Below are 538,759 nucleotides of genomic sequence, written 5' to 3' on the forward strand. Positions count from 1 at the left end.
GAATGATGTAGGCGATCTTAGGCACTTCATTTTCTCCTTTTACAGTGTTATGACACTTGGGCAAGGTCCTAGATACAAGAAAGGCTGTAAAATGCTTATTAGTCAAATTTTGCTAATTTTTGGTTAGCCACAGTCAATGATCTGAAGGAGAAAGACAGAAATTTTGAGGGGATTATGATGTGAAGTTAAACTATCCATGTGTTTTAATTTGGATGACTTTGGAGAGTGTTGAAAGGGCTGCATAGGGATCCCTGGGTGGCACAGCGGTTTGGCGCCTGCCTTTGGCCCAGGGCACGATCCTGGAGACCCGGGATCGAGTCCCACATCGGGTTCCCGGTGCATGGAGCCTGCTTCTCCCTCTGCCTGTGTCTCTGCCTCTCTCTCTCTCTCTGTGACTATCATAAATAAATAAAAATTAAAAAAAGGGCTGCATATAAGGCAACATATTATAGATCCTTGATTTCAAGCTCAGAAATGAATAAAAATACACTTTTCTTTATTTCCAAATGTCTGTTTTTTCCCTGAATTCCCAGTCCACTTTCTCTTTTGTATCTTAGTAAATACAGCTAATAATTAGTTGAGGTTGAGGGAGAAAGTACATGCTGTTTGCCTTAGTCTAACTATACTCTTTTCCTGGCATGTTCATAAGTTTGAGCATAACTACTTGCTGGGAAACCTTCCAAATTCTTCTGACCTTGGGGGTCATCAGGGCCCAGAGTCACTCGTCGTTATGGGGACCAGCCCTAGGACTCCAGTCCACTCCCAGACAGGCCCCTGCTCTGCCGGTATGGTGTTTGACAGTAATATATTGCCATCCCTTTCTTCTTCCAGTCTTTTTCTTCCCTCCCTCCCTTCCCTTTCTACCTTCTTTTCTTCTTCTTCTTCTCCTTCTTCTTCTTCTTCTTCTTCTTCTTCTTCTTCTTCTTCTTCTTCTTCTTCTTCTTTTCTTTCTTTCTTCTTTCTTTCTTCTTTCTTTCTTTCTTCTTTCTTTCTTCTTTCTTCTTTCTTCTTTCTTTCTTTCTTTCTTTCTTTCTTTCTTTCTTTCTTTCTTTCTTTCTTTCTTTCTTTCTTTCTTTCTTTCTTTCCTTTATTAAACGTTACCATATAATTGCAGGCTCCTTTGTTCCAAACCCACTCCTCCCCAATCCTTTCTCTCACTTCCAGAAGTAATGCCAATCCTGAACTCTAGGGCTATCTTTATAGCCCAGCTTTTGTACTTTGCTTTATTCCTCATCCATAACAATGTAGTATTGTTTTGTGTTCAACTATATATCAGTGTCATCATCCCATACATATATTTCTGTAACTTTCTGCCTTTTCTCAGCATTATGTTTTTGAGATTTACCCATGTTTTTGCATGTAGAGGTAGTGAATTAGTTTTAACTGCTGTATAGGATTCCATTGTGTGATTATACTACTATCCTATCCTGTACTAGCACTATACTCTAGCACTATATAGTGTGCTATGTTACTGTATTACTTCTTTAACTTTCTTTCTTTTAAAGTTCAAGAGTTTTAATATTTTACATGTAGGTCATTAATCCGTATGGAAGTTACTTTTCTATGTGCTATGAGGCAGAAATTTTATTTTCTTCCATATGAGTTGTCCTCATATTTTTTCAACTCTTTTACGTTATGTATGACAAATCTGAGGTCTATAGAAGTGGAATGGCTTGCCCAAGATCACACAATGACCTTGTGGCAGGACTGTGTCAGAGAATACATTTTCTTTTTTCTCTTTGTTGACCTGACAATGCAGTTATTTTTATATTACATGATTCTTTATGAATTAGTAAAATTAACAAAGCTTACATTCAAATAACTGAATTTTTAAAATTGGGGTATAATTGACATATAATGTTATATTAGTTTCAGGTGTATGACATGATTCAGTATTTGTGTATACTGCAAAATGATCATCACAATAAGTCTAGTTAAGATCTGTCACCCTATGTTATTACAAAAATTTTTTTCTTATGATAAAGACATTAAAGATCTACTAACTTAGCAACATTTAAATATACAACGCAGTATTATAAACTATAGTCATCATGTTGTACATTACATCCCCACAGCTTAGTTATTTTACAACTGGAAGTTTGTATCTTAATTATTTATAACTGGAAGTTTGTACCTTTATCTCTTTCTTATATAAACTTATACAAACCTCTGGCAAGTGTACCAGAATCTCTGCTAAACTCTTGAGAATGTCCTCACTTGCTAAGAAAAGCCCGATTCAGGACTTAAAAACCATGACGATAATATGAAAGCGCTTTTCTTCTGTTTAAGACCCATGAGTTCAAGAACTATTTAATATTTCTTCTTGCTTTCCTCCACAACACTTTCTTTGTGCCATCATTATAGAATTTATTTTATGATGTCCAGGGCATTCCAGTGGGTTGATTTTGTTTATATAGATTGCAAATAGCTTGAGGGCAGGAGCCTCGTTATGCTCATCTTATTCTGGAGATTTATGTATGTACTAAAGTGTTTTTGACTTGAAAAAAGTGTGTGAGTGGGGAAGCTAGATCGAGAAATATAGGGAAAAGTATTAAACAAATTTCATTTTCTGAACATAAATAATTTTATGTTAATTGAATTGTTAGAGCTTGCTGTCCAAAAAAGTGACTATAAAGTGTACTATTATTGCTTTTAAAAGCACTTACATAATTTATTTAATTTTTAAAAATCAATAAATTCATTAATATTTAGGCAAGTTCTTTCCATTGGTTTTCCATTGGTTTGCCTTTTTGGGAGCAAATATTTTGTTTAGAGTTTATTTTAATTGAAATATATATATAAATCTTGATTAGCACACAGATTTTTGGATTTCATCAAACACACATCTTTCCTTGGATTTACTGGGAAAACCTGCTGGCTGCCGACCTAAGATTTTCTTCTAATTCTTGTGTTATTTAGATTTGAGACTTGTAGAAACATTTAGTTTGCTTATTTGCTTTCTTTCTGATACTTTCTCTTAAAACAAGAGGGCATTATTTGAGACAGAAGATGTGTATATAAAGAAATTATATTTCAGATAAGTGAATTAGATTAGGGGTCACTAACATAATCAGGAAGACTTGCAGCTATAATTCTTCATTCATCTGTGAATTTATAAGGAAACTGGTTGAAGGTCATTTAAGGATACATCACTTTTCTGGGTATTCAGGGTCTGCCCTCTATTGGTGAGATGTGCTGGAAAAAATGCCTTTATCCCTCAGAATTCTGCACTAGGTTGAAATAAATTTTACTAAGTAAGCATAGTGTTGATGGGAAGTCAGGTATGAATGAGATAGAAAACTTTAAAAACTCAAATGTGGATTTCATTTTTTCTTAGTCTGGGACTTGTTAAACAGAAGGAAAGATTGCGGGAATGCTAAAGAAAAATAGATAAATTATGGGAAAATTTCAGTTTCACATTTAGAAGAATATCTACTTAGAAATCTTGAATCAAATGAAGATTTGGACACCTTTACTGAGGAAGGAGTAAAGTCTACTCCTTTTGCCTCCACATACCCAATACACCATTACACTTCACATAAATATGTCTTGATCTTTTGTGCATACTGGTTATTCCCTAATAATAACCCCAGTACTCTTGTTATTAACGAGACTTGAAGTATTTTGAGATGCAAAATTATTTAGTTCTTGGCAGGATATCCCCAATTTAAGGGTTTCTAATTTACATTGAAGTTATAACTTCGTGGAACAAAATTATAACTTCATTTAAAAAAACCTGATGTTTAGTGGGCTCATTAAACAAAAATAACAGTGCAAAAATATTTAGGTCATATACTATTTTTGCTATTTTGCCTTCTTTTTGCCTCTTATGTGATTTTTTTTTTTGCATTCAAATGTAATATATATGAGAAGTCTTGGAGGAGGAAAACACATTTTTATGTATTACTCTTTTGGAGTAAATGCTACCTGAGTGGGCTCAGAAACCAAACTGGGTTTTTACACATAGACTTTTTCATAGTCTAAAAACTGCCTTTCCTGATTATTATGCAAAGTTGAGAGTTATTTATCTCTTTGTCCCAGTTGTTGGCTTGTAGAATTCAGTGAAGTCTGAAGAAGTAAATTCCTCTGTCACCTACATAAGAATCTTTTCTTCTTCTTCTTCTTCTTCTTCTTCTTCTTCTTCTTCTTCTTCTTCTTCTTCTTCTTCTTCTTTCTTCTCTTCTTCTTCTTCTTCTTCTTCTTCTTCTTCTTCTTCTTTCTTTCTTTCTTCTTTTCTTCTTTTTCTTCTTTTAAGTAAGCTCTACAACCAGTGTTGAGCCCAACATAGGGCCTGAACCCACAACCCCGAGATCAAGTCATGAGCCAAGATCAAGAGTCAGACGCTTAGCCTACTGAGCCACCCAGGCATCCTAAGAATCTGTTCTTAATAACCTCATAGAATTCCAGTAGATGTTACAGTCCTAATTCTCTGTACCTGTGAATGTGTTCTTATTTGGAAATAGTCTTTGAAGATGATTAAGTTAAGATGAGGACATTAGGGTGGGCCCTAATTTAATATGAGTGAGTCCTTATGAAAAGGGGAAATGTGATCCCAGAGACAGACACATAGAGAAGGGAGACCATGTGAAGACACAAGAGGAATGGCATCCTGCCACTGCCACAGAACACCTGAAGATACTAGAAGCTGGGAATTCTTTGAAACAGTCAAGAGGCCAGTTTTCTTTCTGTATATATGTACATATGTATGTGAAATCTCAGGATCCTGGGTGGATTTGTAACCTCCTTCCATGAAATGAACTGCATCTGTTTTTAAGCATTCTTGAGTTGTAGGGTGAGAAATGGAGGTGGTTTGGCCAAATATTCCTCCCTTGTGCTACATTGTATCCTGAGCATACCTCTGACTGCATTGATGGCAAGACAATTAGTTTTTACATCATGAAAGAGAGTGTAGAATCAGAGTGCTTCATTTCCAATTCTGGCTCTGCTACTTTCTAGCTGTGAACTTGGGGAAGTTACTCAACCCCTCTGAGCGTCAGTTTTCTAATATGTAAAATGAGAACAATAAAGTATCTAATATACAGGGTGGTTGTTAGTATTAAACAAGATGATATGTATGATGAGTTAACATAAAAGGGTATGTAAGCACTCATTAAACAGCATCTATTACTATTAGCTCTTTACATGCATAGATCATGAATTCTTTTATGTCTTACTGTCAGAGCTTGGCAGCAGCCCTCTGGAACTATTTGTTGAGCTGAACTAATCAATTAGAGTTTGATCACACAGTGCCCATGTTGTTTAAAGGCAAGGAACTAGTTAGGTTTGGACATGTTGGTGGATTGCTTAAACTCATGCCACTGGCCTCCAAAGGCCTTGAATAAGAGCATTTTCTTGGATCATTGCAAACCTGTTGCTGGTATTAGAAAGCAGCTCAAGTGCACATGAGGAAGGGTCATCACCTCTGTAAAGCAAGCATCACCAGTGTTACCTACTGACTTCTTGCTGTAATTCAGGGCTAACTGGATTTTAGTCAAGTATCTTTAAGAGAACACAACCATACGTGGAATTGCTAAGAAGTTATACGACAGAAGAAAGAATGCTGCAGTTATCTGTGATGATATTTTTCTGAGTTTACTTTTACTGAGTGTCAATAAAGTTCTATGCTATTGAACTTAAACAGGAAGAGACTGGTCATGAAAAGCCCATTATCCTAAGCTAGGTGTTAATAATCTCTTTGTCTTTGCTAATATTATAATACACTGCATTGTGCCAGGCTTGGAGCACAAAGTATCAGGGTTATATAAGTGTTCTGGCATGTGGGACTGCCTGAGAAGGACACTTGGAGTTCTAGCTAGTTGAACTGAACTGCGAGAACAACATGGGTGAAAATGTCTCAAAATGCCTCTTTTTTTTTTTTTTAAAGATTTCATTTATTTATTCAAAGGAGACATGCAGAGAGAGGCAGAGACACAGGCAGAGGGAGAAGCAGGCTCCCTGCGGGGACCCCGATGCAGGACTCCATCCCAGGGCCCCAGGATCATGCCCTGAGCCGAAGGCAGATGCTCAACCACTGAGCCACCCAGGTGCCCTGAAATGCCTTTATTTTAATGACTCTTAATACAGCTGTGTTTTGATGCCCTTCCCACCAATTGTTCCTTCTGGAAAGTTACATATCTTTCTCCTGTGAATAGCTTACAATCTTTACCCAAGGAAACTTGTCAAGTGTTTTGAGAGATAGTAACTCACTATTTTTGAACTCAGGGTATTGGAAGAAAACTACTGTAGTATTATTCACATTAGCCAAGATATGGAAACAACCTGAGTGTTGTTAGTGGAAACAACCTAAGTGTTGTTAGTGAATGAATGGATGAAGGAAGATGATGTATCATGAAATATTATTCAGCCTTAAAAAGGAAAGAAACCCTGCCATTGGACAACATGGAAGAACCTGGAAGATGTCATGCTAAGTGAAAGAAGCCAGCTACAGAAAGGCAAATAGTACACGATTCCACTAGATGTGGAATCTAAAACAGGTGAACTCCTGAAAGCAGAGAGTAGAACAGTGGGTTTCCAGGAGCTGGGGTTTGGGGGAAATGGGGAGATATTGGTCAAGGGGCACAAAGTTTCAGTTACGCAGAATAGATAAGTTCTGGAGCTTTAATGTACAACTTGGTGACTATAGTTGACTATAGGTGACTACATTGTATACTTGAAAATTTTGTTTGATGGAACAAAATTTACTAAGATATATTTTATTTCAATGATACTGGTGCAGTTAGGCCCAGAAAGGCCATCAGGTTGTAAACTTGAAATTTACTGAGAGTAGATCTTAAGTATTTTCACCACATTCACACACAAGAAATGGCAACTATATGAGGTGATGGATATGTTAATTAGCTTGATGGTGGTGATCATTTCACAATCTACATGTATACCAACATATCACATTGTGCACTTAAAATGTATACACTTTTTATTTGTCAATTATACCTCAGTAGAGCTGGAGACACAAGAAGAAAATGACCTAGGTGCCACATTAGCTTTCCTTTTATGACTGGTATTTAAGCCTGTGTACATGGGCTTATATAGAAGCTTTGGGGATGGTAAAATAGTGACCAAAATACAAGAAAAAGCATTTAGTTTTTAAGAACAAACGGTACATGTTCTTAGTATAGAATGAAACCTGCTTATCACAGATATGCCGAGCTTTTGTTCTGAAAAGAAGAAAAGAGTAGCTAGTGGTGTAGAGCCCTTATCAGTGGAATTAATTTATCATTATTAATTAACTTAGTATAGTTACAATTACGTATTAATGTAATGATTATTGTTATTCATCACATAAGAGGTCTTGTAATCTCAGAGTTGGAGGAAGTGGTAGAGGCACCATGTCCCTCCCAGAGAGCAGAGTGGTGAAGCTGTAAGGTTGTAGAGCTTTCCAGAGTGGTAACATTTGTCCTGCATTGAAATCCTTGCTCAGTCATTTATCTACTGGATAACCAGTGATCCAACTTCTCTAAGTCTCAGCCTTTTTTTACTTGTAGAAGAAGGAGAATAATAGTTATTATTCAGTGTTATGAGGAGTCAATGTGACAGTATGTAATAGTAGTATCCTGTCACACGCTCTCTCAGGAAATCCTCAAATAGCTTAAAACAAAACAAAACAATTGAAGACAGCTTTCCAGTCTAAATCAATAAAAACAACAAAACCCACACACCATAATATTTTGAAGATAAATAGAAGTCAATACATATTTAAGTATTAGCATAACGAGAAGAATTTCTAGTACTCTCAGTAGCATAGCAAGTGAAACATGGGATATGAGTAGCATTTTTGCTTTATCGAAAACTATCAAGGCTATGTTAACTACTTAAATTTTTAGAAGATTTCAATACTACAAAACTGATCATTTGTAGTTTCTTTAGGTTTAGCTATATATACAATCAAATAACCTGTGAATAATGGCAGTGCAGTAGGTGGAATAATGAGGCCTCAGACATGTCCATGTCCTCCTAATTCTTGGAACTATGAATATGGTATGCTATATGCTGAAAGAGAATAAAAGTGGCAGAAAAATTACATTTGCTAATCAGCTGACCTCAAACTAAGGAGACTACCCTAGATTATCCATGTGAGGTGAATGTAATCACAAGCATCCTCAAAAGAAGGAGAGGGAGGCAGAAGCAGGAGAACCAGAAAGGTGGTAACATCAGAAGGACCTGGTTTGATGCTCCTGGTTTTGAAGACTGAAGGAGCCAAGGAAAGCAGGCAGCCATGAGAAGCTGGAAAAGGCAAGGATATATATTCTTCCCTAGAGCCTTCAGAGAGGAATGCTGCCTTGCCAGCAACTTGATTTTAGCCCAGTGAAATCCATTTTGGATTTCTGAAATATGGAACTGTAAGATAATATATTTGTGTTGTGGTTTCAAACCACTAAATTTTGGTGATTTGTTATAGCAGTCATAGAAAATGAATACAAGCAGCTTTGTTTCTTTCTTTTCAACCCTTTTACCTTATTTTTTCTTTTCTAATTGCATTGGCTGATACTTTCAATACAATATTTAATAAAAGCAGCAATACTATTATTTTTTTTAATATAAGGATCTTAGTAATAATGTTTGTTATGACCAAGGCTTATAGTTGTTGGGAACTGACCTTAGCCAGCAGAAACTCTTGAGTTTGACAATATGGTCTACTGAAGTGTTTATATGCTTTCAGACTCCTAAAAATCCACAGTCTTGAGGAGAACATAAATATGGTAGTACAGTTATAATTTCTTATCTGATAGTGAACATGTCAGAAGCAGGTGGAAATTTAGAGGATTGGGGTCAGGTGTGCTGTGGGGGTTTCGGCATTTTTTTTTTTTTTTTTGCTCCAGAAAGAGAACTTCAAGGTGGAGGGAAGTTTTGGTTGAAATGCATTTTTTTTGGTCAAGAGACTCCCACAAAGATTTTCTGATTTTATTTACACGACAAGCCACTGGTTCTCTTACGCAAAGTAACTGCATTGGATATACCATTTAAGATGTTGCTCTAAGACATTGTTTCCATCAATTAGTAAATAACTTTCAATCAATAATCCTTATTTAATGGAGGCTTCTACTGGACACAAGATGACAAGATGAATAGAAGGTCCTGACCTGGAGGGGCTCACAGTTAAGGGAAGTAGTCTTTGCTGTTTTCTGTTATTAAATTAATATTATTTCTGCAGAAACTTGAAAATAGGGATCATGAAATCTGCTGGTGGTGTTTTGTTGCAGATTGGAGTTGCTGAGTTTGCAGAGATCTGGCCACAGGAAAATCAGTAATATCCATTTCTTATCTTGATTTTAAAGGGAATGTTTCTAACTTTTGGATATTAAGAAAGACGTTTGTAGATTGTGGTAATGGCTTCATGAGTGTATATATATCTTCAAACCCATCAAGTTGTATACATTAAATACATGTGGCTTTTTGTATATCAATCGTACCTTTTTTTTTTTTTTAAATAAAGATGTTTGCTGTTTCAAGTTAAGGAAACTCCATTCCATTTCAATTTTTATTGGGAGTACCAATTGAATTTCATCAAGTCCTATATCTTAATATCCCCTTTTTAAAGATTTTATTTATTCATTAGAGACATACAGAGAGAGGCAGAGACACAGGCAGACCTCCCTGCGGGGAACCTGATGCAGGACTTGATCCCGGAACCCCGGGATCACCCCCTGATCCAAAGGCAGACACTCAACCACTGAGCCGCCCAGTAGTCCCTAATTTCCCCATTTTTAATGTTTTATATTTCTCTTCTTTTCTACCAAGAGCATAATATAATTAGACTTTCTTCTCTTTCTTATATTTTTGGGAAAGTTGAGGAGCTAGGGAGGAAAAATCTTTCAAAATTAATAGATCCCTTAACTCTGAAAGTAGAAAAGATGCCTTTATTGTTGTGGCATTCTCAGAGCACCACCAAAATTGTTAGATGAATTCAAGAAGAGAAGTGAGAGCTAAAATGGCTGTAAGTTATGCACAGTAAATTATGGGTGATAAGTTTAACACAGCAAATAGTGCAAAATATGTGGCTAAAATTTACCCAAGGATAAATTCTCTTGTCTAACATCTTTATCCATTTTTCCCATTATCACCTGTTTTTGTGTGTGTTTGTTTTTATTTTCTGAATGGAAACAATAGTTCCCGAAAGTCTATGGTTATTGAACCCCAACATGCCTAAGATATTTGATACTTTGTCCATCTACCAACATTTCAGCCACAAGTGGAATCAACAATGATTTCTTCCACAATCTGACCATTTCAGTATTCCTACTTTCTTAGTGACTTTATATATTGGCTCAATATAAATATGGCTCACCTTTTTTCCCTGTTCTCATATTCCAATCTCCCCTTTAATTTGCAAGCACAAACTCATAATTTAGTAAGAAAAGTTGGTTTCTGATCGACTGCCTATTATGTACTCTGCTGAAACACATTTCTCAAATGGAACTTTATTACTCTTGGATCTTGTCATTGCCTTGAATGATGGATTTTGGGTCAACACTGAAATCAGGTTCCAACCCAAGCTAAGAAATGAATCCTAGTACATTTTTAGGGTGGAGATATGAAAGGGGATTGAGGATAGCAATGCGGAGTGGAAATGAGTGCCAAATAATAAGATGTTACTAGTAAAGACAGCTTTGCACAGAGTCACTCTTTGGGAGAACTCCGGTGACAGGGGCATAGCCTGCAAACCCAAGCTGTGGCAGGTTTTGAGTGCATCAGATTAAATAATGCTGTAGAGCAGCAGTGTCCAAACTGTGTTCTACGGAAACTGTATCTTTTGTCCCTTTCCCAGACATTCCAGTTCATATTCTTACACTTAATGACCTTAGTTGTGGAATACCCACTACTATTTCATAGCGCATCTGTTTTCTGGAGGATATAATTTGGACCAAAAAGAGTGAGAAATAGTTCCTCTAAGTCTTTTTCGCTGTCACTATTAGTGTTGATACTATAAATTGTAAGAGGATAGAAAGGAAAATGCCTATGGAATCCTGTCCCTTGTAAAAAGGGATTCCTTGTTATCATATTTGAAACAATAGAATAGTCACGCCAATTTTAACATGAATTATATGCTTACTGTTGTATTGCATATTCTCACACTTACTTGTTTATATTATCCTTGGATAGCTTGTTCTGCATTCTTTTGAGTAATTGCTTTCATTCATTTATTTATTCAGCAATTATTTATTTAGTGCCAACTTTATGCCAAGCATCATGCTGGAATGAAGGACATAAGAACAAACAACAGAGACATACCTCATACCTCTCTCTCTTTATAAAGCAAAACCATATAAAAAGTGCCATGATAAATGATACAAGATGTAAAGGGAACATAGAGTAGAGGTGCCTAATCAAGATTTGAGGATCTAGAGACGTTTCCCCAGAGCTAGCAATGTCTAAATTGACACTTGAAGAGTTAGGAGTTAGGGAAATAAAGTGGATTTTTAGTTTAAAAAAATGGATGAAGAAGTGGCAGAGATAAGACCTGGAAGTGATAGAGAAGAGTCTGGTTGAAGAGCTGAAAAATAAGTACAGGTTATCTAGATAGAGTGCAAGGGAGGAATGATGAGAGATAAGCCTAGAGAAGTAGATATGGGCTGACTACAGGGGACATTGTAAATCAAAACAGGAAGTTTGAAATTTATTCAGAGAGAAGTGACGAGCTTCAATTTAAAGAATTTTAAGCAGGGAAAGATCATTCTGGCTATTTTGTAAGGTAGGACCAACTACAAGTGATCCTTGAACAATATTGATTTGAACTGTATGAGTCCACTTACGTATGGAATTTTTAAAATATAAATACAGTACTGTAAATGTATTTTCTCTTTGTTAAGATATTCTTAATAACATTTCCTTTTCTCTAGCTTACTTTATTGTAAGAACACAGTATATAATGTATATGACATGCAAAACATGTGTTAAGTGTATATGTTATTGGTAAGACTTCTGATCCACAGTAGGCTATTAGTAGTCAAGTTTTGGGGGAGTCAAAAGTAATACACAGATTTTCCACTATGGGGAGGTTCGCACCTCTAACTCATACATTGTTCAAGGATCAGCTGTAAGATTTGCTACTATAGTAATCCAGATAAGAGATACAAGTTACTTGGTTCTCATCATGGAAAAACTAGGAAGATGATAGGTCTGGCATATATTGAGCCAGGAGAATCCATTGGTCATGGAGAGTAACTGGGAATGGTGAGAAAAAGGGTTAGGTCACACATCACAGGTAAGTTTTGGTGCTGCCAGCGATGTGAGTGGTGATCCCATTTCCTGAGATATGTAGCACAGGAGGGAGAACACGGTCTGGAGGCAGAGGGCCAGCTCAGTTCTGCACATACTGAGCTTGAGATGCACATCTGGAAGTATGCAGCTGCAATCAAAACTGAAGTTTGGAGGGAAATTGGGGCATATTGACGGTAACTTAATTCATGATAGACGGGGAGAGAGGGAGAGAGAGAGAGAGAGAGAGAGAGAGAGAGACAGGCAGAGGGAGAAGCAGGCTCCATGCTGGGAGCCCGATGCAGGGTTCGATCCGGGGACTCCAGGATCACTCCCTGGGCCAAAGGCAGGCGCTAAACCGCTGAGCCACCCAGGGATCCCCAATGGTAACTTAATTTATAGGACTTTAGAAGTTCACTATGAGAGAGAGAGAGAGCAGTTTGGTGGACTGGTGGGGCAGAGCTTATTGGTGGATTGAACAATTAATGAAGGTGAAGAAATGGGTAGATTGGGAATATAATCAACTTCCAAGAAGTTCTGAAGGGGAGGAAGCAAAGAGAGAAGGCAGCAGCTAAAGGGGTACATAGCGTTGAGGATATAGCTTTTATAAAAATAGAAGATACCTGAATATATTTAAATGTGATTAGGATGGAACCTGAAGAGAAGTTGGTGTAACAGAACAAGGTGCCTGCAAAGGCTGGGGTGGACATGGAGCATCTGGAACAGAGGTGAGCCTCAGGTGGGAGGAGTGACATTATTTTCTATCATAATAGAAGGGAAGAAAGAAATTAACCGTGAAGAGGTGGGCACATTTTCAGTCTTGGTGGAAGGATTAGAGGGAGTCTCTTCCATGGATTGTTTTTCTTCTTCTGCACATGCAAGATCAGCCACAGAGAGCAAGAAGGGTGGAGATTAGAGAAAAGGAGGAGGAGCCTGAATTACCCACCTTCACCAGGGAGATACAGATAGATTGCTCTTGGTAGGTGTCCAATGCATAGGTGAATTTGAAGACTTTGAATTTATGGTGAGAACAATCTGTGTACTACCAGGTGATTTTCTCTCATAGCACTAAGTGAACTAGACCAGGTAAAGAAACAGAGAGCATGAACAGATGGGTTATTATAGGAGTTGGCTTTTCTCAAGTGGGCATGTGGAAGAACAATTAGATATTGGAGTTCCTGGTATCAGTGCAGATGAAAATTTGAACTGTGTAACTTCAGTTCAGGACGAAAGGCAGTGGGCTTGTGTCAGGCATAGAAAGGAGAGGGCTGAGAGATAAAGGGGATGGAGGTTGCATAGGATTCCAGAACAGATATGGTGGGAAATTTGGGGTGCAAAGGTCTGGCAGGATAAGAGAGAGGGCTCAGAGTGAGATGTTTTAATATATTATTCCAGAGTTGGAGTAGTTCCAGGGGGTGACAAAATCAATGTGCTAGAGGAGGGGATGGCAGGATTGAAGGGTGAAGAAGGTCTTTAAAAATGAGATCCAAGGAGATAATGGACTGAGATGGGGGTTGCATTGCTCATGTTGACATTGAAGTCACCTGTGGTGATAGCGGCACTAATGGTGGAGAAGATTACCATGAACCGGGTGCCAAAGTCTTTAGTGAATGCAGAGAAATGCCTGGGGGCCTGCAGAAACTTTATTGAGGAAGAGTAGAGTGTGGTCAAAAGATAGTCATATGAGCCTCAAAGAAGTAGGGCTTTGCATCATATGGATAGAGGATTAATTTTTACTGGCAATGAGGACCAATATGATGCTCAACATGCTTTCCATCCTAAAGGTTTGTGAGGTCTGTTGAAGAATTGGCAGCTTCCAACTTGAGACAGTTGCTGAAGAGCAAGCTCAGAGTTTTAGTTGATACTGATGATGAGAGAAAATTTCCAAAGGTGATTCACAGCAAAGGGAAGTTCGCAACCCTCATATTAATGCCACCATTATTACATTATGATAGACTAGACTAACAGTCCTTCTCAAAGAGTGGACCTGGACCAAAAACATTATCACTACCAAGGACATTGTTAGAAATAAAAATTCTGAAGTCTGATCTCAGACCTATTGATTCAGAAACTCATGGGGGCAGGGCCAGCAATGTATGTTTTCAGAAACTCTCCAGGGGAGTATGATTGCTAGTTTGAGAATTCTTTTTTTTTTTTTTTTTAAGATTTTATTTATTTATTCATGAGAGACACACACACAGAGAGAGGCAGAGACACAGGCAGAGGGAGAAGCAGGCTCCACATAGGGAGCCCCATGTGGGACTTGATCCCTGGACTCCAGGATCAGGCCCTGGGCTGAAGGTGGCGCTAAACCGCTGAGCCACACGGGCTGCCCTAGTTTGAGAATTCTTGAACTAGATCTAGCTTTCTAATGTGGAGGAGCAATGGAAAGATAAAAAAACACAAATTGAGAGAAAGAAGATTTATAAGGTAAACATTTGATGTTTAAATGGACGACAAACCATGCATACTGCACAAAAAAAGTGCAGTCACGTAACAAAACCATGGTTCCTAGCTTCACTGCCTGCTCTGTAGCCTTCAGCAATCATGATGTGTTTCATGCTGTTTACTCCTATTCTCCATAGAGGTGATTCAAATCCTCTCCATTTTCTTTAAACTTTTAATCCTCTCTAGCCACTTATTAGATGACTCTGTATCTACTTCATACGTATTTTTAATTTAGACCTGAAAAAGTTTATAACGCATCTTTAGGTTAAGAACTAGCTGGAATGTTAGTAATTTTCTGTGTGGACTGCTTTCCTTAATATGTATATAGATAAAATTGGTAAGTCCAAGGAATTTTGTTGTTGTTGCAACTTTTGTCATTCATTTAAAAATATTTATTGGGGGGGGGGTGCCTCAGTGGTTCAGTCAGTTAAGTGTCTGACTTGATCTCAGTTCAGGTCTTGATCTCATGGTCATGAGTTTAGGCCTGTGTTGTGCTCCATGCTGGGTGTGGAGCCTACTTAATTTTTTTTTTTTTTTTAATTGGGAACCTCCCACGTGTTGGGTTTCTGTTTGGCTCACCTTCTAGTGGAGGAGACAAACATATAATTATTAACAACTGGATACATGGCTTAGCAGTGACAAGTAAAATTATTGGAGCAGAGAAGATAGAACATCTAAACTTGGCAGGAAGGGATTTTTAGTAAGTTGATATGTGTATTGAGTGTTGGGAAAGTAAGAGTCCTTTAGATGGATAGTGGGGATGAGAAGGGAGTTGATTTCTGTGAAGGCCTAGGGAGCAATCAAAGGGATCCTCAAATAGTTTAAGATGGAAAACCTTTGGATGAGGGTTTCTGACCTGCAAAATATGATGTTATAAAGCTAGGTGAAGTGTGATCCCAAAAGGCTCTATTTTTTATACCAAAGTAAGTATCTGCATGATAACGGGGGACTACTGGAGTATTTTCAGCAAGGGAATGGCATAATTAATTCTCTAGAAGAGCTGTTCTCAGTGAAGTTGGGTTTTGGCACATGCAATTGGCTTACATTGAGGAACATTATAAAAATCTGCTGTTATGTTCATGTAGGGATGCCCTAAAAGACAGTGTTTTTTTATAAGAAATCTCACATAAGCAATTTCTTATCAATTGCCTATGATTCTTTTGACAAAGACTATGGTATGTTTTCACACTATGGATGATGTAAATATGTTACTGACTTATTTTTCTTTTTCAATAAACACTTAGAAGCTCAGAGCCATATAATTTTAAACCTTATATATTTCCATCACAACTTTCTTTGTGATCTTGTACTTGGTTTAGACGTGGTTTTCCTGGTTATTTTTAAACTCATAAATTTTACTTTCTTTATAAGCATTCTTTTAATTTGCCTCAAATTCTATGTGAAATAAAATTGGAGGATGAATCCACAAGTAAATAAGACATGGCCATATTTGCTTTCTTTGAATCATTACCTTCATGGTGACATAGAGTATGATATGAAGAGGAGATGGTTATTAGAGGCAGGGAGGCCAGTTAGAAGGCTTTTCTAAAAGTCCAAGAAAAAAAATGGGGGAAGCCTGAACCAAGGGCAATGGTAATGGGGATAAAAAAATGGGGAAGTGGATCTGAGAGACATTTAGGAGGTAGCATGGAAGGGATTGGTAATGGATTAGATGCTATGTGAGGGAAAGAGTGGGTGACAAGAGGTAGGCAGTGTCTAGAATGATTCTGAAGTTTCCACTATGTTGTGTGGATGGCAGGTGGGGGCCGTATATTCACTATAATCTGGAAGTCTGGAAGGAACCAGATGTGTAGGTGAAGGTGATAAGCTATGTGGGACATCCAGGAGTACATGCCATCACAGTTGGTCTGGAAGTTGGAAGAAAATCTGTGATGGAGATAAAAACTTGGATTTCATGGGAGTGAACAAAGTGCACTAAGTTGAATGTTGACATTGCAATATTGTAGAAGAACTGAATAAAAGTCTTTATGGACTGTGTTTAAATCAGAGAAAACACGCCAAGGTGTTCATGAACATCAATAAAGCTTTATAACAATACAATTCATTACCATTGTTTGGATTAATATTGTAATAATTACACACTTTTTACATTATGAAAATAAGTCATAAATAGTGTAAAAATAATTCTGAAGATCAACTTCTCACAAACTAAGAACCCTGAAAACAAATTAAAAAAGCAAATAAAAACAAATTAGAAACTGAACACAATGCAATTATCTCCAAACTGCAAATCAAAAACCGCACGTCTTTTGATTTAGCAATGTCAGCTGGAGAATTTATAATGAAAATGAAATAAGAAATCAAACAAGGATAATTCAATCTTTCAATTATGTACAGTATTGAGAAAAACAGGTTTGTGAAAACATATTTACAGTGATAAGACACAACACATTCTTAGAATAATCAATTACATGAGACTGGCCCACAAAATATTAAGAAAAATATGCAGTGTAATGCTTGCCAAAATATTTTTTTTTGCATTTTCCTCTTATTTTGTATTTATGTGATTTTTTTGGCAATATAAAAATAGCTACACATAGAGATGAACTTTAAAATGTAAAAAATACAAATAAAAATATAATATTTTCTAAGGGAAAATCAGATACATACATCTTTTAAAATGTTATTAAGTCGCATGAAACATTTACAACAGTATAAAGAATATTCACATAAATGTCAATAGGTAAGACATTCTTTTGTGAATCCAATTTATTAATATTTCTGAGATATGTGAGAATATCTACTGCATTTTGAGAAATGTTGGTACTTTATCGATAAATCAAACAACAGGTCAGGTTGAAAAAGTCTCCCTATTCTCCAAAGGACAGTTGTGTCGATAAAGCAGCATAGGGAATCTTATGAATTAAATACATTTAAAAAATCAGAAATGCCATTAAAATGTTTCAGTATTGGATTAGCAAAAGCAAAATCCACCAAAAATTTAATTTTGAAGCTTATTTCTGCTATGGCATAAAGGAAATCTAACCAATATTAAGGTATGTCCAAAAAATGGGAAAAAGGAAGGGTGGAAGGTCCTTATATTTTAAATTAATTTTAGCAGAATCATAATCGATCGATCAGGTATGTTAATTTCACAAGAAACGAAAGATTTTTAATAGCCAGATTCACATATGATTATTCTTAATTATTATTTTTGAGAATATAAGATTAGATTGCTATGGACTTGACTTTTCAGAGATAGCAGAGTTTTTTTGTTTGTTTGTTTTGGTAGAAATTAGCTAAGTTCATTTTAGTAATGTTAATTATTAATATAACTTGGTTATAAAGACATAGAGAAAAGCAAGATTTCAAATATCAATCTCTGCATGTTTCTATGATCGCTTACTAGAAGATCAAAACACCACCTGCCATTCAGGCATAACTTATTTCTTGGTAAGTTAATATATAGTGGCAAAAAAAAAAAAAAGGTTGAAAAGCAGTATTAACGCCTTATGGCACAACAATAACATTAAAAAAAAACCTTGGAAAATTAAGCACATTTTTTAAGTGATAAAAACATAAGATACTGGACAATTTTTCCATAGGTCTTGACATGTTGATTTGATCATTTTCCAAACTAGCAGACATATATATTCATTGTAGACAGAGGACCTGTAGAATGAACTATGGATGCATAAGTTCTTACTGTCCCATCAGAACATCATGCACAGAAAGTAAATTCAAGAGAAGACTTTTTTTTTTGGTAGAAATCCAAGATACTCTTATGTTTTCTATAAAATCAAACAAGAAAGAAAAATCCTCCAAGACAGCTTCTCATAACAAAAATGAAAACTAGAAGAAAAATTGGGGTATATTTGTGTGTCAGTTACTCTATGGATGTGTTAGATGTCTCTAACACTGATTTTGTCAGACTAATGAAATGAAATTAGCTTAAAAGGAGGATAGAAGTTGATAAAGGCATATGGTATATGAAATGAACATGAAATAAAAGGATCTGTGATCCAAGTAAACACACATCATCTATAGGTACACTGTTTTTGTTTTTGTTTTTTTTTACATTAAGAAAGTCTGGTCATTGAACCATATTACAGCAAATTCATGAACTTTAAAAATAAAATCACACACTAACAGTTTAGGAATGCTATTAAACAGAAAAATGAAATTATCCATAGTAGAGTTGCATTGTCCATAAAGAAAAAAGAAATGCATTAGCACCAACATGAATAGAAAACAATTCTAAAGCTAAAACACATACCAATTTGGCATCCTTAAAAGATGCTTATCAGAAATAGAAGTAGCTCTTAACTTATTTCTAATGTGTCATTCATGTATTTTTTTCTCAATTCCCTATCCAATAATACAAATTAAAGGTTGGAAATCTTGAAGAAAAATAGGTATCTGCTAACACATATAGCAGACATAATTTATCAGTTCGTTCAGCAATTATTTGAGGATTCTCTACATTGACGACAAAACGGATGGCTGTAAATATTTTAGTAATCAAAAGTTTAAGAGTATTCATGGTGGTTAAGACCTAATAATTCCACTGAACAAAAAGGAGTACTATCATCTCTGTTTTTTCCCAAGGAAATAAATGTAACAGAAGTTTACAGCTTCCTTTACTCATAGAATAAAAATCAATGTTGTCAAATCAGTTGTAGAGCAAAAAACCCAACATACACATAGGACACAAGAGTATTCTTAAAGGGCTATGTTGAAGAAAAAATCTTTGTATATAGTGTTTCTCTTTGATGTTGAGGTATTTTGTTTGAAGCTGTGCAAGTTTTCAATAGTGATTCATCTCAATACCTCTTTCTATCAGAGGAGTAGAAAGAAAGATAGAAATATAGCCACCAGATTTTTCTCAAGACACTACTGTTTGTTTTCCTGGAGACAGTAGTTCTACCCATTTTTGTTCATTTTTCCAAATCATGTAAGACAAATTGTTTCAGACATCAAACAATACTTTTTCCTAACCACGTCAAACAAGAGATGGTCAGAAAATGCCTTCTATTGTTTTAAAAATGCCAAACTGGCTTCAAGTGTGGAATGTTACTAGAAATGTTACCAACTAGATTGATATAATAATTTGGACATCTTCCCAATCTGGAAAACTTATTTAGAAATAAAAAGAAGGCATTTTGTATAATTGAACATTTGGTTAATAATACGAAAGCGATCACAACGATCTTAGGATCTTTGTCTTACGGTCATATCTTAACTGCTGTCACCATAAGCCAGTGAATTAATTTCCCCTCTGGTGGTGAAAATTTATGAATGGAACTAGAAATTTCCCCACAAAATGGCATTAAGTCAGAAGAGAAAGTATATTGTCCTATGGGCTGAAAGAGTGACTACTCCTCATTGATGATATTTCCCCTAATGTAACCTTTCCACTCAGAATAAGCATTTCAAAACATATTACCAACTCTTTACTGTGCAAAGAAATGCTCAATCTAATACAATTAAGTAAGTTTTGAGCAAGTAGATGAAAAAAAATACTCTATGGCAACTATATTTCACAGCTTTCTGAGATACAGATTTGGTCTGTGCATAAGACAAACATTTAGAAATGTAAAAAAAGATAAATCTAAATATGGACAAAACTTAGATCTAAATAGAATGATAAGAAATAGAAATGAGTTAATACTATCAAATGTAACCAAATCTTGCCTTAACTGATGATCACGATGTTACAGTCATTATATGAAAAAAAGCCAAAAAGTACTAAAGAAATCGCTTAACTTTGATGCTTTACAATGACTGAATTGAAAGCGGAGCTTCTTTTATATGCTCTTCAATTATTCAGAACAAGAGAGAAGTTAGTAAAAAGTCACCTTGACTATTGCTACCAAGTTATTAGGATTTGAAGACTTTCCTTTAAAAAAAATTGTTCAAAATAAATGTGACAAAAACTGAAACAAGTCTTTTCTTAATATTCCTGGGACTAGAAAAGAAAAGCGTAAAAAAAAGAATGAAAAATATCTTTCTGTTTCTAGAACTTCGTAGAAAATGTTTGAAATGGGTTGGATCTCAGCAGGAAGGAGAGCATCAGCTTCGATAGAGCGTGTAGGGTGAGCTCCCCTAAATTTCAGAAGAGGTTATTTCAGCCAACCTATTTCGGGAGTGGTACCCCTTCTCTTTGGTGGGATGGAATAGGGGCTGCCATTCCAAGAATCTCCTACCCAAAAGAAGTGCTGTATGCCTCTGTCAGTTTCCAAAAGCACCCATATTATTACTTGTTGGAATTCAGTTTATTTTTTGAAAAGTCTTTTGTTCTGGGTGCCAGCATTTGTAAACCTCTTTCCTACTTGGTCACAGCAGAGACAGCGCAGGATGCCGAACCGTTCCTCTTCCCTTGTCTTCACTGCCAAGGGCAGCCCAAGGAAAAACAGTGGCGGCAACCAGCTTAACCCCTTGATATTTCAACCAAGGTGGCCATGTGAGCCCACAATACTGGAAGCTGTAGATCTGCAGTCGGGACTGCAACTCCCTCAAAATATAAGACCATTTGTGTGTGTGCTCTTCGCCACCTTATCTCTTTTTGGCAATAAGCCATGGTGTAACCCCCTTGAGATGACAAAAGAAATAAAAGCTCAGATGTGATCAAAGGACTCATTAAGCGGCATGCTAGCATCGAACAACAAGCAGGTTGGCACACGGTCATGCTTTTTTAGTCAGTTCCAATGTGTGGTGTGGGCACGAATCAATGCTACAGTGAAAGTGAGTAGGGATGAGACGATAAACTCTAAAATCAGTTAGTATAGTACATTTCCATAATTTTGAGTCCATATTTGGTCACAATTTCATGTAAACTATTTCATGGCATTTTTTTGTCCATGCAATTAACAAGCCCAAAGTAAGAAAAGAGCAAGAACAATCATTCTGTATCACTGAAGTGTCCATTTAAATACATATCTTCACATAAGATAAAGAGATACTGATCTATATTTTTTGCAGGCTTCTCACTGGTTTCACATATTGTCCAATTTCAGATGTAAGTGGAGTAAAGATGGACATGTGTACTACAGCAAACAGGAAGAAGCAGCTATATGTAAACATATCTCAGACTTGTAAAATCTGCAATTCGATTTTCAACTATAAATATAAAAAGTGGACCATTATATATACAACTTCATGCTCAGGAGGTTAGATTCATCACTGCAGAAAAACAAATAACAGAAGAGACATACATAGAATTAGTGGTCTGGAATAAGAATTCCACATTAACATTCATTTTAAGAAAATTGGTAGAACCCTGAATATAGTTTTTTTTTTTTAAATTAATGAGACAAATGATATGTGTCCCAAACATTGCTTTTCTAAAACTCCAGGGGGTTATTAAAATTTCCAGCCTGGGTTCCATGTACATTTTTCTTTTGCCACTGAAAAGTTTGTGGTGTTTGTCTCAGTAACAATTCTGGGAAAGCAGAAAATTAGAATTTTATCATATATGTGCCATAAGTAAAATACACGTCCTATACTTATATAATCTTCTCAATCATTAAAATCCACTGTGGAAGAGGCTGGGGATCTGGTGGCACTTACTTCACCCACACCTGGCTATAATACTACTGTCATTCGACTCTTGTTTCCCTTCTCCTTTTTCTAGCCCTACCCTGTTGCGGATGGTGTACATGGTAAACCTGCCTGCTATCAGGTCTTCAAGCTGTGTTGGAGGTTCCATGGTCATCTAATGTATCATAAATCTCTGGTTGCTTGTTCTGAGCAGCCATAATTATTAAGATTTTCCTAGAACTCAAGTTAAGTCTGAGAGAACAGAGGGACCATGGTCTTTAAGGTATAAACTTATAGAGCAGACCTGGGGAACCTTGACTTTCAAAAAACAAATATACCAAAAACCAAAAACCTAATGAGAAAAGTAGAATGCCTAGTTCATTAATTAAAAACATTTGTTTTTCTCTCTCCAAATAAAACAGACACTATAGTAGATATGCTTAAGAGGCTATGTACTTTGCGATAGTCAGAGATGGAGTTCACTCAATGCTTATTTATTTATTTTTTTAAGATTGTATTTATTTATTCATGAGAGACACAGAGATCACTCAATGGTTCTGCATGTCATGTCTATGCTAGAGATATGCCTATGGAAGTATTCCTTTCCCTAAAGTCTCACTTAGCTCAAAATTCAAAGAGATGTATTTTTTTTAGTACCAATGTTTTGTAAAAAGTCTACAGAATTTTAAAGATTCTCTTCCCCCACTCCAGATTTTAAAACCTAACTAAAAAAAAAAAAAAAAAAAAAAATCTGTCACCTTGCTTTAGAAAGGTTTGCTGCAAACCTTCCTCACAAAATAAAGTTTAATGAAACATTAAAAATATGAATAAATAAAGGAATCTGATAAACAAAAAATTATGAAGCCTACAGGTATTTTTCTATTACATAGTTTTTAATCTCTGATGCAGATGGATAACTTTAATAGCCTGAAAGTAGTTTCTTAACCATAAATTCTGCACTTATTCACTGTATGAATTATGCTGTGAACTGTACATTGTTATTCAAAATTTAGAAGACAGAACTGTTTCTAGAAAGAAAAGTAATTTAAACAAAGATCAAATAGTTTTGCATGAAAAAATTTGTTTTGAGAGTAGCATGACCAAGGAGACTTGCTCATTAATCCCAGTAATTTACATTGCTACCACACTCTGAATTTTTTTCAAATACCACTGTGCTCTAGAGGCTAGTGAAAAACATAATAGTGCTTAAAAGGGTTGTCCACATAAAATAGGACAAACTAGAAGTATTCTACTAGCCCTTTTTAAAAAAATCACTTAAAAATAATTTGAGAGAGCTAAGTTGATTACATAAGAGATTTTAGAACATTTTATTTTCTAGTTGTTCTTTTTTTGAAGTGAGGAGGTGTTGGGCAAGATTGATCATCAAAATGATTTACATTTGTGTGTATTGGGGAGCGTGGTAAGCAGTACTGAAGTTTTCTTATTGAGTTCTTTATACAAGAAGATGTTAGAGGGGCGCCTGAGTGGCTGAGTCATTTAAGTATCCGACTCTTGATTTTTGCTCAGATAATGATCCCAGGGTTGTGAGACTGAGACCTGTGTCATGCTCCATGATGGGCATAGAGCCTGCTTGAGATTCTCTCTTTACCTTTCTCCTTGTCCCTCCCTCTCTTCCCTATCCCCTCTCTCTCTCTCTCTCAAAAAAAAAAAAAAAAAAAAAAGTTGTTAGATTTAAGAAGTCCCTAATCCTATGTAGGATATAGTGTCTATTCTGTGGAAAAATAAAGGGAAATTTCTGATTTTCTGATGCTATTCATATTACTGCTAGGTTTGGCCATTCGTGAACCAAAAAGATGAATCCTTTGCTTGGTGCCATTAACACCAAGCCCTCACAAAAAGGAAGTGATTTAGAAGCAGCCAATAATTATGTAAACCCAAGTGCTGAGTTCTGTCAGAAGGCTGGATAAAGTAAGCCTTTCAGCATCTCCCTCTATGTAAAGTGTACCTAGGACTGTATTAAAAAATCATTACAGTATTAGATTACAGGTCAATGGTTAAAGAGCAAGTGGTAATTCCAGCTCAGGATTGAATTCAAGGTTCTGAGAACGGGGATTCTGATGGCGAAAGGATACTTTTCTCAGGTGAAGAAGAATATGATGATAGGCCCACCTTCCTGAGAATCCCTTGACCCCAGCTGTGATTGAGCTAATTCTCTGACAGGCTGAAAGTGAGTATGGGGAGCTGCTAAATAAATGACACTCCTGACAAAGAAGGTTTTCTTTCTTTGGCAGAGTGGGGGGGAGGGGGGGGAAAGTGGCTAAACGGGAGAGTCAGTTAAACAGGATCTCCTCAACAACAGAGCTGAGGAGATGAGACCCACTGAGGAGAGTCAAGTTTCCCTTCATCTCTCTGCAACTCTAGAGTTCTGTATAGTTTTGCCAATGAGGCATGCCTGTCAAAAATTACTCAATAAGCCACAAGGTGTTAGAGAAAAAACTTAAAAATGATCAAAGCAGCTTGATACTTTCCCCTAACTCATTTTTCCACCAGTGGAATTCCTTTATCCTTCAGTAGCATATATGCACAGCTCTTTATAATTAGGTTCACACCATTATTGTGTAGAGGGTTGGGATTCTTGAACTAGCACAGCGCCTACAGATCTCTTCCCTGCTTAAAGTCCTGCCATTGTTTTCCACCGCCCACTTCTCGTTCTGTTGGATACTAGCTCTTGCCCTCAGAAGTTACTTAACCTCTCTGAACTTCAGTTTCTTCATCAGGGTCATTGAGGATAATAACAAGGGTTATTGTGAGGATTAAGTAAAATGCTATCCCCTTATGAAAGGGTCCATCATATTCATCATACAGCCTTTGCACAGAGAAGGTTCTCTATGACATTCCCTTCCACACTGAATATATACACAGCATCCAGGGGCTGAAGAGGCTAGAATGAATGAGAATCATAAGAAACACCAACTTCAATAAACAGATTCTCCTAAATAAATCATCCCTGAAGAAAAAAACCTCATGCTTACACTTTCTGCTTTCTCAGCTTCATGATTAATATTGGCAGGGCTCTACCATGTATTTTGCATGTTTGCCTACGTAACTGAGCATAAATAGAAAAAGAATCACAATTAAGCATAGTTTTAAATAGTAGGAAGACAAGGAGTTCATTGATTCAATAAGCAAACTGTTGTCAAGATGCACTGCCCCTTTCCATTCCACAGAAAGGGTTCGATAGGGAAGGTTTCCAAGTTATAATGTTTGTTAAGAACTTTTTTCATTCATCAGTTTAGGAGGAAATCAGCAGTAAACATATTAATCAAAAGATATTCTGGAGATGGAATCTTTTGCTTTTTAATGCCCAAATAACGTCCAGGAATCAAACTCAAAAGGTCTATTCTAAATGGAAAAAGCCAGGCCAGGGGAAGAGAAAGAGGGAGTGCTTCTTTTAGAAATAATTCTGTAAAGCCTACCTTTTGCCAACAGCCAGGCATGGGTAATCCATCTGGCCCCTGTTTTAAAGAGAAGAGTAAGAAATCCTCAGGCTCCGCAAAAGTGAACATATTTCATAATTCACATGCTCAGAAGCTTAAATGGATTTCTACTCACTAGGTGCCTGTAGTCACAGGCATTTTTTTTTTTTTCTAATTATCAACTCCCAATAGAATGGATTTCTACTCACTAGGTGCCTGTAGTCACAGGCATTTTTTTTTTCTAATTATCAACTCCCAATAGAAACACTAGTTAAAAAGAAGAAAATTCAAATGTTTTCTAGAGTGAGGATACATTTTGAAAATATACACAGCAAAAATTACACCTCATTTTGAGCAAGTAATTTACAAAGCTTACTCAGTTCCACCTTTAGAGAATAAATCTGTACTAGTTCTCTTAATTTCATTAAAACACATTTCACAGTTATCTTTATTAAATAAACTGGAACAACTCGTCTTCCTGGTCACTATGGTCTATGGTTGAATATATATGATAATAATGAATAATCAATGATAAGCCATTTCTATCTGAAGTTTGTACCTCTGCGCATGCCAGTATCTTTTACTTTTCTATACTGAAAGTCAGATATAGTAGAATGCATCCAAATAATTAAAAGATCGGCAGTCCATCTGTATCTTTACAGTAAGATGTCATCCATAGCATTCACCAATTTTTTAATTAAAAATTCTGTAGAAGCTGGTTAACCAATTCTGAATCAATAAGAGATTCCTAAATGTTGCACAATTTGCTTTCCTTTAAAGTACAAGCACTCTTCAGATACAAATGATAGAAATAAGGCAGGAAGAGTTGATATATTATGAGACATGCTTGTGTTTTCCCCTAACAAAATGATTGTAAAATATTATTTATTATTAACAACAAGCAAACAAAATAAAAGACGGGCACTCCTATTGAGATTTTGCAATCATAATTATTTATCAAATACATTTTTCCTATAAATATAATCTCTTAAGAAGCTTAAGAAATAGAACTCTATCTTTAAAAAATCATGCTTAGCACTGAAGAATAAGAACATGCAGACCAAGTATAACAATCAATAAGTATAAAACAACCCTAAGAAGTTTTCTTTGATACCTCAGAAAGTATGAATATACTTTCGTTTTAAATATAAAAAAGAAAAAAAACCAAAACGCTTTGAAATAGCTATATACTTGGGAGAAACTTGGTAATGCCAGATTGGTACAAGGAGAGGATCACCCAGTAGAATTTTAGATTTTAGTATAAGGAGGATTTTGAGTTCATGCCAATGGGGATAGGGGAGTTCTGTCTACTTTAGGAAAGTGAGTTTCAAAAGGAGAGACCATTACATTGAAAAGGTTATGTGGCAAAGAAGAGGGTTGGGCTGCAGACTATTACCATCTTTAGAAGCTCTTAGCTTGGTTTTCTTCCCTATGGTCTCTTAACAGCATTCCCTTGAACTGCTTAACTCTTGACCACAGAAGCTTAACTCTGTCGGTCTGGCCTTTTTTATGGCCTCACAGAAATTTAGTGGAAGAGGCAAAAATACATTTATTTCTTTCAGAGAAAAAGAAAAAAAAAGCTAAATTTAGGGGTACAATCCAAAGTTATGGCCTTAGCAGTACCTTTACAGAGAAGACTTTTTAATGTAATTTTACTGTATTCTTTAATATTTATTGAATAGGTTAATATTCCCCAGAATGTAGACATGGCAGTCCTGTCAGTTGTGAGACAATGTCAGGAAGTTAATTTGCAGTCTTTGGTGGAAATGCTTGCGTGCTCTCGTCACCCCACAGAGATGCTGAAGGAGCTGTTCATGCACATGCATGTAGTGTGTTTATCATGTAAAGCTTGTTCCAGAAGTACCACTTTACACTGATAGAGATGAATATGTAATAAACAAAGGAATTGCATGCAGGGTGGTAGGAAAGAGAAATACTGTACCAATTGGCAAGGGGCATCCAGCCCATCCAGGCCAGGCTGGCCTGGCTCCCCTTTTTCCCCCTTAACGCCACGGAATCCCTGTTTGTAAAGATTAACTCATAATGTTACTAACACAAGAAATCACTTAGGCACAAATTATGCTAAAGAAATAACTACAATAACAAAAAGCTGGGAGAGGAGCAACTCTGAAGGACAAAGTAACATCCACTGAAGTTGAACCAGATAAGAGCTTGACCTATGCCTATAATTAGGGCTTATCTGGGAACAGTGACTTTCTCTTTTGAATGGTATGGACTAGTATGCACCAGTTCCTCTTCAGATCCTATATTCACATTCCAGTGGCACGTTGATACTTGAGTGCCAAGAAAATCCAGCAGAGCTGGTGGCCAGAGACAAGGCGTGGAATATACCGGGAGAGCCGGAGATAGATGTGTGTAGTACCCTAAAGTCTGTGTTAACTGACCCCCAATCAAAACCCCTGCTGTTACGGGTCCCTCCAGCGTGCTCTTCTCCCAGTTTATTCCTTCATACATGGTATCTGGAGACAGAGCTCCACGAGTCAGACATACCAACGGGCAAGGTGCATCTAATCCAGGAGCACCCTGTTCTCCTTTCTCCCCTTTAGGCCCCTTTTTGCCTTTCTTTCCCTTTTCCCCCTGTGGATATAAGGGTTTAAATAAAAGACAGGTTTTATTTGAGGGGGGAAATATGGCGATTCAAAAGATGGTTTAGCCAATAAAAGTCTGGAAGGGCATTTACCACTGTTTTCTGGTTTAGGGAAGGCATGATATTATAAAAGATAACTTGTACTTTCAGAGTGACAATGGATTCTGGGCAATGATACAGGGGATTTTACTTAAGATACTCAACAAGATGAAAGAAGGAGATCTGAAAAGCCAACACATCAAGTGCTGACTTAGACCCTAGCACCATGGTCTTGGTGAATGAAGTATTTCCTCCATAGGTCTGGTGAAGATAACAAATACCAACTGTATGGAAGCCAGCCAGTGGCAGGTCAAATTCAGAGGAATAATGAATACTTTACCCAAGTTTCAATACCTTGTCAGCTTACTTTTTTCCTAATCCTATGACAGATGAAAGCCACACTGAGCCAGACGAAAAGGAAAGAATATTAACAGCTTCTATCTTTTGGAAACATAATCCAATTTTAGGACATTATTTTTTGTAGTTGTCATTACGAAATATTCAGTATATTATAATATGCTTCTATTTCTTTTAAGATTTTTATTTTTTAGGAAACTAAAAGCAAATTCTTTATTAAGTCAGGTAAACAAGTTTCAAAAGTGCTAATACTTCTCAGCAAAACCAACTGGAGAAACAGACTTATTTCTAATAAATCCAAGGATGTTCTTTAATTTACTCTTACAGATCTCATGCCAGGCTTTCACAATGGTAAATGAGTTTCCAGCTTATTCACAATGTAACAAAAGCCAAAAAAAAAAAAAAAAATCTGTTCAAGAGAGGAAAAGCAGTTTGGACTCAGTTGAGCTAATACTAAAAATGAGGTAGGCAGGATAATTACATAGTGGGAATGTAGCCATGGAAATTAGTATTTAGGAATCAAGGTAGAGGCGTGGAAATCTGCATGGATCATGGGAATGGAGGAATTAAGGAAAGGAGGCAAAAGGAGGAGAAGGAAGGAATGCACCTCAGCTGTTTCTTATTAACATAAATATCTCTGCATATTTATAGACAAGAAGTTGGTGCTGTACAGAATACAAAATACTGCGCAATACATATTTAAATTAGTGTATTCATTCTGCACTCAGGAAGGCAGTTACAATAAAAGTGAATAATTTCAGAAGCAAAACAACATGAATATTCAAATACATATACATAAGATATGTATGAGATAAGCATTCAAATTAATACATTCATTCTGACTGTGTGAGTGAAAGCTCCTCATTTATCTCCTGTGTGCCAAAAAGATTGCATCAGAAGGCTCAGAATCAAAAACACTTGGGTTTCTTGAATACTGGGGAAGGAGAGAAATTCTGTGTGGTTTAGTTAATCATGATCAAAGATGAAGACCTGAGAAACTAGGGTGAAGTGAGAGCAGTTGTGACAGGAAGTCAGATGGGAGGGGAGCTCAGGACTAAATTGCTCACTCATGCAAGATTGGTCAACATCCTTCCTAAGCAAATAACTTCAATGCCACGATGTAAATTGATTTAAACTTGTTTGGGTGAGCTCTTCTCTCCTCGGAGGCAGTGGACTCTTCATCACATTGGTGAGACAGGTGTGTTGGGTATTAATAATTTAGAATTCAGTTCATTATTTGGTAAATCAACTGAGATTAATCACTCCACAGAAAAGTGTTGTCTTATGAATGCTGACTCTAGCAGGCTATAGGAATCATTTTTCAGTGATATGTTAGCGGACCTCAAGCTTTATGGAAAACAGACACTATAATACAAAGAATAATGAATCAGCATTATTATTGATCAACATAATTTTGTAACAGTTAGGGATTCCCTATGCGACACCAAACCATCTGCCCTTGTGCATATGAGCACATGAGGGCTCTTGCTAATTTTTATCTCCCATGTTAAAGAATGATACACAAAAAGTGTTCACATTTGGATCTAATTTTCCTAAATATAAAACTTCTAATCATGGAATCTGAAGTATGGAAATATTTTTGTATGAGTGATTAACATTGTTCTGAGGATTACATTTGTAGCTTTATGTTTTCATAAGTTTTAATACTGGTAATTTCTTCTTTGTTTGCAAGATCATTAAAATGAGTATCTGCATAATGGTGACATGCTTTTGAGTGTAAGATTTTAGATTCATGCAACCCATTAAGTAAATATATGATAAATGTTTAGAATCTTTAAAGCACCTCCACCTTGAGCTAAACGCTTGCATGTACAATTTATCTCAAGTCAAAACATGTATATTTTATAGCTAGAATTTATAATTCGGAATAAAAGAACTTTTTTAAACTTTTCTACTGGGATTTCTATCTCTCTACTGGGAATGTTGTGCATATAAATGAGATGCTGGCTTTCCAGGGTTAGGTGAGCTCTTCCAGAAAACTCTTGCAGATCTGTGCTGTTTAATTTTTACTTTAACATAATAAACACCTTTTTAAATTCATTTTCAAGAATGCCTGGACATCACGTCTTTCAACAAATTGGTGTCAGGTAAGCCTGGTTATGAGGACACTGCAATTTTTTTCCTTCTGTGCTAGACCATGCCCTTATTTCTAGCGCTGTAGCCTTCTTCATTCCTCTGTGAAGACCTGGCTTTTTAGATCAGGCATCAGTGTGTTTTTGGAGCACAGGATGAAGAAAAATTAGATGTGTGAAAGAATCGCATAGGTTGAACAGCAAAGCACACGGCATGAGAAAAATCAAACAGGCACATGCTAGAATGGAGAGGTCACCTTTTCTCCCTTTTCTCCTACATCACCCTTCTCGCCTCGTGGACCAGGGAAGCCCTAGAGGATAAAAAGCAAACCAAAAAGATCTATTGATGTAACTGTGGCAAAATCACACTGAAAAAAAATCACACTGAAAAAAAAAAGGTTCCATGTTCCTCAATGCAAATATGAAGAAAAATGGCAGACCAATAATCCTAAAACTCAGATAGTTAAAAGTAACACTTAGGAGTAATAGTTGTTTGATGTCTCAGTTATCTATATGAAACACATTTGTAGCTTTTTCTCCTAAGATATATGTAAGTGGAGAGAATATCAGGATTCTACTTTGAACCCTAGCAAGGGTGGTCTGTAGGATGACTCGTGTGGCCTTTGGCAAATCACTTACCTCACAGGATTTTATGCTTGCACATACAGGTGCTCAATAAAAAGTTAACTATTATTACTTTTGCTATTATTATTATTACTCACATAATAAGGCTGTTATTATATTCACATAATACAGTGGTCATTTCAAGAGGCATTTACTTTTGACAGTCTATTTTTCATAGAGTTATGTTGTTATAAAATATATAGACAATTTATGCTAAAAGGAAAAAATATTGCATAACAACTTTGAGAATAAACATAGTATACCACTCCCTAAGGGTGGCACATGAAAGATGTTTCTTTCAATTTTAGGTATATTTTTAAGTAAGTGGTTCAACTGCTGATGTTCAGGGTGTCCCTAATTTGGGAAAGCATTTTGAAGTGCCATTATCAACTGTCAGTTATTAACTTTATACTAATTATGTGTTTTGCTTTTCTGTTTATCTCGCACAGACACTAGTGGTTGTATTTTATATTGCTGTCTACATGCACAGCAATATATGCCATGTGCATAACTATGTGCATACAAAAAAAGTATTCTTGCTGTTATTGATGATGGAGACCATCAGCATCTATTACAACAGGAAGGTGTTCATTATACGTATTACTTACATCAAGACCAGGCTCTCCATCTTTCCCCTGCCAAAGAACCATAGTAGCTACATTAGTGTTCCTAAGTTTCATGAATAGGTTATTGTTACTGTTTTATTTGAGGCCGCCTGGGCATGCAACACTAGTATTAGAACAACTACTTCAGAAATGTGTAAAAGAGTCTTTATTGATTAGTAATACAAATTATTTTCACCAAATTAGGTGAAGTGACTGTTAATGCTGTAGTTAAGGGCCATGTAAAATTTTTTATTATAGATTAGATCACATAGCTTGATATTTTGCTCAAGTTTAATGCTTGGCACCCAATTTATCAATCCAGGAGTAAGCTGAAAGCACGGATACCATTTAGTTGATTTTGAAAACATACAAGCACTAATAAAATAGGCAAATCAATACTGCTTCAACTTGATGACTTAGTTCTTGGTTCATGAATGAGTAAAGAATGTGAAAACTGTTTATTGCTAAGTAGAATTTTAACTTGGTTATATGCTTACCTTGTCTATAAATATTGAGGGTGTGAAGGTCACAACTTAAAAACTGTTTTTAATTAAGCTTTGTCAAAAATGATCCCCGGAATACAAAGGAGTCACCAGACTGGTGCAAGGATTGATAAATTCAGCCCCATGGTGAAGATTATTGGGGCCGAGACCCTAGAGTGTCACAGAGCAGATCCATCCAAAGTTACTAGGACATTAATTAGATTAAATCAATCAAATTAGATTTTGAAAACTGTTTCAAAATCAACCTGTCTTTCAGCACTGAAGTAATCCTGGCTTAAGTTTATTATTTTGGTTCTGTAAGGTATCAAACATGTGGCAGTTACATAGAGGTTAAAAGCCTTAATACACTATGTTTCTATTGTAGTCCTATCCTACCGTATCAGATCACATATAATTATCCCAATGATAATGTCCTGAAGCACACCTGCAGCCTCAATCTGAAGACTGTATAAATGAGAATTTTCAGAAGACAGACCCCTATCCACATTCTATGTTCTAAAGATCCTTATCACTGCAGTGCTTTAGAAAGGTTAGAAACCTCAAAATCACTGCAAACATCAATTTGAGAAAGAAGTTTTATCAGCAAGGTTAGTTTTAGTAAGGAACCTCTGAGAACAGATAAAACCTGAGGAAAGTTGTCTTAAATAAAACTTCCACACCCACTTTTGGTAGTGACTTTCCAAGGAAGTGCCAATTATGAGTGTCTAATCATGCCTAGATGGCATAGGGAGGGAATTTTCTGACAGTGGGAATCCTGCTTTCAGATTAGTACTGTTTTTCTTGTGGACAATCTCTGATCCTCTCAAACTCATGAAGTGTGTGTGTGTGTGTGTGTGTGTGTGTGTGTGTGTGTGAGTGGGAGAAGATGTGAATATGACCCATGAAGGATGTGGTTACACTGGTGTTGTGGAGAATTAGTGGATGGTTCTTTGCTCCCCTAACGTGATTAGTCTGCCCTACCAGGGAAGGGTTAACCGTGCCAGTGTCAGGTCATCGATGCATGCTGAAGGTGGAGACAAGAAACAAAACTCACAGGCAGACCATAGGGTCCTCTGGGTCCAGGCTCTCCCATGACTCCTTTTTCACCCTGAAATGAAAGCCGAAAAGTTCAAATCATATACAAATGCATATATTCACACACTTTCCTAATGGCCTGTGTATCAAGCCTCCATGTGAGGTACCATTCTGTCAAGCTTCCAATGATGCAGGCTCTTTTGGCGGCTCTGTCAGTGATATGGTAAAAAAACCAAAACACCCCACATTTTCATATTCTACCAAATTACCTCTGAAAGAAGGGCAGTAAGAGTGCTGGTACTCAGTTGTGCAAAGGATTTGCATATCTAGAGTGCTGTACTTGGGTTTCTTTGGCATTAATGTGAAACATTTTTAAATGAATGTGAAATGTTTTAAAGGAAGTATTTTTTAAATGTAAGAATAAAATGTCTTTTCTTTTTCTATCAAATGTCTCTTCTTTGGCAGGCCTCTTTCTTGACTGCCCTGCCCCTTAACTGAGCTATATTTTACTGGTATGGCCTCCCACACCAAGAGACACAGGCAAGTTTAATCTCTGCTGAGCCTCTCACCAGAATATGCACTTTGGATGCCAGAGTCTCTGGCTTTGTTCCCTACTGCATCCTCATGGCTTATGGTAGTGTCTAGTGCATCAGTAAATATTTGTTGAATTAATCAAATCAAATCAGTATAATCATGTACATGTTTTGTATCCTTTCTGAAAAAGAGAATTTAAAAACATTTATGCCTTCTTCTAAATGCCTAAGAAGGTAGGTAGGTATTACCTTCATCACTTGCTCTCCACATACCTATTTGAGTATCTTGCCCCAGCTATAACACTATATGTGATAATGATAATCTTGCTAATAGAGAATACTGCGAGATTGAAGGTCATCCCATGAACATGAAATAATTATAATAAGAGATGTTCTGCATTTCAAGTAGTGTTTTCTTCTGCTGCCATCTCCAAAATAAAAGCATTTGTCAGGATTTAGCATGCAAACTTCAGGAGTGATGATGATATTTATATGAGTGACCAAAAAGAAAATGTTACCTTCTTTTATCACATCTTTAAAGAAGCTTGAAGGTTAGCAAAGCCTTTTCATAGCTAAAATGCTTAGTTCTGCTCGTAGCTATGTGTTCAGATCCAAGTGTTATGCTGTATGCCTCAGTACTCCAGATTCCCATGTGAGCAAATTTCAAGTCACTATTAACATTCTTCTTTCTTTTATTTTTATTTTTTAAATTTTATTTAAATTCAATTTGCCAACATATAGTAAAACACCCAGTGCTCATTTTATTATGCGCCCTCCTTAATGCCCATTCTTTCTAAACTTAGGGGTTGGTGGAACTAATTAATTAGCACTGTCACCTAGAGGCACATATTGTTTAGGGAGATTACAAAAATAAATATGATAAAAGCTTGTTGAACTTCTAGTCATCATTACTTTATGTTTATTGCTGAAAGATCAGCAATCCCATTCAGGAAGGTGGCCAGGCTTTGAAACAAAACATTAAATTTGAATTCCAGTCTGGCACTTACTGGCTGGTAACTTTCTTAACCTTTCTCTGCCTGAGTTTCATTGGCTGTTAAATAAGAACAATAATACCTATTCTGCAAGAATTTTTCTGAAGATTAAATGTGATTATAAAACATGAAATGATATGTCACCAAATAATATGTTCCATAAATAGTAGCTCTTGTTAATAATACACCATCAGAGGTCTTGTTTTAAATGAAAAGGGTTTGGCAGCCAGTTCAAATTAAATTTCTTTCCATTTGATCTGGCAGTGTGATTTATGATATTTTAAATATTTATTTATTTATTTATTTAAGAGAGAAAGAGTGCATGGAAGGACAGGAAAAGGGAAAGAATCTCAAACAGACTCCAACTGGGCACAGAGCCTGCTGAGGGGCTCCGTCTCATGACCCAAATATTGTGACCTGAGCTGAAACCAAGAGCCAGGTGCTCCTCCCGTCCAGCCACCAGATGCCCCAATTTATGATTTTCTTTAAAATGGTGGTAGTGGTGGCATATATGTGTTTGCAGTCAGGAGAAATGGGTAGTAAAGTGGGAGGTAAGGGTTTATTTATTTATTTATTTATTTATTTATTTATTTATTTATTTTTTTAATTTATTTTTTATTGGTGTTCAATTTACTAACATACAGAATAACCCCCAGTGCCCGTCACCCATTCACCCCCACCCCCCACCCTCCTCCCCTTCCACCACCCCTAGTTCGTTTCCCAGAGTTAGCAGTCTTTACGTTCTGTCTCCCTTTCTGATATTGCCCACACATTTCTTCTCCCTTCCCTTATATTCCATTTCACTATTATTTATATTCCCCAAATGAATGAGAACATTTTCCCTTATATTCCCTTTCACTATTATTTATATTCCCCAAATGAATGAGAACATATAATGTTTGTCCTTCTCCGACTGACTTACTTCACTCAGCATAATACCCTCCAGTTCCATCCACGTTGAAGCAAATGGTGGGTATTTGTCATTTCTAATGGCTGAGTAATATTCCAGTGTATACATAAACCACATCTTCTTTATCCATTCATCTTTCGTTGGACACCGAGGCTCCTTCCACAGTTTGGCTATCGTGTTTAAAAAGAAAGTTCATGCAATCTGGAGTAGGTCTGGTTTGAAAAATCTCCAGATATTTTTGATATACCTATTCCCTCTTCCCTCCTCTGAGTACTCTCTGCTTTATTGTGCTTTTAAAATGAATATACCATGGTTTGTTTGAATTAAGCTGTCACTAAAACATTTGTCTGTGGAACTGCTCATATAGAATTGCTCACCCCAAATAATTACTTTAATGACAATTTCATTTCACTTGCCAGCGGCTGCTTCAGAAACGGGCCTATGCCCCAATTCTGGCTGGTAAGGTATTGGAGGAAGTCTGAAGGGAAATGAGGGGGAAGGTTTGCTTACTGCTAAGGCAGAGACACGGAAGGAGATGTTTGTTCTCTCACGGGAGAGGGGGTTTGTAGGAACCAGCTTGCCTGTGATCAGAAGACCAAGCCAGCATGTGGAAAGGGCACAGAGGCAGAGCCAAAAGTACCTCCTTTGAATATTTTGTTATATAAAGTAGTGAGTTTCTCTATTGTTTAAGCCATTCTGAGTTGGTATCTGTCACTTAGAGCCAAATGCATCCTAATGGTCCCCACTTGAAAACTTTTGATTTGAATATGAAATATGCAATGAAAAAGGGATTTGAATTCTTCTTCTGGATTAAATAATTGCTGAAAAACTTTTGAACCTCTCAAACTTAACACCCTTCACAGAGTTCCTCAGCAGTTACACGGCCACAGGAAGAAATCAGCTCAAGGCAGGGATCATCAGGTCCTTTAAGGGCTCACACTGTCACTCATATATTTGATAATTTCTGAATGACACTGCCAGTAGAACACCTGGTGTCTTTTAGGCCAGTCTCATTTCTTTCAGGCTCTTTAATTTGTATGTTTACACTGAGGAATTCTTCTAGAAAGGATTCCTGATTCCTCCCTCTTTAAAACTGGAAACTTTCCTAGGAGAGTCCAAATGGCACCTCCGTCAATTAACTTTGAGAATCACACTCCAGTTTAGCACTTTGGGTGAGGGACACTTGGAGAGTACTGACATATGATCCAGTCAAGATAGTTAACGTGCTGAGTAAATACAAGTGTAACACTTTACACTGCACACCATTTGACTTAAACTATGTCTTCAAAAATTCTTAGCGATTTCATTTGTTCTTCTGGTTAATTCTGCCCCAGCGCCGAGACCTGATACTCTTGTGACACTCTGGAGCTATCGGAAGTAGCAGCTGATTTACCGAATGGTAAACCCTCTTGAGCCCCAAGGGCATTCTGCCAAAAGACTACTTGAGATTTGCTGCTCCATTTTTAGTACGTGTGCTGGATTTCTTGATACAATGCTTGAATGCATCAGCAGCATGTGGCTCTTAGCTTTTAAATGTTTTTAATTAAGATGATCTTCATAAGTCAGCTTGATTTTAGAAATAAGACAATTGCAGATTCAGATGATTTCTTCCTTTAGGACTCACCTCCTTCTAGAAGCATTCTTGGATAAAGCCGGACTTCCTCATCATTGTACATACAGTCTGTATGATTTGTATTCACTTTGGCCTCATTATCTGGTTAGTTCTTGCTGATATTTATTTCCTCTGCCATTAGATTGTAAATGCTGCTAGGTCAGAGAAAATAGCTGCTACTTTTACAGTATGGAGTAAATATCTATAGTGTATTAATAAAAGGTTGTAGGATGACAAATCAATTATAATGGCATTATTCAATTCACTGCAGCATATTAGCAAAATTGACTAAACAAATGGGAGGAAAGTGCTTCCATTTCACACTAGGAGTATACTTTGTTTTATAGATTATAAAATGTAATAAATGTTTACTGAATGAACGAATTCATTTTCTAGAACACAGAATTATGGAATTGGGGTAGGTGCCAAAGAAATAACTCTGTGCCCTTATTTTAAAGCAAATTACCCCAGACTGAAGACACTTTATCTAGTTTTAAAAGACCATAGCTTGCATAACGAATCATCTCAACATTTTGAACCCCTTACTATTCGGATACTTTCTTTACAGCCTCTCCTGGATGGTCGGGAAATTGATGACACAATTCCACTCAGACACAAAACTTCCAAGTTTCCCAAAGTGAAGAAAAGAAAAAATGGGAGAAAAACAGAGAAGGAAGGAAGAAAGGTTCCAGACAGATGACTAGCTGCTGAGGCTGCAATACATTTTTTTGTGTCAGATATTTATCTTCTGCTCTGAAGACCTTTTTTTTTTTTTTTTCCCAAGGATATGGAAACAGGGCCTAGCAATAGGGAGGTTAGTGAAAGGTTTTTGTTCCATAGTTCACTGAAATTATTTCCTTATGGTTAAAGAAAGACAACCTATTCTTTTGCTAAAAATAAATAAATAAATAAATAAATAAATAAATAAATAAATAAGAAGCATGTGTAACTGTGTGGAGAAGAATACTTAAGTTTTATAATTTCCTTTAAAAAAAGTTATAACTTACTCTGAATGAATACAGTAGCTTTATATAAAAGATTATCAACCAGAATATGTAGTCCTGGATATTTTAGCCCTATTTGACTTCAACTTTCTGGATTAAGGCCAAATGAAAATATCTTCCTTATGGGTTAGGAAGGACTGGTCTGAGCTATTTATTTTAGCTATGTATATGTATGCCTGATTTTTTATTAAGGCAATCACATTCTATTTTAATACTCTGTTGTCCTCTCAGCCCGAGTGCTCTGATTAGGATTTAAGATGGTATATTTTCATTTAATATTTTAGATGGACCTTTATTTCTTCTGGGAAATGAATAGTTCAGTTCAAATAAAACAGAAAAGCCACACCGTGTTTTCTTTAGGTCATAGCTTAAGAACCTCAGAAGCAACTTACTCTTTCTCCTTTGGGACCTGCAGGGCCAGGGGGTCCCATAGGGCCATCTGTACCCTAAAAAAAGATAAAAATAAGATAATATGAGACATATCCCAAGGGTCATAAGAAAAGCAGTTATAATTTATCCTTGACTTTTCCTGGGTGAATGATGCCTTAGAAAGTCAGCAAGATGACTTGTCTCCTTTCAAAGTGCTTTATACTTGATTCTTTCAGGCCAGCATTTTTTAAGAAACTCATGCAAGAAGGATGAATTACATAACTGCACATTTCAATGAAGGGTACACACGTGAAATTGGAAGTCATATTTAATTACATACTTCCTCTCTGACTTCATGGAACATCTTCACTTTGCCTTTGTAATCTTAAGGAGGGAAATGGAGTGGTTTTTCCTTCATATCACTTCCTTTTTTTTTTTTTAAGATTTTATATATTTATTCATGAGAGATGCACAGAGAGAAGCAGAGATATAGGCAGAGGGAGAAGCAGGCTCCCTGCAGGGAGCCTGATACGGAATTCAATCCCAGGATCCCAGGATCATGCCCTCAGCCAAAGGCAGACGCTCAACCATGGAGCCACCCAGACGTCCTGCTTCATATCACTTCTTCAAGTCCATTCTCCACCCACTGTCATCCCCATGCTCTTGGGCCATGAAGCCTTGATTTTAACTGTTTAAGAGGCTTGAACAGTTGTACAAGTGGAAAAAAGTAGGAAATAAATGAGAACAGTGTTGAACTGTTCAAACTTTCTCTGGCTCTGTAGGGAGCAGCAGGAGGCTTAGAGGAAGGGAATTATTCTCACAGACCCGGCAGCTGGCTGATTTAATGGCATCATTGCCCTCCTGCTTCAGGATTAGGATTTCTGTCTCAGAGTGAATGGATATGGGAACACTGGGTCCAGTGAAAATAATGACTGCCTGAAGCAGGTTTTTAGTTAGAATTGAAGAGCTTGGAATTTCTTTTTGATTCTTTAACATGTAACAAGGACTTCAAGTAATTTGCTTCTTTTCAGGAAGACTATGCTTATTTGTAAATAATTTATTCTAATATTTGCCAACATAGGAACTATTCTAGCACATGTTTTTAAAATAGTATTCCTATTTATGTTCTACTATTCGTTTTTCTTCTATCAGAGCTTTGCAATATGAAATCATTTAGGGCTTCAACTCATTCCGATGTTGGTGAATTCTCATCATCTCATCTGATCTTTTTCGTATTGGCTGAACTCAAAGTTCATCTTCAGAAAACTTCTAAAGACTGATTATCTGTGGCTGAAAATTTAATAAATGGAGCTGTTAAGAACCAAAGAAAAGAGACAAAATGACAGAAGACAGACAGGTCATTTTGATGAACAGAGATTTGAAAGTTAGTTTCAAGGAAGAAGTTACTTGCTCATGGAACTACAGGAAATGTCCATTAGTGATGGAGAAATCTGTCTGGAGTCCTAAGGCAGAGAGGCTAATTAGACTGGTCATTCTTGCCACCTACTAAATTCTCCAGACTGGAACTCGGGCTTCCAAAGGATGTCCTGCAGTTGAGGCTGTGAGTCAATCAGCACTGCAACCTCTGGTCTGCCTACTTTCCCTTTTGTACCACATCTCTGTACACTCTCTCCTTTCACTCCAGTCTTACGAACCCCTCATCACTTGATGGAAGTACATGGAGCGAAAGAGTCTGTCTTGAAGCACAAATTCATAGCCACAGAACATGGAGCAAGATGAGGTACTGACTCACCCGGGATCCTGGCTTTCCATCTAAGCCAGACGCTCCCTGTGTGATTTGGTTGGTAGCAGGGTTGGTGGGTATAACACGAAGGACAAGAACAGAGATTAGTATGAGGTACTGATGAACAAATGTAACGCTTCAAACAACATAATACACAGTTACAGGGTTCTGGGATGAATATCACATTGCTACACATTGTTAGTTAAAAAAAAAAAAAACAAAACACATGACAATAAACACCCCACAGATGATGGCATTTTAATGACATTTCCATTCGACAAATTCTTATTTGGAGATCAAGTTAACGAGGTTTATAAAGTGGGCTTTAAAGTAGTTACTGGTAACATTCACAGACCACTAATTTCCATATGATATACATTTTTGAAAGACTGTACTATTGACAATATATTTCTTTAGATTTTGAAATAAATAATGGCCAATAGTCTAAGGGCTCATTATAATAATCAATCAAAGTTAGCATTTTAGAGGAGAAGAAAAAGGCTCTGTTTTTTCTTGTTAAAACAGCACTTATGAATAAAAAACGCAGAATTTCAACATGCCAAAATGGCTCTGTGGATTTTACATGAACAGTACTCATTATTTTCTGGGTTTTCTTACTGTGTTCACATTAGTTACCACTAGAGGGACTTCTACGAATAGGAAAAAGCAGGAAAAATTTCATGAGTCCAAACAAAAAATAACTGTCCCAAACAAAATTGTTCCTCAGTTCACTTCAAAATCATTGCATCAGAGTCTGAAGGGGAGATGCTTTAAAAATATAACGTTGTTCTCAGGCAATGCATGGTTTTTTGTTTTGTTTTTGTTTTTGTTTTTTACCTCGAACTCTAAGCTATGTACAATGTATAATTAAAATATGACATTTTCGGGATCCCTGGGTGGCGCAGCGGTTTGGCGCCTGCCTTTGGCCCAGGGCGCGATCCTGGAGACCCGGGATCGAATCCCACATCGGGCTTCCGGTGCATGGAGCCTGCTTCTCCCTCTGCCTGTGTCTCTGCCTCTCTCTCTCTGTGACTATCATAAATAAATAAAAATTAAAAAAATAAAATAAAATAAAATAAAATATGACATTTTCAATGCTTGTTTCAAGAATAAGCAAAATTACTTCTTTGAATACGGCTTTTGTATCTCAAAACTCAAATACTGATTTATAGTCCTTTAAAGATATTGATTAAATCAAGTAGTATTAAGAAAGATGATACACTAGCCCTATAAATTCTCTTGGCAAGGTTGCAGGATTATGTTCCCATTTTATGCTTCAGATATAGGTAATAATAAAAAATGGAAGAAAAAAATCTATTCCAGCTGCAAACTCTACCAATAATGCTATACCATATATACTTGGTATTTTTAGTTTTTTATTTTACAATTTCTTCTGTATAGTTCTATTATGAGTCAGACTATAATTGTAAAATGCATCTTTTAGTTATGATTAAAGTTTTTAAAAATCTGTGTTGTTGTTTAATGCTACCATATGTAGATATTGCATAGAAGTTATCACTAGCCCAAAAATTTGAAATTAAGGCAAACTTTAAAGAAATCAGATTGAAGGTTTAATAAAACAGAAATCTGAGCTTTCTTTTTGCCTTTTGATACTCTATTCAGTCACCAATATTATGATATTTAAAAACAAATAGGGAAATGGTAAAATTTTGTACTGATAGTGTAACATTATATTTACGTGAATGTGAATTAATGACCCGCATATGTTATAGAGGTTTTGTGCCTATAGTCCATTGTTCTAATTGGTGTGATTTAACCTATCCTCTAACACAAAGCTTGTATCATTCATTCAAAAAATGAATGAACAGTAAACTTAGTATGTGCCTGACCTATGTAAGGCACTGGCTTTTTTTTTTTTTTACATACAAACTTTGGATTTTTATTGAAATCTTGTGTTAGGTATCAAACAAAATCTGCTTTCTCCAGATAAAAATATTCTCTCAGATGTCTCCAGATAACTGCTAAGTCTAAGTTGGTCCTTTAATGTCTTATTTAATTTTTGAAATGTATATGAACATTTCATGTTCATATATATTCAGGATGTTCCCAAAAGAATTTTTATTGTGTAAAGGATCGTACATGACGACCTCTACCACTGCTTCCACTAACAAACTTTCCTCTTGAGCCTCGACTGCTATCAAGTAGAATACTTTAGAGCTTAGAGTACCAACATTTTTTAATATGTTAAAATATGTGTATAAACTAGTTTCTACCAATTCTGTGTCTTATTTTAAAAATGTAATCTATAATGTTCTTTACTTTTATCTGCATTCACTGAATAGTCAGCATGTTAAAACCTTGAAACTAAAACCTCATATTTAACAATCATTTTTAAAAATCTCTTTATTGTGGAAAGAAGATAGGCATAAAGTGCATGGAATATGAAAATTCCCTTTTCATTAAAAATAAAAATCTCCAAAAAAATCTTGAAACAACTTCAGAATACTTCTATACTGTCCACTGTTGCCCAAAGAACCAGGGCATTTTCAAAACAAATAACACAAAACATTTAGACCATGATATGATTGATTAATGTAAGGAGCCACAGTACTGACCTCACGCCATCAGCAATGGCCAATTGCATACCTGCCACCCAACAGAGGGCCACAATTTTTGGTATCAAAGGAGAAAAATAAAATTAAGGGAGGATTTTGAACTGCGCTAAATTATGAAAACATATGGGAGAAACTATGACATAATCAGCATAATGCTTTTTTAAAGGGCAGGGCGATGGGAGAAGAATCATCAGCCTTTAAAGAAGAAGGTTGGCATGTATGTAATTGAATGACAGGACGTTTAGAGCATCATTTGTCATGGGGTCTTCCTCTGACACAAGAGCAGGCATCAAACAACACTGGGCTGATCTCTGCTCTAATATGTTTTCCAATTACAGAAGTCTCAAATGTAAGATAGTCACTGAGCAAACCAGAGTTGTTACTTAGGGTAAAAAAGGAAAGTCTGAGATTTGCACTGAAATGGAAAGTTTTCTTTACTTACTGGAAGACCAAGGGGTCCTCTGTCACCCTTTTGACCTGGTTCACCCTTCAATCCTTTAACACCATTTAACCCTGGTTCACCCTAAATGCAAAAGCAAATGCCAATTTTGGTTGCTATCATGGGTGTTTCAACTGTGAGAGAAGAGAGCCAGTCTCTGAAATGGTTGCAGATTCCAGTTCTAGGTAACAGCAGAGTCAGGCTAGACTTGTCTTGCATCCGTTCAAAATTCATTTCAGACATTTCTAAAAATTAATAACCTGAAATTGACAAATAACATTCTAGGAAGCAAAACTCCCGAGAAAGTGTACTCTTTACAATTGAAATGCATATGCCTGAGTTCCAGTTTTTCAGTTCTACCTCAGAGAAAATGGTGTTATTCTACCTTGTTCTCGCCAAGCAAATCAAAGACAGAGTGGAGGATGCTGAAGGAGTTTCAATACGAAAAACCCACTCTGCTGGAATGAAAAACTGGAATATGCAGGACAGTGTTATATACAGATATCTTAAGCCTTTAAGCATTTTGCCCTGGGGAATGAGCTAAAAATGTAGCAGCTGATGTTTGAAGTAGTGCCATTTAGTGAGTCCACATTTACTGACGTTGCCAAGTCAGATCCCTACATGGATTAATCCACAGAATAGACAACTAATTGCAAAAGAGAATATGAAGACCACAGTGCTTAAATGTAGTTTTACTAACTGTCCGTCTGTCCAATGTCAGAATAAAGAAGGCTGGAATTTAACCTTAAGTGACATTACAGAAGTCATGGTAAGTAATAAATTCTCTTGACCCTGATCCTTAAAAAATTTAAGAATAAGCAGCACCATGTTAGAAGTAAAGAGTTCTATTTTCTATCAGCAGCACCATGTTAGAAATAAAGAGTTCTGACCTGCTCCCTGTTCACTTTTCAATTTTTAAGTAAACGCATTAATTTCATCACGAAAATCTGGAAAGATTTGTGAAAGGAAGATGCAGTCTCAAATCCCCTATAGAGTCTCACTGGTTAGAAGTGAGAGTGGGGAGAGCATGTGCTTACATGGCAGGAGGGATTATTAACCTGGGCAGTATTTTCCCCATTTATCTGATTAATGAAAGTCAGTGTGATGTTTGTTAAACATAGAGTTCAGGGCCCCACTTAGCGTTTGAACTTCCAAAGGGGTCACAAAATAATGAACACACTGGCACGGCCTAGGGGGTTATGGGGATTCTGAAGATAGGATGTTTGTAGTGCTGCCTCTATAGGAAGTCCAAATGTGCTGTGGTTGGTAAAGTGTGATCCTGGGAATGTCAACAGGGCTAAAGTCAATGTGAAGTTAAGGCCAAGGCTCAGTAGTCAGCTTTAATTAACTGGTCTGGTCTCAACTTGAGAATAATGCCTTTGCATGTGTGTGGACTTTTGGCTAGAGGTCTTGAGATGATGAATAGGCAGGGCTGCCTTGGTAGGCCGTGAAATTCTGTGGTAAGGAATCATACACTAACATGAATGGACATTAACTGAGAAGGTGAATTTATAAACAATTGAATGTAGTGGCAAAAAGACCAAATATCAACCCTGGACCTAAGTTCTAGTCCCAGATCAGTCATTTAATTAGCAATGGAACTCAGAGCAAATAATCTAAATTTCATAGGCCTGTAGCTTATCATCTATACAATCAAGGAATGAGCACAGGTAATCTATTGAGATCTTTTCAACTTTAGAATTTTCTGAAATCTGTGATTTAAGTGGTGCCTTGAAATCTAAGGAGAAGCCTAGAGTAGGAACTACCCATTTAGTAAGGAGTGGGAAAAGAGGTTAGATAAGTAACCCAGAGAGGTTAGATAACTACCAAGACCACAAAGCTGATAGATGGGCTCTCTATTCTGATGCCAGAAAAATGCCCTTACTCCAAACTATAGTCCATACTTCTGAGACACTGTCATTCACTGGCCTTACCAGGAGATAGGGTGTTCTAAGAATAAAAAGGCATAAACTCTTCCCATTCTTGGGTGAGTCACCTGCCTGACCCCAAAAATGAAACTTAGGTTTCTGTACTCCTAAAGCTGGGTGGGCAGGGGGAGCCCCTACAGGAGAGGGTGGGCTGCCTCTAAGGTTTCTGATTTCTAGCTCTTGCATTTATGTGTTCCCCTATCCCTCACCATTTAAATGCACCAACTCACTACTGAGGAGCTTTCAAGAGTGCTTGAACCTTCTCTCATGCATTTTTCTCTTGAATTCTTAAATTCATGACAAAGCATCAAATCACAAGATAACAACTGACATTTACTGGGTGTTTTTCGACAACTGCAGCAGATATTTTGCTAAGTAGCTTATAAATATACCTCATTAAATTATCACAACCATAGGAGGTAAGTTGTCTAGTTGAGTAAGCAAAGCATCAGAGTGGGTAAATAGTCTGCCCAAGGTGACACAGCCTGTCAGTAACAAAGCTGAGATTAGAACATAGGTACTCATTACATATGCTCCCTGGAAGAAGGAGCCTTTCTTTCAGGGCTCATTTTAATCCTCCAAAATGTCCTCTTGGTCTACACAAAAGCAAAGAATAGGTACAAACCATCTTTACAATATAAGCTGCACTAATTCTGACAAGGAGAGATATTTTCTATTGTTCTCTTGTTAATCCAGAGTATAGAATACACGTAAGTGATGTAATCTTCTCTTCCCTATAGCACACCTGATACACCCTACCTCATTCTAGACCAGTGATCTCTGGGGTGGGGGGGAGTACAACATTAAGATATTGGGTAGTTAAAGCATTTTAAAACATTTAGATGCAGTACTGCTATATGACAAACAAGGAGTATCAGTAACATCTAAATCTGCAACTAACGATACATAGTAAAAAAGAGCATCTGGACTAGTCTGAACTGAGAATCTCATCAGATTGACTTCTAAATGGTTGATTTTGAGTATATTATGATTAGTAGCTTAAAAAACTTACATAGTGTCATGGAAAAGGCAAAATGAGGAATAATTCATCTCCAGGTGATATCACTTAAATTTGTTGTAAGTCATTCTGTGTTGTGAGATTTAAACATCTGGATACTTAAAGGCTTAAAGATTATCAACATTACTTGACAGATAAATAAGACAGGACAGACATGCTTCCGTTATGCTTCTCCATGATTAACAAGGAAACAGAAATCAAATAATCAAGGGATTTTTTTTGGATTACCTTTGGTCCAGGAAGTCCATGGGGTCCCTGAAAATGAAAAACACAGATTTTAATTAAGAATTGATTCACTATTACCTAGAAGAAGTGATTATTGTAGAGAGTAATCGAAGAGATGTGAAACAAGAATTTTCCTGTTTGAGCTATAGCTAGAGGCAGGCCAGTGGCTGTTAATACCTAGTGAAAGTTCCTTCGAGCTCTTGGTTTGTTCTGTAATTGGAAATTCATTAACAGCAATTCTTTCTGCTAAATTCCTGTGAGAAGGAAGGAGAAATCTGCCAGGGTTATATAAGAGAAAAAAATGTTAAAAGTACTGTGAACCCACACTACTCCTATTTCTCAGATCCATATTTTTATAAAATCTAGGTGGAATATGTGAAACACGTTATAAGGTTAAATGGAATAGAAGTCTTAAAACACAGAAATTTGCCAGATAAAAGTCCCAGACTTTAAGTACTAATGAAGAGGAAACCTTTTGCATTATTAAGTCCTCTAGACCCAAGAGGAATCTAAAGAAGGAAATGAGGAAAGGACGGTCAAGTTTGGAATGCTGTTGCAATTTAATTAATTAAATTAATTTATAACTAAGGAAAGGATTCTAATACAGGAACACTAAGCATTATTGGTTAGAATGCATTTGTTCTTACAACAATGAATTCTTCAAGGCTCTCATAACAGTTGTTTATCAATGGAAAGAAGTTATAATGTATACATGAATAAGGCTTTTCTCCTGTATTTTGTGGAAAATCTAACTAAAGAGACTAATTAGCCAAACTAAATTACCTAAAGTTTACTGTGGATTGCTTTAAACTTTTTTCAGGTGATTTAAATGAACTCTTTGGAGAAAGGAGTATTTAAATACCTAACAGCAAAATCATACAATAGTACAAAAAAGTTATTTATCAAGCAATATACAGATATTTGTTACATGTATCTACATAGGAATAATATTTTCTCTTTAGATAAGTGGTGGGTAAAGATTTTCAGGAAATGGCTGTTACTTTATCAAATAGTCTTATTTTAGTAATAAAAGATCCCTTTAACAAATTAATTTCATATGAACAGGATATAGCATTTTAAAATTTAATCTTTTAACTTAAAGTGGAGGGTGTATTAAAAAGCCCAAAGTATGCCATTTGCTTAATTCTTTTTTTTTTTTGAAGATTTTATTTATTTATTCATGAGAGACACACACACAGAGCGAGAGAGAGAGAGAGAGAGAGAGAGAGAGGCAGAGACATAGGCAGAGAGAGAAGCAGGCTCCGTGCAGGGAGCCCGACATGTTACTTGATCCTGGGACTCCAGGATTATGCCCTGGACCGAAAGCAGGCACCCAACCACTGACCCACCCAGGCGTCCCACCATTTGCTTAATTCTTAATGAACTGTTTAGTTTTAAGAAAATAAGGTTAATTATAACTGTTTCATGAAATGAAATAGAAATGGCAGTTCATAAGAAATAGATGATTGGGTCTAGAGCTCTGCTTTGTGGCTTAGATCATTCTAGTGAAGCTCTTTTTTAGAACACAATAGGAGGAAAGAGTGACTCACAGTTTTTTTAATCTGTGTGACTGAAGACATGAGGTTTATTTAGACACCTTAGAGATAAATGAGACCTTAGAGGCTGCCTGACTTGTCTGTGCTTCAAAGGCTTTTGAGGCACTCCACCTTCTAAGCTCTAGCCTTAACACTAGTGCTATTAGGTGGACATTTTGAGAATTACACTGGTTTAATGGCTGCCTTCCTCACCAGAAATGAGTTTTGTGAGGGTATGCCCATTGACTCTATTGGTCACTAAGGGATACTTGTGGTATATACTGGGTCCACCAGAGTACTGTAAAGGTGAAAAGAAAAGGAAGCAACACTATATATGTCATCTGTGGAAGTGAGCTTCAATTCTTATCATCTTATTTTATAAATGTTCCTATTAAACATCTCATTAAAGGATCTCAAAGTTGGTTAGATACCTTCATTAATGGCTACAATTATTAATTTTGTTATGCTATTAATGGCCTAAACAGTGTTTGGTTAAAATGATTTTTTGATGTTCATACTATAGATTGTCAAATCTATCTTCAACTCTCCTATCACAAGACTACTCTATCTCTTTTCAAGAGATGTGTTTGAGGGAATGAAAGACAATACAAAGTCAGTATATCTCAAAGCACCTCGTATTTTCTGTCCATTCCACAGAGAGTAGCACAAAATACAAACTGGCTATTTTGAGGGATGTGTACATGTTTTTTCTAGTAGCATGCTTGTAAATAAATGATTACATGTTGTAGAGAAGAAAGGCTTACCATGGGGCCTGGTGGGCCATGGGGGCCTGGTGGGCCTGGTGGGCCTATGATCTGTATGTCCAAAACATAAACATGGATTTGGTTACTTCATTTAGATAAGGCGGTTTGGCTTGAATCTTGTACTGGGGTTCTGCTAAGGCCATTAATAGCTGTAGAGGCAGAAGGATACTAAAAGAAGTGATGCATTTGGTCCTTTACATTAAGAAATTCCTTTATGAGAATTAAAAAAAAAAAGAACTTAAAAATACAGTTGTTTTTACAAAAGCCAGAATAAATTTAAAGTACATTAAAAGAAAAGAGAGCAAATGATTACCAAGAAATGCTATAATAGCACAATCACTATTAAACTCTCAAATTATTTCACCTAGTAGAAACAGGGTTTGAGAGAAAAAAAAAGGTATGTTTTGTATTCACAAAGCTCTACCCAAAAGTTTTATGGGAAAACCACTGATTTTTCTCCTTAGGATAAGGGAGTCCCCTAAAAAACTGCTTACCTCAGACCTCTGAGATACTCTCTCTCTCATTGTACAAGGCTGACAGACATTTCCTCTACAGTTTGACACACTAAGAGGTTCACAGTCTTTCTACTGTTGATAAGCCATCTGGCACAGGTTGAACTGGGTAAATAATAGGCCTGCTTCAGAGTTCTTTAGGAACCATGGAAGTTCAGCCATCATGGACTTACAGAAGGACCCTGAGGACCTGGCAACCCGGAGTCTCCTTTTTCTCCTTTCATTCCATTGGCACCCTACAAATAACCAGTAAGAATTGAGCTGGTAAAGTTGTTTCCAAAATGTAAGAAACAATTGAATTTTATCCCCAAACCCAACATTCTTTTGAAATTTTTATAATATTATGCACATGATATACAAAAGAAGGATTTATCCCCTTGCATTTTAGTCTCAAACAGCAAGCTTCTCTAAATCTCTAGGATTATGGGTGATATGTGAAATAAAATATAAAGTAAATAAAAACTAGGTTAGGCTTGATTGGTTAAACTTACACATTGTTAAACATGTCAGATTATAAATGTTATATTTTTTATGGTGGTGCTTACTTTAATAGCAAAGGTCAGTCTTTTAACTTAGTTTTCATTGACATTTTTTTAAATACACTTCTTTGTTTTAAAACAGATCTAGGGCAGTGAAGTTTTCCACATTATTTTAATATTTTCCCTTCCAAATTCTCAGTAAAAATTATGGGGTAAAACCATTAAAACTCCATTCTATACACACAAAGAGAGTACTTTCAAAAGTAACTTGTTTTTAAATTGTATATTTTGTAGTTTGTTAATTTTTTTTATTATGGTTTATTTAAAGATGACCAGTTACCATCATCTTATGCATACCAAATTAAAGCGATCAACCATATTTATTTTACTATCTGCTGATGGGAATAATTCAGGAAAACATGAAGGTTTATTTTAGAATTCATTTGGTTAGATGCTTTAAAACTTGTTTTAGTTAGTGGCCCACTTGGAAAGATTAGCCAAAATTACTTCAAATATTTAAAAATAAAAATATTAAATGAATCACTAGATGAGACTGCTGCTAATCATGTAACTGTTTTCTGATGATTTAATTTATCTTAATATGAACACAACCTAAAAAGTATACACATACCGGTAATCCAGGAAGTCCGATTCCTCCTTTTTCACCTGGCATGCCTGGGTCCCCCATATCTCCTTTTGAGCCTTTAAGTCCCTACAAATGATATGGTTTGCATGTAAAAATCATATTGACCCTTGATAGTAACATTTTAGGGAAAACAGAATTACAGATCAATTTTGTCAGTGGATGATCCTATGCTGAGATGATTCTGATTTTCACTATTAGGTAGAGTTATTTATTATAGAAACCTTCTACATCGAATCAATACTATTTCTCATGTAATAAAAGTGGTTAAATTCTATTGCTTAGGTCACTTAGGTATGAAAATCATGAACTTAAGTGTTAACATAATTTCTCCAGATTCTGTATTTTTACCTGGCAGCTAATTTGAAACCACTGGTCCTGAAAACAGTTTAAGTAATTGAATTCTCAGCAGTACAATATACATTCTGAACCTGGAAATGTTACTTAAACAAAAGTTCAAATAAATTCCTCCCATCTCTATTCACGATACACCCTCACCACTCTTAAAACCAGCCGGAAGTTCCAGTCACCATCAGTTTCAATAGTTCAATATATAGAAAGGTATATAATATGGACACCAATCATTAGTTACTGAGTCATTAGGCACCAGTGTCAGTTAAGCTCAGAAATACTTCAATTTTTCCACAGTGTTATTTTATTCTCACGACATCCCTATGAGGTGATCTATGATGTTATTTTTATGCTCTAATGGTGAGGAAATAGATACATGTATATTTTGAATGCTAACAAATCTGAATTTTATAATAATAATAATAATAATAATAATAATAATAATAATACTGAAGTTAATTTATAGTGTTAAGCATTTTCATCCAAGCGGTTTCACTATCATACAACCGGATGGCCCGTTCTTGAGCAGAGATAATCATAGTTCTGATAGTAAGGAATCCCCTGGTTGTACAAACTTGTTCATCTTTTCCATACTACAAACTACTTAAGGACAGGAACCTTTCTCTTCTTTACTTATACCTATAGCACTTAGTTCAGAATCACTCGCTAGGTGGGTGGGTAGTAGGTAGGTAGGTGCCTCAATGGGTAGATGGCTCTTACTGGTTAATCAGCCCCTGGGTGGTTTTAGGAATCTAGTGTTGAAGAGCAGCAGGATACCCAATCTCTACTATTGGACTTAGTAGCAGACGAAGACCTTGTAAAGCCTATAGGAAAAAATCCAGCTATTGTATATGTAGGGACTATGTAGTATGTCATTATGCATGTCAAATTAATTATTTTTAATGATGAACATTCAGAAAGGTAATACAATCAGAATTTCTAAAAAGATTTATTTACTTATTTTTAGAGAGAGAAAGTGAGAGTACAAGCAAGAGGGGCAAAGGGGGAGGGAGAGGGAATCCCAAGCCGACTCCCCACCGAGCATCATGCCCAACGCAGCACTCTATCCCACGACTCTGAGACCATGGCCTGAGCCGAAACCAAGAGTTGGATGCTTAACCGGCTATGCTACCCAGGCACCCCAATACAACCAGATTTTTAAATTCTAATATTCTCTGATTAATAATAGCAAAACAGCTATAGTTTCTTTCTTTTTTAATTATCACATTTATTTGATGTAACATATTATGATTTCAACATACAATTATGATATTAAAATAACTCTTCTCTTAATTTTATTATCTAATACTATCTCCTGAGGAGCATATTTTGCTGTCTCAATGATCCTCTTGATTTCTTATGATCTTCTTGATTTTAGCCATTTTTTTTATTTTAGCCATTTCTTGAGTAAATAATGGAAGCCTATATCTACAGCAAATATCTTGAAGCTAATCATTGTGATTTGACTCTGAATTCCAAATAGTATCTACATGGTCTTAGATTCTGTTTTGGCCAGAGGTAAACCACATCTTATAGACCAAAACCATCCCAGGGATTATTTTTGCGTAGGCTGAGAACTGAAAAAAATTTTTAATAGATGTTCAGATAAAAAAAAATGTCACAAAGATTGTATGTGACCTGCAAAGCCTAAAACATTTACTATTTGGTACTTTATAGAAAGTTTGCCAACCTCTTTTTTAAGGGAAACCCTTGTAGATACTGCCATATTCTGTGAAGATACAGATGCCTCACTTGTTTCTGTATTTCCTAATGATCTTAAAACTTAGGTGTAATCTTTATGTGGGAAAAAAATCTTTTCAAAAATTACATATGTAATAATATATAATTTTGTGGAAACTTTGGTCAACTGATTTTAATCTTGAATTATTTGTATTCACTGACAAAACTTAGCTTATTCTTACTAAATTGGTAATAATCTTGTAAGTCTAATAAAAATTTGCTGAGGTGTCACAAATTGTGTAGATTGATAAGGAGTAATGGGACAAAACTAAAATGTCATATTGCTTGTATGTTTCTGCAAAGAAAACTAATGTCTAACTTTTTTTTTTAAGATTTTATTTATTTATTCATAGAGACCCACGGGGTGGGGGGGAGGAGAGAGAGGCAGAGGGAGAAGCAGGCCCCATGCAGGGAGCCTGACATGGGACTTGATCCTGGGTCTCCAGGATCACACCGCAGGCTGCAGGCGGCGGTAAACTGCTACGCCACCGGGGCTGCCCCCCCTTTTAAAAAAACAAAAAACAAAAACTAATGTCTAATTTAAAATCAGTTGCTTTTTAGAGTTAATGTAGTCTCTACAACAGATGGTAAAAAAAGAGAGAGGATATTATATATCAACACTCCTGTCATTTTGGCTCTAAATCTATATTAAAAGTGGTGATTAATTATGATGCTTTAAATGACAATATGTATCTTTGAAAATTACCTGCTCTCCATCAACTCCTGGGATTCCTGGAGATCCTGGCTCTCCCTGTGAAGGTAAAAAGTGATGGTTTGCCTCCATTTATCATTGGTAAATAAAAGTCATGTTAGTTGATGACAGTGCAATTTGATTTTCAGCAAATGCATCATAATCCAAGAAGGGTTTGTTACATCATACACATATCAAAACTAAGTGAAATAACATTTTTGAAGATTATATACAATACTTATATGTAGCTAAGATCCAAGTTTTTATTTTTGCCCCAAGTGAGGTGTAGGCTAATGGAAAAACTGGTGAAAGAAAACTGATAAATATCATTTGGTGGCTGACCATATCCTACAACAACAACCTATATGCCTTACTTAATTTTTTTCTCCTTAAAAAAATCTGTATTTCTCTTTATTTTCCAACTTGAGAAAAAAGCAAAAACATGACAGTTGACTTAAGAACAGAATGCAAAGCCCTACAAGTTTACAATATTTTAACTGGTACTATTTGAGCAGTGGATACAGATTCATGACTGTGAATGTGCTACTTCCAGAAAGAATCAATCAGATATCTTAATCCACATAACCCATAAAATTACTTTTGGATCAATTATATTATGATAGGGATGAACTAAAGTTTACTACTATTCACATTATGATTTATTAGAAAACTTGACAAACCCCAAATGTATTTTTTTTCTTAACTGAAGATATTAAAAACAAATGTAAGCAACATGCTAGATATTTATTCAAACAGCAAACGTCTAGTCACTTTTCATTTGGAAAGGTACTGAACAGACAAATTCTTTGAAACATAAGATACTATTTTGTAGATCCAATTATAAATATCCCTGATTCCCACACTGTAGAAATTTTGTAAAATCAACTCTCCTGAGTGTGAGTGTCCTGCCTCACAGACAGACTTTCAAGGGAGCTGACTTGACTGTATTTTTCTAGAAAGGCTTGTTTGAGGACTGTATTTTTCTAGAAAGGCTTGTATAAACAACGATATTGAAATGGTTAGAGATCCTTTCCCCAGTAAAAATTTAAGAGCTATTGGCCACAGCATGAAATTTGAACTATCCAATGTTTAAAGAAAGCCTGACAAACAAATTTAAAAAAAAAAGAAAGAAAGAAAGAAAGAAAAAAAGAAAAAGCCTTTCCTTACTCTTGATTTTCTGCTCTCTGTGGTAGCAGAAAAGTTTCTTTGCCACAAGCAAGTCTGCTGAGGTTGGATGCACCTGGCTAAGCCCTCATCTCATTCAGTCTGAATACTTTTCAACACTCTGGGCCCAAAAATGATTGTTTTGCTAAGCTTTTACCTTCAAAATGTGACCTATAAGTGTTTAAAGAAAACATAACTCTTGAAGTATGATTTTATCTTTCACTCATCAAATGTAGTTTGCAAAGAGTTACTTGATGTGTAAGAAGTCAAACAATCCTTGGTCAATAAAGGAAAGAGAAACACTAATTGAATAGGTTCCTAGTCAGTTTGAGGCTGTGTCCCCAGTGCAAATGGGTTCTATATCTGACTCAGGCTACATTTGCTGACTCTTGGTCATAGGCACATCTCACCTCAATGATCCCAGCCTTCTCAAGGAGAGATCACAGAAAGCATGAAAGACTATACTAGCCAGCCCAAGATCTCAATCATAGGATCATTGTGTGGTGTGTGGGGTGGGGGCAGAGTGATAATACAGTGGGAAGGCTGGCAGGGGTGAGTAAGGGAGTCTGACTAACCCCATCCCACAGCCCTCGTATGACATTCATTTGGCCAGCTTCCTTTTATCTTTAGTTTCAGCTCAAAGTCATCCTTGATTCCCAAGACCGAGAATTCTTCCCAGATGCACATTCATAGCACATACTTTTCATCAAAGTACTTACTCTATTTATTAATAATTGTGTCTTTACTTGGCTATCTCCTGTTCTAATCTGTAAGCTCATTATTGAAACCCCTTACTATATCCAGGTATCTCTGTTAGATATCAGTCTGTATCATGGAGTGGAGGCTCAAATATGACTTAGTGAAGAACTAGTTAAAATGAATAGCAATTGGATTATAAAACAAAGAGGTGGGTATAGGTTTTAACCCTACATATACCCTTCATGGCTAGGTGCTTCTTCTTACCTCTTCAGGACAAAGGATGGGTATCCCTTTGGAATTCTGTAAATCCCTTGGGCTTTAAAGAAGAGTAAAGTCCTAGAAGCTTTTGAGGTGTGCTTAGCACTGGGGCCAATTTTGGTTCTGGAGACTTAGTCAAGTGAGAAGAAGAGCAAGGAACTTAGATCCTAATAGATTCTACACAGAGGAAAAAGAAATCTGCAGATTTTCTTCTTGGTTGTCTAGGCCAGCTCACCAAGATATTGGAGATTAGGGATCCAGGCTCACTTGCTTACCAGGAAAAAAATTAACTGGAGCATATTTGTTTTTCATCTCTTAGGGACCAGAATGTGATAGAAAAATAGAAAGTTAGAAAATCCCAAACATTACATTAATGTTTTACATGAAATCTGTTTGAAATTAGGCTCTATATTCTAAATATATCTTCTATTGGTAAGGCCTTCAGCAACATTTTACTTTATATTCCTTTTTATAGTAGAAAAATAACTTTCTATGTGCTAGCTTTCTGTTTTTAAGTATCTTGAAAGAGAAGGGTACAGAAGCTAGCGTGAGTGTGTGTGTGTGTGTGTGTGTGTGTGTGTGACAGACTAAGCAAATAAACTGCCTTAAAAGGCATCAACAAAAGATGGATTTCAAAACTACTTGAATCTCCTACAGAACTCCAATGATGAAAATCATATTTCAACACACATAGCTCAGTTCTGAAAAGCTAGAGACACTGGCTATGTGTTAATTGCTCAAATGTGGTTAACGAACTAAGTTTGACTTTGGATGGATAAAGCTAACACCACTGATAAATTTGAGATATAATCAAGTAATTCCAGGTTTCTGCTCTTCATAGTCGGTATGTATTCATTAGATAATATTTAAATGGCAGAATGTCTGAATAAATAGAATAGGATGTGCTATAAAAAATGACTCAAAAATGATTCCTCAAATTGTCATCGGCAATAACATCATGCTAAAGCTTCTCCTGTTCTTTTTATTATAAATGAATTGAAGGGAAAAATCTTTTTTAGTGTTAGAGTAAATTTTCCTTCAATCCTCTATACAAATATTTTCCTTTTTTCATACACTACAGTTAGTGTATATATGAATATATGTCAATATATAAATATATAACACATATTATATAACTATTATTTATATAAAATATCTATAATAATTATAATTTCTATAAAACTTGTTTTTCCCTCTTTCAATATTCTGTGTTTCTCAGTATCCTCCCTCTAAATTGAATGCTATTCTTATTTCTATCCCTTCTTTCCTAATTTTCCTTTTTTTCTGATCCCTCTTCCTTTATCCCGGACCTCAATGTCTATTCTTAGCTCTCTGGAGCTGATCTATTCTTAGATCAGCAATATTGCTGATCTCTTCTCCAGCAGTTTTTAAGAATGATTTTTCAAAGATACAGATATTTAAGTTGGGATTCCCTATACCGTACAAGGTAAATGGAAACAAGCAAAATGAAGAATAACCTTTGGCCCTTGTAGTCCTTGAGGTCCAGGTGGTCCAGGGGGACCCTAAATCAAGAAAAGACAATTTTTAAAAAAGTGGTAAGTATCTGTATTACAATTTATGCTTTAAATAATAAGTATGCTATATATTTCTCTTATTTCTGTCATAGTCAAACATCCTCCAAAATTAATTTGCAACAAGGACAAATTTACATGTTATACAATTATAAAAGTGACCTACTTATATGCAAAAATATCAATACATTTAGGTAATATAACACTGAAGACGCTTTTGAGTTGATTTTATAAGATAATGCAAAACTGCTGCTGTGTCCCACATTCATCTCCTTGGGATGAGTTAGCTTACTAATATTACCTATATTTCTAGACACCCAGACTCCCCCCACCCCCAGAAAGGATTTGATTTCCCAACCACTAAAGAACAAAGCTATTATTATAAGGCCAAAGACTTTAAGAAAAGTAACAACAACTTTTTTTTGTTTGTTTTTGGTCTTTTCTACTAAGCAAACAAATGATTTAATAATATAAGGAAGCATAAAACTAAGTATCAGACAAAAACAAGTGCTACATTAGTACCATTATTACCGGCATGCATCAACACCAAATAAAAGTCACAAACCACAGAAATCATGCAATAGGAGTTACCGTGACAGTTAAGGTGGTAATCCTCTGTTGGGAAAATGTATTGACAAAGACAGAGTTACCTATTTTGTGTGCTAAAGTACAATAATACATTTCTGAAATAATTCATTTTTTAGATATGTTTTAGCAAGCCTGATGTCTTAAAAGGGACTGACGAGATAGTGAGAACATATTATCCTATCTTTAAATGAATACAGTATAGTTGTAAAGATTTGGTGGGGCGACAGGCATCAGAACGCCATTCATCACCTGATGAAAGGTTGTTTTTTAAACTAGTTTTAGATTCTCCTTTTAAAAACTATGCATAAAGAAAACAGAAAATGTCAAGATTTTAATTCACTTGGTTAAAGAAATCTATGTAGTAAAATGGTGTATCGTAGAGGTTTGTTGGCAGGACTGTGAACCAAGAAACTGCTATTCACAAGAGTTCCATTCCAGAGCACTTCAATTAAAGAAAACAGAAATATCCAATTGTATGTATAAGTTATATTTTCTTCTTTTTAGTCTATAGCTTATTTTTTGCATTATAATTAGCTTTTTTTGGGTGCCATGGATAAAGATAGGAGTTGACATGGAATTCATCCAGTTTCTTAGTGTAAAGTACCAGAGCACTGTAACAAAGTATATTGTCAAAGTATGAATCTCCACAACATCTGGTCCTTAATCCATTAATCATTTCTGCATTAGTGTTTTCTATAAGTTTAAGTCCTATACTAAAAGTTCTTTTTGTGTGCGTGTGTGAGGGAGAAAGCATGTGCATGTGGGACCAGGCGAGGGGGTGGGGAGGGAAATGTGTGGGAGGGCAGGATGGAAGGTAGGGGGTTAGGAGGGACAGAAGGAGAAGGAGAGAGAGAATCTCAAGCAGGCTCCACACCTAGCATGGAGCCCCTGGTGGGGCTCAATCTCACCACCGTGAGATCATGACTTGAGCTGAAATTAAGAGTTAGTCATTCAACTAACTAAGCCACCCAGGGACCACTTGTGCTAAAAGTTCTGTAGGACCCATAACCACCAGATATTATCATAGAGGGAGCACATTTTCCATCAGCAACTCTGCTCACAGAGAAACGTTATCCAGTTAATGTAAACTTGTGAATACTAGTTCAACACCATCCCTTTGTTTGCCACTCCTCCATTCCAATTTCTGGTTGAGGTTGCTGCTATTGTTTATTATTGTTATTGTAGAAAAATAATCTTAATATTATGATTTTATTTCAAACACTTGGGTCTCTAGTGACATAGTCATATATCCTTAGAAAGTAATATGGTTATGAATGTCTACAAATTATTGATGTTTATATTCTAGGATAAAATCCATCATGGTTATTATAGCTTCACAGAAAACACAGTAGAAAAAAAGCGCACCACCAGAGCTTCTAAGACAAAGGGCAAAGTGGCCATAAACTGGGGGCAAGTTTTAAGAAAAATATCACAGCCCAGATTTTTATACTATCATATCTGTGTAACATAAGGTACCACTTAGTTTATTCTTAAGGGATTCACCTAGAGCAGGAGTCAGATTTATGGTTATGAGAAAGCTACTTCTTTACTCCTATAAGTAGGTGAGTCATTTTTAAAAAGGCTATTAGAGTATTATATAGTAGAAGTAATTTCTTCATCACTGCCTTCCAATTATATATTATATTTTTAACTACAAAGCAGAATCCTCAAACCTTAGAGGGAAGGGACTTCACAATTTGAACTCTATGAGGTTTTCCAAATGTACCATATTTGAGTTCTTTTTCCACCTGGACACAAAATTGTCTTTTTAAAAAATGTAAGGATAACAACATGTTTTATAATGAGTTGCATAATAAAGGTGTATTATTAATGGTAACTGAACTACCTAACAGATGGAGTTTATGTCATCTTGTCAATAAGTATATTTTGTGAGACCTAACAGTTACATAGGTGAGTTTTATCCAGCTAATAATAAGAGAACAAATGGCAAACTAAGCTTAACTTCTCAACAACATAGTTTTTACCACCATCCTGAAGCACCCGTGTGCAGGCACACAGAGACATCCTAAAGATGTTGGCTTACTCTGGATTTCTTCTATCTGGTTTTTCTAAGTTGAACCTATGTGGACTCAGTTGCATTCTCTCTTGAACTCCACGAATGATCGGAAAACCAGAATTTTTGGTAGTGATGAAGAAAGACATGTTCTCTAGTGAGGCACAATGTGAAATGGGAGGCATGAATTGGAGCAACTGCAAACAGGCTGAAGCCTTACAGGTTGTGATTTAATCTCTGAGATGCTTATGTAATCTTTTTAGAATTAAAGGTTATTTTTTTTTCATTTCTCAAAATTATGGAAACTGAAAATCACCCATATTTACACTAGACAATGGGTTTAAGTTAGATGGTATTGAATGTTTTTAAAAACTTGAGTTAGGAAGTAGGTTTTTACTCCTAATTTTGGAAACTTAAAAATAAAAATAAATGGCTTATGGCAGATGTTTATGCAGATAACAATTTTCAATAAAGGCAAATTCCAACAGAGGTAAAATTTTATATTTCTAATGTGATAGTTTTATAATTATAATGTACACCCGTTTACCTAATTATTCTAGATCTTTTAGGCAGATTTTTTTGTAGAGGAGGCGATAATAAAATGAAATCCTTCAGGTGCCTGGGTGGCTCAGTTGGCTGAGCGACTGACTCTATTTCAGCTTAGGTCATGATCTCAGGGTCATGAGATCAAGCCCTGAGTCAGGGCTCCATGATCTGTGGGGAGACTGCTTGAGATTCTCTCCCTCCCTCTCCCTCTTCCCTTCCTTCTGCTTGTGCTCTCTCTCTCTCTGAAATAAATAAATAAAATCTTTTTAAAAAATGAAATTGACAAAATGGTGAATATCTATCACTGGTTAAGAATAGAAGAAAAAATGTCTACTACCTCTTCTCAGGCTAATGGCTTAATCAATTTTATTAGGGGCCTTTGTTCCAGTACTCTATTAGGAAAACAAATAATAATTTTAAAAACTATAAGCTATTTACGAGCATAACACATGGTTGCCCTAATATCCCTATTACAATAATAAATCTTTAGGTTGAGATATAAACATGAATTAGTTGACTATGACGGATATTGACTGGTTTCCTATCATATAGAATTTAAGGTGGAAGAAGAAACTGAGCACATATATTGTTTCATGTCAAGACCTAGGTGTCAATTTTTTAAAAGGAACAGTGTGTTTACACATATTAGCAAAGAGTGTTCAGGAGCTCCTAAAAAGTGACCCAAAGCATAATATTATATTTTATGGACTCTTAGAAAAAAATCTATTCCCAAATATCTTTACAAAGAAGATCATGAAATATAGATATACCAAGTGACTTCCCCAAAATGACTCAGCTAGTTAATAGTAGAGGGGAGATCAAAACAGATTTTTGGTTTTAAGCTCAGAGTAGCTTGCTTCATGCCTGGCTCTATTCATACAAAGGATACTTTAGAAGACACAATTTTTTTCCAGAAATGGCCATGGCCTATAATACTGGAGCATTTCTTGGAAGCTAAGAGAATGTACACCTTTTAAAGTGGTAGTAAGAGTTATGGTGTCACTGAAAGAAGTTGAAGGGAAATCTACAACATGGCTAATAAATTAAAAATATTTCCTTATATTTTATAAGTAAAAGCTTTGAAAACATAGTAGGCACACCAAAACTACTTATTCTCTTTCTCTCTTTCCTTCTGCATGCAGTTATCAGTTTGTATGGGAAAAGGAACAATTTAGAAATCTGGTTCTAGAGCTTAACAATAGCCCGGGGACTACTGCTTATGTCTAATCCACTTGCATGGAGGAGCACTATTTCAAGCTCTTGACCAAACATACTGACCAAGCAACATATCTCCAAGTGGTAAGCATGCTTCTCCTTGTATTTACCGGAAGAAAAAGAATGAAATGAAAAGAAAAATAGGCTGAGCGGACCCTGGGTGGCTCAGTCAGTTGAGCTTCTGATTCTTGATTTTGGTTGAGGTCTTCATTTCAGGGTGGTGAGACTGAGCCCGGAGTTGAGTCAGGGCTCTGCGCTCAGCATGGAGCCTGAGTCTTGTCCCTATCCCTCTGTTCCCTGCCTCCTGCCCCGCCCCATGCTCTCTCTTTCTCTGAAGTAAATAAATAAAATCTTTTTTTTATAATAAATTTATTTTTTAAAAAGATTTTATTTATTTATTCATGAGAAAGAGAGAGAGAGAGAGAGAGGGAGAGAGGCAGAGACACAGGCAGAGGGAGAAGCAGGCTCCATGCAGGGAGCCTGACGTGGGACTCGATCCTGGGACTCCAGGATCACACCCTGGGCTGAAGGCGGCACTAAACCGCTGAGCCATCCAGGGATTCCCCATAAATTTATTTTTTATTGGTGTTCAATTTGCCAACATACAGAATAACACCCAGTGCTCATCCCGTCAAGTGCCCGCCTCAGTGCCCGTCACCCATTCACCCCCACCCCCACCCTCCTCCCCTTCCACCACCCCTAGTTCGTTTCCCAGAGTTAGGAGGGTATTATGCTGAGTGAAATGAGTCAATCGGAGAAGGACAAACATTATATGTTCTCATTCATTTGGGAAATATAAATATAAATATAAATAAAATCTTTAAAAAAAACAGGCTGAGCTGAAGGCAGATTCTGCAAAAATGACTCAATAAATGCTTTACTAGTTAAAAATGGCAGTTGTAGAAAAGAAATAAAGAGGATATAGAAATGTAGATCTACCATAATTACATACTAGGAATAAAATCATAAAGATGGGGGAAATAATTTAATCAAGTACAAAATGGCAAATATTTAAAACTAGTTTGGCTTCAAGCAAAGAAATTGATTGTACATGTATGCTAAGTGTACTCACTCATCAATCAGTCACCATTTGTTCAATATTTACATGCCCAGACTTTTGCCAGGTATATTGGAGGATATAAAATAAGCATGAGACATACTTCTGTCACCAAGAAACTTACAATCTGGTAAAAGGCAGGACTCAAATAAATTATGTGATTTGATAACAATTAATTAAGTTACTGGGCCCTGACTGCTAAGGTTTGAATGCATCAAAAGGAAGAATCATCTAGTCGCAGCAGTATATTGTTGGATGGGATTGGATGGGTGAGAGAAAAGGAAGAAGTATGGGATAAATCAGGCAAAAAGAGGGTGGTTTTTATGGATATGTTAAATATGACCACTCTTGGGGAAAATTTGTGCTGTGAGGAAATAGAAAATTCTATATAGGAAAGGCAGGATTATAGAGCTTTGAAAGACAGATGAAAGTCAGCTTGATAGAGTAGGTAAAGGGGTCATTGAGGTTTCTGAGCAGATTAGAGCTATCAAAAAAGTGACAGTTTAAGAAAATTAGTCTTAGAGTGATATGTAGAATGGGTAAGAAAGGGAAGGGAGGCACTAGGGACAAAAGAATTGGTCAAGGGCCTGTTGCAGTGGTAGTTCTGAAGCAAACAGGATGTGAACCGAGCTGGGAATGCAGAGAATGAGATCACCTTAGGAGACATTTTGAAAAAGGAAAGAGCAGCATATGGTGAGATGTAATGGATGAGGGGCTAAGAACAGTTTAAAATTACTCTAAAGTTTCTATCTCAAGAAAGTCAAAGACTTACAGTCTGGACTAACAGACAATGATTCATTAAAAAATGGAATCATTTGATTGCTGGAAAAAGTGACCAGTGTAATTGCGTGTGTTGGTAGGAGTTGATAAGGCAATGGTGCATCCCTAGTGGAAATATTCTTTGACAGCCAGAAGTACCTGCAGCTCAGACTTGGAGGTGAAATACTTGGAAGTCACACACAGGAAAACACAGAAGGAATGACTGAACCAAGAAAAGATCAGAGACTTGAGGTTATCAAAAATTACAGGATGACAGAGAAACTGGAAATACTAACACAGAACAAAGAGGACAACTAGAAGAAATGAGAGTATAGGATTATAAAAATCAGAAAGAAAACGTTTCAAAAGGAAGATGGTTTAGTATAAATGTCACAGAAAATCAAGAATAAGGAGTATAATGGGTTGACCTAGAGGTCATTATTGGCCTTTATAAGAGCAGTTTCAACAGATATAGCCTAGAATGAGGAGTCCAAGCATGAAAAGGATGAATAGGAAGCAAAGGTGATGGAGACAAGCCACATGGTCTATGGATTTTTACTCTACAGGTATTTCTCTATGGTAAGACATTATATTATGAATGGTAACAGTAATGAGAAATATCTATTGAGGACTATTGAGGACTGAGTGTGCCTGTATGTGACAGGCACTGTTCTAAGTGTATAATATGTATTTAGCCATTTATTTCTCATAATAACCCTTCAGACAGGTAGTATTACTATCCTCATTTTACAGATGAGGACACTGTAGCACAGAGAAGTTAAATAAGTTCCCTAGGTCATGCACTTAGTAAGCCAAGAGATTTGCATCCAGGCAGCTCTGAATCTAGAGCCACAGGGCTCTTGATTGCTTTGCTAGGCTTGCTTTTGAAGAAAGAAGACAAAGACTGGCAAAATGAGCACAAGTTTTAAACTAGAGAACATTAAGGCATATCTGATGGCAGAAGGTGAAGAAAAGAAAGATCAAAAAATGCTAAGAAATAAAGAGGATATACTGGGGCATGGAGAAGGGGATGGCTTGGTAGCTCAGGAAGGTGTGCTTTGAGCAGTGGAGCCCCCTGGGATCCTGGGGACAGAGCATGGAAGCTGATATGTACACATATCACATGGGTGCTTATCAGTGTCTATGTCAGGGGAGGGGGCAGTTACTTGCCTGCAAGGCTTCGTGGAGGTTGCCATTGTAGTCTATGATCTCGGTGGCTCCCTGATCTCCCTTTTGACCAGGTGGACCCTGTGAAGAAAATGAACCAGGGGAAAATCATGGAAGTTAAGCTAGGCTGTATAAGGGACTATGGCAAAAAACAGAAATAGCAACATGCAGCTCTCTCTGACCATCAATTCCTTTATATAGCCCAACTGCACCTCAGAATAACCATGTTCAAATTTTGTCCCTATTGCTAAGAAGAAAATGCTTTTAACTTCCTATTGATGGCAGATTAAACGTATGAAATCTGATTTTTTTAAGAAAAGAGAGATGATTCGATTTCTGTAACTGTTTTCTAAAAATTATAAAATGTAGGCTAATCTGATTTGACTTGAACATTTTGTTGACTTTAACAATGTTTATTTAAGCATGTCTACATATCCCTTTTTATTCTTCTACATCTCATAGATTGTTTCCTTATTCTTTAAGAAGATAGAACACTATTCTGTACGAAATGCTTGGCTTTCTCAATTGGAACATAATTCCATTAAAATTAAACCAAATAGGGAATGAATATGTCTACCCTACTCATTAGCTCTGTTACTAAATTTCCATTAGTCATGTGCTAATTCTTTGCCTGTCTTTAAAAAAGGCTTTGAAAATATGAGCTATTGCTTTCTTTATAATTGGGTTAATTGAAAAATGGAAAATTCTATTAGCTGTATGATTATGGGCTTGCTATTGGTCAGTTAGCAGAGGGAAAGTACATAGAGTTCTTTAGACTTTCTTCTTGTGGAGCTGATTTTATGTGTTAGAATCTACACACTCATTGCTCCTGGTGACTAAAATAAAAAATAAGAATAAAAGGGGAGCCGCAGAAAAAATCAGTAGTCTATCTCAGTGCTATTATTGGGTATTAGTCTAGGTGCCTTGCGAAAAGCCACATGGACACATGAGTCAAATCTGGGCTTATAGGGGCCAAAAGCTTAGATGAGAAATGTACTCACCCTTGGTCCCAGGGCTCCAGAGTCCCCTTTCTCTCCACGATCACCCTTCCCCCCATGAAAATACAAAAACTGAATTAGTAGCAGAGCCAACAGTCCAGAAATATCTCAAACCTAAGGATACATTTAATACTATGCAGCAGAACCTTTGATGAACTTCTAAGGTGGAAATAACAACTAGAAAAACGACAACCACTGACATAGCAAATGCTTCTTTAAGATACACCATAAATTCCCTTTTCAGATGACAGAGTATCTTGGAATAACAATATATATGGTAACTCTCTTACTAGGGATCTTTAAAAGCAAAGCAAGTGGTTTCTATGATACCCAAAGTAAGCTTTTACACCTCTCAGAGTGAGCCGTGTTAATATTTTTTAAATGAAGAGATTTGGGACAAAAGAAAAAAGAGCCAATCAATTGGGTTCTCTGTTTTCTGAGAAAAAAACAAAAGAGGTGTGTAGATAATCTGGACAGGGAAGGAATGGAGAGCTCAGTCTAGGGAGTTTTAGAAGGGGAAGGTCACCACCAGTGAGGCCTCTCTATGATGATGATGAAGATCTAAGGAAAATTCTAAACATATAGGCCTTTTAATACTCAGAAGGTGCTGAAGTGGACAGCAGCTGGCTAGGCCAAGTTGGCAGGGCTGAAGGTCAGGGGTAGGGCAAAACCAACTGTGTTTTTCCAATGCAGTGAGAAAAATCTCTAAAGTTCCATTCATGGTGTTATTACCCAAACTGGTGAGAAATCAGGAATAATCTAAGCATCAAACCACACAGCCATCACTCTGAGAATACTCAAAATTCTCAGAAGTCTAAAGAGAAACCCTAGAAGAGATTTGAACCTGTGTATATTTGAAAGTTCTTTAAGACAGCTTTAAATTTGTAGTGTTCTTTTCCTAGGTGGAATTCAAATCATTTTAATATGTCTTTCAACATATTTCATAAAATGGATAGGGAGAGTGAGAGAAAGCAGGAAAAGGGATTTTAATTTTTTTTCACCCGCATTATACTAATAACATTGACCACAATAACTAAATTCTCTACGAGTAGAGAATTAATAATTTTTGCTGTTTTCCTCATTTTTTTACCCATTGTTTCATGTTATTAGTTGACAGCATCTTAAATAACATGATTCTGCTAACAGTATATGGATTATGGCAACTATTATGGACAGTATGGTAAAGGAAAGAATTTCAGTTGGTGGTGAAATTTTAATGCCATGGAAGGAATCAACTAACTTAAAAGCTAAGTATAATTTGAACATTTATCACAAAGATCGCCAGAAAATAAGTAAGATAAACCCTACATAATGTAAATTTTAAAAAGTCTTTTTTTTCCCCAAAGACACTATTCTTATGAAATGGGAAATACAATTTCTCTTAAAGAATAGTCTGAAGCACAAGAACACACAAAAACGAACAATATAAAACAAGTCAATTGTTTTGAGATATTATCACAGGGATGAAAATATTGCAGATCCTAATGTGTGAGAGTTTAAAATGTGATTATCTGTGGAAGAGGCAAAGGCAAGCTCTTGAAGGCCTCAAGTTACATTCAAATGGTTATTTGGTTACTGACCTTTGACCCCTTTGGCCCTCTAGTTCCTGATTCACCTTGTTTTCCCTATTATAGCAGAATATGAAGCAGGAAAAGAGAATGACAAGAGGAGATAAGAACAGAAAAAAGAAATTAGCAGTGACTCAGAATACTGAAGAAAAATGGAAACACTTTATTTTAATTGCCTCAATATATGGCTCTATGTAATGTTGGCTATTATAACACAAAGCATAAATAGTTATCCTCATGTCATTGGTTCATCCCTGGTCTCTCCACCACCCTCATTCCATTATAATTCTGAAGACTGCCCACCCATCAGTGGATGGGAAGAGTTCTGTGAATAATCCTCATTAGTCTCAACAGTGTTGCCATAAATCTCTTTTTCATCAAAGAGTGAATCATTTCCTGTGTCTCTAGGATGGCTTATTAGAATAAAGTGTTACCATATTAGTTTGCAGGAAGTTTAGAGGAATAAAGATTGAACAGTGAAATAAATTCTTAGCTCTTCAGGGTGGTACACACCTTCAAATTACATAGAAGCTAACACAGCATGCATCAACATTTTTCTCAGTAAGCTTTAATACACATTGAGCGATAACATGTTAATACGACAGTCCCTCTTTACATCTGGATGTGTTATTAAATTTGTTAACTGAACAGAACAAATTGGAAAAGTTGAATTGTAAAACTCCTTTTGAAAAGGAAAAACAGTGTGCATTTCAATAAATTGTGATATTTTGCTGTTTTAATTCCCATTGAAGAACTGTATTCTAGTTTAATGTTCTAAAGTAAGTTGGACAAATTTCCAAACCAAAGAAAGCTATTGTCAAATACAAGAATAACTGACCTTTGGTCCAGGGGCTCCAGGCTCTCCTCGTTCACCTCTTCCAGGAGGTCCTGCCTCTCCACGTTCACCCTGTCACAGAATACAAAATAAATAAATGGCAATTCCTCTCCCCCCTCCAGGCTTGTCCCTGTAGGTTAATAAGTGAATTGAATAAAATCAAGGAAAGCACAGAGTTACCATTTATTTACCATGTATCCTGCATTGTATTAATCTTAACATGGATTATCTCATTTAATGATCAAAACAATTATTCAATGTTTGTATTATACCTATTTTGTACACATGAAAATGGTTTGGTAATGCCTGTCTGATAACTATGTTGGTAAATAGAAGACTTTCAAAGGGAATTGATAAGAGCCATTATTATATCTTAAGACAGATGTTGACACAGTTTTCATTCTGTAGCCACTTTTTAAAGATCTGCCAGGAGGAAGCATGGCAAAGCAGTTAAGTACCAGGTTTTGCAATCTGACATCCTGGGCTTTAATCCTGGCTCTGCTTTTTTTTTTTTAAACCAGTTCTGTGTTTTGGGACAAATTAGTTAAGTTCTGAAAACCTCGATTTTCTCTGTAATGTGAAGAAAATTATAGTACTGATCTCATAACTTATAAAGGCAAAGTGCTGAGAATAGTGCAAGATATATATATTTGTTATAGCTTTTAACTATATTCATCGCTCTATGAGGTATGAACATGATCACTGATGATCTAGTTAGAGAAGATCCACATAAACAAAATAGTTAAGAATTAAGGTGTAATATAAGGCTAATACGTGGGAGAAAAGAAAATCCCATAGGGTTTTGAATGGTCCAGATTGGCTCTGTGCAGGTAAGACTTGAGTCATGTCCTAAAGGATGGGTAGGGTATTTTTTATAATTATTGTTTCTTATGACTGTGCTGTTGATGAATCCAGCAGCTGCCTAAAACACTTCACATGCATTATCTTACTTAACCCTTGGGATAAATGAGAAAGTTGCTAGTTCCCAGAGTCTACAGATGAGGAGACTGAAGCTCAGAAAGGTTAAGTAACTTGTCCAAAATTACAAAGCTTTGAAGTGGCAAGCTATGATGTAAAACTAATTGTGCTCAATTTTCAACATTTGCATAAATGTTTTTGTAAATCTTTTGCACATATCTGGTCATTTTCTTAGGGTAAATTCCTAGTTGGGGAATTGCTGTGTCCAAAAGTACAAACATTTGAAAAGCTTGCCAAATCACTATCCAGGAAGACTGTGTCATTTTCCATTCCCGAACATGGAGTAGAAAATGTTGGCTGCTTGCTTGATGGGTAGACTTGCAATAACCAAACAGGTTTGGAATTGAGTGGTGATGCCATATTTATGGGTGAGAAAGGCACCCTCCTCACTGAAGAAATTGATTCATTGTGGAAAGGAAAATAAAGTAGCATTGGATCTGTCCTGGGTGATACTGGGCTCTAAATTCTAAGATCTTTATCTGTATCATGCCCACTCTGGAAAGCCTTGGGATAGTGCAGGGGAGGATGGATAGATTAGGGCAAGGATTAAAGAAGGCCCAGCAGGTTCTTCAACATGAGCTGAAAAGAATGTGAAAATGGAAAGCCTGGAAGAAAGGCAAGGGACTTGTCTGTATGGAAGAGACGGAAAAGATGTTACAGAAGGGATTTTCCAGGCATTAGAGATGGAAGGGCCTCTGTTGGTGTATGGAATTCTAATTTTTATATATTTTTATTTATTTATTCATGAGACACAGAGAGAGAGAGAGAGAGAGAGAGAGAGGCAGAAACACAGGCAGAGGGAGAAGCTGGCTCCATGCAAGGAGCCCGACGTGGGACTCGATCCCGGGTCTCTAGGATCACACCCCAGGCTGCAGGCGGTGCTAAACCACTATGCCACCGGGGCCGCCCGGAATTCTAATTTTTAAAGATGTACCATATTTGGTCTTTCTTTTAATATTTTACAGAAGAATTCTAAAATAGTTAATTATACGCTTATTTTAAAGAAAAGCAAAAACCTGAGAAAATCCTTTATCTATAGCATACTCTAGGAGCAGAACCTATATATCTTTACCTAGAATCACTTTTTGTCACAATGCCCCTAATAAGCTTCTTATCACTGTATGGAATTATGTATTGTATGAAAATTATGTGTTACATGAATTACATGTTATGTGAAAATTATGTGTATACTTCTTTCTCTCCTTCTACCTTAGTCTCCCACATACTGGAATGTAAGCTTCAGGAGAGTAGACAATTTTTGTTGCATTTACTCCTCATTCTCAAATACTAGAAAAATGTCTGGCAAAAAAAAATGTGCTGAATTAATGAATAAACATTGTATTCAAAGCATTCAGAATTATTTGTAATAAAACCCCCGTTCTTTAGACTGATATAGGTCTCTCCCAGACACTGATACAGATGTTGAGGATACGGCAGTACATAAAAACAGATTTTTAGATATCATTATACATCTTCCTTCCTTATAATCTCTCTTTACTGTGTTGGGGGTATGCAGGGTTAGTTTATTTTTTAAATCCAAATTTAGTGGTACAAATACAGACTTGCCTACACAACTGGAAAAAGGCCACTGTTCAACTGAGAGAGAATTTTAAATAAACTACTTTTCCATTATGATACTAAATTCATGTTAGAAAGGCAATTCAGCTGAAAATTGCTAGTATTGTTAATATAATTGTTAAAATACCATTAGTAAAACAAATATCCTACCCACATTCCTTCTTGTGGACATATAAAACAAGTACAGTACATTCTTTACTTTTACTGGGAATTCAGAACAGTATTTGTTCAAATCAGGCTGGGTTCTTCATGAACAGAAATCAATGTTGATTTTTTGGGTTTACATCTGGATTTTTTTGAAACTCTACAGTAGTTTATTTTTATTCTTTAAAAAGATGTATTTATTAATTTGAGAGAGAGAGAGAGAGAGAGACAGAGACAGACAGAGATAGCAACAGAGAGCATGTGTGGGGAGGAGAGGAAGAAGTAGGCTCTTCACTGAGCAGGGAACCCAACATGGGGGCTCGATCCCAGGATCATCATGACCTGAGCCGAAGGCAGATGCTTAACCGACTGAGCCACCTAGGTACTCCAACTCCAGAGTAGTTTAAAGATTTTATTTTTAAGTAATCTCTATACCCAACGTGGGGCTCAAATTCACAACTCTGAGATCAAGAGTCTCATGCTCTACTGACTGAGCCAGCCAGGTGCCCTGAAACTGCAGAGTAGTTGAAAATCAGTGAACTAAAGAAATGATATACAGGAATGAAATCCATTCCCTACTACCTGTGTTTTTTCTACTTCCTCCTTTTTAGAAAATGAAATGCTACAAACATTTAAAGATCTAATTCATGCCTGGTTCTCTCTGGTATTGACTAAGTTTTCTATTTGTGCTGATCTATGAGGCTGGCTTCTTTCTTTACAGGGCTCTAAGGCTACAAGTCTGAATAAATACAAGGTTCTCATATGAACACGGAATCCTCATTATTCTCTAGCTTTCTCTCTCTCTTTTTTCCAGGAAAGCATATTTCTTGTGTGTATCAGTTCAGGCATTCCTCACATTTTGTTAATAAGCCTGACAGCTCATTATGTGAAAAAGAAATTGCTTGAGAAAACAGCAATTTTTGCATAAATTCTACTGAGTTTCAGTCCCCCTTAGGCCACACATAGTTTCCATTTACTAGGATTAGAGTTATTTTCTCTTGATCAGTGGAAATGAGGAGCCCTCTGTCAAAACAGACCATGAACATATTTCCTAGCTCTTAGAAATCATCCTGGCTTACTTCTGGTGAATACAATACATATTGAGGCAAAGACTTCTACAGTTTAAAAATAAAAGAATGTAGTTTGATCTAATTTTGCTCCTTTGATTCATGAGTCTGTCATGAGTAAAGTTCCATCTTCAGAGCTATACCTTTTTATGTCTTACTGAGTAGATAAAAAGAGAACTATGGGTTCGACTACATCCATAAAAACATAATTTTTTATACGGAGGCATATAGATTTCGTTTTGGGGCCCTCTCCAGGATTGCCAAGTGGAAGATCATGAAATGGTTTTCATTATATGATCTTTCTGCAGACATTATTCAGGATAGATCCTTTTGAGATGAGGCACGTAGGAATCTATATGACATCAGTACTTGCCTTTGAAATCTAGGGAGTGAGGGGGGAATAGTAATAATGTTTGATTTACAGTATGTCCTAAAATTGGCAATAAGGTGCAGAAGTTAATGAGTTCTATCTCTCCTCATCAGAATGCCCCCATTTTTTTCATACAGTCAGGAGGCAAACAGCATCATATCTTTTTAAGGATAATTTGGGGGAAATGAGCAACTAATATATTTCATTATCCTGTTATCCTACCTGAGGTCTTCTGAAATTAACTTCCTATTACTCTATTTAGTATGGTATTCCCATTAGAAGTGTTAGTAATATGTACATAGGAAACCCAAAAGAATCCACCCCAAGATTGCTAGAATTCATACAGCAATTCAGCAGTGTGGCAGGATACAAAAATCAACGCCCAGAAATTAGTGGCATTTCTATACACTAACAATGAGACTGAAGAAAGAGAAATTAAGGAATCAATCCCACTTAACAATTGCACCCAAAAGCATAAGATACCTAGGAATAAACCTAACCAAAGAGGTAAAGGATCTATACCCTAAAACTACAGAACGCTTCTGAAAGAAATTGAGGAGGACACAAAGAGAAGGAAAAATATTCCATGCTCATGGATTGGAAGAATTAATATCGCGAAAATGTCTATGCTACCCAGGGCAATTTACACATTTAATGCAATCCCCATGAAAATATCATGGACTTTCTTCAGAGAGTTGGAACAAATGATCTTAACACTTGTGTGGAATCCAGAAAAGACTCCAAATATTCCCCAGAGGAATATTGAAAAAGAAAAAAATAGCTAGGGGCATCACAATGCTGGATTTCAAGTTGTACTACAAAGCTCTGATCATTAAAACAGTGTGGTACTGGCACAAAAATGGACACATTGATCAATGGAACAGAATATAGAACCCAGAAATGGGCCTTCAACTCTATGGTCAACTAATATTCGACAAAGCAGGAAAGACTATCCACTGGAGAAAGGACAGCCTCTTCAATAAATGGTGCTGGGAAAATTGGACAGCCACGTGCAGAAGAATGAAACTAGACCATTCTCTTACACCATCCACAAAGGTGAACTCAAAATGGTTGGAAGATATAAATGCGAAATAAGAATCCATTATAATCCTAGAGGAGAACACAGGCAACACCCTTTTTGAACTTGGCCACAGCAACTTCTTGCAAGATACATCCACGAAGGCAAGAGAAACAAAAGCAAAAATGAACTATTGGGACTTCATCAAGATAAAAAGCTGCTGCACAGCAAAAGAAACAGTAAGCAAAACTAAAAGACAACCTACAAAATGGGAGAAGATATTTGCAAATGACCTATCAGATAAAGGGCTAGGATCAAAAATCTATAAAGAACTTCTTAAACTCAACAGCAAAGAAACAAACAATCCCATCATGAAATGGGCAAAAGACATGAACAGAAATTTCACCAAAGAAGACATAGACATGGCCAGCAAGCACATGAGAAAATGCTCTGCATCACTTACCATCAGGGAAATACAAATCAAAACCACAATAAGATACCACCTTACACCAGTGAGACTGGTGAAAATTAACAAGACAGGAAACAACAAATGTTGGAGAGGATGTGCAGGAAGGGGAACCCTCTTGCGTGGTTGGTGGGAATGTGAACTGGTGCAGCCACTCTGGAAAACTGTGTGGAGGTTCCTCAAAGAGTTAAAAATAGAACTACCCTATGACCAGCAACTGCACTACTGGGGATTTACCCCAAAGATACAGATACAGTGAAAAACTGAGACACCTGCACCCCAAGGTTTATAGCAGCAATGTCCACAATAGCCAAACTGTGGAAGGAGCCTCAGTGTTCATCAAAAGATGAATGGATAAAGAAGCTGTGGTCTATGTATACAATGGAATATTACTCAGCTATTAGAAACGACGAATACCCACCATTTGCTTCAGTGTGGATAGAACTGGAGGGTATTATGCTGAGTGAAGTAAGTCAATCAGAGAAGGACAAACATTATATGGTTTCATTCATTTGGGGGATATAAAAAATAGTGAAAGGAATTAAAGGAGAAAGGAGACAAGATGAGTGGGAAATATCAGTGAGGGTAACAAAACATGAGAGACTCCAAACTCTGGGAAACGAACGAGGGGTAGTGGAAGGGGAGGTGGGCAGGGGGTTGGGGTGACTGGGTGATGGGCACTGAGGGGAGCACTTGACAGGATGAACACTCGGTGTTATGCTATATGTTGGCAAATCTAACTCTAATAAAAAATATACAAAAAAAAGTGTTAGGTAATAGGTATTTTAGTTCTCTATTAGGCAAAAATATCTGGTCACCTAAACAGTAAAGTCATTCCACACTTATTTCAACATAATGTACTAAAAATATATGGCATAATATTTCAGAAATAGGGATGCCTGGGTGGTTCAATGGTTGAGCATCTGCCTTTGGCTCAGGGCATGATACCAGAGTCCTGGGATCAAGTCCTGCATGGGGTTCCCCACAGGCAGCCTGCTTCTCCCTCTGCCTATGTCTCTGCCTCTCTCTCTGTGTATCTCATGAATAAATAAATAAAATATTTCAAAAAATATTTCAGAAATAAAGGAAAGAGAAAATTCAACTTACCTTTGTGCCTGGTAACCCTGGTAAGCCTGGTTCTCCTTGAGGACCAATGAAACCTGGTTCTCCCTTTAAAAAAGATGGCATATGAGATTGTTATTTATTTGGCAGTAAATAAGTATTTAAACTGATTTACTTTTACTGGGATTTTAGTCCTTTGATTGTATGCAGCTTTCTGCTGAAACCTAGCTACTGAGTATAAAATTAATCAGAATTGGTTTTGGTCAGTGAAAATACTCTGAGCAAAGCTTTGGAGAAATTGAGAAAGTGAAAGTGAAAAAGGAGCCAGATAAATGTCTTTACAAATTTCTTTCTCGTCTGTTGTCCACCATTTCTTAATATTTACTACATTAAGATCCATTATGTTAGGGTAAATGTGGTAGGTGGCCTCTAAGATAGGCCTCAATGATCCCACCTCCTGGGTATTCATGCCTTTGTGCAATCCCCTCTGCTAAAGTGTATATTGGACTTACTGACTCATATCTAATGACCAGAATATATTGGCAGAAGTAATGGGATATCACTTCAGAGACTAAGTTATAAAAAGACTGTGGCTTCCATCTTGGGGATGCTTTCTTGTTCTCTCTCTCTTGGATCACTTCTTTTGGGGAAAGCAAGCTGCCATGCTGTGAGCAGTACTATAGAGGAATCCACATGGTGAGGCCCATGGTCTGCCAACAACCATGTGTGTTGGCAGCATGAGAGCAGATGGTCCACCCCAGTAGAGTCTTCAGATCTTCAGATGAACCACAGACCTGGCTGACAGTTTAATTGCATCTTCGTGGAAGACACTGAGCCAGAGGCACCCATTTGAGTTGTACTCAAATTCTTATTCTTCCAAAACTGTGAAATAATTGTTGTTAGTTTTGGGGGTAATATGTATGGTAGGCAGCAATAGATAAACTGATACATAGGTGGGGCTAGGGAAGAGATCAGGAGTGTTCAGCATGAAAGGAAAAGTACTCTCCTTGCTATACTTCCAAAACCTTGTCCCCACTACCTGGAGGAAACCCAGTTATGATATAACAAAATATATATTTGATATTGTTCCTGGTTCCTTGCACAGAGCTCTTAAAACCCTTGGAATTTTCTGATAAAAGAGTAATAGGAGTATCTTTTGTTATTCATTACAAACTCCTTTCAAACATATCTGAGTTTATTCTAATGAGGAGACTTGGTGGGTTCTTAGATAGCTTCAGAACAGGGGGCTATAAAAATCTTTAAACAGTAGGGATTGGAGAGCCTCCAAGTTGGTGAATACATCAATGTGCTTGTAGGATGGTACATCTCAACTCCATGGGGACAGAGGCTCCTGTGCTTAAGACTCTTTTGACTTCACCCTACAGATCTCTTTATTTTCATCTTTTATAATAAACTGTAATAACATGGCATTTCTCTGACTTTTATGATCATTGTATGTATAATTTTTATGGTTATTGTAGCCAGTTATCAAACTTGAATGGGATGAAGTACTCTTGAACTAACAAGCAACTCAGAAGTGCAGGTAACCAGGGGACCTAGTATTTGGGATTGGGGTTGAAAGTGACGGGAGGTTTGTGAGATTGAGCCCTTAAAACCTGTGAAGTCTGACACTAACCCTAAGTAGTTGGTGTCACAATAGGATTGAATTGTAGGACACCCAGTTGATGTTAGAAGATCGGAGAACTGGAGAATTGGTGTTGGTAAAGACATCACGTTTGGTGTCAGAAAACACCTGAGACCAGTGTTCAGATATTCTTCAATATCCATAAAATGTTATTTTCTTTTTAACAGTGTGAGCTCAAATGTTAAGAGTCTAACTTCCTGAAATCTATAGAAAAGTTTTAAAGCAAAAAATGTCATGGCTCTGTTCCCATACTTACTGCTTTCCCCCCCCATATGGATTATTTCTGGAGCAGTCGCTAATATTATTTAATACATTTGATTTTTTCTAATGTAGCAATATTTCAACATTTGTTTTTTGATACTTAGAGTTGAGCAGGAAGATACAGAAAGGATGTTTTATGAGAAATCTTAAAATGTCATCAAATATTTTGAAACATTTGAGTTTTAAAAATAAGCTGCATAAAATCTTGGGTACTGGGTGGAGAACAAAAGGATATCACTACCACAAAATGTAACACATTGATACAGAACTCAAATATATTTATCTCTAGCTCTGATGCTCATGTACTGATTTAAGAAAAAAAAAGGTGGAGGCTAAGTAATGCTTTAGGCTTATTGTTTGTGAATTTTCTGCAACTCTATTCTACCTGTTTCCGTATCCTTATACATAATGGAAGGGAGACTCTAACAAATAATTTTTGGATAATCTCCTAATGATCTAAAATGAAAATCAACAATATTAGGAGAAATCAGTGGTGACCATTCTACTCAAAAAGGAGTTTAACTTGTTATTTTAAACACAAAAATCACAAGAATACATTTATTTACAAATAAGATACTTATCCCAATAAAATTTCATATACAAATACATAAATATCCTCTGTCCACCTCTCAAGAAAAAAGTTATAATAAAATCAATGTGTATCATTAGTAATGAATTACTGTTATGAAATTTTAATGTAAGTTAATAGGTTAAAAATTTATGGGTAGAAAAGATTCTTGCATATCTTCAAGTAGAAATGAAGTGATCTCACTATTTAGCAAAGCAAATAGAACACCATTAAAGCATATTAGTGAAAGAGAAGAAAAAAGTGTAAATGTTGAAAAAAATATTTCTTATTCAGGTTAGTGTTTAGTTTATAAAAAGATGAAGCATGCAGTTTCAAAATTCACAAATAAGTATATAAGTGGCCAGACAAAAGTGATTTGTCTTCCTTTAAAAAATATAGAATATACATTAAATTCTCCCAAGGAAAGTATAGGAAGTTCTTTTAAATTGAATGTTTTAAACAGAGGGAAATTTATTTCAAGATAAAAAATTAGCAATGCATTTGACAGAATGATTTTAGCACTGCTAATATTGGCTAACTTTAAAGACTTTGAGTATGATTAGTTTTACCTTATTTCATTCTAAGAAAGCATCTACCATATTGATGTATTCATTTCTTATTTCAATTTATTAAAGGGGAAAACAGCATACTAACTTTAAGATCACAATTTTATGTTTATTTAATTCCAGAGCTCTCAACCACTTTGGAGACATTATCTTAATCCTCTCTATATCTTGGCAGAATGGGGAGGAAATAATCATTGGTCTCTTTTCTGTTTCAGGCTTGAAAGATAATTGTTGAAGTAAATAATGCATAAATATGTCTACTCATGGTCTTGAGCTGGTCAGGTTGTGTTTTTGACTCCTTAAGCTAATGCCAGAGGTTCTCAAAGTGCTTTTTCTTGTATTATTTACTTGTATTATTGTGCACAGTAGGAAAAGTTCATTGAAAAGGTTTCAGATTCCACATTCCATTTAACCTTTAAGAAACTACCATTTGTAGACTTTGGGGTAGTATCAAAGAAGAATATCCACAATTTTATGAAAACGCTATTAAAATAATCCTCCCTTCTCCAATGACATTTCTGTATGAGGCTGTTTTTCTTCATCTACTTCAACTAAAACAACAAATTGCAACAGATTGAACACATATGCAGATATGACAATCCAGCTACCTTCTGTTAAGCCAGATACTAAAGAGATTTGCCAAAAAAAAAGTATAACAATGCACTGTTCTTGCTAATTTTTTGTTTTGTTTTAGAAAATTCAGTTATATTTCACAAAAAATGTTTAACTAACATATAATGGGTTTAGAAATTCTTTAGTTTTAATTTCTAATACAGAAACATCAATAGATATAAATCTACATAAATGAAAATTTTTCAATCCTAGTTTTGTGTGGAAAGGAGTTTTGAGACCAAAATTCTTGAGAACTGTTTGTACCAAGGTATAGAATTGAATTAAAGCCTGGCTTTGCAAATTGGAATCCTGAGGTGCCCAATAATGGAAGATTCTGCTGTTGTAAAGGGGTGGTTTAGTCAAGACTTATAAGATAATGCAAGCAAAGCACTTAGTGCTAAGTGAACAATAACTATTTGTTATTATTGTTGCCCTTGTAGTCTCAAAAACGCTAGCTATCATTTAATTGTTGTTGTTAGTAATAGTATTACAGCATCTCTGCAACTAATTGGTAATATACAAGATAAGTTCTTGTTTCTCTACAACCTGTATAGGGCTATACTCAATACCACTCCAACTTCTTCCAAAAAGTAACCCTAAATTTTCTCATGTGAATATATCATTGTTTCATGAGTAATATCCAGCTGTCAGAGACTTCAGGACTGCAAAAAGTCTTTACAATCTTACATGTGTATAAGGTAGAGAAGTGACAGGTGTACTAAGAATGAGTTTTCTTCCTGTACAGAAGGAAAAGGAGAAGATGTTCATACCTACTGAATTTCTCTAAATAAATATAATCCTTTAAAAAAAACCTTGCCTCTTTGACAAAGACTGATTAAAAATTTAACCTCCTAAAATGTCTAGGAGAAAGGCCATTGCAACTTATGGTTTTGTGGCAAAAAAATAAAAAAGGCAATGGGTTATTCTACTATAGTCATAATACTAGTTAACCAGGGTAGAGGAAGGAAATTACGTTAGGAGGAGGTAGGGGTGCTTTCCTAGCTGAAATATGATCCAAACACAAAACACCTTTGGGAAAAAAATCTTTGGAGAAAATCAGACTACAAAAATGAGGTTATGTAAATTTTCAGGGCAATGAGCAGAAGTAATTTTTTATATTATAATAAATATATATATATTTATTATATATAATAATTCTCAAGGTCATTTTTATACATCTAATCTTATTTAATCAATGGGAAATAAGATTGCTAAATTGAAAATTATTCTCACATAATAGCTTGAGTACCCAAAATAGGGGAGAGATACAATAGAGGAAGTTGGAATGACAGTGCAATTAAGTTCTTATATTACTTTTAATGAAGGGCAATTAAATTTAGAGTTTTAAAAAATTTATAAGACAATTACTCGAATTAGAAAATCCAAATTATAATTTTTATGAGCCATTTTAGGAATAAACATGAAAACATAAGGCAGAGATCCTTTGAAAAGGGCAGATACTGAATATCATAATCAGGGAAATGTGTATTTACACAGGTAAGCAGCAAGTAAAATAGCTGCACCACGGAAGTGAAAACAACAAAATAATGACATTTTCTATTAGAAGTAATCACGCCTAGGATAAACCTTATTGGCTACGATACTGCCACTGTGCAAAGTTAAATATGACATTTTCTGAAACAATATTAATTTTTTCAGTTTATGATGTGTTAGCACTTTTTAAAAAATGACAACAAAAAATGTCTAAGAAAAATAGGAGAAAGGCAGAGCTTTACACATTGGTTTGTCATGAACACCAGGGCACTGGTGAATAGCATAAAAGTGAGTTAGATCATTACTTCAGAGCCACTTTAATCTGTTCTCTCAAGTTTCATACATATATATTTATTTTCTCTCATTATATATATATATATATATATATATATATATATATATATAATCTTCCTCTACCTCTCTCTTTACTCACCATTTCTAGTCAGATAGCATTTTGGGTTTTTACTTTTGTTCCTACTGAGAACAAAATTACAAAGTCAATTGGGATTCCATTCCTATTGGTATTACTGATCCTATATAAAAGGAATCAAAAGAGTGAAGGCAACCAACTGACACATCTTAAAGTGTCATTGCTTGCAAAGTTAGTGCCCAAATACAGTGAAACAGAAAAGTAAAAAGAAGAAAGAGAAGAAGAAGGAATCATGGAAGAATGCAGGGAGAGAGTAGGGAACAGAACAGAAGGAAAGAAGAAGAATGGAGAGGAAGAAGCATCTTAAAATTTTCTGTTCCTTTATCATGACCACAACTATTGAATCCAGGTTTAATCTGTTATTTTTGTCATTGTGTTTTCACTGGTCCTGGAAACATCCAACTAGATCTAAGCTTGAGACAGACACAGGAAAATAAAACAATATAATATCTAACTCAACCCCTGATTTAACCAAAGCCTGGAGATAAAATATATACAGAACTATTTATCAGAATCCTTAACACAATCCAAAATTTTAACCGCCGAAACACAATTAATAGCTGGCACAATATTCTCCTATCCAAGCCACAATGCAAGCCTGTAATTAAATGGTTGTCAGTGAAATAGAAATCTCAGTTTTATTAGTGCTACTGTAATATGGCATTAATACAGCCTTGAATTTCAAAATGAGAAAAAATTTGGTTTAATTTTCTGCTCTTGTCTTAGATGTTGCATTTGATTTCTTCCTCAGTTATTTCATGAGTTTTGCTCTTTGTTTGTTCTTTAATTAGTTCACCATCAATGAGTTCAAAAATCAAATCAATACTGAAACTGTAACACATTTACCTATGTTAAGCTGGTAGAAAAAAATAAAAAATATAGTACTTGTGGTTTTGGCAACTAGACTGGGATTTGGGTTCTACAGAAGAGATGCTGTTTACTCAGAATATAGCACAGTATAGTCCTAGTAATACATTGTTGGGAGCAGCAACAATAGCAGCAAGCAGTCCTATCTGAAAATCTGACACAAGTTGCTAATTTGAATGAAAGTTTTAAGCAGCCAGGGCACATAAAGATGCAGAACCAAGTCCACAGAGACTAGCTCTAGCTGAGATCAAAGGTGTATCCTCACATGACCAACTTTGGAGGACCTAATGGTCTCACATTGATAGTTAGCTCCAACTGTAGCTAACTATTTCAGCAGCCACAACTTTGATCTTGTAGTATGAAGCTCAATGAAAATAAGTCACAGTAGCTAGTAAGTACTATATTTGAACAATTATCCTGTTTTTGCACCAAAATTTCCCTTGATCATGAAAGTGTAAGTATTAGAGCTCTCCTCCTTCCTCTCTCCCTTTCTATCCACCCAGCTTTCTATCATAAATGGGCAATGTGTGCACAAACAAGAAAATTTAGCTGTAGATAGGTGGGATCTATTCACTCTATAGATTAAAAAAGATACAACAAAACTAAGATTTTTGACCGAAGCCACTTTTGTCCAACTCATTTATTGTTACTTTTAAAAATTTAAATAGCTTAGATCCTGTGTATTCTGACAACTCCCCCCTACAAAACAAAACACCCTAAAACAAAACAAAGTATCCCCAAACAGTGCAAACAATTACTTTCTTTACTAACAAAGAGGGCAACAAAAACTAGCTTTCTATATTACAAGGAAGGTAGAAAAATTCCTAAGAACATGACTTTTCTGAAATCTAACAATAACTATCAAAAGTCTCACTAAGTTTTAGAATTCAATAAAATCTGGACTGATTTTCCTTCAAGCCCACATTTAATACATAAGAAGAAAGTATTTGAAATGAACTTCCTTTATATTCTAAATGGCTATTAGGACAGTTCACTGAATATTCTGTCAAATTTATCTTCATGTAGGTGAGAAGAGTCAACAAATATATAGATGGCATTACTGGTCAAGGTAAAAAAGGAAGAGACAGCTTTATTCATACAGAAATGGCTCCCTGGGTGTTTCCCTATAAACTTCCAGACTTATCATCTGTTAAATGGAATGGTGGCCAGAAAGTCCTAACTGATTAGCTCTTGCCTACAGAAAAATTTCTGGTTTTTCATTTATTACCATTTGTTTTATTTTTATAAGTCATTATCAATTAAGGCAGTAAAAGATATTATTTTTTTAACCTGTCTCTAAAACCCCTCTAACATACCAGTTTAAACCAAGTCATGTTTTCCATGATATTTATTACCCCCATGCAGATCCAATTTTCATTGCCCAAAAAATAGTACAACAGGGCTTGAAAAATGTGCTGATTTGCCTGGGTGCTAAAACATCACCAATAATTTTGATTAATGTGTCTTGACACTGAATGCATTAGCCATACAATATTCTTCTTGCTTAAAGGCTAATTAGAATTCAAGTCAGCATGATACCTGCTTCTGAGGATTACAGCAAGAACATTTGTTGTAATAAGAACCTCCAGGCAGCTAGGTTTTGTAATGATTGATTTGTAAAATTATTGAGGGCAAAAAAAAGAATGAGAAAATAGTCTGTCCCAAAAACACTATTTCCCTGAAGGATAAAATTTGAGTATAAATTAAAACATCTTGGTGATATGATGAAAATGAACTGCAATAGCAGGTTTATTTAAAACTCAGAAAACATACCTTTCTGCTTTTTTTTTTTTTTAAACAGGATTACATCATGAAAACATTCAGTGTATTTATTGGAAGTTTCATTATGGCTGCTAAAAATCTCTGATTTCTGGTTGTATGAGTTTCCTAATTGGATTCTTAAACTACTCAGCTGCTCAGACGTACTCTGTGCAGGCAGGAAATAATTATAAGTAACAATAACACAATCTTATCCTTTTAACCAGTATTTCTTTCTTTCCTTCTTTTTTTAGGAATACATTTCACATCCTATGTTACTTCCAAAAACTTTCCTCTTCTGTCTTTAAAATATGATTTGATGTTTCTGAGGAAGGAACATCTTCAGTGGATTTAGATGATGGATTTCTATTAGATTATTGAACACTGTCATTAATCCTAAGAATGCCTAAGAAAATGTTCCTGTGGGACGCCCAGGTGGCTCAGTGGTTTAGTGCCGCCTTCAGCCCATGGCCTGATCCTAGGGACCTGGGATTGGGTCCCACGTCGGGCTCCCTGCATGGAGCCTGCTTCTCCCTCTGCCTGTGTCTCTGCCCCTCTCTCTGTGTCTCTGATGAACAAATAAAAAATTTAAAAAAGGAAAAAAAAGAAAAAAAAGAAAATGTTCCTGCCACCTATAAAGTTCAGTCTTTATATGATTCAGTGTCAAGGATGATTTCATCTAATGAGATACAAAGAATTAGTTACTGTCTTGTACCCTCCCAATCCTCAAAGTCTTAATCTGAATGTCAAATTTTCACTAATGTGGAAGCCAGAAGAAAACTATCAAGTTTGAGAGAAAATACTTAACATTTTTTGCCACCTAAATGATTTTTTTTTCATTTGATGGAAATTTTTCCTGTATTATGTTTCCCTACTCTACTAATTTTACTGTTATATAAATTTTTCCTAATTTACTCTCTGAATATGATGAGATAAACTGGTGGCTTCTGTTGAAAGGAGAAAAGCAAGCATTGAAAACCCATATTTGTAAAAAATGTCTTGGTCCAGGCAACACTATGACTGGGGCCTAGAAAATCTTCCTTATTACATGTCCAGTTTCTCTTGTGAACAGTGTAGGAAGGAGAATTTTGACAGTACCATGTCTTATGCCCAGAAGGTTGTGTCCCCGCATCCTTTGTTCCTGGAATATATTGAAGTTAGAGAGTAGGGGCATAGTGTGATGTTTCAAGAAAAAGCAGGTTTATCACTGCCCTTAAAGGTAACTTTGATCATCACTGCAAAGGAGTTTTCAGAATTTACCTCTATGGACTATAGAATGTAAATGGTTTTACGTTCTCCAGATTAAAATTACTCACATGAGGAAAGATTATATTGAATAAGTACATAACCAATTTTCCAATATTCTGAGCTGCTCCAAGAGAAAGAGTAATAGCTAAAATTTATATAGGATTTACTATCTGCTTGGTGATATTTTAGGATCTGCACATATATTAATTCATTTAATATATACAACTCTAAGTTATGTACAATGATGATTCTTATTTTATAGGAAAACCAGAGGACAAGGATATTATTGTAACTTGTCCAATGTCATGATATAGCTTCATTAACTGGTAAAGGGTAGAACCAGGACCCTCACACTGATGGTCTGGTTCTAAAGTCAAGTCCCTTGATCACTGTTCTCTACTGCTTCATTACTAGAGTAATGTAATCATAAAAAGAGTAAGTAATGTATTTACATTTTTCAAAATAAGTGTGGAGAGAAAAATTTTAAAAATAGGAACTTCGGGTCTTACCCTTTTATATGATATCAGAAAAGCTAGTTACAGTCAGCTTTACCCATGAAAAACATATTTGAAGGCTTATTTATAAAAATCACTTTCTGAGCTCAAATCTTATTCCAGAAGATCAATGTCTGCATGGTACATTGTGCATAATTTAATTTTCCCAGTTGAACATCTTGACACTATATGAACCATGAATGCATGAAATAGGAATTCCAAATGTCTTCCACATGGTGAAAGAACTTTTCCAATACTTGTACAGGAAGCTTAAGAGTAGTTTGAAATTAAGTTATGCCTGTTCTTGGTGACTTTTATTATGTATGCCCAAGGTATCAGCACTTTTCTCTGAGTGGGACTCTGAGGTGATAGATAGATGAGTCTGCTGTCTGTATTTAGGCACTTTGCTCATTTCCTGAGGGCTGTGTGGAAGGCATTTGGGTGCTCATTAAGTTCCCCACCATTCCCCGAGAGCAACAGGTGGTGAATCAAAGCTTCCCTGGTATGTCATGGCTGGTTTCCTCAATGTCTTGGAAATAACGGATGGCATGTGCATGCTCTCTGTAGTACCACTAGATAAAGGAATGAATAGCAACAGGAAGTATTTCCAAAGCATAAACTATCATACAAGTTCTGGCTACCACACATTTTAAATCCATACATATTGTTTCATCTTTTAAATATTGTTACTCAATCAAACTATGAAATCAAATCTGTTAACTATCCTGTGGTTAGCAACGGAGTAGAAGCAAGGCTTGTTCTAAAGAACATCTCAAATTAATGAATCTCTATCATAAAGTTATAAATTTGTAACTCTAAATTTATACATATCCAATGACTAATAATGAAAATGTGTTCTTAAATTGTCTCCTTCACAAAATGACCTCTGTATCCTGAGGACCTACTACATTATAAAGATAGAATATTGCTCACTCACATCCTGAACTAGAGCGAGAAGACAAAGGTAATTAAACCAAAAACAGAATCCGTGATTTAAATCAAATACTGGGTATTTCCTCCAAAATACTTGGTAATTGTACAGAAAAGTATCTCTAGTGAAGGATAAAAAGGTTTGTCAATGGATAGCTTATCACAGCAGTCACAGTAAAGGTTTAAAAACAAAAATATCAGCTATATGATCTTGACAAAATCTATCTGACAATGTCCTAGGACCCTAGGAATAAAAACATTTACCGGAGGTAGCAAATCACCAACACTCTTCCCAATTTAAAAAAGTTCAAAACACTCAGACTAGTTCACATGTGACTAGGGAAATGCCCTGGGATATTTTTCGTGGTGGAAGACATAATATAAATAAGAGGTAATGATAACAAATAGAATCATTCAAATTGGTTTTTGTTCATTTTGGAGGGTAAATCACCTTTACCCTTACATAGTCTTTCTCGCCAAGAGAGTGCCTCGTACTCCTGAGAAGGGACAACTGAATTTCAATGCAGCTCTGAGTTTCCTGACACATGAGCTGGCATTAGCAGTACAGCTCCGCTAACTTATGAGTAAGTGCTGCAGGAAACACTGTCCCAGCCCTTCCCAAATGTCCCTTCTTTCCAACACCTTCCCCTTTATTTATAATGCAACCAGGGATTTAACTAATGTTGAGTATAATTTTCTTAAATTTGTTTTAAAAATCTATGATCTCCCAATCATTTGTAAAAAGCTCTTTTCTTAATGCATGGGAATTACTAAGGAACTGCCATAAATAAACTCTACAATATGAAACACATACTTTTTTTTGGAAACAATTAATTTGCTAAATATCAAGTAATAAGGAAAAGGCTTCAACCCTTTAGTAAGCTGTTGTCATAGAGTGTACTTTTTCACTGAGGAAGCCAAAGACAAAATATAATAAAAGGACATATCTAAATGTCCATGATACTAATCTGGAAACACCAAACAAAAAGCAGGAATTTCTGAGTGTCAGACTGAAAAACACAGTTTCCATGTCTGCTACTTATACCAAATAAAGTCATAAAATATATGTGATACCATACAATGTCTGGGGAACTCAATAATTTAACATATTTATTCTAAAGCTATATTATTTCATGTACCATACTTCAAACACAACTTTCATCAAACAGTATATATAACCTTACACTGAAACTAGGATTATTAATTTTAGAATGGTCTAATGCACACTAAAGAGTGATTCAAAATCTATGAGAACAAATTAGGAAAAATATACTTGCATTATGTTACTCTCTCAAATGGTTCTAGAATTTAAAGAAAACTCTAAAACTTTTAAGGTTTAAAAAGCAGATCTTAAAGGAGGAACTACTCCTAGGGCAGTAGAACTTTAAGCCTTATCAATTGCCATGTGAAAAATTTTAAGCAATTAAAAAAATGAAAGTTTCTTAATATTTTTAGATGATTTTAAAATATGGAAAACAATGTAAACTAAGATTTAAGCAATTATTTCAAAAGATACATACAAAGTTTATGGAAATAGTATATAGGTCAGAATAGTAATCTGGTTTGTACTATGCAGTGAGAGTTATTGATAGGAAGTGGAAGCAGAAAATATTTTAGAGCAATTATTATAATGAATGAATTACAAAAACAGCTACCTAAATGTTTAATTTATGGGGATGTTAAGACTGTGATAGGATGTTAAGAATAAAATTAAAATGTGAAAGTAGACATTCTGGACTTTAAAAATTCCTATGTGGCACTTACATTTTTTTCAAGGGGCATAGTAGGTTCAATAGTAGAATACAGTCCAGATAGCAATGGCAAACATTAGCAATACCTGTAGCAATGGCAAATGTTAGCAATACCTGTGCCTGTTTTCAATTTAAAAATGCCACCTAAAAAAAAAAAATGCCAATGTGGGGCTTGAACCCATGACTCTGAGATCAAGACCTGAGCTCAGATCAAGAGTCAGATGTCCAACAGACTGAGCCACCCAGGTGCCCCTTGATTTAAAAAAATTAATTGATCAAGATAGCTGGAGAGGATTTAAAGAATAGCGTGATGTTTTTAATTTTCTCTTTTTCCTATTTTCCTTTGATTTTTGTGACTTTCACAATTACAGTTCTATGAAGCTGAGACTGTCAGTGCAGTATTTATTTACCTTTATCCCCGGAAGTCCAGGAAGCCCAGGAAGCCCTGATTCACCCTACATAGGAAAATCACATAGCATTATAGAACAATAGTCACTCATTCACAGTATCTGGAGAAAAATATGGCAAATGATTTGTATTCAGTTCCTAACTGAATACTTGTTGCATATATATATATATATACATATATAAATACTGTCTAATTTTAAGAACTTTGGTGAGATTATACAGTTCAGTCAACTCTTGATTCAGAGATTGGTTGACCACCTTGCAGATTTTTCAGGATTTTCTCTCTTCCTGCCATCTCACTGCTCATTGGCATCTCTACTGGAAAGCCAGTCAGAGAAGTAAAAGGAACTCCTACATTTTATTTTTCCCTAGTAAATGATTTCTTGTGGAAGCTGAAGCTCTTTGCTGAAATGAGGATTATGTATGCATTTGAATAATGCATCCTATTCCAGGGCTCTCTTACCTCAGATAATCAAGAGTTGGCTGTGTGAACAGATGGTCACATCAAAACAATACACATTAAAAGTCTTGCTCACTTAAAAGTATTGTAAGATTTCTTTTCCATTCCTGAATGATGAGAATATAAATGCATAGTTAAGATTATACTTAACTCCAGACTGTATTTCTGACAATTGTTGAGTCTAGGTAACCCTGCTTAACAATTTAGGGCTAATGGTACCATGCGTGCAGCTGTTCCTGAATACAGGTTTGAGATTAAGTGGTACATTTTGTGTGAGCACACTGGAGTCAAGCTAAATCTCATTTTCACAGAATTGTCTACATTGTTTTAAATAAAGTATAGTGAGAAGAGGTTACATTGCTTAGAAAATCTCCTGAATTCCACTAAGAAAACATAAAGGAATTGCCAAAGAAAATGAAAGTCCATCCTGTATTGGACTGAGGTGACTATTATTTGTGGAAACATTTGAGGGTAAAAGGCACACATTGTTTCATAATGGTCAGTCAGTGGGACAGACAACTATATTGAAAGAGGTTAGGACATCACACTAAATAAAAGTGGTAAAGGGAGACATTTCTTTTAATCTAAATGCCTTAACAATCCTCATTCCAAGGAAAATCTACTAAGAACAATCATATATTTTGTTTTTAATTGTATTACTTTCATATCATGAAGAGCCATAATTTGCTTTGGTATTATCAAACAATGACTCCAGATACTGTTTATTAAGCTGTATGGTTAGGCATAGAGGGGACAACAACTTTCCTGATGGTTTAGGGCAGAGGTGCTTCAGGAATGCAAAAGAAAAGCCATGCTGTTTGAAACTATTCAACTGAAATTTTGCACTGTGAACAGTAAGACTAAGATGAGGTTATGCCAGAGAAGAAGGAATGATTATTAAGAATTTGATATTCCATTCACAGAAAACTTGTCCAAGTAGATTAAACTTTCCAAGGAAATGTTACACATTTGATTTTCTTTTTTCTTTCCTCTTTGCCCTTCAATCAATAAGTTTAAGTAGATCCAATAAGTAGGGTGGCATCCATATTTTACTGAAGATTCTCTTTTACTTCAAAAAAAGAAGTTCGAGGCCTTTGAATATACAGTAAATTGTAGTACAATATACAACCAATTAAAAGTAAACCTATTAGTGATAAATTTAGTTTCATATTGTTTTAGGAAAGGCCCCCGAAACTCAGGGCATCCCATTAGAAATGTGTGAAAATATAGCAGTCATAACACTGTTTCCCTGCAGTTCTCACCATACGCCTCCCCCCCACACTATATTAAAAAGGACTCTATGACTACTTTTTAAAAAATATTTATATTTACATGCATTCATAGACACATGCTTATGTTTTCTAACAATAAGAAATATGTATGAGACATCATGGGCTATTTTACAATGTAGATTGAATACTTAGACTTTAGCTTTTAGCTGTTTCCTATATCACATGTGTATGTAGGTAGGTATGTATTTATATTAAAGTATTAAGTGGACTTTTCAAAGGAAACATATTTCAGGAATGCATATTTCATTTTCTTGGATTTTTGTAAATTTGACCTGCTAAATTTGGAAAAATTTATGTTTCCTTAATGTAGTAGTCAACATAATGAAAGATTATAAAATATTTAATGTTAACCTTTGTGGAACATGTCAACATTCTTAGGAAGTCTTTTCTTCCTATATAGATTCCCTGTATTTATGCCATGAAGACTTGTCTTCCAGTAAGACATGGTTTTTGTTGACTTTTCCACTCTCCGCTATGTCTTGGCCCAGAAGTTTCTCTGGGTTGATTCTTGGGCATACACAGCCCAAGGTCAGATCTGGGTCATAATTAAGAATTGGTTTGTTCTTTCATTCAAAGAATACCTGTCCAAGTAGATTAAGCTTTACACATTATATTTCAGGTTCTTTTTTTTTTCTCTCCCTTTTACCCTCCACTAAAGGAGACCGTTGTTCACTGTCAAAGTTAGGACTCTGCTTTTGCCCCACATCCCTGTTACAGTGCCCTATACTTTTAGATATACTTCAACTGGGAGGATCCCTTCCAATGGAGGATCAAGTATTTTTACCCCTTTAAAATTAAAAAAATATATTTTATAAAAGATGTGGAGAAGTTAGGAAGAAAGAATTATGTGATAAAACATAATACCTAATTTTATAAATCTACACATTTATATTAGGAACATAAAAACATACTCTAAGTCATGTCATCACATACTTTACTGTTGAATCTATCAAAGAAAAAACAACTATGATGAAATCATTCTACATTATGAATGTTGCTCTAAATAACAAATTTTCATACTGGACAACACCAGACAGCAGAAAGCTAATTAATGGGCTTTCGTTCTGTCACAATACTTTCTACATTTCTGGAATGTCCCTCATACATTTCAGCTTAAGTACTGAATCCACAACACAGTTCTTCAATGATGAGGAAAATTCCATGGAAGATCTCTTGAATTGATTCTGTACTCAATCCTGCTTGTCATTTTCTAATCTTAAGTAAGCAGCAAGCATGGGAATACTCTACTTTTAAAGCAATGTTGGGTTAAGTATTGCCAAATCCTGATATTAGACAAAGGAAGTCATAAATATGGTGGGCAAGTGAGATTGCATCAAAGGATAGAATCTGGCCTAAATATTGGTGAAAAAAGATGCTGTTCATTTCAGGGCACGTACTCATTCAGATAGGTTGTGAGCTTTTAATGAATCCACCTCTTCTCTCCATATAATTTAAAGCAGATTTGTAATGAAATACAAAGGAAATCCAATGTTTCTATATGTAAACCTATAAACTTCCAGGAGTGAATCAAAACTGTATTTCTAAATAATCATGATAAGGCAATATTTTATTAAGCAATTGAAAATCATTTTGGATCTTCCACTCTGAAAACAGTGGAACCTATACAGAATTACAGCAGATTTGTTTTGTTTTGTTAAAAAGGCATAATAGTCTTGCAGACATTTCTTTTAGTATACTACAGATTTGGAGAGCAATTTAAATTTAGCCTTTAATTTTTAAAGACTAAGCAACCTAAAATTAGATCATCTGAGAAGATTATTTGCTTTTTCAAAAGAAAGTGGACCATGGATCGCTGATGATACCACTAATTTCAGAGTTCTTACATATAGAATCAGTAGGAAATCTTAGGAATTAAATACCAAAATTTGCAGAATTCTTCTGGGCTCTTTGGAAAAGTCTGAACTTTACCTGAAACTGGGCCCTGATGAATCATTACTCTTTGAGCCTGAGTTTTAAAAGAAAACTCTGTTTTTAAATTAGAGGAATTTTAAAAGAACATGAAAGACCTTCTCAAAAATTACTTTAGTCCTAGGTGTTTAAAACAAAGCAACGATCCTCTCAATGACTTCAAGAGTGTGGGAACACTATTTTACTATGTCTTAAGATTCCAAATTCCTACAATGAGATTGATTCTATCTTTCCATTTACACTGAGGTAGATTCTATGTCTCTAATCATATTCTTTTCTACAACATCAGCTATTGCTAGATAGAGGTAGAGTTATGATCTTAAGAGATTTAACCTAATGTGGAATTCACATTTACTCGCTAGCTACCATACATCTGTTACCTAAAATCTGACGGCACAGGGCACTGATATCCAGATGCTCAAACAATAAACTGCTAACAGTTGTTTCCTGTCTCAGACTCAAATGAGAATATGAATCTAAACATAATCACTGCATATCCTCTAATTTGTCACTGAAGTGAAGCACAAATGATTAAAAAATTCGTGTATGTATCCACAGATTGATTAAAGTGCTTGGCTAGTGTCTCCAATTAAAGCTTAGTTTATTAAAAAATCCGGTGTGTATAACATAATATTCATTGCATAGGTAGATGTGATTCACACAAAAAGTTATCAGTAGGGAAGTATATGAAATGAAAGGAAAAGGAATATAAGAAACTATCATTTGCAATTGAAACAGTTTAGTAAATGCTCACTTCTTCTCATGAATGATAGGAACATGCAGAGTATCTTTAAACATGCAAGCTGTTGGCATTCCAACCTGACTGATCTGTTAGCTTCAAACAGCTGAGTATATGCAGACCGTAGTATACAGAGCATCTTTTTACATGTACAGAGTGTTTCATATTTTGCCATGGTCAGCATCAACCCTTTTAAAATGCAAAACAATCACACTCTGCATGCAAAGCATGAAAACTGCATCATTTTTCAATAATTGTTTTCATATTACACAGAGAATAGTAGATATAAAATGGCAAATATGGGATGGTACAAAGACGACACTAGAAGTATTACCTTTTGTCCTGGACGACCAGATTCTCCAGGTTCCCCCTGGACAAAGAAAACCCAAGATGATAAAAACAATCTTACAATAATTTTCCAAAGTCCTCAGGCCTCTGGACACTTTCACAGAGATGGCCTAGCCTTCCTGGTCATTTCACTTTATTCTATTACTGTATATCTCACCAGAGACAGGAAAATCTTTTTGCTGTGAACATACCTAAAGCTCACATAAAAATCCACATTTCCATAAAAACCAACTGCAGAGAGAAGTCAAGGCAAGGCCTCTTATTTAAGCCTTTATCAGATTTCCAGCAGATACTCCCCGTTGTGTTTGGAAGGGGATTATTGCAGAAGAATAGAAACAGTTATAACCATCAGAACTGGTGCAAAAGAAGAGAAAGCAGAGGCTTATAAAATTCAGAACTGTAACTCCTGGGGTACAATCATTCACAAGGTTACAGTTACCTTAATTCCTGCAGCAGATGATCCAGGGTCACCCTAAAACAAAACCCATGAGAGATTATCCCATAAGTTATGAGAATAAAAATCATACAAATGCACAGAAAGCCATTATCAACATGGCACTCAAAAGAGCCCCAATACTACCAGACCTAACCACACTCCATAGGACTATGTCAACATGTCAGTTGTTAAGATGCCAACAATTTCCAAGGTACACAATGCACTTTCTAAAAACATGGGTTTATTTTCAATGCAAAATACTTAAGGACTGTATTCATTGAAGTCAATATAAATACATGAACATGTATCTCTTCCCTTGATATAATGCTAAGACTGTATTCTAAAGTAATAAATTATAATTTAGAGATCTGGGATTTTGGTTTTCTCTATTTCTGGAATGTATTAATGTCACAGGCTCTCAGTTATTGGGAGTTCCTTAACCCTCTTGGTCTTCAGAAAGTCAGGGTTCAACAGATGAAGTCAAAGGGTTAATGATGTCGAGCTGGAAAAAGCCACGTAGCAGGTCAGTTTGTTTTCCTCATGAAGCACTCTCACAGTTACGACCAGCACATTTTCTCTGGCTTTACACTTATTTCATTTTGATGCAGTCACCAGAAAATTACAGGATGATGGATGACTCTTTGGTGGCAGGGACATATGTAAGATCTGGGAGAAAATCATGAGATAGAATCTGCTTTCTTAAAAAGCACTGTACTCCATCGGAATATGACAGAAGGTGACCACATTCCGAAGCAAACATGCTATAAAATCAGCATAGAGGGATTCGTGGAAAATAATATGGAGGTTAAGAATGTTGCTTATTTCTAAAATGAGATCAACAAAGGGCCTAGATTTTCAAGCTCCTTCTAGCCTCTGTCCCATGAACACACTACCAGGCAAAAAGAAAAAAAAGAAGGGAGAAAACTTAACCATTTGAGTCTGTCGAGAAAATAGGAACTGCTACAGGAGGAAGGTACTTATTGGAATTTCCTGAGTTGCCATATTCATGCAAGTGCTCAAGGAACTCCAGGGGTCTGGTCCCTTGTTCTGGATTTAGGAAGCTGCTCATCACTCTCTCTTAGAGACACAGATGAGGTCTCAGGCCTCTGTACATGGAGCATTTGTTCCCCTTGCACAATTCTTCACACCTCTTCCCCACGCTGGAAACTGCTCTCTCCTGAAGTCTCAGCTTACATGGTTTTGCCTCAAAGAACCCTTCACCTACCAACTTCAGATCATGCCCTTACATACACATCCTACTACACAGCACTGAGCTCTGCTCATGCCCTGCATAGTTCACTTCATAATTACGTATTTATCTTTTCTGCCTTATTCATTGTCTGTCCCTTCATCAGACAATCAACCACATGGGGGCAGATTCATTGTCAATTTTTATTCAGTGCCCAGCCCATAGGAGATGCTCGATACCTATATGGCAAGTGAATGAACAAATCTCAAAAAGAATGTTTTAAACAAGTCAGCAGTCAAGGGTCAAAATGAAAAAAATTTTAGGAAGGAAAAAAAGCTTAGGAAGAAGGAAATAATAAATTAGCTTACTGAAGAAACTGATACATATGTGAGCTCTTTTGATGTCTGTAATTGTTATTACCCAAGTTAAAAATTAAAACATTTCAAAACATTAAGCCCCTAAATACTGTCTTATACTGATTTCTCCTTCTCACCAGTAACATTCAATTGAGGTCCAAATGGGGAGTAAAATAAATGCAGCTAATAAAATAACACTTCTCTTTCTACTAAATCAAATCTGAAAGCCATCAACACCAACGAATCAGGTTTGCAATATTTTGCACAATAAGACCTTAATATTCCTAAAAGCAATTTTGACTTTGCTAAGTCCCTTCTCTCATCTCATTTATACCCCATAAATCTCTGATGAGATAGGGTAGATATTACTGTTTTCACTTAATAGATAAGGAAATTGAAGCAACTAGAGAATAAGTGAATTTTGGACTCCCTAAATTCCATTGCCATGTACTTTTTATTAGAATAAGAATTATCGGTTTATTTCATTTTGACAACAGGGCATAAAGGTTGCAATAAACTTGTAAATAAAAGGAAGTTGCTTGTATTAACTGCAGTTTAAAACCTTTTATTTTTAGTGTCCTATGGAAAGTGGCTGGGTAACCTACCAATGAGAATAAGGACAAGACTTAGTTCTCATAGAAATTGGATGGAGAGTAAAGGACAGTTTCCTGAAAGACTGATTTATTTGTGGAAATTGGAGCAGTTTCATTTGGAAGGACTATGAATGATATTTTAATTCTCTTTTTAAAAACTTAGACTGTGAAATCTCAAAGAATTTTTATAACTTTTAAGTAGCAAGACAACTGCTGAAAGACTGTCATAAGTTAAACATTTTAAAGGATAGCGCTTCAAATAGTGGAAATAAAACAGCCAGTGTTTATAATCCTCATTCCTCCAAAAGTGAAAGTGAATACAGGATTAAAGTAGGAAAAACCCAACTATGTCTTAAGTATACTCTTAGCTTCATAAGTCAGCTGGTCTAGAAACAAGTTTCCGCAGGATGAGACACAAATACTTGGAGAAGACACTTGAGATAAATGAATTTGACTTTTGATCACTCAAATACAGAGAGTTTCCGTTTTTGGTCACGATTATTTTCAAACACAATAGGTAGTAAGTATTTACGTATGTGTTAATAAAGTCTAGGTGGATAAATGAAGTGAACATGGTGACATTTCTATCATTCATTAATTCATTCAATAAATGTTTGAGCACTGATGAAGTGCCAGCATGGTCTGTTTGCAGATATACCCGGTACTGGGTAAGAACAGGGAGCAAGGCAGTTACAATCTCCACCCTTAATCTGTGCTCATCATAGTCACCTGCCAATATATATATATACACAAAATATTACTGATTGAAAGCATGAAAAATATTTTCTTTCTTTCTTTCCATTATTTAAAGAAAAATATGGGCTAGGAAGAGATTCTCATGTTTGGGAAACCTTGTGTCCCTGTATAGACACGCCTAGGTGGCTCAGTGGTTGAGCTTCTGCCTTTGGCTTAGGGCCTGATCCCAGGATCAGGGATCAAGTCCCACATCGGGCTCCTTGCAGGAAGCCTACTTCTCCTTTGGCCTGTGTTTCTGCCTCTCTCTGTGTGTCTCTCATAAATAAATAAAATCTTTATAAAAAAGAAAGAAAAATAAATGCATGTCACAGGACAAAGTTCTACCATTCCGTGAAAATGAAAAACAGTTGTAAGGAAAACAGATTTTTTTTTTAAAGGTTGTCTATTCAATAAATATTTACTATCTTACAACTATGTGCCAGGAACCTGGATTGGTGCTGGGAATAGTTTGACATCATATAGTTTTTTGTTTATTTGTTTTTTCTTTCCCAATGAGCTAGATGTCCAATTAGACAAGAAATTACAATAAACCCTGATGATGGTTATGAAAGGGATTTTAAAGAGTGCTGTAGGAGCAGAGAGTAAGTAACCTAACCAACCTGGAGGTGACTGAAAGGCTGCCCCAGGGAGGGAAATGACTTATAACTTGAGGTCCCAGGGAACTGAAGAATAGAAGGTAGAGGCAGGAGTGGACAGACACAGTATGTTAACCTGAGGTGACCACATGTGCCAAGTTAGAGAAGGCCCCTTGCCGGGGGTGGGGAAGCCCCTGGAGATAGGACTTCACATGTGATTTTAAGAAGAGACGATTTGATGGTAGCTCCAAGTATGGGTGTGGCTTCCAGAAAAGACGAGAGGATGCAAATTAAAGATGCTATGTAGGCATAAACTAAGAATGCAGTGTGCTTACATGAATGGAGACTGAGGGAGCAGAGAAAGTGAAGGCACAGACAGGTCATTCCAAGACAGGGAATGTGAAGCTTCTGAATCAACATACAATGAATTGTGAATAATACAGTGGCATGATCAAGCCATTCAGCTTGCTGCACACACACCTACTTTCAAGTTGGCTGAAAGAGATAACAAATGCGTTTCTACATTTGTCGGTGGGATTAATGCTCCAAAGAGCAGAACCTAACGTTTGCATAGTAACTCCACACATGATTGAAATCATTCTTTGGAGTGTGACTCTCAAGCCTAGAGAGTACTGCAGTTGCTGGCCACGGACGAAACACAGCCTATTGGTTTTTACAGTTCCACAGCATTTCCAGATGACCAGTCTGGAAAGGTTTAGATTGTTTTACCATCCAAAGGCACTGAGTTGGATCAAAAGGAAAAAAAAATCCTATTAAAGTGAATCAGTCAATGATGTAATTTACTACATCAATGGCAGAAAAAAAAAGCATATTTTGATTTTACATCTCAAACTTGGTAAATGATGAATGAGTTTCACATACTGAAACCAAAGGCCATGAGAAGAGTATTTTCAACATACTGGAAACAAATTATATGACAGAAGCAGGAAATGTTTAAAAAAACACATCAAAAATTATATTCCAATTACAGCATTCTCAGGATGAATGCTACAGGTCAGATTACATATTATATGTTACAGATTCCTATTTACAATCCCCTGTTTAGGCCCATTGAAGGTTTATAGAAATGATTTCCGTTTTAACTGAACCATTTCTTGTACTTAATTTCAGTTGACTAATAAAAATTTTTGATAAAAAAGAAAACAACCAATCTAGTGGATTTCAATTTCCATGTGGTAAGAAAGCTAACATTTATTGAGAGTTTACTATGTGTGAGTCAGTATGGTAAATGATTTGCATTAATATAAAAAATAAGAACAGTATTCTTTTGAGGCAGACTTGGCCTTTTCAAAGAAAAATGTTGCTTTACTACTGGAAAATTGAATTAAAAAAATGTGTGATTAAAGAAACAATTATTGGCCTACATTCCAAACATGAAACTTTAAAAATCCATCTTCTAAAGCATAAAATTGTCTACAGAAATCCACACAGGTATAGTTCAGACTTTTTTCACTTGAAAAAATGGCTCTCTGTTTAGAAGATTTCCTTTCTTTGAGCAGACTGTCAACTAAGGCCTTCAGACCAACTCCAGCTAGCACCTGTTTTTGTGTGGCCCATGTGCTAAGAATGTTTTTTATATTTTTACATGGTTAAAAAAAATCAAAAGAACAATAATATTTCATGACACATGAAAATTACATGAAATTAAAATTTCAATGTCCAGAAATAAAGTTTTATTGGAACATAGCCATACTAGTGTGTGTACATGTTGTTTACGGTTGCTTTCACACTACAAGAACAGAGTTGAAGAGTTGTCATAGAGAGACCACAAGGCCCAGAAAACCTAAAATATTTATTTTATGGTCCTTTACAGGAACTTTGCTGACTTCTGGTTTTAAGTATAATCAAGAAAGTTAAATATAATATCCAGGTTTATACATCTGGGGTTTAAAATTCTGACTTTGAGAGTGATTGAGGTGTATCATTGGTCTTACTAAATATTAAGAATATTCATGCCATATTTGATTGCAGCATGTTAATTAAATTTGACAAGTATATAAAATGGGTCTATAGGAATGGTTTTCAACTAGAAGTGATTTTGTCCTCCAGGGGCCACTTGGCAATGTCTAGAGATAGGTTTGGTTGTCGCAACTACTAGAATCTAATGGGCACAGGCCAGGAATATTAAACATCCAAGAGCCCCCACAACAAAGAATTATCTGGCCCAATATGTCAATAATGCTGAGGATGGGAAACCCTGGTCTACAAGAGACAGAGGGTCCACTCTAATTTCCAGACTGCTCCTTGAATACAAACACAACTGCTACTTGGTGACATTAATTCATTCCTACCACCCATGCCATATTTATATTAATATTTATAAGAATGAGAAAGATAAATTTCTCTTTATTTTATGGGGATGCTTTTATGACTAACCATTATCCATCTGTACTGTAATAATTTCAAAGTGAAATATTTTTATCCTCAACTCTAAGCTTAAATGAATAAATCTTTTTTTTATTACTCAATTACTTAGCTTGATTTTAATGAAAATCCAACTATTCTGTTTTCATTTTCCTAAAATTTTTCTTAATTCTTTACAGCACAAGTGAAGTGAAATACCCTTCTTATGCCAGAGATGTCTGTGAAGTATGAATCCAAACAAAAGCTATAATGATAGATGGGGAGTGGGTGATGAGAAGATGTAGGAAGATAAGCCACAAGACCACTGTAATATAAATACTAACAATGCTTTAAAAGGTGTGGGGGGGGGGCAATGTAAAGGCTGACAAAGTATCTGGATTTAGTAGATTTCAAGTTAAGGCAAATTTTCAAGATTGCATTAGAGGCTCTAATCAAATGACATTTACTTTCAAACTTTTAAATTTCATCTCAATCCTGTGACTTGTCTCCCCAAACTGGAACAAAAGGAATCACTTTAGAAACTTTATTTTTATATCTCTGAGTATGAAGGGACTCTATATGAATAAATGGTTTTATTTCTTTAAAGCCATATTACTGCAATCCTAGCTACACATTTTCTAGAATTTGTGATATACCATTTTACTTTTAAAATATTTAAATTTGTAGCTTGGAGCTTGTGGAATGATCACCTATATAAGCTAGATATTCAAATGTTTTCTAAACTTGTAGAATTATTTCTGATCTTATCATATTAAACTACTACCACTCACCTCTCTCAAAATCTTCCATTTTCACTTGCATGATATAACATTTCTTGCTCATACACATCTTTCATATTTCATAACACTGTACCTTTTCGCCTGTGTCACCTTTGGGACCGTTCTCTCCAGGATCTCCCTAAGGGGGGAAAAGTGATACAGTAAAATATATTGGTGACATTACATATAGTAGCTTTCATTATTTTAAGTTTGCTTTCCTGTGTACTATATATTAAAATCTGTTGCAAATGTTCTGCAGAGCTAACATATTTTCACTTGAGCAGCTGCCTGATATCAACTAGTCTAAAATTTATTACAGTGAACATAGGTGAACAGTTTTAAACTAGTCTGTGATAGGGCAGCCCCAGTGGCGCCTGCAGCCCGGGGAGTGGTCCTGGAGACCTGGGATCGAGTCCCACGTTGGGCTCCCTGCATGAAGCTCGCTTCTCCTTCTGCCTGTGTCTCTGCCTCTCTCTCTCTGTGTCTCTATGAATAAATAAATAAAACTTTTTTTAAAAAATAAACTATTCTATGATATCAACAGAAAGCAATACTTTCTCTGACTTCTAATAGCTCATTCTGGCACTTAAAGCCTCCTTAACTCTATCTCTTTTCTACTCAAGAAAGCCTTTTTCCTAACCATTCTCTCTACATGCCACATGCCTTACGACCTCCTGCCATTCCTGACACCTAGGCTTCGCCCGCCGTTTTCCTTTCTCTCTGTGCAAATCCTACTCTGTCTGAGTTCAGCTCAGTTCAAATCTCCAGGGTTTCACAGTGCATGACACAGCCCTCAAAACTGTGGACAGAAGATTAATTTATCTGCACCTATGTTTTACTTTTGTGAAATGAATGCTTTATATTTTATTTGAAAACTCTCTTTTTAAATTAGAGTAAAGGAAATTGGAGAGTTCATGCTTTCTTGGTTATTTTTGAGATTTCCTCTGCTTATTCCCTCACTGACATCTCCTTTCTACCACAAAGCAATGTGTTAGAAAAAAAAAAAGTCATTCGCTCATTATCCATGCTTTGATTCCTTCAATGCTGAATTCTTTAAGTCTTTACAGCATGTCATAGTGGAAACATCATGGACTTTGGCGCCAGAGAGACTGAGCCCAGCTCCAGCACCTACTGGGCAAATGAAATCCTCCCTACATCACGTTTTGCATGTGTAACGTAAGGGCAAGAATGCTTTATGGGGTTACAAGAAATAAACAATACGCTGTGTGTAAAACAACTGATGCACCATAAGCTGTTAATGATAGCCGTTAGCAAGAACAATGCATTATTGTTCATAGATTCCATAAGCATGGAATGCCCTTCTGTTTAGCTTCCTAAGAGGTCACTTTTCCATCATTTAAAAATTTCCTATAAATAAGAGATAAAGTACTCATGATCGTTTCCCTGGAAGAGGGAAGAGATGTGCGGGAGAGAGACTTACTTTTTTCTCTCCATTTTCTTATTTCAAATAACTATGAAGCTAACTTGCTCATAGACATTTGTCTATGATGACGGATACACCACAGCAGCCCGGGAGCCTGAGCTGCTCTATCTGATGAATCCCTAGAACGGTGCCGGCACTGATCCTTTTCCCTCCTTAATTTCTATACAAAAGAGTGATCTTATGACTAATTAATTTCAAGTTAATAACAATGAACTGGTTGGATGCCAAATAAATGTACTGATGATCTGTTATGAGGGAACTTTGACAGGCAGCCTATTAGCATACTTTTTAAAGGATTGCTTGGAAATCCTTTATTAAAAAACAAAACAGAACAAACTTCCTTGTTAGGAAGACTGGCTGAGAGCGGTTACAAAGTGAAGGGTTTGACGGGGCCATGTTCGTCATTTAAATAAATGTGACATTTAAATAAATGTCTTTTTAATTTTTGGTTTACAGTGCCGAAAAATACAGTTACATTCAAGAAATTTGCTGGATCTTTAGATCTACTTTTTGGATTAGAAGTGATAACATTAATTTGTTAGGAAGATCACTTATAAAGAGCATGAAGTAGTATCTTGGCAGCTTCCTACGCAGGCAGCACATTTCTCGAGAGTTATTAATGTAAATCGCATGAGAACCAGGAAAATTAGCACCATGATATGCACAGAGAGCCTAAAAATAATCAGGACGCCCCAAAAGTATTCAAGAAGGACGTCTGTGAGAAATGTAACATATGGCACTCCCCTCCTCCTTTTGTTTCTCTTTTTGCTTTTTGAATGGAATTATTTGTGGGGCAATTTGCAGTGTATTTGTTGCAGGTAAACATCTGTCTACCTTTAACTTAGTGACCTTAGAAGCAGTAGGGAGTGATGTGGACACTTAGAAAAGCATTGGCGTGTGGCATTACCAAGTAGGCAAAACAGAAGTTCTGCAGGTCTCCTTTTATAATTAACAGTTTGACAAGAACAGTGGTTGTTATATCTATATCTATGGATCAATATTTATTACTATCTAGTCAACCATACTTATATACAGTTCGGTTTGATTTCTCTTTAGGGGGATAAAAAAGAGAATTATAGGCAGAATCACTCTTACTTACCTTTTCACCTTGATCTCCAGGTTCTCCCTGAGCAAAAGGACAAAGATTGAGTGGCACATTAAATTATAAAACACCCAATTGAACAACACCTAACAAAGTCAGATATTGAACATACTAAGTCAATTATGTGTGACCCTTTCTATTTTGGCAATATTAGAATTGCTATATTGAAAACAAATGGTGAGATGAATTTCCTGAAGAATTGGGCCTGGATATGAATATCAAATGTAATCTTAATTCTTTACTTTTAAGGGACTAAAGAAAGATATTTCAGATTATCAGCCGGAAATCAGCTTTAGGGGCATTAAGAACAATGTGGTAGCAATTCAATGTCTTGAGTGGCTTCTTAGTTTTCAAGTTTTTATTCTTCCCAAACTCAGAACCAGTAAAGTGGGCTAGCACATCCTTTCATGGTCTTTTATTCAAAGCAGCCTCCTGTGTATAGATTATTTCAGGGGTCTGGAGTCTGCTTAAGTCCCCCAATCTGTCTTCTTTAAACATGATCAAAAACCTGGTCCTGAATTTGGACCCCTTCACAGTGTCATGAACTCTCTTTAACCTCCTGGTAACCAGCATGTTCTCAATCAGGTATATTCCAGGAGGCATTGGTACCTTTAGGAAAGAGACTAGAATGGGGCAGAGTTGAAGTGAATTTAGGAGAATGTCTTTATTGAAAATGCTGACCTGGACAGTATGAAAACTAAAATGCAAAATTGTGCTTTGCAGAGAATTCTTATTTTCACTTTACCCAGGAAGGCACAGGTGAAGGAGCGGGAAAATTCTAAAGTAAATCATACACATTATGATAATATTCCTCTTATGAAAAGCATTAGTAAGTGTTGCCATGAGGTCAGGCTGCTTAAAAAAATGGTTTAAGATGATTATTGTGTTTTTTTTTTTTAACTTAAAAACCACTCGAAGTCAGTTTTGAGGCAAGATTCTTCATTTGCTGGGACTCTGTCTCACCCTTTGGCTTTCTGAATTTCTGGCCACCTTTCAGTGCTCAATATCCATCCTGATGGTTGCTAGGCAACAGAATAGCACTGAGAACATGCCTTAGCCGTTAACTCTTATCATTTGGCTTTTTAGCATGGAGCAAAAGAGGGGAAAAGACAGGAGAATGGCTGTAGTCCCAGAAGGAATATTTTCTTTCCTCTCCTGCAGGACAAAGGACAGGTCTATAAATTTTAGGTCTGTCCTAGGCGCCTGTCAATAGCAATGTGATCTGTAAAATCAGCTGACAGGCATCTGTGGGTACAGATACACACTAGCACAGCTGACAGGATTAGACATTAGCTATGTACTTCAAGGGATGTTCACTCATCAAAGGATTTGGGATTTGTCTGTCTGGTTTAAACAGTTTAAACTGTCACCAATCTTTTTATATTTAACAGATTCATTTGTTCTTCAAAAAACAAAGAAAACTTGCAATGCCCCCAAATCCTCATTACATTTTTTCCCTATTTAGTAATTCAGACTATATCCATTTTTAAATTTTAAACACGCTACATCTTGGGGTGCCTGGTACCCAGTTGGTAGAGTATATGACTCTTCATCTAGGGGTTGTGAGTTTGAGCCCCATATTGGGTGCAGAGATTACTTTAAGAAAATAAAAATCTTAGGGACGCTTGGGTGGCTCAAGGTTGATGGGTGAGTGTCTGCCTTCAGCTCAGGGTGTGATCCCAGAATTCTGGGATCCCCTGCTGCACTAGGGTCCTTGCAGGGAGCCTGCTTCTCCCTCTATGTCTCTGTGTCCTTCATGAATGAATAAAGTCTTTAAAAAAATAAAATGAATGAATAATAAAAATAAAATAAAATCTTAAAAATCAAAACATGCCACATCTTTGCTCTTCATTTAATTAACCAGTTATGTTACGTAAGTGTTGGAGGTGATCAAATATTGAAGAAAGGCCAGCAGTGGCATTGTGAGAATCATCTTTAGTAAGTCTTATAAATATTATGAACATTTTAGGAAGTGTGGATATGGCCTACATTTTAATACACTCACTAAGTGACAAAATGACAATAGTCTTATTTGAAATATGGGCTTTTTCTCATGTTATTGAAGTATCCCAGAATAAAGATTTTGATCATATTTATTTGTTTTTCTGCAAATGAGAGTCACAAATATAATTTGGTCATTAGTCACACTTTTATACTGTTGCATATTATACTACTGACAAATATTCCATCCAAGTAAAACCAGTGGGACCTAAAAAAAAGTTATAGGTTACAATTTCATGAAAACTCAACTCTCAAATGATTCTGCTTGGTTTCATTTGTACTAACCTTTGGCCCTGGTATTCCGTTTTGTCCTACTGTTCCAGGCAACCCGGGCTCACCCTCATGAAAAAAATAGATACTATTAAATAAAATAGACAAAATCCATAAGATATATATATATATATATATATATATATATATATATATCATCTGTTATATATATATATCATCTGTTAAATAGAGATAAAATGATATATATATATATATCATTAGAGGATATAACTATCCAATAATGCTCTAGAAGTAGAAAAATAAGTGCCTACTAGTATAAATACAAATGAGTTCATTTGGTTCAAAATTCTATGTGCTAAGGACCAAGGATAACATAGGGTTAATTTCCTTTATTCAGTCTTTTCTCCATTAAGAAAGCTGAAGCAACTTACCGACAGAAATGAGTATCTAGCATGGTATTGGGTACCTTGTAGGCAATAAGTAAATATTTGTGGAATGAATTAAAGACATCTGAAAATATAAGCTCTCTTGATGGAGAACTTTTAAGTGGTTCATCAGCTCAGGAAAATAAAGACTAAATCATTATATTTATGAGACTTAATCTAACAAGTATTTCCAAATCTAAAGCTTAAAGAACACACACATCTTTGAATTCCTACAAAATTAGACACATTTGACACAAAAGTCAAAAATAAACATGGCTTTGGCTTCTCAATTTCATGGTAAAAAATAATTAGAATAAAACATTCAGAACTGTGGCTCTCATTGTCCTATGGAGTGATAGGCTTTTGGATGATGTTACTAGGTCAGAAAAGTTTCCCATCTCAGAAAGACGAGGTTGTATAACAGTTTTCCTAGGCTCTGAACTAGCAATTATTTTCCAAAGAGGAGAAGTCATGAAGTGCCCAGAAGCAAAGGTGAGATAATCTGGCTCTCAATGCTTCCATGTGGCTCAGAGTCATATCAACCAGAATTTCATTTTCATTTAAAAACATTCCCAAAGTCATTTACAGTGTGCACCAATGATGGGACAGCTTTCTTCTTTTCACTGAGGGTAGTAAAGTTGCTCTTTAATTGATTTAAAAAAAAAGACTATTTTTAGAACAGTTTTAGGTTCACAGCAAACTTAGTTGATTTTTAAGTGTGTTTTCTAAGTCACCTACAGGGCAGAGACTGCGCCATTTTAATATTTGTGCTCTCAGCTTCGAAAACATGTACATTAATAATAGTACCATATTTAAGGTCCAGGAATTTTACATTCATCAATTCATTTAATTCTCACAAATTTCTATGATGTATTTTTTATCTCTATTTAACAGATGAAGAAACTGTGGCACAGAGAGGTTTAAGTAACTTTTCTAGATTCACACAACTCTAGCCAAGATTTCAACTCTCATGATCTAGCTTAAGAGGTTGTGCTCTTAATAGTAGATACATTCCTGAATGAATGAAAGCATCTAAAAACTGGGAGAGAATTCATGGGAGTATTTCTATTCTCATTATCATTTGGTTTATACTTCTCATTTATAAATGACCTTTCAGAATGTATAGAAACCTGAATTAAATATAACTTATATAAAGATGATTTAGGTATACCTCCAAGATAAACGAAGAATATGAAGCTTACGTTATCCTTCTAGAAGAGCAAAATAATATTTTACTCCTATATTGGTGTATTATAATTGCTAAAGTCTTAACTTTCTGGAAGAAATTCTGCTTTGTATATAAAGTTACACTATAATTGTAACTCTTGCACTTTCCTTGGATAAATGGCAAAAATGCTGAGAGAAGAGCAATGGCCATTATAGGAAAATTTTGACCAGCCATTTGTACATCACAAAGAGTAACAAGTTGGAAATAGAAAATGCCCTGAAAGAGGACTATCATTTACTCTGCAACAGAAGAAGAGCTATCAAGTCTGCTCTCTTCAAAGAATCCACAACAGGATGCACTAATATCATAACTCATGGTTTAATGCAAATAAGAGATGCTGCCAGGAAACAATACAAACTTTGTTTAGACTTTCAAAGAATAACCATGGTAGCCAGAATAATAATAAAAAAATGGTTAAACCCCTGGAACTGAACAAAGTACATGCCGTGATTCTGAAGCAAGGAAAAGAGACATTGCTTAGGTATCTGGTTAACATCCTCCTTAATATGTGAACACTGAGAGACTAAAACTTGATCCCTTTTTAAAATGTTTATATATTGTTAAAATAATCTTTTAACATAGTAGGAAACAAACAAATGCACCTATGGTTCTATCACCCTTATAATTATTTTGTCCTGTTTCCGTCTAGTCTTTCTTATTTATGTTTACGTGTTTTCAAGCAATTGTAAGCTTATTACATAGTTTGACACTCTGATTTTTTATTTTTTGATCCTACATAGTTGTTTTCACATGGTATTCATGATTGTCTTGTGAATGGTTTGATTATCTTCTAACAAAGTCAGGTGTGATCATATGTTTAATCTGTCCCAAACAGAAGAATACTTGATTGTTGCCAATTTTTGCTATTAAAGATAAACGAAAAACCCACCTTTGTAAATATTTTGAAATTGCTTTCCAAAAGGAATCTGAGTTTTATCTGCTTCAATCGGCCCCCACTCTGTGTTACGTTTTCACAACTTCATCAACATCGGATATCACAATTTTAATTATTTGGGGGGCAATTTTAATAAGCACAAATAAGAGTTTACTGTTGCCCAGTTTTACATTTATCACTCGTAAGGTTAAATGTTTTTTCACGTGTTTATAATTTCAATAAGTATCTCACAAAATTTTAAAGTTAAAATTTTGAAATTTTAATTTTAATTTTAAATTTAAAATGAATAAAGCTTTTTCCTGAATGAAGCAAGGGAAGAGAAAAAGAAGGAAAAGTGACAAAGTGACTCAGAGCATTTTACCTTTCTAATAAGTTATGTCAAGAAGAATATATTCAAGCTTATATTAGGAGGCCAAGGAGCATTCTGCTACTTTCCAACCTAGTTTGCCAGGTTGTGGGAAAGGAATGTTAAGGATGATGAGCTGGAGAACTCTGAGCGCCAAGTCTGAGCTATGGGATTCTGGAAGACGTTAATTTATTCAACTAAGATTTAGTGAGAATTTTCTAGCTATTGTACTCTGGGCTGAGTGTTTCATGGGATATAAAGATGAAATAGGCATGAGAGATACCTGTGCCCAAAGAGCTGAGTTTTGAGCCAGAAAAAACAATACATATAAAAATAACTTAAGAGGACATCTAATTGAGGTCACAGGATTTTTTTTTTTGAGCGAAGTTTTCTTGCACTTCATTAAATAAAGAAACATGAATCAAAAGGAGTGTTAAGAAGAATAAACCATGTGTCATATAGTGTATTAATATTTTCTGGTATATGAGCATAAAATATTATGAGTCCCCTTCAAATAAAGTTACAATGACATTGCTACATAATGTAATAAAAATATACATATGCAGAAAAATCAGAAAAGCAGAGACAAAAAAATGACAATTAGGTTTCATGTGTGTGTAGAGAGTCTCCTATTTGTTAGAGAAACTGTTCATCTATTTCCGAATGCACTTCACAAGTACTGAAGGATATTCCAAAGATAGTAATAATGAAAAAACAGCAGCTAACATCTTTACAGGTAGATGATAGGGTTCTCTCTCTTATACTTTAAATTCTAAAGTATTCCCTGTGTATTACTCAAATATGACGATGTGTGTATTTAAATAAGTTGTACTGACCTTTAGGAAAGCCAGCTTGCTACTTTGTTTCTTTCTTTGTTCCTTCCCTTCTCTCTTTCTCAAACCAAATGCTCTTTAGAGCTCTAATGTAAGACATCCCTCAGGACTTTTACAATTATCTCAGGTATGCTAATCAGGGGCAACTTGAAAGAATACTGAAAGATAGGAAGGAAGGTAGTTGTCTTATGAAACTGAGTGCTAACAGGAAATAGGTCATTTAGTGGTAATATTGCTGCCTGAGGGCAATTGTTTTCTATTCTGGCGATGGGAATTTACAAGGAGTTGTAGCTTAAAATTTTCAGCATAATATAGTTTTACATTCACTTGTCAAATCAGATTTTGTTTCTTTTAAGTACTGCATCTCAAAAAGAACTCATCCACACAGAAGAGGAAAATAGCTACAAGGAACGGTGGACCAGCAGTGGATGGAAAGAGTAATAGTGAGCAGAACATGATATCAGTCTTTTTAATTTTTTTTCTGGAATTTTCAACTCTTCCTTAGGTTTATTTATTTTTTAATTTAATTTTATCTTTTAATTTATTTTATTTTTTAATATTTTATTTGAGTATAATTGACATACAATGTCACATGAGTTTCAGATGTACAGCTAGCTTAGTGATTCAGATGCAGCTTCTCTATAAGTTATGGTATGCTCACCATGAGTGTACGTAGCATACAATGTTATTATAACATCACTGACTATATTCTCTATGCTGTGAACATGGCATCGGTCTTAAGGTTGTTCTTCTACCTCTGGAGTAGGGGGTGTTGGTGTGTCCCCGTAATAAAATAAAGACTAATGGTCACTGCCATCTGAAACATTGAGTGTGTTTTTTCCTGACAGTGACAGTGCACAGAAGAATCTCAGTGTCTTGAAGGCTGAGCAGGACTGGCCTTTAGTCCTCTTCTCCAGGAAGACATGGTGGAGGTGGTGGGTGTCCTTTTATAATGCTTGGGGCCACAGAGGCTTTGGCAGCAATTGGGTAAATAACATTGGTAGAGGAAGATTATTTGAAAGCAGCAAGGCACCCAAGAGGGAGTTCTAGATCCAGCTCTGGGGAAGAGTCAAGAAAATGGGTTTTTGCTCTCCATTCCTATTTATTCTCTCTAGCTTACTTTAGTTTACTAATTTTCTACTCTGGTTGTCTAATGGCAAATGAATATGAACACTGGGTTGGGCGAAGGTAGGAGGTACAAAATGACCTACGTATTTTGAAATGTATAGAAATGCAGCATTTTATGACACAATAAAATAAAAGTCCTAGCCCCAACCTTTAAGAGCTATTAATGTTTTGGAAAAAAATCACTTGTCTTTTTGCACACCTCTCATGGCCTTCAGCCTTAGCTCAAATGTCCCCTTACCTTACTACAGGGGTTGCCTGGATACCCCACCACCACTTCCTATGCTCACTACCTTACTGAATTTTCTTTATTGCACTAGTTACCACATGAGGCATACTTTTTTTATTTCAAATCTGTCTCCCCTACCAGGAATGCCAGATTTTAGAACTAAAAGTATAGCATATCCACTTAAATTTTAATTTCAGATAAACAACATAGTTTCTAAGTTACATATATCCTAAATATTTTTTATATATCCCAAAGATTGAATTGGACATAGTCATATTAGAAATTATGGGTTATTTATCTAAAACTCAAGTTTAACTGGGCATCCTGTATATTATCTGATGACCCACCTCTACCCTCTCACTGCCCTAGAATATGAACTTTGTCTACTTTTTTCACTCCTCTTTCCACATCTCCTGGAAACTGTACCTTACATATAATAATTGTTAAGTACATATATGTTGGAAAAATGAATGAATACAGGAGATGCATATACATAAAGCCCACATGCAAATGTAAAACTCTTGTAGGCTTGGTGAGAGACTAAGATAGCAAGACTTTTCTTCTGGGAAACTAGAATATCTATAAGCATGGTTGCAAGAGATGCCTCTTTGTCTCAGCTACAACAAGGCAGCCATTGGTGAGAAAAGAGAAGGGGACCCAGGAAAAAGATGGGAGACATGTTAATCTAGCAGTGACACCTACAACTCAGGTAGGTCAGTCTGAAACATTTGAACTGCAGAACAGAGGAACAGCTCAGGGTACAAGACCAGCAGGGTGCGTGGTGGGGAGGAATCTCCGGAAGGGCCGGATGACTTGAATGAGAACTGTCATGGCTTCCAAGGGGTTCATGCCCTTGAGCACCTCCAGGACTCTCCCAGGGGAAGGGTGGATGCCTAAAGCACTGAAGGCTGCCACAGTTCCGTGTGGGTACAGAGACTGCGCCTTCTATGTATTTCCAATATATTCTTTCATCGGCTCCTTCCTGCACCCCCAGAAGCTGAGGCCATGCTGGTTAAGAATTATTGTGTCTTCTGAAGTTCCCCCAAGACCCTTCATGAACTCACCCTAACATCTGCCCCACCCCAAGCAGAAGCACTCACAAAACAGTGAAATATTTTAGTTGGAAGGAACCAAGTGAGTCATTCTTAAAAGATGAAAAAGCACATTCAGAGAGTATTTTTTCCAGAGGCAAATACCTGCAAAGAGCAGATGTAAGATCAGAGCCCAGGTCTTCCCATTCCTCATCTTGTGTTCCTTCTATTTGAGCAACTTGTATCTAAAAAAAACCCTTATTCATTTTTATTATGTTTGTTATCTGTTAAATTTGAGCATGAAAGAGGAAAGTGACTTCAGGAAACCTCTGGCCTAATCTCAGGTTTTCCACCTCTGGTCTTGTGACATAGAGCAAATTGCTTAAGCTTCTGTGGGACTCAGCTTCTCTATGAAGTGTGTGCAAGTAGATTAAATGCTTGCTCCCACCCCCCCCCCCCCCCCCGCAAAAGGATTAAGATTAGGTTTTATTATTGCTTTAAATAGGTACTTAGAAAATTTTACTGAACTCAAATTCCCAACATAATATTAATATTATTACTATTTGTTGCTGTTTTTAGACTCAGTATGTTGCCTGGTGATTCCTTATTCCTCAGACACCTGATTAGACTTGGCTCAAGGCCCAATTTCACAGATGAAGGGAATCGAGACCTGCTCCACTGGACTCCTCTGCTGGGGTTCATCTTGGTTTTGCCCCACACCAATTCAGATGGGTCAGTCAGTTCCCCTCACCAATTGCCTCCAGAACTCCACTCTCCCAGGGTCTCTTATGAGCTCAGGATTGAATATCTGGTGTACCTGGGAAGATGTCACATCACAGGACAGGTAGCTTTCTTCATCTTGCTGGCTTTCATCTTGCCTTTCTTCTTCCTCCTCTCCCTCCTAGACCACCCTAGGCATTCAGCTTCACTCTCTTATGTAATGGGAGGTAGTAGTTTCTAAAAGGCTGCTGCTTGCATGCCCAGTCTCAAGTCTTTTCCTTCTTGCCAATAGGCAGAAGAGGCTTTGTAACTTGGCAAAAGAGAAACCAGAAAACCTGGGTGACTGAGTTTGGTTATATGTTGGAGAATCCGGCACCCTGTAGAGGGCTCTGTTTTGTTTATCTAATCGGCAAAACCCCTCCCTAAAATTAGAATCCCTCTGTCCATATTAGTAATATGAATACTAATGAGTAGAAAACCGGCAGGGCTTTCAGCCAGGAGCCTAATAAAAGCATTCTATTTCAGATAATTTACTGAAATGGGTCTTAAACTGATTAAGGTTGTAACTAAACTGAACCTAGTAACCAAACCTTCATTGTGCTTTTAAAAAAAGTACAAATGTGGGCAGCCCCAGTGGCGCAGCGGTTTAGCAACCTCTTGGCGGTTTAGCAAGGCATGCCTCCTTGGCCCTGTGGACTCCTCACTCTGTGGGGAGGGTCACACCATAGGAAGGATAGAGGAAGCAAGATGAGAAGTACTGCTTGCCTGAGTCTAAGGGAAACATTATCCAGTATTTCCTTTTTAAATAACTTATGAAAGGTGCCCAAATGAGCAAAAACCATCCAGAGAGCATGATGCCACAGAAGACTGTCTTTTCTATGTGTGTGTGTGTGTGTGTGTGTGTGTGTTCACCATGTGTATGCTTCTGGGGAAAAAAAGATATAGAACAAAGACTTATGTTTCAGGAAGAAATAATAAAAATGGATAAAGTGGGTTATGTGAAGTGGAAGACTTTCTTAGGGACTGGGATAAGTCAGATACAACACAGTTCTGCTCCCTTGTGTTACATGTATCTCTTCTGAATTAGAGAATTAGTGATTCTTGCAACTTTCCACGTGACTGGGGTTGCTAGAAAAGAAATTGCAGTGGCAGTAGCTAATCAGAATCTGACATTTTCCAAGCCAGGGGAGGAGGGGGAGCCCATGACCTCTCTGTTCCCTTTTACAAAGGAACTCCAAAGTTTTGTGGGATGTTTGGGGGAAAACACTCACTCACTCTCTGCATGTTGATATGAAAGAAGGAAGCCCTAGGCTTCCCATGGGAAGAGCAGGAGCTAGGATGAGGGCAGCAAGGAGAAAGGGTGAAGAGATGAAAGAATCTGGATTCTTAGGGATGAGGTTTAGTTGCCAGAGCAAAGCAAAGTTGAAGCCTGCATTAGCTTTCAAGTTCCGGGATCAATAAATACCTTTATTTTTAAAAGTGGTTCTGTTAAGTATACTAGGACTGGCATCATAATGTACCTTTAATAGTATATCCATTATTTAAAGTTTTAAAACCCAGCTTATTTTTTCTTTCCTAAAGCATAGTCCTTATTGATAAATCTATGTATGTTTGAATGATAAATTATTTTTTTCTCTTGGGAAGAGAATGTGCCTAATTACTAATAGAAATGTTAAGTGGTATGTCCAGCTGGAAAAATTCTAAAGATCAGTGAAGAGTAGTAGAATGAAATAATAGTTCTTACTAACATTTGCTTTTACACCCAGGAGGCTTCTGAGTCATGGAGGTTTTTTTTAAGATTTTATTTATTCATTAGACACAGAGAGAGAGACAGAGAGAGAGAGAGGGAGGAAGAGAGAGAGAGACAGAGACAGAGACAGAGAGAGGCAGAGACACAGGCAGAGGGAGAAGCAGGCTCCATGCAGGGAGCCCGACGTGGGACTTGATCCCGGGTGTCCAGGATCACTCCCTGGGCTGAGGGCGGCACTAAACTGCTGAGCCACCCAGGGATCCCCTGAGTCATGGAGTTATTAATGCCCCTAGTACAGATAGGAACATAGTCTAATCTTACTTAATGTTTTATTTTAAAATATTTAACATACTTAAATGAAGTTACATCTATCACTTTACTTTTTCTGATTAAACTTTGAGGTACTATTTTAATCCTCCGTTGATAAGGCTTAGAGAAGGTAAGTAACTTGCTCAAGGTCATATAAACACTGAAGAGCAAAGCTGGGATACTCTGAATTTAAGATCCTCATTCTTTATGGTAGAAGCAGAGTCATGTGCAGTGAGAACACATTGCCTGGTTTTGAGCTGAACTCCACCACAAGCACCTTGGTAACTCTGGGCAAAAGATTTATCCTTTCTGTGCTCCCATTTGCTCATTAACAGAGTAGGGATGCTAGTTCCCACCTCCTAGGATTGCTGTGAGGAATGAGTAAGCTAATATGCACACAACACTAAAGACAGTACCTGATAGTAAATGCTGAATACAAATTAGGATTTATTATATACTGCACTCTTCTGTTCTCTGCATTGGGCAGAGAAGACAGAGAATCCTGAAAGAAATTCAATTTATCATAAATTAATCCCACTGAAGCTGTTCGGCAGTTGGAAAATGGTTACTAACTGATTGGCAATGTAGCCTTGTATCAAATGGTAGGTAGATTCTAATACATTGGTATTGTCACAATAAGTTATTTCATTGAAGGTTTATTTATTTATGAGAAAGCATGAGTGGGATGGCAGAAGGGAGAGAGAGATAGAAAGAGAGAGAGAGAATCTCAAGCAGACTCCGTGCTGAGCATAGAGCTGGATGTGGGGCACCATTCCAGAACCCTGAGATCATGACCTGAGCCAAAATGAAGAGTTGGGTACTTAACCAGCTGAGCCACCCAGGTACCCTTATAAACTTATTTAAAAAAATTTTTTTTTAAGATTTCATTTATTTATTTGACAGAGAGAGAGAGACAGAGACAGAGACAGAGACAGAGACAGAGAGAGAACAAGCAGGGGGAACAGCAGAGGCAGAGAGAGAAGCAAGCTCCCCCCTCAGCAGGAAGCCTGACATGGGGCTCCATCCCAGGACCCTGGAATCATGATTTGAGCTGAAGCCAGAGACTTAACCAAAGGACCCACCCAGGCACCCTGCAGTCTTCTTTTTAATACAAGTTTCAAAATCCAGAGTATCATTTAGAGGTCAGAGCTAATGATAAAAGAAAGGCTTTGTGGCTTGCACTGATTTAATATTTTAGTGGTCTTAAGCTTGGAGAGAAGGTAGAGCATGATGAATACAAAAGCCCTATAATGGTCGATAATATGGTGTTTCAGAAACCAAATTCTAAGACCAAGATCATCTGTAATTTGATCTATAAGGTACTGCACCAGAGGGGTAGTTTCTCTCTCCTTGCCAAATGCTGCTCACCTGTTAGGGCACACCTAAAGTCACCTACCCATTTAGAGAAGCATTGCCAGGCTCTGTCCACCAGGCCAGGCTGCCTGTGCTTCTCTGCCATAGCTCTTAACAGAATTGTCATGTAATAGGCTTTTAGCCTAACTGTTCATTTAAAGCCCCATCCCCAATTAGGCTGGAAATTCCATGAGGACTGAGAGAGCTTGAACGTCAGTGCTCAGATGGTGCCTGACACTTGGTAGTAAGGGCTGCACAAATGACTGAAAAAAATCAAGTGAATCAGTGGACCCATTTATGGAAAGTTTTCTTTAAGAAAGCTTTCCCAGATTACATATGCAATTGAGTCAGATCTAGTAAATCATATTTTTGTGATCCCTCCTATAAAAGATAGTGTCTTTTCAATTAGAATAAGTGGACTTAAAAAAATAAAATAAGTGGACTCAATGATATCATAATTCAACCACATTTGCTTTGTTGTTTGTTTTCGGACAGCCTGTGAGTAGCTTGCCTCTCTCACATCCCTGCCCCCAAGAATCCTTTTCCCTAAACTTTTTATTCTCCCGCCACCTGATATTTTAGTAGAATAGAATGATAGCTATTATCAAATTCTATAGTAACATGGCTAAATGAAGTCGGGGGAAAGTGGTTTAAAAAAGAAGCTTTACCATACTTGATTTATTTCAAGCCAACGTTAAACTACCTCTTTTTTTTTTTTAATTGTATTTATTTATTCATGAGAGACACAGGGAGAGAGGCAGAGACACAGGTAGAGAGAGAAGCAGGCTCCATGCAGGGAGCCCGATGAGGGACTCGATCCCGGGTCTTCAGGATCATGCCCTGGGCTAAAGGCAGACACTCAACCGCCGAGCCACCCAGGTATCCCTAAACTACCTCTTATAACTAACTTTTGATGCCTCTCTAAGGGAAGTTAAAATTAATTACATAAAGAATGGAAATATTATTTGTCTCACTTAACAAGTAAAACTGAGTGAAAAGTCTCTTAAAGAGTAAGCATGTATATGAAAATGTCTGAGAATGTATGAATCACACTTAAGGATACAGTGATTAGACTATAAGAAATGTTCTGTAATAGGAAAATGATGGTGTTTCTTTTCTTTTCTTTTAAATTCAATTAGATGGTGTTTCTTTTGGAAGAAAGAACATATCCTATTCTTACAGTGACTAGAGAAAAACGTCATGTGTTCTGAGAATTCTAATGTACATTAATTACTAACTTTAGAAGATAGAAAAGCTAATAAAAGTAATTTGTCTCAACTTTAACCTGCAAAATGATTGCACTGCTGTAAGATACTTTCCCTGAACTATTAATTAATCTTGGATCAGAAATCAATCACTTCATTTACTCTTGATATCTTTTCTTAAAGTCTAAAACCAGAAAGTCACAACTAGGAGTACCTGGGTGGCTCAATCGGTTAAGCAGCTGTCTTTGGTTCAGGTTATAATCCCAGAGTCCTGGGATCGAGTCCCACATTCGGCTCCCTGCTCAATGGGCAGCCTCTTTCTCCCTCTCCACTGCTTGTGCTCTCTCACACGTTCTCTCTTTCTCTGTCTAAAATAAATAAAATCTTTTTAAAAAATCTTTAAAAAAAAGAAAGTCACAACTATATTGGGTAATGGGACCACTTAATAAATTCTGCTACAAGAAAATTTTAAGCTAACCAACCCAGAAAACAAACAGAACTATACCAGATTCAAATCCTTTGGGAATTTAACTCAGACTGCTTAATGACAGAACCAAGAAAAGAGTGTATTTAGTTGTTACAGTAAGTGAATCAAGAATAAAAAACACTGCATTCATTGAACAGCCCACTGAATAGACTTGAATAAATAGCTTGACCTTTGGAAGCCTGAGAGCTTCAATTTATCTGCTCTCTAAATACACATACAATAAAAATGCCATTAGAAGTATGCTGTGAGGATTAATGTCAGTGAAAAATTGTAAGACCCATGGATAAGAGATGAAAAGGAACTCTAAATACCATAACTATAAATTAATTAAAATTTAATGTTCCTTAAAAATCACATAGCTGTCTGGGATAGAGTCATAGATGAGATGTTAACTATAGTCTTTATTTATATTACATTTTGAAGTTTTAAAAATAATAAATTCTAGAAAATACTTGAAAAATACATGAATAAGATCTTATAATATTTATCACCTGCTTTGAAAACAATCCCAAGACTCTGGGGCCTCAGAAATATTCTAGCTTGTTAGACAAATAATTGATTTTTAATTCTGAAAACCTTTATTATTATTTTCATAGTAACAAACAGACAAGGGTGTTAACTGCACCAATTAGATTTTTAATGTACCCTGTCTCTGTCCTCAGATCTCCTCTTCAGTGGTATTTGCATAGTACTGGGCATTGATTGTTATTCAAGTAAAGTGTCATTATGATGATTTGTTTTTATAGGTGCCACTCAATGTAAAAGAATAAAAAAATAATAGGGTTCTAATAACGTTTCATAAAAGTTGAGATTTTTAAAGTTCTGATACACATGTATATACAAAAATCATAGATAGCAACTAATTTTGTCAAAGGATTCTTCAGCTTAAAAGATGGTTCTACTACAAACTTATTTTTAAAAGCTTCTACTTTTCCAGTATATCTGAGAAGCAGGGTTTAATTGACAAATATTCAGATACACATCTCTCCATGTATACATGTGGGTGTGTTTGTGAAAAAGAGAGACAGAGAGTAATAGGGACCCCTGGGTGGCTCAGTGGTTGGGCACCTGCCTTTGGCTCAAGTCGTGATCCTGGGGTTCCAGGATCGGACTCCCTGCAGGGAGCCTGCTTCTCCCTCTGTTTCTCCCTCTGCCTGTGTCTCTGCCTCTCTCTCTCTGTTTGTGTCTCTCATGAATAAATAAATAAATCCTTAAAAAAAGGACAGAGAGTAATAATGAATAATGGAGCATAAAATGTTAATTATACATTGAATTTAACAAGATCTATCCTTGAGAATTACAAAATTTTTGTGTCCAATATAATTAGCTAGGGAAGAAGAGGACAACATTTCAGATTTTTAGGTAAGACTTAGTATTATTAAATCTACCCTAATTGCTTTGCCTGCTGGCAATAAATCCAAATCATGAAAACTAACAGCTTTCAGAATTGGGAACAGAGAATGCTAGAAGCTGGTTGAATCAAAAATAAGACATTGGTGACTTTTCTCTTAGAAACTTAGAAATAAATTAGTACAGTCCCTGGTCTCATTTCACGAACGAAACTTCCTTGAAGCCCAGACAGGAAAAGGCTCTTTCAAAGGCTGCACGTGAGGTAGAAGAGCACAGAGCATCCCGATTCTAGGACAGCACTGGAGTGAATGGGGAAGGAGTCAGAGGACAGAGGAACATTTTACTTTCCTGTGTAATTTTACATATTCATATTCTTCCTATAATGATTCAACTGCCTTCTGCTCCCTGTGTGAGGGTAAACCCAGGGCTCATTTGCCGAAACTCTTACAGTGGAATACTATTACTACAGACACTTAGTAACATATTGAGAATCTATAGCATTAAGTTCACTTTAGAGATATTATCTAGTTAATACTGCAAGGTCTGTATTTATATTTTACACCTGAGCTGTCGAAATATTATATAACTTGCCCAGATGAGAACTAGGATCTGACTCATTCTCTGTCTGACTACAGAGTTCACACCTTTTCCTACATACCACGCTGCCTTCCGCATTTCACAGAAGATGCTCAGGAGGAGCCCTTTATAGATTATGATGCCAGAAAGAGCTAGATAGCGGTTTAATGGCATGTTACTGTTTATGTGAGTCCTTTCTCCTAATACAATCTGAACAACCGGAAGACCATTACAAAATAAGAAAAATTCAGGTTAGCAGTCAAAGTAACCCATATTTGGAGGAAAATTAAAAAAAATACATCACTACCAAGTTTATTGGCCAAAGCCAATCACCAATCTTGTCTATCTGAATGGATGGAAAACAAAATACTTAAAAAATATTTTCCTTTCTTTTTTGTAAGAGAAAAATCCTTCTATTTTCTAGTTGTTATTTGATATATTTCTGATTCTTCCTTAATCATTATCTGAAAAATATTTTCTAAGCAACATATTTTTGTTTGGAAAAGTGAAATTGTAATGTAGAGAAAATGTTTTCTTAAGGCAGTATGAGGACATTTAGGTACTTTAAAAAATTATGTCACTCTAAGTTCTTTTCTTAGAAAAACAAATTGTAGAGATCCAAAACACATTTCATGTAGCTTAAGTACAGAATTACTACTCTATTTCCAGCTTTGTTTTTACTGTCTATATGACCTGCTGTTTCAGTGAAGGACTTATGGCTTTTGCACTTTATTTTCCTAAAGATGATACAGCAAATATGACAAATGTTAGATAATGACTGTTATTAACACAAATTTCATCCACAAAGTTTTAGGTTAAATTCTATGGAGTATGAAAAACAATCTTAAATTACATTTTGCTAATACCTCCATAAAAGCGTGAAATTATTTAGCTTCCCTAGGTCTTCTAGAAAACACTTTAAAATGCCACAAAGATGTATACCAAGACATAAAACTGCAAATATTAACTGTCTGTTTCCTTGAAATATAATTTAAACTTGGTGAGTAGGATAAGAAAATGCCACATTCCTTTCCCTTGCTAAGGAAATTGCATATTTCCTTTGCAAAAATAAAGAATATGCAGTCTTCATAAACATGTATGTGACAGTTTTAAAGTTGTTTTGCTTCAGGTTAAAGGTTTCTATAAATTTTCATGATTGTCCTAAAGTTGAAAAAAGAAAAGAAGCAAAGAAGAAAGAACAAAATATTAACCTTAGGTGTACCAGCTTTGTTCTTCATCAATGTTAAAAACATTTCTCATATCCATATCTTGTCCTTTCCAAATATTATCTTGACCTATATAACCTTAAAATTCATCTTAGGATGAATATACTTCCAAATGTTTATATTTCCCTCCATGATCTGCAGTTTTCTAAATAGAAAGTTAATCTTCATTCTTTACCAGGATTTGCGAAGCAAACAGACATGCATTTTATTAAGTGGCAAATAGAGCAGTGACCTGGGCTGTTCACTCCTGAGGAGTACGAATGTTTGGTTTGTGGACTAACGGATACCATAAGCCTTGGTTAAGGACATCAAATTTCACTGGGAATTAAGTAATTCTGGAAGCAAAGAATCTTGTTTAAGATATAGATTAATCAGTACCCCAAAGATGCAGATGCAGTGAAAGACCGAGACATCTGCACCCCAATGTTTATAGCAGCAATGTCCACAATAGCCAAACTGTTGAAGGAGCCTCGGTGCCCATTGAAAGATGAATGGATAAAGAAGATGTGGTTTATGTATACAATGGAATATTACTCAGCCATTAGAAACGACAAATACACACCACTTGCTTCGATGTGGATGGAACTGGAGGGTATTATGCTGAGTGAAGTAAGTCAATCGGAGAGGGACAAATATTATATAGTTTCATTCATACGGGAAATATAAAAAATAGTAAAGGGAATAAAGGGGAAAGGAGAGAAAAGAAATAGGAAATATCAGAAAGAGTGACAGAACATGAGAGTCTCCTAACTCTGGGAAATGAACAAGGGGTGGTGGAAAGGGAGTTGGGCTGGGGGTTAGGTGTCTGGGTGATAGGCACTGAGGGGGGCACTTGACAGGATGAGCACTGGGTGTTATGCTATATGTTGGCAAATGGAACTCCAATAAAAAATATACAAAAAAAAGATATGGATTAATCAAATTTCCAGAATTTCACTAAAATGAAATGGAGGGAAAAATTTAATTATAAGATCACCACTATCATAAGGGATTTATGTCTGTTTACCATTCAATCCTCATATTGACCCTAATTGGTAGAAACATATTGTCTTCCTTCTACATATGAAGAGACTGGGCCCAGAGAATTCAAGGACTTTGCCAAAAACCATGTGGCCTGTAAGTGGCAGACTCATGCTTTTTGTTAGCTACTCTGTAGGTTTTATGATTGTTAATACCTTATTGGAGAAGAAAAGATGGACAAGATGGGAAAGGTCACTAGGAGGTCTATTCTGTCTGTAAATATTGGGCTCCTTATGATTCCAGAATTTAATTCAGAATGCAGAGATTTAAAATTCTCTTTTGGGGCAGCCCAGGTGGCTCAGAGGTTTAGTGCCGCCTTCAGCCCAGAGCCTGATCCTGGAGACCCGGGATTGAGTCCCACGTCGGGCTCCCTGCATGGAGCCTGCTTCTCCCTCTGCCTGTGTCTCTGCCTCTCTCTCTCTCTCTCTCTCTCTCTCTCTGTGTGTGTGTGTGTGTGTGTGTGTGTGTCCCTCATGAATAAATGGGTAAAATCTTAAAAAAAAAATAAAATAAAATAAAACCTAGTTAAAAAATAATAATAATAAAATTCTCTGTTGAACACAGGCTGATGGGTCATAGGATTTTATAGGGCTAGTCCAAGAACTCTGACGGAGATAAGAAAGTCCCTAGCTCAGCTTCCTGGTTGCTGGTAGACTGGTTTTGTTAGCTCCTCCTATAGCTTTCCTCTTCTCTGTAGAGGTTCCAGGTTGAAAAGCCAGTCAGCACTGTCAGGGGAACACATATAGAATAGCCGACTCACCTGTGGGATGCTGCTGCTTTATCCAACCAGTAAGTATGTTGCAGAAATAGATATAACCACACACATAGATGTCTATGTAAGTTATGGGGTTTTCTTATTTAATTTTCCCCCTCATTATTAACAGTACAATTAAAGAGTACTACCAGAGCTTGGCAAGTCTATTTAAATCCTAATTTTTCTTAACAGTAGAAAGAGCTTGCTTCTGGATTCAGATTATGCCAATAGGTTCCTTCTGTAAGGATATTTTTTGTTAGTGAAAGAAATAATACATGTCACTTTGCCTTGACAAGAATAAACTGGAGTGTGTTTTGTCTATCACAATTAATGTTAAACACAAAATTTTTCCCTATTCCATGTATATTTATAAAAAAGATCCAGTTGTATCTCCTACAAAATTTATCAAAATAAAATGGAAAATTTTCTAAGAGTTTCTGACTACTTAATGCATTGTTAAAAATTAGTTTGATCTTTTGCACCATAATTTCCCTGCATTTCAAAAGTATATATAGTGTTTTTACAAGTATACAAACTTTTTACTAACATTATTGACTAGAATAATTTTGTAATTTTAATCCCTTTAAATGATCAAATATGTTCTATACAACTTACCTTTTGACCATTCACTCCTGGAATTCCAGGTACTCCAACAGAACCCTAAGAAGACACATGATTAAATTAAGCAGATATAATCACAAAATATTTCAATTCTGAATCTGTAGTAGTAATTATGTCAGCCATAATTTCACCTTGCTAAAACAGGTGTGAGAGGCTGTTTTTCAGATCTTTTCCACTGTACTCAAATATATACTAATGTAAGCAGATTCATCCCGCATTCCCAGAAACTAGAGAGTTAAATTTAACCATGTTTCTAAATATCCACTTAATTCTAATATGATTTTAAAGAAATTCACATCATCAACTGGGATCCATAGCTATCAGAAGGCCAATGGCTCTAAATTGTGGTGCTTTTAAGAAATAAATAGGCTTAGTTTCATCTGGAAAAGCCTAGCAGTAGCAGTTAACTCTTGAATTTCATGAGTTTAAATACCATGAGACAAAAGGTAATTAAAATAACAACTACTTGTTCCACAATTAGTCAAATAAGGCACCCATGGTGTAAACTCAAGTTTGTTGTATTTGAAGCATTTTCTCCTGGACTTTCAGGGAGTACGTTTAAGCCAGGTGAATGTAAATATGTCTTCCAAAGACTAGAAAAGGTGTTACAAATGTTAAACACTGAATAGGAATAACAACAGTAGTCAAATATTAAGTGTGTATGTATGTGTGTGTGTGTGTGCACATGCGCACTGGGGTGATTATGAATGGTTGGACGTAGTTGGGGTGGACTGAGAGTAAAAAAGCTAATTATCACCTGAGAAAATCTATGACATTTACCTGGATATAGAAACATTAACAAATGTTTTCGAATAGTGATGTCATTTCCCCTTTCAGGCTCTGGAGAAACCATTTTTAAATAAAATGTTTATTCTTTGTCTAGCACTAGAAAATAGACTTTACTAAGTTGATGTATGATATTAAATTTCTTAATAATAATGGGAAAAAGTTTTTTCCTAAGAGTAAATATAAACCTAAAACTGCTCTAAAAGAGAAAGTTTATTAAAAAGGCAGTCATTAAAAAATATGTAGTCATTATATGCAAAACAAATTGAAATGGCAAGTTCCTTAGTGCTTTTGGTAATTATATTAAGTGGGTCATTAAAAGACTTCCTGAAGCCTCGGGCAGTAATTTTACCCTGGTCGCATGTGGATTAGGGTAGATTTACAATTTCACACCATGCTTAATAGAGACATTATTGCAAAGGACAAAGTGTTCTTATACACAAGTTGTCTCACAACTCATTGGCTATTACTTGGTTAGTAGGATTATGTTTCAACAGATGCCACATGCCCAGTGCTTGGGGGATAAAAAGTCTCTATCTTTGATGGATTCCAAAGATAAGGAATAATCACTTTTCCACCTGTTGTAGTACAATTGCTTTCTTTAGTTTTCTGCAGGTTAAATATCTCTTTTTCCCCATTGTGAGGTTGGAGTTGTAACAGGGAATGGGAATTTAATGATGTTTTGTTGGCAAAGGGCCATCTACCTACTATTGATATATTTACTACTGTAGTAATGATGTAATTTAGAAGCACTAGGACCCTCTCCATCAGAATGTAATGGTGAATTCTGATGACTGGGAAATGACAATCAGGAAGTCACTCTTCAGATTACCTCAGCAAAGGAAAACACTAGTGGACCAATGGAATACTGCCATCAAACCCCAAGTACATCTTTTGTTCTGGACTGTTCCATAGTCATTTGGTCATAATATTTGACTAGGACCATGCATTCAATCTGCAATGTCAATGTCATATGATCTTTCAAATTCTAAGTTTTGTCTCAATGTTTTGCCAGTATTTTAATTAAAAATTCAATAACCTACCTTTAGTTTGGCAGACAGCTTAAAAAAAGTTTACTCTGGATTTATTGGATTTTCTATAATGGAGTTGATTAGAAATCTGATGGCTCACATTATATGACTGTATTTTTAGAAAGGAGAATGCACAATCCAGATGCTTCAGCATGGCTTACAGTAGCTAATTCTATTCACCTCTCATGCTAGCCATTACGCAATGCAAGTATAATTACTTCCCCAGTACTGTTTATACTCTACCTTTTGTCCCGGAGGCCCCAGAGGACCCTAAAAAAGAAAAACTATTCAATTAACATAATAATGTAACCATTTATACTTAAATGACCAATTAAAACTGTCCTAGTCTGCAAGGTATTCTATGCTGTGCAGAAATATGCTGATGTTTTGTACGTCAAGGAAAATGAAAATTATTGGTAAGAAGTACACAATAGGTCTTTTCTTCTCTCTTGTTTTCCTTTGAAGAACATTAAGCATATGCAGTAAGATTCTGATTTTTCCTTTAAAAAAAAGAATCTTTGCTATTCCGGTGTATCTGCAAATCTATCACCTCAATCTCATTTAGAAAGATGGAGATGCTGCTGCTAGAAGCAGCGAAAATGCAATGCTGTTCCCCACCAAACAGCACGTTATGTGACTTCTGCATCTGCAAAACTTCAGTAAGCAGATTTGCAAAGGGAATCATTGAATAGCATTACAAAGAAACATGTTTTGTTCTATTCTTCCTTGTATGAAACATGACCAATTGGCCAGCACAAAAACTTGTTTACAAACTAGGGGATGCCAAGGCCAACTGTGGCATCTACTGTGTACCAGACAAGGAAACAAAGATGCATCAGCTGTTGATAACCTATGGCACTAAGGGCATGAGGGGAATATTTAGGAAGATAGATGGGAATATTTACATATAAAATGGGAATATAGTAGTTCTGAGGTTTAGCCATTTTTCAACCATGAAATCAGCATTGGGATTCTGTTGCATTTATATAGAATAAAGTACAGCTTTGGGAAGGTGGAAAAGAGCACACAAAGACATACAGCTATAATTCTATTTATGTCTATTTTTACATTAAAATATTAAGCATTGGGGTGCCTGGATGGCTCATTCAGTTAAGCATCTGCCTTAGGCTCAGGTCATGATCCTTGGATCCTGGGATCAAGCCTGCATTGGGGCTTCCTGCTCCCCAGGAGTCTGCTTCTCCCTCTGCCCTGCCACCTGCTTATGTCACTCCCCAATTCAAATAAATAAATAAAATATTAAAAAATATATTAAGCATCTTTCTTCTAATTCTTTCAAAAAATGTTTTTAATTTTATGATATTTTAACAAAGCCATACTTTATAAGTGGTAGTAAATGATAGTTTAATCTATCACTTCACATTAACTAGCTCTGTATTCCATTACACCTAATGAAGGACTAGCCTATATTCAATGGGTGATATTTCAGTTAATCGGTATCTTAATTCATACTTTATAACATTAAAGAAAGCACTAGAGTGCACATTAGAGGGAGAATTAGTCATTAATAATTTTTTTTATTAAAAATACACCACGTTTAGGAACATTCAGAGAATCTGTTCCTCATAAATTATTTTGTAATCCTCACAGGAAGACTAAGAATTTCCTCATAAAATCAGCTTTAGTTATTGGAAGTGCACCATGCAACATCACCTTTATATATTCTTTGTTTATTTACTCTACCAACTAACTTCTTAATGAGCTGGTTATCTGGTATCTCTGTGTGGTCAGACAGCCTCCCTCCCCATTTCACCCCTTCTATTTAAAATTCTCCGTTTCAGATTTTGCAGAGAAAATAGAGGCTATCAGATGTAAATTCCCTCAGCATCACACTTCTCATCAATCCAAACCCACGTGGACTTTCTTCCTAAGTCAGAAGGAGAAGAGGCACCCCTCCTCTGTGGGCAGATGCATCCAGTAGACTCTGGAATCCATCTTTGCCTCTGTCCTCAGGGATCTTTCTCCATCAATTATCCTTGCATCTGTATCAGAGCCTCCGGTTTCCACTAGCTCCTTTCCCTTAGCACATAAACAGGTTTAATCATCTCTCACTTGGGTCAATTGTTTGGGAAGTAAATGCTAATGCTAAGTAAAGGCAGAATTTGGAAGTTGTAGTAATGGGAGAGCTGAGAGTCAAAGAAGATTTGTGTTTTATCATGGTCTATGATTCCATTTGCCCCAGGATCTCCAGGGCATTTCATTTCTTAAAATGTTGATGTTAGAAAGGAAATCATATAACAAAAAGTACATTAATTCAATGTTTAGACTAAGATTGTATATGTTCAATTCAGAAACGTTTGTTTCCACTTAAGCCTAGCTTTGCCACTTGAAAAAAGACTGTTCAGTACAATTGAATATTTCACTACAGTGATGGATAACCCAGGAGGGGAATATTTCATAGAAAAATCAGAGCAAATTTGAAATCAAGTGCTTTAACTAGAGACTAACATTTTTTTGTACTTTCTAATTTGTTGCGCGATCACATTAAAGATTTAGAAAGACTGCCCATAACTGTGAAATCTATAAAATTATATTGTTCAAAAAATTATATTGTCTATTTTAACACAATTATTTCATGAAAATCAAAGGATAGCTATAGAGAAAATAAATATAAAATTTTTCTTCACAGTTAGGAAACTACTTCTACTTTTGCTAAACTCTAAAAATAAAAGCAGTTTTAAAGATGTAACATTAACTTTGAATTGTGATTACGTGTTTTGTGGATTTTTCATAACTATATTGCAAGGATATATTCTCAGCTACCAAAAATGTGCATATAGTTCTTTGATCTCACTGGCAGGAAAAATGGTAGCAAGCCAAGGATAGTGTCATCTATTACTAGCAGGGAAGTGGGAATAGATTGAAGTTGGATATAAGGCACAGACATACATTCAAGTAAGTACAGACATCACACACACCCTGAATAGTTATTTTGCTGATCAAGATTTTGCTTATCTGTGTGTTTTGAGTATCCTTAGATTAATAATCCCTGTATATAGCTGTGACATTGTGATCCAAAAGCTTCACTACCCAAAAATTGATTTTGAAGTTGAGAGTATATTGCTACCAGTTGATTAAAATGTTTACATTTGACTAGTTTTGTGGCTTCTAAAACAAATATAAATGAATGAAGTAAGGGAAAATGCCACATAACCAATCACTAACTAATCTAACCGTCTTAAATTTATCTATATTTTCAGCCTGCTCAAAAGTCATTATGAATGACTCAGATGAACAAGGTCATGAGTTTACTACTCTCTAGTCAAACTAGTGCTTTTATTATCCTTAAAATTAAAGCCAATTGTTCTAGTGTTTTAAGATTTCTAAAATAATTCCATTATTATTTTCCCTAAGACTCAAGTTTGGATCAATATTTTTCCAAACTAAACAGTTAACTTTTTATTCCATTTTTATTAATCAATAAATTTTCCTTTTTAGATATTTTCTTGGTGGGCACCTTTATGTTTGCATGTACTTTGTAGAGACTCAATTTATATGGGAATAATCTGGCTTTTTTATTTTTCAAAATAATTTCTGTGTATATGTCTCAAGATTAAAAACTATACACTATATGGAATCTCAACATATTAAACTACATTTCTTTTACTCCAGAAGTGTTAAACTATAATTTAAACCTTACACTTATTTCAGTACAGGTTCTAGGTGATGTACTCAAAAGATAAAAATTAAATGAGCCATTGAAAAACTCTGAGTGTGGAGTGATAACATCACTCATCTGCAGACAGATTTTTTTTTAAAGATTTATTTATTTATTTATGATAGACATAGAGAGAGAGAGAGAGAAGCAGAGACACAGGAGGAGGGAGAAGCAGGCTCCATGCTGGGAGCCCGACGCGGGACTCGATCCCAGGACTCCAGGATCACGCCCTGGGCCAAAGACAGGCGCTAAACCACTGAGCCACCCAGGGATCCCCTGCAGACAGATTTTTATTTATTTTTTATTTTTTTATTTTTTTATTTATTTATGATAGTCACAGAGAGAGAGAGAGAGAGAGAGAGAGAGAGAGGCAGAGACATAGGCAGAGGGAGAAGCAGGCTCCATGTACCAGGAGCCCGACGTGGGATTAGATCCCGGGTCTCCAGGATCACGCCCTGGGCCAAAGGCAGGCGCTAAACCGCTGCGCCACCCAGGGATCCCTGCAGACAGATTTTTAAATCAAAGTTTTGGTGAACTTTTGGAAGAGACCATGAAGAGCTATGCAATGTTGTTAAAATTTAAAACAAGAAAGAAATTAGCACACTTGATTTTCTTTCCTGTTTACCTTCACCACTGCTAGATTCCATTTTTAAATATTGTAAAATATGTGGACTATGGTGAGCAAGTAAGTCAAAGAAATATGGTAGTCGGGGTTCTTGGGTGGCTCAGCTGGTTAAGCATCTACCTTCTCAGGTCATGATCCCAGGGTCCTGAGATGGAGCTCCGCATTGCATAGGCTCCCTGCTCAGTGAGGACCCTGCTGCTCCCTCTCCCTCTGCTGCTCCCCCTACTTGTGCTTGCTCTCTCCTCTCTCTGTCAAATATATACATAAAATATTTTTAAAAAGAACAAGAAATATGATAGTCCTCATTTGGTGACTGCCTTCACCAAAAAGTGTGTTACTCATGGCCTGAGGGTGATCCTTTATTCCTCTTGCTCCAATTCTATCAGCTAATTACTCAATAATCTCTCCAGCATGCTCTCTTTGTCACCTACATCACTATGCCCTTGTTCAAACCCTCTTCTCTCCCACCTAGCTGATGGGCATCCCCCTGAGGGTGCTCTGTCTTTAGTCTCCTCCCCCCTCTCTGCACAGTGCTGTCTGAGTGAGCTTTCAAGAAGGCTAATGTGCTCATACCTTTCCTCTACTGAAAAATCCTTCAATGGCTTTCCATAGCTTTTGAGAAAAATGGGAGCTTTTGTAATAGTTGTAGTTCACCACATGAGCCACGCTTTCACATTCTGCCCCTCGTACCTTTGGCTTTCTTATTCCTGCAACTTCTCTTTGGTCCTCTCTCCTCTACCCATTCTATCACTCAGAGCTCAATGTGGGCTTATGTCCCCTTCTTTTAATTCTCTAAAGCACCCCTATGACAGCACTTCTTTCATAGAATTTACCAACAGTACTATAATTGTCTGGTTACTTCTTTCTTCATACTAAATGTCTTTTGTCATGCACAGTAGCTGGCATATGGTAATTGTTCAGTGAATTCTTTTGTATTCATTCATTAATTCATCCACTTCATAGTTTTCTAGGACCCATTGAGTGTCAGGCAACATTCTTGGTGTTGAGGAAACCGCAATGAACAAAATAAACAAAAATGCATGCCCTCCTAGACTTCATATTCTAATGAATGGAGAAAGTAAACAAATGAGTAAAACAAAAAGTATGTCAGGTGGTAAGTGCTACAGCAAATGGGAATAAGGATTGGAAGAAGTAGATGGGGTAGTATTTTAAAGTGGGAGTGGTCAGGAGGTCAGTGAAGGCCTCAGTGATAAAGTGGCTCTTGGACAGAGCTCTGAAATATCAGTCAGAGGCATGCATATAGAAGGGAGAAGAATGTTCCAGGCAAGGGAACAGCAAGTACAAAGGCAAGAGTTGGGTACATATTAGTGTGTTTAAAAAACATCAAAGAGGCTATAGGTAGGTAGTTGAGGTGGGGATATGGTTAGGGAAGGGAGATGGTATTTGTGTGGACTTACAGATTTTTGTAAGCACAACAGTATTTACTTTGAGGATGATAAAAATTATAGGAATAAATAAATACATATAAATAAATCAAGGTTGTTCTTGTATTACATACAACACTGTCTCAAGATGGGAATGAGAAGATTTTTCACCCTTGTGTTTACTTGAGTCGTTCTAACACTACTGGAATATTCTAATAGCCTCTAGAATACCTCTAAGTGCGAAAATAAGTGCAGGAATTCAGTTCATGGCTTCTATATTAAAACAGCCAAGCAAAAATCATCTTAGTTACACAGTCTCATTAATATGGAAAGTGTTGTGCGTGTAGATGTAGGTCCAAGGTCTCTAATGCACTTCAGAAAGCCATTATGTAAACCATAGCTAGAAGTATCAACCCAAATTAATCTTCAAAGCACACAGTTAAGAAATGGATGCTTCTACAACCATTATGCATTAGCTGCACTTTCCAGTTTGTAAAAATTTTTTAAAAAGCATTTTTAATTAAAAAGTTCTTTTCAATTAAAGAAAAAAGCTTGAAAGATCATGGAATGGAAATAGAATGGAAAAAAATTAATGAATTCTTCTGACACCACCAATGTTAGTACAAATTTGATTGAGGTATTAATTACTTAAACAGGATACAGAGTTTCTAAATGATGTGCTTTACATTGCCTCTTGGGAGGTGTTTTAAGGCAAGTTCTGGTTGCCTGCTATTAGGAAATGATGTTCTGTGTGAGCAGGGGGCGGACACAGTTCCTGTTCTGTCCCTGATGGCTAACAGTAAAATTTGAAGCTCTGAAAGCTGTTGGTCATTTCTGGATACAAGAATATACAACCAGCTTCTGTAATAAAAAACACAGGGAACAAAAAAGAGGTGGTCCATCTGTGAAGGGGAGGATAAAAGCTCAAAACTATTAAGCCATTTAAAATTTGCTCCCTTTTTAAGTTAAGAATATTTCCATGGTTTAATAAAAGTTAGGCAAAATGAAGAAAATATGTAAAAGCCTGGTTCTGTAGGGAAGAATGATAACACATATAATCTAACTTCTGGAGTCATAAAATATTAGTATCAGAATTTCTTAGGGACATGGTGTAACAGACTTTAGTTGTAACTTTTTCAAAGATATTAACCCGGTCAAATGCATGGTAAGATCAGAAAATACATTAACTTGGTTTATAAACAGAGGAAATTTGAAATAAATAATGAAAATTTGCCTTACTTAAGAAGAATTCATTTAAGATATACTTATATAAAATTCCATATTCTACTTGGATGTTTAATGAGGGAAGGTCAAGAAACATAAACTCTAGCCACTATTATATGTATGTCTGGAGTATAATTCAAGTAATGTTTTACAAGATTCAGATTTCATAGCTTAAGTGTGTGGAAATGCCAAACTAGGCACTATTGGGAAATGTTTAGAATATAAGAGAGTGTGCTGAAATGTTTTCAGGGTAAAAGTCAATGATTTAGTTGAACTGGGTAGGAAGGAATACAGCATAAACAAGAATGAGCAGGATAGTGCTGAGATGGGAGAGCCTCATATCTTGTTTTGAGTCTTTCATGGACTCTGTCTTCAGTCACATTTAATCATTTATATTTTCCCAAGCAGTCTCCTATTAGTTTTCACGTGAAGTTCTTAATAATTCTTTGAGGCTCAGAAGTCATAACTCACTTCCTTTGTGAGCCTTCTCCAATGCACACAGACAGAACTGGGTTTTATCCTCTGTGTTTCTTTAGCACATTTTAGCTGGTTATGTTTTAATATATTCACTTATTTATAAAATCTACTTGACTAGGTAGCAAGTTCGTTAGGCCACATATATTTTACATCCTCCGTACCTAGTTAGTGCCTAGCAAATAAATATTGACTAAATTGAAGCAACGAATTAATGAATATAAAATTATTAAATTCTATCTACTGGGTTTCCTCCATAATTTACTAATTAAACCATCATACATCTGTTATTGGAAAGGGTTCCTAGTTTTGAGACAGTGATTCCTCTTTAAGTGTCTAGGAGTTTTGTGTCAATAATATCACTTTATAATTTCTTTATTTGAAGTAGTTCTCTTTTTTCTTAGATTTTATGTATGTATGTATGTATGTATGTATATATTTATGAGAGACAGGGAGAGAAAGAGAAAGATAGCATGGGGGATGGGGTAGTGAGAGAAGGAGAGGGACAAGCAGACTCCGTGCCAAGCATGGAGCCTGATCTGGGGCTTGATCCACGCTGAGATCCTGACCTGGGTGGAAACCAAGAGTTGGATGCTTAACCTCCTGAGCCACCCAGGCACCCCTGAAGTAGTTCTTCTAAAACAGGTCTACTTTAGAGACTATTAGTAAGATGTCATATCATGGTATTATTAACAAATATTTGACAAGGAATAAAGTTTTAAATGCAGTAATTTTTTAAATTTATTTTTTATATTTTTGAGTAATTTTTTTTAAAAAAAGAAAAAATTCTTTCTGACTTCTGTATCTCAAGTGGTAAGTTTTTGGAGGAAAAAAAAGGATGAGTCATCCATTGCTATTTCTCAAGATTATGAAGCTGTGACCTCTGTAAGAAAGGTCTTTTAAAGCTCAGGAAATTAAAGAAGTAATCCATTTTTTCACTACTTATCAAAATCAGGACCCAAGACTAAATATGGAGTATTAACTGCCCCCTCAGATTAAAGACAAGTCTAGGTATTTGAGAATCTATGTTCTGATTAGGTCCCAAAACAGAGACTCTATCACCTCTCACCAGATATCCAGAGCTGAAATTAGCTCATTCCATTCCTTCTAAATATTTAATAAATTGTTTCTTGTTGCTGAACTCAAAATGGAAATGACCCGGAAAGAAAGAAAAATTAACAGGCTTCCTCTGCCCTCTGTGATTAAGCACACTTCCCTAGCGTACCATAAAGGAAACAAATTTATGGTTCACAAAGGCCTATCACTGTACACTACACTCAGTAAAAAATATTTCTATTGAGTAAAGGATAAGTGCTTTTCCTATTTTAAATCAACAATGCTGAGAAACACTAGCTGCTACAATTTAAATAACCCATGATCAGCAGAAGAAGGACATAAATTTAGGATTATAATATATACTCATCTACTATTCAGGTCTACTTTCCACCTATACCAGCACTGTCCATCAGAACTTTCTAGAATGTTGGAAGTGGTCTATTTTGCTCTATCCAGTATGGTAGCCACTAACCACAAGTGGCCATGGAACATTGGAAGTATGGCTAGCACAATTGTTAGGAATTGGATTTAAACTTTATTTAATTTTAATTAATTTTAATTTAAATAGCCACATGTGGCTAGTGGCTATTACATTAGACTAGATTTTGTAAAACAAATAAAACTTCAATCAGGTGAACTGAATTCCACCTAGTTCTGCCACTGATTGCTTTGTGACCTTGGTCATTTAACTGCTCTGATGTTGTTTCTTTATTTGTGAAGTGATAAACTAGATGATTTCTAAGATTTCTTCTAAATCTTTAACACTCTGCTTTAAAAATAGCCACATATTGTGGCTAGAAATTGATACAATTACTTTTCCATTATCCTCGTGAAAAATCAGCCTCTTAATTACACCACTCATATACTCCAAATAATCTATAATACACAAATGAATTTACGAAAATGCAGGAGACCAAACAGTTTTGTAGTAATTCTATTGGATTTATCCTGCCTCTTCCCACTCTTGGTGTGCAATGACATCTATTAGAAGAAAAACATAAAGCTGATTCCTTTGTATTAATATCTGATTTATTGATTCATTGATTTGTATAATTCAGTCATTCTATAATTCAGTCATTCTGTTTATGCAAAATAAGTACCAAGCACAATTATTGTATGATATGGTAAATGCTGTGGAGGAAAGAAGATAGCTTCTAACTTAGGTTAGTGTGAAGGGGAATGAGTATGTGAGTGTGCGTGAAGTTTTCTCAAAGAAGGTGGACAAAGCAGAAGTCTATTTTTTAAAGAGTCCATTCAGACAAATAGACTGTTCTGCCCTTAGCCCTGGGCCAGAAGGCTCTTGTGTTAGGGCTATGCCTACTCTAAAGCACGGGCTGCACTTCTCGTGTATAGCCGACCCCTTGACCGCAGACTCTGCTTTGGGCAATAAGGACCCTGGAATTCTCTGCCCCAATGACTGGAGCTCACTTCAGGAACTCTGAGTTGCCTCTACCTCAGGTCTATTTTTCCAAAAGTGAACCACACCACTGGTATGCACAACAATGAACTGGTAGAGGAAGTAAAGAGGTGGGTATTTTGAGGCCCGTGGACGTACTTTGATCTTTGAACATTCCAGAATGTCTACAGGTGAGAGCTCCAGTCTCATAAAGTTGAAGGATGAGATAGGTGTGGGAGGGAAGGGGAGCAGGCCAGGGCTAGGGGCTGGGACTGGGTTATATATAGCTCTCTGCTTGCCGCCACACTCTGGCTTAGATCTCCAAGGAGCACAATTTTGCATTTGCACTTTCCAAGTCACTATGAGGACTTACCTGTGAAGGTCATAAGACAGAACATATCTTATTTGCCAATTTATTAGTTTGGTTTATGCCTTTTAAATATTTCAACACATTGTCTAATATGATATAGCTTACTAGACTTAATTGGAACCAGGGTAAGATAGTTAAAAATAGAGCTGATGTACATCCTAGAGATTGTTAAGAACAACAAAATGAAATAAAGAATACAGACAGTAATCTATTCAGCCTTGTAGACTGTCTTTTCATACTTCTGTTACTTGATTGTGTTCTTTAACCACTACTGAAAATGCTCCCTTAAAAGCTGACTTTTTGTTTCTGAGACACTGAGCCAACTTTTAAGAAATGTTAAACAGCACGCTCTACTACCACAACAAGGTGACTTTTCAACACTTCTGTAGACATCCACACACCTGAGAATCCAAAGTGAGTTCCTCAGTCAGGCAACTGGACAGGGCAGTGGGACAGCACCAGGAGAAGAAGGCATTATTTGTCTACTTTCTCTTGGTCCATTTGGAAAACCAAACATTACAGGCTCTGGACAAAAGCACCAAGGAGATGGGAAGGACTCTGCTGTTGTGGCATTCACTTGTACTTCATGGACAATCAATTAAGTGAGGATAATAAAGCATTAGAATGGTTGCTAAGGCATCCCAGCAGGCAATGTGGACAACTTTAGTAAATGCAGTTTTATTGAACAAGATTCAATTGTTAATATCTAGTATAATAGCTAAATATCCTAGGATGATTTTGGCCATTTTTGTTATTTGTGATTTGAAGGTTTGGGGTTTTGCTTTCTCTGCCAGGATTAAAATCACAAAGAGAAGCCTGCTGTTTTTTCCCATGTCTGCCATCCTGCTGATCAAGACAGTTGGCAGAGCAAAGTACAATTAAGTAAAATGATGAGTTTTAGATGTGGGATAGCAATGCATTATAACTAAATACATTTAAAGTAGACCTTCACATATTGGTTATTTCAATTTTATTTTAAATGAAGCGGAAGCAATGATTGATGCTTATGTTATTAGCTAACATTAAATGCATTATATTCACTTGACCTTAATGTAATAAATGTGTTTGCAGGCAAAATTAAAATAAATTGAAAATATCTATAACCTGTTCAGACATAAGTACAAATTTTACTTTAAGGAACAGTAACAGCAGAATTTTTTCTGAGTTTTGAAAAAAAATCTCTGAGACCACTAGGGCCTGGTGAATGATATTTCAAGTACTCTTATAACTCAGAAAGAGATAAATGGATATGCTATGGAGTTTGCACATATTCAGGAGGAGAGTGAGGGATGAAGGGATTCAGAGTAGAGAGAGTGATTTGGTCTACAAAGCCTTAGATGTAAACACTTTGGGCCAAGAAATAATTTCTAGGAAACTGGGATGAGTTGGCATATGAATAGATATTTATAAAACATCTATCTTTTATGCTTTTGAGAGCTTCTATTACATTTGCCAAAGAAGGAAATAGTAAGAATATCAAAAGAAAAGCTAACTTCAAAAATACTATTCCAACAACTATTTAAACCTCTGAAGAACTTGAAAAATAAAGATCAGTTGCGCTAGGGTTCAGAATGTTAACGCTTTCAATTGTGGTCAGTCCTTACTTTGATTCTTGGGTCTAGTTTTATGACAGAGCGTCTCTCTTCTTATTTAAATGGAGTCCAATTTATTTTAGCTCAAGATTCTGTCTTTTAAAATCTCATCCTGAACTTCTCAGAAAACCCAAAGGTCATGTTTACAGAATAGATGCACAGCAGGATTAAATAAATGTGGAACTGCTTGAGCTGCAGGTCTTCTTTTTTATTCTATCAGAGATGCTGTTAATCTTCAGATGATTATTTTTGCAATATAAAATATATACCCCGGATTATGAAAACTAATTCCCCACCTGACACACTCATAAACAGTTTTGTAAGAGCTAATTTTAGAGCATTCCCAGCTTTTTCATTTCATCATAAGAGACATTTTACACTTTAAAAAATTCTCCAGTGCCTCTCAAAACCCTCTTATAAGCAAACACTCCCCCGCAATACACAGCAATAAATGCAACGAGTTTTGCATACTGTGGAAAAGAGAAGAGCCATGCTTTTTATTAGCTTTTCTTGCTTTAACTAGAGGATGATAAGAGGATTGTCATGAAAAATTGATAATGTAAGATGATAAGGCCAAAAAATAAAAAATAAAAAAGAGAGAGACAACAGCAAATTGGACCAAAGAAATAAATTGCACTATCAATCACAGTATTTGATAGATTGAAATTTAACTGAGAGCCATAATCACACTGTTCTTGGCCCTTACATTTCACAAAGTGGCCTTTCTGTATGCTAAGTTATGTCAGCAGGGATTCATCTTAACAGTAATACTTCTTGTTTATGGAACTCTCTGTAGTTCATAAAACATTTTCATATTATTACTATTTCACTTGCTTCACACTATAACCCAGTGAGATAGATGAATTAGGAATTACTGCCTATATGTTATAGCTTAGTAAAAAAGATCAGACTATAGTCATATTCCTAAGCAGTTTTGTGGTCAGAACTACTGATGCAATGTACTTTTCTCCCCACCAGACTTCGACTCAAAACACACATAAGCACAAGAGTGCATGTGCACACACACACACACACACACACACACGTAATATTTAAAAGAAAAAAAATTTCCAAAGAAGTTTTCCTCCTATGAAAACTGCTATTATTTTTCGAGAATCCTCTTCTTACTTTGAAATGGTTTAAAATACATAGGTGATATTTAAGTTAACAAATATAACTAGTGTTTTTGAAAATGATAGTTTTTTAAATCATAGAAATATTTTACTTTAAGCAAATATAAGATATAAAAATTCAGTTTGCTGGGAAGAGGAATTAGAGGATTATATTGCTTTACAAAAAAGACTCTGAATGGGATTGCTTTAAATAGCAAAATTCCCCAGAACATTTAAGATATGTTGATTTATGAAAATCTGATTCATACAGAACTTTACAGGAATACATCTGTTATATAAATCCGTGTTCACCTGTAATTTACTCTAGGGGGAACAACTGAGTGATAATAATAATAACACACTCATATACTTCTTCGTTATATATTTTAAAGTGCTTTCCCCTAATTTATTGCATTTATCTTTGGCAACCTTATAAGGGAGGCAGAGAGGGTGTTATTATCCTTTCTTTACAGATGAGAAATTGAGAGGTTAAGTGACTTGCCCAGGGTCAGACAGACTATTCATTCATTTACTGCCATTTGAGTGATGTAGTTTTAACGGGTTAGTCAAGGAAGTAAGGTTCTTCCTCATAATTTTTTTAAGCAGCTGTGAAGGCTATTAAAACAGAGGTGGATGATCTCACAAATATAATGTTGAACGAAAGAAGCCAGACACAAAAGTTTACATACTGTATGATTCTATTAATATAAAATGCAAATGCAGGCAGAATTAATCTGTGGTGGCAGAAGTCAGAATGGTGGTGAACTTAGGGAAGAGGCAGATGGTGACTGGAGGGGAAAGGGGGGTTTCTGGGATATGCTAATATTTTACTTCTTGCTCCAGTTTGTGGTTCCATAGTTATGCTCACTGTGAAAAGTCATTAAGATGTATACTTGTGATTTGTTTACTTTTCTTTACATATATTATGGAGGTTTTCTTTTAAAAAAGAGTTTTATATCTTTAAAAACAATACAGCACTTTAGAAGATCATTACATTACACATATCCTTTGAATGTTTGTGATTTCAATTAACTTTCTTAGCTGCATTCTAGAAAAGATCATATGAACTAAATCAGAAGAGTTTAAAGATAAGTAAAAGTTTATACACACACAAAACATCCAGGATCATCTTCACCTGAAAAGTTGCTATATGAAATGAGAAATCAAAGCAAACTAAGATAATCACATAATTCATTTAGGACCAGTGAAACATTTATATTTAATGACATTAAGTTAGGAATTGTAGAGACATGACATTAGATTGTGATTCACGTGGTATATTCTAGAGTATATGCATGAATTTAAGGAAGATAAGATTTTAATTCCCTAAAAATCCACTTTATTTTAAAATTTGGTTTACTAGGATTCTGCATTGGGCATCAAGGTAGAAAGCCAATGTCAATGATAAAAATCTGAGGAGAATGCACATACCTGGGGGCAAACATGGGCTCCTATGAATACCAAATAGCTTTCAATGTAAGAATGTTTGGGAGAACTGTTTTGATCATCATCTAGGACAGAAATTACAGCTGCACTCAGTTGCTTAATGCAGTTTCAAAATTTATATTGTAGTTTCCTAAGAATCCTTCACTCCATGTGACCCTGTTACCCTGAGAACTAATGCTGTACCCCAAATTACCACTGATGACATGTGTTTTATTTAATTTTCACATACTATCTTTTTTGTTGTTTTTCTTTCATTTTATTTTCTTTTAAAAGAATCCATTATAGTGCCCGCACCTTCAAGTCATCTGAATCAAGTCTCTTTCTTGATATCATAGGTTGGGAACAAAGAATTTCCAAGTGGTTGGGGGGAATCAGACTCCATTTCAGGGTGCTTTCCTTTCACCAGTGATGTTTCAAAGCCAACTCCACCAAGGCTAGGACTATGGCTTGGTGAGTTTCTCCCCAGGAGAGCTGTTGAAAGACATCCTGTTCAGGGAGTAGCCTTTAACCTTCAACCCATTCACACATTTGTTTTAATTCCTGACCAACTGCTGTATTCCTGTGTGTTAGTTGCACTAGGACCTAGCTAATTAATTTTTAAAAATAAATGTTAGACCCTAAACACCTGTAAGCTGCGTGCTGCAAATTGTGTATAAGGTACATAATCAAACTTATTGTGATCACTGCACCCAGGACAAGTGTAAAACTTAGCTGTCCTCTGGAATCTAGGTTATTAGAATGTCAGCCCGTGTTCCCCAATATTATTCATGTCATAAAATAGGTCAGAAATGTGGCTCCAGAGATAGGAAGGAAGAGACAAGAAGAGGCAGTTGAAGGAATTCTACTCTTCAAGGCTCAGCAAGCTGCCCCAACTTCTCTCTCACTGGCAAAGGATAAACAAATAATGAGGAATGGGACATGCATGTCTACGGGCAAGTTCATGTGGAAACATTTCATGATCTTTTTTAATGACAGGGACCAAGAAGGCACAACTGTTTCCTTCTGGATGGACCCATTCAACAACAAAAACTTCTTGGATCCCTGTGGAATGCTCACTATATTAATTCACAATTAGTCACATTCCTTTGAATGTGATTTTTGAAAACTTTGAAAACTCATTCCTTTGAAACTCATTCCTATTAAGCTAATATGCATATCTCTGAATTTAGCATTTGAATAAAGCAAATTCTATCTTTTGACCTTCCTCATTTCTCCCAACTAAAATCTCCCACTTTTTCCACTGGGTTAGTTCTGTGGATGTGTTGTCCTGTGACCTTTATCATATAATAGGCCACATTCCTTTTTCACTTTTACTGATTTACACTCTTTTTGTTAAAGGTCATACGATGATACATTTGTTATGCATAATCTGGACCACAGTTTTGAATAATTTGGACTTCCATTATTTTTAGTTTAGGAAAAGAAATTGAGATACTTGCCATCAAGCCTTGTTCTCCTGGTTTCCCTGGTTCACCCTTAAAAAAGAATAGTGATAGTTTTTATTAATGCTATAAACATTAAAAAGCAATTTCAACCTTTCTTTTTTCTTTTTCATAATACCCACTGGGGTGCATGAATGTTAAATATACTTTTCAGGCTAAGTAGAGAAATGCAAACATAATGCAATGAAAAGAGAGCCAAGTTCTTTCTTCAAATTCACTTTATAAACATTTTAGGATTTAATAAAATGAGTCTAGATTATAGCAGAGACTTAAGAATTATGCCAAGAATGTGTTCTAAATAAAACTAGTAGGAGTGATTATATCGTAAGTCATTGAATGGTTCTAGAAATTATTTTTTTTTGTTCTAGAAAATTTAATTGTTATTTCAGTAACATCTCATTTATTATGTTCTGTTTATGATGACATAAAGATGATAACCTGGGCCTCCTTATGAGAACTCAGAACTTCCATATACAGGACAGAGAGACAACTACTCTTAGTACAGAAATTAAATAATAAAACGAGCAAAGATTGATTTTGAATTTTGGTTTTCCAGGATTAATGAGGGCAGAAGTAACATGTTTAAAATTAACAGTATACATTAAAATACACAGAATTCTGTGCTATATCATACCACTGTCATAGTTTTCTAACACCCAGATTCATACAAAATTCCTTATAATGTTGTCATATTATTATATTGTTAGTCATTGGCAACAGACATTTTTTGGAAAAACCATTCTTGTAATGTCGATATCTATAGAAATTGTTGGACTTTAAAAATAAGTATTTCTGTTTGTTATAAAACATTTTTCTAGTGCTTACAATGGTATATAAAAATTAACTTCAGGACTATAAATCTGGTTCAATTTCTCTGTGGAATTAAAAAAAAAAACCTGTTCATACTTTTTGTGTAAAAATCTCTATTTTTTACTCTGATGACTAAGCTATATTTATTTAAAGGATGACATACTTTTAAATTATTTACAGGTTGTCATCATACCTTACTTTTATCTAATTTCTTGAAAATAATCTATACCTTGAATTTTCTGTAGAGTATACCCAATGAGCGGACTGATTTTGTACCATCAGAATGGTTTTAACTGTTCTTCTTAGTTGAGGAAATATTCATTATATCTTTCTTGGCAACCAGCAATTATTTGGGGAGCTTTAAATATCCCTAAAGGTGTGCTGTCTCTATCCTTTGGGATATCATCCCAAGAAAAAGTGAAACCTTCGAAGACAGTTTCAAGATGAAACCACTACCTTTGATGGTTCAGTGAAAGCCTTCCTAAGCGACCAACAAATCATAGGTTGAGAGTCAATCTCTCATTTCATATGACAAATTAACAGCCATTTTCAAGAAAGGGAAATGGAGTTTACAAGAAAGTTGTCTCAGGAAAGTCAGAAAACAGTACCCTATAGTCTTACAAAGAGAATGACTCTGAAAAATATAATGGATATAAAATATACGTAAATATATGGATATATGAATGAAATATATCAAAACTTTGATTATTTTTTAATTTTTTATTCTTTAATTTAAAAAACATTCTACTTTGTTGGATATTTTCATTATTTTGTGCTATGAAAACACTCATGAAAATAAGTCAAAGCAATAGATAAATAAATTAATTCATCAGTAAATTGGAATTTCAAGTCCTAGGACCACAGTATAAAAGTAAATTTAGTGTCTTATACTTCTGTATTATGGACATTTAATCCATCTTAGTAACTAAGTACTGAGATCTAAGTATTGAGATTGTTTTTAAATCATTTCTATTAACAAGCTTCACATATAAAGGACAAATGATACTCAAACCATACTGTTTTATTAGCAATTTTTTTTCTTTTTTTGGTCAATTTATTTATAAGGGAGTAAACTTTAAAAAGATTAACCTCTTTCATTTTCCATTAAGTCATGTGGAACTTTATTGTCTCTGCCATTGATACTTTGGAGAATGTTACCAATCTCTCACCTAGCTATTCTCCCATTTAAGCCAAAGACATTGATGTACTCCTGTTGCCTTCTCCAAGTCTCTCTTTGGGTTCATGTGGGTTCCCCATGGATTAAGCCGTAAAGCAGAATTATGTGGGCAGTGCCCTCTCTGCTTGGGGACTATCACCCCACTTTCTGAAACCTCTTAACCCTATGGCCCCTCCTTACCACACTCCATCCCAGTTCTCAGCCCTTAAAAGCCCCTAAAAGGATCAGACCCAACATGTAACTCACAGGCACTCCTGGCATTCCACGGGGGCCATCTTTCCCTGTGTCCCCTGGAGGCCCTCTTGGGCCAGGGGGGCCTGGAGGTCCTGGAGGCCCAGCCTGTCCTTGGTCACCCTAGAATGAAGAAAGGAAAAGACCAACAATGACCATGAAAAATAAAGACCCAGGTCTTCTTTTCAACACTTTAAATTTGTATTATCTAATCCACATTTACACTTATGAAAAGAACCAGAACAATCAGAAACATGAAGCCTGTAGGCAATTTGCCTGCCAGCAGGGAGCAAATAAATATTCATGCTGGGTGAGCTGAGTAGATGCTATTAAAATCAAAGCGGCTCAGGAACCAGCACTCTCAGCTCTTGGAAATAGTTGTAAGTTATCATGATATTCAGAGCTGGTGTAAAACTTTTGTATAACTTGATTCATGACAATGCTGCATCAGTTACAGCGACCTTGTTTCATAAAATGGCTGCATCTGTAGTTGGACAAATGTGTTTACTTTTTCATAACCTATAAAATTAAACATACAAGCTCTTGTCAAACTGTATAATAATTTATAAATTACCAAAACCAGAGAGCTTAGAAACTGGGTCTATTACTGGATATAATTTCAGCTGCCTTTCTTTTTTTAATTAAGAAAAACTTAGGCATTCTATACCTTTTTACTTTGGTACTTCCATATCCATTTTCAAGCAAATGCAGCTCCCTAGACATCTTTTTGCTCTAGGATATTTCCAAATAAATACCCCCACCCATGAGAGACAAATGGTAAAGCAACAGTAAATGGAGTAATACTGAATGTTAAGAAGAAATCAGACTTGAGCAAGAATAAGCACTACCTTAATGAGGCGGCGTTTAATGAGCTGCTGATCAGCAGAGAGAAACCCATGATTGATTTTAGGAAACACCATCTGATCAGTCAGGTGAGGTCAAAGGTTGAAGTTCAGAGGTGAGAGAATTGGAGAATAGACATCAGAAGGCCCCAAGAAAGAAATAAAGATATACACATTAGACTTATAATGATCATTAAACAAAATGGAACTGGTGTTTGTGTCTGACATCAGACTGTCTGGCTCTTCTTGAAAGAAAGATAATCCTAAAACGGGATGGCCAGGCCAGATTTTTAGTTAGAGAGGAAACTTTTTTGTATCCCATCCTTTTGATGTGGGTGTTAGGCCTCTTTAATATTGTCTATTAAAGAAGCAGGAAAGCTCCCATCACCTGCATCCTGCACATTGAGCAGAAAGTCTAGAGACAAAGCACCAGTTCAATTTCTGTCAGACTTGTCAACCAGCATAACGTGGCATGAACGTGACTTCCATTTTACAAACACCCCAAGTCCAGAATACTGAGGATTATTTAATTGACCAAAAAATGTCACAGTTTTGGCTTGCATTCAAATTAAACCATAGAGATATGGCACAGTCCTAGATAGCCATGCTGCCTCTCTTCATTATCCTTGCTCGACTTCAACATCCTTCTCTCTTATATGTTCAAGATTCTCCTTCTCAATAGATATTTGACCTCGTTGATGTAGGTGAGGTCCCAAGGATCCAATAACTCAATGCATATGGTGAATGGGAACAACTGGACTTGGCAAGCCAATTTAGCTGTTCTTGCTCACTCTTATGCTGATTGCGGGCTCTGACTGAGTAGCATGGGTGCCAACCACAAACCTTGACGGTGAGGATCTGATTACTGTGCAGAGCAGCAACTGTGGGGAAGCCTGGCAGACCCTAAGGACGTGGGACAGCACCAAAACAACACGACACAAAACGTCACACAGACATTCCACTGATGGACAAACAGAACAAGAATGTATCTAATGCCACCCTGTCCTCACTCTAAGTCTTGACTTGTTTGACATACTGTACGGGAAATCAGACACACTATAATCTCCCTCCAATGATAGTCTGTTTACAACTCAGGACAGACACGTATTACATTTTTTTTGGACAACAGTGAACAGAATTTTGCAGTCTGATCATAAATATTCCTCAGAATAAATGCACTCTGCCTCACAGAAGATAGTCTTACCACCCACATATCAAAATTTCTCTCTCCAATCATAAGAAGATTCTCAGGTCTTTTCTGTTTCAGGAATTCCTGCAGAGGTGGTGGATGGAAATCTGTCTCTTATAACATGCGTATTTTATGTCAGAGGGATTTATGGTCACACTCTGCAGTAATCACTTCTGTCACATAATTTTTCCAAAAGAACTTGACAGTTCACACAACCCCTTGAAGCAGAGAAGTGGTTTTGAATTCCTTAACCAGGGAAAACAGGGGAAAGATGTTTTAGAGGCTGGTACTTCACTAACTTGTACTAACTCATGTTAATAAGCATAATGCTTATTGGGTAGATCTGAGAGAGAACTTGCACTTTTTCAACAACACGAGATATTGGAGCCTTTTATTCCAATCTTTTTTCACACAGAACATGTTTATCATACAAATAAAATAAATAGCAACCACAGCTTACATGGCCTCAGGTGTTTACAAGCTTCCTAGACTTTCCCTCCTCATTGCCCTTCCCCTCTTCCACCCAAATCTATTCTGAGAATATTTTTAGTAAAGGTCAGTAAGTTTCTAGTTTTTCAATTTTATTAATCATGGCATATTTTTCTCCCTCTTATTTCCTCCTTATTTGGGATTTATTTTTCTTTTTAAGAGAACCAATAAAATTATGTTTTGGTATGAAGAGATCTCTTTAGCCCTAATGCTTTTGATTTGCATTCTTTAGGCCTGGGACTTTTCAGGAAGCAAAGTAGAGGAAATCTTATCTGTTTTGCCATATCCTTTCTGATAAGGCTATTTAGTGTCTAGGTAATTTTGAGGTGACTTGTATCCTCTTTTTCTTCTAAGTAAAAGTCCTTGAAACATAGACGCTACCCAAATTCAGAAATTCTACAAGTTGGAAAACAGATGTGTACAATTTGCTTTTGTTTTACTATGGAATATGAGTTTAAAATGTTATTAGATGGTAATGTGCCAGCATCTTCCCATCTGTGACTCATTAGCCCTATATTACACAGTCAGAATTTTATATATAAATCTCATATTTATGTAACAAAGAACAAAAACAGATACAAACAAGAAGTCTACGAGGGATCAGGATCTTGACTAGTGGCGATAAATCATAATGTCACTTTGAACAGGATTATCTAACAAAAATAATTTAAAATTAAAAGCTTTTTAACAGCACACATGGTAGGCCTTACAAATGTTTTGAAATTTGAATATATAAATAACTCACTTCTTGTACTCATATCTGAGCATGACCAGCTTGTTGTTTGATCATATTTTCTAAATGCTCACAAAAAGCATTAGTTTTATAACTTCTTAGTTCGGTTTCCAGTGTTAACGAGATCTAAAGAGGGAAGTGAATAGGTAATTCTCTCTTCAGACAGATCCTTTTTATCAAACAGAAAATCTCTATTTGAGGAAGCTGATTTTATATTCTTCAATCATCTTAACTGCAGAAAATGCTACCAATTAGGTGCTTAGAGCTACATTTTAAAGATTTTATTAGTGAGCTAGGCAAAAGGACTTCAGAAGCTTATATGTAGCAGAGTACAAAGAGACATGTGGAAGAATTCTCTTAAATTCTAGCAAAAAGCCCATGGCCTGGGGTGCAATATCATAAGACCATAAGACCATGTGCTTTTCAAACCGGGATAATGCTTAAAGGGTACATGCCATTGTTGAGGGGTGGTGGTGGTGGATAGGGTTACTTTAGGCAGTAATAAATATGGCATATCTTCCTTAGGATTCAAGTTTGATTAATGTTAAATAATTTTAAATATTTTTATGTACAAACATTGTCATATTATGGGGTAGAATGCAAAATTTACACAAATTTTTAAAAATTTTACTGTTTGATGGTGGTAGAGAACCTCATCTCACAGGGGATACCTCTAGATTATAGGTAGATACTGAATTGACCTTCTCCTTCCCACAAAAAGTCTTTGAAGAACTAGTTTGAAAAGTACTGGTGCTGAATACTTATCTATAAGTCATGGCTTTACGTGGCCATAACAGTTAGGCTTCCTGGGCTGTTCACACAGAGTATACTTTTTTGTTAACTATGCCATTTTTTTTCCCACGGTATCATTAGTCATAGTCCTTTCTAAATAAATGGAACGGACATATTTCACTTGGTTTTGCATCTTGGAAAACTTGCCTGGTACACAGATGGTTCAACTGGGTATGGGAAAAAAAATGTGACTCCAGGAAAACATGGAGAAAAAGTCCAGGAATAAGCTGAATTGCTGAAATAATGTGTTCAATACTCACTACCAAATATTTAGAATTCTTAAGAAATTGGATGTATGAGAGTGTAAAACTACCTTACACAACCCATTTCCTCTTCAGAGCCTACTCAGACTACTTCACAAATCTTCCGAACATTCACTGAAGTAGGTTACCATCTTCTACCAGTGTTTTGATATCATTATAGGAGGAGCTCTATGTCCCTTCATTACCTTCTAGAAACAGAGGCAAGCCTACCCCAAAGAAATGATGAAAAAATAAATATTTCATAAAATATGCTTCTAACTACTTAGAAGCCATAAATTCAAGATGCTATTATTTATTGTATACTCAGTAATGCTGTTACATGATTACATTATAGTGAGAAAACTTCGTGTTTTGTCAAAAGCATTCTATAAGGCAATGTTAGAGCCAGGAATTTAATACACAACTTCTAATTCCAGACTTTGTCATCATACAGTTTATGTGTTTATAATTTCTTTCTACTTTTACAGTTTGAATATTGGAAATATCAACAATATATAAAAAGTATTTGTTGAGTGCCTTCTGTGCAGCATTCACTGTGCTAGGTATGGGGATTGAATGGTGAGCCTGACCACAAGCTCACAGGGGTCAACGTCTACTGGAGAAATAGGAAAAAATAAGCACGCAGTAATCACATGGAGAAATGACTATTTTGATGAAGGAGACGAGCTACAAAGTAAATAAAAGTATACCTAATGGTAGGTTCAAGGAACCCTGGAAGACTTCCCAAGCCATGTGAATGAGGGAATGGGGTTTTGTATAGCAAGAGGAAAAATAAAGACAGAGACCCCATCTACTTAAAATAGTCTAGTTGAGGACTGTGCCCAAGAACTAGAGAGGGACAAATCTATAGTTTCAAGTAATATTAAGAAGGCAAGATTCACAAGACTTGTAGTCTGGCTGAAAACGTAAGGGAGAAGGAGGGGAAGTGAGCGGTCCGAGCGATGGAGGATGGTAGAGGAAACACTAGAAAAGAATGGGTTTTCTGGAGCAGTTAGGTATGGATGATGATTTCAGTTAGGGATCTGTTGAATTTGAGGTGTCCATGAAGAACCAAGGCATGGCTGTTAGATATGCATATAAGAAGTCAATAGATAGGTGGGAATCACAAGTCTTAGAACCTCCTGAAGTCATGTAAGGAGACTAGAGAGAGCAGATATATAAGACAACTCTTGGAAAGACTTCCATTTAAGGGATGAGTAGAGGAAGAAGCAATTACAAAGAGAAATAGTAAAATGTGTTTGTAGAAGCAGGAGGAATGCTAACTCACCTCATAAAAATTCTTTTTTTTTTTTTCATAAAAATCCTATACAGGCAAATGACTCATTAATGAAAACTGCATTATTAATTGTACTGTATAAATAAATGCACATGAACTGAAGTCCTCTACTCACCGTTGCACTGACAGGTAATCTAGGCGTTAAAAATGGCCAATGCCACCAACAGTGGATGCTCACTGATATGCACAGGGGAGTGTATCTGAGGTTGTAGAGGTACGGAGGAAAAAATTAAACTATATTTTAAACATAAAGGTGGACCAGGAGCCTTCCAATCGTATTGGAAGAAAAAATATGTTATGCTGAGAAATGAAAATCCCTGAGTTTCTCCATAATGTAAATAGTATCATGATTCTTCTAGCCCCAAATATATCATGCACTATAACATTACCATTACAGTGGGTATGTGCACAGCATAAATAAAGATGAATATTCCAAGAAGTCGATAAAATGATTTCTAGCTAAGAGAGACCAGATGGGGAAATATTGTAATAGGATGCAAAAATATTTAGGTAAAAGAATAACTTTAGCTTAACAGCAGGAATCCTTAGGAAACAAACTGGGAAAGAAAAGAAATTAAGAGAAAGGAATTTGCTGCTAAATCATTTCATAATGCAGTAGATGGTATAATTTGTCTGAATAGAAAAATCAACTACATGAAGCTGAATGCCAACAGAACCCTTTGAATAACCAAATACCATGAACTTATGAAAATCCGAATTTACAACCAATGGAAAAAGATTGGCTTATGGAAATATTAATTATGGGAAGAACTAGCTTCCGAAGTTGAATATAATACTGGATCAAAACGTTATTTTTCTTTTTTATAGATACCCTAAGTTCCATTCTATTGGGTTCTATCATAAATGTTAATCCTACTCACTCCAGGAATTATACGTATATTTTAACATATAAATGATACATCTGAATTTGAAGATTATTTAGAAGAGAGTGAGAACAATACAATCTATACATTGACAAAAGTCATTAAATACTATAGCTACTAAAATGCTAAGTAAAGACACACTGCGAAAGATCTGTGAATAAGAAGAAAGATGGCAGATACACTTCAACACTGGCAAGTGTAAAGTACAAGAAAAATTTCCTAAACTACACATACTGAAAAAGATTCTATTTGTTATGTATGATCTCATAAGAGATTCCAGGTGTTGTAGTGTTTGCTAAAGATATACAGCTATGAAAGGCCAACAGAAGATGAGAGCCCATGAAAAGAGGTAAGATTCTTAAAGAAGCATTGTCCTGCTCTGAGGCAACCATAGAAATGTAGACATGGGATACAGGGAAGAAAAATAAAATGGCCTTGCAGTCTAGGAGACTGCACAAAAATAAAATTGTCATTTCTATTTATATAAATTTAGCTATCATCGAATTGGAACAATACTCCTGAAGCGAATATCAAGAGAACAGTCCCATCTTAGAGGTTCCTCATAATAAAGATAATAAATAATGATGATGATGGTAATGACAATGGTCAGTATTCACGTGATACATACTATGTGCCAGGTATTATTCTAACAGCTTTACAAACGTTAACTCTTGTAATCCTCACAACAACCCTTTGACAGATGAAGAATTTGAGGCATGAAGCGGTTAAGGGTTTTGCCCATCTAACTGTAAGTAGAAGAAAGAAGATTCACACCCTGACCACCTGCTCCAGAGTCTATGCTCTTAGTTATTACACTTTCCTTAAATCCTTCATAGTTTCTGAATTTCTTTACCATTTATTCATTCATTTATCAAGAAGTTAATAGCATCCTACTAGGAACAAGGCAATATTTGGACATTGAGATTAGAAAGCCTTATCCCAGGCTTCATGGAACTTAAGAGGATAACCAAGAAAAGCAGATGTTAAACAAGCAGTTACAAATGTGACTGGGATTTCTTTTGAGATACATACACTCCTTTTCTCTCCCTTCACATATAGTGTGTCACTGCTGTGTCTATGGGGCATAGGAAAATTTCTGCTCCTTCTGTGCCATGCTTAATACAGCGGAATCTTTCCCAAGGTTGCCCATGGTCTCTTGCATCTAGATGTGTCACATGTCACATGGCCGTTTTTCCATGTTTTTCTGCAAGATATTGTTGCTTCCTGGAAATGCTGCTGGGAAGCAGGTCTCTGCAGCAGCAACACACTATATGTGAAACCCCATGCAGGTCAGTCAAGCCATGTTGCCTTCTCAGCAGCAAACTGTGTAGACTGATGACTGAAGACCAGGTGCCCTTCAATTTCTACCCCAAATCTTTTGATACTACAAGAACTCAGAAGTGTGAGTCAGTCCAAAAGGAGGAGGAAAGTATGGAAATCCCAAGGAAAGTGATGTTTGTTTGTTTTTTGTTTTGTCAGCTCAGAAGAAGGGAGGATTTAGCTTCAGAAATCAAGTCAGATTCAGATTCAGAAATCAAATTAGATTCAGAAATCCAATTGTTATGGAAAATTAAGTCATATTGCTTACTCACCAGAGTTTTTGGATTGAAAATCATACCCCAAAAGCGAATGTGATGACTGCTAACAGAACAAAAAGTAGGAGAGTGCACAGGAAGGGACCTAACCCAGGTCAGTTGGTCAGGCAGGACTGTCCCCAAGGAAGTGGTATTTAAGGTGAAACCTGCAGAACAGAATTGGCCATGCAGACCCTCAGTGCCTGGTCACTCTCAAAGGGTACTGATACTTTTCCTTCCTGATAGTATCATCAAGGTGAATATTAAAACTAAAGAGAAAATATATCTTTCTTTTCCAAAGAGATACTGAATATATACTTGGAATACAAAGATTGGATTGGGTCCTGTTTTAGGTACTCCCTTGAGATCTAGGCGCTGTTCTCCATGTGGGAAAGGTTAGGATAAGGGCAGTGGCAATGGCTGAGGGGGTGTAGGATTCTTGTGGGAGGTCCGATTGATGAGAATGAGAGTGAGGTTAACTAAAATAATCATTCCTTCATATAATAAATGTCTCTTAAGTACATTCTGCATGCCAATTACTGTGAGAAAAAAAAAGCTGTGGGGTTTAAATCTAGTGGGGAGGGCAAGTTATCACAAGAGTATCATTCTATATGGAAAATATTCCACATTAGTGCTGTAATTAAAGGGGCAGGCAGTAGGCTATTTAAACACATTCTGATTGGGAAATGGAATAAGGCTCCTAAAAAGATGGGATTTGAGCCACAGGAGGAAGGATGGTTAGGATAAAGGTATTTGAGGTGGAGTGTGCACCTGGTTTGAGAAGAAGGTATTCCAGTCTGATATACAGTGAACAAAGATGTGGAAAGTGGGGATTGCTGGTAAGTTGAGTTTGGTTGGGGTGAAGCACGTATTTTTTAGGGAAGAGCCTGGAGAAGTTGACAAGGTATTCAAAGAAGGTCTTCAAAGAAGCTCAAAGGGGAAAGTAAGGGAAGCCACAGAAATATTTACAAAACAAAGGTGCCGTTCCATATGTAGGTTTGAGGAAGACAACCCTGGCAAAATTAAGAACAGATTAAAAATCAAAATTTAGTTCATGATCCCTTATCGGCAATCTCAAAATTCAAAGTCTCTGAAAGTAACATTCCTTCCTTAGGTTTTCTAAGTTTGCAGCAATCTCGTTTGGTGTCAAAAACTTATTTGAACAGATGTGAGGCTATTTATGATCACTAATAATTCTTCTTAGGGTGAACATGCATGTGTTTCACTGCAAAAATGGATGGTTTGATTATAGGGTGCCTCAGGCCTCTGTAAGGGTGTCAAACAATATGCAATGTATGAGTAATATTAACTTTCTAATGCCTAATAACTAAATTCTGAAACTCATTTGACTCTGAGCATTTTGAGAAAGGATTGTGAGCTCATTCCAAAGTTGATGACAAAGATTCCCTTAACATAATAAAGATTATAGAAAGAGTAGTAAAATTTAAAAAGTTAAGGCAATGAATTCATTTTTGAACAAGAAAATTTGTTAATATAATCTAGTCTGACAAATCTAGAATTATATATGGCAATCTGAATTATATATTATAATTTAAACCAACTTATAGTAATTAAAGATATATTTACTTTTATGATTTTAATTTTATATATTAATCAGAACTATCCCAATTTATTGCTATCTAGCATATAGCTTTTAATTTATTGCTTTAAAAATAAATAAGCACATTATAATTAGCATGTTTGCAAGTAATTAAAAAAAAAAGATCCATGAAAATGTTGCTCTTTCAGTAAATTAAAAAAAGAAAACCTCCAGAAGTCTTGTTCAGAACATCATTTGGTTACCAAACACTGCATAATGATTTGCTTAACAACCTCCACTTAAAAAATATAATGTAAAAGTAAGTTTACATTCCACCCCATCTGAATTTCATGCAATTTGCATTTGAAATACAAGTTCTTAATTATGGAGCCCAAACTAATAAACTTTTAATTCTCAAGGAATCTTCCCACTAGGATGTACAGCATCATGATAGTGTGCAATACAATATTTTGCATTTATGCTTCTGTGAAAACCAAGGGTGCTTGTAGCTGAGGGTGCCAGGTCAAGGACACAACTCAACTTGAATATTACTCTATCCATTTTCTGAAAGGAAACAGTCTACATTGGGGAGAGAGGGCACAGCATATATCAGGAAAGGATAGTATAAAGAAAACAGAGGATTCATTAGCAGACAGGGCACCTTATACTGAAGGGAAAATAATCATTTGACCAGTAGCCTGTGAGAAAAATTCAACTTTTTTTTTGCAATCTTCATTTTGGGAGAAAAATCAGAAGCCTCCTGTTGTTCCCTAAAAACCTGAATGGCTGGCTTAATGGTATTTGCCAAACTTCCTTTGTGTGATACTAGATTGAGTTGACTCTAAAACTCTTTTGGCATGCTCTCTGGATGGTAGCCTTTTTTCTTCCCTCCACAAAAGAGGTAGATTGCTGGAAGCCAACCTATAAAAGCTGATGAGAGTCCCACAGGGCTCAGCTATAATGGGTGGAGAGTTACCCTTGTATTTCCTACTCCACCTCTGAAGGTCACCATCTCCCATAAATAAATTTGAGCCCACAGCAAATGTCTGATAGCCCTCTGGGATAATGGAGCTCTTCAATATGACCCCCCAAAAGATAACCGAGTACTTAGGCAAGTTCATCAGAGAGTAATGTTACTTGAAGTAGAACTACTCTAGATACCTTCTTAACTGATCCTGTTCTCTAATGTCCCCCTTGAGCCTACACCCTAAATTTTTAGTATTTTCCCAAAGGCAGTTTAATTATATAAAACCGGACTGTGGCTTGAAAGTATCCCTGAAATTTGCAGGTTTCTATACCGAACTAAAATATTGATTGTAATTTAGAACATTTTTGAATGTCCTATAGTTATCTTTATATTTGATGTCACTTGTGCCTATGGAGTAAACTCAAATGACTATAAGGACCAGGCGATGACATAGATAAAAGAACAGGTTTATGACGGAAAGAAGTGGGCAGATTTAGCTGAACAGGAGACAACCCAGGCTAAAAGGAAACAATGAGGACTCAACTAATTTTTCCCCAAGTGAAAGCAGAGGCTGCTACATCTTCACACGCTTCAAGAGAAGCCAGAAATCCAATGATTCTTTTTTAAATGAATACTTCAGATATTAAATGTTTGTAAACAATTCAAATTTACTTAAAATAATTTTATAGTCCAAACAAGAATACATTTGAAGGGAGGATTTGGACCACAGACTACCAGTTAAAGGTCTCTGATCTAGTGCTTTGAATGTTGAATTAGAAACAAGACAAGTGTAGAAAGGATTTGCTTCAGAAAAGAAATAATACCGTTACTTGACTGAAGGAACTTTATTTTGTTGTATTACCTTTTGAAGAAAGGGTTACAAGTTCTCAGTGCCTCAATTACATGTAATCCAGAGCACCGGTTCTTAAATCATAAAATCTTCACAATGTGATTATTATACAGGACCTCTAGGAGGAAAACTGAACAAGGTGTAATTCCTTTTTGAAAAGGAAGTACTGCATCCCATAGTGATAGATCCATTTGGGAGGAGACTCATGATTTGAGCTTCTAATGAAAGAGGCTGTTGTAATCTATGCGAAAGTTATGGGTTCTTTGGGTATCTCAGAATAGAATTTCCTGACTTCTGTGAAATTAAATCTAAACTTTATAATGATATGGATATTGGAAATCATAATGTGAACTTTCTACTTTTTGGTTTTAATTTCCTGACTGTGGTTGATGATAATGTTATTTAATGAAATGCAGTAACTTTTAATATTAAATTGCAACATACTATAATGCTTATTATATTTGCTCTTTAAAAGTGGTATTTATTTGCACATACAATTTACTTGAAACATCTACACTGATCATATTCAAACTTTTTTACCTCCAATTTCTTTTTTACCTCCCAATTTCAAATATCTAGATAATAATACATCAGGCAAAAATGTTAAGAGTAGATAATAATTTGTCTTGGTAAATGACTGAAAATGAGGGCTCAAAGAAGATGTAGCTGCAATTTCTGCTAGGGTCAATTCTCTCTTTATTTAAATGTACTTAATAGGGACACCTGGGTGCCTCAGTGGTTGAACATCTGCCTTTGGCTCAGGTTGTGATCCTGGGGTCCTGGGATCGAGTTCCACATCAAGCTCCCTGCAGGGAGCCTGCTTCTCCCTCTGCCTATGTCTCTGCCTCTCTCTCTCTCTCTGTCTCTCATGGATAAATAAATAAAATCTTTAAAAATAAATAAATAAATATACTTAATAGTCCAGTTATAAAAGGAATTTGCCATATATAACAGAAGCAAGATTTTTTCTTTCTATGATTATAAGAATTAATTCAAAGCACATGATCTTTTAATTTAATAAACATTAAATGAAATGTTTGCCTTATTTGCTAGAAAAGAAAAAAAGTGAATAACCACTTTCTGTGTTTGAGCACATGAAGTGATGATATCACACATAAGTAAGGCCAAGGAAAACTATTTCTCTGATGTCTTAGAATATCTGAAAGCAATAGCCCAGGCTCCAAAACACAAATATATTTCATAGATATCTTTTTCTTCAGTAGGTCGCCAATCTCAGTACCCACAAGAAACAAAGTTTACATTTTACAAATCAGGTGGCATCTGGTTTACTCAGATAAGTAACCAGTTGTGCCACATCACCAGCCACAACTGTTATGATTCCCACATCTGGCTAAAAAATTACAAAATGTGTGCCTACCATATCGTTACTGGAATTAAATTACTTATTTACACGTAAGGCACTGTCAACCTTTCTCCTTGTGTGATAAGGGGTATCAGTAATTATGGAACATAGAAGTAAGGAGGAATAATTTATCATTTTCCACGACTGGGATGAAGCTTCACAACATTAATTGTACAATTGTCCATATTTCTTGACTTAGAAAATGCAGAAGTTATTAAATGTTGGGAAAATGATGCAAAAAAGTCACTAAGAAAAAAATATTTTCAAAGGAACTACCACAATCAGCTTTTCCAAGTCATCATTATCCAATTTGTGAATGATTAGTGCCCTTAATTTTCCTTCCACTCTCCTATTCTTTGTAAGATTTCCTTTGTTATGATGTACATAATTTAATGTAAGGAAAGAAAAGAAAGAAAGAACAAAGGAAGGAAAAGTCAAACTAAGTATTAATACAGATTATAAGAATTAATTCAAAGCATAACATGGTCTTTTAATTTAATAAACATTAAATGAAATGAAAAAAAAAGGTGCTGTTTTAAAATAGTTGCTTTATTTCCTTTTAAAATAGATAAAATAATAGATGGGTACACATGTATAATCAGATTATAGCAAGAGGTATGTCCAGGTTTCTTATATTATCCTCAGATACTAAAGTGAGAAACCTTACTAACAACCAATAAAAATAGTGGGTTTATAGCCAACTGAACAATTTTCTTGCATAATACTGCTTAATTGGTCACATAGTTCATATTCTCAGTCTTGATCCATTCAACACTTAACATCGGTATCAATGAATTGGATTAGTCTTCTCAAACTTTGGGTCTCTCTCGCTCTGTCTTCTGTCTCTCTGTCTCTCTGTCTTTGTCTCTCTGTCTCTGTCTCTCTCTCTCTGTATATATAGGACTGGGAATGTATATATAATCTTTTAAAAAAAGATTTCAGGACCTTGGAATCATGACCTGAGCCAAAGGCAGACACTCAACCACTGGGCCACCCATAGAGCCATTATATCTATGTCTCAGATCTCCAAAAAATGCAACAGATAAGAGACGTAGTATTTGTTGGATGGCAGAATCAGACTCCAGAGAGAATCTCAACAATACAGAGTATACTAATAGTATGGGAATAAAAGTAAAGCACCGTGTTTGGATCCAATTAAAAACTATATAAAAACACAATCAAGGAGCTAAGGATTAGTGACAGTGAGAAAAAAAGACTTTGGAATTTAAGTTGATAATAACGTATGCATCAATATATGATACGACTGCCAAAGTTTAAAGCTCATCTAATTCCAGGCCATACTAATGTAAACTGAAGCAGGTAGGCTACATCCCACTTAGTCAAACTGCATTAATGTGTTTAATTTCTGGATATTACACTTTAAGAAGGACAGAAACAGAAACATCTGCAGAGAATAACCAAGATAGTAAGGAAGCACATGATTGTCACATGAAGAATGGATAAAGGAGCTGAGGCTGGAGCAGGTGAAGAGGAGATGGGATATAAGAGCTATTTTAAGTAAGTTTAGAACTGCATGTGGGGCTAACAGCCTCCACCACTGCAAGTCATATTCAGACTTATGCTGGACCATTATTGTTAAGGGATGTAGCAAGTGAAGGTTTGGACGAGAAGGGCTTTGGGTTCATTTTAACCTTAAGCTTCATTCACTGTTTCTATAAAATCACTGAAGAGTTGTTATGTGGAAGAGGAATTAGTTCAGAAGGCAAGATTAAAACTAAAGGTAGAGGAAGTACAGAACAGCAGATGTTGATTCAAAAGAAGTAACAATAAATACTTATTGAGTAAATGATTTAATTACTTTGTAATATTTAGAACTGCCCATAATTATTAGTCTGCCTGCTAATACTCAGAATTGTCTATAATTATTAACCTGCTTTGTAATAGAGTGAGTGAGCTCCTTGTCCTTGGAGATGTTTGAACAAAACTCAAGAACTATGAGCTTAGAACACCCTGCAAGAGTTTTTAGGCAATTGGCTGGCTCCAAAATGAATTTATTTTGATATTATAAGATAAATTAATTTTAATGTAGCAGTAAGTTAAATTTGTTACCCATATCATCTGCCTCCGTAGCACCTTTTTAAAATTGAACAATCAAGATTTATCTAGAAACCTTTTCTGGCATGCCAAAAGATTTATAATTCTAACAAACAGTGAATTTTTTAGTTCCTGTATTACCCAGCAGTTAAAAACAATATAAGAAATGTTTCAAATGCTTACAACTCTTCCATAAAACAAAATATAATCTGCCTTATAGGACCCTTTAAAGCTATTTTAAAAATTTTTTGTGGGGGATGCCTGGGTGGTTCAGTGATTGAGCATCTGCCTTCGGCTCAGGGCTTGATCCTGGAGTCCCGGGATTGAGTCCCACATTGGGCTACCACAGATAGCCTGCTTCTCCCTCTGCCTATGTCTCTGCCTCTCTCTCTGTGTGTGTCTCTCATGCATAAATAAATAAAATAAAAAATTTTTTTGGACCATACCCTCAAATTGTGTATTTGCTGCACTCAGAAAAATCAGGTTTCAATTTAATTTTATACCAAAGAGGACACAGGGGAAAAAAAGATCAAATAATACTAGCCCAAATTAGTCCTTTCCTTAAGATTTGTCAGTATAGCTATAAAAGGCAATTCTAAACAATTTATGAACTTGTTTTTTATTGGTGTTCCAAGACTATTTTGCTAGAAGTGCTATAAGGGGAGATGTTTCCATTAATCCACTCTGCAACCACCACAACAAAAACCCAGAAAATATACACAGTGCCTTAAAATAAGAATGTTTCCAGAAGTATACTGACTAGTATTATAAAGGAAATTATTTGGGTCCAATAAAAAATATGAAACTAACTTTGTATTATGATTTTAAATACCTATGAATTTCAACTACAATCTATATAGATGTCTAAACTATATATCATCTTCAGTAATAAACCAACATCTATACTTTTAAGAAAAACCCGAAGAAAATTCTGAAATTTGGGGTCAAATTTTTCCTCAGAGGAATGACTCTGAAATACAAGTCTTCAAAGTCTTCATTGTTTCTTTCTTTTTTTTTTTTAAGATTTTATTTATTCATGAGAGACACACAGAGAGAGGCAGAGACACAGGCAGAGGGAGAAGCAGGCTCCATGCACCAGGAGCCTGATGTGGGATTCGATCCCGGGTCTCCAGGATCGCGCCCTGGGCCAAAGGCAGGCGCCAAACCGCTGTGCCACCCAGGGATCCCTTATTATTCTATTTTATATACAACTGGGATAACTGAAAATTTTGTTATTCTACAATTCATACTTAATACTTTAATTGCCCCAAAATCTTTAAGATAACATAAATTATATTGATACTTGATTTTAAAAACTACCAAGTTTGAAATAGTATTATGTTTTTTCATTTGAGTATAGTTGACACACAATGTTACATTAGTTTCAGGTGTATAACATAGTGATTCAATAACTTTGTATGTTATAAAATACAATATTATATTAGTTTCAGGTTATGCTATGCTCACAATTGTAGTTTCCATCTGTCACAATACAATCCTATTACAATACCATTGATTATATTCTTTATGCTATACCTTTTATTCCCGTGACTGATTCCTTCCATAACTGGATGCCTGTATCCCCTACTCCATCTCACCGATTTTGCCTATTCCCCCCCTCTGGCAACAACCAGTTTATTCTCCGTATTTACAGGTCAGATTCAGCTTTCAGCTTGTTTTTTTTAATTTCTTTTGTTTTTTAGATTCCACATATATGTGAAATCTTATGGTATTTTTCTTTGTCTGACTTATTTCACTTAGCATAATACCCTCTAGGTCCATCCACATTGCTGCAAATGGCAAGATGGGCAAGATGAACTAGTACTAATTATCACCTTTGAACAGATGAGTGTACTAAATATAAAATTCCATAGTACCATAGATTGACAATCACCAATGTAAGAAGAATTCTATGTAATTTAAAAACAAATGGTATATAAATTAAAGGGAATAATGGAGCCTTCTTCCTGGAAAATAAATGTCATTAATTGTTTTGTTACCTGTGTGTCTGCATATTTTGATGAGCTTTGTTATCATAGTATCAGAGGCAAAATAATCTTAATCTCTGTTTCAGGTATTGCAAACTCCAATGCCAACAGGGACAATGTACGTATGTAAATAAATAAAGTAAGATCAACTAGGTGTCACTGTGTGTAATGAAGAATGCATGTTCCATCTAAAGCAGATAGACTGGGGCACCTGGGTGGCTCAGTCGGTTAAGTGTCTGCTTTGCTCAGGTCATGATTCCAAGGTCCTGAGATTGAGTGCCGCATCCAGCTCCCTGCTCAGCGAGAGTCTGCTTCTCTGTCCCTCCCTACCCCACTCCACCACTCATGCACATACTTGCTCTCTCTCTCTCTCTGGCAAAAATAAATTTAAAAAATTATTATTTTTTAAGGAAGATAGACTTAATTCAGCCTCAGCCAACTGAAATTATATAAGAATGTGTATTCACTGGTTACAGATATTCCAATTTTCCAAGAGGAATAAAAAAATTATATTGTAGTAACCTTGTATGGTGACAGATGTTAATACACTTATCATGGCAGGCATTTCCTAATGTATATAAATGTCAAATAATTACATGGTACACCTGAAACTAGTATAACATTGCATGTCAACAGTGCTTTTTAATTAAAAAATTTTACATGAAATTGCCCAAAACTAAAATGTTAGCAACTAATTTGGGAAAGACAAATAAAATTTATCTCCTCTCAGAATCTGGTCCACAAGCTACCAGTTTGTAGCCTCTCATCTGAGGAGAGGTTGCACAAAATAGTGTACATTTTCAAAAATAAGGAAAAATAAAGACTTCGAATTCCTTTACCCTGCTACAATTAAGGGTGTTACTCTCTACCCTAAAAGGCAATCCCATATAAATTGTGACAGGTTCTCAAACTACAACCCTGTTGGCACATGCCATTTCATTTGACACATTCTAAAAATCTTGAGTTATTATAACAGTTACTATATAAGATTCGAGGTAGATACCATGACTCAAACTTTGCATTCTTCTCTGACACATTTTATTAGAAAGACAGAGCTCCAAAGTGGAAGTAATACCACAGGCCAGTATAGAGTTACAGCATTAATGTTCGACATTGTGCTGGTGACATAGCAAGCTTTCTCTATCTTGATTTTGTTTGACTTTTCTGCTGCAAAGTGTAAAATGAAGGGTGAAGTTGTAAATCTCTACATTAATTTTCTGAACAAATCCGAAATGTCTAATAGATTGCCAGATATTCCCATTTTCCTGTAACTTCTCAAAATTAATTTTCTTTAATAATATTATTGAATAATTGTGAATGACTACTAAACAAAAGTTTGCAAGATGAAAAAGTAATTTTAGTACTAAGCAAAAAAAGGCAACAAAAATGGCTTTGTTAAAAATGGCTTTATAAGGTTATATTCTAGAATTTCCTAACATCGAAGGTTCTTTAGAAATATCACTTTGTCAAAAGCAAAATAATGTGTGTTTATCTATACAAGAAAATGAAAGTGGGGAGTGTAGGGGTGAAGTTCTCAATTTAAACAGAGTAGTTAGGGACGCCTGGGTGGCTCAGCAGTTAAGTGGCTGCCTTTGGCTCAGGGCGTGATCCCGGGATGGAGTCCCACATCAAGCTCCTTGCACCAGGCCTGCTTCTCCCTCTGCCTCTGTCTCTGCCTCTCTGTGTGTGTCTCTCATGAATAAATAAATAAAATCTTTAAAAACAAAACAAAACAAAAAACCGAGTAGTTATCAACTTGGCAGTGAAAGAATAACATAATTAAATATTCCTAACTATTGTTCTCATTATCAAAATTATACTGATTGTTATATGAAGTCTTTAAATAATAAAGACATAATATCAAAGAAGTGTTTAAAAAATCAATAAAAATGGTTAAGTTGTAGCTAGCAGCTTTTTACCATATGATGGATAACAGCCATGCTAATAAAGACGATATAGTTTCTGATTTTCAAAACACTTGATCAAACTGTACTAATGATTTACAATCTTTACTTTCTCAAAGAACAGTTCAGTAGGATAAAAAAGAAATTGAGAATAAGGAAGAATCAGGATAGAAAAATTACAAGATGCTGCTATAACTTACATTAAATTCAAAGAATATACTTGAGTCCCCTTCATATAAAAAAAATTATAGCCCTAAAAGGAAATTCTAGTGCTGGCATTCTAGAACCTTATGACTTTCTCAACCACTAAAAATTCTAAGGAAGTAAGATAGCTAAGAAAATACTAATGAGTTCTGAGTTAGCTCTCAAACTTTTCTCTGATATTCAAGTCAAGGCAAATATTTGTCAAATAATTAATTAGTATTAAGCCAAAAAAGCTTAATCAATAGACTACTACAATGACAGAGCCAATTTTTCATGTACTGGTCAAGAACTGTCATCATGATGGTTTCCATCTTACTTTGTATGGGAACATTGGGAACAATCTTCCTTGCAGGCTAAAACATGCAAGAAGAAAAATTAAGCATTAAATTATTAAAAGTTAATTTATATTCTCTTTAAAAATTCTGCAATGTCATACTGAATAAAAACGTAATTTTTAAAAAAGAGTTAAGGAAGATATATCAATTTAATCCAATAAAACATCATGGATTGTTTTGGATGTTTGCCCTTTCTTCCTTCCTTCTTTCCATCCTTTTCTTTCTTTTATTCATTCGTTCTTTCTTACTCTCTTCCTTTCTTTTCTTTTCTTTTTTCTTTTCTTTTCTTTTCTTTCTTTTCTTTTCTTTCTCTCTTTCTTTCTTTCTTCTTTTTCTTTCTTTCTTTCTTTCTTTCTTTCTTTCTTTCTTTCTTTCTTTCTTTCTTTCTTCTTTCCTTCTTCTATTTATTTATTTTTTATTGGTGTTCAATTTGCCCAACATATAGAATAACACCCAGTGCTCATCCCGTCAAGTGCCCACCTCAGTGCCCGTCACCCAGTCACCCCCACCCCCCATCCACCTCCCCTTCCACCACCCCTAGTTCGTTTCCCCGAGTTAGGAGTCTTTCATAATCTGTCTCCCTTTCTGATATTTCCCTCTCATTTTTTCTCCTTTCCCCTTTATTCCCTTTCACTATTTTTTATATTCCCCAAATGAATGAAACCATATAATGCTTGTCCTTCTCTGATTGACTTACTTCACTCAGCATAATACCCTCCAGTTCCATCCACGTCAAAGCAAATGGTGGGTATTTGTCGTTTCTAATGGCTGAGTAATATTCCATTGTATACATAAACCACATCTTCTTTACCCATTCATCTTTCGATGGACACCGAGGCTCCTTCCACAGTTTGGCTATTGTGGACATTGCTGCTATAAACATCGGGGTGCAGGTGTTCCGGCGTTTCTTTTTCTTTCTTTCTTTCTTTCTTTCTTTCTTTCTTTCTTTCTTTCTTTCTTTCTTTCTTCCTTCCTTCCTTCCTTCCTTCCTTCCTTCCTTCCTTCCTTCTTTCATCTTTCCACAATACTTTGACTGTATTCTCTATGTTGTACTTTTCATCTCTGCGACTTATTTATTTTATAAATAGAAGTCTGTACCTTTTAATCCTCTTTATCAATTTTGCCAATGATCAGTTTGTTCTCTGTATTTAAAAGTCTGCTTGTTTTGTTGTTTACTCCTTCGTTTTGTTTTTTTAGGTTCCACATATAAGTGTAATCATATGATATTTTTTTCTGACTTATTTCACTTAGCATAAGACCCTCTAGGTCTATCTGTGTTGTCACAAATGGCAAGAGTTCATTCTTTTTTTATGGCTAATACATTGTGCATATATATATGTACATTGTGCATATTTACATGTACATCTTTTTTATTCATTTGTCTATTGATGGATACTCAGGTTGCTTCCATATCTTGGCTACTGTAAATAATGCTGCAATAAACATAGGAATACATATATCTTTTTGAATTCATGTTTTCATTTTCTTTGGGTAAATACCCACTAGTAGAATTACTGAATCATCTGGTGTTTTTATTTTTAATTTTTTGAGGAACTTCCATACTGTTTTCGACAGTGGTTGTGCCAATTTACATTCCGGCCAAGAGTGCATGAGGGTTCCCTTTTGTCCACATCCTTGCCAATACTTGTTATTTCTTATCTTTTTGAAGCTAGCCCTTCTGACTGGTGTGAGGTGATTATTCATTGTGATTTTGATAAGCATTTCCCTGAGGATTAGTGATGTTGAGCATCTTTTCATGTGTCTGTTGACCATTGCTTATCTTTTCTTAATAGGAATTAAAGAATAAACAAAAATGGCTTACATTTGAGTGTATCTAGAGCTTGTATATGTTAATAATTATCTATACTCGTGGGGAATTTTTTAACCAAGATATATAGGCAACTGTAATTTTAAGTAAATATTCACACATGATATATGAATATAAAATACCTCTACAGATAGAATAATTCTCTGATGAAAATTGATATATGTACAAACTCATGCATACAGAGTGACATACAGTATAATTTTTTAATCAATTGACTATGCAAAAACAAGTGTTAGATAATTTTTAAGATTTTATTTATATATTCATGAGAGATGCAGAGAGAGAGAGAAAGGCAGAGGCACAGGCAGAGGGAGAAGCAGGCTCCATGCAGGGAGCCCCAAGTGGGACTCGATCCCGGGTCTCTAGGATCATGCCCTGGGCTGAAGTTGACGCTAAACTGCTGAGCCACCCGGGCTGCCCGTGTCTGATAATTCTTAATATGAGAAACAACTTGTAAACCTTGAGAAAGACAAAATAACACAGGCTATGCAGCTTAAAACCAGGCATATTTTAGAAGATTCTCTGGTGTGCTCTGCATTCGGGCATGTCTTCCTGAGCCACACCCCTCATTCTATACTTCCTACCTTACCAGCAGAATTTCCCTTAAGCCATTCTGAAAATCTCACAAGGTAATGACCTCCACTAAGTCACAATGGGCTCAAGACTTGGGTGAGATACAGAGGTTGGGCCACAATTTTAATAGATGAACTCAGCTTCTGAAAATAAGCCTGATGAAAGGTCCAGGGCATAAAGAAACTAAAACAACAATGAAATATAATCTTAATAAAAAATTCGGTGGTAACTCAGTCTTTTTTCTCAACTGCCAATAAACTCAGAATGTTCAGGCTGATATGAAGACATGGGAACGATGCAGAATTACCACCTGTTGCTCCACTGCACATCCTAGTGTTACAGTTAGTTTCTCTAGTTCACATCACATGACATGGGCTTCAAACCATAACATCACTGACACTGTGCCACATCAATTTCTCTTTCCTCTTGCTTATCTATCATCATTTCCCTATCTTCGTTCTTAATTCTAGTGAATTCTTTCAGGCCTGTATCTAAAATTCCTGTCTTGGAATGAATGTTACTAGTTTTTTGATGTTTCAAATACTACATTAGAGGGTTTTGATATTACCTTTTCCACCCCTAAAGTTCCTTTATTAACAGATTCATGCTAGACTCACAAATAATAAAGCATGATAAAACTGCCCAGTTTTCTTGGCATTTGGAATGAGGAAAACAATAATGTTACATTATTACTATTGCTATTATTTTTATTCTTACTGCTACTGTGTTTATTTGTGCATGTGTTAAATAATTCAAAAGTTTGTGCAAAATATTAAAAAAACTAGTATATCAGTAAAGACTTCTCTGAATATCAGCAGTTTTCAAACAAAATTTAACTGACTTCTAAGAGGTGAAAAATCAAAGATTTCTGTCTCTGTCTAAAGTCACTATAGAACTGCATTTGAAGTGAGACCTTGCAACTGACATTATTTTTCGACAAAGCCAGTCCTGTTTGCCACTTGTGATTTATAGGCTATGTCTGCTACCAGGAGCTGCTGGACACATTAGTGCAGGTATGCTTATGAAAGGGTGCTGCTGTTTGGCACTAAATGACTTTCCAGAGACCCATCTCATTCAGACCTACAGGAACTGTTTTCCCTAAACACCATCTGTCAATGCATAAGCCATTATTCCACTCATTCTGAGGGGAAGACTCAAAAGTATAGAGCTGTATTCTAGTCCCTTCTGCATCCCTTAATGATTTACTATTTAAAACCTGCTATTTCATACGTTCTCAATTTTTATTTGGTATATCCACTTCATTAACATTTTTGTTGCAACTATAATGCTGCATTTGGAAGTGATGGAAGAATAGTGGGAATGGTGTTGGATTTTGTTAGTGTAAATTGCTTTAAAATTTCTGTATTTCCTACTTGCAATATGTTCATTATTCATAGATATTATCAGCCATGTTTAATTCTTTGTCCATTCAAATACAAATTTGAATATATTTATTTAAAGGCTTACTTTCTTGTCCTTATTTAATATTAAAAGTCACCAACCCAAGTTTATCTTTCTCTGTGTATTTTATTATATACTTCAGTTTGCAGGCATTAATGCAAACTATAGCTGCATACTATATGGATTAATAAATATAGGTCTTATATTTGAATTCAAGTGAAAATTAACTTGCTTAAATATAAGATAAAAAGAATAAAATATGTATATTTTATATTTGATAGAATCATGAATGTATCAACGAATTATTTAATTTATTTAGAAAACACCTGTAAGAACTTATAAAAATTCATGCAAAAAATATAAATGGAATAATATTAAATATATACACATGTATCCTTTTTCTTCAAAAATATTTCATTCCACTCAATTTTAAGAAAAATATGAAATGGTACACATTAGCCTGAAAAGATTAAAAGGTATATATCTAGATAATTGTACAGAAGTAAAAAGGAAACTACTGCAGTTTATTTAAACAATGAGCACAGAGTGTGGACAAATGAAATATTTCCTTTACTTCATAAAATGGAATGAATAATTATTTTATTGTGAAGGTCACTACATTAAAAACACTGAAAGAAAATCCAATGGCTGTTTAAACTGGTTGGCATCATTCTCCAGAATTCATTGTTGGAGGATACGTTTAGGATTGGATTTTTTTTTATTTTAATACATCTGTGGTCATTAATAGAATTTTCAATAAAAGGTTCAAATCTCAAGCTTTCCACAATTTTGTTTTTGTTGTCTTAATATAAAGATTTGTAAATTGTTCACTTTTACTTCCAAATATTTTGTATAAAAGTTTACTCCATTGGATTACTGTATTTATAGATTTACTTACATAGTTTTTTACATGAGACAAAATTGTACAAGACCTAAAGTGTTGTCTTTTTCTTATTTGATAAGCTCGGCCACACAATCAATAATGGAGATATAATTCACAACACTGAATTCCAAGGGAAATATTGTCTACATATCAACAATTGTTTGCAGAAATAATTTATTTTTTTAAAGTAACCCACAGGGGATCCCTGGGTGGCTCAGCAGTTTAGCGTCTGCCTTCCACCCAGGGCGTGATCCTGGCAAGACCCGGGATCAAGTCCCACATCAGGCTCCCTGCATGGAGTCCTGCTTCTCCCTCTGCCTGTGTCTCTGCCTCTCTCTTTCTATGTCTCTCATGAATAAATACATAAAATCTTTAAAATAAATAAATAAAGTAACCCACATCAGGACACATTTACAAATGTTCCTAGATTTAATTCAATACCTGCTCCTAGTGATTTGAAGTATGACAGAGAACACTCAAAAGAGAACTCTGATTATAAAAAATACAACAAGAACGTTTGCAAATTTTAATGAGCTTGCTGTTTCCATGCCAACCAACTTCTGCTGAATCTGGAAAGCATTAAAATAATTTTCTCACAATTTATTTCTTTCCATTGTGTTATATCCCTTCCCTTTTCTCAGGCAATACATTCAGTACCAAATGAGTAGTGTATTCATTAGGGCTGAAGAGAAAGGCAAGGGTTAAGTAAATAAGGACATCAAATTAATATCCAGGCCTAAATGTTTTAGCAGAGCCAAAGAATCTGTTTAATCATTCAAGTCAACAAAGGTTAAGATAATAAAATAAACTTCTAAATGCTGTCCTCTTCTGGAACTTAATCTGTCTTGTTGAAGATTTTTTTAAGATGCTATCAGATTTGTGTAGTCCCAGCTGTTGTGAAAATTTACTTGAATACATTGGGAAGAGAAAGAATTTTATGAAAATAGTTAAGCAGAGCTCCTGGGTGGCTTACTGAAACTGTGAGAGCTCAGGACTCATTCAAAACCAGCTGTTGGCTGATGATGTTAAGACCAAAAACCATTAAATCTTTTACTTATCAGGCCTCTGTGTCATTTGGCAAGGCGATAGTAGCCAACCGATTAGAAGATTAATGTATAGTCAAAAGATAACTTCATGATGTTTGTTCATTTTATTGCCAAATTTGATTGATATATTTGACACAATTTTGGAGCAACATAGTACCCTAATTTAAAAAGACAGGATTAAACATTAAAACAGTTTTGCTTATTTTTAAAAATATGTTTTAAGTCACTAAGATAGAGAAAAGAAATATGAGCTATTAACATCAAAGTCTTGAGTATCATTGTGATTCCCAGGGCTCTGATTCATGACAGGGGCAGGGTCCCTTAAGATCTGGGCAAACAAATCCTCTTTGAAGTGATGGTAATAGTAGTAATGGGTGCAGACAACAATGGGAAAAGCCTTGAAAGTCTCAAGTCTTTTACACTTGACAATCAGGTTCTGTGAGTGATGAAGAAATACAAAGCAATTTTTTTGCAAACAGAGGCTCAGAATAAGAGCAGAAACAACAAAATACCTGTAGAACAGTGTAAACACAGCATTATGAACAGGAGAAAGCAGATTTTATTCATCTGGTCATGCATCCTAAAGAAAAAAAAACTACTAGTAGCTAATATACTGAGATCTTGGTATTATACTATAATCTTCAAATTGGTGCCATCAAGTTGAGAAGAAAAATTGTATCATCACAAGGTAACTAGGTATTCTGATGTGCCTTGGATGGGGATCAACATTTTCCCATTTCCTCATGTTACATGAGGTTCTTGGGTATGACTATGAGGCATTTACTCATTTGTTTTCTGGCGGGTGGGTCAACAGTGCATGAATTGTAAAGACTGAGGCTACCATGACAGCCAAGGAAAAGATGCTCCTATTTGCACTTGTGTTCTCCAGATGTTTCGCTCTCATTCACAGAGGCATGGAACTTTAAAGTTGAAAAGGTCCTGGCAGCCACCTGCAGGCAGCTTGCTATCATGAAAAGAGAGCAAAACTTGAAATCTGGGTTTGATTCCCAGCATTGTCTTATGGTAGAGTGTGCAAAGAACTTGTACAAATCATTTAACCTGAGCTTGAGCTCAATCCCCGTTAGAAAAAAAAATAGTCATATGATGGGGTGTCAATCAAGGTGGCTCAGTTGTTTAAGCATTCAAATCAGTTTCAGCTCAGCTTGTGATCTCATGGGTTGTGAGATCAAGCCTCCTGTTGAGCTCCGTGCTCAGTGGGAAATCTGCTTAAAATTCTCTCTTCCTTTCTCTCTGCCCCTCCCCCAATCACACTCTCTCTAAAATAAGTCTTTTAAAAAATGGTCATATTCTTATTTATGCTACTAATTCATAGAGTTACTTTTGAGGATAAATGAGAAAATATATGGAAAATGTAATCTGTAAGTACCTACCCTCAAATCCTGGCTCTGTCACCTACTGGCTCTGTTGTTGTGAACAAAATATTTAAACTTTCTAAATCTTTGTTTCCTCATCTATTAAATGGAAATAATGAAAGCAAGTATTTCACATGGTTGTTGAAATAAGATATGTCTTCATAGAATGGTTGATGCATTTTAAGAGATCAATAAAATTGCTTATTGTTATTGGTGTTATTATTTGAGCCATAGGTATTTTTGTCATCCCTGTTGTTTCACATTGAGCTTGATGACTATATCAACTACCTTGTTGATAGGGGAACAGCCTGACCCACTGGAAAGGTACAAACTAGGGGTCGAGAGAGCTAGGTACGAATCCATTTTCCTACAACTTACAAATTATGTAAACTTGGGCAAGTTACTTTACCCCAGATTCTTCATATGCATTATGGACAGAATGATCACCTATGATCTGTAAAGGACTTGCTATAGATTTTTTCAGACATTATTTTATTTAATTCTTGTCATAACCATAGGAGCAGATAGTGGGAGTCAGAATTTGATGCCAGTCCAGCTTGACCCCAGCCCATGTTGATATAATCATTCACCCCAGTGCATGCACTTTTCCTACTTTTCTTTCCTGGTATCCTATCTTCCTGAACCACAGTAAGGCTTAGAGATGATGTGTGCAACTTACCTGGAAAGGTAAGACTAAGTAATTAGTGATTATAATTATGATGTGGGAGGTATTACTTCTTGGTCCAATGTTTGTTCAGTCTAGGAATGCCCCTACAACTCCCTGACAGCAGGTCTTCAACCTTTGCCTGAATACACAGTACAGTCACAGTCTCGGAACTCTGTCACACAAATTTAGGAGGCTGAAATGGAACACAGTCTTGGTGATTGACATCACAGAAAAAGCACCATCCCCACTATACAGCCCAAAGACCTAACTGAAGTATGATGTTTGCAGAAATATACTGAAGATTAATGGCAAATCTGTAATGACATCTCCCCAGGAAGCAAGGAGGAAAGTGCAATTCTAACATCAGGATGCATTCATCGGTGGAAATCTAACACTCAGTGTCTTGTAGAATAAAACCAAATGATATCTACGGTTGCTACACTACACCTAAAATTGTAAACTCAAAATTGGTTCAATGCATACTGACAGAAAACTCATGCCAAAAAAAGTTAGCCCACCTTCTTCTGCACTAAATCAAATGCCATCAACAGTATTCAAAGATTGTCAACTTTCCTACCATTTACCTTATAACTTCTTGCACTCTGATTTCCACTGCTTAACAAAATATACTCCCTTAATACCTCATGACCCCAGGACATCAAAACCACAGGCTTTTTATAGGCCTCATCCCGGTCCTTTCCTTTTATTGAGAGCATTTAATGGGCCATTTTTTTTTAAGTAATTCATCCTTTAGTGTTCAAATATTGTAGTGTCCTGGTTTTGCCTTTAAATGAAGCTCACTGTCTTTTCTGATTCTCCTTCTTTGTCCCACTCCCTAAAAGTGGTTCTCACTTCACTCTCTCACACACAATTTTTCCACTTCCAGGGTTTCAATGTTCACTCCAGCTATGGAATGGTTATGGCACCACCTCAGATTCTCAGTCTCATGCTTTCAATTGTTTGCTATGTTATTCCAGTGAAATAATTCATCCAGATCACAAATTCCACATAACTAAAATTTGACTTACTTATTCTTCTGACAAATTTTATCAAACCAGAAACTTCAGCTCTGTCTTTCTGACCTTTTGCAATGTCTGCCCCTACATCCAATTAAAAGATTTGTGCTGAATTTTCACTTCAGTAGTGTTTTATTCCCTGACTGCATTTTTTTTTTTTTTAACTTGACCCTGGCCACAAGTCACCAACGATCACAGACCTGAATGTAAATCCAGTATAGATTGAACTCATCTCCCACCCCTGCTTGAAGACTCTTTCTAATTAATTTCTCCTCTATTAGTGTCATACATCCTTGGTTTTCCCTCTTTGTCTAAGTTTTTGCTTGATACTTGTGGCAAATCCTATTGGTGAGATTGAAACTGTGCCCCATAGGGTTAATGACCTTGAAACTAGGAGAAAGCTTAAAGTTTGCTCTTCAGAAATGTTTCCCCCCTAATCAGCTACTGTGTCTTTTCAGGCCCCACTAACAAATCCACTAATGGTCTCCATAATGACCTGAACTCAAGGTCAATTGATGTATTCCAGCATACAAAGAGGCAAGGTTCTGAGTAGAAGCAAGGCCTTGGAGAGATAACGAGCCCAAGATCCCAAGATCCTATTAATACTAGCTCTTAGAGGATTCCCATAGCTCCCTTCCCCTTGTCCAATAGTTATCTATGCCTCAGTATAATGGTAAAGTCTCTGCCCAGGGAGGAGCAAAAGCTTCATTAACATAGTGTACGATGCATGTATAGGCATGTTTTTTCAGTACACCTGTGCAAATTTATGCCCACCTTTACATGCGATGCCAAATCTCTCTTTGCTGAATATTCATCCTAACCCTAAATAAAAGGAATCCACTCATGCCTGCTCAGAGAGTCATAGCTTTGGAAGTTATTCCTTGTGATCTCTTTATCTGCTACAGATAAAGTTTCCTTTGTGTGACAACTCCACTTGGTGCTAGCCTTTATCTATACCTTACCAAGGAGTGAACTCATGTTGGTTTGGTTACAAGATGACCTGACTTTCCTTTTCAACTCCAGTCTCTTTGGTTCACTTTTAGCTGTGAGGTCACTACATGACATAGTCTGGCCAATGAGACATGAGCTAAAAGTTTGCCATGAAATTCATGGGGAAATTTTTGTTTTCTGGGTACAGACTCCTCTCCTTTTATTTTCCCTATTGATATAGATGTGGTGGCTGGACTTGAAGCAGCCTTCTTACAATTACAAAGGTAAGGCCAAGAGATTCAGACAGACTTCCATAGTTACATCATTGAATTATATAAATAACCCCATCAACTACCTTCTCCAAACTTCTCATTATATGAGAAAAATAAACCCATATGGTAGGCTCCATAAAGAACATGGAGCTCTTTCCCATATTTTGGTGACTCCTTTGGAATTTCTTCTTTGGCTCACCAACATAGCCCCTCCCCATTGCTCAGCTTCTCATTCTGCTGAGTGTGGTCCCTTACCTCCAATGATACCTTATGTTCCAGACTGAGCCAGCCCATCCTCTCTGCTCACTTCTTCACTGAAGACTGGTCATTATCTTTATAGCTCAGGTTCTTATGACCTTGTTCTGGATGACTAACACTTTCCTGGGCCCTTTCAGTCTCTTCCAATTCCACTCCATATGAAACACCATCATCAAGTAGATTTTCATAAAGAACATTTGGTAATAACACCAAAGAATCTGGCAGTAATATACATAAAAAATGTACTAAAAAATATTCAATGTCCTCCTTCTGCCTATCACACTTAAACATTCAAAATGCTCCATAACATAACTTTGATAAAAAATTTCAGTCTTATATGATGTAATTTTTCTATATTTAACTTATACACTTGGCAAATAAAATATTATTGTCCTTAAATGAATCCTGTCATTTCCCACTTGTGTAATATTGTTTGTATTATTTCTTCTTTTTGGAATGTGTAACGGCTTGCTCTTCATCTTCTCTTCTAAAGATTATCCATTTATCAAGTCCTAGCACAAGTGTCACCACTTCCACAGTGTCCAATTATATTTAAAATGGAAGAATGTTCAGTTATCTAGAATCTCTTGGCATTGTTATTTAAGGCATATAACATACAACCACCTGGTTTTCTTATTCAGGCACCCATGAGTTATTAGCAACTTGACGGCAGTAATGACATAATAATATTTTATTCTAACATTCGACAAATATTTATTGAGTCCTTATCATTCTAGCTGATGGTGGTATGAACCAAGATAGACCAAGCCCTTGCTCTCATAGAGTTCATATAAATGGTGGGGCATGTTTTACAGATAACAAGCAAATAAATAAATATACAAAATAGGATAATCTCAGATTTAGATTGAGTAGTTAGAGAAGTTCTCCCCAAAAAAGTATTTGAGATGAAATCTCAGGGATAAGAAGAACCCAATCACCAGAAGACCAGAAGAGAGCAAATAGAAAGTGATCAAGTTGGGAATGAGTAGGATGTGTTTGAAGTGCACGTAGAGGACTAGGTGGCTGGAGCACAGTTCGGGGAGGGGAAGAATGGTGTGAGATGAGATTACAGAGTTAGGCAAGGGCCAGATCTTGAAGGTTAATGGAGGCCAAGAAAAGTGGCTTGGATTTCATCCTACGGTTTAAAACAGGGAGTAACATGATCTAATTTACAATATAAAGTGATCCCTCTGGCTGCTGTGTAGAAAATGGATTACACAGGGTCAAGAGTAGAAGCAAAATTACTTGGAAGACTGCTACTGTAATCAAGAAGATGAGCTGATAGTAGGTTGAATTTGGTGGTAGTAGAAAAGAGAAACTGTGGCTCCATTTACAGTTTCTAAAGTATTAAGCATGGTATCTTGAAGATAACAGAAGCTCAATGTATATTGCTAAATATATGTACAAATGTTTCAAAAATAGTTTCACCTGCTTAATGTCTATATTATCTTCAACACTTTTCTGCTTTGAATCATATAATATGGCTTACTATATTCCTGTTTGACACCTCAGAAGCCAAAAAGAAAAAAGATTTAAAAAAATGGAGCCCGTCTTCAAGAAGCCCTGTTTCTTCAGGAAACAGTAGAAACCCCATAACAGTAGGTGAGCTAACAAAGAACTGAAATGATGGAGGGTCATTTTGTCAATTATGGAAAGAAATAAATTACTTGAAACAAATGTAAAAAGTTGAATTAAAAAACTATGATAGGATAAAAATGGGCATGATATTCAAACACAAAGGTCTACATTTTAGAAAAGCAAGTCTCCATGAGCATCAGCTGGAATAGTGTGTCTACGGAGGATGTGAGTAAAGTGAATTTTCATTAAAATTGAAAACTTTTCCAGTTCTAACTTACTTTTGATTTTTCTGGAAATATAAACCTTTCATTTTACTATCTTAGTATGGTAAATTTCCTAATAAGTCGCTAATACTTTCTTACTAGAAAGGGAGGTTTATTTTTCAAAGAGCGCTAAATGTGACCTGCCTTGTTTCTAAATTAGGAATCTGAGAAAAGACAGGCAATTTGGTAGGTTCTCATTCTTATTCACATACACTTCACAGGAACTTTTAGATTTTTTTTTACCCATGAAGATTCACCCTGCATGATAAAATCAATCCAAACTCCAATAAAAAGCAAAATTGTGGGGAAAATGAGATCAATTTTTGCCACTTTGCACCTGAAATGTTAAATGGCTTCTGAATCGTGTGAAACTTGGCCTTAGTCAGTGTGAAAACTGGCTGAAATCTGTATGAAAGGCAGTCTGGGTTCGTCAAAGCAGTTCATGAACTTTGGCCAAACTTGCAAGGAACCTGGTCCAAGTCTTAGTTTGTAATGCAACATGAAACCAGGTGAATTTCACATGGTTTCAGGTTTCATCCTGAAAATTTGGCCTACCTTTATAATCAATCATCACTTTTTGGAACGATGAAAGCCAACACACCTTTTTGAAAATGAGGACTGTGTGCATATTGATGACAGCTAAGCTGTGAACCACCCCTTCACTTCCTTTGCCAAAAGAAGATTTCTCAGAATGGAAACAGCTTCCCCCTTACCTGGAGAAGGCAAGTTGAGTGATTTTGATATTTCATGTATAAAGAATTGATACTCAGTACATGGAGACATGCCATATGAAATAATCACCACATACAGATCAAGTGGCTTTCTTCTAATCATTTAAGTTTATGAGAATTTTATTCCATTCACATCTATGACAGATATCACGATGTTTACTCTCCTTAACCATTAACATCAGCTTTTAGCTTGAAGTTAGTCATCGCTAGAATAATTGCCATGAGAAACAAAATGCTCTGAGGCATGGTCATTATTTTTATATAAAGAAATGGCTGAAGAACTGAAGGAAAACAAATCATAGCATACCTTTTATCTAGTTTAATGAACATGAAGAGATAAGACTACAAACTTATCAAGTTTGCATCAACTACATTTTTTGCAATAGAACCTTGACTGCACTATAAATGAACTCAACAATTAACTACACACAGTGAATCTTACAAAACCTACAGTTTCTGTTTTCAACCTGAATGTTTTAAAAGTGCTTTTCCACTGTAAAAAATGACTCTTCAACCAAATACTCGCTTTTGTGCATAGTGACATGAGAAAATTGAGAGGTATGTCTGAACGGAGCCACTACATCATTGGAACAGTATGTCTGAACATTTGGGTAATAAGGCACAGATGTGAAGCAGAGGACTTGGCACTACCAAGGTAACAACGAAGCATTCACCATTGTGTTATAATGGTTAGAAGAGCCACATTTGAGAAGACTAAAAGAATGCCCCTCCTCCCTGGGATGCTAAATTATATTACATCTTTTATCTGTTTAAAAAAATCTATAAAAAATAAGAAATTCAAGTAAGTATTATTCAAATTTATGAAGAATAAAAATATAAAATGCATTAATATTTTCATCTATAATATAACATATTTATGCAATAGCACATAAAGTTTAACTGCAGAAAAAGGCCAAATTTAAGAGGAATCCAAGTAGCCTCTATATTACAAAACAATGCATGCAAACCTGAAGGACCCAACGGCCAACAAAACAAAATGATGGTTGTTATTGACTTTTTACTAGTGAATCTGGCCCTTAACCAGTAGGGCTAATTATTGTACAGTGTCCTATTTAAAGGTTTCAAGTTAAAGCAATGCTATAGGAGGTACTCATTAATTATTATTAAGGCCATTTCACTAACAAGTGGCATGGTATGGTATTTTTGCCAGCTATTACTAAACCATGACACAAAAGCAGTTATAAAGCCAGGGCTACTTTAATTCAATAAGTTTGGAGCTGAAAACCAACTTTCTGCCCAGGACTGGAAGAATGCAACTTACCCGAGGTCCCTGATCACCTTGTTCTCCCTGTAGAGTAGGAAAATGAGATGGTAGATAGTTTTAGCATAAAGTCCATATGTGACGCTCATTACAAAATATAACATAGCATAGATCATACCAATGGATTTCCACTAACTTAATTTGTTTCTGCTACACATTTTCTTACCTTATCACCTTTTGGACCAGGAGGGCCCTAATAAAAAAAGAAAAGAAAAGAAAAAGAAAAACATGTTTAATAAATTTTAAAAATTATAGCTTGAATAGATTCAAGTTTCCCTATATCAGTTTCCCTATATCATCACCAATATTTGGTATTTTCCATCGTTTTGTTTTGTTTTAGATATTCTGATGGGAAGTGTAGTAGTTTCACACTGTTTTAATTTGTATTTCTCCAGTGATTAATTAGTTGAACTCTTTTTAATTCATGTGGTGTCCATTTTGCATCTTCATCCATAAATTGTCTATTCACATCTTTTGTCCTTTTTCTATTGAGTTGTCCTTTAGATTTGCTAGAGTTCTATATATATTATAATATCTATATATATCAAGAGAGAGGTGAGAGTGCTTTACCATTGTTTTGAATATGAGTTGTGTATCAGTTATTTATTGCAAATATATTCTCCCACTCTGTGTATTGTGTTTATTTCTCTTCACTGGGTTTCAATGAACAGAAGTTCTTAATTTTAATAAAATTCAATTTAACATTTTTTTCTCTTTATCTCATTTTGTGCTCCATGAAGAAATTTTTTCTTACTCCAAGGTCATAAAGAGATCCTTCTATGTTTATTCTAAAAGCTATAAGTTTTATTAAAACTACTTTAATACTGTATGTTAACTTATACTGGAATTAAAATTTTTAAAAATTAAGATAAATAAAAAAGAGATGTAGTATACACATACAGATGGAATATCACTCAGCCATAAAAAAGAACAAAATCTTGCCATTTGCAATAACATAGATGGATCTAGAGGGTATAACTAAATGAAATATATCAGACAGAAAGACAAATACCATATGATTTCACTCATATGTGGCATTTAAGAAACAAGCAAAGAAAAAAAAAGAGAAACAAAAAAACAGACTCTTAACTATAGAGAACAAACTGGTGGTTGCCAGAGGGGAGGTGGGTGGGAGGATGGGTGAAATAGGTGCACAGGATATAGAGTACATGATGTGCACTGAGTAATGTATAGAATTGCTGACTCATTATATTGTAACCTGAAACTAATGTAACACTTCCAGTGTTAAAGCATGTTAAACTTATATTGTTTGGTATGGCATCGTGCCCTAACTGAAGGGGAAAAAACAAACAACAAAAATAAGATAAAAAAAAGAGGCTTTACTACTTTCTTTTTCATACTCAGATCTGAATTCATAGGGAATTGATACTATGCACAGTGTGAGGTCAAAGTCAAGATGCTTTTTTTTCTCCTATGTGGATATCAGATTAACCCAACACCATTTATTGAAAATGAATCTTTTCCCCATTGTAGTACAGTGTTATCTTTGTCATAAATCAGATAACCACATAGATGTGGCTCTTTTCGGGATTTTCTACTTTGTTGGGCAGCTGTCTATTCTTAAGCCACACTGAGATTTTCTTTAATCTTTAAGCAAAAATGCCAGCAGGAAATACTAAATCTAAAGACATCCATACGCTTTTCCGCTAGCTCTTAAATATGAAATCATGTTTCAGGGCTCAGCCTACTTGAAGACTTGGAGCATTTGAGACTTACCTTCAATCTCTCACCTTCACCTTTAGCAGTCCTGGGAGACAGTGTAAGTCTAGACTAGATGCACTTACGTTCTAGCAAAGTACCCCTTCCTAAGTCCTTGCTATGGTGCTTCAGGTGGAAATGTAGGAATACTCTGTCTACTGAAATATCTCCTGCTAGGTATCTGCTACAGAGGAACTGTACTAAATTTCCACTCTCAGGAATTTAATGACACTCAGAGTAACAGCTGTGAGGTTATCACAAACTTAATAATAACTATAATATCATGTCTTGTATTTTTGTGTATTTTACCATTAACAAAGAACTTTCACCTGTTAATGTATTTAATCTTCTCTCAATCCAGCAAAGAAAGTATTATGATATTCCTTTTATAGATGCCAAAAGTAAAACTCAAAGATTACCAAGGTTAGGTCTCTTGCAAGTAAGTTAGCCAGGACTTTAACCGAGTCTGTGTGACCAGGTTAGGATGGTAAGTGTTGGGACACAGCTCTAGAACTAGATTCGCATAAAGAATGTGGCTGCCTTCAACAGACACCTTCTGAAATGCCTCCCAATTGCATTTCCCAATATCCTGGGCAGTGACCCCAAGACCTCAAGTTCAAAATGAAAGAGGAATTGTGGAGGGTCAGAGAGAGAGAATGGGAGCTAAGATAATGGAATCAACTAAGTAAACCCTTGTCTCTCTTATCCCAGAAAAGACTTTTGCCATTAAAACAAAGGGAAACCATGGAAGTCATTTTTCTTTATGTTTTCAGTAAAATGTTAACGTTTTATTATTGTTTTCAGTGAACCAAGTAGTGAGTAATTGCTATAGACTGTGTCTACTTCTGTAAAATTAAGTTTAAAGAATTTATTAGGTCATTTTAAACACATATAAAATGTTCTCTAATGCTCTACAAGTAAGGTTTTACTTTGGTTCGGCAAAGGAAAGTCCCCCCAAAAGAATGAGAGGATACCTACTATCAAGTTTAAGAAATACAATGGATATTCTAGTCTTTATTTAAATAGCATGTTTTTTAAGTCTATTTTCATTTTTATATACATTTTTCAATGCATATAGAGAGTTTGGCAATCTTCTAGGCACTGATGGAAGTTATGGTGGGAGAAGCTGCTTTAGAAAACCTGAATGGTCTATTTTGGAAAAGTTTAATAGTCTAGTGCCACAATTAAACACTTCCCAATACTAGAATTAAGAAAAACTCTCCGGGGATCCCTGGGTGGCGCAGCGGTTTGGTGCCTGCCTTTGGCCCAGGGCGCGATCCTGGAGACCCGGGATCGAATCCCATGTCGGGCTCCCGGTGCATGGAGCCTGCTTCTCCCTCTGCCTGTGTCTCTGCCTCTCTCTCTCTCACTGTGTGCCTATCATAAATTAAAAAAAAAAAAAAAAAAAAAAAAAAAGAAAAACTCTCCTAGAAGAAAATCCTATTATAAGGTTACTTACAGTTACTATGGAACCCCTCCCCTGTGCGGACCCCTTTCCCCACCAAAAGCTTCTCTTTAAACTTTAGTTTGCTTTTGCTGGTGAGATTTCAGAGGCCAAGCCTCTCATTGTTCTAGTCCTCTCAAGGCACTTTATTAGGTTATATGGCATGTTTGAGGTCAAAGCTTTTCCAAAACAATTTTACAGTGGAGTGCAAAGAAAACTTTTTTCCTCAAAGTCCAATTACTAATGCCAAAGCCACATGTGTCAACTAGACCTCTTTAGACAGCTTACCATAAGCAAGGATCCTTAATTCACGACCATATAAAAATTTGCATTCACAATTGAGCAATAAATACTGCTGCTTCAAAAGGGGATGTTTCTGCGCAGACAGAATGGCGTCCTGGCACCTGCCAGCTCAAGACAGACCCGAAGCAGAGGTCAACCTCCAATCACAGCTGTGGCGACTGCTTCGGACACTCCAGACCCCACTTGTGCTCTTAGGATTAATAGCAGGTGTTTTCTTCTGCTCTGACTGAAATCCCACTCTTATTTCTGAATTGGATCCTCTTCACTGCAAATATGGATTGAATTTGAAGAAAAACATGGACGATCTTCGTAAACACAGATAGTATTTAAAAATTTGGGAGTCATGTTCTTTTCTAAGTCAAAACATTACAAGTGAACAAAAGGTTTCTTTAATTATTAACTTTTAAAATTAAAGCTGGGTCACTATTTAAGTTGTTTTGTCTTTAGACTGGTATTAACCAAAGGATAGGCAACAATAAAAATTAATGAATTATTTGAATTACGGTATATTTTACCGTGGCATTTTGTTGTTTCCAAATACACTAAGCTAACAATTTAATAGTTGGTGGAAATATTTGTTCTTCAGATATCTCTGTCAGTGATTCATTGGTAACTATTTGAAAGTAAAACTTTCTTGCTAAAACAAGTTTGAGGTCAAATAAGTAAATATGGGAAAAGGACTCTTTAGGTAAGGCTTCTTTTGGGATTCCTATCCTTCCAGTCTGGTCCAGTAGATTGGAGTTAGATCTTTTATTTTGTCCACTTAAATAAATAAATAAGAATATTTGAAATGATTATTTCTAATTAGTTTTATCTTATTAACCCTAATAACAAATTTTAAAGGTGCTAACCAAGTTTTTATTATTAGCGTTCTTATTCAATAGTTGGAGTGTTTCTTGTAGAGCATTGTTAGAGTGTTATAAATATCAGTGGCAAACTTCAAATTAACCTCTATTCAAATGATTTCAAATTCAGAATTTATAGCAACAATCCTGCTATTTGTACCAAGCCTTTAATGTGGATCTTAGCCTATACCAACTTCAGTCTCCCCAAATCTATTTCTAGCCAAATAACTAAGATTTTAGATCTTTCTCCAGGCTCTATTACCTGGTTTGACTAAATTATAAAACCAAACTAAAAGCATTGTGAATGAGAGGTACTATAATTGACATTCAGTAAAATGTTGGATTTCAATCTGCATAAAGTAATTGAAATATAGCTGGAAAAGACATATATTCCTGGAGCCTGGATATTCCAATTAAGACCTTTCATTCATCACAACTGTAAATTTTGCCTACTTCGAATGGCAAAAGCTAAAGGGGGAATGATTTTTTAAAGATGGTAATCATGAAGACAAAATTAAATTCTGCTAGAAGTTAAAAAAAAAATGGAAAAAGAGCAAACCCTGGACATTCTTGGCAGCCAGAGCTGCTGGAATAAGAATGGAGTTATGATTTCTATCCCAGAAAAGCATAGATCATTTTCATTTTTGAAATATAAGAAACCTTTTTCTGATTAATTTTTTCATTACCATAGAATTATGAAGACCAACAAGTTTTATTTTCTAAGCATTTATGGCCAATTACCAGCCAGTCAATGTGCTCTGAATCTGAAGGAGGGATATGTAAATATAATTGTAATCAGTGGAATGAACGCTGTGTTGTGGCAGTACAGAGAGGAAAAAAAGTGGGAGAACTGGAGTTCAAAAGATGATATTGGAACTGGCTCTTGAAAGTTGGCCAGAGATAAATGGGACTGGGAAGGGGTGAAGCAGTTCAGTCAGAAGAATATGCCTAAGTGTAAAAGAACATCAGGCTATAAGAGAAAGACAAGGAGTTCAGGGCGGTAAGAACATATGTCGTGTGGGGAGTGTGTGGGGAGTGGTAATGGGGGATACTTAGATTTGGGAAAGAGATTTGGGAAAGGTTGGCTAATAAAACCCAAATCCCTGGGCCGAAGTCTGACATCAATTTAACAAAAGAATGGTAAGATCAAGTATGCTCTGTGGAACTCTGAGAGCATGGAATGCTATCCTCCTTAGCAATTTATTGCGTTGGTCCAAGAGATAGATGATCGTGGGAACAAAGGAAAAGTTCTAGATTCAGAAGACATTTCTGAGATAGAACCAAAAAGACCAATTAACTGAATGGACATGAGAGCCACTGACAGATCATCAATGTGGTGACTCATTCGAAAGTTCACAATTTAGTGCATTAACAGAAAATGGTTGGTCTACAACTGCTCCCACTCTGATGAACACAGGAACTCCAGAGCCAAGTGAAACATATAGAATATTAAATCTGGTTTTAGGGGTATTCAAATCAAAACTGATTATTGGCAGCCTTGGCTGGTCTGATCAGAAATAGTTGAGAAAGAGAAAATTCTCTATCATCACTGTTGGGTAAAAGGAGCATAGATGACATATTGTGGCCATACTGGCCAGCCATTCTTCCTCTACGTTAACTTATTAATAAATAAAGTACACCTTTATTACATTTCTTCCTCTGTTTTTTAGACTGTAAGCTGAACATGGGTTACTATATTTAAACGTTGTAATTTCCCTAGTTTTTTAAAGATAAGGAAGACAAAGGCATTAACCGTTCTCTAGGAGTGTAGCACAACCTCAGTGATCAGTGCATGTTTGATGTCTATGTACTCAGGTATTCTTTTTTTTTTAATTTTTTTATTTATGTATGATAGTCACAGAGAGAGAGAGGGAGAGGCAGAGACACAGGCAGAGGGAGAAGCAGGCTCCATGCACCGGGAGCCTGATGTGGGATTCGATCCTGGGTCGCCAGGATCGTGCCCTGGGCCAAAGGCAGGCGCCAAACTGCTGCGCCACCCAGGGATCCCTGTACTCAGGTATTCTTGTAAACATTACTTTATCAATGTTCAAAGTCTCCTAGGGAGGAAGGAAACGGAATATCTGATTACCTCATGTTAAAGTAGGGTAAAAGTCTCAATTCTACAGATGATAAGATTTCTGCCTACTTGCTGACTGCATCATAAACTTGGCCCATTGTGACAATGAAATAGATGTTCTTAAGGCATACATTCATGAATAAATTGAATTTGGTACCACAGTTTTTAGCAGGTATTTAAAACTCACAAAATCATAGTGCAAATAGTATTTAACAACGGAAAAACCCAGTGCTTATTTGAAAAGTAAGGACCCTAGCTATTTATTTATTTATTTATTTATTTATTTATTTATTTTATTTTTTTTAGTGACACATTAAAATTTGTTTATCCATTTGCTAGATGAAGGACAATTGTTTGCACATTGGAGTTATTATACATAAACTGCTCTGAGCATTTACATACAGGGTTTTGTTTAGACATAGACATAGATTTTCATGTTTCTTAGGTAAATAATAGCAGGATTTTTAGTTGCAGGGTTGTATAGTAAGTGTATATTGAACTTTATAAGAAATTGCTACATTCTTTTCCAGTGGCCATTTTGCATTCCCACCCAGCGATGTATGGGAATTCTAGTTACTCCATGCTCTCATTAACACTTGATGTTACCAGTCCTTTTAATGTTGCTTCTAAGTGAGTGTTATAAACATCATTTCCTGTGCCTATTCATAATTTGTATATATATATATTTCTAGCTATTTAAATGTCAATCAAGTTACCATACTTCTGAGTAAAGTGTTTTATGCAGTTAGCTTAGGCTCACTTCTAACTAAAATGTGAACATGTGTTCTTCTAAGTGTATACCTAAAACCTTGAACTCTAATATATATTTCTGCTTTACTAGCATAATATATATTTTCAGAGACATTTCTTCCTAAAAATCACTTTTTTTTTGTTTCATAGACTTTCAATTTTGCAAATAATTTCAACAGGTAATGTGTAAATGTTAAACTTTCTATGGAAAACCTGACATAAAAATGTAGGAGCTCCTATATGTAAGTATAGATTTGTGTGTGTGTGTGTGTGTGTGTGTGTGTGTGTGTGTGCTTGCATATAATTTCTTTTTAAAGTACTTCAGAAAAAAGTAAAAATAAAAAGCAAAAGTACAGGGGCACCTGGGTGGCTCAACTGGTTAAGCATCTGCCTTCAGCTCAGGTCATGATCCCTGAGTCCCAGGACTGAGAGCCCCTTCAGGCTCCCTGCTCAGCCGGTAGTCCGCTTCTTTCTCTGCCTCTCCCCCACTCATGCTCTCCTTCTCATTCTTTCTCTTTGAAATAAATAATATCTTTTTTAAAAATAAAAGATAATTTAAAAAAGCAAAAGTATAATTTGGAGAAATTATTTCAAAATAAAGTAAATAAACTGTCTTGGTGATTAAGAGCTCAAGCCTTGGAGTCAAACGGATTCAGATTGAAATCTTGGTTGTGATCACTTGTGTAAACTTTGATAAGTTAATTAAACTCCTTAAGCCTCAGTTTCTTCATCTGTAAAATGAGGAAAATAATGCTTATTATTTGACTAAAATAAAACACTGTCCATGAAACAATTTGTAGAATGCCTGATTGACCAATGATAATGATTATTAAGTACACAGTCAATGTTTTTAATGTTTTAATTATGGTAAACATAAAATAATTTTTTTTTCTCAGGCACTTGACCTGAAGATAAAGATGATAAATATACTGATTTCCTAAAATCAAGACGTCATGTGGGAAGAAATATGTTAGGCTTATGGCTAAAAATGTTTGGAGAATACAAAGGTTTAATATAGTTTACCTTGATATTTAAGAACTATTATCAAAAGAAAACCAAAGCAAGACTAAAACAGCTCACTGGTTTTAACCATTACTTGAATGACTAACCAAGGTTACACTTTAAGCCCTAGCACTTTCTAGTCGCCCCTAGCATATAGTAGGTACTCAATCAATTCTTGCTGAATTGAAACATCCAGAAAGAAAAGAATACAATAAACCTCTCAGTGTTCAAAGCAGCAACATATAAAGAATTATACAAGAACCAGATTCAACGTTGCTGCAGAAGAACTGTGTTTATTATAGTGTCAAACTCTGGTAAGCCAGGGAAGGGAATTATAGCTATAAACAGATTTATAGCTTCAGACTTTACACCTTTCATTTTGCATTGAAGATTAAAAGAGACCCAGCAGAACAGGGGGTAGGTATAGGCAAAAATTTAAAATATCAAAACCAGCCCCACTTATTGCAAAACTAATTTTTATAGCTATTCTTTTCTGGGCATTTTCTGTGGTGAGATCGTAACTTCAAGTTCTTTTGTGATGTCAGTTCAAGCCTTGAACAAGGGACTATATGTGCTCATGATCAGTCTTAAATCATAAGCAGCTGCCATAAGGAAACAATTAGTGGGGTCTAGCACTAAAAGAAAATTCAGAAAAACCAAACATTTAAAAAGGACGCTCAAAAGTAAGACTGATGTAGCTCAATGGAGTTAAGGGCTTATAAAACAGCAGGAATCGGGAAAGCTCACTCTGGCTTTCTTTTCTAACACAATACAAATTAAATACAGCCAAATTACTGCTCCTGCCAATCAAAACCAAGGGTTCCCTTCTCTTTATCTTCATCCCTTGTATCTAAATGTTTTAAGTGACTGCTAAAATTATTTTGTTTAACTTTGAATTTTTTTTTTTTACTTATTTTTAAGAGGTCAAATAAAATGAACTCCATGGTGAAAGACCTGGAATCCTAAACATTCCTTTTGTTGAAAGAAAGTATCAGCTTGCTTTCAATGCCCACAGTAGCTCCTGTGATTTTACAGCTAATGGTCTAAGCTATCCTACATACCCTTACACTGCTCAATATAATTAAAATGTATTCAGAGGTACATTCAACTTTACACCTTGGGTTTAATTTACAATAGTTTACTTCACCATGTTTCCTAATATACTGCCCCAACATAATTTTGCCCAGGATACTCAAGAAAGCCTGGTTTGCAAGTTAGTTTGATTCTTTGTTTTATTTGTCATATTTTATAAAACAATGCAGTTTTGTAAAGAGCAACTGAGCACAACACAAGGATGAGGGTAGATATTTCTTTGAGTCTAAGGAGATATGGAGAAGGAATAAAAAACAATCAACTGTCAAAAAAAAAATGAGAGTAGGAAAGCCTGAAGCTCAGTATAAATTAGAAGCCCAAGCTCTCTCTCTCTCAGCTGATGACTAAAATGATCAAAAGCTTTTAATGTAAGCTTCTACAATTACGGTGCTCTTCATCTTCAGATTTTTCTGCAGCTACCCCTCTTCTCTCTGTGGAGTGAAGAAAATATTGTACCTATGCACTCATGCCTCCTCTCCAACCTTGCCTGCTATGTATGTATCATTGCTCTCATTGTCTTTTCAACCAATACAGTTCCCTTAGGTTCTTCCCCTTGCTCTCTAAACACATCCATTCATTCAACCTCCCTAAAAGTCAAAGGGAAGAAAAGTTCTTTTGCCCTCTCTTCCCTCACTTGAAGGTCCTATCTTCTTCTAATTATCTCCATCAAATTTGTTTAATAATAGATTGGTCATAAAAAGAAAAAAATTGTCTTTGAAGAAAGAGAAGGGAGGTAGCAAAGTAGAAGTCATATTTTTTACAGTCTGATTTTAGGAAAAATAAAGTAATAGGAGGTGAAATACATATTGGTCTTGGGGGCATTTCTTTCCATTAGGAAGAATAAAGCTAAGCTATGAGAAGGGAAACTGCTGAGCCAGTCTTTGGGGCCCTAGAAAGGAGTCGCTCTGGGCTAAACTAAAACTAAATAAACCAGAGCTTTGGGGAGGAAGGGTTGACAAAACCCAAACATGACATGCCCAAATTTGTGTCTAAACCTTTTGTCTTTTCACTTTACTCCCTTCATCAGCTATCAAATATACCCTCGAGGCTTTAATTATTACCTGACTTATGTCCTCAATTCTTTTCCAGGCTGCAGTCTGCATTCCCAACTGCTCACCAGATGTCTAAGCCAAGATATGCCATCATCAGCTCAAACTCATCATTCTCAAACCAAACTTCTCAATTTCTACTGCAAGCCATTCATGACTCCTGACCTTCCTATTTTTTGTTAAGCACACCACTACTCCTCCAACTCTAAAAGGCCAGTGTTATGTTTGATTCAGTAAATGGAATCTATTGCCAAGTCCCAGAGATGTCATTCTCCACAAAAGTCCTTTGAATCTATCTTTCCATGTTTGTTGCCAATACTTATTCCTAGAAAACAGGAATAGTCTACAAGCCTCTTAAATCTTCTCTCACTTTATCCCATCCTACATATTTTTGTCAGATTATGTTTCCTAAGTCACATTTCTGAACATATTCCTCAGCCCGAAAACTGTTAAGGGCCCAGTGAAAAAGTCCTTATAGGCAACAATCCTCCACGGATACAGAAGCTGTTACAGGAAAGGTTGCAGGAAATCAGGCCAATAACACTTGACCTGCTGATCAATGGAACATTACCTGCTTCTTGATAAAATGAAGAGGGGAGTATACTACATCTTCATAAGAGATTATTTCCTAAACATTAAACCAGAGACTAATCATAAACTTCTAAATGGAACTTGCAGTTTGTGAGATATACAGAAGATGAGAACAGGTTAAACAATACCATAAGGATGTCACTAGATCAATTCAGAGTGTGTGGCATTCTATATACAAGTCAAAGGTTGAGGGAAAATTGGTGATGTGAAAACATTTTTATTAAAGGAAGACAACTAGAGAGTAAAAGAGACTATAGAGTTATAGCAATTAAATGCCAATTGGGCTTTGGGTCTTGATTCAAACTAATAATCTATAAAGAGACATGTTTAAGACAACTGGGGAAATTTGAATATGGACCGGGTATGATGATAATAAGAAGTTAGAGTTGATAATTAAATGATGGCTATATTTTAGAAAAACCCTCTCAGAGATTCCTATTTTAGTATTTACAGATGAAATTATATAATATCTAGGTTTTGCTTTTAAATACATCAGCAAACAAAATAAACCAAAACAAAAAGCAAGGGGAAGGGATTCATGAAACAAGATTAGCTATTGAGAATTCTTGAAGCTGGGTGATAGTTCTAGGGCAGTTTATGATACTATTTCCTTTTCCTTTTGAGTATGTTTGAAAATTCCCCAAAGAAATAGTCACATAATCAAAAATTTTATTTTCAGCAACCCTTCAGATTCCTACCAAATAAAGTGTTAACTTCTGCCTTATGTCCAAAGTCCACTATGATCTACTCCTAACTTTCCTTTTCTAATTTATCCCCCCCTCCCACCCCTGTCCTGATTCCCCATGAGGACCCTGTCCTCAAGTCAACCTTGAATACTAGCTGTTCTCAGAGGGCCCTTCACTGCTGTCACTTCTGTAAGCAGAGATGCTTCTGCCATTCTTTCTACTAAATAAGCATCCTTAATTATCATTTGACTTGGAATAATTATAGCACACCTTCTTGAAACCTCTTACCTGGCAACTTGAGCTATGGAGCTATTTGAAAAAAAATAAACATAGTAGAAATTTGAGTTTCTGAAAGAAATCTTAGTCCCAGTACAAATGTTAGTCCAGTAAGCGTCCTGTCTCCACCCGCCTCGACAATCTCACTGTCGTCATTACTACCAGTCATTGGTAGCTCATCTCAGTGATTTCTCTTCCCTTCACTTTACTTGATCCTCCTTTGGAGATGTTTTCCCTGTTTTGAAGTCCTAAAGCACTTGTGATTCTTTTATAAAACTTAGCTCACCATGCTAGGTATAAGATTTGTGCTTCATACTGAGCTATCAGGGCCCCTAAGGGCAAGAAGAAAGGTATATGGGGAAATACAACAAGCAATGCCTCTGGAGGCTTTAATACGTACTAACACATGACCTTTGGCAGTCACTTAACCTCTCTGACCCTCAGTTTCTGCATCTGTAGGATGGAACAAACAATATTTAGCTTATATGGGAGTTGCAGAAAGTAATTAAAAGAACATATGGTATGTAAGTATTATTTTCTTCCTCTCTTCTGTTCCTAATTCAAATGTAGTCTTGTACTTTACACATGGTAAGTATCAGTAAATACATTATCAGGTTTCCTGCAACAGAGGTCTCTAAGAAGTTACCAGAGTCAAATTTAGTATTACCTGAATAGCCTGTTGACAGTCAAAAAGTCACAGGTATCTGTATGGCCAACATGTTTCCAATGAATGTTTATGAGGATATATTTGATTACAGCTAGAAGCTGTACTTTTTGAGATCACTCTAATTTCTCATCTGTTGACTCATAACTAGTTCAGAGAGCAGACTAGTAGTAAAAGGAATAAAACAACTTTGCACAGTCTCTTGAAGATGAACTCTATGAAAGAATTTTTTTGAGATGTCTCAAACATGGACAGATGTTTTTGGCTCCTGTCTCCCTCTCATCTGTAACTCCCAACTTTTAGAAAGGAATGTTCTATGTTCATTCTTCCCACATTTTCAATACTGAATTATTCCTAAAACCATGGCAATATTACTTTGAAAACCACCAGGCCACTAAAATTGCTAAGTAACCTTATAGTTGGAAACCCAGTGACTATTATAGTTCACACAGCTGACCACTCCTCCTTTATCTTCTTCTGGATCTTCCACTGTCTGATGGGGATTTCCTCTGTAGGAGATCTTCCTTTCCTCCCCCTCTACGTACTTCATAACTAACCGTCCTCCACCCATGACTTCTCTTACCCTCCATACACAAGTTCTGGTCATTTCACTCATTTCTACAACTTGTACACACAGCTGTGGCTTCTCTCCAGGACTCTGCCTACTGCCCCGTCTACATTTCTTCCTGAACACATTGTTCTCATCTCAGACCCTGATGCCCTCCAGTAAGACTGCTTAGTTTTCTCCAAGTAAGTAACATGTACTTCATTCAGGGTCATGATGGACCAAACTGAGAGTGTATTAATTAGATAAGGAGGTTTTCCTCCAGGTAGATGTAGCCCCAAGCGAGAGCTCATAGTTTGGCAAGTGAAGCATGAGCTGAATTTCAGACCTTTCCTGTGCCTTTGCTGAGTAGCCTTGCACAGCACACAACTGTGTGAGTGTAAATGGTGGCCCTGAATTTATTGCAAGGAGTAACATTACTTTTGGAAATTGAAAATCACATTATTTTTATTGTTTTCCAAATAGCTCCAGAGTTCAGGTTGCCAGGTAAAAGGTTTCAAGGAAAGTGTGCCATAACTATTCTTACTAAATGATACTTGATATTTATTCAACTATATCAATTAAGGATGCATCACCTTTGATTTGTTTTCATCTCAGTGTATTTTCTTATTTTTTAAAAGATATTCTATTGATTTATTTAAGAAAGAAAGAGTGAGCATGAGAGAGCACAAGTAGGGGAAGGAGCAGAGAGAGAAGTAGACTCCCCACTGAGTAGGGAGTCCTACGTGGGCTTGATCCCAGGACCCAGGGGTCATGATCTGAGCAGGAGACAGACTTAACTGACTGAGCCACTGGGGCACCCTTCGGTGTATTTTTTTATAGAAAGAGTATTTACTAAATGTGAGTTATGACAATGAATTATGGCTGATCTAAATCTTAAATAATTAGCATTGAATGCACTGATCATTTGAAAAAAATAAACCAGAAGTGTAGAGGCTCACATTAACTTAGGAAGGTAGTAGAGTCTCCTGTAGTTATTATTTAAACTAAGTTCAAATATGACCTACCCAAAAGGAAGAAGATGGAATAAAATGTTTCTGGAGCCATTCTTTCTACCTGCTGTCTTATAGCATTCCTCTATTTTAATCTCCACATGGTCCAATAAATACATTCCGTATTTAAAACATAGTATCAATTAAATATGACTGGAGATATTTAGAGAGAAAATAAATTTAGCTGATTAAGAATTTTGATTAGCATATTAAAATTATCAAACAAAGGAATCCATAAAAACGTATATGTGAAATTATATACACTTACATTACTTGAGAAAATTTATAAATAAAATATTTTGAAGTTTGAAACATTTCAAAGTAAGTCAATTTTATTTCAGTGAAGAATAGTATTTCTAACTAAAACTGCTCACTATCTTTAGAAAAAAATCACACACACAAATATGCACTAAATATTTGTTTTAGATAGAGTATCCCATACTATAATCACATCTAACAGTAATAATCACTTTTCGTGGATTTCTTAATTTTAAAATTGAACTACTTAACCTAAATTTCTATATGATTTGAGGCCTTTATTCTATTGGATGTTTATCTAGAAGATGAGGTCCTATTATAAGGGTTGTATGACTTCATGGCTGTCTTAGTGTGAGTGTTCATGTGAGAGGGTTTTTAATGTAGATGCTTACATGTGCATAAATGGACTTTAATAATAACACAAATGCCATACACTCTTCTAAATGTTTCACTAAGTCATGTATTAAGTCAAGCCAACCATTTTTATTTTATGTTAAAAAACTGAAAGGAAAACAGACAATTTGCTCAAAGTCATATAGTTTGTAAGTGACCAGTATTTAAACACAGGTGTCTGCCCGTGTAGACCATTCCCTTAACCCTACTCAATGTATTCCATATGCTCCCTTTAAAAACAGACCCTATGGCAGCCCGGGTGGCTCAGTGGTTTAGCACCGCCTTCAGTCCAGGACCTGATCCTGGAGACCCGGGATCGAGACCCATGTCGGGCTCCCTGCATGGAGCCTGCTTCTTCCTCTGCCTGTGTCCATGCCTCTCTCTCTCTCTCTCTCTCTCTCTCTGTCTCTCAAGAATAAATAAATAAAAATCTTTAAAAAATATAAATAAATAAATAAAAACAGACCCTAAAAGTTGGCATTTTCAGTTGTTTCAGTCATTTCATAATTAAATGCATATAAAATTATCTTTAAATCTGAATTATTAATTGTAGGCATTTATTTTTCTTAATTTTATTTACTTATTGGCGGGGAGGAGGTGGCAAGGAGGAGCAGAGAGAGAGGGAAAGGGACAAACAGATTCCATGCTCAGCATGGAATCCAATCTCAGGACCCTGAGGTCATGACCTGAGCCCAGACCAAGAATCCGCCACTTAACTGACTGAGCCACTCAGGTGTCCCAATTGTAGACATTTATTCAATAAAAATTTAGTGTGCATTTTCTCTATAACATCACATTATAAAGAAATTGAGATACAAAAATGAGTAAGTTTAGGGACTGATAACAGCTTCAACATATGTAAATCAAAGTTGGAATAATTATTCATGAAAGGCTATGTCCCATACACCTTTATTCAGACAGAATTAAAAGCAATATATTTGATGAAAATAAAGCATGAAGTTGTTCACAGAAACAAATTCTTCGATTAATTTCAGTGGGAAAAAATTTTAAGCTAAAATTAAATGTTGAGATGATGTTATACCGTTTCAATATACAAATCACCATGTAAAAAAGGAAATATGGGTAATAATAAAATAAATAAGCTCTTATACTATGTATATAAGTATATATTTATATAGTGTTAAGTATATATAGGTATAAGCTATATGGAGTACAATGGAGTCTTTCAATTAACCACTTACTTAATAAAATACAAAAAAAATTAAAATGTTAAGATTTTTATAATCATTTTCTTTATCATATAACCACTACATAAAATATAGATAATGGGGAATGATACTATTTTTTCAGATCTAAAATGATTTATTCAGGATAGAATACATTACTAGTTTAATATGATAGTTCTATTATGTATTGAACAAAAGAAATATTTTTCTATACACACACACATACACACATGCACACACACAGACACATGCTTTTCAAATTTATCGGAGAATGTACATGTCCTCCCCTTGCCCCCAAGTGAGACTATATGGATCTGGAAAAGCCTGGACTGGAACACAAACATGAAATATGGGAATTGCTAAAGTGTTAGGTTAGAAGGAGCTTAGTATATAATTAAAAACATATGAACATAAAGTTAAATATTGTCCCAAAATATACTATTTTATTTGGGATTAATTCCTTACAAGACACACACAGCTTGATTCTTGTACATTTTAGCAAAATATTGTGAAATGGCAGTGACAATGTCAGAACAGCAACAACAAAAAAGCAAAAGGGGATTTGTTGGAAAAAGGCAATGTGACATCTTCCACTTCTTTCAAGTGCATTTGAAAAAATACAAATGGAAGCCACACGCCTTCATGTGCAGTTGTCTGATGGTATTTGCTTGTGGTTTTCTCTTACATTTTTTTCTCACTGAGTAATACAGAATTACAACATACATGCCGCATTAGTCCTCCAAATTCCTAAGGGAATTATATTTCCTTTATACTCACATGCGACTCCAAAGGGGAGTTACGAGGAGGGCTTAAAATTCTGAAAATTTTATGCAAAAGAAATGCCCTTGGTACAGAAGGGGTATCTTTCACTTAATACAGTGGTTCCACTATCCCCTTAACCTTTATTAAACATACTGATGGAGTTATTGGGAGCGAATAAAAGGCCATTGTATCTCCATAATGCACATAAGATGAACTGCTGAGAAGTATTTTTTTAAAACTAGTTTCTACAATTTCTACTAAAGTATTTATTAGTAGGAGAATATTATTGTTTAAGAAATGTGGCATTAAACACAATCACCATAAACTAGTTTCCATAACTGTCTTGATTATTAAGAATCAAAGATAAGCCTTGAACCCTATAAATAAATGGCTAAAAACTAAAATAATACATCATAAGAATGGCCCTGGATTAAGGCTATCTGTTTATTTGACCAAATATTAAATATCAATATATATAAACTACTATATTGAAAGGAAACAAAGATATCCAAACTCTCCAAACCAAGTGGAAGTGAGATATTAAAATTGACAAATGTTCAGTAAAATACCAGAGCTTAGAAACATCAGAGACCTGTTTTATTTTTTATTTTATTTTTTATTTTTTTAAAAGATTTTATTTATTTATTCATGACAGACACAGAGAGAGAGGCAGAGACACAGGCAGAGCAAGAAGCAGGCTCCATGCAGGGAGCCTGATGTAGGACTTGATCCCAGGTCTCCAGGATCATGCCCTGGGCTGAAGGCGGCGCTAAACCGCTGAGCCACCAGAGCTGCCCAGAGACCTGTTTTAAATGGCATTATTGATGACACATGGTAATATGACAGGACATTTAGAATCATGAAGATAAATTGATAATTTTAGAAAAGTGATAGTTTTCTTTCTCCTTCAGCTCCTTTTTCCTTACCTTTACATATACTATTCATAACAGCATTTGTTGAACATCTACTATTTACCAGGTACTAAGTAAAATGTTATGGAGGATACTAAAGATGAGAGAAAGCATAACTCTGCCCTTGGAGACCATAAAAGCTAGCAATCAAGAGAGAAGGGATGTGTATAAATGACTATAACACAAGAGAAGGAGGAAAAAGTACAATAGAGGGAGGAAATTAATATTTATTGAGTGCCTGCCATGTTATAAGCACTGCATTAAGAGTCATACATATATTATCTTATTTTAATCCTCACACTATCTGTTGAGATAAGAAATTATCATCTCTGCCTTACAGATGGGGAAAATGAGATTCAGAGGACTGGGTAACTTGCCCAAGGTCACAGAGCTTGTAAATGAAAAACTAAGATCTGACTTACAATCTCTCTGATTTCATTATCTATGCCCCTCTCTACGGTAAAGTAGTATAAAAATCTGTCCACATAAAGTGCTGTGGTGATTTAGCAAGAGTGCAGCTATCTTGATTGAAGAAGAGATACTTAGGTAAGTATGAAAGGTAACCATATCTGGATGTGTGAAACCAGTATACCTAGGGGCAAAGAGGGAAACGGTTCTGAGAAAAGAACAATCGAAGAAAAGACAAATGAAGAGAAACAGATTTGAAGAGAAAAAAAAGTACAGGGCTGTATCTGATTTGGATGAAGCATTGTGTTCAGAGCATTAACGAAAAATTAGAGGGAGATAGGGCTAGAAAAATAGGCCAAATCAAAAGATTTAAATGTCAGGCAAATAATTAGATTTTGTTGGCCTCTAAATGATAATCATATTGAAATTTAAAGTTTAGGGGTCAGAAGAATGACACAATCAGAACCATGAGAAAAAAACTTTACCCAGGAGACATATATGGGATGATACTGGCTGATGCTATGCTCCATCCTAACTCTCAGTATCTCTGTCATACAGACAGGAAGAAGCTAAATGTTCACTTTCCTGACTCACCTCCCTTGCAGCCATGACCGGCCAGGCAGACAACAGTCATATCCTTACAGCTTGCAGAATGGCAATGGGGAAATCAGAATCAAGAGAAACAAAAATGTGGAATTGTCAGGCAGGCAGTAAGCTAGAGGGATTTCACTGTTCTGTGGTTGCATCCAGCATAAGCACCACAACTCTCAAGCCTGGTAGTAGACAGGAAAGGAAAAGGAGGACTTGGCATGAAGAGTCATGTGGACAGGAAATGTGGGCATGGGGAGCCAGGACTCAACTATCAGAAGAGGGGTGTCTGAATGTGGGCAGAAACTCAATTCTTAGAACTAAGGCATGGCACCAGGACCACACTTAGAGCAATGGGTCACCTACATATTTTTTTTTCACCTACATTTTGGAAAAGTTTCCTTAAATGCCTTACATTTAAGGTCCCCATGATACCTAGGGATTCCCCAATGTGCAGGTGCAGGGCAGGACTGGCAGGTGGGGTTGCACTCATCCTCAGAATGGCAGGTCTTCCAGAATTGACAGAACTTTAATGCTCTCCTTGACTACTAATATTAAAAGAACTGCCAAAAGAACAGAGACTGGGTCGGTCTTGTTCACCACAACTTCACAGCCTTATTGCTGTGCCTTGTACATAGTAGCTAAACAAAAACTTTATGGTACTGACTTCAACTGTGCTAATATGAATATGAATTAATGAACAAACAGGGTGACTTTCATTTCAATAGATTAATTTTACTCCACCCTTCCCAAATAATTCTCATTGACCTCTAGTTTGAAATACACTCACCTAATTTCCTTTCCTCCTTTCTTCCCTTACTTGCTCTCTCATCCCTAATTTTTTCTTCTTCCCAGCCATTTTTTCCTTAGTTTCTGCAACATTATTTACTCTATCCCATTCTTTTTCCTCTCCGAGGATTTGATTTCCTTTAATACAGTGGATTCACAGCAGCATCCTCTCCATTCATTTCCCTGCCTCTTTTCTTATCTTAACCACAGCTGCTAGAATTGCCTTTTTTCCCTTCTTAATACCCTTTCACCATCTCATTTCCCTTGCCAAGAACCATTTGCTCACCCAATTAGGGAAATGCAAAGACTCACCTCTTTTTCCTAAGGCCCATTTTTGTATTCAGTTTCATACTATCACTGCAGTCATTTAGCCTTGCAGTCTTCACAATTTCTTAACAATCTAGGTTAAATCCACCTAAGCCATCTTCAGCTTTCAGAAGATGACCAGAAGAAATCCCTGAGTAACAGACATTTTCCCTCTTTACTATCAGTCTACAAAATAAAACTTTATTAACCTAGAAGTCCTTACCAAAGAAAATGTGATATCGAAGAAGCAGAATCGAGCCTTTCCCTCTCTAAAGAAGAGTTTTGCACTGAATAATACTGTGAATAAGATGACGTGGGAATGTTCAACCTATGCGAGAACACTACTGACATAAACATTTGCACATGAATAACAAGTTGCCAATTATAATTCTGTCCAAGTACTTTAGTAAACTTTAAAGGATGTATAATCTCTAAACATTGACAATTCTTTTTTTTTTTTTTGGAATTTAGCTGTTTGGAAATCTGATTGTATCTTCCCACAGGAATCCTAATAAAATATGGTTTATGTTCCCAGCTCAATCCACAAAAGCCTATTCCTAATGCACCAAAAATTTTTCTTATTGTACAATCTAAACAGTATCAGTAATACTGTCTTAATGGAAAATCTGTAAACTTGGATTTTGGATTTTAGAAATGCATCTCTCACAATGCTACCCACTCAGTGGAAGTATGGATTTTCAGTGGACTAAGTAGTCCAGCTAAGGAGTTATCTCTGGGTGACATAGTTACGACTCAGGGAGCAGGTGAGAAACTTGGTTTGAGGACTAGTAAAGGGAATTTGTTTGGAGAAATGTTGGTTAGGTAGCAAACTTTGTTCTTCCTTTTTTTTCCTTAACTAGTTGCAAAAAGAGATGAGAAGAGAGGGTAATAGAAAATTTTGTAATATTCATGCTCTTCCCTTTTCCCACAGTTAACAATATGTGCTAAGAAGCCATAGCCCCAATATGGGATAAGGGAGGAGCAGGATAAGCAGGGAAGAAATGTGGCACATTAGTCGCATTGAAATATATATATATTTATATAAATATATATTTCAATAAATAAATATATATAAATATATATTTATCTCACAAAATATATATATATCTCACAAAAAATTAGTAATGAAGAATTTTAGCTAAGAAATATTATAAAATTAGGGAATTTAAAGAAGTAGATATTTTAAGAAAAAAGTGGATGTCATTTTAAGTCACCAAAAAGATGAAGGAAAAAAAGGGAAGACATACCCCCAATTATAAGTTTCTGTACACTATATATACACTGTATGTGAATAGAATCATTTTTAGTAAGCCAAAAAACAGAACATGAACATTTTCAGAGAAATTTAATCAAAGAAAACTTTCAACCATTTAAAAACTCATAAAAATTTCCTAATTTAGGTATTAAATGTACAATCCTTGCTTATTTGCTGTATGTACTTTATACATATGTGTTAAATAGATTTAATGTATAGTTTATATAAATTTACTCAAGGAAAAAGTGGATTCACGGTAATATGGTAATGTATGATATAATTGTATAAAATACTATAACTCTGCTGCACATATTGATAAACACATTCACATTTCTCAGTGTTCATATTTTTAGATACATAAAATTTATTCTTGGAGGTAAAGGCCTATTTAATTTCTAATTTTTACAGAAGAAATTTCCCAAAAGTAGATCAGCGGCTAGGAAAGTAATACATTATAGTAGGTGGTAGGGAAAATAAAAATACAGATGGAAAGGAGCCTTTATATCAAAATACATCTATACTTCATAAAAATCTCAGTGCATAATTAATAATCATTAAGCACTAAATGAAAAACCCCATTAAGAATTATTTAATTTAAAATCTAAAATTGGAAGTTTCCTTTGAAAAAAGTTATGATGATGATGTAGAGTTCAGGCATAGGTCAGAGTTTTCCTTTGGGGGCATACCAACAAAACTCTCTGCCTACCTTTCGTGCCTGAGAAAGACAATGTGAGTTATTTCCTAGCCTTGCATTTCCCCTCATGCCTATTCTTCCTGAATCCATGGCTTATCCTTTTGCTGCGACAAGAGGGAGACACTTTGAACAAAATGATCATGGGATTTGAGTGTCCACTAAAGTCAAACAGATAGCCAAGATGAAGGAAAGCCAGAGCAGGTCACCATTTTAAAATGCCAATTCTATCCTCCTTGAAAGCTTACAAAATTTTCAAGTACAGGCAGTTAGACAGACATTACTTTTTTAAGTGTCATGATATATTTTCAGATCTTGGTGACAGTAATCTGTGACATTCTGCCCACTCTTGGCTTCCTATGCTGGTTCGTCATCTTTCTTCTGCCCGTGAACTGTGGCTACAAACCAAGATTCATGAACATATTCTTCTTACAGTTATTTTCTTTAACATCTCATTAACTAATATGCTTTCAATGCTCTCTTTTTGTCCAATTCTCTAAGTCCTTACATCCATATCTGAATTTTCCCCTCTTTGTTTTGTCTATAAGGACTCTTGCACTTGGACGTCATCACAGATCTAGGTGCCAACCCTCATCCCTGCCTCCCTCCAAGGCAGTGTGAATACAGGTCCCACACTTCCCTACATCCCTATGGCTTCCTGCATTCCTCTAGCAGCTGGAGCACACTGGACCTCCTGGGGCAGGCCAGAAGTGTGGAGGAGTTAACACCCAGCCACAATTCTCAATAATGAAGGAAGGAAAATTAGTGGATAAATAGATCCATTTCCCCGCCTTTCAGTGGGCAATTCTGAGACAAGCTCTCTAAGTCTCTCACCACTTCCTCAGGAATACATCTGTTTTCTGGCCATCTTGCCTTTCCTGTATCATTTCCTCACTCCCTCACAATGTTTCCTGGGATTGTCACCCAAAGAAATTACTTATACCCAAATCCTTATCTAAAAGACTGCTTTAAAAAAAATAAAAAATAAATAAAAAATAAATAAAAGACTGCTTTAGGGTAGGCAGAGGTGATCCAGGCTAAGACAGAGGTCCTATTAATACTTAAAATATGTTACAGATTATAATAATCACAGAACCAGCATTCCAACTTCATTTATCTTGTCATCTCTCCTTTTAGTCTTCTCTTGAGAGCTGAGTGCTACAGGGGTAGGAGGTTTTTACAGACATATTTGACTTCTGCCTCTGTTTTATTGTGTCACTCCAGATGAGTCATGTATCTCTTCTGATTCTGAGTGTGTGTGTGTGTGTGCATGTGTGTGTGTGTGTTATGTGTGTGTATAAAATAGTGCTTTCCAGGGCTGTTGTAAGCATTAAGTAAAATATAGCATGCAAAGCACCTTTTACTTTGACTTCATCTCATAATATAGCAGTTCCAAATTTAGGAAACAAGCTACAATTTTCTTTTGCAGGTTTTTTTTTCCCCTCTGATAATTGAGCCAACTTAGAAAATAAGAATGGAAATCACAAATAATAAGAGTATCCTCTGATATGAATATAAATTAATTATACATCAAACATTTTCTCATGAACATGCTATGGAAAGGACTGTTCTACTGAAGTATATAGTGCTTTTTTGTTTTGTTAGATAGCCTTAGCCCCTGAGCTCATAAAAACTATAAGTAATATTCTCATGATCTAGTATAAGAATTAGCTCCCAATAAACAATTTGAACATTGACTAGCAAAAATATCATGGAAATTGTTTATTTACAAAATAATCTAGGGCATAAATAGCATTTGGTATATCAAGGGGAAAGAGGAACTCAATAAATAGCTATGTTATTTACAGGTATTATGGTGTTAAAGCTAAAACATTAATAATGGCTTTCCCTTCTCCATTGTTTCCTACAGACCACAATCAGTATTAGTATCGAGCTTGTTGTTTTTTACTGACTCTTCATTTCTGACAACTTTCTTCTTTTGTACTTTCATCTTCCTACGCATTCGTCCCCTTTCTAAAATTTCCTCATTTTCTTCAATATGATTTATAGTTCTGAAGATTTTTCAGTTGACTGCATTCACATTTAATTATAAATCATGTCATCAGCAGTTGGTTTATATTGAAAATATAGATCAAATTCAATATCTGTCTGTAATGAATCAAAAGTAGCTGGTATGATCACCGTCTAAATAATTAGAGTCTGTGTGGATTTACAGCAACATTATTAGAACATGATTAATCAGTACCTAATGCAAACCAGTTCATACCCATATCTACTTAGTCATTTTATCTTATATTAAAGTCCTGTGGCACTGTTTCAGATCAGTTAAGAGTTTTACTTTGTATGATAGTACATTGTTAAACTTGCCATCTGGCCCAACAGCTGATGTGGCTCACACAACCCTGGAGAGGCCCCAGAGCTTTACTCCTGGGAAATATTTAGTCTACTGTGTGGTGTCATGATTACCGGTTCATAGCTTTTCTATAGTCTTTGAAAAGAATTGCAGAAAAATCTCCACACTGAGTAAATTCTAAATTGAAATCAATTTGTTAGGAAAGAATTCACTTACCTGAGGACCAGGTTGACCCTGAAATTGAAAAGAAAAAAGGAAAACAATTACAGAATTGTCATTGTAAGTGAATAAGTGAATACTTTCACTAGCAAAACTAGTTCTGAAAATCTTTACAAAATGTACCTAACTACTGACAAATTTTACTCTGTGGTTTTAAAAAATATCATATTTTTATTCTATGATACTTATCTAAAATCTTGCTATTATGGTCTATTATATGTCAACTCCAAAATGACTCAAGGGCTTTTAGTATGCTCTAGGGTTAAACTGGAGAAAAAGAAGGTAAAAGGTGAACTACATTATTGTAATGAATGGATTACTTAAATAGAAGGCCTTTTAGCACAGACTATTACTATGAGCTACATATCAAAGAGCACAATGACAAGAAAAAAAGAGGCAGATATTTTTACTTTTAGAATTCCCTGAGTCTTTGGATTTCTCATTGTTTCAATAATACTTTAAGTCAATTTTAAAAATTAACACCTGTCTTTTGCTCTGTACAATCCAACCAAAGGGCATTTAAAAAGAATATGAGAGGTCTTGGGCTCAATTAAAGTGCATCATAATTCCCTATTCAGTCAATAGATCATGGAAACCACTGGACAACCTAATTCAGTTTGAATGTCACTTTGTTGTTTAAGCTGAGAAAAATTCCAAAGCAGCAGAACTGTAAATGCTTCTTAAGGAAAATCACCTGTAAATAAAAGTATTGATTACATATTACCTTCTTAAAACCTCTAATTGAGTTTCATATAAGATGAGATGAAATAAAAAGTGTACACCAAGTTAGGGAATCTTTAAAAATAAATTAATAATGTACAATCTTATTGTACCAGCTGTATGTCACTGGGTATCAATACAGAAAAGCACAGAACTAGTACAACTCCCAGAGAATACTCTCCTTCTCCCTCCTTCTCTCCCTCCCTCTTTCTCTCTTTCCTTCTTTCTCAGCCTCTCTCCAGGCTTACAACTTCTCTAGGTAATTGTTTTCTAACTAACCAGGAATAGAACAGATGATTTTTAAGAGTTTTGTCTGAAAATATCTTAAGCCAGATTTTATCTAATCAAACCAGCAAAGGAAGCAAAACCAGTTACTGTGGATGTTTTTCACACCACTTGTATACTCTAGTAGTGAAGAGGGAGAAATGAATAACATTAATTCCTTTCCAAGTACCCAGGCACTTTTGGACATGTTAGTCCGTTTATTCCTTATGACTGCTCTGCATTTTGCAAATGAAGAAACTGAGGCTCATAGAAATCAACTAACACACAGCCTAGAGGTGGAAAAGCCAGATTTTAAACCCAAATCTGATCCCAATGTTCGAGCATTTTCCACCGGGTCATTCTGCCTTTCACTGAAGTTTAAATTTGCAGTTGTACGCAGACTTACTCAGATCAACAATGGTATCGGAGCAGCCTTCAGCTGAGTGGATGCTCTAAACTTCCCTATGGCCCCTGGATTGCAAGCAACAGTGTGAATCTCTGCTTGGAGATGTAGACCTAGGACCAGCAGCCACCCAGCCTATTAAGTGATATCTATACACAAACCAGGTCAGCTAAGCTTCTTGAGGGTAACATACAATCCTAAAATCAGGGCTAAACATGGGGAACCTACAAAGGTAGAGCTCTCCACCTACATGTAAATGCAGATCTTCCCAGATCCATGTAATGGACAAGATTACAATACATGCTCATTCCCACTGACACTCTGTCTCTCTCTGGATGCTTTAAACTCTGTCCTTTCTGAAGTTTCAAACTAAACTCAGAAATATGAACATGCATCTTTTAAAGAAACTCAGAATACATTACATCTTTTATAAGTTTTCTTGGTGAAACCCAAAGGTAGGATTGTCTAAAATCAGAAATACTTATTACCAAAGAATAGAGTTAAGCATCATTGCTGAGATCTTTTTATTCCTACAATTGTTCTGCAGATCACAGCTTTCCTGTCTATCTTTAAAATGTGGTATCTCTACCATTACACTGAACAAATGATTTTAGTGCAATGTCTGTGTACATTTGTATGTTATTCTAGACAAATATACATTATGTTCTGGATTTATGTTAGTGGTAGTGAAAACAAACAATAAACGACAGTAAAATTAAAAAGTTGACTTTTATGTAGGCATTAACAATTATATAGTACCAGGAAACTCAGACTACTATAATGTGTGACATGAATTTCAAATATCTGTGGTGTGCATGATTGTGTGTGTGTGTAGGGTGGGGAACATGAAAAGGAGATATGAAAGGGGGTTGATAGAGAGGCTTCTCCCCCAAATTATGCATATAACATGACAAATTTGATAACTGTCCCTAAAACATGTATTACACAATGCAAACCTTACACAAGATTCCAGGACTGCTTATGCCAAGTCTTCTTAGTGTGATGTAACAGATATTCCCTAGCAGACACCTAGAATACCTGAAAGGAAACAGTCTAATGGCTGTAGTCTTGTAGTCATCGCAATAGAGCTATCTGGATAAATGAGGAAAGTGATCAGAGGACCTATTTCAGTGGGTGTGGCAGTGTCAGCTTCCTCTATAGCAGTGCCAGCTCCTATATGGGAACATATAAGGAGACTGGACAAAAGCCCAAAAGTGAAGAGCATCTCAGAAACTTCCTGGTGATGGAGGACACCGGACATGAAGACATCTTCATAGACAAATAACCAAAAGAAATATCTTGGGATTTCTTTAAATGCTTCTGAGTAGTTCATTGAGAAATCCAAGTATTGTCCTTCATACGTGGGTATCTTTCTAGTCTATTCTAATTTACAGGTAGTGAACATTATTAGTAGTCAACTGTGAAAGTCAAATTTTTTTGGTTTTCTAAAATACACCTTTAATGAATAGTTACAAAATGTGACTAAAGCTTATAAAATACAACTTAAGTTGAATTTTTAAAAGTGGAGTTCCTGAAAAGGACGTTTTTCCTAAGCAAATCACCAAATGGTTTCTAGAAATAAAAACTCAAATTGGCTATAGTCAAGAGCCATTCCAAGGGTTAAATCACAGAAATACTGAGGTTTGAAAAGTAGATATAAAGGTGGAGAATGCTCAATGCTGTGAGTCACTGATTTACTGTATGTCAACAGCTCGATGCAATGCCCTCCAGGCAGCTAAGGCACCAGCGTGAAGAAAACGAAACAGCAGGAGGAGTGACTTTAAAAAGTGGTAATCAGAACAGCATGGTGGAAAACAATCAGCCAGTAGCTGAGGCTTGACAGAAAAGTGTTCAAAGCGAGCTGAAAGTTTTGTGGGGCAAATAAACCACAATGGAGCATGATAAATGAGATGACATATCACTTGAGTATGTATTGTTACTTTAGGCAATTAAAGAGCAATATTAACCATTCCTGGTGAGGCTGTTATCACAATTATGGCTGCCAGAAAGTGCTACCATCCCTCTCTAAATCAACAAAGTCATTTAGATTTCTGACTGAGGCAATTAGTTTCACTACATGCTATTTTTTTATGGATGGTAAATCTGTGTCACTCCCTTTCAGATGGGAAAAATGCCGTTTTTCCATTAACACATGCACAGCTAAGCACACAATTTTGCACTTTTAAAGTACAATCTTACTTTGAAATACTAATTAGAATAACAGACCCACATACATCTTTACTGTGATAAATTTTGAAATAAACATACTCTCATTAACAAAAGCTTGAGGAAGTATTAGTATTGTTCATGCAACTCTAGAAGGTGCTACATCTGCTTCAAGGTAATTAGAAAGAAATTACTTCAATAACTTAGAAACTCATCCTTAACAATCCCAAGCTTGCTACTACTATGTTCAGTACTCTCAGATGCAGGTTCATTTCATTCTTTTGAATTGAAAGAAAATAATTCAAAATCACAATTTCTATGTCTTGTATTTTGGAACCCTTACTGTCTCAAAGATCATTGGAAGATGATTACTGTAATTTCACCATCTCTTGCAAAAATCTTAAATCCACACAGTTGGATGTCAAGTTTATTTTTCTTTTCAGGTGAAAACAGCATCTAAATTGGGCATCCAGGGAAAGCTTTAGAATGACATCAGAGGAACTCTGAGTGGCAACAGGATTGTCCTGGTGGCAGGATGTTTTGAGGACCAATAGATCCTAGCATAAAGCCATCTCAATGGAATTCCTCAACCTTGTAAGAATTGCAGTCTGACCTAGAGTCTGTGTCACTAAGTGGAACAGCTATACTCTACACCTGCAGTACCAGGGCTTTGCCCATCCTCACCATACAGTGAATTTGTTTACATTTCATCCCCAGTATCCCAATGCCCAAGTCATAAAGTACTTCAGTGACAATTCTTAAATTGTTAAAAGGTGAGAATAATTGACAAGTCCAAAGATGGTTTACAGTATCTTTAAAGAACTGTAAGTCTACTATTCTTACACGACTGGATTATATTTTCAAAATGCATTTCTCAATCCAATAGCCCCTAAAGAGTTTTCTTGGCTTCTGTTCACTGCAGAATATACACATCTCTGTCAAAAAAGTCTTTCCACCCAACGGAATCTTATTCAGATAATAGAAATGGAAGTGAGGCAGGAACCTGTGGAGGCTTCAGAAGAGCATGTACGAACCTATACGTAGGCCACCAAACAAAAGGCATGAAAGTTTGATCTCGAAGAGAAATTACTTCCTAGTTTGAGTAAGCCTCCATATCCAATTAATATGAGAATATTATATCCAATTACTTTGTAAATTATAAAATGCTATATAAATACAGCATGACAATCTATAGTAGTTTATAAAACTAATACCAACAATTCATTCCACTAATTCAAATTTCAATAAAAAGTGTCTGTTAATTTTAAAAACAAATTAACATGCAAATGATATACTACAGAGAAAAGCAATTGAAGAAATAAAGCATTATGGATTATGTGTATTAATTAAAAAATGACTTTGCAAAGATTGCATAATCTCTCAATGTCTGTAAGCTGCTCATGCTTCCAAGGACTTACATGCTTGACTGAAATAAATATTATTCATAATTTATATTGCCTGTCATGTTGTCCTCCAGGATAGATATTAATAATTCTTATGTTAGCCAGTCACATAATACTACTTAGAGTATTTCAATTTAAGGTTTTCTTTTAAAAATTATTTAATCACTGGTGGGTTTAATTCTGGGAAAGAAAAGCCATATTCTACTCTAGAGACAAAAAATAGCTATAGTCTCAAACCTGGTGGGTATATCTTTTCTAAAATTTGAGAGAAAGAGTAAGAGCAAACATGGAGATAGTTTTGTTGGACTCAATATAAGGAAAACAAAAAATGATTCAGAATGAACAATTTCAGGGTGCCTGGCTGGTTCAGTTGTTTTTTTTTTTTTTTTTTTTGCTGGTTCAGTTGTTAAGCGTCTGACTCAGGTCATGATCTCATGGGTCATGAGATCAAGCCCCATGTTGGGCTCTGCACTTAGTAGGAAGTCTGCTTAAGATTCTCTCCATCTGTCCCTCTCCCTACTTGTGTAGATGCATGTGTGCACTCTCAAATAAATAAATAAATAAATAAATAAATAAATAAATAAATAAATAACTCTTTTTAAAAAAATGATAGATTTCTTCCATGATATTTGCCTTTCATAATTAAATAATATAACTTACTTAAAGATTTATTCTTATATACAAATTAATGACTCCTCACAATAATTTAAAAACAGTATATTTTCTAATAAAATATCATATTTATCTTTTCTTAAGATTAAATTGTTCATAATAAGAACATAGAAAAGTAAAGAATTTTATTATGTGTATGTTTTGTCATTAAAAATTTCACACACAGGACACCTGGGTGGCTTAGTCTATTACGTATCTGCCTTTGGTTCAGGTCATGATCCCAGGGTCTTGGGATCAAGCCCCACATGGGGCTCCCTGCTCATCGGGGGGCCTGCTTCTACCTTTCCCTCTGCAGCACCCCCGGCTTGCTGTCTCTCTCTCTCTCTCTCTTAAATAAATAAATTTAAAAAATCTTTAAAAAAATTTCACACACTAAATATAAGTAAGATAAAGACTGCATTCATTTACATTAAAATTTATTGGATGCCTACCATTCTACTGAAGTTGATTTGGATTTTTATTTACATCCTCCTATATAAATATTTATATATTATAAGTATATAAATATATTTGTATATTATTTTTTATACTTTAATTTTATACTTATGATTTATAAATATATATTATTTCCTTATGATACAAAACTGAAAATGCATGTTATTCCAGTTGCGAACTTCATATATTTTACTTATATTGTATATAAAATACAGATTACACAGTTTTAGGATATAATCTTACATGTGTATACATATGTATTCATTCAGACATATGTTTGTAAATCTATCTTTATGAAGAGAAGAAAGAAAAAGAAAGAGAAAAAAAGAAAGCAAAAGAAAGAAAAGAAAGAAAGATAAAGAAAAGAAAAGAAAAGAAAAAAAAGAAAAGGAAGGAAAATATATCATTCTGGGTGATGGACTTAGGAGTAGTTGTTTACATCTTTAGTCTTCTATACTTCTCAAAATGTTACTAGCCCAATATCTTGATTATAAAAATATTTATCATACAATACCTAATTATACCTAATTCACTGCAGAATACTTTTATTTTATTTTTTTTTATTTTTTATTTTTTTGCAGAATACTTTTAAACAGAATCTTAATTAGGTTGTTAAATTTTTTCCATACTAAATTAATTCATTCAAAGATCTAGGCCAGTCATTTTGAATTCCATTTTCCAATTTTTCCCAATTCAAGGTGTGTTTAATCACTTGGAAGAATGTTGCAAAATTATTAAAAATATTCTTCAAAATTCAGTAAGTAAAGGTTTTGAATTAATTTTCAGTATGTGTCCCACATCACTTTTAGGAATAGACTAGAAGTAGGGAAAGGGCAGAAGAGTTCCAGAGTCAGGCACCCAATGATAGGAAATCATAGATCCACGTAATATAGGGGTTCCTATTAGGTCAAGTTTGTTAGAACTTTTGCTATTTTGCAAAAGTTTTGGGATTTAGCTGCATTATTTCACGGAGTCATTTGAAGAACTTATACTTTAGGCTATCAATGTGTGTATCAAACTTCTAAAACATAATACATCTCTAAGTCTTTTCACCATTTGGCATGGAATTAGAAAGGGCCATCATGGTGTAAATAAATGACAAGTTTTACAAACATGTTTAGTAGGACACAATAAACATATAGAATACATGCGAGGAGAGACACCTGCTCAGCTTCTATAGTTTTAAAACACATGTTTTTGGAAGAATGCAAAGGCAATTTTTACTGCATTTCCAATTTTTATTACCTTTTATATAATGAATAATTTGGTTTCTCCAAAATAAAAAGATATTTATTAAGATCTTTAAAAGTGTGATATTTTGATTATTCCAAATAAATACTGGAAATGAATTTATAAACATGTCAGGCTTATTAAATTTATGTGAGTGCCCAATTCCAATTTTCTAAATATTGTGTGAAAGATGGATATGACAGTGCCCTCAGTAGCTGCCATTTGTAGATGTTTTGCACTAACAAATGAGTACTAGCAGAGTCAATTAATTTATAATGCATGAGTCACATAATGCTTATTGCTCCAGTGAGAAAGAACCCTAAAAATGAAAACCTATTTTGAAACTGGGGAGGAAGCTCTGCAAATGAAGAAGCCTATGTGCTTTAGGATCTCCAAGATGTTTGGGGCTGCATCATAATAACTACCACTTACTGACTATCATAAGACAGCAAGAGTGTACAAATGACACCTGTTACAATAATCCTGCAAATTGGGGATCATTTCCTTCATTTTGTTGTTGAAAAAACAAAGTCTCAGAGAGGTTAGGGTCCCCAGAATTACATAGCTTTAAAAGGGGAAGCTGGAATATGAACATAGGGTCTGACTTGAACCATGCTGTGCTCACTTGCATCATCCTAATGGCTAAAGCCATGAGTTTGGAAGAGATTACCAAGGGGATGCATGAAGCAGTGATTCTTAACCCTCTTTTGAATTGAATAGAAGTTATTATTGCTCTAGTGAGAAATATCCATACATGAAACACTTAAAATTTTACACACACACACGCGCGCGCGCGCACACACACAAACTCCTTAAATCTATCCATCAATTCTCTAGTGAATCATTCACCCCAGGATAAGAGAAATATACACCTGGGTAGAGAAACAGAAACATTTCAGAAACAAGAGAGGAACAGTGTCCTAGAAAGGAAACAGGGGGAAAAGAATTAAAAACAGCAACAAACTAGTTACGGAAGTCAAGATTGGAGAGAATTTCAAAAAGAGAAACTAAAGGGATCTCTGGGTAGCTCAGCGGTTTGGAGCCTGCCTTTGGCCTGGGGCATGGTCCTGGAGTCCCCGAATCGAGTCCCGGGATCCAATCCCGGGATCCAGTCCCACATCGGGCTCCCTGCATGGAGCATGCTTCTCTCTCTGCCTCTATCTCTCTGCGTCTCTCATGAATGAATGAATAAAATCTTAATGACCACAAAATGTCCATTGCATTTAACCAATAGGAAGTCAGAATCTGTCCTGTAATTGATTGAGCAGTGAGGTGAGGAAATTAAGACAAGAATAAGCTCCTTAGATAGCAAGCAGGTGTCATCTAAAGTGCCAAGTGTGCTAGAGTAATTGATTACAAGAAGGTTCTGATTGGGAAAGGTGCTGGAATTAACCAGCAAACGGTAAAAAGTAGAAAGCATGTATACCAACAATTTGCCAACCTGTGTAAACAATTCTTTTAAGTAACTGTGTGTGAAGGGAAGAAAAGAAAAGGGTAGTAGCTAAAAGGGACACAGGGCTGAGGAACAGGTTTTTTTGTGTGTGATAAAGTGAGAAAGAATTGAAAATGTTTACAAACTGACAGAAAACTTAGCTAAGAGAAGAGATAGATTGTAAAGCAAAATAAATATGTAAGAGAACACAAAGCAAGTGGTATCAGAGAATAAGGGTCAGGAGATGGAGCATCATTTTGTCTGAGAAGAGGAGAAAGTGAGGACAGATACAGAAACTCTTGGATATACAGAGGCAGAAAATAGAGGTATTCCATGCCCTAAATTTCAAGGGATTCTGAGGAGAAGTTTTCTGGGCATGTAATGGGTATGGGAAGAGTAAGGCTGATTGTTTATTTATTCAGCTAACACCTCCAGAGTACACCTCCAGCTTGTTTATTCAACTTAGCACCTCCAGAGTACCAGGCGTTCTTTGGGTGCTAGGAATATAGTAAATAAAACCAAGTCCCTACTATCATTCTTGCTGGGTGAGATAAGACTATAAGAGAATGTTTATAAAGAATGTGGTAGGTGGCAATTACAGCTAAGAAGAAAAATATACGAGGATAAGGAGGCTAAGAGAGCTATTCAGTGGGAAGGTGGCATTTTATAGGGTGGTCACAGAAAGATGGTTCAGAGGAAAAGAGGAAAATGGAACAGAAAAGTGGAGATAGGGTGTTCAGGTAACTGACCATGCATCCAGACTAGAGGGAGTGATGGAAAAGGGGTAAGGAATGAAGTCATAGAGGTGGAGGGGACAGGTTGTGTACAATTTTGTAAGTCATGATAAGAAGTCAGCTTTTAACTGAAGTGAGCCAGAAAGCCACAGCGAGAAGGTTTTGTACAAAGTGACATAATCCTTATATCTGAAAAGGATCATTTCATTGGGGGGAAAGGCTATAAAAGAGCAAGAGTGTAAACACAAAGAGAAGGCATTTGTAACAATCCAAGTGCAAGATAAACGATGGGATGGGCCAGAGGATAGTTAGTGGTGAAGAAAATATGAAATGGTTAGGTTTTACATATATTGTGAAGAAAGTGGTGCCAGATTTGCAGATAGATTGAATAGGAGTAGGGAGGTGAGGTGTGAGAAAAAAAGAGGAGTCAGGAGTCAGGAATAACTCCAAGGTTTGATTGGGACACTAAAGGAGTGGAGATACCATTTCCTGATGGGGAAAGGCTGTGAAAGAAGCAGCTTTGGAGAGTAGAGGCTCAGGAACTGGTTTCGGACGTTAAGTCTGAGATGTTTATGAAACACCACGTAGAGATGTTGAGTAGGAAGTTGGATATATAAGACTTGAGTTCATAGAAGAAGGTCAGGATAGAGATAGCAATTTGGGAACCTTTGAGATACAGATAACATATAACCATGAAATTACATAAGATCACCTACTGAATAAATAAAAATAAAGAAGAAAAAAGGCCCAAGGACTGAGCCTTCAAGCGTTCCAACATGTACTGACTGTCAAGAAGAAAAAGAACTAGCAAGGCTGAGAAGAGGCCAGGGAGGTAGGAGAAGTGCTGTGAAAGGGTTTTATCAAGCAAGGGAATAAGCAGGGAAAGGGCTTCAAGAAGGGAGCAATCAACTGTGTTGAATATAGTCCAGTAAAATTAGAATTGAACCCCAACTATTAAATTTGTCATGGTGAAGATAATCAGTGACCCTGACAAAAAAATGTTTCCAGCAGAGTGGTAGAGATGAATGCCTTGTTAGATTCAAGAGAGAATGAAAACTGTATTTTGATGACTGTGGACAACTCTTTCCATGAGTTTTGCTGTGGAGGAAGTAAATGCAACAGTGTCTGGGAAAAGGTATAGGGTCACGGAAGTTGTTGTTTAAGATAGAAGATATGGCTTCATTTTTATATTAATAGAATTATTTGGTAAAAAGAAAAAATCACTAATATGGGTGGGAGGCAACTGCAAGAACAATGCCTTGAGCAAGGCAGAGAGATTAGTTCATCTGCACAAGTGAGGACAGTTGATTCCTTGTAACAGGAGGAGAGGAAGGTACAGATGTTAGTAAATTATCAGATCTGATGGTGGGAGTGTATAAAAGTTATATTCTAACTGCTTCAATTTTCTCAGGGAAATAAAAAACAAGGTTATGAACAAAATTAAATAGGAAGGAGATGCTAGATGCTGGAGGATTCTGGAGCAAGAAAAACGATTGAAATAGCTAAGAAAGACACTGACTGGTTTATGAACATAGATCAGGGTCCTGGGTACCATGATGGATCCTCATGAGATTAGTGGTGTGAATTTCAAATGAAACCAGTTAACTGGGTTGTTTTTCTCCTCCCTCATTCAGTGATGTGGGTACAGGTGTAGAGTAGAGGGTGAGTTGTGTTTTGCTAGGCTCAGGTTTTCCCAGGCCAGGTCAGAGGGAGAGGGAGAAGAGTGTTTATAGGAGTATGCAAGAGCATGATTAAAATGACACATTATGACCTCTCATGTATTAAGGAGGACAGTCAAGATATAGGAAGTGTGTAGGTGGTGGTCACCCACATTTCTCTGTTAGATATATCTTTTGTTCTTTCACATTACTTTTGTGACATATCCACTGAACTAAATAAGTTCAACTGTACAAATGCTTATGTAAATTAGTAGAACATATTGTTTTCTGCAAGAAATTGGAAATCTTAATTACGGTTTGGTTGAATTTCTTGACTTCTCTCTTCTGATTGGGATGCCTCTTGCTATTCCTGCCTATGGTCTCGACATAACTGTACAAATAAGGGGACCAGATTCCACTGTACTACAGATTGCTCATGTGGGAATATACACGGGAGCGAAAGGAACCTGGAACTGCACTACACCTGCCCTCTGATATTGGTGAAAAATCCTCCTTCTTCTTAATGGCAGAACCAGGTTCCTTGACTTCCTTTGTGAATAAGGACAATGCTACGTAACTCTGATGTCCTAGTCCACGCTTCATACGCCTATACACTGTGTGTGTGTGTTTGCATGCACGCGTGCGCACATGTGTGAACCAAACTGAAACTTCTCCCTGAACTCTCCTTTCAATGAGAAAAAATGAATGGCTGAGGTTTGCAGTTTGTCAAAAGCTTTGAAAAGATTGCTTTAGCAGACTTTATTTCTGGAGGTTTGTACTGCCTTTCCACTCCTTTAGGAAGGACCTGATGGGATAGCCTAATTTACTTCGTGCATGCCAATTATTAATACAAATGTCTACCTTGGCCTACTTCCTTTCATTTATACAATTTCAGGGATGGTCAGTCAGCTATGCTCCAGGCAGAACACAGAACCATTCATGCACAGGATCTTGTGCTTTATTCTCTCCCCAGTAGGCTCTGAGCATGCTGTGGCTAGAGCCCATGGAGCACTATCTTTTATCCCTTGGCAGTTATTTAAAATCATTCAGAAAGAACCTGCCGAGCCTCATCAATAGAGGTAATTTAGCCAGTGGCTTTAAAAATGCTAAGTTACATTCCCTGTCTCAACTGAGAACATTTATATTACAGGAGAAATGAAGTGTATTCAATATACTCTTGAAGAGTGCATTACAGTATCTAATTCAGCTCTAGCATCACTAACTGTAAAACCATATAATGTTAAAGTCAATTAAGGTGGTTTATTTTTTAATACAATCAATTTTATTGCAGTGACAAGAGAGCACCATAGTTAGTTTTCACAACTTGAGCCTTTGTCAAAAGGCCTTCCAGTTGTGTGGGAAGAAAAACCCCAATAAAGTATGGGAACCTAAAGATGTATTCACTTCTATTTGTGACTGCGTGTCCATGGAAGAGCCATGCCATATTTTTCTTTGTTTTTTTCTGGCACCACCACAGTGCCTAGAATTTAGTAGGTCCACTGAATGAAAATTCATATATGGTTGAATTTTTTTAAATCAAATGTTCAGTATTTACCTTATACTGTTCAAGGCGCAGTAGAGCATAAGAATTAAAAAGCACAGGCTCTGGAACCTGACAGACTTGAATTTATATTTCAGTATTTCTACTTACTAGTTGTGTGATCTTGGGTATGTCACTCAAGCTCTTTCTGTCTTGGTTTCCACAACTGTAAAATGGGCTAATAATGGTATCCACTAAGGTTTGCAAAGCAAACAGTCCAGTGGCTGGTATGTGGTCTCAACCACACAAGCATTTAAAAAACAAGAATGTAAAAGTTTATGGCTGATTAAAACCTGAAAGACATTATTACCTAAAAGCCCTTATTTCTCTTAAGAAACTGAAACCTCCGTGTGCAGAAACAGAATGCACATGGCTAATTCATCTTAAGTGCTGCTCAAGAAATACACTTGATGTAGCTTGTGCCATTGATGATGAGAACACAATAAACTGTAAAAAATGTCATTTCTGGAAACTTATTGGCTGGCATTCAGCAAGAGATGAATCTTTGTACTGATGTGACATGATGACTTTGATGAACTGAACTTATTAAAATATGGAGCATTTTAGAAGATATTTCCTTAAAAATGAATTAATTTAGATAGAATATACTGCATACCATTATTCAGACATCCATCTTCATCACTGAAGAATAATTCTGTGTCAGTGAGATGTCTTCCTCCAAATACCTGCTTAGGATCCACTTTTCGTTCTCTAATTCAAAAAATGAAGAGGAGACTTGGACTTACTCACTGAGATTTCCACTGGCTAAAATTCTATAATTTTTGTATTGTATGCATTTTGAAGCTTTCCATGGTTTGAAGATAAAAATCTCAGAAAAAGGGCAGCCCCGGTGGCCCAGCGGTTTAGCGCCGCCTTCAGCCTGGGATGTGATCCTGGTGACCCGGGATCGAGGCCCACGTCAGGCTCCCTGCATGGAGCCTGTTTCTCCCTCTGCCTATGTCTCTGCCTCTCTCTGTGTGTCTGTCATGAATAAATAAATAAAATCTTTAAAAAAAAAATCTCAGAAAAAGATCCCTCTTCTAAAAAAATTTTTTTTCTACTTAGCACAAAAGTCTGAGCGGTAGCAGTAGTCAAACATTCTGACTGAAGAGTCAATATCTCGGTCAATTGCTGCAGATACATCATTTTTCAATTTGTTAGAAAGAAATCAAAAACCCATAAATACAAATATTAGGACGTAATACTCTACTATGAGCCTTTGGTGTCCCATAACATATATATTTGGATATTTGACAAGGAGCTAGTTTTATGTAAGTACACATAGTCTTATTTCTGGGTTTCATATGATACCCTTAGTGGATCATGCCAAAGAACATTGAGCTAATTTTGGTTATAGCTTAAAAATAAGAAGTTTGAAGGTCTGTAATTTAGGGATCTAAGTAGATACCATTCTTGGTATCCTAAGGCATTTTAAAGGCTAGCTAGCACAGAGTGAGACAAGGTGAGGACAAGTATGTAACAAAAGAGATGACATTCTTAAGAGATTGATCATGTTGCTTTTCAGAGTAAGCCACCTTCTGTAGCTACTGTCAACAAGCAAAAGCAAGGTGTAGCAAGGAAACATTTCACACTTAAAAATGATGTTGACTTCCAGTCTCCAGAAAGAAATATTCTAATATGAACTATCCGCTTTGACTGTTATCAAAACCCTTCCTAACGACGCCAGGGTGGCTCAGCAATTGTGTGCATGTCTTTGATTCAGGGCGTGATCCTGGAGTCCTGGGATCGAGTCCCACATCAGGCTCCCTGCATGGAGCCTGCTTCTCTCTACCTATGCCCCGCTCCCTGTGTCTGTCATGAATAAATAAATAAAATCTAAAAAAAAAAAAAAAAAAACTCTTCCTAAAAAAGAATGCTTCTATTGTTCATGGAGTCTAATTTACTGACAATATAATAAGGGTATTCTAAATCACTGAAAGTACTAAAGTAGGTTACATCTTAGCAATCATTGTACTTTAGGATAAGAGTCTAAGTTCCTGCTTCTACAGAGAATTAAGACAGGTCAATTTTATAACAGTTTACAATGAATGAAAGTATTCTTATTTACTCTATTTTTACGAGAACAGAAATCGGGATGCCTGGGTGGCTTGGCGGTTTAGCACCTGCCTTTGGCCCGGGGCGTGATCCTAGAGACCTGGGATTGAGTTCCGCATTGGGCTCCCTGCAGTGGAGCCTGCTTCTCCCTCCGCCTGTGTCTCTGCCCCTTTCTCTCTGTGTCTCTCATGAACAAATAAAATCTTTAAAAAAGAGAGAGAGAGAAAGAAGAGAAATCTAGAAGATGATCAAGGTGCTTAGTTACTAGAGTTTCCAGAAAGTACTGGAAGTTATAGAAATGAAAAAAATTGCCTACTCTTTAATGACAAAATAAAAGCTTCCCCTCCTCACAATGACAAATAGAAGGTTTCTCAATCCAAATTCATTTGCCTTGTGGTTTTGATTAAAAATATGCACATCGAAAACTTCATATTACAGAGAGTGCACAATGTAGTGAGATTCTTACAAATTATGATATTTGATATCAGGTCAAGCAGTCTTTCATTTTGTTCAAAATATTCCAATGATCTGAAATTGCCATCAGTTTATGTTCTGCAAAGTCTCTCTTCCCAAAGTCTATTGATATCACCAAACTGAAGATGAAATAAGGACTTTTTGTTCCCTCTAAACAGGGGGATAATGCCCTTTGAGAAAATAACATTTGTAACAAATAAAACCCAGGGGATCTAGTAGGGCAAAAGAATAAATCTTCATCTTCCACACAACTTTCAAACTGGTAAACAATATAAGAATTCAAAGATCATTCCTTTTCAACTCATGCCTTATAATGTACAAAGTAAGTTTGTATGTAATGGCCATTCCAGTTCCATTCTGTAGTCAGACATGAGAATTCAGTGGTTAGAGGCTTAACTTTAATATGCAAAGTAGAGGGTTGGGCGGAAATGGGGTGGGGGCATCAGGATAAATAACCCACACAACTGGAAGTTCAGGTCATTTCCGATCTGAGGATATAGAGGGCATACTGGACAATGGTCAGACTACCTGAAAGGAAACCACAATCTGATTAGTTCCACTCCAAGGGATGGTTTTTAAAAACCCGTTCTTATTCTTTACCATTGATTGGACGTCTAAATGAAAGGCTACATATGGTGAAAGATATATACATTCAGCCATTACAACAGAAGGGCGATAAATTATTCGGGATGCCTGCAGAGAACTGTGTAATCCACTCTTTCCATTTTCACTCTCACCTGTGAAAAAAGCCTGAAACTGTATGCCAATTGGTTGTTAATAATGTGCTCTGGAAGGGAGCAAGTTGAAATTGTTCCTAAAACTGCAAATCAAGAGACAAAGTATGTGTGTCTACTACTGTTGAATGAAATTATATATCAGAACAAAAGACCATGCCTGCAGTACAGGACTAAAGTATGCTTTCAAGTGTCCTATATAATCCAAAGCTTTGGGCAGCACAAAGCTCTGCAGTGCTTATATTTCTACTCCCAGAAGAATAGCCTAACATAGATGTAGCTAATGGAAGCCTCCAAAAGGAAATTGGTGATATGAAATTTAAAATAATTGTTTTTTAAATTTGTAGTTTCCAGATTGGGTTTCTACTGTGCCTGCCAAACATTCTCCTTTTTCTGTGGGTTAGCTACATAAATATGGATTTCATTTGTTTATTAAGAAAAGGAAGTGGTGATTCAGCCACTTTGTAGAGATTCTGTACCGATCCTGTTTGTATTCTTCCTGTAAGATGTGACAGGTCAAAACCTGAAAGGAAGGAAGAGCATGGGGGGTACTGATTGGGAAGAGTAAGCCCTCTGCATCTCTGGTTTCGTCTGTAGCCCAGGCTGCCTCCCTCAGAACTTCTGTCTCACCTCAATACCTGGCCAGCTTCCGGTGCTCCATTACTGTCCTTTTCGTCAATCTGGATGGGCTCCAGGTAGCAGAAATTCTATTACCAAACCCTCTTTCTTTTACATAGGTTCCAAATTCCAGTTTTCCAGGAATCTTTCATCCTCATATATGTCAAGCAGGAGACACTCTCTTGTCTTTTCTCTAAAAAGTTTGTGAATCTGTATTTATTTGTTACAGGAAGATCAAATATAAACATTCCAAAACTCAGTGCTGTCCACATGCCATTTATGAGTCATGTGTCACAAGGATATCACTCTCTTTCTCTGAGCCCCACTTAGAGCTGGCAAATAAAAGAGTAATACTAGCAGTCTGCCTACTTCACAGGGTTGTAGCATCAAATGATCTACATGAAAGGGCTTTTGATCACTAACTTCCAATTAAATATATTGCATAATAATTAGCCAGGAATGTTTGCAAGTGAAGGATGTATATATATTTACACATCATAGACAAAGTTATAAGGCTATGCAAATGGAATACAAAAGCTGAATCAAGTAAAGTAACAAAGAAGGAAAGAGGAAGGATTTACAGAAAAAGGGAGAAGACAGAAATAAAGAACAAGTGTGAAGGTACACCTGTGCATATTCAGCAGGAATCTGAAGAAGTATGGCTTGAAGAGGTGCTTATTTGAAAACATCACCATGATGGTTCATTTTGTGTCAATGTAACTAGGCTGTGGTGCCTGGTTTTTTGGTCCACTGCTAGTCTAGATGTTGCTGCGAAGCTATTTTATAGATGTGATTGACATTTACAACCAATTACCTTTAAGTTAAGCAAATTGTCCTTGATAATATGGGTGGTCTTTGTTCAATCAGCTGAGGGCCTTAAGAGCAAAAACTGGGGGTGCCAGAGAAGTAATTTTGCTTCAAGACTATAATATAGAAACCCCATCTCAGGTTCCACTCTGCCAGCCTGCTCTACAGATTTCAGACTTACCAGCTCCTACAATTATGTAGCCAACCCCCTAAAATAAATCTCTCAATGATAGATATTCTATTGGTTCTGTTTCTCTAGAGAACCTTAGCTGATACAATCACTAACGTTGTTTTATTTTAAGATTTTATTTTATTTATTCATAAAGACAGACAGAGAGAGAGAGAGAGAGAGAGAGAGAGAGAGAGAGAGGCAGAGACACAGGCAGAGGGAGAAGCAGGCTCCATGCAGGGAGGCTGACACGAGACTCGATCCCGGGTCTCCAGGATCACGCCCTGGGCTGCAGGCGGCGCCAAACCACTGCGCCACCGGGGCTGCCCACTAAAGTTGTTTTTATGGGAAAAACATAGTGGATTATTTTCAGCCTTTATTTTCTTTGCCATTTTTAAAAAAGATTTTATTTATTTACTCATGAAAGACACACACAGAGAGAGAGGCAGAGACACAGGCAGAGAAAGAAGCAGGCTCCATGCAGGGAGCCCGACATGGGACTCGATCCCAGGTCTCCAGGATCACACTCTGGACTGAAGGCAGCTCTAAACCACTGAGCCACCTGGGCTGCCCTTGTTTGCCATTTTATAGGAGCATCTGTACTCTCCAACCATGCCTGCAATACAGGGTAGAGAGAAGATAGCCCCAAGTGAATGATCCTTTTTAGTCACACTAAGAAGAATTTGGTGTCTTCTAAAATCATAACCATCTCCATTTAGATATCTTACCAATAACTCAAACTCAAAATACTCAACACTGACATCTTTTTCCTCCATAAAAATGTTCCTTTTTTGAGGTGCTGCTCCACAGTGTCCTATTCTGTCTCCACTATAGAATCATCCTTCACTTTTCCTTTGGTTCACTCCTCATGTTCATTCTATAAATCCTACAAATCTTTGGTACCTTTTCTCAAATGAAGCCCATCTTAGATTTTCTTCATGTTTCCTCTAGTAGCTACCCTGCAAATTACTTCAGATCAATCATTCTAAATAGGCTTTCATTTATTGCTTACCAATTGCCTATAGCTTTTTCTTTGAAATTTAAAATCCATATTGCTAAGTCTGGCATTCAAGGCTCTCCATGTAGAATCCTAACCAATCTCCCCAGAATAATCTGTACTACTTCTATCAAGAGCTTTCTACTCTAGAGACCTTGGCCTCTCCAATGACTCATTCCCCACTCTTTCACCATTTTCTCCTTCTTCGCCATTCTGTGTATTTCCCATCTTTCAAGTCTCAGTTCAAGTTCCAATTTTCCTAGCCATTCATAGGCTTAATAGAACTTCCTCATTCAGAACTAGTGTTGTGACTATCTGGCTCATTCATTTGGCATTTAAGTATAAAATAACATATGGCTAATAAATAGTAGACACAGGTGAAGACTATTCAATCAAATTTAAAGCTGTCTGAGTTAGGGACTATATTTTTAAAATCATTTAAGGAATAAAAGAAGGGTAGGAGGGATGGAGGAAGAAACTAATGAGAGACCTTCCTTTGTACTCATAAGCTATGAGTTACAACTTGGCACTGTGTATATCTTCCATCCAAATGCTATACTTATTTCCCATTGTGGGAATAATCAAAAGAGACATTTTAATAAAATGTGCTGTCCTGAGGATACATGAGTTTTCTAGTTGTGGTTGATTTGTATTATATCCGTCATACCTGTTCTGGTAAAATGGCTGATAGGTATAGACCACAGTCTATAAAACAAAGTGTTGTTAATTAATGTGCATGGGGATGCTCACCAAGGCCTTTTGTACTGGTAAACACAGTGCATACTGTTCAGTCTTCATTCTATTTTCCAGTTTCCAGTATCTAACTCTGTTCACCACTCTCTTCATTTTAAGACTTTTCTCTTATCTCCTCTGTAGTATGTTCTGATTCTCCTTCCACCTCCCTAAACTCTCCATATCAGTCTTCTACCCATTTCTTAAATGACAAACTCTAAAGGAGAGTGGGGGAAGATCTCATCTTTATGAGCTGAATAGCCTGATAACTTCAATCATTCAACAACCAGCTATACTTTCATTATTCCTAAAGCTCTCACTCCAGCTCAAACCTCTCACCTGAGTGGAATAACAACATGGCCAACTGGCTACTGAATGTTTCCATTTGGATGTATAGACCATATGCATCTATAACTCCCCATCAGACCAAACCTCCTCTGCCTTCTTTATTCCTTGTCCCAGAGGCTAATGCTAATGACTTAGCATGGCCTGCATGGTCCTTCACAGCCTTATCCTGTCCAACCTCTGCTTTCTTCACTTACTGCCTAATCTCCACTCTGAATTTGACATTTCAACCTATTTAAAATGCAGCTTCCGCAAATGCCATTCTGTCTTGTCCCTCAAAGCCTTTGAAATTTCTAGCTTCCCTAAAAACATTGCATTGCTTACATTTTTCATATCAACAACTCCTTGACTTATCACAGATCTAGAGGTATTTCTGATCCCCTCTCCACCCAAATCGGGGTTACTTACCCCTCCATTGTTCTCCTATTGGACATAACTGGAGCATACTTCTTTTCACATAATATTGCTATATTTTTGTTTGTTTTGTTTCCACTAGACTCTAAGCTCCTTGAAGACTGTGGTTTATCTTGTTATTTTATCACTACCTTATATAGCAGAGGGACGGCATGGCATACATTAGGTACTCAATATGAGTTTGCTGAATGAATCAGTGATAAACAGACACTATGCTTTAAATGACTGTATTTGCTAATTATTAATAACCATTTAAAGTATCCTGACTCTATATCCTATGATTCCATCCTTTATTCATTTCCTTGACCATAAAAATACTTTGTAATATTCTACAGAAATAGAATCTAGAGATGTATATATATTTCTGAAATTATTAGCAAGTAAGAAAATAAGAAAAAGCTTTTTTTGTTGTTTAACCATAAGCAAATCTCAAGAAAGCATGAGGACCTGTGAAAATAAAAAAGGCATTAAATATCATTCATAATGATTTTTTTAATGCATACAAATATGTAGGTAACCTGAAACACTCTGGATTCACAGTTTGATGTCTTTTAATTCCATTGAAGCAAAAATTAAAGTTCATTAACATCTGGATGAAGGAATTCTTTCTATATTATAGTCTAGGACTCCACTCAGATCAAATAGGTCAATTAGTCAACTTAGGACAAATGTAGGCCAACTTCAATGTTCTGCATAATCAGAAATTAAGCAGGAAAAAAAAAAGAAATTAAGCAGGAGCCACCCTTTTATAAGAGGAAATCATAGCATTTTAATTACTTAGTTTGGAAGAATGGGGACATTGAGGACTTCTCTGTAATCACATGCTCCACAGAGATTGAGTGTTTAGACATTCGTGAGGAAACAATGATGTACCCTTCAATCACTGGTTTGACCTTGTTCAAAACACTGACATTCAAAATGAGTCCAAACTGTTTTCCAGCAGCACTTTATTTTAGAGTGGCTTTCTTGACCAGGGTTAGTTATTGCTGCACAAATCCAAATTACCTCCCCAATTTGTCCCAGAAGATATTTGCAGGTCTGCACAGGCAGACAGTCCTAGGAAGTAGCAACATGATCAAGTATTTGGTCACAGGAAAGTCAAACAGGAAAGAGTGATGGGACATCCCATTTGTTTGTAGACTGGATATTAGAAAGGTTTTCAGGTGTCCAATCAGCCACAGACAACAGAAACTTTAAAACTCAGAGGTTCCTTTTCAATAATTCTCATTGCTTTGTGCTATTTGTTCTGTTTTTTATTTTTTTAATCTCAAAAGGCTTTCTCTTATTTCATTTCCAAATATCTTTGGGAGAGAGAGGATCTATGTCTAAACTCTCTTTGGTTTTAATAATCTGTTTTCCACTAAAGAGTGACAGTTGCTTACTTTTTCAAATCTTCTAAGAGTTGCCTTAAAGGCATTAGTCATTTTTTTCATAAAAGTATTACTAAACATTAAGCTTTCACCTGAAACAATTGGGAATATGAAACAGGACAGACAACCAGAATTGTTCCTAGTTGAGGAATTTACCCTAAATCCAATACTGTTGTAGACACCAAAGCAATGAAGTCACTCAGTGGCACGAGAGACAGGACAGAGAAGAAAGAGAAAGCCATAACAGAGCTTACTGGTGGTTAAAAATTCTGTAACTGCTTAAAGTTAAAAAGCCCTCATTATCAATGATGTTATGAAGTAACCTAGGCAGGATGGGGCTCATGACTTGGAATTAATATCCTACTCTTCTTAAAAACCAATTTCCAGAGCAGCCCTGGGTGGCTCAGCAGTTTAGCGCTGCCTTCAGCCCAGGGCCTGATCCTGGAGACCGGGGATCGAGTCCCATGTCAGGCTCCTTTCATGGAGCCTGCTTCTTTCTCTCTCTCTCTCTTTGTGTGTGTGTGTGTACCTCATGAATAAATAAAATCTTAAGAAAACAAACAACAACAAAAAAAACAAAAAACAAGTCCCAACTTAAAAGAAAACCCAAACTCTTCCTTTTTACTTTTTTTTTTCTGTTCAAAGATTCTAGTGATAATAGGCTTTACTTTTTCCAGATTTTATTTATTTGAGAGAGAGAGTTCAAGTGGGGGGATGAATAGAGGGGGAGGGAGAGGAGGAGGAAAGAATCTCAAACAGATTCCATGCTGAGCATAGAGCCCAACGTGGGGCTCGATCCCATGACTCTGAGATCATGATCTAAGCCAAAACTAAGAGTTGAATGCTTAACTGACTAAACCATTCAGTTGCCCCATTCTAATGGTAATAGTTTTTTGTTTTTTAGTGGTAATAGTTTTGATGAATGTTTTTTTTCTCTAAAATGTTACGATAAGACAGAGGTTACATTATTACACAAGTGACATACCTATGAACATCTCTCTGAGGATTTATGGCTCTTTCTATTCCTTTTTAACATTTTTTTTCTTAGGGAACTAATTCCAGACAGGACAGCAGAGATTGGCTATTCACCAAATCTGTTTACCTTTTCTTCCGAGCCCACAGCTACATTTCTTGATCTCTCTTGCAGTTATGTGTGAAGATGGAAGTTGACTCTTTCCAAAGGAATGTGGTCAAAAGTGATATAAACCATAAAAATCTGTACTTCAAGTGCTGGCCAAAGAAAATCCTTCTATCTAACCTTTCACTCTTTTTCCTTATTTTTCTTATCTGATGGCTGCGTATCTATGCTCAGGGTAACTTTAGAACACACGTATGAAAGATAGCAGTCTTCATCACTCTGGGTCCTATCACGCGTAAGAAATAAATGTATATTACGGTAAGCTACTAACATCTCAGGGTTTGTCTGTTATAATAGCTACAGTTATTCTAAAACATATGGCATCTAGAAATAAACCACTAGAAAAAAATAACCTAGCAAAGAATTGTCAATATTTTTGTATATCTATTTCCTCCTCTCCCCCCTTTTAAAACTTTAACACTTTTAATTACCTCAATTTGTGGGTTCTTACCCATTATCTTGCCCTTTTCCAGAATTCCAAAGTTCTGCTTAATCTGGCACTAAATCTACATAAATAATATGAGAGGAAGCATTGAAACACATTGCCACTGAGCACAGTTCCCTTTTCAAACATGGCAGCTTGAATGTCTCAAAACAGAAGACATAAAAAGACACTGGGGAATCTATTCTATGTAAGAATTATAGTTATATCCTCCTTTTCTACCTTTTGTTCCAAGAGACAAACCTGGGTTCAGTGTCCCAAAATGAACTACCCATCTGTGACAGCCTACGGTCATTCTATTATAGCTCTGTCCCCAAACAGCCTTTAAACGCAAACTAATTCTCCAGGCTTGTTTTGTCTGTTTCTTTGGTTTGTTATGGTGACTACATTTGAATTTATCTAGCCATCCTAGTATATTGTAGTGATTCTGTTTTCTATAAGATAAATGATTTGCTCTGTCAACAATAATGCCCTATAATTATAGAAAAAATAAGTCTCTACACATCGAAAAGCATAATCTCTAAGTCCAAATAGGAAGAAAAATATTTTAATAAGCAGGAATATAACGAAGACGAAATTAAAGGAAAATTTTCTGAAATGCAAGACAATTTTATATTTAATTCTCCTGACTCAGAGGCAAAGCTCATAGCACTACACATTAGATGTGAATTAGATGATTTATAAACTTGTTTTGAGTAACCAGCAGTATGAAAGAACTCAAGGAAAATAGGAGATCTACAGATAACTAAGAGAAGCTTAATAGGAACTGTGGATAACAGAGGGTGTAGGATAAGACACCACAAAAGGTATTTGCAAAGCAAGTGGTAAATCTCAAACCTTACTTGCCTGAAAAACATCTTATAGAAATATGGGTGAGGGGGTAATGGGCTTTGAAGAGAGATAGGGACGACATTTGTTCAAATTTTGGTTCTACTTCCTGCTAAATGTAAGCACTTGGGCAAAATTGCTTGACCTGCCCAACGCCCAGTTTCTTAGTCTGTAAAATGGGTACCATAAATCTCTAGTTCACGGGGCTGGTATGAGAATTGGTCTGTAAAGTGACACGTGGTACTAAGTTTACCATAAACTGTAATTATTAGTGTATCTGGAAAAGATTTACTATTGACTTAAAAGTCATATTGTTTTCTTCAATCTGAAGTAAAGATATCAGAGTTTTTCATCTAAAATTTCCTCAGAGATTTCTTTTCCTAATTCATCTACCACATTGGCAGAAATAGCATTGTAAACTTAACTTGGCTAACTCTGCTTCATTCATCTGTCAACAAGATTCTGGGCTTCAAATTGAGTTGACAATTGCTGAAGGTAGATGGGAGAGAACAGGCTGCACGAGAGCGTCGTATTTCACACCTCAGAGGGTTCTGTGCTACCAACAATAACATCATATCTCTGTCAGTCAAGCAAAATTATGTGGTTTGATAGACTGATACAAATAAAAAGCCAGTTAAAGCAGCTCTCCTGACTCTCTTCTGGCTACAGCTAGAGGACTTGTTTGAATCTGCTACCCATGAGTATTAGAAAAGCACTTCCTTTGGGGACAAAAGGACAGAGAAACCACATCCCCCTTTGACTCTAAAAACAGTCCAAAATAGTGCAAAACTGGCTACCTTTGAAAACTCTGAAGTCACTTTGTAAATTTTAATCTTACTCTTTGCTTCTTATTGAAACATGAATGTATTTTTAAGATATCCTAAATGGAAGGTACAATGTCATGTCATATGCAATCAGGTAACACAATGGTCAGGCAAATCATTCAGGCTAACACATTTGTGATAACCGAGCTAGGCACTCAAAGCACCTTCATGGATTCCTTCAGAGCAATATTTTAATACATGTTATCTTTATGAAAAAGAAAAGAGAAAAAAGTACCTGATATTCATACATATATTACCGTAAAATTATTCCATTGTAGCCTTTTTTAGTCTGTATGAAAACTTATTTCTTGGATTTGATGCTGTACACTAAATATATTATAACTTCTTCAAAATGCAGTCAAGATGGGACAGTATAAATGCTTATTTTATGGATTGACCACTTTGCATTTTGGGCATGTTTTTATTATATATAATTATTTATATCAAGGAATATGACTTGACCATTGCCTGCCCAACCTGCATAACAATGATCCATATTGTAACACACTCATAATTCATAAGGAATACGGATAATGTGGTAAGTGGAAAGAGTTTAAAATCAGACACATCTAATTGAATTCCAACTTTGTAAATCCTCTCTACTGGTGCAACCATTGATAATTAATCTCTGTGAGTCTTTTCCTTACTGAGCAATGGGAATGGTAACACCAGGATTTTTGTGAGACAAAATGAAAGAATGTGTGTGAAGTGCCTAGAATATTGCTTGGCGTATACAGACATACCTCATTATATTACATTTCAAATTACTGGGCTTCACAGATATAGTGATTTTTTTGTTGTTGTTTAGTGGGGTTTTTTAAAATACAAATTGAAGGTTTGTGGCAATCCTGCATCAAGCAAGTCCATAGGAGCACTTTTTTAACAGCATTTGCTTACTTTGTGTCTTTGTGTCACATTTGGGTAATTCTCACAATATTTCAAACTTATTTCATTATTTTTATATCTGTTGTGGTGATTTCTGGTCAGTGATTGTGACTCACTGAAATTTCAGATGGTGGTTAGCATTTTTAGCAATAAAATATTTTTTAATTAAGCAGTTACCATATTTTTTGACATATGCTATTACACATTTAATAGATTACAGTATAATGTAAATATAATTTTCATATGCACAAGGAAGCCAAAAAATTCATTTGACTCACTTTATTGTGATACTCACTTTATTGCAGTAGTCTGGAACCAAACCCACAATATCTCCCAGGTATGCCTGTACTCAGTGCTTAAACATATTGGTTCTATTTTATTTTTATATAATAAGAAAGGAAAAAGCAATTAAATCTTTAGTGGAGGACCTGGACTAATAGATAACCCCAAGAAAGCCAGATCTATATGGCTGCTGAAACTTCTGAAGAGCCAAAGAGGAAATACTAGAACCTGGAATGTCACCGTACAACAGAAGCAAGATTTAACTATCTCTCGGCATGTCTACAACTTACATCCACCAAAAAAGGTCTTGAACACTCTATCCTGGCTGTAATCTTTAGTTTCCTAGTGGTTTGTTTCTAGTTTTAAAGACAGAGGCTTAAATATGAAGTCAAAGAATAAGACTCCTCGACGTGGGCCATGCCATCTGCCTAGCATTAAGCAGGAGTTGAAAGTCAGTTACAGAAGCAAAGCCACTCCTAACATGATTTATGTTCCACCCTTGAACGTGGCAGGAAGACTGCAAAAGATATTTGGAAGCCAATGCTTCCTCTGAATAAAGTAAACGAGTATATGCTAAGCCCCTCTCCCCGGACCATGCTGGCCTTTAGATAAGTTGCCAATGTGGAGTCTTTGAACCCTGGAGCAAACTGGCTATTCGGGATGAGAAAATATCTCAAGGCCAATGATCACTGCTACCGTAAATGTACAGTGGACAATACAAACACTGGGGTCAGACAACAGATATCCAGGATATTATTACTCAAAAACACATCTAGCTCAAAGCTGACAAGATAATCTGTTCCTGTGAGTGCAAAGCAGGCTGGAATTCTGCAGCTCTGACCTACTCAAGGAAAGAAAAAAAGAAAGTGCAACTCTCTAAGGGCTTCATCTCATGTTCTTTATGCAGGCAAACTCCAACAGACTTCAAAGGGAGTGTTGCCTAAGGAGGGAGTATGGGACCAAGCCCACGGGGGGGTATCATTTCCATGATCATGTTGCCATCTACATTTGGTGGACTGGCAAATGCAAATATTTCAGATACAAGTTTAAACAGATGAAAAAAGAAGTGCGAAATAGCTTGGGGATTTGCTTGCAAGAGAAACCTCAGAATTCCAGGAAAAGTATTTAATATCAGGAGCTTCATAAGTTATTCCAAAAGTCCCAGGAGAGTAACTGGTTTGTGATACTATTAAAAATAAAGTTTTTTTCTTCATTGACACATTTTGTACTTCAACATATCCAAGATAGTGTACTTAAAAAATAATTTCCCAACGTTAAATATTCTTCAAAGGTCAGTAACATTTTTCTAATTGAAATAAAGATTATATTCGGATGTCTTAACAAGGTTTTAACATACGTGATCCTGATTAATGTAGAAGAGCCCAAATGCAGCAAATATACTTACAGGAGGACCTGTGGGGTGGGAGTGGGGTGGAGAGAATAAGAGAAAGGGAGAGATGAATTAGTGATGATGCAAAACATTAAGATTAAATACAAGACGAAAGCATTGTCATAGTCATCAGCTAAAATACAAGCTGTCGAAGCCATATAGAATTCAATTGTTCTTAATCTCTCTCTCTCTCTCTTTTTTTTTTTTTTTAGGTCATGGACAACTTTGATACCATACCAGAAAAGTGCATTTACATCTAACTGCACACAAAATTTTACATACAATTTTAGTGGATGTTCAGATTCCTTGAGGTCTATGAATTACTGAAAGGTTCATTTTAAGATGGCCAATATACAAACTTAAAAATTCAGATAAAATATGAATCAGGAGGATCTTTGGTTGTTTATGATAGCCCAGTTGGAACTTATATATAACTTTCTGGAGTTTGGTAAGATGGCTAAATGAGAAATGTACCGATTGTTTGTTCTAAGAATGTTTTTTCATTCAGTAAATGTTTTTCATTCAGTACCATTGTCAATATATAAAATCATAAATCCTTGTGTTTATATGTTTCTTTAAAACTATGTATTCTCATCAAATCACAGGGAAAGTCTAAGAAAATTTCCATATTTCCACACTGTACACTCGAAACAAAAGTTTTAGTAGCCAAGAAATTAAGAATTGACTTTTTAATTTTCTATAAAACTTCACATAAGTACAAAAAACTTAATTTCCCTCAATCCTTTTTATTTCTTTTGATAAAGATCAATTCACTGATTGACTCCACTAATGTTTCCTTATTTCTTATTCCTTAAAATGCATTTATTTTTTTTCATTTATTTTTTATTGGTGTTCAATTTGCCAACATATAGAATAATACCCAGTGCTCATCCCATCAAGTGCCCCCCTTAGTGCCCATCATCCAGTCACCCTTAAAATGCATTTATAAATCATCTTCTAATATAAAACTTTGTATTGTGAAAGGGATACCTATACAAGCTTCCAAATACTTAGGTTAAATGAGGTTTAAAAGTAACCTTTAAAACACTCTTAAAGGAATTAAGCAGGTATACTGCCCAAATTATTGAATTTTCATAAATCCCTTTTACTTCAACACCTTTTTTTCTAAAAGGAAGAGGAAATGAGACTAAAAACCAAAAACACAGCAAGTCAATTTGCTGCTCTTTTTGATAGGTTAGAATTTTTACTATTTCAACACTTAGAAATTGGTTGTTTTTTAACACTGATAAATACTTGTGAAAAAATACTAGAAAAGAACATTTCTTAGCACACTAGAATCAAAACTTAAATTACCTTTCAAAGTGAAGGAAAAAAACTCAAGTAAAAAAAATTTTGAAACTAAATATCCAAATGATGTGAGCAGCCTACTGTTTTGCTTGTTTTATAAAGTCTAAGACTCCAAAAATATAAATGACCATGCGAAGTCTTATCAGGCCATCAATTCTTCCTTGCAGGGTAAGGCGAAGGTACAGATAGCCATTTGGCCTGAAAGCAAAAACTCACTGAAACGGGCATTAGGACAATGGGTTCTGTTTCAAATTCTGCTCATAAAAAAATTGAATGGCCTTGGCCCAATCACCTGACTGCTCTGGGGCCTCCATTTCCTCAACTACAAAATGAAAATGCTGGATTGATTACTCAGGCTGCTGTCATCACTAAAATTCTAGGGTTATACAAGAGGAATAAAAATTCCAAAATTTGAAATGAATGAGAGTAAAAGCATGACAAAATTGTACCAGTTGGATAAAGTAACAATAAAGTTTTCCAAGACATGTGCCCCAGTGTCCCAAAGCAGATGTTTTCATAAAGATCCTGCATTTGCTATCTATGGAGACAGAAACATGGGTGATATTGCCACACTGTGTGCAGCTAAAAAACCCTTCACTGTACCCAGAAAGGACAAACAACCTGATGCAGTAAATAATCCAAAATTGGGTGCCATTGGTTATCAAACTTAATAAATTAACAATATTTTCCAAGCTTCTACCTACAGTTTGATGGAAATAAGAAGATTAAAAGAAAAGTTCTAGGTTTAGCAGAGAAGATTTAAAAACACTCACATGCTTGTGCCCAACCTCCAGCAAGACAATATAATCATTAATTAGGAGGAACAGATGCAGGAATCTAACCCAAACATTAATGACAAGGAGCAGCTGAAAGAGAGACTTACCAGATTCTCCTCTTCGGCCCCTCTTACCTCGTTTCCCCGGAGGGCCTAAAATACAAAGAATAATTTTTTGAACGTGGTTTAGCATTCTTTTCTCTTGTTCCAAAATGGCTAGTAAATAATTTCTACATATTTTATCACTGTTTTTAACTAACAACTTCAAGAAAGGGACCAGATATTTGTAAAGGCCAGCATTATCAGCATTACTCTTGAGCTTCATTTAATTATAAAACCCATCCCAGATGTCTAATCATCTAACATTTACTTAAGAACACAAAACATTTAGAATTTTTATTCATCCTGCCTGGATAGCATCAATAAAGACTTTAACTGCAAATTGGTGCTGTTGAGATTTCATGTTTCTTATGAAAATTTCTTTTCTAAAGGTTTCAGTATACTAATAATTAAAAGCACTAAGTACAAATGACTATAGTTTCTCTTCAGTCAGGTCCATCATGATTCCCTTGAAAATATTTATTTGGCAGTTAATTAAATGTACATATTCATAATGGAAATAATCCTTATAATATTTCTATTTTATTAAATATGAATTTTCATATATTGGAATTTCTCTAATTGAGAACCAGCTGAGTTAAAATCATACTTTTAATTGGAAAATGTTTAGGTACTAACTATAGGTCTCATTTTTCTAAGGAGCTAGCTCATTATTGTCATTCAGCAAATATTTAATTTTTATGATGATCCCACTTTCAAAGTGGAGGAAAGAACTTTTTTTCCCAGTGAATTGCTTATAAAGACCACCAAGCTAGTATGTATCAGACTTAACACAAAATTCTAGACAGTCATGGCTTTCAAGCTATTATTCTCAATTATATAATTTCTGCCTTCATTTCCTTGAGTAGGAATAGTTCCCACTGAATTATGGTTCAGGCAAACAGAAGAGAATAATTAGCCCACAATGAGAATTAAGGTCTTATAATATTTGCTGGAAAAAAGAGGCCAAGGAAAATACAGACCCTCCTGGTTTTAAAGAATGAGCTGCTAAGTTGTACTGATGACTTCCAAACTCTAGAAAGTTCAAGACACAAGCAGCACAGGCCTTAGCAGCCAGCCGGCTCTCGACATGATCCTGAGCTACCAACTTCCACATGGAAACACTATCATGAGAATAAAAACATCAGTGGGCTAGTTAGTTTTCCCTCAAGCCCTTACACAGAATAAGTCTGGCCATCTGTGTTTTGTAAGAGGTTAAAAACAATCAAGCAATAAAATTGATTGAAAACGTTAGAAGAATTCTTGTAGTAGAGTCCAAAATTATCATTCAAAATTTCAGATTTCTTTCTATATTCTGGAATAAAGAGCAACTTCTTTCTTTCTTTTTTTATTTCTTTTTTATTTCTTTCTTTTTATTTATTGATACGCACACTGAAACATACATGCACAGAAGTATATTGACATATTCTGATACATACAACGTCCTTAAGGTTAGGAATCTGATTTTTTTTCCAACAAAATCACTTAAACTAAGAAGTAGTTGGCAATAACTATATACTTAAGATGTCTGTAGTCTGCATAGTAGGGGTTATAGGCTATGTATAAGATGTATATCTGCTCTGAAGAGGCAAAGAAGTTGAAAAAATTAAAATAATACCTACAAAAAATTCATTAGTGTCCTGTTGTGAAGATGGGAAGATGGCACCATGAGTTTATGCTCTGATTTTTCCCTTCTACTCAAAACACACAGTCAATTACAAAAAGAGAAAAAGTTTTTAGAAGAATTTGTATTCAAAAAAGAAATGGACATAGTCCATTTCTAGTCCAGGCTAGAAATGAACCAGAAATGCAAAGTGGAAAGCGAGGATAAAGCTATGAGCCTGCTGGGCTCTAGTTCTAGACACAGGAATGATGGCTACAAGTACTATTCCTGGAGAATAAATACTCAAATTTCTCTAAGTCACTTCCTAAAGCCAGCAGCTTAGAAATGCTGAAGACAAACTGAAAAAACCCCAGGTCTCTGGCTTAAAGGCTGAAGAATATAGACATAATCTCTCAATCAGAAAATGAAGTAAGCATCTGCTGGTTTGATGCCTAACTCTATGATATCTACAACATAAATCTGGGACAGAAGTCCAGAAATGCTATTTTAAGACCAATCTGGTCTAGAAAGTTGAGGATGTCAAACATAAAAGGGCTAGGTAAGAAAGGGTGAGTGCAGAGGAAAGGCATACATAGTGAGAAAACTACAGCAAAAGAAAGAAAATACTTCCTACTCATAATGAGTACACAAAACAAAATTCCGAAACACACGAAGAAATCTAATGCTAAGAAAAGCAGTACTCAAAAAAAAAAAAAAAAAAAAAGAAAGAAAGAAAGATAAAGAAAAAAGAAAGGCAGCACCCAACAATAAGATCATGAATTCTTTCCAGGTAAAATTAATTTAAAAAACCATCGGACAGGGGCACCTGGGTGGTGCAACTGGTTAGGACGTCGGACTCCTGATTTTGGCCCAGATCATGATCTTGGGGTCATGGAATCAAGCCCCAAATCATGGGTTCCACTCTCAATGCAAGTCTGTTTAGGATTCTTTCCCTCTCCCTGTTTGCCCCTCATCCTGCATGTGCGCATGCACACACCCACACCCACACATTTTCTCAAATAAATAAAATAAAAAAAATCTTAAAAAAAATCCATCAAACAAAAGTCAGTGTGTGAATTATACTTTCAGAGATAAATAGAAATCTCTGAAATGTTAATGGATGTTTGAAGAAATAACATCCATTAAAGACCAAGGGATTTTAAAGATAAATAAGAAAAAAAATAAATATTTAAAAGAACCCTTCAGGGATCCCTGGGTGGCGCAGTGGTTTGGCGCCTGCCTTTGGCCCAGGGCGCGATCCTGGAGACGCCGGGATCGAATCCCACATCGGGCTCCCGGTGCATGGAGTCTGCTTCTCCCTCTGCCTGTGTCTCTGCCTCTCTCTCTCTGTGTGTGTGACTATCATAAATAAATAAAAATTAAAAAAACACTTTAAAAAAAATAAAGAACCCTTCAAAAACCTTGAAAATAATTTCAAAAAATAGTCATTGAAATTTTATTTTTATTATTTCTTAAATATTTTATTTATTTATTCATGAGAGACAGAGAGAGAGAGGCAGAGACACAGGCAGAGGGAGAAGCAGGCTCCATGCAGGAAGCCTGACGTGGGACTTGATCCTGGGTCTCCAGGATCACACCCTGGACTGAAGGAGGCTCTAAACCGCTGAGCCACCCGGGCTACCCATCACTGAAATTTTAAAAAAAGAACAAAGCATTTAAATGCTAGCCTCGGTGTGATTGAAGACAGTATTGATGTAGACTATGCAGAATGCAGCCCACAGACAAATCCAATATTAATATCTATCTATCTATCTATCTATCTACTCTGATCTGAATGTTGGTGTGTTCTCCAGATTCCTATGTTGAAATTCTAATACCCAAAAATGATGGTATTACAAGGTGGGGCCTTTGGGAGGCAATTAAGTCATCATGCTGGGGCCTTCACAAATGCAATTGGTACCTTATAAAAGAGACCCCACAAAGATCTCTAGCCCCTTCCACTCTGTGAAGATAGAGTGAGAAGGCACCAGTTATAACCTAAGAAGAAGGCTCTTACCAGAAGGTGACCATGCTACCACATTCATTTTAGACTTCCCAGCCTCCCCAGCTGTGAGAAATACATTTATGCTGTTTACAAACTACCTAGTCTGTGATATTTTGCTATAGCAGCCCAAATGGGACTAAGACTCTACCTATCTACCTACCTACCTCCCTATCTACCTACCTGCCTATTATGTCAAGAAGCAAAATTTTACTCATATCAATGAGAGAACCCAAAAGAAATGATAGAGAAGCACTTGTTTAAGAGATAATAGACAAGAATTTTCCAGAACAAAATATGAGTCCTGAAATTGAACTTATACCCCAAGTGGCAATAAAAATAATCACACTTAATAATGTTTGAATAAAGAGAAAATGTTAAGAACCATCAGAGGGAAAATTACAGTGGAAGGTACTTTGACTGCTGTCTCACCCAAAACAGAGGTGTCAGAAGTGCTTAGACCTGATTTTCACAATAAATCTCATAAATCTCTAATTATTATTTATTAGAATCAGTTTCTTATTTTTCCCAAAGACTGTTCCTTTTAAATAGTATAATTTATCAATAAAAGTAGATTGCATTATTTAAAACTAGCTTGAAATAAACTATAAAAATATATAAAAGATATTAAATTATGAAAAAATCATCAAAAAAGCAACAATGTCTTTTGAAGAAATAAAAAACAAAGAATATTTCTGAACATATCTGCCCTAAAGACTCAATTGGAGACTTAAAGAAATAAAACAAGGGCGCCTGGGTGGCTCAGTCAGTTGAGCATCTGACTCTTGTTTTCAGCTCAGGTCATGATCTTAGGGTTCTGGGATTAAGCTCCACAATAGGCTTTGCACTCAGCAGAGAAGAGTGCTTGAAGATTCCTTCTTTCCCTCTCCCTCTGCCCCTCCTTCTGCTTTTGTGCACTCTCTCTAGAATAAATCAATAAATCTTTTTTGAAAAAAAAAAAAAAAGATGGGAAATGCTGTGGGAAATACATCTGTTATATTGAGAATTGAGAAATAATAGAATCTAAGGAAATGGAAAAATACTTGGCGAAATATACCTATTGAAAGTCGAAACGTTTTACAAAGAATTTCATAATATGTGAGAGAGAAAATGAAGCTAAACTGAGTTATGATAAGATGAGAATCTAAGCGCTATGGAATTTACAAAGAAAAAACTAGATTTGAGAGGAGTATGTTACAGTTACTATAAGAAACAGAAGACTGGAGTGAGCATTATACTAGGCTTAGTGAACTAATAAATTACATAAAACTCTCAGAAAGACATAGATACAGATCTTGCTTAAAAGAGCATAGATACAGATCTTGCTATTGTGTGGATAAGACAATTTGATATTGCTTGTGAGTTTAAGGGTAAAAATAATTTTTAAAAATGAGTAGATGGGATGAATTTAACAATAGACAGCTGGCAGATCACTAGAGTGAGAAAACGAAAAATAAGAAAAGACAAATGATAGATGTTGCCCAGACAAAACTGATGTTAATAATAGTGGAGAAAGATAGTGACTGTTTCCATTCCAAACTGAGTGATGAAGTGTTGGCCAGGTATGAGCTGTAAGAACAAATACAGAAGCTAAAACCTGACTCTTAGTCACTGAATTTGGCCATATCCTTGAAGCAGAAATTCTCAGTAAATTCAATCAGCCGAAAGCCATGACTCTGCAAAAGAAACTGGTTCAAGAATTTGAATGGGAAGGTATCAGCAACAGAGGAAGTGAACATTTACAAGCAGAGAATTCATGAAATGAAGAATGAGTTATGGAAAACAGAGGGAGACTGTAAAACCAGATTGCTCTTTAGAATAAGAAAATTCATGACAATCGATACTGTTCATGTTTCAGAATTTTTGCTTGAAAGACAATACAACCTGTCAGCCTGAGATAGACAGTAATAAAAATTAGCCATGATGGTAATACTTTAAAGTCAACAAACCCAACTTGAGTCAGATCCAGGTCATCAAATCACATCATAGCAAGGCGTCTTAGGCCAAACCAGTTCTTTAGGCCCCAAACTAATATTGCTGGACCACTCTACTCCTTACTAAAGGCATACCCACCTGTCACAAGACTCTTTTCTAAGGTGAGATATGTGCCAAGAAGTAAATATATGCTTATATATGGGCCTTCCCATGGTCTTGGGGGGTAGATAGTTATGGTGTATGTCTGGAATACCCTAATCCAGTTTATCAGATACATTACCAAAATCTGTCAATTCTACTCCTATTACTTGAATCTATTCACTCCTCCACTCCTACTAGTATGTCATGGCTGAGCTTAAACATAACCTTTCTGGGTACTCAGTCAGAGAAGAGATTTTTTACTAGGATTTTACTTGTCTTTAAAAACATTTTACTCACCCCCCCCCAAAAAAAAAAACATTTTACCATCTATAAACTTTTTACAATGAAACAGACAGGAAGTATTTGAGAAAAGTTTCAGAACTCATAATGGGCTAGGGGGTTTGTTTTGTTTTTACCTCTTGCTTTGGATTTCAATGCACATTTCTGGCTCTCTCTGGGTGGGGAAGAGAAATAATGTGGATAGAAACAAAAGGAAGAAATCCAAAAACAAATGGATTAAAGACTTAATCATAAGAACTGAAACTATAAATCTTCTAGAAGAAAACACAGTGAAAAGCTCCTTGACATTGGTCTTGGTGATGATTTTTTAGGTATGACACCAAAAGCACAAGCAACAAAAGCAAAAAATAAACAAGTGGAATTAAATTAAACTAAAAAGTTTTTGCACAGCAAAGGAAATGATCAACAAAATAAAATCAGTCTATGGAAAAAATATGGGAGAAAATATTGGCAAACCATCCCTCTGATAAGGAGTTAATACACAAAAAATATAAGGAATTCCTACAATTCAAAAGTGAACAATAAACCATCCAATTTAAAAATAAGCAAAGAACCTACATAGATATTTCTCTAAAGATGACCTATAAATGGCCAAAAGTTATATGAAAAAGTGTTCAACATCACTGACCATCAGGGGAATACAAATCAAAATCAAAATGAGCTATCACCTAATACCTGTTAGGATGGTTATTATTTAGAAAAATAAGACAAGTGTTGGTGATGGTACAGAGGAAAGAGAAACCTTGTGCACTGTTGATGGGAATGTAAATTGGTGCAGCCACTACGGAAAACAGTATGGAGATTCCTCAGAAAATTAAAGCTGGAACTAACCTATGATCAAGCAATCCCACTTCAGGGCATGTGTACAAGGGAACTGAAATTAGGATCTCGAAAAGAAATATCTGTAGTCCTATGTTTATTGCAGCACTATTCACAATAACCAAGATATGGAAACAACCTAAGTGTCTACCACAGGTGAATGGTTAAAACAAATATGGCATATACATGCAATGAAACATTATTTAGCCCTAAAAAAGAAAAATTCTGCCATTCGAAATAATATGGATAGACCTGGAGGGCATTATGCTACGTGAAATAAGCCAGATATAGAAAGACAAATGTGGTACATAAAATAGTCAAACTCAGAAGCAAAGAGTACAATGGTTATTGCCAGGGCCTGGGAGGAGAGGGAAATGGAAACATGATGGTCAAAGGGTACAAAGTTACTGTTATGGAAGGTAAGTTCTAAAGATCTTCCATATAGGACAGTGCCTATAGCTAACAGCAGTATACTGTATATGTAAAATGTCCTATGAGGTAGGTCTTATGTCAAGCATTTTTACCACAAAGTAGCAATAAGAGAGAGTAGAAGGAATCTTTAGGAGGTAATTGATATGTCTATGGCCTTGATCATGGTGATAGTCTCACCGATATATATTCATCCTGAAATTCACTGAGTTGATAGATTAAATATGTACAGTTTTTACATGTCAATTATATTTTAGGGAAGTAGTTTTTTTTTTTTTTAAAGAAACAAAGGGAAGGCTCATGCCCTGAGTGATCATGCTTAGATGTGTTGTCATAAAAAACACTAAGAACAGGGAGAAATGTTCTATCTTGTTACAAGAATGACCTAATGGTTACTACTGACATGGATCATTTGAGAATTAATTCCTGACTGAATGCCCATGAAAAAGGTAATGAAAAAATGTAACAGCACAAACTAGGAGCTCAATAAATATTAGCTCCATCTTATGCTTTATTTACATTTTCTTGTTATATTTAGTCAATAGTAATAATATATCTGAGTATTTAATAAGAAAAGCATTTCACATAGAATGTGTATGTGAAAAAGATTATGAGAAATTAACATTACCTTCCAATTAAAACGGCCAAAGGGACAAGTTAGTATAAAGAAAGAACTTAGAACACAGAGTTAAAAGATTTACAGGTTTTCTCTACTGTGTAAATTGATCTAACTTCAATTAACCTCTTTGATTTTGGTCTACTAAAAGATCTGGTCAATAATACTAACTCTATCCCACTTATATGATTATTGTGAGGATGAGAACTGTAAAGTGTTATATACATATGTTAAGTGACCATTTCCTTCATTTCTCATAAATTCATTGAAGCTTATAAACTATTTCCATGCTACATTACTGTCATATTCATCAATAAAAGTAGTAAGAGTTCAGAGGCACCTGGGTGGCTCAGCTTGAGCGTCTGCCTTTAGCTCAGGGCATGGTCCCAGAGTACTGGGATCAAGTCCCACATTGAGCTCCCTTCGAGGAGTCTGCTTCTCCCTCTGCCTATGTCTCTCCCTCTCTCTCTGTGTCTCTAATGAACAAATAAATAATATCTTTAAAAAAATAGTAAGAGTTCAAAATTCAAATGAAACAACTTGACATATCCTAATAAAAAGCTGAAAACTTTAGTCAGAACTTTCATCTTCAAAGGCAAAGAGACTCTTTAAGGACATCAGAGAAAATGATGTAAAAATACCACAAACAACAGTAAATATTCCAAAAATTAAATACTCTTATCCAGAATTCTGGAGGCAGGAAAGTAGAAATGTTATAGCAAAGAAGAGCAGGAGACTGAGCTTGTGGCCAAGGAGGGGAAGAGTAAGTAGGAAACAGGGAAAATATGTTGTAGCCCTGTGTGCCGATGCCTGCTGGCCTAGGGAGGCCTATGGGAGAAATGCGTGTAAGCCTAGGATGCCCCTTCCCTGCATCCGATCCCAGGAATAGGTCTCCAACAGCTGCAGATGGTGCTTGGGAAGGAGGAACCTGTCTGGGCACAGATCAGCCTTCCAGAACTATCATCCTCCCCCATTCTCCAGTTCCTTTGAGAAGACTAAATCAGGTTTACCTTCATTCAGATCTTCTAGATTAACCTTACAAGTAGGCACAGATGAATTTCAGAGCCTTCCCCAAAGTCTTCCCACCTGCTTGCTTGCTTAATGCTTGAAATTCTTTCAACATAGACCAAAGCCTTTCATTCCACAATTAGAAGTAAAAGGCTTAAACAGCAAATGCTTGGTAGAAGTACAATATTAGCTAAAATGTATTTTCTCCATACTCATAAAATGTCTATATTACAACATCCCTAAGAGGTCATACAGCCCAAAGGTTTTCACACTGTGCTTTATACCCAACTATGAGAGCAGCTCCAATTTGCCATACTGAATTGCAACCATTTGCAGTAAAAGTCCATTGGCTAAAACAAGCTTATAAATCAATGATTCATACTTTTGCAGATGTAAGATCGAAGCCAAGAGAGGTGAAAACAACCTGCTGAGGGTCTCACACAGTAGACATCAGCTTCCTGATTCCAAATTCAGTGCTATTTGACTCAGCAGGCCACTTCTCATTTTTTATCTCACACTCCATAGATTGAAAAACTGGACACAACCAGTGCCAACTTTCCAAATTGCTTCCTTTTATCAATGGCCTGCTTCATAGTTGTATAACATGACTACTTAGGCAGAGGTACTATTATTACGTGTTATAGTCTCCCACTAGACTGTAAGCTCTGGAGAGTACAAATTTCCTTGTTCATCCTTGTATCTCTAGCAACTGGCCCAGGACTTATCATTCAATGAATCTTGAAAGGAATATTGCCTATGGGCTATTTGATGCATGCCAACATTATTTCATACTATGTTAATTTTTAAAAGAAATAACTTTTATTTAGGGGATTTATTCCCCAAGATATTTTATTTTATTTATTTTTTTAAAGATTTATTTATGTATTTATTCATTTGAGACACAGAGAGGAGAGAGAGAGGCAGAGACACAGGCAGAGGGAGAAGCAGGCTCCATGCAGGGAGCCTGATGTGGGACTGGATCCCGGGTCTCCAAGATCACGCCTGGGCTGAAGGCGGCGCTAAACCACTAAGCCACCGGGCTGCCCCCCAAGATATTTTAAAATGAGGGTGTACTGCACTATATGTAACATAGGCTTGTTTGTTTTAAATATCTTTTATGTGTGTGTTTTTGTTTCAAATTTCTTCAAGTTTCTAATCTCTATGGAATGTCAGTTTATAAAAGAAAGTTAATCATAATAAATAATAGGTAATAATTTAAGTTTATAATAGCCAACTCCATAACTTTCTACAGAGTGTTATTCAGACACACATTATTTATTTTAAAGGCAATGAGTTCAATTGAAAAGTTGTAAAAGTATGTTTCCTCCTTTTTTTTTTAAACAACACAAGAGACACACTAACAGAGGTTTCATTTATTTTTTATTTTAAAGATTTTATTTATTTATTCATGATAGTCACAGAGAGAGAGAGAGAGAGGCAGAGACACAGGCAGAGGGAGAAGCAGGCTCCATGCAGGGAGCCCGACGTGGGATTCGATCCCGGGTCTCCAGGATCCCGCCCTGGGCCAAAGGCAGGCGCCAAACCGCTGCACCCAGGGATCCCCTAATAGAGGTTTCAGGGGACTCTATCCTTACAAGTTATTCCAGTAATAAAAAATACAAAAATTAATAGTTTATTAATAAAAATAGTTCATTGGTATTTTAGTTTAAACAACAAAAATAGAGTGGCTCAATTTTTATTTTTGAACCCTAACCAGGCTATATCATAATTTCAATAAAGGTAGGAATATTTATAATGTAACAGACTCTTAAGGTTAATAATTAGAACGGTTTTAAAAATCTTTAAAAAGATTTTAAAAATCAAATAAATAGATCAGGACCTTAAAGTAATTTTATGAATATTCCTTTCATAAATCTGCTTTTTTTCTAGCTTTTACACCAGCAACTTTTTCCTGCTAATGATTTCAAGTAAAACTTACGAAACATAAAATACATGCAGAAATTGTGTTCAATTAACAAAGATAAAACAATGTGACTCATGGAAGATATTTAAAAAAAGAAGAGAAAAAACTCCATCAGGTGGCTAATAAACATGAAAACATTAGGAGTGTACTCCTTGGGACACCTAAAGCTAACTGGGTAGATATATATGTGTGCACTGGTTTAAATGTAAAATACAATACTTCCTTGGGTTAGTAGCCAAATGGTTTTAAAGCAACTAGTTCAGAAGAAAATGGGCTACTTTTTCCAAAATATACTTCCCATTAGGAGAATTTTTAAGCATGTAGGCATGCCCTTCTGGCAAAGTATGTTTTTATTTTCTCATGAAATGCATTGAGAACAAGGCTTTTGTTTTTTTCTCTTTCTACATATTTTTCAATATTACAATGGAAATTTTAACAATTGTTATTTAAAAATTTAAAATAAATATAAGCAACTTATATCAGAACTGTAATGATTGTAATTCTCAACATTATTATATCGGCATTTTTTTCTATGGTTGAGTTTCTATGCCTTGTTGAGAGAATCCAATGGATCAAAATTAGCTTCTAAACCTTCTTCCCAATTATCTCAATGTAACTTCAGTTCTGGCTTGTGCTCAGTTTAAATGAAGCACTCCAACTGACCCAAGAATTAATATTTGTAAATTTTATAACTAAAGAAAAATGACCTTAGACAACTGAGGACTCTCACAAGAACATACTGGAAAACAACCACACTTACACAATCAAAGGAAAGGATTTCCAAACCAAGTGCAATGGAATCTTTTCTGGGCTTTATGTTGAGCCTTTGTTTCCAGAAATGGAATTCCAGCAAATGAGGAGTTGTCTTTATTGCTGTTTTCAATATTTAGATAATAAATATAGTACAATAGTCAATAGAAGCTGTTCAAGACTACAAATATTCCCATGTTACAGTTCATTGACTTTAATGAGGTCTGATGTGGCACAGTTGTTATTTCTATCATTCGTCTCCCACACGTAAAGTGTTTCATTATTATGGTACTAGAAGTTTTACCCCATGATCCTACAGGGGATTTGTCATGACAACCTTTTCTATTTCTACTTGCAGGAAAGGGGGCTGCAAGATGTCAGAGAGAAGTGTTTGGGAACTAAGAAAGATGTGTTTCTTTGTGAGATTATATTTTACATAAGGAGTGGTTATTACATATACAATGTAATATATTAACATAAAAAAAGTTTAGTTCCCAAGCTTACAGAAAAATTTAAATGAGCTCTCTAGATTCCATATCCAATGGAATGCAGGACAATGAATAGATCTTTAAAGATAATTTTTAAAGTAACAGAAAAAAAAACAAGATCAATGGCTCAATGTAGTTCATCATATATTCAATAAATAATAACTCTTAATTAATCAAAGATTGAAACAATGGAAAACGGAAAAAAGTGGGCTAATGGTAACTGAGATTTGTCTTCATTAATGGCTTTGCAATGTTACAAGCTTTTGTAAAAAGCTGATGGATGAATTAAACACAGCAGCACCACATACACCATTACATATATGTAAATGGCTCACATTTCTTTCAGCTGGTGCTAAATGCTGGCACTAAATGAATTATTTAGCATTCCTATTGCTAAAGTTAGTCACTAAGGGGAAAAGCAATCTTAAGAGAACTGGTTTAATATTGAAAATTACTGATGGAAAATAGTAAACAAAAAGTCAAGATGAAACCATCAGAATAGGAGTAGGAGTCCTTCAAAGGGAAGGGGCAGCACAGAAGTCCAGATCTGCTGAAACAAGCACGAAGGCAGAAGGTGCTGAGGCAACTGGAGTGGGCATGAGAGCAAGAGTTCATCTGTAGAAGTCAGGCAACCTGATGGCCCCATAGTGTCATGGAGGGAAATACAAGTACTTGAACAAAATGAAAGGGATAATGATGACAGTTAATATTTACAAGTGCTAGGGCAGCTTGGGTGGCTCAGTTTAGTGCCACTTTCGGTCCAGGGTGTGATCCTGGAGACCTAGGATCAAGTCCCATGTCGGGCTTCCTGCATGGAGCCTGCTTCTCCCTCTGGCTGTGTCTCTGACTCTCTCTCTCTCTCTGTGTCTCTCATGAATAAATAAATAAAATCTTAAAAAAATATATTTACAAGTGCTCATCATCCATCTGGCACCAAACTAAGCACCATCCTTGCATCGTTGCATTTACCTATACTAGTTGAGTGATCGCCATATAATTGTGGAAAGTGATGATATAAAAAGGCTATCACAAATCTAGAAAGTGATAGGTTAGGGACTTATACCTAGACAGTATGAGTCCTAAATTGTACATTGGAAAACTAAATACTTGCTTATTTACTAAGCACACTATATGGATCACTCTATTTTCCAACATAAACACACAGAGCTGCCATCAAGGACAACAGAAGCTTTAAGAGAAGTTGGAAAGAATTGGTTCATAAATATTCCCAAAGGTCTCTGTTTACAATTCTAGTTTACAAGTTTATTTTTAGCCTCTTGTTCTAAATGTAAAATAATCATGAAAAATTAATTGCCAAAAGTTAATAAACTTTTATTTTGCAAAGCTAAAAAGGAACTGTGTTCTCTTTATATACTGAAAACACTCATAAGGTAATTTAGGTGGATGTGATTAGCACATATTCATGTATACGTTCAGTTAATATACTCTTATCCCATGTATGCCGGTTTTTGCTTTTTTTATTGATGGTAAGGACATTTACTGTGAGACCTACCCTCTTTACAGAATTTTAAGTGTACAATACAGTATTGTTAACTATAGCATGCATACCAGTTTTTACAAGTCTGTTATATTTAAGTATTTAGAATGAGACAAATAAAAAAATATTGGTCTTTAAAAATGAGAGATGGTGTCTTTTTCACTATTGTGTTCTCTGTACCTGGAACATACTTCAATATTAGTTAAATGGGTAACTTAAAAAAGCTATAATAACAATAACAGTTTTGTATTTCTTCTGGTTAAAAAACAAACAAAAACCCAATGGAGTATAATTTTTGAAACCAGCCATGAGGATACACATTTGAACCTTCTTCTGCAACACAGTAGCTGTATAATTTGGGACAGATCAACTTTGAAAAACCCATTTCTTCATCTACAACATGTAGATAATATCTATCTCAAAAGAGATATCTCAAAGAGTTTATGTCTTTGTTCTTCAGCTCTCAATTCTTACGTCTCTCTCAAATCCATCTGCATACAAGTACAAAGGTAATAATCTTAAAATATTTTCATCATTTGATTCCTCTGATCAATAAACTTCCACAGAAATATGGGAGTAAGTACTTACTAGCCTAACAGATGAGGTTTTCCCACTAGGAAAACCCAGTCCCACTATTTCTCAATCCCAATTCTCCATGCCCAAACCCTGGTCTTTCATAATTCTTGTCCTCTCCTTACTTAAATTTAATTTCAAGAAGACAATATAATAGCAACAATCCTTTCTCCCTTGCCATGTATTTGCCCCATTTTTCTCTCCAGTCTTTTTTCCAACATACCCAAGAACTAATTCTGTTACAATATAAATTCTGCATTCTTGCTACATCTCTAACAGCTTAATGAACATTTTAACACAGGTGTGAAGTAAAAGTAAAAAATGCTTTTATTTTTACCATTATCCTCAGTTTCCTAAATAGGAATAGGAATGGCATTTCATACTTAAAACTATATTTTAAGGAGAAGCTCCTATTTGCCTGTGTAAGGAACTAATTTGCTCAATGCTATGATGTATTTGAAATGTCACGCATATGAAAAGTGCTCTACAAAATGTCAAATTATCCTGTTAAACTGAGAACAAAATGTAGTACAGGTTAGGATAATGGTTGGCCTTCCATAGAAATGCTAATATAGGTGATCTTCACCAGAAACTCCAGTCCCATTTGGCCATTAAAAAGATACTTGAAATCCCCTAACCACCCCACAGAGTTTCATTGCCTCCTTCAAAATAAACACAGTTGTTTCCTTACAGTTAAATCTCAGATTCATCCTGACAGGCAAATTCCCTAGAATACAAAAACATTATGAGTAGACTTCTATGAATAAAATGTTTCCCCATATGATTTCACAATAATTCTGGCACTTTAATGCTGCTATATCCATCACACAGCAAGCAAACATTTTCCAATAAAACTGCAGAAGGGCCAATCCAAGACATACAATTTTAACTTTGCAAATCAAGGTTTTTTTGTATATTGTATAGGAACTAATACAAATTTCATTTAAAAAAGACAAAGAGCCTTTTATTTTGGTAGACACACACATGTATGGCTTTATACAATAAGGAAAACATCCACTAAAATAATATTGGCTGTTTATCTGACATCTTTTGCTCTAACCAAGATGGGAACCTCAAAGCATGCCAACATTTAGATGTGTGTGTCAGAGGCCAGTGAGTAAAGATGCCTAAGACCTAAGTACAAATGCCAATCAACTTTAAAGGACTTATGAAAGACCTCTGATAGAGCAGACCAGGAGCTCTGGAGCTAACTATCAGGGGTGAAAGTTCAAGAGTTAAAACTTAGGTTATGAGAGAAAGGGTAATTTCAAAGCAGAATTTGAGTATTTTTATTTTGCAACTTGCTTTCATAACGGCTTTACATAAAATCAAACAGTTGTTAAATATGGCATTTTATTGTGATACCAGGTAACATTAGATGAAACACTTTCAAGGGAAATATTAACTGGTAAATATAGATGAAACTATATGCTCAGAAGTGGAATTGGTACCATGAAATCTATTTTATGCTCCTTAGTAAAAGGACTCATATTTTTCATATGCCAACTAGTGGGCCTATTATATGTCTTTCAAAACACAAAAGATTGTGTCTTGAATAAGACAAGTGTACGATATTAATAAATTTCTTACACAAAGATCTTTGTGTAAAATGTTCAACAGAATATATTTTCATTCTTAGTGGTTCTCCATATCTGTATTTGAGTGTGAACAAAACTGAGGAAATTAGGATCTTAATCCATTTTGACACTACTTATACCCTCTCCATAGGCATATTTGTGAATATGTATGACTTAATCAGGTCATGCATCATTAATCATCTTCATATTCAGCCCCTTCACTTCATAATAATTATAAAGAAGTTCTTAAGTTTTACTGGTAAGCTTTGAAGTTAGTTGTTAATATTCAGCATAAAAAGGAATTCCTAGAAATAAAATAAATCCCCTAGATATGTGATCGAATTTGATTGTTCACTGAATATTTTATGCTGAGATAAAGGTGGGCATATCTAAAAGAGTTGTTGACTTTTAAAATATTTTAAGTCAAAGAATAGACAAGAATTCCTTATGCTATCAATAGTGGGTATGTCCGGTTTCCTCCTAAAAAGATGTCATGATCTTGTTAGAGATATAAGGCCTAAAACAAAAACAATTAAAGAACAATATTAACCAGTATGTAATACAATGTTATACTGTATATGACATTTGTTATTATCACAGAAGCCCAAAGAAGGGAATTGGCAAAAGCTTCTCAGGGAGGTGAAACTTAGCTTGACTTAAAAGAGTAGACAAAAAAAAAGAGGATAAGGCAGGATATAGAACAGGCATGAATAAACACAGCTAGCTATGTCCAGTGAAGCTACCCATGAGACCACCTTCACTGGAATATGAATTTTTGTTTAAAATAAGGTTAGATAAATAAGGTGGGTCTAGATTATAGAAGGCCTCAAGTGGCAAAAGAAATAAGGAAATAATAAGAAGAAGATATTTTGGGAAAACTAATCTTTCAGGAGTTAGCAAAGTCAACTGCGAATCTCCTACAAGAACTAAGGCATAAAGTAATAAAGAGTATACCGGCAGTGGGACAAAAATTAGATACTTAAAGTAATTTTGACAAGAAGAATCAAGCATGGGGACACCTGGGTCACTCAGTTGGTTAAGCATCCAATTTTTGATTTCCACTCAGGTCATGATCTCAGGGTCCTGGAATCAAGCATTGCTTCGGGATCCCCACTCAGCCCGGAGTCTGCTTGAGATTTCCTCTTTCCCTCTCCCTTTACCCCTCCCCCCATTACTCTCTCTTTCTCTCTCTCAAATAAATAAACAAATCTTTTTTTTAAAAAAAAAAGAATCAAACATGAGGGCTCAATTTGATGTAGGAGATGAGTAAGAGGTTGAACATCAAAGATGGCTCCACAGATTTGAGTTTTATAACAAACTAATATGATTAGATTCTCTGTAGTTTGCATTTCTTCTTTTAAGATATGATGTACAGACCTTTACAATGAAGTTAAAAGCCCTAAAATTTGGAAAACATTGCTCTTGTATTTGAGGTCAATTTTATTGACATAATTGCAAAGTTCAACCCAAGTAAAATGGATAATAACTTGATGATGATATTACAAAATGTATCACCACAATCACAGAACAGGTCAAACCTCTAAGTCTTATTTGTATCTTTCAGTTGATCCCCTTTAAAACCTATGAAATTCTTTCCATATTTCCATTCACGTACAGTGAGTTAATTCAGGATTTTCATCAGTGGAATATTGATTTGAATCATCCTTGAAATAAAAAGACAGTGGGATTAATAGACTGAGAACCAAAGGCCTCCTATGCCCTGTTGTCACTAAGCTTTGCAGAATCTTAGACTTTTCTGTAATATGAAGAGATTGCATAGCGCTTCTTCCAACAAGATGCTTCTATGGGAAACAAATGAAAATAACTCTTTTCCTAATGGCCACACCTGCTCTCTAATATCTACAAAGTGGTGGTAACTCTTGGCCCACCAAAGTAAATACAAGAATGCCAGTTAAGTCGATTGATTTTACATCAAGTAGGCAGGCATATTATTAATGGATATAATGATAGCAGCCACTGTCATATTTTTCTGTATCAGGGATGGAATGCTTGCTTTGAGGAAGTAGAAGGTAGAGGCAGAGCAATGGTGTATCACATACAATGACAAGGAGTTCAGCCTGAGCCCCTAATTGTTTGGTTCTTCAGAACTGTGGCAAGAAGAAGGCAGTGGTAATGAATGAAAGCAATGTGGTCTGCTTCTTTCAGGCTCTTCTAACCCCTCGGACTGATGGCTACAGCTGAGAAATTCCACAGGGATTGAGGAGGGGAAGTGCCCAGGGCATGATGCAGGCACACAAATCCCTCTGGAGTCCTAACCGCCCTGCCTGAGTACACACAATCATGAAGCACAGTTGTTTGATCTTGCTACACTCTCCCTCCCGCGTGAAGAAATGCTCAGAAGCAGGAACACTTCCTTTCAGTTACATCACAAGTTGTAATAAATCAGTAGCCAGTCTTTGTTCAGTTGTGTCAATTATAATCTAACCAGATAAGTTCTGTATTACAGAAGAGTGTAGAAAGCTGCATTACAGCTACCTGACAGAAATATTTTGTTGTATTTGTTGTGCTAGAAAATATTGATACAGTAACCCCCAAAATGCCAAATAGCTGGCAAATACCTTTTTTGTGCTTTATAGATGTATATGTGCATGTTTAAAAACAAATTTCATCCCAATCATATTCCTTACTTCTATTCTATTGGCTGAAATAACCAAAAAATCTAATCATAACTTAAAAGTAATTATACAAAGGTAACTATTGAATAACCTTTATTTTTATTTTAAAACAGTCTCTAGTTTAGTCATTAAGCCCAGATTTTTGAGCCAAAAGACTGACAAGGCCTTCTTCATGCCAATAGATTAAAGTATTCACTGTATGACAAGGTTTTTCATTTCACTGTAGCAACCAATGATGAAATGCAATATGGTCAGATTAAAGGTGGTACATAACTACTCTTTTGTAATAATAATATCTTTGGTAAACCCACACATGCTATCAGTCATTTAAATCCAGAACCTCAAGCTGAGCAGAGTCCCATCAAAGTCTTTACATGTCCCACCTGCCTTAGGGTGATACATACCTCATTTGAAGTAAAGCTTCATGACAGCTGCAGAAATGTACTCAATGAATTTAAAATAGACAGCAATCTAGATTAACAGTGATGGAAATATCTGGACATTCATTTTTAAATGAATTGTAACACTCCAAATCCAGAGCTGATTCGAAGCTGGTACGCATCAGCGCTACCACATTGGTTGTTAATTAGCCAGTTTTGAAGGTACCTCCCCACCAAGTGCCTCTCCTTCTAATACTCTAGCAACCCAACCTCTTCCTCAAAGCCCCCCTGGAACTCCACACAAAATGGCCACTAAAGGAGGCAAAGACCTGGCCCCACAGGAGATCTCTCAAACTCTATTCCAGCACTGAGGTTGATATCTACTCGGATTTGTTGGTGCATGTGCCATACTATTTGGTATGCCATACTATTTTGAATGCCACCTTGCCCACCTCCATCATCACTATAGCACTTCTCATGTTGTATCACAATTCTCCCTGTACAAGTCAGCTTCCATCTGTTCTTCTTAAGTACTTGATGTCAGAGAATCAATCTAATTCATCTTTGAGCCCTAGTGCCCAGGAGAACGATGCCATATCAATAGATGTTTGGTAAATCTGTGAATGAATGAGCCATAAAAATCAAATTTCATCTTGTCACTTTGGTAGCATAATATTCACAAATAAAATTATTCTCTTTCTTACACAGTATTTGCTATTTCATATCAGGATTTTCTTGGAGACACATGTGGCCTTTAAACTTTCTTAGGCTTCCACATTGTGAGACAGCAATAGAGAAGTAAAAATCCCAAGGGAGAACTCTTTTTTGAGGTGGTTGTGCTTTTTATCTTACTCCTGCAACTTTACAGAAAGTATAATAAGATTTATGAGACCATCCTATAAAACTACAAAAAAATTCTTTAAAAACCTCTCTCATCTGATTCACTATAGAAACCATCTTTAGAACTTGTGTTCTTCAATGTCCACACTTCTTGAATGTGTATGATTCCTGAGTCTCTACTGTTCCCCTACCTGCCTACCTGCCTCCAGCCCCTTCCCTACTTTAATGAGCAGCCTCTTCATCCAAACACAGTGTAACTCTTTTGGGGCGGGGGAGTCCTGAAAATGTTTTACCTTTACAGCATTTAAAAATTAAGAGCCACAGAATTCTTTTTAATGCTTTGGTGCTAGACGGGAACCCAAATTTTGTTTCATCACATTAGGAAACATTTAGGAGATCAGGAAGCACACAGGAAAAATCTCTTTACAGAAGAATACACCCTCCATCTCCTGGTGAACAATTTTTGTTTTCTTTTTCAGGGAGTAGTTTATGTGCTATGTTTAAGCCACACATGAAAGTAATATCTCCCTCGTGAGCCTGACTTTGGCTCATGCTGATTTTTTGACGCCAAGATTATGGTAATGATTTAAAGAGGGAAAGAAGCAAATGGAATAAGAGGAAAACATGGAAGAGAGAGGATTAGTGAGGGAAAATTTTTTCCCGATCTAATACAACACAAAGTATGTCTTAGGAAATTGAAAGGAGAGTCAGCCCTCAAATAAAACCAAAGATACTGGGACAGTGTCTTCATTAGGTAAACAAGACTGTGTATTCTACAGCCTGATATACCAAAGGAATGTGAAAGATTCCAACAATAATCTAAAACCAAAAAACTTGTTTTCTAAGTTTAGGTCCTATTCTACGAAATACTCAGAAGTCTTCTAGGGCACGTGCCGTTGCTTTCGGTGGCTTCTCCAAGGCCAGCTGTGCATATCTTCAGTAGCTTGGAAGCTGGCCAGTGCAGTAAGCCCCATGCTGGACTTGGGAAACTAATCCCCTCTATTATTGCCTTTTCACAGGTGGGACACCTGCCCTTTTCTTTTATCAAGGCCTTCCTAATGACATATTAAAGGCTCCCCAAACTCAACACAACATTTGGATCATTATATTTGAATGAAAAGATAAATGCAATGAAAAAACACTAGTATTGGGTAAGTAGGATATTTAGTCTAAGGACTTGGTGCACATGCAACAGATTTATCATTTTTGACAGACTGAAAAGGAAGGGACAGTGTGAGGGAGGGGACAGGGATGGAAAGAAGGGAGGGAGTGTAAGAGGGAGGATGGAAGGAAGGAAGGATGGATCGGGGCACTGTGCAAACCCAAACAAGCACACTTTCTAGGCTCTTTGTAAATGAAATACACACATATATCTATGGCTTTATTTTCTTTTCTGGGAGAAAAACAAGAGAACTAGGATGGTCTAGGAGATGTGGAAGCTGCTGGCTCTTAACCATCTGAAAATTCACTTTATTTATTCATTTATAAGGTTGGCATAATGCTATTTACCTTAAATAGCCAAGTTTTACAAGATGTAATTAAAAACATAAGAGCAAGATAATCATATGACAAGAAATTTAGAAATTTAAGAAAAAAATTTTTAACTCTCAGTTTCCTAACACAAGGATTATTTTGATTTGGTGTATTTTCATGACCATATATTTGATATTTTTATTTTACATGTATAAGATTATTTATCTTATTTTTTACTTAATCTTACACAAAAAGCATTTTCCATGTTGCATCAATCATCATAATCATTATTTTTAATCATATTTGGTTAAGTAGGTATTTCATTTTAGAGTAAATTACATAATCCTTGATCCTGTTGTACATTTTGGTTGCCCACACATTCTGTCTACTGCTAAAAATATGATGGACATCTCTGTACGTATGTTTTGCTATAGTCTGAAGGTTTGCATCTCCCTGAATCCATATGTTGAAAGCCTAACCCACAAGGTGATAGTGCTAGGGAGGTGGGGCCTTTGGGAAGTGATTAGGCAGGAGGAAGGAATCTTCATGAATGAGATTAGTACCTTGATAGAAGAGGGTAGAGAGAGATCCCTTGCCCCTTCTACCACATGAGGGCACAGTGAGAAGTGGGCGGTCCGTAATCCATAAGAGGCCCTTGACCTAAATTCAACCTTGCTGGTGCCATGACCTTGCACTTCTAGTCTCCTCAACTGAAAAATAAATTTCTGTTGTTTAAAGCTACATGGCCTATAGAATTTTGTTATAGCAGCCCAAACGACTAAGATAGATATTTTGTTTTATTCTGTTTTCTTAACAGAGACTATTTCTTTGGGATAGAGTCTCAGAAATATGACTCCTAAGCTAAGTGAGTTGAAGATTCTTTTTGTGGAAGCTGACCAGAAACATGTGATAGTTCTGGTCTCCACATCTATGACAGCACTAGAAAATCTCATTAGTTTTGAAATTTTTAAGTTAATAGATGAAAGATGTTACCTCAATTTTATTCATATTTCTTTCTTTACTGATTAGGATCAACATTTTGGATTTAATACTTACATCTCCTCTTCTATAAACTCAGTTTATGTCCTTTGTATGAGTGAGCTTTGAGAGAGAGTGAAACAATGAGAAGCTCTTTGTGTTATTTTCAAAACTGGTATTTGAGGTTATTAGTATCACTAAGTTTTATTTCTAGTGTGAAGCATACCGTAGTCATTTTATAAGGATCCCATATTTTGGAACTTTGCTCTTCCTGCAATTATAGAATCAATATGAGTCTCTCAAATCTGGTGGTTGATAGTGATTTCACTGTTTCTGTCCTCCCTAAAGTCTGTATTACAGACCCACCCATATTCTCAGTTTGCAAAACCCTCGCAAGTTTTCTGTCTTCTTTTTAAAAACTTTTGATTACTCTGAAATGACAAGCACCATGACCACTACAGACCCCCAACCTCACCAAGATGTCTTATTTCTCAATAATAAATGTTGCAATCAGTGTGATAGTTGCCAAGCTATTCCTTGCCCAGATGTGCTAAATCAGTTACATAACTCTATAGGGGGCCCACATAAAACTTTATACTGCTCAGCACCATCCCATTCCAACCCCCAAAATGAGCAGCCCTGACTCTGCAACATGGTGTAGGATTTAATGGCTTATTCCATTCCTCCACTGTGTTCTGTGCTGGTACCTGCAATCCAGTTTTATCAGGTTGGGGCTCTTCTCTGTGGACAGATTTACCATTATTCACACCATGTTTTCCAGATGGGATCACTATACTATCATACATACAATCTGGGCTATCTCAGAGAACCTCTGATAAAAACTGTGTGTGTGTGTGTGTGTGTGTGTGTGTGTGCGCGCGCACGCGCGCACGCGCGTGCGTATGTGTGTTAGATGACTGGCAGAAGGGGTAGAGTGGTGTAGGAAGCAGAGAAACCAAGCCCTAAGCCTCCTATTTCAGAATAAACCAACACCTTAAACAGTTTTTAACTCCTGAACATAATTTCTGCTACTAATCTTCTATTAAAATACCTCAATGGTTTGGAAATGCCTGTAGAGATAACCTCCATCATGTACATCATGAAGATGTTGAGACCTATTAGACCAGAGATTCTATAAGGACAAAATTCATTTTCATCCTTTGAGCTGCCTCCTCTACCTGACATATATTTATTTTAAAAGAAAACACAATTGCAAAAGATCTTTAATAAATGTCCCCTGGAATTTTGGCTTTGTAATATAGCATTTCATTTTGATTGCTAGATATTTAAGGTTTAGCTCTGAAACACAACAAAATACATTCTTTGGAATATTTCAGCCTTATCTGTTTTTGTAGCCTATTGATAATCAATGTTCTTGTACTCATTCCAGCAATAACATATATTTTAAGATGCTATCATATCTTTCCTGGTTGCTTTCTGTCAAGGGTAGCAACATTCAATTTTTAAAAATATTTTCTCATAGATCATACCTTCAAGCTTCTATTCTGCTGTTCACCCTTGGATTCTAATTTTTCAGTGTCATTTCCATGACACAATAGCTACAACTAAAGATAGTAGTTTAATATAAAGAAAAACAAAAAAAAAATGTCCTTTTGCTCAAATCCTAATCATTCAACCCACAGAAAAGTACAATGTAGATAATCAAAGCAGGGTCAACAGTCAATATTTATGTAGTAACTGTTTGAACTACCTGAAAAATGAATGAAAGTGGCTGCAGAGAATAAAGCCAATTCTAATCCCCTCCTCCAAAGCCCCATACACACAGTATTACTGGCTTATTTTGTTTTAAAGAGGAAATAAGCAACTGCTCTGGAAAACAAAGTGTACATCATAGATATGCCAAATAATATGAAAATGTTAAGCAGGGTTAGCTAATATATAAAATCCAAAGTGTTTTCTCCAGCTACATAAACTGCATCCAGATCTAATTCAAAGGCAGATGGATTCCTGATGACATGACTTAGTTTAATAAAATTAACATAAGATCTGAAGGGAGTTCTGTGCATGATTAATTATGAGAATATGATTAAATGATTCACGCTGTAATAATACCATCATTTAGGCATTCAATGGAGACTTAGAGTTCAAGAAAATCACAAAACTCTGATTTTTAAGAACACTGAGCTTGTTTTAGCAAATTTCACAAAGTTACTAGAGTATCACTGATATTACTCAGGCCTAGCAGCATCAGGCCATCAACTCACACTTTCACGTATAATATTTTCTCATAAAAGTGTGGGAGAGTGCACACTTTTATATTTTCCCCTCAAAGGCTTTCATTAATATTGAAAAAATACAGCCCCAAGGGAAAAATAGTTAACACGATATGTAATAAAAATACATTAAATATTTTAATATGTATTTCACTTTCTGTATATATTTTACTCTCCAAATAATCCATTTAGACTTAGTCAAATCAACAATCTGCATAATCTTATATGTTCACTTGAAAACCCACTATAAATGCCAAAACATCATATGCTTCCTGAGAATTCTGGCAATGTAAAATTTAACTGTTTAAAACATTCACAATAAATATATCTATATTGTAAGCAGTCAGCAGAATTCTCTGGATAGAAGAGTCACACAGATAAAATTTTTCAGGTGTTTTAAACTATGTGAGCAATATCTGCTTTGTACTTCACAGTAAAATTATAACTCCCCCTTTAAGTAGAACTTGTTCTTTTGATCCACTGTCAACCTTTATTAGCTTTGGTAACATATTCACTTATTAATCAATGTAGCATTTTCTGAGTACTTATTACGTGCCTCACCGTAATGTTCTGTAAACTCCTAATTAAGGAAATGACAAAATTTTGTGTATCACCCCTAATAAGAATCCTTGTTATGCTAATAAGTAGAGCAATGGGTCCTGCAATGGTCCCTATTTGCTGTGTTTAAAGTAAATAATCATCATCAAAAAAAATTAAGTCATCAGGTAAACTAACTGGTACATTGCCACATAGTGAACAGTTTGATAAACAAACATGGGCTAAATGAAAATAGAAAACCAAATTAGGAAGTACAAAAGTCATATAAGGAAAAATTTTTAAACAAATTTTTAGAACAGAAATCTAGTAGAGAATGAAAGACTGGGAAATCAATATTCCTCAACTTACAGTGGAGTTCCATCCCAATAAATCCAACATAAATCGAAGATATCCTAAGTCAGAAATTTAATGCACCAAAGCTTCTGAACATCCTAGTTTAGCCTAGCCTACCTTTAAGCATGCTCAGAACATTTACATTAGCCTACAGTTGGCCAAAATCATCTAACACAAAGCCTATTTTATAATAAAGTAGTAAATATCTCATGCAATTTTTTTAATGCTTTACTGAAAGTGAAAAAACAGAATGGTTACATGGCTGCAGAATGGTAGTTGACCCTTGTGATCCATTAGCTGACTGGGACCTGTGGCTTGTTGCCCCTGTCTAATATCACAATGGAGTATCATACTACATATTGCTAGCCCAAGAGAAAGATCCAAATTCAAAATCTGAAGTACAGTTTCTACTGAATGTCTATGATTTTCCCACCCATTGTAAAGTCAAAAATTCTCAAGTCAAACCATTTTAAGTCACAGTGTTTGTATCTGTGTGTGTGTGTGTGTGTGTGTGTGTGTGTGTGTACTCAAGCACAACGCCAGGCCATTGCTCTAGGGAGCATGGGATAAAGTATCAGCTTGTGGAATTTCTTTCCAGACCTATATTTCCATAATTCCATTAAAAACAACACTAGCTTCCCACCTCTTTCTTTTCCCCCACTTCCCACCAAGGAACAAAAGCCACAACATAATCTTTAAATAGTTCAGCTAACACTGACAGCCACTATTGCACCTAGTTGTCTAGGTCTAAGAACAGCTTTAGTATTTTAAATAGCCATAGGTCCACATTAGAACCCTGCTGAACACCACCAGCCCCAGGCACTTCAGCCCCAGAACAATGGGCGGCCATTGATACATGATGTCAACTGTCTGAAGGGTAAGAATGAAACCATTTTAAAACGGAAACAGACAAAAAGGCAAACTCCCTCAAGCATTTTCAAACTATATCATAATCAATGGTGTTGAAAGCTGCCCTGAGATCAAGTGCTGAAGGATAAGACTGCAGGAGAAAGTGAAATCTGCAATGTAAGGAAGTCGTTTATAACCCTGACAAGGGTAGTCTCTCCACTCACTATGCTTTAGGTGACTGAATACACACTTAGAGTAGTTTGGTAGCTACATACACTCAACTCTGGCCATCACCCATAAGGGTAATTCTGAGAGGTAGGGAGATGGCTGTGGTGCCTGCATAGTAAAGGGTGGTGGTAGTGGGTATTCTCCTGTCTCTTCTTGACTGATCCTGGTACATCACCATTCCCTGAGTTTGTCTAGGGAGCCTCCTGACTTGTTTATATCTTAAGAAGCTTTTTGCAATGTTTGAGTTTCCCTGTTAAACTAAAACTTCGCAAATTTTTCTATACCCTCCAGAACTCAAAGAAACCCTGTGATAATATTTTCCAGAACTCATTTCCCAGAATGATTTGGAAGTTTTTGTTTTGCTTCATTTTTTAAACAAGATTCAGGGATTGCAGTATTACTTAAAAGTAGCCTCTGATATTTATAATGCTCCTTTAGAGCATTATCATGGTGTAATTAAATCACTTGTGCTGGTTTGGGAAATTTTAGCATTACTTCATGTAATTTTTGAGGTTAGCTATTTATCATTATATTGCCCAATGCTCTCAAATCTGTATTTTTTAGCTGAAGAATATAAAAGACAAAGCATTTGTATCATCAGAACTGTCAAGCAGGAGTTTCTCAAAAAATTTAAGAAACTAATAGATAAAGCACATTTTTAAAAAGTTTTTATTTTAAGTCTGCTTTTCATAGCTTTCTAGCATCAGATTAAGTACACATTTATTCAAGCAAAATGGATCAAGATTTAAGTGGATTCTGGGGGGGGGCACCATTTGCCATAAGCCCATTCAAATGTGTAAGTAGGGCTAATCTCATATGGGAGAGTTATTTCTAAGTGAAATGTTAAAATGCACAGGAGAAAAAAATAGAAGGCAGGAGTATTGTATGGACTGTTGTGATGCAAACAGCAACTGTAGAGTGCCTGCAACACTACAGAGTGCCTATAACTCAGCATCACATGTTACTTCTCCCTGGAATTCTGAGGGTGTTCTTACCTGTCTTTGTCACAAATCCTGAACACCTTCTTGGTGTGTTCAGCAGTTGCAGCATGCTGGCTCATTGGGATGGCTTTCAATGTGAGTGTTGGGGGAAGAGCAGCCTACAGAGCTTTTGAAACCTGATTTCTGCTTCTGCTTACTACATGGCACACCAGATGCAAGAGACAAGAAGAAAAATATGCATGTTTTCCCTGGCAAGTTTTCAGAGCCTCATGGTTAGAGGAATCTTGTAATTTCTGCTGATGCTCTTGGACACAGATTGATGATCTAGGTTACTGTGTGTGCGTGTGTGTGTGTATGTGTGTGTGTGTGTGGTTTTCAGGAAGTGAATGAAAGAATGGTGTTAAGACAGATCATTCTGAAATATAGTTTCATAATAATCCTGAGACTCAAATTAAACTGAATTAAAGCCTCACGAATTTTTAGGTGGATTTTCTTCTACCTAAGATTTTTGGTTGTTTTCATTTGTTCTTGGTGTCCAGATAAATTCCCCCACTATTCAATCGAATGCTCTCATTGTTCTATTGAAGAATATTCCCCATTATTCACTATTAACCCACTTAACTTGCATAGGATAGAGTTTAGTATAACTGAAAACATTAAAATTTGTGGGGCAATTCTATTGGATTGATTCATAAATTCATTCCTTCAACAACAAAAAATGCTGGCACTTTCTGGGTTAGGAACTATGCGACGCACTGGGGATGAAAAGCTGAAAAACAACACATTGCCCTTATCCAGAGGAGGGTTCCAGTACATACAGGGAAGCATACAAACAACTAAGATGATAAGAGGAAAAGTGTCATAAAAAATTCAAGGCCAGAGAGCTAAAAAATACACACAGGAATGAGAGTTAATTTGGCCTTATTGGGAGCAGTAGCTTGAAAAAGTCCTGGTCTTCCCACTGCAAAAAATAAGAGGAAGAACTATTTTTATTTATTTAAAGTAGAGTTTTCTGCATCTTGGAGCCAATATGCTAATTTTTATGTCACATGCTTCCAATGCTCCTGAAAAAGTCTAATTTTAAATTTGCAAGAATTGAAGCGAGTTAAAGCCAGCAGTTTTGAGAACTCGTCACATCTCCTGAAATAACTATTGACAACAGGGGCAATGTGGAATACCAACCCATGATATGGAATTCAAACCCAGATCACAAATGGGGTAGAAATGAGAAGTGAGTCAACTGGCTTTCTTTCCAGTCAGCATAGAGCTGTTTATATTCACAGCAGGTGAGTGCTTGCTTAACTCTAAGAAACCTGACCTGCCAGCTTCTGTTGGCACATCATGATCATCACCAGCACCCCACTCATGTAAAGCACCAAGCACTCTACTACCGTTCTATCACAAATGTCACTCATTTAATCTTCACCTGAACTTTAGGTGTTCAATATTACTATTATCCCTATTTTACAGATAAGTAAACTGAGGCATGAGGAATTAAGTAACTTCTTAGTTAAGGACTAGGGAACTTCTCAGTAAGTAGTAGAGCTGGGGAATGAACCCATAGTCTGGTTCCAGAGGCTTAGCTCCTAACCACTCTACTAAACTGATTCTCTGCAGATTTTTTAAATATGATAAATACAAGTACAGTAATAAAATATTTACCCAAGAGAGTTCATCCTAATAGGAAAAAAAATTAAGTTTATATACAAGAAGCAAGGGATAAATCACCTCTGAGACTCCATAAGTCTGTGATATCCTTACACAAACATGCTGCACTGCAAAAATCGACCAGTTCTTTCCCCTAAACTCTCTGTCTTTCTCACATAGTACCTAATTTTTTAAAGATTTTATTTATGGGGCACCTGGGTGGTTCAGTGGTTGGGCATCTGCCTTCGGCTCAGGTCATGATCCTGGGGTCCTGGGGTCCCTCCCCTGCAGGGAGCCTGATTCTCCTTCTGCCTATGTCTCTGCTTCTCCCTCTGTGTTTTTCATGAATAAATAAATAAAATCTTTTAAAAAAAGATTATACTTTAAAAATGCAATTCATTAAAATTGCCTTAAAAGCAGTAGTGAGCAGCCATTTTCTTATGTAACTCTCGAAAGATTTTAAACCCAGCATTCCAATGCATATCAAAATGGATTCCTGAGTTTTATGTTCTTTAAACATTTCAGGCCCACCTGCCTCCTATTTATTATTATTCTTTCACAACTGTGCTACCATTAAATTTTACCTCTTTAGTTTTATGAATATTTCTCAAATATATCCCTTCTTTCTCATCCTCAGTGAAAGTGCTCTCTTATCTTTCACTTCAATTATTGCAATCAACTCCCTTAAATTAAAGGCCTCTAACTACAGGCCATTTATTGTGCTAGAAGCATATCTTTACCTCATTTTATCCTCAAAAAAGTCTGAGCAGGGTAGTAGTATCCACACGGAACAGGTAAGCAGAACCTTCAGAAAGATAAGTAATTTGCCCAAGGCCACACTACTGGTTAAGTGGTAGAGCTGGAAGAACTCAAAACCGCTTCAGATATGTTCTATATTTTTCCCAAAATATCATCTTAATTGACTTTGTATCTCCTCTGCCTCACACATATGAACTGATAAATACATGTTCGATGTATAATAGGAAAAATGCACAAAGTCCTTCCAATCTATTATACCATTATAGCTTAGCTTTCAATACTCTATCATCCACCAGAGTTTTTACCTCATATCATATAGATTTGTTCTGGATCATCTACTCAGAAAAAAAGAAAAAATATGACTAATTGTCTTTAGATTTAAAGATATATATATAAAGATATAAAGATATATATATAAACAAATTTCATTTGTTTTCATTTCTTACTGTTATAATATTTAATGAGCATTAGGAATGAACCCAGATCCAACTGTACCATATTTTCAGGATATTTTCAACAAAATAATTTTTTTCTCTAAAGAAAAAATCTCTCATGAAATATTATTGGATGAAAAATACAATATGACGAGAAGGAAATTTATGAAAACTGTAGTATATAAAATGAGTCTAACAGAGGTTTCTAAAATAAAACTTTCTAAAGGAAATAAGCAGTTTTTAAAATCTGATATTGTAATGAAAATTTAATAGGACTTCCAAACAAAGAAGCATTCATCTTTTCCAGGACCTTTGGAGATACAAATCCAAAAAGTATTTGCCTAAGAAGTCCAGTCACGAAGTTTTAGATACTGTTAACTCCATAAGAGTCATCTCTTTGATTTACTGATAAAAGTTAGTTTCTTTAGTTACTGCTCCTAAAAATTAAAAAAAATATATGATTGACAGGCTAAAAAGGTCTAAATAATGCCTAAAAGCAGCTTCTAAAGAGAAGTATAACAATTTGTACCACTTTGTACATTCCAGATTGCTTCATTTCTTCTGTAACTACATATTTAGTATGACCAAAATATGTAGTTACATATTACAGCAACACCAATAATTTTCATTGTAAAATAAAATACTTACATGCAGTACTTTTATGCAGAGCAAGCAGATTTCTGTGATAACTGTCTATAAAGATATAAAACAAGGGGAAGAAAAAGAATAACTTTCATCTCCCCAGTTTTTCATGGAAGTTTCCCCTCCATCTTTCCTATCATCTATTCTAAAGTGAGCAACAGAAAAACTATTTTCTTTTTGTTTTTTTAAAGATTTAATTTGAGAGAGAAACGATTTAAATTAGAAAAGACTGCATGTACTTTTTAAAAGAGAAAACAATCATCTACCCATATTTCAAGACTTATCATAAGTGTCAAAAACTTTCCAAAGCTTTTTTCCCGATGACCCTAGAAGAACAAATTTCCTTTGTCATCCTCTTGAAATCATGTACATTCATCTTAGAGGCTACACTAGATTACTGCATTAATTTGTTTATTCTGTCCCCACTACAGCCCACTATAGAATTAAAAGTTCTTTGAGGGGCAGCCCGGGTGGCTCAGCGGTTTAGCGCCACCTTCGTCCCAGGGCGTGATCCTGGAGTCCTGGGATCAAGTCCCATGTCAGGCTCCCTGCATGGAGCCTGCTTCTCCCTCTGCCTGTGTCTCTGCCTCTCTGTGTGTGTGTGTGTGTGTGTGTGTGTGTGTGTGTGTGTGTCTCTCATGAATAAATAAAAAAAAGAAAAAAAAAAGAAAGTTCCTTGAGGGCAAGGGACAGGTCTTATTTATTCACCTTTGAGTCCTCAATGCTGAATACAAAGTTTGGAAGGGACTTCATTAACTGTTTGTTAAAAGAAAAAAATAATAAATGAGAGAAAAATAAATAAATTATACCTATGCTTCTTCCTCATTGAGGCCATAATATTAATACTATTCTTGCAATGTTGAAATTTATTTTTTTAAGATTTTATTTACTTGAGAAAGAGAGGAGAGAGAGAGCATGAGCTGAGGAAAGGGACAGAGGGAGAAGCAGACTCCCCCCCTAAGCAAGGAGCCCAAACTGCAGCTCGATTCCAGGACCCTGAGATCATGACCTACTGAGCTACCCAGGCACCCTACAACGTTGAAATTTAAAAACCAAAACTGTATAGAAGGAAACTGCTTACAAGTTACCTCATAAAAAAAAAGAAAAAAATCAGCAATATGAAGAAAAAAACCCACATTTTCCACTGTAAATTTTCAAGATTTGATCATTCCTGGTGACCCAGATGGTTGAAGTATGTTTATTTTCACATCACACAATCTCTATAACACTACAGGGGAGCCGAAACCACTTTTTACATTAAACTGAATTCCTCGAGAATTTATTCTGGTATGTTATTATACAAGCAATGCTTATACCAAGAACCACATTTATGCCTAATATCCAAGCCTGTATTCCATTATGTTCTGTAGGCCTAGCATGATTCATTTATAATGCAATACCAATCTCTCACTTTGGAGAAATCAGCAGTTTTCACACCTGAGACAGACCTGGTTGGTTTTCAGATTGTTTCATTTCAGTTTGTTTTGTTTTCGGGGACATAGCGTTTAGTGCTCCTCTGTTTTCTCAAATAGCAATCACAGTCACATTTTCATATGTGCCTTCTTCTTTCTTGCATTTTGATTTTCATCCCTACGGTTTTCAAAGAGCTCTCTCAAAATTCACCAGTTACTTTCCAAACTCGATGACCTTTTTCTTTCTTTGGTCTCTCTCCATTCTTAGACTTCACAGCAGCATTTGGCACTTCTCTTTTTGGCTTCTGTGACACCAAATTATCCTGGTTCTCTTTCTACTCCTCTCTGACCACTGCTTCTCAGTTCTCTTTGATGTCAGTGTGCCTCTCCACGTGCTGGTCCCTATCCCATTTTCTTCTCTGTTTACACTCTCGTCCTCCGCATCCTGGGCTCCACCAGCTCTATTTGACCTAGTCCTGGGCTCTATACAGATGCAAGTCTGCATTTCTAATTGTTTTATATGTCTATCTAGAAGACCTTCAAACTCCTCAAATGGATCTCATTTCTGTTAGTAGCCATAATATATTCCTTGTGCCTCAGGTTCCAATCTTGTGGGGATCCCTGGGTGGCTTAGCAGTTTAGCGCCTGCCTCATGCAAAAACTTTGGTCTAGTGTCCAGGATCCTCTGCTATATCGACCACTTTCCCAACCTTATCTCCCTCTGTTCCCTTTGGGTTTTCAGCATTTCAGCAAGACCAACTCAGTAAAGCATCTTTGTGCTCCAAGTGAATATGTTCTCTTATGCTGCTAGCACCAAGAACATTGCCTACCACATAAAAATGCTCAATAAATATTTGCTAAGAGAATAAATGATAGCATACAAGCATCCTTTACCCTGAAAACAAAACCAGTATACTTTATAAGGATGAAGAAGAACTTACTGAAAACTTGATTAAATGCAGAGAATAGAGTAAGCCAAAGGAGTAATGGGAGTGGAAGCTGCTAAGGAAGCCCCAGGAGGACCCTCTCCCTAAAAATATTATTAGCTTTATTGGAAAGCACTTGGGCTTTCTAGACTTAAAGTAAAAGGGCAATGGTAACTTGCCAAAGAAGCTCCCAATACTACACATACTACACATTTTTTAGAAGAAATTCAGTTCCTGCTGTTCTTTATTTACTTAAAAATGGGTGTGACCTATCAGGGTCATTTGTCAAGGGCTGAACAGTTGCAGCATAACAAATTTGAACCTTTCACTATGAATAATGCATAATTAACATACTAGCCAAAGGATGCTGAACGTTCAACTAACTCAAAGCCATTCTGGTACCAAAAGAAAAAAGGAATCTTATTTAGTAAATTAAAACATATGTTGCATGTTTGACTCTCAAAATCCATAAAACTGAAGGAATAGATGCCAATTTGTCTAATAATGATGATAAAGTTGGAAGGATAGAAGGAAATCATCCCTTTAGTGACTATATTCCAGATAACCTTTCTCCTGTCTTTGCTTTGAGAATGACTTGTGATGAGATCTTTATAATAAGATTTGAATCATATAACATTAAAAATATTCAGAAAAAAACAGAAAACCTATGTGGACTGTTCTGTAATTGGCACTCTTGGTTCTATCTTTGTAACAAATAGAGCTTTTAAATGCTTCTAAATAAGAAATCAATGTTATACTGTGCCCTATGCTTAGTGTTGAAATTATTTCTTGACTATTAATAATTATTCATTGCCTGCACCTGGCTATTCAAATAAAATTCTTGCTAACACTTCTAGGAAGAGTCCCTTCTTACTCGTAACAGCCTAGTAAAGCTGGGTTTTCAGTGCAGCAGGCTCCAATTATACACCTTTAATGGAGTTACTTGATTATCTCTTAAAGTACCTAGAGCATTATCAAAATACCACAAATATGGAGAATGCAATAAGCATTACTTCAGCCAGGTAATTAAGGTCAAAATCAACAGTCATAAATCATGCAGTTAGTAAGTAAGTACCCTTGGTATGATGTGATGAAAATCATACTTTATCTCTCTGGTCTTCTTCCCCAAAATCCACAATCCCAGTCTTTATGAAAGATATCAGAAAAAAATCCCGACTGATGGACATTCTACAAAGTACCTGATAAGTAATCTTCAAAATAAAGTTATTCAAAACAAGACAAGTCTGAGAAATTGTCCCAGACTCCCCCGAGAAAAAAGCCTTAGGAGACATGATGACTAAATGCAACATGGGATCCTGGATGGGATCCTAGAACAGAAAACAGACATTAGGTAAAAACTAAGGAAATGTGAATAAAGTACGGACTCTGGTTAATATTCCCAAATCCCAAACACAATTAATGATTCATTAATTGTAACAAATGTGCCATGCTAATGCAAGATGTTAATAATAGAGGAAATTGTGAAAGGCAGTGGAGTATAAGGAAACTATACTATATGCAAAATTGTTCTATAAATCTAAAACTGTTCTAATAATGCCTATTAATTAAATTAAAATACCACAAATAAGTCCACCGATAGGATCTCTGACATGGGGTGCTATATTACATGGCTCAGAAGGGTGAGGTTGAGAGAGAGAGACACTTTCTTTTTTTCTCTCTCCCCCAATCTCACCCTGCTGAACCATATAATACCTGTGTGGCATCCCTCTTATTCAGGAGATGAGTGTGCGGATAATGAGGGCTGAATATAGACCTGCTTATCAAACACCAGTGTGGAGAAAATACTCCAATAAGCTAGTGGAGACACAACATTCAAGTCATCCAAGAGCCATGGCTGAAACCCAACCCTCAATAATGCTACTATTCATATTCATATTCATGCTGTGGCATTATTTTTTATCTTAGCAAAAACAAAACCCAAAAACTTTCTTTGGGGAAAACAGCATATACAGGATGATTAAATTCAACATCAATAGTCATAAATCCTGTGGACAGCAAGTATCTTAGCATCTTTACCTTTACATAAAGCTTTTGACTAGCCAGAGTAAATAAGGGGTTCTGCCCTTATAACATAAATTTAATCACGTTACCTGTCCCTTAACCCCTTCTTTCTAACTGTCTTCTCTTGCACCCCTCCAGCCACAGAAATATCATCAGGCATAAAAACAAAACTGCCTAACCTATGCCTTGAAGTCTAATGGCCTTCTCTGAAGTGATCCATGCACCACCCTTGCCTAAAAGAAAGAAGTGGATTCTAATTTAAATGCATCCACCAGAAAATAATGTTCAAGATCCTTGTTTCACATTCTATGGTCCTCTGCTCTCTTTGGCCTCTTCCTGTTTAAGATCAAATACATTACTGACGGAACTGATTGTTACACTTTCAGAAAGGCATGTTACTTTTCTTTTGCCTTCTTTATTTTAATAAGCTCTGTATTAAATATAGATATTCAAGTATACACATTAGGATTTATATTCCTCAAAAATTTATTGCTCTCTGCATAGTATGTCTCACCTGTATTTTTTCTTGAATAATTAGAATTCCCATAACAGTTAAATATTGGGTCAAATAGCTGCAGTGGACTGAGATATACACTGTTCTCTATTATTTAAGCTTCATTCTATACGCTATTCATATTATTATATTTTTAAAACAACACACAAATTGACTGGTATCCAAAAAGTTAGTGAAGGAGTTATTTAATACCTTAAAGCTTCCAGGTAATGAATAGACTCTAAGTTTCCTTTTTTTCATTGAAAATACATTTTGACAAAAAACATATTTGAAACTTAAAATTATGTTTTAAAAATAAGCAACATACATAGAAAGGCATATTTTATGCTGCTAATTTTAGTGTGAGATAAATGCTTTGTAAGTTTTAATCTTAGCAATCTTGTCTGATACTAGGGATGGTTGGTTTACACAGTTGAGAGGCTATCTCAGTTGAGTGAAACTGCTGAAAAGTATCTTATACAGTCTCTGCACAGGTATTCTTCAAAACACTATCATTCAGATAAAAAGAGAAGATGATTTATAAACTAGAGAAGAAGGTTTTCTTTTAAAAGAAAACCTTTTGTATTAGATACTAACTCATAAAAACATCTATTAAAATGCATTTGGGGAAAAAGGCATTTGGGGCAATGATGTATAGCATTTAGCTAGTGTCACAGATATTTTGTTTAGTCCATAATTATCAGAATTAGTGGTAATATCTGTGACCTTGCTTTTGATCTTGTAACCTCATCATTCTCTAAGTTTCAAAAATAGATAACAGGTATGCATCATTCATTAATTTTTTTTTCTAATCTGCCTAGGTATACATTTAAGTTTAAGGTCCCAAAGGGGAGTTAAATGTAAACAAAAACAAACTGAAAACATCTTTTATTTTCTTAGCTTCATGAGCCTACATTTCTAATATCATTAGATGACAAAAATAATTTGGAATTTCTTAATACTTGAAATAATTATGGCTCCCCAAGGGTCAGGCATAGGAGCACAATTTAAGGTTCTGATACCAACTGTGGCCAATGCGAATTGAGGTTCAAACCAGTGGTTCTGAGATCTTCGCCACATACAAGTTGTAAGAACAGCTCAAATTTTGAAAGTGCACATGAAATCATAAACTTTTAACTTTTTAGTATTACGAGGGCTGGATTGCTTTCAATCCATATATTTAAGATAGTTCTAAAGCCTGTTAATAAAGATTTCATCTTAAATATAATTCATAATGAAGAAATTGTTAAATAAGACCAATTTCACTTTTCCAATTTGATTGATCCAAAAATACAGCCTTCAAACTATATGTATGAGAATCTTTGTATCGTCAGAGTTTTAGGGATACTACCCAATCTTTAAAATACCTCATTTAAACTTTACTATAATCCCACAAACTAGAATAGACCAAGTATCTTACCCCATGGGAACGATGAGCAAATGTTTCTACATAGATTAATTCATCACTTTAGAATTGGAGACAGATCCAAGTCCAAGAATATATTTTCTTTGATCTAAATTGCATTGAAGATGTGAAATTAAGTCTACTATAAAAACAATAGTGACTACCAATAGGTTTAAAAAAAAATCTTTCATGGTTTTCCAGGAATAGACTTGAGATGTTTGTTCTTTCAGTGAGCCCACTGGATATCTCTATTATCACAAGAATCTTACTGTACTAAAACAGGTGATTTATCTGTCTGCTTCCCTCACATATCTGTAAACTTCAAGGGAGTAGGGACCTTGTCCAATTCAACTTGGTCTTGTGAAACTTCACAACTCTCTATTAACACAAAGTTGCAAAGAGGACTGAAGTGGTAGCTATGCCTGTACCTGACTGCACCTGAAGATGGGGGCCGGACACAGTGGGAAACCTGAAAGTGAAAGCTCACGGATGTCTTAAACAAAAAAAGACCTGAATTAAAAGGATCATTACATCCAGGAAAAACTGACACAGAACAATCAAATCGCAGACATAACCTTAAAAAGCTATAGATAAAGAATCATTTAATCATCCTGGCAGCAAGATCACGTCATTACTAAAAGAGAATAAAAATATCAGACTGAACTCACCCTTCCCCGTGGCAAAATTCAATAGTAAAAGATAACAGAGTCATGCCTATTTAAAAAATCCAGGAAAGAAAAGTTCTTTGAATTGAAACAACTTTAATCCATTTGGGGCAGGTCAGTTTCATTTCTGATCTCCAATTTCTTCACTAGAATGCCTACTCATAGGACATAAGGAAGAAACATGGCAACATTTCTTTATAATAAACATTAGCTTCTCTTCCTTTCTACAAAGTGGAGAATTCAAAAGTGCTTGGAAGTAAATTTATATACATAATTGTACTGATTTTATTTATTCTATTCTCTTATCAAAAATGCAAAGGTAAACTTCACCCCAGTTCTTATATGAATGATGGTAAGCAATGAGGTCAGACCTATTTGAGGCATTTAGGACAGTTAATATGACTTATTTGAATATATTTTAGAAATATACTGCTGAATAGGTAATGTTTTCTCAGAGATTCAGGGGATCTGACATAAATAGGAAGCACTATATTCTGCAAGTTTGAGCTTACAAAATGTATTATATATATGTAAAACATTTCTATTTCAGATTAAACTTTCATGAATAAAAATTATCAAATTTTTATTTATATTTAAAATATTGATAAAAATTATCAAATTTTTATTCATGAAAGTTTAATCTGAGTCTTCATCTTCTATTTCCCTGTTAACAGGTTTTCTTTATTTTTCTCCTATACTCTATCTTCACATAATAATTTTTCCCTTCAGTAAATAGCCTTGCGTCTTAATTAAACATAGAGGAAGGTATCTGTCATCAGTCATTTCATTACATTTATCAAGAATTCAAGAAACTGTTAAGAAACCCTGAAATTGTTATCAGAAATTAAATTTAAAATACACAGTTCTAGAACCTATAGAAACCAGAACTAAACAAATTGCTTGCAAGTGCTGAAATGTAGTTATGTTATGTCTGAATGTCTTATTAAAGATAATATACTTAAAGTAAGTGCTATTTTTTAAAAAAACAAAACTTTCTTTCCTTCTTAGGTTTCATACACTTACTTCTGATCAGAATGCCAAGTGGAACATATCAGTTTTAAATTCCACTTAAAAGTTTATTTTCTGAATTAACATCATTGAGAACTATAGTGAGCCACATGATACGATGTAACAAGGACAAAAACAGTCTTTTGGACTCAGCATTAGTGATTGACATCTTTAAAGAATGGATGCACATCACCCAAGTTAAATCAAAGTTGCTAATATTTACGGCCTGTGTTGAACAAAGACACATTTTTTTAAATGAAATGGTCTGAAAAAGTCCCCTCTTCAGCAAAGCCTGATTTTTTTAATGTACAAGAATAGAATCTAAATTTGCTGGTTTTCTTCTTTTTTTCCCCACTATGAAGTGCAAAATACAAATTTGGCAACATCATCGGAAGACAAAGAAACATGCAAATAATTGAATAGGAAATTGGAGGTAGTATTTTTGAAATGCTTCGGGATACAGTCAGGTCCTCAGTCTGAGATCTAAGGGCTTATCTAATCTGGCCTATAGCCTTAATTTCTACTTTGTTGCTTTGATCCTTCTTTCTGTAACCCCTTAACTATTAGACTCTTCCCTATTTTTCTAAAAGGTTTCCCCTTTTCTGATTTTTCTCCCAAAGACCTACTTTTTTCCTTTTGTCCCTCCAGATCCTATCTCTAAGATACAGCTCAAACTAATCTAAGAAGTCTTCATCAGTGCAAAGTAACCCCTTGTTCTCAAAACCCTATGGCAATTGTCTATACAGTTTAATTCTCAATTATCATGCATTTCTTTCTGAGACATCCCATATTATGCTTAAAAAGTTATTTTAATCCAAATTGTCTTTGTGTGTGTATGTGTGTCTGCCCTATGCTTTTATGCATATACACAACACTTAACACAGAGTTCACAATAGAGTGCTAAAAAGCATACATCTCTTCCAGAGAGCTCTTTTAGAAGTCAGCCAAAGCATTTCCAGGACAATTCTTCCCTTTCCTGCTTACTAGTAGTGGCTCACATGTCTGACTAATAACTCTTTGGGTGAAAAAAGCCCTGTGCAATACTGTTGTCCTTAACACGAGACTCAGAGGGAATCCATTTTAATCTGAAATAGGCCAGGACACATCACCACTTATTTGGAAGAGTCTGGCTGCTTTTCATGAACACACAAGTGCAGGAGAAATTTTCCAAGATTCATTGAGATGTGAGCCCATGCTGTATACCTCAGATTAGAACCAAACCCAAAGCTGAAGAGCTGCAGACTCTTAAAACATTTATGACATGTTGGTCAGGGGCAATGGATGACAGCCCAAGGAAACAGTAATGTGATACTGAGCTTTTCACCTTGAGGTGACTGGTTAAAACTCAGCTTGGGATCACGAAAAATTTATAGCCCTCTAATGCAATAAAGGAAGCTATTCGTGACCAAGGGAAAGTGGCCATTGGACAAGTGACTAGCATTGGTCCATGGTGAGATCTGAGACAGAGGCACACAGCCTGAAAAGAAGTAAAACACATATAGGCACATATGCGTGCACACACAATGCCTCCCTACACACACACAGTGGAATAAATATTGCTTTCAGACAAGAATAGACTTCCTTTAGGGCAATCCTCAAGGTTCAATCTCTCACCCTTTTACTCTTTTAGAAACTGCCTTGAGCTTCAAGGTATTTGTACTAAATGACAGATAAAACAAAACTGCTAAAATGTGTTCTCTTCAATCAATCAAAAACAAAAGTGTGAATTTAATAACTGTATAGGTAAATGACAATGTTTACAAGACCACTCTAGCACCTTCTCTATGCATGACATTTTTATTAAGTTCCAAGTTTTCTTGAAGGTACCTAAGTTGCAATGAAAAAGAGCATACAACTTGGCATGAATGGATCTAGTTTGAATGGGAGCCCCAGACTTCTTATCTGTTGAATGGGAATGACAACTCAGAGACTTGAAGGTTAAATGAACTATTGTTAGGGAAAAAAATGTTTAACTTTGACAACCACTTTACAATTCATTTAAATTACAGTCACTTTTTTTAATCCTTACTAGAAAGTTACACTGAACATTGGTCAAATTTCCCACTCTGGGCTGAACAAAACAAGAAATCTTAGACTTAGGACTTCTTCCAGGCACATGGAGGGCCTGGATGATAAATTAAAAGGTAACTATCACACATGACTTTAATAATGCTTTGAAAAAGACAAACTAAAACTAAAATTCATATTCTCCTTTCCCTCATTAGTCTAAGATGAAGTTCTCATGCCTTTTGTGAATTACAACTACAAATTTTTTGATATATCAACTAATTTAACCTCCCTCTAAAAAAATACACACCCAAAAGGTAGGTTTAAAAATAAAATGCTGTGATCTAAGGACTAAGAAAAATTTCCAGAACTAATAACAATTCTATAGAATAATATCTAAGGCAAAGACTATTGGGGCCCCAAATTTTAAAAGCATGTTTTTTCACTAATTCTTAATGTAGTCTAGATGATAAAATTTTGGCTACTTCAAGATTATCATCAAAAGACTTCAACATTTCCTAAATCCATAGCAACTCTTTCTGACTTTTTTCAGTATTCCTCACTACAAAAATGTTTTTAACTACTTAAAAAAACTTTATTGGAAAACATCCAAAACAAATAAAAAAGCCATAATTTTAAAGGCCTTATTTTTTTATACTATGTCTCAAACCAAATTCACATAATGCCTGAAAGTGCTTTAAAAATGTCTGCATTATAAGTGAACAATGAATGAAGTAATGAATGAGTGAATGATGACTAAAGTCTGTCTTCTAGGGTTTTGTAAGCCTCTCTACATGTGTAAAATATATTTTCAGAGAGGGACAGTGATCCTTCCTTTCTCCATCAACAGTTGTGTAAAAGTACAGAAGAAATCCATCCAAACCACACGCACATGTTGGATAAGAGATAATATTTAGGGCTGACCAGTCAAACAAGTCCTCATTCAGATTCTGCCAGAAGAACCGAGGTTTCACAAGGCAAACTCTTGAATTTAATTTTCTTCATTTCCATTACATTTGCTTGGCCCAAACACTGAACTCCATCATGAGAGCCAGCCATTAAATATATCACCATAATCGTCTTGAACATTCAAGTTCACTTTGTACCACGATTTTTTTTTACTTTTCTTTTTCTAAAGTTTACAAAATAATTACTCAAAGATAATGTGTGCCTTTATATTTACTAACTTAAGAATCTTCTATTCTTTTACATGTCACTAAAACTTTCCTTTGGAATTAGCTTGATTCATATTCATACCTAGTGCATAAGCTTCTTATGTTTGGTAGCTGACTATCAACTCAATCAAATCATTTACATCACACACCATTAGGATACATTTGGGCAATATACTTCATGCCACGTGTCTGAAAACTTTAAGATTTCAAACATTCATCAGTGGAAATGTGGATTGTTGATGATTAGTTTGCAAATCCTCCTCTGAAGTCAAAATAAGCCTTCCTTTAAGTTATCCGATAAGTTATAAAGACAACATTTGAAAACAGGTTTCTCAAAAACCACAGAAGGTAAAGCGGAGGCTTCTAACAAATTAGACAACAAAACAGCTAAAACATATACTAATCATGCATTTGAATCATTAGCCCATAATTCTATCTTGTCTAATTTTTTCAAGTTTTTAAAGAATACCATTTATTTTATTTCTATACAATCAACCATTCATTGTTAATGTGGCAAAACATTATCCTAAATAAAACTGCTTTCAGCTTGAATATTGCTGCAATATACTAGAAATTTTAAGCACATGTGACAAAATGAGTTAAATATTCTAAGTGATGAATTAAAATTTCTGATACTTCTTAAATCCTACTTCTTAAGATGACAGTGAATAGACATTATTATTATATTGATACTAACTCATAAATGATTCTCATGTGCACTGAGAATCCATTCTGTTTTACATCTGTCAAAACACCAAAGACATACTTTCTGAGAACTCCACTTCCATTAGAACAAAGAAGATGATATATGCATTTCTTCTCTAAAAATACACTGATGGTTTTTTTTAACCTAGAAATAGTGAAAATTTGGTGCTCAGACATGCTTTGGGAAACAAAGGAAACCCACTTCATTATTCTTTATTGGAAGAGGGCATAACAACGCAAAACCAAAACATCAGGAAATGGATAGAGACTGTGGGTTCTTTCTGACTTATCTTCTTAGCACACACTGCTGGAGTGCAGCACATGTGCAGCCAATATGTCTGGGCACAAGGGCTTCATACCAAGAGATCATATAAAGACACTGCAACTCATGCTTCTCTTGGGAAAGCTTGAAGGATCCTGGACCAAACCCTCCCAGATTCTGAAAATCAGCTGCCCTCTGAAAACCCTTTGAAAATATTATTCTGAGGAAGAAAACAATAAAATGAACCACGATAGGGTAGGAGACCATAATATTTGTAAAACAAGGCCTATATGGACTTAATATGGTTACTTTCTTACTTCTTACAGGCCCTTATCAGAAAATGAGAAAGGAGACCATGTTACCACATCAGCCCTGGCAACCCCTCATGGACATGCCCACATGCTCAGAATTACATAAAGGAGCATATCCAAATCTTTGCATACCCAAGATTCAGATTTGTACGGAAGTTGAAGATAAACTCATTAACTGAATGGAAGTTTAAGAAACAGAAACAGAGTGAAAGTATGTGGAATTGGAATAAAGCTATAGAAAACTGCAAATTGGTGACATGAGAGCCAAATAGACGTTGCCTTCATCACTCAGCATGTAATGCATGCTTTCTTCATGCACATTAGAACACTGTGGTGGCTTTAGACAAACTCTGTCCTATTATCATCATTTTCCCAGGAGAGAATAAAACTTCTTCTTCTATAGTTAACTACCAAGAGACTTGCCTTATTATTATTATTATTATTATTAAAAGTTCTATAGGTTTAAAATTCCATTTGCCAACTCCTTCACCTAATAGAAATATTTTACAAGTTCAGCTTTTTCTATTTACAATTTTGTATAAACACACCAATCAATAAACAGGCCTGTCAAGGCTGCAGAACTTCTAACACAGCTCTTTCTCCTATCTGATTATGGGAGCAGTTGCTGACAGATAAACCATGTTAATCAAAATTATATTATCTTAGGTAAACAACCAATTTCACTTTTTAAGATGTAAATAACAATCCCCTGAAATGATGAAGTGTTCGCATTCACTAGGGACAGATGGTATATCAATTTTGTGAAGGCCTCTACTTCAGTAAACTATATTTCTATCACTATATGAATGCGCCTACATGAAGGACTTTTTGTTGCTATAGACAGCACTTTTGTGACCCTACATCAACATCAGATACTTCCTGAAAACTTTCTCAATTTATGGTGTGCTACTTTTCTTAAGAAAACACAGAAGTACTAAATTGCTTAAGCTGATGCCTACTTCCTAAAACCCAAGCTATCTTGCAGATAAAGCCTCTGTGAGCCAGAAGAAGGTCCTGGGTAATCTGATGCAGAATGTGGTGGGTAAGCAGAGGTGCTCCAAAACACAGGGAGACTGGGGCTGAGAATCCACACCTCTGGATAAATTCATGATATCAACACTTGCTTTAAGTGCAGAGCCCTATAATCCATGCAGATGTAAGGCTTTGGATAAGATGGTAAAGTAACCTGTCATATTTAGTTGAATAAATATTTTTCCATATGGTAGAAGCAATTTAAGTATAATTCAAATATCTTTGATATTATTAACCATTTTCATTCTCTGAGTGATCACTAAACCTTCTTCTCAGAAAAACACCAAATAAAAGTTTGATCTTTAATCATTAAAGTTTCATCAGTTTTCTTCACTTATATTTGTTTTGTTTACTAATTTAAGTAGCTATACTATCTAGATAAGATAATTTCACCTGATAGAAAAAAATATAATTCAACAATAAGATAAAAAGCAAAATGATTCATTCTTCTCAATCTACTTCAAGTACAGGACATTTATATAATCACTGCCAACTGCAAAATGTGAGAGATTAGAAAACCAAATGAAATAATTTAAAGGCCATATCAGGTAGTGATTAATAATATGCATTTTGAAATCAGACTGTCATGACTCATTTCTGGATCCAGCACTTATCAGTTTTGTGAAGTTGGATAGGTATCTCAACCTATGAAAACCCAGTCTCCTTGTCTGTAAAATCGGTATGGTAACAAACTATTCCAAGGGAGGTAAATCATGAAAGCATTCAGGATATACAGGGCTCACAGCAAATGCACAATGAATGTTAACTCTTTATTATTTTACACTATTTCCTAGTGATCTAAATATCTTTAACAAGATGCTTTCCTGTAAGTGGTTTTATGTACAGTAGGGAAGATATAGTAAAGGCAGAAGTACCAACCTAAATCTTCGGTAGAATGTTATAGTGAGATAGAGGAATGATGGCTTTGTTTGGGAAAAGGTAGATTTAGCAAGTTAGGAAGTAGAAATCCATGTTAACATGAAGGTTATGTCAAACTGATTTGGAAAAGTCAGCAATAAGCAAATTTCCAACTGAAGTCTTTGATTTCTAGACAAGAAACAAGCATATAGTTAATGTTATATTAAAGAGAAAATGTAGCAAAAATACAGTATTCTGTTTTTACCAAAAGTTCTATTTAATTTCTATGAAATTAAATTCCATGATGCATTGGCTATATTTCAAATGGAATATTTATATGTAATGTCATAAAGAAATGGTGAGAAAAATTCAAGAAATTATGACAGCATAAAAAAATGTCAAGATTAGCAAAGAAATCATTTGGGGGGGGAATGCAGCTTATGTAATCACAGCTATGAGGGTAAAGACTGTTTACAATGAAAGTAAGTTTAATTAGATTTAAGTTACATGCAGCCACTTTCACCTTCAAATATTGTTTTAAAGTTCCCTCAGTCAACTTTAAAGTCATTATTCTTATTACCAAAATCTTTATAGTACACAGTTATAACTCCTCTCTTTTCCAATCCTACCATAGAATTTTTAACACCCACCACTGTTTAGGTTCCCACTTTGTCTTTCTCTCATGTATATTTCCTTATCAAATATAATCCATCAGAGCATGATGACTACGTGTTTAGTCAATCTTCAGTCTTGAACCTCCAGCCTCACCCATAAGATCTGCCCACCTCAGTTCCTAAGTGCTTTCAGATCATTTTTTACACTTTGCACATCTCTCAATTCAAGAACTTTTATTTAAAAAGACTGGGGGACGCTGGGTAGCTCAGTGGTTAAGTGTCTGCCTTTGGCTTAGGCCATGATACCAGGACCCCAGAATCAAGTCCCACATCGAGCTCCTTACGAGGAGCCTGCTTCTCCCTCTGCCTATGTTTCTGCCTCTCTCTGTGTCTCTCTCATGAATATATAAGTAAAATCTTACAAAAAATAAAATAAAATAAAATATAAAATAAAATAAAATAAAATAAAATAAAATAAAATAACTGGGAAATTGCCACAAATTCCTGCATAAGGGAAATAAAATAATGAGATACTTAAACCCCATGCCCTAATTGCTCTTCAGGGCTAGTGTGTCCCTTTGCTATCAGGAAACATAGTTCTAGCATCAGTGATGACTTTTTTCTAGATCAGTAGAAGGTGCAAGTTTCAATGGCCAAAGGTTCTGAAAAGGCACCTCTCTTCAACAGAAACATGTCTCTTGCTTGGCCTCATATCTATCCTATTAAGAACAATAGAAGATATAGAGTGGGTACCTAATAAATATTTACAGAATCAATAACTGAATATCAGACATAAAGCAGGGTGGGGAATCTTTTAAAGGTTTGCTTTATTTATTTTAGAGAGAGAGAGAAAGAGGGTGCATGAGCCAAGGGAGGGGCAGAGGGAGAGGGAGACTCCCAAGTAGGCTCTGCACTAAGTGGGGAAAACTAGACAGGGGGCTCAATCCCATGACCCTGAAGCTTCATGACCTGGGCTGAAGTCAACAGTTGGACACCTATCCGACTGAATCATCCAGATGTTCCAGATGGGTATCTTTTAAAAATAAATTCCTCAAAAATGAAAAAAATCCAAAAGAAAAAGAATGATAATTTGAGCACATGAAAGTTATATCTTCTACATATCTAAAAAACACTGTAAATAAATGAAAAGTCAAAAATTGGAAGATAAAATATAATGAATATATAAAAAGCTCTGATGAAAACATAAATAGAAAAGTAAACAAAGAGATGAACAGCTTTTTTTTTTTAAGTTTTTATTTATTTATTCATGAGAGACACAGAGAGAGAGGCAGAGACACAGGCAGAGGGAGAAGCAGGCTCCATGCAGGGAGCCTGATGCGGGACCTGATCCCGGGACTCCAAGATCACCCCCTGGGCCAGAGGCAGGCACTAAATCGCTGAGCCACCCAGGGATCCCCAAACAGCTTATTTTTTAAAAGCTGAAAGACCAATAGACATTTTTTAAAAAGATTTGAACTGCTAATATTTGGGTAACTATCTTTTGATCAAATTTTTAAAAAAATACTATTTTTTCTTATCAAATTGACAGATTAAAATCATAACATAAATTCACAGGAAATTGAGCACACTTATGCATTATTAGTGCGGGTAAAAAGTGCCACAATTTTTCTGAAGGGCAGTTTAGCAATTTGTGCATATTCTTTGATATTTTATTTTTAGTAATTTCATCTAAGGAAGTAATTCGGATATATTCAAAGATTTGTCTATAGGATTTATCACAATAAAACATTTAGTCACAAAAAAGAAGAAACCACTAAATATTCAACAGTGAAGCATCATTCAATAAATTATTCAAAGAATACTAGCTCTTATTAAAAATTACAAAATAGAATGCTAATAATGATATGAAAAATATTATCAAAATATTGCTAAATGATTCAAAGCCAGCTAGAAAAACTACATATGACGTAAGTCCATTTTTGTTAAAAGAAAAAGATTAGAAACATAGGCTCATAAGTTAATAGTAGTTCTCTTTGGGCAAATGAAATAAGAAGAGTTGTTATTTTTTTAATCTGTTAATTTTATTTATATAATCTAAGCTTTTTACCATACAAGGAAAAAAATACATATACATATTTCCCCTATAGTATTTCTAAACTTAAAGAACAAAAATACTTGTAAAAATCCCCTTAACACTTTTAACACCAGGTTTATCTTCTCCAGTGAAAAATATTAACTTATAATTACTGCTAATCATGAATTCCTATACAAATATTCTTAGAAAGATTTGTTTTATAGGGCACAGAGCTTGAGATGTGATACTGGAGAGGGGTACACTGCAATTCCAGAGACAGTGAAATATTCCCAAATTCAACTGTCTCCTAATCAGACTTCAGAATGAAGGCTAGAAGACCACATAGTGATAGCTATGAAAAAATGACCTCATTCACACTTAGGTTGGTTTTCTCTGACAATTTTTTTTTTAAGATTTTACTTATTTATTCGACAGAGAGGGAGAAAGCACAAGCAGGGGAGTGGCAGAAGGAGAGGGAGAAGCAGGCTCCCCACTGAGCAGAGAGCCTGACAAGGAGCTTGATCTCAGGACCCTGGGATCATGACCTGAGCCGAAGGCAGATACTTAACCAATTAAGCTACCCAGGTGCTCCTTCTCTGACAATTTAATAAAAATTTGGTAATAGATATTTCTGGCTCCAGAATGCTAGAGTCCAAATGCAGGAATGCACTATATAATAGTGGCCACTTCAAAGGGGCCTTAAGTCAAGACCTAAGTGAAATATAAGAGAAATAGGCAACAATTCATAATTTCCCTTTTAAATCACAGAATTGCCCCAGACAACTTGAAAATATTTCAAAATAGAATTCAAAGGGAGTCATGAAAACCCATCGCTATTCAACAAATTTGTTAAACACTATGTGATTTAGCCAAGATAGCGATTGGAAAGGTAGAAGTTGAGGAGGAATGGACAGGTAACACCAAATCCTCAATGATTACAGATACAGATACAGGTAACACCAAATCCTCAATGATTACAGATACAAGAGAACTAGATTGGTGAAGAAAAGCTGCAGTCAATAGCAGCAAAGTCTGCTAAATAATCTACAGTAAATGATCTTGATGCCCCAAGCCTCAGCTTATCTGATCACTTGGAAGAAAAACTTGAAAAGAAATTTTTGTTAAAGAACCATGTTATTTGACAAGGATAGTCCTTAAGATAGAAATATCAAAATACATAGCAATGTAAAAAGTGTACAAAATTTAAAAACCCATCTTTTTCAATATAACCATTTTGCTTGCAGAAGCTAATAAAACCCTCCTGCTTTCCCATAATACTTATCAATTTCCTTTTTCCAGAAACAAAACTAGGTGTCTCCTGAACTCGTCTATGCTCTCCTCTGATTGCCTTCCTCAGTAATTTATTCCATATGTTTCTTGTCTCATCATGACATACTCTACCCAGCTCAGACGGCAGACACAAGCTACTCTTCAGGCTGACATCTGGCTGTCTCTTTAACAAAGCTAAGACTCTTCCAATGCTTCTCTTAGATTTCCCCTTTACCCCCAGTGAACTATTTGAGCCACTGCTGAAATCTTCTATGAAAACCCACAACCAGGGGTTCAGCTAACTTCATTCTATAAATAAACCCATTACACATTGTTCAGGCTATTATTTTTATAAAAAGCTTAAAGAGTAACATGAAATGCATTGCATTTATATTTTTGTGATATTTTGTTCCTCTTGGGAATTAAATTCCTTGTGAGGAACATTTCTAACATACAGAGCTGCTGCATAATTATCATGTTTGCCCTCTAAAAATCAGTCATGTTCAAATACTTTATTTCATTCCTTTCAAATGTATGAAACTTTCAAACATGTATGAAACATGTATGAAACTTTCAACTACAAATGCATGCATATGTGCATTTATATGTAAAATGTGATACATAAAACTATACATGTGTAAGTAATCATTTACACAGGTAGATGATTAATTGCCTTGTGATTTTTTCTTCTTAACTTTTGTGTAGTTTAGAAGTGTTCTCTAATATTCATATATCTTTTATGATTAAATTTATTAACGGCCAAAAATATTCTGTATGGTTTCAATGCTCTTCAGTTTATTGAACCCTGTTTAATGACTCAAAATATAGTGTAGTTGGTGAATGTACACAAGAATACTTGTGCTATAAATATGCTATAAATATCAATAAAATCAAGTTAGTCAAAAGTGGTTTCCAGGTCTTCTATTTACTTACTGATTTTCTGCCTACTTATTTCATCAATTTCTGAAAACTAAGTGTGGAAATCTTTAATGTTTGTGGAATTTTTTAAAATTTTCTTTTTGCAATTCTATCAATTTTTGCTTCATTTATTTAGAAATTCTGTTATTAGTTGCATATATATATAAGGATTATTGTGTCTGTTATGTGTTGTATAGATATAGATATAGATAGATATAGATATAGATATAGGATTATTGTGTCCTTTTGATGAATTGACCCTTTATCATGAAATAGCCCTCTTTATCCCTGGTAATCTTCCTTATTTGAAAATCTACTTTGGGGCAGCCCGGGTGGCTCAGCGGTTTAGCGCCTGCCTTCAGGGTGTGATCCTGAGACCCAGGGTTGAGTCCCAAGTCAGTCTCTCTGCGTGGAGCCTGCTTCTCCCTCTGCCTGTATCTCTGCCTCTCTCTCTCTGTGTGTCTCTCATGAATAAATAAATAAAATCTTAAAAAAAAAAGAAAATCTACTTTGCCTGATAATAATATGGCCATTCCAGCTTTCTTTATATTTATAGTGGATTTCAGAGTCTACACATATGGATAAGTCTTGTTATTTATCCAATATGATAATATCTGCCTTTTAACTGAAGTGTTCAGACTATTTACATTTAATGTAATTACAATGTTTGGGTTTAACCTACCATTTTGCTATGTATTTAAGTAGATACTTGTAATCATATAAATAATGAAGTCATCTCATTGGTTTGATCATCACACTACCATTCGAAAAACCAAAGACTTAACACAAAGAACTTTAAGGGTCATAAAAACACACTGATGTTCTGAAACACTCATTCTTATATTTAGAGGGTTGCTGCAAAGAGATATAATTTCATCAACCTCAATTAAGTTCCTGTATCACTATGCAAAACAAATAAGAGACCATGATCAAAAAAATCTGTTTTCATATATAACAAATGTTGGTGAGGTACAGAGAAAGGGGAGCCCTCTTACACTGTTGGTGGGAATGCAGACTAGTGCAGCCGCTTTGGAAAAGTTAAAAACAAAAGTACCCTATGATCCAGCAACTGCACCACTAAGTATTTACCCAAAAGATACAAATATACTGATTCAAAGGGGCACATGCACCCCTATGTTTACAGCAGCATTAACAACAATAGCCAGTTTATGGAAAGATCCCAAATGTGTTTATTGACTGATGAAGGGATATGACATATCCATATGTCCATATGACATATCCATATCCAATGACATATGAATATGATATATATATACCATATACCAAAATACCAATCACACATTTGTCCATATGACATATCCATATCCAATGACATATGAATATGATATATATATACCATATCTTCATATATAATAAATATATATTATATATATAAAATAAATCACTACTCAGCCATCAAAAAGAATGAATTCTTGCCATTTTGCAGTGACATGGATAGAACTAGAGTATATTTATGCTAAGCAAAATAAGTCGGAGAAAGACAAATACCATGTGATTTCACTCATACTTGGAATTTAAGAAACAAAACAGATGAACATAGGGGAAAGAGGGAAAAAGAGAGAGAAACAAACCATAAGAGACTCCTAACTATAGAGAACAAACTGAGGGTGCTGGAGGGGAAGTGGATGGGGGATGGACAAATGTGTGATTGGTATTTTTTTTAAAGATTGATTGATTGATTGATTCATGAGCGACACACAGAGGGAGGCAGAGACATAGGCAGAGGGAGAAGCAGGCTCCTTGAAGAGAGCCAAATGCAAGACTTGATTCTGGATGGCAGGATCATGCCCTGAGCCGAAGGCAGCCACTCAACTTCTGAGCCACCTAGGCGTCCCTGTGTGATGGATATTAAGGAAGGTGCTTGCTGTGATAAGCACTGAGTGTTATATTTAAGTGATGAATCACCAAATCCTACTCCTCAAGCCAACTAGAATTTAAATAAAAACTTGAAATAAACAAAACAAAGAAATAAGGCACAAAAACAATGTTAAGAATGAAAAGAGGGATATAACTTTAGATATAAGAAAATAATATGAAGCATTTTATGCAAAAATTTTTGAAATTCAGATGAAATAAATCATTTTTAAGATGATTTTATTTATTTGAGAAAGAGGGAGAGAGAACATAAGCAAGGGGAAGGGGCAGAGTGAGAGGGAGAAGTAGATTCCTTGATGAGCTGGGACCCCAATGAGGGACTCAATCTCTGGACCCTGGGATCATGATCTGACCTGAAGGCAGATACTTAACCAACTGAGCCACACAGGTGCCCCCAAAATAAGTGATTTTCTAGAAAAAAAATTTGTTTTCATAGAAAGCTCCTTCTTTTTCTTAGCAGCCAATTATATTTTCTAAATGATAGTTTCACAAATCAAATGTTCATATAAAAACATAAACTCTCTAGACAAATTCAAGGGAATTTGCAATCTGTGGTCCTTTTGGCACCATTACCAAATACTTTTATTTTCTGCCTCCCCTTAAGTAATGCACCCAGTGTCTGCGCTGGTCAGTTCCATCACTAACATAAAAATTAATTATCCACCCAACTTTTAGTATCACAAAGGAAGTCATACAAGTCTGCCTATAAAGCACTAATATTCTATTTGCATACATAGCCCATATCTACTCTTCTATAATTAGCAAAAATTTAAGAGTAATTGTTCTTCAAAAAACAAAACAAAACAAATAACCAGAATTGTAGGGTTGAAATACCATTTCACATAAAAAGGAACCAGGATTCTTTGGAATATTGTCTCAATTTAGGCCTGGGATAGGAAATGAGCAAGATGAACCTGAAACATTTTGTCATATTATGTAACAAGGAAGCTATCAAGGCTACCAGAGTTCAAAGACTAGGAGCCAATCTAGATAAAGGATGGTGCAATTTAAGCACTAATAAAGATTATCACTACAAAGTATTGATACATTAAATTCATGAATTTTTATTGTTAGTAAAACAATAAATATTGATTTACTATATTGATCACACACATATTGATCATTTTGGGCAGATGTTAGGAAACCAATTCATTATCGTGAACAGAGATAAATAAAGGGAAAGAATTGCACACTGATCCTTCCTTTGTTATAGAAATTCTAGCTCCATGTAACTTTAACAGATGATGGTGGGAAGTTCCTCTTTAGAGAAATATTTCAACTAATAAATGAAAAAGAAATATTAAAACTAGAAAATCACTTTTTCTGCAACCCCTACTTGAATTAACAGTTCCAGTGAATGTTCATCCAAGTCAGATAATGAGAGACAGTGCAAAAATCAGACATTATTTATCTCCTAACAGAAGCCCAAAACTCCCATTATGACATAGTCTTGCCAAAACATGAACTTTATTCTGATCAAGTCTCTCGCTCTAACTACCAACTTGAAGGAAATACAGGGAACAGAGGGACACATTAAAAGACACCTTTGGGAATGCAGTAACAAAATCCAGACTGTGGGAAACTACAGGACAATTACCTAATTTCTTCATGACCAGCAACAAAGAAAAAGGAAGAGAGAGAGAGAGGCAGCCTATAGATGAGAGAAAACTTAAGGGACATATCAACCAATTGTAAGAAGTTTGAGTCCTGATTCAAACAAATTAAATGCTAAAAATTTACAACATATTCAGGGAAATGAAAATACTGTTTGGATATTTAATGATATTAAGAAATGATTGCCACTTATTACATGATAATGGTATTGTAATATGGCAAGGGAAGATTCCTAGACTCTTAGAGATAAATAGAAACATCTGTATATGAAATGATATTTTACCTTGATTTTTTTTTCAAAATAATTCTGGCAGTGGTAGAAAGTAGGTAGGGATAGACACTATATATTGATCATTGTTTAGGCTGGTTGAGGACAAACTCAATATTTTTGCATTTGTTTGTAGTCTATAATAAGAAAAAATTCTTTAAAAAATGTGCTCTCTCATTTTATTCAAACTAAATGATAAAGCAATTGAAAGTCATGAAATAATTTTATTTGTGATAATTTCATAACATGTAACAGAAGGAAAAATGGAGTGCTATGAAAAGGTGAAATGGAAAGCTATGAAATGTCTCCACTCCTTGGAAATATGCCATTTTCCTTGTTTTAAAGATTGTAAAATGACCCTAGGAAGAGCTCTGCTACTTGTCCTTAAGGCAGGTTCTCCCAAGAAAACAGAAGGTAAAGATATTAAATAAAAGTCCAAATTCTCTTCAGCAAACTTTAATGTGCCAAGCAGCAGCTTTTCCTTGTAAATATGCTTCAGTTTCCTTCATAAAACCTATCAATTTTATTTCTATTTATTGAATATGGTTAATTCTAGAAACTGTAAAATTTTCTGTCAAAACTCCTTTACTCTATAATAATCCTAATTACTAATTTTACTCAAGAACCTGTTATTACTCAGGATGTCAGTCATGATCTTCTATTACATATGATGAATGAACTTTTGTACTTTCTACATTTCCAGTGTGAGTTGATCTTCTTATACAATTGGGATGAGAACATAAAAGAGGGAACATTCTTTTTTTTAAAAAAAGATTTTATTTATTTATTCGAGAAACAGATATAGAGAGACAGAGACACAGGCAGAGGGAGAAGCAAGCTCCATGCCGGAAGCCTGACGCGGACTTGATCCTGGGTCTCCAGGATCATGCCCTGGGCTGAAGGCGGCACTAAACCGCTGAGCCACCCGGGCTGCCCAAGAGGGAACATTCTTAATCTCCATGTAAAAACAAATTTTTAACATAGAAATGAGTTACATATTATCTTTCTTCTTTGTCCCTCAATCCCATCCCACCATTTCCCATTAGAGATTACTGTTATATGTCCTATGACATAGGACATATTTTTATATTTTTGATTAAGATGGAAAGTGAAATTTCTGTTTCAATTCCTCTTCATTCCTCAATTTTCCCACAAACTACACCTACCTAAAATCAGTAAATTGACATTTATATTTACTTCAAGAATACAAAGGTTGCTTTCTTTATCTTAAAATTTGTCTTAAAAATAATCCAGGAAATTCTGAAATTATACATTTTCTTGTAGGAGAAACTGGAGGAGTTTCTCAACTTGTCATAAAGAGAGACTTGTCATAAAAGAGAGAGACTTGTCATAAAGACTGATATGTCTTTTAATCAAAACTACCTTACATATTATTCGTGATACCTTGAGGAGACAGGTATTCAGCAATTTCAGAAGCTATACAAAATCAAATATGAAATGCCATGTGGGAAAGGTATGATTAAAATGACTAACAGTGAACAAGAGTACCTGGGTGGCTCAGTGGGTTAAGCGTCTGCCTTCAGCTCAGGTCATGATCCTGGGGTCCTGGGATCAAGCTTCACATCAGGCTCCCTGCTCAGGGGGAAATCTGCTTCTCCCTCTCCCATTGCCCCTCATCTCTGCTCATCCTCTGTCTCTCTCACACACTCCCTCGAATAAATAAATAAAATCTTTTAAAAACATTTTAACAATGGACAAAATATATTAAAGTATATAAGAGCAGGAATTAAAAGTTCTCACCTAAATGGGGCAAAATTTCAGCCCAAAGTGTACTTTGGGACAATACACATTGATAATTATCAGTATCCATTTGAAATTTGATAAATGCTTCAATAAAAGCGTTTGTAAAGGCAGTTTAATATAAATCCTAAGATAAATTCAGTATCCACCATAAATCCCAATGAAACAATTTAGAAAAAAAAAGATATTAAAGAAAGTAAGGGGCAGTTACTAAAAATACTTTTTACTGCCTCCACAAATTACCCAAGGACGGATTTTTTTCTAGGTTTCCATATACCTTAATGAAGTCTCCAAGAGTTATTTTCCACAAAGTCTATATTTACAGATTTTCCCCATTTCATCCTCAAAGATGACTAGACAGTTTAAAGTTTACACCTCAACATAACAATGCAGAAGTGAGTAACATGCATTATAATTCTCTTGAGGCAATATAAAATGTTTTACCTATTTCTACGGAGAAAAGTAACCATTTGTCATTTAGTGAAATAATAGATTTTTTTTTCACCATTGACAAGTGAAACTTGGAAATGTTGGGCATGGAGAGAAGAAAAGAACAGAAAAATGGAACAAAATTTCACCTAAAATAAACAGAGAAAGCAAAGAGAAATATCAGGCAGCCCTGGTGGGTCAGCAGTTTAGCGCCGCCTTCAGCCCAGAGCCTGATCCTGGAGACCCGGGATCGAGTCCCATGTCAGGCACCCTGCATGGAGGCACCCTATCTGCCTCTCATGAATAAATAAATAAAATCTTTAAAAAAAAGAAAAGAAAAGAGAAATATCAGTCCCTATTCAGAGAATAATGCTGACATCTCTAAAGTCATACTAACAAATATAAGAAACAAAAGAGGTCCCTTGATATGACTACTACTGACTTATTAAAACAATAACATACTTGAAAATAAATCCAAGGTCTTTGTTCTTTTTCTCACTATGGTTGCCTCCTGGATATACAACTTACTAGTGAGCAGAGTAAGGGATCAATATGTAACAATATATATATATTTTTATTCCATTTAACTTTGAGTACCATGTGATCAACTCTTCCCAATTTTTCCTTTTTAATAAAATCTGAAAGCTATCAGCATAAGCTTACTATACATAATAAAAACCTATTTATGCACATGGCCAACTGTCATAAACTCTATATCTTAAGTGAGAATATAGATAATTATTTATAGCAATGGTAGGAAGCCTCTTTTTATTTTTATTTTATTTTTGTATTTTTAAAGATTTTAGTTATTTATTTTAGAGAGAGGGAACATGCACACATGCACGAGTTAGGGTAGGGGCAGAAGGAGAAGAGAAAATCCTCAAGCAAACTTCCTACTGAGTGCAGAGCCCAACGCAGGGCTTGCTCCCAAGACGGAAATCATGAGCCAAAATCAAGTCAGTGCTCAACTGACAGAGCTACCCAAGCACCCCAAGAAGCCACTTTCTAACATTTTATATGTTAAGTTTAAAAATGCCTACATTTATCTATGGACAGAGAAATCAAATATTGTGTTTAGGTTGTATTTATTTCTATGTACAGTCTAATCCACAATATACATTCATTTGCATAAATTATAGAAACATTTAAATATATACATATAGTATTAAATAGTCCATATAATTATTTCTGATATAGACATGCTTTGAATAATATGAAAAGATATAGAGTCATTACTTAAAACACCTTTTGTCTTATAGCTTTGTGTGAATTTATCATCCTTCAGGATAGAAGTGGGTAGTAGCTATTAATCTTCAAAAGTGTCAAAGATCAGCATTATATCCGTGTCTTCTGTATTTCTTGTCTTTCCAACCATACCACATTGCTTCCTTGAAAGTATAAACTAGAGAAAATCCCTTATTCCACCATTCAGTGATGAGCTTGTGCTCTTGAGAATGCACAGGACTCCCACTGCAAAGGGCAGAGGCACTGCATGCTGTCACAGGAGCACTCAGAGATTTGCAGGAGCACTCACTGCATTTTTTACCTTCTCTATTCTTGCTAACTTATAGGTATGTGTGACTTATTTTCTGTTGACCAAAATCTGTTACTACCCTTCAATTTGGGGTCTTTTTGTTTGTTATATTATAAATAACCCCTCTCCTTTCCTCTATCCGTCATTAAATTGATTTCTTAAAACATAAAATGGCACTCATTATTGTTTCTTTTTATATTAACTAGTGGCCATGCTTCTTCACACTCTGAATCACAGGATGGAGGTAAGCAGGTACTCCCAAAACGGTAGCAAACGGGTGTTGTTTGATCTGTCGTCCAGGGTTGAATTTCAGCGGCTACTTCTCCAGGAAGCCTTATTTAACTCTCTGTAGTTTAATTTTTTTGCAATCTCCTTGAAATTTCTTTACTCTTGGTTTCCGTAATTCCATTCTGTTCATTATAGACTCCAGCACACCACTTGTTCTCACTGTGCCTGGAGTGCTAATGTTTCTCAAAGTTTGTATACTTTACACTCTTCTCTATCAATGTTTCTTCTTGTGGGAGTTTACCTACCTCTAAAGCTCATCCTAAATATTCATGCCTTCCAAACCTGTAACTTTAACTCATATTATCATAGTTGATTTCCAGGTCACTACTAGGGATTTCACATGGGCAAATTCTCCAAATGCCTCAAGTATAAGATGCACAAAACTGAATGTTTCAGATTATTCCTTCACTCCTCCCCTTCCTTGCTCGAAACTCACGCTCCCCTAGTTTATCCTGCTAAATGATAAATCCTCTAATTTCAATCAAGTGTAATGGTACCACTGTCCACTGAAAAATTGGAGACTTATCCTGGGCCCTTACCTCTGTGTCAACTCACATATCTAATAGGTCTCCCAAACCTAAAGTGTTTGGATAGCATATATTTCCTGTTCCCCTTTCCCTGTCTACTACCGTTTCTCAGCTTAGCCCTCTATCTGCTCTTGTCTGCACTACTGCAGAACAACCTACCTGGTCTCCAGCCTTGTCTCCCTGAAGTTTTCCTCCAAACCAGGAACAGAGTGATCTTTCTAAAAGCCAAAGCTGGAAACCCTCATCCCTCAAGGATTCCTCATCCATAGGATCAGTTCAAAACTCCCCACGATACACTGGCCCCTCAAAATCTTTCCCTGGTCACTGTTCCTCATATTTTTCTCTAACATCTCCTTGTACATCTACACATGGGATCTTTATTGAGCCATAAATTGTGTTTCTGCAATATTTGCAACCACTGTTATGTATGAAATGTCCGCCCATCCACTTCTCTGCATCCAGCAGGAATTGACAGCTTTACAAGTGCGATTCAGAATCTAGTTCAGGAAAATGAATCCTGAGCTGACTCTGTGCCACAGTCACTCTTCAGTTGCCCTTTGCTTGCTCTGAATTTGAAGTGCCAGTGTATCTCCCTGACTTCTCTTTTATATTTAGTCATCTATCTATGGTTGTTCTTAGCTTCACAAATTCTTGAGCCTACAACCCACCACTGCTTGTGGAGTATCTGGCAAGGGATTCCTCTTTACTAAGAAGAGAGCTCAGAGAAGGACTTTTCCCTCTTTTCTCTGCCTGGTGACAAAGTTTTCTGTCCATGATGCCTGAAAATGTGGCAAACATCTTAGAGGGTAGCTACTCTGCGATAACAAGACAATTTGCTAAAAAGAAGAAATTAGAAAGATGTAAGGAAAATGGGTCTTCAGTGATGTCACAGAGTTAATCAACCCTGGAGAAGCCCTATCTTTAGACTTCTTGTTAGGTAAGATAGTAGATGTCCTTATTATTTTGGTTTCTTTTACTTGTCATGAAAGCATAGTTTTCTATGAAACTATGAAAGTAGGAAAGCATGGTTTCTTTTACTTTTCCAAGCATAGAACTTGAAAAAGTTTCTTAATTTCTTTGTTTCATTTTCTCTTCTAAAAAAAAAATAAATAAAAAGTTGATTAATCCTCCTAGGATTCTTGTGAAGATTAAATGAAACAATATATGCAAAACAGAATAGTTCCTACTTATAAATATTAAACATTCGATAAAATTATTGTCATTATTACTATTAGTAAATTTAATTATGAAGTTTTAAGAATTTTTTTCTCACTTAATGCTTTCAAAGGTTACCTAAATGGATGATAAGTTATAAAAACTAATATTATCAACTTGCTATGCTATTTATAAAAAAGCAAATTTTATCCTTAATCCCTTGAACAATCCTCTTCAATCTCTATCAAATATTTAAGTAAAACTAATACATAAATATTTCCTGTTAAGAAAACTTATCCTCAAAAAAAGGAAAGAAAAATAAGTCATTTCAAAGAAAGTATATTTTAGGTATGTAACCTGAAAGATTCATATCATTACAGAGCAAAGAGAAATGAATAAGTGTATGATATAAACTACTCCATCACTTCCACAAAGGTTTTTCTATTCTCTATGTAACTGTCTTTCTGTTTTTATCCCAGATCTCTTCGAGGTGGAATCTTGCCAAGCATGCAAAAGTCTGTTGAACTTTCTAGCAGTTTTACAAAATTGGCAAATGTCCACAAAGACTTGAAGAAGGACCACCAAATTCAGCTGAGCTTTGAACTAAAGACTTCTATACAGTCAAGTTAAAATCTGATTATATAGGGAAAACCAAAGAACTGAATCAGCAGTAGTGGCAGTACAGAGGAGTAGTTTTTCAATTTCTTTGATAAGTGGAGAATAGGAAAGCCTTCCACATTGGAGAGAGAAAAAATAAACAATTGTTTTAGAGCACTGGGGCAAATGTGAATAATCTCCTTTTCTGATGTGTTTCCCTGATCTCCTAGGGAAAAAAAAGTCTCCCAACAGCACAGGAAGAAAACTGCTTCTTTAACCCCCTGATGACAGAAACAAATTGTTTTGCAGCTTTGGGAAGAGATTTGTCACAAATGTGCAAACCAGACCCTTGTATCCTGGACACTATGCAGAGCTGCAATATCACATTTTTAGGGAATTCCAAAGTGATCCTCTAATAACACAAGAGATTTTTTTAACACAAAATTCTGTCTTGATGGTTTAGCATGTATGGAGTGTGTATTTGTGTGTGTGTGTGTGTGAGAGAGAGAGAGAGAGAGAGAGAGAGATAACAAATGCAATTTTGGCTTTAGTTTAAGTGTTATTATAAATTTGATATAATTCTCAAAGTATCTAAAAGACTCTGTATCGATACAGTTTTTGAAAATGCCCACTTTATTGTTGCTTAATGGATATGTTTAAAGCCAACTGTATTTAAAACTAAATAGTTATTCATGGTAAATTGGGCAATGCAGAAGTGTTAGTGACAGAGATAACTATTCCATGAGTCCTTCTTTAATGTTATTTCCATAAATGAAAATGTTCTTACTGTAGCCTTTTATAAGCATTTCCTAGGCTTTCTATATCCATCTAAATAAATGCTACATATATACATAGTACAAAAAATAGAACTCTAAATAATAGATAGACCTAAAGCTCAACTCCTGACTCTGCCACTTAGAAGATATACAATTGAGCAAATTACTTAATATCCCTTAGGGCTTAGTTCCTCAATTGTATAATGAAGAAGATAAAAACCAATCTTAAAGAATCATAAGCATTAAATGAGAAAATATACTGAGCACCTAGTAGAAGGCCTAACATGCAATAGATGTTCAATAATTATAAATTTCCATTCCTCAAAAAAATAATAACAATGATAATAGTTCTAAAATAAGATATAAATATATTAAGAAATTAAAAAATCCTTCCCATAGGAATTGTAAGTAAACTGGTATGACAGCAAGCTCTGCATACATCATCTAGATACAATAGAAAAACCAGAATAAATAAAAAAGTATCCACAAGTAATATTCAGATCCATTCATCAAACATTAATTGTCCAATTACTATCTGCTGACAATATGGAGAAAAATGGCATGGCCATAAGATCAATAGGTTCACAATTTAGGATAGAGATTTATAAAACTATATATTTGCAAAGATAATAATTATGTGTAAGTCTGAATGCAGGATGGACATTCAATCCAGCCTGAAGGAGAGTAGAATTTTAAAAAGGGTTTCCTAAAGGATATGATATCTGAGCTGAGTTCTGAAAGACAAGGAGTTATCCAGGTAGAAGGTGATGGAGAGTAAGTTTGAGAAGTGGAATGTGACATCTAGGCTGATGGAGCAGCATGTGAAAGTCATGAAGACATATAGAAGTAGTCTGTACCCTGGGAACTGAAAATACCTCAGTAAAGCTAGAGCACAGGATTCAAACACTTTTACCAAGAAAAAATATGACACACAGGAATTACATTTTTGGCAGGTATTTGAGTGTGAGGTTGCCAATGCTAGATAATAGCATCTTTTCTTTACAAGGCATGTGCAGTACTGGTAGCAAATAAAAATGGCAATCTGGATGCTAAAATTACTCTTGAATTTAAATTGTGTTAGTACTACATCATCAGGACCACCCAATATTTTGGTCTTCTGAAAAAAGGAGTGGCTATATATTTCAGGCACAAGAAAATTATCAGCATAGTAAAAAACAGCTTCAATAAAGTATTTATTCAGGCAAAATCAAACTGCAGTCAAATTAGACAGCTAGACCACTAATTGCTAGAACAGTAGGAAGCAGGATATCATTAGAAATTTATGAATATAAGCATCCAATGAAATACTTGTAAAATAGAAACAAAATGCACTGAAATGATTTTGGTCCAAAATCAAATTCATATGTTTAAATAAGTCAAATAAGTTATAACATTCTTGTAATATTACATAGAATCATAAAATTATATATCAGAAAGTACCTTATAAAACATATGCAGTAGACTTTAAAGAGCTACTGAAGAATACCCCACCCCTACTTCTGGGGGATTTGTTTGAACAGAAAAAAAAAACTCTTGTTTTTCTCCTTTCCACTTCCAGCAATTCATAACATTGCTAACTCTAAATTTGAGATGCATAAGCTATGGAAAAGTGCAATTTAAAGACCATTCCAAGAGAGCCAGGGAGCAGCCATCAAGTGACAGGTAATCCATAAGCCTGTTACTTTTTAAAGAACATGGTAATGGACCCATTCCTTATGCAATATTGACCCCTGAGTACAAAATGGCAGTAGGCGAAATTATGGGTACAGGAATCTGCAATTTAGACTATATCTAGGGAAATATATTTGTTTGGTATGGATCTCTACTGCTCTTCAATCAAAATCACTTTTACATTTGGGAAATGGTATCCCTGTGTGTGGGCATGTGTGGACATGCATGTGTGTTTGACCCAATAGTTGTCCACTTTACTATAATCAAGAGGGAGTAGAGCAATACTTTGTATTAGCAAGGACCCTAAAATAGGTACAGAATTGAATTAGAAAAACCCACCTTGAGAAAGCTGGAGGATGGGTAGGAGGGAAACAGCCTATCTATAGATGAGCAAACAATCACATCCCACTTCTCAGAAAACATGCAAGTTATAAGAGAGTGGAGTGAAATATTCAAAGTGCTGAGAATCCTATATTCTTTGAAGTTACCCTTCTGAAGTGATGGAGAAACAAGGACTATCTCAGACAAATAAAAATTGAGGGAATTTGTTGCCAGTAGACTTGCCATACAAGAAATGGTAAAAGAAGTTCTACAAAGGGAAGGAAAACTAAGTTCAGAAACTTGGATATACATTAAAAAAAGGAAGATCATCAGAGAAGGAATAAATGAAGGTAAAATAAAAACTTTTATTTTTCTAATTCTTAATCTGATATATAACAGCTTATTCAAAATAGCATATTCAATTATGTATGATTATGTATATATATGCTTATGTATATTTATGTAAAAATGAAATAAATGACAGCAAAGATGCAAGGATAGGAAAAAGAAATTAGGATTATGTGGTTATTATAAGGTATTTGAACTATCCATAAAATACTATAATATTATCTGAAAGTAGACTTAAATTAGTTTTAATGTATATTCTAAATTCTGGGGCAGCAACTAAAAAAAGTTTTAAAAAAATTTAGAAAGAAGTATAACTGATATGCTAAATAGGAAGAGAAGGGGCACTTGGATGGCCCAGTGGCTGCCTTTGGTCATGATCCCAGGGTCCTGGATTGAGTCCCACATCAGGCACCTAGCAGGGAGCCTACTTCTCCCTCTCCCTATGTCTCTGCTTTTCTCTGTGTCTCTTGTGAATAAATACATAAAATCATAAATAAATAAATAAATAAATAAATAGGAAGAGAACATGGAATCATATAAAATGCTTAATTCAAATCAGAAAACAAAAAACAAAAAGTATGAAATAAGACAAAAATAGGGCAACAAACAGAAAACTGTAACAAATATTGAATAAACACACCAATTAAAAGGCAGAGATTATGTCGAAAACAGAGTGGATCACAAAATAAAATTTATCTATATGTTGTCTATAAGAAACAATTTTAATATAAAGACACATAGCTTAAAAGTAAATGGATAGGGAAAGATATACCTTGTTAACACTAATCAAAAGAAAGCTAGAGTAGCTACATTAATTTCAGACAGAGCAAACATCACAGCAAGGAAAGTTATCAGAGATAGAGAGGGTCAGCCATTACACAATGATAAACGGCTAAATACGTCAAGAAGACATAACAATCCTTAATGTGTGTGCACCTAGCAAAAGAGCATCAAATAACATGAAGCAAAATCTGATAGAATTGCAAATAAAAATAGAGGAATCCACTATTACAATTGGAGACTTCAACACTCCTGTATCAGAAATGGACAGATCCAACAGGAAGAAAATTAGTAAGGCCATAGTTGAATTTAACCACACCAGCAATCACCTGGATATAACTGACATCTATAGCTACTTTATCCAACAATAGCACATTACACATTCTTCTCAAGCACACATTCACCAAGTTAGAACATATTTGGAGTCATAAAATCTACATTAATAAATTTTTTAGATTTTTTTTAATTCATGAAAGACACAGAGAGTGAGGCAGAGACAGAGGCAGAGGGAGAAGCAGACTCCCTCCGGGGAGCCCAATGCAGGAGTCAGTCCCAGGACCCGGTGATCACGACCTGAGCTGCACGTAGATGCTCAACTACTGAGTCAACCAAGTGTCCCTACATTAACAAATTTTTAAAATAGAAATTATATAATGCTTGATCAGACTGTAATGGAATTAAACTAGAAATCAATAACAGAAAGATACTAGAAAATCCCAAAATGTCTAAATACTAAAAGATATTTCTATACTATATGAGTTCAACTATATAATGTTCTGAAAAGGCAAAATTATGGAAATAACAAAAAAATCAGTGGTTGCCAAAATTTGGGGAGGGAGGGGTTGGGAGATGAATAAATAAGCATTGAAGTGAGGCTTTTTAAGGCAGTATGATGAAACTACCCTGTAAGATGCCATAATGGAGAATAGGTGTTATTCATGTGTTCAAATGAACAGAATGTACAATACCATAATCATAATATAAACCATGGACATTGGGTGATTATGATGTGTCAATGTAGGTTCATCAATTGAAACAAATATACCTGGTGGGGGAGAATATGGGGGAGACTATGCATGTGTAAGGGCAGGAAGTATACAGGAAATCTCTGTACTTTCCCCTCAATTTTACTATGAACTTAAAACCCCTCTTTAAAAAACAGTCTTAATTTAAAAAACACTTCTTTTTTTAAGGATTTTATTTATTTATTTGAGAGAGAAAAAGAGAGCATGAGCAGGGGGAGGGGCAGAGGCAGAGGGAGAAGCAAGAGCCCTGCTGAACAGGGGCCCCTACATGAGGCTCCATCCCAAGACCCTGGGATCATGAGCTGAGCCGAAGGCAGACACTTAAGTGACTGAGCCACCCACAAACCCCCAAAAAACACTTCTTTTTAAAAAAAAAGATAATTTTCTGGAGTACATGGGTGGCTCAGTCACTTAAGTGACTGGCTCTTTTTTTTTTAATTTTTTATTTATTTATGACAGACACAGAGAGAGAGGCAGAGACACAGGCAGAGGGAGAAGCAGGCTCCATGCAGGGAGCCCAACGTGGAACTCGATCCCGGATCTCCAGGATCACACCCCAGGCTGAAGGCTAGGCTAAACCGCTGGGCCACCAGGGCTGCCCCAAAAAACACTTCTTAATAACACATGCGTCAAAGATGAAATTGCAAAAGAAATTAAGAAATGTTTTGTAAAAAATGAAAATAAAAATCAACTTCTCAAAATACCATATGATTTCACTTAAATGTGGAATCTTAAAAAAAAAGAAAGAAATGAACAAACAAAAAAACCCTCAAACAGACTAATAAATACAAAGAACAAACTGGTATTTTATAGAAGTATGGGAGTGAGGGGATGGGTGAAGTATATGAAGGTGATTAAGAGGTATAAACTTCCAATTATAAAATAAATAAGTCATAGGGATGAAAAGTACAGCATAGAGAATATAGTCACTAATATTGTAACAACATTGCATTGTGATAGATGGTAACCACACTTACTGTTTTGAGCATTACATAATATATATAAATTGTTGAATCAGTATGTTGTACACCTGAAATTAATATAACAATGTATGTCAACTATTACTTCAATGATAAAAATTCAAAAAAGCCAAAAACAACAACAACAAAAAACAATGAGCCTTACTGGGAGTGGATGGAATGTTTAGGGAGAGGAGTGAAATAGTTTTATGTTTTGTTTTGTTTTGTTTTGTTTTGTTTAAAACTATTCTTTACTATTAAAACAGTAACATCAAATGATACAATAAATGGCAATTAACACTCAGCACCTGTGAGGGAGCTATAGGGAGTAGTGAAAACTGAGCAAATTAGAAGTTCATCTCAGTTCAAAGGGTAACTGCAACTAAAATAATAATGATAATAATAACAGGAATTAATAAAATTGAAAATAAGAAATCAATAGAAAAAATCAATACACCCAAAAGCCAGTTCTTTGAAAGATCAATAAAATTGATAAGCCTCTCAGACTATTAAAAAAAAGAAGACACAAATTAACATCAGAAATGAGAGGGGGGACATCATTACACTATCATGGATATTAAAAGGATGATAAATGAACACTATCAAAAAAGTGATGTCAACAAATTAGTAACCTTGATAGAATGGGCCAATTTTTTGAAAGACACAATCTTCTAAAACTTACTCAAGAAGAAACATTCAATCTGACTTGGTCTAAATCTATTATAGAAACTGAATCAATAATTAATAACTCTCCCAAACAGAAAGCAATGGTAGGTTCACTAGTGAATTCTACTAAATACTTAAGGAAAAAAATTATACCAGTTCTCTATAATCTTCCAGAAGATATGGGTAGGAGTACTTCCTAGCTCGTTTTATGAGGCCAGCATTACCCCAATACCCAAATCAAAGATGTTACAAAAAAAGAAATATCTCTCATGAACATAGATGTGAGAATCTTCAATGAAATATCAGGAAATTGAATTTAACAATGTGTATAAAGAATTATATACCATGGCCAAGTAGGATTTAATCTCAGATATAAAGGGCAGGCTTGGGCAGCCCGGTGGCTTGGCGGTTTAGCGCCACCTTCAGCCCAGGGCCTGATCCTGAAGACCCAGGATCAAGTCCCAGGTCGGCTCCCTGCATGGAGCCTGCTTCTCCCTCTGCCTGTGTCTCTGCCTCTCTCTCTCTCTCTCTCTGTGTCTCTCATGAATAAATAAATAAATAAAATCTTTAAAGGGCAGGCTCAACAATTGAAAATCAATTAATGTAACCCATCACACCAACAGGCTAAAGAAGAAAAATCAGGCCATCATATAAATAGGTGCAGAAAAGCATCTGACAAAATCCAATACCCATTGATAATGAATGAAATAATTTCATTATGAAATTTTCATAATGAAAATTCTCAGCAAACCAGGAATAGAGGGGAACTTTCTCAACTTGTTAAAAAACATCTACAAACAAACTTACTGATAACATCATCCTTAGTGGTGAAAAACTCAGTTTTTCTACCAAGACCATAAAAACAGCTGCATATCTCCTCTACTGCTTTTCAGAATCATATTGGAAGTACTAGCTAATGCAACAAGACAAGAAAAGGAAATAAAAGGTATATAGATTGTGAATGAAGAAGTAAAACTGTTTTTGTTCACAGATAGCATGATTTTCTATGTAGAAAGTCCAACAGAATCAACAACAAAAAATTCCAGGCATTTATAACAACCTTGCAGGATATAAGGTTAATGTAAACAGTTAATCACTTTATTTATTTACTAGCAATGAGCAAATAGAATTTGAAATAAAAACTCACTACCATGTGTTTGCACTGAAGAAAATAAAAATACTTAGATATAAATGTAAGAAAATATAAAGATCTATATGAGGGTCACCTGGGAGGCTCAGTGATCGAGTGTCCACCTTTGCCTAGGTCATGATCCCAGGGTCCTGGGATTGAGTCCTCCATCAGGCTCCCGGCAGGGAGCCTGCTTCTTCTAAACTTAAACTCAGACTGTTATACCCCTCACTAAAATTAACTCAAATTGGATCACATACTCAAATGCAAATTGCAAAACTACAAAACTCTCAGAAGATAACATAGGCGAAAACCTAGATGACCTCAGATATGGTAATGACTTTTCAAATTCAACACCAAAGGCACAATCCATGAAAGAAATAATTGATAAGCTGGACTCATTAAAATTAAAAACTCTTCCCTGCAAAAGATAATGTCAAGAGAATGAGAAGGTGAGCCACAGATTGGGTGAAGATAATTGCAAAAGAAATATGATAAAGGGCTATTATACAAAATATACAAAGAACTCTTTAAAGCAACAGTAAGAAAAATAAATAATCCAATTTAAAAATGGGCCCAAAAACCTGAACAGATACCTCACCAATAACATACAGATGGTAGGTACACACATGAAATTATATGAAAATAGGCAAGTGCAAACTAAAACAATAATGAGTTACTATTATACTACCTATTAGGAAGGCCAAAATTCAAAACACTACAACACTAAATGCTGACAAGGAAGTGGAGCGATAGTAACTCTCATTCAGTGCTGATGGGAATGCAAAATGGTACAGCCACTTTGGAATCAAGTTTTACAGTTTCTTACAAAACTAAAGATACTCTTGCTTTATGATCCAGCAATCTCACTACTTGGTATTTACCCAAATAAAGATGAAACTTATGTCCACACAAAAACCTTCACACAGATCTTTATAGCCACGATGTTCATAACTGTCAAAACTTAGAAACATTCAAGATGTCCTTCAGTAGGTGACATGATATATTGTGGTATATCTAGGCAACAGAATATTATTCAGGGCTAAAAGGAAATGAGTTGTCAAGCCATCAAAAGACATGGAGAAACCTTAAGCACATACTACTAAGGAAAAGAAGCCAATTTGAAAAGGCTCCATTTTATATGAGTCCAAAAATATGACATTTGGAAAAAAACAAAACTCTGGAGAAAGTGAAAAAATAGTAATTTTCGGAACTTTGGAAGGATGGAGAGATAAATAGGCAGAGTAGAGAGGAATTTTTAGGGCAATGAAGCCATTTTGTATGATACAACAATTGTGGTTACATATCATTATTCACTTGTCAAAACCCGTAAAATGTACACCACCAAGAGTAAGCCCTAATATCAACTATGGACTTTGAGTGATAATAATGTGTCAATGTAGGTCCATCAACTGCACCAAATGTACCGCTCTGCTGCAGGATATCCATAGTGGGGGAAGTTGTGTGTATGGGGAGTGGTGGAAGGGTGAACAAGGGTATATGGGAAACCTCTGTATTCTCCACTTAATTTTGCTGTGAACCAAAAACAGCTGTAAAAAATAAAGTTGTTAATTAAAAAAAATAAATTCAGGGGCAAAAGTAGACAGAATGAGATGTGCTCAAAAAAATTAGGAAAGGAAGACATTTCTTAAATTTGCTATATGTAAATTACAACCTACAGTAATTTTGATTACAGAATTGAAGTGAAGAATTCCCAGTGAACTTTTTAAAGGAAAATATTCATATTATAATCAAGAGCTATTTTGGGCTGTGAGTGTATAAAGGATAGGAAAATACAAAGAAATATATTTATGATTTTTAGATATGCCAGAGAGTATATTTGATACTAAATCTATTGAGCAATGACTTCCCAGAAAAAATATGTGAACCATGAACATGGAGAAATATACTTCTTGAATTATTCACCTACTTTGACAATCCTCAAAAAATAAGGTAATTCCCAGGAAAGAGGGTAGAGTAGAAAGGCAAAAGGACAGTATAGATTTCTGAAAGATTTCACCATGTGTTCATCTCTACTCACGTTCATCATACACAGGCAATAGTTAGTCATCTGCAATTAGATTATTTTAAAAAGAAACTAAAGTTTAACCATTGCAGACTCTCTAAGGCTAAACAAGAAGAATCAAATATTCTCATAATTAAGCCCACTATTTAAGAGTTGTGAAACTTCTTCCCAGGGATCCCAATCATATTTTAAGCATGGAGCAGAGTATAATAATTGATGTGTAAGGTGTTTAGCCAACTTTTCTCTGCTAACAAGAACTTTAATAAGGATGTCTTCCCACCTCAAAAAAATGAATAACAGCTAGAAAAATAAGGATCCAATGTTAGTGGTATCAAATTTAGAGTCCCAAATCACACTCTTTGCTATAAATTTAAATCTAGAGATCTTGGGATCTAGAGATACAAAATCAGGGGCTCCCGTGTGTCTCAATTAAGGATCTAATTCTTGATTTTGGCTCAGGTCATGATCGCAGGGTTGTGAGACTGAGTCCCACCACTGTTCCATGCTCAGTAGAGAGCCTACTAGAGATTATCTCTCTCTCCCTCTCCTTCTGCCCCTCCCTTGCTCACATTCTCTAAAATAAATACTTTTTTAAAAAATAAAACAAAATCATATCATTCTATTAAATATTTCCTTCTAAATGAAAACATATTTTTCATTACATTCACAATCTGATCCATATTAAACCAAGAAATAAGTCCTAACCCATATTAATAATGTTTATTGAATGGATTAATAAATTAAGTTGCTAAATTGCTGATTAAATTGTTACAAAAACAGGGCTGGCTTAGGTAAATCAGTAAGTACATGGAAATACAAAAGTAAATATATCAAACTTCTCCCAAACAATATATGTATGTAGTAATATTTTTATTTGGGGGCCAAAGATTAAGAAATAAGGCATTACATAATTACAAAGAAATATTCTATTGATGATACTGGAATTGAAAACTGAAATTATTTCCACATTTGTGTAAAGAACCATGATATATTTATAATTATTCTAAAGTACTTGATGGAGCCAGCTGCTGCTCTTGGACATGGGCCTGGGCCCTAAAGCCATCATGGATTACTTCTGTCTCTCTAGGATTTCTCCTTCATCTTGAAATCCCTGTTTATCCTGATCTTTACTCACTGCTTCTGACACACAAATGCAAACAAACAGCAAGGCAAGTTTATATAAATTGAGGGATTTATAAATATATAAAATCTACATGCTACTTCAACCCATTCTCTCTAGTACCAGATTTTATACTTATGACTTAATATTAAAAGCTCAGAGTGTGTTTGATTCATGAAGAAAGAAAGGAAAGGAGGAAGGAAGGAAGTAAAGGAAGGAAGGAAGGAAGGAAGGAAGGAAGGAAGGAAGGAAGGAAGGAAGGAAGGAGAAGGGAAGGAAGGAAGAAAGAAAAGAAATGAAATGAAATTCACAAAATGCAAAACTAGAAATACAGGAGGGAAAGCACTACTTTCTATGATCATTTTTATCATGCTGTTTCAGGCACTGACATTGCCTTTAAAAGATATCAAATCAGCATTTTACTTTGTGCAAGATGGTATTTTTTATAATCTCTGCTCCGTATTTAATCAGTTTTTAATTTTACATAGTAAGATAGTTACTCAGCTTCTACCCACCTCATGTATTTCTCAGCATTTTATCCTGACTTAAATTGATGGTTTTAATTGATGTCCTAAAATGTAATGTTAAATTACACCATGTAATTATGTGGGCAAAATACTCAGTGGAGGCTACAAATTATTAGCTATAATCATCTTCTAAAATAAGTTTAAAATATATGATTTTGTGAAATTTTACATCCTGGCTACAATTTCTCCTTAATGATGCACAAATTTTTTAATCTTATTTTCTGTTCTAAAAGATTTGTTTGAAAAAGAATTTCACATGAGAGAACATGAGCTCACAGAGAAAGACAAAAAAAAAAAAAAATTGAAATGTTTTCTTTATTTTCCTTCCAGAAGCCAATGTTTTATTGCTAGTGGAGAATGAATAGTTATCATATCTTTTTAAAGAAATATTTATTTGAAAGATAGAGCAACCAGGAGAAGGGGCAGAGGGAGAGGGAGGGAATCTCAAGTTGACTCCCTGCCAAGCATGGAGCCCAATGCAGGGCTTGATCTCATAACCCTGAGATCATAACCCAAGCTGAAATCAACAGCGGGACACTCAATCAACTGAGCCACCCAGGTCCCCCTATCATATCTTTCTTAAAAAGGTATGTTAATAGATGAAAATAATAAAACTTTCCTTCTACAGCAATTAACAACAATAAATGCGAAATGGTCCATCTCTACTTCAACTGTCTTAATTCCAAGAGAGGAAGATTTCTACCTAACATTAAAGAAGCAAAATATAGACTTATATAGCCAAATAATCTAGTTCTACTAATTTATCATATTTGAATAGAAAAACACAGCAAAAGATAAAAAATATTATTTTTATTCCCTCTTTTACTGTAACTGGGATTTTCTTGAGGAAAACATTTAATTGTGTTTGATTCTTGGCCAAGTGTCCTGAAAGCTTGGAGTAGCCTATTTTTTTATCATATTTGCTTAACACTTAGAGATTTTTTATTTAAAAAAAAGGAAAACCTTAATTTTTCCCCTAGAATAACAACAGATTAAGCAGAAGTATTCTGAGATATCATTCCACCTAACAAGACCTCACTTTCTTTCTTTCTTTTTTTTTTAAGATTTCATTTATTTATTCATGAGAGACACACAGAGAGAGAGACAGAGACACAGCCAGGGGAAGAAGCAGGCTCCATGCAGGGAGCGTGACGCGGGACTCGATCCTGGGTCCCCAGGATCAGGCCCTGGGCGGAAGGTGGCATTAAACCACTGAGCCACCCAGGCTGCCCAAGACCCCATTTTCAATAGAAGCTATATCTACACGTAGGAAATTGCTTTCTTAAGAGCTATCAAAGGGCTGTGTAATTTAAACTTTATTCCTACAATGCATGTGTGGAGGGATGGCAGGGAGCAGAGTGCTATTCCTTGGGGAAAAATCCATGATGGCAATTGCAGCACTAATGATCACAAGAATTTTTTCAAAGCAGTTGCTGTCATCTAGGTAGCCCATCCAATACACAGATTTATCCCCAGTAAAGGGAAAAATAGTATTCTCAGGAAGTAACACTTCTAAATTACAGGAACTTTGCGCTAAGTGCAGCTGGAAGGGTACTGAACACTCAATTTCTCTCACTGAGTATATTTTCATGCTCAGTCTAAAGCTGACCTGAATTCATCTTCAATAATTGAGACTAAACTAGGCAATTGCAATACATCTTCTTAAATGAAGTACTTATGGAGTATAAAACTATCCGTTTTTCACTTCATTTCTCTATAAAATTATTAGTCCTATAGTTTTTCTGCCCACGATCATTGTCTGAGAAAGCTGGTAGTTTTTACTAAAGGTATTTTAGCATCATTATTTTTGTTGTGATCACCATCAATTTTAAGTACTTGAAATTAATAATCTGTTTCTATTACAGAGTAAAATGGAAATAGAAAGATACGTGAGAGTTGTCTCACTATTGAAGCCCTGGAAGGCGGATAAGATGAAAATTGCAACTGATAGTAGATATAAACATAGAAAGAATGAGTCGTTGCACAAGATTTCAACATCAAATAAAAACATTTGCCGTTTTTCTGGTAAGATTACTCAAAAGCAATATTTACTGATTTTAAAAATACTGCATATTAACAGATCCTCCTTTGAAGGAAACAAAAAGATGAAACAAGATGTGCATAGTGACCCCAATTCCTATTCCAATATAAGTTTTGCTCTCATTCACTGAACTCTATCGTTATTTCCTATGTGCTTTGTTATGCAATAGTATTCATTTTTAAGAAAAACATAAGTATGTGGGAATTTCATTATTTTGTTAATTGAAATGAAGAGAGGTATTTTAAAAATCCTAAATTTTTTCATAAGTCTTGTGTAAAAAACTATAGAAAAGAATCCAAATGGAAAACATACTTTCTTTATAAATGTGGACATTCTTGTGAAACAAGATAAATTGACTCTTTAGAGGCCAATTCATTTCATTTTGTATATACCTTCTTTTAAATCGAGACTTTCAAGGAACCAGAATATATTTGCAAACAGTGAGATTCAACATCTTAAATTCATTCCTGGATAAACAAGAAGTTAAAACAACATTTCCTAACCTGGTCTGCTCTGATTTGAGAAAAGAATTCAAGAATATTTCATTACCATATCACCATGTCCTGTACTGACAGTAAAAACAAAGCACAATAATGATGTTAGAATGCAGTATAAACTCAAACCAGTGTACATTCTGATAATGTTCCAAAATGTAGCAGCTTTTCTTGTTTTAAGGACAAAGGAAACTAAACTGTACCATCCATCTGTTAAAGTCTAACACAGTGTTTATTGCATTTATTCCAAAAAGTAGATAAGATGACCTGATAATTTTCATTTTAAAGCTATGGGACACGACCTCACAGGATACTTCTCTCTTCACTTCCTTTCGGCATTCTTACTTTCCCAACTCATTTTTTCATTTATTAAAGAGTTAAATGAAAGCAATAACGGAAATGGAGAAAGAGATGAAAAGCCTCAAAATACTGAATAAGAATCATTTATGTCCAGGCAGAACAGTACGCTGGTACAGGGTATTATTTCCTAGCCATTAAATATTCTCAAGCGTTTTGATACATTTGAGTATTAGGATCATGCTTTCATTCCTTAGTATGTGCTGCTTGAATTAAACATTTATGAAGCATAATGAAACCTCAGCATAGTTTGATCATAAGTTGGTCCATTATTCTTTCCAATATTCAAAGAGAGGATTAGTCATTTATGCATAAGTAAATTGTAGTTGAAACAGTATGCAAAAGTAGAAAAATCATTGATTTTGGATTCAGACATGTGTGGCACGTAAACACAGCTCCATCATTTATCAGTTGGGTGACCTCAGAGATGTTACTCTCTGAGCCTTATTCTTCATCTGTAACAGGGAAGAAAGTAGGACAGTAAAACCAACCTCAGAGGGCTGGTATGAGGATTAAGTGGACTAAAAATCACTCAGAACTTAGTAAACAGTAAAGTTGGTTCCTTTTTTTTTTTGAGCTATTGTATATTTATATCATGTACCTATATACAACATGGATCTAGTTAGTAAAAATATGTTATTGAATGTGATGATGGTGAGGTGACCATAATCAGCATGTTGAGTGGGGAACATTGACAGTATATTGATCTTGTCTGTATGCACCACAAGCTTGAAAACAATTCCCAAAGATTTGTGTAAACAAAAGTATAAGTATGGCAACACTTATAATTTATGTTATTCAATTTAAGTGACTTTAAACTTTGTGCGAAAAAACTTATATAATTGAAATTGTCAAAAATGATGAGAAATGGCAAAATTAGTCCATGAAATACCTCCTCTGGTATCTAGAGATATGCTATGCTCTGTTTTACCCCTCCGAGGAATATCTCTGCCAATAAATCATGGTAAGGACTTCACACTGCAGTTGAGCTTGGGAGTTAAGCTATTCCTGGGAACTGATCATGAGACTCATCTTGTGGGGCATCCTAGAGTAGGCCAATGACTACATTCATGTTAAACTAAAACAAGGGCCCATGGTACATTGAAGAAAACTTATAGTGGTGATTTCTGGGGACTGTCTGCTATCCAATCACCCAAGTCTCCTTTGAAGAAGAAAGAATCCTCCAAGCTCCTATCCAAGGATTTTTCCAGCTTGTCTGCCCCAGACCAGTATTCCTTCTTTTAACTTGTAAAATCACGGTAAGAATCATGTACTATAACAATATGCAAAATTGGAAGTGGGGGAGTAGGGGATTTCCAAACTGGAGAGATCATAAAACACAGACTCCAAGGCTGCAGAGTATGATTCAATAGGCCCAAGTGATGCCGGGAGATGTGCATTTCATGAAAGTTCTTCAGGTGATCTCGATGTACAATCAAGTTTAAGAGTAAGTGAAAAAAAGTATATTTTTATTTAGTTATATTCTTTTTTTGCCTTCATCTTGTTTTTTTTAATTGTGGTAAAATACACCTAACATAGATCTTACCACCTTACTCATTTTGAAGTGTACAGTTCAGTTGTATTAAGTACATTCACAAGTTTGTGTAAACATCAACCATCACCCATTTCCAGAACTGTTTTCATTTTGCAAAAATTAAACTCTGTACCCATTAAACAATAAATCCTCATTCCCCATTTAGTTGTATCTTATTTTGTCAAATAATTTCTATAATTTTTCACTCAAATCCCAATTGCAATGTGCAAATTTAACATATATTATAAAATAACTTCTCATTTTTGTCAAGACTAAAAAAAATTAATGTTTTAGAGAGATAACACAGAAGTGTTTAGAGAAGACAATTTATGATTAAAATAAGCAAAATGTGAGTCAAATGGTGATTGTACAATGTGATGACACCAGAACCTGGGCCAAGCTGAGCTTTGATTTATGAAATTGGTCCCATTCCTCAAATGCTATTTTTTCACTTACACAATGTGACAGCATTTCTGCTACTAAACTATACTATATTTCCATTCCTTCTGGATTGTCATACCAAAATAACAAGTTATGAGAGATTATATAGACTTGGCCAAATGTAGCAAGCCCTTCAGGAAAAGTCTTAATTGTCCCTGTCTCTTGCAAAGAAAAAGTTGTGTAGGAATAAAAGAACTATGGAGTTCTGAGATGAGATAACAGAAAATCCAAGCAATTAATTATTTATTAAACCCATCTTTCCACAAAACGTATACATATTAATCAATAAAATCCTCAAGACCACAGAGATTAAGATAGGTCCTACTGATAAGGACAATTAAAGTAAAAAAAAAAAAAACAGGAGTATTTAAGTTCTAATTCTGTTTCAGGTAGTATTTATTCATATAATATTATGTAGTTCTCTACACTACAATAGGCACTAAGAGGTCACACAAAATACATAGGAAGTCCTTGCTTTCAAGATACTTAAAATTTATTTGAGAAAACAGAGCATACACTAATAATAATAGTAATAATAATAGTAAAGATAAATAATAGTAAAGATAGTCTATAAGTAGGGGTCAAAAGAAATGGCACAGAAAAATAATATAAGAATTCAGGCAGAAAGACAGAAATATATGATGGCGTGATCACTCAGGTATGATATCCAGGAAGTGGAAATTGTGCTGAATCCTAAAGGATGAACATTATTTCTATAGCTAAAAGGTGAAGGAGAGAAGCAAACATGAAAATAAGTTTGAGCAAAATTATAGACATGAGAAATCAGTATGTGAGGTGCAAACAAACAAGAAGTAAAATCTGTCATTCACTGGTAGACTTATTTTGAAGAACCATGGAGGGAAATGTTGGTAGCTTCAATGGAGTTAATATATGGGCAGAGAAAAAGAAACTTAAAGACTAATCTGAGGGCAGCCCCAGTGGCTCAGAGGTGTAGTGCCACCTTTCGCCCAGGGTGTGATCCTGGAAACCCAGGATTGAGTCCCACATCAGGCTCCTTGCATGGAGCCTGTTTCTCCCTCTGCCTGTGTCTCTGCCTCTCTCTCTATCTCTCATGAATAAATAAATAAAACCTTAAAAAAAAAGAGAGAGAGACTAATCTGAAATATTTGGCCTTTATCCTCTATGCCAGTGGTCATCAAACATTTTTCCTTCCATCATGTATCCCTTTCAATTTTGAACCTGCACTCATAACATGTACTTATTAATAATTTATTTATAAATATGTATTACTGAACCATTGGTTTGTAATTCATATACAACAGTAATTTTTTTAAAGAAAATATATTTAAAAAGAAATAATTTTAAATATCTTGCTAATCACAATAGTTTTATACCATCATTACTTAATATGTCAAGGTACAATATCTCTAGGAATGAGTATCAGCGTAACAGTAGTGATTGAAAGTTCTCATTTCTAACAATTTTATTTCAAATTTGGCAATAAGGTCTGATTAAACAATCACATTTATCTTATATGACAAGTTCTTAAGAGGACATATCAAATCACTATGTTTTATATCTGAAACTAATATAACATTGTGTGTCACCTATACTTTAAAAGAGAGAGATAAAGAGGTGGCTCTGCTATTTTTGAAGACTTAATACAAAATAAAAGAAAAAAAATATCATCAGTAATGTTTTTTCTTGATTGTTAAAAAGATATTTGCATTAAATAAAATATATTATTAAAATTAATTTCACCTGTTTCTTTTTACTTTTTTAACTGTAGCTATCAGAAAATTTTAAATTGCACTTGTTGTGATGATCACCCAGTGTTTTATGTAAGTGATGAATCACTAAATTCTACCCCTGAAACTAATATTACACTCTATGTTAACTAACTGGAATTAACTAAATTGAAACTACAAACAATAACAGTAATAATAAAACAATAACAATTTTTAAAAAGAAAGTTTTAAATTGCATATGTACTTAACATTGTATTTTATTGGACACCACTACTTTAGGTAATGAAGAGGCTGAAATGTAAATGATTGAAAGTAAGATTATTCTGAATAAAAGCAAACATGAAAATAAGTTTGAGCAAAATTATAGACATGAGAAATACACTGCTGTATTCACTGTCTGACTTAATGAGATTATGTTTGGTAGGGTACATGTTTTATTTCTTAATACCACATATTTTACAGATATTCAATGAAAATATATGAAGAAAACAGATTAGAGGAGTCCCTGAGTATGGTACAGGGAAACAAAAGATACATTATCAATATATCGTCAACCAGGGCGATAAAATCTTTCCTCTTATATATCATTATCTATATGTAATCTATATTTGGGAGAGGAAGAGTACAGGGCATATGGAAAGGCAAGGTAGCACATACCAGCCAAATCCATCACAGAAACCAGCCTTCCTTCACCTCCACCTCTACCAGGAATTCAGCCAGTACATGTGAATAGTGACAATGCATGACTAGACATCCTGCAGGGCCAGCAAAACATGTGTCACTGCTGGACAATGTCAGCATACTTGCCAATGACACCATTTAACAAAAGACAGACAGTGATGCTTGCTATTCTCCCCTAGCTGTCAAGCTACCATGGAGTCAAATAGGAAGGAGCATTGTCCTTTGATAAGAGATGAAGGTCACTAATTAAGTTCATCATAACTAAAAATGGAGATTCATGGTGCCGAAAAGTGCCAGTAGTTAAAATTAAGATTAAGGGGGGGTGCCTGGATGACTCATTCAGTTAAGCATCCAACTCTTGATTTTGGCTCAGGTCGTGAACTCACAGTTGTGGGATGGAGCCCCAAGTGGGGCTCTGCACTCAGTGGGGAGTCTGTTTCTCTCCCTCTCTCTCTCTCCTTCTGCTCCTCCTCCTGTTTGTGATTTTTTTCCCTCTCTCAAATAAATAAATAAATTAAAAAAATAAAGATTAAGATGTAAAATATTAGATTTAACAAGGAAAAAAAGAACAAGGGTTAAAGGATGGCTAGTCACAAATGCACCAATAGACAGTTGACAGAGACTGGTTGGTGTTCACTCAAGCATCTCAGAGAGAGAAAGCCATTAGAATTTAAATAGTCTAGAGTCATATATGTGCATATCTGTTTGTGCATATATATATATAGTATATATATATACTATATATATATATTATATATAACTAACTTATTTTGAAGCCAAATGCTACTGGATTGGTTATGATTGGTAAATATGAAATTAGGGTCTTATCTCGGATTTGCTTTTATCCACTTTTGTTCTTGACAATATGTAAAAAGATTTTAATTTAAATAAAATCTCCAAAAGTTGTTTAGTAATTTGATTCAACATTTTTAATGAATTATATCCCAGTATTAACTTACGCATAGAATCTATTTTTTATTTTTATTATTTTTTTTAGAATCTATTTTTTAAAGTAAAAAGATAAAGGCTTTTTTTTTTTAAGTAAAAGGAGAAATTTCAGTTAGCTCTTAGAAAAACCTATTAAATTCAAATAGAGGTCTTAATACATTAGAATGTGGGTTTTTTTGGGTTACACATTATAATGAATAAGGAATGCATGGATTTTTTTCATTTTCAGGAAAAACAAGAATGGAAAAGATAACTTTCAAAGCTCCTTTTAATAATGTAATTCCTTAAACCTTCCACAATCTGACATTACTTTCTGGAAATATGTTGTTTTTATTTTTCCACTTGCAAATACTGAATAGTAGTATTTAGAGCTGTGAGAATTAATTCATAGTGACATACTGTAGTGCAAAAATAGTACAGTTTTACATATCCATTTACATTTTTCCCAATAAAATACTTGATTTTTGAACCTGACTTTTTCCCCTCTGAAAATGACTATATTCATTGTTTAGAAAGACAACTTTAGAGTCCACTTACAACATTAATTAGAACAGGATCTACTATCTTTAGACAGGAGCTATGGAACTATCAACAGGATTATTCTACATTCCTAGCTTCAAAGATAAGACAGAACCCTTCTCTTTCTTAACACAATATTTAATATGAAATATCTGTAAGGAAACAAATTTCACAATTTTCTTTGTGCAATTCCCGAAGAAATAATACATTGTGTAGTTATATGATACTAAAGGAAGATTTGCTCCTGTGATGCATTAGTAGTAAAAACTTAACTGAAACACTAGATCTTATTTTAATATTATTTTTCACTATTGTCCAATGCTATCTAATATTTACTATTATGACTGATATTTTTTTGCACAACCCCATCTAGCAAGTACTTGCCCTTGAAGAAATGTTGAAGGAAGAAATATTCACAGTACAAACTGAGGGAAAATTAGCAGAGATTCAACTATTCAACATTAAATGGACTAACTTGTTCAATGTTTATCAGGAAAGCCCCTTCTCCTTATACAAATGTTCATGTAACTACCAATGGTAATTATAGTAATCTGTATTAGCAAAATAATGTAAGATCTATGGGGCTAGGGATTTATTACTTTTTTAAAAAACGTACTATCATAGTACTCAGAGTTCAGAATGGTGGTTGGCACAGAGTAGGAACACAATATACACATGCATATTTTAAGTGAAGGAATGGATAAACTGCTTAAATTTATTAATTCACTCTTTCCTTCAACAAATATGTATGAACACACAGAGATACTATATAGACACTAGAGATAAAGATGAATAAGACATGGTTTTAAACATCAAAAAAACTCTCATTCAATGGAATGAAAATAAAAAAAAATAATAACAGTGAACTATGTGAAGAGCAATGATTGTTATTTTCACAAAATTCTATGTGCATGCATTTAATATATCTTGGGAGGACTGTGTGGAAAGGGATGGGGGCACTAAATATTTTTTGTAAGAAATAAGTATTAAATGAGCAACTGTCAGCCAAATAAAGAACAAAGGAAGGAGCACTTCAGACAAGGGGAGTAACAAAGATGAGAAAATGAAGGGGACGCTCAGAAATGACACATTCCACATGGCTGTGGATTACATGAAAAGCAGAAAGTTGGAAAGGAAGACAGAGGCCAGATCACAGAACTTGTTTTTGCTTTCTTATGGGTAATGGGGAGCTTTTAAAAGTGTTAAGTAGGAGATGATAGGTTTTTATATTAGGTAATTACTCTGGCAACTATGTAAAAGGTATACTAGATTGAAGTTGAAACAGTGTTCCAGATGTCAGGCAGAGAATTGATAAAGACTTGAAGGAACTAAAACAGTAACATTTGTAAGCAAATGGTGAAAATCTGATTCCCACAATGCTTAGGGCAGCAGTTCTCAATCTCAGGAATCTCTTAGAACAATGTAGAGGCCTGGGCCCTTCACCCACAGTGAGGATTTCTCCTAAGGAGTGCACTCCCTTATTTCAATGAGAATCACTGACATTATGACCTATTATTAATGATGTCTATAAGTGTGTCATAGCTCTCAGGTGTCTGGGGAAGAAGAAAGCTGTGAACCACATATGTAGAAGGTAAGAATCACACAGATTTGGTAATCAAATAACTGCATGGAAGAATGGATGATGGAAAATAAGGACTCTGGGATCATGGTGTGAACTGTATGGATGATACAGCCATCAGCTGAGTTGGGCAACAAGGTACAGGAAAGAATCAAGTTTTGAGTCTGAGATGCTTGCAGAACATCTAAGCAGAAAGGTCAACAGAAGTTAGAAATGAAAGCCTGAGACTTGGAGACATCTGAGCTGGAGATCTGAAGTCATCAAAACACAGAGGGCAGATAAAAAGCAAATATTCTTGTAGACTAAAAGTATAAATGAAGGATCAAAATAGAACATGTAGAGTCTATGCCTTAGGGAGTGGGCAAAAAGGAGCTCAAGAAGGCAGATGAGAAGAAATTACCAAAAACAAAATGTGAAGAAAAAGAAAGAGGAGAACCACCACCAGGAGAATGGCATTCTGAAATCTTCTGGAAAGGAGAGTTTCAAAAATGTGGTCGTCAGGAGTGAAGTACAGTAGAAATGTTCAATTAAATAAGCACTTGGAGTACCCTGTTTTTGGCAGTAAGGTGGTATTGGATAGTCCTGCCAAAATAATTCCATGAAGACATGGAGGTGGAAGACAGGTTAGATTGAATTAAGGAGTGAGTAGGAATTGAAGAAATGACTAAAGTGAAAACAGACTCTCTTTGGTTAATTTTTGCTTGCTGCACTGCTTCATTGTGTTTACTCACTAAAGAGAATTTGTTCTTCTCAAATTAAAAGATATACCATGCTCATGGATTGGAAGGATTAATATCATTAAAAATATCCACACCACCCAAAGCAATCTACATATTCAATGCAATCTCTATCAAAATATCAACAAGAGTTTTGACAGAACTAAAACAAATAATCCTAGAATTTGTATGAAACCATAAAAATAGCCAAAGCAAACATGAGAAAGGAGAAGTATCATAATCTCAGATTTCAAGACATACTACAAAGCAGTAGTAATCAAAACAGTATGGTACTTGCACAAAAACAGATACATAGATCAATGGAACAGAACAGAGAGCTCAGAAATAAACTCATGCAGTTATGGTCAATTGATCTATAATGAAGGAGGCAAAAATATATAATGGAGAAAAGAGTCTCTTCAACAAACAATGCTGGGAAAACTAGACAGCTACATGCAAAAAAATGAAACTGAACCACTTTCTTACACCATACACAAAATAAATTCAAAATGGATTAAAGATCTAAATGTGAAATCTAAAACCATAAAACTCCCAAAAGGAAACATATGCAGTAATCTCTTGGACATTGGCCTTAGCAATATTGTTCTAGATATGCCTACTGAGGAAAGGGAAATAAATGCAAAAAATAAACTGTTGGGGGGATCCCTGGGTGGCGCAGCGGTTTGGCGCCTGCCTTTGGCTCAGGGCGCGATCCTGGAGACCCGGGATCGAATCCCACGTCGGGCTCCCGGTGCATGGAGCCTGCGTCTCCCTCTGCCTGTGTCTCTGCCTCTCTCTCTCTCTCTCTCTCTCTCTCTGTGACTATCATGAATAAATAAAAATTTAAAAAAAAAAAATAAACTGTTGGGACCAGATCAAACTAAAAAGCTTTTGTGCAACACCCTTTTTCAACTTGGCCACAGCAACTTCTTGCAAGATACATCCATGAAGGCAAGGGAAACAAAAGCAAAAATGAATTACTGGGACTTAATCAAGATAAAAAGTTTTTGCACAGCAAAGAAAAATCATCAACAAAACGAAAAGACAACCTACTGAATGGGAGAAGATATTTGCAAATGACATCTGATAAAGAGTTAGTATCCAAAATATATAAAGAATTTCTACAACTTGGGACACCTGAGTGGCTCAGCAGTTGAGCATCTGCCTTCAGCTCAGGGCCTGATCCCAGAGTCTTGGGATGGAGTCTCATATCAGGCTGCCTGCGGGAAACCTGCTTCTCCCTCTGCCTATGTCTCTGTGTCTCTCATCAATAAATAAATAAAATCTTTTTTTAAAAAAGAATTTATACAACTCAATAGCAAAAAACCCAAATTATCCTATTAAGAAATGGGAAAAAGATATGAGCTGACATTTCTCCAAAGAAGACATACAGATGGCCAACAGACACATGACAAGATGCTCAACATCATTCATCATCAAGGTAATGCAAATCAAAACCACAATGAGATATCACTTCCCACCTGTCAGAATGGCTAAAATCAAAAACACAAAAATACAAGAAAGAAGTGTTGGTGAGGATGTGGAGAAAGAGGAAAGAAACCCTTGTGCATTGTTAGTGGGAATGCAAACTGGTGCAGCCACTGTGGAAAGCAGTATGGAGGTTCCTCAAAAACTTAAAAAGAGATATATTATATTTGATTCTGTTACTGGGTATCTACCCAAAGAATATGAAAACACTAATTTGAAAAGTTATATGCACCCCTAAGTTTATTGAATCATTATTTACAATAGCCAAATTATATAAGCAACCCAAGTATCCATCAATAGATGAATAAAGAAGGACGCCTGGGTGGTTTAGCGGTTGAGCGTTTGCCTTTGGCTCAGGGAGTGATCCCAGTGTCCTGAGATTGAGTCCTACAGCAGACTCCCTGCGTGGAGCCTGCTTCTCCCTCTGCCTGTGTTTCTACCTCTCTCTCTCTCTCTCTCTCTCTCTCTGTGTCTCTCTTGAATATATAAGGAAAATATTTTTAAAAAGATGAATAAAGAAGTGATATATTATATATATATGAAATCTTTCCATTTGCAACATGGATAGATCTAGACAGTATAATGCTAAATGAAACAAGTCAGTCAAAGAAAGGCAAATACCATATGATTTCCCTCATATGTGGAATATAAGAAACAAAACAAATGGACAAAAAATAAAAAAAGAGAGAAACCAAAAATCAGACTTTTAACTATAGAGAACAAACTGATGGTTACCAGACAGGAGGTAGGTGGGAGGAATGGGTGAAATAGGGGATGGGGATTAAAAAGCACAATTATCATGATGAACACTAAGTATAGAATTGTTGAATCACTATATAATACACCTGAAACAAATATAACACTCTATGTTAACTACTGGAATTGAAAATAAAAATAATAAAATAAATAAGTTGTGGAAATGAAAAGTACAACGTAGGGAATGTAGTCAATAATATTATAATAATGTTTTATGGTGACAAATGGTAACTACACTTACTGTGGTGAGCAGAGAGAATTGTATGAAACTGTTGTACCCCTGAAACTAATAAAACATTGAATGTCAACTATACTTCAATAATAATACTTTGTCCTTCTCATTTTTAATTTTAAAAAATGCGCAATCACATAAAGCTGCCCCAATTGTCAAGCCAAGAAATACAATTTTGCCCACATTTCCAACACAAAAATTTTAATGCCACCTAAGATTCCATCTAGATGGAAAGAAAATATACTGTGTTCAAACTCAACTCTTTTGATCCTTCTTAATTTAATTGACTATTAACTGTCAAAACAAGTGAGAGCAGTTTAACTCAAAACAAGGACTAACTAAACAAGGACTCAAAACCAACTAATTGCAGCTTCACTTAAATAGAGCTTTTCTTCTTAATCTTATTCTCTAAACTCCAAATTCAATCTGCAACACAGGTCTACCTATTTAGTCATAAGAATGAGAGGAAAAAGAGTAAAGTTATATAAAGCAGAAATCTGGCTTTTTTTTTCCAAAGTAACAAACTTGAGACTTGGCTCAATAAAATGTAGTCTGCAGCAGTTACATGTAATGACTGTCTGATAGACCCGTATGTGTGAGACCAAATGGTTGATCATGTTGATCATACTGACCATATCTTATGTATATTGATATTCATTTAGCCACTCTTTCAACAAATATTAATAAGTGCATATAGAAACATCAAGCAGAAGGCATAGTGTTAGAGCTTACAATCTGCAAGAAAAGGCACACAATTTAAAAAGCAATCATCTTTTTTATCTAAGATTTATTTATCTTAGAGAGGGAGGAAGTGCGTGTGCGTGTGCCTGTGCCCATGAAGGGGGGAAAAGGGGGACAGAAAGGAAAGGAGAGGTAAAAAAAAATCTCAAGTAGACTCCCTGCTGAGTGCAGAGCCCCACACGGGGCTGATTCTCACAACCCTGAAACAATGACCTGAGCCAAAATCAAGAGTCAATCACTTAACCAACTAAGCCACCCAGGCACCCCAATAATCTTTTTTAAAGTAATTTCTGCACCCAACATGGGGCTCAAACTCACAACCCTGAGATCAAGAGTGGTATGCTCCACCAACTGGTGGCCCAAAAAGCAATAATCTGAAAGTCTGATATACCTAAAATTGTGGAATAAGCAAGAGTTCTTATTCTAATTTGGGGAAATGAGAATAGTCAGAAAATGATTCCCCAGGAAGTGATACTTAAGCTGAAACCTATGGGACACATGAGTTAGCCAAGTGAAGAGGAAAGTTCTAAAGGCAAGAGTGAGTGTGGAGCATTTCAGGAACTGAAAGAAGTCTGATTTGGCTGGAATCTAGTGTGAATGGAAACCTGGCAAAGCATGAAGCTAAAGAGCTGGGAAATTTGGATCCAGACAATGTGAGCTGCATGTGGTAGGAAGCCTTTGAGAAGGCCACAAAGATCCCCCACTTGTGTAGGTTTCAGCCCTGGGGCATAGGCTGAATTATTGCCTCACTGCTAATGAACGGTATATGGCAAAAGTAATAGGCCATTTGTTCCACAATCAGGTTATAACAAGACTGTAGTTTCTGTCTTGAGAGTTCCCTCTCTCTAGATCAATTGTTCTGGGGAAATCCCTGGGTGGCTCAGTGGTTTAGTGCCTGCCTTTGGCCCAGGGCGTGATCCTGGAGTCACAGGATCGAGTCCCACAGGCTCCCTGCATGGAGCCTGCTTCTTCCTCTGCCTCTCTCTTTCCTCTGTGTCTTTCATGAATAAATAAATAAAATCTTAAAAAAAAAAAAAAAAAAAAAAGATCAGTTGTTCTGGGGAAGCCATGTGCCATATCATGAGGCAGTCCTTTGGAGAGACCACATGTCCTCTGAAGCTCACATGAGTGAGCTTAGAAATAATTTTTCCCCAAGTTCACACTGAGATGACTATAGCCCTATTGGATACCTTGATTGAAGATTTATGAGAGACCAGAAGTCAGTGCCACATACTCCTGGATACCTGACCAACAGAAACTGAGATAGTAAATGTGTACTTTCCAGCCACTAAGTTCTGGGATAATTTGCTAACATAGCAATAGGTAGCTAATTTACCATGTTAAAGAATTAGATTGAGCATTAACCTAAAGGAATAAGAATTTACTGAAGGGTTTTAAGCAAGAAAGAACATTAAACACGTCCATATTTGCAATTTTAAACATTCAGTAAAACTATCTAGGAAGCTTGAAAGAATAGTCTAGAACCATCAATGAAAATAAACATTTAAGCCAATCAGTTTCTGCTACAAAAAAAAAAAAAAAAAAAAATCTGCTACAAAATTCTGGTTCTAAAGTTCAATATCCTATATAAAATTTCTACCTCACTCCTCAAACTCGTCAACAATTAACCTGATTAATCTCTTAAAAACTGTAGTATCTCTGCTTTCCTCTTCAGATCCACTGGCTCACTACCCTAATTTAGGGTCTATCACCTCCAACCTAGAACACTGGTGATACCTTCCTAACCATTTCCCCACCTAGAGTCTGGTGTCTTTCCAATTCATCCCGTCTCCCCCCAAAAAGCATAGGCTAAAGGGTTGGCTAATTACATTATACCCCATCAGATTATAGGGAACAATGTGATTGCTATGCAAGTCATACATACACTGCAATGACATGCCTTCTGCCTCTCCCTCCATCATCTCCCAAATCCCAACTTAGTACAATACTCCAGATTTAGGCTTTCAAAAAATATCTATGGAGTGCTTAGTAAAACTTTCATCAAATTAAAAGAGCTAAACCCATTAATCAATGAGTTTGTCCTGCATGCATCCTCTCAAAGAAGGAGCCACAGTGTTGAAGTACTCTTGATTATTATCACTGTTTTCAAATATACAGTCTAATTTAGTGAAATTAAAATACTAGGAGAGGGGCACCAGGCTGGCACAGTTAGTAGAGCTTGAGACTCTTGATCTTGGGGTTGTGAGTTCAAACCCCATGTTGGGCCTAAAGCTTACTTAAAAAAAATATTGGAAGAAAAAAAGCAATTTTATTCTTTTTTATTATGCAGCCAAACACGTTGGAAAAAAAATTTCAGACTCACATCTCATCGGAAAACCATTCCATTTGCCGGTTTGACACCTCTGCGTAACACTTCACAACATAGGATAAGTCCATGGCCCGCTCAGGGAGACATATTTTGTAAGTATTTAGAAACAAGGCAAGATTAGTACCTAAGGAGCCATTAGCATTTCCAAAAGCATTATATGAATTATTCCTGTGTGAGACATTTCATTGTAAAAAGGAAACTGGTAATTAATTCACAGTCATTTCAACTGCATGATTATTTCAAGTATTACTTGATGTCATAAAATCCTTTAGCCAAATAACAAACTGTTAAGTGAATTTGGAAAGTTCCTATAATCAAGAAACGAAAGTTCTCTTTTTCCCCTAAATCCAACAACTCTATCTATGCAATAAAAGTAGACAGAAGTTTTCAACTAAAATCTGTGTTTATTTATTTAAATAATATAGCCACATTCTGTGAAGTTTAATGAAAAAGTAAACCTAATCCTTTACCCTTAAAAATGCCTTTCACTGAACAAAACTCCAATTCTTTACTTCATTCCTTTTATAATTTTTGAGAAGATCAAATACTGTAGTTCAGAGGTACCTCTGAGATAGAAACCAAAAAACACTTTTTTCTTTTAACTACTTTGATATATCTCCAAACATGAAATAACTCTCCATGCTAAAGTAATATTAATTAGCCTGTAAGGTAATTTTGCACATTGAAACCCATATTTTTCTAATTTAAGTATGTAGGTCAAAATTAATATCAGAAACATCTTCTGTAACTTATTAAGTAAACAAGCAAATAAATTCTTCATTAACATACAGAAATATTAACATCAAAAGGAAATGTTACTTGCTGTGAATTCAGTTTAGAATGGCTTTTAAAAATCTTCTCGTGTTTTGTTTTGTTTTGTTTTTCTAATCAGGATCAGAATAACCATAATAAAGAAGTTAAGATAACTGTTAGGTAAACATATATATTCTAACATTTTGAGAAACTGTCAATAAGTAGTAACACCCCCATAAATACAACATAACAAGAAAAATTCATTTACATCTTGCAATTTACACTTCACTTAGATGGTTTGGAATCATAAGAGCATCCGTAGAGAGAAATTTAAAAATCATTTTACAACAATATTTGTTTAATAGGAAGTGATGGCTTAAATGTTACAATATGTTTCTTGAATATCTTCACATTAAATAGTAATTGAACAAAAAGCCCCCTGGTTCTGCTCAAGGGCAAGTTCCACAAAGCTCCTCATTATTGGAATGTCCAACTTGGAAGCCAAACTAAATAACAAGGAGCAATTTGCCAATTAGAACTTCCTGCTCTTTTCTCTTTATTCCTTAAACACCATTCAGGGGCTGAACTGGTCAAACACTTTTAGCTTCAAAACAGCAACTGAAAGGATTTAATTTGTGTCTCTCCAAGGTGAACCTGTCAAGAGGCAGTGGTGATGTAGTCCATGTTCCCCTGCAGCAATTTCCCTTAAAGACAGAGAAGTGGGTTTCCACTCTTGCAGAGTATGGAGTTTCCTTTTCTCATTTCCCATTATTTCATTTCAATTAATGACCTCCAAATTTTATACTTGTGTAACTACTAGGCTTAAAAGTGTTGAGTCAATATGTCCCTGGAATCTGCTCACATCTTCAGACCAAACCTGCTTATACACTGGAAGTAAAACACTTCACAGGGGCTGGACACAGACTGGAATGAGAACCATGAAAACTGTGTAAAACCCAAAACTGTGTGGACCTAAAGAGAATTCGTGCAGGCCAAGGCAAGAGAAGGAGTAAAATAATCAGAACTCACAGACCCTTGGCAACATTTGCATTCCTTACCTGCCTTTTCCTAATTGCAATCCAAGCTTACATCTTGGCTTGTTATTCAATTTAAAATGTCCAGTGATTAACAGAATTTAGATGCAGACTTCTAAATTGCAAACATATTCACAGATTAACACTAAATCAGTGAAACCCAGTCCTCTTTTCAACCTAAGGAGACCTGACATGAGACTCTGGGCTTCCTCATCAAAGACCCACTAGCACTAGAACAAGAAGGTTCGCTTTGCTCATTCTGAGCCTGTACATGACCCCAAAAGAACTGTTCACTCCTCTGAACCCTGGGCCAGGAAAATTAGTGAAGGAGAAACTGCTTTTCAAATGTTTACTTGCCAAAACTGTCTGTAATCAGGTGTTTGGTTGTTTTGGGTCTATACTGACAATCCATTGAAAATGCCGTAGAGTATTCCTTTTTGTATATTTAAAAATCAATCTTAAAAGGAGACTGTGTTGCTTCTATCAATGGATTGCTCAAATGATGACCCAGTTCAAGAGAAGAAATTGTTTTTACTGTAGAAAATAGCAGGATCTCTGATCTAAGAGGTGACAAAATTCTCTCCATGACCAAACTTTAGGCTCCTCTGAGCTCTTTTTTAACACGGCCCCCAACCTTTGGGCTTTCATGTTCATCTCTGCATTGTTCAATTTTAGCAATAATCATGTTAAGTTGGTTTGGCCAGAATCCCCCATCCTCTCTCTGATGACTCTCAAAATCTGATCTATCATGTGTGATCACTCTGGCCTGCCTTCAGCAAGAATCCCCACCCTGCTCCTGGGACAAATCCCCACTTTTATTAGGGCAAGCTTCTATGATTCCTAGGCATTTTTAAAAGGATCCAGGAGATACAAATTAAAGTGAAAATAAATATGGTAGATATAAAGAACGTGAACTTCATAGCAGTGTCCTACTATTACTGCTCTACTATGGGAATGTTTCAGTTCAAATAAACTAAATCAACAAATTTATTGTCACAGAATTTAGAACTTTAGCAAATCTTAATGATTGTTTAATTCTTAACCCAAGCCACACAATTTTCCAGATAAAGAATAAACTCGAAGAAATTGGATTTAATAACAACATCTTAAGACACTAACAAAGGTTGATTTTATTTATACATATGTTGCAATCAATTCCAAGTATTACTTAACATGCAAAAATAGTTTTTTACCTTTACAAAAAAAAAAAACAAAACCTTCAAAATCAATTTATCCAAGACAAATATCCAATCTACCATCTCACCAGGTGCCCAAATTAGAAAAATTGAAATTCTCTTAGATGGCTAATCATCTGTCACCACTTATAGAATGTCTCCTGATTCTGTCACTTGGTCTCTCTTCACACCACCTGCTCTTTCCCAGGACTCATCATTTATCTCCCTGCCGCCCGACTTGCTCAGTTCCAGTGCTTCCTCCACACTGATGGCAATCATTGTTTCTCATTTACAGTTTTGATCTTGTCAATCCCTTACTTTCCAAGCTCCAAGTGGCTCCTTATCACCATGCTTTAAGATTGTATTCAATGATTTTTCATGGTCTGGCTGTAGCGTCTGGCCAGTCTCCTCATTGCCCCCACTCCACCCACATTTTGGGAAGTAGCTGCATCTACCTTCTCACCATTTCACAAATATCCATGCCGCCATCACTTAACTTCTGCTTCTCACTCTTGGAATCTTTCTCCCACCCACTTCTCTTCTCTTCCTCTTTCTTGCATATTTTCACACATCTTCACCTCTTTCTGAAGTTTTTTTCAAAAACACACAAACTTAATAAATCGATTATTTCTCCACAACAGTTCATTATCATAGCACATTTATTTATATTATCATATCCACCTTTCTGAAATATCTTCAATTTCCACATCCCCCTAAATTGTGAGCTATTTATTTTTGTAGTCCTGCCTTCCAGCCAAGTGCTCATATACAGTGAGTATGTAATAAACGTTTGTGGAATCAAATCACTTTGGCAATTAATCCATCAGTTGTCAATAGACAGTGCTCAAGTCATTTCAGAAATGATTTCCTACAGGATCTGTTGCCATCATTAAAGAAAAGTTGAATAATATTAATTAACTTAATGTATATTAAATTTCAGCAACTGAATACTGAAATACATGGAAAACTACACTACTCTTTTTTTAAGATTTTATTTATTCATTCATGAGAGACACAGAGAGAGAGAGGGAGGCAGAGACATAGGCAGAGGGAGAAGCAGACTACTGATGGGGAGCCTGATACGGAACTCAATACCAGGACCCAGGGATCATGACCTGAGCCAAAGGAAGATGCTCAACCACTGAGCCACCCAGGTGGCCCAAAAACTACACTATTCTTAAATGTTCATCAGTGAATATTGATTAAGCCTACTGAAGTGCATGACAGTGCTGTGCACGAAGGTGATTTTAAATAATATTAATAAAATATTATCTCTACCCATGGAAACTTACAACCTAAAAATTATGACATTGACAATATATATAGTTCTATCTGGAAGCCATAAGGATAATATTTTTGTTGGGTCATTGAGGTGAGGAGTTGCTAAATATGAGTGAGTCTACAAAGCACAGAAAATCAGACATCTATATGGATGTTGAATTGAGATCATTGTGAAACATCTGGCTCAGTGCTACCTGCATTTTACTTTACTTTCAGCATCTTTCTTAAATAACTAGGATTTGTAATTGGATATAATATATATATATTTATGAAAAAATGATGGAAGGCATACAATAGCTGGCTGTTCTGCAGGATTAGATAGTTGATACTGTTGACACATACAAATGATAAAGAAGCCATTTCTGGTTTTTATACTTAATGAAAGTCTCTAGATGGATAGTCTGCTGGAAGTAATTTTATATGAACATGTAATGAACATGTAAACACACACACAGAATCTCTAATTTATCTAAGCTATTTCAAGCAAATCAGCTGCTATTATTTAGAGATACAGGAAGTAAAGCCACACATAGGCCATCACAATATGAATGATCACATTCTGATCTATTTTTCTGTGATTTTTCTACAATTTGCCTAGCCCCATTGCGATTCTTAAAAAGAGAAATTCTTAGGCTTCTTAAGTTTCTAAGGTCTTTGGCAGTTCTCTCCTGTCTAGTTAATCAAGTAATACCTCCTAAGGGTACTTATGAGATGAGTAAAAACTATGGTCATAATTTCTAGACTGTCAAGAAAATGGGAATTTATACTTTGGATAAACCCCAGGGATGTTACGTAGCAAGAAGTTCTATTTCAGGCTGGGACGGGGGAGGAGAAATATAGAAATATGGTGAAAAGTCTCTTGCAGCTATCTAATTTATTTTAAAAGCATGTTTCAAAAATAATTATCATTAATATAATCAATAGTTACATAAAATAGAAAAACTGCATCTCTAGTTAAAGTGAGAAAAACAATTGTCTCTATGAGAATTACAACTTGACACTGGGACCTTGATGTCTACTAACAAATTTTAATACTGAAATACATTATGTATATATTGACATTCTTTACCATTTTTGCCATGAGTGATCAATTTTAGATTCCAAGATATTCTACATATCAAATTATCACTGAATTTTGTGAAAGAAGCTACTTACTCTTGAGATTATGTTTCTTGACTGGAAGCTTTGAAAAAAGTAAATTATATTCTCTATTCATTTATTGATTTAATATTTCTAATTGTATTAGCCCTACAAATGCAAAAGGAAATGATTATTATATATCTATCTCTATTTTCCTTACTTCTATTTTGGTTGGTTGAAAATTAATTAGGTATGGGATGCCTGGTGGCTCAGTGGTAGAGCGTCTGCCTTTGGCTCAGGGTGTGATCCCAGAGTCCCAGGACTGAGTCCTGCAATAGGCTCCCTGCAGGGAGTGTGCTTCTCCCTCTGCCTCTTTCTCTGTCTCTCATGAATAAATAAATAAAAAATTTTTAAAAAGAAAATTAATTATGTATCACCTGCAAAAAACAGAAATTTGAAAATTTTTAGAATCTCTAACTTGGCAAAAGTACTTTCTAAGAATGCCATAGACATTAATATTATTCAGCACTTAGAAAAAAAATAATACAGTTTTCACAACATTGTGAATGTACAAAATACCACTGAATTGTATGTATCAAAATGCTTAATCTATGTGAATTTCACCTCAGTTTTAAAAATGATGAATGTTGATAAATGTCATTGCTATTCCATTAACATTTACCCACAAATTAAAAAGTTCTCTAAAGAATGATGTCTTCCTAACTATAAATAACCTTCTAGAATCATTGACCATTTAGTGTCTTTCTAAGACACCCTAGACTTAGCTGGCATTGCCTTCAATAACTCTGCCATAATAATGTAACTGATATTAAATACAGAATAATCATGGAACAATTCATTACTTTATGTCCATTAGAGTTTCAGCATTATAGTTTTACTAAAATTCCTTAGTGAAGAAATAATCTACATAAGATACATGATAGATAGATAGATAGATAGATAGATAGATAGATAGATAGATAATAGATAGGTATTTCCAGTAACCTGATCTTTTAAAAAATCTTTATTTTCCTAAAACACAAAATTTAAAGTCCAAGAGCACCATCAAAAATTCTTTAGTTAGTATCAGCTGGTTCTAAGAAGTCTCTAGTTTCTCCCAAAGAATCCTAGAAATATTGGAAATAAAATCTCACACTCTTAGAATATATGAATCATCATTTTCTGTCTTATCTTTCAATTGCTCCAAAGCTGGCTAATCTCTCATCAATTCTTAGAAATAGGATCTTTTTTGTTTCTAAACATGTTCCGGATATATGACTAAACTTTTATTTAATTCGATTACATCAGACAAAATAGGCCAATACTAAAGAAATGGTTACTATTCCGTGAATAAAGCAAACTTAGCCTGTATAAGAAGGTATTCATTACAATTCTATGAGTTTAAGGCCGGTTGCTAAACTCCACTTAATTGGGTGCTTGATCTTGCCCAGTATTCCCTAATGATATACCTAGATGAAATATATATGTTTAGAAGAACTGCAATTTCAAGCTTACCAATTCTCTATATATGAACAGGTAATTTCTAAAAGAAAGTTTGACCTTTTAATTAAAAGGAAGGGGAATTTGCCTTACACTAAAAGGAGAAAAAGGACTCATTTTTTTCTTCTTTCTTTTCTTTTCTTTTTTCTTTTCTTTTTTTCTTTTCTTTTCTTTTCTTTTCTTTTCTTCTTTTCTTTTCTTTCTTTCCTCTCTTGAAGAAGGACTCAATTTCAAGTGTATTGTATAACTTAAAAAAAAATCTCAATAATGAACCCAAAAGAAGGGAGCCCGTAGCTTGTTGAGTACATGAATCATACAGTGTTTGAGGGAGGCCTGCCTGCCTGAATCTGTACCACCAACACATGACCTTGCTCTTTGGCAATCAGAAACCAACAGACTTATACAAATGAAAATTTACAGCAGTAGCAAGAAAATTTTTTAGTCTGTTTGCAAACTAGGAATATTACAAGGACTTTGACTATCATCATTACAGTAAATCAAATCTAGGTTAAATATATTTTATGTGTAGGTGGCAATGAAAGGCTACCCAGGGTGATGGGGAATTTCTACATATGGGACTCTTTAAGAAGAGGCCATAGACAAAAATAACCATCTGTCTTTCATAGCTTATACACAGTATTACCTAAGATAGTTTCTTGAGGTCCTTAACCACTCAAGAACTCTCTCTAGATTTCTATTAATCAGGTATGCACTTAATTACACCTTAATTACAGCCCAACCCAACTTCTGTGCTTTATCCAGTTTTTATTTCTTAAATTTTTTTTCTCTTTCTCTCTCTTTCAGTTCCTCTCTCTCTCCTCTCCCTCTCTCCCACATATGCACAATTACACATTGTAGTTGTTTCCAAAGCCCAAAGGGAGAGGGAACTGCAGAAGGGAAGGTGGGGTTTAGACAAGGTAAGGGTCTGTGTGATGTAACTGTGAGAGCATGACTGTGGGCACATAATGGAGACCCTGACAGGACAGTTGTTCATCACCATACCCAAAGTGATTCCCTCATCAGCAAGAACATGAAAACACCACTGAACATGCGTGGGAAAGAAAACATTCAGCAGCAGCATGAATAAGCAGATGCAAAAAAGCAGCGGGAAAATGAAATCATGAGCAGAAAATGAAAAACATCTTCCCTAAAGAATTAAAATCCAAAGTGTGTCAACTGAAACAAAGTATACAGAAAATTCCTCTTCTTTTAATTAAACTTTCTTCCTCTTGAGATTTAAATCGGGAAAAGCCCTTTCTAATATTCAGATACTCTGTCTTCTTTCTTTAGTGGACAAGAGAGAAGGGCCTGGCAAATGTATCCTTAGCTAGCAAGCAGAGGGGGGAAAAAAAAGATAATCCTATTCTACTCTTCTGAAACTCTATTCCCCACCCCCTTCCACAATATACTTAGATCTTTCTGACCACAAAGGAAGCCCTGATATCATTCAAAGTATTTCAAAGCAAGGCAAGGAAGATGTTTATGATGTTAAGTATATTCATAATACTAAATTTTCCCTTTTTAAATAACTCTGGTCAAGGGAGCAGAATGCTAATCAAACTTTGCAGTACTTAAAGATAAGAGTCACTTGGCACTCCTGTGTCCACTGTTCAGAAACAATTCCTCTCCTTCTTCTACAAGAACACTACAGAACTCAAGAAAGAGAAACAGACTTAAGTTGTCTGACCTCCCCTGTTATCCCTCAGGCTGTTGGGAAAAAGCAATACATACTTCACTCTCCAATTTATCACCCTTATTTTCACCATCATAAATTATTTCTCAGGCTTTAAAATAACTGGATTCTAAAAGGACACTGTAAGTTACTTAAATTCCAGTAACTGAACTCAGATGTATGAGGCAATTTAAAATCTTTATAAGAGCTTCCTGTTTCAAAGTTACCCAAAATGGAATCCTAGGAAATCTGCGCACCAAAATGCTATAGAAATAGGATTAAAGTTAATGCATTAAACATATCTTTAAAGAAATTCTGGTACATGGGAGCTAATCAATGAATCTTTGAAAGAGCCTTAGATCATATCCTGTCTTTGCTAATCAATTATTTTTGGTTGTTATAATATTCAGTATAAATTATCACCACCTAATCTACCATGCATTATCTTCATCACTAGACCAACAGAATAACTCAGGTGTTCAAAGTTCAATTTTGTTTACTCAGGCAGAATGAAATTTCCTAAGAGGTTAAATTCAGGAGGTTGATTAAGCCAGGCACCATTATGCTGTATGCTAGGTATGATATATAAACAAGAAAGTTAGCAAATGCTTTTGAACAAACTGAATCATGGCAAACAAAAGGCAAAAGCAGAGAGAAGCAAAAATAAGGTGCTTGAGGAAAAACCATGGTTTTGGCACTGATCCAGAAGAAAAACAAAAAATGTCTATGAGGTACACAGTCAGAGTAGGGCCATTTGTCAAAAGTCTGTAGGAACAAACCCTAAGTGGCTGTCTTGCATGTCTCAAGAGGCACAATTGAGCTGACGCTGTCAACTGCCAGTGTTGTAGCTCCAACCACGGGAGCTCTAATTTGACCCTCCTGAGAAGGAATCCCAATTAGAAACACATAAAGGAAGCCGTTTAGACATGGTGCTTTGGGACAAGTCTGACCCAGTGTGTCAATGTCAACTGAAACAAAAAGCTAAAGGAACTTTCTCAAGCACGTTGTCTGTTCTAGATAAAAGCTAAGGACCTTTGAGACCCAGTTTTTGAAGTAGCCTCCCCAGACTAAAACAAGGACAACTAAAATACTGGCTTACATTTTTTTTCCATGCCTGCTAGTGTGCTTTGTAAAAATTGAGTACTATTCAATCTATATGTCACAGTCTAGCAAAATTAGCTAGTTAAAAATGTTTACTTTTTAGTGGTGTAATAGCAAACCATGAAGAGTAGGCATCTGTAAGATTTTAAATCTGGCTTTCTATAGAAAGTTGCCATCACTCAAATCTATATTACATCAGTATTATATCAACTACAAAGCAAAATTATTTATTGAGATATAAGACTTAGGGCCTGTTTGGGTATTTAAGAGGTAAGGAGTATAAGGAAAAAGAATAAGAGTTCAACCGCAAATCACAAAGAAACAAGAAAATATTATGAAACAAAGCAAATTTTTATTTCATCCAGTTCTTAATACCAGTGAACCAAAGATCAAAGGTTCTTACACTCCAGCAAGTCTTTTAACCTCTTAGGATTACAGTCAAAAAGTTGTACATTTGGGGACGCCTGGGTGGCTCAGCGGTTGAGCACCTGCCTTTGGATCAGGGCATGATCCCCGGATCCAGAATCGAGTCCCACACTGGGCTCCCTGCAAGGAGCCTACTTCTCCCTCTGCCTATGTCTCTGCCTCTCTCATAAATAAATAAATAAAATCTTTTTTAAAAAGTTGTATGTATGTACTTTTTTCTGTATACAGCAGGACCATAGCTTTCACTAGATTCTCAAGGAAGTCTGTGACTCAACAATCAAGAATCACTGTTCTAAATTTAAGTGAATTTACATGTGGATTCTAACTACATGTGATAACTTCTGGAGTACCTCTTTCATTTTCAACCTAAGCTTGACAAAAGCAAAAGCACTGTAGCAAACAACTGCACAAGGCCTAGTGCCAGATCATACACCTACACTCAAGTTTTTAACTGATAACTGATTGCCTTACATAGCTCCTGAATTTGAAGAACTTACAGTGCATTTTCAGGAAGGACCAAGTGACCAGAAGAGAACTGTGTATTCCATGGGCATTTTCAATTGATAAGGAAATTGAGATGAAAGTTCACAAAATAAATTTTGACTTAACAAAAATTAGTGGGATTTTAGAAATCTCATGTTTTAAAAATCAAGACTCAATTTACAAATATGAGGTAAGACAACTAAAATCCAAAGAGCACATTCCAGTAAGATCATAACAATTTTCAATTAACTCAGCTTAGGAAACTATCCTTGGCAGATGACCTCCAGAGAACAGAGCAGACAGTCAAACTGTTCCATAATGTAGTCAACAAAATAAGTTCTGGGGCTTCCTGTGGGGTTTCTCCAATATATTCACTTGTACTATTTCATAACTCCTCGAGGGAACCCTGAAGACAATATGTACAATGTGTTTTAACTTCCCTAAAGAAAGGTAGCAATAAATTCAAAAGCATTTTGGTACTATTGCTGGCTCTTGATATATATTCTTACACATAATCAACTGAAGTGAAATGAAACTATCACTGCAATTTTGTTTCATATTTATTTTAAAATCACCAATCCTGCGTTGTAAGAGTTTTGAAGTCTATTGGTAAAAAGACAACCATCTAGTATATAAAAAATACTACTTTTACAAGTACAGCTGCCAATTTCTGCCCAGGAGATGCAGTCTCAGACATGAGAAACCATCTTGCTGGCACTAAGCATACAGCCCTGCTGCCACTGCTGCCGAGCACTGCGTGGAGTGCCGTGCCATGCCCGACACCAAAGCACACACCGGATCAAAGGCATGCACATAACTGACATGCCATCATCTACAGTGCTAAAGCCTCTAAATACTTCTATATAAAATTACATGGATGTTGACAAACCACCTGTTGGACTAAAGAAAAAATAAATTGTGTACTACTTTTCCTTATATGCTCCTATAAAATTTGTCCTTTGATTCTTTTTTTCATTGCATATGTTCTATTTTAAATGCTTTGCAGTATCCAATTTATGGAAAATCATGACCACTTAAGAACAAAAGAAAGAGAGAAAAATAGTTTTAAGTTTTAGTTTATCAAAATGCTTTAAAGCTGGCAGAGGGAGGGGGAGGTGTGGGGGCATCTCTCTCTGTTATTTACCAATCTGTGTACCCTCCTGTGAATGGCAATGTTTTAAAGTTCATGGGGAAAAAAAAAACAGATAAAGCATTTTTTCAATAATGCCTCCAACTATCCCCACTAAAAGTTTCTAGGAAATACTGTCAAAAAGTTACAGTCTTCTATGCTAAAGTCTTTAATTTAGAACATGTTGAATATACAGAACAATGATAATAATGCAAGGTAAAAATAAATATTAAAAATAATAAAATAAAATGTTTATTCACTCATTAAGCAAATACATATTTAAGTACTGACAACATTCTAGGAGCAAATCTGGGATCCAGGGATAAAAAGAAGAATGAGTCATGGCTCTACCCTCAAAACTATCTGTAAAGGAGACAGAAATATGAACAATTACTGGAATTAAATGTAATCAGTGGATTAATAGAGGTATGTGCATGGTGTTGTGCTTCTATGATTTATGGAAGGCTTTAGAGGGAATGAGCATTCTCTTTAAAGAGAGTATTCCAAGTTCTAAAGTTTTAACACTATTTCTAATAGGTTATATAGTCACCTGGTTCAAAATTCAGAAAGGACAAATGGCTAGATGATGAAAACTTTCCTTGCCACATCTACCCCTAGTCATCTAGTTGCCTTCCCTATTAACATCCAAAGTTAGTATAGGGGTTGCTTATAATGCCTAAATATTGCCTTGCATAGACTTTGCCTACCAATGACACTCTTCTGAGTCTACTGTATTTTATTTTATTTTTTTAAAGATTTTATTTATTGACAGAGAGAGAGCACACAAGCAGGGGAAGAGGCAGGCAGAGGCAGGAGAGGGAGAAGCAGGCTCCCTGCCCCCCTCAGCAGGGAGCCCAATGAGGGCTTGATCCCAGGACCCCAGGATTATGACCTGAGCAAAAGGCAGACACCTAACTGACTGAGCCACCCAAGTACCCCTGAGTCTACTGTATTTTATTATATGTTGATATGTTATGCATTGTTACATGATTAAAAGCAACTCTAATTGTCTGTGTTAATTAACTAAATAGGGGAACTCCTTTCATAATGTATATGTATATCAAATCATCATGATGTACACTTCAATTATTTTACAATTTTGTCAATTATACCTCGGTAAAGCTGAAGGAGGAGGGAAAAACAACTCTGTAGTAACTGATGGATGCTTAAAAACAGACTTGTAATGCTACTAAATATCCAGTAAAAATCTCTCTGTATTATTAAACATGCTAAAATTTCTCATAGTATTCCAAAATAGAGAAGATAATGAACAGGAAAGAAATAGAGGAAAATAGAAGACACATTCTAGATTAAAACAAAAAATGGCAAGAACATTGTACAGTATTCTCCAATACATGAAGCTTCAATTAAATCTCGGGTCATTGCCACAGGCTCAGTTGAATATATTTATTACTCAAGTGGCTCTTGCTACAATATCACAAAATGTTTTCAATGCTAGCAGTGATTCTGATAATAGTTTTTAAAGATACAAAAATATTTTTACAATGAGTCAGTTCTCACTTTTCTTCCTAATAGACGCATGCATTAGAACATGAAAGTATGAAGCCTTCTGCTTCCTACTGCCTCATCTCCAGCCGTATCCTACCATTCTTCACCAGGTCTTTGCCTCCCTATGCCATCTCCCTTCAGGCTTTTCTCCAAATCATTACAATGGCTGACAGTTAAGTAACTGGACAATGTGAAGCAGGGTACGTTGGCCAGAATAGGTGATTAAAAGAGAAGGAGTTATGAAAGCATTCATTGTGAAGAGAATGATCAGGAAAATATCCTACTCTTAGATATTCTAAACTCACAAGATAGAATTCTGGATATGGGGTGACATGACGGCAGATTTGGTGTATTATCAACATTTCTGGCATTTTCCAAGTGGAGGAGTAGAATCCTCAGGAACAGAAGAAATATTCATGAGCTGACAGGGTCAAAGGTATGAAAGTAAGTAGGCCTGTCCTATCAGAAACAGAATAATCTACATAAAATAACAAGGTAATCAGATCAAAGAGATTAGTATCAAGGTAGGAAATAAAACATTATGAAAGTATAAATAGAAAAAAATAAATATTTGAAATCATGCACTCTCAAAAAGGTCAGAGTGTAAAGTAACAAACATTGTAACTAACTAGACCAATTTCTCTTAAAATATGGAAATAGAAACACCATAAAAGGCATCATGCTTGGTTAGGAATAGTGTAACAAAGTCATGACTATAGTTTAAACACAAAGCCAAAATCCATGTTGCTTTTGTTCTATTATAGAAATTTATACTGTTTAACAGTGTCAAGATGCATTTATAAATACATAAAGGTCTAAGTAAAAATATAATTTCATTGCTCTTATCAGAGTTCCCTAAAAATCAACAATTTGTGTAAAGTTGAAGAGAAGAAAAAAATCTATTTGGTTCATTTTTAGTTATGTTTGAATTAGCAAAATGAAGTAAAAAATTTTGTTATATTTAAAAATAGAGAAACTATTTGAAGAAAGTAACATTGTCTTGGAAATTGGCCATAATTAATCCAAAATAATATTACCACAAGTTTCTGTTATTCCATTTTAAGGATACAGAAGCCAAATTGTCTTTAAATTCAAGGTGAAGAAAAGCAAAGGAGATTTTTGCTCACTTTACATTTTTATATTATATTTATATTTAGTTAGCCCTGCTTCAGTCTATCATGGATAAGACATTACCACCTAAACATTCTCTTGTGACCAGGCTCTGTCCATCTGCACAATCAAGCATATTTGCTCTAATTACTACAAGAGTGGCTTATTGTTGGTCTAACAGACAGTCAGTGAGCCAGAGGTCAGCAGGAAGGTCTGTATGACCCGACCACTGACCCTAAAGGGACAGCCAGTGACCTGTTGGCCTGACCTGTAAGTGAGGAAAGGACTAAATATTCTCATTAGGATTCAGTTTTCAAACTTAAAAAATAAAGTTTTAAAGTGAGGATACCCCAAGTCCCTTTACCATCCTACCTACTATATATATATATATATATATATATATATAATTGGCTTACTTTCTTTCATAACAATAAATCAATTTTTATAAATTTGAATATTGTTAGACTCTGGACATCCTATATAATCAATATAAGAAATATTTCTAATACTATAGATATTTCAACTTCTTTATATGGATTTCAAGTAGAGCATGTTCTAGTTCAGTGGTTCTCAATCAAGATAATTTTGCCCCAGGAGACATTTGACAACCTCCAGAAATATAGACTGTCAACTGGAAGGTGCTACTGGCATCTAGTGGGTAAAGGCCAAAGATTCTGCTTAACATTCTACCATGTACAGAGTAGTGCCCACAATGTTCTAGTTGATACAAATTCAAACTATTTCTTGTTACTGATTTGCCTTATAATCTAGTAAAACAATCTTTCTTCCTTTATCCCTAAATATCTACATCAAGAAATATTATAGTATACCTGTAATGAAATTACCTGAATTGACTGTTTAAATATAAGCTTCCTGAACCCTTAACAATGAATCTAAACTGTTAAGGAAGAGATAATAGAATTCACATTTATATCTAGAACTTACTGCTTCACCTATACTCTAAATTTTGAAGGCCAAAACTTTTCTTCGATTCAATAAAGCATTTCTTTCCTACACTTAAATTCTAGAAGTTATCATCTATCTCCTTAAACATCTTAGAAAAACAAAAACAGGTACATGATTCCAGTCACTACATTAATATTAATATTTTAAAGTTGTACTGAAACTAGACAAGAAGTTGGAGTTCACTAATAAAGCATTCATGTTCTATATGTGAGACTTAAGATGGGAAGTGCTTGAGTTCATCCAGCCAGGTATCTCATGCTAACTAGTGTAAAGTGTGAAGAAGTAGTTCACTCAAAGCCTCAAGTAACTGGTAACATGTAGTCAATCTTCTCTCTGTAGAGCCCTGAAATTTCATGGGTGGTCTCTGCCAATCATTCCAACACTTTCTTCCAAGGCTCTTCTTATGGAGTCAAGAAGGCAAAATTAAATAAAGAATATTTAAAAGAGACTTATAAACTTTTTTTCCCTTTCACCCATTTCAGCCATTGTATGAATACATACATACATTGTATTGTACATTGTATGTACTATACATACATACATTGTATGTATTTACATTGTTATTGTAAATAATGCTACAGTAAACAGATGTATGCAAATATCTTTCCAAATTAGTGCTTTTGTTCTTTTGGGGGTAAATACCTAGTAATGGAATTACTGGATCATATGCACTTCCATTTTTATATTTTTGAGGAACCTCCTTACTGTTTTCTACATTGGAGTTACCACTTTACATCCCCACCAACAGTGCACAAGAGTTCTCTTCTCTCTACATCCTTGCCAACACTTGTTTTTTCTTGTCTTTGTGATACTAGCCAGTCTGACTGGTGTGAGGTGATATCTCCTTGTGGTCTTGATTTTCATTTCTATACAATTAGTGATATTGATCTTTTCATGTGTCTAAATGTCTTCTTTCAAAAAATATCTATTCAGGTCTTCTGCCCATCTTTCAATCATATTGTTTTTCTGGGTGAGCTGTATGTTCTGTATATATTTTGGACACTAGCCACTTACAGATATATCATTTGCATGTATCTTCCCCCATTCAGTAGGTTTGTCTTTTTGCTTGATCATTTCCTTTGCCATGCAAAAGCTTTTTAGTTCTTTTACATCCACTTTGTTGAGAATTTTTAACATGAATAGATGTTGAGTTTTGTCAAATGCATCTATTGAGATGATCACATGGTTTTTATCCTTCCTTTTGTTAATGTGATGTATCATGTTGCTTGATTTACATATATTGAACCATCCTTGCATCCCTGGAATAAATCCCACTTGATCATACTAAATGATTCTTTTAATGTATTTTTGAATTTGGCTTGCTAATATTTTGTTGAGGATTTCTGCACCTGTGTTCACCAAGGATATTGATCTATGATTTTTCTTTTTTTTGTAGTGTTTCTGTCTGGTTTTGGTATTAGGATAATGCTGACTTTATAGAATGAATATGAAAGCATTCCTTCTCCTATTTTTGAAATAGTTTGAGAAGGATATGTATTAACCCTTCTATAAATGTTTGGTAGCACTGGGGCATCTGGGTGGCTTAGTGGTTGAGCGTCTGCCTTTGGCTCAGGTCGTGATCCCAGGGTCCTGGGATTGAGTCCCATATCAGGGTCCCTGCAGTGAGCATGCTTTTCCCTCTGCCTATGTCTCTGCCTCTCTCTGTGTCTCTCATGAATAAATAAATTAAAAATCTTTAAAAAAATGTTTGGTAGCATTTACCATGAAGTGCTGGACTTTTGTTCATTGGGAGTTTTTTGACTACCAATTCAATTTCATTACTAGTAATTGTCTATTCAGATTTTCCATTTCTTCCTGATTCAGTCTCAGAAGATTGTTTCTAGAAATTTATCCATTTCTTCTAGGCTGTACAGTTCACTGACATATAATTTTTTATATTAATCTCATATAATCCTTTGTATTTCTGTGGTGTCAGTTGTAATCGCTCCTTTTTCATTTCTGATTTTGATTTTTTATTTTACTTGATGAGTTTGACTAAAGATTATCGATTTTGTTTATCTTTTCAAAGAAACAGCTCTTAATATCACTGACCTTCTCTACTGTTTTTTTAATCTCTATTTCATTTATCTCTGCTCTGATCTTATTTCCTTCCTTCTATTAACTTTGGCCTTTGTTCTTCTTCTCTAGTTCCTTTAGGTGTAAGGTTTGATTGATTGAGATGTTTCTTATTTCTTGACATAAACCTGATTTGCTATTAACTTCCCTCTTCTGGAATTGCTTCTGCTGTGTCCCAAAGATGTTGAACTATAGTATTTTCATTTTCATTTGTCTCCAAATATTTCTTGATTTCCTTTTTGATTTCTTCATTGACCTAATCATCATTCAATAATATGTTATTTAGCCTCCACATGTTTGTGGGGTTTTCTTGTAATTGATTTCTAGTTTCAAATCATTGTGACTGGAAGAAATGCTTACTATGATTTCAATCTTCTTAAATTTGTTGATACTTGTTTTGTGACCTATTATGTGATCTATCCTGGAGAATGTTCCACACACACTTAAAAAGAATGTGTCCTGCCTTTTTTGGGGGGTGAAATATTCTGTTTATATCTGTTAAGTCTATCTGTAGTCTGATGTGTAATTCAAATTCACCATTTCCTTATTGATTTTCTGTCTGGATGATAAATTCACAGATGTAAGTGGGATGTTAAAGTCTCTTACTATTATTTTATTACTGTTAATTTCTCCCTTCATGTCTGTTAATGTTTGTTTTATATAGTTAGGTGTTCCTATGTTGGGTGCATAGATATTTATAATTGTTATATCCACTTGTACTGATTCCTTTATCCTTATGTAATGAATAAGATAATACAGAACTCAGTTCAAATTAATGTAATATAATGAAACTGAAATAAAATCAAGCAACTGAAGATATAACAGAGGGAAAGTATATCAGGAAAGTCTTCATAGAAGGGGAATTTTTAATCAGATTTTGAAGGAGGAACAGGAGAAAAATTAACTAGGAAGAGGTGGAGGCCATTTTTTCTTTAAGATTTATTTATTCGAGAGAGAGAGAGAGTGAGCACAAGGAAGGGGAAGAGGGAGAGGGAGAAAGAAACTTTAGCAGACTCTGCACTGAGCATAGAGCCCGACATGGGGCTTGATCTCACAACCCCGAGATCATGACCTGAGCCGAAGTCAAGAGTTGGACTCTTAGCCAACTGAGCCTCCCAGGAACTGGAGGTGAAGACCATTTCTATTCAAGGACTCATACATGCAAAAACATCAAATTAGAAATTAGCCAATGAAATTCATTTAAACAGTTTTAAATTTCTGGAGCAGAAAGACCATATTAGATTGTAATAGAAATTGATTTATTGAAATTAGCAAGGCTGTCTGGACTAAACTCTTGAGGAACTGGTATCCTAGCAGTCACCTGGAGATTTAAGTGACACAACTTGAAGGGGCAGAGAAGTTAACACTCTTCTCTCAGGGAGTGGAGGGGGAAAGGAGTGGTGAATTCTAACTCAAAGAAATTTTAACTAATTTTAACAGGAGAGAGCCAAGTCTCTCTTTCTCTCCCTGAGAGAATGTCATACCATTCCGACATGCAGTAATCCATATGTCCTCTCAGATGACAGCCTGTGAGACTGAGAAATCTTTGGGGAGTTTGTTAGAAAGCTGTGGCCAGGTTGGGAACTCACCTCTTGTATTTATTTACCTATCTCCCACCCTCCCTGCCTTATTCCTCTTTTTGTCCTTACTTCTGCTTCTCTATGTTTACACTCCCCATTAAAGTGATAGCATGGAAGTTTCTCCTTCAGGCTGTTTCCTGGGCATCCCAAACTAAGACAAAAGTTATCCTTTCTAGTAAGTGAAGTGCAACCTACAGACTTAGCTATATTGATTTCCAGTCCATTTGAGCAAACCCAGCAAAGTTTAGACATTAAGTTGGTGGCACAGATTTCAGGTTGCCAGTTCATCAGCCAAAAATTGTTTCCACCAGACTTTGGCCTTTGCTGAAGCCATGTAGCAATCAATTTTCCAGACGTTTTTTGTTTGATATGACTAGAAGATATGCAATATGGGATTTGAAGGAACTGAAGGTGAAAAAGAGGTGGGCTAACAACATACAGAAGAGAAGCAATGGGGAAATTGAAGGAGACTAATTGCAGAAGATCAACCATTTCCCCTCAGCAGGAAATTCTTCTAGGAGTGTTGCACAGCAGCCTTTGGAAGCCTAAACAGCATAAATGGCTAAAGGTGTTTTCTGATGAATGAGGCTTTACTTCTTTGGCAGGTAAGTGAGTTCTGACTTTGGGAACAAGAACACCTGGAAGCCAGCTCAGTTCTTGAACAGCTCCGAATTCCTCATATCGACTTCATTACGAGAAGCCACCTGTGCCTCTGCTCATCAAATCTTGCCAGTTTCTGGTTCTGATCTGTTGCAATACACCAGAGTCATTTCTAATTATAAAAGTAAAATAAATAATTCATGGGGATTTCCTGACCCTTCAGCTTAGAGCCAATCTGAAATTGGTCCATGTTGATGATCACAGAATTGCAAATTGCTTCAACACTTCTGCTAAGTAATCACCTAATCCAAGTAGTAAAACCTAAGTAGTATAGATTAACAAGTGGTATGGCTCAGTTTTAATTAGTGAAAATTATGAATTGCAAAATGTTTTCCTAGGAAATGCTTATGGAGGAGGATGCTATGTATTTACCAAACATTATTTTCCTTTAACTCTTAGGCATACAATGGAATGTGGGCAAAAATAAAATGGACCATGTTTAGACCTGGCTTGTGCAAAAAGCCCTCTATGCAAATCCTCTATGATTTTTCTCCTTTCCTATATATTGCTTGATAAGAGAGGAAGACAAGGCCCTGAAGGGATGTTAGCCCAGACAATGAAAAGAGCCTGGATCCCTGAATGAACACATTGAACAGACAATCCCTCTACCTCACACTTCCATCCCCCACATTGGAGTGTGACCTCTACAAGAAATACACACTTTTATGTTAAGAGACTAGATTTGAAAGAATTGTTGGTTAAAATAGTGAGCCTATCCTGACTAGTGCAATCCAATTTCAGATTGATAACTCACATTAGGTTAATAACATTTATTTGATCATTCATTTCACAAAGATTGTTCACCGCATCCATTCATCTATTCAACAGGTCTTTAGGGATCATGTTTTAATGAATGGATGAGACAATAAAATTACACAAGCCAATTTCTGTAAATGGTTCTATGTTGTATTACAATGGTTTTTTTTTTCTTAAACATTTTAAGCATTTCTACAACAATTCAGTTTGGTGAATTTGGTAAATAACTTGGTAAATTATTAATTTACAATATGAAACTTTCAGCCCAGTCTCTATCTGAATAATCAGAATTAGGTCTAGACTGATATATCAGCATCTTCCTGCTTTTTAATATTTTGTTGATTATTAAGCCTGGTTGGATATCTCAGAGAAATATGATCCCTGAACCTTTCAGCTCCACTTCATATGGTTTTTATTTTCTTTAAAGATTTATTTCTTTATTTTTGATAGACATAGAGAGAGAGAGAGAGAGAGAGAGAGAGAGAGATAGGCAGAGACACAGGAGGAGGGAGAAGCAGGCTCCATGTCGGGAGCCTGACACGGGACTCGATCCCGGGACTCCAGGATCGCGCCCTGGGCTAAAGGCAGGCGCTAAACCGCTGAGTCACCCAAGGATCCCCCACTTCATGTGGTTTTTAGACTCCATACTTGAACTCAAAAAGGCATCTTTCAGGGATCCCTGGGTGGCGCAGCGGTTTGGCGCCTGCCTTTGGCCCAGGGCGCGATCCTGGAGACCCGGGATCGAATCCCACGTCGGGCTCCCGGTGCATGGAGCCTGCTTCTTCCTCTGCCTGTGTCTCTGACTCTCTCTCTCTCTCTCTCTGTGTGGCTATCATAAATAAATAAATAAATAAATAAATAAATAAATAAATAAATAAATAAATAAATAAAAAAGGCATCTTTCAAATGTTTGCAATAAAAACCATTACCTCCAAATGGAAAAACAACATATGATGATATGTCGATATGATATGTCGATATGATAGTTATGTAACATCATCTGCTTATAAATTCGATTGTATATTCTCTGAGTTAACAAAAATAAGAATTTAAGTATGGGGATCCCTGGGTGGCGCAGCGGTTTAGCGCCTGCCTTTGGCCCAGGGCGCGATCCTGGAGACCCGGGATCGAATCCCACATCGGGCTTCCGGTGCATGGAGCCTGCTTCTCCCTCTGCCTATGTCTCTGCCTCTCTCTCTTTCTCTCTCTGTGACTATCATAAATAAATAAAAATTAAAAAAAAAAAAAAAGAATTTAAGTATGCATATTGAGTTTGGGCTTTAACTTCAATAGTTAATAAGCAAGAAATTTTAAATTTCTGAAATAAAACTTTAATAACTTTCAAGTAGAACATGTAAAGTGGTCATACACTCCCTATGCATTAGGCTGAACATTAAAAAAGTTCTCAGTTCTATATAACAACTGTCAAAATTATCAGGGTCATCTCTAATAATTTCAAACCATCAACATGAAAAAAACACAAGAAAACATAGAGAAAAATTAAAATTAGTACATAGATGTAAGTCTTAAAGATCTTTAAAGGGAATTTTGGACATTCTACTGTTAAAAAAATAACCAAGATTAGTGGTCATGATGGTGTAAACTAGTGAGAAAAATAACAATTTACATTAAGCTTATGCTATTTCCATGGCATTAGGAACTTTTTAAATAAAGTAAATGTAATATAAATATTATGTTCACAGAAGGTTTGTTTCTAGATGAAGAGTTGTACATAAAAAAGGTGTTCAATATAAATATTCCTTGAGCAGAAGCATCTTCAGCATCTGGAATTTCCACATTAAAAATATATATATATTTCTTGGGTCCTTACTTTAAAAAGACAACAGTTTTTAGTTTAATTAGATTAGTTTAGATTTTTTTAAACTACACAAAAGATGAAATTAGCTCAAATTTTCTATTTAGTAAGAGTCATAGTACAAATCAATGCAGTCTATCTATTCAATAGGAGTTATCTAGGAGTGTGTCAAAGTGTATGTATTTTTAGTTACAATTTATAAGAGAGCTACAGGTATTCACTGGTGTATTCCAGATCACCCACCAACAACAAATGTATTTCATTTGGCATGTCTGTTAGATCAATTATCCCAATCTCCTTCCTTCCATACTACTTATGCTTAAAAAACCTTAAAGCTTTTCATTTAAATACAGCTGGGGCTCATTAGCTCCTTTCTGCCAATCTAACTCCTCATTCTGTCCCTTTTCCCTCTTTCCCTTTATGCCCTCAACCAAGTAAGTGTCATTTCCCTGCTTTCAGTTTGGCTAGAAATTCAACTGAATCAGCTTTCTAACAAATCTGGTGTGTAGAATTCTGATCTTCCCTGTTACTTTTGGCTCACCAATAAAAACAACTAAGCCATCTTCTAGTGGTGCTGTGACTCTGCTGTTTATTTGGGTTCTGCATTCAGAGTTGGAACAGGTGCCATTTCTTCCTAGGGCCTAAACATCAAAATATTTGTGAACTGCGCTTTGCCCTCTACTGATCAGAGTCAATTCATAGTTATATGAAACACATTTACAGCAAAAGATTTTCTGGCACTGTGAGAACACAAGTCTTGTTAAGGCTCCAAATGTTTCACTTTACCAATGTTTTTGTTCCTGGAAAGTAATGCCAAATAATGCACTCATTGAATATGAATCAAATATACACATTATAGCTCATGGATTTTTCAAGAAGTCTGAATTCCTTTTTTTTTAATTGTTGAATGATATTAGATCTCTCTACAGGATTTGAGATATCTGACAGTTTTCTTTGGTTCTACTTAGTGATTGGGAAATCTGCAAGAAGAAAGTTACTTATGGATATTAGAAATAATATGCCTCTAAAATTGGAAAATTAATTTTAATCAACTTTCTAGAAAATAGGTAAGTTCAATGAGGTCTTTTTTTAGTAATTTTTAAAGCAAATACACTATTCATGAATCATATAAAGTAGAAGGAAAATGAGAACTTTATTCTATTAGACAAAAGTTTATAAGGGGGGAAAACCCTATAGGAATTTGTATAACATCTTAAGTAGGTTTAAATAATCCTTGAAATTGAACCAGAAGTACATTTTATAAAACTCATCTTTCTCTCTCAAGAGTCCCATTCAGGATAACATGTGTGCAAATCCTATGCAATATATGGCTGCAAAGTGAGGCAAGGGACGCATCAAGATTTGAGCCAAGTTCTTTGAGTTATACCCCATAATTCCTCTCTATATTCAATCACTAATTCCACCTAGATAGCACAAGATAAAGTCTTTTTGTTTCTGGTTTACAGAATAGATAGAGAACAATTTGGGGAACATTCAAGAAAAACAAATATTTATTGTGCCAGCCAGTTGTTCTTAAAATGTATCATTATAATGTTTTTCACATTTTAAGAGTAATGTTAATATGACTACACTTGGAACTGTAATTGAAGTGATGAGATTTTACCCTGTTTTCTACTCTCTAAAACCAGCTTCCTTCTTTCCTCTCTCCTTCCCTTTCTTTTGAGATGCATTTAATGAGCTTTAGCTTGGGGATGGGCAATGTGTTCAGTTCTGAATATATCCTACCAACCAGATAAGTATAGTCTCTTACAGTCTAGTAGAAAAGACCATCACTGAACAAGTAAAAAGAAAAGCAGTTAAAGGATATAATGGAGCAAAGAACAGAAGGGGATCATCTATGGTGATACGACAATTTATCAATGATTTCAGATAATGGGGATGGAAGGTAGATTGACTAATGATTTCTGAAATGAGAGAAAGCACTTAGTCAAAGTTGTTCATCTTGGCCTCCATTCATAAATCCTTAATACCTTCATCCAATAAGTTTGGGCAGAGATAACATGGTTAACAGTAAGGAGTTGCACTTAAATGTGGCTACTTCTGAGGATCCTAAAAAAGAATGATGAACTAAGAACTGAAAACCTATCTCTCCCATAATGGTTCATCATTTCTTCTGAAAGAGGTTCTGCATCTTGAGGAATCACTATATGGATGTGACAGTCCCTTGGCGAGGATTGTATTCAGGGTTATGTGAAATTTCAGTGATATCCCTCTGAACTCTTCCTTCATATTCTTGCTTTCTCTTCTGACTTTAAAATGCTGAAGATTTGAAGTGAATTTACTACAACACTCTCACCATCATGGACTGAAGAAATACTACCAAATAAATATGAGATTAAAAGCAAGTACCAGCAAAAGAGGGGGAGTCTTTGCTCATTCACTTTGGAAATGCAACATATTTCTCTAGCTTTACAATTTTTCTAGAAGTTACAGTTTTCCCTTAAAGTTACCAAAAAAAAGAGAATTATTATATTATGCCAATACATTTTATTGCATCATTTCACATGCAAACATATACATAAACAATATTCAGTCATGAAAAATTCAAACATTTGTATTATTATTTATGGTATATTCTTTGCTAAACTCAAAATATACCTATGAAGTTCCAGTTCTTGTTGACATATATGACTCTCAGGAGCTGTTATATATCATATAAAAGTTTCCTTGCAGGGGAGGCTATTTCAAAGCTGTGCCAAAAGTTTATCTGGAACCAGACTAAACTAAACCAAGCTGTGATTCAAACTACTACAAAATGTGAGTTAGAAAGCTTCACAAGCTTATAAAACAAATGAAATATTAACCATTCTAAAGAGAATCAAAACTTATGGTTGCCAGAGGGAGGGGGGTTAGGCAAAAAGGGGGGGGGAGTGGGAAATACAGGTTTCCAGTTATCAATAAATACGTCACAGGAATAAAAGGCAGAGCAGAAGGAACACAATGAATGATATTATAATAGCAATGTAATAGGACAGATGGTAGCTATATTTGTGATGAACACAGCATAACACAAAGTTGTAAATCACTATGTTGTATACCTGAAATCTAATGTACCATCGTGTGTAAGCTCAAGTTAAAAAAAAAAAAAAAGATATCTTGAAAAAAATTATAAGATTTACAAATTTTAAAATATCTATTAAAACTTGTGTTATGCAAGGAGACCTTTTATCTTTATCCATCAGGGATGGAGTTGCCTTGAGTATGCTGCAGTTTTAGCCTCAAAGTCTGGCCTACCCTGCCTCCAAGGGTTAGTCCTCCAGAGATAATGAGGTGTTTACTAGGGTTCCTAGCTCCTCAGTGGGTTCTGAACTACAGTATTTGTTTCCTAAGCCCTGCAAAACTGCTGAAAACTGATTTTTCAAGGTGTCACAGCTTATCTTCTTAACCTTGTGCCTCTCTGCTACAGAATCTGGTAAAGGACTTGAGGAGAGAACCCAAAGGTCACCCTCACTTCTTTACCCTTCCTGTTTCTCCAGGAACTTGGCCTCTCAATTCCAGGCTGCCTTGGAGACCTTAAACTCCAATTTTTGTCTCTCCTTTATTGAGAGACTGACAGAGCTCTGCTGGCCTTTTTGTGCCCCCTGGCCTAGATCTTCTACTCCAGTTTTCACCTTTCCTCCAATGCCAAGAATCAGCAAACCCCAAGATGAAAAACAGGTCATAGAAGTAGGCTCATCTCTTCCAGGTTCCCTTCTCTCCAACAGCTTGGCTTCTCAACTCCCAGATGTCTCAGGAGCTTTGTGGTACCTTCAGACTTACGAGTTGTATTTTATCTGACTTTCCCAATTGTTCTCAGTAGGAGCATCCTTCTAAGGATGTGCTGAGCACAGTCAATAGTAGAAAACTTGGCACAGCTAACAATATTTTTCACTCAGCTTTTTTGAGTGATACTTGTAGTGTTAAAACCTCTTTTTTAATTTTAAAAGAAGGTGATTTTATTGCCTTATAATTATAACTTGGATGAATATTGTGTTACACATAATAGTGAACATACATTGTCTAATTGTATAAACAAGAGCCTAAAAAGCTTTATGGGTAGATTTCAAAACATGATATGTCTTGACATTTATAAAATCCCTATCCATATACATCAAAACATTTTAGTCATAGACCTAGTTTTATGAAAACTAATTTTTACCAAAAAGCCACATACAGATTTTTATTTGGGGCTATGATTATTGCTAAAACAACATTATTATTAATAAGCCTTGTTCCCATTCCAGCATCACTATCATATCTCAGTCATTACACATTATACACCAGGAAACTTCAATCTTTGATTTTTAATAATAATCCATTAAATCTACTTTATCTATATAAATAAGGTATTTATCTCAGGCTCATTGACAAATTTTGACAGTCGCATAAAGTGATAATGGAAAAACAAGATTTTCAAGCCAATTAGACCTGAATATAGAATTTGGAGGTAAGGCTCTGGTGAAAAAAGATTACACACCCCTATGTTAATTCAGCCAATAGCAAAGCCCTACTGCCTTTGTTTGAAAAATACTGACTGAAGCTGATTGATAGACTTCATGGATGAAAAGAGAAACAGATATGGAAACTGAGTAGATCTACTCATGAAGCTAGGCTCATTCATTACAGAGATGTGAGTAAAAGTTTTACCATTTCTTTAAAAATAAAGAGAATTAAATACTTTCAAACTAAATTTCTTTAAAATGGCTTTATAATCTCTTGATGAGTATTCATTGGAATGTCCACATTTGCCATTCTCCATCTGCACACCTGGTGGCTTAGCATCTTTCTTGACACCTCTCACCTGCACTACTGCATGTGTCTCTAGTCTACTCTCCCCACCTTCTCCCTCCTCCACACATGCTAAAAATCTGATAACATCATCCTCCTGTTTAAAAGCCTCCACATGCTTCCCATTCTCTACAGAATACATTTTAATTGTTTAACTTGGCATAAAATGTCCTTCTACTAATGTATGCCCATGCTACCTCTACAACCTCAGCTACTATCCCACTTCATTTACTCACTGTGTCCGGCCACATATAATGTTTCACTTCGGCCTATATGAGCTTCTTAGTAAATCCTGTCCTATACTTTGCTAAAATTTTCCTTTCCCTTCATTCTCTACCAGGAAAACTCCCTAACCCATTCTTGTCTAAATTTAGCCCAGAATAGTTAGCAATATTGTCACAGTAATTTGTTCACCTCTGTTAGGATGCTTACTCCAATTCCCTTCTCCTTTATTTGCTGTAGCCTTCATACTCTGAGAGCAAAGTCCATGTCTTGATTACCTTCTTGTGTGTGCATATCTATCTACATCTGCATCTAGCTATCACCTACCTAATACTTAATATAAGTATTAAATGACAACTGAGTAAACGAATTTTCCTAATGCTTATTTAGACTGAGTTGAACCATTCTGGCTTAGCTAATCAGATTCCATCACAGCTGTAGAGACTTTAAGACTAAGTAGTCCAAATTAATCTATATGACAAATTATGTCATTGTACTGTAATGATGAGACTTTAAGACTAAGTAGTCCAAATTAATCTATATGACAAATTATGTCCATTGTACTATAATGAAGTATACCTTTTCATCAACTAGCTTATTTGGATTTATATACATATTTACCTGAAGTCATAGAAATATTTTTCTTTTCCAAAAGGTAAGGAATAGTATAGACAAATCAAACCATTTTATATTTTATTATTACATAGCATGTATCTTTGCAGCATACCATTCATTATACTGGTATTATATAATTAACCACAAGAGCTATATAACTATTTAAAATTCCTTGACTTATTTAAAAACTATGTTATTCCATGTATTCATGCATATAAAAGTATATTATATAATTGATGACTTAACCTCCATATTAATTATACAAACCAATAAATATTAAAATTAAGAATTTGCTATTTCTAGCTATAAACATGAGTTTGAAAGAAAATGTGTCTAAAACTATGAATTCATACCTTATCTTCCATTGGAAAAAATGGAAGTAAGGAGGAAATCAAAAAGGAAATCAAAAATCTTTCTTCTTGATATTTTATTCATAAGGGAGAAGAGATAATTCCCTAAGAGAAAAGATGAAAATTATAGATAAAATTTTGTTCATATGCTAAAAACTATAGTTCTCAGAGTAGTAAATCCATATCAGGTCCCTCTAATAACATTATATAGTAAGCAACTTTCATATGCTTTTTTGTCTAGTTCAAGTACAGAGCTGAATTTACTATGCTTCAGTATAGGCTATGCAATGCACCCATCTTTTTAGGTGTTTGAATACTTATATCCCATGAGAACTTTTGGTATTGCCAGGAGCTGAGGGGAGAGGGAAATGGTGAGATTATGGTCAAAGGGTACAAAGTTTCAGTTATACAGGATGAGTAATTTCTGGAGACCCAATGTACAGCATGGTGACAAGAGTTAACAATATATTGTATACTTATAATTTGCAAAGAGGATCACAAAATGGTAATTAGAGTTAATGAAAATATAATTTTCCCTCAAGGAATTAGGACCTGACATAATAGCTCCAGGCATTTTAAGGACTAATATGTCCTTCAGGGTCACCTGAACCACCAGCTCTGGAAGCCTGAGACTGTAGGAGATAGGTTTACTGAGCTCACTTCAAACATTCCATGGTACACATACTTTTCTTCGCTTCTCTCTCATCCAATGTTCAGCAAACATTGTGCAAGGCACTGTGCTAAGAGATGGGGAAAAAAACATTAAACCATACAATTATAGTCTTTTCCCTCATAAAGCTCATAGTCTAGCAAGAGAAATAGATATTTAAGTGTGCAAAAAAAATGAAATGTGATTTTAAAAAGAATAGAGAAAGAATGAGGTACTTGGCAAGGACACAACCCCAAGGGATGGAAGAAGGGGTTAAGAAAGGCATTCCCAGCACAGTAATGTTTAAGTTGGGACTCGAAGATGAATTTAATTGATTTAAGTCTTTCTACAAATGCACTTCCTGACCACAATCTGATCCTCCTTGCCTCCTGTGGTCTAAGTGTCCTGCCGGTAGGACCATAATCCATCTTGATTATAATCCATTTTGATTATACCACTTTGCCACAAACTATTTAAATTCTCCAACTAATGACTGGACTCCTATTTGTTCTATTAGGACACTAAACTCCAGAATCCCTCTCGGAGACCAAAATTCAAAAGTGTCTTTAATGCAGTTCAGTTGAGTAATCAGCATTCTAGGATCTCTTACGGCTGAGAAGAGCAATACAGTGTTGTGTGGACCTTTAAACTAGCCACATCTCCTTCTATCAAGCACTCACTGTAAGTAAGTAGAATAGGAAAATAAATCAAACTTATGTCACAGAAAGGTCATTATGAGCTGTAAACATGATGGGTCAGCAATATAAGATATTATGCAAATACTTAAAATTTCACATTTAAGCATTTGAAACATCTTAGGGAAAAAATTAAAAAATATAATGTCTTAGGATAGATGAACATTCTATCTAGTAGCTTTCAATGTAGTAAAGCTTGATCCTTAAGAAGATACTGCTAGAAGTTGCTAGGGTTCTTCAAATTGAACACGATAGAAACCATGCAGTGAGATGTAAGACATTTTTTTGATAAATGCTTTTTAGTTATGGTCCTATCTAATATATTATGAGAAATATTTTGAATGTATCAGTAAATTGTATTAAAGAAATGTGTAACTTTACTGCATATAAGAGCATGCAATTACATTCTTTCTTAGTAAGAAATTTAAAGTGATTGCTTTCCATGAGCATTCTCTGTGAGCTTCTCTATGAGCCACCAAATATCAAGTCTAACTGGCAAAAATACCAATGTAAAAGAAATTTAATTTATAGAAATTCTCACAAAGAATTCAGTTTGTTATAAAGTATATCAATAATTATAGTAAGTCTAAAATAAGTGATTCAAACTCAAACATAATTATTGTCAGGTATATATATATAAAGTATTACTGTATTTTCTAATTTTATAAGGATTAAAAGCTAAGCAGTAGAAGTGCTTGGAACATGCAAAACATAATCTTTAGGCCACTTTCTCAATTCTATCTATAGACTACAAGTAAAAACGCATCACCTTTTAAGTCTCTGAAGTTTATGAGAAATGAACACAACTCTGTACCTAAAAACATTATAAAAGCCTATGAATCATAAGTAATAAGTGTTGTATAAGAACTAAAGTTAAGGGCATCCCTGGTGGCTCAGCGGTTTAGTGCCGCTTTCAGCCCAGGGCATGATCCTGGAGACCTGGGATGGAGTCCCATGTTGGGCTCCCTCCATGGAGCCTGCTTCTCCTTCTGCTTGTGTCTCTGCCTCTCTGTCTCTTTCTGTCTCTCGTGAATAAATAAATAAAATCTTTAAAAAAAAAAAAAAAAGAACTAAAGTTAAGGCCCAATATTATATGTTGCCTTGACATCTGGTAAAAATGGGAGGGCCACAAATGGCCTATTTGCAGGTTCCCCTCAAAACTCTGCCCCCCCCGGAACAATTCCGTAGCCAAATAACCCCTTTTTATCAAGAGAACCAGGCACAGTTCTTACTTATCCCTGAGCAGTGGGTTTCAGTTACCTGTCAATCCACAGAATTTTCCAAGCAAGCCAATCACATCCTTCCATGAGAACCAGGGGCACTCCACTCCACTGATAAATATTTCTCTCACAGACTTTGGTTATACAACCCCTGTGTGGTCCCACACGGTATGTGGTGTCCTCCAGCTATGAGAATATGTGACTAGGAAATTGCTCTCGATCTCATCTATTCAGTGTTAAGTGTTGTGTGCTCAGCCATCCCTAAAACTCTAGGGCAAGAATCCTTCCTTCACCAATGGGGTGAAAGGAAGCAATTAAAACAGCAACTGACTGGCTGTTCTAATGCAAAACTACACCCTTGCTTGTCATTCATACAGACCACTGTTTTAGTTGAGTGGTAAACTCTATTGACAGAAGAAGATATAGAAGCTTCAGGGGTTCTACTCCTATTCAAGGTCATGAAAAATGACATAAAGTTTCTAGCATTACAAAGCAAATCAGTCTGTACTAAACTAAACCAGGGCTTTTATGCAGCTAATATATTTTCGTTTAAAAAATGGGGTTCTAGGCAGCCCGGGTGGCTTAGCGGTTTAGCGCCACCTTGACCCCAGAGCCTGATCCTGGAGACCCAAGATAGAGTCCTGAATCAGGCTCCCTGCATGGAGCCTGCTTCTCCCTCTGCCTGTGTCTCTGCCTCTCTCTCTCTCTCTGTCTCATGAATAAATAATAAAATCCTTAAAAATAATAATAATAATTAATATAATAATAATAAATCTTTACCACTCAATGAATATCCCATGAAGTTTATTAACCAACTTTAACTAGTTTATATTAGTAGAGTTTCAGGTGAGTCTTGTCTAACTGAGCCATAAGATAGTACTCCAATAAGAGTTTTCTTCATTCAAAATATACAATTGTGATTATACCTCAAAAACATGTGACTTTTTTCTCCTCTTACTTTTTAAGATTAAATATTTCCCTGCTGGTACATAGAGTTAAGCTGCCCAAGTATTCACAAAACATGAGGTTTTATTTACTTATCCCAAGATATTTAATTTTTACAAATAATTAGTCTCAATTTTTCTGAGAATAAAATACTTCTGTATCTACTGAACTTCTAGTCATTCAATGAATATCTCTAAGGCCACACAAAATGGCATGGTAGAACTAAAATACAGGTCAAATCCTGTCTAATGAAGACCTACAGATGTCTAATTACACCTAATAAATTGTTATAGGGGTCCATAGTCTCAATATTTCCTAATTTTAAAATATTTTTACCTTATATTTCATGACCTACCAAACGTCTTTTCCAGTACAAGTCAATCCCTATATTGAAGATGGTGTTTGATATAATTGCATTAGAGAATAGTGAAACAGGTCATAAATGTTTGAAAAGTTACTAATTATCATACCTTCATTCATCTAATCAACATTTATTGGACACCTACAAGGACCATCTACTGAAACTACAATGATAAAATATACAGCCCCTGCTCTTAAAGAATTCACACTGAATTTAGAGAGGGGACTTGACTTCTTAGAGGATCCAAGGATTATCATAATTAATGCTTCTCCCAGGCACTAGAAAGAATTAATAAATACAGTGTAAAAAAAGTGAAAATGAGAAAGTTCCTATAAAGAGGAAAGTGTGGAAGGAATTAAGAGAGCCTAAGAATGGTATAGCAGTTTGAACTGTACCCCCTCCCCTCAAATATATGTCGATGTCCTAAACCCAGTACTTGTGAATGAGACGTTCTTTGGAACAAAAAGGGTCTTTGCAGATGTAATTAATGAAGAGTCATCTTGGGTTAACCAGACAGGCCCTAAATCCAATTCAAATGTCCTTATAATGAGAGGAGAAGACAAGACAAAAGAGAAGTTCAAGGCCAAGGCAGAGATAGGAGTTACACTACCACAAGTCAAGAAATATCAAGAGCTGGAAGAGGTAAAAAAAAGAATTTTAGCCCAGAATGCAGAGGCAACATGCCCTGCTGACACCTTGATTTTGGACTGCTGGCCTCCAAAAGTATGAGAGAATACATTTTGGTTTTAAGCTACCAATTTTGTGGTAATTTATCACAACAGCCTTAGGAAACTAATCCTATGTACAGATGTCCTATGTCTGGGGCATAGAGCAGAATCAAATATGGAGACCAACAAAACCAAATTTCTAAATTGGAAAATAACATTCTCTTCTTTAATGACAAGAGATGGATGTAGAGGAGTCTATATTGGCCTAGATCATAAGTCCCATCTGTCACTGCCTAGCTGTATCACTTGGACACATTCCTCTCAGAGCCTCAATTTCATTGTCTGTACAGTGAGTGAGACTAAGAAAGAAGATGTTAAGGTTAAAAATGTAAGATAGGGATGCCTGGCCAGCTCAGTCTGTGGAACGTGTGCCTCTTGATCCCGGGGTTGTGAGTTTGAGATTGGGTGTACAGATTACTTAAAAATAAAATCTTAAAAAAAAAAAAAAAAAAAAAGTAGCTTAAGAGTGCCTGGGTGGCTCAGTTGGTTAAGCATCTGCCTTCGGCTCAGGCCCTGATCCCAGGGTCCCAGGATCAAGCCCAGCATCAGACTAGGCTCCCTGCTCGACAAGGGATTTGCTTTCCTCTACCTGCCACTCCCCCTGCTTTTGCGCGCTCTCTCTCTCTCTCTCTCTCAAATAAATAAATAAAATCTTTTAAAAAAAGTAATGTAAACAAAACCTGAACAATGGTCTACAGAACCACCATCACTGCACTTGGGAATTGTTGATAAAAACCTATACTCAAAAACATTAAATGGACAATCTTGTATTATTCCAGGGACCAAAACATACTATAAAATGTTTATTCCCACAGGTTTCCTTCTAGGGCCCTCTCCATTCCCCTCCCTTTTCCACCATTTTGATGCTGAAACTTTAGGCCAAATGTAGTGGGCACCATCTGCTATCAATACAGCCTACACTCTTCCCAGCCAAGATGAGTTCCAGGCCAAGTTTATCTTGTGAGTTAACAGGAGGTGACAAGCCTGGCAGGACACGAATTCTCCCTGCATGATTGATTCAGCCTGGCTGACCAACTCCATGCTAATAAGGATGTGCCAGAGCTCACAACAAAAACGCTTTTGAATAATTTAAAACTCTGGAACATGATTTGCCAGATAATGTGTTTCATTGTGCATTTATAGCCGCAGTTGAATCTGCTTCTGTGGGTGCCTCCACAGCAAACATCAGTGATTGCAAACTGCCTGTTATCAAAATTAACTATATAAATAATGCAAAAAAGCAGAGATATGTTAATCTTGTAAGGGAAGGCAGTGAGAGCAAAGCTGGCCTAAGCTATCACAAACCACTGCTTTATAAAGAAATGAGCAGTATTTCATATGTAGTACTTTAAAAAGTATAAGTGAATAAACACAAGTAAAATATATTTAGATCTATTATAATAGGCTTAAGTACAGACTGCTACTTGAAATTTCTGGGGAACTGACTTTAATTTCTTGCCCTAATTCAGTTATCTTTTTAAGTAAGTTTCTTTCTGTCATTCTGGCAGTTTATGTTCCCTTCTGTATACATCCCCATGCCAATGACTCAAATAAGGTATAACAAATTCAAATATCTGAAACATTCCTTAAAAGAGGGAATCGTTAAGCAACTGTCTTCTAAGGAATGGAAACTCAAAAATTTCCTCAACAGTGTTCGGTAAGGTTTTTATTAACTACAGGCCCAGAGTTGTTTTTAAAAATATGTTCCTTTAAGGGGCACCTGGGTTGCTCAGCCAGTTTGGATCAGGTCATGATCTTGGAGTCCCAAGACTGAATCCTGCTAACCACGCTCTTCACTTAGCAGAGTCTGCTTGTCCTTCTGTTCCACATCCCCCTTGCCTCGTCCCCTGTTCATGCTCAGGCTTTCTCTCTCTCTCTCTCAAATAAATAAATAAAATATTTAAAAAACCACATGCACACATGTTCCTTTACCCTGAATATTGGACAGTTAAGGGAAAAAATAATAATAACCAAAACATTCATCTAGACAGAGCCTAGAAAGAGCATGGAACTAAATGTGGAGGCAAATGATTCAGATTTACATTTGACCTTGAATTCGCTGGCTCTGATGAGGCTAAGGACAAATTGCCTTATCTCTAAGCCTCAGTTTCTTCATTTGAAAAACAGATTTCATAATACCTAGGCAATATTCAAGCTTCAAATCTAATGGAATATTATATGTAAGAGTTTTTCTGTAACAACAGGCCTTACTAGGATGGTAGGATATTAATTATTCAAGAAGATAACATTGAGGAAAATACTCATTTAAGCAATGTTAAGCTTGCATTTTAAAAAAAGGGTGGGGGGGGGGACAAGAGTTGTCTAAAATGTTTCTACTGGTAACCACAGACAAGAATTTAGAAATTACATCCTCACTTCCTAGTCTGAAGGCACAGCAATCATCTGCCACTAATGACAAGAGGATCTTCAAGGTGACAATCACCACCTGTGTCCCTCTCTATTAAATCGACATCTTTGAGATTCCTCCAAACTGGCAAAAGCAGCACATCCTCTACTGAGTCACAGAAAGCCTTCCAAGCAACCTGCCTTCACTGTCCTTACCTCCTCCCTACCCTTCCATCCCCCCGCTGCACCTGACACAACAACTGTTTGGGCAGCTCCCACAAGAGCTGCTGATTTCAAAGCCCTGTACTGTTCAACTATGCGTGTCCATCCCATCCTGTGACACCACAGTCATCTGAGACTTCTGATATGCATTCGTGATCCTAAACATTTGCTCCTCACTTCAATTTCTCTGAATCTTAGAATTAAACTCCCTGTTAGAAGCCCTGCATGATAGGGCAGAGAAAGTTGCTCCCAAAGAAATATGTAATCATTTATCCCAATTTGTTTTATGAATCTCATTATTTGAAATAACCAGTCCTAAAAGCATTTAACAAACACCTGTCCTATGGATTACTTTCTTTGTTATAAATCTATTTTTTTTTCATATTTTCTTCAAAACCAAGTTTGAAGTTTTTGAAGTTGTATTTTTGTTAATGCAATCTTCGGTAGAGTTTGGAAACCTGGAAAGTTACTAGAAGACTTTATCAGAATACTGCTTTATTTTTAAGTAGATGTTTAGAAAGTTCTCATGTTTGTTATTTAATCAACAATTAAATGCTTCACATCTGAAATCAATAGGGATTTTCTATGAGCCATGACGGTAAAATTCGCCCATTATGAAGAGATTTGCATATTTTAATTCTTATGTTCTAAAGCTTTTGTCAAATAGATGCTGTAATGCACTAAGCACCATGCAGCTTTGGTAAAATGTTAACTCTGTGTGTCTGTGTGTGTGTGTCTGTGTGTGTGTGTGTGTGCGTGCGTGTCTGTGTGTGTCTATAGTTAGAAGCATAAATATGTTAAGATAGGAACATATCTTGTTAGAGTGAGGCCTTTATTTTAGCACAAATATTTAATATCTTATTCTCAGAATTTCTTTGGAAAATGGAAAATTTAGGAAGATTAAAATGTAGGTAAATGGCTTGTAGCCTCAAGTTAATTAGTAAAAACATACAAATGATCATAAGATAAGACCTTTGGCAACACTGCCACAGTAGCCTCAAATACAAAACTGAGGGGTGCCTAGGTGGCTCAGTCAGTTAAGTGTCTGACTTAGGTTCAGGCCATGATCCTGGGGTCCTGGGATCGAGTCCCAAGACAGGCTTCCTGTTCAGAGGGACTGCTTCTCCTGCTCCCTCTGCTCCTCCCTCTGTTCGCCCTCTCTCTCTTTCTCTCTCTCTCTCTCTCTCTCTGTCAAATAAATAATTAAAATCTTTTAAAAAAAGGATACAAAATTGAATTCTGAAATGTTTGACTTTGAAGCACAGATACAGAGTCAAATGCATAAGCATTCAGCCTTTTAATACTCCAGCTGTGACCAAATATAAAAAGAAAACAAAAGGATAGTGAAATTTAACTATTTGCTCATTCACTCATTTAAATTATTTGGAGATGGGCAGCCCGGGTGGCTCAGCAGTTTAGCAACACCTTCAGCCCAGGGCCTGATCCTGGGATTGAGTCCCACGACGGGCTCCCTGCATGGAGCCTGCTTCTCCCTCTGTCTGTGTCTCTCCTCTCTCTGTGTATCTCTCATGAATAAATAAATACAATCTTTTAAATAAATAAATAGGGGCAGCCCGGGTGGCTCAGCGGTTTAGCACCGACTCCAGCCCAGGGTGTGATCCTGGAGACCCCGGATCGAGTCCCACGTCAGGCTTCCTGCATGGAGCTTGTTTCTTCCTCTGCCTGTGTCTCTGCCTCTGTGTGTGTGTGTGTGTGTGTGTGTGTCTCATGAATAAATAAATAAAATCCTAAAAAAATTTTTTAAAAAAATATAAAATAAAATAAAATAAAATAATAAAATAAAATAAATAAATAAATTGGAGAGAGCATGTTACGCAAATTACCTACCCTCTCTTTGCTTCAGTTTTCTGATCCATAAAATGGGGCTAATAGTACTATCTACTGCACTGGATTATTATTATAATTAAATGAATTAATACATGAAATGTACTTAACAGTGCCTGGAAGAAATGGAGGTGGTGATGGTTACACATGAGACTTTCAGGATTCAAGGATTTTTTTTGAAAACCTCTTATATTAAGGTTTTCCCTAAGAAGTTTGTAAGACAAGTTTCAAAAGTATATTTTTAAAGTCTAAAGATCCCTTTGAAATAATGTCATAAAAGTCTGGAGTTTGGGAAAATCAAAGCAGTTTTTGCAAGTTACTTAAATTTTCGTGAGAAATAAAATGTTAGTTGCATAATTATTAAATATTTGTAATACACTAACAATACATTGATACACACATTTGTAACATCTCTAGAGATGTGTTTTTTCAGAAAGAAAGAAAATTGAACACATAATATTGTAATTCTTAACACTAACTTTGTGCAAAGTAAGTTTCCATGAAGACCTTGCAGAAGGTCTGACTGAGGGAGGTGACTTCTGGACACCAGGAAGCACTTACTCACTGAACTCTGGGTCATTAAATAATAGGAAACTGGGAAATAAATCCTTAAAGCTTTTCACCAGCCCACCAAGTTTTGCCAGCCCCTTCTACTTTATATTAGTCCCCCAATTCTTGAATATTGTATGTGTCCAAGGGGAGGGACAGGGGACAGAACCTCTTAAACAAACTGACAAAAGTCATGGATGCTTCCCCCAGAAAATTCACATAACATCATTTCACATTCAATTTCAGGGGCTTCACAGAGCAAAGTTCCATCCATAGAGCTCCCAATTACAAATGGTGACAATTTGATTTTACCCTGAAATTAAATTAAGTAATTCAGCAAAACATCATTTATCCAAATGAAATATGTATGAAATTAATTGGCATATATTTAATTTCTATGTATTACATTATTTTTAATCTATTTTTTAAGATTTTATTTATTTATGCATGAGAGACAGAGACACAGGCAGAAGGGAGAAGCAGGCTCCATGCAGGGAGCCCGATGTGGGACTCAATCCCGGGACCCCAGGATCACTCCCTGAGCCGAAGGCAAGTGCCAAACTGCTGGGCCACCCAGGGATCCCCTTTAATCTATTAAATAAGACTATTTGTCTTAAATTGTTTGTGCAAAGTACAGAGCAAGAAGTGTGGGCAAAAGGGTAAGTTCTGTTCAGCTCTAAGTAAAGGAAACCCAAAAGAGTAAACTCTAGTAAGATCATATTGATCCCAACTATATAATATATTATAGTGTTTGAATAAAATAGTCTCCATTAAAAAAAACTAAATGCTTCAAAATAACATATTTGACAAATATGGTAAAAGTGTGGGTACTTTTCCCGGTGAATAGGTTCTTGCTATCCTCCCAGTAGCACTAACTGGGTAGAAAGCACCAAGAATGGCCAGACAATCGCTACAAAGAAAAAATTTTAGATAGCACTACATCAAATTTATCTAAAATTTGCCTATGAAACAAAATTGGAATTACAGACAGAGTTCTCTCACTTCAGGGTCAAGTGACTAAAGCCACACACACCACAAGCCCGTTAGAATTAGAGGCAGATTCAGAGCCTCAGTGGCAGCCTCAGCAGGTGTTCAGATAAATTGCAAACTTGCAGCCTAAGAACTTTTAGTATTATAATATAGAAAAGATTTCCTATTAGCCCGTCAAGCTTCAAGCTGTTTTTCTGGGAACAATAGAGGTAACAGTACAAAAAAACAGAACCAGCCTAACTTTAATCAAAATCTTTTTTGGTCCTCCTTCAGCATTCATTATACCACAAATTTTTCACCTGAGTATCAGGAATATTTAAAACAAAGATTGGCCTCGTTTATTACATTCAATTATTAAAACTATCAAGTATTTATCTTGCAGGACTATTTACCTAAGTAATATGGTGACAGTTGGAGAAGCTCCTCACCCCTCCCATGGCTACAAACATAATAAAAGAGGTTGTAAGCTGCATGAACAAACCAAGTAGTTCTCTGTTCGCACCAGCATTTTGATTATACAATATCAAGGATTCTGATCCTTTGCCCCCATACTCACCTGCCACAAATCTAGAAAGGAGGAAAAGAGGAGAGAATGTAAGGCAAGATGAGGAGGGAAAACTGATGATGAAAAGTTTGCACCCATACCAAATGGGGAACAGAAACTCAAGTTCATGGATTTCCATTAATCAACCACATCTCAAGCTCCACAAGCAAAGAACCAAGCATTTATTTTGACATCAGTGGAAGAAATGCAAAGACTTTTCTTTCATTTTACAAGTTTACTTTTCTATGCTTTTCTCTTTCTTTTGCCCCTACTCCAAGTGACTTCAAATATAAAAGGTCATTTTAAAGATGATTTGGAGATAAAGCAGGCAGCTTTTTATCTTTATATTAATCAAGAACTATAATGAGGCATTTCAGATTCGCTAGGGCATCCTGAAAACTTTTGAAACTTGAATATGAAGAAAATGCTATGTACTTTTAAGCATTCTTTGTCATTACCAACAAATGCAGAACCCTAAAAGCTAAGTTTTTAAGGAAGGTACAGCACATATGCCTATGTGTACATTTCCTTTGTTGGATTTTAGTAAGACAGTTAAAATGTTCAGAATAGCCTGTGATTTACATTGTCCAAGTTGAAATTGTAAAGAATAAACTGATTTTTAAATTTAAAGTATTTACGAAGCCCATATTACTAATACCTTTGAAAAACACAGCAGCTTTATAAAATGATTGAGCGCCGGAAACTCTTTCAAAGGTTCTTTCACAAGTCTCCTTTGAAGCCCACTTCATGAAGAAAATGCTGCTGTCTAAAATTCTTTAGCTTGAGAATACAATGTTATTATTGTCTTGCACTTCAGGGCTAGGAAAAGCACATATTAGTTTTCTTGGATCTAATGTTCCATGCCTGAACAAGCATATGGCTTTGTTCCAGATAGAAGTTTTCAAGGAATTTTGCTTACAAGGAAGTGCTAAACCAGATATTTTAATTAATATTCATATTTACTTTGTTGCTATATGAAGTTAAGGATTCTACTGGCATGGATTAACTGTCATTTCCATAAATCCAAAACCCTCTGGAGGATTTTACTCTGGGAAGAAAGTAAGATGCATTAACACCCCATTAATATCTTCCTTGGAAACATTCTTTTTAACATTTATCTCGTCATCATTTCCTGAATCTGTAATGAAATGCTTGTGCTGGCATTTAACAAAAGGATCATGTCCAGAACCTAATGAAGTGTTAGACACCAAGGTAAGAAGCGAGTCCGCTGCACTGGCTCCTAGTATCGGATACACAATGGTACTTTCTAGACTATATTTAGTTCCAAAGTCATGGTCAGTAGCCCCAAGACATAAGGTACAATCTGAAAGTTCCAGGGCTGCCTGAACAGGCACACAGAGTTCTATTTTCTAAGTCATAAGCCAGACACTGAGGTAATTTCCACTTGTACATCCTTTTTTAAAGTGAGAGACTTCCTGAAAGTGACATTCTGTAATCACAGAATTTTAGGTGGAAGAGATCTGAGGTCACGTAGAGCAGCTTCCTGTGCATTTCTTGCAACCCCTATCACAATATTCATGCCAAGTAATCCTGGTTCTGAGATGAGGAACTCACCACCTCATGAGAAAACTCATTCCTTATCAGTCAGCTCAAATTGTTCTACCATTTTTTCCTTGGTTGAGATTAAACCTTCCTTCTGGGGAATCCCATTTCTTGCTTTTGACTCTGTCCTCTGGGACCCCCAGGACAAGATGAGTTGGTGGAAATCTTCACTGATATAAACAGGCTTGGCATTTCGATATTCAAAGATTTGCAGAGAAAAAGTGTTATAAGTTGTCAGAATTTTGTTACAGTTAAAGGAAGTCATTTTTAAAGGCAGAAAAAAAAGTTATATGTAGCTTAGTTTCTTCCCTAATTATATACTTTATGATAATAGCTTTACTTCTACTAAGATTATTCATATCATAACACAGCCAAAGACTAGGAAATATTTGCTTATGATAGTTTTACTTGGACAAGGTAAATGGTGTCCTTGGGCTATACTGAATTTATGGGCTAATAATAATCGCTTTCATATACTGAGTACTTTACCATATGAATGATATTGTGCTGGGCACTTTATAAAATAGTCCTGAAGTATTATTTACAAAAGAAAAAACTAGGCTCAGAAAGATTAAATAGCTTATCCCTAGTCACGTAAGTACAAAGTAGAGGAGCCACAGGTTCAAATCCAGATCTGCCTAACTCTGAACCTGTTTCTTCTGCTAATCCAAGCCCCTCTTGCCCATTTTTTTTTTGAAGAGTTTCTCTAGGACTCCCCAGTCCATTTATTAGAAGATACTACATGTCTATTGTGGACTGGATGTTTATGCCCCCCCCCCCCAATTCATATGTTGAAGCCCCAGTGTAGCTGTACTTGGAGATGTAGCTTCTAAGGAAGTAAATAAGGTTAAATAAAGTCATAAGGGTGAGGCCCTAATCCGATAGTATTAGTGTTTTTTAAGAAGAGATGCCAGAGAGCTCACTCTCTGCTTTCACCATGCAAGGACAGAGCAAAAAAGTGGCTATCTATAAGCCAGAAAGAGAGCTTTTACCAGAAACCTGCCCTGCAATCTTGATCTGGAACTTCTACCATCCAGAACTGTGAGAAAATTAATATCTGCTGTTTAAACCGTCCTGCCTGTACTGTTTTGCTATGGCAAGGTCTTTCTGCCATTTGCCACAATCTACCAAATATATAAGAGAAGAATAGCAAAAAGGCCTCTGTGTCACCAGGACCTTGATTGTTCTCCCAACCTTCAAGTGACTGTGATCCGGTGGAACCAAGAAGAACCACACTGTAGTCTCCTTTCTATGGCCCACTTACTCACTTTAAAAAAACTACTTAAATTCTTTATGATTCTATCTTTCAGTAAACTGAAAGATCTCAGTTCTAATACTCCATTATCTTATATGCATGAAAACAAAACTTTTTCTAATCTCTATTCATTTCTTGATCATTTTTGCATTATTTATCCCACTTTTTTCTTAGATATTTGTTAGTTCTTTGGATTTTTAAGGTAAAAACCTTGAAGAAATACTTCATCTGAATGGTAGAAATTTTCAGGAAAAAAGCATCTCTAGCTTTAAAGTTCATTTTGCTTGTGAATTTATTCCAGTCCTCATCTTTTACATTATTGTAGGACGCCTATAAAAACATCCCAAAATAATCTTTTAAAAAGCATCCTAAGAATGTTCTAGTAGATTCAGGAATTCTTGAAAATGCAAAAAGGCTCATCAAAGACAATAAAAGCCCTTCTGTGAGAACCCTTTCAAGTGATCCCCTCCAGAAGGGTAGCTCATTCCATAGTCTGACAAATGAGACATGATTACTCCACCCAGGAGATAATATAATGTAGACTTCCCCAAATGGGGATAATTCTGAGTCCCTCTAAAGAAATGTGGGAAGAAGAAGCATTTACATAATGCTTGCCTTCCAGATGTAAATAATCTTCTCCCAGGAGCTGATTTGATTAGAGAATGTTTCTGAGGAGATCCAAGGTCATGAATTCAACATCAATGTATGATTTGCTCTCTTCTGTAGCCAAAAACTAGACTCAAAACTGCTCATCCATCCCACAAATTCAAACTATTGATGGTCTGTGGAAAGTGGTATGAGAAAGTGAAGAATGAGCCAATGCAATTTTATCATTGTTTCAGGGGAAAACTCTTTTAATGCTAATGTATACAGTTGTGTGTTTCTGTGTAGATGTATTTCTGTGTGTGTGTGTGTGTGTGTGTGTGTGTGTGTGTGTGTGTGTGTTCTCTCTGTAGATAGACAAAAGAGAGATTTAATGAACTTTTCCATTATTTCTTCTCAGTTAAAGACTTCTCCAGGTTTCTTTACTTGGATTTAAATAAAGACATTCAAAAATACTTGAGTTCGGAATTTTAGGATAAAAGTGCAGTCATTTGGCTTTTGGTTTTCTAACATTTTGATTAAAAGCATAGATAATGGAGCTGTACTGCCTGATTACAAATTCTAATTCTAACACCAGCTATAAAACTTAGAGCAAGTGAGCCGACTTCTCTGTGCCTCAGTTTCCTCATCTGTTAGACTTTGAAAAGAATACTTCATAAAGTTGGTTAAAGAATTAAATGAGTTCATATATACAAAATGTTTAAGACAATACATGGTACACCATAAGAGCTACAGTAGTTAGTTAGCATTATAAAGTCATACATCATGCCATAGCTTCAAAATGAGGCTACAATATAATTCCATATAATTGTGTTTTTTCCACCCTCTGTGGTTGGCAGCTTCATTTGATTATAGTGATATAACATGGCAAAGTCATTTCAGTGAAGAAATGCAGTCATTTTATTAAAATCAGCTGGACCGCTTGTCCAAGCAACGGAAGTATGACATCTTCTCTCCCATGCCATTGCAAAGTAAGTATATCAACTGAAGAAAAAAAAATGGCTTAAGGGTTTTTTAAATATTTTCTTCCTCTTCCTACTTAAAATTATGTTTTGTTAAGCAGCCCCTGAAGCAATCTTTTCCAACTTCATAATAAAGCACCTATGGAGACACCCTCCCAAAAAGAGAAAAGTCACATAATTTAAAAATGAGAGTAATGGGAAACCTAGAATAAGAATCAGGAATAATTTGCCACTAATTACAAAGCCAATGAAACAAATGAGGAATCAATCAATATATCACAACTGCAGTGTCAACTTTAATGTGGGTCTATAGAGCCCAAGTTCCTCATCTATCATCTCTTCTTTGGTTTATAAACACAAAGGCTACAACAAACATAAAATTGGCCAGCCACCCTTTCTATCAGCTGCTTCTCAAGCCAGTCCTATCCTTTTCTCTGCTCAATAACTCTCTTTCCATGGAAACCAAGCTAGAAATAATTGGGCAACAAATTTGGGAACAAGAGGTTGGGAACAAGTGGTGATATACTGCATCCTATAAGTGAGACAAACATAGGAAGCTCTCTGAAAGCAATGAACTCCATATTGCAATTTTTCATTATTTCATTTGTTCACAGTATCAGAGAAATATGGGCTGGAAGAAAAATATAAGAGAAGACAGTATTTCAACTCAGCTGAGCTATACTAGATGAAAACCAATTAGACATGAAAAATCGGGCAAGAAGATATATGTATCAAACTTCCGGGGAGTTGCAGATTTGAGAATGGAATTGCACCTATGCGGTCTGAGAACGGGGCCAAAGGCAACTCCTTGGCAATCATCAATTATAGGCTGATCTCTCATCACACAACTGAGTAAAGAAAAATCAAATGTGTAATCTAAGGAAAAAGGTACTGCAAAACAAATAAGGAGACCATCTATCTATAGAATGAGAGACATCTAAACATTATTAATCACAGGAAATCCTCCCTAGAATGTAAGACAGCATGTCTTCCATGTAAGAAAAGAAATCCAGAAGAAAAGACGGTGTGATTAAATGATTATAGGATGAACTAAATAGTTGAAGGTCGAATGTTTGTGCGTTTGCTTACTTGTGTGTGTGTGTGTGTGTGTAAACAGAGGAAGGAAATTAATGATAATCATGCACAATTTTTATTCTTTTTTTTCAGTTAACCTTAAAATGAATAAAAGTAATTGTTTTCCCTACATCACTAAATTCTCTTTTAAAACAGGGTTTTTAAAAAGGTGCAGAATATTACATTATGTGTGCATTCTATTATGTATGATTCTCCTAACTTCGGATATTTCGATTTTTATATTTTCCAATTTTAAGGCATAATAAGCATTCTCATACTTTCAATTTTCATAATATTTTTAATTATTTCTTTAATATAAAGTCTCACAAGTAAGATTCCTGGGTCAATGAATTTTCTCCTTTTTAAGATTCTTAATACAAATCAACAAATTGGTTTTAAGAAGTTTGTTGAAGTTTGGTCTCCTATCAGCAAAATTTGCAATTATCCATCCGCATCACTAAAACTACTTCAGTATTGTATCTACCTTTTCAATCTTGAAATTTTATATTTAAAAGTATTAGATTGGTTAAAAATTTTTACTAATTAGGTTGAACACTTGACTTGTATTTATCAATTTGTCATCTTCCATGAATAGCTTGCAACTGCCTCTTCTAGATTTTCTCTTAGGGTATTGTGAAATAATAGAATAAATATTGGTCTCTACCCCTGGTTCATGGCACAGGTTCCTAAAACCTTTGTAATTCCTAAGTGACATCCTAGAAACAATTTTTGTTCTATATTTGGTCTTTGTGGAAGTCAAAGACACAGGGCTGACACAAGGCTCCTGAAACTCTTGCACTTTCCTGGGTAATAGAAATGTCTCTTGTCCTAATGAGACAACATGGATGGGCTCCTGGATAGCTCCTGGTCGGGAGCTAGTCACCAGAAAGACCAAGCCACGATTAGAAGCTTGGGATTTTTAGCCTCACCCCCATTCTCTTGAAAATCACCATTATCACCATGCCTATGTGATAATGTCTCCAAAGTTGCAATAATACCCATTTAGAAGAGGTTCCAGATTGAACACATACAAATATTAGGTTTATAACCAACTCCATGAGGACACAAGGTACTCAGGACCCTCCCAGACCTGACCTTATATATCTCTTCATCTGGCTATTCATCTGTATCCTTTATCATATCCTTTAATAAACTAGTAGACATAAGTTAAGTGTTTCCCTCTCTACTGTGAGATGCTCTAGCAATTTAAAACAAACTGAAGAGGAGTCATGGGAACATCGTTTTAGAACCAGTCAGAAGCAAAGGTGACAACCTGGACTTACAATTGGTATCTGAAGTGGAGTGACAGCAGTTTTGTAGAACTGAGCGCTTAACCTCTGGGATCTGATTCTATCTCCAGGTAGATAGTGTCAGAATTCAGTTAAATTGTAAGACACTCAATTGGTGTCAGAGTATTATTTGGTGGAGGAAAACTGCCACACATTTAATGATCAGAAGTGTCAGCAATGAAGTGTTCTGTGTGAGTAATAAAGGAGACACACAGGCTAGAAATACAGGAGAAAGGACTGAGTTTTTCCCTTTATAGGGGGAAAGGACTGTAGGTTTGTTTTTGTTTTTTTAAAAGATTTATTTATTTATTTGAGAGGAGGAGGGAAAAAGGGAGAGGGAGACAGAATTTTTTTTTTTTACATTCATTTTTATTTAAGTTCGATTTGCCAACATATAGTATAACACCCAGTGTTCATCCCATAAAGTGCCCTCCGCTCAGTGCCTGGAGGGAGACAGAATCTTAAGCAGCCTCTACGCTGAGCATGAAGCCTGACACAGGGCTTGATCTTAACCCTGAAATCATGACCTGAGCCAATATTAAGAGTCTGATGCTCAATTAACTATAAGTTCCTTAAAATACGTTTGAGGGGTGCCTGGGTGGTGTAATTTAGTTAAGTATCCAACTCTTGGTTTCGCTCAGATCATGATCTCAGAGTCCTGGGATCAAATCTGCAATGGGCTCCACACTCAGTGGAGAGTCTACTTGTGGATTCTCTCTCTCTTCCTTCTGTCCCTATCCCTGCTCATGCGCTCTCTATCTCTCTCTAAAATAAATAAATAAATCTTTAAAAACAAATATATAAAATTGGTTTTGACACTCTTTTCAGTTGAGAGAGCTTCTTAACATTATATATATAAATATTGGTAGCATTTCGCCCACCAAGTATTTGTCCTTTGTCTTTTATTTTCTTTGTAGTATTTTTAGTGGTATTTTTAAATTTCATGTTACAAAGAACTAGTAAAGCATGAATAAAATAAATTGAGCCTAAAGGAAATAAAGAAGCAAAAAGTATGCTTAATAAAATATAATCAGAGTTACAAAAGAAAAACTTGAGATGTTCTCTATAAATGCAAAAGAAAACAAACAGAAAAAGAGAGAGAGAGATGGTATGTTTGTAGACAAAAGAATGGAGAGACAGTATTATTGTGGTATTTCACCAAAGCAATAAGAACAGAAACAATAACAAAAGACATAACCAAAGAAAAACTTTCTTAGACTGAAACAAATGACAGACATTCAAATGAAATGAGCTCATCGTATTTCAGGAAAGAGACTAATACCAAGAAACATAACGGCAAATATTTTAATCACAAGGAAAACATTAAATAAACATTTAAATAGAGAAAGAAGAAAGGAAGGAGGCAGAGAGGGAGGAAGATACATAGATATATATATTCAGCACAAATATATAACCACAACCTCAGGATCTAGGCAATTCCAATATGGGAATCACCTGATTCTCCACAATGCAACTTTGGCACGAGCAGATGAAAGATCAAAGTTTTAAGTAGGGCAATAGTTTGGCCAGACTCTAAGAAAAAGTCATATTAGCAAACTTAACAATAGGAGTGGGTACTATGGAAATGTTTTAAGGAATGATGTTTTACAGGCCTAAAATTATCTGATCAGCTGAGTCAATTTCTTTTTGCAGAAAATATAGAATAGATAGACATAATAAGAATTGATCAGTTAATTAGGAAAGCCTAAATATTCTAAATCTTGCAATTTCATTACTGTTTCATGTCTTTTCCTTTTATGAGTCTGTAGATTTTAATGCTAACTAATAACATTGGGTACACACATCAAACCTGACATTTAGAGCTGCAGAGAGGCATCTTTCATCTGTTGTTTCACATTAGGAAGAAAAATGATCCAAAGTAAGAATATGAGAATGGCCTTACCTTATGAGTTCTGAAACTATTTTATGACTGTTGCATAAGGCATATCACCTTTCTGGGTTATGGTAATGTTAATTTTAAGGGAAAATAGCAAATTGCTTCAGCATTTTCCCACAAGGTTGCTAATATACACTAGATCACTATCCCAAAGCAGGCAGCTTGCTGGAATAGTATACAGAAATAGTGTTTTAAATGAGCCACAAACCATGCTTCTTGGTTTTGTTTACATTGGTTCCACACATTAGGAAAACAATTGGTTTCACAGTAAATTCAGTGATGAAATAAATTATCCATTTGCCCATCAGGATAGGGAAAATACTGTCTTGTGGGAAACCAAGGACGATGCAGGAGGAAGGAGAGAATTTGTGCTATTTGACCAGGGTAACAAATTCAAACAGCTGAGGCCATGAACCCCAAACTCTCATTTTCATTCCCTTGCATGCCTTAGAGATTTGGTACTTGTCACCCACAAGAAAGGAACACACGAAACACAAAGAGCTAGCAGCTGCTCAAAAAGGTTGAGGGCTTAGTAGGCCGCTCACATTCAGCCACGTTTTAAAAGTTTCTTCCTTGGACCAACCACCTTCAGCCTGAGGACTCCTCTGTTTTCCATAAGAAAATGCATTTAACCCTCAGTCTCCACATATTTGGGGATAATAGATCCAATAAGCCAATATTTGTTGTCCAAAAAATGGATGACATTGTTTATATTATTCACTGATTGTCTATAGCAATAAGAACTACGAGCACGTGCAGCAATATTCTGCCTTTTAAAATTATTGAATCTCTAAATAAGATACTACAGAAATAATATCTAAGTAGTTTATACTCTACCAACTATATGAAAGCACTGTGGGTAACACAACATTCAATCTCTACACTAAAGGAATTTACACACTGGTACCAAAGGTAAGTTACTTTAATCAAAGGAGAATGTAGCAACTTCTCTAAGAGAAATAAAACTAAGTATAACACAGTAGTGGTCAGAGAGGAATTCATCCCAACAAAGAGCTTCAAGGTGAGCTATGTAAGTGTAGTAGCCATTTAAGCTGAGTCTTATGACTAGAACAGAGGAACAGTGGCAGCCAAACCTAGAAAGACAGACATGGCCCCATGATAGATGGCCATATTGTTAGGCAAAGCAATCAAGGTGTCATTGAAGAAAACAAAATCTTCGCTTTAGAGAGCTCAATCTAGAGATCATGGTGAAATGATTAGCAAATCTTGGGGGTAAGGTTGTACAATAGACTTTGCAATAACCAAAATAAGAAGTACAGTTGACCTTGACACTTGAACAACCTGTGGGTTAGAGGTGCCAATCCCCTGCCCCGTCAAAAATCAGCATATACCTTTTGACTCCCCAGAAACTTAACTAATAGCCTACTGTTTAACAAATTGGTTAACCTATTGGTTACCCTTACCAATAGCATAAGTCAATTAACACTTATTTTGTATGTTATATGTATTATATGCTATATTCTTATAACAAAGTAAGCTAAAAAAAAAAAGAAAATCATAAGTAGAAAATACATATACCATACTCTTACTGTATGTATCAAAAAAATCTGTGTGTAAGTGGAGTTATGATGCTCAAACATGTGTTGTTCCAAGGGTCAACCCTAATAAGTTGACTAAAGGTTATCAGTAGGAATGGGCAGTGTTACAGACTGAATTGCATCCCCCCACAAATTCATATGTTGAAGTCCTAACCCCCAGTATTTCTGACTGCCGCTGTATTTGGAGATAGGATCTTAAAGACACAATCAAGTTAATGTAAGTCATTAAGCTAGGCCCTAATTCAATAATGAATGGTGTCCTCATAAAAGGAGGAAATAGGGAAACAGACACAAAGGGAAGATCATGTAAAGACAAAGAAAAGATGGCCATATAAGCAAAGGAAAGAGGCTACAGAAGGAACCAATCTTATCATCTTGATCTCAGATTTCTAGCTTCCAAAATTGTGAGAAAATAAATTTCTGTTGTTTAGGACACCAAATCTGAGGTATTTTATTATGGCAGTCTTAGCAAACTATATAGGCATAAATAGACAGATGTGAGAGATTTGTAAAAAAGACCAATTTGGAGCTCTGCAAAACAACCAGAAAGAACTAAGGGAGAAAGGTAAAAGTTCAGAAGATGTGAGTTTGGACTGCCAGGAAAGAAGAAATGGCAGACATTTAGGGTGCCTGGGTGGCTGGGTCTGTTAAATGTCTGCCTTTGGTTCAGGTTATGATCCAGGGGTCCTGAGAGCAAGATCCACATCAGGCTCCCTGCTCAGTGGGGTGTCTGCTTCTCGCCCTCCTCCTGCTCATTCATATTCTCTCTCTCTCTCTCTCTCTCTCTCTCAATTTAATTAATTAATTTTTTAAGATTTTATTTATTCATGAGAGACATAGAGAGAGAAGCAAAGATATAGGCAGAGGGAGAAGCAGACTCCCTGTGAAAAGTCTGATGTGGGACTCAATTCCAGGACCCCACGATCACTCCCTGAGCCAAAGGCAGATGCTCAACCACTGAGCCACCCAGGTGCCCCTATAAATAAAATCTTTAAAAAAAAATAGAGAAATAGCACACATTTAGGAAACCATAAGAAGCTAGTTTGAGGAAAAATGGTAATTCAGTTTGAAAAAAACATTGTTTTAATTCTGACAGGACATCCTTACCAAAGCATAAATTAATTGCAAATGTAGCAAAACAGCTCAGAAAAGAGCTAAATTTTGGAGTCATTCTGATGTAAGTGGAAGTTGAGGCTATAGGAATAAAGAGGGTTTTCAGTAAGACTAAGAAGAATGAGAATAAAAAACTGAGACACAACTTGGAGGAGAACCTAAATCTCAACAAAATGAAGGGTCAGAGATTGAGGAAAAGGCGTGGTCACTGAACACTGAAGTCTTCAGGTTTTATGGCTTCGAAATACAGAAGTGGCTTACTCACCACTTCTCCTTTGTTCTTTGTTCTCCTGAGGTACAAACTTCTGTCAAAGACATGACATATTTCAGTGCCTTTGTTCACATGTTACTGAGTAACAAGATGCTGAGGAGTTCCTCAGTGCTTCTATTAGACTCCCAGTTGAGCCCAAAGAGGGACTAAGTATGTCATGTAATACAGCTGTCACAACCAGGGCTGGATGGCTTCCCCTAGGTCCTACTCAGAGGCTGTAGAACCAGCCCTGCTTTACCCCAACAGATACTCCCCCAGCAAACAACTCTCACAAACACTGAAAACTAGGGATGAGGGTGAGAGAAGGAGCTGAGTCACCACCTTTTTAGGGACTGACATGTTTGTGGTAAAAGGAAGAGGGTACCTCCCTACCCACCTGCATTCAGTGTTCCATAGGATGAGACTGGGGATGCAATACAGGAAAAAAAGGCTGGTGTTCTGTTCTTCAATTAGATATCTATATAACCGTCATCCTTACCTGTGCCTGCCCAAACAGAACTGAAGAGACCTAGTGTATAATGATAGGGAGAGACAGGTACCCAGTGAGGCAGCTGGACTTCACACCATCCAGGGTAGAAGAGGAAGCATGAGTTTCCTGTGGTCCAGTGGACACTGAATTAGGCAGCTATGCTTGAGGCACCTTGCTGGTTCCCACCCCAGAGAACTACTTACTGGATGAAGGAACCTCATCTCTAGAAACTTTTTTCATTCTGCATTTAGATTTATTAACCACTTATTATGTCCTCAACACTATGAGAGCTTCCTAGAATAAACAGATGCATGGAACACAGTACATGGCATATAAGGATCTGCATATAAACTAGCTTATTGGACAGTCACAACTTGTGAAAATACTAACATAAAACATGGGGACCTAACATCAATAGCTGTGATGGTGAGAACTATTAAGGAATGCAAGAGGTTGATTTATCTGGATCTAGCATCTCAAAGTGGGGCAGTGAAATAAACTCATACCTGACCCCAGGAGACAGCCAACATTTGAACCCTGGCCACATAGACAGCACCAAATGTCAGTCAGTACTGGTCAGAAAAACAATGATACCAACAAAGTGAGGATAAGAGCTGTTTTCTCACTTCAGGAGAGGAAAGAGTAGAGCTGATGAGGTTCAGGCCACACTGTCCCACCACCACCCAAAGGTGAAGAAGTGGGATAAGGAATAAAAAGTAGATGACAGCTCCCTCCTACTTCAAGTCCTGGGAGCAACTTGTCACGTCATCTATAGATAGAGGAGACAAGATAAGATTTAAATCAAGTTTGAAATTAAAGTTCTAAACTAGACTAGATTGTTAAACAAAAGTTAACCAGAAAATTATGATATTTTTCCAAGTTATCTTTGAGAAATTAGAAAAGAAAATTTAACAGGACATTGAAGGTAGTGACTGGAAAAAAAATTAAGCTTCATGTTGGTATTCCCACAAAGCTGTGATACCTCAATAAACTAGTTTTGAAAGCAAACATTTATATGCCAGGCATTGTGTTCTATGCACCTGTTGATTCCAGGAAGCTTGCATAATATTGAGAACACAATAAGTGGTTAATAAATTTATGTGCAGGATGAAAAAAGATCCAAGGGATAGTAATTTTTGGCAACCACTACAGAGAGGCAGGGATGACACACCTTAAGAAAAGATTTAGATTAGAAACCTGATCCTCAGTGAGCAGGGGCAGAAGTGAAGTCAGAGTCTGGAATAAGAAAGTAAAAGATGAAGTGGAGGGTGGAAAAAGAAACACCCTGTAAATATAAATACTTTCAAGAAATCTGATAATATAAAGAAGAGATATGATATGGCCCTAGGAAGCCAAGAAATCAAAGACTTAGGATATAATCAACTTGAACCTTTTTCACATCTAAAAGAAGAAACCACTAAAAGAGAAAGAACAAATATTTGAAGAATAAAGATAGTAACAGATGTACAACATCTTTGATTAATATCATTCTCTTTCTTACATAATTAGACTATTTGTGCCAAACAATTTGTTTTAAGCACTATTAAAGTCCTAACTCTGGGAAACAAAGGGTTGCAGAAGGGGAGGTGGATGCAGGATGAGGTAACTAGGGGTTGGACAATGAGGGCACTTGATGGGATGAGCACCGGGTGTTATACCATATGTTGACAAATTGAATTTAAATTTAAAAATGTAAAAAAATAAAAATAAAAAGACATAGCACAAATGGAAGGTTAAAAAAATCAATTATTTTAGCTATATTTAATTTAATTATCCATCTCCTTAATGACGAGATCTCGATTATTTGAGCAAGAGGGAATGATTTTCCTAGCAGTAAGGTCAAAACTCCTCATCCTGCCAGATGTTTCTGTAAACTGCAAAGAAAGGACTGTATTTGAAAAAAAAAATGTAGAAAAATGAATATTTCTACATGTATTTTATTTCCTCTCTTTGAGATCAGAAGTTATGCTTTTTATAATGTCATATCCCACAAGGTACAAATCACAGTGTATTATATATCATAAGTGCTTAATAATAGTACAAATCAGTTAATCTGGAAATTAAGAAAACCGTCCCATTTTAGCTGTATCAAAGGGAATAAAATATCTAAGAATAAATTTAAAGAGGTAAAAAGCCTGTACATTGACAATGATAAAACAATGATGAAAGAAACTTAAAAAGATACAACAGGTATCTAGGTTCATGGATTGGAATAATTAACATTGTTAAAATGTCCATACTATCCAAAGCAATCTACAGATTCAAAAAAATCCTCATCAAAAGTCCAATGATGTTTTTCATATAAATAGAACTCCTGAAATTTGTGTCGAACTACAAGACTCCAAAGAGCAGAAGCAATCCTGAGAAATAAGAGCAAAGCTGAAGGCATCACACTTCTTGATTTCAAACGATATTATAAAGCCCTGGAAATCAAAATAGCATGATATTGGCATAAAAACAAAGATATTTATATCATTGGAACAGAAAAGATAGGCCAGAAATGTACCCACATATATATGGTCATTAATTTATGACATAGGAGCCAAGAATATACAATGGGGAAAAGACAGTCTCTTCAATAAATGCTATTGAGAAAACTGGACAACCACACACAAAAGATTGAAACTAGACCCTAAATCACACCACACACAAAAGCCAACCGAGAATGGATTGAAGACTTGAACATAAGACCTGAAATCATTAAGCTCCTAGAAAAAAAAACAAGTGGTAAACTCCCTGACATCAGTCTTGGCAATGATTTTTTGGATTTGACACCAAAAGCAAAGGCAGCAAAAGCAAAAATAGTGTGGGACTACATCAAACTAAAAAGCTTCTGCACAGCAAAGAAACTCATCAATAAAACGAAAAGGCAACGAACTGGATGGGAGAAAATATTTACAAATCACATATGTGATAAAAGTTAATATCCCAAATATGTAGAAAACTCATAAACCTCAACAGGGAACAAGCAAATAATATGATTAAAAATGGTCAGAGGATCTGAATAGACATTTTTCCAAAGAAGACATACAGATGGCCAACAGACATGAAAAGATGCTCAATATCACTCATCATCAGGGAAATGCAAATCAAAACCACAATGAGATGTCCCTTCATACTTGTCAGAATGCCTAATATCGAAAACTTAAGAAACAACAAGTGTCGGTGAGGATGTGGATAAAAAGGAATCCTCGTGCACTGTTGGTGGGAATGCAAACTGGTGCAGCCACTATGGAAAACAGTATGGAGGTTCCTAAAAAAAAATAAAAATTGAACTACCATATGATCCAGCAATTCTACTTCTGGTATTTATCTGAAGGAAACAAAATCACTATTTCAAAAAGATATCTGTCCCCCGACTCCTCGTTCACTGCAACATTATTTAGACATGGAAACGGCATACATATCCATTGATAGGTTAATGAATAAAGAAAATGTGGTGTATATATACACAATGGAATATTATTTCACCATTAAACAGAAGAAAATATTGCTATTTGAGACAATGTGAATGGACTTGAGGGCATTATTCTAAGTGAAATAAATCAGACAGAGATCTGCTTGATCTCACTTATATGTGGAATCTGAAACGAACCAAACTCATAGATACAGAGAACAGATTGATAGTTGCCAGAAGCAGGAGATGGATGAAATGCATTAAAGTCATCAAAAAATACAAACTTTGAGTTATAAGATAAATAAGTCTTAGGGATATAATGTACAGCATCATGATTATAATTAACAGCACTGTATTGTGTATTTGAAAATTGCTAAAAGAGGAGATCTTAAAACTTCTCATCACAAGAAAAAAATTGTAACAATGTGTGGTAATGGAATTTAAACCTATTGCAGTAGTCATTTCACAATATGACAAATCATTATCTTGTACACCTAAAACTAATACAATGCTGTATGTCAATTATATCTCAATTTATATATCAATCACTATATTATTTCAATTGATTTTGAGAGAAGCTTAGCTTTAGATAAAGTTCACTAATTCCTTACAGTAATATAATATAAGCTGAGCTTTCATGCCAAGAACTATTCTAGATTCTAAGAATAAATGATGAATAAAGATGTCATCTTTACTCCATGGAGCATTTAGTGGGAGCCGAGAAGAAGAAAAATATATATAATCACACAAGTTTATACTCAATCAAGCAACAGATTCAGATGCATTACTTTATAAACTGCTTCTTTTGGTTCCATCAATTCATTCTATGTGCTTTGTTCTCATCAATTGCATGAAAATAAGTTAAAACCCTTGTGATACATTGTGTTAATGGCCTCAATTCTCTGCCACTCTCTGTATTCATGTACTTTGCAATTCCTCCAGTAAAGAGAATGATATTTCTCTGTTCCTTGACTTTGGATTTATTCATGTGACATGCTTTGACCAAAAGAACACTGGTGGGTGTAATGTGATTCTCCCCATTTAAAATAGTGGTGTGCACATGTATGATTGAGCTTCCCCTCCTACACTTCTACCATTGCCATAAGGAAAGTATACAAGACCAGCCTACTGTCCCAGGAGAAGAAAGAGAGATGTATGAAGCAAAGTAGTCCCAGCCAGTTACCCCTGATGAGCCTAATCTAGATCTGCTGACCTCCATCTGACCCACAGACACAGGAGTTTATTAAGTGTTTTTTGTCTTATGGCATTGAGATAGTGTGGCTGCTTGTTACAGAGCATTATTATAGCAATAACTAATACAATTTTATATATACTTATCTTAATAGATCCTAATGCTGTGTTCATCTGATAGAATAAAACAAGCAATTCACTGTAGTGAATAAAAAATGCTATAGGAAGTGAGGATGTGCCTGAACATGTAGTTAAGTGCTACAGTCTCAACAGTGAGAAACAAAAATCCAATAATATGAACTGCATAAACAGAAGAACCAAGTAGAATATTAGTCCACTTCTCATTACCAGACTTCCTATCCCAACCAAAATGAAGTTCACGACTTAGCCCTAAGACCTAGCTAAAATTTACTGTTCCCAGACTGTCATATTGAACAGATCATGACATACAGAAGCCAAAGAAAATATATGAAATTCATGTTTTACTGGATCCCACATGCTGTGGTGTTTTTAAACCCACATGCATCCACCAAGAAGCATTCAATGTTTGATTCTGAAAACAAATTCATAACAAGAATAGAGTACAGAACAAAAATCAACTCAACAAGTCACCCCATATGTTTTTCATTTTCTTGTATTCTATAAAGGAAGTGAATGTGGTATAGTATAGTTGATTCCCAGCATAGAAACTTCCAGCTATTCTTTTTAATTTCATATTTAAAGCAAGCCTTGTGTTACTTTCTGCCCTACCTCTGAAATAGCAACAGAAGTGAAAGAGGTAATCCACCAAGAAGTAAATGTTGTATCTTCCCTAGTGTAACTGGTTTAAACTCAAGCTCCATGCCTAACACAAAGATGTTATCTATGTATTGTACACAGGTTGCCAAGATCCACCAGAGAAGATAATGTACCTCTATTATAAGGGATAAGACCTCTGGCAAATCACTATTGCAGTGTTAAAAGGAAACTCATTCAGACAGCCTTCTTTGCTCTTTAAATCCAAAGTAATATTTAAAGATATGCACACAGTCTGGATGGCTATTTAAAATTGGCTATCTAGGGGCACCTGGGTAATTCAGTTGGTTAAGCATCTACCTTCGGCTCAGGTCATGATACCAGGGTCCTGAGATTGAACTTGCATTGGCTCCGTGCTCAGTGGTGAGTCTGCTTCTGCCCTTCCCCCCAACTTGTGTGCTCACTTGCTCTCTTTCTCTCTCTCTCCCAAATAAATAAAATCTTTAAATTTAGTTATCTAAACAAACAAAAATTTCTCTTGTAGTTTGGATTGTATAAAAAAAGACATGTATTATATGTATGCATATGCGTATATAAATACATATATATTATACATATATGTTGTATGTTAAATGTGTAAACCCTAATATAGCTATAAAAGCAGACACAAATCATGTATCTTCAATTTCATTCTACCAGGATTTTACAATGACTAGGACAGCACTCTACACTTCAAATCTTTCAAAAGATGGTTGTTAGGGCTTTTTTAAAAATTCTCCTCAGAAATATGGAGCCTATCATTTATAAAAATTTAGTACAGCCCATGGGTAAAGTGAAACCATTTCAAAGCATTCTTCTATGCTTGTAGAAGTAAGAACAGACAAATGTACTCTATCTTACATATCTTATACATCAAAACTATTACTTATATAGTGAATTTAACAGGAAAGCTATGTTGTTCCTGAGCAAAACAGAAAATCAATCCATTGTTGAGACATTTTGATTATTAATATGCAAATACTGATAAGTGCCAGAGCTATTTTAGAAAGGCTAGTCTTTAACATAATTATCAGAATGTTAAATTCAGGTAATGTTAAAATTCAAAAACTTTTGGATAAATAGTATTGCTTCTTGTAACTCATGGCCCATTTAAAATCTATTAACCAGATATATATAAGTCCCACAAACGTATATTTAGTCAAACTGTATATGCTCAAATATTAAACATTTGAAGTCAAACAATATTTTTTAAATTTCACCTTAAAATTTGCAAGCACTCATTGGGAAACATCTAAATTCAAAGCCTATATCTTTTTTTCATAAAACTAGTAGTATAGAGGCTCTTCCTAAACCTGCATTCCATTAAAAATACCAATCTAACACCTTAATCCATAATCTTTAACTAATAACTTCTAAGAGCTAATACTTAACCAATATGCTAGGTACTATTATACTTCAAACTGACTAGATTCAACAGATAAGTTGTTCATCCTGTCAAAATATTTTATATTCCATAAAATTAATTAACAAGGATTAGTGGAATGCCACTCTAGTATAGGCTGTTTATTCATTATGCACATGAAATTTTAACATGTTCCCAGTGTTATATCCATCCATTTTTTCATTAATAAAAATCTATCTTAAACAAGCTCTGATCCTCAACTATACTTTTTATTTTTGTATATGTCTTAAAATTAAATTTTTGTTATACTTGCACATCAACTATTTGCTTCTAGTTTTACCTTAGCCCAGTTGTTTCAAAGATGAGTGTGGGGGCTGATAAATGCTTACTTTTTTTGTAGGCTCTAACCCAACACAACACTTGCCTGAAGGCCTTCTTCAGAAATAACTCATATTTCTCAGCTCCCTTAACCATAAAGTCTACTTTATTAAGTACATCAGACTCTACCTATGCATATACACAAAAAAAACTTACGTGTAGCTATTAATATTACACACTAATCAAGAGAAAAACAATGTTGAAGACAAATTATCCTTTATCTCCCTAGCAGACTTCTTGACACTTGGTTTCACTCTTTTTAAATGTTCCAAAGGAACTCTATTAGTACTGTAGAGAAACACTCCTTTTACCTTTTAAATTCACTGATAACTAGATAAAACCCATTAAAAAAATGAAGTCTTACAGAGACTTGTGAAGGATTACAGAGGACATCAAGGAAATAGATATCACCCAACAGTAATAATACCCTAATTGCCTTCTACTTTACCACTGGAATCTCACCCTTTAACAGATACAGAAAATTGTTACAGATAAATCGGATTCAGCTGTAATGAGAAAAATGTTTCATAATCCATAAAATTACTATTCCTGCCATGCCCACACTTAAAATGGTTTACAATTTAAATCCTTAATAATGCTGCAAAAGTCTAGAATGCCTCCCTAAAGACTTCCTATATGTACATTCATGAAGAATCTGTCAAATTCATGAAGTTGTGCTGGTACTTGAAACTAGGATAATAAAGTATAGCTCTTGCTTTGAACACTAAACACTTCCCTGAACAGCATTTATAAATCGCAACTGGTGACTGAAGCTATGCTAAACCAAACATACATGGTCACTTATTCAAAGAAAATGTATCCTGCTGGGATAACTAGGAGTATTTTTACACTGTGATAACTATACAGTTAGAAGGAGCTGAACTTCATATCCTGAGAATTTGATTAGTGTGGCCAAGTTCAAATCTTCATTTCACCTTTTATTTTATTCCCTTATAGCACCTGGTATTTATTTAAAAACTTTACCAGAATTATTAAAAATGAAAACGGTCTTTAGTCAACTGGTTCTAGGGAAAATATTTGTTAATAATTTTATTTAACAAATTTCATTATTTCTAACTTTAATTTTAAAGTGATAATTGGTAAAATCCAATGTATCCCTTTCACATTTCTACCACCATATCATGTACATAGTTGAAATTACATTTCCAAATATGGCATTTTAAATGTAAATCAGCTATAATTCATATTTTCTCCTTAGAAGCAAAGCTGTATTATATGATTATTTTCCTGAAGAAAGTATAATACCCAACTTTTTATAGACATTTTTGATAACTATAAGTCAATATAGTAATACAAGTCAGTATAGTCCTTATAGTAGCCATTAAGGATGTTTGCAAATACTCTGGTTAGCGCTCCTTCCCATATGTATTAAGACTGTACTCCTCCACCCTTGGGAAGGGAGCATGGTCATGTGACTTGATTTGGCCAATGAAATATGAGTGATAGTTGCTGAAAGTCACTTGCAATTGGAAACTTTAAAAGCCAGTATATAATTTAACCAGTCTTTTCCCTATGCCAAGGTGCCTAGCAATGCTCAGGAAGAAGGCTGCTCTATTAACCAGGATCCTAGAATACTAATGAAGTGCAACAAACCTCTAAGCTGACCCAGTATATAATTTACATGGAGTGTCAGCAAGAAAGACGACTTAGTTATTTTAAGCTGCTGAGATGTGAGGATTGTAAGTTACTGTGGAGCAACCTAGCCTAAACTAACTGATATTACACCTTTATATATTAAAGTAGTATAAAGCTTTCTAAAAGACATCTACATCATTTAGTAACCAGTCACATAAATGTTGACTAATTTTGAGGCAGCAATGTATTAAACAGTAACCTCATTCTATCTATGATTCCCTTTCAGACTTGCATCTTCAACACCTCTCTCCAGTAGCTCCTTTCACACAGCAGTCAGAGAAGCTAAAAGCGTCACTGTTGGTGAGATCCTTCCTTTAACCTTTCTATGTCTTTGAGTTAACTTATCTTCTCTCTTCTCTTCACTGTCAATATTTCTGAGAACATAGACTAAGATCACTCTCTCCACTTCTTTTTGCCTTATGCATTCTAGCTTCCATTCCTTATACTTTAAGGAAAAAATTCTACCAATGCACTTCAATTATCCAATCCATGGCTCTTTGCTTGTCCCTACTTTTCAATGTTTCTTTCATATTCAAGGTTGATTACCATCCGTGATCCCTGCAATTCTTCCTTTTACTTCTGTGATATTACATCATTTTAGTTCTCAACTCACATGTGCCCTCTTGGTCTCCTTTGTTGGTTCTCATTTTTCTTCTGTTTCTCTATACATAAGTATTCCTTAGGGTCCATTCAGATCTTTCATTCCTTCCCATCTCTCCCATAACAATGTCATCCACTTCCACAGCTTCACAATTGTCATTAATATACAGATGATTCCCAAAACCCTCTACCTTCAACTTGTTTCCTGCTTATAGAGTTACTTGATATATATTTCCTCCTGGCCATAATGCTGTAACCACAAAAATAAGCGTTTTTCTAATATCTTCATAAAATAATGTATTTTTAATATTCATTTCTCATCTTTTCTTTCTCCACTAACATCATCAACAAGTCTCAACAGTGTAGAGTGATCTTCAATAATTTTCTCTTCCTCATTAACTACATTCAATCAGTTTTTAAATCCTATCTGTATTTGGTATTAATTTAACACAAGACTACTATGAAAAAAAGACTACATTTTCTGTTGGTATGACTTGGCTTACTAATTTATCATAAAGAACAGAGTTACACATAATAGAAAAAATGAATCCAATAAAGCAGAAAAAGAATTATATGCCACAACCAAGGGGGATTTATGCTAGCTATGCAGGACTGATTCAACATTAAAAAATCAATTAGTATAATCCATTACATCAACAGGCTAAGGAATAAAGTTCATATCATCATATCAATAGATACAGAAAAAGCATCTGACAAAATCATAAACACTCCCAGAAAACTAGGAATAGAGGAAAACTTCCTCAATTTGAAAAAGAACATCTACATAAAACAAACAGCTAACATATTTAATGGTAAGAAACTAGAAGCTTTCTCTTTAATATTAAGAACAAGACAAGGATGTACCCTCTTATCATTCCTATTCAGTCAGTGTTATACTGGAAGTCCTAGTTCATTCAAAAGATAAAAAAAAAGATACAAAAATTATATAGATTGAGAAGAAACAAAAATATCTTTTTCATAGATGCAAAATTGTTAACGTAGAAAATCCCAAAGAATCAACCAAAACAAACAAACAACTGGGACTAACAATACAGCAAAGATTCAGGATACAAGGCTAATACACAAACACAACTGCTTTCCCACGTGCCAGCAATGAACAATTGTAATTAGAAATTTAAAACAAACATCATTCATATTTACCAAAAATGGCAAAAAAAAAAATGAGGTAGATATAAATTTAACAAAACAGGTACAAGACCTATGTTAGAAAAACTACAAAATTCTGATGAAAGAAATCAAAGAACTAAATAAATGGAGAGAGATTCCACATTCATGAATAGGAAAATTCAATTACTGTTAAGATGTCAAGTTCTTCCCAACTTCATTTGTAGATTCAACATAATCCCAATCATAACCTCAGCAAGCAGGGGTGCCTGAGTAGCTCAGGTGGTTAAACATCCAACTCTTGATTTCAGCTCAGATCATGATCTCAGCAATGTGACTGAGATCAAGCCCCACATGGGCTCCACACCGGGCATGGAACTTGCTTAAGATTCTATCTCTCCCTCCTCCTCTGCTTCTCCCCGTCTTCCCTCTCTCTATTAACAAACAAACAAACAAACAAAAAATCAAGTTATTTTATAGATATTGACAAACCAATTGTAAAATTTACATGGAAAGGCAAAAGTCCAGAACAGCCAACATAGTATTGAAAAAGAACAAAGTTGGAGGAATGAACTACCTAACTTCAAGACTCACTACAAAGCTACAGTAATCAAGACTGTGATATTGCTGAAAGGCAGATAAAAATATGAAACAGAACAGAGATCCCAGAAACAGACCGACACAAATATTGTCAGATGATCTTTAACAGAGGAACAAAGGTGGTACAATGGAGTAAAGGTAAGTTTTTCAACAAATGGTGTTGATACAACTGGATATCCACGTGGAAAAAAAAGAAGAATCTAGACACAAACGTTATACCTTTCACAAAAATTAATTCAAAATAGATCATAGACCTAAATGCAAATACAAAACTATAAGACTTCTAGAAAATAATATGGGAGAAAATATATGTGACCTTGGATTTAGCAATGACTTTTCAGATAAAATACCAAAAGCACAGTCCATAAAAGAAAAATTGATAAATTGGATTTCATTACTATTAAAATTAAAAACATCTGCTCCAAAAGATGCTGTTAAGAGAAGACAAATTAAAGACTGAGATAAAATATTTGTGAAATACATTATCTATATGTATCTATATCTATATTTTTATATATATGTGTGCATGTGTACATAGACAGGTGTAGGTATCTATGTAGAAAGATTAAATATATATATTTATGTATATAAATATATATATATGAGAGACAGAGTGGGATGAGAGAGAAAGTATGAATAATGGCAGAAGAGGGGCAGGAATAGTCAAATAAATACTCCCTCCCACCAAAAATCTCAGAACTAGGAAATTATAGATATAAAAAGGAAAGAAGTAAACAAAAATAAAGCAATATTTAATTCTATGTGGGAAATGTAATCATAGAACACTACATAACTCAGTGACAAATTTCCATGTAATCATAATAAGATAGTCAATGAATAATGATTGAACCACAAAAAAATAAGACAGCTATATTAAAGGGCAGGAGGGAAATATACCTGTGTGTTGTGGGATGAGCAGTTAAGAGAGTAAAATCTTCATCTTAAAAAGCTAGATATCAATGGGAAATGTGTGCAGACTTTTAAAATAAAAAAATAGCCCTACAAGCATACATTACTTAGAAACAGGGAGTTAAATAACAGAAATAACAGCTAAAAAGTTTCAAGTGGTTGCTTCTATGGAATAGAAATTAAGGGTGGAGAGAGAATGGGGCAGAAAAAAACTATTTTATCAAACATATTATGATTTTTAAGCTATATACTTATATTAGAATAATTTATTGGTATTTATTGGTTATCAGTTTTGCTTTACAACTTGAGCTTCTTTTTTGACAACACAAAATGGAAAGAGACAATATTTTCATAAGTTCTATCCTGCAAATGAAGAAATTTTGTAAGATATGTTGAAGACTTATTTTTAAAAGGTATTGTAATACCTTTAAAAAAAAAGAGACAAAAGAAGGAAAATATATACCTACACTCTTAAAAACCACTCCAGGTACCCTATCCCCGTAAGAATTTGTTCATTACCTTCTTTTGCAGCTAAGTGGTACTTCTGATTGTACCATTACTGATAAATTTGATTTTGGAATAGACGAGATGAGTAAAGACTAGATTAAGATAAATTCTTTTTTAAAAATATTTTATTTATTTATTCATGAGAGACACAGAGAGAGAGGCAGAGACACAGGCAGAGGGAGAAGCAGGCTCCACGCAGGGAGCCTGATGTGAGACTCGATCTCGGGTCTCCAGTATCCCGTCTTGCGCTGAAGGCAGGCGCTAAACCACTGAGCCACCAGGGCTGCCCTGATTAGGATAAATTCTTAATGCTTCCTCCAGACTTTACTAGTTTATGTTTGAGCATGTTTAAGTAATTTAAGTTTTTAATTTCTCGCAAGTAATTAAGATTATGCCAATGCAAAGTATTAAGGAACACGGCAAAAAGTAATGGACTTGTATTTGAACCTTTAATATAAGAAATACATAATTCATTATCTTTCTGATTTAGTTACATCTTTAGTCTCAATGAGTTAAGGAAAATCTCTTAGAGAACATGTATTCATCAGCAATATTGTCTAGAAAGTATGCTGGGCAGCATTTAGTGTTAAAACAATCATAAAGTTGACATATCTTAAAATAGATTAAAACTTTGCCACAGTATGTTTCTGTGCTGGAGACTGCTGGTTTTTCCTCACTATATCCATTATCCCCACCCTGCGTTAGTCATCAGCTCCGCACATTTTAGCTGGGCATATGGCTACCTGGCTAAAGACTATTCCCAGCCTCTCCTGAAGCTAGATATGTCCGTGGACCACTGAAATGTAAGACTTCTGATTTGTGAACTCAAGAGTAAGGAGCAGGTTTTTCATACTGCCCACTGATTAGAATACTGACATGATATGGGAAAATAAGAACCATGAGATAAAAGCTCATATCAAAAGTTGAGGACAGAAGGATCCTGTGTCCTGATACTGTCAAGCTGCCAGACCACCCAGACCTACAAAAGAGAATAAAAACTTCTATCTTGATTGTCATTGTATTTTTGGATTCTCTATTGCCCTAGAAAAACCTGTATCCTATCTAATAAAGTTCCACCCAACAATCATTCAGGGGCTCTTGACAACATATTTAATTTATCAAACACCTTTTTCCTAAAGAGTCCAATTCACTTTCCATAATTTTTCATCATTTCTCTTCACAGTATCTCTGATGTAATATAGTAACAATGCTTTAAATTTGGCTCAACCTCTATATCCCATGACCAAGGTGCTCCTGTTGGGCTGCTTTCTGTCCTGGAAAATAACATCTGGTTCTATTTCATTACTGCTAGGCAAACTAAATTTCCAGTTTTCAAGAACCAAGAACAAGATTATTTTAACCCATTTTTCAGACAAATTTATTTTCATTCATAGTCCTCTCAATTCACCAAATATAGATTTAACATACAGGAAAAGTGATTTAACAGATAGCAACTTATTGCTTTTCCCTAAAGTTATGGCACAAAATGGTTAATATCCTTCTGTACTGTACACACCCATAATTAATAGCTTCTCATGTAAAAAACGTTTAAAAAATAGTAAGTTTATATATCTATCAAGTATTTTCATCTATTTAGAAAGAAAAACACTACAAAACATAAACATTCTTTCCTTTTTGGTTTCCCTTGGCACCCCATTTCTATCTCTGAAAAAGCGGATAATTATACCTGCCACAAACTATTTCATGCTGATGTTATGAAGATAAATGAAATAACCTATATATGAAAGCATTTTGTGCTTTTAGGAAGAATAAATGCATCTAAATCCAAGATGGTATAATTCTTTATAATGTTTTCCAGGGACTTTCGGAACAGCTCCAGAGAGGTCATCACCCACAACAAACTTTTGGCACCGAAGGACCACCTTTCTAAAAAAAAATCTCATCCCCTGCACCTGACAACACTTTTCCATTAATTGAGGGTAAATCCAGATGCTGTTGTGTTTGGTCATCTCCAATGTTCTAAAAGGATCCAGATTTCTCACTTCAATTTCTTGTACCAATGAAATGAACAAAAAGCCCTCTAAATCACAGAGGTTTGAGTTGACAGGTTAACAGTGAGACCCATTTCAATCAACTTGAAATGTAAAGCAGATTTGGCAAGAACCAAGGAGGGGATAAGTGAGAAAAGGAAAGCCCCAGTGGCAGTCTGACAAGTCCCTCATGTCTACCGTCTGCTGTAATACATCAGCGACCCCCAAGGACTGGTCCAATCAGCTGAAATTGGCCTCAATCTTGACCAAATGGGGTTCTTTTAGTTGATAATCCTTAGCCGTGTGCGGAAATCTACTTTAGGAACCTATTTTCTGCAGAGAATTTGGAAATAAAATTTAGGATTGCACACAAAAAAGCCAGAATTTTATCAATCTGACCCATAAATTACACACTTTAATCTATTACCCAACACATCAGTGACCCTAGCTAACATCCTATTTACCTTCACGCTGGGTTAACTAACAGACTTCTTTGCTTTTTGGTGAAGTGCCAAGTGTTTCTGCATGCCCCATGCTGCTTTAGGAAGTTGCCAAACAAAGAAATCAGCAATGAGTATGCCAGCTGCCTCTGGACCTCACTGTGTGTAAATGTGATATGGCTGAGTCAAGGCATCCCATATCAGTTCATCAATTAGCTCTGGGGGCTGGAGGGGAAAGCTGCAACATCTTGGCAGTCTTCCTGGAGCATGGCTATAGTGATGTAAGGTAATATCAGAGTCTGAGTGAATTGGAGACAATCATTGAGGTCCTCAGTACAGTTCCATTCTCACTCCTGATGGCTTGTCCCTGAGGTCTCTATCACTGACAAAATACTTAGGAAACAGCTCAGGTGTTAAATGTCACTTTTCATTGAAATTTCTCAAAATGCTAATTTTCTATGACACAGTTTTTTCCTTAAGAAAACGTTGGCAAGGAAACAGCTGTTTATCTGTTTCGATAATGTAGAAGGAAATAGAAATCACTGGCTAACTATTGTTTTAAAATAAGCACTAAACATTGTGCCATAATTCAAGGTTTGTCCTAATCTTATTTATAGTGACTCAGTGATCACTAACCATACTTGATATTGCTCATTAAAGAATATCCAGGATGTTGAAAAAGCTAAAAACAAATGAAAGTGAATATTTAATTTACATCCTGTCCAAATAGACACAAAGAATCGTGTTTTGCAGATCAGTACTACCTACACAGTGCTATGAATAACAGTAGTAGAGCATGCTCTATTGAAAGGGCTGGTTTTCAACCATGACGCCAATTGATAAGACATTCTTAAACTCCTTCCAAAATCATTGAAAGGCCTTGCCTAGTCTTTCTAAAGCAGGCCCATTATAATTACTAATTTTCCCAGTCATAAACAAGATGTTTTGTGGCTTAAGAGAGCATGATATAAAGCGGCACCCATACACTCTTTCTGTGTGTCCTCAGCTAATTAGAATATACCATGCAATAATATGAAAATTATATCACTAGAATAGTTGCAGTGTAAGTGATGACTCTGCAATGAGCCTTTCATTTTATCTACCATGCATCAATCTGGGCAATACTGCTTTGACTAGAGAAATGGATTCCTCCAGCTCTTATTAGCTAGTTCTTACTTTTCTAAATACAGGCAATGCAATACAACAAAAATAATGAAATCACTTAGCGTACTATGTTCTTTTAATCTGCCTGCAGTCATTCCCCAAACACCAAGACATTTCTTTTTAGCAGACACTATTCCACACCTTGAGGTCATACTCTCTACCTCTGCCCAGTAGAACTTGCAAACACTTGCAGGCAAAAAAATTTTTTCCAAGAAAGAAAATATTGTCCATAAGAAAAACATACATTTTTAGGTCTCATTCAGGTGGTCTAAAAACGACATTTTTCTCAAAAAGTAATCAGTGTAGTGATTTTAGAATTTTTTCCAAAACCTCCAATATACTGTTTTGTAAAAAGACTATTAACTTTATTGAAGACACTGCAAAGAATCATATGGAAAAAGTGATAACTGAAATATTTTTGTTTCCATTTTGGAGAGAAGTGGGTACACATATACATGAGCCACATAGCTTTCCTTCATCAAACCACATTTGATGTGGTTACATTAATAGTAAGCTATAGATATGATACAACCATCTCATATGGGATACAAGGTGCTCTGCACAAGATCATTTCCCTATCTTTTATATTCTCATTTATGCACACAAACATAAACCAGGCTACATCTTACACTTATCTACCTCCTACTGTTAGCACTATCCTGAGAAAATAAATAGTATATGATAAACAACAGTTAATTGAATGAAGTATTTTATTACTGTACTATTAATTATAGTCAGTAAATATTTCTTCCATTTCTATGATGGAGAATGTTTGAAACAAATACTCTTCTACCAGATATGTTATTAAAGCAAGATGAGTTTTTATTAATTTTTTCAAGTAAATTTAACAGCCTAAGTGAGAGCAATGAGTGTATGCTGCTCCATACATATTCAGAATAAGCTAGTATCTATTTCTGTTTCCAAAAGCAGGTGAAGCTAATCACATAACAATACTGAATGGTAAAGACGTTATTTTTATTATACCAAACAGCTGATAGGAGATTATACCAGAAAAAAATGGGAGGTCTTGATTGCTCATATTTGACTGGATAACCCAGTAAACTCCAAAAATAAAATCTCGTCCAAATCAGTAAGGGTATTTTCCTCAATAAAAATAAAGGCAGCATTAAAATGTAAAATAAAGCAAAAAAGATTAACTGATAAGCTGTATTTCTTTCTAGATATGTGGTAGTAAACTGTGACATATTTGGGGAAAATACTTCATTTACAAATCCAAAAAATCAAATAGAAAATGTTATCAGTAACATTAATCCATTTTTATACTCAACTAAGAATTACTGAAAACTACATCTAAAACTAATGATTTACTATATGTTGGCTAATTGAATTTAAATTTAAAAATTAATCCATTTCTTTTGTTTTCTCTCAACAACCTTTGACAAATAAAACATAATTATTATCTTTCTAAGACAGCTCTGAGAATTTCTATATAATGTATCTATCTCACTGGAAAGATTATATGATTTTCCACTCTTAACTAATACTAATCTCTCAACAGAAACACTTGCTCTCAAGAATAAATATTAATATATAATGTGTTCCCTGTTAGATATGAATTTTATTTTATTTCATTGATGGACCAATTCAGAAAGGAAAAGGGAGGGTACAACATAAAGGAAAGAAGTCTCAAAAAAATTACTTGAAGAGCTGCAAGGCTCCTAATAGTATAATTATCAAAATAAATTGCAAGTCACATAACGTGGTCATTAGAAGACTCCGTTTTATATTGAATAGCTATAACAGTTTATATTGACATTTTCACAATTTTAATAAAAGGGTATAGATTCTCTGAGTTCTCTGTTTATAGAAAAAGATCTTCCTTTGCTTAAAATTTTAAAATTTGCTTCTATTCCAAGAGACCGTAGAATAACCATGTTCAAAATAGAAGCTCTCTCTTTTAGTTTTCTGTGTAGCCTGTCTAGCTACCTCAGATAACTAGATACCTCAGATGACAAGTGACTTGGACTGGCTTGATTCAACAGCATCAAATGGCAATATGAACTAAAAAAAAAAAAAAGTTTCCCATGGTTTCCTTAGAATTTTCACAGTGGATCAAGCTCTTGCCCTGTCCTAGATGGAAACTCAAACAATCATGACCTTTTGGATGACGCTTAAGTAATAAAAATGCCTATATTTTCTGTAAGTTTAAAAATGTCTCGATCTGATACCTAGAAAGTAGTCCCATAGTATAATTAAGGCTGCTAATATCACCGCCCATATTCCAGCTAGTTCACTTATACCTAAATAAAGCCTACTTCCTGGGAAGGAGATGGGTGGGACTTCTCTCTTTCCAGTTCACTTCCTATCCTTTCTAGCTGCTTATTCTGACACATCCAAAGTGGTGGTTTGACTGAGAAATGGGTGATCATAATTGCAGAATGCTACTTAACTGGCACTGTGATAGCTGGCTGTATGGCCTCGTCTATGGACCTGGAAGATGGTTAAAAGCTCTTTCTTTTGCAGGTTGTCTATTGGGGTTTTTGGATTCACCCCCATTGCTGTGGGTCCCTGATGCTTCTGAATATATTTCTAGTCTGGCAGTTTGTTTTATCTCTTTCCAAGACCTAAGGAACCCCAAAATCCAACTGGAACTTCTATTTAACATCCCAACTATGTTGGCAACTATGTTGAATAATATCTAATATTATTTCACAATGGCATGCACTTGACCTGAAGAATGCTGTAGTAGAAAGAATACAGGCTTTCGTATCCCAAAGACTTGCAATTTGGATTCTAAGGCCTTTATTTCCTGTTTGCCCTTTAAGAGATATAATTAACCTCTCAGAGCTGCAGTTCCCTTGTCTACAAAATAATACACAATTTTCAGTATTTTTAGTGAGGAGTCTTTAGTCATGACTCATAGAAGGACATTAATAATTGGAAGACCTAGTAAAAGAAAAAGGAAAAATTGTATTCTGGTTATCTATTGCTGCATAACAAATCACTTGTAAACTTAAGGATTTAGAATAATTTATTATTTTCCTTATGGTTCTGGAGGCTCAGCTGGGTGGTTCTCTTATGTGGTTACACCTGATGGGTGGGACTACAGTCATTTGAAGGTTTGACTGGACTGGACATCCAAAATGGCTCACTCATCTGGCTGGCAGCTGCTGTTGGCTATCAGATGAGTGTTCAGCTGGGCTGACAAGTAGAGCACCTACACATAGATTCTCTGTATGGCTTGGTATTCTCACAACATGGAGGCAGAGTTCCCAAAGCCATCATCCTACAAGCCAACATTCTAAAAGGCCTGAGGGGAAGTTGTAGGTCTTTCTAGAATCTAGCTTCAAGAAGTCACACAACACCACCTCTGCCACATTCTATTGGTCAAGAAATAATCAAGGCCAGTCTAGATTAAAGAACAGGGAAATTGGACTCTACTTCTTGACATGAAGAGGAGAATGCTCATAACAGAAGAAAAGGGGTTACTTTCAAACTATCTGACACAAATGGATAGAAAGTAGGAAGTGAAAGGAGAAAAATAGTACTCTAGTGTTCTCTAAAAAGATGTACAAACCCAAGTACACAAGGTTAAAATATTGTGACATCTTAAATCTTTATCTTTTACCTTTTAATTTCTGTTTTTATTAAGTAAATGCAACATTAGTACTCTGATGCATGAATGGTGTATACTCAAAAAATTTCATTAACAAGGATGGAAGGAGTTCTCTGCTCTCTGCTGTAAAAATGATAGAGTATAAACATTAGTGACATAAAGAGTGTTTGGGTGGCTCAGTCACTTAAGCGTCTGACTCCTGATTTCAGCTTGAGTCATGATCTCAAGGCCATGAGATTGAGCCCATGTTGAGCCCCAGGGCGTGCATGGAGCCTGCTTAAGATTCTCTCTCTTCCTCTCCTCCTGCCCCTCCCCCTTACCACTCATGCTTTCTCTTCCTCTCTCTCTCAAAAAAAAAAAAAAAGAATTAGTGACAGAAGTCTCTACTTAAGATTCTTCGCCATTTAAATAGAAGAAATAGGGCACTTGGATGGCTCAGTTGGTTAAGTATCTGCCTCTGGGCTCAGTTCATGATCTTGGGGTCCTGGGATCAAGTCCCACATGGGGCTCCCTGCTCAGTGGGGGGTCTGCTTCTCCCTCTCCCTCTTCCCCTCCCCTCCATTCATGCTCACTCTCTTTCAAATAAATAAATAAAATTTATAAATAAATAGAGTAAATATTTTCTTTTTAAAAGTACTAATAAAGATGCATATTCAAAAACACTTTGAAACCACTGACAAAGGGTGGCCTATTTCTACTCAGGAGTGGTGATGACTTCAAGTTTACCAGGAAATTCATGTGTTAGGATGTACTTAGAAAAATACTAGAAAATCTTAGAATGGATTTCTAGAATACTATCTAACAAATCATGATTCTTTTGATTTAATTCTATTGTTTTGGGGTGTGAATGAAAGATTCTAATCTAAGATTATGGAAATGTCCAAGTACCTACCTATATTTTCACTGAGACGTTGATAGTCTTCTCTATTCATTGTAAGAAATGTTTGTGATAAATTATAGATAGCTGCAAATTATTTGACATCCCTCCCATTAAGATGCCAGCCCTTAATGACATCTGCCTAAATCTGAGTGAGCCCTGGAACTAACTGATGGACTAATAGAATACGGTCATGAGAGATATTGAGCCAGCTTTAGACCCAAACCTTAATATGCTAGCAGCCTCTATTTCCTGTCTTCTGGAATACCTGCTCTTAGAATCCAGTTGCCATCCTGTCAAGGAAGCACAAACAGCCCAATAAGGAGGTCCATCCAGAAAGAAACTGAGAACTCTGGACAACAGCCCCAGTTAAACTCTTCACCTACAGTCAGCACCAATTTTCCAGCCCTGTGTCACCCTAGAAATGAACCCTAAAGTCCTGGTTGAACTATTCCAGTTGATTCCACATGGAACAAGGACAGGCTTGGTAGAAACTACAGATTTGTGAGCAAATGAAATAATGGTTGCCATTTGGGGGGTGGCTTACTACACAAAAATAGGTAACCAGAAGAATGTCCTAACCTTAGTTGTCAAATTGTAAACTTACTGTAATGCCACCTTTGCTCCCCAATAAATTAAAGATAACGAGTTTTATTTAACATGAGAACCCATCATCTCTTATTTTATGACAAATAGTGCAATAGAACTCTGCTATAACATGACATTCTATCATACAAATAGGAAAAAAAATAGTGTCCTTTATACAGTAATCTTCATTCCTGAGAGTGGCCCCATAGTCATGATGAATTAACCTCAAAACAGTGTCACCCTTTTTCCTGGATTCTCTCTGTAATCAATAATACATATTTGTGAGATTGTTGATGTGTGATTAAAGGGACAGAGTGCAGTCATGAAAGACAATAAAACTTGAGATTCAAAGGGGCCAAATTTGTTTCCTTGGTCTCATAAATGGTCCATTTTAGCCAACTTAATCCCAAGCAAAACAAGAAAACATAAAAGTAACAGCAAAATGCATTGAAAATTTCATAATATCAACTAGGTTGGTTCAGACAACAGCATTAAAATGAGATTCTACAGTAGCAAATCAAAAAGTTCTAGGGGGAATAGTAGTATTCCCTGACTTTATAATTAATATTTCATATACATAATCCATAGGAAACTGGAAGTGACCACAAGAAGCTACACACTGTTTCTGTGAAAGATCAATAAGACTAAACAAAGTTCTAGATTATCAACTGTACTAGAAAAACTAATAAACAGTAGTTTTGCAATTACTAAAAAGTGTATCTTTTATTTCCTAACAACAGGACTTCGACAGTCTCAGCTTGGACATAAAAAAATCTGTAAAACAAGTTGCATATTGAAAGAGAGCCAAAGGAACAGAAAACAAGTATCAGCGTGAGATAAAACACACCACTAAAGGGAAGCAAGGATGCATTTCTCCTCAGCTTCAGTAAAGCCAAAGAGCATCAAAACTGGGTGATATGAATTTGTCAAAGATGTCAGACAGAAGCCTGCCCTTCGATCATAGCATACTGGCACAGCACTGGTAAGAAAAATCTTGTCGGGTTCCAGTCTGGTTTAATCTGGTTTATGGACTAGTGACAGATGCAATTCATAATCTTTGTTTTAACATGATATACAAGAAAATCTAAATGTACAACCTGCCTGTGTGTCTGGAGACTTTTCCCTTTCACTTTGATGCACTGCCTTTTGATGAATATTTAGCTCAGCAATTTTTATTTCTGTACACTAAGGAATTTTATAGTTCTAAAAGAGCTTTTAAATCCTTTGGCAGCGATTCATTCATCTTAGTAAAACAATAGCTGGCAGATATATACAGTCTACAGGAAGTCAGGGTAACAACTTGGGTCATTTTTTAGGTGAGCTTCTCAGCAAACTTTGATTTGTCCTCTACAAAATGAAGATTTGTTTTCTTAAATGAAAGTACATGATTTCTTTTTACTTTATATTCTAAAGTCAATAAACAAATCATCAAATAAAATCTGATCCACACCAGCTTTCATAATTCACATCTGGGGCTGCACAGCTTACAATATTTTCCACCATAATATTTCTATAAAAATAACCCTATAACATATTATAATCAAGGAAAACAATATAGTTTTTCTGGGACCATCCATCAATATTCATACTAAAAATTTGCTTATCTCCCAATTTTGATACTTGACCTTTAGTCATAATAATAATAAGGTATAAATATTTAGGAAATGTCTTTTAAACAGCTAATGAGATTATATTCAATTTTTTTTTTAATTTTTTATTGGTGTTCAATTTACTAACATACAGAATAACCCCCAGTGCCCGTCACCCATTCACTCCCACCCCCCGCCCTCCTCCCCTTCTACCACCCCTAGTTCGTTTCCCAGAGTTAGCAGTCTTTACGTTCTGTCTGTTTTGCCTAAAGATTAGCAGAAAGGATATAAGTAGTGTCAGATTCAAATTGATTCTTTCCCAAATAACAATCAGCTGCTGGTATTTGCACCACTCCTCTGGGTTAAGGGATTATTTCTAGAAAGATTTTTTTTAAATACACTACATAAGTGAGTCAACACATTGGGTTACTGATAACTAGCAACAGTTTCAGATATATTTGTTTAGCATAATAGATAGCTGGTATTGACCATCCTATCCTGAAATGTAGCTCCTATGCCATGCCTATCTACCCCTATCTCTCTTGATGCACTTTCTATATTCTGTCTTTTTAGAAGTTATTATCAAAGATGTCTTATATATTTGATGTCCTTTTTTTAAGATTTTATTTATTTATTTATTTGACAGAGAAAGAGAGAGAGAGCACACAAGCAGAGGGAGCGGCAGGCAGAGGGAGAAGCAGGCTCCTTACTGAGCAGGGAGCCCAAAGCAGCACTCGATCCCAGAATCCCAGGATCATGACCTGAGCCAAAGGCAGACAATTAACTGACAGAGCCACCCAGGCACCAACATGTGATGTCTTAATTGTCTGTCAACCCCTATTGGAATATAAGTGCATGAGGGCAGAGATTTTCTTTTATTCTATCCTGCATTCCCAGGGTCTATGATAATGCCTGTCACACAGCAGATTTCATTCTATTTGTTGAATGGGTGGATGGATGGGTAGATGGATGGATGGATCGATAGATCAATCAAACAAGATCCAAAGGTATCTTGGATCTTGGAAAATAAGAAACTCAGTGGGCTACTATAAAAGAGTTTAGGAAATTAAAGGTAATATGTGAGTGTTATGGGTTGAATTGTATCCTCCCGAAAAATAAATGGTCAAGTCTTAATCACTGGTTCCTATGAATGTGATTTTATTTGGAAATTAGGCATTTGCAAATATAATCAAGTTACATGTTAAGACAATTAACATTAACTCACTCTAACCCAGTATGACTGTTGTCCTTTGAGAAGAGAAGAGACAGACACATACAGAGGAAAGAGCCACATAAAGATGTAGGCAGAGATTGGGAGTTATGCTCCCCCAGACTAAGGAATACTTGGGGCTAAAAGCTGGAAGAAGTAAGGAAGGATCCTCCCCTAGAGGCTTCGGAGGCGTCAGCATGGTACTGCCAACATTTTGACTTCTGACTTCTAGCATCAAGAACTGTGAGAGAGTACATTTCTGTTGTTTTAAGTCACACAGTTTGTGGTACTTTGTTAAAACAGCCCTAAGAAACTATTACTAATACTATTGCTAATAATTTTAGTATTGTTACTAATATAACACTAATAATTTTATTTTCTGTTAATTTTCACTACCTGGAGATATTTTATATTTTATTAATGTTATTTTCAATTAAACCATTAAAAAGCTTTTTCTTTTCTTTTTTTTTTTAATTTTATTTATTTATTTATTTATGAAAGTCACACATAGAGAGAGAGGCAGAGACACAGGCAGAGGGAGAGGGAGAAGCAGGCTCCATGCACCGGGAGCCCGACGTGGGATTCGATCCCGGGTCTCCAGGATCGCTCCCTGGGCCAAAGGCAGGCGCCAAACCGCTGCGCCACCCAGGGATCCCTAAAAAGCTTTTTCTATTCTAATAAATTCAAGTATTATTTTTCATACTACTAAACCTATAAAAATAGTTAGTCGCTGCTTTCAATTAAAAAGAAAAAAAAAAGCTAAGGGTGGCTCAGTAGTTTAAGCATCTGTCTTTACCTCAGGTCATGACCCCAGAGTTTTAGGATCAAGCACCACAGCAGGCTCCCTGCTCAGTGGGGTGTCTGCTTCTCCCTCTGCCCTTCCACCTCTGCTCGTGCTCTCTCTCTCTCTCTCAAATAAATAAATAAAATTGTAAAAAATATATATATATGATACATTAAAAATAATAATTTAAAAAAATTAAGCTAAAATATACCCTTAGACAAAACAGAAGGTTGTTAGTTTTATAAAAGATGATTCATTTTATGATGATTGTAATCTCTGAGTGGTGATCTCAACTGATGTATTTTAAATTATTTTACTTACAAAACTTTAATCTGCAATTTCCAGGAATATCACCTCGTTAGGTATAAGGTACAAACATGAACTAGACATATGTTCAAGCCACTCCCTTAGCCATTACCAGACTCATTACACGGAGAATTAAATGAGATCATGAAAAGAAAATCAAGACTGCAATAAAAAACTAGAGAACTAGTTTTCTGGATCCACTTAGCTCCAACTAATGAGGTCCTTGAGAATACTTTTATCACCAGCTTCTTCGAATTCATAAAGGTTGTCTGGGGAAATGAATTTTAATCAGTTAAATAAAATCCAAAATAATCTAATATTTCCAAGGCATTACTAACAGAGGAGTAGGGGAGTGTGCAAATTTTATTTTATTTAGATTTTTCACTTATGTCTCTAAAAGGGAGAAAGTTAGCTTACCTTCACTTCACATTTCACTTTCATTTTTGCTAAATCCACACAAAATCAGAATGCCTAACAGAAATTTTGCCAATAACATTAGCATGTCAAGACATGAAAATATTAGAGGTTTTAATAACTTAGAAAACAACAGATGTTGGTGAGGATGGGAAGAAAGGGGAACCCTTCTGCACTACTGGTGGGAATGCAAACTAGTATAGCCACTCTGGAAAACTATATGGAGGTTTCTCAAAAAGTTAAAAATAGAACTACTCTATGACCCAGCAATTGCACTACTAGGTATTTATCCAAAGGATACAAAAGTGCTGATTTGAAGAGCTACATGCACCCCAATGTTTATAGCAGCATTATCAACAATAGTCAAATTATGGAAAGAGCCCAAATATCCAACAATTGATGAATGGATAAAGAAGATGTGGGGATATATATATTTATATATCTTGTGTGTGTGTGTGTGTGTGTGTGTGTGTGTGTATCCCCCAATGCATGTATGTATATACAGTGAAATATTACTTAGCCATCAAAAAAGAATGAAATCTTGCCATTTGCAACAATGTGAATAGAACTAGAATGTATGGGCAGCTCCGGTGGCACAGTGGTTTAGCGCCGCCTGCAGCCCGGGATGGGATCCTGGAGACCCCGGATCGAGTCCCATGTTGGGCTCCCTGCATGGATCCTGCTTCTCTCTGCCTGGGTCTCTGCCTCTCTCTCTCTCTCTCTCTCTGAATAAATAAATAAATAAATAAATCTTTAAAAAAAATGGAATGTATAAGTGAAATAAGTCAGTCAGAAAAAGACAAATATGTGACTTCACTCACGTGGAATTTAAGAAACAAAACAGATGAACATAGAGGAAGGTAAGGAAAAATAAGATAAAAAGAAAAGGGGATGGAAACCATAAGAGACTCTATAGTTAAGAGAACAAACTGAGGGTTGCTGGAAAGGAAGAGTGTGGGGTGATGGGTATTAAAGAGGCACATGTTGGGATGAGCACTGGCTGTTATATGTGTGTGATGAATCACTAAATTCTATTCCTGAAGCCAATACTACACTTTATGTTAACTAACTTGAATTTAAATTAAAAAATATATATCAGAGGTTAAATTAGAAGTTGTAATTGACACTATGATCTTGGTAAGCCCAAAAGATGGGAGGAAAAGGTGGGAGACTACAAGTTGATATCAAAATTTTAGCAACTGAGTCAATTAAACATATGTTGCTTCTTTTTATAGATAAGACAATGTTTCATAAAAATGAAATTCTGAGGAATAATAGTAATCTGTAATTCAAATGTATTGAGGATTACAAAAAAGATAATGGGGAATATCTTTAAATTTTAACTCTCTTTTGTAAATTATATTATATTTTTTAAAGATTTTATTTATTCATAAGAGGTGCAGAAGGAAAGGCAGAGACATAGGCAGAGGGAGAAGCAGGCTCCAAAGGGGAGCCTGATGCAGGACTTCATTCCAGGACCCTGGGATCACGACCTGAGCCAGAGGCAGATGCTCAACCACTGAGCCACCTGGGTGCCCCTATATTAGATCCTTAAATGAATTTTCATCTAAGAGCTGTGAAGATTTTCCCAATCTCTCTCAGATTTTGTTAATATAAAATTATTTCATAAGTCTCTTTGGTTATATAACATTTATCTTTTTGGTTACTAAAAATATCTGTTGATTGTTATCCTAATGTTAGAATATTTTAGGTGTTTGTTGTTGCTATTTGTTAGAAGGGATTTTTTATTCTTATTTGTTTCTTACAAATTCAACATTTTAATTTTCTAATCCTATACAAGCAGATATTTTATCCTTCTATTTTAATTCTTTGATTTAAAAAAAAAAAAGCCTAGGACTTTTAGAGTGAGGTTAGAGTATAATCTATACAACTGAGATGTTAGCCAAGAAAAAAAGAATACACTAGATGGAAAGGTTACAAGTAAAGAAAAACAGAATTCAAGAATTTAAACTAACAAAACTACATTGCTTTAAATGAATATGATATTTGTGAACATTTTAATTTAGTTTACCACAAATGAATTAAAGAACTAGAAATATAATGGATTAGTAACTCAAATTCCTTTGCTAGCCACAACTTCCATCCAAATTAATATTTTTCCTCTGAATGCAATAAGTAATATCTAAACAGAAAATTTAGCAATGTATTGCAAGGAGAACAAAAATTATTTGACTTCTAGAAATAAAAGAAAGTTAGTTTCAGGTAAGACAAAAAAAATTGGTATAGTAATAACAAAAACTGCCCATGATAATAAATTATCAACTGAATGGGGAAAAAAAGACTTTATTATTATATAATATCTTTAAGAAAAATCATACTCAGTTTTCCACTCAATTGGAACAAATAGATAAAGCTCAGATTTTGAAAAGGATATGGGACTTAAATTTACAGGTGACTGCTTTTTTAAGAATGCTAAAACCATTCAATAGGGAAAAGAAAGTCTTCAATAAATGGTGCTGGGACAACTGGATATCCACATGCAAAAAGAAGAAAGAAAGAAGAAGAAAGAAAGAAAGAAAGAAAGAAAAGAAAGAAAGAAAGAAAGAAAGAAAGAAAGAAAGAAAGAAAGGAAGAAAGAAAGGAAGGAAGGAAGAAAGGAGGGAGGGAGGGAGGGAGGGAGGGAGGGAGGGAGGGAGGGAGGAAGGAAGGAAGGAAGGAAGGAAGGGAAAAAGGAAAGAAAGAAAGAAAGAGAAAGAAAGAAAGAAGAAAGAAAGAAAGAAAGAAAGAAAGAAAGAAAGAAAAGAAAATGAAGTTGAACCTCTACTCCACACCATATACAAAAATTAGTTCAAAACAACTCATAGACCTAAGTGCTTAAGAGCCAAGTATAAATATTTTAGAAGAAAAATCAGAAGCAAATCTTCATGACCTTATTAGCTGATTTTTTTTAATATGACACCAAAGGCACAAAAGACAAAAGAAAAAATAAAGTAGACATCATCAAAATTAAGAACTTATGCTTCAAAGAACATCAAAAAATGAAAGACAATCTACACTATGGGAGAAAATATTTGCAAATCATGCATCTCATAAGGGATGTGTACAGAATTTAAAAATGTTTAAAAACTGACAATTTAAAAAAATCTAACATTAAATTAGGAAAAGGATTTGAATCAATATTTCTCCAAAGACATTATACATATAGTCAATAAGTACATGAAAGGACGCTCACTACCAAAAGAACTCTGTTTTCTTTCAAGTGATGTAACCACAATCGATGTAGAGTTCTCTCTTGTGCTTGGAAGCAGCCTTCCTTGCTATACTTGGCCATCAGGATAGAAAACAGTAATATTTAGTATGGCTTGTACATAAAATGATTTTAACAATCAGTCCTCTACATTTCTTTGAAATGAGATTTAGATTTTCTTCAACCGTATTTTAAGGCTAATTCTATTTATTCCTTTGGCTATTTAACCTTAATGCAATATTTATATGATAATATAACAGCTAATATTTTTAAGCACTTATTACATGTTAGACACACATGTAAGCCTTTTTATGGATTAGTTTTTTAAGCCTCAAAATAATCCTAAGAGAAAGTCACATTATAATCTTAATTTAGCAAATAGAAACACCGAAGCTTTGAAATGTGTAATACAATGGTTTCAAAGATGTCAACTTGGCTATACATAGGATCTGACAGCCAGGAATTTAGGCAAGTGAAATTACATGTAATCTGTCTACATTCCCATAGCTAGTAAATGGTGGAGCCAAATTTATGTTCGGGTGATCTGGCTCCAGAGCCTACATCCTTTTGCACTATTTTATATTCACACTTCTTTTTGGAGGTCTGTGTTTTTCCCAAAGTTGGCTTACTCATATAAATACTTGACAGTAGTACCATAGATCAACTAAAAGTTATACAGTATGATCATTTATCAGTTGCCAGTAATGATGAAGATGACACTTCCTTTTAGGATAAATCCTGTAATAGGGGTTGGTCTGTTTGACAAAATGTGATTTTGAGTCTCCACGACACTTGGTATATTAAGAGAACTGGTTTATTGTTGTACTATAGTAGAAAGTGCTCCTAAATACTAAAATTCTGTAGAATCAATTGCTACTTTTTTTTTTTTTTTTTTGGTTTTTTGGCTTTTGAACTAAATTTACTCTTCATGGCAGCTAAACAAGGGAAGCCCCATGAAGGTTCTAAACTCTATCCAGACTCAGGACAATCCAGCCTCTGTCTAGATTTTGCTTCCACCCATTTCATATTTTGATATAATTTGTCACTCTGCCATGTCCTTGTTCAAATCACGTAGTCTGTATTCTCAGCTCTTATGCCAGAAACCACCATAAATTCCAACTTTAGGAAAATGTCGGATACATATTCTCACCCAATAAACTACTTTCAAACTTTATTTGGTTTGATCCTAATATATACACCACTAATTTTCACTTTATTCACTTCAAAAAAAATATTCACCTCTTTAAGCACATATTCCTGAATACATAAGCCTTGTACTTGTCTAGTAAAGACCAAATTTCAGTCCATGAAAATGGGAGGTTTTTGTTTTGTCTTGTTTCAAGTTTTTATTTAAATTCAAGTTAGTTAACATACAGTGAAATATTAGTTACAGAGGTAGAATGTAGTGATTCATCACTTACATACAACACCCAGTGCTCATCACAAGAAGTGCCTTCCTTAATGCCCATCCCCCACCGACCTCCCCTCCAGCAACCCTCAGTTTGTTCTCTATAGTTAAGAATCCCATAAGGTTTGTCTCCTCTTCCCCCCCCCCATATTCATCTGTTTTGTTTCTTAAGTTACACCTATGAGTGAAATCGTATAGTATTTGTCTTTTTCTGGCTTGTTTCACTTTGCATAATACATTCTAGTTCTAACCACATTGCAAAGGACAAGATTCCATTCTTCTGATGCCTGAGTAATATTCCACTGTCTAAAGGGGTTATATCAATCTCTACATTTTAAATCTAAAATAGATTTGGATTTAAGACCAAAGTGATCACTCTTCTTCCTCCTTTATAATATTCATTACCAAAATAGGTTGAGCTAGAATATCTCCACAACATTCTATATGCCTTACAAGACTCCTGTAATCCAAAAGGGCTCAACATGTCAATTTAGCTCTAGGGGGAAACTGACTAGCCAGTTATAAATTCTAGAAATTAGTCAGGGGAAAACAAACTTAAACTTAGATTATTGACTTAATATAAACTTTTCCTGGGCAAGTTGTTTATGACTCTCAGTTGGAATCCTGCAAGTGGGAAAGCAAGTACACCTGTCCAGAATCTTTTATAAAATGGTCAAATCATAAAAGACAGAACTAGAAGGAACTGCACAAAAAATCTATAAATTTTTTGTTTTACAGGTGATCAAACTGCAGCCATAGAAGACTGATTACATGTGACTGGATTTCTGGGTCCTTTTATTTCTAGCCTAGTGTATTAACCACTAAATAATACTGTTTTTCACTTCTCAAAGACCTATGCTTTGAGGCAGGTACTGTTATTGGTCACACAAAGAATGAATTTTGTTTTGTTTTAAAGGACAAAGAAATACTGAGAACAAATCTTTTAAACCTTTTAATTACCAGCTTTTGATCTCAATACCTATTCATTCCATGTTATCTGTTCTTGTTCCTACTCTCTCTCCCATGCCTACCCCCAAGCCTCCCACATCATCACTCTCTATGCCACCCTCCCAAAAGAAAACCTAAAGCTAGGTAGACGTTTTTAGGGTTTTTTTTTTTTTTTTTTTTTTTTTACCTCTTGTATGCCGTGCCTTTATTTTTTTTATTTATTTATTTATTTATTTTTATTGGTGTTCAATTTACTAACATACAGAATAACACCCAGTGCCCGTCACCCATTCACTCCCACCCCCCGCCCTCCTCCCCTTCTGCCGTGCCTTTATTTTCATTTACACCTATCTATCATTTTTGACGAGCTGAAGAGGAGATTATATATTCTAATACAAGAAATCTCTTATGACTTTGCATAGTTTAGTTTTACTTAGTCTGAAGGAAAGGCTAATAATTCCTTGATATCCAAGCTATAGCTATAATTTTAGTTTCTTCCTGAGATTGCCTTTTATATAATATTACAAAATTTCAGAAGGCCTATTAGCTTCCAACAAATCAAGTTCCTTTGGTATGCTACTCAACAAAAAAGTCATGTTAGAAAAATGTGGTTTTATGTTCATTGTTTCCATACTATTATAATCTCCTGAAAAACAAGTCATGTTTATTTGTATTTGTGTTCAATAACAAAATGGGAAATCTACATATATTTTTTTATTTTCTAATTTGAAAGTAAGCTAGAAGATACCATCCATCATTTATCGCCTTATTTCTAATCTAATAAGGTAACAGACTCATATCATAGCCACCAGTTGTTTTAAATTCTCAATCGAGTCTTTGTATATTCTATGAGGGAAAAATTCATCAAAATCATACTATGAGAAAATCTGTTTTCTGGAAGACATTTAGTATGATGTCAGCCACTTGAACTGTAGGTTCTTTTATTGGTTCATTACATTTTATTTTAAAGATTAACTGATTTTGCTCTTCAGTGAACTCATATTTCTGAACCTGAAGATTCCTTGAGATTAAGCAGACATCCAGTTCACTTTAGGTACTTGTGGTTTATATCAACGGCTGAGATATTCAGAAATAACTCTACACAACAGATTGTTAGGAACAAAAGCAACTCAAACTAGACACAAAGACTATCTAAAAGGTTTTCACCAGGCATTCTGTGATTCCCTCAATGGAATGCAGAAAATTTTAATGTTATTTTTAATGAAGTTTGAAGACTGAACAAATTGTATTATGTATCAAGCACAGCAGTAATATTTTTAATATATACACAGACTACCTATAAGAAGTAGAGTTTTATTCACAAGTATTATAGAAATATGTTTTGCTATTAAGACCAAATGAAATCCTACAGGGATAACATCACTAAGATTACAATAATATTAAAAAGTTCAAAAAAGTTTCAAAAGTACTTTATTGAAATCTAAATTCTGGAAACTAAATTCAAATTCCCTTAGACACATGGAAACAATTTTCTCTCTTTTTAGTAACCAAACATATGATTTATTTCCTGTAATATTGTTATTTCATTGTTTTTGGTGTTACATTGTTTATGAGTTTTCTTCATTCATAATTCCTCTGAAAACAATATAAAATAGGCAAATATCTTACTGGTATATGTGAATATTTTTCCAGAAAATTTCTGGCTGAAATACAGAACCAAGACTAAATAACATGCAAATTGAATATGAGGGTAAGTCTTTAGAGCCAAAAGTTCCTGGGAAGCAAGAGTTTCCTAACCTAGCACAATGTCTTATATACATCAAATACTAAATAATTTGGGGGAATAATTGAAAAAATTCTGTAGAGAAAAAAACATCTATATTATCCTCTGTGTGATAACTTCTCAATGAAAGCTGACATAGTTTCAATTTTTTTGTACTAGAGTGTATAATTTCCTCTTTAGCTCATCAAGAATGACAGGTATAAATGAAAATAAAAGTATGGCATAGGAAATACATACTGCAACTTCTAATTTAAGTGATATTACAAAAGTGAAGAAATCTTTGGCAAAATAAGTCATTTCTCCAATCATTATCCAAATCTTTATGTCTTGGTGATTTATCTTTAAGCTTTTGTTATTTTACAATAGGATACAATAGAATAGAATAGAAAAATAGAATAGAATAGAATGTGAATTCATGTAAATTTTTCTGATGAGTTCTCAAAGTGTCAACCGAACTTTTAAAATCTTTATCTGTATGGATCACTTCAAATCACTAAACTTGTTTGAAATACTAACATAAAATCACAGTTAATGTTACAAGAGTATGAAGAAAGATATCTGAACCCTGCAGGCTTCTGCTGTCCTTAAAACACGTTCTTATAAGTGCTTCATTTTTATCCTCAAAAACAAATTCATACCTGTTACAACAAGAAAGTGGGGTTAGAAGGCAATTGAGACATAAATACAAAATAATTATTTTAAAATTTCTATCATTTTAAGCAATACTGTTTTTGAACATTGGATTGAAGGCACTGCAATGCTGTCAACAGTTCGGAGACCCAATTCATACCCTCTGTTTAGTGTTCCAAGCCAAGTTAATAAACATCTAGCTGTCTTACCCTCCCTTTCGCAGATCAACCCACTGAATGTATTGGCTCATGATCACATCTAAAAGATAAAAACTTTATTATTCAGGATGCCTGGGTGGCTCAGCGGTTGAGCTCCTGCCTTCGGCTCAGGGCATGATCCCGGATCCCACATAGAGTTCTACATCGGGCTCCTTGCATGGAGCCTGCTTCTCCCTCTGCCTGTGTCTCTGCTTCTCTCTGTGTGTCTCTCATGAATAAATAAATAAAATCTTTTTAAAAATACACAAAACTTAATTATTCAGTAACTGTATCTTAATACTCCTTTTATTTTGGTCTTCAGCATTATAAATTTTAAGAACTTTGTATGGAAAAAAAATAAGGACAATCATGGGCCAATGTTGCTACTATTATAATCCTTAAGTGGGGCGGGGGCAGGATAAAGTGAGTGTAAATCTTAGCATAAGATGCGTAAGTGCTTCAAGAGAAACTTACAAAATTTAAAAATAAAATCAACCATTCAATTACGTTTTTGTAGTTTTACTTTGTTTTGTAATTATACTTATTACTATGTTTTATAATTCAGGCATAGTGTTCCAAATAACTCTTTATTCTTTAACCTCAATTCTAATACTTCCCAATATTTGAAATAATTATATTTTTTAGGAAGCTGGCTTTCAGAGACAGTTGATAAACTAAAAACTCAACTTTTTAAGCTTTGAGCCTGCTACTAAATACTTATAAGAATTTATGTTCCCAATATTAATATTAAACAATTTAATAATCAATTAAGTGATTACTATACAAATATTTTAATATGTTAAATTTTAAATTCCATCTCCCTTTACATTAATGCTAAATGTAGAATTTAGAATCCTTATTTTACACACCTAGTCAACTATTTCCTCAGTGACCCCGGAGAGTTTTAAAAGGTCATGCTGTCTTTGCAGCTATAAACCAGACATATTCCCAAAGGAGGCTGTCAGTCCTGGGCTCAAAATGAAGTAAATCTATATTGCTGAATGGAAAAGCTGCATTGTTGTTTTTTGCTTTTTGTTTTGCATTGTTTTAAAGAACTTCCTAGCTAAAAAGATTCTCTACAAATTTATTGTGTCAGTAACTTTGTCTTGTATAACTCTGGAAAGAAATGTGAATAGTTCCACTCATTAAATAAAAATGTTTGATTAAGTAAAAGTTGATTAGAACTTAAAAAATTTTTAGTGAGTGATTGTGTGTATATAAAAATGTGAGTAATTAAGTGTTGTACCCAGGAGGTTAACTGGGACTATAGAAGCTGACCCTTTTGCTTTCAGTTGATATTACACATAAACCAACTCAAAAGACCAAGAATTAAATTCTGAATGAGTGATATTTCAGTAATTTTTCTTAAAGATGCTTTAAATCGGGGTGTCTAAGTGGCTCAGTTGGTTAAGTGTCTACCTTCAGCTCAGGTCATGAGCCTGTGATCGAGTCCCATAATTTCTCCAAAGGGCACTTTGTTGCCTTCTTGTGCTTAGACTCTACACAGCACTTCAACACTACTCTTGGGGGCCCTATTAACAGTGAAACAACCAAGAAAATGAACAAAAACACAAAAAAATGACAATAAATGGACTGCAAAAAGGATACTTGTTTGCGGTTTAAAAGCTAAACCAATAAGGCCAAGAATCAGCCTGGTGGATGTCAGTCGGAAATGGAAGTGTGAGATGACTCAACTTTGTCATCACTATGTGCATGTTCACAAATGACTACAGGAATGATACAAGTATTGATTTGGAGTTACAAATAAATTTTTGCAAGTAGATGAAATGTAAATATGAAATCTGTAAATAATGAGCATTTACTCTACTTTTACTATCAAGGTGAAAGTCCTTAGGTTTCATACACACAGAGTAGCATTCTCTAAGGTCCTTTTTCAGTAATCTAATACTGAAATAAAATGTATTATTATACAATAATAATGTTATTTGCAACATTTTCAACAATTTCCTGCCTCAGGACAAACAACAGTTGTATTTCATCAAAAATTTCTAATATAGTATTAATTATATATGTACTTAACATTTTAAGTGTTTAAGTGCCCAGAAGATGCTATAAAAATTTACCAATATATGTTAATAGCCACATACAGGCTATTTAAATTGTCAAAAAGGGGAGCATCTTTGCCAATCTCAGTATGCCAATCCAAAGGTTCCATTTCAAAAGCAGTTAATCATACAAGTTTAAAAGATGGAAAAAGTACATTCAAACACACTGTTTAAACCAGTAACACAGAGAAGAAATGGAGGTTAGAGGACATAGAAATATATTTCTATTACTAAAAATACAAACTTGAGGTTGATAAAAATTAAAAGTTAATTAGTAAAATGATTCACTCTCATAAGCTAGTGAGAGTTGCTCAATATAACTACTGTTATTACATACTGATTACATTTCCATATTCAAAAACTACTAAAAATTCATAGTCAAGTCTCATTTGTCAAACTAATGCATACATCTTGTAATTTTACAATGTAGAATTTTCAAGATTCAGCTATTGTTCAGTTCAACTTCCTTATCTTAAAGACTTTAGTGACTACCAGCTCAACGTAAGCCAATCTCAAGCTGCACCACATTCTTATTTGTGGAGTGTGATATTATATATCAAAGAGGACAAAAATTCATAGAGAAATCCAGGAAAGACAACTGCTGGAAGACAGTGGGTCTTTTTACATGACATAAGGTGTGTGGTCAGAGATGCAATGAAAGAGGTCTATTTCGATAATCACTGTAGCTATTCTTATTTTTTGTAATCTAGTATGAATTCCATCAAATCACTCAAACTAAATGTGATTTTCTAACAAGATTTATCAGTGTTTATTGAGAGAGATGTCTATTGCTAAAAGGCAACATAACAGAATGGAAAAAGAATGGCCTTGCAATTTGGACAGACCTGGTTTAAACCTCAGCTCTTCCAGTAACTAAGACCGCAGCCTTAGGCAAGTTAGAAACCAACTGATCTTGTTTCCTCATGTGCAAAATAAGGAAATTAAGTCCTAACACCAAATGGTTGTGTTGTGAAAACTAAAAAAGGTTAAAATATAAACAGCATCTAACATAGAACTTAGTTACATATGATTACTCAATACCTAATAGTTCTTTGGCACAGGATAATGTCAAAGAATTCTGAAATCACCACCTCAATTTCTTAGGTTACCAGATGTTATCAAATATCTAAATATGATTGCTGTTGATTCCTGAAGTCATCCAGTTTTATATACAATTTGTAGAGTATGTGAATAAAAAGAAAAAATAAGCCTTCAACTCTTAAGTACAAACATCAATGTTTTGTCAATAAGCCACACCATCAGCAAGAGCACATATAATCCATGCTGACAATTTTTCCCTCTGGATTTTTGGCACAATAAACTCATAATGCATCATACCCAATTGATTTTCTAACATGGCGCACAGAAAAAGAAGTGAGATAGTTAAGCATTATTGTTTCAGTCAATAAAAATTACAAGATGACTTTAGATATTAAATAGAAAAGCATAAGTGATAAGCCATCCTCTGTAATTCTGGCTGAAATTTTTATTCACTTTTTGAACATATAGAGTCAATAAAACTGTCTTCAACAGATAAACTTTCAGACTAAACTAACCTGATAGTTGTGTCATCATTTCAAAGCACTTGTGTAGCTACCAAGAAAGACATCAAGAACCTTGCCCATAATTCCCTAGTGTAAGGCTGAATTCTCCTTTACTACCCAAAAAAAAAGAAAAGAAAAAACCCTTTCAACCCTTTCAATTGTTCTGCAGTTTTATCTTAGAATTTTTGTTTTTTAAGAAATATCCATAGGTAATCTCAGTGACAAATCATATAATTTGGTCTATACCAGAGTAACAATACACTATAAATCAGCGTCTCATTTTGCTGTAATTGCCTCCTTAAAATAGCTACAATGGGATCAATGTCTCAAATTCTTTTTTATTATACACACATTATTAAAAGCATCAATGACAAAATGCTAACTGAGTACAGCAGAAGAGCAGCTGGTTCCATGGCTCCATGAAAAGAATGTTCTGAAAACAGTTCAAGAATGTTTGATCCACTTCACAAGGATTCTGTTCTAAAATTTCAAAGCCACGTTAAAAAGTGATAATTGCTATCTGCAGTGGAAAAGAGGAAGTCCAAATGTTGGAATTAGGCCAAATATTATCAACAACTATCTTTTGGATACTTAATGAATTTGCTTTCTTCCGTCCTACCAAATATGGCTTTAACCTGCATATTATGAATTGAAAGACCTGGGGATGTTTTTATTTCTTTAAAGGAGGCCCAGGTTTTAAGGCTAATCAGCTATACACCACTCCGAATCACTCAGCAAGACAGAGGAATGTGCTGCCTAATGAAAATATAATCACTCTCATAATTAAGTACTTAATGTATTAGTTATAATTTTATTTTGAGACTGCTAAATCCATGTTCTCTTTCTCTTGTTCTTTCTTTGTCCTGGCATACTAATTACATTTGAGTTTCTTTCTATAGTACCCTGCCATATTCATTCTAGTTCAACTAGTACAAAACTATCTCATCTTATGAATATCAGGAAACAGAAAATTAAAAGATAGTAAGTGGATTTTTTTTCTTTTCATGAAAGAAAAAGAAAGAAATCACACTTAAGTCCGTTCACTGAAGGAAGCCTACTGAGCATGTTCTGAACACTAGAAAAACTGATTCAAAAACTTACTCATAATATAAGCTATGTGTGTTATCTGTGGTATTGTGATTCATATTATTGAGATTCAATTACTTCATCAAGTAGGAGACAAATAATGATTATAATATTGATCCACTTCAGCAAGATATTGTGACGAATGACGAATAAACGAGCCATCTGACATTATTATATAGAACATGAAGCTCCATTACTCATGCTGCAGTGTTCTGCAGTGGATTAATTATAAGCTTCTAAGAGCCAAAGAACATAATGTGCCATACTTAATACCACTTGATAGGTACAACTCTATCACCCTTTTCCAGCTACTGAATAATTCCATGCTCTGCAGACCGTACTACTGCTTCCAAACATAACAATGCACTCTTAACAAGCTCCCCAGCTTGAGTAACAGAATGCAACAGAATACTGCTCATTTTCAAACATATTCTGATCTCCGACTTATTTACTCTTCACAAACTTTTTCTCAGTGATGCATCCAAAGGAAGCTCCTGGGTGGCTCAGTGGGTTAAACATCTGCCTTTGGCTCAGGCCATGATCTGGAGGTTCTGGAATACAGTCCCACGTCTCAAGATCCTGGGATTGAGCCCCAGGGATTGGGCTCCCTGCTTAGTGGAAAGTCTGCTTCTCTCTGCCCTTCCCTCCGCTCATGCTCTCTCTCAAATAAATAAATAAAAATCTTTAAGAAAAAAATGATGTATCCAGAGCCCCACACAATTCCTTGAAGTAACTTCATTTAAAGTCTTACTATGTTACAGAAGAAAAAAGTGGGCAGAAACCTATTATATAGACAAAATTTTTAATTATTGCACACTGTGACTACAGTAAATATTCCTCCTATATAAAAATATAGTTTACATGAATAAAGATGAAGGCAAACGCTAAAGACAAGGTGTGGGCAAAAATACTCAATCATTGTCTCCAGTCTTCCCTTTCTGAGTTGTTTTTCTCCTATGAGACTGTGCCTTTGCCTTACCTAAAGTTATTTTCCAAAAGTAACCCTGCCTACAGTGTGGTTGACTCTTCAACATCCATCCCACCTCCAAATGTTCAAATAAAGCCAACTATGATAATTTCTTCCCCCATGCCAACAATTAACATTAGTTTCAGAGAAGAGTTGGTCTACATCAATTTGGTTGTTCAGAGAAGATAGTTCTCCCTCCTCTCTCTCCTGCCCCACACCCACCCCCCAACCATGTCCCTTGACGAAATATGTTGTTCCGTTTGCTGTGGGCAGCCACATTAGATCATGAGAAAATTTGCCTCAAAATAAAGGGATACATATTGGCTCAAGGTGTTTAAGGATATTTCTGCCAAATCATTAGCTGATGGCTATGCTGAGCTCTTCAGTGGCATCATATGAGAGTACAGACCTACAGAAGTCATTTAGTAAAAACATGAAACAAACAATAAGGTAGGGGTGAAACCCAATCTATGGCACAGACTGTGCAATGAGGTCTTGAGTTGGGTACAGATATAATCTTCTCTATGGGAAAAATGTTTATCATTTATTTATGGCAAAGTTATTTCTAAGTATAACCTCATACTTGGCACAGATTGGGCAATTTGATCTAGATATACTTTCTCTACGGCATAATCTACACATCCTATGGTGATTAGGCACAAGGCTGAATACAGTTTTTGCTTAGTATGTAATACTGATTTCTTGTATATTGCTTACACTTTGTATCTACTTCATTTGCATATTTCACAAAATTACTTGAAGATAAAGTACTATATCCTATTGTAAAATAACAAGAGCCCAAAAAATTACCAAGATACAAAAATTTAGATAATTATTGGGGAAATTTATTTTTCCAAAGATTTCTTCACTTTTGTGATATCGCTTACATTAGAAGTTGCAACATGTATCTAAAACAGCTAACTTAAAAAAAAATAAAAATAAAAATAAAACATCTAACTTATAAAACTTTATGTTACACAAAATGTTTCAAGAATATATCTGTTGGATACACCTGAAACTAATATAAAACTGTATGCTAATTATACTGGAATTAAAAAACAAATTTTTAAATGTATCTGATGAATAAAGTGAGGTACATTTAATAAGAAGCTAAGATAAATTTTCTCTAAAATAGTTATTTTAAATTTTCTGGTTTGCCAGGCATCAGAAGCAGAGATGCCAGGCAGAGAATATTTGTCCTCAATTGGATGAAACCCAAATACATTCCCAAACATCTATAACTTCTCCAGTTTATTATTTTTTTTAAATCAATGCCCAGGAATCAGTGGCATTTCCTTTTTTTTTTTTTTAATTTTTATTTATTTATGATAGTCACAGAGAGAGAGAGAGAAACAGAGACATAGGCAGAAGGAGAAGCAGGCTCCATGCACCGGGAGCCCGACGTGGGATTCAATCCCGGGTCTCCAGGATCACACCCCGGGCCAAAGGCAGGCGCTAAACTGCTGCGCCACCCAGGGATCCCTCCAGTTTATTCTTTAAAACTCCCATAAACCTTATGGGTAAAACTATAAATGGCCATTTTCCCCATTCAAAACTTTAGGAAATGAATAAATCTTGTTAAGTCTATGAGCCTAGCAAAAAAAAAAAAAAAAAGAAAAAAACAAAACAAAGCAAAAAAAAAAAAAAACAGTTAATTGCTGAATACTGCTTATATTGAAAAAAGTTATCTTAATCCAAAAAAAGACATTTTAACTGTGGTTCTCCTCCAAATAACTATTTTTTAGAAATGCTTTGTTATTTACCATCCTATAACGCTTTAAAATAAGATTTTTTGGAGAACATTCTTTGACTTAATGTTTCCCTCTAATAATTTACATTTTCTAAAATTGATTTATAGACCATGTTAAAAAGCTATACATGTTGGATATTTATCCTTTTTATTGTATTTAGTTCTCAACAAAAATTAATATGAAAGATAGCCAGACTGCAATGGGCTCTTTTTGCTCTTCTAAACAATATTTAGCGTAAAAGGAAAATTTTCTAAGAACAGCATTATAGTTCTAAATTATGTAGAACAATTAATAAAAGTGAAGGAAAAGCTTCAAAGTATTTTAAGAACATGTAAAATAAAGTCTGATAAATGAAAGTTTTTAACTAGCAGCTATACTACCATTTGGTCAGTTAAACATGCTAAAAAAGCTAAGTAAGTGTTATTTGAATTATGTACAAAGATATAATTTGCAATATGCCCTGTTTTGTAAAAATGCTACATATTACCCCAGTGCCCCAGGAGCAGTTTTTTGCTCTCCTTCATGAATACCAGAAAAGAAATAATAAAACATTTCTAATGTTATCTACACATTACGAAAAATAAATACTGAGACATAAGTGCTCAAATAAATGGCACAGCCAGAGAAATAGAAAGCAAGGGCAATTTATCCATCAATGGAGATGAATAACATATCTCATGCCTTGGGCATTTTGAAGAATTCTCTTTCAGAACTCAACGTATTTGGGGGGGAAATTAGGGTTCACTGAGATGAAACTTTTCAAATGCAAAATTTACAAGAATATAAACCTCCAACTAGGGCAGTAAAAAGAGAAATAAAAATTATATGAATAAACAAGGGAGTTACCCAAAGGACTATATAAAGCCAGGATTGGTAAATTTCCACTCATATTAATGCATAGAATGTACACTGGTAAGAGAATGGTGTAATGGCACTTTTTGAACCAACTATTCTTGAATTCATCCCATCATTGCTAAATGAAAATACAGCACCCTTAAACTTTCAAGGAACATTCTTCTCATTAATATATGTCTAAAATTCACCATCCTTCAAAGGTCATTACAAAGGCCACCGTCTTCAGCAGACCTACTTCCAACCCTGACTTCCATCTTGACCATAGTGATTTTTCTCCAATTGTTGAATTCCACATATAAGGCTATATACATCTTTCTTCAATATGTTAATATTTTGTCTTATATAGACAGAGGCACAGAAATGTCACAGTTATGAACTGACTCTTCAGACATACAGTTCAAACTCTAGAGCTAGAGATTTAACTCTCTGCTTCAGTGTTCTAAGCTGTTAAATAGGAACAATAGTAACAGCACTCTACAAGGTCACTGCAAAAAATAAATAATATACTTAAGTTGTCTGCCTAGTAGTTTGGCAGTCTATTAAGTTAAACCACTACTACTACATTGTGATCATTTGTACATCTTTTTATCCTATATTAAATCATAAATCTTTTCTGAAAGAAGCAGAGTATGAAAATATAATTCCGTGAGTACTCATTTGCTTTCCTTAAAGTCACTTTGCTATTATTTACTAATCTAAATGGAGATTAATTCTTCCAAAACAGTACACAATGCCTCCCACACTTGCTTTTTGAATAAGTTTTTCCTACCTTAGTATTCATACCCCTAGCCTTTTGATAGAAAAGCAGGCAAAAGAAAGGAAGACTTTTCTGAAGTTCAGAAGTTTTTTGTTTTCAACTATAAATATAAAGGATTGAGCTACATCATCTAAGGACATCTAAGATATCCTTCAATTTTAATATTCAAGAACTCTGTAACACCCATTAGAACCAAGTCATTCCTGCTCTATGCTGAAGCTTCTTCTGAGCTTTGCTAATATTCTTTGCCTTCTTGTTTCAATGCCCTCTCTCCAAAATGTCATCCCTGTGGTTTGTATTTTCTGGAGTGCCACATTACTTCACTTTCCCCTTTGTCCAGTCACTAACGTAACAGATACATTGTTATAATATTCCATCTCTGTTGCTAAAAACTATTAAGTCCTATAAACAAGGAGGGTGGTCTTGTTTTCTAGATGGTTTCTGAATACACCATCATTAAATCACTTGTTAGCCACTTTAATGGGAAATCTTTAGAGGAAACAGCTCATGTGCTAACTCAAATCTATGAAATATTTGCCTAGCAAAAAATATTTGGCCTGAGGAAGAAATGACTCATATAAACACCACCAGTTTTCACCTTGGCACTCCTTTAGTCCCCAAGTCCTTTTGAGCTTACAGATGGTCTTAATTAAAAATAAGTAGTTTCTAATTTACAACACAGGAAACATATAGAATTTGTTGTTGAAGTAGAGTTAGTGGAACCTAGTAACCCCAGTCTCACCCCCAGACAAACTACCTCTGTGACTTTAATTCATTTGTACAGATTCCTGATACGTTCATAAGTCTCTTTTATTACAAGTGTAATATACTTCTATTGCACTTAAAAAAAAAAAAGAGTTGACAGACATCATATCAAGTCTTATCTTTTTTCACCTTGTATCCTTGAGTTGTGTCAAGCTTATAATGGGAGCTGACTACAACAACCAAGAGGCCTGAGGTTAGAATATTAATGGCTGATGGGCTCCAGCTTTCTTATAGGCTACATTCTGTAACTATGACACCAGGGTCCAGGCCTTTACAAAATGTAATACTGCTTTGCACATTCTTGTGCGCTTGTCATCCAGTTACTCCCATAAACAATCCAATAGCTGCTGTGTTTCACAGCCATATTTCCTCAGCTTTGTATCACTTGGGTAACAAGAAGTCAATTCCAACAACAATTTTCCTAATAGTCTATTTATTCTGCTTAAAAATCTTTACCTAAAAAAAATAAAATTAAATAAAAATTTAAAAAAATCTTTACCTCTTTTTCTTGAAAGGCAAACCCTAACATTGGAACAATGAATGTCCTTAACCCATATGCACTCCACTTCACTCCCTGCAATAAACACACACACCAACACACACTTTGTCAAAGTTTGTCAAGAAGTGAGAGGATGAAGTTGAAGGTCAATTTAAGAATGGTAGTTTTATCATCTGGGAGACTAGCCAATATTAGTGTTCATAAGATGAAGCTTGAATTGGACAGGGCTTATGGTATTATCCCAGTAGACCAGAAGTTATATACTATGTTTGAATGATTCTTCCGTGTTACTTAAAACTCATCCTATATAAAATTTGAAATTGACATTTTTGCACTTAGATACTCACCCTTTCATTAAAATAATTAAAATAATTGGCTTTTTTATTTTACTAAAGCTTTCTGAATGCTCTTATTTCCAAATACTGAGGAGTTCATTACAGAAAATAGTTATTCATTATTAACTTAGCAAATATACCTATATTTCTTTTTTAAATTAAGAAATTTCTCTAAGTAATTTTCAGTATCTTTAAAAACTTTAATTTCTCAATATTAACCATCTACTTAAAATTTTCCTTCCACTAATAGTTAGATTCATAAACTAAAAAAATTTTTCAATGTTGGAAGGAAGAGAAAATAGGAACTAGAAGGAGTATGACCTTAAAATTAAGCCTCCATCTCTTTTTGACCCCACGAGTCGCCGTGCCATCAACACACATGAAAGAAATTGTTCTGTAAATTTGGAAGGTCTAAGAACCAACTCAGCTTCTGGGATGAAAGGGGCCTCTGGGTGCAGTCCAAAAACTTTGCAGGATCAGATACTTACTCTTTATTCTAAAAGTAACAGTTTTTTAAAACCTGTACCCAATTTGTAAGGTTCAAATTTAACTCTACTAAAATGGAAAGGAGCCACAAAGATGATTAAAGGGTTGGAAAGTAATATGTGGAAGAAAGATTAAAGAACTGAGATTATTGCGCCTGGTGAAGAAAAAACTGATGGATGATTTAATAACATTCTTAAGGTATTTGGTCAGTTATTCCAGTGACTAGATGCTCTCTACCTACAATGAGGACAGAACCAAAGAAAAGAATGAGTATAAAGGACTTGGGTTTGATCAAAGAAAGATTTCTCAGAAAATGAGGCTGTTTAATACTAGAATGGACTATTCTCTCCAGAAGTCCTCACATCTGACATAGATGACCATCTTGGAGTTGGTAGTTGTAGTACTAATGGAAGGTGAGAGAACAAATCCTCTTATGTCCCTTCTTTACCTATAAAATCTAGGACTTTATTTTATTTTATTTTTTTGGAAAGAGAGAATTTTAAGCACACCTCAATCTCACAACCCTGAGATCATGACCTGAGCTGAAATCAAGAGTCAGACACTCTACTTACTGAGTCACCCAGGTGGCCCTAAAATCTATGATTTTTGAGTCAGATTTTCTTACATCTATTTTTTTAAACGATTTTATTTATTTATTCATGAGAGACACACAGAGAGAGGCAGAGACACAGGCAGAGGGAGAAGCAGACTCCACATAGGGAGCCTGATGTGGGACTCGATCCAGGGACTCCAGGATCATGCCCTGGGCTGAAGCAGGTACCAAACCGCCGCGCCACCCAGGGATCCCCACATCTATTTTAATATACAGTTATATACATAAAAAGGTATAAGAGCAGTGAAGTTAGAAGTCAAAATCGAACCAGGTCTGGAAGATAGATAGACACTCTTTCCCATATAAAGGATTCCCAGGCCTTACACAAAGCAGCCCTGGAATACAGTAAATCCACCTTTGTTGGTTTTACAAGCATGCAAAAACACTATCCTCTCTACCTAGCTTGGAATAAGCAGGACATAAGAAGAAAAGAAACAGAAGCAGATTTTTTTCCTCATCTTAAAAAATAGCAAAACATAGACTTTAAATCTCTAGGTCAAAGTAAGAAAGACATGCACAATGGAAAAGCATAGTTTTTATACTGTGGACTTTCTCCTTTTTCTAGTATCTTACTATCCGTTGAAATGCTAGGAGAAACAGGATAGTGAAATCTGTAAAGTTTACAGAATTTATCAGAGATAGTGCTGTATCACCTTATAGACCTTCCTAAGATTATTTTTCATTTAAGTGTACTCACATAATCCCATTGTTCCCTTTCTATTGCAGCAATTTGCAATAACCTTAGAGGACTTTGCAAAATGAATAAAAAGGAGAGGAAGCATCTGTAACTCAAGGCATTTAAACTTTAATTCACAGATAGCAACCCTGAGAATAATTACCAGGCCTCATCATTTTCTGCTACACTGCTCATGAAAGACATGCTATCACTGTTTAAAAAAAAAAAAAATTACCACAGATGCAATATTTTTAGAATTGTTATCATTTCTCACTTGAGTGATTCAATAAACTGTAACACTTGCTTTATGGTCCCCAAAAGAGCTTACATAATAAACATATACAATTATAGCACGCAAAATTAAGTGTCTCAGGCAATGTGTTGCTTTACACAGTATTTGATGAAGGGCATGAAACAAATCTTTTAAAATTGTCTTCCCAGGAATTCCTAAGCCTATGATAATATAACACACAATAAATGTGTAAGCCTTGAGAAAAATTTTTGCATTGTGATTTGTCCATTTGGTATCTTTATATTTTATAATCTCTATTCAGATAGCTATAAACTCAAAATCACTTAATTCACTAGATACTTTATGTTATCTGATTTAAACTGAACTTTGCCATTTCTCAGTATGACACTAATATTGACACAGATAAGACCAAATATAAAAGTTCAATTACTATAATATCTTAGGAAGAGGATGAACATATATAATTATTTATCCCAACTGAAATACTTTTGAAAGTGGAAAGGGTTCTATTAATAATTAAACCATAATAGCAGGCGGAAACTAGAATTGTCCTAGGTGAACCAGGAAATATGGACACCCCTGTCATACAGCAACATGATCTAGTTTGTGACAGCCAAACACAGAAGCCTGCAAGGCCTCCAGGGAGTTGGCTATCTGGGTTGGAACTGGTATGCCGGAGATAATTAACTGGTATGAAGGAGTGGAAAGAAAGTTTATTTTGAAGGTCAAAGCATCTATCAAAAGGCCACTCCAAAGTAGCCAGCAATGATGGAGGTCCAGTCTGAAATAACAAAGGTATCCTACCATATGTGTAGAGCACAATGATCCACGTAGAAAAGGCAGGAAAATCTCAAATCTTCAGGGAAGCCAATCAGCAAGCAGCAGGTTTGACAGGAGTTCAAGAGCTGGACCCGTTCATCCAATCACTGTACAAATATTAAATGAACACCTACTATGCTAACCCTGACTACAGGTGCTGAGAACAGAGGGTATTGGATAAAAACACAGCACATGATAATTTACCAAAACGGCATCACAAAGTAAGGATTCAATCTAAAAGAAAAAAAGAGAAGCTTTATTTTTAAGAACTATGACCATGGGGAGGGAAGATATGCAGAGGTTGAGCCTGCTAGCTACTGTTGTTTTTTAATCAATGATCCTGTAGTTGTATTTTATTAAGTAACAAAAAAATATTTTTCTGAATAAGTATAATACCAAAATGAAAATATTAACAGCAATAAGGCCATCCAAAGTAGCAGGAAATAATTTTTTAAGCAGGAAAATAGACACTGCCATATGCAGATATTTCAGATTCCCTAAGGCTGCTCAGAAGTAACATTTAAACAGTGATGATTCTAATGATAAATATTCAAATTGTCCTTAAGTTTTGGTGTGCAAATACTCATATCTTAATATAAAATTTGGCAGACATATTAAACACAAATGATAAATCTATAGTAAGCACTATGGTAGAGCTGGAGATCTACTAGTTCCAGTAGTAAATAAATCACTAAAGTAAAATTAGGCTTTATAGTCTAAATCATTGTCATTTACATCAGTAAAATTCTGATCACTGATCAAACAATGTAAGGAAAATATAGCTATTCTAATTGGTGACAAGTGAGTACCCTATCATATATCAAGGCATTGTTTTCTCAGAAGTGATTTGAGATCTTACTCTGTGAACCTTATTAACATATTTATTATAATTAATGTATCTACATATCTATAACTGTATCTTTACAGCTAATATTCAATTATATATCAAACCAAATACTTCTGAATAAATACTCAACAAATCTTCAAGTTTTATAAATGTTTTAGGATTAAATTGTATTCTAATTTAATTCTTTTATAAAACTGACATTACCATGCTCATTTTTTTCCATGTATGAGTATATCCTTTTTTCCTATTTATTTTTTCTCTCTGTTAAACTTTTTCATTAATGTACTTATTCATTTTACAAACTTGTTGAGGTTTGTAAAATAAAGAGACTTCTGGTCTGGGGTCTGTGAAGTATACAAGGATGAAACCACATGTGAGTCTTACCTTCAAGAAGCTTATATGGAAAAATACACATAAGTAAGCACTGGAATGCCAGGCAGATTATAATAACTGTCATTAAAAAGAAACAGAATATATGTCCTAAAGTTTCAGATGATGAAGAAATTATTTCTAAATTAGGACGGCTACATTTTTTTTAAAGATTTTATTTATTTATTCATGAGAGATGCAGAGAGAGAGAGGCAGAGACACAGGCAGAGGGAGAAGCAAGCTCCCTGATGTGTCCCTGACTCAATCCCGATCCCGAATCCTGGGATCGTGCCCTGAGCCAAAGGCAGAAGTTCAACCACTGAGCCACCCAGGCGTACCGGGAGGGCTACATTTAAAATGGGCTCTAGGGATCCCTGGGTGGCGCAGTGGTTTAGCGCCTGCCTTTGACCCAGGGCGCGATCCTGGAGACCCGGGATCGAATCCCACGTCAGGCTCCCGGTGCATGGAGCCTGCTTCTCTCTCTGCCTGTGTCTCTGCCTCTCTCTCTCTGTGTCTATCATGAATAAATAAATAAAATCTTTAAAAAAATAAATAAATAAATAAATAAATAAATAAATAAATAAATAAAATGGGCTCTAAAAGTTAGAAATACAAAAGAAGGATGTAATCAAAGCCCTAGATGAAAAGGCTTGATGTTTGTGTGTTTGAGCAATTTAAAGTCTCCCAATTAGTTGGAGCATATGGTCTTTACAAGGGAAAGCAAATAAAGAGAGATAAGCCCAGGGGTACGTGGGTGGTTCAGTTGTCTGTCTTTGGCTCAGGTCATGAGATTGAGCCCCACGCTGGGCTCTCTGCTCAGCAGAGTCTGCTTCTCCTTCCACTCTTTCCCCTGCTTGTGTGCACACCGCGCACTCTCTCCCACTCTCTCTAACAAATAAATAAAATCTTTAAAAAAGAGTGAGAGAGATAAGTAGGAAGGAGCCCAATCATGGAAGGCTCTGGAAATCAGGTAAGGAAAGATGAAGGGAGAGAAGTCAATTAATGTTTTTCTAGATTATCAAGTACAACCAGCTCAAAGACTATTAAAGGATCCTATAAGGGTAATGTGGGCCTGAACTAGGGCAGATGTAATACTGTTTAGGTAAAACTGCAGGGACTTTAAAACTGATGAATAGGAGAATCACACAAAAGGAAGAGCTGGATGTTGTCAACAACTAAAAGCCAAGAGGACACTTGCAGGAGGAGTAGGTTTAGCAGATGAAGTTAATCTTAGACATGCTAAGTATTAGAGGAAACTAAGGCATTCTGCTGGATAACCACCAGGTAGGTAAAAACACAGGCTTCAGCTCAAAAAATCAGAACTGAAAGCAAAGATATGGGATTCATCTGAACATATGACCCCAAGAAAAAGAATATAAAGACATGAGATATATAGATATAAGAAAGAAGAGGATTGGGGTGCCTGGGTAGCTGGGTTGCTTAAGTGTCCACCTTTGGCTCAGGTCATGATCTCAGGGTCCTGGGATCGAGCCCTACATTGGGCTCTCTGCTCAGCCAGGAGTCTGCTTCTCCCTGTCCTTCTACCCCTTCCCCCCATTCATTCTTTCTCTCTCAAATAAATAAATAAAATCTTAAAAAAAAAAAAAAGAAAGAAAGAAAGATGAGGACCTAGAAGAGAGAGAGATCAGAGAAAGAAGAGATTCATCAGTTGACTGTCATGAAAGCCAAGGGAACAGTTAACAGAGTCAAATGCCAAAAAAGTTGAAAAGAATGAGAACTGAGAATAAGCCATCTTATTCCCCAGTCAAGGTAATATGTGAGAATGTTTTCCTGCCACAAAACCCTATATAAATTTTTTCTTATGACTATAAATACTATTATTCTCTAGTCCTCACAGCCAGGGTAATCTGAAACCTTTTATTCTTCATCTAGCTTGTTCAAAGTTATGATCAACCAAAAGATGACTGATATTTCCCTTTCTCAGACTCTCATAATTTCTATCATTAAACATGTATATATTCAACTTTGGCAAAGGTTTATTTTGCTACAAGTGTGTCCAGCATATATCTTGATTCTACATGGAGGTTGGAATCTTCCTTGGTTATCCAGAAGTTGTGTTGGGCAAGTCCCTTGCACCACTACTCTTTAAATTAGCAGCAGTAAAGGTACATGAATCTAGAGTGGTACTGTACTAGGTTCTGCACTCTACCTGCCTCCATGAAAAACAGCATTTCAGAACTGTCCCACAAAAAATTAGCATCTTTCTAGCCTCATAACTGGCATGAAAATAAATATTCCTCAATCTCCACCCATGCAATGCAATAAAGCCAAGCCAGAGTACCAGTCACCCCCTCTGCTACCACTCCCCCCACCCCCCAGCTGCTGAGCTACTCCTCCTCTCATTCCTTGCAGGCGATCATCTGTTTGTCAGACATCAATCCAGCTCTCTGGGGAACAGCTGATTAGTGAAAGATGGATGAAATACCCACCAAGCAGCTGCACCATTTTTTTGGGACAATGCATGATGGTTAATGTTTATGTGAAGATGAATGTGTGAAAACTAAGCATTTAAAGCCCTTGATAAGTGTAGAAGCACTGCTGAAGTCAGCAACTGGGTAAAAATTTTCCAATTATTTTTTTTTAATTTTATTTATTATTTATGATAGTCACAAGGAGAGAGAGAGAGAGAGAGAGAGAGAGAGAGAGGCAGAGACACAGGCAGAGGGAGAAGCAGGCTCCATGCACCGGGAGCCCGACGTGGGATTCAATCCCGGGTCTCCAGGATCGCGCCCTGGGCCAAAGGCAGGCGCCAAACCGCTGCGCCACCCAGGGATCCCAAATTTTCCAATTATTTTTCTGACTGTACTCATATAAGGAAGATAGTTGGCTAGTGGCATACAATTAACTGTGAGGTTTATGCACTTATTCAGCATACATCTATTGAACACCTACGAGGTGCCAGACTTTGTAGTAAGAACTAGATATTTCAACCACCTTGACTAATTCCTATACATGATGGAAAGTATCCAGAAATATATTCCTTTTGTTCAGATCCAGCCTGACCTTTAAGAGTCCATCACAAATGCCAGGTCCCCTAGAAAGGTTTGGTAAAGACTCCCAGGCACAAGCAACAATTCTTTTCTCTAAATTCTCACAGCATTCTATTTGGATCTCTTTTACGGAACATGATACCCTCATTATAATTATTTACTTGTGTCATCTCCTAATAGGCCATAAATAACTTGAAGCCAAGATTCATGTCCCCTTAATATCCCATCATCTTCATATTTCTCAGGGCATAAAGAATATGTTAATGAGCTAACTGCTGTCCACCTTGCCCCAACATAGATTAGATGCTTATTAGGGAGAAAACATTTTCTTATTCTCTACACTGAAAACAATTTTAAAAGCTAAATGGAAAGACAAAATTAAAAAGTTATATATTTGAGTCCAGTCTACTAATAATCATAACTCCAATGCCAATAATACTGAGTCTATCATACTTTGATCAAAATAAGATTTAACTTCACCTTTGCATCTATTAAAGAAAAGGTTACTTAAAAAGAAAAAACTGGGACACATCTACCTTTAGCTCAGGTCATGATCCTGGGGTCATGGGATTAAGTCCCATTTGGGGCTCCCTGCTTAGCAGGGAGTCTGCTTCTCCCTCTCCTCCCCACTCATGTTCTCTCTCTCTCTCTCTCTTTCTCACTATCTCTGTCTCTCTCTCTCAAATAAATAAATAAAAATCTTTAAAAAAATAAAAAGAAAAAACACTAAAGTAAATATTCGTGACCTACTCAAACTTTCTAGGTGAACTATTTTTCAGTCTTTTAAAACATTAATTATGAGGTTTATACAATCCTTAAAGCAGGCCAAATAATATTTCTACTTTCCTCTATCAACAAAACATTTGTTAGCAAGGAAATTGGGTTATATTATGTACTTGAAACAATTTTTTAAATTTATGCTTAATTATAAGTAATCTATAATTCATATAGTTTGCTAATTAATGCATAAGTCCTTCAAACACTCTAATTTATGAAAGAAATCTTAAAGTTGTGGAGTTATTCCAAAGGACTTTTGGGCTACAACAACTAAGTAAATGGGAGGTGGGGATTAAAACCCATTTTCTTTCTTGAGGAGCTAAGCACCCAGTAGTAGAATGATGTGGTACAGTAGAAAGAATAATGGGGTAGAAGTTTGGAAACCTGGATTCTACAAGGTGCTATATATACATGTATATATTTTTATATGTGTATATATGTGAACATGTATGTGTATACATGTATATACATATATGTATTGTGCATATATATCATATTTTAAATATATGCCCCCCTCATTTTCACCAACTCTGGATTATAAACTCCTTGAATACAGGAACAATGGTGTACTCATCTTTCTATCCCATTCAAAGTCTATATAAGTACCTTGTTTGTAGTAGATAGTAAACACATTTTGGTTATTTGAGCTGAATTGAATGAAATTCCTTTAATAAGCTTGCCCATTACATTTTGATCAATACGCTTGAAAATTTAAACACATTGCCCAGCATATAGATTTTTCTAAGTTTTTGACAGGGTTTCCAAATCAATAAATATATTAATTCCTTAAAATGAACTCTAGATATTTCTGGATACCTCTTGAGAAGAAAAAAAAAGGAAAAAAGAAAACATTTCTTAAGCTTCTCCATGCACCAGGCACTGTGTTAAGTGCTTTTACAGAATTCTTAGTTTCAAAAAGCACTGATGCAAATAACAATGCTTACAAAATAGTCTTCTGTGAAATTGAAAAAAAAAACAAATTTTAGGTAATCTGTTAGGGATAAATTATGGAGTCACTAGACAAAGAAAATGCTCTCTTTTTCTGTGTTGTGAAATCTGGCAGTCAAACTATTATAAAAATAAGTATCCTGTTTGGGTGGGAAGATACTCTTGACAGAAGAGTTCTGTCCCTTGCAGCAATAAGAATGTTACTTTTGCGATTTTTCAAATTCTGAGCTTAGCCATAATAAAAAAAAAGTATTTTGCCCTAAAATAGTATCCTTGCAATATTTAAACTCATATTTCAAGAGTAACTTCCTCTCATACTACAATTTAATTTAAAAATAAAACAAATCATCAAACCAAAAAACTACCACATTGCTAAAAACAAACCCAAACTCCAATGAAGTTGAAAATTTGGTGCAAATCTCACAGGCTACGTGGTTTGAGTGCTTTCCAAATTTATTTTAACTCGTTGCTCCAAAGCCATGGTTCTCCCCTAGGCAGAGGGTCTCAGAATGGGAAAGAGAGTGAATATTTGTGGTTGGGAAGGCTAACTGGAGAGTTCTGATATGCAGCCCTCTACTCTCAACCATATACCCTCCCAAGGAGAACCACAGCTCACTCACTGATTCAAATAATCTTTATCATTATGTGCCAGACTGTTTTAAAAACATCTTTGCCTTTTTCTGGTTTTCCCCTAAACCAGGAAAGTATAAGCGAGAAGCTAATGAAAAATCAAAATGGGCAGCCCCAGTGGCGCAGCAGTTTAGCGCCGCCTGCAGCCCAGGGCGTGATCTGGAGACCGTGGATCGAGTCCCTTGTCGGGCTCTCTGCATGGAGCCTGCTTCTCCCTCTGCCTGTGTTTCTGCCTCTCTCTCTCTCTCTCTCTCTGCATCTCTATGAATAAATAAATAAAATCTTTAAAAAAAAAGAAAAGAAAAATCAAAATAGCAACAACAAATAAATTTGTCTCATTAAAACACTGCCTACCTTCAAAAAATTGATGCTTTCAAACAATTTCATACATATTGACCTCACAAGGAATACTAAATCCGCTACACATTCCTAGAAAACTCGCTTTGAGTTTGGGACACAGCAAAGTTTTCTATTTCATTCCACTTTTGTGTCTTTACTTAGTTAAGTAAAATGACTATTTTATAGATTTCAAGAGACAGTTCAGAATTCACAACTGGACTTTAGAACGGAGCACACCAAGTTCCCACATTGTCTGTTCATCAGTGCTAATCTCACCTTCTATCATGTGAACTTGAAGCCTTTTGGAAAGGAGCCACATGGAGAAACTATACACAGATATGAACATTTTAAGCATTCTTCTGTGTGTGTGTGTCTGTGCACGCACGTGTTTGTGTCTGTGTGTGTCCCTATGCTAGCATGTTTGTGTGTGTGTGTGTTGGTATAGATTCAACAGTCAGGAAAGCAAAGGAGTTTGCCTTATTGCTTTAAAGTGGCCTTTTAATGCTCGAGTTCCAATAACTTTCAAAATAAAATAAAATTTGATCAACAGTAAAATGGTAAGTTCTTTTTCATTCAAGGTGTTTGTTGATAGTTAAATCAATTTTCTTCAGATCAAATTCACCTTGGGTGAATGCTTACAACTACAACAAGCCTGTCCATAAATGACCTTTGAGATATCTTCTCAAACTGGGGTTCATGTCCTCAGCAGAATATCAGTGCCCAGGATGCCAACATGGTGCATATTCTGGAAGTAGTCACTTCGTTTGAATATTTGAGATGTTCTTGAATTTCTGTGGTTTTAAAGATTTTCAAATTTATTTTAAAAGAAAAATGGAATAGAAAGAACAATCAAGGATAATGATTAAAGAAGTGGTAGGCCCAAGTCCCATTAACTATTTTTTCCCCCAATTTCACAGAAACCTCATTTCTAGATCAGTGTTTGGTTTAAGTAGTGTTAATACCCTTGGGGGTTTTGTGGCAAAGTGGCAAGAATACTGGCAATTGAGAGACCTCCATTTGACCTTGGACTTGCCACTATCATTCTTTGAGTCTAGGGAAAGTCCCGTCCAATCTTCAGGCCTCGTTTCTTCCTCTCTAAAATAAAGTGGCTATCCTAGATCATACAAACGCCTCTTCCCCCACTCTCTTTTCTGAGATTATTTTTAATATTTTATCCTTGACATGTTGGAGTCCAAGAAAGTTAAGTGAGTCAAGGGAAAGTATCCTGTGGGTCATATCTTAATTCCTAAAAAGAATTTAGTTAACTTGATCACAATGACTACTTCTCCATGGCAAATATTATCTAGGCTCATCTATCTACCAATAAAGGTGCTTCTTATCATTCTGTTTAAGTCAGTATTTTGCTAAAGTACATTCTCTTCACAATAGCATCTGTTTAATCAAATGAAATTCCTCTTCTAATTGCTACATAAAAGATCAATCATTATATCATTCATAACATCTGTACAAATAAAATTTCTAGATATATAGGGGTTTGGAAAATTTTACATTTCATATATCATGTTCCCACAGCTTGTCTTCATATTGCACTTAAGAATCCAATTTGAAGATAAATTTTCACCCCCAGTCTGAAATGTAATTTTGCATAAAACCAATTTATTATTACAGCTCTTTGTAGTTCATATCCTATATATTTTTAGAGTACTAACTCATTCCATGTTTAAAACAGAAAGACAATCACTGTGTTATTTATCCATGAAAGATGATAATGTACAGTTTAACATCTGGCAAGCAAAAGAAAATCATGACTATTCCTCTTAATATAGGAAGAGCCCCCATCAGGGAAGCAACCTGAACTAAAGAGAAGAATTTGAATAGGAGGAAAGAGAACAAAAGGAGCAAAAGAAACTTGGTAAGAGACTACTGTATTTAAGTCTTTTCCCCAGGCACAGTTAGTGTTCATAACTCCATAAGGTAGGTGTTATTCTCATTTGTAAATGAACAAACTAGGATCAAAGACATTGTTACTCCACAGCTAACAGTGTGTTGTTGGGGTTCAGGTGCAGCCCTATCTCCCTCCATGAAGTTATGCTGCCTCCAGATTAAAGGTAACTGGACAGCGTGTACACTCTATAATGAAGTGGGCATGCGAAAGAAAACAAAAGGAGTTCCAGATGGAGACTTTGAAGACTGCTATCAGAAAGAACTCTGAGGAGGAATTAGGTAAGAAGAGAATCAAGACTTAACAGTCATCACCATAAAGAAGGAAGGAGGATTTCAAAAGATTGGCTGAAATGTTAAGCATTCGGAATTTGGCTATATACAAGGACAGACTGAATACCTGTTAATGATATCACCATTATCCTAAGGAAAACACCTGCTAATCATCAATGACGCCTTCTTTTCCCTCCCTCACCAATTAGGAACAGAGCCTAACTGAATCTTCCTTCCCATCTTCTGTTTGCCGCTCCCCACTTCAGACCCTCGTAATTTCACAGTCAAAAACTGCAGCTGACTTGGTCATACAAGGTTTCAGTCTGTGTCGTTTATGCTTTCTAGCTTACTCTCCCTAAAACACTGTCTAACCTTATTACTCTTCTGTGAGGAAATCAAAATGGTTTCCCATTAACCATACAATATTTATCCTTATAGTCTTTTCTGTTACCCATATGCGTTCTTATATTTAACTGCTCTCTATTGTGCTGTACACTTTAAAATTATATGTCAATTATATCTCAACAAAACCAGAAAAATAAAAAAAAATTTAAAGAGTGAAAAAACTAATAAATAAAGTGCTCCCCAGTATGGCCCTAGTTAACCTAATCAGGTCTATGACCATTAAACAAGCTGTGTGACCTTGGGCAAGTTAGTGTATCTGTATCTAAGTTCATTATCTATAACACTGGAATAAAAACTAGTCCTTACCCCATGTAATTATTTTGAGAATATTCTGAATTAAATGTACGCACAAAGTAAATTAAATGTTAAATACTTGAAATAGTGGCTGTACTGTTCAATGAGTGCTCAATACATTTGTCACTAAATACTAACCATCATTACTGTCATTTTATTATTATTAATATCTTATAATAGAATTAATGTTTTTATTACCTTTTCAGCCAAATACTCTATGATACTCCAACATAAATATTATTAAATGATAACAATAATAACAGTAGAGATAGTAAAATATGAACATACATAATCCTGCCCTACAGTTATGCTTTAACCACTATACTGTAATGCCATGAAGAAATTATCAAATTACTGCCTCTAAAATATAACTCCAAGCATGCATTTTGCTATTTTTTTTCTATCTGAAGGATCATGGCACTCTCAAATTATCAAATCCTTAATATAATATTAAAAATCCTGTCCAAATCACTACCTTTTTATAGACATCTTCTTCAAGTTTTCCAGCCAAAAGTTATGTTCTTCCAATTTCAAATTCCATTTGTATTTTTATCTTTATCTTGTTGTGAGACATTAATTCATTCTTATCAAAATTTTAAATTATAATATTACCTACTATATTTTCATTTACTATAAAGCTTACAAATCACTATCAAATACATCAATTCTTATGTTTTATTTTCATGGCTAAGGCCCTCGTGGGCAGGAATGGGACATAAAACTTCTGAGTAATTTCAGCATCCCCTAGTACAGTTCCTTACAAAGAATAGATTCCTACCGATATCTGTATGAAAGTCAGTGGTTAAACAGTTTTAATAGAATGACTGAAAAAGAAACCAAACTCATTTTCACAATGAGAAAAATTGGTAAAGTGTTTAGATAGTAAATCCTACTTCCCTCTAAGAAATAACTTTGCAATTTCAAAAATATCAGTTTTCCTTTACAATGTAGGTTGCTGCAAACTATCATCTATTTCTTCCATATATACCATTAATACTTCTTAACTACTAGAAAAAATGAGGTTTCATTGCCATAGTGACTAAAGAGTCTGTAGACAGTAGCTACAATTCTTTCCCTGACACTAATGGCATCTTTTCCCACATCTTTATTTTGATTTAATATAGAAAGCCCAAAGTTTATGTTGAATAATTTCAATGACATAAGGTATTACCCTCCTTCTGAGGCACTAGGAATGCCATGTTAAACTACAATAGCAGAGTCTTCCCCCATGGTTTTGGACAACCCCCAAGAATTGCAGTTAGAATTACCAAAAGCATCAATTAAAACATGAGACACATATTCATGTTTATACTGTCAAGTATTTATATTCATGTAAATAATCTTTTAAGTGTGTGCAAGCAGGGAGCTACTATTTCCAATTTTTACAGCTATCTCTGGTATCTTTCTCCATTCAATCCCATTAAAGCAATGCTAGTTTAAAACAACAAAAGAAAAACAGAAAGGAAAAGACAAGAGCAAAACAGCCAGAGGCTGCCTTATCATCATCCATGTATTCCAAGCACTGTAGGGAGAGTCTTGAAAATAAAGTATTTAATGTGTGACTTACAAGATACGAATGAACGCTTTTTGAATTTTGTGCTTGGAGAGCTAGAATTTCAATTTCTGACTCAAGATGCAACTGCATCAGGTACAAAGTGGAAAGCAGGGCAAGAAAATCCTAATCCAGTTTCTTATACAAGGATCTGAGGATCATCTACGATTGAACCATTGGGCAAACTAGCAAAAATGTAAAACCAGATGGTGACTATAATTAACAGTACTACATTACATATTTGAAGGTCATTAAGAGAGTATATCTTAAAATTTCTCATTAGAAGAAAGAAATTTTAATAGCATTTTAAATTGGTCCTAACCAATAGGACACAATTTAATGCTATACACATTTTAAGTGCTAAATAAATACTTCTTGAATTGAAATCAGCTTTTGAATATAAAAAAATTAATTGTGTTCCCCTCTAATAGGCAGCATTTTCCCACTTGAGCACCTCTGTAGGCATCTGCCAAGGTATTCTCATGGCAAATTATCAGTGAGGCAAATAATAGTATAGTCATCTAATATTTTGATATCTAGCAATTTAAAATGTCATTGGCCCATGTTATTTGCTTTCTGGTCATCTATAATAAGGCACTGTTGGTCAGTGTAAGAATAAGTGGTAAGATAAATAACATGCCTTATGGTCAGCCTGATCTTGATTTTTGACCTGTATATGTTTGGAGCATTTCCTCATTTCCCATGTATTTACCTACTATATTCTTAAATGTATGGTACAATGCAATCTCTAAAACTCTCCCATCTTAACCATAACCAACTTTGTCTATTATTAAGTTATGCTATATAATAACATCATACTCTATATTTATAACCACTGCAAGCCTGAAAGAGCTTTTCCTCTCAGTTCATCAGCAAAAGTTAATTTCAAAAAAGTGTCCACCAAGTACATACTACTTTCTTTAGAATTTCTTTGACAAGAGTCCTAATTAGCCCAATCTGGACAAAACACTGAAATACGCATATATTAACATCCTTGTAGACCCCACAAAGTGATTTTAAAACTTTATGCAAAATCATATTTTATTAAAAGGAAGGATTTTTCTGGCAATTTGTCTATCAAAAACTTTCAGACTAAAGGGAATAATTTATTTTAATTGCACATTATGAAATCCTTTACAGTACATTATATGGATATTTGCTGGAGATATATTTCAAAAGAACACAATAATTAACCTTTCAAGGTACTAATCCTTTCATTGCATTCAGTACTTGTCAGGTTTTGAATATCTCCATTTATGACTTGAAGGATGGCATAGCAAGAAAGGTTCAAATACTAGTAATAGGAATAATTAAAAGATTAAAAAAATAAGATTGATATGAAAGGAAGGAAAAAACCCTTGGGTATTAGAGGAAAAATTTGGTAATAGCTTAAATATGTGTATGAACTTCTTAATTTCACCTAAGAAAGATCAGACACGAGTTTATACTATAGTAAAGAGAAATTTAGGTTAGAACCTAAAAACAACTATCTAATTTGAAGTTTCTTGGTTCCTATAATCCATTACTGTGGAAAACTACAGATTCTATTCCACCAAAAATTGGTCTAAGGTTGATGGATTGATAACTTGAACATTGTTTAAAATAAAGCCCTGTCTGGGGTGCCTCAGTGGCTCAGTTGGTTAAGCCATTGACTCTTGGTTTCAGCTCAGGTCATGATCTCAGGGTCATGAGATTGAGTCCCAAGTCAGGCGCCATGCTGAGCAGAGTCTAGATGGGATTCCTCCCTCCCTCCTCCCCTCTCTCTCAGCCCCACTCCTGCTCATGTGTACATGTGCTCGCTCGCTCTCTCTCAAATAAATAAATAAATAGGCCTCTCTGCCCCTTGCAATTTTGTACTATATCATTTCCTCATTTTCTATCACTGAGCCCTGTGCACTTTACTACTTAGTTTTCTAAATTCTCTTCTTTCATGCTACCTGGAGAATGTATTTTGCACATTAGCATAAGAGATACTATGCGAAAGAAAGAAAAAGAGAAAGCACACCTTAATCATTTTTTTTACACCTCAATCATTTATTAATAAGTATTTGCTACGTCCTCTCTGGGCCAACCACCATGAAAAACATGGCAAACAAAGATGGCCAAAAAGAGTCCCTTCCCATGTGTACTTTAGAATCCAATGGAAAGACAAACCATCCAATACGAAATAACAAAAAGGGATTATAAATGCAATTTTTTAAGTATTGAGTTCTATGGAATCCAGACAGAAACATATAAGCAGAAGAACTTAAACTTCAGGAAAAAGGAGAAATTTAAGCTGTAACTGAAGGATGAGGAGGGTGAAGATTCTCCCATAATATCATAGGTAAAGGTGCAGAGGTTGAAAAGAGCACACAAGAGAGGAGAATAGAAAATACTGCAATAAGTAAGGCCCTGTCAAAGGTCCTGTTAGCCATCTGCACGTTTGGATTTGTTTCAGGATTTACCAGATTTCACTTTAGAAGGAGCACTCTGGTTATGGTGTGGGAAATAGAATGCAGAAGAGCAATAATGTACTAGGGAAAAGCGTCAGTAGATTGTTATCATCAGCCAAGGAAAGATACTGATGGGCAGGGCTAAAGTAGCAGCAGAAAGAACAGAGAAAAGTAGACAGACTTTAGAAATTTAGGAGGGGAATAGATAGGAGTTGGTTAATGAAAAGTTATAGAGAGTGCAGGGAAAGTCAAGGACCGTTCTTGATTTGGACCACAACCGCCATTCACTGAGAAAAGTGCAGAGGGAAAAGAAAATTAGATGGAGAAAGGGGAATGAGAAATTCAGTCTGAGCCATTTTGATATTGAGATGTCCAACTAGACATCAGGCTTACTGATCAAATCCCTCTAAGGAGATTTCAAATGAAATCTAGCAACACCTGGTGGCACCACCAGGTTCACAAACATCTTCAGCAATTCACAACAATGAGTTCTGACCTCTGATAGTTTGGACCATGTAGTTTTTGCCTCTGATGTTGGGTAATTTGGTTTACTACATTATACAGAAACCAACAGCACCTTTGTTGAAGGAAGTAAATGTTTTCCAACTTAGAAACACAGTCTTGCTAATGACAAGTTAATAGGTATACTCCATAATTTCTAGTTAATCTATCTATAATGTCTTTTTTTAATAAAGAAAATTGAAAGTGGGTTCAGGTTCATGTTCATGAATCACAATCTTGGTCAGACATTTTTGACATTTCCAATTTTAACCATGTCAGTAAGATGGAAAAACTCATGATTTAGTAATCATGAGTGCAGTGAGCTGCACAAAGCTCACTGATCACCCAGTATTTAATTAGAAAATCCTCAAGTTTTCACAGCAAACCATGAGCTATATCAGTTCAACTCTCCTACTCTAATCTATTAACCTATCTATTTTTTTTAATTTATTTATTTATTTATGATAGTCACAGAGAGAGAGAGAGGCAGAGACATAGGCAGAGGGAGAAGCAGGCTCCATGCACCGGGAGCCCGATGTGGGATTCGATCCCGGGTCTCCAGGATCGCGTCCCGGGCCAAAGGCAGGCGCCGTACCGCTGCGCCACCCAGGGATCCCTAACCTATCTATTAAAGTTAGAGAACTGAGACACTGGAAACTATTCAGCATGGTCTAAAACTATCTGCAACAAATACCCTGAACTGAAGGCCAAGGAACAACTTAAACAGCACTGGTTTCTTTAAATAAACGGACTATGCTTTCTCCTAGTATTTCTTTTCAATTAATAGTGAAATTTTGCTTATTTTTTTAATTAAAATGAGCTTATAATTAAGGCAATAAATGGCTATTCTTGCATGTATTTTCTTGATGTAATAACAGTATATACAAAAGAGGAACAAGGAGTGTTTGTGTTTTATGTCATTTGAACCATACAAAGAATTGAAGATAAAACAACTTCAGAATGCCAATTTTAGGTTTCTTCTCCAGAATAGCCACTGTGGTACCCCTATGTTGCAAACCATAAGCCCTTCATAAATTTTACTTTCAGAATAATTGTTCTGCTTTTTCTGATTACCTACCTGCTAACAGGCTATTTAAAAGAGGCAACATTAAGAATTGATAAGCACTGAGAAAGTCAACCAAAAAAAAGAAAATAAATAATGTATCAAATTTTATTGGTAATGTGTGTTTAAAACAACAGAAATTGGGGATCCCTGGGTGGCTCAGCGGTTTAGCGCCTGTCTTCAGCCCAGGGTGTGATCCTGGCTGGAGTGCCGGGATCGAGTCTCGCATCAGGCTCCCTGCATGGAGCTCTGCCTGTGTCCCTGCCTCTCTCTCTCTCTGTGTCTCTCATGAATAAATAAAATCTGAATGAATAAATAAATAAATAAATCAGAAATTACAACCGAGCCCTCCGTGAATAGAGCTCTTTCCTTTCATATTAACATAATGCTTTTCTATAGTCATTCTCTTCTCCCAAGTACTTTTCTATTCCCTACTTGTCCTCCCTGCTCCTACCTCCAAATATTTCCCTTGTTAAAGCTTTCTTTAATAGGGTCTTCTCTTCAAGAGTAATAGGCATAATATTTAGGAGCTAAAACACTGGACTCCAGAATCAGACAGAACTAACCTCCACTTTAAAGTTATGTGATATGTGAAAGTTATTTAATCTCTTTGGGACTCATTTATCCCCACCTATAAAATTGGGATAATAGGTCATTATGCAGATTAACTGAGATAATACATGGAAAAGAGTTAAAACAATGATTGGTACATGGTATAATAAATATCAGCTACTACTTTTATTTGCTTAAAAGGCTATGGATGAGCAGATGAGGAAATGGACAAGCCACAATTATTTTCTGGAAATGAAATGAAGATGAATGAGTCCTGAAACCTGTACAAGCAATGCAGCAGTTTGAAGAAAGAATATCAGTATCAATCTGATGTCTTCACAACTTCTAGTATCTTAAAAATGCTCTATTGATCCCAGAATATAACTTAATAGATTTTTTTATGTGGTTGACACTAAATTTATCAAGAAGAAAAGGCCAGGAGAAGATATATTAATAACCTAGGGTTAGTTTTCATAAGTAAATTGTTGCCTCCTGACCAGTCAACATTACTTTGTCAATTTGTAATGTTTATACCCAAGTCTACCACCTTAAAAACCATTAATCACTGTAAGAAGAGAGGGTAAAGATTATTCCTAACCATAGAGGGGGGAAAAAGACAAAATGTGGATACAAATCTCTTTCCGTACAGTTGAATTACATCTTTCTTCCAAGCTAATAAAACCAAGTAGCAATTATCGTTATAAAGTCAACCCATGACTTTTATACTGTCAGCCTTTTGGGAGTCCTCTGAAAGCCTTCACTATTGTACTCCAAGCTTATTCTGCATTATGTCTTAATTAGATTAAACTGCACCACTTAAATCTGAGATCATCCTAAATCACATAGTGGAGAAACTAATGAACCCAAATGCTAAGTGATAGCTCTTAAAACCAGATGGGAAAAATCCACGGTTTTTTGGTAAGTTTGTTCAAAATGGTCAATTTAGTCACCTTTCCAAATATACTGTCAGAAAACCGTATTCATCAAGCACTACTGGTGACAAATACAAGAACAAATTCTCAATCAGGTTAAATCCTGTATTTATGTTATTTTAAATAAAAGTTTTCCAAACTCATCATAAACAAAATCATTTTCACATTCAAAACATTAAATGTTCTTTCCTATTCAACTGTATTTATAAAGAACCAGAGATCTAAAAAAGAAAAAAATCAAAGAAAGCATAAATAAAAGAATTCAATTTTTTAAAAATGTTCAATGTCCCTGATCAAACTAAACAAAATTCCATTCTAAGTTTTCAGCATAGTAATTAAACAATAAATTTTAACTTAATTTTTTTCTTTAGTATGGCTTTGTACATCTCCCAATGGATATAACACAGTATAAAATTGTTTTTAAAAGCTTTAATCAAATATGATTCATCTGAAGTTGGGATTAAGCCCATATTATCTTTTTGTATGTATGACATCCATGCATCAAGACCATTTTATTAGTATGGGAAAATTGTACATTGTGGAAGAGATTATTTGGGGGGGGGGAATCTAAAACTTTACCATAAAATCTGGACTGTATATAAATCATCTCACTGAAACTCACATTTGAACATTTTTTTAAACAACTAGTGTGAATATCTACAATATATTACATTATTTTAACAAAGCACAATTATTCTCACACAGGTAATACTAGATACATTAAAAGATCTTATTGACCAGATGTCTGCAATTATTTGAGCATTCCTTTTTTATTTGTTTTGTTTCTTTTTTAAGACACTGTTAAATACAATGTATGCATGTACATTTAATCACAGTACTTATATATTTTTATGTTGTAAATTACTGCTGTTATGAAATCAGAAAGTGGTGACCATTATCCAAGTTTATAAAGCACATGGAACATTCATACTTGTATATAAAGAACACCTCTGGAAAGATACATGAGGAATAGGTTATTGTGGTAGATGAACAGTTTAGCTTAGGGATAGGGTAGGAGAGACTTCTTTTATTCTTTTATCTTTTTATTCTTGTACATTGAACTGGTGTAACCCATTCAAAAACAATAAAAATATTCTAAATCGAAAAGTATGGAGCCAAAGACATGCACAAATTTAATTCTGTTGTTTATGAAACAGCAAAAGATTACAAGCCAATATGATAACCTACTATGTATGTATACACATAAAAGGTATTTGCTAAATAGGACTACTTCCACTGCTCAGGAGGTCAAACACAGATGTTCCAAGGCTCAGCAAAAAGCTGGCCCCACAGGTGTAAGTGGGCTCAACAGGAGGACAAGCTGCCTTACCTTTGAGATCCCTCTTTCTAAGATCACCTCATCAACCAGGAGGTTGCTCTTGGTTCCATCCTTCAGGGTCACCTCACTTTGCTGCCTCTCAGCCCATTGAGAAGGATACAATCTAGCACTGCTTCATGACAGCTCAAGGGTTTTAGGGTGCTTCTCCACCTTTGAGTTTTTCCTTAAATAGTCCTATTTCACATTTATACTACATGACACTAATGGTACATGTGATCAAGAACACTTTGCACAAATTTATACTAGTTCATTTACTCAATAAATATTTATTGACCTGCTATCATGTGTCAGGCTTTATGATAGGCACTGAAAAATCTATGACATATAATTCCTTCAATAAAAACTAGAGTTTAAAGACCATAATTATCTAAGATGTAGCCAGCACACTTATTACATTCCACTTATTAAACACCTTCCTATGCACCAGTATTATGCTAGAGCCCAACTGTACATTGTTTCTAATGCTTCACAGATATTAATATTTTTATTTTATGGATGAGAAAACTGAGGCTAGAAGAACTTAAGTAAATTTCCCAAGGCCAAAACACTTCATAAGTGGCAAAGCAAGAATTATGATCTCTGGATCCAAGCCTGAGTTCTTCCCACTTGACTATACCCCTGCTGCCTCCATGGAAAATAACCAACTTTTTTTTTTTTTTTTGGCATTTAGAATACAGTGTTATCTTTCTATTATTTTCACTCAAAAACACTTAAATTCAAAATTCCTAATAATGTAGAAAAAGCAAAGCTAAAACATAATTTTAATGAAGGCAAATAAAATAATGTTGGCTCTTAAGGAAGCTGGGAGAGAAAATATCAAATTTACACTATACCAAATTCTATTTAACCTACCTAAAAATGAGATTGTTTCCTAGGTCTTCTTTTCTCTTTGGCCTTAAATAAGTGGCTATTAAACAGAAAGTCTTTCCTTTGCTAAAATAAATTAGGTGAATATAGCTCTTTCACTTACATGATGAAGCACCCCCAGGAGACCAACTATGTCAACTGCTACCTTGTCCTCACAGTAATGTGAAAATCCCATCTACCATCTTGGATTTGGTCTTCAGAGGCCTACATTTTCAAAGCCTCTGTAATTCATTATATTAAATATTATTGAGTACCAGTTACTTGCTATGAACTATGCAGAAAAGAAATTTGACCAGCACCTTTCAAGGGAGCTCTTTATATGAAACACTTCAACCCTGGACATCATAGTTATTTTTCATACTGATAAGTTCCCTTTTACTTCAAATTTTAAGATGGGGTTGAGAACTTGAGAGAAAAGTCTATAAATTTTACAGCATTCATGCTAAACTTTTTTCAAAGAATTAACAGGGAAAAGAAACCCAAATTTTTTCAAAATTCAATGTTTTCATTGTAAATATTTTTTACAGGAAATTCTGACTCAAGGCGTCATGCAGTGTATTTTCTGAATTTTTGAGCAGTTAAAAATTAAGAAGTCTCTTTACATTTGTAATACAATAGAATTATGGAAGAGGATAAAGTTTTTCATTAATATGTGCAACAGTATGCAAATAAACTACCACATTCTACATGCCGTTATTAAAATATACCAAATTGTTACTGCCCTTACCTGGCCAAATTTTAAAGCAACTTAAAGGCTATATAAAAGCCAAATTTGGCCATGTAAGGCCATTTACTTTGGAAATCATTTAATCCAACTCTATTTTTTAGGGGCACCTGGCTCAGGTCGTGATCCCAGGGTCCTGGGATTGAGTCTCGCATCAGGTTCCCTGCAGGGAGCCTGCCTCTCCCTCTGCCTATGTCTCTGCCACTCTCTCTGTGTCTCTCATGAATAAATAAATTTTAAAAAAAATTTTTAATCCAACTCTATTTTTTAAAAGATATAGAAACAAAGGTAATTATGAGAAAGCAGAGGTTTTCCATCAAATGCATACTGAGTATGTACTATGAGGGCTACACTGGGTAGGCTAGACAGACCCAGAAATAAATAAATGAGATGCAAAGAGGTTGTTACTGTCAGAATGATATATCAAGTCCTCGTGGAGCTTCTAACTATGCTTGGAAGATTTGGGGGAGGCTTATCATCTGGACTGACATTTGATAGAGTCTTGGAGAATGGATGGGCATTTGTCAGGCAGAGAACAAGAGTAAAGAACATTCCAGGAAAGGTCACAAAGTAGAAACTCAGCTATGAACCACACAGAGCAATATATAGTCCTATGGAAGAACCCAATTGGCACTGAACTATACCAGTAAATTAGGTTGTTAAATATCTTTAATATACAGAAAATTAATGTTATTTTTGTATTTCTTTCTTGCCAGAAGATAATAAAATGCCAAGTTCTGAAAATAATGTTTCTATATAACTATTACTTTTGAATAGATATAATTAGTTGGTCGCAAGCAATTATGTTTGCCCAATAGTTTTAAAAGTACTGCAGACTATCTTTCTCAGTGTATTAACAGTCACTCTGCACCTCAGCAGAAGACCAATCCGAAGAATCAAAAAAAAGAAAGATTAATATAATACCTCTCTATCTTAGGCAAGTGGCATTACTACTGGGTCTCAATTTTCTTATATGCAAATTATATTAGTAATACCTGTCATATCTGATATTCAGGTTCCCAGAGGGATCAACTGGCATAAGTAATGTGAGATCAATTATAAACTTAAAAACTATAATTATACACACACACATATATAAATAAATAAACTAAAAAACTTTAAAGAGTATTTCTCCTGTACATAGCAAAAAGCAGCAACCTGACACAGATCTGAATCCACTTTCCTCTGAATCATAGCACATAGTACAATTCACTTTAAAAATCAATTATCATGTATTATGTTTCTTTGTATAAACATTACATAACCCCAAATTTTTCAAAGCATCTTTTATTTCCTGTCAATCAATTGTTCTATTTTTTTATTTAACAAATTTTAATCAGGGACACCTATGTGGCTTAGCAGTTGAGCATCTGCCTTTGGCTCAGGACATGCATGATCCTGGGGTCCTGGGATCGAATCCCACATCCGGCTCCCCACAGGGAGCCTGCTTCTCCCTCTGCCTATGTCTCTGCCTCTCTCTCTCTGTGTGTCTCTCATAAATAAATAAATAAAATCTTTTTAAAATTTTTCTAAAATAAAAATAAATAAAAAATCTTAATTAAAATTCAATTCAAAATCTACCTTTCTGATTCTCTAACTTAAAACATCCTAATTTGCTATGGAACAATTATTTTCTTTTTTTTTTTTTTCTTTTTTTGTAACAATTATTTTCATCTCAAATTTCCAACTTTGGACATAACAAAAAGAGATCAAAAGAAAAACACACAAAAAACAAAAAAAAAACAAAAAAAAAAAACAAAAAGAAAAACACATAATTTAATAAGATTCTAATAAATTAACAGCTACTCTTTTTAGCTTTAGTCTGATTTACAGAAGGAGAAATCATTTTCACAGATTAGTTGAGAACTATGGAAAGCAGAAAATTGTCTTCCATATAATGAATGCATATAAAGATTCTTTCATCTAATATTTTATATTAATATTATTGAGTCTGTGAGAAATATGCCAAAATGACCTCGGGGAAAGAGGAAAGCCCTTTAAAATGCTACAAAAATTACCTTACCAATTAATTATTGTTAAAACAGGCTAATAATTCAGAGAAATATATAAAATTATTTCTTTTTAGAGTTAAATTAAGTGCTTGAGGTTCTTGAAAATATTATTGAAAAAATCATATTCTATATAACACCAAAAATTAATTACTAAATTCAGCAAGTAAAACTGGTATGATGGATATTTAAGTAACCTGGTGCAGAACATATGGTTATATGTTGTCTAGGAACATTATACTGTTTATCTTTTTATATAATGCACAGATAATGAACCTTCTCTAAGAAAAATTTCAGTATGTGTTAGCACAGTAAAAACCACTGATATCTCTTACCACAAATAATTGAGACCCAGAATTATTGGTTGTTGAACTTTCCTTTGATTGTGTTTAACATACAAAATTAGTTTTTACACATAAGGTACACACATATACAATGGCCCTTTTTATGGAGCTAATGTTTTATTAAATCCCCTTTTTGTCATTCTACAAAGGAACAGTTTTAGCCTACCAACAAAACAGCTGAAAAGAAAAGCAGCAATGAGTAAATGTCCCCCCACTGGGTCTCTAAAAACTGTATGTTCCCATCATGAAGAAAACGTGCATGTAGCAATGGTTGGGAAGCAAGTACTAGAACTATTGTATATTGTGTATGATCTCAAGTAGAGAAAACCATCTGTCCTTTTGCCCTGAGAAAGGACCTCCTGTGAGCCTTTTCTTATGGACCATTATAGTCTCCTTCAACCCTGACACTGCACAGACTTTGAACCGATGGCTGTCTGTCACAAAAAGTTCATCTCAAGCCACTTTTCCCGAGAGGTTTCATAGGGTTTAGTCTGAGGTGACCAACCATGGCTTAACAAAAAGATTAGTGTGTCTGGGCACAAAGCAAGCCACAAAAATATGAGTGACCCTCTTTGTAACATCTTGCCACACAGAATAAAGAACAGTGAATGTAGTCAACTATAGAATATGCAGAGGCGCCCTAGGGAGAAGAAAAGAAGACTGGAGGGGGAATTTGTCTTTACTTGGAAACAAGTGCTCTTTAATGCCAACAGGCATTTTACCAATGAGTTTTAATGATTCTGTTTCTTTCACTCTTTATACAAGAAATATTAATAGAAATGACGATTTCTATTCAACCTCAGGCAAAATTGGGAACAGAGTGCAATGTTGGGTTTCTCTCTCTGTAAAGTTTTTTTAGAAGGTAATCACCCGGTAGAGTTATAGAATTATAACAGGCCCAAAAGGTTATCAACCCAACATCCTGATGCCAAAGGTAGAAGTCTTCCTATAAAGTCTTTGACAGGACATTACATGAGCTTTTTGCTTCCTCTCAACCTCCCTCCATAGCCAAACACCTGTGCATTGTTCAATGTTAAACTCAAAGTTAATTCTTTCTATAAAGTCTTCCCTAGCTCACTGTTCTCCAAATATACTGCTCTCATAGAACTGATTACATTTAATTATGCTTATTAAATGCATGTTTCCTCTAACCAGATGATCAGCAGATAAAGATTAGGTCATATTATTTTGTACACCTAACACAGTGTTTGGCACATGAGAGGCATTTAATAATTACTTCTACTGTAATTCTTGAACTCTCCCAGTGATGAGGAGCCCCCCACATCAAAATGAAGCCATTTTTAAACAATTGTGTTGTTGGGTGGTCTGAGGTAGCGGAATGCAGAGATTTGTTCCCTGTTAATTTTCCTATGGGGATCCAAGTTCTACCCTGTAGTTTGAAGTATAAATGGTCCACTACACATTTAAAGACAACCATCCTGCTTTCCTTAATGTCACTACCACTGCCTCTAGCTCTTGTCTTTTCAAGTTAAATGTTCCCATTTTCTTCTGCTATTATTCCTACAAGACAAATTTCAGATGCTTTTTATCCTCATTGCCATCCTCTAGAAGTGCTGTAGTTTGTTAATATTTCCTTTAAAACTAAATAAAATACTGTGCCCATGGTTCAAACTGTGCATCACATATTAGAACAACCACCTACTTTGTTTCAGACACAATATTGTTCTGCAGCATCAGATGTGCACCTTAGCCTCCTCTATCAGTGGGATTAGGACCTCTGTTGTCTCAACCACCAATGTACTTAACCAGAAAGACTCCTGTATAAAGTTCATCACCATCGACACATTTGTACTAATTTAGAGCTATTCTTAAAGGCCCAAGATTATAAGCAGTTGCTTCAGTAATTAGCTTAATTGAAATTGAAAGACAAGAGGCAGGAGTGAAGCAAGAAGCAAGGAGGAGAGGGGAGACATTCTGACTTGATTTTTTCTGTTTTAAAACAGAATTTTTAAAAATTTCCCTTCTCAAACTATCTAGCAACTAATTTGGATTTTTTTGACCTGTAAATATTTTTTAAATGTCCCATGAAAACTTGTTTTTCCATACACTTCAAATAACAAGTAAGAGTCTTTGTTGAAAATATTAGTGTCTAGATCACAGAGAAATTTTATTTAAGGGGATCCCTGTGTGGCTCAGTGGTTTAGCACCTGCCCCTAGCCCAGGGCGTGATCCTGGAGTCCTGGGATCGAGTCCCACATCAGGCTCCCTGCATGGAGCCTGCTTCTCCCTCTGCCTGTGTCTCTGCCTCTCTCTCTCTCTCTCTCTCTCTCTCTTTCTCTAAGTCTCTCTCTCATGAATAAATAAATAAACAAAATCTGTTTTTAAAAAAAGAAATTTTATTTAATAGTAAATACCTGGGAATCTTTCAGAGAAATTATACAGCATTTCCATGTATATATTCTGCTTCTACAGTCCAATATTTGAGTTTTCTGGTTCAAGTAAAATATTTTATTATTATTACATTACACCATGACTTGCATGTGAATATTCTTTATTTCTAGAACTGTAATACATTCTGTTATATTAATGAACTTGAATTGAATCATCACATCAGATCAGGCCACCTCTCTGCAGCACAGTAACTTGATCTGTATAATTTCAAACCCAGTATAATTTACTTCCTAGTCAGACAACATGCAAATATGTTTAAATGCTTAATGATTATATCCTCTGTCTAGCATTTATATTTATTCTTTGTTCAAATGGTATATTACAATAAGAAATATTTGGCAGTTTCATCAAATAAAAAGGCTAGATGCCTTAAACTATTCATTTTTATTCAATTTAGGCCTATAATTCCTTGGGAAATGTTTTCTGTTTTTATTATGAAATTATAATTGTAGAGCTGAATGGCCATTTACCAGCTCCTACAATATTCTGAAGAACTAAATATACATGCTACTAAATACATGAGAAACACATTTCTTGAAAACTTGCAATATGCTACACTGAGTACTTAGATCAGGCCAAATTTTGAGCAATTGCCTTCTGTTAATGATGTAGTTAAGAATATTGTTCCCATGGAATACCTTCCAGTTTCAACTTTGTTCATGAAGAATTTGATGACTTGGATGTTCACTTCCTTGGAAGAATATTTTCAACAAATGATTTTAAGAAAGTAATCCCCCAATTTGCTACAACTGGTTTAATATTCGATTTCAAGTTCTGCCTTAATTACGGCAATAAGATTTTCATAGTCAAGAATCAAAGAATGCAACTGATATAGTGTTCAGCCATCAAGAAGGTAATTTTATGATTTTTTTTAAATGTACCTCTCTCATCACTAGAAAGAAACTGAGTTCTTGAAAAGTACAAAGTGGGGGGATCCCTGGGTGGCTCAGTGGTTTAGAGCCTGCTTTTGACCCAGGGTGTGATCCCGGTGTTCTGGGATCGAGTCCCACATCAGGCTCCCTGCATGGAGCCTGCTTCTCCCTCTGCCTGTGTCTCTGCCTCTCTCTCTTTGTCTCTCATGAATAAATAATAAAATACTAAAAAAAAAAAAAAGAAAGAAAGAAAAGAAAAGTACTAAGTGTATAAAAGCAAATAACTGTATAAAAGATATTTTATAAAACATGTTTTCTTCAGACCAGATGAGTTCTGAAAATCCTACAATTAAGAGCACAAACATGAACGGCCTGCTCTTATAAAGAAATCCCAAACTAAGGATCCTAAGGGTACTGAAAGATGAGGCAGGTTCCAGGAGCTAGCAAAGACTTTATATTATCTCACGAGGAAGCTAGGGCTCCTAGAGTTCTTCCACAAACTGGTCTGCAACCCTCATTTTCACCGCAAGCATGTTATCACAGAAGACTTCAACCAGAGCATGTGCAAAAACACTCAGCATTTGATGATGATCCTTTTAACGGCTTGAACAAAAATCACACAGAAATTCAAGTATTTGCTTTGGTCTTAAACTGGTTTTTTCACATAAGTGAATGCTAGCTTTCTGGGTTTGCCATAAAATAAAACATAAAAATATTTAGCACTTCAATAGGACTGACCAAGGAAGATGAAAACATGAGCAAATTCAAATATTGCCCTATCTTCAACAAAGTTTATGTTTAAAAGAGGTTTGAAGATGAAAAAGAACCAAGATGTCCATCTAATACAGTATTTTTTGTAACTATACATCCATTTAATGAAATTCTGTTCAGCTGTTAAAGCAACAACAAAAAAAAATGAGATGTATCATCTATAAAATATTTTTGCCAAAAACTCTAAACTGAAACTTACAGGAAACACAACCCTTGTGGCTCTCTGAGCAGCACCATGGTTGTTACCAAGAACAAGCACTTTACAAAAGGCAGCAAATTGAGCCAAGAAGAAAGTGGTTGATTTTCTAAGAAAGATGGGTATGATGTGAAAGCAATAGCTATGTTCAATATTAGAAATATAAGAAATATTGGAAAAATACTAGTCACAAGAACTTAAGGACCCAAGTTGTATCAATATCCTGAAGGGTTGATTATACTAGTCACAAGAACTTAAGGACCCAAGTTGTATCAAAATCCTGAAGGGTTGATTATTAAGCATGCAATCAAGCAGCTACAGAGTATGAGGTTGCTATGAGTTGGCTTTGTCATGCTCTGAAACTTGGTATCTTGAACAAATTGGTGACATCAACTTATATTTTTAAAATTTCTCTCTTTTCCAAAAATGAGAAGAAACCTAGATTCCAGATAAATAAGGTACTTTAAAAAGTTGGAGGGGTGGGAAAAAGAGTTATTTTAACATTGTAAGTTTCTTTTTTTTTAAGATTTTATTTATTTATTCATGAAAGACACAGAGAGAGAGAGAGACAGAGACAGAGACAGAGACAGAGACATAGGCAGAGAGAGAAATAGGCTCCATGCAGGGAGTCTGATATGGGACTCGACCCCAGAACCCCAGGATCATGCCGTGAGCCAAAGGCAGACGCTCAGCCACTGAGCCACCCAGGCATCCCTGTAAATTTCTTTTGAATCAAACAGTAGAAACTCTAATTTTTCAAGGATTGACTAGCACTCCACCTCTCAAACTGCTTTTAGAATGCATTGGTGGCTAGGTGATCCATTCTAGAAGGCATGTGGTTATGAGTTGGTTGTGACCTAAAGGGACAACTTAATGGTGGTTTGCTACTAATAATCTACTCAAAACCATATTTTACAAGCATGAAGCTCAAGAGCATTCAAGAACAGAAAAAGGCACTTCCAAGTTCTTAAATGGTTATATAATGGTTATTAATCCTAGTTATTTCCCCCAAAAAAAGAAACCATTTTAAAAGATTATATCCAGCTAGTTAATAAAGTAAAGAGAGTTCCAGAGAATGTTTTGTTTTTAAGGCTATAGCTTTATTTTACAGCAATATATGCAATTTGCTAATCATGCTACTAAACGTTCTTCCTTGAAAACACTTCACTTCCTTGAAAACCCTTAGTATAGGGACTGTTCTTTCTAAGTTACAGTCAAAAACACTGTCATTAATATAATCATAAATTCTCCTAGCTGAGCTTATGGGTTATGTCAATAAGCCATCCTGTAGGCAGCAGAAAACCAACCTAGGGAAACTAACAAGTCATACACAGTTAAATCATATTTTGCTTCATGTTTTTAAAAGTAGTTCATCTCTCAATGAAATTGTGTTTTTATATGACCACTGAAGTTCAAACTAAGCAATTCTTCAGCTACTCCAAAAAATACAGTAGAATGTTGACGGATTTCTGGCTGGGTTTTAAATCCAGCTCCCCAAAGAATAAGAGCAACAGAAACCAAAGTTTCTGCAAAGCCTTCAGAACAAAACTTCAAGAATAGAAAAAGGGTTTCAAGAATGATTATTATAATTAGAATACTCTAATATGGTACTTATAAGACTACCATATTTTTTCCCTCTACAGCACAAAAACTGAACCAAAAGCCAGAAGTAGAAAAAAACAGAAGTTGGAGCATTAAACGAAAGGAAAAAAACAAAAAAGATTGTGAAGACTGTACCCACCATAACACTAACTGATTTGGGATAAAGAATGAAAAACTGAACCAACTTCAAGGAGGAATTCTGAAAAGATTTCACTTAACTATTTATAGAATCAAGAACAGGTAAAAATATTCTTAAATATCATTTGCTAATTTCTTATACTGTCCTTATGTTGTACCCCATCAAGAGCTCCCTACAACATCAGTGTGGGTGCCAGCAGATCAGTACTTTGATTCATTCTCTAATGTGCAATTTGACTATATGTATTATGGGCTGTACAAATGTTCATAATCTTTGAATCACCAATTCTACTTATCGGTAATTATCAGCAATGTACACGAATACCTACATATTAGATTATTAACTGCAAAATTATTTACAAAAGCCCTGAAAGTAATCTTGAGGCTTAAAAAGAGAGAGATTGTTAAATTATGGGAAATCCATATGAATATTATACAGAGATTTAACATGGTTCACAATGAATATATACTACCTTTTTCACAAACTATTTTTTCTACTTGTATAAGAAAAACTTCTTTAAGTTTGCTGTGTTCTAGATTTACCTTTCCAATCCTTTTTTTTTTTAAGATTTTATTTATTTATTCATGAGAGACACAGAGAGAGGCAGAGACATAGGCAGAGGGAGAAGCAGGCTCCCCGCAAGAGGCCCTTTGTGGATCCCTAGATCACACCCTGAGCCCAAGGCAGATGCTCAACCACTGAGCCACCCAGGCATCCCTACCCTTGCAATCTTGAAAATATTCATTTGAGCTGTATGTTATTAGGTTATTTGATGCAGACTTTGCATAAAAGGCTTTGATATATCTTAAATATTTATTGTAACTAATTATGTTCAGTTGCTATAATTCTATTATTACTGCTCTATCCATAGTGGATCATCAAAGAAACAAAAGATAGAGATATTTTTAAGAAAAAAATATTGTAATATCCTTACTCAACATAATAATAGTCTGAATATCCTAAAGTGTATCACAAGGAAAAATAAATAGCATTAATGAGGCAAAATAATTGTTTTGAAAAGGAAGAAATTTATATAAAATATAAATTCAATTTTTCTCCAAAAATGAAAAGAGCATCTGTGTGTGTGTGGTTGAGCTAGGTGGCTGCTATCATGAATTCCAGCCCTTAAACCAGCCTAAATAACACACAAATATTTGCTCTGTTTGGCAAAGTTCTTTTTAAAAATATATTTAAATGCTTTTATCTGACAATAGAATATTCAAGTCTAACAAACCTCACACATTTGAATTATGTGCCTTCCAGCTTTATACCTAAACCCTACATGGAATATCCCCAATTACACTATGTTTTGTTCCCCTTCTTTTCTTCCATCTCCTTTCTACAAACTCCTCAAACTCTACTCCTGCAAGTTAGAAACCACTTTCCTAATAAACTTTGGACAGTCTCAGCTAAAGTTCTAAAAACCTCCAGCTTCTCTGTATTTTACTCTTCTAGGTCACCCACAGAACAATTTGCTCTTAGCCATATTATTTTTTCTAAAAGGAAAAAAGTATTCCATGACCAAACAAGTTTAGAAAACACAATACATTATATTCTCCATTTTAGAGACTCACAATATACAAATAATAGAGTGAATAAATCTTTTATTTGTTTAACCCAGTGTGTCTCTAATTTGTCCTGACAACTTTCTTCCTCAGAAAATTTGTTGACATGAAAAAGAAATGGTGTTCTCAGGAATACTGCAGGACAAACTGAAATACACCAAGACCCCTGAGTGAATGGATTACTGGTAGAAAGACAATTGCAAAGGTGCTCATAAATAGACTGATGGCACCCAAAAGTGAAAGACTACTAGAAAGCCACTGGACTCCACATGAACATTCTCAGAACTTTCAGCACAGAATCAAGAAAAAAACACTACCCATCAGTTCATCAAATTTCTAAATAATATTAAGCCAAGAGGAGTTGTAAATTTACTTTTTTTAAATCATTATCCTAACAAATCCTGAAAGGCTGGAGCTGGGTTTTACAAAATTTAGCGAAAATAAATATAAAGTTTTAATTTGCCTCCCTCTTCTAAAAACAAAGACCTGTACAATAAAAGGAAGACAGGACTTAACAGCAGCATACATAAAAAATACTTCAGGTTTTCATCAACCTTAAACTCAGTGTCGGTAAATACAATTATGGGACCAGCAAGAAAATTCCTGTAATTTTTAGGCTACATGAGTTAGCAGTATAGTATCTAGAACTAGGGAATTTTTTTTTATTTGCCAGTCAGAACCTATCAGAGCTTTTATTCAAATCAATATTCAACACTTTAAGAATGTAGTAAATGAACAGGAACACCTGAATGAGCTAAAGGCATTGATTCCAAGAAAATAAAAACATCAATAGGAAATATAGTAAATGATTTTAAGCATTTCAAGAGTTGTCATAGTACAGAAGTATTCAATTTCTTTTTTATATAATTAAGGTGAGGATCATGTACAAAAGCAAATGGTGGATGCTCATAAGGAGATAAATTTCAACCTAACAGAGCTTTTTAACAAGGCAATCTGAAGACAAAACGGTCTAGTCAAGAGATAATCATAAATTGAATCAACATTTAGCCAGAATGACACTAAGGGAATTTAAGCATCAGATGCAATGTAAGTCTAGTTAACCTTTAAAGGCCCTCCAAACGTGGAATACTATCAGAGGCAACATTACCATTTGGAGACATTACTAAAAACAACACAACACACTCTTTATGGAAACGGGACCATCAAAGCCAGTGGGTACTAGAAGCTGAATCAGGAGAGCTAATTGCTCAATTTTCAGGATTTTGCAAGCCTATTGTTAATGCAGTCATTAGTAAAATTTTAATTATATGAATTTACAATAAAATAAATTGTATTAAGGCAAAGTTAATAAACACTCAAACTTATCACTTCCTAATGCCACTTCATTAGCTTGAATTCAACCTTGGGTAAGATATTTACACCCAGAAAATCCACAATTACTACAAATCAGGATTTTTTTTGAGAGTAGTTGTTAAAAATTTGTCATCAGCACACTACATCAATAATATATTTAGTCAATAAATATTTATTATGCTCCCATAAATACAGTCTGGGGCTATGTAGAAGTAGAAATAAAAAAAAAAATCTTCCACACAAAACAGAAGAACCAGAAATAAGAAGCAGCTTCTGAACTTAAAAAAATGATCTGTTTTCTCACTGAATAATGAACTGTGGTATATTTATACAACAGAGTTACTCTACAGACTTTAAAAACAATGATGCGAGTCAATCTGTGTAGGAAAGATATGCAACAAATAACACTAGACTCCTCTGGAGAGTGATGAGATACTGTATACCATTTTTAATTGGTAATTGGAAATTGCAAATGTTTGCATTTCTTGGTGTATGTATTATTTTGATAATAACAACAATGGTGTAATCAAACACAAAGAAAGGGTCAACCTTGAGCAAACCTTGACCAGAAGGCAATAAACAAGCAGCAGCAGAAAGATAAGAGAGGAAAGCAACCTTGACAAAGGTAGAAGAAGCAGAAATAAATTCTTAAACCCAGAGAGCACTGGACTGAAAGCCTCCTGCTGAGGGAAAATAATGTATCCTGAAAGTTCTGATCACCTTCCATGTCCTGTTCTTCTAGGGGAGCTGGAAGCGATCTTGTTATTCTTGCCTTCCTTATTCACTGGATATCTTTAAAAGAAAGGTTCTCAAGTGGGAGTGACCCCTAGGGTACATTTAGTAATGTTGTAGACCTCTCGAGTTGTAGAAACAGAGGGGTGCACCTGGCATCTAATGCTTAAGGGCCAAGATGCTGCTAAACATCCTACAATGCACAGAACAGCCTCCCATAACAACGAATTACCCAGCCCATGGGCACCTGGGTGGCTCAGTCAGTTAAGTATCTGCCTTCAGCTCAGGTCATGATCTCAGGGTCCTGGGATCCAGCCCCACATTGGGCTCCCTGCTCAGTGGGGAACCTGCTTCTCCCTCTTTCTCTGCCCCTCCCCATGCTCGTGCTCTCTCTCTCTCAAATAAATAAATGAAATCTGTTAAAAAGTGAGAGAGAATTATCCAGCCCAAAATGTCAATAGTGACAAAGATGACAATCCCTGCACCACTATTGCTTAAGGACACCTGAATGGATTTCTCTATTCTTTATAACCCAGGGGAGTCTACCCAAGACCCAGAAATTCTGTCTTTGCTAGAAAACATGGCCATAGGATCTGAACTGATGTTCAAAAGAGCCTACAAGCCTTCTTAAAAATAACTACCATAAAGGTAGCCTGAGGAAGGATTATAAATGTTGCACTTGACCTAAAAACTGACAGAGATCATTTTTCTTGAGAAAAACTATCTAGTTGAAGTGCCATTAGCATTTATGCAAAGTATCATAATATTCATTAGAGAACTTCTCAATTTTCTCAGAAGAAAGTAAAATAAATTCAAATACCATCTTCTCTAATTACATGTTGCTATTTTTGAAACTGTGGAAGTAAATGAACTGGAATTATGAGTTCAAATAACAATTTTCATTGTAATTTTAAATCCATTAAAATTAGATACAGTTGGCTATGGGCTATACTTTTGTAACTTTCCTTCTCTTTAAGTCTTCAGTCTGGATATTTGACACCATTATTCCTCTACCAGAACTTTGCAGACTAGTATTTCTTTAAATAGTAAGGTACACAGCACAGGGTCTCACTCATAGTAAATCACTTTATTATTTAATACTTAATCATAAGTACTTTATCATTTAAGTGAACAAAGACTTTCAAAAGACTACTATCTGATCCTTTTACCTTTGCCAGAGTTGCCAGAAAATCAGTTACCATCCACAATATTTAATTTTTAAATGCTAATATCTAAAATATTTAATGCCTATAATTAACTCTCTTCCCTAGCTAGTAATATGAGACTGCCAGAACATAGGCTGCTTCTGAATGAAGGTAAATATCACTCTACAAAAACCACCGATAACCATGTCGTTTCAATGTGTTCCCACCCATATCCAGCTGCCATTCTAAAATACTTTCTTTCTAGAATGTATAGGAAGGGCCATTATCTAGTTTCAGCAATTCTCCTGACAAGATCTCAGTGGGTTGAGCCAAAAGGTGTTAGCAACTGAAACAGGTAAGAGCAGAGAAAACATCCATATACTTGGACATCTGAGGCTGAGCTATTTGGGTGCTAGTAAATAAAGTAAACATGTGAGTTGGTGGGCCCCTGGGTGGCTCAGTGGCTGAGGTCTGCCTTTGGCTAAGGTTGTGATCCCGGGGTCCTGGGATGGAGTCCCCACACAGGGCTCCCCACAGGGAGCCTGCTTCGCCTTCTGCCTATGTCTTTGCCTTCCTCTCTGTCTCTCTCATGAATAAATAACTAAAATCTTACCAAAAAAAAAGCATGTAAGTTAGTAGCAGTACAGGTAGTGGGAGATCTAACAAGGCAGGAACCAACAGGAGAGGCAATTGGTAAAGAATAAGCAAATAAAGCCTAGAATATGGACCAAAGACAAGTTGTGTCAAGTAGTAACACATGAATAAATTCCTATCAATATAATAGGAATACCCAAGGAAAAGCCAAACCAGTGCATATTTAAAGACAAAGCCAAAATGGCCGAAAAAGAAGCACAAAATCCCAGAGGCAACCACATGCTCACAGCAGATAAGCTTGTATAAATAATATAACTGCCTAGATACAGTATCCCAAAACACAAAGGCAAGATCAGCAACTCCTTCCTTAACATTAGTGAAACTGCTCCCTGATACTGAAATACAAGAAGCTGAGTTTTCCAAAGTGGTCTATTACCTTAAATAAATATTCAGTGTTATGAATTTAAAGGCCACTTATGCAACTCATGCCAGTCCTGTAGGCCTAGCAATCAGCACAACCCTCGTGGGTCTAGTGCACAGAGTATATAAAGCTAAAGTGAGAGCAACTGTCTTTTAAATGATGAAGTTTAGCAACACTAAGAAAATTATGTACCACATAACCCATAAGCCAACAACAGAAGCAGAGACAGGTTAATAACCATTACTACAATCAATCAATCAGGAAAAATTTTTTTTGCTTACTTAAAGAATTTTTTTCCTGCAAAGTTGATCTAGTAATATAGGGGGAAATATGTGCCTCAGTGCAACACTGTGCATTGTCTAGAGCATGCCCTTCTCACTTACCTAATTCTGATTCTTTCTGAGCTATTTAAAACTGTAAGTTGTAGGTACCTAAGAATAAGCAAAATAACTCTGGTCATAAATGCACAAATTCTTTCAGAGTGCAATTAACATCCCTCTCTCCCTCCCTCCCTGTGGAAAAAGTCTAGTGTTGCCTCCATTCACCATCAATTTCAATATTCTACCACTAGAAATGTGTCTGGTTTTAAATTCTCCTTTGAACTAGTTAAAACATCTTATCAGTTACTTCTTTAATGATTTAAGTAAAATCTTTAAAACATGTTCATTTTATATATGTGTGAAAGTCACAATTTTACCTCTTTTTGAAAATTATCTTTAATAGTAATTTTTGAGAAAACAATTAGTTCCTTTTGGGAACTTGATAAAAGCATTGACCTTTACCACTGATATTTCCTCAGTTACACTGCTGGATTCCATCATAAGAATAGCTGTTGCCCAGGAAAGGCACTGAGGTTTTGAGACCGAAGGGTGAGAATGCCCCGATGGAACAAATGAAAGGTGGTCCGTAAGCTAAGCAGAGTGTCACCAATAGAATGGAGGTAAAATAGAGTTTATATTCATGCTAGAGAAGGCAAGGGAGGGAAGGAAGACAGAAAGCAGAGTGGACTGACTCTAATAGGACTTCTCATTTAGGAACATAGAAGATCCTCTATGTTTGTAGTTTCATAGATACATAGCTACATCCAAGACAGACAATCCCTGTCTACTGAGTTCACCAACCACAGATCACATCAGGGCAACGCTTGTTCATCAAGAACCTGACAGAGCATCATGTCTCTATGGGTGGGTTTGCTACGTTCACTCTTGGTTTTCAGGAGTTCAATGAACATTTTTCATCTCATCACATCCTATAACTGTGAGAGCTATGTGAATGTTTCAAAATGCTACTGGCAGAGTTAAAAGTGGAAACTTGTAACAAATTGAAAATGATGAGAAAAATGATGAATGATGCATAATCCACAGGATAAGTGTGACTGATTAGAAAATCCCTCTACCTGGGTTTCCTTCTTGAGGACTGACACTGGAAGCAAAGGTTTTTTGCTCAAACACATGAAAGGCTTAAAAGAATAAAACACATTCTGAGTCTAGTGTGTTATAGGCTCACACACAGAAACAGGAAGTATACCTTAGACTTCTCAATTCAAGGATGGTTTTGACATAAAAATAAATTTTCTTTTTTAATATTGTAAAAATGGTAACATAAATTTTACCACCAACTCATGGTATTCCTCATATAAAACTTGATTACAGAACCAAGCCAATATCAGGGAAGTATCCTCAGAAGAAACTGAAGTTTAGAGCATTAAATAACTTTGCACAGAAGGAAACTATATACAAGAACATAAAAGTCCTGGTTTCTTTATGGATATACTTTCCCAGTGCTAGAGTTTTTCCCTTATTAAACACTTCCAGATGCATAACATGTAGAGTAGTACTAAGCCACCACTGTCAGTCTTGCTTCTTAAGCTCCTGGGAAGTTGTCAGCATAACTGTAGGGCTTAGGAAGTAAATGTAGAGCATAGAGTTTATACAGTTAAACCTCTTTTTTCCAGCTTACTATAGCTTTGGTTGACATATATGATCTCTCTAGCCTTTAGTACCTGGTCAGCCTTCCTATCTTTACTGTTTTACTGATAATTGTCCTCTCTCAGAAGACAAAGTAACTAAAGTTCAGTTAAAAAGAGAAAAGTCATTTTTCTCTTCCAAGACTTCCTGGAAGTCCATAGGTTAAGACTATATGTATTAAAGACAAAATAAATTGCTCACGAAAGCTCAATCATTTGTATAGCTGCTATTTCATTCTATTATCTGTCCAATAAGGTGTTGCACTTGGCCAAACTACTGTCCACAACTAGCTACTCAAATGGCAAATGGCATTGCTGATGACTGGACACTCATTTCAATGGGAGGTAGAGTATTGCCTTTCAAACTGCCTTTTGCAGTACTTGTTACAGTGTGACTGTAGCCAGATTTACACTTTCTCTGTGAAATGTACTGTATCATTCACTATTGGATAAAATATTGTTGTTCATGCCTAATTTTTCCCTCTTATTATTTAAACATAAATATCCAATCCATATATTCCCGTTGTACTGTTAATCTCAATTTTAACATATAAACATTATCAGTTTAACACACAAAAACCAAATCAAATTTAAAAGTCTCAAAGATCTTAGATGCATCTTTAATATCAACTCTCCCAATATACTACTTGAGGGATAGTTATTTTTTATATACTACTTTATAAACTAAGTATTAACCATTAGTTTAAACAAATCAACTGCTTTAAATACATACATTTTTAAAAGGCTATGGATTGCCATAACTTGGTGATAAGGTCCCATATTAATACCTAGAATTAAGTAAAAGTAATCTAGAATAAGTAATCTAGAATAAGTAAAAATACAAAGAAATTTGAAAAAAACACGGAAAACTTATAAACAACAAGAATAATACTAAACCTGAAGGCTTAAAAAATAAGTGACTTTAAGAAAAAGGACAAGGTGGGATATTGATTTTCCAATGAACAGTATTATGCTCAGTTACACAGTGCACCTCCCCAGCTTTCCAGTGCGACTACCATTATTACATCCCTTTTGTTGGACTGCTACAATCCATGAAAGAAACACTATTACATTAAGAATCATTTCTGGATTCTACTAATTTTTAATAAATGATTTTGCCTCTATCATTCCTAGTAAAGTTTCTAGTTACAGAATTTTGGAGGCGAGTTCTGTGTTAAAAAGTATATGGCATCCTTAGACTGGGAGCTAAGATTTATTGGACTTCCAGTGATTTTCTATTAGTATCCTAGGGTGTCCTAAGGTTCTTTGGAAATACCTCAGGGGCTACCATGGAGGAGGGAGCTGGGAAGCAGAAAGAAAGAGGATGTGGGATATTGGCCTCTGTCCCCTCAGATCTCTGAGGTCAATCAATGTAGCTAACATTGTTTCTGATTTCATTTACCAAGTTAGAATCTTCTGTAGAGAACTCTACAATAAGCCCTAGAGATACACAGATACAAACCAGAACCCTGACCATGGAGCTCATAAATGACATTGGTAAATATGGACTCCCTACCCCTTCCCATAGGAAGTAGAATACAATTATATCATGAGACCACTTAACAGTTCAGGTCAGGTTCTGCCCACAACAGTCTCCTGATATTTGACCTACTTCATTCATCTGACCACCCCTCCCCCCAACCAGATTGATAACCATCCTCAGAAATGTAGTTATTTAAGAAGTTTGTTTCCATTCTAGCTTCATCTGCTTGGACCTTGAGCCCTAATTCTTTCAGTAAAAAAATGATTTTTAGTATTACAAAGTACACTTAGCCCTAGAGTTTGCCAGCATTTCTAGCATGACTTTAAAGTCAAAAGGCTGGGTTTTTGTGTGCTTTGTGGAAATGTTTTACCTTATGATCATATCATGCACCTATAATAATGCCGGCTGGATGCTAGAGCCCCTGAGACACAAATTGGAGTTTCATAATTCCTAGAAGGGTTATACAAACAACTTACCTTTGACAGCTGCCAGACTGACCTAAAATACAGAAATGCTGGGAAAGAACTGTATCAATTTTCAAAGCATATTTCATTCTAGCATCTTAAGGATCAAAAATAAGAACACAATTCTGGCCCTGTAACAGATCTGAAGGAGGGACTCCTAAAAGATTTTTCTCTCCCATTCATTGTTACAAAAAGCAAAACAGGATGCTGGAGACAGAGCTGTAATGGAGAATTCTTCTGACTCCCTTTACATTATAATAAGAAATCTAAAATACCAGGCTTGCCAAAAATAAAGGTAAAGCGATTTGATTCCAAGAGATTACAGGATATAGGTGGCTTTTCTTCCTCCCCTTTTACTCCTCTTATATGTGAACTCTTTGATAAAGAAAGAAAAAATACTCTATCCCTGCCACAACCAGGCCACTTCCAGTTAGACATATTCTGACTCTCAATATTACCATAATGTGCAAACTAGAGCTGGCTACAATTAATTAGATTTACTCAGCCACTTAGCCTAAATATGAAAATTGTACTTAAATATGTGCTGACCACATTTCAAATATAAGAATAAAAACATTGTGTATATAACCCAGAAACCTAGAGTTTCTAAAATCTAAATTATTAATGTCCAAATGAACAGACACCATTTTTGGCATTCCTGGCAATCAGAGTAAATAAACAATCAGGCTAAGGAATACAATATGAGAAAAATAAAGAATGCATTTCAACTATCATATGGTAACTGAAGTTGATATAGACACTACAGATGAAATGATGTCAAAATCATGATAGTGATTCCAAATGATTCTTGATTCTGAGAAATTACAAAAGATGAGCACAAAATCACCACCTGGTAAATTCAACTATATTAGTTCATTTATTCTAGCTGTTGGAATACTAGCCTCAAGTTCATATATGTGAAGTTATCTATTATCTACTAAATAACCAAACTTTTTGACTATTACAAATATGAAATTTACTAGATTGTTTTAAGTATCTTAAAGCTCATAGGATATTCTAGTCTTCAAATATAAGTGGAAGAAATTATTTGCTTCCTCCATTAATCTTTTGCATTGCAAACAGAAGTCAAGAAATCAGCTAGGAATTTAACTGGGAAGGAACTGCCAGAAGTCCTATTATTCAGCTCAGTACCTCCTCCCTGTGGTCAAAAGGGAAGATGCCTGCCATCTGGTGGCATTTCTTAAAGGAATCCTATATTTAGATGACTTACAGAACAGTCCTTTGAAAGAATATACAATATCAGTGAAAAGTACTCAATTTTAATTTGTAAGCAATTCCACTTCTGCTTCCCACTCTTCTGCATTACTTTTTTAAAAGTCAATTTAAAATGTTTTTTAACTGCAAGAATGCTGAACACGTCCCAAATGAAGCAACTGTACATATCTAAGAATTCAATATGCAGGTATGCCACAGTCATTGTTAACACACATTGCGGGGGAAAAACATGTTAACTATTATGATTAATTAAACCAAACAGGGAATTTCACCCATATTGGTAAACCAGGGAGGGTGGGGATACATGTGTGTTTAGCCAGCACCTACGGACAACAGCCTACAACCCAGACCAACTCATGCATTGTTTTTCACATTCTCAACCTCCATCAAATCACCAAGTAATGTTTATAGAGTGGTAGGATGGAATAAAGACACTTTTTCATAATAGGTTTTGGATGGTTTCCTCTCAAGATAACAAAGATTGATGAGTGTCTAGTGAGGTTCCCCCTGAAGCAGGAAATGGCCCTCCCAGATTATAAAACAGTCCTCATTCTGGCATGTTTCCCCACCAGCTCTCTATTTACCTAATTTTGCCTATGAAAAGATGCCCTCCTTCTTTCTTTCTAGACCTAATTTTGACATTCAAACGGTGTTTTTTTAAATGCCATGTAGTTGATTTTGCCATTAGAAACCAATCAGAAGTGCAAAAGGTTAGTATGGCCCTGTGAAGCTACTTCTCTCCACACATTCATCAAATGAGCTAGAAAGAATTAACTCCTAATGCAAAATGTATACCCTTTCCTTAAATAATCCCCAGCTCATTGAAAAACAATTAGCCAGGTAAGTAAAAGAAAAGATTTCAAGAACTTGCTTCTTAATAACTTTTAGACAAGAGAAAACAGAAGAGAAGCTAAAAACAAGAACACTGCTTCAACAGGCAATTTGTCCCTGGTCCTTTGGGTGACAGGGCATTTTGCCAGCTGCCATTATTGAAGCAACCAAAAGTGTTACACCCAAACTGTTGTCCTCATTAGGACTGAAACCACTTAACATGAATGCTTTGAGGTGCTTGGATGTCATATTGTATTGTTTGGCTTTACCAAAATAGAGGAAAGCCTGCTATTCTCATTTAAATAGCATGTATAGCATTTTAATTTGCTTTCTTTCTGCAAACCATTTCTGACTATTCTTTACCTTACATAATTGAAAATCTACACATTATTATGCCCTTACTTGCACTCTTTCCATTCACTGTGCAGCTGGTGAGGAAAAATGTACAGCATAAGTGAAAAACCATGTTCGTAGGAAATACAAGTTTCATATGATAAAGTAAATTTATGTTCACAAAGCAATATAAAGGTCTCCTCATATGATGGGAAGGGGTGCACAACCTTCAAGCTACAGTTAACATTTATTTCCACCAAAAATTGAGACGATGCCGCAAAGCCAGCCACGGGAGGCTGTATCACACTCACATACATGAATCAGAGGAACTTTTCCTTGTCTACATTTACTCTTTTATTTTTGTTTAAAATCATTTTTATAGACTTGCAGGGTATATAGGGACCTCCAAAGTTCTACAGTATCTCTTTATTATCTCTAGATAAACTTTCCAAACAGATGACTAGCCATGCTCCATTTCATCATTATCAGTGAATGGAGAGGAGCCAGGTCCATTGGCACTGTTCAGTACCACCAGGCAGGAAGTTTTGACTCTTATTCAACCCAAATCTTGCTGTTTCCAGAAAACAAAAAAAAAAAAAAAATGTAGTAGAATAAATCACCTATCTACCACAAGACTTTATATATTAAAGTCACTCTTTTGTTTCATTTGCATATCAGTATAGCCAAATTAGGTATCTAATTTGACCAAAAATTCTTGGAAAGCCAAAAGCCAGGTGAGGTAACGCAAAGCAGCTTTTTATCCATTGCTAGAGCTTTTATTTGTAATCAAGAGCCAGATTTTCTTATATCATGATTTCCCCTACGCTGAATTTCTCCACCTGCCTACCCCACCCCAGGAAAGAATAGAACAAAAAAGTCCTTGGTATTTACAACATGAAAGAAATTGTGGTCACGTGCTCCAAAGCACATAGTTATTTTTCTTGGCCGCACTTGTCATGACTGTAAATTCATGTCATTTTAAAACAAATGTCTGTCATCCTCATTGAAATGTAAGCTCCATGGGGGCAGACACCAAGTGTGTCTCGTTTATCAGCATATTCCTAGTATCTAGCCTCACATTTGACACACAGAAGGCTCTTTATAACTAGAGAAGCAACAAATGCACTTCAAAACCATTCTAGTCCAACACTCCTATTTTGGGGCTATGAAAATAGTCTATAAAAGTCATTCTTGGAAATGACTTGCCCAAGATTATATAACATGTTAATGACAAAGCCAGGATTATAACTAGATTCTTTACTGCCCATTCACATTCTCCATCCATTATGACACAGAGGTTCTTATATCTAATACCCTGGCCAAACCACACCACTGATGAGTAGGATACAGAAACATTTCTGATCTAAACATCTTTTAGTTGGCTGCCTGGCTCCCAGTGTTCTTAACCAGTTGGAACATGGAAACCCTGCTATAAATGTGCCTGGTTTATACATACTTTATGTAGGGCTCCAAGAACAAAACCCAAAACAACATCTATAGCTATAGCAAACAGCCAATTTATTCTCTCCTATGAGTGTCAAGTTTTAAGAAGCCAAGCCACAGATGCCAGCTGAATTTCTATGGTTCAGCTATTACTAAATCAAATATTGTCCTAAGTAGAGCTCCACTTTATATGGCTTTTTAAATTTTATTTTAGCGTTTCTTTAAAGCAAATATTCAAAAAATAGAGCTTCTCCTCAGCATATGAAAAAAATAACTGTAAATTTTCAGGGGTCAACAAAGGTGATTTAAATTAGAGTACAGTAATGGTTACCCAATTCTATAAATTTATTTTAAAAATTATTTTAATTAAGACACTTAAAATGGGTAAATATAAATTATACTTCAATAAAGCTGTTAAAAAATAAGTGTGAAAATGAGTCAGTTCAAGTGCTTCTTTTAGAAAACATTTGGTATCAAAACTATAAAGACATATCTTCATACTCTTCTAAGCACAAATTTTAACTACTTCAATCATGGTTTACCTACAAGGGCAAAAGCTTTTCCTTCAAATTTGATAAAAATAATTTAGTAGATTAATATAAATATCTGAAAAGAACCAATCTCCATTGATGTAGCACTAAGAGATACTGACTTAAATGATTATCTGCATGAATTCTCTACAGATCTATTTGCTTAATTAAGCATAGTATTCTAGTTCAAAGCCTGCCATTAACTAGCCATTGGGTTTTGGGCAAGCTATATACATTTCCAGGGCTTTTTTCCCACCTGTATCATGTGTCCCCATGGACCAGATAAGAGTTAAGTAGTATATATTATAAAGAATAATAACTGCTATCATCTAGTGAATAACCACTAAGAAGTCACACTTTAGGTAAATTATCAATCTCTGAGAAAGGTAGTGTTAGCCACTTTTTTTGCAGATGAGGAATTTGGAACATGAGAAGTTTGACCAAGGTCCTACAGTTATTTAGTAGTAGACCTAGGATTCCAATTCTGCCCAGCTCCAAAATCTACATACACTCTCTATTGTTCATTATACTTTCTGCTTTTGACTTTGTCAGGTATGGGCATGAACCCGACCCTCCTTTACTATGCTAAGTCAATCACCTTCTCTGAGTCCAGTTTCATCTGTAATTACGATATTATTAATACTTAACTACCAAAGGTTATTGGGAAGAGTAAATGAGAGTGCTTCCCCTAAAATTAAAAACTATTCAATTATAGTCTCCCATCCCTCTCCCACAAAAGTTCCTTCTTGTGGTAAAAAAAAAAAAAAGAAATCTATAAATTCTAGGACTTCCTTGCACCCTACCTGGATAAGCCTCACGGAGACTAAGCTCTAACAAAAGCAATTAAAGTGAACACAAACAACACAGCATTAGTCCTTTGCTATCAGTCCTTGGCTCTATGACGGAGACTGTCAACAGAGTGTCAACTTCAAGGGGTGGGCATCTGTCCACAGGAACTGAGCTGAGGTCACAGACTTGTCTCACTCTGCCCTACAAACAGATGTCTGGGTGACAAGTCTTAGTCACTGCAAACCAGGGTAAAAGCCAAACCAGGTGGGAAGCTCTATATCTCCTTTCTAATCCATTTGGCCAGGCCATTCATTCCCTAAGACAATACATCACTAACCATAATTCAAAATAACTGGTTTTCCCCTAGGATACTATTTTCAACATAAGGTCTTTATTTTGATGATATCTAATTATTCCACAAGCAGAAAAAAGCATATCTGTAATAATGATTTATCAGAAAGAAACCTATTTGATTCTGCATATTGACTGGAATGTGCACCTTCAAATATTTACCTTACAAGTAACCTGGTGAAATTTGATGTAATGTGGAGCTCTAGTGGTGGCAAGAAAGTAAAGCAGCCATTTGTAAGAGCCAACAAAAAGCCAAGGAAATCACCATTTACCATTTATCTATGTGTTATTATGATAAAACCACCACTTATTATTAAATTAATACATAAAGAAGAAATGGTTCAAAATAATATTCCAAGACAATATAAAGTAAACTCTAAATGTAATGGCTTTCCTCCAGATTACAAATTAGACCTCAACAACTAATTTACACCAAACATCAGGAACCAGATTTAACCACAAAAAACAACTTAGTGGTTTCACCAAGTTCACTAAGAATCCTATTAATTAAATACTAGCTATTTTTCACATAGCTAACGAGAATACTGTACACAGAAAATTCTGGACTCTAAGTGGTATAATCAATGAAGTCCTGTACCAACTGTCTTGGGAATTTAAATAATCCCTACAGACTGATGAGGTTATTAGAAGTTAATTCCTGCACTAGAAAAGTGCCTTCCTTGAATTTCTGACTTCTGAGGTCTATTCCAACTTAAAATGACCGAGAATGAAACCTACAATGTCAAACATTAAGTCTTTGTTTTCTTGTTATCTAATGTTTATGTCTCCTCAATTGAAAGGGCTTCCTTAAATATATGTATATCTACAGCTCCATTATGGTCAACAATGTAGCAGAACATAAATAATAAAATTTTTATGATGTACAAGCAGGAGTTGACATTTGAAACTTCTAAACATGGTGCCTGGTTTAGCCGTATCAAAATAAGTTATCATGAGAAAAAAGAAACAAAAAACCTCAGAATATGAAAAAATACAGCACCTAGCCTTTCCATATATAAGTATCTTAGGTATCGTGTTCCTGAACATTAAAGAAAATGTTAACAGACTCATTTTCCTATAAGTGATGATGAAAAAAAATGAAAATGCTCATAAATGCATTAACAACATTTATCTGAAATAAAAATCTCAAGACTCATGGAAGATTTTCATCGCTTATATGTCAATTGAATCCACTAGATGTTTTCCAATGGAGACATTCCAATGGTTCTTTCACTGCTAGAAAGCTACAGTTGATGGACTACCAAGACTCAGACGTTTGTGAATGTAGATTTAATGGTTACACAGGAGTTTTTATTCATTGATGTCTCTCTTCTCTATCCTTCTATTAATATGCTGTCATTAATAGAATTCCCTAATGCTACACAGAAAAATGAAAAGATACAACAGCTTTTTCTGAGAAGTCATCAAGAAGGCAATAGTCTGTAATGAGAAGCTCAAGATAAAGAACTAATTTCCTTTCAGTCCTCATCATTAACAATAGGATAGGAGAGAGAATATTTTTGATAGAAAAGAACAAAAGCAGGTGTGGAAGTTAAGGTAATTTACTAACATAACCTTAAGTCAAAGGGAACAAATGGAAATCTGTACTAATGTAATACTGGCCACCAGGGAATTCAGAATCTAACATGTTCTGCAGTCCTTTCCACCACAGACATGAAAACTGAATAAAAATGAAGAATATTTTTCAATCTGTGCATCTAAGAACTTTGTCTTTGTATGCCATCTTGCCTATATCTTCCTTGGTGATTATCTCCTTTGCTTTCCTATAACAGGCATTGGTATGCTGCTTAAAATAATATTTGGGGCTTTATTTGCCATTCTTTGGACTGAAACATGTTGATTTTATTAAAGTAAGTTGGGCCTGCATTCTTTCTTTACTATTATTACAGGTAGACTTGACAGATACAGGACTTTTGTTTTAAAAATGCTCTGCTATGGAGGAAACCTTGTTAAATAAGTTCCATTTTACCTGCTGGGCAGTTGCACTCTGAAGGTGCTTCTCTGGCAATTCTTATTTTAGCCATATGTTCATAGGATTTCTGTAGGAAAGAAGAGGTATTATCATCAGTTGCATGGTAGAGAAATGGATTCTTTAGGAACTCTCTGGCCATATGCTTGATTTACTAGCATTTGATAGCCTGCATAACTAACCTTTACATATGGACTTGGACTTTAGTCAAAAGGTAACAGTACCCAAGCCCTATAAAAAGAAATGACTACTGACATGGTATCAAGACTACTGGACTTGTACAATATTTTCCTCCATTCTTCAACTACCACCACCCTTCTCTTTCTCCCTCAGCTCAAGCATATGCAGTCAATGCAAAAACTTGGCTTTAACATGTTGTAGCTTTAGGTAAGTTATGGGTTTGAAAATAGCCAATATCTTATATATGAAGGTCAAGTGCTTATCATGTTGTGCCATAACCACTGCCAAACAGCCTCTCTGTTGGAAGAGCAAACTCCAGAAAACCCCCGAACTCTAGTCTAATGCCACCCTTGGTTTTGATAAATGTAAGCTAGATTCCTTTCAACTCTCAACTGCAATGGCTCTGCATTCATAAACACCCTTACCACTGCATCCTTTATTAAAATAAAAAAAAATAAGCTACAGCTACAGTTTTTTCTTTTTAAACATAAAATATGAAAACATTTGATGTGTGAAATGATCGATCTAAAATCATATATAGGGTCATTTCACTTTTAAGAGTGATTACCATTTGTATATTAATAGTACCTATAGACCTAACCTTCTTATAACATATGAAGGACATAACCGATGTTATGTCTGCAAGGAATATTCTCCACAAGACTGGGAAAGATTCTTATGTCACTCTAGGAAACTAAAAAAGAGATAAAATGCCACCCTGCCATTCTGGCCACCCTTCCCTCTTTCACATATATATGTATGTGTGTATATATATATATATATATATATATATATATATATATATATTAAGCATGCAAACATTAAGAGTGAGGATAGATGATAGAGACAGGGTGATATCAAAGGACGTGCATATACATATATATGCTACAGGGAGCAGAGATAGATGGTCACCTAGCGTATGCACACACAGCCACACCAAGTATGCATATGGGAAGGGTAAAGGCTGGTCGTGTACACAGAATCACGCCTGTGCAAGATATTATCCACGTGCAAAAACACCCCAGCCTTTCACACCTGAGCCAGAAGTCGCTCCACTTTCTCTTGCACCATTGCTTTGAGCTGATCCAGGCAATCGGGAAGCAGATGGACGGAAGTGTCCCCTTTTGCGGATTCGAGAGCAGCGATCCTCGCCTGGAGGTGGTTGGTTTTCACCCCCAGGTACAGACAAGACATCACGGCCACCACTGACAGAAGGGCCGCCAGGGCGGTGCACGGGGGCACGGGCCAGGCACAACGCTGCCCGGCGGGTCTCGGGTTCTCGGAGCCTGGCTCCCGACCTCCACCCTTCCCTGCATGCTTCTTCACCAGCATCGTGGAGGGATCAGCTGCCTCGGCTTCGCCTGCCACTCTCTACCACTTCCAAGAATCTTGAAAGGAAAGAAAAAGGACGATTCCTCCAAAGTTCAGTCTGGGTGGCTGCACAACTAGTTGGCGGCGACCGAGCCGGGGCGCGGAGATGGGGCTCCGCTCTCAGCGCCGAGACCAGCAGACGTGGACCATCCTCTCTCCGCTTCCTTCTCTCTCCCGGGCTGGGAGTGAAAAGCACCCTCAGTCCGAGGACTGGTGGCAAAAAAAAACAAAAACAAAAACAAAAAAAAAGATAAAAACCGGAGTGAAGCCCACCCGATGGCCCTCCTGGCCCCTCAGGGGACGGACACCGCGGAAGGGGTCCCCGAGAAAGGCGCCCCGGGCCCCAGGGACAGCGCGACAGGAGCAGCGGGGGCCGCCGCTCGCCCCCGCCACCGAGCACCCGACCTGTTGCGTCTGTTAGTTTGCCCTATTTCTGCCTATTCAGTGTTTTTCCGCACGCCGACCTGTTTGCCACCTAGACTCAGGTCCAGGCAAGAAAGGCTGAGAGAGACCGCGAGAGCGCAGCGCAAAAGAGACGGCGAAGGGGGAGAGGAGAGGAAAACGAAATAACCCAAGGAGCCGAAGTCGCGGCTGCCCGAAGTATCTCCGCAGCCTCGCGCGTGCGAGCCTTAAATACCCTCCGGGATGCTGGTGTGTGTGTGTGCGTGTGTGTGTGTGTGTGTGTGTGAGCGCGGGTGAGTGCGCGCGCGCTCCGAGCGCGACGGCCCTCCCCCGGCCCCCTCCCGGCGGCGCCCGGCCTCGGGCCTCCAGCCCCGGGCTCCCGCTGCACGGCGCCCCCTTCCCGGAGCCCCGGCGGAAGCCGCCTCATTAGCATAATGTATTCACCTTCGCCCTGCCCGCGGGCTCCGCCGGGGACCCTCCGAGGGGGCGGAGAGCTCGAGAGGGGAGCTGAGCGGGAGGTCTACATTAGCATAATATATGCAAATAGCGGAAGCGGCCACCGTGATTGGAGGGGAGCCCGGCGACCCCTCCCCCTCCGCGGAGTAACTTCAGCGTCCCCAAGGGCCGCGTCTCCCGCCTGGGCCGGGGGCCGAAGCGGGGTCGGCTGTGAGGAAGGCGGCTGCTCTGCCTTATCCAGTCTCGGCCCAACGACCCCTCTTTATCCCCGTTAAATATGGAGAAATGGCCTCCGGGAGGGAAGACGTGAAGCAGAGAAAGCTCTGGCTCTCCAGATCCTCACTCCAAAGCTGCGGCGGGAGCTACCGTGACCTTCCCCCCCTCCTCGTTCACTTTCCCACATGCCCCGAGGCGAAGTGTCTGACTGACGCCTGAGGTAAACGTCCCCACTTCCCTCCTCTCCCACGGCCGCGCTGCAGAGCCTCCGACTGGGGGGAAGTTTCTCTCCCTTCCCCCCAGTTTCCTTCTCTCTTGAACGGGGCTGAGTCTCCTCCTCCCCTCTCGGTGTTCCTAGTCTGCACTAGGGTGCTAATGCGTTTTCCTGATTCCCCGTTTTGTGGGATTGAAAAAGGCAGCGTGGAGGTACACACATTTCTCAGGATTTAGGAAAGTACTGAAGAATGAGGTCAATTTTTCCTTTTACCTGACTCTCCTCCTTCTGGGTCAAATTACAAGATCTCTAATAGGATTTTGGAAAGTAGGTAACAAATAGCATTATACATCTAATTGACTTCGAAAAAGAAAAAATCGTACCTCTTATTCCAAAAAGTCCCTTCTTATCTCCTCCTTCCCACGAAAAAATTATCACTATTTTTCTTATCCTTCTTAATTAAGCTAGTGTCAGGTCGATGCTCATTAATGGAAGCAATCAAGGAAATACTGCACTAAGCTGTCTCTCACAAACGCAAAAAATATGGCTAGGTATGAAGCAGGGTAAAGACGTTTCAACATTTGTTTTTGGAGAAGACAGGAATGAAAAAAGAGTAGGAGATAAAATAGACACAACATCGGAGGAAAACAGTGAATTGTGCTATAAAATCAAAGGCAAAATTCCTTACAGTTGCCTTAGACCATTGTTTTAAAGGGCGGTCCCAGATTGGCGACATCAACTGAGACAGAATCAACTGACACCTACTGAATCAGAAACTACTATTAATGATTCAGAAGCACAGATCTGTGTTGTAAGGAGTCCTCCAAATGATTTTGATGCAAACTCAAGCTTGAGAACCACTGGTGTAACACTTTACAAAATTTTTGACAATACATCGTCTCATAACCCTGTGATGCCAGTAAGGAATCATTGGCCCCATTTTACATATAAGGAAACAATTTTCAAGTCACATTTAATTGTGATTAAACGTGTTTCTAAGAAATAGCAGCCACAGAATAGGTACAAATTTTAATATGTCAACTCTTTTTGAATTACCAGTTACCGCTCTAAACCATTCCTTGGTCTTCTTTGCAAGTATTTTCCTCTGCTCTCTGAATGTTTAGGTCCTTAGGTCTCCTTAGGTCTTTATCTTATGCCATCTTCTAACTCCGTACACAATCTCCAATGGTGGTCACAATTATCATCCATAAACTGATGAGAAATAAATCCATATCGCAAGCCCAAACCTCTCCCCCAAGCCTCAGACATATATAGCAAACTGCCTGTTAGATAATTCTACTTGAATATCTCCTAAGCAATTCAACATAACCTGCATCTTACCTCCAAACTCTACCTTTTCCTTTGTTTCCCATCTCAGTAAATGGAGCTGCCATCCACCTAGTGTCCCCAAACCAAAATACCACCAATAAGCCTTGCCTTCCAGCTTGCCCTCCTCTCCTCATCTACTTTAATTCCTTCAATACTTTCCATTGTCCGTAGGATGGAAATAATATGTCTTACAAATCACCACCTAGTGTCTGTCATCTCCCTTTTTTCAGCTCATATTCCCCCTCACACCCTCCATGCTACCTTCTCTAAAGGAAGTATGGAGACAGAGAATGAAGAACTTTCTTTGGGGTAAGTCACCACTCTTATGAAATTTCAGTAGAAAGGCCATTTTTTGTGTTGACTAATGTTGACAGTAGGTCACACATTTAATTTGGATGGTGCAGTGTTCTTATGACACTATACAAATTGGCCATGAGAAGGTACATTAACAGCTCTTTCAAGCTCTCAGAACTGTCAGATCTTAGTAGAGAGACAGAGTTGGAATTTTGTGGACTTGGGATCTTTAGCCAGAGGATTAGTTTTGTTTTATTTCTTTGGTGGGCACAATACCTCAGAAATGTACCAGTCATTATCACTAATATTTCAAAATCCAGTAGATTCTCTGCATCAAGCCCAGGGAAGACATGGATCAAGAAAGCTCTGGGGATCTAAACCCATATTGTTGTATAGAATCATCAGAGCACAGTTGTTTTGGTTCCTAGGTGGAAAAGCTTTCAAAAAAGTAAAAATAGCACTAAAAATGTTATAGTCCAGCTGACTCAGATTTGCCTAAGACTGGTATCAGTAGTAAGAAAAGGCAAGCAGCTAGTTGTAGAATAGATATGTGATTGGAAGAATAATGGACCTCTAAAGATATCCACATCCTACTCCCCAAAACCTGTAAATGGGGAATGTTTGGATTTACAGATGTGATTAAGTTAAGAATCTTGTGATAGGGAGGTTTTCTTCTACCATGTGGGTGGCCCCAGTATAACCACCAGGGTCCTTTTCAAGAAAGAGAGTCTCATAGTGAGAGGAGATGTGACCACAGAAGCAGAGGTCAGAGTGATATGAATACTAGCTTAATACTAGCTTCAAAGATGGAAGCAAAAAAAAATATGGGCAGGCCCCAGAAGCTGAAAAAGTCAAGGGATGAATTCTCCCCTAGAACCTCCAGAATGAATGCAGCCTTACTAACCCTTTGGTTTTAGAACTTCTGACTATTAGAACTGTAATTAATGTGTTTCTGTTGTTGAAGCCCCTGAGTTTATGGTAATATGTTATCACAGCAATAAGAGCTAATAGAGTCTCAGTCACAAGAAGTCAGTCTTCATCTGCTACGGCATCCTAAGCACTATTAAAACCACTGTAATGCCCTATAACTCAAGCAGGCCCTGCAATAACAATCCCTGTCTCTCAAATGTTTGTGCATTCCTATTTTACTGACACACCCATTGGGAAAGAATTGGAGATATATGCCTTCTCCCATGATATGTAAAATTAGGATGCCTTCTACTGAAGCATATTAAACAGAATAAAATATGTTCTGTTTCTTTGATGCCTTCCATTGGTGCAACTCAAAAACAATAAACCAGTCAAGCTGTAAAGCTACTCTCATCTCTTCTCCCTAGCCTAGCCCCAGTCATGACCCAGGACTCAACATTACTGCTAGCACTACTGTTACCTATCTCCAGGCCCCCGAAAAAAAGAAATAAACAGACTTCTCATAGAGAAACATAGAAGGAAGTTGAAGTGAGAAAGAAGGTGAACAGAAGAAAAACAAGATAAAGAGAAAAAAAATGAAGATAGAAGAAAAGAGCTTTTTAAATAAGCAGAACTGTTTGGTTTTTGGTTTTTGTTTTTTAGAAAAAGGCATCGTCCACTCCTATTTGACTCTAAGAGGCTGATCAATAGAGAATATATAGAATGAAGGTGAACTAGCACATACTCAAAATATCAATGTCTTATGTGTAATGTATTTTTTTTTTTTTGAGATTTACTTATTTATTTGAGAGAGAAAGAGAGAGCATGTGCAGGCGGTGCTGGCGCCAGCAGTGGGGCGTAGCAAAGGGAAAAAATCTCAAGCACACTCCCTGCTGAATGCAGAGCCCCACCCAGGACTTGATCTCAGGACACTGAGATCATGACCTGGGCCCAAATCAAGAGTTGTCACTCAACTGACTGAGCCACCCAAGTACCCTCCAGTGTCTTATGTGTATTTAGAAAGATTCTCTGACCTAAATAAATAGCTGGAATAATCATGTTATGCTGTTTTTAGATATTAATTATATGACACAGAAGTATTTTACTTGGTTAGAAAATATCTTTTAGCAGCACGAATTTTTAGGTACCTAAAACCACAATTTTAACCAAAGTTCGCCACCACAGTTCTCCAACAGAAGTAAATGTGTGAGAAGGTTTGTGGCCATCTTTGCACACCCACAACCACCCGCTGTGTACTTTAATAAAGAAGATGTTGGAATAAATTATGTGTCGTATTGAGCATGCTATTTCATAAACTTCAGATGAGAATGTGGTCCCAGAGAAACATCTTTTAAGAAGACAAAGTTTCCCAAATAGAATGGAGTAGGCAGTGAAGTGAATTTAGAAGATGCAGTTCTCCCACAGCCAGGCAAATTTCAATAAATCACAAACAAATTATGAATATCTTTAGGAACAGAAGAGCAGAAAAGTAGGATTTGGCTCTAGTGACAGGCTGAAAAATTCCTTTTCAGACAGATCAAGGTACTGATCCCATTTACACAAGCCTGGTTAAGCAAGGGGTTTATAACCGTATGACTCCAATCATCTAGATAACACAAGCCCTTCAAAATCCCATTCCTCTCTGAAGAATCAGTTTTATGTTTGTTTATTGTTCTGTATTTGTTTTGTTTCATTTGGAGGAAGGAGATGAACTTTTTTTCTCATACCTTAAATAATAATTTTAACTATTAATTAAATTAAATTTTAAATTATTATCTTATTAGTCTTAAATAATAAGATAATAATAGATTTTCCCAAAATTTGCTAATTTAATGGCTGATTCTAACAAAAGCAACTCTTCATCAAATTTACCAAATCAGGGACACCTGGGTGGCTCAGTGGTTGAGCATCTGCCTTTGGCTCAGGTTGTGATCCTGGAGTCCCAGAATGGAGTCCTGTATTGGGCTCCCACAGGGAGCCTGCTTCTCCCTCTGCCTATGTCTGCCTCTCTCTGTGTGTCTCTCATGAATGAATAAATAAAATATTTTTTTAAAAAGAAAGAATTTACCAAATTTGCCAAAAAAAAGAATTGTAATGCTATGTGAACAGAACATATTTGTAGCATTGATTCAGATCATGGTTACAAGCACAAACTATAAGGCCAGACTGCATGGTTCATAACTCACCTCTGCCATTGAATAGTTGTGTGACTATGGATAAGTCACTAAAACTTTTCTGTGCCTCAATATTCTCATCTATAAAACAAATATAATAATAGGTTTGCAGTGAATAATATGTGTAAAGCATTACAGTGTCTAATACTAAGTGTATTGTAAATTTTAAATCTTATTGGTGCTATTATTATTATTACTTTGAAAGTGTGGATCTACTAATCCACAAACACTATAGGGCAAGAAAATGTATATTCTTATACTACGAGGCACCTCTATATTCCTAATCATGATTTTAGTCCTATCTCAGTTTACAAGAATAAAATAGCATTAGGGCAATCTTTCAGCTATTGGATGATTTGAAGAATTCTCTAATCCAGGCAACCGTTAATGTGTTTTGTGTCATTTTAGAATAGTTTTACCTATTGTGGAACTTCATAAAAATAGAAGGATATGATATGTATTCCTATATGCCTGACTTCTTTGCTTAACATACTGTTTTTGAGATTTATCCATAATGTTGTATGTAATGCCATTTTGTTTATTGTAAAGCAATAGTCCATTGTATACAACACCTTGTTTATGCATACACTTGTTAGTGGACATGTGAATTGTTTCCAGTTTTTGCTATACGAATGAAGCTTCTATATATATTCAATGCACAAGTTTTTTATTTTGTCTATTTCCAAAACAAAAAAATTTTTTCATGTAGAAACGGCTAAGATACTTTTTATGAAGAAGAATAAAAAAGACTTAGATCTATCAGATAGCAAAATAAATTATAAAGGTATAATAACATAGTTTAGTTTTACTGCAGAGGTAGAAATTAAGCCAAAGAAACAGAATTAAGAGACCAGACACTAACCCACACAGAATGGGAAAGAAATGACATTGAAGAGCAGTGAGGAAAAGATGGACTTTTCAAACAATTCAACTGGAACAATTGTATGTTTGCATAGAAAAAAAAAATTAATTCAATCTTTTCTTCATGGAATGAACAAAAATTAAAAGCAGATGGTTTATAAACCTAAATATAGAAAGTAGTAATATCAAGTATTTAGAAGATGATGGAGAATATCTTCATAACTTTAGATTAAGGCAAGGCTTTTTGTAAATAAGTCATAGAAAGCACTAGCCAAAGATGAAATGATTGATAAATTGGAATACATTAAATGAAGAACTTTCATTTATTCAAAAAGAAAAATATCCAGACAGCCCAATAGAAAAGTAAGCAAATGCTTAAATAAGCACTTTTACAAAAGGAAAACTGCAAATAGCCAACAAACATTTTTAAATGGTGTCCAACCCCATAAATAGGAAAATGCACATTGAAACCATCATATTGTACCACTACTCACCTACCAGAATGGCCAGATAAAGGACACAGGCAGTAACAAATGTAACAAATGTGGAGCAACCAGAACTCTCATACCCTGTCAATTAGAATGGAAATTTGCACAAGCACTTTAGAAAATGGCTTGGCATGATCTGTAGAACCGAACATGCACAAACCCTTTGTGGAAGAATTTTAAAGGGAACAACAGTGAAAGTCTGAGCATCTAGAATGCTCTGTCAATAGAAGCCACATGGCCTTCTGGGAGACCTCAGATGGAGACTTAAAGGAGAGTGAGGAAAACATCCATGAGGAAATAGATTCTTGTCATGTAGTAGCAGATGTTGCAACACTATTGCCTACAGTAACATGGAAAGTAGAAAAACTTTATGATGAAGCCAAGAAGATTCCATTCAGAACACTGAAGGTGCCAACAAGTTTCTTCTTATCGTGTGTGGTAAAATATAAAAGGAGATAGATTCAGTAAAGGAATGACTCTTAAAAAGAAACCAGGTATTGTTGCGACTGAGAAATTTTCCATCTTTTCCAGGTGACAATTGATACTACTTTTAAGAAATGGCTTTTGGACAAGATCAAATCCAGTAACTTACAGAAAAACAGAAAAGCTTAAGTATACTATCTTTTGTTAAGAACTCAGAAATATCTAAAGGGATACCTCAGAGAGCTGTTTAATCAAGCAATAGGGCATATACAAAGTTTAAGGATGCTTTCCCTCAGTGGTCTCAATATAAACCTAGAGTAGAATATGACTTATCTCAGGGGAATGAACCCTGATAATATTTATAAGAGACCAACAAACTTTTCAAGAAAATTATACTGGAGAAAACATCAGCTTTGAACGAAAGGAGAGTACAAAAGGAGCCTTTGGACTCTAAAATCTCTACAGGCAGGAAGCAAGCTAAGAAAACTGTGAAGCTAAAAATACAAGATATATTTCATGGTAAAGAAAAAAATAACTCGAAGCACAGAACCAAAGGGTCAGAAGGCAGAGCCAAAAGTTATGGAGAATCATTCCCAGGAAGGAATAACCCTCAGCCCTAATCAAAGAACTTCTGACATGTGCTCAGGTGAATTTCAGAACTGCAAACCAGTCATTCCTAGTGATATTTTCTTCCCACTTTTAATTAAATAAGAATGACTAAAGCAGTTATTCTATACCTGTCCCACTATCATATGTTGAGCAAGTAATGGGGCAGATAACTTGTTTCTTTAGTTCATAGGCATTTATATAGAAAGTAACTGTACTTAAAGAGAGAAACTTGAAGTTCTCATCAAGGAACCACACCCAAAGAGCCTCATTCACACCTGGATCTCATTTAGGGAATAAAATTCTTGACTTCAATCTGATGCTGTTCTACAATGAGGATTTGGAGGCCTCAGGAGAGGATGAGTGTGTTTTTCTCTCTCTGAGGAAAGTCTTCACATCATGAAGACATTCAAACAGCCTAAGAAGAAACCCATATGGGCAGGAATTGAAACTTCTTGTCAATAACTAGCACCAACTTGCCAAACTTTGGATTTTTGGATCCTCCTGCCCCTTTTAAGCCTTCCGACAATGGAAGGGCCAGCCAATGTCTTAAATGAAACTTTATGAAAGATCTAGAACCGGAAGTACCCAGGTAAACTGCTCCCAAGTTGCTACCTCACAAAAACTGTGAGAATAATTACTGTTTTAAGCCACTTTGGGGGATAGTTAATTATTAAACAATAGATAACTAATATACCACATCTTGAATATAATGCTAAATTTCCCTTGCATTACTTTAATTTTATCATATACATATATATTCATAAGCAATCTAGTATTTAGCTTTATACGTTTCTTTATATAAATATAGTATGCGTATAAGTGTAGGTTTTTTCAACATTGTATTTGAAATATCTATTCAAGATGTCACTCTCTTCAAACATTTTTATAATTGTACATATACCATTATGTGATTATACCATACAATGTATAATAAGCATTCTCACCGTTTACCTCTAACTGACAAATTTAAAAAACAGTGAAAACTACAGAAACTGTGGTAGAACTTTCCTTGCCACTCTGGTCCTGGTCCTGGTCCTGGTGGCGCCCTCCTCTGGCTAGTCACACACTTGCTTGAGAAACCTTCTCTATAGATGAGTCACTTCTCTACAGGATGAGTCACTTTTGATATCCCATACTAGGTATTGACTGTTACATCAAGTAGTAAGTGTAAACCTTTTAAATGACAATTAGTATAACGGTGAATGACTTCTGATTTTGTTTTTAATTCTGTGGATTGTGTTTAAACAATTCAAAAGTATGTTCCTGATTGTGAGATACTAAGTGGTATTGCACAGTTGTCACTTTATTGAATGTGTACAACAGTCCCATGAAGTTGATAAAGTGTACCCTTGTATAGCTTCAGGTGGCTAGAATTAAAATTGATGTGTTGTTGCAAAATTTTTTTTTATTTATCCATTCTTCTGTTGATTGATATTTGGGTGTCTCTGATATTTTCCTTTTTCCCCTCCATTTCAAGTATTGCTGCTATAATCATTCTTTTGTACATCTATTTTTACACAGGTGCAAGAATTAATCTAGGCTATTATATTACTTATCTCTTGTGCAACAAATTTTCACCAAACTTAGCAGCCTAAAACAACACACTTATATTATTTCACAGTCTATATAACAGGAATTTGGAAATAGCTTAGCTGGGTGGTTCTTGCTCAGAGTCTCTCGTGAAGTTGAAGCCAGGATGTCAGCTGCAGCTATAGTCATCTGAAGGCTTGACTAGGGCTGGAGAATCTTCAAAGATGGCTCACTCACGTGGTCCATTAACATGGCACGAAGCTCTAATTTTTTCCTTACTCTTTTCAGGAGACTGCAGTTCCTTGTCACTTGGTTCTTTCCAAAGGGTTGTTTGAATGTCCCTATGACATGGCATCTAGCTTCTCCACAGAACAAGTGAACCAAGAAAGAGGGTAAGGGAGAAACTTCAATGCCTTTTATAACCAGTCTTGGAAGTCACATACTGTCATTTCCATCATATCTATTCACTAGAACTGAGTCACTAAGCCTAGCCCTTCCTCAAATGGCTGAGAACTAAGCCCCACCTATTAAAGGGAGAACTATCAAAGAATTTGTGGATGTATTTTAAAACCACCAGAGCTATATTTCTACTTCATAGAATGTATATATCATCAATTTTGGTAGATAATGTCATATTACTCTCCAAAGCTGTTGTGCCAATTTATACACCCACTATCAATACATAGCAATTTCCCTTGCTTCATATCCTCACCACAATGGGCACTGTAACACTTGTTATTTGCTTATATTCACATATTCTAATAAATCTATGTTAGTTGACATTTCAACAAGACTAGCAAAATTAACTCAATTACAGCACTTATTTCATTGCATTGAGCAAAACCAGATGATGATGGAGTAAGACGTGGATAATGTGAACATCTGGAGGGAATGTATCGCATAAAGGAGGAATAGGCTAAGGCCCTGGAGCGTGTATATACATTGTGTGTTTGAGGAAAAGCAAGGAGGTCAATGTAGCAGAGTAGAATAAACAAGGGGAGAGAACTGGGGATGATGTTGGATAACACGGTGGAAGGTAGATCAAAGAGAACCTTCTAGAACTTTACAGAAAATTCTTTTGGACAATAGAGATACATATTTGGGAGTCATCAGCAGGTAAATCAGTGATCCTCAACTCTGGCTACACATTGGAATAAGTTGGATTGTCCGAAGCCTCGATTCTCACTGTCACTTGAGTTCCTCTGCTCTACTGCATTGTTTCCTCAGGGCCTCTCCCTCTCCACTTAGTCTCTTGTATGGTCTTTTCACATGGTCTCTCCAGCAGGGTAGCTGGGGTTTTTCTCAAAGAGCAGTGTCATTAACACCATCACCACATTTAGTGGTTAAAGCAAGTCTTCTGTCTAACCCTATTTCAAGGGGAGAGGATTTCACAAAGGTTTGGATACTGGCAACATGATTCACTGGAAGCCGTTACTCCAACAGAGTACCACAAAGAGAAGTATGGACACTAAGGCTGTGAAGAACAATGAAAAGATGCTAAATGAATGAGTTCTAGATCGCAGTAGAAGAGTTGTTGGAATGAGTCCATTTAAAGCAGCAAGATGGAAAATTAGGAGGTGGTGGCTGGAGAGTGGAATACTTGATATAAGGTAAGTATTAAAGTTACTAGTAGTGGCAATGTCTGGGGCAGTGTTTCACAGTCCTGGTGGCATATTAGAAATAATGATGCTCAGGTCATATCCCAGGAGATTTTGATATAATTAGGTTGGAGGAGGCCTGTCATTGGTATCACTTAAAATCCCCCTAGCTTGTCTAATTGAGAGCTAATTCTAATTCTAATTGAGGACTACTGATCTAGAATATAACCTTGGATACAAGTGGCTGAGGTAAGCTGTACAACAAGATCATAAGGTTAAATAAAAAACTGAGACAGGAATATTGGAATAATCATCTGCATGGACATTGAAATCATTAAAAAATTTGAAGGGAGCAGTGACAGAGATAGTAAACCTGGGGCTAAAATATTCAAATAAAGAGGATGAGTAACTCCAGGTTTCCAGTTTGTGGATAAGTGATGGTACCATTGACAGGAAAGGAGAAATACAGCAGAAAAACATTTGTAGAGAAAAAGTTCAGAATATTAGAAAAAAATAATATATGACATGAAGAACTGGATATTCACATGCAAAAGAATGATATTGGACCCTACTTCATACCATATTAAAAAGATTAACCCAAAATAATTAGAGTCCTTAATCTATAAAGTCTTTAGAAGAAACATCAGGATAAATCTTCATGACCTTGGTTTGGGCAATGATTTCTTAGATACAACATCAATAGCACAAGCAACAAATGAAAAATATATAAATTTGGCTTCATCAAGATTTAAAACTTTTATGTTTCAAAGATCAAGAATGCAATACAATCCACAAAATGAGAGAAAATATTTGCAACTTGTGTATCTGATTTGGGGGGTTTGCATTTGGAGAATCCAAAGAACTCTCACATCTCCATAATAAAAAAATAAGTAACCCAATTTAAAAATGAGCGAAGAATCTAAATAGACATTTTTCCAAAGAAGATACACAAATGGCCAATAAATACATGAAAAATGCACAACATCATTAGCCATTAGGGAAACATCAAAACTGCAAAGATACTATTTCACATTCACTAAGATGACTATAATAAAAAATACAGATAACAAGTGACATCAAGGATGTGGAGAAAAATTAAAGCCTTCATATACTGCTGATGGGAATACAAAATAGTCAAGCCACTTAGGAAGAGTCTGGTAGTTCTTCAAACTGTTAAACATTAAAAAGAAAAAAAGCGAGTTCAACATAGAATTACTATATGAGCCAGCAAATCTAGTCCTAGACGCTACCCAAGAGAATTGAAAACATGTGCCTACACAAAAACTTGTACATGTATGTTTATAGCAGCGTTATTTATAATAGCAAATAACTGGAAACAACCCAAATACCAATGAATGAATGAATGAATGAATGAACAAATAAAATATGGTATATTCCTACAATGGAATATTATTCAGTCACAAAAGGAATGAAGTGTTTGATACATGCTACAATGCAGATGAACCATAAAAACATCATGCTAAGTAAAAGAAGCCAGACGCAAAAGACCACATATTATATGACTCAATATAATATAATATCCAGAATAGGCAAATCTATAGAAACCAAAAGCATATTAGTAGAAGATAGGATGAGAAAAAGAGAGAAGTGACTACTTCATGGGCATAGAGGCTTTGCCCCAGGGTGATGAAAAATTTCTGAAACTAAAGAGAGGTGGTGGTTGCAAAACATAATGGATACCTTAAATGACACTAAACTGTACACTTCAAAGTGGTTGTGTATTTTGTGAATTTTACTTCCATTTTTAAAAAACTTTATTATGAAACCTCTCCATTAAACCAAGTATTCAACAGAATGAGAACTTTAAGATCATCAAAGTTTAGCATCTCATTGATAGAATATATCTACCAAATATATGCAGTTAGAGTTTATAATCTTGAGAGGGAAATTTTTTTAAATAAATTTTATTCAATTCTCCCAACATGATACGTTTGGCATGTTATTCCAAAATCCTTAAATAATCATCATTAAAGGCCAAAGTGCTTGTTTGTGAAAAGGATATAATTTTTCCAGAAGCATGTTGACATCACAAAGAATATTTAAGGTCTCACTTTTTGAGATTTCATTTACTATAATTAACAGAATACGTAGCTCATTGCTAACATTACATACATTTTCTTACTCTTGTCACTAACATATCTGGTTCTGAGACACAATAAATGAATTCCTGGAAGTTAGTATTAGGTGAAAATCTTGCATGTGGATAGAATATGACATCAGGAAAGGTCTGGCAGTGGGGCTGTGGGCTAAGATCCAGACAGGCTATATAGTTTAATCACCTCATTTATTCCATTTTCCAGGCCACCCAATATATAGACAACTATTCCACATCTTGAACCTGAAGAGGAACTTTCTCTGATTTAGGAATCCAAGTCTTACAACAAGACTGATGTTAAGTACAATTTTGTCAACGTGAGTTGGCTACTCTCATGTTATCATAGCAACGAGTCCAATTCAGGGAACCTTACACAACACCAACTCCACAAAGTTCCTAGAGTGACTAATTATTTCTTGTTAGTTACTGCTTTAAGTACTGTAATCAAGCACCATGTGGGGTCTTGTGGGCACCTAACCTCACCACCAAAGTCTGTCCACACCTGCCCCAACTTCCCACATGCAGTCATACAACCTACCTCTTGGTGACCTTCTGGGATCTACAGATGCAAATCCCAATAATGAAACATGCCCTTTGGAGGATGGGCCCAAGGAAGAAGTGTTGGAAGCCTGCGAGATGGGCTTTGGAATTATTTGGTAAGAAATTCCACTGTCCTGTACCCTGAGCATGGTTGGGAGATGGAGAGAGAGTACAGAACAAGCTGTCAATGGGCATATGCCCTTGGCCCAGTAGACCTTTCAATCTGAGGGGAGGGAACTAGCTGGAAAGGGATGTAGACAGGTGCTTTCAAAAGGTGAAGACTGAAGCATAAGATTGGTTCTACTTCAGGCTAATGTTCAGTAGAGCTTTAACAGTTCCATTGACCACAGGCTTAAGAATTATTTTACGTAAGATTAGCCTTATCAGAGTGAGTTATAAAAGAAGGAAGCTGAATGGGGAAAGCCAAGTCACCAACCTGTCTCAGGACAAAGGGTATATCACATGAGGTTTCTGACCTCAGATATTACTGAGCTTCTACTCTTGTCCCTCCAAAGCCAAAAGCACTTCTCAGCTATTTCCCAAGAAAAACCACATATCCAATATGGGGGAGGCAAGGACATGAGGAGAATCTGAGCCAAGGGGCAGTGGGTGAGTCTCCAAGGTCTCCATCTTGTTTTCCATTCTTACCCCACTTTTGGAGCTCTTCCTCCTCTTCTCTATCACCTCCTACATGTGGCTAATGCCCCTGGGATAAAAGACTTCTCAGTTCACCAGTTTATGCTCTTACTCTATCCCTGTTCTCTCAAAGCAATTCCTCACTATCTTGTTAAGTCTTTGATGCTATTAATAAAATGTTTTCCAAATTTTGTAGAGATATTTTAGTTTATTTTACAAGAAAGTTGGGCTGAATTATAGTCAACTATCACTGGAGGTAGAAATCCCAAAATGGCTTTCAGAACTTTGTTTTTTTGGCAAATTGTGTTTCTGTAAATGGACCCCAAGTAGAGTTTCAGGTTTCCTTTGACCAGCTTTGAAAATGCATTACTTAACAAACATTTGTTTAACCAGCACTTCCTGAGTATTGCAACTATTTAAAGCACTATAGTAATCCTCAGAGAAGACAGAAAATTGAAAAAGATGCAAGCTGTGCCATTAGGATAAGGTAGAAGCATGAGGGGGAGTCAGACATGTGTGTAAATAATAAAGGAGTGAAGGAGGAAGGTGAAGTACCAAAATGAACTGAGTCTGGAAGTAACAAGCCTTGAGATTACAAATTGGAACAGAAATGTCATGTTTTGTGAGGACTATAAATCAAAGGTCTCAAAATGGTAGGCCACAGACTGAATTCAGCCCACAAACGTGTTTGCTTTGGCCCACACAGTGTTTTAAAAATAGGAGATTTCCCATTTTAAGAAATCTGGATTTCCATCTTCTGAAAACTCAGAAGATCTGGCAACTGTCCTCATTGCCAACTGGCAGCCATCAACTGGAGCTAGTAGAAGCTGCTTCCTTAGGGAGAGCTTAATTTCTCCAATTCACCACATTTCCCATCAGTCCTACACTGCCGGCCTTCACCCTCCGCAGGCTTCACTTTCTTCATCTAATGGAAAGTGCTGTACAAATGCAGCTTCCAGCCCTTCTTCTTGGAATCAGAGAACAGATTTTAGGCTTTCAAATCCACACCCCCTACACACACACACACACACACACACTCATATGCACACATTTAACCCTATTTTGCTACATAAAAACCGGAGATAACAAGGCCTCACCACCACCCTCTTTCAGTCATTTGTCTACTTTCTGTAGGTATTTAAGATGATGACTTCTGTGTGTGTTGATCTCGTCCCCACAGAAATGAAGAAATGGCGCATTTAAAGATTTGCCACTAATTTTTCCTTGGAAAAGAGAAAAATATCAGGCTTTATTTTTTATGGATTATTAGGGAGAGAAAAGAAGAGACTACAGCTTGCATTGAGGAATGATAAAAGAGAAACAGGACCTTGCCCACGGGAGTGGAGAGAGGAAGCCACAGGCAACACAGAGAGATTTCCAGTAAGGAGCTCCGTTCAGGTGTGCAGGAGCTGCATTATATTGATGTCTTTGCCAACTGATCACCCAGCCTTTGCCTGAGAAAAAGCTCCCACTGCCTCTGTCACCTTCTGAGTACTTCCTATGGATATACTTCAGCTTTCATTAAAAAACAAAACAAAAAAAAATAAATAAATAAATCTAACTGGGTGATGAAGATGGCTTTCTCTTTATGGTAAAGGCTGAGCTAAGGGACACACAGGTACATTCACTGAGATTTCAAAGTATTTTTATGTGTGATGGTTAAATATAGTTAACAGAATAAAACAGCACACAGTTTAAAATCAGACTAACCTGGCCTTGAACTCTGCTCTGCTCCTCATCACTGAGTACCTTTTTTTCTAAGTTTCCTGGTAACTGTAAGGATTAAACAAGACTATATATGTATGCAAAGTGCTAAGGCCCATGTCTCATATACAGCAAGTACTCAATAATTGTTAACTTTTATTATTGCTTCACTTTACATAGGATCCATGAATCAGTACAAATTTTACTTTGGGTCTCGCCCATCTTAATTATAGTCCTGTGTTGATGAGAGACTCAGAATTAAATGGACAGATAAAAGCTGGTGTACTTGTTACATCATGATTTACATGTAGAAGTCAGAACATAGTTTGAAAAATAGGGGGAAATTTACAAATACAGGGCATGACTTACATGAGAAAGTGATTTATAAATAAAATGGCAAGTCATGTCATCTTTTTCTCTAGCCTTCTGTATAAACCATAAAAAGTAATCAAAGCCTCACTCATCGGCAAAAGAACCTTAAACCCAAATGGGATTTGGCAGGCCATTCCAAGCCACTGTGTGATACACTGCTCATACCTCAATAGAAAGTTTTGCTTTCTGACCTCTGGCATTCCAGCTTGTCCCTGCCTCTGGTCTTACTCATTTGAAATCCATATTTGTGGGACACCTGGGTGGCTCAGTGGTTAAGTATCTGCCTTTGGCTCGGGCATGATCCTGGGGTCCTGGGATTGAGTCCCGCATCAGGCTCCGGGGGAAGCCTGCTTCTCCCTCTGCCTGTGTCTCTGCCTCTCTCTGTGTGTCTCTCATGAATAAATAAATAAAATATTTAAAAATAAAAAAAGAATATTTGTGTCCATATTTGTGTCTATTCTGACTCAAGCTTGAATCTCCTCATCTTTTAAATAATAATGGTCAGTCTATATTGTTTTTTTTTTAATTTTTATTTATTTATGATAGTCACAGAGAGAGAGAGAGAGAGGCAGAGACATAGGCAGAGGGAGAAGCAGGCTCCATGCACCGGGAGCCCGATGTGGGATTCGATCCCGGGTCTCCAGGATCGCGCCCTAGGCCAAAGGCAGGCGCCAAACCACTGCGCCACCCAGGGATCCCCTATATTGTTATTTATCATGACCTAAGCTTTTACCGAAATACTCATTCTATTCCCTTAAGTGATGATAGACTGGATACATTGACTATACTGCCCAATTTTCCTTCCTGTTCAAAGCTCTACATCACCCTTTCTTCCTAAAGCTCTTCTTTTATGGCTTGAGTTCCCAAGCTTCCACAGGACCTATATTTTTTTGAGGAGGAGAGTAAATATTTTATTGAAGGTTAACATGCATACAAAAATTAAAAACTGCACAAATCATAAGCGTACAATTCTATAAATGTTTTTTTCTTTTTTCTTTTATTTTTTAGAGGGGGGGGGCAAGCGAGGAGGAGGGGGAGGCGCACAGGGAGAGGAGAGAGAGAATCTTAAGCAGGCTCCAAGCCCAGGACAGAGCCTGATGCAGGGCCTGACACAGGACTTGATCTTATTACCCTGAGATTATGACCTGAGCTGAAATCAAGAGTCAGAGGAAGCTTAACGAACTAAGCCTCACAGGAGCCACAGCTCCATAATTTTTTTTAATGAACGCTCACAAAAAATAATAATAAAATAAAATAATAAAAAATAAATGAACACTCCTGCAACCCATGCTCAGATCAGGAAACAGTCATAACTCCCTCTTGCCATTCCCCATTTGAGAACTACAATAGATTGACCTGCTTCATTTTAACTTTATATAAATGGAATCAAACAATACAGATTTGTCTTTCCCTGACTTCTTTGCTCAACACTATGTTTGTGAGATTCATATTTTTTGCATATGGTATGCACATTTATTCTTGTTACTGTATGAATTTCTTATATATACAGTATTAAATATAACACAATTTATTTATCCATGTTACTATTGATGGATATTAGGGTTTGATCCAATTTTTTGGCTATAACAGATACTGCTGCAACATATTTGCTCGAGTAGTTTGGTTACTATCTACAAATGTCTGATGAATGTGTACCTAGGAGAAGGCTGGTTCATATGATTTGCAAATGTTCAGCTTTAATGGTTACTGACACACAATTTTTCAAAGTGGTCACAGCAATTTAAACTCCCAGCAGTTTTGTAAGAGAGTCCAGTTGCTCTACATCCTCCCTGATACTTGGATGGCAGAGCCTCTTTTAATTCCTTTTTCATTTGTGCTGCCCAGCTCAGTGCTCACCCACCTCCCACTGTTTTGAGATGGTTTTCAGCTTCCCATTTCACCCTCTATCCTTGTACCCCTAGCAGCCCCAACTCAGCAGCATCCCTTGTTCTAGTTAATATTTATATTAAAACTAAACCCACCCTTGTGGTTGAAGTACTACCTTATATGTACTAGCAGTAAAGAAGTGACATTGCTCATTAAATAATCCCCTTAGACTTCCCATATGTAATTTTGCCTAACTTGGAGCTAGTTGACTTGAGTAGTCAGTCATGGACATGTCTATATACCCAGGGCTGAATGTGCAAATTTTATAAATCTTCTATTTTAAAAATATTGCTGTATTAGATCCTACAGTCTAAAGGACACTTTAAAATGACTGGGAAGGAGATAGCAATCTTGTGACTTATTACTTTACAGAAAGCATGACTTCAGTGCCATAATGTTGGAGATATCATAGAGTGAAGGATTAAAGCAAAATGCAAGTATATGATATCAGGACCCTGTAAGATCTGCTTCTTATTAAACTTAGCCAAAAGAGAATCCACTCACATTCTTCTCTTCCTAAATGTAGTTCCTTTTACTAGAAAAGAGATCACATAAATTCTAATGTATTCCATTTCCTTCTAAAGCATTTTTCAGTGCTAAATTCAGTTTTTTCCAAAAGCAGAGGACAGATGAAACACTTCAAAGAAAACATAGCAGGTAAAACATTATTATTTTTTTCAAATCTACATTATGCTCATGTATTCTTTACTCAAATGTTTGAGCACCTACTTAATACACATAGAATTATGAGTAATAAAGTAGAAGATTACAACATGCCTGGTTTCAAATAACTTATGGCTTATGAGACATAAGTAATAAATGTTTGTAAAGAAAACCTTTTTGCTCTATGGAAAAACATCCTCAGTTTTTTATCTCTCCTGGATTAAAAAAAAAAAACTTTATTATTCACTTGAACTATAGCAAAGTAATCTCAAATTATTCTTCCAGAAACAATTTTTTCCTTGATTAAGAGATTTCCATCTACTAGTTTCCATACCATTATGCATTTTTCAAAAATCTGGTTTGATTATACTCTTTTGTAAATAATCAAAAGCCAGAATTTTGTCTCTATGTAAGTGAATCTTTTTCTTTTTGATTGTGAAAGTAAGAAAAATAGTCATTTTTAAATTCCTTATATAACACAATATTCCAATTTGAATGTGAATTATAAATCTTTCACAAAGGGTCAGTTTTACCATCTGGAGTGCAGTAATATAACCCTTAACTTTAAGCAGTGATTCTGAGAGCTAAATTTGGGCTCATTTTCTCTTTGCCATTTTTATAACTTTTGTCTCTAGCAAAAGAATAATGCATTATTCCATTGATTAAATTAAAGGCCTCTCTTCCAGATATCTATAAGTCTATTAGACTCCTAAACCACCATTTGTGGATTTTAATTGACTTTTCCTAGACTTCATTTAACCACATACACACAAGTCACTCTATTCTTCCCTTGAGTCATGCATTTAGGTCCTATTAACACTAATGGAATTTATATGCATGCACGCTGAGGGAGAATAAGCCCCTTAAACACCTTTTTAATGGAACAGTTTTGTTTCTTTCCATTCCTCTTCATACTCCTCAGTTTGTACTTTTTCTTACCAGTTCATGCTTCCAAATAATGTAGTTCTGATTTCTTTTATTGATCATTCCTGGAAAAAAAGCAGCATGACTAAATCATTACTACTCTATCTGATTTTCCGGTTTCACAGTGGAATTCATGTGTCGCTTTTGTTCCAGTCCCGTAGTTTCTAGCAAATATATTTAACCCACAGACTATTTTTTATCCTCCTGAAGACTTGGCTAGCCAGAAGTCAATTAAGACAATGAATATTTACCCAGGAGGCTAAAGATTTTTCCACCTTAACATGAAAATAAATAAGCATGTTTTCAGCCTCTCCTACTATATAGTGTTTTTATTTGTTTACATTTTATGTTTTTTTTTTTTTTAAGTACCTAGGACATATGACTTCAGCAACATGTTCAAATTTAGAATAGTAAAGTAACAGGAAAATAAATTGTGCCACAGGAACCATAAATCTACAGGAAGTAAAACTACACTTCTAATGCATATGCTAACAATTCTATTTTTGTTTAGCTTGTAGAAATATATTATTCTTTATCATTCTTATAATGGCTTTCTGGATGGTCTTTACAAGCCAGCTTTGTTTTCCTTTCTCATTTGTAAAGTGAAGGACTGAGTAAGACTATCAACACTAAGTGCCTAGCAGAGTGCAGCATTAATTTGAATCACAGAAGATTGCCATTTTGGTAGATCAAAAACAGTTGATCAAGTGTTGGACAATATCTGTTGAAAACATCTGTTAAACATTGAAGGAAGGGGAAGGAAGGAAGGAAGGAAGGAAGGAAAGCATTTTCTTTCAAGTCTAGAACTAAATATTCTATTTTCAAAAATTAGAAATGTACAGGAATTAGTCTAAGGGAGAAAAAATACACATTAAAGAGCAGATGTTCCCCAAACATTCAATGAAATAAAGCTAAAACTGACTAGTTTCTATTTTACTGTCTTTCACTTTTTGATACAACCCCAGAGGACAATAAACCTAGTGTTGATTATTTGCCACTCTAAAGGAAGTTTAAACTTTACATTATAAAGAGATGATATTCTAATATATTTGAGCATTTAGAAAACTAAATTTATGTAGACAGATCCGATGGTGCATGTGAAAAGGACTGAGGATAAACATGAAAAACTGGATAAGTAAAAGTTCATAAAAAACATTATGTGAGAAAGGAATCAAAATCATAGTATATTTCTTAACTGTATAGTGAATAATATTCAGATATCACAATAATACAATGCTGTTAATTTATCCCAAAATATTATCTAAAAGTATAAATGTCAATACCAACAGGAACAGCTCAAAATATTGAAGGAGATTATGTCTGGGGACTAGAACTTACAGGTATAAGAGGGTGAGGAAAGAAATGCTGCCTTTAACTATGAATTTTGGAATTATAGGAAAATCTCTTGATGACACTCCCTACAATAACATGAATTTCAAGGTGATTGAATGAATTGGTAATTGGTTCCTGTGATCTGTATTAGACTCACCCTAATCATTTTAACAATGCCAAAACCCCATATTATGTCACACAATTAAATTTTTCTGGACTCAGTTGAGAGTGTATGTGGAATTTTATGTCATTTGCATTTTAACTATATACATGTATTAATTTGATAAGAATAAAAATTAATTTAGAAAAACTTGGATTTTATATTGAGCCTATCCAAGTTTTACTCTTTTAAAAACTCAACTCCAGTTTGGAAGGTGAGCAGTTATAGTGAGAGGAGAATTCCGCCCCTTCTTTGGTGACTTTAATATGACTTTCCCATCTGTCTCTCTGCGATTCCTCACTATTTCCAACCACCCTCCTCTCACAACTGACTGGAAGGATTGGTTGGAACACTTTAGGTGGTATGGCCAGAATGAATACAATAAGAAAAAAGCACTCAGTTTCCTTAGTTTTCCTGCTGTAAACCTTAATGCAACCTCATTATTTTGACATTAAATTTTGCATTAATACAATAAAATGACTTTCATCATATTGTAGTGATACAAAAAAAGTGTGAGGAGGTAATAGAATTCATGAAAGCTATGACTTTATATTCGCTGACTTTCAAGGTTGGAAAATTTTAACTCTACAATAATGTATCTACACATTTTTTATTAATGTATTCTCCATTATGTATAATTTATTATGGAAATAAGGCTTTGTTAGAATAATTAATCAAATCAAATAATTTTGGGTACCTTTTGAAGCTGTCTGGAGTCCTTGCATACAAAGATGAGCATTAGGCATGAAGTATGGTACTTAGTGCTTACTTAATCAGAAAACCTTTTAGGTTCAGTCTTAGAGCTAAAGGAGGAGTGTAATTAAACAATGGCTTTTAGCATTAGCCTTATGATTCAAAAAAGAAAGGAGCCCAGATAGTGGGGACCAGAGCAGGAGCAAAAATCATCCAAAAGGGGAAAAAAACTGATTAAGTGATCTTTTTTTAAAAGACCATCATGGAATCTGTCTAAGGCTATCTTCTATTGGTCAGTAGACAGGCCACCATGCCAGATCTACTGAGAATCCTCTAGGGTGAACACCTGCCACACCCCCCAGAGAAACCTTGCACCCAAGTTCCAGTTGGAGTCCAAAGTGCTGGCACGTGGTCCTCCTACCATATAACCTCTGCTTCCAGACCATAATTCCCACAAGCTCATTCAAAACTTCTTTTCCTGTAAGTCTCACAGCATCTTTAGGCAAACACTTTCTCAGAGAACATGCCAAATATAGTGTGATTAGGAGTAGCACTCCTGCGCTATACTCCTGATTTAGAGCCCAGATTCTCTACTTACTGGGTGTGTGACGTTAGCAAGTTACTTAACCTCTCCAGGTCTCAGCTTCCTCAAATGTAAAATGAGGTTAATAATAGTACCTGTTTCATAGAGCTGCTGGAAGCACCAAATGACTTAACACATGAAACAGAACAGTGCCAGGCACCTAGTAAGCACTTTGTAAATGCCAGCTGTTGTTAAACGGGCTGAATTCAATAGGATCTCTCTCACACACACACACACATACAACATACAAAGACACACACACACACACACACACACACACACACACACTCCCTTTAAACCTAGCCTAAGAACTCGTTTCTTCCTAGCCCTTAGATGTAATCATGAACTGGTCCTCTAAGTTTTTCCATAATTTTTGTGGTGACTTCAATCACTCTTTTTCCCAAAAAGTTATATTTGAGAAATTAAAATATCCAGTAGTATGAAATCATCAAAACTTCTAACCTTCATCTAATGTAGAGATTTTCCTCTACCCTTGAGACCTGGAAGACCCTGTGGACAGAGTGGGTGGGAACATGAAGGATCAGTTTTTGTTCTCTCTCCTAACTAACTTCATTTCCTTCTCTCCCTTCTCCTGGGGAAGAACCGGATTCTCATACTACAAATCACTCCAAAAGAATCTTCTGTCCCAACTTCTTTGACTTCCATCATGTACCATGTCCTGAAGGAGCAATCCAACATCTCCCATGACTGGGCATGTACCATTTTACTCTCAGCCTTTAGAGTCTCAGTGAAAACTGTGATTGGAAGGGTCCTATCTTATATCACACTTGCTTTTAGTAACTGCTCACCTCCAAGCCCCTCATCATATTCCCTGAGGTCTTTGACTGCTGGGTCAGTCTTCTTCTACATACTGATGCCTTTTTCAGCACAGAAATTTAATTTATGTGAATTTTATTATACGTGCCTGTGGAGTAAGGGGTAGGGGCAGTGAAAAAATAAATAATTTAAACAATGCCTGCATTTCCATGGCCAGTAAGTAGTCTCAATTTATAATCCTATGGCAGCTCAAGTTCGAGTGGGATCTGTTATTTCCTGGGATATATTCTGTTCCTGATACTTTCTCAAACTATGAGCATTTCATCTACCTGGACATAAGTCTAATTATTACCTGCGGTTCTTAATGAAGAAATACTGATCTTTTCTAAACATGGAGGGAAACTGAAAATTAGTAAAAATAAAATAAATAAAATAAAATAAAATAAATAAAATAAAATAAAAAAGAGAGGAGAATGGGAATAATCAACTCATCCTGGTTTGCTCAGGACTTTTCTGGTTATAGCACTAAAAGTCCCACATCCTGGGAAGACACTACACTAGTCTCAGGCAAACTGAAATGGTTGATCATCCCACTAGTAGATTCCAGGCATCAGAAGAAGCAGAGGTTCTTGGAAAAGTGTGAGGCTGAGTGTGAGCACACTCCAACCCAGGTTCCAACTCTCCTCGGCCATATCACTGGGTCCCAGTCGTCTTCCTGCCTTTCTCATTGTTTTTGCTTAGGATGGGTGAGAGAAAGAAATAAGCCTTAACTGAGTCCTGACTTGAGCCGAAAGACTAGAAAGCTGGGTTACTAATATTTTATGCAAACTTTAAAAAAAAATTTTCTATAATTTTTCACTGTGTATTTCTCAGACGCTTTTATACCAAGAGGAAGAAAAGGAAATGAACCACAGATAGCAAAGTGGTCTACCCTCAGCCACACAGTAATTATGGGGAAGATCTAGGGTTTCCTGTTCTTGGCCTGGCCTGCTGAGGCATTTTGTCTTGGTAAGTTACTTAACCCTATCTGGGTTTTGTTTTGTTTTTTTAATCTTTAGCCTTTAAAAAAAAAAAAAAAAAAAAGACCATCTCTTTCTAGCTGACTGAATGAGGGTGAGGATCAAATACAGAAAATGTGATAATTCATGTGAAAAATTTCTACTCAGATCTCTTTTCTCCAACTTTCCAGGCCCCTTACCCTGCCAGCTCACTTTGGACCTAGTCCTGTGCTTACTTTCTCTATTCCAAACATTAAAGTTGCTTGTCTGAGATCCCTTAGCATTTTTTTCTCATTGTAAATGTCAAAAGAAACCAGTAATATGAAAAGAAATACAGCTCTTGGCTAATGGGAGAAGGTAAATAGATCTCAGTGCTCTTTTAGTTCACATCATGGGGTTTCTGGTTTTTGTTTTGTTGGTTTGGTTTTTTTTTATATAATTTATTTTTTTTAATTTTTATTTATTTATGATAGTCACACAGAGAGAGAGAGAAAGAGAGAGAGGCAGAGACATAGGCAGAGGGAGAAGCAGGCTCCATGCACCGGGAGCCCGACGTGGGATTCGATCTGGGGCTCCAGGATCGCGCCCTGGGCCAAAGGCAGGCGCTAAACCGCTGCGCCACCCAGGGATCCTGTGGTTTTGTTTTTGTTTATTGGAGTTCAATGTGCCAACATATAGCATATCACCCAGTGCTCATCCTGTCAAGTGCCCCCCCTCAGTGCCCGTCACCCAGTCACCCCAACCCCCCCCCCACCTCCCTTTCCACTACCCCTTGTTCGTTTCCCAGAGTTAGGAGTCTCTCATGTTCTGTCACCCTCACTGATATTTCCCACCCATTTTCTCTCCTTTCCCCTTTATTCCCTTTCACTATTTTTTATATTCCCCAAATGAATGAGACCATATAATGTTTGTCCTTCTCCGATTGACTTATTTCACTCAGCATAATACCCTCCAGTTCCATCCACGTCAAAGCAAATGGTGGGTATTTGTCATTTCTTTTTTTAAAAGATTTTATTTTATTTATTCATCAGAGGCACAGAGAGAGAGAGAGAGACAGAGAGAGACAGAGACAGAGAGACAGAGAGGCAGAGACACAGGCGGAGGGAGAAGCTGGCTCCATGCAGGGAGCCGGGGGCGGGACTTGATCCCAGCTCTCCAGGATCAGCCCGGGCCGAAGGCGGCGCTAAACTGCTGGGCCGCCGGGTTGCCTGTATTTATTGTTTCTAATGGCTGAGTAATATTCCATTGTATACATAGGCCACAGCTTCTTTATCCATTCATCTTTCATGGGGTTTCTTCTACATTTTTCTGGTCCAGGAGGGATTATCTAATGATAGGAATATCACAGAAGGTAGGACAGGATGGCAAAAAAAAAAAAAAAAGATGAAAAAAATATCTGAGAACAGCAAATTTTGGAGAGTTTTCTAAGACAACACTGATACCCATCCCTGATTCCAACTCCTAGTTAACATCCTGAAGTGATAGAAAGTTTAAGAGTTAGAAACCCAACAGACAGATCCTAGTAGTCAAGGATATCAGGTGAGTTTTCTTCTACTTCTAACAAGTTTATATATTAGCATGAGATTTTCTAAAACTATGCCCATTTCCAGGGACAGTATAGCCAAAGTCAAAGAACAAGAATAGAACATTCCAAAATTAGAAATATGTATCTGAAATTTTCACTTGAAAAACTAAGCTGCAACCAGGTTGGAATATTAGTGCATAATACTGATGTCAGCAAGTATTACTTAGAGTAACTGAGATGTGGATCTATGCAAATGACTATAATCACCTTTGTACAGTGGGCTGGCTATTCTTCCTGTACCTTATAAATACATTCTATAAGAGGAAGCATTGCCAGGATACAAGAGAAAACTGGAGGAGGGGAAAATTGAGGAATATTTTCCACATCCCTTCCTACCCAGTTCCTTCTTCCTCCCTGCCAGGCTTTAGTTTGACAATAACTGCATTACTCTATGTAAAGCCACAACTAGTGTTGAGTGGTCCTGGCATCATGTCTATAGCACTCACCAGCTTCTAGTAAAACCATTTTCTCCACTTGCCCCTCAGGCATCAGGGTTGTAACAGCTTCCCATTGATGCTAGTCTCTGGGTAGTCACCGTTCATTGTTGGTTTTCTCAACTACGTTGTATAGTTTGCTAGAGCTGCTGTCATGAAATACCACAGCGTGAATGGCTTAAACAACAGAAATTTATTTTCTCATAGTTCTGGAAGTTGTCCAAGATCAAGATCCAGCAGATTTTGCTTTCTGGCAAGGGCTCTCCCCTTGAGCTGCAGAGAGCCATTGTCTTGCTGTGTACTCACATGACCTCTTCTTTGTGCTGGAGCAAAGGCAGGAGAGATGAAAGAGCTCTCTGGCCCTTCTCATAAGGACACTAATCCTATAGGATCAGGGACTCACCCTTATGATCTCATTTAATCTTTTTTTTTTTATTTTTTATTGGTGTTCAATTTACTAACATACAGAATAACCCCCAGTGCCCGTCACCCATTCACTCCCACCCCCCGCCCTCCTCCCCTTCTACCACCCCTAGTTCGTTTCCCAGAGTTAGCAGTCTTTACGTTCTGTCTCCCTTTCTGATATTTCCCACACATTTCTTCTCCCTTCCCTTATATTCCCTTTCACTATTATTTATATTCCCCAAATGAATGAGAACATATAATGTTTGTCCTTCTCCGACTGACTTACTTCACTCAGCATAATACCCTCCAGTCATTTAATCTTAATTGCCTCCTTATAGGCTCTATCCCCAAATATGGTCCCATTGGAGGTTAGAGCCTCAGCATGTGGACTTTGCAGGGAGAGGAGCAGGGTTGGGACACAAACACTGTACACAACACATGTACATCTTCTATAAAGAGTCTCTGTTAAACCGTCTGTAATGAACCCCTTGGTTATATTATCTTCTTCCTGCCAGGACATTGATATATGTATGAATGATAAAATGGTGAATGGAGTCAACCTCTAGATTATACAGGTTTTAAAAAGGAAAAAGAAAGAAGCTTTTATCTGAAATTTTCGTATAATTAAAATACCTTCTTATTTCTTTTCTATGCAGACAACACAAGAATCAACTCCTTTCAAAACAGTTGCTTCATCTTACCTAGCTTTTTTATATAGGCTCTTAAAAATATTTCAATTATAATGTCAAATTTTTAACTATCCTCCAAAAGATTATTTATACCTCTTGAGGCTATTTTGAAAGACCATTTGGGTATAATTCCAAAAGAGACCATTACATGAAAACTTTTTATCTAAAATATATATATGAGAGCAACTAGCTTTCTTGTTTCCAAAACACATCAAAAAGAACATGGGTGGCTCAGTGGGTTGGGCATCTGCCTTTGCCTCAGATCATGAGCCCAGAGTCCCAGGATCAAGCTCAGCAAGGAGTATGCTTCTCCTTTTTCCCCCCACCAACTTTCATGCTCTCTCTCTCTCTCTTTCTCTGTATCTCTCTCTCTCTCTCTCTCTCTCTCTCTCAAATAAATAAATAAAATCTTTAAAAAAAAAGATGATCATAAATTCATCTTTTGGCTAGGATATTGGCTAAAGAAACCAAATGAGGGGGGCCTGGGTGGTTCAATTGGTTAAACATTCAGCTTGATTTCAGCTCAGATCAGGATCTTGGCATTGTGAGATAGCCCTGAGTCCAGCTCCACCATTGGTCATGGGGCCTGCTTAGGACTGATTCTTTCTCCCTCTCCCTCTGCCCATCCCCCATCTCCCACTCCCATGTGGGCTCTCTCTCAAAAAAAGGAAGGAAGGAAGGAAGGAAGGAAGGAAGGAAGGAAGGAAGGAAGGAAGGAAAAAAAATGAAAACCCTAGACTTTAACGAGCAAAAAAAGCACTGCCATAGAAGACTAAAGATCATTAGACAATAGATTCAATATCAAAGAGAAGCTGCTATAATCTGACTCTTTAGTAATATGCTGTTATTGTTATAAATCTCTTTGCAGTTTAAAAAATGTTTTAATATATGTGGAAGCTTTCTAATTGCTTCCCAGGTGCAATTCTCTTTAGCCTTGGAAATATAACTCAAAATCTGTTTTTTAGATGAGGATATAGCCACTAATCCTAAACTATAGAGTTTATATTATATGATCTAATATGATCTAATTATAAGCTAAGTTATAAATTGTGTGAGGGCAAAGACCATGCCTTTCTTTCCTGCTAAATCTTCACAGGACTTACACACAGTAAATACACAATAAACATCTTGCTAATTAAATGAACAAAGATTCCTTGATAAAAATATCCTCTTTTTAATTTTTTTAAATATTATTGTTTAGGTAACTTTTCCCAAAAGGAAGAAGCACAACATTGTGGATAAATTTGTGGGCTCTGGAACCACTCAGCCTGGGTCCATTCCCTCTCTGATACCAGCTGTGGATTAGAAAAGCTCATTTCTTTTTATAATATGTATAATAGAGAAAATATTAATACCTACCTTAGAGAGCTTTTATGAGAACTAAGTGAGTTGGCTTTAAAAGCTTAAAATACGGCAGCCTGGGTGGTTCAGTGGTTTAGCGCTGCCTTCAGGCCAGGGCATGATCCTGGGGACCCGGGATCGAGTCTCACATCAGGCTCCCTGCATGGAGCCTGCTTCTCCCTCTGCCTATGTCTCTGCCTCTCTCTCTCTCTGAATAAATAAATAAAATCTTTAAAAAATAAAATAAAAGCTTAAAATAATTACTGGCATTAACAAGTGATCAACAAATATTAACTAGTAGTAAATATCTATATAATCAATCCTCATTATTTGTAGATTCCATATTTACAAATTTGCCTGCTCACTAAAATTCATTTGCAATCTCAAAATCAATACTGACAGCCTTACACAGACACAGACAAGTAGAGTGGAGGAAATTTTGACTTGCTTGACACACATGTTCCCTGCTGAGTCAAACAAAGTGAAACTCTGCTTTCATGTTTTGGCTTTCATACCACATTTTGTCTCTCAAAAGTGTCCTTTTCTCAGTCTACTTAGATTTTCACATATTTTTGTGCTTTTTGTTGGTGATTTTACTGTTTAAAATGGCCTCAAAGCATGAGGATGAAATGCTGTCTAGAGTTCCTAAGTGCAAGCAGGCTGTTATGTACCTTACAGAGAAAATACATGTTTTAGGTAAGCGTTATTCAGGCATGAATTACAGTGAGGTTGGCCATGAGTTCAATGTTAATGAATCAACTACATATCAAATAAATCACCTTTAAACAGAAACACAAATAAATAAAACAAAGTTATGTATTGATTGGTTGGTGAAGATGTGATCAGAGGTCACAGGAACCTAACTGTATGTTTCCCCTAGGTTCAATAATTCCTTTTTTGTGGTGACTTTATAGAACATGACTACCACGAATAATGGAACTGATTCTCTGTGTGTGCATAAAACAATAAAACATTTTTTTCCTACGATCCATTTATGGCTGCCTTAGATTTATGCATTTTGTTCTATGAGTTTTCAGGAGGAAGTTGAGGTGATCTTTTCCATGGGGAGAAAATTTTCTAGATGATCTGAATATATACAAAAGGCTAATAAAACAGAGGGTGAAAATGCAAAAGCCAAAATGAAATTTTAGCGAAAATAAAGATAAACAGGTGATTGATCTAGAGCAGTAGCTGGTAGACTGAAGGAAGAACCAATGTTCTTTTTAACTTCTATCAGGAAGTTGTTTTAAACAACTGTGTTGTTTTAAACTTCTGTCAAGTTACTCAACCAAAATGAAGACATTTTTTTAAATGTTATTTATCTATATATTTATATTTATTTGAGAGAAAGTGCACAAGTAGGGGGGAAAGTCAGAGGGAGAAGGAAAAGCAGACTCCCCACCGGGCATGGAGCCTGACTCAAGGCTCAATCCCAGGACCCCAAGATCATGACCTGAGCCAAATGCATATGCTTAACCTACTGAGCCACTCAGGTGCCCAAGACATCTTTTGAAGTATATTAATTATACATTGTCTTTACCTAGCAATATAGTAAACAGTAGAAAAGTCCCAGAATTGACAGTGCGGACTGGAGGCAGAAAAGTGGTGGTGATCTCTGGAAAAAAGAAGGTAGAGCAAGACTATGAACTCAATCTTATGGTTATAGTTATAAGTTAAATAAACTCTTAATAAATTAGGTAGCTTATTCCTCAAAATAAAAAGAATAAATAAGTGTTGCACACTAGCATTAGCTTTAGCATCAGCAGACCTAGGTTTGAACTTGGGAGTCCCAGATAAGCCACAAAGCTTCCATTTCCCTAACAGTAAAATCAGGACCTAATATCTACCTCAAAATACTGTTTATGTGTTTAAATGATATAGTCAGTGTATAAAAAGTAATGCACTGCTAGGCCTGCAGTAAGTTCTCAGCAAGTGTCAGCCATCATATATACTACCTGGCTTTATCTTTCTCTTCAGTGCTCTTAGCTAATGTGTATCCCAAGATATGAATATTTCAGGACATATTTTATTTTATTTTTTTTTTTTTATTTATTTATTTTTTTTATTGGTGTTCAATTTACTAACATACAGAATAATACCCAGTGCCCGTCACCCATTCACTCCCACCCCCCGCCCTCCTCCCCTTCTACCACCCCTAGTTCGTTTCCCAGAGTTAGCAGTCTTTACGTTCTGTCTCCCTTTCTGATATTTCCCACACATTTCTTCTCCCTTCCCTTATTTTCCCTTTCACTATTATTTATATTCCCCAAATGAATGAGAACATATAATGTTTGTCCTTCTCCGACTGACTTACTTCACTCAGCATAATACCCTCCAGTTCCATCCACGTTGAAGCAAATGGTGGGTATTTGTCATTTCTAATAGCTGAGTAATATTCCATTGTATACATAAACCACATCTTCTTTATCCATTCATCTTTCGTTGGACACCGAGGCTCCTTCCACAGTTTGGCTATAGTGGCCATTGCTGCTAGAAACATCGGGGTGCAGGTGTCCCGGCGTTTCATTGCATTTGTATCTTTGGGGTAAATCCCCAACAGTGCAATTGCTGGGTCGTAGGGCAGGTATATTTTTAACTGTTTGAGGAACCTCCACACAGTTTTCCAGAGTGGCTGCACCAGTTCACATTCCCACCAACAGTGTAAGAGGGTTCCCTTTTCTCCGCATCCTCTCCAACATTTGTTGTTTCCTGCTTTGTTAATTTTCCCCATTCTCACTGGTGTGAGGTGGTATCTCATTGTAGTTTTGATTTGTATTTCCCTGATGGCAAGTGATGCAGAGCATTTTCTCATATGCATGTTGGCCATGTCTATGTCTTCCTCTGTGAGATTTCTGTTCATGTCTTTTGCCCATTTCATGATTGGATTGTTTGTGTCTTTGCTGTTGAGTTTAAGAAGTTCTTTATAGATCTTGGAAACTAGCCCTTTATCTGATATGTCATTTGCAAATATCTTCTCCCATTCTGTAGGTTGTCTTTGAGTTTTGTTGACTGTATCCTTTGCTGTGCAAAAGCTTCTTATCTTGATGAAGTCCCAATAGTTCATTTTTGCTTTTGTCTCTTTTGCCTTTGTGGATGTATCTTGCAAGAAGTTACTATGGCCGAGTTCAAAAAGGGTGTTGCCTGTGTTCTTCTCTAGGATTTTGATGGAATCTTGTCTCACATTTAGATCTTTCATCCATTTTGAGTTTATCTTTGTGTATGGTGAAAGAGAGTGGTCTAGTTTCATTCTTCTGCATGTGGATGTCCAATTTTCCCAGCACCATTTATTGAAGAGACTGTCTTTCTTCCAATGGATAGTCTTTCCTCCTTTATCGAATATTAGTTGCCCATAAAGTTCAGGGTCCACTTCTGGATTCTCTATTCTGTTCCATTGATCTATGTGTCTGTTTTTGTGCCAGTACCACACTGTCTTGATGACCACAGCTTTGTAGTACAACCTGAAATCTGGCATTGTGATGCCCCCAGATATGGTTTTCTTTTTTAAAATTCCCCTGGCTATTCGGGGTCTTTTCTGATTCCACACAAATCTTAAAATAATTTGTTCTAACTCTCTGAAGAAAGTCCATGGTATTTTGATAGGGATTGCATTAAACGTGTATATTGCCCTGGGTAACATTGACATTTTCACAATATTAATTCTGCCAATCCATGAGCATGGAATATTTTTCCATCTCTTTGTGTCTTCCTCAATTTCTTTCAGAAGTGTTCTATAGTTTTGAGGGTATAGATCCTTTACATCTTTGGTGAGGTTTATTCCTAGGTATCTTATGCTTTTGGGTGCAATTGTAAATGGGATTGACTCCTTAATTTCTCTTTCTTCAGTCTCATTGTTAGTGTATAGAAATGCCACTGACTTCTGGGCATTGATTTTGTATCCTGCCACGCTACCGAATTGCTGTATGAGTTCTAGCAATCTTGGGGTGGAGACTTTTGGGTTTTCTATGTAGAGTATCATGTCATCGGCGAAGAGAGAGAGTTTGACTTCTTCTTTGCCAATTTGAATGCCTTTAATGTCTTTTTGTTGTCTGATTGCTGAGGCTAGGACTTCCAGTACTATGTTGAATAGCAGTGGTGAGAGTGGACATCCCTGTCTTGTTCCTGATCTTAGGGGAAAGGCTCCCAGTGCTTCCCCATTGAGAATGATATTTGCTGTGGGCTTTTCATAGATGGCTTTTAAGATGTCGAGGAATGTTCCCTCTATCCCTACACTCTGAAGAGTTTTAATCAGGAATGGATGCTGTATTTTGTCAAATGCTTTCTCTGCATCCAATGAGAGGATCATATGGTTCTTGGTTTTTCTCTTGCTGATATGATGAATCACATTGATTGTTTTACGGGTGTTGAACCAGCCTTGTGTCCCAGGGATAAATCCTACTTGGTCATGGTGAATAATTTTCTTAATGTACTGTTGGATCCTATTGGCCAGTATCTTGTTGAGAATTTTTGCATCCATGTTCATCAGGGATATTGGTCTGTAATTCTCCTTTTTGGTGGGGTCTTTGTCTGGCTTTGGAATTAAGGTGATGCTGGCTTCATAGAACGAATTTGGAAGTACTCCATCTCTTTCTATCTTTCCAAACAGCTTTAGGAGAATAGGTATGATTTCTTCTTTAAACGTTTGATAAAATTCTCCTGGGAAGCCATCTGGCCCTGGACTCTTGTGTCTTGGGAGGTTTTTGATGACTGCTTCAATTTCCTCCCTGGTTATTGGCCTGTTCAGGTTTTCTATTTCTTCCTGTTCCAGTTTTGGTAGTTTGTGGCTTTCCAGGAATGCGTCCATTTCTTCTAGATTGCCTAATTTATTGGCGTATAGCTGTTCATAATATGTTTTTAAAATCGTTTGTATTTCCTTGGTGTTGGTAGTGATCTCTCCTTTCTCATTCATGATTTTATTAATTTGAGTCTTCTCTCTCTTCTTTTTAATAAGGCTGGCTAATGGTTTATCTATCTTATTAATTCTTTCAAAGAACCAACTCCTGGTTCTGTTGATCTGTTCCACAGTTCTTCTGGTCTCGATTTCGTTGAGTTCTGCTCGAATCTTTATTAACTCCCTTCTTCTCTTGGGTGTAGGATCTATTTGCTGTTTTTTCTCTAGCTCCTTTATGTGTAAGGTTAGCTTTTGTATTTGAGTTCTTTCCAGTTTTTGAATGGATGCTTGTATTGCGATGTATTTCCCCCTTAGGACTGCTTTTGCTGCATCCCAAAGATTTTGAACGGTTGTATCTTCATTCTCATTAGTTTCCATGAATCTTTTTAATTCTTCCTTAATTTCCTGGTTGACCCTTTTATCTTTTAGTAGGATGGTCCTTAACCTCCACGTGTTTGAGGTCCTTCCAAACTTCTTGTTGTGATTTAGTTCTAATTTCAAGGCATTATGGTCCGAGAATATGCAGGGGACAATCCCAATCTTTTGGTATCGGTTCAGACCCGATTTGTGACCCAATATGTGGTCTATTCTGGAGAAAGTTCCATGTGCGCTTGAGAAGAATGTGTATTCAGTTGAGTTTGGATGTAAAGTTCTGTAGATATCTGTGAAATCCATCTGGTCCAGTGTATCATTTAAAGCTCTCGTTTCTTTGGAGATGTTTTGCTTAGAAGACCTATCGAGTATAGAAAGAGCTAGATTGAAGTCACCAAGTATAAGTGTATTATTATCTAAGTATTTCTTCACTTTGGTTAATAATTGATTTATATATTTGGCAGCTCCCACATTCGGAGCATATATATTGAGGATTGTTAAGTCCTCTTGTTGAATAGATCCTTTAAGTATGATATAGTGTCCCTCTTCATCTCTCACTACAGTCTTTGGGGTAAATTTTAGTTTATCTGATATAAGGATGGCTACCCCTGCTTTCTTTTGAGGACCATTCGAATGGTAAATGGTTCTCCAACCTTTTATTTTCAGGCTGTAGGTGTCCTTCTGTCTAAAATGAGTCTCTTGTAGACAGCAAATAGATGGGTCCTGCTTTTTTATCCAGTCTGAAACCCTGCGCCTTTTGATGGGGTCATTAAGCCCGTTCACATTCAGAGTTACTATTGAGAGATATGAGTTTAGTGTCATCATGATATCTATTCAGTCTTTGTTTTTGTGGACTGTTCCACTGAACTTCTTCTTAAAGGGGAATTTTAAGAGGCCCCCTTAAAATTTCTTGCAGAGCTGGTTTGGAGGTCACATATTCTTTTAGTTGCTGCCTGTCTTGGAAGCTCTTTATCTCTCCTTCCATTTTGAATGAGAGCCTTGCTGGATAAAGTATTCTTGGTTGCATGTTCTTCTCATTTAGGACCCTGAATATATCCTGCCAGCCCTTTCTGGCCTGCCAGGTCTCTGTGGAGAGGTCTGCTGTTACCCTAATACTCCTCCCCATAAAAGTCAGGGATTTCTTTCTCTTGCTGCTTTAAGGATCTTCTCTTTATCTTTGGAATTTGCAAGCTTCACAATTAAATGTCGAGGTGTTGAACGGTTTTTATTGATTTTAGGGGGGGATCTCTCTATTTCCTGGATCTGAATGCCTGTTTCCCTTCCCAGATTAGGAAAGTTTTCAGCTAGAATTTGTTCAAATACATATTCTGGCCCTCTGTCCCTTTCGGCGCCCTCGGGAACCCCAATTAAACGTAGGTTTTTCTTCCTCAGGCTGTCGTTTATTTCCCTTAATCTATCTTCATGGTCTTTTAATTGTTTGTCTCTTTTTTCCTCAGTTTCCCTCTTTGCTATCAACTTGTCTTCTATGTCACTCACTCGTTCTTCCACCTCGTTAACCCTCGTCGTTAGGACTTCTAGTTTGGATTGCATCTCATTCAATTGATTTTTAATTTCTGCCTGATTAGCTCTAAATTCTGCAGTCATGAAGTCTCTTGAGTCCTTTATACTTTTTTCTAGAGCCACCAGTAGCTGTATAATAGTGCTTCTGAATTGGCTTTCTGACATTGAATTGTAATCCAGATTTTGTAACTCTGTGGGAGAGAGGACTGTTTCTGATTCTTTCTTTTGAGGTGAGGTTTTCCTTCTAGTCATTTTGCTCAGTGCAGAGTGGCCAAAAGCAAGTTGTATTGGGAAAAAGAGAAAAAGAGAGGAGAGAAAGAAGGAAAGAAAAGAGAAAGAGAAAAAAAAAGAAAAAAAAAGGGAAGAAAAAGAAAAAAAAATGAAAAAAAAAAAAAAAAAAAAAAAAGAAAAAGAGAAAGAAAAAGAAAGGAGAAAAAAAGGGGGTGGGGGAAGGAAACAAATCAAAAAGCAAAACAAAACAAAAACAAAAACAAAACAAAAACAAACAAACAAAAAAAGAACCACCGGGGAGTATCTTCTGATTCTGTGTACTTTAAGTCCCTTGGCTTCTCCTGGAAGTTGTCAGTCTAGCTGGTGTTCTGGGGGAGGGGCCTGTTGTGCTGATTTTCAGGTGTTAGCAGTTGGGGGAGCTGCTGTGCCCCTGCCTGGTGCAGGGCTCGGTGGGGGTTGTTTACCCCGTGAGGCCCCAGGAGGAACAGCCCCAGTGGCGGGGCAGCTCTGGAAACCTGGATTCAGCTCCGGCAGGAACTCCGTCTGCAGGGCCTGGAGGCTCCGGGGCGGGGCCGCTGATCTGCTCAGCTGGGGCAGGAGCGTCCTCGCTGTCCTGGGCCCTCCCGGCCTCTGCCTGTCCCGGGGGAGGCGGGATCCTGGGCTGTGTCCCGGCGCCCTGTGCTCCGGAGCCTGCGCTGCTGGATTCGCGCTCCGGGCCGCGCAGCCCCCTCCGTGGAGCCGCCGCCCGAGCCCCTCCGAGCTGCTCCTGGAACCGCGCAGGCCCCTCCGCACGGAGCCTCTTCCTCTGCCCGAGCCCCTCGGAGCTGCTCCCGGGGCCGCGCAGCCCCCTCCGCGGAGCCGCCGCCCGAGCCCCTCCGAGCTGCTCCTGGAACCGCGCAGCCCCCTCCGCACGGAGCCTCTTCCTCTGCCCGAGCCCCTCCGAGCTGCTCCCGGGGCCGCGCAGCCCCCTCCGCGGAGCCGCCGCCCGAGCCCCCCGAGTTGCTCCGGGTCCCGCCGGGTCCCGCCGTGCGCGCTGCAGCCCTTAGGGAGCTCGGCGCACTCTCCTGGGCGCGCAGTTGCTGTTACTGTCCCCGGGAGCCCGAGGGCATCCCCGCCCTCCTGGGTCCTGCTCCACCTCCCTGCGAGCCCCTTTCCCCCGGGAAGGTCGGTGCAGCTCCTGCTCCTCCGGGTCGGGGCTCTCCTGTCCTGGGGACACTCGCCCCGGCCTCAGCCCGGCTCCTCGCGGGGCCCCTCCCCCTCGGAGGCCTTTGTTTCTTTACTTCTTTTTCCCCGTCTTCCTACCTTGATAGATGCGCGAACTCTTCTCACTGTAGCATTCCAGCTGGTCTCTCTTTAAATCTCAGGCCGAATTCATAGATTTTCAGGATAATTTGAAGGTTTTCTAGGTAGTTTGGTGGAGACAGGTGATTTGGAGACCCTACTCTTCCGCCATCTTGCTCCTCCCTCTTTCGACATATTTTAATACACTTTGAAAAGAATGTAAGTATTTTATGAGTTCCATTTCAACTATAAGAATCATTTGAATGTTCAATCCCTGCACCTCTTAATACTGTAGGAATGTGGTAAGGAAAACAAAAATAACTTATTTTAGAAGTTTCTATTTATAGGTATTTGCAAACCAGCTCAGGATGCCTTCTTCTAGAAAACTTTGGCTGAAGACAGCATAATTTTGTCACTGAGGCCAAGGGTGATATTTATCTATTTATTTATAAATGTACCCTTCTTAATAAGAAGTGTCAAGTCATGACATCCCCATCCCCTATTTCACCCATCCCCCACTCCCTCACCCCCATAACTATCAGTTTGTTCTCTATAGTTAAGAGTCTCTTTCCTGGTTTGTCTGGCTCTCTCTCTCTCTCTCTTTTTTTTGTTTTTTTTTTGTTTTTTTTTTTATCTTTCTCATTTGTTTTATTTCTCAAATTCTTCATTTTAGTAAAAGCATATGATATTTGTCTTTCTCTGACTGACTTATTTCACTTGGCAATATACTGTCTAGCTCCATCCATGTTGTTACAAATGACAAGGTTTCATTTTTTTATTTTTTTATTCAATATTCCATTGTGTGTGTGTGCGTGCGTGTGTGTGTGTGTACCACATCTTTATCCTTTCATCAGTCAATGGACACTTGGGCTGCTTCCATAATTTGGCTATTGTAGATAATACTGCTATAAACATAAAGGTGCATGTATCTCTTTATATTAGTGTTTTTGTGTTTTGAGGTAAAGACCAACTAGTACGATTGCTGGGTCATAGGGTAGTTCTATTTTTAACTTTTTGAGGAAACTCCATACTGTTTTCTACAGTGGCCAAGGGTGATATTTAGAGATTAGAAATCTAAAACAGAATGGAAAGGAATTCATTTGTTGATTCATCCATTCAGTTATCACTTGTTGAGTGTTTCCAGTGGGCCAGACCCTGTCCTACACTCTGGGGTCTTTTGCCTACATCATGCCACTAATTTATGGGAGTTAGCTATGAACAACACAAGAATGAGCCCTCCCCTCATGGTCTTGGGAGCAGGGGAAGAAAAGCAAAAACAATCACACAAACAACTGTACAATGTAAACATGACATACCTTAAGAAGTGTTGTTCACACCAAGACACATGTGATCCAATCTAAGCATTATCGCCAAGAAAGCGGTTTGGGAACTATCAGGTAATTCCAGTGTCATAATGGGGAGGAAATACCAATGCTTAGCAACACTTCCACAAATTCCCTCTCCTCTCTTACTTGCCTCTCTCCTATGAGCCACAGAACATCTCATCCCCTAGCCTGAAGCCACATCGGGTTCCCTCATTTCTCCTTATTTTCCATTTCCCATTTCTCCAGTTTCTGTCCCACTTCCATGTTCCCCCACAGTATCCCAACATCCTCTTTGAAGGTGGGAAACTGAAATAAAAATACTAGCACACTCTTTAGCAGTTGACAGGGAAAAGGTCAGGATCCTCCTATTATATTAATTTTTCTTTCTGTACAGAAGGAAAGGAAGAAGGCTTAATGGAAGTGGTAGATAAAAAGAACTCATCAAGTCTGGTAATGTGCAGAAAGGTCCCTGGGAAAATAGCACTTAAATTGAGAAGAAGGAGGTGCCTGGGGGGCTCAGTCTATTAAGCATCTGTCTTCTGCTCAGGTCATTATCCTGGGGTCCTAGGATCCAGCCCCACATCGGGCTCTCTGCTCAGCGGGGAGTCTGCTTCTCCCTCTGCCACTCCCCCGCCCTGCTCATGGTTGCTGTCTCTCACTCTCTCTCTCTCTCTCTCAAATAAATAAATAAATCTTTTTTAAAAAACTTGAGAAGAAAGGGTTAGCCAAAAGAAGTAAGAAAATCAGACATAGTGGATGAGAAAGAAAGGAACATGGTGTTGAAGAAACAAGAAGAAAGCCAATATGGTTAGGGCAGAGCAAGGGGAGACATTTGGGGAAAGAGGCAGGATAGGCAGGGAAGGACCAGAAGCATGCAGGGTTTTTATCCTCAAAGCAACAGAGAGCCACTCAAGAATATTTGTTTCATATTTATAAAGTAAATATTCTTTTTGTTTTCAGAGAAGATTTTATTAGTAGTATTTTTGGTAAAACAGTTGAACCTTGAACAACATGGGAACTAGGGACACCGATCCCTTGCATGTTAGAAAAACCATATGACTTTTGACTCCCCCAAAACTTAACTACTGATAGCCCACCGTTGACCAAGAGCCTTATTGATAGCATAGTCATTAACACGTATGCCGTACATTGTATGCATTAGACATTATTTCTTGCAAGAAAGTAAGCTAGAGAAAAGAAAAAAAAATTTTTAATAAGGAAAATATGGGGCGCCTGGGTGGCTCAGTCAGCTAAGTGTCTGCCTTGGACTCGGGTCATGATCCTGGGGTCCTGGGATTGAGCCCAGCGTTGGATTCCCTGCTCAGTGGGGAGTCTGCTTCTCCCTCTTCCTCTGCTTCTCCCCCTGCTTGTGTTCCCTCTCTCTCTCTCTCTCTGAAATAAATACATAAAATCTTTTTAAAACTTAAGGAAAATACATTTACAATATTGCTCTGTATTTATCAGAAAAAAATCCACATATAAGTGGACCTGTGCAGTTTAAACCCATGTTATTCATGTGTATTAAACCTATTTTTTTAAAGCCAAGATCTATAATCTTTTACTCTAAACCTCTCGTCCATGGTCATAACATTCATCAAAGATTTTTATTTTGGAATGAGAACGATCTGTATCCATTCGTTTCTTTCTTTAGGGAAAAAAAATCACATAGGAAAAGTGAATATATCCTACACCTACACACACATTTATCCCAGTGGAAACTGCTCTAGGCTGCATCCTGAAACAAATACTCCAACTAAAGCTGTTACAGGGAATATAGCGTAATTATAGCTCAAAATGTAGCTCTCCTTGACTGTATCATGAAACCTAAAATAGACTTGTGAAGTTAGTTTTTAAAAAACATCCAAATACACAAATTTTTATCTTCCTCTGTGCTTGTAACAAAGATTCTTTCTCTCTGTGTTCACAGTGAACCGTTGTGTTCAGCAGGAAAGAAACCAGCCTCTCATACCATTCTTTTCCTAAACACCTGGTTGTTCCGTTTTAACAAGGTGACTGGTTTCCACCATAACTCAGCTATTTTTCCACTTGGCTGGGTCCCCTTGGACCTCAAAGTAAAAATCTATGTAACATTAGCTTTCCTACTAACACTATGTGGGTTTTTTTGCCTACATCATGCCACTAATTTATGGGTAAGTCTGTGAACAATGCAAATGGGGATTCCTTCCTCTGCACTTCTTTCTCTGCACATTTCTGAGATGTACCAAGAGGCAACATTATGCAGACCTTTTTGGTTCTGTGTTCTATCTCAACCTGTATATCACTGATTTCTCAGTACAGGTAGAACTCTTACATCTGTACTGGCTCCTTTCCTAGTTCATTGTATATGTGAAGTAACCATAAAGTGAAAGGTTTTCCAAGTTCCCTTATTTATAGGATCGGAATAATGGTTGCCTTTTACCTTTCAGACCAAAGTCCTGTCAAATATAGCTAACTAGAAGGAGGTCATTCCACATTTGCAGCCACCCTTCCAAAGCCTACAGACATGCAGGGGAAGAATGATCTCCATGTTGAACCACTGGGTCTTATATTTTATGTGCAGCAGTAAAAAGTTTACTTTGCCATACTGAAATTATTCCCAGTTTGAGGGCCAATGGGTCATAAACACCAGGTAATAATTACTGGCTTTAACCATTCTTAATTAAATGGAGAACTTAGAAGTTAAACACAAAGTCTTCCTCCCTATCTAGCCATAGCAGGAATAGTGTTATATACTTAGAGGTTTCAAAGAAAGTATTGTCCTTAGACCCAGGTAAAAGGTCCCTTGTCTTGAGCCCCTTGCTGTCGAGGGCCCCACATTGGCCCTCTTCCAGCCCTACTCTTCTCTATGTTGCAAGAGAAGGGGATGTACCCACTCAGAGCCTGAGCTTTCTCTTCTGGACCACTTTTGGAACTCTAGGACCACAGAGTTCCTTGTCCACATTATCCTCTCAACCTGCTTCCTGAATTTCTAAGCCTCAGGATGACCAACGGGCAGCTGTCAGAAAGGGTGTGTGGATGGAGCCTGGATATGTGAGTTGGAGTGTCCACGCGTGCACATGAAGCCCCTTGCTGTGTGGGGCGGAGCCAGTGACAGAAGGAAAAGGAGATTGGCTCCCTTCACACCTCCATGCTCTGCTAGAAAAGCCCAGGTTAAGAGAAAGAACATCTCCTACTTAACAGTTGGTTAACTTGATCTATCCCTTATAGATATTTATATAGATGATCTGTGGATTTTTTTTCTGTATTCTTGCCCCAAACCTCACAAATCTGAGGCATGGGTCTTTAAAAGAATGTCCTGAGTTCAGAGAAATTGATGACTAACAATACATTGGGAAATTATATTCCTTTCTAAATATAAATCACTGGGACTGTAACACAAAAGATGAAAGTGGAAGAAGGGAGAGTAAAGTGCCACCGTTCAGATCCAACAGTAGCTTCAATCTCCTAAGTTGTGCTCTTCATTCACAAAGCATGGGGAGCCAGATAGGACATTCTTCTCTCTGCCACAAGAATTCCATCTGTAGAACAGTGGCTCCCAGGCTGCCAGCTGCTCTTCACTCTCCTGTTGTAAGAATGCAGCTGAGGTTGAAAACTTGTCACCAAGTTGAAGCCAATATCCACCTGTCCCTCTTGTCAGTCTCTTTCTGCAAAGTCTTCCTGGGATTTAAAAACTAAAGCCATAAAAGTGGGATTTGCCTTGACTCTCTAGAACAGCTATACACTATGCTTGCATGCATCATATGTCCCAGGATGATGGGGTCTTTTTAAAATTGTGATATTTAAATAAAATAAAATAACAGCTGTGAAAGACTGTGAACAGCCATTACACATATTCTTAGGAATTTTTTTTTATTCAAATCATTGGGTGTGGATTTTATTTTTCAAGTAACCCCCCCAAAAGAAAATTATAAAAGGTGAGAGATGTTCGCAGTTATAATTTATACAAACATCGTATCAGTAATTCAAGTCTATTTCCTCATAAATAAAAAGTGAATATGTACAATTACATACATACAATTGCAATTTCATGAGTGTAGGCTCTTTCTTTCTTTCTTTCTTTCTTTCTTTCTTTCTTTTCTTTTCTTTTCTTTTTTTAAAAGATTTTATTTATTCATGAGAGACACAGAGAGAGAGAGAGGCAGAGACATAGGCAGAGAGAGAAGCAGGCTCCATGCAGGGGAGCCTGATGTGGAACTTGATCCTGGGACATGATCCCAGGATCATGCCTTGGGCTAAAGGCAAGCGCTCAACCACTGAGCCATCCAGGTGTCCCTTTTTCTTTCTATAGTAGGAAAGAAAGTGCTTTTGTAGAATGTGCATATTAACATACTATTATTTTAACATCTAATATATTTTTAAAAGATACAAAGCCTTAGTGGATTTTGGTTCATTTTTTCTAATATTTTAATTTTTTTGACAGAGAAAGCATGAGTGGAGGAGGGGCAGAGGAAGAAGGAGAAGCAGGCTCCTCCCTGAGCAGGGAGCCAACCGCATATGGGCTTGATCCCAGGACCCTGAGATCATAACCTGAGCCGAAGGCAGATGCTTAACCAACTGAACCACCCAGGTGTCCCTGGTTCAATTTTTAAATTACATTTTAAAATAAATCTATCTTTTCATCAGTTCACTAATAGGAGAAAATGATTATGAGATGTATAAAAAAAATTACACTATCTCTTTGGAAGTACTATAGAAAGATATTTTAGATAATCTCAAACCTTGTGCCTAAAATCAAAGAGTGGGCTTACCTAAATTCATAAGGCATCAAAAAATGACAAATCAGCTTGGAAAATCAAATTGGCTCCAGCTGTGAACCAACATGCATGCCATTGAACATGGCAATCTGAAGTTTCACCTGGGTCACTTCTGAGGTACAGTGAGGAAGTCATTCACACATTTTGGAATGTTTTCTTTCTTCCATGACTACCCTTTTTGCAAACAGATGCTGCTTCTGCTGCTGCTGCTGCTGCTGTGTGTGTTTGTGTTACTTTTTATTTTTATTTTTTTGAGAGAAAGCATGCGGGTAGGGACAGGTGGCAGAAGGAGAGGGAGAGAGAAAATCTTAAGCAGACTCTAGGCTGGGCGCCACATGGGACTGTATCTCATGACCTAAGATCATGACCCGAGAAAATCAGCACTTAACCTTCTGAGCCACCCAGGTGCTCCTGTGTGTGTTTTAAATAGCTTTGCAAATGGTTAATCGTCCAAACCCTTTTAATGAAGAAATCAGAAAATAAGAGACCTACTATACTTCCTAGTACTATATGTCTTACTTAGGAACTGGCAAAAGCAGGGAGGGGAAATGGTCATCAGGTTAGGTATTGTGTATGCTAACTTTGCTGATTCTGATCATACATAAATGGATTCCTGAAAGGACATCCTTTTTATATCTCTTAACAATGCTCAAGGGGAAAAAAAAAAAAAAAAAAAAAAACAATGCTCAAGGGGCACCTGGGTGGCTCAGTGGCTGAACATCTGCCTTGAGATCAGGTCGTGATCCTAGGGTCCTAAGATTGAGTCCCGCATCAGGATCCCCTCAAGGAGCCTGCTTCTCCCTCTGCCTATGTCTCTGCCTCTCTCTGTTTGTCTCTCATGAATAAATAAATAAAATCTTAAAAAAAAAAAACAATGCTCAAGCCACGCATGCTGAGGATATATAATAAGGATTCTATACCATTGGAACAATTAAAATACCAGAGAACAATAAGAGCCAATAGGTGGACTAAAGCAAGATATATCACACCTACTAACACAAAACTAATATGACACAGAGTTGTGGGGTCAGATACTTAGCAGGGCACAGTTCCTATGCTCTTCTTGAGAGTGAAATCTTTAAAGGTGGTGCCCAATAGCAGATTTTGATTGAGTTCAAGAGAATGACTGAATAATGAGATTTATCCAATTTGGACATACATTAATCTTTAGAGGCCCTTCTAATTCTAATTTTTAAGAAAGAAAATATATATTTCTATATCTGAAAGGTTAAAAGTAGGTAGGTATGCCTTAGAGAAAACATACTGTAGACTTACAGAGCCTCTTGAACATGTGCTTTTTGTTCTGCTGACACTGAGATCGGAAAGCAATTACGTTTATTGACTCCATGTAGCTTAGCAATTCCTGAAACAGCTTATCAATGAGAAATTGGTGAGGAAAGTCACTTTTCAGTTCTCAACATTTCAATCATGGAAACTGACGCAAATGTCACAGGCTGTGATTTTTCTAAATCCCTAATTTGTTTTGCCTCATGCATACCACTGTTTCCTTTGGAGAGGAAGTAGCGACTGGAAGCCAGCTGCTGAATGTTAATCCTTCTCCATGACTGCCTCACTTCCCACTCCTCCTCATCTCTCACCTCACCACCACCCTCACCTGTCATGCCATGAAGTTCTAGCATGCCAAGGAGCCAGGAAGAGCTTTGTAGTGAAGCATAGGTCTAACAAAACCTAAACCTGTTCTATCCCTCCTTAAATCAGAACACGTAACTCCACCTGGCAAGAAATCACATCTGCTTTTAAATTATACACTGTGCCCAGCTACAATGGGCGCACTCAGTACCACACATCCATGTTAAACAGTAATAACTTAAACATTTGCCCATCATAACCTCCGTGTATGTTCAAATAATACGAGCCACTAAAATTTCACTGCACATGTATTTTTCTACTACTTCTACTGCACAGAAAGCTCATTCACATGTAAGTCTCAGTAGCACTGGAACATGTTTATTTATAAGATTATTTTCCAGTTTGTGTGGAGAGCCAATTTCCACACTTTCAATAATTTTAATAAATAAATAGACGGTATCCTTTCTATCAGAGTGCTTATAAGAAGTCCATTATTATATATAGCAAGACTTTTTTTTTAATATTGACCATGCCACTTATGTGTATATATGTGAATTGATACAGATATAGATATAGATATGGATGCCAAAACTGCTAATCATCAAATGCTTACTATATGCCAGGCAGTGGGCTAATCACTTATGTCATTGGTTAACAATATTTGTCGGACACCTCTGATGCATCAGGAGCTTGGGTTGGGTGGCAGGTAGTAGGTAAGAGCTAAAAAGACAAACACGGCCTTAGTCCTCAAGAAGCTTATAGTCTTGGCGCACCTGGGTGGCTCAGTCGGTTAAGCATCTGCCTTGGCTCAGGTCATGGTCTGGGATGGAGCCCCAAGTCAGGCTCTCTGCTCAACGGAGAGCCTGCTTCTTCCTCTACCACTGTCTGCCGCTCCCTCTGCTTATGTGTGAGCTCTCTCTCTCTCTCTCTCTGTCAAATAAATAAATAAAATGGGTGGAAAAAGCAGCTTATAGTCTAGTAAATAAGACAAACATTTAAGAAAAACAATATAGTAAGGCATCTAACCAGAGGGCCCACCTCCGTGATAAAGCAGTGTTTAATTCAGCAGGTAAAAAGTGAAGGCAGAATGGTCTGTGAGAATGAGAAATAAGTTTACAAAAGTAAAGAACACAAGCAGAAGGAGAGTGTATAGTGGTGATGCTGGAGAATGGGCAGTGATCAGGTATAAATGGGGTTTTTAAAGCAAATTAAGGAATTTGGACTTTACCCTGAAGTCCAAACACCTAGGGGATTTAAGCATGCGAGTGTCACCATCAGATTTGTATGGAGCAAGGATTAGAGAGAGACAGACCAGTTTCAAGCCATTGCAGGAAGCCAGGCTGCAGGGAAGATGACCTGGACCAAGGTTCAGAAGTGGAAAGCAGCAAAGGCCATGCATTCAAGAAATTGATTTGGAGTCAGTAGGACTTGAGGGTAGAGCCACCTGGGGGAGAGGGGAGAGAAGAGGTGATGTGTAGGAGAGAGGAATCATGGTCTCAACAATTGTCTGATGGGTACGTTTGTAGTAGAGAGCCATACCAGATTCTTCCACTCAGAACACAGCCAATATTTTCTTTAATGTTGTATCTCAGTTTTCTGAGTTCTGGATTTGGATGACAGATGTTCCCAGGGGAACTACCATGAGGCAGACCCAAAGCACTTTCAATAAACAGGCAATAACAATCTTTATTTCACACATGGAAAAAACATATTTTACAAAAAAGAATTATTTGTGCTTCTTTCCTTGGCTTCATCTGAACCTTTTGTGAGGGTGTGAATAGAAATTAAGACCTAACTCCCAAATGAGGTTGTTTTCCTAACATTATATTTCATCAATGAAATTGTCTTGTTTTCCTATCAGGCACTCTGGGTTCTAATGTTGGTTTGAATTATTACCAGGAACCATAGAAATATGTGACTTTGAGAGTCCAACAAGCAGACTCTTAAAAAATATTTAGTCGATCAGTGATCATGCTCATAGTATCAAAAAATTAAAGTTGATGAGAAGCCAACAGAGCCTATTTCAAAAGCTGGCTAAAATCTATTCCAATAACTTCCTTTCAGCTTCTAAAATTTGAAAATTAGCCCTACAAGACCCGTAAGGGATTGGTGTGAAGAATTAGAAGAGACCCCAAAAAACACACTTATTAATAGGATAAAGTATCATTTCATCTGAGTGTGGGTAGAATTCCTACAGATCAAATGTGGGAGTAGAGAAAATAAAATGAAACTGTGACAGCTGGCACATCAACAACTCCATCTTCTCTAAAAATATACAAAATATACATTGCTAAGGTGGTTTGATGATATCTATTGTCAATTCTAATAATGGCATCATGAGAATCAATTTATTTGTGAGAACTCCTTGGGGTAGAGTTCTAATCCCTCCCTTACATGACAGGGAGAAGATTAAAGTGGAGTGGGGACATCTGGTGAATGTATTTTCTTATTCTACAAACAATTCCCCCAAATAGTGTAATGCTGATTCTTCAGTTACTTACTGAATGAAAGTAGGAAAGAATTAAGATTTAGGATGTCATTCAAAGGACACACACACAGGAAAAACAAGTCAAGTCAAGTAATTGAAGTGTCATTCTAAGTGAGCAATATATTTTAAAAGATTGTATAAGAAACTGATTAAAGGCAAAGACGAATGTCATTCATAGATGACCATGTAGAAGAATATAAAATTAGTAGGTGGAAATATCTAGCAGAAATGTACACAGATACAGATGGCTATGTGCTCTGATTGCCCTTGAAACTCTGCAGAATTAAACTTGCTCTTGTTTTACTTTTTAACAAAAAAGTTTAACTTTTTGTTCTTATGTTAGTATTTTACAAATGTGAAAATGCATTAGTAATTCTTGGAACCATCTCACAAAGATGGTGCTTTGTGGTATTATGTGTATAGGAAAGAACAGGTGTCAGATAAGCAGTGTCAAAAGAGATCACCATCCTAATCAACAGGGATGACAGATCAACAAATCTGCCTCCCTCAGGGAAACCACAAAACTTTCTTTTCCCTGGAAAAATAATGTAGAGATCTTCTTTCTCAGGACAAGTCATTTAAGTCACAACCCACCATAAACCAAGTTCCAAATATTAACATTGATGAGTGAATTCACCAAGGGCTCAAAATAACTTTAGTGCTAGAGGAAAGGTCCTCACATCATTTACTTTAAGAGGAAGATGAGAAGGGTGGGGAGAGGGAAAGAGGAAGAGGAGAATAAGGGAGGGGAGATAGAAGGAGAAGTTAAGGAAGGAAGGGAGGAAGAAAGGAAGAGAAGAAAAAAAAAGAAGGAAGGCAGGAAGAAATTTTACATTTAGGAAATCAAAATGGGGCAGCCCGGGTGGCTCAGCAGTTTAGCGCTGCCTTCAGCCCAGGTTGTGATCCTGGAGGCCTGGGATTGAGTCCCACGTTGGGCTCCCTGCATAGAGCCTGCTTCTCCTTCTGCCTACGTCTCTGCTTCTGTGTGTGTGTGTGTGTGTGTGTGTGTGTGTGTGTGTCTCATGAATAAATAAATAAAATATTTTAAAAAAAAAAGGAAATAGAAATGATCCCTTCCCTCAACTTTAGGCTGCCTGTGGAATGTAGGTGGATGTGAATGAATAAATTGCTTCTCTTTCCCACACTAATGAAGGAGTTCTGGTCCCACATCAGTCACTACCTTGCACTGCCCTGGGCATCAGAAAAAGCCACCAGGTAAAGGACAGGTGAATCACAGAATCTGCAAATTGCAAAGACAAGTCTAAAATTCCATCTGAATGCAATGAAATGCCGGGACACCTGCACCCCGATGTTTATAGCAGCAATGTCCACAATAGCCAAACTGTGGAAGGAGCCTCAGTGTCCATCGAAAGATGAATGGATAAAGAAGCTGTGGTCTATATATACAAAGAAATATTACTCAGCCATTAGAAACGACAAATACCCACCATTTGCTTTCACGTGGATGGAACTGGAGAGTATTATGCTGAGTAAAATAAGTCAATCGGAGAATGACAAACATTATATGGTCTCATTCATTTGGGGAATATAAAAAATAGTGAAAGGGAATAAAGGGGAAAGGAGAAAAAAATGAGAAATATCAGAAAGGGAGACAGAACATGAGAGACTCCTAACTCTGGGAAAGGAACTAGAGGTGGTGGAAGGGGAGGTGGGTGGGGGATGGGGGTGACTGGGTGACGGGCACTGAGGGGGGCACTTGATGGGATGAGCACTGGGTGTTATTCTATCTGTTGGAAAATTGAACACCAATAAAAAATAAATTTATAAATAAAAAATAAAATAAAATAAAATTCCATCTGAAGAACTGTATGCCCAAGGTGGTCATCCAATGTCTGCATAAATTTATGTGATAGAGAAGTAGTCACAAAAAAAAAAAAAAAAAAAAAAGAGAAGTAGTCACTTTACTACCAATTTTGTACAACTCTGATTGTTAGAAAGGTCTTTCTTGACATTAGGCTAAAATCTGGTTCTCTGTGTTGTCTCTATTGCAAGTTCTAGTTCCTCTTCTGCAGCAATATAAAAAAAAATTGTTCTTCTACCTCATCCCTTCACACACTGGAAAAATTGTCATGCTCCTATAAGTGTTCTCTTAAGGAAAATGCCAATTCCTTCAGCCTTCTATCATAAGACATGGTTTCTAAAATCCAGCCACATTGTTCTAGATACCCATCACCTCTAGTGACCGGCTAAGAATATGTGTTCAGGAATCAATTTTCTGAGTTTGAATCCTTATTCTGCCATTTCTTAGCTGTATGAGTGGCAAAATTCATTCAACCTTTCTGTGTCCCATTTTCTTCACTGACAAAGCAGAGTACTACCTTATGATATTGCTGTGTATATGTGGTATAATAGTGTATATAAGCCCATGGTTAATTGCTCAAGAGTTTTAACTCTTACCATTACTCCAGAGCAAAGTGAAACTACACCTTCCTTCCTTTGGAAATTATGATTCTACTAATATAGCCAAAAGTTTGTGTTTCTTAATAGCCAATTATTTACCTTTCACTCAACAACTATGTGTCATGTTTCTACTGTGAACATTTGGAGGAAAGGGTGATTTAGAGGGAAGGGTAGATTTCTTTGAGAAGATGACATTTGAGCAGAGACTTGAAGCAAGGGAGTTAACTTTGAGTAGACATATCAGGAAAAAGAGTGTTCCAGCAGACTCTGTGGTGCACAGATTTTAGGGTGGGACCTACATGACATGTTCTAGAACAAAAGGAGGTCATTGTGGCTAGAACACAGTGAGTGAGGGAGGCAGTAAGAGAGGATATCCTAGAGGTAATAGGGGCAGATTGGTTAGACTCCTTGGGTGGCAGGAGAGTGTTTTATTTGAGGGAAATCTAGAGCCCCCACAAGGTTGGGAACAGAGTCAATGTTTTGCTGTATTTTGAATAGATCATTCTGGATTCTGATTTGAGAAAAGACTTAGATTCTCTCCCCTCAGGCTGAGGAGAAACCATGTTAGATTATTGCCATATGGAAGAGAAAGGGGATGACAGCTTAGACCAGGGTGGCAGCAATGGAGGAGATAAAAAGTGAGTAGACTGTGGGTCTACTTTAAAGGTGCAGTCAAGTGGATTTTCTGATGAGTTGTGAGGTGTGAGAAAAGGAGAGGAGTCAATACTGCCAAGTTCTCAGCCTGAACACTCAGAAGGGTGTTGCAGCTACCAATAAGCTGAAGAAGGCTACAGGTGAGGCAAGCTTAAAGACAAAAAACAAGAATTTACCTTGGAGTATGAGGAGCTTTAGCTGTTAACTAAAGCTAAGATTGGAAGTGTAGAGCAGAATTTGAGTGTGGATATCTCGAGCTGGGGAGAAAGTCTTGGCAGCAGACATATATTTGGGCATGAGCAGGATGAGAAGAGGCAGGAATGAGTGTGGGCTGAGTGAAGAGTGAATCCAATGACTGAGTCCTGGGGCACTTGAATATTCAGAGGTTGAGGGAGGAAAGAGAAAACCACAAAAGAGCTGAGAGGGAACAATCTGTGCAATAGAGAAGGTAAGGCAATGTGCTGTTCTGAAAGCCAGAGGAACAGAATGCCTTAAGTGGGAGACAGCAACCAAATGTACCAAATGCTGCCAATAGGCAAGTAGACTGAGGACTGGGAATCAGATGTAACCACCTGGAGATCAGTGATGATCCAGGCAACAGAGGTTCAGAGGATGTGCTGGGAACAAAAGTCTCACTTCCTCTGCTTCCAGCCATGATGACGTACTAGAGACTGGACTTACCCTCGCACCTTAAGTGCAAGAATAGGTGGGATCCGGTGCACAAATAGAGGCACATGCCAGGGATAATTTTGTTGCCAGCAGGAGTAGGTTGGTGGAGATGCTGAAAGGTGGGTAGACACGGTGGTGAGAGGTCTATGGAGGCTCTCTTCTGACTGCTTCAGTTTTCCCACATCAGTAGAAGGCAGGAGCATCAGCCAAGAAGGAGGACAAGGGGGAGATTCTGAGAGTTGGAGGAGAGAGGAGAATGTGTTACATAGTCCTTCAGCAGGGTGACACAGAGAAAAACCCAAGTGTACTCAGCAGCGTTTATTTAGTTCTATGACTGGCAGCACTAAGGGCCTATTTGGTCATGAATTTGAAGTGAAGACTTCCAGTGCAGTTGTATTTTTTTTCCAGCCACCTTCCACTGCACAAGTGAAAGTTTAGGGTAGTAAGGGTTGGATTTCACCTGGATTGTGGATTTGCCGAGTGAGTTAGATAAAGGGAGAGAGGGTCAAGCCAGCCATGTGTCATCACAGTTGACATGTAGTCCTTTCCAGTTTTTCTCCCATAAACTGCTATTAACCCAGATCCTCCCTCCATTATATTTGTGTGATTGACTCTTTTTAATCTAAGGCCATTCTGTTCATTCTGTTATTTCATCACTCATCTCAACAGCTATCCTTCCAACTTTGGATCAGTGACTGTCTCTCTTCCTCTAGCCACTACCGGAAATAGTGAACAGGACAAAGTCAAGGGTAGAGTCTACTGGTTCCTCTAAAGACTTCTAGTCAGGTTAACATTAATGTTTGTCAACATGGTAGGTAAATATATTTAACCAGCTTTAAATTCAGACATTCTACCACCATCAAGTTCAATTTCTTGGGACGCCTGGGTGGCTCAGTGGTTGAGCATCTGCCTTCGGCTCAGGGCATGTGATCCCGGGAGTCCCACTTCAGGCTCCTGCATGGAGCCTGCTACTTCCTCTGCCTGTGTCTGTCCCTCTCACTGTGTGTCTCTCATGAATAAATAAATAAAATCTTTTTTAAAAAGTTCAATTTCTTCATCTTTTTTGCAATGACATCAAGAGAGTTTATTAAAAGCCTTGCTAAAAGCAAGACACTATATGTACAGCATTTTCCTATCTTTTCAATCTAATTCAAAAAAATTTAAGTCATGAAGTTAGTTTGACATGACTTGTTAACAAATCTATATTGTTATTGGCAATTAATATTTGAAGGTTTTTTCTTTTTTTTTTAAAGATTTTATTTTTAAGCAATCTATACCCAGTGTGTGGCTTGAACAATACCGAGATCAAGAGTTGTATGCTCTGCCAACTGATCTAACCAGACACCTGTGTTTTGGGGATTTTTTTCTAAGTTCTTTAAATCGAGATAGCATTTTTCTGGACAGGCCAACTATATTCATTTAAAGTGGGAGACAGAGGAATTTTGATGGCTGGTGGCCAAAATACCTTCACTTAGCCAACCAAACACCTCTTACCTCTGTGCTGGCCTTAATTTTGATCAAGACTAATTTAAGTTACTCAAATGTTAGGGCCTAGGTATAAGGATGTGGAGGCACACACTGCTAGTTGTTTACCCAATTCTCGCCAATTCTATCCTGGGTAGCAATGTAGGAAGGAAGGAAGGAAGGAAAACAAAGTAAGAAATAAAGGCTTAATTTCCTACCCTTTTTGCTGCCAAGCATCCGTGTTACTATTCAAGACAGTGAAACAAAAAAGGTTTTATTTATTTTTAAAGATTTTATTTATTTATTCATGTGAGAGAGAGAGAGAGAGAGAGAGGCAGAGACATAGGCAGAGGGAGCAGGGACCCCAATGTGGGACTTGATTCTGGGACTCTGGGATCACGCCCTGAGCTGAAGGCAGATGCTCAACCACTGAGTCACCCAGGCATCCCACAAAACAGATTTTAAATTCCTGATATTTACTTGTGAAAACATATTTCTCTTTATCATTTCCTTCCTCTGTCATGGAAATGATGTGATGATAGTGGAAGCCATGAGATGGCAAATCTGGGACTGAAAGCTACCTGTCCAGGATGGTGAAGAGGAAAGCTAGAGGCACCTATACCATGATGGGGAGCCACTGTTCCAGCTCTGAACTGCCTGCCTCCAGACTTCTTATGTGAAGACTACAAACCCCCTTTGGGCTAAGTTACTAATGCAGAGTTCCTTTTCCATGCAGCACAACTTATACATATACATGGATAGAAGTTGGAAAGCTGCCAGTCACCAGCCCTGAACTGGCTGCTCTTTCCATCTACCCCCTCTCCCAAATGTTACATGGTCCATTTCTCATGGTGTATTTTTTTTTTTTTGCCTGAACATTTCTTTATTTTTCTTTAACTAAATCCTTGCTTTTTTATCTGCTCACCATATCTGTTCTCTAAGCCAAATCTTTTAACTACCAGTAATTTTTCCCCTCATAACTTTAGTTTACTCAAAACCCACCATGGCTTTTGTAGAATATCTTTATATTATAACTTTGAACTCTCAGTTTCCATGCTAAATTTTCCATTCTTTATTATTCTAACTTATGGAGAGAAGGAGTATAATTGTTTCATTTTTTTTAAGCTCCAAGCCAACCTATTGATTAGCCACCCCTGGGCTGGTGTCTACCTCCAACCCAGGCAATTGTGCTTTAGGGGATAGATGGGTTAGATATATGGTAGGAAAATTGGCCCTCCAAGGCCCTTTTTGGTGGGGACTATGGCAGGAGGAGCATGGCAAGCATCAGGATAAACTTCAGGTCTGGTAAGTTGTAGCAACAGAAATCATAGCCACCCATGCAGACCAAAGCCAATTAAAATCTCATTTTAAGTTATTCACATTTTAGTAAATATAACATAATAAACTATGGCTGGGAAATTCCCAGTCTTGAGCCCTAATCCCAGTTTTTCTATTAACATACTATATGAAAGTTTGAAGATCTCTTTGTGCCCTAGTTTCTTCATCTGTAAAAATAGGGAACTCATATCTATTACCTTTTGAGGTTGCAGAGAGGAACAATAAAATTGATTTGCAAAGTGTTTTATTGCCATAAAGTGCTATGTTGAAAATGGCTTGTATTTAAATAGCCTGATTTGTTGCAGTAGGTAATAAAAAGAGCTATTTTAAGAATATATTTGAAATAAATACATGTTTAATTTGCTTTCTTTCTGTTGTTACTTTTGTGAAAGTCATTAAAATCAAGAAAGAATGGTATGAGATGCAAATTAAAGTCTTCAATCACACTAAATTTTTCTTTACCCAATAGATAAAATAATTGTCTATATCCTTAGTTTGCTCTCTTAGAATTCATTTAGCAAACATGTCATTCCAGCTCTGTCCTGAGCTTTCTGCTTAAATGTGTAGGATCAGAATTTATAGGTGGAGCCAATACTGCCTTTCCAGAGTCAACTATGCTCATCTCCTCCCTGCTCGATTTCCAGTGATGTCATGTTGGTACGTACCCTGAAATTTGCCATGGTGGGAGTACTTACACCACAGAAATTAGCAAATCCATAAATGAGACCTTGCCTTTTCATTTTCCAGAAAGCTGGCTGTTAAAAATTTACCAGCCCATCATAGAATTGGATGTACCTAGAACAGAAATACACACTCAGATACAAACACACATCATAGTCACCAAAAAGACAATAGCAAAAATAGGCCTAATAAGCATCAGACAGATTAATTTTTAAAAGGATATATTTATATTGTCTCTTTTTCTAAAAACTTTTCCAAGGGAATCTGTAGGAACACTTTAAATATTTGCTGCTGGTGGATCCAGACATTTTCTTAGCCGAAAGCAGTAATTCTCAGACACTAGTGTGCCATCAGATTCATCCAAAGGGGGGCACCTGGGTGGCTTAGTTAAGTGTCTGCCTTTGGCTCAGGTCATGATCCCAGGGTCCTGGGATCAAGCCCTGCTTCCTCTCCCTCACATTGGGTTCCCTGCTCAGTAGGGAGCCTGCTTCTCCCTTTCTCTGCCCCTCCCCTAACCCTGCTGGTTCTCTCCTCTCTCTCTCTCTCTTTCTCTCTCAAATAAATGAAATATTTTTTAAAAATCACCCAGAGGGCTTATTAAAATAAATTAAGGAGCTCTAACTCCCGAGCTTCTAATTCAGTAGGTTTGGGATGGACCTTATAATTTACATTTTTAGCAAGTCCCTAGATGTCACTGATGCTATTTGTTTAAGGACAGGTGGAATAGAGCAAAATAAAACCAAGAATAAACAGAAAGATTAGAGGATGGCACTGACAAATGTGAATTGGACTAGTGCAGATTTAGTGACACAAACAGAATTTTGAGGAGTCTAATAAGCTTGAAAACTATATAGTAGACCAGTTTAGGATGCTGGCAACTCTGGATTTCTTTGTTTCTAGGTTTCCTTATGGTAACTGAGGTTACTAATGTTTGCTCTTAACAGATCTAAAATGTTGTAAGTTTGGAGTCAAGGTTTTTTCCCTCATCTGAAAAATCACTTTGCTTCCCCGGGCCTCAGGTTCCTTATTTGTCAAAAGTGACAATGTAATTCTATATTCACATTTCTCTGTTAGCTTTAAAATGAGACTAATTCATCAAACATTTCCTTAATTAATGAAGGTGTGTTGTAAGATGATAATAACATACGAGAAATAGGAAACCAGGATCTTAGCCCCCAAAGATATCCACAAACAGGACTTCCAACAACACCAGCTTCCAGAGACCAATGGAATTTGGGAAGTGGGTGGTCCTTCAGAATCCAGCGCAACTTTTGCCACCAAGTTACCCTGGTGGGTAGCTCATCTCATCAGCAGCTATGTGGCGTGCTGGTTCCAGAGTCCTAATGTTACCATGACTGTCATTCTTCCTCTCTGCCTCTATGTCTCACTTCATTTCTCTTTCCACTGCCAAATGGACATAACTCTCTTCTGCAGCTTCTGCATTTCTGTGTGATATATTCATTGTGTACCTCCCAGCTTTTGCCACCATATCCTGCTTGCCATTTCTGTAAGTGTTGCCTTCAAAGTCTAATAAAGAATGAATTTACATATACCTTGTTCATTTTGAGTTATGCCTGAAATGCCTAGCATAGCAGTTGGCACATTGCAGATTCTCAGCAAGTATTTTTTTTGAATGAATGAACACCTCATTTAGGCCAACTCAAAGAGTGGCCCACTCCAGATATATCCATATTTATAAGCAAGAAGGCAAGGCTACATGGCATAAAACTTGATCAATTATGCATAAAAAATTTGAAGATCTTTGCTCAGCAAGAGTTTTCAGACCATGAATATTCATCTATGGATATTCACCTGTGGAACTCCCTTATCCTGTTTGGGTCCAGCAGCAGGGGAAAGAAAAATTGGATTGGTTAAGTAATATTGGGGAATGCAGAAGCATTAATACAGAACTGGATGGCTCAGTCTGTTGAGCATCTGCCTTTGGCTCAGGTCATGATCCCAGGATCCTAGGATCAAGCCCCATATGGGCTCCCTGCTCGGTGAAGAGTCTGCTTCTCCCTATCCTCTGCCACTCCCCAACTCATGCTCGCTCACTCTCTCTCTCTCTCAAATAAAATCTTAAAAAAAAAAAAAGGAAGTGTTAATACAATTACTCTTACCAACTGTCTAGGATCACCTAAAAGCTTCCATCAATTAGTCACTGTGTAGAACTCTGTGAATCAAGCCAGAAGGCTATCCCACTGGAGAAATAAAGGACCGGGGGTATTTTTGCACCTACTCCCACTAGTTACTGATGGAACAAAGGGGTACGGAAGGGAGCATTAATTCTCTTGTATATTCTGCCTGCCCACACTGCCACAGAAAATTTTCAGGCTGTCAGAATTCAGCCATAGTTGTTACTATAATAGTAAGGTGGAAAGGTAACACACTAGGCACAGACAGTGGCTGTTACAGACTCTCTTCCACCTTATGGTCATGCTGAGAATCTCCCTGCCCTAAGAATATCAGAATTCCATCAGTAAGCATAACTCTATTTTGTTCCTTAATTTTCTGACCCTCAGTACCTGAACCCAGCAATAGGTCTAGCACTTACAATCCGCCTCCTCCAGAAATTTTAGTAACAATAAGGCTACCAACCAACTGTACCCCACTACAAAATCCACAAATAAAAAATAAAAATCATTACAGCAATTGCCATCCACTAGTGCAACTTCCTACTTATTTGCTCTCCATCCAGGCCTCCTCACCCCCTCTACACATACACCCCCATTGTGAGGTCATTGAGAGAAAGGCCTCTTTGTTACTCATTCTTAAATCCCCAACATCTAGATTAGCATTGAGTGGTAGTTGGAACCAAATATTTCTTGAATGAGTTAACTAAATTGACAAGCCTAGCTTGGATCCATGGAATCACAAAGTTTAGCCTCAGAATCCCACACATGCTGTTCCAGCCATTTACTTCCTAAGCGGAATATGTTCACTGCTTTGCCAAATTCAAGCAACAATTCTGATACTTAAGAACATTGCTACTTCTCAGAAAACTGTCGTCGTGTTGCATATTTTATTAGGGACTATGGAACTATGGTTTACCACTTTTAGGATAAAAGAGAAAATGTACAAAGTAAATACTAATACTTTTATTTCCTGAACACCCAATGGTATGTGTTACTAGTGACCTTGACAGAGGAGTAACACATCTATTACTAAGGTACTCTGTAGGGAATAGAGCTGGGTTTTGTCTCATCTGTTATATTTACAGGCATCTGCTTGTGTTTTCTCTGATTCTCTCATCAAATTGTATAACTCTCCCCCAAAAGCTTACTATTTATTATTTATTTATTTGAGAGAGAGCATGAGTGGAGGGATGAGAGGGAGAAGCTGAGAAGGGAGTCTGATGTGGGGCTCCATCCCATCCTTGAATCATGACCTGATGACCTGAGCTGAAGGCAGATGCTTAACTGACTGAGCCACCCAGGTGCCCCCAAAAGCTTACAGTTTAATGTGTATCTTCTACTTTCATAATCCTCCAAAGTACCTGACAGAGTGCTTGGCATATGAAGGATTGTCAATAAACTGTGGCTGATGGATAAAATCTCCCTGTAAATAGGTGGAACGACCCTAAGCGAGCATTAGTAGCTAGAATTTCTTCAGTCTTGAAAGTAGTCACTGTCTAAAACCTGGAACACAGGCCGCTCTGGCCACATCAGTACTTAGGAATGACTAAACGTTTCATTTCTGCAACCAGTGTGTTTGTGTTTTTTAAAGTCATCTCCAAAAGTAAGTAAGCATATGGTGACCTAAATCTTTCATTTTTATTACCCACTGGTATATAATAAACAGTAATCATAAGGTAGACTCAGTGTTTAGGAGTAGATGGCATAAGAGCATTCATTCTGAAGGAGGGCACTAGAAGACTCAAGCTGAGGAAAACATAGCCAAATTCTGTGAATGCCTATTAGTTAGCATAAATGAGGTTTCAGTGGAGACTTTTCCACTCAAACTCCTGAAATATTCACCGTTGCTTTTTAGGCCTTCCATGAGCAAAATCAAAAGCAAATGTATTAAGTAAAAAAAAAATTAGGAACTCTAATTGTATAAGGCTAACTCCTGTGCTGTGATTTGACAGGGTCAGGAGCTAGGAGGAAGGATTCAATTTTCAGCAGCTCTGCTCTGTCCGCAAAGCCTGCCATGTGTTGCAGCTCGACCTTGATCTGTAGCTGTCCCTGTTTACTATGTGACAGACAGCTGCTCCCTCCCGGCTCTCTGCCATCGTTCCTCCACCTCGCACGCCATCCCTGTGTAAATAAGGCACTTGGAGAAACTGCAGCCCAGTGCAAGCAGTAATCTTTGGCTGGAAGGCTCAATATCAGATGAGGACTGATCAATCAAAGGGATGGATTAAAAAAAAAAAAAGCAGACAAAAGAAAATCCTCTGATACACAAGACTACCAAGACACAAAGCTTACAATATGCCACCAAAAATCTTCTTGTAGTTTTTATCATATTCTGTTCTATTCTCAGCTGTGAAAGCTTTCCTTTCACCTGCTGGTCTCTTTTTGAAATAGAGACACAGGTAGAGGGAAGCTCAGTGAAGATCACGATTGAGAGCTCCCTGCGTGAGCTCTCAAGTCACACCTGGAGACTGAGACGCTATTGTGTCTGGCAGGAACCGCCATTTGTAAATGTCTCGTCCTCATTTTCAGGCTCAGGAGTCTCACCACCACATTTTTATTTAATGTTTTAAAAACTCTTTACCAAAATAATTTGAGGTGGCCAGGAATAAGATATTTAAATGCATGAGTTGTGTGTGTGTATATTTCTTATTGGCATATGTGTGCATATATATTTACACAAATGTATACCATCAGAATTAAGAAAAAATTAATGCAATAAAAGAGAAAAGGTAGCACCGTGTCAGTTCATAGGTTTAGATACTTTTTAATACGGTTTACTTTCATTTTCTTTTAGATTTTCTGCTTCTGGAAGACAATGATTAAAATGAAGTAGAGGATTATGGAGCCCAAAATACAGAAATTCACCATTTTCCTCAAAATGGCTTATTTTATCATCCTGAATGATGAAGAGCATGGTTGACCATCTGTTAGAGAGACTATAGAGGGTATGGCTGCTGCAGCTGGGAGATTAGATCCATGATCTCTCCTGTTCTTCCCAAATTAGCAATTCTGTGATCTTCACATGCTGGGCAAATCGCTTTTAAAACATTTTTCCCAAGAAAATTGTCAAACTCAAAAGTAGCTGATGCATACAGATAATAGCCAATACTTTTGGCATCCTTTCTGCTCAAGCAGGAAGAGGAGAATAGGGACGAACAATTTCATGGGATTCTATTCCACTGAAAGTACAGAAATCCAAATCAGGCATTGACTGAGTCTGAGTCAGTTTCACATTTGCAATACTGCCATAACATGGTTGTGTTGCAGTTTCTGTTATGCATTTTCAGATTTTGTAATTCACAATTCACACCTAACTTGACATTATTGATTTTAGCCAGGGAAGAAATATTCTTATGAAAGACTCTGAAATTTATTTTATCAATTTGCTTTAGAGATAAGAAAAACAAAAAGCAAGAGATTATTTAAATTTCAAAAAAGTCTCTTTACCATGTCTAGTTGCATTAACATGCTATAGACATGGGTCATATTTTCTTTTTTTTTTTTAAGATTTTATTTATTTATTCATGAGAGACACAGAGAGAGGCAGAGACATAAGCAGAGGGAGAAGCAGGCTTCCCTCAGGGAGCCTGATGCAGGACTCGATCCCAGGACCCCAGGATCACGACCTGAGCCAATGGCAGATGCTCAACCACAGAGTCACCCAGGTGCCCCCATATTTTCAATTTCAGCAACAGCCTCCCAAGGGGAGCATAGAATAAGTCCTACAACACTGACTCCCATCTCAAAAAATTTTTATGCCAGTGAATCCTGATGAAAATTAAAATGTGGGGCAACTTTGAAGAGTGAAAGGAGTTGTTTGTTTCTTTGTTTGCTTGTTTAATGAAACAGCCTCTAGAAAAGCGAAATAGAAGAGAGTAAAACTGTTGCCAACCGCTAGCCCCAAACATAGGCAAGCAAGTTTAAAGAATAATTGAATGGACTGTTTATGACCACTTTGAATTACTTTTAGCACCAAATGGTAGAATCAGCTCCCTCTCCTTATCATGATACCCCTTAGTACCTACTAACAGCATGGGACTTGGGCAATTACCGCGTTGAAAATAATCACAACTGAGTATTTCTACATCAGACACTTTAAAATATTTTCTGTCATCCTGAAGAGTAAGTACTTACAGTACAGAAGAGTTAAATCATTGATATCATTTCTACCATTACAGATATGAGGAATCTGAAGCTCAGAAAGATTATTTACCTCACCCAAGCCACACTGCCAATATTGACACTACAGAATTAGACTGATTAAAGCCTATGCTCTTCCCACTATATCAGACTGCTTTTCAATCATTTCTCCCCTGAAGGGAGAACTCTATAAAAAAGTTGTTACTGAGAGGAGTGAGTTTCTATTCCACTGGAGTGCATTGTTCTTAAATTAAAACCAGTAGAGGAGACTCCATTTTCTACTTAATAACTGAAACATTTTTAAAAATCTAAACATCAGAAATTAATGTATTAAACAGTTGTTCATTTGGCTATGGAGTCATTTCTATTGGCAGAATGAGTGTTTTGAGGTACCAATTAGTGCTAAATTTTAGTAAAATTTTAGATAGTAGTCCTTAAAGTGAGAATTTTCTTGGTAAATCTTCATTTGTTTTTGTTTAGTAATGAGAAGACTTAAATACATTAAAAATTGGATGATCACCAAATCACAGATGGTATTCTAGATGATAACTACAGTGAGTAGCTTCGTTTTGATCACTAAGGCAGAATAGAAAAGAGCTCTCAGGCAAAGAATCAGGATTTTATAAGATCTAATCTTGGCTTTCCACTGACTACCATAGTCAAATGTCTTAAGCTCAGTAAATGTACAGTTCTTGTTCTATTACATTCACTAAGTAACACCTAGCTCCGCTAAGCTATAAATTTCTATGATATATTCAACAAACCGTCTCACTGTATGAAAGTTTTGATTAGAGACCACCTTTGAACAGTATTTTTAAAGAAAAGAGGAAGAAGAAAAGAAGAGAGATTTGAAGAATTCATCACTGAAACTTTGATTGCATCCACATATTCAAATAAATTCCAATAATACTGCATTGTCTGACTTACATCAAATGAATATATTATCCCATGTTTTAGTCTATCAAGACCAGATATACTATGAAGTAGAATGAAACCCCTTCAAAGTTAATGAGCTTACTGTGAAGGCTGTCTTTGGAGCCCCTGCTCACTGCTGCCTCTCTTTCATTTTCCACTAGTTAGAGTATATTGATCATATTGGTTACCAATACACATAAAATATATTGGTTTCATAATTGAAAGCTATTCTGGGATCCCTGGGTGGTGCAGCGGTTTAGCGCCTGCCTTTGGCCCAGGGCGCGATCCTGGAGACCCGGGATCGAATCCCACATCCGGCTCCCGGTGCATGGAGCCTGCTTCTCCCTCTGCCTGTGTCTCTGCCTCTCTCTCTCTCTCTCTCTCTCTCTCTCTCTCTCTGTGTGTGTGACTATCATAAATAAATAAAAATTAAAAAAAATAATTGAAAGCTATTCTATAATACTTGGCTTGTACTCTTCAAAAATACCTAGGCCACAAAAAGGCTAAAGAAACTATTGCACATTAAAGGAGAATAAAGAACTGAGTGGGAAAAATTAAATAGGGAGACAAACCATGAAAGACTCCTAACTCTGGGAAATGAACAAAGGGTTGTGGAAGGGGAGGTGGGCAGGAGGTTGGGGTAACTGGGTGACGGGCACTGAGGAGAGTACTTGATGAGATGAGCACTGAGTGTTATACTATATGTTGGCAAATCGAACTTCAATAAAAACAAATGAAAAAAGTAAAGGAGAATAAAGGAACTTGACAATTAAATGCAATATATGCTCTCAGATTGAATCCTAGATTGGGAAGAAACTAGCTAAAGGATAATATTGAAATAATTGGGGAACCCTGGGTGGCGCAGCGGTTTAGTGCCTGCCTTTGGCCCAGGGCGCGATCCTGGAGACCCAGGATAGAATCCCACGTCGGGCTCCCGGTGCATGGAGCCTGCTTCTCCCTCTGCCTATGTCTCTGCCTCTCTCTCTCTGTGTGACTATCATAAATAAATAAAAATTTAAAAAATTCTAAAAAAAAAAGAAATAATTGATAAAATTTGAGCATGGACTATAGATTGGATAATAAAATCAATAATATATCTACTCAGGTCATGACTACCCTTAAGTTATGTAAGAGAACTTGTGCTTAGCAAATACACACTGAGGTATTTAAGGGCAAAGGGGTATGATACCTCTACCACACTTTCAAATGGTTCAGAGAAAAGATATCTGAATATATATATATATATATATATGTATCTATACATATATAGAGTATGTATCTATACATATACAAATAAACATACATATCTGTGTATATATATCAAGACATATATATAAGCATGGGCTTATTCTTGCATATATATATATATGAGAAAGAGATATTTTATATATATAAAGAGATATTTTATATATATAAAGAGAGAGATTTTTTATATATATATCAAGACATATATAAGTATGGACTTATTCATATATGAGAAAGAGAGATATTTTATAAAAACAAATAAGACCAAAGGGGTGCCTGGGTGGCTCAGTCGGTTAAGCATCCAACTCTTGATTTCGGTTCAGGTCATGATCTCAGGGTCCTGGGATTGAGCCTTGTGTAGGGCTCCCCACTCAGCAGGGAGTCTGCTTGACTCTCTCTCTTTCCCTTTCTCCCTCCCCTGACAGTCCTCCCCTTGCTCCCCTCTTTCCTTCTAAAATAAATAAATATTTTTAAATAGAGCCAAATCCAAACCATTGTTAAATCTGAGCAGTAGGCATATGAGAGTTCCTTGAACGCTTCTTGCAGGTTTTTTGTAAGTTTAAAATTATTTTATTTTTTTAAATATTTTATTTATTTATTCATAGAGATGCAGAGAGAGAGAGAGAAGTAGCAGAGACACAGGCAGAGGGAGAAGCAGGCTTCATGCAGGGAGCCCGACGTGGGACTCGATCCAGGGTGTCCAGGATCACGCCCCGGGCTGCAGGCGGCGCCAAACCCCTGCGCCACCGGGGCTGCCCTAAAATTATTTTAAAACAAAGTTACAAAAAATGGTTCAGAACATTTTACAAAATATGTTATTAATACTACCATATGGATAAAGACCTATTGTTTTATATACTCAACAAATTCATCATCCAACACATATCCTATCTTTTGTGAATAATATCCTTCTGTGTCTTGAACCTGCTTCTCTTATTCATTCCCTTCAGCCTTAACTTTCAGGACTTTATCCACTATTCTACCCATATGATAGCTACCATGTCTCTGGCCCCATGGCTACAACTAATTGGACCATGGGTAGGCATTTGACTCAAGATTGGTCAAGATGGACCAATCTAAGAATTTGTCCATGAGTTTTGCACTGGTTGTAAAGGACTAAATAAGTTATTCTCTGATGGTTGTCTCAGTTTTGATTCTCCCAAAAAAAGATTCTGAAAGTGGGATTTTGGTACAAATACTTTGTTTGGGAGATGATCACAGGAAGTATAGTAAGAGTATGTGGAAGTGAGATGAGGAAGAGAAGAAAGCAATAACAAAAGATGTTGAGTCCTGCTGGGGACCTTCTCAGAGGCCCATAGTAGAATTATCTTCCTGCAGAATAAGGAGAGTGGGGGTATTTATGCACCAACGCCCCATCCCTCTCTGGCTGAAGCTAACTCCTGAGCATACTAACCACCTGGCACTTCTGGTGGTTACCTTTAACCACCTCAAATGGTTCAGAGCCCATGGGCATGAATGGGTCATCCCAGCCCATTCCTCCAGCCAATGTTCTCAGACAGAAAAAGGCAGGTGTTTGAGATAGGAAGCTTGGGACAGATAGGGGAGAAATTCTTTAGCCATAAGTGATCTCACAGATGAGCCAGGGGCACGGCCAGAGCAGCAACACTGTTGTCTAGTTGAGTGGTTATTGGTGGAAATTTAAAAAGTTGTCAGTGAGCTGTGCTTCCTGCCATGTGGAAGAGTCTAGTCTAGAGTGAAAGAACAGGAAACAGACTTGCAGAGAAAGAGGGGAGAGAGTTGAAGCAATGGAAGTAGGAGCTCCAGCCACTCTTGAGAGCCAGGCCCTGCTTTGTCCATTCAACCTTTTCTAGGATTCAGTGAGCAATTAAAATCACCTTTATAGCTCAACAAATTTGAATTGAACATGAGCTATGTCATGTTGTTCTTTGAATATGGTGAATAATAAAAATTAATGCTTGCCTCTTATTTTATAGACAGCCAATGCAAACATGATTTTCCTTTCTGTTCTTTATTTGGTGCAAAACATTTAGATGTCTCTTTTGAAAAGCAAAAGAAATCTGAGTTTTAAACTTACTAAGATATTATCATCTACATCCCTGTGATGATAGCAATACTTTCCCCCTAAAACCCTACCATATAAATGTGACCAAGGTAGAATAACAACCGTGAAAACTTCAGCTGGGACCTCTGTACTTCATCTTTGCTTTACTTTCTTTTAATTTGAGGCCATTCTTAAATTTCCTCAAATATTTTCTTTCTTGATCCACTGCTGCATATATCTTTGCACAACCAAAACTCTTCAGGCTTCATAAAACATTCTCCATCTATCTTGAGGATAATCTTGTGAAAAAATATCCAATGATTTCTATTTCTAGAATGGACTTTACATTTTTTGGAAAAAAAATCTGTTTCCTAGGTATAAATTTTACATTAACTGAAAAAATGTTCGGTGGTAAAAAAAAAAAATCTAAAAGGAAGTGAAACAATTTAGCTTAGAAAAACAACTCAAATAATTTATTTTGTGAGGCAGGAAACAAAAACATATTTATTTCCTGATCCTGAGAACACAGAGGTATTTTGAGACCTAAGAAAGATGGATGATTTTAATGTGCAGCTAAGTTGAAAAAAAAAATGAGAAAGAAAAAATATCAAGATATATATGCAATACACACACACACACACACACACTGTAAAGACAACTCATTAAAAAACATTCCTCATAACACATCTCTTAGGAGATTCTGGAATTCATACTACAAAAGCATGTAGAGAGTATGTGCGTGTTTAGACACAGAGTCAATGGCACAGGAATGCAGATCATGGGATAACCACCATCACCCGTTTTCCCATACCCATTATGGATGCTTAACTATGAAGAGTCTATTGTTTAGGCTGTTTTCAGCCCTTCTAGAGTAATATTTCAAATCATTATGTGGATGTATAAGCGACATACCCTAAAAGTAATACTTACAGATATTAACAGCTCAAACAAGAAGCTCTTTTTCATCAGATGTTCACAAATCAGTCATCATCTTTCTTTTTTAAAAAAAAAATATTTTATTTATTTATTCATGAGAGACACAGAGAGAGAGAGAGAGGCAGAGACATAGGCAGAGGGAGAAGCAGGCTCCTCACAGGGAGCCTGATATGGGACTCGATCCCAGAACTCGGGATCACGCCCTGGGACGAAGGCAGATGCTCAACCGCTGAGCCAACCAGGTGTCACAATCTTCTTTCTTTCTTAATTTTTATCTTATCTTATTATGGCTGTGTTTATACAAAGAAATCAAAAGTTTGTTTAATCTCAAAAATATGAAATTTCTTTCTAGATTGCCCATATCAAAGCAAATTATCTGATTAATTGTAATTTTCTTAAAAGGCAACTCAAAAGCAGGACATTTTCCTGAATTAATCTGGATAGCTCTCAACTTTATAATTCATTTTTTCAGCATGATTTTTATTTCTCTTTTTTATTTTCCAACCCCTGGTGTAGGACACCAAGATGTCTCTTTTGGAAAATAAAATAGTACAGGGTTAAACATGGGAGTTCTGGAATCACAATTAGTTACTTAGCCTTTAATATGCCGCAGTTTCCACATCTGTAAAATAGGGGCATTAATAGTATCTGACTCATAAAGCCATGTTAAGGATCAAGTGAGGTAAATCCAGTAAAGCACTTAGAAAGTAACTGAAAGCAGAATCTCAAAGTGGTATTTATACCCATTGTCATAGTAGCATTATTCACAACAGTCAAAAGGTAGAAGTAATTAACTGTCCATCAATGGAGGAATGGATAACAAAGTGTATATACATACTGTGAAATATCAGTCAGGCTTTTTCTTTTTTATTTTTTTAGATAAGAGAGAGCAAGAGAGCACTTGTATGCATGGAGGAGGGACAGAGAGGAGGGGCAGAAGGACAGGGAAATAGAGAATCTTAAGCAGGCTCCCTACCCAGTACAGAGCCCTATGAGGGGATTGGTCTCACAACCCTGAGATCATGACTGGAGCTGAAATCAAGAGTTGGACACTTAACCAATTGAACCACCCAAGAACCCAAAAAGGAAAGAAATTCTGGCACATCCTAAAACATGAATGAACCTTGAGGACATTCTGCTAAGTGAAGTAAACCAGTCACTTTCACTTACACGAGGTATCAGGAATAGTCAAAGAGTAGTCAAACTTGTAGAAACAAAGTAAAATGGTGGCTGCCAAAGAGAGTTTTTGTTTAATACGTATAGTTGTAGTTTTACAAGATGAAAAATTCTGGAGATCGATTGCACAACAATGAGCATATACTAAACACTGCGGAACTGTACACTTAAAAATGTCTAAGATGGTATATTTTGTTAAGTGTATTTTACCACAATGAAAAAAATGGAAAAGAAATTTTTCTAAATAGAAGATTTTATTTTACCTTAAAAAAAAAAAAAAAGAACACTTAGAAAATGCATGGCATAGAGAGCTTCAATTAAAAAGGGCTATTATGGGATCCCTGGGTGGCGCAGCGGTTTAGCAGCTGCCTTTGGCCCAGGGTGCGATTCTGGAAACCTGGGATTGAATCCCATGTCGGGCTCCCAGTGCATGGAGCCTGCTTCTCCCTCTGCCTATGTCTCTGCCTCTCTCTCTCTCTCTGTGACTATCATAAATAAATAAGAAAAGAAATTTTTTTAAGGGCTATTATTTTTGTTTTCTCTCTTCCTTTCTAAAATTTTCTGATTCAGGACTAGGCTCTTTTACATATTCCATAATCCTACATAGATATTTAATAAATGCTGGAGCAATTCTCTGGGTTCAAATGGAACAAGCAATTGACATTTTGTAGGGTTGTTCAGGGGGCCCGGGATGGGGATAAGCCCTGTTAGGAAGGAAGTGCCTGGAATCAGATATCCAAGCAGGGATCAGAAGCACAAGTGGTGCACTCTCTGTGGGGTAGCACTAAAAAAGCTGGCAGCCAACCAATTAGCTATTTATGTAAATGAAGGAGCACTACTACAGATCTGGTTCTTGATCCAGCAGTGGGTCACTATAAACTCTCTACAGGCCATAAGAGAAGACTAAGGGGTGGGCAATTCAAGTATAAGAAGAATAAATAATATCCATCAGACCCCTAGCATTCAAAGCTCCTGTCAACTGCCCTGACAGCAGGGGTACTACCGGGAGCTGCAGAGATGCTGAGTGATAGAATATGAGACAAAGTCGAAAGGACACAATAAAGTAACCCAATCACTGGAGAAGGGGTTATAAATTCCAATACCTTGGAGCAAACAACAAGAAGTATGCAGTGCCAACATAAAAAGAAAAAGAGTACAAAATTTTATTGGGGAATATAAAAGTGGCCTTAAATAAATGGAGTAAAATACCTTGATAAGAACTAATGTCGTAAAATTTCAAATTTAAATATCATGTATAAATTTAGTGTCATTCCATTTAAAATTCCAATTCTAAAATTATATAACAAAAGAATAAAGAATGGAATTAATTATTTTAAGCAAAATAACTAGATAGTGTAGTTCTGGCATGATACTAGACACATAGATCAATGAAACAGATACTAAATTCTGTGATACATTCAAGAATACATAAGGATTTAGATTTAGTGAAGGGATGTGCAATCAATAAAGTCAATTTTTAATAAATGCTTGCTTTAAAAATCTTAACTTAAGAAAAATACAGTTAGATTTCTAATGTAGGGATCCCTGGGTGGCGTAGCGGTTTGGCGCCTGCCTTTGGCCCAGGGCGCGATCCTGGAGACCCGGGATCGAATCCCACATCGGGCTCCCGGTGCATGGAGCCTGCTTCTCCCTCTGCCTGTGTCTCTGCGCCTCTCTCTCTCTCTCTCTGTGACTATCATAAATAAATAAAAATTAAAAAAAAATAAAAAAAAAGATTTCTAATGTAATGCCAAATATCATCTTAGTTGCATATTTCAATATAGTTTGTATTATATATCAGGGAAGGGAAATCAATGTATTGCTCATGGAATTTTTTTAAACAGATGAAAAAGAACTCCAATGACTAATATAACTTGGAAAATGTGTTTAAATTCATTACAGTTTAGAACATGCAAGTTAAAATAATGAGATAAAAGTTTGCCCATCAAACTGGAATTTTAAAAAATGATACCACAAGTATCAATGAAAGTTCAAGAAAACGGGCACTTCAGGGACACCTGGGTGGCTCAATGGTTAAGCATCTGCCTTTGGCTCAGGTTGTGATCCCGGAGTCCTGGGATTAAGTTCTGCAGGGAGCCCGATTCTCCCTCTGCTTATGTCTCTGCCTCTCTCTGTGTGTCTTTCATGAAAAAATAAATAAGACCTTTAAAAAAAGAAAAGAAAAGGGGCATTTCCATTAACTGCAAGTGAGAATTTAAATTAGTATCATCTTTCAGGGAGCAATTTGGCAATATGCTTTCAAAGTGTTTTAAAATGTTTAGACTTGGCTCCTTTTCTCTGCCATGGTGATCTCTGCAGTTGACAGTTCCTTGCCATGTCTTCCTACAGGGCTTTCAGAATCAAGCGATTCCTGGCCAAGAAAAAAAAGCAGAATTGTCCCATTTCCCAGTGGGACTCAGATGAAAACAGGTAGTAAAATCAGGTACAACTCCAAAAGGAAGCATTGGAGAAGAGCCAAAGCGAGTCTAGATGTCACACAAGGTCGTGTGTTTATATCCTATCACTCTGTAGGCATCACTATACTTGAAAGATAGACACGTTTTATCACAGAAATGATTTTTCTCTGTTACTTTGCTTCTGCACCAGTAGGTTGGTTCAGTAATAAACATGTGAGACCTTTTGTTTAAAAAAAAAAAGGTTTAGATTTTTTTCACCCAGCTTCCACCTCCAAAAATATGTTAAGATATAATGAGGACTTCAATCTAGAAATATTATGAACTCCGTAACCTGAAAATACAAAATATCTTTTTTGCTGCAAAACATCCTGGAATGTTGGATTAAAAATGAACTTATTTTTTAAATGCTGGTGGAAAGAATGAGGGTTGGGAGAGGGAAAGATGAGGGAGAACTATAAAACAAAACACGTTCATATATGAGCTAAACCTTCCACAGCCCCAAGGGGTTCGTTAGTATCAGTAACGAAGGGTTTTTTTTTAAACATAGCCAATATATTCTAATGATTCAAGATTTGAGTCTTGTTTTTAAAAATAATAAAAAGGTAAGAAAAACACTTACTCAAAACCTTTCCTCAAACCACTCCCCAGAGGCAACTATTATTAACAAGTTGCTTGTGTGCCCTTCCTCACAGTCTTATGTTTATTATATAGTACATATGCGTTTGTAGACTTATTTATTTTATTTTATTTATTTGAGAGAGAGAGTGCATGATGGGGGGAGAGGCAGAAGCAGACTCCCCACTGAGCAGGGAGCCCAACCCAGGGCCAGATCCCAGGACCCCGAGATTATGACCTGAGCTGAAGACAAACCCTTAACTGACTGAGCCACCCAGGTGTCCCTGCAGATTTATTTTTAATCTATATGGTAGCATGCTATACACACTATTCTATACCTTACTTTTTTCACTTTAGTTGAGATTATTTCATTCCTACTCATAAAGAGCATTCTTGTTCTTTTTTACCAATGCACAATACTCCATTTAATGGCTAAACAATAATTATTTAACCTGTCTGCTATGGACAGGCGTTTAGATTGTAGCCAATCTTTAACTATCACAATATGAGTAACATTGAAAAAAGATCACTTATGCAAGTATGTCTGTAGAACAAAATTCCAAGAAGTAGAAGGATATAGGACACAGCCATTAGATAAATAGATACAGGGATGCCTGGGTGGCTCAGCAGTGGAGCATCTGCCTTCAGCTCAAGGTGTGATCCTGGAGTCCCGGGATCGAGTCCCATATTGGACTCCCTGTGAGGAGTCTGCTTCTCCCTCTGCCTGTGTCTCTGCCTCTCTCTCTCTCTCTCTCTCTCTCTCTGTGTGTGTGTGTGTCTCATGAATAATAAATGAATAAATAAATAAAATCTTAAAAAAAAATAAAATAAAAAAGTACTTTTTCAGTTTTCATTTGTCTTCTGACTCTTTTAACAGCTTTACTGATATACAATTGACATACAATATACTGCTTATAGTCAAAGTGTGCAACTTGAAAAGCTTTTAATACCTTTAATTGAAGAACAATTGACCTGCAATAAACAGTATATATTTAAAGTATACAGTACGATAAATTTTTTACCTATGTATACATTCATGAAATTGTCACCACAATCCAGATAAGGAACATATTCCTGGGACACCTGGGTGGTTCAGTCAGTTGAGCATCCAACACTTGATCTCAGCTCAGGTCTTGATACCAGGTTTTGAGTTCAAGCCCTTCACTGGGCTCCATGCTGGTGTGAAGTCTACTAAAAAAAGAAGGAGGAGGAGGAGAAGAAGAAGAAGAGAAGAAGAAGAAGAAGAAGAAGAAGAAGAAGAAGAAGAAGAAGAAGAAGAAGAAGAAGAAGAAGAAGAAGAAGAAAGAAGAAGAAAAGGAGGAGGAGGAAGAGGAAGAGGAAGAGGAAGAAGGGCATATTCCTCACCCAAAAAAATCTTTCTTGTGCCCCATTGCAACCCTTTTCTCTTGCTCCTCCTAGCCTTCTACCTCATCTCCTGAACAACAGTAGTTTTGTGTTGTGTCATTATTGATTGGTTTGCATTTTCCCTCATTTTACATAAACAGAAACATACAGTATATACTCACAGTATATATTCTTATATTTTGGTCTGGTTTCTTCAGCTCTGTGTAATTATTGTGAGATTCATTCATGTTGTGTATACCAATATTTATTCTTTCATTGCTGAGTAGTATTCCACAATCCCCCCTTATCTAGTATGACCTAGACATCCTTATCTAGTTTGACCAGACCTTACAGGTAGCTGAGCCCTGTCACTGCAAATCCAAGAACCTCAGAGCCTCTGGTGCACACTCTGGCTGCCAGAAATCCTACTGACAAGCCCACCACAGGAACAGTGGTTCACTTTTACACAAAACAGTGGTTGTAGGCTTTTAAGGTTAAAAAAAAAAAAAAAAAAAGACGTAGGGGACTCTTGCGGGTTAAGATGATGTGAATACATACATCTACTTTTTTCCCTCCCAAACTCCACAAAATTATAGTAAATCAGTTTTGTTTAATAGCTAAACCTACAAGTGTGGGGAAAATAGTAGAGGAAACAGCAACAAAATTTTAGAAGTTGGAAAATAGGTGATGTGTGAAAACTGCGTTAGCATCCCCAAGGAACCCAAATCCCAAGCTGGCAGGAAAAAAAGGTTCAAAATCAATAGAATTTGCACCTAAGTCTCAGGAGGATGAGAAATTGGCAACACCAGAAAAATCTGAAACAGAATATGAGAGTTCCTATGTGGGTAGTGCTCACTTTGGCAGCACATTTACTAAAATTGGAACGATACAGGAGGTGTGAGTAAAAGCTGTTTGAGAAACGGTAAGATCCCAGGTCTCTTACTCCAACCTAGAAAACAGAGAAGGGATGCCATGAGACTGTATGTCTAGTGAATTGCGGAATGCAGACACCCCTCGCCTTCTTCCCCAACATGACTCCCAACATGCTGACAGCCAGAACAGAAAAACTCTTTCCACAGCATCTGACCTTCTAAGAGCAAGACCTTAAGACGCTGACCCGAAAGATGCCCCCCGTAAATGGCCCACCCAATTTCTGAGTCAATGAAATTCAAAGTTGAAAAGTTCTTTCCACTGGCTTAGTGTGTGAATCAGTCTTTTAGGCTCATGCTTTCCTGATCATGAGCAGAGAGCCAAGGGATTAGAAACCTAATGAAGAAAGTCTTTATCACAGAAAATAAAAATCAAAATAGGCAAACAGTGGAGGGCAGAGGGTTGAGAAGAAGGCAAACATAGAGGAAAGAAACACTTAGAAAAACACAATATTAACTTACTTAAGAGAAAAAGGGGAGAGAATATATTGTACCCATGAAACAAAAATAAGATGCAAAAAAAAAATAGAAACACAGAGAACACAGAAGAGAGAGCACAAATGAAAATGCTGATAGATGGGTAGAAAGCAGATCTCTCAGAAAGTAGAACAAAAAGTCAAAGAAATATAAAACAGAAATAAAAAAGAAAGTTATAGCACCATTCCAGGGGGGCTAGCATCTGAGTTATGAGGGAAAGAAATCATCAATGAACCAACCTAAGAACATTTCTTCGATCTGAAGAACATGAAATTACTGATAAAAATGGCCCACAGAGATGTCTGGGTGGGTCAGAGGTTGAACGTCTGCCTTCAGCTCAGGAGATGGTCCTGGTCCAGGGATAGAGTCCTATGTCAGGCTCCCTGCAAGGAGCCTGCTTCTTCCTCTCCTGTGTCTCTGCCTCTCTCTGTGTGTCTAATGAATAAATAAGTAAAATCTTTAACATCTTTAACAGAAAGAAAGAAGCCACAGAAACAGGCACACAATTGTAAAATTTCAGAACTCTGGGAAGAAAAGCAATGTCCTAAAAACTTTCAGTGAGAATAAAACAAATTACATATCAAGGATCAGAAATATGATCCTTTACCTCTTTTAGAGATAATTACTGGATACTCACAAGTGAAACAGTACGATGTCTGGATTTTGATTTAAAATAATTGAAAGTTGGGATGCCTTGGTGGCTCAACAGTTGAGCATCTGCCTTTGGCTCAGGGCATGATCCTGGGGTCAGGGATCGAGTCCCACATTGGGTCCTTTGCAGGGAGCCTGCTTCTCCCCCTGCCTATGTCTCTGCCTCTCTCTCTCTCTCTCTCTTTCTGTGTGTGTGTGTGTGTTTCATGAATAAATAAATGAAATCTTTTTAAAAAATAAATAAAATAAAATAAAATAAAATAATTGAAAGTTGAGTAGAATGTGGGGAGTGAGCTATAGATGCAACATTATTGGCTAGGAATTGATCATTGTGAGAGCTGTGTGATAGGTATGGGGGGAATTATTATATTACTTCCTCTTTGTAGGTATTTAAAGGAATTATAGAAATTGTTTGGATTTCTTAGCAACACTGGAAACAAAAAAGACAATGAAGCAATGCTTTCAAAATTCTAAAAGAAATTTATTTCCAAACTAGAATTCTCTACCTAGATAAACTATAAATCAAGTGCAATGGAAATGCCCAAGTAGATCATGGCCTTAGATGCATCAGTGGCAACCCATTCATTGTACCAGCAAGTAGGACAGAGTGTTTGGGTGCAGATACAGGTAAGTTTACAAATTTGATAATACAAGTAGGTGCTAGTTCTCTTCAGATTGCTTCCAATTACTGTACTCTGAGGAGTTCCATAGTCTAGAGGGGGGGATGTGGATATACAGATAATATTTAATGTACTAAAATAAAATATACTAAGTCCTACAATAGAGGTATATATATGATCTTCTTGGACCTCAGCTACATTATAGCTCAAAAAAGGCTTTATGGGGTCAGGGATGCCTGAGATAAATCTTAAGGAATAAGTAGTGGTTACACAAATGAAGAAGGAAGGGAGAACCACTCAAGGTAGAAAAATCACCATTAACATAGGTACATAGCAATAAACATGGTGTGAATACAATATAGCGCAGAACCAAGCACAAGAAAGTGTGCAATAAACACTGGTATTAGTTAAATCACTTGGTGTTTTCATGGATTTGGCATATCCGGCACTACTGGAGGCCAGGGATGAAACAAGAAAGTATTATGCAGCTATTACCCAAGTGTCAGGCTAATCATTATGAAAGAGCAGAGTCAAGAAACAAGGTGCCAAAAGCTGTATAGGCATGCCTCATTTTATTGTGCTCTACTTTACTGCACTTAGCAAATAATTGAATCTTTTACAAAATGAAGGTTTGTGGCAACCTTACATCAAGCAAGTCTATTCGTGCCATTTTTCCAATAATATTCGCTCACTTGGGGCTCTGTGTCACACTTTGTTGATTCTCAAAATAGTTCAAACTTTTTCAGTATTATTACATTTGTTATGATGATTTATGATCAGTGATCTTTGATTTTACTATTGTAATTATTTGGGGGCATCACAAATCACACCCATATAAGACAGCGAACTTGGTAAATGTTGTATTTGTTCCAACTACTCCACAGAGCTGCATTCCCTGTCAATCTCCCTCTCCACAGGTTTCCTTATTCTCAGAGAACAACAATCTTGAAATCAGGCCAAGTAATAACCCTACAATGCCTATAACTGTTCAAATGAAAGGAAGAGTCACATGTTTCTCACTTTTTTTATTATTTTAAAGATTGTATTTATTTGAGAGAGAGAGTGCACGTGACCAGGGGGAGGGACGGAGCAGAGGGAGAGAGAATCTCAAGCAGACTCCACGCTCAGCATGAATCCCAACATGGGGCTTGATCCCACAACCATGAGATCATGACACCTCTCTCACGTTAATTCAAAAACTAGAAACAATTAAGCTTAGTGAGGAAGACATGTTGGAAAGCTGAAAGAGCCTAAAAGCCTCTTGTGCCAAACAGCTAGCCAACTTGTGAATGCAAAGGAGAAGTTCTTGAAGAAAATTAAAAGTGTTATTCCAGTGAACACTGAATGATAAGAAAATGAAAATTGCTGTGGTCTAGATAGAAAATCAAACCAGCTACAACATTTTCTTAAGCCAAAGCCTGATCCAGAGCAAGGCCCTAACTCTCTTCAATTCTATGAATGCTGAAAGTAGTGAGGAAGCTGCAGAAGAGAAGTTGGAAACTAGCAAGGGTTGGCTCATGAGTTTGAATAAAATAAGCCATATTCATAACATACAAGTGCAAGGTGAAGCAACAAGTGCTGATGTAGAAGTGGCAGCGAATTATCCAGAAGATCAAGCTAAGGTAGTTAATGAGGGTGGCTACACTAAACAACAGATTTTCAATGTAGATGAAATTCCTTTACATTGGAAAAAAATGCAATCTTGAATTTTCAGAGCCAGAGAGGAGAAGTCAATGGCTAGCTTTAAAGCTTCAAAGGACAGGTTGACTCTCTTATTAGGGGCTAATGCAGCTGGTGACTTTAAGTTGAAGCCAATACTCATCTACCATCCTGATAATCCTAGGGCCCTTAAGAACTATACTGAATCTACTCTGCCTATGCTCTGTAAATGGAACAACAAAGCCTGGAAGACAGCACATCTGTTTACAACATGGTTCACTAAATATTTTAAGTCCACTTTTGAGGCCTACCATCCAGACAAAAAAAAAACATGGTGTGAATACAATACCTTTGTAAAATACCTTTCAAAATATGACTGCTCATCGATGATGCACCGGGTCACTCAAGATCTCTGATGTGTATGGACAATGAGGTTAATGTTGTTTTCATGACTGCTAGCACAACATCCATTCTTCAAGGAGTAATTTTGACTCTTAACTTTAAGAAATACATCTCATAAGGCTATAGCTGCCATAGATAAGTGATTCCTCTGATGGATCTAGACAAAGTAAATTGAAAACTTTCTGGAAAGGATTCACCATTCTAGATGCCATTAAGGGGGTACCTGACTGGGTCAGTCAGTAGAACATGTGATTCTCAATCTCCGAGTTGTGAATTTAAGTCTCACATTGGGCATGGAGCCAATTAAAAAAAATTTTTTTAATTTAAAATCTAAATGCCTTTAAGAACATCTGTGATTCATGGGAAGAGGTAAAAAAATCAACACTTACAGGACTTTGGAAGAAGTTGACAAGCCCTCATGAATGTCTTTGAGGGGTTCAGGACCTCAGTGGAGAAAGTCACTGCAGATGTGGTGGGAACGGCAAGAGAACTAGAATTAGAGGTAGAGCCTGAATTGGGAACTGAATTACTACAAGCCCAGCATGAAACTTGAACAGAATAGGAGCTGCTTCTTATGCATGAACAAAGCAAGTTGTTCCTTGAGATGGAATCTATTCTTGGTAAAGATGCTGTGAAGATTGTTGAAATCACAACAAAGGATTTAGAATATTCTATAAACTTAGTTGATAAAGCAGCAGCAGAATTGAGAAGATTGAGTCCAATTTTGAAAGAAGTTCTACTGTGTGCACAATGCTGTTAAATAGCATTGCATGGACAGAGAAATAATCTGTGAAAGAAGTCCATCAAGGTGGCAAACTTCACCATTGTCTTATAAGAAACTGCCACAGCCACTCCAATCCTTAGCAGCCACCTGCTCAGCCA

General features: G+C 36.0%; 1 protein-coding gene, 2 long non-coding RNA genes and 1 pseudogene across 4 annotated transcripts; 1 reads left to right on the plus strand and 3 right to left on the minus strand.

Moving 5' to 3' along the window:
- Positions 1-16,685: 16,685 nt before the first annotated feature.
- On the minus strand, positions 16,686-461,886 carry COL25A1 (collagen type XXV alpha 1 chain). The gene is made up of 37 exons (XM_035709664.2): positions 460,839-461,886; positions 459,624-459,693; positions 228,369-228,413; positions 226,193-226,200; positions 199,014-199,031; positions 175,047-175,073; positions 174,881-174,907; positions 143,217-143,276; positions 141,547-141,654; positions 139,311-139,346; positions 123,759-123,785; positions 121,693-121,737; positions 104,270-104,323; positions 101,981-102,007; positions 99,532-99,576; positions 92,829-92,861; positions 92,376-92,411; positions 87,624-87,668; positions 74,635-74,697; positions 67,910-67,978; positions 65,507-65,551; positions 64,509-64,586; positions 57,751-57,774; positions 57,106-57,150; positions 53,522-53,566; positions 50,713-50,793; positions 49,776-49,838; positions 49,091-49,141; positions 46,795-46,821; positions 43,624-43,704; positions 40,615-40,650; positions 38,885-38,938; positions 33,461-33,514; positions 30,953-31,006; positions 28,110-28,196; positions 25,599-25,637; positions 16,686-21,804 (listed from the first exon to the last, which is right to left on the minus strand). The coding sequence occupies exons 1-37, from the start codon at positions 461,133-461,135 to the stop codon at positions 21,802-21,804; spliced, it is 2,007 nt and encodes a 668-aa protein (XP_035565557.1). The 5' UTR covers positions 461,136-461,886; the 3' UTR covers positions 16,686-21,801.
- LOC112671771 (U4 spliceosomal RNA) lies at positions 79,731-79,862 on the minus strand (annotated as a pseudogene).
- Positions 461,887-462,174: 288 nt separating the features above from the next.
- On the plus strand, positions 462,175-477,142 carry LOC112671630 (uncharacterized). Of its 2 annotated transcripts, none has more exons than XR_003143751.3 (4): positions 462,175-462,468; positions 471,368-471,471; positions 472,457-472,689; positions 474,999-477,142. It is a non-coding gene; the product is annotated as an uncharacterized LOC112671630 (long non-coding RNA). The 2 variants fall into 2 exon arrangements; XR_003143750.3 differs by having other exon boundaries at positions 462,178-462,468; positions 472,523-472,689.
- Positions 477,143-515,933: 38,791 nt separating this feature from the next.
- LOC125754212 (uncharacterized) lies at positions 515,934-518,899 on the minus strand. Its single transcript, XR_007407850.1, has 3 exons — positions 518,841-518,899; positions 518,006-518,023; positions 515,934-516,307 (listed from the first exon to the last, which is right to left on the minus strand). It is a non-coding gene; the product is annotated as an uncharacterized LOC125754212 (long non-coding RNA).
- Between the last annotated feature and the right edge of the window lie 19,860 nt (positions 518,900-538,759).

This window comes from Canis lupus, chromosome 32 (genome assembly GCF_003254725.2).
Source record: "Canis lupus dingo isolate Sandy chromosome 32, ASM325472v2, whole genome shotgun sequence".
Taxonomy (NCBI): Eukaryota; Metazoa; Chordata; class Mammalia; order Carnivora; family Canidae; genus Canis; species Canis lupus.

Coding starts and splice junctions, on each gene's coding strand:
- COL25A1 (XM_035709664.2), bottom strand. CDS start 461,135: ATGCTGGTGAAGAAGCATGCAGGGAAGGGTGGAGGTCGGGAGCCAGGC. Junction 143,277..174,880: donor AAGGTGATCAGGGACCTCGG/GTAAGTTGCATT, acceptor CCACGTCCTTAG/GGTCTGCCAGGCTTCCCCAC. Junction 38,939..40,614: donor ATGGAAAGCCAGGATCCCGG/GTGAGTCAGTAC, acceptor ATCTTTTTTTAG/GGTACAGATGGCCCTATGGG.